The sequence below is a fragment of the Pristiophorus japonicus genome, chromosome 2 (assembly GCF_044704955.1).
Source record: "Pristiophorus japonicus isolate sPriJap1 chromosome 2, sPriJap1.hap1, whole genome shotgun sequence".
In the NCBI taxonomy this organism is placed as follows: domain Eukaryota; kingdom Metazoa; phylum Chordata; class Chondrichthyes; family Pristiophoridae; genus Pristiophorus; species Pristiophorus japonicus.
The window spans coordinates 132,702,439-133,200,265 of record NC_091978.1 but is presented as its reverse complement, the minus strand read 5'-3'; the positions used below and the strand labels follow the sequence as shown (position 1 = coordinate 133,200,265).

The following is a 497,827-nucleotide window of genomic DNA, read 5'->3' as shown; positions in this document are numbered from 1 at the left end:
TTAAAAAATTGAATTCTGATCTCCCTTCTCACCTCAATACAATACCTACTATATTCCTCAGGATTATCTTGTATTGCTTGGCCTAGATTTACCATTGTTCTCGCTTTAAAGCTTCTCTATATAGCATGAGAACTCTACAATGCAGATTTTGATTCCTGTTCGGAAAGCTGGCAGAATGCATGGGCCAAGCGCCCAGAAGGTGCTGTAGGAAACCAGGTACATTTTAATGACCGTGCCTCATTTAAAAGTAGCAGGTGAGCTGCCTGCCTGAGACAGGTGTCCAGTGAACAGCTCACTGACCTTTGGCTGGCAAATATTGGGCAGCCTAGAGGTCACTCGGCAAGCATTCAAATAACACGTCGGGGGACGGGTGGCGGTTGAGACAGTTTCACGGAAGGTGGGAGCCCAGGTAGCAGCAGCCCAAAATGTATCTGTGGAGCCCAGAGGAGCAGTCCTGCCACCCCTGGCACCACAAAATTAAGTTTAGCATTGATGTTCTGGGCCCTACATTTCTGCTCCAACTGCTTCTACTGAGCGGGAGAATCCATGGTGGATTGTCCACTCAGTCGGCCATTAAATTGGCTTCAGGGTCCTATCTAAGTGATTAGACTCCAAGTTCCATACGTTTAAGAGTTTCCTGCCTGAGTCAGGTGGGCACCTTATCTGCCCAGGAAAGCAGTTGCATAAAAAGGCCATGAAGTTGAAACAAGGTGTATTAACTTCACCTCATCTCCCGTACCACCCAGTTTCCACCAGACAGAAGGACTTAAAAAACAATCTTGTATGTTGGTGCACCCATTTTTCACCTTACAGGAGTATATTTATTTTGTACTCTAAACATATTACATTTGAAAAATTCCTGCTGCTGATCCTTTGCTAATTTAAGTGCCCAGTTAATTTGGGCCAGATCTCCTTTTATGTTATTGAATTTTGCCCTCGTCCAGCGCCCTTATGCTTCAGTCTGCATTGTGCATTTCTATTCTTACATGAATCTAACTATGTTGCAGTCATTATTTCCCAATTGTTCTCCTACTCAGTTATTTGTCCCATTTCATTTCCAAGAACTAATTCAAACAGTGCTTCTTTCCTGTTGGACTAGAAACATACTCATACAGGAAGCAGTTCTGGATGTATTCTCAAAAATGTTCCCCACTTTGACCATATGCATTACCTTCATGCCATTCCATGTTAGGATAGTTAAAATTATTCAATATTATTACCCTATTCTTTCTACATCTCTCTCTGAACTGTCTGCAGATTTCCCTATCTCACCTCCACTGTCTGATAGCCTGCAATGCACATCAATAATTGCACCATTTCTCTCCATATTTCTTAACTCTAACCCCTTATATTCTGTCTTACCACAACTCCATGGGACATTCTTATATTCTAAGATTGTGATAAAGTCCCTCGAGCAGCACTACCACCCACCACCCTTTTTTTACATCCCTGTCATTCTGAAAATGTTATAATGAAGAATATTAAGATCTCAGTCCTGTCCAAACTTAAAACCACATCTCTATTATAGCTACTTTATTATATTCCTCCATAGTTATTATTGCTTCCAGCTCACCAATTTTGTTTTGACTGCTCCAAGCTTTCACACACATACCACTCAAACTTGACTCCAATTTTTTGGAACATTAACCCTTACTACTTTTCCAATGTGTTTTTCATTTAATGTTATTCCTCTCAATATCTCATAACCGCCTTTTGCTTCTATTCAAATAGCTTTATTAATCCTGCTCTTTCTGTTTCATTTCAAACCTAGACTTTCCCCACCCCCTACCATATTAGTTCATGTACTCCCCACTGCTCTATATACCCTCTCCACAAGGACGTTGATGTAATTTCGGTTTAGGTGAAGGCCATCCCATCAGTATGGTCTTCCCTAGTTCCAGTATTTGCTCCAATTCCCCAAGTATATGAAGCCATCCCTCCTACACCAGTCATGCACTGACCTTCCTTATCTTCCTTTCCTTGACGTGCTCGATGTATAGCGTTGGACGCATTCTGTAGATTACCACCCTTAAGTTCTTGTTTTTCAATTTAGTCCTAAGTCATTAAATTTCCTATGCAAGTCCCCCAATATATATTTCTATCTATGTCATTGGTTCCAATATGCGTCGTAACGTTTTGCTGCTCTGCATGGCTTTCCAGAAGTTTTCCCATCCATTTTGTGATTCTCTTCTTCCTGGCATATGGGAGGCAACACGCCATGTTGGTCTCCCAGTCACAACTGCAGAATAAATATTTCTGACTGTAGAATACCCTTCTTCTATTTTTGTAGTCTACTTGCATCTCACCCTCTTGGGAAGTCCTTTGCTCCTTGTGTACAATGTTACACAGATCTTGCAAACTGTGCTGCTGGACCAGAACAGTAGATAGTACACTGCTTGGTATATATTACTTTTCAGCATTTCATCAGATGATATTTTCACTGTAACTCACCTGATTCTGTTACGCCCCAACCTGTTGTCGAGCATTGGTTTTCCATAGTGGCATTCTCTTTTGAAGTTGGAAGACATATTGGCATTTGATAATCTGTGTAAATATGATGTAGTTACAAAATCTATTGAATAACATAAACATGATTTTTAAAAAGTATTAGTTATTTAAGCTATAACCTCACAATGTAGTGCCTTAATATGACAATTGATTTTCAAAGCAACTGTGACCACTTATCTATGTGAGCTCTTCGTAGGAAGTGTCACCTCAGTATGTATAGGAAAAAAATCAAGTTCTCAATCCTTTCTCAACCAGGATGGTCAAAAGATGGCTGAGAATTTAATGAGAGTTACTCTAATATAAGAACATAAGAAATAGGAGCAGGAGTAGGCCATTTGGCCCCTCGAACCTGCTCCGCCATTTAATAAGATCATGGCTGATCTGATCTTCGGCTCAGCTCAACTTTCCTACCCGCTCCCCATAATCCTTAACGCCCTTTTCGTTCAATAATCTGTATATCTCCACCTGAAATATGTTCAGTGATCCACCCTCTACAGCTCTCTGTTGCAGAGAATTCCACAAATTTACCATCACCTGAGAGAAGAAATTACTCCTCATCTCAGTTCTAAATGGGCGACCACTTATTGTTAAACTATGCCCCCTAGTTCTAGATTCCCCCTCGAGTGGAAACATCCTCTCTGCACCTCCCCTGTGGAGCCGCCTCAGTATCTTATATGTTTCAATAAGATCACCTCTCATTCTTCTAAACTCCAATGAGTATAGCCCCAACCTGCTCAATCTTTTTTCATAAGTCAACCACTTCATCTCAGGAATCAACCTAGTGAGCCTTCTCTGAACTGCCTCCAATGCCAATCCCTCCTTAAATAAGGAGACCAAAACTGTACGCAGTACTCTAGGTGTGGTCTCACCAATACCCTTTACGGTTGTAGCAGGACTTCCCTGCTTTTATACTTCATGTCTTCGACGTGAGTGTCCTCGACTCCATCCCGCAGCATGCTACTCGCCACCACCTCAGCCCAACTCCAGCCCGGCATGAGGTTGAAAAGGCAATCCAACAACTGAAGAACAACAAGGCCTCAGGAGCAGATGGAATACCTGCCGAATCATGGTGGAGAAGTACTATTGGTGCAAATCCATGAACTAATTTCTCTTATTTGGAAGGAGCAAAGCATGCCAGAGGATCTCAAAGTTGATGTAACCGTGACCATCTTCAAGAAAGGTGACAAGTCCTATTGCGGTAATTACAGATGAGTTTCCCTGCTGTCCGGCACAGGGAAAGTCATCGCAAGAATCCTCCTCAATCGCCTTCTCCCAGTGGCTGAAGAGCTCCTCCCAGAGTCACAATGCAGATTCCACCCACCAAGGGGCACAATGAACATAGGACTAGACTTTTCACTTTTGTGCAGATCGGCCAAAAATGGGCGTTATTTCCAGCGTGGGCGGTTAAAATGGGTTTTGATATCGCCGGATTATTGCCCATTTTCAAAACCCTAACTTTCAATTTTTGAAAATGGCCATCACCACGAGCGATCTGAAATGGGCGTTGGTGTAAAATCTTTTTGACCTTCTGCCGTAAAGTGTCGCCGACCATAGCAACAGCATGGAAACGCTCATTTCCCAAGTTTCAGGTGGTCAGGGGTCATCATTACATGCGCATGAGAGTAGACAGAGAGAGGGAGCAGAGAGGGACTGAAAGTGTGTGTGGGTGTGTTGTGTGCTTGCTTGGCTGTTGTGGGAGGCATGAGGGAGATTCACCAGCAGCAAAAAGCCTACTAAGCACAAAGAAGGTAGTTGGCACCGACTTTTTGTGGAAAAAAATAATATTTAACATAGAAGGAATGGAGGAGGCGACCCAGCATGCTGTGGAGACTGAGGACGCTGGCAAAAGCAGGGAACTGGGAGAGGAACAATTGAGAGAATGAAAAAGTACAAGGAGTTTCTCGGACAAGGCAAATGCCTCCCTCATGCAGGAGGTCGAGTCACGCTGCTCAATTGACCCAGGGAGGGTGTGGATAGACCACCCCAAAGGACTACCAGAAGATATGGGCCGAGATAGCCGAGGTGGTCTCGTCAGCGGCCAACGAGGAGCATGAGGGCAAACAATGCCGCAAGCGATGGAACGACCTTGTCAGATCCGCAAGAGTATGTATTACATTTATTTACATGTACTTATATATTTATATAATTGAAATTGTAAGTGTATTGAGTGATTAAGATCAGATGCTACTGTCTTGCACTTATACCAGGAAGGTTGTACTCAAAGCCTGTGGTCACGGTGTACGTCTTTAGGTAAAGAATGATAATTTCATTATAATCATGATTACATTTGTCGGTTATATGTTGTATCAATCTCTGTGACAGTACTGAGCAATGATATCATGCAACGATCTCATGCCATGTCGTGCTGTTGTTGCCTTTAACAGAAGAAGCTTTCGAGGAATAAAGTCAAGCTGGGGCGAACGGGTGGGAGGCCACCAGTTATCATCGACCTCATCGACATCGAGGAGCGGGTGCTGAAACCCCAGGTCGGCCACGCAAGCAACAGCAGAGCCTGATATGAAGCCACGTGAGTAAAGTATACACCATTGCATGATCTTAAGTCAATAGATGCCACACCAACTCATATCCAACCAATATTTTATGATAGATGAATCATAAAATTCTTCTTTAAATAATGATGTCATTATGAGAATCATTGCAATGCAGAATTTGGTGATGATCATGAAATGTGATGTCTGTGAAGATCTTGATAGCGGTGTTGCTTTTGTCGTGCATATGCTGTGTATTGCGCTGGACTCACCTTGTGACCCTAGCACCCACTTCTCCTCTAATAACCTCATTTATGTTTTGCATCAGCCAGCAGCACGGCTCCATGCAAAAACATCAAGCCCAGAGGGTGGGGGCGTGGGGATGGACTCACCGGATTCGCCTCCATCTGGTGCTGAGGAGCACTGATTCTCACCCATGCATCTGCTGGGTCCCTTCTCAACGGATGACAGTTCCGACTTCGAGGAGCCTGCATCCCTAACCTCCATAATCCATTCAACACCGGTGACATCTAGTGCTCCTGAGGCCATTCCCACATCCACTGTGGGGGTACTGGGCACCCCAAGTGTCTCCAGGATGGCACCGACCAAGCGGAGGTTAGTTCGACATTGCAGTTATCCTCCACGTGTGGCAGATCTGAACGGGGGCATGGTACACTTGTCCAGCAGGACTGTTGACGTAGGTCAGCAGATCCAACAGACAATGGGGGGCATATCCCTCCAACTGGCCAGCATGTCCACCACCATGACAGAATACGTGCCGTGGATGGTGGAGGCCCTGGAGCTGATAGCCAGGAACACTGGTGGCAGAGGCCTCCCAGTGGTCCCGGCGCGCGGAACTGCACCCTATTGTCAATGACACATGAGAGCCAGGAGGAACATCTTGCTTCTGGCTCGGAGGACGTTCCCACCTCGGGACCGTCCTTTCCCGTATCTGTCCAAGCAGCGGTTCTGCCGTCATCTCCCCCAATGAAGCATCGCCTGATGAGCTCCTCGGCCAGATGGCTTGGAGCAAGGAGGGGAAGGGGAAGGGGTAGAGTTGGAGAGGAGAAGCGGTGGTGGGGGGGCAGGTAAGTGAGGAGCATGGCTGCAGGTGTTGTCTTGGGCATATTTTTATGTTGTTGGTGCTATTTTGGTGGGAGGGTCGGGGGAAGGGGCGAGGGGGCTATCTTGTTGGTTTGCATTTGTGTTCTGTGTTGCTGGAAATGGTGATCAATTGAATGATGTAAATGTGATAAATTTGTTGTGGTGTGGGCAGGGTGGGGTGGGGTGATTTTTACAATTATAATTATGATTTCACGCAAATGGTCGGGTTAAATGTTTTTTTATTTAATATAATCTTATTGCGCATTGTCTCAGATAGCTGCACCGTTACACACTGGTGATTCCTTAACATGAAAGGGTATAATTGCACTTCACTTGAATCAACTTAAATTTAACTGTCACCAAGGTGATGCACACCATTGATTTATGACCTACACACCCAGCAGTGTTGCAGCTTTGTAAATAACAACAACTTTCTTTCAAGCAAAGCGCTCATTTATGAGCTGTTGACGTGAGAGTCTTGCAGCTATGTAGCCACCACGGGCCCTTTTCTGCAGTCCAGAGGGGGGCGGGGGCATGTATTCAGCATCAGCCACCCGTCCACCTCCTCACCCTCCTCTTCCTCTCTCTCCTGAGGTGGACCGTCAGTCTCTTCTGACAATTCTTGTCTCCTCCTGATAGCCAAGTTGTGCAGTATTGAGCACACCACCATGAATTGAGCTACCTGCTCAGGGTGGTATTGGAGCTCTCCTCCTGAGTGGTCCAGGCATCTAAAGCGCTGCTTAAGCAATCCAATGGTTTTCTTGACGATATTGAGAGTGACTCTGTGGATCTCGTTGTATCACTTCTCGGCTTCGGTGTGGGTGTCACGCAGGGGGGTCATCAGCCAGGTGGCGAGGCCATATCCTTTGTCACCAAGCATCCAGCATTGAGCCTGTGGCTGACTGGTAAACATGTCAGATACAGTGCTCTCATGCAAGATGTGAGCATCATGAATGCTGCCCGGAAATTTGGCATACACTGCCATAATTATTTGCTGGTGGTCGACAACGTGTTGCACATTCAGGGAGTGGAATCCCTTGCGGTTCCTAAAAACTTCAGCATCCTAAAAAGATGCCCTCATCGCGATGTGCGTACAGTCTATTGCTCCTTGCACCTTGGGGAAGTTAGCAATTCAGTAGAATCCTAAAGCCCTCTCATTCTGAGCCTCCCTGGTCATAGGGAAGTGATAAAGTCCATCCTGCATGTGTACAGTGCTCCAGTGACCTGTCTAATGCAGCAATATTCAGCACGCTGCGATATACCGCAATTGTCACCAGCTGAGGCCTGAAATTAACCCGACGCGTCGAACAAAAATGCCGTGGTGACCTTGATATCGATGGACAGTGCGGTCCTGATTGTGCTGGCAGGCTGCAGATCTCCCCTGATGAGCTGGCATATCTCACTGATAACCTCCTTGTGGCAGCGCAGTCTCCTAAGGCAGGTGTTATCGGACAAGTTGAGGTAAGACCGCATCTTCCTGTAAGTGTGGAGGGTGTAAGGTCTGGTCCTCCTCAGCAGTCTGGCACATCTTAGATTGGGCACATAATGCTGTCGAATATATCTTCTGCCATCTCTAGTCTGCAGCATGTGCCTACTCATCAAGACAGACTGAGAAATGACAGGTCCCATTCCAATAACTATCATTATTACACCAATTATTCACAAACAATAAATATCCCCACTAAGACACCTAAAGTAAATTCAAATCATCCACAGAATGACAAGATGTTTGTTCAGATGTCCACATCACCTTAAAATAACTCCAGAGTACATCCAAACTCCCCCGAAGTTGAAGCAGCCTTTTAAATGATGCGCACTTTGATTTAGAACATGGTGTCCATACCGTTGTGATTACTTCAGGACGAGAGCAACTTTTTCACAGCGGTTTTTTCAGCGAGCGAGATGTGTGCGAGGTGCCGAAAGTAACGCTGGCCGATATTATGAGTGTTAGTTTTGCCCATTCTGATATTTCCGCCCAAAAATGGTGGGCGGGCGGTATTATTTTTTATCGCCGTTAATTTCATGCCGAAAGTAACGGTCAGCGATAAATGACAGAGAAATGGCTGTTAGTTTCCATTTTGTGGCTAAATGGAGACATATGGGCATTATACCTCATTTCAGCATTAAAATGGACGTTAAGCAGGCGGTATGAATGCAAAAATAATGGAAAGTCTAGCCCATGATCTTCACCTTGCGGCAGATGCAAGAGAAATGGAGGGAACAACACCAACCGCTGTACATGGCCTTGTTTGACCTCACAAAGGCTTCGATACTATCAACCGTCAGGGATTATGGAGTATCCTCTTCAAATTCAGCTGCCCTCAAAAGTTTGTCACTATCCTCTGCCTGCTTCATGATAACACACAAGCTGTGATCCTGACCAATGGATTCACCAGAGACCTAATACACTTGTGGACCGGGGTAAAGCAAGGCTGTGTCATCGCACCTGCACGATTCTCGATCTTCCTTGCTGCAATGCTCTACCACACCCGCAATAAGCTCCCCGCTGGAGTGGAAACAATCTTTAGAACAAACGGGAAACTGTTCAACCTCCATCGCCTCCAGTCCAGATCCAAGGTTGTCCCATCCTCTGTCATTTAATTACAGTATGCAGACGACACTTGCTGTCTGCGCACACTCGGAGGTCAAACTTCAAACCATCGTCAACAACTTCAAAGAAGCGTATGAGAGTAATGGCCTTACAGAAAAACATCCCAAAGATAAAGATACTCTACCAACTTGCCCCGGCCACACAGTATTGCCACTCAATTATCAAGATCCATGACGAGGCTGTGAACATGGTGGACCATTTTCCATACATTGTGAGCCTACTGTCAACAAGGGCAGATGTTAATGACGAAGTCCAACACCACCTTCAGTGTGCCAGTGCAGCCTTCGTTCACATGAGGAAGAGAGTGTTTGAGGAGCAGCACTTCAAACCCGGCAGCAAGGTCATGGTCCACAGAGCAGTAGTGATACTATATGCTTCGGAGACATGGACTATGTACAGCATGCATCTCAAAGCACAGGAGAAGTACCACCAACGCTGCCTCTGCAAGATCCTGCAAATTTATTGGCATGATAGGCACACCACTGTCAGTGTCTGCGCTCAGGCCAACATCCCCAACATAAAAGCTTTGAGCACACTCGATCAGCTCCAAAGGATGGGCCACATCGTCCACATGCCCAATACTACATTCCCTAAACAAACGCTCTACTCACAGCTCCGACACGGCAAGCGAATCCCAGGTAGGCAAATGAAACGCTTCAAGGACACCCTCAAAGCCTCCTTGGAAGTGCAACACCCCCACCGACTCCTGTGCAAGTTATCCTCGACTCCAAGGGACTGCCTAAGAAGAACAAGAAGACTCCTCCCACTTGCAATAAAGGCTAACTTTCCATTTGCCTTCCTGATTACTTGTTCTACCTGTATACTAAAGTTTTGTGTTTCATGCACAAGGACCCCCAGGTCACTCTGTACTGCAGCATTTTGTAATTTCTCTCCATTTAAATACGAATTAGCATTTTTATTTTTCTTGCCAAAGTGGATAACCTCACACTTTCCCGCATTATACTCCATCTGCCAAATGTTTGCCCAATCACTTAGTCTGTTTATATCCCTTTGCAGATTCTTTGCGACTTCATCCGAAACTCCTATTACTATGAATGAGAAACGCCCCAAAACACACAAACATTACATAAAACATTTAAAAAATATCTCACATCAATACACCAATGGAAATTAAAGTTGTTATAAATGTTTTTTAAAGAAAAAGATTTGCCAATTTTTTTTTTAAGTTTTAATTTTTGTTAAAAATAAATGTAAAGTATTGGGCAGGGTATTTAAAAATAATATGTGTTTCTTTAATTTTATTTTTTATGTTTTAGGTGTGTTTTAAAACTCTTACGCCTGTAAAAGTATTGTGCTCTGAAAAACGGCTTTTCCGTTGCCTTCCCGGGAATTTCTGGGCCATTACCTGTATATGAAAAGCCAACTCCAACCAAAAATCTGTTTGAAACATCTTCAGACTAAAACATTGGCACACTTTCTGGATTGTTGTTTTAAATTATGAAGAGTATTCGAACACAACTGAAGCAGATTTTGGGGCCTGAAATCCATGGGGGGCAGAGGCGGGGCTCAGCGTCCTAGCGTAAGGATGCATAAGACCAGGAACTTAGTAAGTGATTCTGCCAAGATTGCTGGGGCAGGGGGAACCCTTTACGTGAATGTGAATGTCAGGGCCACTAGAGCTGCAGCTTCGGTGACTGCTTGCTCCAGGAAGCTGGGAATGTTGTCCTAAATCAACCCACTTGGGCAAGTGATGGGGTCCTTCCCTGAAACTAAACAATATGGTTATTAGTTCCCATTGTAAACGGGTTGATAAACATTCCAAAGATTTTGAAAACCTGGGGGGTCCAGGCCACATCTTGGTGGGATCCAAATGCTCCATTGATGTCTCGTTTAATATGAGCGCACCAGTCTGTTCTCGCCACAGATGCTGACTGAATGCTTCCTCCATTTCTGATTTTGTTTGCAATTTCCAGCTTTTTGATTTTTATTATCAAAGTTTAAATTGAATGTCTATCATCTGAAACTTATAGGGAGGTGAAATCAAATAGGAAGGAAATTGAATAACTTACAGACTTTGGAAGAATTTTTAAACATTAAAAAATTCCTCACCATCACAAAGATCACTTACTTCCACCTCTGTAACACTGCCCACCTCTGTTACCTGCATCAGCCCATCAGCCACTGAAACCCTCATCCATGCTTTTGTTACCTCCAGACCCGACAATTCCAATGCTCTCCTAGGCCAGTCTCTAATCCCCACTCGCATAAACTTGAGCTGATCCAAAAGTCTGCTGTCCGTATCCTAACTCATACCAAGTCCCGTTCATCCATCATCTCTGTGGTCATTGACCTACACTGGCCTCCAGTCTACCAACTCCTCAAATTAAAATTCTCATCCTCATGTTTAAATTCTTTCATGGGTTTGCTCCTCCCTTTTCTCTGTAAGTTCCTGCAGCGCTAGAAGGCCCCTCTTATTCTGGCCTCTTGCATATCTCCCATCCATTTACCTTATGAATGGCAGTTGTGTCTTTAGTTGCCTAGGCCCCACACTCAGAAATTATCTCCCTAAAATTCTCCACCTCTCTACCTCCCTCTCCTCCTTTAAGGAGCTACTTAAAATCCACCTCTTTAAGCAAGTTTTTGGTCACCCCTCTTAATTACTCCTTCTTTGTCTTGCCTTCAAGTTTTTGATTACCTCCCTGTGAAGAACGTTCGATCTTTTCCTGTTAACTGCATTATATAATTGTGAGTTGCCGTAAATATCTGCTAAAATTGCAATTTTTGTGTTACTCTACATATTGGCATTCATAATGTTAATAAGGTTATTTTATGATTGTTCAGGATTGTAATTTTTTGATAAAACCAGGTTGCATGCAAATCATTTTGATCTGTTAGAATTAGAATTTGGACTTGTCTCCTTGTATGTAATGTCACAGGGATCAATATCAAATATCAACCTGGTACACTGAATTTGAATACCACACTTACCATTAAAGAGAATAGGTTGTTCGAGCTTGAGGAGAGTAATATCGGAACCTTCAGTCGCATCCTTGTAATCTTCATGGATAATTACCTTTTCAATTTTGTAGAACGAAGTTGTGCTTGTAATATCTGCTAAGTTTGTAATACCAGCATACACCTTCCAGTGATCGAGAGCCTCGCTGCTGCTACAAATTCAAATTATATTTAGTGACAAATTTAGAATACTATATTCAAATGTGTCACACCAACTCTTGTGCACTGCAATATTTCAAAGGACAGATATCAGAAATTCTCTTTTTTTATCTGTCTTACTTCCATGCTAAAGAAACAGCAACAAAAAAAGGATACAAATTGTTTGTGATAATAATAACAGCACTGGATAAAGGTGTTACAAAAATGAATTCCCTATTTTGAAACCTAGCAGATCTCCCTACGGCATTGTTGATGGTGAATCGAGATTTTATAAAAAATAGTGGGGTTGAAATTGGCCCTTTCTATAAGGCCACTGGCTGCCTGATAGCGGTGGCCACAGGTCGATGCAGAATGGGCACCGAGCCGCAGCGGCCTGGCCGACATTCGCGGCATTTCCCTGATGGGTTTTCCCGAGGTGTGGATATCCATCCCGCTCCCTCACTTTCGCCCCACTCCTGCAGATGTGTCGTTAACGACATCATCAAATCATGCAGCGCCTCTGACCCGCCCTGGAATCTAAATTCAGGTCAAATCTTCTTCCAGCTGCCTGTCGGTGCCAACGACAGGTTTTTGGGTCGGTACACAGTGCTTGCTCAAGATCGCCAGCGCCTCTAAAGGCATATTGTGTCTTGCAGCATTCTTGTCGGGGAGATTTATTTGGACTTTTTCAACCATTGTGAGTTGCCTTGTTGACAGCTGGATTGAGTGATAGTGGCCCAGACTCTTCATTCTCTACAACAGAGAGCCGTGATTGAGGAGTCTGGGCTTTCAGAGGAGAACCAAATGGGGTCAGTGCTGGTTTCAGAACGCCTCCTGCACATTGTGTGCAGCAGGGAAGCATGCAGGAGAAGGTGGCGTCGGCACCAACGGCTAGAGAGGCAACGGACAAGGGACGCAGCACACATGGATGAGGAACATGCAGAAGGCCATGGAGATGGTGACAGAGCTGGACCCAAAGAGGTGCCCCAGGAAAGATCTCAGGAAGGGCCTGTTATCAGGAGGTGGGTCAAGTATGCAGAACCCCTGCACAACATAGTGGGGCAGATGCACAGGAAGCAGATGTTAGCCAGCAGCAGGCTGCAGAGGGTGAGGACCAACAAGAGTCAGAGGGAGAAGGAAATGATGCAGCTGTGAGAAGAAGACGCCTACATAGACATGGTGGCAGAAGGCCCCATCATCAAAGGGTCTACACACATCAGTTCTCTTCCATGGACCTGACGGATGACCAGTGTCTCTGGAGACTGCGATTCCGCAAGGATATCGTGACGAAGCTGTGCAATCTCCTGCAGCCAGACCTGCAGCTCCAGACAAGATTGAGGACAGCTCTGACCATCTACTCTCTGACAAGAATGCTGCTAGACGCAACACTCACATCAAACGTGATCATTGCACTCAATTTCTATGCGACTGGATCTTTTCAAGCTGCAACTGCAGACATCACGAACATCTCCCAGTTCGCCACAGATAGCTCCATCCATCAGGTGACGAATGTTCTGTATAAGAGGAGGAGTTAAGGGTGATGGGAAACGGGTGGGAAGTGGAGTTGAGGCCAGGATTAGGTTAGCCATGATCTTATTGAATGGCAGAGCAGGTTTAGGGGGCCAAATGGCCTATTCGTGCTCCTATTTCTTATGTTGTTATGTTCTTATGAGGAGGGAGTATATATCCTTCCCTAAGATCAGGGAGAAGCAGTTGGAGCGGCAGAACAGATTTGTGAGGATTGCAGGTTTCTGCAGGGTTCAGGGTGCCATAGACTGCACCCACGTCGCATTGAGGGTGCCATAGAACAATCCCGAGATCTTCAGAAACTGAAGGGATTCCACTCCCTCACTGTCCAGCAGGTGTGCGACCACAACCACAAAATCCTGGCAGTTGATGCCCGGTATCCTGGCAGCAATCACGATGCTTTCATCCTGTGCCAGACCGGTGTGCCAGGCGTCTCAGCACCTTTAGTCAGAATTGGCATTGAGCAGACCATTGGAATCCTTAAACAGAGGTTCCGTGGCCTGGATCATTTCGGAGGAATGCCGCAGTACTCGCCTGAGCGGGTGTCCCTACTTGTGATCATCTGCTGCATGCTTCATAACCTGGCAATCATGAGACCACAACCATTGGAGGAGGAGGCAGAAGTACCACCTGAGGAGGAGGACCAGGAGGAGGAGGTGCAGGAGCATGACACACAGCAGGAGGAGGAGGAGTCACAGGAGGAGGACCAGGATGAGGTTCGGCGGCCACGCAAGAGGCGGTGTCACCATCCAGACCCTGCAAGGGAAGTCGTAAACCGTCTCAGTGCTGCTCATTGTCGCTGAGTTCACCCCCACTTTAGCCTTCATCTGTGAATCTCCATGGGCAAACCAATGAGCCCTTTCACACATCAGTCCCCGTACTGAAATGCGACACCTGCGCAGATAATCAAACCCAAAATAAAGATTTATTCGGTCAGAAATAATGGATCCAAAACACATACACATAATCAATTCTCACCCTTGTGCAGTTCCTTAGAAACCCTCTTAGGTATACCTATTCTGGAACTACATGCAGTGTCTCCCCTGTGGCTGCATCATGGATCTGGGAAGGCAGCTGTGATTCAGGTGTAGAAGCTACAGATGTCCTTCTGTACTTCCTCAACCAGCTCAGGCCCTGGAATGGCCGGCTGCAGATTGGGCCTCATCCTCCTCAGCACCTTCAGTCAGAATTGGCTGGATCGATTCCATGGTTGGGAGCAATGGTGGAGTGGCAGGTTTTGGCTTAGGACTGCTACAATTCTGAAAGACCACATCAGGATCTTGGTCCGATGAGCCTGTGCCACTCCCCCGGGGCAGCACCTCACCATCACCACCAATCTGCTGGAGCAGAGTTACGTGGGATGGCACGACACCGGAATGCCCCCGGTGGACCGCTGTGGACCCAGCCGCAATGGCAGCAGTCAGATCTCACGTGGTATCCAGCTGAGACTGCATGAGACCAGACACAGTCTCGATGCCACAAGAGACGACAGCAGTAAGACGCTCCATGGCCTGTTGCTCAGAGTGCATGAGAGCATTCTGAGCTTCCAGGGTCGCAGCCATCCTCTCCAAAGCAGCACTCAGACATTCATTCTCTTACGCCTGTGCTGTAATGGCAGCTGACTCATCTTCCACGACACGCGACATGACAGCTGGATCCGCACAGCCACTCTGTGAGTCCTCCATCGTCTGCACACTGGCAATGATGGGCTCCATGGGTTGTGCAGAGCTGTCCACAATGTGGGAGGCAGACTCCGCCACGCTCCTAACCACTTGCGTCAGGCTCTCGGGCACCATTGGCATTGCCCCCAACATCTGTGAACGCATGGCATCGCCCCCAACATCTGTGAATGCATGGCATCCACCCTTCTTTCATAAGCCCCAACATCAAGGGGCTCGTCTGAGTGCTCTACAGCAGAACTCGTGTGCAAACTCACACAACTGTTGCTTTGTCCTTGACCATGCTGCAGTCCTCTAGGCCCTGATGCATCACCCAGTGCAGACCCCTCTACTAAATAAGAACATAAGGACATAAAAAATAGGATCAGGAGTAGGCCATTTGGCCCCTCGAGCCTGCTCCGCCATTCAATAAGATCATGGCTGATCTGATCATGGAATCAGCTCCACTTCCTTGCCCGCTCCCAATCATCCTTTACTCCCTTATCGTTCAAAAATCTGTATTTCCGCCTTAAATATATTCAATGACCCAGCTTCCACAGCTCTCTGGGTCCGAGAACTCCATAGATTTACAACCCTCTGAGAGAAGAAATTTCTCCTCATCTCAGTTTTAAATGGGTGGGCCCTTATTCTAAGACTATGTCCCCTAGTTTTAGTTTCCCCTATGAGTGGAAATATCCTCTCTGCATCCACCTTGTGGAGCCTCCTCATTATCTTATAAGTTTCAATCAGAACACTTCTCTATACTCCAATAAGTATAGGCCCAACCTACTCAACCGATCCTCATAAGTCAACCCCCTCATCTCCGGAATCACCCGAATGAACTTTCTCTGAACAGCCTCCAATGCAAGTATATCATTCCTTTAATACAGATACGAAAACAGTACACTGTACTCCAGATGTGGCCTCACCAATGCCCTGTACAGTTGTAGCAGGAATTCTCTGCTTTTATACTCCATCCCCCTTGCAATAAAGTCCAACATTTCATTTGCCTTCCTGATTACTTGCTGTACCTGCAAACTAACTTTTTGTGTTTCATGCACAAGGACCCCCCAGGTCTCTCTGTACTGCAACACTTTGCAATTTTTCTCCATTTAAATTAAAAATCTAACTGACCCGACTGCGTAGTCCCAGTATCTGAGCTGGCACATGTGAGTGTAGGAAGCAGTGACGCAATGCTGGCAGCAGTATCCCCCTCTTCCTCGCTGTTAAGCTCAGAATAACTCCACAAGACTGTGTTGTAAGCTCAAACCATTGTGATCTTGGTCACTTTAATATGACTCCAAAGTGAGGCAGCAGTGCGTTGGACTGCCTTTTATACCTGCTTGCTCCCAGGGTACGCAGGTGACCCATAGGTCTCCCACAGGTGTGCCCCCTAGTGGCAAGTCTTACATACAGCTGAGGTTCACATACATAACACTCGCCCCCATCAGACATGCCGCCAATGCCTGCACTCGCCTCAAGGGTCTCGGTCTCGCTCTGGCTCACATTCGGGGTTTCATCTGAAATCATAAATGGCACAAGGGGTCCATTCAGGGTGATGTAGGGCATTGCACCATGCAGCAAGCAACTTGCACACAATCATATTCAATTGACTGGTAAGTGCTGCCACTTTCAGAGAGAGACGGCATTAAAGGAAGGCCTTCAATTGCTGATGCTGCCTCAGAAGGATCCACACGACCAGCGGCCACAGGGAAGGCAACATGTGGGCCCACTAGCCGCTGCACCTTCTCTTCTATATCACTCAGCTGCTGGATATCGACCTCGCCCCCACCTGTCCTCTGTTGTTTGTGGGAGACCTTGGCCTGCAAAGCAAAGAAGGGTTGCTGAGTAACATGTCATGAGGCCTTGACAATTAGTGCAAGTGTGGGTCCATTACATGCAGGTGTAACTCTCACATGAAAGGGACCCTCCATTGTGAGTATGCACACATAGAAATACAGGCCTCAGTAGTCAAATGATGTTTCATTGACTATAGAGTGAAGATGGGAAATAAGAGGTGAAGGAGAGGCTCAGAGATGGAAGATGAGGAGTTGGGTGAACATGTACTCACTTTCATCAGTCGAATGATGTCGTTCAGCCTTTTGCGGTATTGAGTGGCGGTGCGGTCATTAATGGAGGTCCCCGACACCTCCATACAATCTCTCTCCAGGCATTGACAAAGACCGTGCGACTGGGTCTGCCTGTGTCCGGATAGAGAATGTGCAGTCCGAGAGGCGGGAGTTCCTGGTGTTGGTGAGGCCAATAAAGGCTCAGCGGCAGCGAGAGGTGGCGGCAGTACGAGAGGCGGAAGTTCCTGGCGTTGGTGAGGCCTATAAAGGCTCAGCGGCAGCGAGAGGCGGCGGCAGTCTGAGAGGCGGGAGTTCCTGCCGTTGGTGAGGCTTATAAAGGCCCAGCAACAGCGAGAGGCGGCGGCAGTCCGAGAGGCGGGAGTTCCTGCCGTTGGTGAGGCTTATAAAGGCTCAGCGGCAGCGAGAGGCGGCGGCAGTCCGAGAGGCGGGAGTTCCTGGTGTTGGTGAGGCTTATAAAGGCCCAGCGGCAGCGAGAGGCGTACCTCTGCAGCTGCAGCGGGGAAAGAAGGCAAAAAGTAGAAAGAAATCAAAAGGTGACGTCACAGCCAAGAGGGTAAGTGATTGGCTGGTGATTGATGAGTAGTTTTTCTTTTTTCTCTTCTATAACAGTGAGTAAACTTTAACATTGTTGTTGCCAATTTAAGTGTATCTAAGGGTTAAATCATGGCAGGAGAGCTCGGTCGGGTGTTATGCTCCTCCTGTACCATGTGGGAACTCAGGGACAACTCCAGTGTCCCTGACGACTATGTGTGCGGGAAGTGTATCCTCCTCCAGCTCCTGACGGACCGCGTTGCGGAGTTGGAGCTGAGGGTGGATTCACTCTGGAGCATCCACGATGCTGAGAATGACGTGAGTAGCACGTGTAGCGAGTTGGTCGTACCGCAGGGAAAGGGTCCACAGCCAGATAGGGAATGGAAGACCAACAGGAAGAGCAGTGCAAGGAAGGTAGTGCAGGGGTCCCCTGCGGTCATCCCCCTGCAAAACAGATACACTGCTTTGAGTACTGTTGAGGGGGATAACTCATCAGGGGAGGGCAGCAGCAGCCAAGTTCATGGCACTGTGGCTGGCTCTGTTGCACAGGAGGGCAGGAAAAAGAGTGGGAGAGCGATAGTGATAGGGGATTCAATTGTAAGGGGAATAGATAGGCGTTTCTGCGGCCGCAACCGAGACTCCAGGATGGTATGTTGCCTCCCTGGTGCAAGGGTCAAGGATGTCTCGGAGCGGGTGCAGGACATTCTAAAAAGGGAGGGAGATCAGCCAGTTGTTGTGGTGCACATTTGTACCAACGACATAGGTAAAAAAAAGGGATGAAGTCCTACGAAACGAATTTAAGGAGCTAGGAGCTAAATTAAAAAGTAGGACCTCAAAAGTACTAATCTCGGGATTGCTACCAGTGCCACGTGCTAGTCAGAGTGGGAATCGCAGGATAGCGCAGATGAATACGTGGCTCGAGCAGTGTTGCAGCAGCGAGGGATTCAAATTCCTGGGGCATTGGAACCGGTTCTGGGGGAGGTGGGACCAGTACAAACCGGACGGTCAGCACCTGGGCAGGACCGGAACCAATGTCCTAGGGGGACTGTTTGCTAGTGTTGTTGGGGAGGATTTAAACTAATATGGCAGGGGGATGGGAACCAATGCAGGCAGACAGAGGGAAACAAAAAGGAGGCAAAAGCAAAAGACAGAAAGGAGATGAGGAAAAGTGGAGGGCAGAGAAACCCAAGGCAAAGAACAAAAAGGGCCACTGTACAGCAAAATTCTAAAAGGACAAAGGGTGTTAAAAAAACAAGCCTGAAGGCTTTGTGTCTTAATGCAAGGAGTATCCGCAATAAGGTGGATGAATTAACTGTGCAAATAGATGTTAACAAATATGATGTGATTGGGATTACTGAGACGCGGCTCCAGGATGATCAGGGCTGGGAACTCAACATCCAGGGGTATTCAACATTCAGGAAAGATAGAATAAAAGGAAAAGGAGGTGGGGTAGCATTGCTGGTTAAGGAGGAGATTAAGGCAATAGTTAGGAAGGACATTAGCTTGGATGATGTGGAATCGATATGGGTAGAGCTACAGAACACCAAAGGGCAAAAAACGTTAGTGGGAGTTGTGTACAGACTTCCAAACAGTAGTAGTGATGTTGGGGAGTGCATCAAACAGGAAATTAGGGGTGCATGCAATAAAGGTGCAGCAGTTATAATGGGTGACTTTAATATGCACATAGATTGGGTTAACCAAACTGGAAGCAATACGGTGGAGGAGGATTTCCTGAAGTGCATAAGGGATGGTTTTTTAGTCCAATATGTCGAGGAACCAACTAGGGGGGAGGCCATCTTAGACTGGGTGTTGTGTAATGAGAGAGGATTAATTAGCAATCTCGTTGTGTGAGGCCCCTTGGGGGAAGAGTGACCATAATATGGTGGAATTCTGCATGAGGATGGAGAATGAAACAGTTAATTCAGAGACCATGGTCCAGAACTTAAAGAAGGGTAACTTTGAAGGTATGAGGCGTGAATTGGCTAGGATAGATTGGCGAATGATACTTAAGGGGTTGACTGTGAATGGGCAATGGCAGACATTTAGAGACCGCATGGATGAACTACAACAATTGTACATCCCTGTCTGGCGTAAAAATAAAAAAGGGAAGGTGGCTCAACCGTGGCTATCAAGGGAAATCAGTGATAGTATTAAAGCCAAGGAAGTGGCATACAAATTGGCCAGAAATAGCAGCGAACCTGGGGACTGGGAGAAATTTAGAACTCAGCAGAGGAGGACAAAGGGTTTGATTAGGGCAGGGAAAATGGAGTACGAGAAGAAGCTTGCAGGGAACATTAAGACGGATTGCAAAAGTTTCTGTAGATATGTAAAGAGAAAAAGGTTAGTAAAGACAAACGTAGGTCCCCTGCAGTCAGAATCAGGGGAAGTCATAACGGGGAACAAAGAAATGGCGGACCAATTGAACAAGTACTTTGGTTCGGTGTTCACTAAGGAGGACACAAACAACCTTCCGGATATAAAACGGGTCGGAGGGTCTAGTAAAGAGAAGGAACTGAGGGAAATCCTTATTAGTCGGGAAATTGTGTTGGGGAAATTGATGGGATTGAAGGCCGATACATCCCCAGGGCCTGATGGACTGCATCCCAGAGTACTTAAGGAGGTGGCCTTGGAAATAGTGGATGCATTGACAGTCATTTTCCTACATTCCATTGACTCAGGATCAGTTCCTATGGAGTGGAGGGTAGCCAATGTAACCCCACTTTTTAAAAAAGGAGGGAGAGAGAAAACAGGGAATTATAGACCGGTCAGCCTGACATCGGTAGTGGGTAAAATGATGGAATCAATTATTAAGGATGTCATAGCAGTGCATTTGGAAAGAGGTGACATGATAGGTCCAAGTCAGCATGGATTTGTGAAAGGGAAATCATGCTTGACAAATCTTCTGGAATTTTTTGAGGATGTTTCCAGTAGAGTGGACAAGGGAGAACCAGTTGATGTGGTATATTTGGACTTTCAGAAGGCGTTCGACAAGGTCCCACACAAGAGATTGATGTGCAAAGTTAGAGCACATGGGATTGGGGGTAGTGTACTGACATGGATTGAGAACTGGTTGTCAGACAGGAAGCAAAGAGTAGGAGTAAATGGGGACTTTTCAGAATGGCAGGCAGTGACTAGTGGGGTACCGCAAGGTTCTGTGCTGGGGCCCCAGCTGTTTACACTGTACATTAATGATTTAGACGAGGGGATTAAATGTAGTATCTCCAAATTTGCGGATGACACTAAGTTGGGTGGCAGTGTGAGCTGCGAGGAGGATGCTATGAGGCTGCAGAGCGACTTGGATAGGTTAGGTGAGTGGGCAAATGCATGGCAGATGAAGTATAATGTGGATAAATGTGAGGTTATCCACTTTGGTGGTAAAAACAGAGAGACAGACTATTATCTGAATGGTGACAGATTAGGAAAAGGGGAGGTGCAACGAGACCTGGGTGTCATGGTACATCAGTCATTGAAGGTTGGCATGCAGGAACAGCAGGCGGTTAAGAAAGCAAATGGCATGTTGGCCTTCATAGCGAGGGGATTTGAGTACAGGGGCAGGGAGGTGTTACTACAGTTGTACAGGGCCTTGGTGAGGCCACACCTGGAGTATTGTGTACAGTTTTGGTCTCCTAGCCTGAGGAAGGACATTCTTGCTATTGAGGGAGTGCAGCGAAGGTTCACCAGACTGATTCCTGGGATGGCGGGACTGACCTATCAAGAAAGACTGGATCAACTGGGCTTGTATTCACTGGAGTTCAGAATAATGAGAGGGGACCTCATAGAAACGTTTAAAATTCTGACGGGGTTAGACAGGTTAGATGCAGGAAGAATGTTCCCAATGTTGGGGAAGTCCAGAACCAGGGGACACAGTCTAAGAATAAGGGGTAAGCCATTTAGGACCGAGATGAGGAGGAACTTCTTCACCCAGAGAGTGGTGAACCTGTGGAATTCTCTACCACAGAAAGTTGAGGCCAATTCACTAAATATATTCAAAAAGGAGTTAGATGAAGTCCTTACTACTAGGGGGATAAAGGGGTGTGGCGAGAAAGCAGGAATGGGGTACTGAAGTGCATGTTCAGCCATGAACTCATTGAATGGCGGTGCAGGCTAGAAGGGCTGAATGGTCTACTCCTGCACCTATTTTCTATGTTTCTATGTGCCACCTTCCCTCCACAGCTTGGACCAGGGTCTCAAGTTCCACATCTGAAAAGCAGCTGGCTCTCCTTAAACCTCTTGCATTAGCCAAGCAACAGAGACAAACTCAATGTTCAGGGCCTAGCTGCAAAACCTGCCCTTTAAGAAGGCCACGGAGCCACTGCCTCGTTATCAGCAGATGTGCATCAGCTAAATTTTGCCGCCCAATTGGCCACTCCACACCCACACCGCTGCAAAGGGCCCATTACCGTCACCAATATCGCACCGCTCCTTTTTGTCTGCAAAATTGCTGAATTTCGCTCGAATGGCCGCCGCATCCATTGCCACGGTAATGAACGACAAAGAGCGGTAGATGCGCCTCGTTTTGGGCAGTGAGCAATTTCGACCCCAGTGTGTTATCCCCAGTGTTATTTCCACAGTCACTAACATCGGGAGCAGTAATGGAATCTTGAATCACTGGGTGTATTTCTCCATAAATAGAAATATATCAAAACAGCAGGAGTTAGGGTGAAATGAATTTGGGTACTTTCAATAAAATGCAATTAAACCTCGAGGGACCAAAATTGCCCCTTTCTATAAGTCCCGTAGCCGCCTGAAAGCAGCAGCCACGTGTCGATGCGGACTGGCCGCCGAGTCTCCGCGGAGTGAGCCGCCATTTTCGATATTGCCCTCCTTCAGTATTGGAGCGGTGTACAGGACCGTTCCACCCGTTTCTCCCGCCGCGTCGTGCATGCACCGACCCCTTACCAACCACTTACTGACCGGCGGCGAACCCTTCCCGAAATTGCCAGCGCGATGACGTCATCAGCGTGGCACTGATGTCTTGGAGCATCAGCCAATCCAACCCGCCCCCACTTCCGCTGCGCTAGTGGTGGCTCCGCCGCCCCAACTGCACTTCCGTCCCGCTCCAAAAAAAGCCACGAAGTTATGAATTTCTTTAGATTGTCCACCCCATGCATTGAGATCGGTAGATGCGTCCCATTTTAGGCAGAGGGCAATTTTGGCCCCCTAGTCTGTAGCCACAAAACTAACACCAAATTAACAGTGTGAGTCAGAGAGATGACTAGTATGTCTGTTGTGCGAAATAGAAGTGTATACTGGTGCAAAGATTTTCATTTCCTGTGATGAAGATCATGAGCTGGATTTTCTGGTCCTTTGCGCTCCGAGTTTCGCCTGGAGCGGCGTGAAAGCCAGCGTTCAGTTCTCCTGCCCCCCTTCGCGATCCTCCGGTCCATTGTTGTGACGGCGCTCAGTAGCACCGCTGGGAAGAGCTGCGCCGGGTGTGTAAAGCCTCGCGTTTGGCCAGTAGTTTGGCCACTTGCCTGATCCATCCGCCCGCAAGTCCGCCCACAATGACCGCCCGGAAAATCAGTGCGGTCCAGCCTGGCCGGCAGCACAGAGGAAGGTAAAGTACTCCGAAGGTAAGGGCGAGTGTTTGTTCTTTAAAACTTTTCAGCGATTTGTGTTGTGGTGGCGTGGGCAATGTTTTGGGAATGTTTTTGTGGGTTTTTTTAAGATTCACCCACCACCCCCCACCACTATCCCGCAGGCCTCTATCGGAGCACATATGGCCCGGCACTTTAGTTCACGAGTTTTGCATTTTTGCACCTCAAAAAGTGTACAACACCTCCCTCCGCACTGCATCCCTGACGCAGGGCCCAAATGGTGAAAATTACTTTCCAAAGCGCAGATTATTCCCGGTAACTTTCCCGCTCCGCCTACGTTTTTGCCCCAAAAGCAAAAAACCTAAAATCCAGCCCCATACCTTTGAAAGCAGTGAGCAGCCGTGATAATCCAACGACTGTCAATAATCGATCCACCACAGACATGGCTGAATCTACCCCATTGTTCAAAATGGAGAGACACTTGCCAAGGCCATTCACCAGGAGCAGAAACATTTCCACCAACAATTTTGGCTTCCGTTTGATTTGGTTTCCCACAACCTGAAAACAATCCATTTACCATATTATTATTATTCTCAAGCTGTGATAATTAATATTATTCATTACTACATTACTACTTTTATATCTACGTGCACATCCTGTCAACCTTTCCCATTATAGATGTCTACGTCCATTGACACTATTTATGTAAACCTATCACGCAACAATTACATGCTCTTGCCAGTGGTGGCATTGTAGCACCTCAATTTTACACCTCCGGATGCACCACGAAGCGCTGATGCACTTCAACACCCCTCCCCTTCGATTAAAGGGGAGGGCTGCTGCGCACACTACATGACCTCTGATGGCCACCCATGGGCCACAAGGGCAGTGTGCGACTGGACCAGCAGCAAGGCACCCAAGGCGGAGTGCCGGACTGCATGATGACAGCTTGGACCACACTAGGGTCGCCATGGTCGAGCCAACTCGAGAGTCGGCTGACAAAAGAGGAAGGCGCCGAACACCTCGAGTCTCTTTGCGGGGAGGATGTGGAGTCCATGCGCAAACAGCGGAAGGAAAGCACGACAACCCAAGCACCCCCCCACCCATCCCTTCAATCACCGTCTGCTCCACCTGTGACAGAGACTGTAGGTCCCACATTGGTCTCTTCAATCACGTGAGAACTGATAGTGTGGAAGCAAATCATCCTCACCCTCGAGTACGAGGGACTGCCTAAGAAAAATAAAGTGCGGAATCTCACTCTGCTACTTACATCTGCTCCAGCCTCTACAGGGTATACAAGTTCAGGCTGGGGTCATTTAATTTAAATATTTTTGTCAGGTGCCTATGCTAGTTTGAGCAGATTTTGAGCACTGCTGAGGGAGGGGAGGGTTGCAGATAAAACAATCTTCATCTGGTGTAATGCCTGTAGCTCCACACTGTAGATGCATGTGTTACTGCAGCTAGTGCTGTTGAATAAAGAGCAGGTCCATAATCCCCTGACAGCAATCCTCCATATACGGGTCCTTTTCAGAATGGCAGGCAGTGACAAATGTGGTACCGCAGGGCTCAGTGCTGGGACTCCAGCTATTTACAATATACATTAATGATTTAGATGAAGGAATTGAGTGTAATATCTCCAAGTTTTCAGATGACACTAAACTGGGTGGTGGTGTGAGCTGCGAGGAGGATGCTAAGAGGCTGCAGGGTGACATGAACAGGTTAGGTGAGTGGGCAAATGCATGGCAGATGCAGTATAATGTGGATAAATCCACTTTGGGGGCAAAAAACACGAAGGCAGAATATTATCTGAATGGCAGCAGATTAGGAAAAGGGGGGGTGCAATGAGACCTGGGTGTCATGGTACATCAGTCATTGAAAGTTGGTATGCAGGTACAGCAGGCGGTGAAGAAGGCAAATGGTATGTTGGCCATCATAGCTAGGGGTTTTGAGTATAGGAGCAAGGAGGTCTTACTGCAGTTGTACAGGGCCTTGGTGAGGCCTCACCTGGAGTTTTGGTCTCCTAATCTGAGGAAGGACATTCTTGCTATTGAGGGAGTGCAGCGAAGGTTCACCAGACTGATTCCCAGGATAGCTGGACTGACATATGAGGAGAGGCTGGATCGACTGGATCGACTGGGCATTTATTCACTGGCGTTTAGAAGGATGAGAGGGGATCTCATAGAAACATATAAAATTCTGACGAGACTGGACAGGTTAGATGCAGGAAGAATGTTCCTGATGTTGGGGAAGTACAGAACCAGGGGTCACAGTCTAAGGATAAGGGATAAGCCATTTAGGACCAAGATGAGGAGAAACTTCTTCACTCAGAGAATTGTGAACCAGTGGAATTCTCTACCACAGAAAGTTGTTGATGCCAGTTCATTGGATATATTCAAGAGGGAGTTAGATATGGCCCTTACGGCTAAAGGGATCAAGGGGTATGGAGAGAAAGCAGGAAAGGGGTACTGAGGTGAATGATCAGCCATGATCTTATTGAATGGTGGTGCAGGCTCAAAGGGCTGAATGGCCTACTCCTGCACCTATTTTCTATGTTTCTATGTTTCCATCCAAAGTCCCCAGTTCCAACATTAGCTGCAGCCCGAATGCAGAGATGGGCTTTGATTTTGTCAGCATATACATATGATATTGAATACAGATGATCAGCTGATCACAGTAATACTGATGCTATGTCTAGATTGCCTTCCCCATCACGAGTTACACCCAATAGGGAAGAGGTGTTCTATTTTTCATACATTGATGAACTGCCAGTCACATCTGAAGAGATTGGTAGAGCAACCAAACGTGACCCAGTTGTGTCAAAGGTGTATGATTATATTGCAAACAGATGGCCAAACCAGGTAACAGACAAAGATATTCATCCATTCTTCATTTGTAGGATTGAATTATCAGTCGATAAAGATTGTATCATATAGGGTGCAAGAGTGGCTATAAATTCAGGTCCAAATTATTAGGAGACCTCCATGACCAGCACCTGGGAATGTGTTTGACCAAGAATTTTGCACGCAGTTACTTATGATGGTCAGGTCTTGATAAAAATATTGAGTACATTGTAAGTCAGTGTACGACATGTCAATCGGTTAGCAAACAACCACAATCAGTACCATTGCAACCATGGAAATGGCCTCCCAGGGTGTGGCAAAGGCTACATATTGATTTTACTGAGCTAGAAGGACAACAATTGTTCATTGTGATTGATAGCCAATCAAAGTGGGTCGAGGTGTTTCCAATGTGGAAAATAATAACAAGTAAAACATTAGACATTCTGCAAAGATTATTTTCTTCATTTGGCCTCCCAAAAGAAATTGTTTCGTATAATGGACGAGAATTTCGTTCAGAAGAATTTGCACGGTTCACGAGCAAAAATGGTGTGAAACATACCAAGGTTCCACTGTACCACCCTGCTTCGAATGGTACAGGTGAGCGCAATGTACAAATTGTAAAATGTGCCCTCATCAAACAAATGTTGGATCCAAATCCAAAGAAACAACAGTTGTCATTGGACCACAAATTGGCTAATTTTCTTTTAACGTAAGGGGATAAATGGTAAGGGGATAACAGGTTATGGGGAGCGGGCGGGGAAGTGGAGCTGAGTCCATGATCAGATCTGCCATGATCTTATTGAATGGTGGAGCAGGCGCGAGGTGCCAAATGGCCTACTCCTGCTCCTATTTCTTATGTTTTTATGTTGTTATCATTTGGCCCCTCGAGCCTGCTCCACCATTCAATAAGATCATGGCTGATCTGATCATGGGCTCAGCTCCCCTTCCCTGCCCACTCCCCATAACCCTTTACTCCCTTATCACTCAAAAATCTATCTCCACTTTAAATGTATTACATGACCCAGCCTCCACAGCTCTTTGTGGCAGAGAATTCCACAGATTTAAAACCCTTTGAGAGAAGAAATTCCTCCTCATCTCCATTTTAAATGTTCTTATGTTCTTATGACCCCACATTCTGGAATAATGACCCTAGTTCTAGATTCCCCCATGAGTGGAAACATCGTCTCTGCATCTACCTTGTTGAGCCCCCTCATTATCTTATATTTTTCAATAACATCACCTCTGATTCTTCTAAACTCCAATGAGCATAGGCCCAACCTACTCAACCTTTCTTCATAAGTCAAAACCTTCCTCTCAGGAATCAACCTCGTGAACCTTTTCTCAACTGCCTCTGAGGCAATTATATCCCTTCTTTAATAGGGTGAACAAAACTCTATGGCTTTACCAATAACCTGTACAGTTGTAGCAGGACTTCTCTGCTTTTATACACCATTCCCCTTTCGATAAAGGCCAACATTCCATTTGCCTTCATCTTTACTTGCTTACCTGCATACTAACTTTTTGTGTTTCATGCACAAGGACCCCTAGGTCCCTCTGTACTGCAGCATTTTGTAAATTTTCCCCATTTAAATAATAATTTACCTTTTTATTATTTTGCCAAAGTGGATAACCTCACATTTTCCCACATATAGGGCCCAACCTTCGGCATCTGGTGAAAACGGCGCACCTCCGAGACTTACGTGACCTGCCTGGGCTCGAAGGTGCGCCGGAATATTCTGCTGCAATTCTCCGGTCCTCCTGGACCATGGCGTGAAGTGGCGTGGCGCAGCGCAGTCTTCCTGGGGAGGAGACTGCCTGCAGGGGAGCGGGGCTAGGGATCATGCCTTCTTCACAGAGCCGGCAGCGTTGCACATGCGCGCTGCAGCATGCGCGCCTGCGCAATGGCTCAGGAGAGCATGGTGTTGTAGGCATTAGGCACCTGCTGAATATATCAAAACACTAGGCATTAGGCACCTGTTGAATATATCAAAACACTAGGCATTAGGCACCTGCTGAATATATCAAAACACTAGGCATTAGGCACCTGCTGAATATATCTAAACTCATATAAGTTTAAAGTGGCCACACATAAAATGGCTGCCCAGGCATGATGGGTACTCAGTTAGTCAAGTAATGAACTGGGGCTGACCGAGCAATGACCGAGCAATGACCTAGTGAGGCCCACTACCAGGAATGCCTTGGATACAAGATAATTATAATGAACCATTATAGTACACTGGTTTAATCAGTGAGGAACAGAGATAAGGGGAGAACCTGCCTCACGTAACAAGGTCATTAATCAGCCCGAGCTGACAAAAACTGAACTTGCAGTCCCTGAGCTATCAGGGGAATTCTATTGGGTTAAAGAAACCTATATGTAATCTATAATCATTATGATTGGATTGTGTCCAGCCGAAGTGGGCTGAGTAACTGTAAAGAACTATTGTAAAACATATAAATATCGATGAGTTTCTTTGTTCGTCGGAGAGAAGTGCCTGGATCCAGTCCTGAGGCTTCCTCCCTGCATGCGAAAATAAAGGCCGCATTGGCATTGGAACCGACTCTGAGTGTTGAGTGATTCTTCTGAGAAAACATTCACGCTAACAGTGGCGTCACGAACAGGATTCCGGGGTCGCTGATGCTCTTGGAGAAACCGGGTGAGTATACCTTAAACAAAATTTTATAACGGGTGCGGAAGGTGGATGCTGGTTGATCGACATGAGGAGATGATCCAATATCTCAAACACCTAGCCTGAGCCTGAATTAAGAGGACTTTAGTCCCACGTGACATCCAGGAACTAAGTAGGTGCCGGGAACACACTTGGACCGTGGGATCGTGATACCGAAAGACATCTTCCGGACCCAGTAGTGTGATTTGAAATATACCCCGCGGTAGAACCAAGTGGTGTACAGTGGCTAACGGAATCCAAATCTGTGAACAGGGTTGGACCAATGGGCAGAGCGGTGGTAGGTAGTCGTTAAGGATACGTAGAGCACTGCGGGAATTGCTTAAATGTGTTTAAGAATTGTATAAGTTTGTGTAACAGCAGAACTTGTGACCTGACAGTAGCCAGGAGATGGTCTACTACAAGTTATGCTAGGTAGAAAGCGGACCTCTGAGAGTAGATTCCTAACGGTTTTAGTCCTACCCAGGAATGGCCACGAAAGCAAGTAACCTCGAGTGGGGACCAGAAGGGTCCCTTACCCGTCATCTGGCGGAAAAACAAAAGAAACTAATCGAGAAAATGATTGGAGCAGGGTGGGATCCTCAGGACCTGCCAGCGAATCAAAGGGAATGATGGGAGAAGGAAAAGAAAGACAAAGAGGAAAAGGCAGTAGTTTTGATACTGCGAGCCCACGTAAAATTAACAGAGGAAGTAAATCAATATGTAAGAAATAAAAAAACCTGATAGTGATTATCTTAAGTGAAGTATGGATCCAAGAATAGAGCCGGCCAAAAAAAAAAAATTAATAAACTTTGTTGAATGAAGAGAGACTTTTGTGAATGTCTGTCGTTGAGAGTCCTTGTGTGATTTTTTGACTGCGGAATGAATTTTTTTATGTTTTCATGTTTCCGAAAGTCTGGTTGGAAGAGGAATGCAACTGTCTGTTTATTTTAGCTCCACCCACTTTTCTAAACAGAGTGAAAGTTTTTTTAACCCTCTGTAATGTTGTCCTATATGTGGGAAGTTTTAAGACATTTTAAGTTAGAAATGCAGGTGTGGATTTATTCGGATGATAAGTTACGGAGCTAGGAAATGTACAAAGGATAGGTTTGTTGAGCAAAAGATAAAAAATACATGGTCCCGGTGGTTAAAAAAAAGAATTTATTTGACACGCTCACTTACTTGTCGAAAGAAAACATGCAATGATTGATTACATTGGGTTGAAAGACATAAATTTAGTCTCGGAATGAGATAAAGAATGCCTTTTAAAAAAAGCTTCTAGCTCAAAAAAAAAAGTTTTAAATAAAGATTGAAATTACAAAGTTTGAATTGGGATTTTGAGATATTCAGAGAAGGCACAGCAAAATACTGAGGTGGATTAAAAAAAAAATTATTAAATTAAACCTGATTTCTTAAAGAAAAAAAGGAGATATAAAACTAAAAGGTTTGGAAGCAATCTAGAAATACCTTCAGGGATCAGGTCAAATTCCTGGGCGAGTGGTGAGCTATCTGCGAAGGTGTAAAAGGGACTTTTGAAAAATGTTAAAAACAGCAAGCTTTAGCAGTTTAGAAGAGACATTTTAACGACTTTGAAACTGGAGCATTTTGAGATAACGAAAAGCAGCCCTCAAAGCCAAATTGCTGGACTCCATTCCAGTTATGGAGAAAAGAAAAAGATAAAGTCGCCACTTTGAAAATAAACAAATGATTTTAAATTAACAAATTTATGGAGTCACGAGCCCTCCGTGTAAAATACAAAACCTAATTTGAAGAAAGGAGATCTGAAAAAAAAAGATGTAACGTACTAAATAAGCGCTGAAAAAAAAAATGTGTTTGTGATGGAAAAAGACATAACTTAATAAATACTAGTTGATGTTTGCTGTGAAAAAGATATTGGTTTAATTAGAAAAAGAAAAAAAATTGGAAGAGGTAAAAGACACTCTACATTAATAATAATTTTAAATTATGAGAAAGTTTCAATGCAGTTTGAAAAGATTTCCAAAATGGACAGTGTTTATCAAGAAAAGTCCAGAACAGTCTAAACAAGCAGGAGAGTTTTGAAAATAACGAGGAGAAAAGATCTAAGCTATGCGAACTCAGCACAGAAAGAAAAAACTGGGAATCTTACTGAATTTTTAAATTCTTATAGAAAATGGAACTGGCACAGATGTTTAGATTTTGTGCCGAGAGAGAAATAAAATACAAGATTTGCCCAGTGAACGGGACCGTAAAAAAACCCGAAATGTTGGAATGTATGAAAATAACGAGAAGAAAAGATCTAAGCTATGCTAACTCAGCACATAAAGAAAAAATGGAACTGGCACAGAAGTTTAGATTTTGTGCTGAGAGAGAAATTTAAAAAAAAATTTGAATTTCAGTAAACAAAATAGCTATTAAAAATGTGAGGTCTCGTTTTAAATCAATTTTTTTTTTTAATTCTTTGGCAAGTATTTGAATTAGAAGTTAAGAAAAAATTGGAGTTTAATCTAAAATGTTGTCTTTCCCGATGAGATGATTTTTATTATGACCACTTTACTAATGATTTATGCTGTTTAACGGATTCCTAATTTCTAAGCAAGTTTTGAAGGCACAAAGACTTGGAAAAAAAAGAATTTTTCGGATGTTTACGTGAAGTCACGTAATGACATCAGGCTTTCTTACAAACCTGTAAAGGAGTTAACCCTTTCCATTGACAGCTGTTTTATACTGGACATTATTAATTTGGATTTCTTAATAAAATAAAGAAGACTCACCTGACAGACAGAGGAAATGGTGGGATATTCAGAATAAAAATAAAACGGAACTAGCTGGTCAAGAGTTAAAAGCTAAGAAAAACAGGCTGGAAGAGATGTTTTAAAAAACGGGACTAGACGGATAGTGCAGTGCGCAGCCATAGCACCATCACCTATGGCAATCGAGCCAATGTACCCCACGGTGGGTAGGTGTAGTCCACAAACCCAACCTAACGGTAAAGCAGACAGCGATGTTTAGAGGAATAATGGTGGCATTGGTGTTGATTGGAGTTTGGATAATATTTAGATGGGTCATCGTGCAGGCTCGAGCACAACAGGCTCAAACGCAAAACCGACGGCAGCCCAGACAGGGACATGAAGTGATAGAGATGGTACGACTATAAAGAATATGGTTAACCTAATCCTTACCTCCGATTCCACAGAGTGACAGCGACACAAGTAGACCAGAACCTAACACCTGGTGACGACCAGGCTATCTGTTTAAAATGTTCAGATAAAACACTCACCAAGATGGGACCGCAGTGGTGACTTCGACTCTGGGGACTCATGATACTGGGAACTTCAAGACCCACGCAAACACTGGATGATACCAACGGATTGCAGCGCACTCAGGAAATAAACAACTACATGAACTATGGAGTCTTGTTTAATTTAACGGATGGAATGTGCATCCCAGCAGCCAAGGACTGGAGCAAGGACAGGACTTATTTTAATGCATGGTTACAAGTGAATCCTAATAAGAACCGGGTATGTGTACAGTGCTCCACGGGTATAAGGAGCAGCTGCATTAAACGGAGGGGTGTCAAAGGCCCCGATGAAAGTACTTTCGGCATAATTTGCGCGCCTCCGGGACAGTCCCAGCAATCAGTCATCCGCAAAAAGGGAGTGGGGCTGTGTGGGTACTACGAGGAGGTGGGGGCAGCTGCAATATCATTGTATGTATGCTTCTCACCCCCTCTGACACCGCGCCCCATAAGAACCACTACATTGCCCGAGGAACTGCCTTGTCCCATAACTACTAAGGGACCAGAAAATGGGATTGTAATGTACAATGAAGGGGAATTATTGTATGATAATGTTAAACATGAAATTGTGCCTGTCCTGATCAATATTTCAGGCATCCAGATGCCAGAATACTGTACAGAACAGTCAAGGAAAATGTACAATGTATTAAGTAAAATTGTAATGCAGCAGGCTGCCAATGCAATGGGTGCCAGTAGATTCCGAGGACAGGGGTCAGCCCCCAGGATAAAGAGGGGAATAGTTAATGATGTTGCTACCGGTTTCAATACAGGGACCTCCGTAGTAAACTCGATAGATATACAAGGGTTAAATGAGAGGGTGGAACAGCTTAGAGGGGTGATGAAGGGGTTATTAGAGAGGGTGGAGCAAAACCAGGAAGACCAAGCCAACCTAGGAAAGGAGGGTGCCGAAATCCAGTTGGATGGCATCTCAGTCCTGGAAGCTCACGCAAAAACCATCAATCACCTCATTGATAGAGAAAAAGAAGATACAGGAAAGCAAAGACAGGGGCAACTCTGTCATGCTTATGGTCTGTGGATGGTGGGACAGATCCGCCACAATCTCGACCAGATCCAACGCGGGGAAGTACCCGATTGGATAGACAGTTCACATTTGGCTCAGTTGGCTAACCAGAGGGGGACACTGGATAATTGTACTCTGAAGGGACTGACCTGAGTATACCCAGCAATTCCAGATTGCCAGATGGGTAGGAATACTGGGATAGGGATAGTCCTGATGATTCCTATAGCCACGCCGGACTCAGGGCCGTTCCCCCTGTACCAACTAGAAAATATCGGAGTAATACGGGAAAATGTCTCCATATGTTACTATCTGACCACCACCTCCGCCGTTCGTCGAAACAACATACTTATCGAAATTTCCCTAACAGAATGCAAGCAAAGGGGGAGATCACAGTATGCCCTCACCCGGTAGGCCGAGGTGAGCTAGACGAGTGCGGATTTAACCGAACCGACGGGTGTGTACTAGAAATAGTGCCCGCACACAGGCACTTCGCGAGGGCAGGCTACGGAGGGAAGGGAAGATACTGCGTCTCTACCATAGAGCTTTCATACCGGTATAATGACCTGCAGTGCCCGATACCACAGCCGAACTTTTGCTTTGCACCGCTACGACCTGTCATGATCGGGCAAGCGCATATCACCCAGGTTAGGCACCGGAAGCCCGAAGTTATTGATGTAACCGATCAGCTCCACGATCATTTGCAGGATTATGACGAGCCAGAGCAGGTCCCTATCCCATATCTAACCGAAGTATTACGAGAATTGAGACTCAGGGTGGGTCAATCCGTAAAGCTCTCCCACCAACTGCAAACTAAAATCAAAGTACTGGAAGAAGATATCGATGTAGACTTACAAAGTCAGAGTTGGTGGAGAAAGGTCTGGGACTGGGGAATAAATGTGAACATCCATCCTTGGATTCGAATAATTTCACACATACTGGTCGGGATACAATTGATCTTAGCAGTAACATGGGGCATAATGGCCTGCCAGGCCTGCAGGCACCAAGCACGACGAAGAGGGACCATGACCGGTCCCCAAATACTAAACAAGCCTGTCTAATAAAGGGGCAGGAGGATTTGGCCTTTGTTAATTTGATTTAAGTAACCGGGACTCCTGAAACCGCGTGACTGGCCAGCATGTTGAGGCAGGGAGTACCGGGCCGTGCACAAAATCTAATAAAAGTAGGGCGGTCGGTTAAAGGGGGGCTAGGACTAGTCCCTTTACCAAAAGGAGGGAATTGTTGTAGGCATTACGCACCTGCTGAATATATCAAAACTCATATAAGTTTAAAGTGGCCACACATAAAATGGCTGCCCAGGCATGATGGGTACTCAGTTAGTCAAGTAATGAACTGGGGCTGACCGAGCAATGACCGAGCAATGACCTAGTGAGGCCCACTACCAGGAATGCCTTGGATACAAGATAATTATAACGAACCATTATAGTACACTGGTATAATCAGTGACTTCACACAGCCGAGCCCCGAGGAACAGAGATAAGGGGAGAACCTGCCTCACATAACAAGGTCATTAATCAGCCCGAGCTGACAAAAACCGAACATACAGCCCCTGAGCTATCAGGGGAATTCTATTGGGTTAAAGAAACCGATATGTAATCTATAATCGTTATGATTGGATTGTGTCCAGCCGAAGTGGGCTGAGTAACTGTAAAGAACTATTGCAAAACATTTAGATATCGATGAGTTTCTTTGTTCGTCGGAGAGAAGTGCCTAGATCCAGCCCTGAGGCTTCCTCCCCGCATGCGAAAATAAAGGCCGCATTGGCGTTGGAACCGACTCTGAGTGTTGAGTGATTCTTCTGAGAAAACATTCACGCTAACAGTGGGTACCGGGGGGGAGCGTGGCAACCGGATGGGGGGAGCGTGGATACCGGGGGAGGGGGAGCGTGGATACCGGGGGGGAGAGGGGGGTTCATGGCAACCGGGGGGAGAGGGGGGGTGCGTAGCAACAGGGATGGAGGCGGTAGCATGGCAAGGGATGGAGTAGCATGGGTTGGGGGGCACTCAATGATCAAAGGGCCGGAGGAGAGAGCAGGGGTGCCTCCTTCCAGCCTCTCCCCCACACCCCCCACACACACCCACCCCCCCATCCCCCCCCCCACACACACACACCCCTCCCATCTCCACCACACACACATACCCTCTCTCACCCCCCTCCCACCCCCTCTACACACACACACCCTCTCACCCCCTCTACACACACACCCCCTCTCACCCCCCCACACACACATAACCCCTCCCACCCCCCCCACACACACACAACCCCTCCCACTCCAACACATCCCCCCCCTTCTCCCACACCCCCCCCCCCACTCCCACACACCACCCCCCCCCACACCCACACACGTGCACACACACACCACACACACACACACACCCACTGCACCCCTTACTGTCAGATACAAAGAGAAAGAGGCACCACAGAGAGAGAGACATTGACAGAGACACCTTCCCTTCACATAAAGGTAGGACTTCTATTTTTTATTGTTTGATTATTTATTACTTTGGTCTTGGTGCTTTAGGTGCAGGGTTCCTTCTATTTTTTATTAATTAATTGCTTATTACTTTTTGTGCTTCGTTTAGTGCTTGGTGCTTTAAATGTACTGCTTTGTTTAGTGCTTAGTGCTTTAAATGTACTTTGCTTCTTTAATGTTGTTGTGAAGGTGTCTATGGAAAATCCTCTAACTTCCCTTACCCCCCGCTGTTGTGATGTTGATGTGTCCTTTGTGTTTAATGCTTCCCACCCCCCGTCTCTGGCTGTGCCTGCACTAAACTTAACTCTAGGTAAGGTTTTTCAGAACTTACAAAAGTGGACACTTACTCCATCCTAAGTTAGTTTGGAGTAAGTTTTCACTGCCGAAACTTGCAAAACAGGCCTGAGTAACACCCCCTTTTGAAAAAAAAGTACCTTACCTGAAGCCAACCTAAACTAACTCACTAGAACTGGAGCAAACTAATATCCGAGAATTGCAATTTCTAACATACTCCAAACTAAACTAGTTGCTCCAAAAAACTAGGAGCAACTCCACCCGAAACTTGGGCCCGATATGCCATCTGCCAATTTTTTCCCCACTCACTTAGCCTGTCTATATCCCCTTGCAGATTTTTTGTGTCTTCCTCACAACTTGCTTTCCCACCCATCTTTGCATCATCAGCAAACTTAGCTACATTACACTTGGTCCCTTCATCCAAATCATTAATGGAAATTGTAAATAGTTGAGGACCCAGCACTGATCCCTGTGGCACCCCATTAGTTACAGTTTGCCAAATGACCCAATTATCCCTACTCTCTGCTCTCTGTTAGTTAGCCAATCCTCTCTCCACGCTAATATATTACCTCCAATCCCGTGAGCTCTTATCTTGTGCAGTAACCTCTTATGTGGCAACTTATCGCATGCGTTCTGGAATTCTAAATACATAACGTCTACTGGTTCCCCTTTATCCACCCTGCTCCTTACATTCTCAAATAACGCGAGCAAATTTGTCAACCATGATTTTCCTTTCATAAAACCATGCTGACTCTGCTTGACTGCATTATGATTTTCTAACTGTTCTCCCACTGCTTCCTTAATGATGGACTCCAGCATTTTCCTAATGATAGATGTTAGGCTAAGTGATCTATAGTTTCTTGCTTCCTGTCTCCCTCCTTTTTTAAATAGGGGCATTACATTTGTGGTTTTCCAGTCCGCTGGGACCTCTCCAGAATCCAGGGCATTTTGATAGATTACAACCAATGCATCCACTATCTCTGCAGCCACCTCTTTTAAGACCCTAGGATGCAGGCCATCAGGTCCAGAGGACTTTTCCAACTTTAGTCCCATTCGTTTGCCTAGTACTTTTTCTCTCTAATAAAGAAGATGGCCATAGATCACTTTAACTGCAAAGAGGCATATCTCTAGTGATTCAGTTTAGGCTCATAATTTAGGTGAGCAGATCCATCTGTGTGTTCCTGTAATATTAGCACATACCTGCATCTCTTTTATTATCTCTGAATAAATGAAATCTCTTTAAATATTATTAAGATACGCCATATCCCAGCCTTGCCCAGGTCTCCTGGTTAGTCTTGAGGAGCGTAGCCTCCACCTATTCCTTTATAAGGCCTTTGCTGTAAGTGATAGTGGGGATTCTGAATGTCAGAGAGGTTACACTTAAAAAGATAGGGTATAAAAATTGTGAAGATTAAACAGGAATCAAACAGACTTTTTTTTAAATATGAAAGACTTTAAGAGGTGTAGGAGAGTGAGGAAAATACCCACAGATTGTATGTAAAACTCATTTATAAATGATAGGAAATTGCCATATAACATAAAATGAAACTTTAGCTATTCAAGATTTTGAAGGAACATAAAGATCTTTTAAAGAATGCAGAACAAGCTGAAAAGGCCAAGGCAAGGTCAAACCTGTAGATACAAACACATTCTAGAGGCTGAGAGTGGTTCCATATGTTATGGAGGGTGAAGAGATCACAGGCCACTTAGCAGGCAATCTGTTAAGGGTTAACCAATGCTTTGACTGAATCCCTTCTTTGTATCAATTCTCCCATTTGTATTATCTGTGGCAGTTAGATACCTTTTCAGCCTCTCACTGCCACTATCATTGTCACTTTAAGTTGTAGGCCAGCCTACTCGAAATCTGTATAATAATGTGTGAACTCTTTGGGTTTTTGAAGATTTTGTCTTATAGAGTCAGATCTATTAAAGAGCAGAAAAGCAAGTCGCGCAAGAACCACCCAAAAACAGTGGTAGAGAGAAATCCGCTAGGCTTACAATTTCAAAGGGGCGACTCAAACAACCATGAATTGGGGACCCAAGGGGTCAATTACTAAGTTCTTAGCTGAGAGAGATAAGAAAAAAAGAGAAAGATATGAAAGTGTGTATATGTGTGGAAGTTTTCCTGACTGTGGAATGTTTGGGGTGGGAGTTAATGAAATTTTCATTTGTCTGAAAGCCTGTCTTCTAAAAAGAAAGAAGAATCCATATGCTTGTTTTAGCCCCCCCCCCCAATTTTAGGATATGGAGCTGAAAGCTTTTTTAACTCTTTGCAATCTTGTACTGGATCTGGAAAAATTGTGTACCTAGAATTGAACGATTTTAAGTTAGAAATGCAGGTGTGGATTTATTTTGATTATGCTTTACGGAGCCATGAAACGCACAAAAGACGGGTTGTTTAACAAAAGATAAAACTTCAACCTTGAAGTCACAGTTGCTAAAAGAAAAACAAATTGAACGTTTTAATTGGATTATCAAAAAAAAAATTATGTCTTCTTGTCTTAAATCAATTTGAATCGTAACAAAACAATGTCTTTTCAATTTGATTATTGCAAGCAAATCAATTTGAACATTTAAAAAGCACCGTCTTCTTAAGTGTCCCCTTTTTTTTAAAAAGCCTGCATAAACTTCTCGGGGCAACAAGCAAAGGGAAGCTCCGCCCTCTTTTCCCTTTTGTGTAATATGAGTGACGTTTGCTAAATACAAAAACTAATTCAGTATTTTTACAATTCATTGGAAAGGCATCCGAAGAAAGAAGAATACGGAAACTTACATCAAATTTTATGTGCTCTGTATTGTGTTTAGTTAATAACATATTGGCTACGGGAGAAAAAAAAACATATTGGTCTGAATTTAATTAAGGTTAATTAACCAATGAAAACCGGACTTTCATTGTGGTCATGGTGAAAGTCTGGTGATTTCAAAGTGTGAATGTCCCTAGTTCCAGATATGAAACTTTCACCACATTGGAAAAAGTGATATAAGACACTCTATGTTGATAAAAGTTGTCTTTTGGTTGTTGGGGAAATGTTATTCTAAATTACGGGAAAGATTCTAGTTCATAAAAGAAATTTAATTTTCAGGTTTGGAAACCTTTTTAAAATGGATGATACTGGACAGTTTGGAAATAATGCTAGAAAGTTTAGAGGCAATTTAAAATGCCGTATTCTCTGATGAGAAACAGTCATGCTCGAGGTACGGAGATCGAGATGAATTGCGAGCACTTGTCTCTCATATCAGGGAAGGTTTTTAAAAAAGAATTACACAAAGTCAAATAATGATGTCATGCCTTCTTACAAACCTGCAAAGGAGTTAACCCTTTCCACTGACAACTGTTTTATTTAGTTCACCAAACAACTTTAGCTTCGCTGCATGAAATTTTAAAAATATAGGATATTATTAATTTAAGTTTCCTAATTGGAAGTGAATATTTTCCCATGTGGACACCCAATCACAGTTAAGTATTTTTTCATTCATAGTAATAGGAGTTTCGTAAGTTACGAATATCCTATTACTATGAATGAGAAAAAGCCCAAAACGCACAATCACTATATAAAACATTTAAAAAACACGTCACACAATAAACTAATAGAAATTAAAAATGTTACACATGTTTTTTAAAGAAAAAAAATTCCTGATTTTTAAAAAAAGTTAGGATTTAAAAGAACATTATCTGAGTGGGCAGGGTTTTAATATAAATGTGTTATTTTTATTTTTATTTTAATCATGTTTTTTCTATGTTTTTAAACTCTTATGCCTGTAAATAGGCCACACGCCTGCTTTTTCAGGTGCAAGAGTTTTGAGGACATTTGCTGGGCAAGATATGGGTAAATATCAGAAATCTTGCCCTGCAAGTGTCCTCGCTCCCGATCTGCAGATCATCTGTCAAGCCAGAAACTTGACAGATCGGAAAAGCTAGTTTTCAGCGCATGCGCATTGCGTACTGAAAACTGTTTTTTCCGATGCCTTCCCGGGTCCATAGAAACTGGGACATTGGAATTTAGAGGCCATTGTCTAGTAATTGGTTAATTTACACGAAGGGTGGAAGCCTTTGCCACAAGGGATTGCACCGCCATATTTGCAAGAATATTTGCAGAAGGAATAATCCCTCGTTGGGGTGTTCCCCTCCAGTTAGACTCAGGTCAGGTGACACACTTCACCGGGAAAGTTATCCAACATACATGCGCCTTGCTAGGGATTAAGCAACAATTCCACATCCCATATCACCTGCAAAGCTCAGGGATGGTGGAAAGAATGAACCAAACTCTTAAAATGTCCTTAGCTAAAGCTATAGAGGGTACCGGGAAGGGATGGGCGGATTTGCTCCCCGGTATTCTAATGATACTTAGGTCCACCCAGAATAGAACGACAGGACTGACTCCCTTCGAATTGATGATGGGTTATCAGAGTTATGAGACGACTGGAGGGAATAATGACAGGAGGGGAGAATGTAGGATCGGCAAGGGATAGAATCAGGAGGTTTATTAAACAATTATGCGAGCAATTGCATACCTTAAAGCAAGAAGCGCGGGATCAACAAATAATTAAGGATATCACACAGGATACAGAAAAGCAACAGGCAAACACCCCTGGGGTGGGTGAGAAGGTGATGGTTAAGATAACCCCTGAAAAATGACGATTTGCACCAAAGTGACAGGGCCCATATGAGTGCTTATGACCAGTGACACCTGTGCATGCGTAGACAAGAGCGGAAAGGGAAGATGGAAGGATCGGACACAGATAAGAATGATGTCTGCAGTACAATTGGGACCTGGGTAGTAGAACAGACAAGGTTAAATTTGGCACAGATCCACAGAGGGGAGGTTCATCTCGTAATAAGGTGGATGAATAAACTTCACAGATAGCTGTTAATGGATATGATGTAATAGGGATTACTGAGACATGGCTCCAGGGTGACCAAGGCTGGGAACTCAACATATAGGGGTATTCAATATTCAGGAAGGATAGACAGAAAGGAAAAGGAGATGGGGTTGTGTTGCAGGTTAAAGAGAAGATTAACACAATAGTAAGGAAGGACATTAGCTTGGATGGTGTGGAATCTGTATGCGTAGAGCTGCGGAACACCAAAGGGCAGAAAACGCAAGTGGGAGTTGTGTGCACACCACTAAACAGTAGTAGTGAGGTTGGGGATGGCATCAAACAGGAAATTAGGGATGCAAGCAATAAAGGTATCATGGTTGTCTTTAATCTACCTATAGATTGGGATAACCAAACTGGTAGCAACACAGTGGAGGAGGATTTTCTGGAGTGTATAAGGGATGGTTTTCTAGACCAATATGTCGAGGAACCAAATAGAGAGTTGGCAATCCTAGACTGGGTACTGTGTAATGAGAGAGGATTCATTAGCAATCTTGCTGTGCGAGGCCCCTTGGGGAAGAGTGACCATAATATGGTAGAATTCTTCATTAAGGTGGAGAGTGACACAGTTAACTCAGCGACTAGGCTCCTGAACTTAAACAAAGGTAGCTTTGATGATATGAGACGTGAATTGGCTAGGATAGACTGGAGAATGATACTTAAAGGGTTGACAGTGGAGAGGCAATGGCAGACATTTAAAGATCACATGGATGAACTTCAACAATTGTACATCCCTGTCTGGCGTAAAAATAAAATGGGGAAGGTGGCTCAACCCTGGCTAACAAGGGAAATTAGGGATAGTGTTAAAACCAAGGAAGAGGAATATAAATTTGGCAGAAAAAGCAGTAAACCTGAGGACTGGGAGAAATTTAGAATTCAGCAGAGGAGGATAAAGGGTTTAGTTAGGAGGGGGAAAATAGAGTATGAGAGTAAGCTTGCAGGGAACATAAAAACTGACTGCAAAAGCTTCTATAGATATGTGAAGAGAAAAAGATTAGTGAAGACAAATGTAGGTCTCTTGCAGTCAGAATCAGGTGAATTTATAATGGGGAACAAAGAAATAGCAGAACAATTGAACAAATACTTTTGTTCTGTCTTCACTAAGGAAGACACAAATAACCTTCCACAAATACTAGGGGACCGAGGGTCTAGCGAGAAGGAGGAACTGAAGGAAATCCTTATTAGTCAGGAAATTGTGTTAGGGAAATTGATGGAATTGAAGGTCGAAAAATCCCCAGGGCTTGATCTCTGCATCCCAGAGTATTTAAGGAAGTGGCCCTAGAAATAGTGGATGCATTGATGATCATTTTCCAACATTCTATAGACTTTGGATCAGTTCCTATGGACTGGAGGGTAGCTAATGTAACCCCACTTTTTAAAAAAGGAGGGAGAGAGAAAACAGGGAATTATAGACCGGTTAGCCTGACATCGGTAGTGGGGAAAATGTTGGAATCAATTACTAAAGATGTAAGAGCAGCACATTTGGAAAGCAGTGACAGGATCGGTCCAAGTCAGCATGGATGTATGAAAGGGAAATCATGCTTGACAAATCTTCTAGAATTTTTTGAGGATGTAACTAGTAGAGTGGACAAGGGAGAACCAGTGGATGTGGTGTATTTGGACTTTTAAAAGGCTTTTGGCAAGGTCCCACACAAGAAATTAGCGTGCAAAATTAAAGCACATGGTATTGCGGGTAATGTATTGACATAGATAGAGAACTGGTTGGCAGACAGGAAGCAAAGAGTAGGAGTAAATGGGTCCTTTTCAGAATTGCAGGCAGTGACTAGTGGGGTACCGCAAGGATCAATGCTGGGACCCCAGCTATTTACAATATACATTAATGATTTAGACGGAGGAATTGAATGTAATATCTCCAAGTTTGCAGATGACACTAAGCTGGTGGTGGTGTGAGCAGTGAGGAGGATGCTAAGAGGCTGCAGGGTGCATTGGACAGGTTAGGTGAGTGGGCAAATGCAAGGCAGATACAGTATAATGTAGATAAATGTGAGGTTACCCACTTTATTTCCAAAACATGAATGCAGAATATTATCTGAATGGTGACAGATTAGGAAAAGGGCGGTGCAACGAGACCTGGGTGTCATGATACATCAGTCATTGAAAGTTGGCATGCAGGTACAGCAGGCGGTGAAGAAGGCAAATGCCATGTTGGCCTTCATAGCTAGGGGATTTGAGTATAGGAGCAGGGAGGTCTTACTGCAGTTATACAGGGTCTTGGTAAGGCCACACCTTGCATATTGTGTACAGTTTTGGTCTCTAATCTAAGGAAGGACATTCTTGCTATTGAGGGAGTACAGTGAAGGTTCACCAGACTGATTCCCGGGATGGCAGGACTGACATATGAAGAAAGACTGGATTGACTAGGCTTATATTCACTGGAATTTAGAAGACTGAAAGGGGATCTCATAGAAACATATAAATTTCTAATGGGATTGGACAGGTTAGATGCAGGAAGAATGTTCCCGATGTTGGGGAAGTCCAGAACCAGGGGACATAGTCTTAGCATAAGGGGTAAGCCATTTAGGACCGAGATGAGGAGAAACTTCTTCACTCAGAGAATTGTGAACCTATGGAATTTTCTTCCATAAAAAGTTGTTGAGACCAGTTCATTAGATATATTCAAAAGAGAGTTAGATGTGGCCCTTATGGCTAAAGGGATCAAAGAGTATGGAGAGAAAGCAGGAATGGGGTACTGTAGTTGCATGATCAGCCAAGATCATATTGAATAGTGGTGCAAGCTCGAAGGGCCAAATGACCTACTCCTGCACCTATTTTCTATGTTTCTATGTTTCCACAATCAACAATGACCAGGTTCACAATTTCACCATGCATTTGAAGGAAATACAAGGATGCCAACTCAGGGGGATGATACGCGTATATCTCATATAAGTGGAATGTAATAATGATAAAGGGGGACTAATAGGATTGGTACCGGCCGTTCCAGTAATTATGGAAGGAGTTAACCCAAAGGAAGTGTATGAAGTAAAAACATAGTCATTATTATAGAAGGTGTGTATATAGCTGATCACGAGATGCTACCATATGATGTAACTAAAGGATACAGTTTGATAGGAACAAAATTGGAAGGATTTGTTACTCATCAGGGCACCACAATATGATCTCATAAAATGAGTTATGATCCTGAGGCGGCTTGCGGATTTAATGTTACTAGTACGCAGGTAAATTGCACCATGGAAACTGTGGGCGCACAATGGGGAAAGACACACGTGGCATATGTAAGCAACGGAGAATACTGTGCAACAACTAATCAGAAATCCTTTCAGTACAATCAGCAGGAACGCCAGATCCCCACTGCGACATTCTGCTTTGTTCCGGAAATACCTGTGAGAATTGGAAAGGAGGAATTGGTAGACATACATCGACGAGAGTCAATATTGATACAGGTGTCAGGAGACATAAAGGAGGAGCTCGTCAAGTACGTGAACATGTTTGGGTATGAGGTGCCCCCATTACCAGAACATCTCGCCAAACTGCGAGCAACAATTGCCAAGATTCAGACAGTCTACTACACTCTCAGGCAGTACAATCAGGACATTCAGAAGGATATCTAGGACATTAGGGCCACCACATGGTGGGAGGACCTATGGAACTGGGTACTGCACATTCAAATTCATCCTTAGATAAGAATAATATCTCATGTACTTATTGTGATTCAATTCCTGATTGTGCTATATTTGCTGTGTTTGCAATGTACTACAGCAAAAAAATGGAAGGCCCGGCTGCTAGTAAGGGCAATTAAGGCTAGTAAGAGCAATAAAGGCTAGGTCAACCTCAGGACAGGAAAATCTTTGAGCAGTGGATGGACAAGAGGCGCACTGTTTGAGGTTTGGAGAGACACGTGATGGTACTCCAGGCTAGATGGCCACTGGTCAAGGAAAACCGGAGGGTGTTCTTTAACAAATCTCAACAGTATGGCCTGCTTGTGTATAACCAAGGGCCATAAGGGGGAACTGTAGGAGAGTGAGGAAAATACCAACAGATTGTATATAAAACTTGCTTATAAATGATAGAAAATGGCCATATAACATAAAATGAAGCTTTAGATATTCAAGATTTATCGTTTCGAACCTATCTCTGGAGTCTGTCATCAATCGGGCGTTGATCCTCTATTTCAGTGGGTCTGTTCGGGAGAAAGGAAGATTTCTCCACAACACAAGGTTAATTCGTGAAAGATTTGGCAGATTTTCTTCTTTAGTGCTAGAACATAAGGAACTGGCAGGGCAGAAGCGCTCATCACAAATTCGGGTACAGGCTGTCCATATGTTCCATCCATTAATGAACAGAAAAATCAAACAGCTCCTGACCAAATTTATAACAAATTCTTCTGCCTTGCAATTCTCTTACGTCCACGGACTGAAGAGGAAAATCTTCCCCTTTGTTTGCACTAGTTGGTGAATATATAAGATTATAATAGTTGGAAGAATTGTTTTTCACACAGAGGGATATTAGTACATGGACAGCAAACTCAAAGAGTTTTTGAGGCAAATACAATGACATCAAAGACAATATAACTTCATTTTAAGAGGGAATTAGATATAAAAGAATGTAAAAAGTTACTGGGAAAGGATGAGCTCTGGTTGAAGAGTTAGTGATTTACCACTTAGTCTCTTTCTCTACTGTAATTTCCAGGATTCTGCTATTATCTTGCCTTCTATCATACAATTGCAGGCTGCTCCCCATGTCAAAAATTAACTTGATTGCATGTGATATGATGAAAAGGATGTGTGAGAAATAATGGTCGCAGGAGGGGTAACTTTACAAGTCCATACCATCACCAGGGAGCCTTGCCTGTCAGCACTGCATTTCAGTTATTGTTCCCTTTTTTGCCCATTAATGGTTAGAAAAGCATGGGCAGTGCACACTCAAAATTCCAATATGTGCGGTTGCTGGTGAGACTCCCGTCAGCAGTATAGATTTCTCAAATTAGCCCCAAACTTTCAAGATAACGAACTAATTCTAGCATTAGCTCTAAACTGCTCAACCTTTATATTATGAACACCTTGATTAGGTTACTGCTTTGTAATCACTCCCAGTTATTCACTATTTTCTAAGTATAATGCATATACAAGACTCTAATAAGTAGTAATTTGAGGATCATCTGTACAACAATAGTCTAGCTAACAATAGTCAGTATGGATACAGAAGAGAAAGATTCTTCTTCCCCAACCTCCTGAACTCCGTTGAAGCTTGAATTAATTATACTCAACATTATGAGGATTCAGAGTAAACTCTGGGAATGGATAAGAATGGATATGAAACAATGAGTACTCACTGGAGGAGTTCTGTCAGAGTGAAGGGAAGAATTGCTGAGTGGGTGCCTCAGGGCTCAATGCTGGGGCCCCTACTGTTCCTAATTTATGTAAATGACTTGGATTCAGAAACTCAAAGCAAAGTAATCAAATCTGCAAATGATACTACACAAGGAGGGGCAGTGAATCAGAGAAAGCAGCTCAGAAACTGCACAAAATATGTAAAAGAGCATAACAAAGGCAGATGAAACAGTGCAGAAAGGTGTAAAGTGCGGCACATAGGAAGGAAAAATAGATGACTTATGAGAGTAAATTTTTGTCTCCCTACCATCCTGCTTTTCTGCAAGAATTGGGGGTGGGAGGAGGGGAGGTGGTAGTAGGACATAAATCCTAAGATAATGGCCGGAATTTTACCGGTGCTCAGCGGACGGGATAGGTGGGTGGTCAGCTGTCAAATTTAAAATGAATGACAGCGGGGCGGGAACCAAGGCCAGGTTTACTTCACTTGACGCTGCACACCCTGGCTGCCACATGTTGTGGCAGGTTGCCACCACCACACACCGACAACATAAAGCATCCCTATAATGCACGGATTTGTTAAAGGAAGGTCGTGTCTGACGAACTTGATTGAATTTTTTGAGGAGGTCACAAGGTGGGTCAATGAGGGTTGTGTGTTTGATGGTGCAGGCGGGAGAGATTTAGATTCCTGAAGCATTGGGACCATTTCCCGGGGAGGTGGGACCTGTACAAGCCAGACGGGTTGCATTGCAATAGAGTCGGGACCAGTATCCTCGTGGGAGGGTTTGATTGTGCTGTTGGGAGGGTTTAAGCTAGCTTGGCAGGGGGATGGGCACTGAAGCGTAGATTCAGTGGGGAGAGAAGCAAAGCTGGAATTGGGCAGCAGAGAAGTAGAAAGTGAATTTGGAAGACAGAGGGAAAAAGGGCTGGTAAATAGACAACAAGGGAGTTTGGCACCAATAAATGGTATGTACTTCAATGGAAATGAATATAGGGATTAAGGCAGATGAGCTGAGAGCACAGATGGACACTTGGCAATACACTATTATAGCTATTACTGAGACATGGCTGAAAGAAGGAGAGGTATGGCAGCTCAACATTCCTAGTTACAGGGTTTTCAGATGGGATAGAGAGGGGGTAAAAAAGGAGGGGGTGTCACAGTATTAATTAAAGAAGCAATTACAGCTATGAGAAGGGATGATATGTTCGAAGGGTCATCAAATGAGACCATATGGGCTGAATTGAAGAAAAAAGGGGTGATCACACTGCTGGGAATGTACTATATACCCCCAAACAGTCAGAGGGAGATAGAAGAACAAATATATGGGCAAATTGCTGTGAAGTGCAAAAACTATAGAACTGTAATAGTGGGGTATTTCAACTGTCCTAATAATAACTGGGAAAAAAGCAGTGTGAATGGTACAAAGGGTGCGGAATTCCTAAAATGCATTCAGGAGAACTTTTTTAGCCAGTATGTAACAAGCACAACAAGGGTGGGGGCGGTTCTGGACTTGGTTTTGGGGAATAAAGAGGGGCTGGTGGAAGAGGTATCAGTGGGAGAGCATTTTGGTGCTCGTGATCCTAATTCAGTAAGATTTAGGATAGTTATAGAAAAAGACAAAGGTGGACAAGGAAAAAAAAAATTCAATTGGAGTAAAGCCAATTTTGCTGAGCTGAGATGGGATTTGGCCAACGTGGACTGGAAATGGCTACTTGATGGTAAATCTGTGTCAAAGCGGTGGGATACATTCAAGGAAGAGATCCTGAGGGTACAGAGCAAGTATGTTCCCTTAAAAAAAAGGATGGGGCTAATAAATCTAGAGCCCCCTGGATGTCAAGGGACATGCAAATAAAGTGCAGGTTCTAGCCCATAGATTTAAATAAATGGAGGGAGGTTTATAGGAGATATGAGGGGAAATTTCTTCACCCAAGATGTAGTGAGGGTCTGGAACTCACTGCCTGAAAGAATGGTAGAGGCAGAAACCCTCACCACATGTAAAAAATAATTGGATGTGCACTTAAAGTGCCGTAACCTACAGGGCTATGAACCAAGAGCTGGAAAGTGGGATTAGGATGGATAGCTCTTTGACAGCCGCGCGGACCCGATGGGCCAAAATGGCCTCCTTCCTTGCTGTAAATTTCTATGATTCTATGATTCACAACTCACGGCATATACATAGTGGCCCAGAATTTGTGGTCGGAGGCTTCCCGTAAGCAGATGCCTCCGACCGCAAGAATTTCTACAAAACTATCTGGTGGTCCCAGAAGTTTGGAGACTTATAAGAACATAAGAACATAAGAATTAGGAACAGGAGTAGGCCATCTAGCCCCTCGAGCCTGCTCCGCCATTCAATAAGATCATGGCTGATCTGGTCGTGGACTCAGCTCCACTTACCCGCCCTCTCCCCGTAACCCTTAATTCCCTTATTGGTTAAAAATCTATCTATCTTTGACTTGAAAACATTCAATGAGCTAGCCTCAACTGCTTCCTTGGGCAGATAATTCCACAGATTCACAACCCTCTGGGAGAAGAAATTCTTTCTCAACTCGGTTTTAAATTGGCTCCTCCGTATTTTGAGGCTGTGCCCCCTAGTTCTAGTCTCCCCCACCAATGGAAACAACCTCTCTGCCTCTATCTTGTCTATCCCTTTCATGATTTAAAATGTTTCTATAAGATCACCCCTCATCCTTCTGAACTCCAACGAGTAAAGACCCAGTCTACTCAATCTATCATCATAAGGTAACCCCCTCATTTCTGGAATCAGCCTAGTGAATCGTCTCTGTACCCCTTCCAAAGCTAGTATATCCTTCTTTAAGTAAGGTGACCAAAACTTCACGCAGTACTCCAGGTGCGGCCTTACCAATACCTTATACAGTTGCAGCAAGACCTCCCTGCTTTTGTACTCCATCCCTCTCACAATGAAGGCCAACATTCCATTCGCCTTCCTGATTACTTGCTGCACCTGCAAACTAACCTTTTGGGATTCATGCACAAGTACCCCCAGGTCCCTCTGCACCACAGCATGTTGTAATTTCTCCCTTGCGGTCTTTTGCTTCTACGCGAAGGCCTTCGTAGAGGCACACATATCCCAGGAGCGTATGGGTTTCGTACGCGTCAATGGGATCACGTAGCCGGCCCAACCTATCAGAGTAGGGGATCCCCATTCATACTTATGTGAGGTCTGTATATACGGAACCACTTATGGTGATTAGTATGAATGGGAATACTCCCGAAAACACAGAAAAACTGAAAATATATATTTTTTAAACATCACATATTTCAAATGAATAAAAATGGAATTTAATTAATTATTTAAAACAAAAAATAATTTTTTAGAAAAGTAAATTTGCATATTTTAAAAAGTCTCAACATAAACTTACCTTGTTTAGCAGGATTTTAATTGTTTCAATTATTTTTTAAAAACTGCTTTTATCAGTCATAAGAATTTGAAGGACATTCACTGGGCAGGAGTTGGGCCCAACTCTCCACCCGTGGACGCCCTTTAGTTTTGGCTGCGGTGTATTCTTGACCGATCGCAAGTTTCGGGTTTAGGTACATGCGCTTCGCATACCTAAACCCGGAACTTGCGGGGACCCCACGGGCGCATGCGCATCTTGTACGCACCTGTTGGGAGCGCAAATTCAGCCCCAATAATAAAAACTCTGTTTATCAGACATATCTTGATAGATATAAAAATATATTTAAATTGTATTGATTGTTGAGTTGAAATCATATTTTTAGCTCACTACAATGTGTAACACACCTTTTTTGCATTGAATTATACTAGTGTTTAATTCTGAATGCATGCATTGGACAAGTGCAACATTGACATGAAAGCAATAATTCATCTTTTACAAAAAAAAATCTAGATATATAGAAGATAATAATAACACCTGGTTTCATAAAGGACCAGCACATGTGACTGAACATTCTAAATTTGTTACAGTTACACCCAGGAAGATGATGATTTAACTTGCAAAAGAGTCCATTCTAGATAGGAAAATGGATAGAAAAACAAGTGGGGGAGGGGGAGAGAGTGAGGGAAATGCCACAGGATACAAAAGCAAGAAAATACATCTTTTATTTCAAGAACTGCAAAAATATTGTAGCTTATCATACTGTAAATCCAGCATCAATATAAGTATCGTTACCTTCAATATAGCCTTAGGTAATAACAATAACAAAATATACATGTCTCTGTGCAATGTCTGAAATGTGACTGAAATTCTGTTCACTACTTGAACAATATGTGCAGTGGTAAAAGAGTGATTAAAAAGACTAGCATACCATCTCATCAGTACAGGATGGCTTAACATAACCTGGGTGCTAAGAACTTGTTCACAGACTGGTAAAGTACTGAATGTTAGTCTCTGGCCAGATTTTGTATTCAAAAGACAGCACTGTGAACTGGAGACCACCTCCACCACAGAAAAACTGAACACTGGCTCCAAGCTCCTGTAAAAAGATTTTCATAGGCTTTGGCAGAGCTCTGGATGGCAACATTTCAGAGGTGTACAAAGGAGTATTCCTGGTTTTATATTAGCATGGTGAGCAGAAAGCCAATGAACTCTGCCAACTGTGTCTAAACCAATTGTATAATGTAGCAAGGTGTCAGTATTACCTGTCCCATAGCTGCCTGTTACCAATCCTCCTGCATGCATGGTATTTCCCAGTGAAGGCCACATGAAGAATGTGGTGACAAGTGAAGAGATTTCTTGCTGTCTGACAGCATAGTGGGGAAAATGTGCCTGGGTGATACGTGTTCAATGTCGACTGTTAGTTCACCTTGCCAGATAAATTATTACCTTCTTGTACCTTGTGCCTGTCTTCTTAATGGTTATAGCGCCAAGGATTAATCAAATGGAGCTCGATGAACACAAAGCCGTCAGCCAAAAATAATGAACGGAACAGGCATTTATTGAAATGAAGGACAGCTGCAGACAGCAGAGCAACACGGAATAATTTCTGCACTTAAATTTCAGCAGAGAAGTATTATTTCAGTGAATATGGCATTGATGTAATGGAGGAGCTTTCCAATATTGCGCTTCTAACAGTGAGACTATATTGAAAAGTCATGCATGTGGCCTTAGTCAGTAAAGTATATGCACCACACTGCTGTTGGAAAATTACCCTTAATAAGTTTTTAAAACACCCCCAGTTTCACACTTTCTGCTGTTCAGACTATGGTGGAGTCCTATTTCCTCCCTTGTGTAGAAAATGGCAATATGTGCAATAGTCCATTCAGTCTAAGTGTTTTGTTAGAACATTCATGGATTCTACATCAGAATTATGGCAAGCTTATTAACCATGTCATCTCACACAACGTGATAAGAGAAAAAAGCAGTGCTGTAACTGTAGAACCAATCACTGCCGTATAACCTCAGAGCTACAAATGTCTTAGAACTGAGGCATTCCAAAATGTCTGTACATAACATACATAAAGCTCAGATGATGAAAACTATCTCATTCTGTAAAACAAATGCACAGCAAATTTCAAAATTTAACGAAGATAAATAACAAAAAGCATAGCCATCAATGATACTTTATTATAGCAGATAACATAAAACTAAAAATCATCATACTCATGACACAAAATAGTGTCCATTATATTAAACTTTCCATAATTCTAGGGTCCTACTGTACTATCAAGATAAATGTCATTTAGTCTCAAGATTCAAGAGCATTAATAAAATATTAGTCTGTATCTTTCTCTTTCTTCTTTTTGAGTTTCTATTTTGCGACTTCCTTATGCTATGTGCCATTTTCCAGCTAAAACTACACCTGCTGACTGCTTATGCAGTGCTTGAGTGAGCTGTTAAAAAGTGAGTGGCATTGTCATAGGATAATGAATAGCAGGACAGGACAGCATAGGTTGAGGGTTGTAAAGAGCAAGTTTAGGAAAGAAGTGCACAAACATTTCTTTACAAAGGCGATGACCAGCTGGAACAGGTTTCCAAGAAAGATGAATGAGGCCAGCATTCTGGGCTCCTTTAAATAACAATTAGATGTGTAATGGGAAATTGTAGAGCTGGTATCCGGAAGGATGGGATCACAAATAAAGGCTTTTTCATCTAAACCTGTCATGTGTCAGACTGCATAATTCTTGCCACTCTCACTTGTGCAATTCTTGGTTCTCTAACTGGAGGAAAGTATTATTCAACACCACCTCTGACTAATTTAATTAAGATCCTGAACTCATGCGAGGGGTAGTTTCTTCTGTGTTACATTTGTGTAATAAACCTTAAAGCTGTTTATAACGAATGGGTTTACACGTTGCGCACAGAGGAAATTTCCTTGTCTTGTTGAGAATTATGGACATGAATCATAATGCATGAAACTTTCAATTAGCTGCATTAGCTTACATAGAAGCATAGAAACATAGAAAATAAGTGCAGGAGCAGGCTATTGGACCCTTCGAGTTTGCACCACTATTCAATATGATCATGGCTGATCATGCAACTTCAGTACCCCACTCCTGCCTTCTCTCCATACCCCCGATCCCTTTAGCCGTAATGGCCACATCTAACTCCCTTTTGAATATATCCAATGAACTGGACTCAACAACTTTCTGTGATAGAGAATTCCATAGGTTCACAATTCTCTGGGTGAAAACGTTTCTCATCATCTCAGTCCTATATGGCTTACCCCTTATCCTTAGACTGTGACCCCTGGTTCTGGACTTCCCCAACATTGGGAACATTCTTCCTGCGTCTAACCTGTCCAATCCCATTAGAATTTTATATGCTTCTATGAGATCCCGTCTCATTCTTCTAAATTCCAGTGAATATAAGCCTAGTCGATCCAGTCTTTCTTCATATGTCAGTCCTGCCATCCCGGGAATCAGTTTGGTGAACCTTCGCTGCACTTCCTCAATAGCAAGAATTTCCTTCCTGAGATTAAGAGACCAAAACTGCACACAATACTCAAGGCATGGTCTCACCAAGGCCCTGTACAATTGCAGCAAGACCTCCCTGCTCCTATACTCAAATCCTCTCGCTATGAAGGCTAACATGCCATTTGCTTTCTTAACTGCCTGATGTACCTGCATGCCTATTTTCAATGACTGATGTACGATGACACCCTGGTCTCATTGCACCTCCCCTTTTAATAATCTGTCACCATTCAGATAATAATCTGCCTTCCTGTTTTTGCCACCAAAGTGGATAACCTCACACTTATCTACATTATACTGCATCTGCCATGCACTTGCTCACTTACCTAACCTGGCCAAGTCACCCTGCAGTCTCTTAGCATCCTCCTCACAGCTCACACTGCCACCCAGCTTAGTGTCATCTGCAAACTTGGAGATATTATACTCAATGCCTTCGTCTAAATCATTAATATATATTGTAAATAGCTGGGGTCCCAGCACTGAACCTTGCGGTACCCCCACTAGTCACTGCCTGCAATTCTGAAAAGGACCCGTTTATTCCTACTCTTTGCTTCCTGTCTGCCAACCAGTTCTCTATCCACGTCAATACATGACCCACAATACCATGTACTTTAATTTTGCACACTAATCTCTTGTGTGGGACCTTGTCAAAAGCCTTTTGAAAGTCCGAATACACCACATCCACTGGTTCTCCCTTATCCATTCTACTAGTTACATCCTCAAAAAATTCTAGAAGATTTGTCAAAAATGATTTCCCTTTCATAAATCCATGCTGACTTGGACCGATCATGTCACTGCTTTCCAAATATGCAGCTATTACATCTTTAATAATTGATTCCAGCATTTTCCCCACTACCGACGTCAGGCTAACCGGTCTATAATTCCGTTTTCTCTCTCCCTCCTTTTTTAAAAAGTGGGGTTACATTAGCTACTCTCCAATCCATAGGAACTGATCCAGTGTCTATAGAATGTTGGAAAATGACCACCAATGCATCTACTATTGCTAGGGCCACTTCCTTAAATACTCTGAGATGCAGACTATCAGGCACTGGAGATTTATCGGCCTTCAATTCCAACAATTTCCCTAACATCACTTCCTGACTAATAAGGATTTCCCTCAATTCTCTCAGTTCTTGCTAGACCCTCGGTCTCCTAGTATTTTCGGGAGGTTAGTTGTGTCTTCCTTAGTGAAGATAGAATCAAAGTATTTGTTCAATTTGGTCTACCATTTCCTTGTTCCCCTTATGAATTCACCTGATTCTGACTGCAAGGGACCTACATTAGTCTTCACTAATCTTTTTCTCTTCATATATCTATAGAAGCTTTTGCAGTCAGTTTTTATGTTCCCTGCAAGCTTCCTCTCATACTCTATTTTCCTCCTTCTAATTAAACCCTTTGTCCTCCTCTGCTGAATTCTAAATTTCTCCCAGTCCTCAGGTTTGCTGCTTTTTCTGGCCAATTTATACGTCTCTTCCTTGGATTTAACACTATCCCTAATTTCTTTGTTAGCCAGGGTTGAGCCACCTTCCCCGTTTTATTTTTATGCCAGACAGGGATGTACAATTGTTGTAGTTCATCCATGTGATCTTTAAATGTCTGCCATTACCTAACCACCCTTTAAGTTTCATTCGCAAGTCTATCCTAGCCAATTCACGTCTCATTCCATTGAAGTTACCTTTCTTTAAGTTCAGGACATTAGCTCACATTCTGACTTAGAAATATATTGCCAGTTCCTTCATTATCGCTGGGTCAAAATCCTGGAACTTTCTACTGAGCAGCACTGTGGGAGTACCTTCACCACACGGACTGCAACGGTTCAAGAAGGCAACTCACCACCCCCTTCTCAAGGGCAATTAGGGATGGAGAATAAATACTGGCCTTGCCAGCAATGCCCACATCCCATGTATGATTTTTTTTAAATCCTGAATGAAAAATTCAAACATTTGATTTGTCTTTAAACACAATCCTAATTTAAAGATTATTATTGCATCTTTTTTAGCTGATTTTCTTTAAATTGGGGTCCTGTGTACGTCATTATTGAGGGACAGACAGCATAGATAGAAATAGACTGTTTCCAGTCATTCAAGAGTCTAGAACCAGGAGACATAGATATAAGACTAAATGTAAGAGATTTAGAGAGGAGGAAAAGCTTTTTTTTTACCGTGATTGAAGCAGAGACAATGTCAACATTTAAGATTAGATTAGATAGGCATTTGAAGGAAAGTGATATCAAGGGATATGGGACAAGGATGGATACTTGGGATTGGGACTGCTGCCTGTGCGGACAATAAACACCAGCATGGTTGGGCAAAATTGTCCGTTTCCATGTTGTAATTCTCGATGTAATTCTATATAATTACGATTTTGCTATACATTATGCGCAGAGAAAATCTTCCCCCAAAGTTTTTGTGGGGTTTACATTTTATGATTAATCTTTCTGTCTTCTGAAATGATCAAAGTTTAATTAATGAAATCTTCTGTAATATATTTTGAATCTTCATGCACAACAAAAACAATGGAAAGAAAAAAGCCTTACCTTCAATATCTAGTGAAAGAAATGCAGGTAAACCCCCCATAAAATAAATAAAATATAGAAGTTTCTTCATCCTTTAGCTGCTCAATGTTGATTAATCCCTTTGTTCAGTTACTATGAAAACAAAGATATGCTTTTGTTAATTGCAGGATTTATAAGCAATAAGAGATCAAGGGCCTGAATTTGGTCAATGCAAGGCCCACTCAAGTGCCGCCCAAAGGACCGCCGAGATACCTGACGGTACTTTAAGTGGGAGTTTCGTAAAAAAGTCCTTGAAAGACTGCCCAGTGACAAAAAAGGGACTGACGCATGAATCTGGTGGCGGCAGGCAGGAGCTCCCAATCTCGGCGGCAAATGCAATCCTCACGAAAGTGCTGCCAAGGATTGAGTCGGGCCCAGGGAGGGGGGAGCACATAAAAATAAAAATTTATGCAAAAAAAAAAACCACTTTCAGGGGACCCCATCCACATAAATTGCTGAAAAAGAAATTTTAAAAGTTCACTAATCTTTTTTTGCAGGTCTTCATATTTACTGATGGGGTTAGACCGACCTCCACGCAGCGGTCCTTCCTCCTGCTACCACCGACTCCCGCCCGAAGGAATCTGACATCTCGGCGGGCAGGAAGTCACTTATGCGCCTTGCACGTTAGCAGACGTCAGCGGGCGGTTCCCAGCGGTCCTTCCCTCCGGCCAGCGGGAGACCTAGTGGAAACTGGCTCCAAGGGCAGACCGCCAAAAAAACTCGCCGGCAGTCAGCGGCAGCAGGCGGTGAGTTCACCAAGTTCGGGGCCTATGTCTTTGAATATATTTATGGTGGAGAAAGACAGATTTTTGAATGTTAAGGGAGCCAAGGATTATAGGGAGTGCACGGGGAAGTGGAGTTGAGGCCAGGATCAGATCAGCCATGATCTTATTAAATGGCGGAGCAGTCTTGAGGAGTCAAATGGTTTACTCCTGCTTCTAATTCTTATGTTCTTATGTTTTTATTTATTATTCATTATCTAAAATTTTCCAAATATATCACAATGTTAATTATCTTTAGATACACATCAAATCCATTTGAACTTGGATATTCATTCTATACTAAGCAGCCTGTGAAAATTAGCCTGAAATAAAACATGCTCCAATTAAATAATTTGTTATCTAGTTTAGTAGAAGGTAATTGAAAGAATATTATAGAACAGATGTACACAGAAGCACAAAGCCTGTATACATTGGCTAGTGCCATTCTTAATGGTGGAATCAACACAAAATATGGGGCCAAAATTCAACTGCCCACTGCCCGCTGCCGCTGACTGCCACCCACTCCCGCCGACATTCCTCCTGAAGATCCGTCCAGTGCCACTTTGGAGCGGGCGGGAGGAGAGAGCAGCCGGGAACCGCCCACTGACATCAGCGGACGGCCGAGTGGCACAACTGACCTCCCGCCTGCCGAGCTCCCAGTTTCCTGTGGGTTGGAGTCAGCGGGACTTGGCAGCAGAATGGGGGTGGACCGCTTTGCTGGAGGCTGGTCTGTCCCCGACGGTAAGTGCGAAAAAAAGTTAAATGAACATTTTTTTTTAATTTTCAACAGTGACTTACCTGCACAGGGTCCCCTGAAAGTCTTTGGATAGGTTTTGTATTTTTCATTGGTGATTTTATTTTTTAGGTCTTCGTCCCTCCGTGGGCCCGACTCCATCCTCAGCAGCACTTGGGTGGCAAGCACCTCTGCCGCCGAGAATGAGATCTCCCGCCTGCTGCCACCCAGATTGGTGGCGTACATCATCTTTTTGCCACCCGCCGACCTTCAAGGGACCTCGGCCATGAATATCCCGCCCAAAGTACCGTCCGGTACCTCTGCGGCCATTGGCGGCACTTTGGGCGGCACTTGGGCGGGCGGAGGCCTTGATGGAAATCGGCCCCTATATTTCTAAAGAAATAGTAGCCGGACAAATTGACTTTGAACCAGCATAAAAGATCGCGGAACTAGAGCATAAGTGGTTATGGGCGTAACTCACTTACATATTAAATTCCGTGATCTTTTGTGCTAATATAGTCGATTACGTCCAGATTGCGCTGATATCTGGCCAGAAAATATACAGGAACTCCAGGCCAAGCTACCTTTGGGGCAGAGCTGTGTTAAAATAGCAACACATTATATTTATGACCAAGTCTTTTATAACCTTTCAAAATAAGATTTTAGAACATTTTTACGAATACTGCATTAAGAAATGTGCACTATACTATTATGCCATTATGAAGAATATAATTACCTGATTTTGTCTCACACCAGATCTATATCAGATTCTAATAGGAGATTTTCTCTGGCAATGTTTCCAGAGTGCATTTACACAGTGATGTCCTTTGCAATCTAGCAAATAGAACCTTAGTGCAAGATATTTATATTTGACCAAAGTAGTGGGTGTATGGAAGAGTGTTAAACTTTAACTAGCGTTTATGATGAAATATTTACAATGACCAAAGCCCTGAATGTTTGGAGCTAATGTCACTTAATAGATACCTGAAAATGTGAAGACTTTAAATACAGATGGATGAAATCCAAGTTACTTCATATCTGTCTGAGTGGTGGTGGAACGTTCAAATTGGCTGCAACATCCAATGATCTTGCTTGAAAATGGATGTTAAGTGAGCACAGGAGCAGATGCTTGCCACTTTAAAAGATTTGTGTATGTGAACCGCCAGGTCTTTCTGTTCCTGCACCCCCTTTAAAATTGCACTATTTTGTTTATATTGCCTCTCCTAATTCTTCTTTGAAGTTTAGTTTTTAATGTGTATCAAGAGGTCCACGTTAGATTTGGAAAGGTTTTCACTTGTAGTCAGAATTTACATACATGCCCAACATCTGCTTTTCGTATGGATATTAGTTTTTTTTCATTCATGGGATATGGACGTCGCTGGCAAGGACAGCATTTATTGCCCAACCCTAATTGCCCTTGAGAAAGTGATGGTGAGCCACCCTCTTGAACCGTCACAGTCCATGAGGTGAATGCACTCCCACAGTGCTGTTAGGGAGGGAGGTCCAGGATTTTGACCCAGCGACGCTGAAGGAACAGGAATATATTTCCAAGTCAGGATGGTGTGTATCCTGGAGGGGAACTTAGAAGTAATGGTGTTCCCATGAGCCTGTGATAAAGGTCGCAGGTTTGGGAGGTGTTGTCGAAGAAACCTTGACGAGTTATTGCAGTGCATCTTGTGGATGGTACACACTACAGCCATGTGGTGGAGGACTAAATGTTTAAGGTGGTGGATGGGGTGCCAATCAAGCGGACTTCTTTGTCCTGGATGGTGTTGAGCTTTGTGAGTGTTGTTGGAGCTGCACTCATCCAGGCAAGTGGTGAGTATTCCATCACACTCGTGAATTGTGCCTTATAGATGCTGCAAAGGCTTTGGCAGTCAGGAGATGAGTCACTCACTGTCGAATACCCAACCTCTGCTCTTGTAGCTAGATGATGGCTAGTCCAGTTAAGTTTCTGACCAATGGTGACCCGCAGGATGTAGATGGTGGGAGATTTGGCGATGGTAATTCCATTGTCAAAAGGAGATGGTTAGACTCTCTCTTAGTGGAGATAGTCATTACCCGGCACTTGTGTGAATGTTACTTGCCATTTATCCAGCCCAAGCCTGAATGTTGTCCAGGCTTGCTACATGCGGGTATGGACTGCTTCGTTATCTGAGGAGTTGTGAATGGAACTGAACACTGTGCAATAATCAGCGAACATCCTCACTTCTGACCTTATGATGGTGGGGAGGTCATTTATGAGCAGGAAAAGATGGTTGGGCCTAGGACACTGCCCTGATGAACTCCTGCAGCAATGATCTGGAGATAATTGGGATAATTGACCTCCAACAACCTTTGTGCTAGGTATGACTCCAGCCAGTGAAGAGTTTTCCCCTGATTCCCATTGACTTCAATTTTACGAGGGCTCCTTGATGCCACACTAAGTCAAGGGCAGTCACTCTCACCTCGCCTCTAGAAGTCAGCTCTTTTGTCCATGTTTGAACTAAGCTGTAATGAGGTCTCAAGCTGACAGGTCCTGACAGAACCCAAACTGAACATCCATAAGCAGGTTATTAATGAGTAAATGCTGCTTGATAGCACTGTTGATGACACATTCCATCACTTGACTAATGATTCTTTTTTTATTCATTCTGGGATGTGGATTAGCATTTATTGCCAATCCCTTATTGCCTTTGATAAGGTTGTGGTGAGTCGTCTTCTTGAATTGCTGCAGTCCTTGTGGTGAAGGAACTCCCACAGTGCTGTTAGGGAGGGAGTTCCAGGATTTTGACCCAGCAACAATGAAGAAACGCGATATATTTCCAAGTCAGGATCGTGTGTAACTTGGAGGAGAACTTGCAGATGATGGTGCTTCTATGTGCCTGCTGCCCTTGTCCTTCTAGATGGTAGAGGTCACGGGTTTGTGAGTTGCTGCCGAAGAAGCCTTGGTGAGTTGCTGTTGTGCATCTTGTAGATCGTACACACTGCAGCCATGGTGCGACGGTGGTGGACGGAGGTGCCATACAAGCGGGTTGCTTTGTCCTGGATCGTGTCGAACTTATTGAGTGTTGTTGGAGCTGCACTGGTCCAGGCAAGAGGAGACTCTTCCATCACACTCCTGACTTGTGCCTTGTAGATGGTGGAAAAGCTTTGGGGTGTCAGGGGGTGAGACACTCACTGCAGGATATCCAGCCTCTGACCTGCTCTTGTTGCCAGCATTTATTGGCAATCCCTTATTGTATTTATGTGGTTGGTCCAGTTAAGTTTCTGGTCAATGGTGACCCCCAGGATGTTGATGGTGAGTGAATTGGCGATGGTAATCCTATTGTCAAGGGGAAGTGGTTAGGTTCTCACTTGTTGGAGATAGTCATTGCCTGGCATTTGTGCAAATGTTACTTGCCACATATCAGCCCTAGCCTAAATGTTGTCCAGGTCTTGCTGCATTCGGGCATAGATATAGAATCATAGAAGAATCATAGACATTTGCAGCACGGAAGGAGGCCATTTCGGCCCATCATGTCCATGTTGGCCAACAAGAGGCTATCCAACCTAATCCCACTTTCCAGTTCTAGGTCCGTAACCCTGCAAGCACTTCAGGTGCACATCCAAGTACTTTTTAAATGTGGTGAGGGTTTCTGCCTCTACTACCCTTTGAGGCAGCGAGCACAACCCTCTGCATGAAGAAATTTCTCCTCACATCCCCTTTAATCCTTTTACTAATTACTTTAAATTTATGCCCCCTGGTTGTTGACTCCTCTGCTAGGGGAAATAGGCCCTTACTAGCCATTATATCTATGCCCCTTGTAATTTTATACACCTCAATGAAGTCTCTCCTCAGCCTCCGCTGTTCCAATGAAAACAAATCCAGTCTATCTAATCTGTCCTCATAGCTTAGATTCTACACTCCCGGCAACATCCTCATAAATCTCCTCTGTACCCTCTCCAGTGTAATCACATCCTTCCTGTAATGTGGTGACGAGAACTGCATGCAGTACTCCAGCTGTGGCCGAACCAGTGTTTTATACAGTTCAAACATAACCCCCCTCTCTTACATTCTATGCCTCAGCTAATAAAGGCAAGCATTCCGTATGCCTTCTTAACCACCTTATCTACCTGGCCTTTTACTTTCAGGGACATGAACTCCAAGTTCCTTTTGTTCCTCTACACTTCTCAGTATCCTACCATTTAATGTGTATTCCCTTTTTTTGTTAGCCCTCCCAAATGCATTACCTCTGCATTAAGACTGCTTCATTTTCTGAGTAGTTGCGAACTTGTTGTGCATAGAAGAACTCCACGAGGCTGAGTACTGTGAGCTAAACTTAGTGTGACCTTAGTCTTCTTTATTACCACTCCAGAGTGCCTAAACAACATGGCAACCAACCTTTTATACTGGCCCTACACGTGTGTGCAGGTGACACTTAGGACTCCAACAGTCGCGCCCTCTGGTTGCAAGTATTACATAGTTGCATACATAACATCACACCCCCCCCAAAGTCTTCAGTACACGTTATTTACAAGTTGAGGTGATCCGGAGCCCTTCGCTCCCTGGTTGATTGTCTAAGTTCAAACCCTGGCGTGTGTGAGGTGGTCGGACCATTGCTGCACTGCACCGCGGCTGGTCTGACCGGACTGTCAGGAACGGTGGGTTCATCCTCGTGATTGACAGTGAGGTCAATTGCTGGTTGGGTGTGGGTTGGTGGATCATCGATGGTGATGTCCTCTTCAAGTCATTCCTGGTTGTCAGTAAATTGCAATTTGGTCTGATCTAAATGCTTTCTGCACATTTGGCCATTTAACAGTTTGATTATAAACACCCTATTCCCTTCCTTGGCCAAAACAGTGGCAGCAACCAACTTGGGACCATGACCGTAATTCAGGACAAACACAGGGTTGTTAACATCAATGTCACGTGAAACATGGTACATGTTCTGCCGGCGTTGTCGGGTTTCCAAATGATCATTAAGACCTGGGTGGACAAGGGAGAGCCTGATTTTGAGGGCTCTCTTCATTAACAATCTACCGGGAGAACCCCGGTGAGCGTGGGGTCACGTCCGGTAACTGAGCAGAATGCGAGACAAGCAGGTCTGCTGGGAACCGTCCGTCACGCATTTCATGCTTTGATTGATTGTTTGGACTGGCCGCTCGGCTTGACCGTTAGACACGGGCTTAAAAGAAGCAGACCTGACATGCTTGAAGCCATTGTGGGTCATAAACTCGTTGAATTACGAGCTGGTGAAACATGGTCCATTGTCGCTGACAAGGATGTTGGGCAAGCCATGAGTGGCAAACATGGCCCAGAGGCTTTCAATGGTGGCTGTGGACATGCTGGATGACATGATTACGCTTTCAATCCATTTGAATAAGCGTCCACAACTACTAAAAACATCTTTCCTAGAAAGGGGCCGGCAAAATCTATGTGGATCCTGGACCATGGTTTGGAGGACCATGACCACAGACACAGTGGAGCTTTCCTTGGTGCATTGCTCAGCGGTGAGCAAGTGTTGCACTGATGCACGCATGACTCCAAGTCTGAGTCAATGCCGGGCCACCAAACATGCGACCTGGCAATTGTCTTCATCATGACAATGCCTGGGTGGGTACTGTGTAGGTCACATATAAATGTTTCCCTGCCTTGTTTTTGGCAAAACCACGCGATTACCCCATAAGAGACAATCTGACTGCATGGACATTTCATCTTTGTGTCGGTGAAATGGCTTAATTTCATTTTGTATTTCTCCAGGAACGGCCGACCAGTTCCCATTTAGGACGCAACTCTTTACTCATGATAGCACAGGATCCTGGCTGGTCCAGGTCCTCTCAAAAGCATCCATGACCAGTAGTAAGTCTGCGGGCTGCGCCATTTCAACCCCAGTGGTGGTTAATGGTAGCCGGCTGAGAGCATCGGCACAGTTTTCAGTGCCTGATCTGTGGCAGATAACATAGTCATAAGCGGACAATGTTAGTGTCCATCTTTGGATGCGGGACGAAGCATTGGTGTTTATACCTTTGCTTTCTGAAAACAGTGAAATGAGCGGCTTGTGGTCAGCTTCAAGCTCAAACCGAAGTCCAAATAGGTATTGGTGCATTTTCTTAACCCCATATACACATGCCAACGCCTCTTTCTCGACCATACTATAGGCTCTCTCAGCCTTAGATGACTTCTAGACACGTATGCAACTGGTTGGAGGTTACCCGTTATATTGGCTTGCTGTAACACACAGCCGACCCCGTACGATGAGGCGACACAAGCTGGCACTAAACGTTTACATGGGTCATAGTGTACAAGTAACTTATTTGAACATAGCAGGTTCCTGGCCTTCTCAAAGGCTGTGAGTTGAGATTTCCCCAAACCCAGTCGTCACCCTTATGTAGCAACATGTGCAAAGGCTCTAATAACATGCTCAACCTGGGTAGAAAATTACCAAAATAGTTGAGGATTCCCAGGAACGAACGCAGCTCCGTCACATTCTGTGGTCTGGGTGCATTCTTGATGGCCTCTGTCTTTCAGTCCGTGGGTCTGATGCCGTCTGCTGCAATCTTTCTCCCCAAAAATTAACTTCTGGCGCCAGGAAAACACACTTGGAGCATTTCAGCCTGAGTCCCATTCTCTCTAAGTGACTTACAACCTCTTCCAGGTTGTGTAGATGTTCGATGGTGTCACGACCTGTGATCAGCATCGTCTTGAAACACAACGGTGCACGGAACAGGTTTCAGCAAACTTTCCATGTTTCTCTGGAAAATGGCTGCAGCTGAGCGAATCCTGAAAGGGCACCTGTGGTATATAAACAACCCTTTATGTGTGTTGATGCATGCCAGTTTTTTCGAAGATTCAGCCAGCTCCTGTGTCATGTAGGCGGAGGTTAGGTCCAACTTGGTGAACGACTTCCCTCCCCCCGCTCACGTTGCGAACAGGTCATCTGCCTTGAGCAGCGGTAATGGTCCTGCAGTGAGACTCAGTTAATCGTTACCTTGTAGTCTCCGCAGATTCTGACCGTGCCATCGCTTTTCAACACCGGAACAATTGGACTGGCCCACGCGTTGACTCGACTGGCGATATGATTCCTTCACGTTGGAGTCTGTCCAGTTCGATCTCGACATTCTCCCTCATCATGTACGGAACCGCCCGAGCCTTGTGATGGACAGGCCGTGCATATGGGCCTAGATGGATCTGTACCTTAGTGCCTGTAAAGTTGCCGATGCCTGGTTCGATTAGCGAGGGAAACTTGCTCAGCATTTGAGCACATGAGGCATCTTCCACTGAAGATAATGCTTTGATGTCATTCCAATTCCATCTAATCTTTTCTATCCAGCTTCTGCCGAACAGCGTTGGGCCATTGCCTGGAACAATCCACAATGATAGGTCATGCACAGCTCCATCATACGAAACCTTTACTGCCGCACTTCCAATGACTGGTATGAGCTCTTTGGTGTAGGTATGCAGCTTTGCATTAATCGGGCTCAGTTTGGGTCTTTGTGTTTTATTGCCTCACAGTTTCTCGAAAGCCTTCTGGCTCATTATTAACTGCCTCGCACCTGTAACCAACTCCATGGATACTGGAACTGCATTTAGTTTGACTTTCAGCATTATAGGAGGGCTCTTGGTGGTGAAGGTATGCACCCCATACTCTTCTTTTATCGGGTTGAGTTGCCTGTGCTGCGTGATCCACGCCGGATCGATCATCCTCTGCCACGTGGTGTGTCACAGCACGTTTACACATTCGCTGGAGGTGCCCCATCGTTGCGCAGCCTTTGCACAGGTAGTGCTTGAATCGACATTGATAGGCCCGATGATTACCCCCGCAGCGCCAATATGGTGCTAATGGATTCACATTCACCCCCTCATAGCGGACTCTGCATCATCATGGGTCTTGCAGCCACAGATGTATAGGCACTGCCATATGCTGTTCGGCCTGCTAGCGACGTCATTTTATGCAAAGTACTTGCCGGTGAGCTTCGATGTTGAGAAGTTTGGTGTTATCGTCCGTGGCCATGTATGCCTGGGCGATCGCGCTAACCCTGCTCAGGTCTAGGATTTCAGCAGCCAGCAGCTTTCGAAGAATGACCCCGCGGCTGATGCCCAGCATGAAAAAGTCCCGCAGCATTTGCCCCAACACAGCTCCAAAATCACAAGGTCCCGTGAGGCGCCTCAGGTCGGCGACATAATCCGCCACGTTCTGGCCCCCAGAGCGATGGTGCGTGTAAAACCGGTATCTGGCCATGAGAATACTCTCCTTCAGCTTGAGGTGGTCCTGAACCAGCGTGCACAACTCTGTATATTCCTTCTCCATTGGTTTTGTCGGTGCGAGCAGATTCTTGATGAGGCCGTGTATTTTAGGCCCACAGACAGTGAGGAGAACCGCCCTGCGTTGGCTGCGTTAGTGTCTCCTTCCAGCTCATTGGCCACAACGTATTGGTCGAGACGCTCGATGAAGACTTCCCAATCATCACCCTCTACGAATCTCTCTAATATTCCAACGGCAGCCATGGTTGCATGAAGGTTCGTATTCTGTTACTTGTCGTCAATTGTTGTGTATAGAAGAACTCCACGAGGCTGAGTACTGTGAGCTAAAAGTGTAACCTTAGTCTTCTTTATTACAACTCCAGAGTGCCTAAACAACATGGCAGCCAACCTTTTATACTGGCCCTGCACGTGTGTGCAGGTGACCATTTGGACTCCCAACAGTCGCGCCCTCTGGTGCCGAGTATTACATAGTTACATAAATAACAGAATTGAACATTGTGCAATCATCAACGAACATCCCCACTTCTGACCTGAGATTAGATTGATGGAGTAGTAATTGGCCGGATTGGATTTGACCTGCTTTTTATGTACAGGACATACCTGAGTAATTTCCACATTTTCGGTTAATGCCAGGGTCCCACAATCTTTGAGTATCCAGTGCACTCAGCCATTTCTTGATGTCACATGGAGTGAATCAAATTGGCTGAAGACTGTCTTCTGTGATGGTGGGGACCTCAGGAGGAGGCTGAGATTGATCATCTACTCGGCGCTTCTGGCTGAAGATGGTTACAAAGGCTTCAGCCTTGTCTTTTGCACTCGCGTGCTGGGATTTGCCATCATTGAGGATGGGGATGTTTATGGAGCAGCCTTCTCCCGTTAGTTGTTTAATTGTCCACCACCATTTAAGAATGGATGTGACAGGACTGCAGAGCTTTGATCTGATCCATTGGTTGTGGGATCGTTTAGCGTGCTGCTTCTGCAGTTTAGCATGCATGTAGTCCTGTGTTGTAGGTTGGCATCTCATTTTTAGGTATGCCTGGTGATGCTCTTGGCATGCTCGTCTACACTCCTCATTGAACCACGGTTGGTCCTCTGGCTTGATGGTAATGGCAGAGTGAAAGAAATGCCAGGCCATGAGGTTACAGATTGTGGTGGAATACAATTCTGCTGATGCAGATGGCCCACAGCACTTCATGGATGCCCAGTTTTGAGCTGCTAGATCTGTTTTGAATTTATCCCATTTAGCACGATGGTAGTACCACACAACACGATGGACAGTGTCCTCAGTGGGAAGATGGGACTTCATCTCCACAAGGATTGTGCGGAGGTGACTGCTTCCGATACTGTCATGGACAGATGCCTCTGTGACAGGTAGATTGGTGAGAACGAGGTCAAGTATGTTTTTCCCTCCTGTTGGTTCTCTCACCACCTGCCACAGGCCCAGTCTGACAGCTATGTCCTTCAGGACTCAGCCAGCTCGGTCAGTAGTGGTACTACCGAGCCACTCTTGGTGATGGACATCGAAGTCCCCCACCCAGAGTACATTCTGTGCCCTTGCTACCCTCAGTGTTTCTTCCAAGTTGTGTTCAACATGGAGGAGTACTGATTCAGCAGCTGAGGGAGGGCAGTAGATGGTAATCAGCAGGAGGTTTCCTCCCTCATGGTTAACCCATGAGACATCATGGGGTCCGGAGTCAGTGTTGAGGACTCCAAGGACCACTCCCTCCCAACTGTATACCACTGTGCCGCCACCTCTGGTGGGTCTGTCCTGCCGTTGGGACAGGACACAACCTGGGATGGGGATGGAGGAGTCTGGGACATTATCTGAAAGGTATGATTATGTCAGGCTGTTGCTTGATAGCAGTCCCAATTTTGGCACAAGTCCCCAGATCTTATAATGAAGATGACATTGCAAGGCCAACTGGGCTGGATTTGTCTTTACCTTGTCCAGTGTCTAGGTCAATGCCGGGTCGTCCGTCTAGTCATATTCTTAGTATACTTCTTTGTAGCGATTTGGTACAACTGAGTGACTTGCTAAGTCATTTTAGAGGGCAATTAAGAGTTAACCACATTGCTGTGGGTCTGGTCACATATAGGCCAGACCAGGTAAGGACGGCAGATTTCCTTCCCTAAACAACATTAGTGAACCAGTTGAGTTTTTATGACAATCCGGTAGTTTCTTGGTCACCATTACTGATGCTAGCTTTTTATTCCAGATTTATTTAATTAACTGAATTTAAATTCCCCAGTCTGCTACTGCCATGTTCAAGGACCATAGCAACAACTCCCCTCAACCCCCTCGGCACCCACAGATCACTACTGCCGGTTGGCTCTGCGGAGAGACGGTTGGTTTCCAGCCTTGCCTGACTAGTCATGTGCCTGTTTGCCGCCGCAGCTCACCGGCAGCATTTAAATGAGGTCTGAATTCAAATTTCACTCGGGCCTCACTGTTGGCTCGCAGATTTATCGCCCCTGCAACTTTGCGTCCATTTTTATGAATTAAATTTAGTGCACAAAGGGTTAATTCCTGGAGCTAGACGCTCTCTCTCTGCGAGTTTGGCTTGGAAAAATTAGTTTGAATACTCAATGAATTTGCAGTCTCAAGAGATTTTACCTGACTTTTCAATTCACATTATTCCATCAACTTGTAGTCCAGTTAGAGCTACTTCCTTTCCACTACAAATAAAATGAAGTGGTGGTAAATGTACCATTAATTGTACTCGTTATACTTATTTTAAATGATGATCCATTTGATTCTTACCAATAGTTTCAATTAATGGCTACCTGATTTGAAAAATCACCAAGTACGGTACGATTCATTGTTTCAAACGAAAACTCGCAAAAGACAGAAGTGGAAAAGCTGATCTTAATAATAAAGCTGATGTTAGATTTAATCTTAATGCAACATAATCACAATATACTGCAGTGTCAATCTGCCATTCAAACAGTAGATGGCTCACTCCCACTTAAATATTTTCAAAAATCCAGGCGAATCTACTTGTTAATGAGTATTAACAGGACCAAGAGAATAATTTGTTGATATTTTTCAGTCAAGCTTAAAAAAGGTTCTTCCCAAAAACCTCTAATTTTAATTAGGAGCGGGTTTCCAGTTGGAAACTGCTCAGATGAGTTAACTTCCGAGTGGCACCAGGAAGTAACAGGGAGGGGTCTTGCAGGAGGGAAAAGGGGTGGCGGGGCCATCCAGGCCCGTGAACCAATGACTTCCATTGTGGGGTCCGGAAGTGTAATGTTGATTTGCCTGGCCACACAAAGGAAAGTTTTCCACTTACCTTTTGGCCTCTCCTTCCTTCCTGGCAGCTTACCAACTGGTTTCACCTGATGGAAAAGGTAATGTAGCTTCCCCACTTAGTCTCAACGTTACAATGCAAATCGGATCCTATTGATGTAATAGAACTCCAATTCAGAGGCCACCCACCTGCTTTAGGCCAATGCATCAGCCTCTGCAGGACCCTTTACATTACGATTGCAGGCTGCGGGAACTGCCTGACTTCTGAGCGGGTAAGTAAACCCCTTGATTTCAACTGCCACCTACCGGCTTTCCACCAGGTGGATAAGGTTAAAATCCATCCCTTGGAAAAAAAAATAATTCTGCATTATCTAAAACTTTTTCTTCAGTAAAATGTTTAGCTCTAGAAAGACAATTAAAAAATGAAAATGTAGGAGCAATTAATATTTTGTTTTTAAAATTTAACAGGCGCGGTCCTGTGGCATTGCTTGTAGACAAAGTAAAAGTTGTGTCTTTCTCTTCCTGTAACTGTGGACTAAACTTTTGTCTTCAACACCTGAGCAGTAATCTGGCAAAGCGGATCGCCCGCCCATTATAGAACCTGTCTGATTTTCATCCCATTGATTTCAACGGCAATCGCTGTGCCACGTTACCACCCATGTGGGGAAGATGAAAATTTATCCTGTGTCCTCAACTCTTTCTATACATTTCTCACACATGTTTCTTTACTGATCGGTCACTTTTTTTCTCCTTTTGGCACATTTAGTGAAATAGGAGAGGAACTGCACCAGTTTGAGGCATTGTTCGGGCCCAGCGGATGAGCAGGAGAGATGGAGAGCTATTGCATGAGTGAGAGAAAGAAAGGGCAGAGAAGGGAGTGAGGGACTGGGAAAGAGCAAAGAGTGCCAGCATCGAGTCGGACACTTGTAACCCAGGCCAGATTCTTGCCACATTCTGAAACATCTATAAACCCTATGTGAGAAAGGAAATGGAGGTATGGTCATAGGTGGCACCAGGAAGCTGAGGGCTGGAGGGCTGGAGCCACAGGGCATTAGTTTCAGAAGGGAAGTAATAGGGACTTAGGAGGAGAAAACAGAACCTAAAGGAATGTCACTGGCAGCCATTCCAAAGCTGAGTGCTTTGTGTTTAAGGGCAAAGGGTTCATTTGGACTCCCTGAGTGGGTGCACAATATGCTGGTGCAGCATAGTGGGAGCGACAGTTTTAATCAGTTGCACAGGCGCACTCAGTATGAGGGCTGGCAGATCAGCTGATTTCCCAATGCTGTTGCTTCGCCGTGTTGTTTTTACATTGAGTCGGGTCAGTGCTGAGGAAATCAGTTGATGTGCCAGTCCTGAAGTTCAGTGAGCCTGCGCCACTGTTTCAAACTTACGCATCTAGTCCCCAGCAGTGCACTACTACATCCCGATTTAGCAACAGGCCTGCTGCCAAGTAGAGAGGGGAAGGGCCACCGGAAGACTGAGCTACTTAACAGAGCGGAGGCATCAGAGCAAAGCTAACACAATGGAAGGTTGCTGTGTGACAGTAAAATGAAGGCAGAGGCTGGGGTGCAGGGTGCTGAATAGTGAATGGTCACGATGAGCGAAGCCATAGATTTGATTGGTCATTATTTTCTGTCCAATGAGGAATTTTACACCACAGATATTTTTTTAACATATATTTAGAAATTTTCGTTTGTGGGATGTGATTAATCTAAGCAAAGCATGATTATCCAAATCATAGAAACATAGAAACATAGAAAATAGGTGCAGGAGTAGGCCATTCAGCCCTTCGAGCCTGCACCGCCATTCAATATGACCATGGCTGATCATGCAACTTCAGTACCCCACTCCCACCGGCTCTCTATACCTCCTGATCCCCTTAGCCATAAGGGCCACATCTAACTCCATTTTGAATATATCCAATGAACTGGACTCCACAATTTTCTGTGATAGAGAATTCCACAGGTTCACCACTCTCTGGGTGAAAACGTTTCTCCTCATCTCAGTCCTATATGGCTTACCACTTATCCTTAGACTGTGACACCTGGTTCTGGACTTCCCCAGCTTCAGGAACATTCTTCCTGCATCTAACCTGTCCAGTCCCATCATAATTGTATATGTTTCTATGAGATCCCCTCTCATTCTTCTAAATTCCAGTGAGTATAAGCCTAGCCGATCCAGTCTTTCCTCATATGTCAGTCCTGCCATCCCGGGAATCAGTCTGGTGAACCTTCGCTGCACTCCCTCAATTGCAAGCACATCCTTCCTCAGATTAGGGGAACAAAACTGCACACAATACACAAGGTGTGGTCTCACCAAGGCCCTGTACATTTGCAGTAAGACCTCCCTGCTCCTACACTCAAATCCTCTCACTATGAAGGCCAGCATGCCATTTGCTTTCTTTACTGCCTGCTGTACCTGCATGCCTACCTTCAGTGACTGATGTATCATGACACCCAGGTCTCATTTCACCTCCCCTTTTAATAATCTGTCACCATTCAGATAATAATCTACCTTCCTGTTTTTGCCACCAAGTGGATAACCTCACATTTATTCACATTATACTGCATCTGCCATGCATTTGCCCACTCACCTAACCTGTCCAAATAACCCTGCAGCCTCTTAGCATCTTCCTCACAGCTCACACTGCCACCCAGATTAGTGTCATCTGCAAACTTGGAGATATTACATTCAATTCCTTCGTCTAAATCATTAATATAGTAAATAGCTGGAGTCCCAGCACTGAACCTCGCAACACCCCACGAGTCACTGCAGCCATTCTGAAAAGGACCCATTTATTCCTACTCTTTTTTTCCTGTCTGTCAACCAGTTCTCTATCCACGTCAATACATTACCCCCAATACCATGTGCCTTAATTTTGTACACTAATCTCTTGTCAAAAGCCTTTTGAAAGTGCAACTACAGCACATCCACTGGTTCTCCCTTATCCACTCTACTAGTTACATCCTCAAGAAACTCGAGAAGATTTATCAGGCATGATTTCCCAATTAGAAATCCATGCTGACTTGGACCGATCCTGTCACTGCTTTCCAAATGCGCTACTATTACATCTTTATTAATTGATTCCAGCATTTTCCCCACCACCGATGTCAGGCTAATCGGTCTATAATTCCCTGTTTTCTCTCTCCCTCCTTTTTTAAAAAGTGGGGTTACATTAGCTACCCTCCAATCCATAGGTACTGATTCAGAGTCCATGGAATTTTGGAAAATGACCACCAATGCATCTACTATTTCTAGGGCCACTTCCTTAAGTACTCTGGGATGCAGACTATCAGGCCCTGGGGATTTATCGGCCTTCAGTCCCATCAGTTTCCCTAACATCATTTCTTGACTAATAAGGATTTCCCTCAGTTCCTCCTTCCCGCTAGACCCTCGGTTTCCTAGTATTTTCGGGAGATTATTCATGTCTTCCTTAGTGAAGACAGAACAAAATATTTGTTCAATTGGTCTGCCATTTCCTTGCTCCCCTTTACGAATTCACCTGATTCTGACTGCAAGGGACCTACCTTAGTCTTCACTAATCTTTTTCTCTTCACATATCTATAGAAGCTTTAACAGTCAGTTTTTATGTTCCCTGCAAGCTTCCTCTCATACTCTATTTTCCCCCTCCTAATTAAACCCTTTTTTCTCCTCTGCTAAATTCTAAATTTCTCCCAGTCCTCAGGTTTGCTGCTTTTTCTGGACAATTTATATGCCTCTGCCTTGGATTTAACACTATCCCTAATTTCCCTTGTTAGCCACGGTTCAGCCACCTTTCTTGTTTTATTTTTACACCAGACAGGAATGTACAATAGTTGTCATTCATCCATGTGATCTTTAAATGTCTGCCCTTGCCTATCCACCGTCAACTCTTTAAGTATCATTCGCCAGTCTATCCTAGCCAAATCACATCTCATACCATCGAAGTTTCCTTTCTTTAAGTTCAGGAGCCTAGTCTCTGAATTAACTGTGTCACTCTCCATCTTAATGAAGAATTCTACCATATTATGATCACTCTTCCCCAAGCGGCCACGCACGAGCAGATTGCTAATTAATCTTATCTCGTTACACAAGACCCAGTCTAGGATGGTCTGCTCTCTATTTGGTTTCTCGACATATTGGTCGAGAAAACCATCCCTTACACAAGGCAGGAAATCCTCCTCCACAGTAATGCTACCTGTTTGGTTCGCCCAATCAATATGTAGATTAAAGTCACCCATGATAACTGCTGTACCTTTATTGCATGCATCCCTCATTTCCTGTTTGATGCCATTCCCAACCTCCCTACTACTATTTGGTGGTCTGTACACAACTCCCACTAGCGTTTTCTGCCCTTTGGTGTTTTGCAGCTCTACCCATATAGATTCCACATCATCCAAGCTAATGTCCTTCCTTACCAGTGCGTTAACCTCCTCTTTAACCATTAATGCTACTCCACCTCCTTTTCTTTCCTGTCTATCCTTCCTGAATATTGAATACTCCTGGATGTTGAGTCCCCAGCCTTGGTTACCCTGGAGCCATTTCTCTGTAATCCCAATTACATCATATCCATTAACAGCTATCTGCGCAGTTAATTCGTCCACTTTATTATGAATGCTCCTCGCATTGAGACTCAGAGCCTTCAGGCTTGTTTTTTTAACACTCTTTGTCCTTTTAGAATTATGTTGTCAAGCACAGATGTCACCCACAGATATTATGATATAATCATGATAAAATTATTACAGGTCGACATATCTTACCACTGAACATTCTGACTTAGAGCTTCCGTAGTTCTTATCAGCGCAACTTGGCTGATAATTAGTAAATCAGCGCAAAAGATCGCAGAATTTGAAATGCAAGTTACATCAAGTGTAAATTAAGTTTCTGCGATCTTTAACGTGGATTTAATAAGCAGTACATTGGAAGCCGCCCCGCCCAGTTTAAAAAATAATCATTTTTGGTGATTTAAAATCAAGTTACGCACAGGTGGGGGGCTAGACACTTTTGTTAAAATGCTTATCTTTTGTGATAAATCCTTTTTCAGCTGAATTAATAAAACCTCACCAGGTTACCAGTCAAATACGATCAATTAATATTTTTTAATGCAAAGAAAAAAACAATTACATTGAATTATGCTGGTCAATGGCACTGAGTTTTGGCAGAAACTTAAACCATAACTTCAGGAAATTAGGGGTGCATGCAATAAAGGTGCAGCAGTTATAATGGGTGACTTTAATATGCACATAGATTGGGCTAGCCAAACTGGAAGCAATACGGTGGAGGAGGATTTCCTGGAGTGCATAAGGGATGGTTTTCTAGACCAATATGTTGAGGAACCAACTAGGGGGGAGGCCATCTTAGACTGGGTGTTGTGTAATGAGAGAGGATTAATTAGCAATCTCATTGTGCGAGGCCCCTTGGGGAAGAGTGACCATAATATGGTGGAATTCTGCATTAGGATGGAGAATGAAACAGTTAATTCAGAGACCATGGTCCAGAACTTATAGAAGGTTAACTTTGAAGGTATGAGGCGTGAATTGGCTAGGATAGATTGGCGAATGATACTTAAGGGGTTGACTGTGGATGGGCAATGGCAGACATTTAGAGACCGCATGGATGAACTACAACAATTGAACATTCCTGTCTGGCGTAAAAATAAAAAAGGGAAGGTGGCTCAACCGTGGCTATCTAGAGAAATCAGGGATAGTATTAAAGCCAAGGAAGTGGCATACAAATTGGCCAGAAATAGCAGTGAACCCGGGAACTGGGAGAAATTTAGAACTCAGCAGAGGAGGACAAAGGGTTTGATTAGGGCAGGGAAAATGGAGTACGAGAAGAAGCTTGCAGGGAACATTAAGGCGGATTGCAAAAGTTTCTATAGGAATGTAAAGAGAAAAAGGTTAGTAAAGACAAACGTAGGTCCCCTGCAGTCAGAATCAGGGGAAGTCATAACGGGGAACAAAGAAATGGCAGACCAATTGAACAAGTACTTTGGTTCGGTATTCACGAAGGAGGACACAAATAACCTTCCAGATATAAAAGGGGTCAGAGGGACTAGTAAGGAGGAGGAACTGAGGGAAATCTTTATTAGTTGGGAAATTGTGTTGGGGAAATTGATGGGATTGAAGGCCGATAAATCCCCAGGGCCTGATGGACTGCATCCCAGAGTACTTAAGGAGGTGGCCTTGGAAATAGCGGATGCATTGACAGTCATTTTCCAACATTCCATTGACTCTGGATCAGTTCCTATCGAGTGGAGGGTAGCCAATGTAACCCCACTTTTTAAAAAAGGAGGGAGAGAGAAAACAGGGAATTATAGACCGGTCAGCCTGACCTCAGTAGTGGGTAAAATGATGGAATCAATTATTAAGGATGGCATAGCAGCGCATTTGGAAAATGGTGACATGATAGGTCCAAGTCAGCATGGATTTGTGAAAGGGAAATCATGCTTGACAAATCTTCTGGAATTTTTTGAGGATGAATCCAGTAAAGTGGACAAGGGAGAACCAGTTGATGTGGTATATTTGGACTTTCAGAAGGCTTTCGACAAGGTTCCACACAAGAGATTAATGTGCAAAGTTAAAACACATGGGATTGGGGGTAGTGTGCTGACGTGGATTGAGAACTGGTTGTCAGACAGGAAGCAAAGAGTAGGAGTAAATGGGGACTTTTCAGAATGGCAGGCAGTGACGAGTGGGGTACCGCAAGGTTCTGTGCTGGGGCCCCAGCTGTTTACACTGTACATTAATGATTTAGACGAGGGGATTAAATGTAGTATCTCCAAATTTGCGGATGACACTAAGTTGGGTGGCAGTGTGAGCTGCGAGGAGGATGCTATGAGGCTGCAGAGTGACTTGGATAGGTTAGGTGAGTGGGCAAATGCATGGCAGATGAAGTATAATGTGGAGAAATGTGAGGTTATCCACTTTGGTGGTAAAAACAGAGAGACAGACTATTATCTGAATGGTGACAGATTAGGAAAAGGGGAGGTGCAACGAGATCTGGGTGTCATGGTACATCAGTCATTGAAGGTTGGCATACAGGTACAGCAGGTGGTTAAGAAAGCAAATGGCATGTTGGCCTTCATAGCGAGGGGATTTGAGTACAGGGACAGGGAGGTGTTGCTACAGTTGTACAGGGCCTTGGTGAGGCCACACCTGGAGTATTGTGTACAGTTTTGGTCTCCTAACTTGAGGAAGGACATTCTTGCTATTCAGGGAGTGCTGCGAAGATTTACCAGACTGATTCCCGGGATGGTGGGACTGACCTATCAAGAAAGACTGGATCAACTGGGCTTGTATTCACTGGAGTTCAGAAGAATGAGAGGGGACCTCATAGAAACGTTTAAAATTCTGACGGGTTTAGACAGGTTAGATGCAGGAAGAATGTTCCCAATGTTGGGGAAGTCCAGAACCAGGGGTCACAGTCTAAGGATAAGGGGTAAGCCATTTAGGACCGAGAGGAGGAGAAACTTCTTCACCCAGAGAGTGGTGAACCTGTGGAATTCTCTACCACAGAAAGTAGTTGAGGCCAATTCACTAAATATATTCAAAAGGGAGTTAGATGAAGTCCTTACTACTCGGGGGATCAAGGGGTATGGCGAGAAAGCAGGAAGTGGGTACTGAAGTTTCATGTTCAGCCATGAACTCATTGAATGGCGGTGCAGGCTAGAAGGGCTGAATGGCCTACTCCTGCACCTATTTTCTATGTTTCTATGTTTCACTTTGGGAAATACCGCAATTTCGAGCGCAATTTGCGCCCAGTTTCCCAAGAACACCCAAAGCGTAAAATCTACCCATTTGGCTTAAAAAGGTTCCGATAAAAGCAATATGACATTTAAAAACTAGGTGAATATTTATTCACATATAGCTGTACTGGGTCTTCAAAGCACCTCACATGCACTGCACACCAGCTGGATGTTTCTTGTACTCGAAGGTTTACATACCTATGCAGTTTCGAAGTCCCGCAGAAAATGGAGTAAATGTATATGGATTCATTGTCCTTGCATTGTCCTTGCAGCGTCCTCGACCAGGCCAACATCCCCAGCATTGAAGCACTGACCACACTTGATCAGCACCACTGGGCAGGCCACATTGTTCGCATGCCAGACACGAGACTTCCAAAGCAAACGCTCTACTTGGAACTCCTTCACGGCAAACGCGCCAAAGATGTGCAACGGAAACGTTACAAGGACACCCACAAAGCCTCTCTGATAAAATGCAACATCCCCACTGACACCTGGGAGTCCCTAGCCAAAGACCGCCTTAAGTGGAGGAAGTGCTCTGGGAGGGCACTGAGCACCTCGAGTCTCGTCGTCGAGAGCATGCAGAAATCAAGCGCAGGCAGCGGAAAGAACGTGCGGCAAACCAGTCCCACCCACCCCTTCTCTCAATGACTATCTGTACCACCTGTGACAAGGACTGTGATTCTCGTATTGGACTGTACAACCACTTAAGAACTTATGTTAAGAATGGAAGCAAGCCTTCCTCAGTTCCGAGGGACTGCCTATGATGATTCTCCTGTAAAAATTGCTCAGTCCTAAATTCCTCAGGGTCTAGGAAATACCGTGGATCTCGGTGTCGGGCATAAGGAATGATCAAAGCGTTGACTCCTTTGGGTATCGTAAATCCTGCTGAAAGACAAAAGTTGAATAATGCAACACTGATTATATTAAAGTATCATTCACCTAATGAGCTGCCCTTAGGAAAATATTATATAGAAACTTAGAGTCATTATGGGATAGCAGTAAATTTATGTTGCTTATAAAAAAAATATACCATTTATATGGCTAGCAAAGGGAGGTCTATTTGAAAGATCACGATTCCGATTCAGATACAATATGATCAGGTATTTGTTTTTCATTTCATTTTCATTCCATCTCATATTAACTGAACCCTCCAATATGTCACGGCTTTGCAAACTATCACCCGGCATTCCTTTTTAGATGGTTATTGACAAACTACGAATCTTCAAATAATTTTTAAATACACATAGACAAGGCGATTTGGCTGCTCTGATTGTTAAATTCACAACTTGTAGCCATAATCATTAGTTCTGCCCCAGTGCTCTCTAATAATTCAGTTGAACTCTCTTCATTGAACAAATGTTACCAACTCTCCTAAATCCTGTCCAGTAGCTCTGTGTATTTACTGGCTAATCAGAGAGGTATTAAAGTTTCGAGGGAGAGGTCAGAACCCCAGGTCATCCTGCTCTTTCAATGGAAAAGAAAAATTGGGCGCAGTGTAACATGGGCTGCTGATTTGCTCTCAGACCGTTCTGGGCTATTGGTGTTGACCAATTTCACTCCTCTTGTGTTTACAGACATTGTTCTTTGCAAGGTTTGGAAGGGCTTTGGCTACATGGCTTGATTGGAGCAGCGTATGTTGTGACATCACCGTGTCATTACTCCCTCATTTAAACACACCTGACCATTTTAGGACAGGTGCTTCTGCCATCCACTGGAAACGACAGTGGGAAATTCGACAGGTGCTGAAGTGAGCGCGATCCAATGCAACAGACACCCACCCACTGCCCATATATGAGCAGCAAGAAGAAAGTCCAGGCTTAGGTAACTCTCACTATGCTCTGCACGGTGCTGGATGATGAAACATTTTGCACTAGAAAGGAAGAAAATCAAAAGTTAAAGTTAAAAGCACTTTTTTTTTAAAATGCTCACGGCCAAGAGTAGCAACGTAGAAGATATTTTATCTGTTCTTCACTTACCAGATGCAGTTTTGCAACTTCAACCAAGCAGTTTATTTGCATTGTTCAATAGAACAAATATTGTCTTTAGGATAACATAATTGTTCTGTTTAACTCTTTACCCCAATGTGAGGTAAGTATTTGTTCCGGATAAATGGAGAGTTTTGAATAAAGGAACACAAGCACAGAAATATATCAAATATGTGCAAGTCCTTTTGTCAGAACAGACAGGATGTCACTTATAATGCAATCTTGATATACAACCATTCTTTTTCATTATTTTATTCATGGGTCAATTGATCCCGCTCTCCCATCATTTCCGTCCTCGTTATGTTTCACTGGCTTCTGTTTATCAATAAAGCAACTTCAAAATTCAGATGTCTTCCTTTTTCCTCAACTGAGGAATCTCTTCCACCGTGGCTGACATGGCCCCTCGACCATTTCCCGCATTTCTGCCCTCACACCTTCCCCTCCCTTCCAAAATAGGGTTCCTCTTTGTATTTTATAGTCTCTTGAACACTCTTAGTTCAAATTAACTCTATTTATTTGGGAGATCTCAGACAGCCATGTGCAGATTAAAATGGAGTTCCACATCAGACAAGCTGGTTTCTTCAAATACAGATCCAGGACTCCTAGCTAGAGAGTGCTATACATTATATCATTACACCTTTCCTTTCAAAAGAAACAAATTGGATTAATGTGAGCTTCAATATAAACTGGTAATTAACTTCTTATGAATATTTGTAGTAAACAACTACAAAACTTTGTTATATTGATTCTTTATCCAAGTGTCCAGTGTCCATGATTATTTATTTCTGTACATAGTGTTCCAGGTATTTTGGGGTTGTGCGGATTCTGTTGCTTTGCCTCAAACTGGTTGTTTTAGTGGTTAAAGGCTTTCGTCCCTTTATCAGAGCTCTGAACAGAAATTATATCATCATCATCATAGGCAATCCCTCGAATCGAGGATGACTTGCTTCCACATCAAAAAGTTCACAGATGTTTCAATGATGGACCTAAAATTCCAGGTCCAAAGTAAATCTTGAAGGGTGGAAGATGCCTGTGCTTGGATTTTTTTTTAACATGTGATGACCATTGCACCCCAGCCATCACACGGGCTTGAGAGAGCTAGGTCTTGGTCCAGTCGCAAGGATTAATCAAGACGACTGGAGACCAGCTCTGCTGCACGGACCTAGTGCGCACACATATCACAGTGTGGGCTGGCCCGTGCTGCCCCTGGGCCCTCGCCTCTTCTGGGTCCCGAACTCACGCCTCGCCTGGGCTCCGATCACAATCACTCGCCGCTCCTTCGCCCCGACCTCGCCGCTCCTGCTGTACCTGCCAACACTCCAATCACCGACCTGGACCATGATGACGTCACTCTTCACTGCCGTTGCTCTCCTGCTCCAGCATGTGCTGCTCCCTGGAGTGGTAGGCCAGCACGCTGTTCCTTCCGCTCCCCGGCCTGCTCCGATGGTACTCGCAGGCTGGGGGCCGCATAGACGGAAGGAGCAGCGTGAATAGAAATATCAGGCAGTATATCCCTGTTTTCATTTGTTATTATTGAAGTGCTGTTGCGTGTGTTAGTTGGTTGTTTTGGCAGCGGATCGTGTGTGGATGTCACTGAGATCTCTGCAATTTCGATGACTGTCTCAGCGCTTTTTCTCAGCGATACTCACGGCCATCTTCTGTAATGACCTGATATAATCGAATGCCGACATCTTTCTGAACCTAAGCTTTTTGCCACACCTTGCGCTCTCTCGTTTGTTTGAGTCTCACTGTTTCTCCTTCCTGCAGTGTAGGAAGTGTTGTAGCACCTCTGTTGTCATCATCATCATAGGCAGTCCCTCAGAATCGATGAAGACTTGCTACCACTCTTAATATGAATCCTTAGGTGGCTGAACAGTCCAATACGAGAACCACACTCCCTGTCACAGGTGGGACAGACAGTCGTTGAGGGTAAGGGAGGTGGGACAGGTTTGCCACATGCTCTTTCCGCTGCCTACGCTTGATTTCGGCATGCTCTCGGCGATGAGACTCAAGGTGCTCAGCGCACTCCCAGATGCACTTCTTCCACTTAGGGCGGTCTTTCGCCAGAGACTCCCAGGTGGCAGTGGGGATGTTGCACTTTATCAGCGAGGCTTTGAGGGTGTCTTTGTCACATTTCCTTTGCCCACCTTTGGCTCGATTGCCATGAAGGAGTTCCGAGTAAAGTGCTTGCTTTGGGAGTCTCGTGTCTGGCAAGCGGACAATGTGGCCTGCCCAGCTGAGCTGATGAAGTGTGGTCACTGTTTCAATGCTGGGGATGTTGGCCTGGTCGAGGACGCTAATGTTGGTGTGTCTGTCCTCCCAGGGGATTTGTAGGATCTTGCGGAGACATCTTTGGTGTTATTTCTCCAGCGACTTGAGGTGTCTACTGTACATGGTCCATGTCTCTGCGCCATAAAGGAGGGCGGGTATTACTACAGCCCTGTTGACCATGAGCTTAGTGGCAGATTTGAGGGCCTGGTTTTCGAACACTCTTTTCCTCAGGCGACCAAAGGCTGCACTGGTGCACTGCAGGCGGTGTTGAATCTCGTCGTCAATGTCTGCTCTTGTTGATAAGAGGCTCCCGAGGTATGGGAAATGGTCCACAGTGTCCAGGGCCATGCCATGGATCTTGATGACTGGGAGGCAGTGCTGTGCGGCGAGGACAGGCTGGTGGAGGACCTTTGTCTTTCGGATGTTTAGCGTAAGGCCCATATTTTCATATGCCTCAGTAAATAATTCGACTATGTTCTGGAGTTCAGCCTCTGTATAAGAACATAAGAACATAATAGGAACAGGAGTAGGCCATTTGGTCCCTCAAGCCTGCTCCGCCGTTCATTAAGATTATGGCTGAACTCAGCTCCACTACCCCACCCGCTCCCGATAGCCCCTTATCCCCTTATCGTTTAAGAAACTGTCTATTTCTGTCCTAAATTTATTCAATATTCCAGCTTCCACAGCCATTTGAGACAACGAATTCCACAGATTTACAACTCTCTGAGAGAAGAAATTTCTCCTCATCTCTGTTTGAAATGGGTGGCCCCTTATTCTAAGATCATGCCCTCTAGTTCTAGTCTCCCCCATCATTGGAAACACCCCCTCTGCATTCACCTTGTCAAGCCCCCTCATAATCTTATATATTTCGATAAGATCACCTCTCATTCTCCTGAATTCCAATGAGTAGAGGCCCAACCTACTCAACCTTTCCTCATAAGTCAATCCCCTCATCTCAGGAATCAACCTAGTGAACCTTCTCTGAATGCCTCCAAAGCAAATATATCCTTTCGTAAATATGGAAACCAAAACTGCGTACAGTATTCCAGGTGTGGCCTCACCAATACCCTATATAGCTGTAGCAATATTTCCCTGCTTTTATACTCCATCCCCTTTGCAATAAAGGCCAAGATTCCATTGGCCTTCCTGATCACTTGCTGTACCTGCATACTAAACTTTTGTGTTTCATGCACAAGTACCTCCAGGTCCCGCTGTACTGTAGCACTTTGAAATCTTTCTCTATTTAAATAATAACTTTCTCTTTGATTTTTTCTGTGTCCTCCTCACACATTGCTTTTCCTCCCATCTTTGTATCATCAACAAACTTGGCTATGTTACACTCAATCCCTTCTTCCAAGTTGTTAATATAGATTGTATATAGTTGTGCTCCCAGCACTGATCCCTGCGGCACCCCAACCAGAGAACTAACCATTTATCCTGACTCTCTGTTTTCTGTTAGTTAGCCAATCCTCTATCCATGCTAATATATTACCCCCAACCCTGTGAACTTTTATGTTGTGCAGTAACCTTTTATGTGGCACCTTGTCAAATGCCTTCTGGAAGTCCAAATACACCACATCCACTGGTTCCCTTTTATCCACCCTGTTCGTTACATCCTCAATGAATTCCAGCAAATTTGTTAAACATGATTTCCTCTTCATAAATCCATGCTGACTCTGCCTGACCAATTTTGCTTTTCCAAATGTCCTGCTACTGCTTCTTTAATAATGGAATCCAACATTTTCCCAACCACAGATGTTAGGCTAACTGGTCTATAGTTTCCTCCTTTTTGTCTGCCTCCTTTTTTAAATAAGGGCGTCACATTTGCATTTTCCAATCTGCTGGGATCTCCCCAGAATCCAGGGAATTTTAGTAAATTACAACCAATGCATCCACAATCCTTTCCGCTACTTCTCTTAAAACCCTAGGATGCAAGCCATCAGGTCCAGGGGATTTATCTGCCTTTAGTCCTATTATCTTACTGAGTACCACCTCCTTAGTGATTCTGATTGTGTTAAATTCCTCCCCCCCTATAGCCCCTTGACTATCCACTGTTGGAATATTGTTAGTGTCCTCTACCGTAAAGACTGATACAAAATATTTGTTCAGAGTTTCTGCCATCTCCATGTTCCCCATTACTAATTCCCCAGTCTCGTCCTCTAAGGGACCAACATTTACTTACTTTAGCCACTCTTTTCCTTTTTATGTACCTATAGAAACTCTTGCTATCTGTTTTTATATTTTGTGCTAGTTTACTTTCATAGTCTATCTTCCCTTTCCTAATCATTTTTTTGGTCATTCTTTGCTGGCTTTTAAAAGCTTCCCAGTCTTCTGTCCTCCCACTAGTTTTGGCCACTTTATATGTGCTTCTTTTTAATTGGATATTGTAGGGGGATAGCGGAAAGGCTTGTCTTTCCACAAGTGGACCCCCTGCTACAAGGGGTCGACACTCGTCCCAATCCATGTCGAAGTTAATAGACGGTAACGGAAGGCACGGTTCAAAGATCTTTAATCACGAACGGTCCGGGAGCAATTTCTCAATACAGCCGCCTATGAGTGGAAACGCTCTGCGAACAGTAAATTCATACATCTTTTATACAATTTCAAAGACCCCTTTACTTCCCCAATACAACCTCCCATGACTCCTGATTGGTTACCTTATCTTGGATTGACAGACCAGTGTCTTAAGGCAGTTTCAGACCTTCTCTAGGGTGATCTCATCTTGTTAGAATGGGCTGACCTGGCGGCCTTCAGCTTGGGTTAGTTATTGAGGCTATCGAGCTCTTTTATAATTACAGGGTTAGGAATGGACCTCGGACATAGGCCTTTGTAATGGTCACTTTTACAAGGGTGTAAAGGAAATAACATATCAGAATGATTAATTACAGGAGGCCCCATCACAGGAAACCGAGAGGGCAGATAAACAGGGCAAAGGGTCTAAAGTGACAATGGAAAAACTCCATCTGGTCAAGGCAAGAAAGATAAGATAACATTCTAATGTGCTGATAAACCGTTGAGACAAAGTGAGGTTTATGGAGTACTGGAGATAGGCGTGTCCAAATTGTACCTTTACTTTGAGTGTCAATGATTTCAGCAATACACCTTTTCTGGCCAACTAACTTAAAACATTTCGTATATACCTCTAATGCCAAATCTATTTTTCCTCTTACAGATACTACCCTTTATTTTTTTATTTAGCCACGGATGGCTATCTTTTCTCTTACTATGCTTAAACAAAGGAGACTACAATCAGATGAGGGCAGAGTTGGCTAAAGTAGACTGGAAACACAGATTAAACAGTAGCACAATTGAGGAACCGTGGAGGACTTTTAAGGAGCTCTTTCATAGTGCTCAACAAAAATATATTCCAATGAAAAAGAAGGGCGGTAAGAGAAGGGATAACCAGCTGTGGATAACCAGGGAAATTAAGGAGAGTATCAAATTAAAAACCAATGCGTATAAGGTGGCCAAGGTTAGTGGGAAACTAGAAGATTGGGAAAATTTTAAACGACAGCAAAGAATGACTAAGAAAGCAATAAAGAAAGGAAAGATAGATTACGAAGGTAAACTTGCGCAAAACATAAAAACGGATAGTAAAAGCTTTTACAGATATATAAAACGGAAAAGAGTGACTAAAGTAAATGTTGGTCCCTTAGAAGATGAGAAGGGGGATTTAATAATGGGAAATGTGGAAATGGCTGAGACCTTAAACAATTATTTTGCTTCGGTCTTCACAGTGGAAGACACAGAAACCATGGCAGAAATTGCTGGTCACAGGAATGTGGGAAGGGAGGACCTGGAGACAATCACAATCACTAGGGGGGTAGTGCTGGACAGGCTAATGGGACTCAAGGTAGACAAGTCCCCTGGTCCTGATGAAATGCAGCCCAGGGTATTAAAAGAGATGGCGGAAGTTATAGCAGATGCATTCGTTATAATCTACCAAAATTATCTGGACTCTGGGGAGGTACCAGCGGATTGGAAAGCAGCTAATGTAATGCCACTGTTTAAAAAAGGGGGCAGACAAAAGGCAGGTAACTATAGGCTGGTTAGTTTAACAGCTGTAGTGGGGAAAATGCTTGAAACTATCATTGAGGAAGAAATAGCGGGACATCTAGATAGGAATAGTGCAATCAAGCAGACGCAGCATGGATTCATGAAGGGGAAATCATGTTTAACTAATTTACTGGAATTCTTTGAGGATATAACGAGCATGGTGGATAGAGGTGTACCGATGGATGTGGTGTATTTACATTTTCAAAAGGCATTCGATAAGGTGCCACACAAAAGGTTACTGCAGAAGATAAAGGTACGCGGGGTCAGTGGAAATGTATTAGCATGGATAGAGAATTGGCTGGCTAACAGAAAGCAGAGAGTCGGGATAAATGGGTCCTTTTCGGGTTGGAAATCGGTGGTTAGTGGTGTGCCACAGGGATCGGTGCTGGGACCACAACTGTTTACAATATACATAGATGACCTGGAAGAGGGTACAGAGTGTAGTGTAACAAAATTTGCAGATGACACAAAGATTAGAGGGAAAGCGGGTTGTGTAGAGGACACAGAGAGGCTGCAAAGAGATTTAGATAGGTTAAGCGAATGGGCTAAGGTTTGGCAGATGGAATACAATGTCGGAAAGTGTGAGGTCATCCACCTTGGGAAAAAAAAAGGGAATACTATTTGAATAGGGAGAAATTACAACATGCTGCGGTGCAGAGGGACCTGGGGGTCCTTGTGCATGAATCCCAAAAAGTTAGTTTGCAGGTGCAGCAGGTAATCAGGAAGGCGAATGGAATGTTGGCCTTCATTGCGAGAGGGATGGAGTACAAAAGCAGGGAGGTCCTTCTGCAACTGTATAGGGTATTGGTGAGGCCGCACCTGGAGTACTGCGTGCTATGTAATGAGAGAGGATTAATTAGCAATCTCGTTGTGCGAGGCCCCTTGGGGAAGAGTGACCATAATATGGTGGAATTCTGCATTGGGATGGAGAATGAAACAGTTAATTCAGAGACCATGGTCCAGAACTTAAAGAAGGCTAACTTTGAAGGTATGAGGCGTGAATTGGCTGGGATGGATTGGCGAATGATACTTAAGGGGTTGACTGTGGATGGGCAATGGCAGACATTTAGAGACTGCATGGATGAACTACAACAATTGTACATTCCTGTCTGGCATAAAAATAAAAAAGGGAAGGTGGCTCAACCGTGGCTATCAAGGGAAATCAGGGATAGTATTAAAGCCAAGGAAGTGGCATACAAATTGGCCAGAAATAGCAGTGAACCTGGGGACTGGGAGAAATTTAGAACTCAGCAGAGGAGGACAAAGGGTTTGATTAGGGCAGGGAAAATGGAGTATGAGAAGAAGCTTGCAGGGAACATTAAGACGGATTGCAAAAGTTTCTATAGATATGTAAAGAGAAAAAGGTTAGTAAAGACAAACGTAGGTCCCCTGCAGTCAGAATCAGGGGAAGTCATAACGGGGAACAAAGAAATGGCAGACCAATTGAACAAGTACTTTGGTTCGGTATTCACGAAGGAGGACACGAACAACCTTTCGGTTATAAAAGGGGTCGGGGGGTCTAGTAAGGAGGAGGAACTGAGGGAAATCCTTATTAGCCGGGAAATTGTGTTGGGGAAATTGATGGGATTGAAGGCCGATAAATCCCCAGGGCCTGATGGACTGCATCCCAGAGTACTTAAGGAGGTGGCCTTGGAAATAGTGGATGCGTTGACAGTCATTTTCCAACATTCCATTGAATGTGGATCAGTTCCTATAGAGTGGAGGGTAGCCAATGTAACCCCACTTTTTAAAAAAGGAGGGCGAGAGAAAACAGGGAATTATAGACCGGTCAGCCTGACATCGGTAGTGGGTAAAATGATGGAATCAATTATTAAGGATGTCATAGCAGTGCATTTGGAAAGAGGTGACATGATAGGTCCAAGTCAGCATGGATTTGTGAAAGGGAAATCATGCTTGACAAATCTTCTGGAATTTTTTGAGGATGTTTCCAGTAGAGTGGACAAGGGAGAACCAGTTGATGTGGTATATTTGGACTTTCAGAAGGCGTTCGACAAGGTCCCACACAAGAGATTGATGTGCAAAGTTAGAGCACATGGGATTGGGGGTAGTGTACTGACATGGATTGAGAACTGGTTGTCAGACAGGAAGCAAAGAGTAGGAGTAAATGGGTACTTTTCAGAATGGCAGGCAGTGACTAGTGGGGTACCGCAAGGTTCTGTGCTGGGGCCCCAGCTGTTTACACTGTACATTAATGATTTAGATGAGGGGATTAAATGTAGTATCTCCAAATTTGCGGATGACACTAAGTTGGGTGGCAGTGTGAGCTGCGAGGAGGATGCTGTGAGGCTGCAGAGCGACTTGGATAGGTTAGGTGAGTGGGCAAATGCATGGCAGATGAAGTATAATGTGGATAAATGTGAGGTTATCCACTTTGGTGGTAAAAACAGAGAGACAGACTATTATCTGAATGGTGACAGATTAGGAAAAGGGGAGGTGCAAAGAGACCTGGGTGTCATGGTACATCAGTCATTGAAGGTTGGCATGCAGGTGCAGCAGGCGGTTAAGAAAGCAAATGGCATGTTGGCCTTCATAGCAAGGGGATTTGAGTACAGGGGCAGGGAGGTGTTGCTGCAGTTGTACAGGGCATTGGTGAGGCTACACCTGGAGTATTGTGTACAGTTTTGGTCTCCTAACCTGAGGAAGGACATTCTTGCTATTGAGGGAGTGCAGCGAAGGTTCACCAGACTGATTCCCGGGATGGCGGGACTGACCTATCAAGAAAGACTGGATCAACTGGGCTTGTATTCACTGGAGTTCAGAAGAATGAGAGGGGACCTCATAGAAACATTTAAAATTTGAACGGGGTTAGACAGGTTAGATGCAGGAAGAATGTTCCCAATGTTGGGGAAGTCCAGAACCAGAGGTCACAGTCTAAGGATAAGGGATAAGCCATTTAGGACTGAGATGCGGAGGAACTTCTTCACCCAGAGAGTGGTGAACCTGTGGAATTCTCTACCACAGAAAGTTGTTGAGGCCAATTCACTAAATATATTCAAAAAGGAGTTAGATGTTGTCCTTACTACTAGGGGGATCAAGGGGTATGGCGAGAAAGCAGGAATGGGGTACTGAAGTTGAATGTTCAGCCATGAACTCATTGAATGGCGGTGCAGGCTAGAAGGGCCGAATGGCCTACTCCTGCACCTATTTTCTATGTTTCTATGTTTCTATGTGCAGTTTTGGTCGCCTTACTTAAGGAAGGATATACTAGCTTTGGAGGGGGTACAGAGACGATTCACTAGGCTGATACCGGAGATGAGAGGGTTACCTTATGATGATAGATTGAGTAGACTGGGTCTTTACTCGTTGGAGTTCAGAAGGATGAGGGATGATCTTTAAAATAATGAAAGGGATAGACAAGATAGAGGCAGAGAGGTTGTTTCCACTGGTTGGGGAGACTAGAACTAGGGGGCACAGCCTCAAAATATGGGGGAGCCAATTTAAAACCGAGTTGAGAAGGAATTTCTTCTCCCAGGTTGTGACTCTGTGGAATTCTCTGCCTAAGGAAGCAGTTGAGGCTAGCTCATTGAATGTATTCAAGTCACAGATAGATAGATTTTTAACCAATAAGGGAATTAACGGTTATGGGGAGCGGGCGGGTAAGTGGAGCTGAGTCCACGACCAGATCAGCCATGATCTTGTTGAATGGCGGAGCAGGCTCGAGGGGCTAGATGGCCCACTCCTGTTCCTAATTCTTATGTTCTTATGTTCTCTTACACCCTTTCCTCCTCACTGGAATATATTTTTCTTCAGAGTTGTGAAATATCTCCTTAAATGTACACCACTGTCAATCAACTGCCCTACACTTTAATCTATTTTCCCAGTTCACTTTAGCCACCTCTGCCTTATACTTTCATAGTCTCCTTCATTTAAGCTTAGTACGCTGGTTAGCGATCCAACTTTCTCACCCTCCGTCTGAATTTGAAATTCACTCATGCTATGATCACTCATTCCAAGGGGATCCTTTACTATGAGATTGTTTATGAATTCTGTCTCATTACACAGGACCAGATCTAAGATAACCTGTCCCCTGGTTGGTTCCATTACATACTGCTCAAGGAACCCGTCTCTTATGCACTCTATGAATTCTTCCTCAAGGCTACCCTGACCAATTGGATTTGTCCAATCAATATGGAGGTTAAAATCACCCATGATTATTGCTGTTCCCTTTTTACATGCCCCCCCCCCCACTATTTCCTGGTTTATGCTCCGACCAACAGAGTTGCTACTGTTAGGTGGCCTATAGACTACACCCACCAGTGACTTTTTCCCCTTATCATAGAAACATAGAAACATAGAAACATAGAAAATAGGTGCAGGAGCAGGCCATTCAGCCCTTCTAGCCTGCACCGCCATTCAATGAGTTCATGGCTGAACATGAAACTTCAGTACCCACTTCCTGCTTTCACGCCATACCCCTTGATCCCCCGAGTAGTAAGGACTTCATCTAACTCCCTTTTGAATATATTTAGTGAATTGGCCTCAACTCCTTCCTGTGGTAGAGAATTCCACAGGTTCACCACTCTCTGGGTGAAGAAGTTTCTCCTTATCTCGGTCCTAAATGGCTTACCCCTTATCCTTAGACTGTGACCCCTGGTTCTGGACTTCCCCAACATTGGGAACATTCTTCCTGCATCCAACCTGTCCAAACCCGTCAGAATTTTAAACGTTTCTATGAGGTCCCCTCTCACTCTTCTGAACTCCAGTGAATACAAGCCCAGTTGATCCAGTCTTTCTTGATAGGTCAGTCGCACCATCCCGGGAATCAGTCTGGTGAATATTCGCTGCACTCCCTCAATAGCAAGTATGTCCTTCCTCAAGTTAGGAGACCAAAACTGTACACAATACTCCAGGTGTGGCCTCACCAAGGCCCTGTACAACTGTAGCAACACCTCCCTGCCCCTGTACTCAAATCCCCTCGCTATGAAGGCCAAACTGCCATTTGCTTTCTTAACCGCCTGCTGTACCTGCATGCCAACCTTCAATGACTGATGTACCATGACACCTAGGTCTCGTTGCACCTTCCCTTTTCCTAATCTGTCACCATTCAGATAATAGTCTGTCTCTCTGTTTTTACCACCAAAATGGATAACCTCACATTTATCCACATTATACTTCATCTGCCACGCATTTGCCCACTCACCTAACCTATCCAAGTCACTCTGTAGCCTTATAGCATCCTCCTTGCAGCTCACACTGCCACCCAACTTAGTGTCATCCGCAAATTTGGAGATACTACATTTAATCCCCTCGTCTAAATCATTAATGTACAATGTAAACAGCTGGGGCCCCAGCACAGAACCCTGCGGTACCCCACTAGTCACTGCCTGCCATTCCGAAAAGTACCCATTTACTCCTACTCTTTGCTTCCTGTCTGACAACCAGTTCTCAATCCACGTCAGCACACTACCCCCAATCCCATGTGCTTTAACTTTGCACATTAATCTCCTGTGTGGGACCTTGTCGAAAGCCTTCTGAAAGTCCAAATATACCACATCAACTGTTACTCCTTTGTCCACTTTATTGGAAACATCCTCAAATAATTCCATAAGTTTTGTCAAGCATGATCTCCCTTTCACAAATCCATGCTGACTTGGACCTATCATGTCACCATTTTCCAAATGCGCTGCTATGACATCCTTAATAATTGATTCCATCATTTTACCCACTACTGAGGTCAGGCTGACCGGTCTATAATTCCCTGCTTTCTCTCTCCCTCCTTTTTTAAAAAGTGGGGTTACATTGGCTACCCTCCACTCGATAGGAACTGATCCAGAGTCAATGGAATGTTGGAAAATGACTGTCAATGCATCCGCTATTTCCAAGGCCACCTCCTTAAGTACTCTGGGATGCAGTCCATCAGGCCCTGGGGATTTATCGGCCTTCAATCCCATCAATTTCCCCAACACAATTTCCCGACTAATAAAGATTTCCCTCAGTTCCTCCTCCTTAATAGACCCTCTGACCAGTTTTATATCCGGAAGGTTGTTTGTGTCCTCCTTAGTGAATACTGAACCAAAGTACTTGTTCAATTGGTCTGCCATTTCTTTGTTCCCCGTTATGACTTATCATTCCTTATCTCCACCCAAACTGTTTCAACATCCTTATCATTTGACTCAATATCGTTTCTCACTATTGCAGTGATTCCATCCTTTATCAATAGAGCTACCCCACCTCCTTTTCCTTTCTATCTGTATGTGCACAGATGCAGGTGTCCTCCACATACTGTAGCTCGATGACAGAGGTTGGGGTGGTCTTGGACCTGGCCTGGAGATGGCGAAGGTTGAACAGGTTCCCACTGGTTCTGTCATTTAGCTCCACTCCAGCAGGGAGCTTGTTGGCTGGAGCATGGCAGCGAGGAAGATTGAGAAGAGGGTAGCACTGAAGATTGCGCAGTAAGAAGTCCTCTCTGATGTTTGGGGTGTGGCAAGCAGAAACTACAGTTTCCAACGAACCCCGAAATCGTGAACTACCGCTAACTGACGAGAAAGGATTGATAAGCATAGTGCCTGTATGCCCTGGAGTCTAACCTAGCCAGTATTAGATAGTTGGGAGGTGGGAGGTGTAACTTTCACTGCAACCCCTTTGAATGTGTGATGTACTGTTCTTTATTAGTGTGACATTGTATTTTCTTATCCTTAATAAAATCAAAGTTCTTTTGCACCAAACCAGTCGTCTTTTGACTTTATCACATCCCCCAAATAAATCCAGAGTCTAGAACCCAAGGGAGTGGGAGCGATTCGCGATTCGAACCGCTCAAGTAGGTCAGAGGTGAACCTGACCCCTGGGACCACCCCTTACAGATGAGAAGGTTCATGTAGAAGTCACCACAGTCTTCTTGATTAAACGCTTTGTGAGCTTAACCACGCTCTCAACCTTTCCGTCGCTTTGTGGATTTTCTGGTGAGCTTTTTGCATAAGCGACTCCATATTTTGTGGCAAAGTTTGTGAACTGTTGTGATTTGAAGGGAGGTCCATTGTCGGATTAAACCTTGTCTGGAATACCATGGTTAGAGAAGTGTTCCTTGAGGTATTTGATAATGACAGACAACCTGCACTGTCTCGAAATAGTCTGAATAATAGTCCAATGTGCATGAGTAGTCTTTGCCATAGAGTGTGAATATGTCACAACCAATCTTTTCCCACGGTCTCTGAGGGAGGTTGTGGCTTATCAATGGCTCTTTTGGTTGGCTCGATTGATAGGTGTTGCATGTTTCACATTTTGAAACATAGTCTTTTATGTCACTGTTCAGTCCTGGCCAGTAAATGGATTCTCTGGCACATCGAAGAGTGCTCTCGACACCAGTGTGAGCAGCATGAAGTTGCTGACAAATGTCGGATTTCAAGGTTTTTTGTATGACACAGAGATAGCCTTTGAAGACTATGCCATCCTGTGTTGTGAGTTTGTCACAGACTTTGAAGTATGCATGTGTTTCAGGTGGGCATTCATGTGTTGTTTCTGGCCATCCCATTGTGATTTGTTGTATGACCAGTTGTGTGGAGTCCCTTGCAGTTGCGCATTGTATGTTAGTCAGTCCTTGTTTGGAGAGTGGGAGAAAGTCCACCATGTGAATGCATTCCATTGCAACTTCAGTTGATGATTTCTCCATGTTTTTGGGGTATGTACGCGAGAGGATGTCTGCTAGGTACATTTCTTTTCCTGGTTGATGCTTTATTTTGACATCATATTGGTTGAGCCGAATGAGCAGCTATTGTAGCCCTTGGGTGCTCCAGATAACGACTCACATCGTATGGTAATCAAAGACTAATGGTCTGTCCATAACGTGATCTTGCGACCGTATACATATTGATGGTTTTGTTCCATTCCGAAGATTTGAGCAAGCAGCTCCTTTTCGATTTGAGAGTATCGCGTTTCTGCTGGAGTGAGCGCTCGGCTCGCATATACGATTGATTGTCCCTGTTGCAGAAGGACGAACCCAAGACCCTTGCTCGAAGCATCTCCTTGACCAGCGGTTGCAAGTTTGTCGTCAAAGTACCTGCGCACTGGAGAATCTGTCACGCGTTGTTTGATAGCTTCAAACGCTTTGTCTTGCTCTTCAGTCCATTTCCAGACTGTGTCTTTATGAGCAAGCTGTCGCGGAGACTCACTAAGTTCTGAAAGATCTGGCAAGAATTTTGCGAAGTACTTAGTCATGCCGACAAATTGTGTACACCTGCGACATCCTGTGGTTTCTGCATTTCGTTGATTGCGATTACTTTGCTTGGGTTGGCTTTGAGTCCATCACTAGACAGTATGTGTCCCATGTATTTCACTTTGGAGCTCTTGAATTCGAACTTATCGAAGTTTAGTTTGATGTTTCGCTCTCTGCATCTCTGCATGAATTTGCGCAAGTTTGCATCATGATTGTGATTGGCCTCTGAGTGTCTCACCGTGTCCCGTGATCAAGATATCATCTGCAATCTTGTAGACTCCATCTAGACCCTCGAGGTTCTGGTCTAGTTTCTGCTGGAAGATTTCCAGGGCAGGGCTGATGCCAAATGGCATTCTATTATATCGATATCGTCCCCAGGGAGTCTAGAAGGTCGTGAGGTAGGAGGACTCTGTGTCTAGTTCACATTGTAAGAAATCCTCCTTGCAGTTTGCTTTAGTGAAGACCTTTACATTTGACATCTGTAGCAAGATGCCATCAATCACAGGAAGTGGATAGTGTCCGCGTTTCAGGACATTGGTCAGATGTTGAGAGTCGATACATACTCATATCTTTCCATTTGGCTTTTATACAGTCACTGGATGGGATATCCAGTCCATTGGTTCAACAACTTTTGTGATGATTTGTCTTTCTTCCAAATGATCAAGTTCCTCTTTCAGGGTTTGATTGATCGCTATTGGCACCCGTTTAGGTGAGGATGACCACTGGTGTTGCTGATTCATTAAGTTCAAGGTGAACGATCCCTGGTATGTGTCCAAGTCCCTTAACCAGATCTGAATACACATTGTTGACATCAGTTTTTGATGCTAGCGAGATGTTTGCTTTGTTCGTAGTTTGCGATTTGCGTGGTTCATTTATCACCACGATATTCTGGTGCTGCATTTTTATCAGTTGTAGCTGTTGAGCAATGTGTGAGCCAATCAGTGGTGCACTTCAGCCCTCAATGATCACAAAGGGCACAATGTACTTTTTCTTGTTCTTTGTATTTTCCAGTGGCACATTATAAGTTCCTACCACTGGAATGGTTGCATGGTTGTCATATAGTGATAGTGTTGTCATAGATTATTTTACCTTTGAGTCCTTTAAGTAAGTATCTAAGAGGTAGCACATTGCATGTGGCCCCACAATCTATTTGCATTTTTACCATTTGACCTTTAATGGAGAAGGCAGCCATAATCTTGTTGGGATACTTTCTGTCAGCTTTATCCTCAGTTGTGCGATCAACTTTACCAAGCATCTTTACCATTATGACTTTAAAATCAGAAGCTTCACTGCCTTCATATAGTGCATGAACTTTTGACTTGCCTTAGGGTTATTTGCCTCGATCCACACTGCCTGCACTTTTGAGAAAAGTGATTTTGTTTGCCGTAACTTGTGTAGATCTTTCCATTTACTGGGCATTTAGTTTTTGACAGCTCATGCCTTATGCCACAGTATCTACAGTTGTCCGTGAACCCTTTGGAATAGACTTTCCACTTTGCTGGCTATCGCCCAAAAAATGGGCAATAGAAACATAGAAACATAGAAACATAGAAACATAGAAAATAGGTGCAGGAGTAGGCCATGCGGCCCTTCGAGCCTGCTCCACCATTTAATATGATCATGGCTGACCATGCAACTTCAGTTTCAGTACCCCATTCCTGCTTTCTCTCCATACCCCTTGATCCCTTTAGCCGTAAGTGCCACATCTAACTCCCTTTTGAATATATCTAACGAACTGGCCTCAACAACTTTCTGTGGTAGAGAATTCCACAGGCTCACAATTCTCTGAGTGAAGAAGTTTCTCCTCATCTCGGTCCTAAATGGCTTACCCCTTATCCTTAGACTGTGACCCTTGGTTCTGGACTTCCCCAACATCGGGAACATTTTTCCTGCATCTAACCTGTTCAATCTCATCAGAATTTTATGTTTCGATGAGATCATCTCTCATTCTTCTAAATTTCAGTGAATATGTTCGATGTTCGATGTCTCAGCCTTACTGATCACTGGAACATCACCCATTTTTTGGATCGCGATTTTCCACTCGGCGATAGGCCAGTGATGTGAAATGGGCCATGCGAAAGGTCGGCAATGTGACATGCGCCCAGCGAATGGCCAGTGATGTGGAAGGCAAAAGCTTCTCTAGCAACGGCCTTCTGCGCAGGCAATTTTTTTTTCTCGGTGACTGGTTTTCCCGCGTATCGGGAGGTCAGAGGTCATCCACACATGCACAGAAGGCACAAGGAGGGGCAGAGAGAGAGAGAGAGAGAGAGAGAGGAGAGATACCGTGAAGGCAGTGAATTGGAGGAGAGAAGAGAAAGAGAGTTTTCCAGAGGTTTAGAGGTTTACAGATAGTTGACAGACTTTACAATATACTTTATACTTTATACGTTATAATATACAGTTAAAAGTTATATTATGCCTGAAATGCATCATGATGCTGAGGGGGAGAGAAAGAGGTCGAAACCTTTCAGTGATGAAGCCAATGAGGCCCTCATCGATGAGGTGCAGTCCTGGTGAGGCCAATTGACTCGGATGCTCATGGGACACCCCCAGCCCGTATGTATCAGAAAAATTGGGGGGAGATCACGGACATGGTGCCCTGGGCTTCCCATGAGGTGAGGGGGTCGGACCAGTGCCGGAAGCGCTGGAACAGCTTGGTAGCTGCAGCAAGAGTAAGTTGCATTTTATATTGTACTGATGCAAATTGTAATTATAATAATGAATCTCCTGGATTGAATTTAAGTTTATTATTTATACATGTATTACATAAACTCCATGTTAAGATCCGGACAGAGCTCTGAACCTGGGACTATGTAGAGGGAGCTTTACTCTAACTAACCCCATGCTGTAGCTGTCCTGGGAGTGTTTGATGGGACAGTGTAGAGGAAGCTTTAATCTGTATCTAACCTGTACTGTAGCTGTCCTGGGACTGTTTTGATGGGACAGTGTAGAGGGGGCTATAATCTGTGGAGTGTTTAATGGGATGGAAGTCTCTCTGGCTGCTGCAGTGTAGAGAGATGTATATGTGTCAAGCTGTAGCTTGTAATGTTTTAAACTCTTGTGTCTGCATGATACTACCTAGTCAATTAACTTATGCTATACTCTTTTCTCATTTGAAGAAGAAGATATCTAACAACCGCGCTGAGCAGAGGCGCACCGGAGGGGCTCTGCTCAGCTCCAACCATTAACCGACCTGGAGGAGCGTGCAGCTACGCTGGTGGGCCATGGAAGCAGTTTGGCCAACACCTGTGGTCTGGCGGAGCCCAGCTATTCGTCTCGTGAGTAGTGTGTCAAACAGTATTAAAAAGTATTAAAAAGTAATGTAACGTCCTGCAATTATAATTATAATTATAATGCAATATGCAATATACGAATGATGTCATGTCATGCATGCATGCAGCCTTTGTGCATAAGAAGCAATAAGTGCAGCCGCTACAGCTTTCTGGGGAAGTGAAATGTATCGATATGTAACGTCTCTTGTTAGTGTGTACCGTTATGTTCTAATAAGCTCTGTAATAAGCTCAAATGTGCTTTTAAGTTCATCCTGAGACGCTGGTCGAGGTACAACCAGCACCTGCACCTGCATCTGGTGAACAGGAGGAGGAGGAGGAGCAGCACGACGACACCACCATCACCACCACTGAGCCCGAGGAGGAAGAGGAGGAGGAGGAGGAACACCAGCATCAGCAGCAGACAATTGTTGGGAGGGATGATCCTGTGGTCATCTCAAGTGAGACAGAAGAGGCATCGGGACCAAGCAGCGTGCAGCCGGCAATGCCAAGGCACATTATATTGCGCACGCTGACCCCACGGAGGCCGGGTCAGCGAGGTCAGCAATCACCTCCCTCGGACGATCAGTTGAAGGGCTTGATCTCCATGTGCTCGGAGATGGCCGCGATATGTCGCGAGTTTCTCCAGGGGTTTTCTCAGTTCGCGCGTGACTTTTCACAGGTGTCTGCTGTGTAAGTCGAGTTACTGGAGGTAGTATGGCAGACCCTGAAGGAGATGCGTGAACAGACTGCCGCAACAAATGCCCTTCGGCATGCGCTGCTGGCTGAACACGACACTGCACCCCAAGGTGTCCTGTTGGGTCAGAGTATCACCCTGAGCACTCAAGCGAGTACGGAGGAACCACTTCCTCCTGACTCGGAAGATGAACTGCCCCTACCACGGCAGGAAGTCTTTCCATTGCGCGCTGCACGCCAGCTTCGCCTCAGTCTCCGGCGACCAAAACAGGCAGAGAAAAGGATCTGGAGGGAAATGTGGCCGCAGGTAGGGAGGAGGGGTGTTTTTGCTATGTTATCTTCTGTTACTGTTACATTTTTTAGTGTTAATGTTAAATTGTTACTGTTAATGTTCATTTATAGTTGTGGGTGGGGGGTGTTGACAAAAAAAAAATTTAAATTTCTTTGTTGCAATAAAAATTTTTATTGAATTTAACAATTGTTGTGCATTGTCTTACAATAACATAAGTTTAGTTCAGTTAAGCATTAATGCAAATGTTGTACAACAATGAATAGGCCAGGCCAGTGCAGGCAAGGCTAAAATGTAACTCAACGCAAATGCAACTTTTGTTTAACCGTAACTGTAACTGTAAATGTGACTGTCCCCAATGTAAGTTCATGCAAAGCGTTCATTTATGAGCTGCTGACACAACAGCTGTGCAGCCGCGTAACTCCCATGGGGTATCTCTGGTCTTCTGGGGTTGGTGGGACCATGGCTTCATCGCCAGGCTGATTGTCCTCCCCGAGGTCCTCACCAGCTTCCTTCTCTTCCTCCTCCTCCTCCTCTTGCTCCTTGCCGTCTCCCCTCCTTCTGGAGGTGGACCTGCAGACCCATCTGGCATTTATTGTCCTCTCCTTATAGCTAGGTTATGCAACATGCAACCAACACACCACAATAAACTCAATTACCTGGTCAGGGTGGTACTGTAGGCTGCCACCAGAGGTCCAGGCATCTGAAGTGCTGCTTTAGGACTCCAATTGTCTTTTCGATGACGTTGCGTGTAGCTATGTGGCTTTCGTTGTAACGTTTCTCAGCTTCAGTAACGAGGTTATGCAGTGGGTCATCAGCCAGCTGGCAAGGCCATATCCTTTATTCCCCAGCATCCAATCATGACCTTCTGGCTGATTGACAAACAGGTCAGGGATAGCACTCTCACACAGAATGTGCACATCATCGATGCTGCCAGGAAATGTAGCATTTACTGTCATAATAATTTGGTTGCAGTCGATAACAAGCTGCACATTCAGGGAGTGGAATCCCTTTCTGTTGCAAAACATCTCCGGATTCTGTAAAGGGTTTTTCAGAGCGATGTGCGTGCCACCTATTGCTCCCTGCACCTTGGGGAAGTTTGCTATTCTCGAGAAACACAAAGCTCTCCCGGTCTGTGCTTCTCTGGTCATAGGGAAGTTTATAAAGTCCATCCTGCGAGCGTAAAAGGGCTTTAGTCACCTGTCGAATGGAGCAGTGTGTGGCGTGCTGAGAGATACCACAGATGTCGCCACTGAAGCCTGAAAGGATCCAGATGCGTAGAAGGATAGTGCCGCAGTAACCATTAGCTCAACGGGCAGTACGGTTCTGATGGTGCTGGAAGGCTGCAGGTCCCCCTTGATGAGTTGGCATATCTGATCAATGACCTCCTTCCGGAAGTGCAGCCTCCTAAGACACGGGTTTTCAGACAAGTTGAGGTAAGATTGCTTTTCCTTGTACCTTCGTTGGCGGTACGCTCGCCCTCTCTGTCTCTGTCTCCGCATTACTCTGCCACCTCTTCGATTGATCCTTTCAGAAACCAGCATGTGAGCCGTTACGAGTAATGGCAGAGAAACCATAGGCCTCATCACTATCAATAATTAATTTCACTTGCTATAAATGCACTTTTTTGTAAAAAAAAAATGCTTAATCTACTAAGCTAATATTAGTATAATTAAATATAAGTAAAAATGTGAGTGGATCTATCTGTAAAAGACCATTAAATAACTCACAATATATAAGCTCAAGTTTTTAGTTGCCTGCTCTCTTCCTCCGAAATTCAAAATGGCACCCGTAGTGCCCAGTTCGGTGAGAAAGGCCCAGGAAAAGCAACTATTATCCAGCGAAGCTCTCGGCAAGCGATCAACCCGGCAATGTGCTGAAAGTTCCACTGGGCGATGTGCAGGCGATCACCTCAGCGGTCAGCTCGGCAATGTGAGCCGAAACTTGGGGGCTTAATTTTCCGGCTATGTTCCAGCCTGAGTTTCCACTTTTTGCTCAAAATGGCCGATAGTCGGCCGTTTTGGGGGATATATAGGCGATATATGGGCGATGTGAAGTGGAAAGTCAGGACTGGGATCTCTCGTGGGCACAGCAGGAAGAGATAAGTACACATCTTTTTTAACTTTTTCAGTCGATCGCCCACGGGAAGCAGCCAACCGAGATTTCTAGGCCTTTTTTTCAGGTAGGCAGGCTGTAACTAGTGGAGTACCACAAGGATCAGTGCATGGGCCTCAGCTATCTACAATCTATATCAATGACTTAGATGAGGGAACCGAGTGTAATATATCCAGGTTTGCTGACAATACTAAGCTAGGTGGGAAAGTAAGTTGTGAAGACGCAAAGAGACTGTAAAAAGAAATAGGGCTTGAACCTCCATTTTTATGGGCGATATTTCCGGCGTGGGCGGTAAAAAAGGGTTTTCAGATCGTCGGCTTCTCGCCCATTTTCAAAGCACCTAGTCTCCATTTTTGAAAATGAACGTTACCCCAAGCGATATGTAATGGGCGGTAGCGTTAAATTTTTTGACTTTCTGCCGTAAAGTGTGGCCGTCCTTAACAATAGCATGGCAACGCTCGATTCCCGCGATTCAGGTGGTCAAGGGTCATCATGACATGCGCAGAAGAGGAGACAGAAAGAGAGGGAGCTCAGAGGCACTGAAAGCACGTGTGGCCGTGGTGTGTGCTTGTCTGGCTGTTGTGGGAGGCACGAGGGAGATTCATCAGTAGCAGAAAAGCCTACTAAGCACCAAGAACATAGTTGGCATCGAGTTTTTGTCCAACAAATAAGGTATAACATGGAAGAGATGGAGGAGGCCCTGGAGCTGGTAGCCAGGAATACAGGTGGCAGAGGGCTCCCAGTGATCCTGGAGCGCAGCACTGCACCTCAAGGTGCCACACCCTCATTGCCAACCATACACGAGAGCCAACAGCAACATCTTGCTTCTGGCTCGGAGCACGTTCCCACCTCAAGACCGTCCTCTCCCGTATCCGTCGAAGCAGCGTTTCGGCCGTCATCCTCCCCCCCCCCAATGAAGCATCGCTTGAGGAGCTCCTCGGCCAGGCGGCTTGGAGTCAGGAGGGGAAGGGGAAGGGGTAGAGGTGGGGAGGAGAAGCGGGGGCGGGGACGATTTGGTTTGTACAGAAATACTGATGATTTCAGACCAATATTCGGTTTAAATGTTTTTTATTTAACAAAACCTTGTAGCACATTGGCTCAGATAGCTGCACCATTACACGCTGGTGATTCCTTATCAAAGGGTATAATTACACTTAACTTCAATCAACTTAAACTATAAGTGTCACCAAAATGATGTCCACCATTAATGTATGACCTGCTCACCCAGCAGTGTGTTAGTCTTGTAAATAACACCAACATTCTTTCAGACAAAGCGATCATTGATGAGCTCCTGACGTAAGGCTCTTGCATCTATCATGCCACCACGGGCCCTTTCATGTTGTCTACAGGGGGGCGGGGGCATGGCTTCAGCATCAGCCTGATTGTCTAGGACAATGTTAGCGTGCGCGTCCTCGTCCTCTCTCTGGTGAGGTGGACTGTCAGACTCATCAGGCAATTCTTGTCCCCTCCTGATAGCCAAGTTATGCAGCATGGGGCACACCCCCCACCACGAATTGAGCTACCTGCTCAGGGTGGTATTGGAGCTCGCCTGCTGAGTGGTCCAGGCATCTAAAGCGCTGCTTCAGCACTCCACGATATTGCGAGTTGCTCTGTGGCTCTCATTGTATCGCCTCTCGGCTTCGGTGTGGGTGTCACGCAGGGGGGTCATCAGCCAGGTGGCGAGGCCATATCCTTTGTCCCCAAGCATCCAGCATTGACCTTGTGGCTGATTGTTAAACAAGTCAGATACAGTGCTCTCATGCAGGATGTGAGATTATGGATGCTGCTCTGAAATTGAGCATTCACTGCCAGTATAATTTGCTGGTGGTCAACAACCAGTTGGACATTCAGGGAATGGAATCCCTTGTGGTTCCTGAAAACCTCCACATCCTGAAAAGGTGCCCACATCGCGGTGTGCGTTCAGTCTATTGCTCCCTGCACCTTGGGGATTTTTGCAATTCTGGAGAATCCTAGAGTCCTCTCACTCTGTGCCTCCCTGGTCATAGGGAAGCTGATCAAGTCCCTCCTGTGTGCGTACAGGGCTTCAGTGACTTGTCTAATGCAGTGATATGTGGCATGCTGAGAAAGTCGCTAAATGTCTCCAGCTGTGGCCTGAAAAGAACCCGAATAGTAGAACGACAGTGACTTTGACCTCGACGGACAGTGCAGTACTGATGGTGCTGGCAGGCTGCAGATCGGCCCTTATCAGCTGGCATACCTCAGTCATAACCTCTTTGTGGAAGCGCAGTCTCCGAAGGCAGGTGGTATTGGGCAAGTCGAGGTAAGACTGCTTCTCCCTGTACTTGCGGGGGGTGTAATGTCTGGTCCTCCTCATCAGTCTGGCACATCTTACATTGGGCACATAATGCAGTGGGGCGTCCCTTCGGCGATGTCGAATCTGCTGCATGTAATTGGTCACCAAGAGAGGGTGAGAAAGGACAGGCCCCATTGCAGTAGCTCTCTGTTTTCCACCAATTGGTCACAAACAAGGAATGTCCCGACGAAGACACCTCTTCAATTCCAATCGGTCACACTGTGGTCAAGATGTTTGTAGAGATGTTCACATCAACTCCAACGACCTGCAGAGTACATCCGAACTCCCCCGAGGTTGAAGCACAGCAGCCTTTTAAAGGACGCGACATGTGATGTAGAACATGGCGTCCATAACACTGTGATTAGTTCCAGTTAGTTCCACTTTTTCTGGGCATTTTTTTGGCCGAGCGATCTTGTGAACGATATGTGTGCGAGGTGGTGAAAGTGATGCTGGGCGATCTCATGGCCGCTAGTTTCGGTAAATACGCTCTTTACGACAAAAAACAGTGGGCGGGCGTTAATATTGAATCTCGGCATTAAATCAGTGTGAAAAGTAATGCTCGGTGATATTATGGACATTGATTTCGCCCATTCTGCTGATTCCGCCCCAAAAGGTGGGCGGGCAGTAATATATTTTCCCTCCGTTATGCACATGGAGAAAGTAATGCTTGGCGATAAGTTTCTGAAAAATGCCCGTCAGTTTTCATTTTGTGCCAAAATGGGTGTTATATGGGCGTTATACGTCATTTCAGTGGTAAAATGGGCATTAAGTGGGCGTTAAGCATGCAAAAAAAGTGGCGGTTCGAGCCCATAGACAGGTTAAGTGAATGGTCAAGAACGTGGCAGATTGAATATAATGTGGAGAAATATGGTTATCGAAAAACAGATTTTTTTTTTTTAAATGTGAGAGATGAAGAGACGTTGTCAAAGGGACCTGATTTCCTTGTACACGAAACACAGAATGTTAATATACAGGTACAGCAAGCAATTATTACAAAGAGATTGGAGTATAAGTGAAGAAGTCTTACTGCAATTATATCAGCATCATAGGCAGTCCCTCGGAATCGAGGAAGACTTGCTTCCACTCCTGAAGTGAGTTCTTTGGTGGCTGAACAGTCCAATACGAGAGCCACAGGTAGGACAGATAGTCGTTGAGGGAAGGGACTGGTTTGCCGCACTTTGGTGAGAGCATACTTGAAGTACCAGAGTTCCCTTACCGAAGGATAGACACACTTGCCTTAGAGGAGCTGGCTGGGAAAGATACGCTGGAACTGGGACGATGTCTGGGCGCTATCGCCCATGATGACACTTCGTGTGCCCAGGTCTTAAACAAATTTCCTTCGCTGTTCGAACCAGGCATCGGGAAATTCCAAGGAGCAAAAGTGCAGATCCACCTAATTCCGGGGGCGCGACCCATCCATCACAAGGTGAGAGCAGTACCGTACATGATGAAAGGGTAGATATCGAGCTAGACCGGCTGCAAAGAGAGGGCATCATTTCACCGATTGAGTTCAACGAGTGGGCCTGTCCTATCATCCCAGTCCTGAAGGGAGACGACACCATCAGAATCTGTGGCGATTACAAAGTAACTATCAATCGTTTCTCCCTGCAGGACCAATACCCACTACCAAAGGCCGACGATCTCTTTGCAACGCTGGCAGGAGGAAAGACGTTCACGAAGCTGGATCTGACTTCAGCCTACATGGTGCAGGAACTGGAGCAATCATCGAAGGCCCTCACCTGCATCAACACGTACAAAGGTCTTTTTGTTTATAACAGATGCCCGTTTGGAATCCAATCAGTAGCGGCGATATTCCAGAGAAACATGGAAAGCTTACTGAAGTCGGTCCCATGGTCTTCAAGGCTGACATCTTGGTCATAGGTCGGAACACAGTCGAGCATCTGCAGAACCTGGAGGAGGTTCTTAGTTGACTCAACCGCGAGGGGTTCAGGTTAAAATGCTCGAAGTGCATTTTCCTGGCGCCTGAAGTAGAGTTCTTGGGAAGGAGGATTGCGACGGACGGCATCAAGCCCACCAATGTGAAGACAGAGGCAATCGAGAGCGCACTGAGGCCACAGAACGTGAAGGAGCTGCGGTCATTTCTGGGACTCCTGAACTACTTTGGTAACTTCTTACTGGGTCTCAGCACGCTGTCAGAACAACTGCATGTCTTACTATGAAAAGGGGACGAATGGTTTTGGGGCAAAAGTCAAGAAAGTGCCTTTGTAAAAGCAAGACATTTCTAATGCTCAAACAAATTGCTTCTGTTGTATGATCCGCATAAGCATTTGGTACTAGCATGTGATGTGTCATCATATGGCGTCGGGTGTGTATTGCAACAAGCTAATGATTTCGGGAAACTGCAACTGGTTGCTTATGCATCCAGGAGTCTGTCTAAGGCTGAGAGAGGCTACAGCATGATTGAGGAAGAAGCATTAGCGTGTGTCTATGGAGTAAAGAAAATGCATCAATATCTCTTTGGGCTAAAATTCGAATTGGAAACTGACCATAAGCCACTTATATCCCTGTTTTCCGAGAGTAAAGGGATAAATACCAATGCATTGGCCCACACCCAGAGATAGGCACTCACATTGTCAGCATATAACCATGCTATCCGCCACAGGCCAGGCACAGAAAACTGCGCTGATGCTCTCAGTAGGCTGCCATTGCCCACCACGGGGGTGGAAATGGCGCAACCCGCAGATCTAGCCATGGTTATGGAAGTATTTGAGAATGAGCAATCACCCGTCACTGCCCGGCAGGTCAAAACCTGGACAAGCCAGGACCTCTTATTATCTCTAGTCAAAAGCTGTGTGCTTCATGGGAGCTGGTCCAGTGTCCCAGTGGAAATGCAGGAAGAGATAAAGCTGTTCCAATGGCGCAAAGATGAAATGTCTATACAGGCAGACTGCCTTCCGTGGGGCAATCGAGTAGTGGTCGCCAAGAAGGGCAGAGACATCTTCATCAATGACCTCCACAGTACCCACGCGGGCATCGTAATGATGAAAGCAATAGCCAGATCCCACGTGTGGTGGCCTGGTATCGATGTGGACTTAGAGTCCTGCATTCACAGATGTAATACATGCTCGCAGTTAAGCAATGTACCCAGGGAGGCGCCGCTAAGTTTATGGTCTTGGCCCTCCAAATGGTGGTCTAGGGTACATGTCGACTATGCAGGCCCGTTCTTGAGTAAAATGTTCCTTATGGTTGACAGCACATATTCCAAATGGATTGAATGTGAGATAATGTCGGCTAGCACAACCGCTGCCACTATTGAAAGCCTGCGGGCCATGTTTGCCACTCATGGCTTACCCGATGCCCTGGTGAGCGACAACGGGTCATGTTTTACCAGTGCTGAGTTCAAAGAATTCATGACCCATAACAGGATCAAACATTCACATCTGCCCCGTCTAAACCAGTGTCCAATGGTCAGGCAGAGAGAGCAGTGCAAACCATCAAGCAAGGCTTGAAGAGAGTAACTGAAGGCTCACTGCAGACTCGCCTCTCCCGAGTCCTGCTTAGCTACCGCATGAGACCCCACTCGCTCACTGGGATCCCACCTGTTGAACTGCTCATGAAAAGAGCACTTAAGACAAGGCTCTCATTTGTTCACCCTGATCTACATGAACAGGTAGAGAGCAGGCGACTTCAACAAAGTGCGTACCATGAAAGCGCAAATGTGTCACGCGAGATTGAAATCAATGATCCTGTATTTGTATTGAATTATGGACAAGGTCCCAAGTGGCTTCCCGGCACTGTCGTGGCCAAAGAGGGGAGCAGGGTGTTTCGGGTCAAACTTTCAAATGGACTCATTCACCGGAAACACTTGGAGCAAATCAGATTCACTGACTATCCTGAGCAACCCACCTTGGACACTACCTTTTTTGATCCTCCAACATACACACCAGTGGCAACCGGCACCACGGCTGACCACAAAGCAGAACCCATCATCCACAGCATCCCAGCAGGTCCCAACACACCAGGCAGCCCAGCAAGGCCAGCTGCACAGCAGCCCAGCGAAGGCCCAACAAATGATTCAACAACACCAGCTTTCACACCGAGACGATCAATCAGGGCAAGAAGGGCCCCAGATCGACTCACATTGTAAATAGTTACACTATTGCCTGTCGGGGTGGGGGGTGAGTTTTGTTATAGATGTAGACTTGCATTTACTCTGTACAGCCACCAGAGAGCTCATCCCCTGGAGTCCCAAGGGATCCTATAATCTCTTGGGAGCACAGGTATTTGAGGAGGCCTCACAATGTTGGAGAGGCACTCTGGAGACCTGCAATAAAAGACTAAGGTCATACTTTACTTTGAGCTCACAGTATTTAGTCTGACTCTTTCTCCATATATAACAGGCAGGGTTTTTAATAAAAATGTGTTTCTTAAATTTTATTTAATTATGTTTTTGTGTGTTTTAAAACTCTTACGCTTTTATCAGGCGCAAGTGTTTTCACGACATTCACTGGGCAAGATATGGGTAAATACCGTAATCTTGCCCATGTGAATGTCATGGCTGCCGAGATGCGGAGGATCAGTCATGCTGCAGCTTGACAGATCGGAAAAGCTGGTTTTCACCATATGCGAATTGTGTGCTGAAAACCGGCTTTTGCGATGCCTTCCCGGCTCCATACACACTCCGTAGGGACCTGGGGAGGTCGCAATTTCTGGGCCATTGAATGGCGGAACTGGCTCAAAAGGCGAATGGCCTACTCCTGTTCCTATTGCTTAAGTTCTTATGTGAATAACTCGTGCTAAATGTTGTAATGTTCATTAGAGCATAACATCTATATTTGAATAAAAATTAAAGTTCAATGCACACAACTTATGTTAGTCATTAACAAGATAGAAATATTTTTGTATTCATAACGTGTTTGTCCTTAGTTAACGGAGGAAAACTACACGACACATTTCACTGCGTCCTTTTAACTGGCACTCTGGTAGTTGGGCGTATCTCTCCTGACAATATTTATTCCGTTCTGTGGTGAAGTTCTATCCAGATGCCATCTTGAGGACGCAGACTCAATTCACCCATAAGGTGGAGCTGTTCACAACCCTGCTTTGCTTCTACGTGGAATCGTCGAAGAATGGAGGACAAAACTACTTTCTCCTCAATTAGTGCAAATCTTTGGCCTAAATTGAGTAAAACCATTAATTAGGTATAACATTTCAAAACATCACTGCCACCTGCACTGTTACACTGTCTTTAATATAAAGCATCACAAAGCACTTCACGGAGGCAAAAACTGGCACTGAGGAATGATGGGAGAAAAGCTAAGGAAGATGGCTGAAGGCAGGGTCAGAGACTTTGAGGAAGGGAAAGGGGTAGTATTCCAGAGTGTGGAAACTAGCTCGGTAAAGGCTTATGGCTGAAGGTGGAGTGGGGGGAAAAGGAAGAATGAAAAAAAGGCCAGAGTAAGGTCAGTTGAGGGCACACACTGGTACATAGTGCTGAAGGAGACTGCAGGGATGGGAAGGGCCATGGAAGGACTTTTTGACGAGGACCAACATTTTGAATGTTAAGTATTGCGGGACAGGTAGCTAATGGGTTGCCAAGGACAGGGGTGACAGAGGACCAGGCTAGGATGTGGGCAATATCATTTTAGATGGGTTGCAGTTAATGGAGGTTGGGGCTTGGGAAGCCAATGAGGAGAGAATTGGAGTGGCCTAGCCAGCAGCTGACGACAAAATGGGTTCAGTGGCAGTGGATTGAGCTGGGGGAAGAAGCAGGTGAAATAGGGAGCCGAGATGGTGGCTGGAATGTGGAGTTTGAAACTCAGCTCAGAATCATCTGTTCAGCCTTATGTTCAACCTGTGCTGGTAATAGGGGGGTTGGAGGGGCAGAAATAGAATCACTAACTAATATGCTGGTGCAGGTTGAAAATGAGATGGTTAAATAAAGCTATAGGTACAATTAGTCTCTGGTCGCTGACTGCACCGGACCTCACATACACAGGAAAACAATCTTTTATGTCAGTCTCAGTTTCAAGTGTGTTAATATGTTGTTGACAAAAAAAATTTTTCAACCGCGTGGGGTGGGAGCAGGGATTTTAACGAGAAGCGGGTTTCCAGTGGGAAACTGCTCAGATGAGTTAACTTCCCTGTAAAACCAGGAAGTAACCAGGAGTGTTTTTTCTCCCCACAGATGCTGCCTGACCCGCTGAGATTTCCAGCGTTCTCCGTTTTTATTTCAGATTCCAGCATCCGCAGTATTTTGTTTTAGCAGTAACAGGGAGGGGTTTTGGGAGATTCCTGCAGGAGGGAAAAGGGGTGGCGGGGGCATCCATTGTGGGGTCCGGAAGTGTAATGTTGATCTGCCTGGCCACACAAAGGAAAGTTTTCCACTTACCTTTTGGCCTCTCCTTCCTTCCCGGCAGCTTACCAACTGGTTTCAGCTGAAGGAAAAGGCAATGTAGCTTCCCCACTTAGTCTCAACGTTACAATGCAAATCGGGTTCTATTGATGTAATAGGACTCCAATTTGCACAGAATTAGAGGCCACCTACCTGCTTTAGGCCAATGCATCAGCCTCTGCAGGACCCTTTACATTACGACTGCAGGCTGTGGGAACTGCCTGACTTCTGAGCGGGTAAGTAAACCCCTTGATTTCAACTGCCCACCTACCGGCTTTCCACCAGGTGGATAAGGTTAAAATCCATCCCTTGGAAAAAAAAATAATTCTGCATTATCTAAAACTTTTTCTTCAGTAAAATGTTTATTTCTAGAAATACAATTAAAAAATGAAAATGTTGGAGCAATTTATATTTCCATTTTAAAATTTAACAGGCGCAGTCCTGTGGCAATGCTTGTAGACAAAGTAAAAGTTGTGTCTTTCTCTTCCTGTAACTGTGGACTAAACTTTTGTCTTCAACACCTGGGCAGTAATCTGGCAAAGCGGATCGCCCGCCCATTATAGAACCTGTCTGATTTTCATCCCATTGATTTCAACGGCAATCGCTGTGCCACGTTACCACCCATGTGGGGAAGATGAAAATTTACCCCGTGTCTCAAGTTCTCTCCCATTGCATAATTCTATCTGTTGTCCTCTTTTTCTGACAGTCGTTCACTCTTTCCCTTTTTGTGCCACTCAAGTTTACTCAGATTGTTTTTCTTTGTACAGCTGTTTGTCTCTTGACTTTGTCTTTGGTACATCTCTCCTTTCCTCTATCTCAAAGTATTTCTCACACATGTTTCTTCATCTTTTTTCCCCTTTTGCTACAATTCGTGAAAGAAGAGGGGAATTGCACCAGTTTGGGCCCAGTGGATGAGCAGGAGAGACAGAGAGCTATTGCATGAGTGAGAGAAAGAAAGGGCAGAGAACGGAGTGAGGGACTGGGAAAGAGCAAAGAGTGCCAGCATCTAGTTGGAACATTGTAACTCAGGCCAGATTCTTACCACATTCAGAAACATCTATAACAGCCCATGTAAGAGAGAAACGGAGGTATGCTCATAGGGAGCACCAAGGGGCTGAGGGCTGGAGGGCTGGTGCTACAGGGCATTAGGTTCAGAAAGGAAGTAACAGGGACTTAGGAGGAGAAAGCAGGTTGCAATTACAGAACCTAAAGGAATGTCACTGGCAGCCATTCCGAAGCTGAGTGCTTTGTGTTTAAGGGCAAAGGGTTCATTTGGACTCCCTGAGTGGATGTACAATATGCTGGTGCAGCATAGTGGGAGCGACAGTTTTAATCAATTGCACAGGCGCACTCAGTATGAGGGCTGGCAGATCAGCTGATTTCCCAATGCTGTTGCTTCGCCGTGTTGTTTTTACATTGAGTCGGGTCAGTGCTGAGGAAATCAGTTGATGTGCCAGTCCTGAAGTTGAGTGAGCCTGCGCCACTGTTTCAAACTTACGCATCTGGTCCCCAGCAGTGCACTACTACATCCCGATTTAGCAACAGGCCTGCTCCCAAGTAGAGAGGGGAAGGGCCACCGGAAGACTGAGCTACTTAACAGAGCGGAGGCATCAGAGCAAGGCTAACACAGTGGAAGGTTGCTGTGAGACAGTAAAATGAAGGCAGAGGCTGGGGTGCAGGGTGTTGAATAGTGAACGGTCACGATGAGCGAAGCCACAGATTTGATTGGTCATTCTTTTCTGTCCAACGAGGAATTTTACAGCACAGATATTTTTTCAACATATGTTTAGAAAGTTTTCTCTTGTGGGATGTGATTACTCTAAGCAAAGCATGATTATCCAAATCATAAAAATCATAAGAAACATAAGAACTAGGAGCAGGAGTAGGCCAATTGGCTCCTCGAGCCTGCTCAGCCATTCAATAAAATCATGGCCGATCTGATCATGGACTCAGCTCCACTGCCCTGCCGGCCCCCCATAACCCTTTACTCCCTTATCACTCAAAAATCTGTCTATCTTTGCGTTAACTATAGTCAATGACCCAGCCTCCACAGCTCTCTGGAAAAGAGAATTCCATAGATTTACAATCCTCAGAGAAGAAATTTCTTCTCGTCTCCATTTTAAATGGGCAGCCCCTTATTCTAAGACTATGTCCCCTAGTTTTAGTTTCCCCTATGAGTGGAAATATCCTCTCTGCATTCACCTTGTCGAGCCCGCCCCCCTCCCCCATTATCTTATAAGTTTCAATAAGATCACCTCTCATTCTTCTGAACTTCATTGAGGATAGGCCCAACCTACTCAATCTATCTTCATAAGTTAATGCCCTCATCTCCGGAATCAACCTAGTGAGCCTTTTCTGAACAGCCTCCAATGCAAGTATATCCTTCCTTAAATGCGGAGACCAAAACTGTACGCAGTACTCTGGTGTGGCCTCACCAATACCCTGTACAGTTGTAGCAGGACTTCTCTGCTTTTATACTGTATCCCCCTTGCAATAAAGAATAACATTCCATTTGCCTTCCTGATTACTTGCTGTACCTGCATGCTAACTTTTTGTGTTTCATGCACAAGGACCCCCCCAGGTCTCTCTGTACTGCAGCACTTTGCAATTGTTCTCCATTTAAATTATAATTTGCTTTTCTATTATTTCTGCTAAAGTGGATAACCTCACATTTTCCCACATTATACTCCATCTGCCAAATTTTTACCCGCTCACTTAGCCTATATCCTTTTGCAGATTTCTTGTGTTCTCTTCACAATTTGCTTTCCCACTTCTTTGTATCATCAGCAAAGTTGGCTACATTACATTCAGTCCCTTCATCCAAGTAATTAATATAGATTGTAAATAGTTGAGGACCCAGCACCAATCCCTGCGGCACCCCACTAGTCACTGTTTGCCAATCGAAAAATGATCCATTTATCCCAACTCTCTGTTTTCTGTTAATTAGCCAATCTTCTATCCATGCTAATATATTACCCCCAACCCCATGAGCTTTGATCTTGTGCAGTAACCTCTTATGTGGCACCTTGTCAAATGCCTTCTGGAAATCCAAAATCACCACATCCGCTGGTTCCCCCTTGTCCACCCAGCTCGTTATCTCTTCAAAGAACTCCAGCAAATTTGTCAAACATGATTTCCCTTTCATAAAATCATGCTGACTCTACTTGATTGAATCATGCTTTTCCAAATGTCCCGCTACTGCTTCTTTAATAATGGACTCCAGCATTTTCCCAACGACAGATGTCAGGCTAACTGGTCTATAGTTTTCTGTTTTTTGTCTGCCTCCTTTTTTAAATAGGGGGTGTTACATTTGCGGTTTTCCAATCTGCTGGGATTGCCCCAGAATCCAGGGAATTTTGGTAGATTACAACCAATGCATCCATTATCTCTGCAGCCACTTCTCTCAAGACCCCAGGATATAAGGTATTTACTTGTCCACCTTTAGTGCCATTATTTTACCAAGTACTACTTACCAAGCATAAAAATCACTCAAAGCCATGATGATATAGTCATGAAAAAACGATTACAGGTCGACCTATCTTACTACTGAACATTCTGGCTTAGAGCTTCCGTTGGTCTTATCAGTGGAACCCAGCTGAAAATCAGTTAAATCAACGCAAAAGATTGCAGAGTTACAACAAGCAGCGGGAGATCGAGGCTCAGATAAAAGGACGCGAAATTGGGAGAGCCGGCACAACAAGCAGCAGGAGATTGGAGCCCAGATGAAAGGGTGCGAAATCGGGAGAGCCGGATACTGCTACAGCATGTGGGAACTGGTTGACCCCATTGAGTTCCACCTTGACCACATCTGCAGTAAGTGTCTGCAGCTCGAGGAACTTCGGCTCCATGATGATGAACTGGAATCCGAGCTGTGGACACTGCAACACAGCAGGGAGGGGGAGAGTTACCTGGAAGCTGTGTTCCAGGAGTCAGTCACACCCCTTAGATTAATTAATTCAAATTTGGTCTGTGGTCAGGGATAGAAGGGTGTGACTAAGAGCGAGGCAGGTATGGGAACCCAGGAGATAGTGATTGAGGAGCCTTGGCCCTTGCTCTTCTCCAACAGGTTCAAGGCTCTTGCTCCCTATGTGGACGAGAACAGGGACTGCAGGTAGAAGAGCAAACTGACCACAGCACCGTGGTACAGGGGGCCATTCAAGTGGGGGGAGTAAAAAGAAATGTTGTAGTGGTAGGCGACAGTGTAGTTAGGGGGACAGATACTGTTCTCTGCAGCCAAGAGCGTGAGTCCCAAAGGCTGTGTTTCCTGCCCGGTGCCAGGGTTAAAGACATTTCCTCTAGGCTGGAGAGGAACTTGGAGTGGGAGGGGGAAGATCCACTTGTCGTGGTCCACATAGGTACCAACTACATAGGTAGGACAAAGAAAGAGGTTCTGCTGAGGGAGTATGCGCAGCAAGGGGCTAAATTACAAAGCACAACCACAAGGGTAATAAACTCTGGATTACTACCTGAGCCATGAGCAAATTTGCATAGGGTAAATAGGATCAGAGAGATGAACACGTGGCTCAAAGATTGGTGTGGGAGGAATGGGTTTGAATTCATGGGACACTGGCACTGGGATAAGAGGGAGCTGTTTCGTCAGGACGGACGTCACTTGAACCAGGCTAGAACCAATGTCCTGGCGAATCGAATAACTAGGGCTATAGATAGGGCTTTAAACTAAATAGTGGGGGGAACGGATCCGGTGAGCGAGAATTTAAAAAGTCAAAGAGAAAGGAGAAGGTAAAAGTGCAGGGTAGCGACAGGGGTAATGATAACTGGAGTGTGACAAGTAGGGACAGCGCGTATACACACAAGACAAAATTAAAAGCTCTATATCTGAACGCACAAAGCATTCATAACAACAACGGTACAAATAGAAATAAATGGATATGATCTGATTGCCATTACAGAGATATGGTTGCAAAGTGACCAAGGCTGAGAACTAAACATTATAGGGTATTTGCCATTTCGTAAGGATAGGCAGAAAGGAAAAGGAGGTAGGGTTGCTCAGTTAAAAAAGGTTGAGTAGTAAGAAATGATATTGGCTCAGAAGATCAAGATGTAGAATCAGTTTGGATGGAGATAAGTAGTAATAAGGGAAAGAAGTCACTGGTGGGAGTGGTCTACAGGCCCCCAAACAGTGGCCACTCCGTGGTATAGAGTATAAATCAAGAAATAATGGAGGCTTCTAAGAAAGGTACAGCAATAATCATAGGCGATTTTAATATTCATATTGATTGGACAAATCAAATTGGCAATGGTAACCTTGATGAAGAGTTCATAGAGTGTATGAGGGATGGTTTCTTGGAACAATACGTTGTGGAACCAACCAGGGAGCAAACTATTTTAGCTTCTGGTAATGTGTATCGAGTCTAGATTAATTAATGATCTTGTAGTGAAGGATCCTCTTGGGATGAGTGATCATAACGTGGTAGAATTCCCAATTCAGTTTGAGGGTGAGAAAGCTAGGTCTCAAACTAGTGTCCTGAACTTAAATAAAGGTAAGTACAAAGGTATGAAGGCAGAGTTGGTTAAAGTGGACTGGGAAAATAGATTAAAGCGTAAGACAGTAGAGACGCAGTGGCAAACATTTAAGGAGATATTTCATAACTCTCAGCAAAGATTTATTCCAGTGAGAAATAAAGATGCTAAGAGAAGAATGAACCATCCCTGGCTAACTAAGGAAGTAAAAGCTGGTATCAAATTGAAAACAAAGGCATACAATGTTGTGAATGACAGAGGAAGGCCAGAGGATTGAGCAACTTTTAGAAACCAGCAAAAGACGAATAAAAAAATAGTAAAGAGGGAGAAGATAGATAATGAGAGTAAACTAGCAAGAAATATAAAAACAGACAGCAAGAGCTTCCACAGGCATATAAAAAGGAAACTAGTAGCTAAAGTAAACATTGGTCTCTTAGAGGATGAGACTGGAGAATTAATAATGGGAAACGGCAGAGACTTTGAACAAATATTTTGTATTGGTCTTGATGGTAAAATATACTAAAAATAATGGATAATCAAGAAGCTGTTATGGAGGTGGGGGGGGGAAGAGGGGGAGCTTAAAACAATCACTATCACTAGTGATAAAGTACCAGGCAAACTAATGGGACTAAAGGAGGACAAGTCCCCTGGATCTGATGGCTTGCATCCTAGGGTCTTAAAAGTGGCTACAGAAATAGTGGATGCATTGGTTGTAATCTACCAAAATTCCTTGAATTCTGGAGAGGTCCCAGTGGACTGGAAAACCATAAATGTAACACCCCTACTGAAGAAAGGAGGAAGGTAGAAAGAAGGAAACTACAGACTGCTGTGTTCCTAACACAGATGAGACTGTACACAGGGAGGTTAAAGTAACAGTGATCTTAGTGTTTATTAAGACACTCCAGAGTGAGTAACAGGCCTTAGGGGCCGGTTTATATACAATGCTCCCAAGGGATGCTGGGATCCCTTGGGACTTCAGGGGATGCGCTCCCTGGTGGCGGAACATGGGAGTGAATGCTTTACAGATACACAACATCACTCCCCCCGCCAAAGTCAAAGTGAAAACTATTTACAAGGTGAGGTGGTCGGGAGCCTTTCTTTCCCTGGTGGATCGCCTCGGTACAAATGTCTGTTCTGGTGTGTTGGCTGTGCCCTCGCTGGGCTGGCGTGTTGTTGGTCCTGCAGGGCTGCTGGGTGAGCCTGGCCTTGCTGGGCATGATGGGTTTGATTTCCTGGCCCGGCGTTGTGTCATTGATCCTTTGGGTGTGTGTTGTGGGCTCGAAAAAGGTGGTGTCTGCTGTGGGTTGTTCAGGGCAGTCTGTGAACCGCAGCCTCGTATGGTCCAGGTGCTTTCTGCAAATTTATCCATTGTCTACTTTGGCCATAAACACCCTACTCCCTTCTTTAGCTATCACCGTGCCCGCGATCCAATTAGGACCATGTCCATAGTTTAGCACATACACAGGGTCATTCAGATCAATTTCCCGTGACACAGTGGCGCGACCATCGTTTACATTTTGTTGCTGCCGCCTGCTCTCTACCTGATCATGCAGGTTGGGGTGAACCAGCGAGAGTCTGGTTTTAAGTGTTCTTTTCATGAAAAGCTCAGCTGGGGTCACCCCTGTGAGCGAGTGGGATCTCGTGCGGTAGCTGAGCAGTACTCGGGACAGGCGGGTTTGGAGTGAGCCTTCTGTGACTCGTTTAAGGCTCTGTTTGATTGTTTGTACTGCCCGCTCTGCCTGCCCATTGGAGGCTGGTTTAAACAGGGCCGAGGTGACATGTTTGATCCCATTGCGGGCCATGAATTCTTTAAATTCGGCACAGGTGAAACATAGCCCGTTGTCACTGACCAGTATGTCAGGCAGGCCGTGGGTGGCAAACATGGCCCTCAGGCTTTCAATGGTCGCGGTGGCGGTGCTTCCCGACATTATTTCACATTCAATCCATTTTGAAAAAGCATCCACCACAACCAGGAACATTTTACCGAGAAACGGGCCCGCATAGTCAACATGGATCCTCAACCATGGTCTCGGGAGCTAGGACCACAAATTTAGTGGTGCCTCTCTGGGCGCGTTGCTTAACTGAGCACACACGCTGCATTGCCGTTCACAGGACAAGTCAGAGTCGATACCAGGCCACCACATGTGGGATCTGGCTATCGCTTTCATCATTACTATACCCGGGTGTGTGCTGTGGAGATCCGAGGTGAACGTCTCCCTGCCCTTTTTGGGTAGCACTACGCGGTTACCCCACAACAGGCAGTCTGCCTGAATGGACAGCTCGTCCTTCGCCATTGGAACGGCTTGGTTAGCTCTTGTATTTCAACGGGGATGCTGGCCCAGCTCCCATGCAGTACACAGTTTTTTACTAGGGACAGCAGAGGATCTTGGCTGGTCCAAGTCCTAATCTGGCGGGCCGTGACAAGTGATTTATCATTTTCAAATGCTTCCATGACCATCAACAAGTCTGCAGGCTGCGCCACCATCAACAAGTTTGCAGGCTGTGCCATTTCCACCCCCGTGGTGGGCAATGGTAGTCGACTGAGAGCATCCGCACAGTTCTCGGTGCCTGGCCTGTGGCGGATGGTATAGTTATACGCCGATAGCGCGAGTGCCCACCTTTGTATGTGGGCTGAGGCATTAGTATTTATCCCCTTGTTTTTAGCGAACAGGGATATGAGGGGCTTGTGATCGATTTCCACCTCAAATTTGAGGCCAAACAGGTACTGGTGCATTATCTTTAGCCCGAACACACACGCTAATGCCTCTTTCTCAATCATGCTGTAGGCCTTCTCAGCCTTAGACAAGCTCCTGGAAGCATAGACGACAGGTTGCAACTTCCCCGCAACGTTAGCTCGTCGTAATACACACGCGACTCCGTACGACGTCGCATCACATACTAGCACGCGTCTTTTACACGGGTTATACAATACAAGCAGCTTGTTGGAGCATAAACTGTTTCTGGCTCTCTCAAAAGCAATTACTTGTTTTTTTTCCCCATACGCAGTTCTCACCTTTACGCAATAACACATGTAGGGGCTCTAAGAGGGTGCTTAACCCCAGTAGGAAGTTACCAAAATAGTTGAGGTGTCGCAGGAACGACCACAGCTCCGTGACAGTCTGTAGCCTGGGCTCGTTCCTGATACCTTCTGCCTTGGTGCCTGTGGGCCGAATGCCATCTGCCGCGATCTTTCTCCCCAAAAACTTCACTTCTGTTGCCATGAAGACGCATTTCGACCTCTTCAGCCGCAGCCTTATACGATCCAGTCGCTGGAGGACCTCCTCCAGGTTTTGTAGGTGCTCGACGGTGTCCCGACCCATGACAAATATGTCGTCCTGAAAAACCACCGTGCGTGGTACCAACTTGAGTATGCTCTCCATCTTTCTCTGGAGGATCGCTGCAGCCAACCGAATTCCAAACGGGCATCTGTTGTAGATGAACAGTCCCTTGTGCGTGTTGATGCAGGTGAGGCCCTTCGAAGACTCCTCCAGCTCCTACGTCATGTAGACCAAAGTCAGGTCGAGCTTGGTCTTGCCTCCTGCCAGTGTCGCAAATAGGTCGTCTGCCTTAGGTAGCAGGTATTGGTCCTGTAGCGAGAAACGATTAATAGTTACATTATAATCGCCGCAAATCGTGACCGTGCCATCACTTTTGAGTACTGGAACAATTGGGCTGGCCCACTCGCTGAATTCCACTGGGGAGATGATGCCCTCACGTTGCAGCTTATCCAGCTTGATTTCCACTCTCTCCCTCATCATATGAGGTACTGCTCACGCCTTGTGGTGAATGGGTCGTGCCTCTTGGACCAAGTGGATCCGCACCTGCACCCCGATGCCTGACTCAAAAAGGGAAGGAAATTTGTGAAGAACCTGGGTACATGAGGCCTCATCGACATGTGATAGCGTTCGAATGTCATCCCAGTTCCAGCGGACTTTGCCCAACCAGTTCCTTCCAAGCAGTGTGGGGCCATCGCCCAGGATAATTCAGAGTGGCAGTTCATGCACCGTGCCCTCATAGGTGACCTTGACCATGGTGCTGCCCAGGACAGTGATAAGCTCTTTGGTGTACATTCTCAGTTTCATGTGGATGGGGCTCAGGGCTGGTCTGAGTGCCTTGTTGCACCACAGTCTCTCAAACATCTTTTTACTCATGATGGATTGGCTAGCGCCAGTGTCCAGTTCCATGGCTACGGGTAAGCCATTCAATTTTACATTTAGCATTATAGGTGGATATTTCGTCGAAAATGTGTGCATCCCGTGTACTTCAGCATCTGCCTCCTCTCTCTCAGGCTTGAAATTGCTTTGATCCACCATGGACCGATCTTCCGCTGCCACGTGGTGGTTAGCAGGTTTTGCAGAGCTTGCAGCTCATCTGCAAGCTCATTGGAGGTGCCCCATTGTTCCACAGCTCTTGCAAACATACCCTTTGAAGCGGAATGAATAGTCTGAATGGAAGCCTCCACAATGCCTACAAGGTGTGAATTGCCTTGCATTCATCCTTCGTTGCGGACTCTGAGTCACCTGGGTCACCTGAGGCCTGCTGGCAGTTGCAGACTCGTGATTTCTGCCCTGTACATTTCTCCTTGCAAAAACAGTTCCAGTTAATTTATGAACATTGCTAGCACTTGTGTGCTGAGAGATTTGTTTGGTGTTATCACTGGTGGACGTAAACGTAAGCAATGGCCTTACTGAGGGTCAGTGTCTCTACAGTCAAAAGTTTTCGTAGGATGCTCTCGTGGCCAATGCCCAGTTTAAAAAAAAGTCTCCGAGCATTTGCTCCAGGTAGCCATCAAACTCACATTGTCCTGCAAGTCGCCTTAGCTCGGCAACGTAGCTCGCCACTTCCTGACCTTCAGATCGCTGGTTCGTATAGAACCGATACCTCGCCATCAGCACGCTCTCCCTCGGGTTAAGATGCTCCCGAACCAGTGTACACAGCTCCTCATATGACTTATCTGTGGGTTTCACCGGTACCAGAAGATTCTTCATGAGGCTGTAGGTCGGTGCCCCGCAGACTGTGAGGAGGACCGCTCTCCTTTTTGCAGCGCTCCCTTCTCCGTCCAGCTCATTGGCTACGAAGTACTGGTCTAACTGTTCAACATAGGCTTCCCAGTCCTCACCCTCCGAGAACTTCTCCAGGATGCCCACAGTTTGCAGCATCTTTGTGTTGGATTCGTGTACTCGTCGCCAGTTGTTGTGTTCCTAACACAGATGAGACTGCACACAGGGAGGTTAAAGTAACAGTGACCTCAGTCTTTATTAAGACACTCCAGAGTGAGTAACAGGCCTTAGGGGCCGGCTTATATACAGTGATCCCAAGGGATGCTGGGATCCCTTGGGACTTCAGGGGATGCACTCTCTGGTGGCAGAACATGGGAGTGCATGCTTTACAGATACACAACATTGACCAGTTAGCCTAACATATGTAATTGGGAAAATGCTGGAGTCCTATTATTAAGGAAGTAGTAGCAGGACATTTAGAAAATCATAATGCAGTCAAGCAGAGTCAGCATGGTTTTATGAAAGGGAAATCATGTTTGACAAATTTGCTGGAGTTCTTTGAGGATCTAACGAGCAGAGTGGATAAATGAGAACTGGTTGATCTTGTATATTTGGATTTACAGAAGGCATTTGATAAGGTGCCACATAAAAGGTTACTGCACAAGATAAGAGCTCACAGGGTTGGGGGGAATATATTAGCGTGGATAGAGGTTTAGCAAACTAACAGAAAGAAGAGAGTTGGGATAAATGGGTCATTTTCAGTTTGTCAAACTGTAACGAGTGGGGTGCCACAGGGATCAGTGCTGCGGCCTCAACTATTTACAATTTATATTAATGACTTGGATGAAGGGACCGAGTGTAACGTTGCCAAATTTGCTGCTGATACAAAGATAGGTGGAAAAGCAAGTTGTGAGGATGATGCAAGGAATCTACAAAGGGATATTGATAGGCTCAGTGAGTTGGCAAAAATTTGGCAGATGGGCTATAATGTGAGAAAATGTGAGGTTATCCACTTTGGTAGGAGAAATAAAAAAGCAAATTATTATTTAAATGGGGAGCGATTACAAAATGCTGTAGTACAGAGGGATCTGGGAGTTCTTGTGCATGAAACTCAAAAAGTTAGCATGCAGGTACAGCAAGTAATCAGGAAGGCAAATGGAATGCTGGCCTTTACTGCAAGGGGGATGGAGTATAAAAGTAAGGAAGTCCTACTTCAACTCAACAGGGCTTTGGCAAGACCACACCTAGAGTAATGCGTACAATTTTGGTTTCATTATTTAAGGAAGGGTGTACTTGTATTGGAGGCTGCTCAGAGAAGGTTCACAAGGTTGTTTCCTGAGATGAAAGGGTTGTCATATGAAGAAAGGTTGAGCAGGTTGGACCTATACTCCTTGGAGTTTAGAAGAATGAGAGATGATCTTATTGAAACATATAAGATTCTGCGGGGACTTGACAGGGTAGATGCAGAGATGTTTCCCCTAATGGGAGAATCTAGAGGCATAGTTTCAGACTAAGGGTTCGTCAATTTAAAACAGAAATATGGAAGAATTTCTTGAATCTTTGGAATTCTCTTCCCCAGAGAGCTGTGGACGGTGGGTCATTGAATATATTTAAGGTGGAGATAGACAGATTTTTGTAGGATAAGTGAGTCAAGGGTTATGGGGAGAGGGTGAGGAAGTGGAGTTGAGGCCAGGATCAGATCAGCCATTATCATTGAATGGCGGAGCACGCTCAAGGGGCCAAATTGCCTACTCCTGCTCCTATTTCTTATGTTCTTACGTAAATTGAGTTTCCGCGATCTTTGGCGCTGGTTTAATAAGCAGTGTGTTGGAAACCGCCCCGCCCAGAAAACTGGTCCTGCTCCTAGATCAAAATAATGAGGATGGCGAGTTTCTGCCAAATGCGTCCATTTGCAGTCCTTCGAGGAGGTTCTTCAAATTGAGGATTTTTTGATGCACAGGCACTAGTGCACATGTTTTTAAGTTTTTACATGTTAAAAATATTTAATTTATTAAGAAACTGACTGGTGTACATCAATGAAAATAGTAAATGGTTCTGTATAGTTAAAAGAAAAAAAATCAGTGATTTAAAATCAGGTTACTCACAGGTGGAGGACTAGACACTTTTGTTAAAAGGCTTATCTTTTGTTGCAGCTGTATTAATAAAACTTCATCAGGTTACCAGTCAAGTACAATCAATTAATATTTTTTAACGCAAAGAAAAAATAGTTATGTTCCACTACGCTGCCCAATGGCACTGATTTGTGAATATGCAAATGAGTTTGGGCAGAAACTTAAACCATCACTTCACTTTGGGAAACAGCGCAATTTCAAGCACAATTTGCGCCCAGTTTCCCGAGCACGCCCAAAGCAGAAAATCTACCCATTTGGCTTTAAAAAGTTCAGATAAAAGCATTATGTTTAAAAACTAGATGAATACTTATTCACATATAGCTGTACTCGGTTTCCAAAGCACCTCACGTGCACTGCACACCAGTTGGATGTTTCTTGTACCCGAAGGTTTACATACCTATGTAGTTTCGAAGTCCTGCAGAAAATGGAATAAATGCATATGGATTCATTGTCCTTGTATTCTGTAAAAATCGCTCAGGCCTAAATTCCTCAGGATCTGGGAAATACTGCGGATCTCGGTGTAGGGCATAAGGAATGATCATAGCATTGACTCCTTTGGGTATCGTAAGCCCTGCTGAAAGACAAAAGTTGAATAATGCAACACTGATTATATTAAAGTATCATTCACCTAATGAGCTGCCCTTAGGAAAATGTTATATAGAAACTTACACATTGTGGGGTGGCAGTAAGTCTTATGTTGCTTTTTTAAAAAGTATACCATTGCGTGATAAAATAACTTGATATGGCTAGCAAAGGGAGACCTATTTGAAAGATTAGAATTCCAATTCATATACAATATGATCCAGTATTTGTTTTTCATATCTTCACACTTTTCCCTTGGAGAACAGTGTGAGGTAGTGGGAGGATTCGCAGGCTGATTAACAGTCTAATAGGTCGCAATGTGAATGCTGCTGCCATAGCCATAACCCATCTTTATACCAGGCAAAAGGGTGGTTAGTCCTCCATGGTGGGAGGGTTTTATGGGCTACTATAAGCCGTGCAATGGGGAAGGATGAATACCCACACCCATCAGTAACAACAATCCTGTAGGACGTCAATCCAAAATTCAGAGCCGAGATTGTCTGCAGAGCGGTGTTAGAAATCAGGGATGCCTACAAATGTATAAAGCTGATATGAATGTATAAAATTGATACAAATACTGAGTTTTAAATTGTTGTTTAGAACTGGAGATAAAATGTCTTCTCGACAGGGTCTTAAGAGAAGTAGCGGCAGGGATTGTGGATGCATTGGTTGTAATTTACCAAAATTCCCTGGATTCTGGGGAGGTCCCAGCAGTTGGAAAACTGCAAATGTAACGTCCCTATTTAAAAAAGGAGCCAGACAAAAAGCAGGAAACTATAGCCCAGTTAGCCTTACATCAGTGGTTGGGAAAATGTTGGAGTCTATTATTAAAGAAGCAGTAGCAGGGCATTTAGAAAAACAAAACTTGGTCAGGCAGAGTCAGCATGGATTTATGAAGAGGAAGTCACATTTGACAAATTGGCTGGAATTCATTCAGGATGTAACGAACAGGTAGATAAAGGAGAACCAGTGGATGAGGTGTATTTGGACATCCAGAAGGCATTTGACAAGGTGCCACATAAAACGTTACTGCACAAAATAAAAGTTCACGGGGTTGGGGTAATATATTAGCATGGATAGAGGATTGACTAACTAACAGAGAAAAGAGAGTCGGGATAAGTGGTTCATTCTCTGGTTGGCAATCAATAACCAGTGGGGTGCCGTAGGGATCAGTGCTGAGACCCCAACTATTTACAATTTATATTAACGACTTGGAAGAAGGGACCGCGTGTAACGCAGCCAAGTTTGCTGACGATACAAAGATGGGAGGAAAAGCAATGTGTGAGGAGGACACAAAAAATCTGCAAAAGGACATAGACATCTAAGTAAGTGGGCAAAAATTTGGCAGATGGAGTATAATGTTGGAAAGTGTGAGGTCATGCACTTCGGCAGAAAAAAAAATCAAAGAGCAAGTTATTATTTAAATGGAGAAAGATTGCAAAGTGCCACAGTACAGCGGGATCTGGGGGTATTTGTGCATGCAACACAAAAGGATAGTATACAGGTACAGCAAGTGATCAGGAAGGTTAATGGTATTTTGGCCTTTATTGCAAAGGGGATGGGGTATAAAAGCAGGGAATTCTTGCTACAGCTATATAAGGTATTGGTGAGGCCACACCTGGAATACTGCGTGCTGTTTTGGTTTCCATATTTACGAAAGGATATACTTGCTTTGGAGGCAGTTCAGTGAAGATTCACGAGGTTGATTCCAGGGATGAGGGGGTTGACATATGAGGAAAGGTTGAGTAGGTTGGGCCTCTATTCATTCGAATTCAGAAGAATGAGAGGTGATCTCATCGAAACATATAAGATTATGAGGGAGCTTGACAAGGTGGATGCAGAGAGGATGTTTCCACTGGTGGGGGAGACTAGAACTAGAGGGCATGATCTTAGAATAAGGGGCCGCCCATTTAAAACAGAGATGAGGAGAAATTTCTTCTCTCAGATGGTTGTAAATCTGTGGAATTCTCTGCCTCAGAGAGCTGTGGAAGCTGTGACATTGAATAAATTTAAGACAGAAATAGACAGTTTCTTAAACGATAAGGGGATAAGGGGTTATGGGGAGCGGGCAGGGAAATGGAGCTGAGTCCATGATCAGATCAGCCATGATCTTATTGAATGGCGGAGCAGGCTCGAGGGGCCGTATGGCCTACTCCTGCTCCTATTTCTTATATTCTTATGTAGACTGGTAGTAGATGCTTAGAAATGCTCATGTTTTGGTACCCTGCTGAGATGTTATAGCATTCTGCACTCTGACAACCATTATCTGTGATTTTAAAGTTAAAGTTTCCGTTTTTTTTAAATACCTTTCAGACAATTTGATACAGAAAGACTTAGAATGGATGGAAGTGTAAGAATTAACGTAAACAAGTTGCTACAGCATAAAGAAGGTAACACTCTGAAGTGAGCAGATTTCTGCTTTGTGCTTCAGGATTGAACCTGAGAGAACAAGGACAAGAAAGATGAAACTATTTCAAAGGAAAGCATCTTCGTGAAAGTCTAAACAAAGACATATGGCCAAGAAAATTGTAAGACATCTTTAGGGCGGGTTTTGTTTCGAGAATCGAGACAAAGAACTAGAAGCATTATTGGATATTAAGGTTTTAGGAACCCTCTATAGGTCAAAAGGTCTTGTCAATATTCCAGGTCAGACCCACCCCTAAAAAGAGAATAACAGAAACAGTTAGAGATCTTGACCATACAGACAGTGTGTGGGGAGAGTGAAACAGAAGTTGAGATGGTCGAACACTCAGTGATCTCATGCTTTACCGAAGGAAGCTCTAGACAGAGAGACTGCATGCGAGAAAACTGCACACGTGCGCCAGTTGTTTGTCCGATCAGATTCGGTATGGTTGTGTATCTGTAAAGCATGCACTCCCATGTTCCGCTACCAGGAAGCTCATCCCCTGAAGTCCCAAAGGATCCCAGCATCCCTTGGGAGCACTGTATATGAGCTGACCCCTAAGGCTTGTTCCTCACTCTGGAGTGTCTTATTAAAGACTGAGGTCACTGTTACTTTAACCTCTCTGTGTGCAGCCTCATCTGTGTTAGGAACACAATAACTGGCAACGAGAATACGAATCCAATGCAAAGATGCAGCAAACTGTGGGCATCCTGGAGAAGTTCTCGGTGGGTGAGGACTGGGAAGCCTATGTCGAACAGCTAGTACAGTACTTTGTAGCCAACGAGCTGGACGGAGAAGGAAGCGCTGCAAAAAGGAGAGCGGTCCACCTCACGGTCTGCGGCGCACCGACCGACAGCCTCATGAAGAATCTTCTGGCTCCGGTGAAACCCACAGATAAGTCGCATGAGGAGCTGTGTACATTGGTTCGGGAGCACCTTAACCCAAGGGAGAGCGTGCCGATGGCGAGGTATCGGTTCTACACGTGCCAGCGATCTGAAGGTCAGGAAGTGGCGAGCTATGTCGCCGAGCTAAGGCGACTTGCAGGACAATGTGAGTTTGATGGCTACCTGGAGCAAATGCTCAGAGACCTTTTTTTACTGGGCATTGGCCACGAGAGCATCCTACGAAAACTTTTGACTGTAGAGACACCGACCCTCATTAAGGCCATTGCGATTGCACAGGCGTTTATATCCACCAGTGATAACACCAAACAAATCTCTCAGCACACAAGTGCTAGCAATGTTCATAAATTAACTGGAACTGTGTTTGCGAGCAGAAATGTCCAGGGCAGAACCCACGAGTCTGCAACTGCCAGCAGGCCTCAGGTGATCCAGATGACTCAGAATCCGCAACAAAGGATGAATGCAAGACAATTCACACCTTGTAGGCATTGTGGAGGCTTCCATTCAGCCTATTCATGCTGCTTCAAAGGGTATGTTTGCAAGAGCTGTGGAGCAATGGGGCACCTCCAAGGAGCTTGCCACAGGGATCAGTGCTGGGACCACAACTGTTTACAATATACATAGATGATCTAGAAGAGGGGACAGAGTGTAGTGCAACAAAATTTGCAGATGACACTAAGATTAGTGGGAAAGCGGTTGTATAGAGGACTCAGAGAGGCTGCAAGGAGATTTGGATAGGTTAAGCGAATGGGCTAAGGTTTGGCAGATGGAATACAATGTCGGAAAGTGTGAGGTCATCCACCTTGGGAAAAAAAACAGTAAAAGGGAATATTATTTGAATGGGGAGAACTTACAACATGCTGTCGTGCAGAGGGACCTAGGGTTCCTTGTGCATGAATCCCAAAAGGTTAGTTTGCAGGTGCAGCAGGTAATCAGGAAGGCGAATGGAATGTTGGCCTTCATTGCAAGAGGGATGGAGTACAAAAGCAGGGAGGTCTTGCTGCAACTGTATAAGGTATTGGTAAGGCCGCACCTGGAGTACTGCATGCAGTTTTGGTCACCTTACTTAAGGAAGGATATACTAGCTTTGGAAGGGGTACAGAGACGATTCACTAGGCTGATTCCAGAAATGAGGGGGTTACCTTATGATGATAGATTGAATAGACTGGGTCTTTACTCCTTGGAGTTCAGAAGGATGAGGGGTGATCTTATAGAAACATTTAAAATCATGAAAGGGATAGACAAGATAGAGGCAGAGAGGTTGTTTCCACTGGTTGGGGAGACTAGAACTAGGGGGCACAGCCTCAAAATATGGGGGAGCCAATTTAAAACCGAGTTGAGAAGGAATTTCTTCTCCCAGGTTGTGAGTCTGTGGAATTCTCTGCCCAAGGAAGCAGTTGAGGCTAGCTCATTGAATGTTTTCAAGTCAAAGATAGATAGATTTTTAACCAATAAGGGAATTAAGGGTTATGGGGAGAGGGCGGGTAAGTGGAGCTGAGTCCACGACCAGATCAGCCATGATCTTATTGAATGGCGGAGCAGGCTCGAGGGGCTAGATGGCCTATTCCTGTTCCTAATTCTTATGTTCTTATGTTCTTAAACGGGCTAACCACCACGTGGCAGAGGAAGATAGGTCCATGGTGGATCAAAGCAATTTCGCGCCTGAGAGAGAGAAGGCAGATGCTGAAGTACACGGGGTGCACACATTTTTGACGAAATGTCCACCTATAATGCTAAACTTAAAATTGAATGGCTTACCCGTAGCCATGGAACTGGACACTGGCGCTAGCCAATCCAGCATGAGTAAAAAGATGTTTGAGAGACTGTGGTGCAACAAGGCATTCAGACCAGGCATTCAGCCCCATCCACACGAAACTGAGAACGTACACCAAAGAGCTCATCACTGTCCTGGGCAGTGCCATGGTCAAGGTCACATACGAGGGCACGCTGCATGAACTGCCACTCTGGATTGTCCCAGGCGATGGCCCCACACTGCTTAGATGGAACTGGCTGGGCAAAATCCGTTGGAACTGGGATGACATCCGAGCGCTATCACATGTCGATGAGGCCTCATGTACCCAGGTTCTTCACAAATTTCCTTTTGAGCCAGGCATTGGAAACTTTTCCGGGACGAAGGTGCAGAACAATTTGGTCCCAGAGGCACGACCCATTCACCACAAGACGTGAGCAGTACCTCACATGATGAGGGAGAGAGTGGAAATCGAGCTGGACAGGCTGTAACGCGAGGGCATCACCTCCCCAGTGGAATTCAGCGAGTGGGTCAGCCCGAGTGTTCCAGTACTCAAAAGTGATGGCACGGTCACGATTTGTGACGATTATAAAGTAACTATTAATCGTTTCTCGCTACAGGACCAATACCGACGATCTATTTGCGACGCTGGCAGAAGGCAAAACGTTCACCAAGCTCGACCTGACTTCGGCCTACATGACGCAGGAGCTGGAGGAGTCTTCGAAGGGCCTCACCTGCATCAACATGCACAAGGGACTGTTCATCTACAACAGATGCCCATTTGGAATTCGGTCGGCTGCAGCGATCTTCCAGAGCAACATGGAGAGCCTACTCAAGTCGGTACCACACATGGTGGTCTTTCAGGATGACATATTTGTCACGGGACGGGACACTGCCGAGCACCTACAAAACCTGGAGGAGGTCCTCCAGCAACTGAATCGTGTAGGGCTGCGGCTGAAGAGGTCGAAAAGCGTCTTCATGGCAACAGAAGTGAAGTTTTTGGGGAGAAAGATCGCGGCGGATGGCATTCGCCCACAGGCACCAAGACAGAAGGTATCAGGAACGAGCCCAGGCTACAGACTGTCACAGAGCTGCGGTCGTTCCTGCAACACCTCAACTATTTTGGTTAAGCACCCTTTTAGAGCCCCTACATGTGTTATTGCGTAAAGGTGAGAACTGCGTATGGGGAAAAAAAACAAGTAATTGCTTTTGCGAAAGCCAGAAACATTTTATGCTCCAACAAGCTGCTTGTATTGTATAACCCATATAAAAGACGTGCTAGCATGTGACGCATTGTCGTACGGATTCGCGTGTGTTTTACAACAAGCTAACGTTGCGGGGAAGTTGCAACCTGTCGCCTCTGCTTCCAGGACGTTGTCTAAGGCCGAGAGGACCTACAGCATGAATGAGAAAGAGGCATTAGCGTGTGTTTTCGGGGTAAAGAAAATGCATCAGTACCAGTTTGGCCTCAAATTTGAGCTGGAAACCGATCACAAGCCCCTCATATCCCTGTTCACTGAAAACAGGGGGATAAATACTAATGCCTCAGCCTGCATACAAAGGTGGGCACATGCGCTATCAGCGTATAACTATACCATCCGCCACAGGCCAGGCACCGAGAACTGTGCGGATGCTCTCAGTCGGCTACCATTGCCCACCACGGGGGTGGAAATGGCGCAGCCTGCAAACTTGTTGATAGTCATGGAAGCGTTTGAAAATGATAACTTACCTGTCACGACCGGCCAGATTAGGACTTGGACCAGCCAAGATCCTCTGTTGTCCCTAGTAAAAAACTGTGTACTGCATGGGAGCTGGGACAGCATCCCCATTGAAATGCAAGAGCCAATCAAGCCGTTGCAGCGGCGAAAGGACGAGCTGTCCATTCAGGCAGACTGCCTGTTGTGGGGTAACCGCGTAGTGCTACCCAAAAAGGGCAGGGAGACGTTCATCTCGGATCTCCACAGCACACACCCGGGTATAGTAATGATGAAAGCGATCGCCAGATCCCACATGTGGTGGCCCGGTATCGACTCTGACTTAGAGTCCTGTGTACGGCAATGCAGCGTATGTGCTCAGTTGAGCAACGCGCCCAGAGATGCACCACTAAGTTTGTGCTCCTGGCCCTCCAGACCATGGTCGAGGATCCATGTCGACTATGTGGGCCCGTTTCTCGGTAAAATGTTCCTGGTGGTGGTGGATGCTTTTTGACAATGGATTGAATGTGAAATAATGTCGGGAAGCACCGCCACCGTCACCATTGAAAGCCTGAGGGCCATGTTTGCCACCCACGGCCTGCCTGACATACTGGTCGGTGACAACGGGCTATGTTTCACCTGTGCTGAATTTCAAGAATTCATGACCTGCAATGGGATCAAACATGTCACCTCGGCCCCGTTTAAACCAGCCTCCAATAGGCAGGCAGAGCAGGCAGTACAAACCATCAAACAGAGCCTTAAACAAGTCACAGAAGGCTCACTCCAAACCCGCCTGTCCCAAGTACTGCTCAGCTACCGCACGAGACCCCACTCGCTCACAGGGGTGCCCCTGGCTGAGCTACTCATGAAAAGGACACTTAAATCCAAACTCTCACTGGTTCACCCCAACCTGCATGATCAGATAGAGAGCAGGCGTCAGCAACAAAATGTAAACGATGGTCGCGCCACTGTGTCACGGGAAATTGATCTGAATGACCCTGTCTATGTGCTAAACCATGGACATGGTCCTAAGCGGATCGCGGGCACGGTGATAGCTAAAGAAGGGAATAGGGTGTTTGTAGTCAAACTAGTCAATGGACAAATTTGCAGAAAGCACCTGGACCAAACGAGGCTGCGGTTCACAGGCTGCCCTGAACAACCCACAGCAGACACCACCTTTTTCGAGCCCACAACACACACCCAAAAGATCAACACCACCACGCCGGACCAGGAAATCGAACCCATCATGCCCAACAGCCCAGCAACGCCAGGCTCACCCAGCAGCCCTGCACGGCCAACAACACGCCAGCCCAGCGAGGGCACAACCAACACGTCAGAACAGACATTTGTACTGAGGCGGTCCACCAGGGAAAGAAAGGCTCCCGACCACCTCACCTTGTAAATAGTTTTCACTTTGATTTTGGCGGGGGGAGTGATGTGGTGTATCTGTAAAGCATGCACTACCATGTTCCGTCACCAGGGAGCTCATCCCTTGAAGTCCCAAGGGATCCCAGCATCCCTTGGGAGCACTGTATATAAGCCGGCCCCTAAGGCCTGTTCCTCACTCTGGAGTGTCTTATTAAAGACTGAGGTCATTGTTACTTTAACCTCCCTGTGTGCAGCCTTATCTGTGTTAGGAACACAATAGGTATCAACTATTGTTATGGTCATATGTTTTTGCTGTATAATTAATGTGTTATATTCCATCTTAACTCTGATCAAACACAATAATTGGGCTTGATATTTGGTTCTCGTCGATAACTATTTTTTCGCCAAAAATATTTATCGCAACACTATTGCTATTTTTCAAGTTTTAATTTGTGCAGCGGTAAAAATCGGCATTGCACGAGGATTCACGGCACGAATCGCAATTCTCTCCAAATTTTGGCCGCAGCAAGTTGGGCCGAAGGAGGGCGGAAAAACACCTAAATATAAATTGAATAAAACAAAAACAAAAAATTAACAAAACATTTACAAGAGACTGACCAAGTAAATCGCTGCAAAAGAATTAAAAAATAAAAACTTTAACTTATCTTTTTTGCAGTTGACCACTGCTCCAAGGGCTGCAACGCAGATTTTTCCCTGGCGATCTTTTTTGCTATAAATATAGGTGTGCTGTGAGCCAAATTTTTGGTGAAAGCAAAATTTCAAGTCTTGCACGGCACTCCTCTCTCCACTGCTGCAAAACGTCTCAGAGTTTTCCACCAACCGGATTTTCGCCAAAAAGGGTGAAATAGCACCAAAAACCCGGTGGCAAAAATTGCCGAATTTCTAGAAACATACCTACCTGATTGGTTTACAGTCGATCCTGATTATTAAAGTGATCTGAGATAGCCTTAAACTTGGCTATTTCCTCTCAATGGGTCAAACCCTGCAACTTCTGACTCGGGGGTGGGATTGCTACCAATAAACTAAAGACTCATTCAACTAGGCAGTTAAGGGCAGTAATATATTTGAGCACCGTATGGTGCCATTTCATATTAACTGAACCTTCAATACATCACAGCTTTGCAACACATAAATCAGGCATTCCTTTTTTGGTGGTTAGTGACAAACTACAAATCTTCAAATATTTTTTAAATACCTATATACAAGGCAATTTGGCAGCTCTGATCATTAAATTCACAATTTCTAGCCATAATCATCAGTTCTGCCCCAGTGCTCTCCAATAATTCAGTTTAACTAACAAATGGACAAATATTACCAAATCTCCTAAATCCTGTCCAGTAGCTCTGTGTATTTACTGGCTAATCAGAGAGGTATTAAAGTTTCCAGGGAGAGGTCAGAACCCCAAAATCATCCTGCTCTTTCAATGGAAAAGAAAAATTGGGCGCAGTGTAACATGGGCTGCTGATTTGCTATCAGCCTGTTCTGGGCTATTGGTGTTGACCAATTTCACTCCTGTTGTGTTTACAGACATTGTTCTTTGCAAGGTTTGGAAGGGCTTTGGCTAAATGGCTTGATTGGAGCAGCGTATGTTGTGACATCACCATGTTATTACTGCCTCATTTAAACACACCTGACCATTTTAGGACAGGTGCTTCTGCCATCCACTGGAAACGACAGTGGGAAATTAGACAGGTGCTGAAGTGAGCGCGATCCAATGCAAGAGACACCCACCCACTGCCCATATATGAGCAGCAAGAAGAAAGTCCAGGCTTAGGTGACTCTCACTATGCTCTGCACGGTGCTGGACAATAAAACTTTTTGCACTAGAAAAGAAGAAAAGCAAAAGTTAAAGTTAAAAACACAATTTAAAAAAAATGCACACAGCTAAGAGTAGCAACGTAGAAGATATTTTATCTGTTCTTCACTTATCAGATGCCATTTTGCAACTTCAACCAAACAGTTTATTTGCATTGCTCAATAGAACAAATATTGTCATTGTGAAAAGATAAAGTTCTGTTTAACTCTTTACCCCAGTGGGAGGTAAGTATTTGTTCAGGATACATGGAGCGTATTGAATAAAGGAGCACCAGCACAGAAATATATCAAATTTGTGCAAGTTATTTTGTCAGAACAGACAGGATGTCACTTATAATGCAATCTTGATATACAACCATTCTTTTTCTCTGTTTTATTCATGGGTCAACTGATCCCACTCACCCATCACTTCTGTCTCGTAATATTTCACTGGCTGCTGTTTACCAACAAATCAACTTCAAAATTCCGATGTCTTCCTTTTTCCTCAACCGAGGATTCTCTTCCATCGTGGCTGACATGGCCCTCGACCATAGCTGTTCCATTTCCCGCAATTCATTTCCAGTCTGCCTGTTAATTTCTCAACTTGTTACTTCTAAAATTAACATTTAGAAACAGAGACAAATGATGCAGAACTTATAAGTGTATAATATTTTGTATTTTTATTAAGAAACACAGCTGGTAAGAAAGCTGGGATTGATCACTACATGTCCACTGATTTGATAAATGTTTAAAACCAACTTTGCAGTTTTACACAAAACAAAAGTTGATATAATTGAAAATATTTGATATTTAAATGGCAAGCAAAATATTTCTGAATATTTGCTTTCACAATCTGTTTGTGTGATTTGTTAGAACAAGTATTAGACATCCTAAGACTACCCAGCAGCACGACAAATTCTTTCAAAATCTAGCTCTAGCTTACCAGCTGTATAGACTGCTAGATTTGTCTGCTCTATTTACTTGCAAATATCCATTTTCCCAACTCACTTCTGCAGCAGATTTAAACAGTCAAGGTAAAGTCAACTAACTTACAGACATTTGGGGGTATAAATTCACCGTCAGAGACAGCACAAAGAGTCGATAGCAAACTGGCAGACCATTTTGCACGCCGAGCGATTTTAATTTCCATTTACTTCAATAGGAAATAAAATCCGGTCGACTGTAAGACAGGCTGCCGATTTGCTATTGCTCGTGTGCACTATTGCCTAAGATGAATTTATACCTTGATTTATTTTTGTTTAAAAGATCTAATCTGTTTCTAATAAATGGCACAATGCGGAGGCTTTCTTCATGTACTTAATTGTCTCTGAATGCACTCAATAATCTCTGAGTAATATAAAGATATTTAGAGGCTGCAATTGATCTTTCATGCTCATGTTTAAACTGCAAATATATTGCATATATTTATAATATAGTATGTAATGAACAGCTTTTTTTTCGAAGTCATTAAATATGTCAGAAAGCTGTGTATGTCACACATATACAGGCTGTTCGAAGGTAGATAAAGGACAGTTATATGATTTTTCACAAAGAGCGTTCATTTAAAGTTAGAAGATACATGTCTATGGGCTAGACTTTCCACTTCACATCGCCCAGCTAAGGCCCATCTATCGCCCAAAACGGACCTCTATCGCCCATTTTGAGCAAAAAGTGGAAACTAGGCCCAAAATATCGCCGGAAAAACAGGCCCCTAAGTTTCCATTTTGATCGCCGAGATGATCGTCCAAATGATCGCCCATGCAAGGCCCATCCCAAGTTTCGGCATCTAGCATGCACTTTGCTAGGCCGATGCAAGGCCCAAATGAGTGCTCAAAAATAGTTGCTTTTTCAGGGCCTTACAGAGGGAAATGGACACTACGGACGCCATTTTTAACTTCGGAGGAAGGGTGGAGAATTAGTTCTGAGTTATTTAGGGAGTAAAATTGAAAACAATTGTACTCAGAAATTTTGGACAGGGAATATAAATAGGTATTATCAACTTATTTATGCTAAATAGATCTCATATATTGGAATTATTTAGTAAATAGCTTTTACATAGTGAAGTTATTTAATGATATTGTTGGGGCCTATCAAACTGACTTGTACAGAGAGGGCAGACTACAGTGATTAAAGAGTATAGAGTAGAGAGATTATTAAAATTAGTGAAAGTAATTAGAGAGTGATATGGGGCCTATGCTTTCCCTGCCTTTAATTGTAACTGCTCACACACTGGTTACTGAAAGGATCAATGGAAGAGGTGGCACAGTAATGCGTAGACGGAGACGCAGACAGAGGAGGAGACCGTATAACCAACGAAGGTACTTGGAGAAGCAATCCTACCTGAACTTGTCTGAAAATTCTTGTCTTAGGAGGTTGCGATTCCGGAAGGAGGTCATCGATGAGATATGTCAACTCGTCAAGGATGATCTGCAGCCTTCCAGCACCATTAGAACCGCACTGTCCGTTGAGGTGAAGGTTACTGCTGCCCTAGCTTTTTACGCATCGGGATCTTTTCAGGCTTCAGCTGGCAACATCTGCCATATCTCTCAGCACGCTACACACTGCTGCATTCGACAGGTGACTGAAGTCCTTTATGCTCGCAGGATGGACTTCATAAGCTTCCCAATGACCAGAGAGGCACAGACCGAGAGGGCATTGGGTTTCTCGAGAATAGCAGACTTCCCCAAGGTGCAGGAAGCAATAGACTGCACGCACATTGCCCTGAAAGCACCCTTAAAGAACGCAGAGGTCGACCACAATCAAACAATTATGGCAGTAAATGCTACATTTCCTGGCAGCATCCATGATGCACACATCCTACGTGAAAGTGCTATCCCTGACCTGTTTGCCAATCAGCCAGAAGGTCACGGTTGGATGCTGGGGAATAACAGATATGGCCTTGCCAGTTGGCTCATGACCCCTCTGCGTAATCCTGTCACTGAAGCACAGAGACGGTATAATGAAAGTCACATAGCGACTCGCAACATCTTTGAAAAGACAATTGGAGTCCTAAAGTAGCGCTTCAGATGCCTGGATCATTCGGGAGGCAGCCTCCAGTACCACCCTGATCAGGTAGCAGAGTTTATTGTGGTGTGTTGCATGCTGCATAACCTAGCTATAAAGAGAGGACAAATAATGCCAGATCATGCTGCAGGTTCACATCCAGAAGGAGATGAGACAGATGAGGCAGCCGGCAAAGATGAAGAGGAGGAACAGGCGGGAGAGGACGGGGGCGAGGACATAGAGGAGCTTAATCAGCCTGGCGATCGAGCACCGGTACCACCACACCTTTCCCGAAGACCAGTAGCCAGTGGCAGTTACACGGCCGCCAAGCTTTTGCGTCAGCAGCTCATTAATGAACGCTTCGCATGAACTATTATTGTTGATATTCAAACGTTCAATTACAGTTACGGTTAATCAAGTTTCATTTGCGTGGTTAAACTGAATAAACAAACAATTAAGCATGAAAAACTGTACATTGTAAAATTTATGTAACTAAGAGAGAAGGTACAAAAGTTTTAGAAAAATAATTTTTTTATTAACAAAAATTTTTTGAAACAACTAATGAACAACACCCTCACTCCAACCCTCCAACCCCCCACCCCCCGCACCAATCCACCCTTCCCTCAAAATCCCCAAAACGTTACAAGAAGAAGAAATTAACATTTTACAGAACAAGTGGCCATTTAAGTAATAAAAAATGAACATTTCAGTCATGCTAACAAGTGACCATTTCAGACATGACAACAAGTGAGCAATTAAGTGATGCTAACAAGTGACCATTTCAGACATGACAACAGGTGAGCAATTAAGTGATGATAACAAGTGACTATTTCAGTCATGTTAATAAGTGGCCATTTCATTCATAGCAACAAGTGAACATTTCAGTCATGCTAACAAGTGACCATTTAAGAAAGAATGGAAAGTAAACAGTTAAGTAATGATAACAAGTGAACAAGTGAACATTTAACTATTGAATAATATTGGCTAATATAGTGGCAATAACAATAACAATAACAAGAGTATAATAAATTTATAACAGCAAGTGAACATTTTAAAACAAGTGAACTACATAAAAAAGAACACCCCTCTTCTTACCTGCGGCCACGTTTCCCTCCCGATCCTGTCCCACCCCGTGTTCGCACCCCACCCGCCCATTTTGGTCTATGCAGACCGACACCAAGACGTTATGCAGAGTGGGATGTCAAGACTTCCTGCCGTGGTGGAGGTGACGGAGAGGAAGCGGAAGCCTGAGGCTCTACTTCCGAGTCCGGAGGAACTGTGCCCTCCGTACTCGCTTGCATGCTAGGGGTCTCGCTGCGAGCAGACACAACACCTTGGGGTGCAGCACCGTGTCCAGCCAGCAACACATGCCGTAGGGCATTGGTTGCGGCTGTCTGCTGCCGAACAGCCTCCAAGGTCTCCCTTGCAATCAGTGACTGCTCAGAAGACCAGTTGGAGAAATTCTGAAAGAACTCGCTCCAGGATGCTGGAAACTGGCTCCAGCTCGCAGAGAACTGGCTCCAGCTCGCAGAGAACTGGCTCCAGCTCGCAGAGAATCCCTCAAACCCCTGGATAAGGTCGCGACCGTCTCCCCGCACAGAGAAATCAAGCTCTCTGTCTGGCTCTCCAAAGCAGGCGATTGCTCGCCACGCTGACCAGTTCTCCGTGGGGTCTGCGTTTGCAATATGACGCGCCTTGGCGTCGCCACCTGCACACCGCTTGGTCCCGGTGCATCTTCCATCTCAACCAAGATGGCCGCAGGTTGTTCCCACCCCCCACAAAAAAACTCCTCTTCTTCCTCCGGTTCCTCTTCCTCCTCCTCCTCCTGGTGAAGCATTATTGCAGGAGTTTGCAGTGGCTCCTCTTCTTCAGCCTCCTACGATGTAGGAAATGGTTCAGTGGCAGTCGACTCCAATGACTCAATGACCACTTGACTTTTAATTTGATAAACAACGATTAACTATTCAATTCATTGTATTACAACTTTTCTCTAAGTCAAAACATTGCAATGCTTTCATTCACCACATATGCACAGGTGATCACAAGCTTTAACATGACCTAACATGACCTCATTCGAACATCTATAGTACATCACCATTATACATCAGATTATATTATATTAGCATAACATTAGATTGTAATTGCATAACATCAAATTACATTTTAATTGCATAACATTACATGCGTAACTACGATATTTTCAGTATCTACTAATTGAACAATGCACATTTCTCATTACTCACATGTCTCAAGGGTGGGTTTGGCCACACCACGGGATGTGACCGATCGGCTTTCTGGGCCCACCAAGGCCACCGCGAGCTCCTCGTAGGCATTCAGAGATTGCAACATGGCAGAGCCCCCGCCCATCCTGCACTGCTCCCGATTATTGATCGAGATCTTCTTCTGTAAATGATACGATAACGTTGCACGGCATAAGCAAATGGAGCAGGCGATTTAAGACATTGAAGACATTTAAGACTGACAGATTAAAATGTTCTATTACAAATTAGCATTACATTGCATATTTCATATTACATCTAACTTTATGCTGGGTTGCATAAATTTATTCATAATTTAGTTATGTTTAAATGTAACAAATAACATTGCAGATTCTTGTTACTATTTAAATCATTATAAATTTCAACTTACTCTGGCAGCTGAAAGTAGGCTGTTCCAACGTTTGCGGCATTGGTCCGGTGTCCAGGCTTCTTTGGATGCCGACGTAACCACGTCGGCAATCTCTGCCCAAATCCTCCGATATGCACGGGGTGGAGGTTTCCCATGCCCACCCAGTGTCAGATCCTCCCACCTCTCGCTTACTATAGAAACATAGAAACATAGAAAATAGGTGCAGGAGCAGGCCATTCAGCCCTTCTAGCCTGCACCGCCATTCAATGAGTTCATGGCTGAACATAAAACTTCAGTACCCCCTTCCTGCTTTCTCGCCATAACCCTTGATCCCCCGAGTAGTAAGGACTTCATCTAACTCCCTTTTGAATATATTTAGTGAATTGGCCTCAACTACTTTCTGTGGTAGAGAATTCCACAGGTTCACCACTCTCTGGGTGAAGAAGTTTCTCCTCATCTCGGTCCTAAATGGCTTACCCCTTATCCTCAGACTGTGACCCCTGGTTCTGGACTTCCCCAACATTGGGAACATTCTTTCTGCATCTAACCTGTCCAAACCCGTCAGAATTTTAAACGTTTCTATGAGGTCCCCTCTCATTCTTCTGAACTCCAGTGAATACAAGCCCAGTTGATCCAATCTTTCTTGATAGGTCAGTCCCGCCATCCCGGGAATCAGTCTGGTGAACCTTCGCTGCACTCCCTCAATAGCAAGAATGTCCTTCCTCAAGTTAGGAGACCAAAACTGTACACAATACTCCAGGTGTGGCCTCACCAAGGCCCTGTACAACTGTAGCAACACCTCCGTGCCCTTGTATTCAAATCCCCTCGCTATGAAGGCCAACATGCCATTTGCTTTCTTAACCGCCTGCTGTACCTGCATGCTAACCTTCAATGACTGATGTACCATGACACCCAGGTCTCGTTGCACCTTCCCTTTTCCTAATCTGTCACCATTTAGATAATAGTCTGTCTCTCTGTTTTTACCACCAAAGTGGATAACCTCACATTTATCCACATTATACTTCATCTGCCATGCATTTGCCCACTCACCTAACCTATCCAAGTCACTCTGCAGCCTAATAGCATCCTCCTCGCAGCTCACACTGCCACCCAACTTAGTATCATCCGCAAATTTGGAGATACTGCATTTAATCCCCTCGTCTAAATCATTAATGTACAATGTAAACAGCTGGGGCCCCAGCACAGAACCTTGCGGCACTCCACTAGTCACTGCCTGCCATTCTGAAAAGTACCCGTTTACTCCTACTCTTTGCTTCCTGTCTGACAACCAGTTCTCAATCCACATCAGCACACTACCCCCAATCCCATGTGCTTTAACTTTGCACATTAATCTCTTGTGTGGGACCTTGTCGAAAGCCTTCTGAAAGTCCAAATATACCACATCAACTGGTTCTCCTTTGTCCACTTTACTGGAAACATCCTCAAAAAATTCCAGAAGATTTGTCAAGCATGATTTCCCTTTCACAAATCCATGCTGACTTGGACCTATCATGTCACCATTTTCCAGATGCACTGCTATGACATCCTTAATAATTGATTCCATCATTTTACCCACTACTGAGGTCAGGCTGACCGGTCTATAATTCCCTGTTTTCTCTCTCCCTCCTTTTTTAAAAAGTGGGGTTACATTGGCTACCCTCCACTCCATAGGAACTGATCCAGAGTCAATGGAATGTTGGAAAATGACTGTCAATGCATCCGCTATTTCCAAGGCCACCTCCTTAAGTACTCTAGGATGCAGTCCATCAGGCCCTGGGGATTTATCGGCCTTCAATCCCATCAATTTCCCCAACACAATTTCCCGACTAATAAAGATTTCCCTCAGTTCCCCCTCCTTACTAGACCCTCTGACCCCTTTTATATCCGGAAGGTTGTTTGTATCCTCCTTAGTGAACACCGAACCAAAGTACTTGTTCAATTGGTCTGCCATTTCTTTGTTCCCCGTTATGACTTCCCCTGATTCTGACTGCAGGGGACCTACGTTTGTCTTCACCAACCTTTTTCTCTTTACATACCTATAGAAACTTTTGCAATCCGCCTTAATGTTCCCTGCAAGCTTCTTCTCGTACTCCATTTTCCCTGTCCTAATCAAACCCTTTGTCCTCCTCTGCTGAGTTCTAAATTTCTCCCAGTCCCCAGGTTCGCTGCTATTTCTGGCCAATTTGTATGCCACTTCCTTGGCTTTAATACTATCCCTGATTTCCCTAGATAGCCACGGTTGAGCCACCTTCCCCTTTTTATTTTTACGCCAGACAGGAATGTACAATTGTTGTAATTCATCCATGCGGTCTCTAAATGTCTGCCATTGCCCATCCACAGTCAACCCCCTAAGTATCATTCGCCAATCTATCCTAGCCAATTCACGCCTCATACCTTCAAAGTTACCCTTCTTTAAGTTCTGGACCATGGTCTCTGAAATTACTGTTTCATTCTCCATCCTAATGCAGAATTCCACCATATTATGGTCACTCTTCCCCAAGGGGCCTCGCACAATGAGATTGCTAATTAATCCTCTCTCATTACACAACACCCAGTCTAAGATGGCCTCCCCCCTAGTTGGTTCCTCAACATATTGGTCTAGAAAACCATCCCTTATGCACTCCAGGAAATCCTCCTCCACCGTATTGCTTCCAGTTTGGCTAGCCCAATCTATGTGCATATTAAAGTCACCCATTATAACTGCTACACCTTTATTGCATGCACCCCTAATTTCCTGTTTGATGCCCTCCCCAACATCCCTATTACTGTTTGGAGGTCTGTACACAACTCCTACTAACGTTTTTTGCCCTTTGGTGTTCTGCAGCTCTACCCATATAGATTCCACATCATCCAAGCTAATGTCTTTCCTAACTATTGCATTAATCTCCTCTTTAACCAGCAATGCTACCCCACCTCCTTTTCCTTTTATTCTATCCTTCCTGAATGTTGAATACCCCTGAATGTTGAGTTCCCAGCCCTGATCATCCTGGAGCCACGTCTCCGTAATCCCAATCACATCATATTTGTTAACATCTATTTGCACAATTAATTCATCCACCTTATTGCGGATACTCCTTGCATTAAGACACAAAGCCTTCAGGCTTGTTTTATTAACACCCTTTGTCCTTTTAGAATTTTGCTGTACAGTGGCCCTTTTTGTTCTTTGCCTTGGGTTTCTCTGTCCTCCACTTTTCCTCATCTCCTTTCTGTCTTTTGCTTTTGTCTCCTTTTTGTTTCCCTCTGTCTCCCTGCATTGGTTCCCATCCCCCTGCCATATTAGTTTAAATCCTCCCCAACAGCACTAGCAAACACTCCCCCTAGGACATTGGTTCCAGTCCTGCCCAGGTGCAGACCGTCCGGTTTGTACTGGTCCCACCTCCCCCAGAACCGGTCCCAATGCCCCAGGAATTTGAATCCCTCCCTGCTGCACCACTGCTCAAGCCACGTATTCATCTGCGCTATCCTGCGATTCCTACTCTGATAACTAGGGCCTCATTGGCCTCCTCGCTAGAGAGCTTGGCCCTTCGCCTTTCCACAGATCCCTCCATTCTTTAAATTGATATCAATTACGCTTTGTCAAAATGCTTCCTTTCTCCTCTCTCTCTCTCTCTCTCGCTCTCTCAGACCCACCCAAAGCTTCTGAGCATGTGTGAAGACCCTTGACCTCCCCAAACGCGGGAAAGAACATCAACCTAAAAAAAAATCAACCTGCACATGCGCAGTAATGCGTTGCTAGGGAAGCTTTTTTTTTCCATTCACTTCTGTTTTCTTTGGGCGATCGTGAGATCGCCAAGAAATGACATCGCCCATTTGACATTGCTGGGGTAAGGCTGAGTGGAAAATCGCAAAAAAAAAGTAGCCCTTGAGCCGGCGATCAGCACGGGCGATAGGTCCCGCATCGCTGGAACAAGGCCCATTTTTTTTCAGCCTTAGCCTGAAAGTGGAAAGTCTAGCCCTATTTTTCTTTGTACAAGGGGTTAATGCAATTTGATAATACCAGAAACTGGATGCCAGCTCATTCAATGCCTATTAAATCATTTCCAGAAACTGAAGACAAGATTAAAAATGTTTTCTGCGATCATTGCAAAAATGTTTTTTGTAATTATTGCGATTAGAAATATTCATGCTGGGGAAGAGAGACCAATTTCCCTCTTAGTATCCAGTTGCAGCACCAGGCTCTTCCAGATGCGTACTGGGCCTCCCTTTGCTGACAACAGGTTTCGTCCAAACATTTAAAAATTATCTCTACTCCATGAGTCTGATTTGTTTTATCTGCAATGGCTATGCTCAGAGATTGGTAATTTAATGCTGACTTGTGTTATATTATCGGCATTATTTGTCCTATGGGCACCTGTCCACCAGAAACTAGGTTGCCACTATTTAAACTCATGTTATTTAGATCCCTTGCAGCGAAAGTAGAAAGCTCTTACATCAACCTGGCAATGCTGCATTTAAATAAGCATCAGTCCTAGTGGGGAAAAACATTCAGTCAATAAATTCATGCTTGTATTCTTAATAGACAAATAAAAAAGATAACTTTGTTAAGTGGCCAATGTCTTTATGATTAAATGTTTGACAGACCAGTTTTTCTTCATAAACAATTGACGCGATGACATAAATCACTCAAATGGTATCACTTTGGTACTTATGCTTGATGTCTGTGGCAAAAATAACAAAAAGCATGCAAAAATAAGTAATTTAGTCACATTACCTTCCCCAATATGAATTTGTCTCATCATTTAAATCTTAGCTGTTCACCGTCTCTTTCCCACTTCCAATTTACAGAAAGTGTCCAATAATGTTTTGCCATTTTGTGTTGTGTTGTACTTTAACATGCTGTTTAACAGCTTTCTTTATGTAATGCAGCAATATAATTCATATTTCTGTGATTGGTGGACAATTATCCCATATGTATCTCATTACATTAAAATCATTAATTGCTGTGTTGAGATGCGTATTTCGCCTTGGTTGAGTCCAGCCTCTACAATGTTAGTACCTGTACAGTATTGTAATTAGTTCAAGGGAAATGTGTCCTAGTTAAATCTGTGAAAATGCACCGCCCATGGCCAGTTTTGCATTATACCAATATATGTAGAACAGTAGATCTCTGTGTCAATCCCCTTGCCATTATTTAAGTAAATATAACTGGCCTTAGTGCCCCTTGAATAAGGTAAAAATTCATAACCCACAGACTCAGGGTATTTGTCTCCCTTGGTGTCGCACCATTAAATCTGGCAATAGGATCTCTATGGTGAATTGATCCCATGTAGTTTACCATGACAGACTGGGGTAGGTTTTTGTCTGTACCACTTGGGTGGTAATCTGGCCCATCCACAATCAATGGGAGGAAAGCAGGGCAGGTTCTAACAGGAGGGTGATTGCCAGATTACCGAAACGGCTCTCATCAAAGTCACAAATGACATCCTTTGTGACTGCAACAAAGGTAAACTATCCCTCCTCGACCTGTCTGCAGCTTTTGACACGGTTAACTACTCCATCCTTTTCCAATGCCTCTCCACTGGCATCCAGCTGGGTGGGACTGCACTCGTCTGGTTCCATTCTTATCTATCGAAGTAGCCAGAGAATCACCTGCAATGACTTCTCTTCCCGCTCTCGCATCGTTATCTCTGACGTCCTCCAAGGGTAGAGGATATTTACAAGGATGTTGCCTGGACTGGAGTATTTTAGATATGAGGAAAGATTGGATAGGCTGGGGTTGTTTTCTTTGGAACAGAGGAGACTGAGGGGAGACCTAATAGAGGTGTATAAAATTATGAGGGACCTAGATAGAGTGGATAGGAAAGTCCTATTTCCCGAAGCACAGAGGGCAATAACCAGGGGACATAGATTTAAACTAAGTGGTAGGAGGTCGAGAGGGGATTTGAGGAGAATGTTACCTCACCACCACTCCTCGCGATCCTTCCACAGTAACTAACCAGATCATTTTTACGTGGGCAGGCTGCAACTAGTGGAGTACCACAAGAATCAATGCTTGGCCTCAGCTATTTACAATCTATATCAATGACTTAGATGAGGGAACTGAGTGTAATATATCCAGGTTTGCTGACAATATAAAGCTAGGTGGGAAAGTAAGTTGTGAGGAGGATGCAAAGAGACTGCAAAGAGATACAGACAGGTTAAGTGAATGGGCAAGAACATGGCAGATTGATTCTAACATGGACAAATGTGGAGTTATCCTCTTTGGGAGGAAAAATAGAAAACGAGATTTTTTTAAAAATGTGAGACACGAAGAAATGTTGTTAAAGGGACCTGATTGTCCTTGTACATGAATCACAGAAAGTTAACATGCAGGTACAGCAAGCAATTATTACAAAGGGATTGGAGTGTAAGAGTAAAGAAGTCTTACTGCAATTATATAGGGCTTTGGTGAGACCACTCCTGGAATACTGGAGTTTCCTTACCCAAGGAAGATAATACTTGCCTTAGAGGGGTTGCAAGGAATGTTCACTACACTTCTTCCTGGGTTGGGGGAATTGTCCCAAGAGAGATTGAGTAAAGTAGGCATATATTCCCTAGAGATTAGAAGAATGAGAGGTGATCTCATTGAAACATAAAATGCTTAAGGAGCTTGACAGGGTAGATGCTGGGAGGATGTTTCCCCTGGCCGGGCAGTCGAGCACTGGGGCTCAATTTCAGAATAAGGGGTCCAATGTTTAGGACTGAGATGAGGAGAAAATTCTTCACTCAAAGGGTTGTGAATCTTTGGAATTCTTTATCCCAGAGTGCTGTGCATGCTGAGCATTTGGCTATATTTAAGACAGCGGTCAATAGATTTTTTGTTTACTAAGAGAATCAAGGAATCTGAGGCAGGAAAGTATAGCCGAGATAGAAGATCATCCATGATCTTATTGAATGGCGGAGCAGGCTCAAAAGGCGAATGGCCTACTCCTGCTCTTAATGCTTAAGTTCTTGTGTAAATAGCTGGTGCTAAATGTTGTAATGTCCTTTAGCATATAACAGCTATATTCCAAAAAAAAATCTAAGATCACGCACACAATTTATGTTAATCATTAATAAGATAGAAATATTTTTGGATTCATAAAATGCTTGTCCCTTAGTTAACGGAGAAAAACTACATAACAAATTTCACTGCATCATTTTAACTGGCACTCTGGTAGTTGGGCGTGTCTCTCCTGACAATATTTATTCCGTTCTGTGGTGAAGTTCTATCCAGATGCCATCTTGTGGACGCAGAATCAATTCGCCCACAAGATGGAGTTCTTCGCGACTCTGCTTTGCTTCTACGTGGAATCGTCGAAGAATGGAGGACAAAACTACCTTCTCCTCAATTAGTGCAAATCTTTGGCCTAAATTGAATAAAAAAATTAATTAGGCATAACATTTTAAAATATCACTGCCACCTGCACTGTTACACTGTCTTTAATATAAAGCATCACAAAGCACTTGACGGAGGCAAAACCGGGCACTGAGGAATGATGGGAGAAGAGCTAAGAAAGATGGCTGAAGGCATGGTCAGAGACTTTGGGGAGGGGAAAGGGGTAGTATTCCAGAGTGTGAAAACTAGCTAGGTAAAAGCTTATAACTGAAGGTGGAGTGGGGGGGAAGGAGGATGCAAAAAAGGCTAGAGTAAGAACAGTTGAGGGCACACACTGGTACATAGGGCTGAAGGAGGTTGCAAGGATGGGAAGGGCCATCGAAGGACTTTTTGACGAGGACCAAAATTTGAATGTTAAGTATTGCGGGACAGGTAGGCAATGGAGGTTGCCAAGGGCAGGGATGACAGAGGACCAGGCTAGGATGTGGGCAATATCATTTTAGATGGGTTGCAATTAATGGAGGTTGGGGCTTGGGAAGCTGATGAGAGAATTGGAGTGGCCTAGCCAGCAGCTGACTACAAAATGGGTTCAGAGGCAGTGGATTGAGCTGTGGGGGAAGATGCAGGTCATGTTGCAGAGGTAGAAATAGGGAACCTAGATGGTGGCTAGAATGTGGAGTTTGAAGCTCAGCTCAGAATCATATGTTCAGCCTTATGTTCAACCTTCGCCAGTAATGGGGGGTTTGGAGGGGCAAAAATAGAATCACTAACTAATACGCTGGTGCAGTTTGAAAATTAGATATTTAATTAAAACTACAGGTACAATTAGTCTCAGGTTGCTGACCTCACATACACAGGAAAACAATTTTTTGTGTCAGTGTCACTTTCAGGTGTGTTAATCTGTTATTGGCAAAAAATGTTTTTCAACTGAGTAGGGTGGGGGCAGGGATTATAACTCGGTGTGGGTTTCCAGTGGGAAACTGCTCAGGTGAGTTAACTTCCCAGTAGTACCAGTAAGTAACAGGGAGGGGTTTTGGGAGGTTCTTGCAGGATCAAAATAACGAGGATGGTGAGTTTCTGCCAATTGCGCCCGTTTGCAGTATTCGAGGAGATTCTTTTTTCTGGTGCACAGGCACTAGTGCACGTTATAAATTTTTATATATTAAAAATATTTAATTTAAGAAACTGACCAGTGTACATCAATGAAAATAGTAAATGGTTCTGTATAATTTAAACAATAATAATCAGTGATTTAAAATTAGGTTATTCACAGGTGGAAGACTGGCCACTTTTGTTAAAAGGCTTATCTTCGGTGATAAACTCTTTTGCAGCTGTTTTAATAAAACTCCCAGGTGACCAGTCAAAAACTATGCATTTTTTAATGCAAAGAAAAAAAACAATTCCTTTCAACTATGCTGCCCAATGGCACTGACTTGTGAATATGCAAATAAGTTTGGGCAAAAACTTAAAACCATAACTTCACTTTGGGAAACAGCGCAATTTCAAGCGCAATTTGCGCCCAGTTTCCTCAAGAATGCCCAAAGCAGAAAATCTACCCATTTGGCTTTAAATGATCAAGATAAAAGCAATATTATGTTTAAAAACTAGGTGAATACTTATTCACATATAGCTGTAGTGGCTTTCCAAAGCACCTCACGTGCACTGCACATCAGCTGGATGTTTCTTGTACTCGAAGGTTTACATACCTATGCAGTTTCGAAGTCCCGCAGAAAATAGAATAAATGCATATAAATTCATGGCTGCTGCCATGGCCGTAATCCATCTTTATACCAGCCAACAGGGTGGTTAGTCCTCCTCGGTGGGAGGGTTTTATGGGCTACTACAACCCGTACAATGGGGAAGGATGGATATCCACACCCATCGGACACAAGTATCCTATTGGATGTCAATCCAAAATTCAGAGCCGAGACGGTCTAGAGAGCCATGTTAGAAATCAGGATGTATAAATATGTATCATCATCATCATCATCGGCAGTCCCTCGGAATCAAGGAAGACTTGCTTCCACTCTTAACATGAGTTCTTAGGTGGCTGTGCAGTCCAATACGAGAACCATAGTCTCGGTTACAGGTGGGGCAGATAGTCGTCGAGGGAAGGGATGGGTGGGACTGGTTTGCCGCACACTTTTTCTGCTGCCTGCGCTTGATTTCTGCACGCTCTCGGCAACGAGACTCGAGGTGCTCAGCGCCCTCCCGGATGCGCTTCCTCCACTTAGGGCGGTCTTTGGCCAGGATCTCCCAGGTGTCAGTGGGGATGTTGCATTTTATCAGGAAGGCTTTGAGGATGTCCTTGTAACATTTCTGCTGCTCACCTTTGGCTCGTTTGCTTTGAAGGAGTTCCGAGTAGAGCGCTTTGCTTTGGGAGTTTCGTGTCTGGCATGCGAACTATGTGGCCTGCCAGAGCTGATCAAGTGTGGTCAGTGCTTTGATGCTGGGGATGTTGGCCTGGTCGCGGACGCTGGTACATCTGTCCTGCCAGGAGATTTGTAGGATCTTGCGGAGACATCTCCAGCGACTTGAGGTGTCTACTGTACATGGTCCATGTTTCTGAGCCATACAGGAGGGCGGGTATTACTACAGCCCTGTAGACCATGAACTTGGTGGCAGTTTTGAGGGCGTGGTCTTCACTCTTTTCCTCAGGCATTATACATTTAAAAATGTATAAAGCTGATACAAATGTATAAAACTTATATGAATGTTGTGTTTTAAATCGCTGTTGAGAACTGGACATGAAATCCTAGATTGGTAGTAGATGCTTAGAATGGCTAATGTTTTTGTACACTGCTGAGATGTTATAGCAGTCTGCACTATGACAACTATTATCTGTGGTTTTTAAGATAAATCTTTAGTTTTGTTTATGTATATTTAAGACAATTTGTTACAGAAAGACTTAGAATGGATGGAAGTTGTGAGAATTAACGTAAACATGTTGCTACGTCGTAAAGGAGGTAACACTCTGAAGCAAGCAGTTTTCTGGTTTGAGCTTCAGGATTATAGACGAGAGAATAAGGATAAGAGAGATGAAACGATTTCAAAGGAAAGCATCTTCGTGAAAATATAAACAAAGACATGTGGCCAAGCAAATCGTAAGACATCTTTAGGGCGGGCATTCTTTTGAGAATCAAGACAAAGAACTAGAAGCCTTATTGGATATTAAGGTTTTAGGGAACCTCTACATGTCAAAATGTCTGTCAATGTCCCAGATCAGACCCACTCCTAAAAAGAGAACAGAAACACTTAGAGACCTTGACAGCACAGATGGTGTGAGGGGAGAGTGAAACAGCAGTTGAGTTGGTTGAAAACTCTTAGAGGGATCCCATGCTTTACCAAAGGAAGCTCTCGACAGAGAAAGAGACTGCACGCCAAAGAATTGCCCTCGTGCGCCAGCCGTTTGTCCGATCGCAATCAATATCAACTATTGTTTCGGTCGTATGCTGTTGCTGTATAACTAATGTGTTATATTCTGTCTTAAACTCTGATTAAACACAATATACCTACCAGATATGTTCACAGACGATCCTTATTATTATAGTGACCAGAGATAAACTTGGCTATTTCCTCCCAATGAGTTAAACCCTGCAACTTCTTACTCAGGGACAGGATTGCTACCAATAAGCTAAAGGCTCACCCAACCAGATAGTTAAGGGCAGTCAAATATTTGTGCACCATATGGTGCCATTTTATATTAACTGAACCCTTCAATATATTCAAGAAGGAGTTATTTATGGCCCTTATGGCTCAGGAGATCAAGGGGTATGGAGAGAAAGCAGAAAAGGGGTACTGAGGGAATGATCAGCCATGATCTTGTTGAATGGTGGTGCAGGCTCAAAGGGCTGAATGGCCTACTCTTACACCTATTTTCTATGTTTCTATGTCACAGCATCGCAACAAATCACTCAGCATTCCTTTTTAGATGGTTAGTGACAAACTACGAATCTTCAAATATTTTTTTTATACCCATAGACAAGGTGATTTTGTAGCTTTGATCGTTAAATTCACAATTTCTAGCCATAATCATCAGTTCAGCCCCAGTGCTCTCCAATAATTCAGTTGAACTCTCTTAATTGGACAAATGTTACCAACTCTTCTAAATCCTGTCCAATAGCTCTAGAAAAGAAGAAAAGCAAAAGTTAAAGTTAAAAACACAATTTTTTAAAAACGCACACAGCCAAGAGTAGCAACGTAGAAGATATTTTATCTGTTCTTCACTTATCAGGTGCTTTTTGCAACTTCAACCAAACAATTTATTTGCATTGCTCAATAGAACAAATATTGTCCTTATGAAAAGATAAAGTTCTGTTTAACTCTTTACCCCAGTGTGATGTAAGTATTTGTTCAGGATAAATCATTGTCATCATAGGCAGTCCCTCGAGGAGCACCAGCACAGAAATATATTAAATATGTACAAGTCCTTTTGTCAGAACAGACAGGATGTCACTTATAATGCAATCTTGATATACAACCAATCTTTTTCTCTATTTTATTCATGGCTCAACTGATCCCACTCACCTATCACTTCTGTCCTCATGTTTCACTGGCTCCTGTTCAACTTCAAAATTCTGATATCTTCCTTTTCCTCAACCAAGGATTCCCTTCCACTGTGGCTGACATGGCCCTCGACCATAGCTGTTCCATTTCCCACACTTCTCCCTCACCCTGTCTCCTCCCTCCCAGAACCACGATAGGATTCCACTTGTCCTGACCTTCCACCCCATCAGCCTCCACAATCAACGGATCATCCTCTGCCATTTCCGACACATGCAGCATGATCCCACCTGTAAGGGGTTTTCACAGGGTTGTTGTGCCTTGGGTGTCTCTCTCTGGGCTTCTGCCCTCACAGCTTATGCCTGGCCTGTGAGGTACCCTGAGTGCTGCAAGAGCACCCCTGGAAAGACTGTGTCCACAGCTTATGAAGGGGGTTTTGAGACTCGTGCCTAGCCTGTGAGGCACCTGTGAGTGTCAAACACTCCTAACCGCTTCTTCCCTAGCCTGTGACACACAGTTGAGCATTTTAGAGGCGCTCCTAGCTTCCCTTACGCGGTTCTGACATAAGACTCATGATCAGGAGATGTAATACAATAGAACTGAGACAAGGTGATTCCAAGAGGAACTTTAGGCTTCCAATTTATTTGACAAGGTGTAACTCAACAAACAGCAATACACTAACAAAACAATCCCCCTAAATCCCACTAAAACGGACCCAACGAAAATCTTTACACCAGTTTAGCAGTACAATGCCCAACCTCCCACCTTTCCTGGCCTAACTGAGTTGGGAGTTCTGGGGACCAGAGATTATACTCACGACTGTGCCTTCCGCAGTCTGGTGGTTTGTTTCTTCTATCTTCGGTGTCTTCGGACACTGGTTTTCCTTCAATGTCGAGAGGCTTGCTGGTTGTGGTTGTTGGATGACGAGGGCAGGGAAAATCATCACTTTCTTTTTCACTACGTCAGAAACCCCTTTTTTATAGCCAGATTATCCAGTCCGCCTCTCCTGCTGAAGTCGATTCTTCTCATTGGTGGACTTTTTGATTTTGAAAAATGCAGCAGTTTTAGATTGGGGTTTTTTTTTCCACTGATCTTAACCTACTCAAGGTTTGAGTGGGTGTTGATTGCATTGGCCTCCTGTAGCCATTGTGCTAGTCTGGCCTGAGCCAGATATTTCTATGCCTGATGAAAAAGGTGTTGGAATATGTATGTGGCATTGTTTAAATGCTAATGTTTTCAAGGGGCAAGTTTCGAGGGTATACAGTTCCCAGACAATTTGATTAGTTCCAATGTCCAAACTGGCCCTTTTGATATTGACCCCACCCCTTTTCTTGCAGACCCAACATACACCTTTAAAAAAATCCCAAATTCGATTAAAGTTCGTAGTTTCTTCCATGTGCACTTTAGGATTTCAAACTTTCTGGTAGATAGTTCCAAATTAAATTCCCTTTCCTATGAGTCCAAACACTGGGGGGGGGGTCTCCATTTGTGTCCCAAAGTTTTCCTTCCATCGGTTTCAATTCACAGCACAGACTGATCCCACAGCCCTTTTCCTTCTGGGTAAAATGAGGGGGTTTTCATCCTCCCCTACATAATCCCCCATCTGACACAGTCAGACACCACTCGAGTGTGTCAAAGTTCGGGGTGGTGAGAAAACCCTAGGTCTCCCAAATTGCCCAACTTTCCCCAGTTTAACTCTAAACTGATCCCGTCGATATATATCGTAATTCCTTTTAACGCGGTACAAAACACAGAAATCCAACAGGTTACAATACATGACAGCAACATACATATATGTACTTAAGGTTACAGCAGTAATTGTACATTGAGTCTCATTTCAGTCTCAAACGTAAAACAAAGAAACCTGCCCTGCAAACTCCCCAGGAGCCATGTATGAAAAACGCAGTCATCCCTGGAAATAACAAAGCCGCCTAAGTGTCGCGGTCAAGCTTTGTTTACACACCTTGAGTGTTTAGCAACGGCTCTCCTGGCTGTGTAGTAGCCTGAGGAACTGCGTTCTTTTTATTTTTCTCCTGAGCTTACAGCTTGTAACTAGCAGATAAGCTACAATCAGGAGTTGGCCGATTACTAACGCATGCGATCCCACCCGGATCCATGCAGGCATGTCTGCCCGTATTCCCAAATCCCACCATGCTGGGGGTTTAATCTGGGCAATCTCCCCTGCTAGGATTTCAGTTTTCTGCTCCATGGTGTAAAAATGTTTTTGAGACAAATCCACTGCCTGGAGGAGGGCTGTAAGTTTCTCAGGTAATGGGGCAATGGGATAGCCAAACTGGGCGACATATTGTTGTAGATGGCTGAGGTTGTTTTGTACTGTGAGGTGAATCGTGGAAGGTTCAGGGATGGGTGTGATTCTGGTGTGTGCCACTTGAACCTCTGCCCTGGGTTTAAAGCAAAAGCTGCCGTATGGTATTGGACACCACCTTCCCGGTCCGTGTTCATACCATTGGGCACTTGTGGTGACACAATATGTCCCACCGCCTACATATGCTACCTGTGGAGGCATGTGGTTAGGGGCCATTACCTCCATTGTGCAATTGATAGGCTCTGCCTCAGCAGTGCTGAACCCGCATTGTGGCCTTGCAAAAGCGTTCAAGTGCTGGGGGCACAGGATTACCTGTGCTCCCCTGCTCCGACAACCCGAGAGATCTGTACCTGTCACAGTGTGCTCCCACATTGTGACATAAGGTGGGACCTCTTGGAATCGAACATGCACCCCTCCACGAATGACTCCCACGTTCTCCACTCGGTACAGGAGTGCTGGTCGTGGGGACGCCCCCATCACGGGCATCCTGACCACCACACCCATGATGGTATGATTTGACTTTCCACAGTCCACCGGTACCGGGTAGGCTTCTGACGCTACACGAAGTTGGCAAGGACTCAAAACATTATCATAAGGGTGCAGTGCTGCTAAGTGCTGGTTGATGATCCAGGAGGGGACCTGTCCCTGTCTCAGATCCTCGAGGTTACTCCGTCCCTCTCCCAGCAACCAGGCCCCATAGAGCACGCACACCTCATTTTGGGCGGCTTGATCGGTATCGTTTCTATCCTCCCGAATCAAGGCGTTTACAGCCCTGGCCTGTGCCTCCAATTGAGAAATAATCTCCTTTAAGTGAACTGTCATTGCCACCTCTTCGTGGAGCGCAGATCCCACTACGGTATTCTCGTCCCCCAGGACTTTGCACAGCTGATTCTTTAACCCATTTATCTGGAGGGCCAGCTGCATGTTATCCAAACTGTTTATGGCGGACGCCCCAGTGTTAAACCCCGTAAGAATGTCATTTAAAGTGCCATGCCTCTGCCTGCCCGGTTCGGCCCTATCCTACTGTTTATACAAGTCTGTCACTTTGACATCCCCGAAGTCCAGTTCATAGACCTTCCGGAACATCTCCCGCAGCAGAGCCTGGTATAACAGCTCGGTTTCCCGGGGACACCATGTAGGTAGGCGGACTTCTGTCAGATTTAGCACCACTGATGCCACTGCGTAGTGTACCCCTTGATAAAATAGTTTCTCGGTAGGGACCAACACTAAACCATTCCCCGGCCCCCTGGTTGTTGTCGGGCACCCGTGTGGGACAGTTGGCTTGGCCGTGGGGTGGGGGTTTTCTTTCCAGAACTACAAGTTCGGTGGCATTTACTGGTACCCGGGGATTGGGGATCACACACGCCTCCCCGTTACGATCCCATACCACCCCATCCCCAACATCCTGCCACCACCTATAGAAAGCAATGGAGACCCCCTCTGAACACACGCGAGTGGATCCCCACATAGACAAATAAATTCCTTGGTCGTACGCCCACCATTTCTCCCAGCACACCGTTACCCTGCCAGATGACCCCATGATGGTTCGGTATGTATCATTATCCAGACGTTCCCAGTCCGAGTGTCAGTCTCCCATGTCCCTGTTGAGCTTTCTGAGCCACCACCACCGTCCCAGAGGTATGTCCCCTTGGCAAGTTAGGCATACCTTCCTGCCTTCTGTCACTCTCACTCTGGAAGTGGCCACAGTGATCTCCGGACAGGGGATGGAGGCCTCTCCGTAGGTAAAGTCCTTATGGTTGGAGTACTTGGTGGAGTTCGATCCCAACCACCCAGGCCATTTCCCCTCATGGGAGTAGGTGACCCGGCCATCCGCCGCCAGAGTCCCTTCTCCTGTGGTCACTGTCGGCGCTCTGCCCCCAGAGCATCCGAAAACTAGGGAGTCCTCGGTGTCCCCTCGGTGCCCGGTGCAGATCCTTAGCGATACCAGCATCACTAACGTACAGTAGGGAGGTGTTGACATCTGAAAGGCAAGAAGAACATGGCCTTGCCTTGAGAGACCTCTCCAGGCTCAGCCCACTTAACATGTTCCAAACACAAAAATGCTGTACCCAACCGTCACTGCCTTACCTAAACACATATATCACAACACAAATTAACAAAACAGGAAGGGAAAATATACACACCACCACCCGTCCCCGGGTGGCCAGGCTATATCCTGTCACTGTACAGGCGTCGCTGAGGGGCTCGTATGGTCCCCCTTAATGAGTCTTGTGCTGCCCTCCAAGGCCCTCCCGAGCCCTGGATAATCGGGGGGAGACCCTTGCTAGCGCAACAGAGCACCCTCCCTGTTGTCTTTCGCCTTATCGGTCTGGGGCGGGAGGCTAAGTAAACAGGGGACCACGGCGCCCAGGGCTGTGGCACTCTGTCACTCCTCCTTACTGTCGGTGCAGAGTCCCACATTATGGACTGCAATGCCATCTCCTCCACCTCTTGGGCTAGCCCCAGCTGATCCACCATGGGAGGTTCAGCTTCCCCTTGAACCTTGCTAATGGTAGAGCCTTTCTCCCTACTTCTGTTAGTGGGCTGGGAACCTTTACCCAGTGGTGGGATAGTCTTACAGGAGCAGTGAACCAGCCCCGGCTGTAGAGCTTCGGGGCCCGCTGCCTCCTCCGGAGCCTCCAAATCCACCGGGGCCTGTTCTTCCCCCAATGCCTGATTCCCTTCCCTTGCTCGTCCCCTCTGTTTTTTACCACTTTTGGGGTCAAACAATTTACACTGATTAATGTGATACCACTTCACCCGGCGAGGCAATTGAACCGCATAGACCATAGGGCTAGCCTTGTCGACGATGCTGTATGGTCCCATATACAGTGGTTCAAATACCCCGACCCAGGCGAAGCTTCTCACCATCACCTGGTCGCCCACCTCCCAATCATGGTGACTGCGGGGTTCCAGCAGCAGCCGATTGGCACGGTGCTGTTTACCCATGTTGTTGGCCGCCTGCCAGTGAATCTATTGAAGCTGTTCAAACAGATTCCTGACGAAGCGATCCCGGTTCACCTCTCAGAGCTGCCCTTCGGTGAGAACCGGCGCCAACACATGCACTGGGGTTCTCATGAGTACCCTGTGCTCTTTGACTGACTGGCCTGGATTCCCATGAGGACCAATGGTAAGACCTCCACCCACTTGCTCGGTGAGTCTCCTGTCTCCTTGTGCAGCCTTTCCTTTAGGGTCCGGTTCAGACGTTCTACGGGGCCTGAGGACTGAGGGTTGTAGGCGACATGCCATTTGGCTCTTATCCCCAGCACCTTTAGGGTGGCATGCATCACCTGGTCGGTGAAGTGGCTTCCCCGGTCGGACTCCACGATTTGAGGTAGACCCCACCGAGAGAACACCTCCCTCACCAGGAATTTTGCAGTCCCCACCGCGGTAGCTGTTCGGCAAGGGAAGGCTTCCACCCACTTGGAAAACACATCCACCAGGACGAGGCAGTATTTATAACCTCCCTGGGCGGCCGGTAGGGGTCCGATGTAGTCAATCTGGATCGACTGCCATGGTCCCTCTACCCGCCTGACGTGTCCCATAGACGCCTTCCTTTTCTGAGGCTCTAGGTTCTTTGCAGCGCAAACCAGACAACCCGCACAGAAGTTGCGGACGTCTTCCCAGAGGTCTGGCCACCACCCTGCCTTTTCTACCCGTTGCCAGGTAGATTCCGGCCCGGGGTGTCCCGCACCTGGACCCTCATGGGCCAGCTGAAGGAATTCCCTCCGGTGTTGTGGCGGCACTACCTATTTGTCCCCTTTAAACAACATGCCTTCCCGCACAGCAATATCTACAGCACTGTATGGGCCCTCCGCCTTTTCCCCCTTTTTTATAGCAGCCAAGGCAGCCTTCAGGATCGGATCCTGCATCTGGACTACTTTAAGGTCCGGGGCCGCAGCCGCCCCTATGTTCCCTTGTGTCCCTGGCTTGCTTCTTGCTGCTGCTATCCTGCCTGCCTTGTATGGGTCCCATGGGCGACCTGTGCGAGCACCTTCCCTTGCCAGCAGGTCTGCCTGCTGGTTACCTTCCCCCCGTGGTTCAGTTTTGGAGTGGGCCTTTACCTTATGGATATATACATCCCCGGTTTCTCCCATTGCAGCCAAGATCTTTTCTAGCAGGGGTTTGGTCACAAGGGGCTTCCCATCCGCAGAGGTGTACCCCCGGCGTGACCAAATCGCCAGATACTCTGAACACAAATTGCAAGTGAACATGCTGTCTGAGCAAATCGTGTATGGGGTAAGGAATTCCTCTGGGTGTGTGACCACATACATCACCGCCGAGAGTTCCGCCTGCTGGCCGCTCAGGGTGCATGGGAGTTTAAGAGCCAAGGCATTTACTGCCTTGGGATCCCAAACTCCGCAGCCCATGAGTCTTGTACCCGCGGACACTGAACTGGAGCCATCAACATAGATCTCGCGGCCAGTGGGGTGTATCCCTGCCCGAAATCCAAAGTTAATGTCCCATACTCCCTCCACAGAGCATCGATGCAGCTGCCCTGGATAGATTAAATTTGCTGCGAGCCTGGGCTCGCAGAGGCCCTTGACCTTTAAAGTCATTTGGGAGAGGAGGAGGGTCCAGCGAGTGATTCTAGCACTGCTCACTGTCCCGTCCTTAATCCTCCCGTCCAACAGCATCTGCGTCGGGGTATGATGGGTGAGGAGTGTAATGGAGGATACTCCGATAAAGATCTGAGCTCTCTTTACTGCCCAGTGGGTGCCCAGCAAGTGCCTCTCACAATTGGAGTATCCCTTTTCTACCTCCGTGAGGACCCTGGGGAAGTACACCAGTGGTCTCAGCTTACCATTTCGCTCCTGGAGCAACACTGCACTTAAGCTGTCGCCACTGGCTGCCACCTCCAGGAAGAATTCCTCCCCCCCATCAATTGCCCCTCGGGCTGGTGCTACCTGCAGGTCTCTCTTAAGACGGACAAATGCTGCCTCACAGCCCTCGCCCCATTCCCACTCGACCCCCTTATGTAGGACTCTGAACAGAGGGGCGGCAGTGGCTGCATAGTCCTCGATGAAGTCCCTACAGTAGCCAGTGATTCCCAGGAAAGACCTTACCCCCGACACATCCCTAGGGACAGGGAGTTCCTGCACTGCCTTTCTTCTAGCCTCATCAATGGCCCTTTCTCCTGCCCTTATCGTCAGGCCCAGGAATTTTACCTCTCCTAGACCTATCTGGGCTTTCTTGGGGTTAACTTTAAAACCCCCTTCCTTCAGTAAGACCAGCAGTTCGGCCAGCAGTGGACCATGTTCCTCACTGCTGTCTGTGAACAACAACAGGTCGTCCACATACTGGACCAGCTGGTGTGGCTGGCTGAAGCCTTTTAAGCAGTTTGCCATGCATTGGTGAAAGATGCTGGGACTATTATGAAAGCCCTGTGGGAGGCAGCTCCATGTATACTGCTGTTCCCGGAAGGTGAAGGCAAACTTGTACTGGTCTTCCCTCCGTACAGGGATAGACCAGAACCCGTTGGATATGTCCAACACTGTGAACGTGGTTGCGGATGCAGGGATTTCTCCTATCAGTTCCGCAACCACCGCTACTGTGGGAGCACAAGCTGGGATGTTTTTATTGAGCACCCTATAATCCACCGTAGCCCTCCAAGAATTATCCGGTTTCCTAACCGGCCAAAGCGGGGAGTTGACATGGGTCTCAAAACACCCTGCTCGACAAGCGAGCTTAAAGCTGTCTCCAAGTCTGCTTCTGCCTCTCGGGGAAAGCCATACTGCTTTTGCGGGCGGGACATGGGATCCCCATCTATTCTAACCTCCACTCCTGTGACTCTCCCACAGTCATGTTTATGGGTGGCAAATGCTGCAAGATTTGCTTGCACATAGGCCCGGTACTCGGCCGGGGTGTTACCGACCAGAACCTCCAGGTCGTAACCCCCTTTTGGCTTCATTGTACACAGAGTCCCTTTTCCCTGTTTCTTATCAATCACCATGACTTCTCCCTCTGCTCCCGTGCCCACTGTGCCCCATAGACAGTGATTCCTCAAGTCTACTAGGATCTGGCGAGCGATGATGAAATCAGCCCCCAAAATGCCTTTTCCCACCTGCTCCCAGTTCATCAGAACGCACTTCCATTGTGTTTGGAGTGCTCCTAAACGAACTGCGAGTGGGACTGAGAAAAACCCAGCCTTCTCATTACCTGTGAACCCAACTAGTTGATACGGCACCCCGTTTGATAGAGGTGAGGTTGCGGGGTCCTCCGAATGGACTATCGTGCTGGAAGCACCAGTGTCCAAAAGGTAAGTACCCAATACACCCTCAACCTCCATCTTGACCCAGGGTCATCCCCAGGGGTAGTATTCTAGTGGGCACAGGTATGCAGGCTGGGTCTGGGCTAGTCACGGCCTCTGTACTGGCAGGGTTGCTGGTGCTTCCCTGCCTGTTGCTGTGGCTACCTTCCCAGTCTCCTCCAGCGCTGTCCTCACTGCAGCTACTATCTCGTCAAGGGATGGTGAGGAGCTCCCTCCACTTCCCCCACTCTGGGCGGCTCCTAAAGGACTTCTCCCCCAATATCTCTTTACTGGGTTCCTGCAATCCCTTTTAAAATGCCCAGTTTTCCTGCACATGTAGCACACTCCCTCCTTATCAGACGAGCGGCCACCCTCCTGGTGCCATTCCCTTTTGGGAATCGGGTTGTGTTTTACTTAATTTACCCGACCTTTGGAGGTTTTCTCCTCCTCCCCTCCTCCATTCCGTTGGACCAGTGCCAGTTGCCTGACCACTGCTTCCTCGGTGAGGTTGGGGTCCCGGAAATCGAACCACAGTTCTGCCCTGGCCTTGAGCCGGGGCAAGCAGTTTGCCACCAGCATCCTCAGCCAGCGGTCAGTCTGTACCGCAGAAAGATTCGCCCAGTCGAGGAGCTCCCCACAGGCTGCGTGGTATACCACCCACAGCCTGTTCGCAAACGCCTGCGGGGTTTCCCCTGCGAGCTGCCTTGTCCTTTCGACCCGTTCGAAAGGACTGCCATCATCGAAGCCCATAGCCTCAAGGACGGCCCTCTGGATCTCAGTAAATGTGCGCTGTCCCCTCTGGCATTCCGCCGGTAGGGCCTGGTACAATTTGCTGTCCAGAGAGAAGAGCAGCAGCTTGGCTGTCTCTTCCTCGTCACACCCATTAATTTCCCCTGCCTGCATCACCTCCATGAAGTGGATAGACGGGTCCCCGCTGCGAGTGAGTTTGGCCAAATGGGCCACCATGGCCCTGAGTGATTGAACTCCATGGGGAATAATAAAGTCGCTCTCCAGCGCTCCCTGACCTTGGCCACTTCCCTGTGGAGGACCGTACTTGCGCTTCCTGACCGGGCACATCCGCCCTGGTTCAGGATCTTTCTGCGCTGGTCCCTCTACCTCCGGCTGTCCCACCATACCTGGTGCAGCAGACAGTGCCTGATCGCCTGATCCAGCCCTTAACTGACCCTTGGCTGGAGCCTCACATCACTGCTGCCAAACGGGACACATTGGTCCTGCCCCCAACCCTGGGTATGCTACTACCTGCGTGCCCCGCTCCTCCTGGTACCCCACCGGACAAACCACCGGTGCCTCAGGAGGTGGTCGGGCGCCTCTTGTCTTTGGATTCTCCTCTACCCCCAAATACTCTCCTTTGTTCCCTGTGGACCCTCCGGGTCCTATTAGGGCGACCATCCCCTTTGCCTGGGATAGAGCGTGGGTGAGAGTTTAATCCTCTCCTGGCAGGGACCGTGATCTGCAAACTCACTGCTGCTAGCCACTTTATCGGCTGCCTGTACGTCTTTTAATTTATTCTCCAGTTCCCAAATTTTCTGGGTGTACCGAGAGTTCTGTTCCCAGAGGGACCCCTCACTACCCTGACACTGAAGATAGTCCCGGCTATTTCTGAAGGTCTCCTCCAACTGCCGGTTCCTTTGCTGCTCCCCAGCTAATTCGGCCAGCAGGTTGTCCCCAACCGCAGCCCGGATAGCAGAGAGCTCCTCTGATTTCTGAAGACTCTGTTCCAAGTCCTTCACCTGCTGATCGAGCTTTCGGACTTGGCGGGTGAAGCAGATAAGCCAGATGGCCTTTTCTACCCTGCGGTTGTGGTCCTTCCCTGCTGTCCACTGGGCAGCAGCATCCCCTGGGTGCTCTGCCCGTGTGAGGGCTTGCACCCAAGATTTGGTGAGGTTCACCTTGCCAAAAATATGAGGAAATTCTCTCCTCCATGTTAGTTTCCTCTCTTATCACCTCATCTGTTATATTAACATCTCCTGTTTGCTTATGTCCCTTCATGGTCGCCATGTTCTGTAAGGGGTTTTCACAGGGTTGTTGTGCCTTGGGTGTCTCTCTCTGGGCTTCTGCCCTCACAGCTTCTGCCTGGCCTGTGAGGTACCCTGAGTGCTGCAAGAGCACCCCTGGAGAGACTATGTCCACAGCTTATGAAGGGGGTTTTGAGACTCGTGCGTCCCCACAGCTTATGCCTAGCCTGTGAGGCACCTGTGAGTGTCAAACACTCCTAACCCCTTCTTCCCTAGCCTGTGACACACAGTTGAGCATTTTAGAGGCACTCCTAGCTTCCCTTACACGGTTCTGACATAAGACTCACAATCAGGAGATGTAATACAATAGAACTGAGACAAGGTGATTCCAAGAGGAACTTTAGGCTTCCAATTTATTTGACAAGGTGTAACTCAACAAACAGCAATACACCAACAAAACAATCCCCCTAAATCCCACTAAAACTGACCCAACGAAAATCTTTACACCAGTTTAGCAGTACAATGCCCAACCTCCCACCTTTCCTGGCCTAACTGAGTTGGGAATTCTGGGGACCAGAGATTATACTCACTACTGTGCCTTCCGCAGTCTGGTGGTTTGTTTCTTCTATCTTCGGACACTGGTTTTCCTTCAATGTCGAGAGGCTTGCTGGTTGTGGTTGTTGGATGACGAGGGCAGGGAAAATCATCACTTCTTTTTCACGACGTCAGAAACCCCTTTTTTATAGCTAGATTATCCAGTCCGCCTCTCCTGCTGAAGTCGATTCTGATCATTGGTGGACTTTTTGATTTTGAAAAATGCAGCAGTTTTAGATTGGGTTTTTTTTTTTCCACTGATCTTAACCTACTCAAGGTTTGAGTGGGTGTTGATTGCATTGGCCTCCTGTAGCCATTGTGCTAGTCTGGTCTGAGCCAGATATTTCTATGCCTGATGAAAAAGGTGTTGGAATATGTATGTGGCATTGTTTAAATGCTAATGTTTTCAAGGGGCAAGTTTCGAGGGTATACAGTTCCCAGACAATTAGATTAGTTCCAATGTCCAAATTGGCCCTTTTGATATTGACTCCACCCCTTTTCTTGCAGACCCAACATACACCTTTTAAAAAATCCCAAATTCGATTAAAGTTCGTAGTTTCTTCCATGTGCACTTTAGGATTTCAAACTTTCTGGTAGATAGTTCCAAATTAAATTCCCTTTCCTATGAGTCCAAACACTGGGGGGGGTCTCCATTCATTTGTGTCCCAAAGTTTTCCTTCCATCGGTTTCAATTCACAGCACAGACTGATCCCACAGCCCTTTTCCTTTTGGGTAAAATGAGGGGGTTTTTGTCCTCCCCTACACACCACCAAACAGATATTCCCATTCTGTCCCCTTTCAGAATTCTGAAGGGATCGCTCCCTCCAGGACACACTGGTTCACTCTTCAATCACTCCCAACACCTTCTCCCCTTCCCACGGCAGCTTCCCATTTTCAGTCAAGCTTAAAAAGGGCTCTTTCCAAAAATCTATGATTCAAATTCAAAATATTTTGAAGAAAAGGGTTTAAAAATTTGAAAAAACATTCTCCAATTGTCCTTTGCACTTTGCTCCTGGAATGTCAAACACAGATGTTTAGTTATGCACCTTAACCGGATGCGGAAAACCGTGCTGGATATTTTCCAATATAATTTAACTGGGGCCTTTTTACTGCAATTCATTACCAGTCTACTTGTTGTTTTCTCAACTTGTTATTTCTAAAATTGATATTCAGAAACAGAGACAAATGATACTGAACTCATAAGTGTATAACATTTTGTACTTTTATTAAGAAACACAGCTAGTAAGAAAGCTGGGTTTGGTCACTACATTCTCCAATGATTTGACAAATTTTTAAAATCAACTTTGCAGTTTTGCATAAAACAAAAGTTGATACAATTGAAAATATTTGATATTTAAATGGCAAATAAAATATTTCTGGATATTTATTTTCACAATCTGTGCTTAATCTTCTGTTTGTGTGATGTGTTAGAACAATTATTAGACATCCTAAGATCACCCAGCAGCAGGACAAATACTTTCTTTCAAAATCCAGCAATGGTTTACCAGCTGTGTGTACTGCTTGATTTGTCTGCTCTATTTACTTGCAATTATCCATTTTCCCAACTCACTTTGCTATCACTCGTTGTACACTAACTATCGCCCAAGATGAATTTATACCCTTGATTTTTTTTTTTAAAGATCTAATCTGTTTCTAATAAAACTGCACAAAGCGGAGGCATTCTTTTCTCTGAATGCACTCAATAATCTGAGTAATGTAAAGATATATAGTTTCATATATGGTCTTCATGCTAATGTTTAAACTAAGCATTTCATAAAATGTCCATCTGAGTTAGAGTGTAGTTCATATATTGCACATATTTATAATATAGTATGTAATGAATACCTTTTTTTCTAAGTCATTAAATACGTCAGAAAGCCATGTATGTCACACATATACAGGCTATTTGAAGGTAGATAAAGGATACTTATATGATTTTTCACAAAGTGCATTCATTTAAAGTTAGAAGATACATATCTATTTTTCTTTGTACAAGAGGTTAATGCAATTTGATAATGCCAGAAGCTGGATGCCAGCTCATTCAATGCCTATTAAATCATTTCCAAAGACTGAAGACAAGATTAAAAATGTTTCAGCGATCATTGCAAAAATGTTTTTTCGTAATTATTGCGATTAGCAATATTCGTGCTGGGGAAGAGACCAATTTCCCTCTTAGCATCCAGTGTCAGCAGCAGGCGCGCCCAGATGCGCACTGGGCCTCCCTTTGCTGACAACAGGCTTCTTCCAAATCTTTAAAAATTGTCCTCTACTCCATGAGTCTGACTTATTTTATCTGCAATGGCTATGCTCAGAGATTGGTAATTTAATGCTGACTTGTGCTATATTATGGGCATTATTTGTCCTATGGGCACCTGTCCACCAGAAACTAGGTTGCCACTATTTAAACTCATGTAATTTAGGTCCCTTGCAGCCAAAGTAGAAAGCTCTTACATCAACCTGGCAATGCTGCATTTAAATAAGCATCAGTCCCAGTGGGGAAAAATATTCAATAAATAAATTCATGCCTGTATTCTTAATGGACAAATAAAAAGGATAACTTTGTTAAGTGGCCAATGTCTTTACGATTAAATGTTTGATAGACCAGATTTTCTTCGTAAACAACTGACATGGTGACATAAATCATTCAAACGGTATCACTTTGGTACTTGTGCTTGATGTCTGTGGCAAAAACAAAAAGCATGCAATAAGAAAAAGTAATTCAGCCCATTGCTGCCACAACTTATTACCTTCCCCAATATGAATTTATCTCATCATTTAAATCTTAGCTGTTCACCGTCTCTTTCCCACTTCCAATTTATATAAAGTGTCCAATAATGTTTTGCCACTTTGTGTTGTGCTGTACTTTACCATGCTGTTTAACAGCTTTCTTTATGAAATGATGCAATATAATTCATATTTCTGTGATGGTGGACAAATATCCCATATGTATCTTACGATGATAAACTCATTAAGAGAGGTGCGATTGCTGTGTTGATATGTGTACATCACCTTGGTTGAGTCCAGATTCTACAATGTTAGTACTGTATTGTAATTAGTTAAAAGGAAGTGTGTCCTGATTAAATCTGAGAAAATGCACCCCCTTCCCCACCCCACCCCCATGGCCAGTTTGGCATTATACCAATATATGTAGAACAGTAGATCTCTGTGACAATCCCTTTCCCATTACTTAAGGAAATAAAACTGGCCTTAGTGCCCCCTTGAATAAGGTAAAAACTCTCAGACTCTCAGGGTTTTTATCTCCCTTGGTGTCACACCACTAAATCTGGCAATAGGATCTCTATGAGGAATTGCTCCCATGTAGTTTACCATGAGAGACTGGGGTAAGTTTTTGTCTGTACCACTTGGGTGGTAATCTGGCCTATCCACAATTCAATGGGAGGAAAGCAGGGCAGGTTCTAACAGGAGGGTGATTGCCAGATGACCAAAACAGCTCTGATCAAAGTCACAAATGACATCCTTTGTGACTGCAGCAACAAAGGTAAACTATCCCTCCTCGACCTGCCCTTGATATGGTTAACCACTCCCATCGTTCTCTAACGTCTCTCCATTGGCATCCAGCTGGGTTGGACTGCACTCGCCTGGTTCCATTCTTATTTATCTAATCGTAGCAAGAGAATCACCTGCAATGGCTTCTCTTCCCACTCCCGCATCGTAACCTCTGACATTCCCCAAGGGTAGAGGAGATTTATGAGGATGTTGCCTGGACTGGAGTATTTTAGGTATGAGGAAAGATTGGATAAGGTGTGGTTGTTTTCTTTGGAACAGAGGAGACTGAGGGGAGATCTAATTGAGGTGTATAAAATTATGAGGGGCTTAGATAGAGTGGATAGGAAGGTCCTATTTCCCTTAGCAGTGTGGGCAACAACCAGGGGCATAGATTTAAAGTAAGTGGTAGGTGGTTTAGAGGAGATTTGAGGAGAAAGTTTTCACCCGGGGAGTAATGGGGGTCTTGAACTCACTGTCTCAAAGGGTGGTGGAGGCGGAACTCCTCATAGCATTTAAAAAGTACTTGGATATGCACTTGAAGTGCCGTCATCTACAAGGCCTCAGACCAAGAGCTGAAAAGTGGGATTAAGCTGGATAGCTCTTTGTCGGCTGGCATGGACACGATGGGCCGAATGGCCTCCTTCTGTGCTGTAAATTTCGATGATTCTATCCTTGGCCCCCATCCTGTTTCTCCACTATATGCTGCCCCTTGGCGACTTTATCCGAAAACACAGCTTCAGTTTTCACATGTTCACTACGACACCCAGCTCTACCTCGCTACCACTTCTCTCGATCCCTCCCCAGTTTCTAAGCAGATCATTTTCAGGTTGGCAGGCTGTAACTAATGAAGTGCCACAAGAATCAGTGCACGGGCTTCAGCTTTTACAACCTATATCAATGACTTCGATGAGGGAACCAAGTGTAATGTATCCAGGTTTGCTGACAATACAAAGCTAGGTGGGAAAGTAAGTTGTGAGCAGGATGCAAAGAGACTGCAAAGAGATACAGACAGGTTAAATGAATGGGCAAGAACGTGGCAGATTTTAATATAATGCGGAGAGATGTGAAGTTATAGAAACCCAGATTTTAAAAAAAAGTGAGAGATGAAGTAATTTTGTCAGAGGGACCCGATTGTCTTTGTACACGAATCACAGAAAATTAACATGCAGGTACCGCAAGCAATTATTACAAAGGGATTGTAGTATGAGTGAAGAAGTCTTACTTCAATTATATAGGGCTTCGGTGAGACCACACCTGGAATACTGGAGTTTCCTTACCCAAGGAAGGTTAGACTTGCCTTAGAGGGGCTGCAAGGAATGTTCACTATACTTCTTCCTGGGATGAGGGAATTGTACCAAGAGGAGAGATTGAGTAAAGTAGGCATATATTCCCTAGAGATTAGAAGAATGAGAGGTGATTTCATTGAAACATAAAATGCTTAAGGGGCTTGACAGGTAGATGCTGGGAGGATGTTTTCCATGGCTAGGAAGTCAATTTCACAACAAGGGATCCACTGTTTAGGACTGAGATGAGGAGAAATTTCTTCACTCAAAGAGTTGTGAATCTCTGGAATTATTTATCAGAGAGTGCTGTGCATGCTCAGCGTTTGACTATATTTAAGACAACGATCGATAGATTTTTGGAAACTAAGGGAATCAAGGGATCTGGGGAAGGAAGGAAAGTAGAGTCAAGATAATAAATCAACCATGATCTTATTGAATGGTGGAGCAGGCTCAAAAGGCTGAATGGCCTACTCCTGTTCCTATTGCTTAAGTTATTGTGTAAATAACTGATGCTAAATGTTGTAATGTTCATTAGCGTATAACAGCTATATTTGTAAAAAAAATCTAAGATCACGCACGCAACTTATGTTAGTTATTAACAAGAAGAAATATTTTTGGATTCATAAATTGATTGCCCTTAGTTAACAGGGGAAAACTACACAACAAATTTCACTGCATCATTTTAACTGGCACTCTGGTAGTTGGGCGTGTCTCTCCTGACAATATTTATTCCGTTCTGTGGTGAAGTTCTATCCAGATGCCATCTTGTGGACGCAGAATTAATTCTCCCACAAGATGGAGTTCTTCACGACTCTGCTTTGCTTCTACGTGGAATCGTCGAAGAATGGAGGACAAAACTACCTTCTCCTCAATTAGTGCAAATCTTTGGCCTAAATTGAATAAAAAAATTAATTATGTATAACATTTCAAAACATCACTGCCACCTGCACTGTTACACTGCCTTTAATATAAAGCATCACAAAGCACTTCACGGAGGCAAAAACGGGTACTGAGGAATGATGGGAGAAAAGCTAAGGAAGATGGCTGAAGGCAGGGTCAGAGACTTTGAGGAGGGGAAAGGAGTAGTATTCCAGAGTGTGAAAACTAGCCAGGTAAAGGCTTATGACTGAAGGTGGAGTGGGGGGGAAGGGAGGATGAAAAAAAAGCCAGAGTAAGATCAGTTGAGGGCACACACTGGTACATAGTGCTGAAGGAGGCTGCAGGGATGGGAAGGGCCATGGAAGGACTTTTTGATGAGGACCAACATTTTGAATGTTAAGTATTGTGGGACAGATAGCCAATGGGTTGCCAAGGGCAGGGGTGACAGAGGACCAGGCTAGGATGTGGGCAATATCATTTCAGACAGGTTGCAGTTAATGGAGGTTGGGGCTTGGGAAGCTAATGAGGAGAGAATTGGAGTGGCCTAGCCAGCAGCTGACTACAAAATGGGTTCAGTGGCAGTGGATTGAGCTGGGGGAAGAAGCAGGTGAAATAGGGAGCTTAGATGGTGGCTGGAATGTGGAGTTTGAAACTCAGCTCAGAATCATCTGTTCAGCCTTATGTTCAACCTGTGCTGGTAATAGGGGGGTTGTAGGGGCAGAAATAGAATCACTAACTAATACGCTGGTGCAGGTTGAAAATGAGATGGTTAAATAAAGCTATAGGTACAATTAGTCTCTGGTCGCTGACTGCACCGGACCTCACATACACAGGAAAACAATCTTTTATGTCAGTCTCAGTTTCAAGTGTGTTAATATGTTGTTGACAAAAAAAAATTTTCAACTGCGTGGGGTGGGAGCAGGGATTTTAACTAGAAGCGGGTTTCCAGTGGGAAACTGCTCAGATGAGTTAACTTCCCTGTGAAACCAGGAAGTAACTGGGAGTGTTTTTTCTCCCCACAGATGCTGCCTGACCCGCTGGGATTTCCAGCATTCTCCGTTTTTATTTCAGATTCCAGCATCCGCAGTATTTTGTTTTAGCAGTAACAGGGAGGGGTTTTGGGAGATTCCTGCAGGAGGGAAAAGGGGTGGCGGGGGCATCCAGGCCCGTGAACCAATGACTTCCATTGTGGGGTCCGGAAGTGTAATGTTGATCTGCCTGGCCACACAAAGGAAAGTTTTCCACTTACCTTTTGGCCTCTCCTTCCTTCCCGGCAGCTTACCAACTGGTTTCACCTGATGGAAAAGGTAATGTAGCTTCCCCACTTAGTCTCAACGTTACAATGCAAATCGGGTTCTATTGATGTAATAGGACTCCAATTTGCACAGAATTAGAGGCCACCCACCTGCTTTAGGCCAATGCATCAGCCTCTGCAGAACCTTTTACATTACGACTGCAGGCTGTGGGAACTGCCTGACTTCTGAGCGGGTAAGTAAACCCCTTGATTTCAACTGCCGGCTTTCCACCAGGTGGATAAGGTTAAAATCCATCCCTTGGAAAAAAAAATAATTCTGCATTATCTAAAACTTTTTCTTCAGTAAAATGTTTATTTCTAGAAATACAATTAAAAAATGAAAATGTTGGAGCAATTTATATTTCCATTTTAAAATTTAACAGGCGCAGTCCTGTGGCATTGCTTGTAGACAAAGTAAAAGTTGTGTCTTTCTCTTCCTGTAACTGTGGACTAAACTTTTGTCTTCAACACCTGGGCAGTAATCTGGCAAAGCGGATCGCCCGCCCATTATAGAACCTGTCTGATTTTCATCCCATTGATTTCAACGGCAATCGCTGTGCCACGTTACCACCCATGTGGGGAAGATGAAAATTTACCCCGTGTCTCAAGTTCTCTCCCATTGCATAATTCTATCTGTTGTCCTCTTTTTCTGACAGTCGTTCACTCTTTCCCTTTTTGTGCCACTCAAGTTTACTCAGATTGTTTTTCTTTGTACAGCTGTTTGTCTCTTGACTTTGTCTTTGGTACATCTCTCCTTTCCTCTATCTCAAAGTATTTCTCACACATGTTTCTTTACTGATCAGTCACCTTTTTTTCCCCTTTTGCTACAATTCGTGAAAGAAGAGGGGAATTGCACCAGTTTGGGCCCAGCGGATGAGCAGGAGAGACAGAGAGCTATTGCATGAGTGAGAGAAAGAAAGGGCAGAGAACGGAGTGAGGGACTGGGAAAGAGCAAAGAGTGCCAGCATCTAGTTGGAACATTGTAACTCAGGCCAGATTCTTACCACATTCAGAAACATCTATAACAGCCCATGTAAGAGAGAAACGGAGGTATGCTCATAGGGAGCACAAAGGGGCTGAGGGCTGGAGGGCTGGGAGGCTGGGACTACAGGGCATTAGGTTCAGAATGGAAGTAACAGGGACTTGAGGAGGAGAAAGCAGGTTACAAGCCCAGAATCTAAAGGAATGATGCTGGCAGCCATTCCAAAGCTGAGTGCATTGTGTTTAAGGGCAAACGGCCCATTTAGGCTCCCTGAGTGGGTGCACAATATGCTGGTGAAGCACAGTTTTAATCAGCTGCACTCGTTATGAGGGCTGGCAGATCAGCTGATTTCCCAAAACGCGGATGCTGTTGCTTCGCCGTGTTGTTTTTACAATGAGTAGGATCAGTGCTGAGGAAATCAGTTGATGTGCCAGTCCTGAAGTTCAGTGAGCCTGCGCCACTGTTTCAAACTTACACATCTGGTCCCCAGCAGTGCACGACTACATCCCTGGTTTAACAACAGGCCTGCTGCCAAGTAGCGAGGGGAAGGGCCACAGGAAGACTGAGCTACTTAACAGAGCGTAGGCATCAGAGCAAGGCGAACACAGTGGAAGGCTGCTGTGCAACAGAAAAATGAAGGCAGAGGCTGGGGTCCAGGGTGCTGAATAGTGAATGGTCATGATGAGCGAAGCCACAGATTTGATGGGTCATTCTTTTCTGTCCAACGAGAAATTTGACGGCACAGATATTTTTCAACGTATATTTAGAAAGTTTTCTCTTGTGGGATGTGATTAATCTAAGCAAAGCATGATTATCCAAATCATCAAGCAATAAAATCACCCACAGCCATTATGATATAATCACGAAAAACCTATTACAGGTCAAAATATCTTACCATTGAACTTTCTGGCTTAGAGCTTCCGTTGGTCTTATCAGCACAACCCAGCTGATAATCAGTCAGATCAGTGTAAAAGATTGCAGAATTTGAAATGCAAGTTACATCAAGTGTATAGTGAGTTTCCGCCATCTCTAAGGCTGGTTTAATAAGCAGTGCATTGGAAGCCGCCACACCCAGAAAGCTGGCCACGCCCCCAGATCAAAATAATGAGGATGACGAGTTTCTGCCAAGTGTGTCCGTTTGTGTTCCTTCAAATTGAGTTTTTTTTTAGGTGCAGAGATGAACAAGATTTTACATATTAAAAATATTTAAATTACTAAAGAAACTGACTGGTGCACACCAATGAAACTAGTAAATGGTTCGGTATGGTTTAAAAAAATTTTTTTTACTGATTTAAAATCAGGTTACTCACAGGTGGAGGACTAGTCACTTTTGTTAAAAGGCTTTTCTTTTGTGATAAACCCTTTTGCAGCTGCATTAATAAAACTTCACCAGGTTACCAGTCAAATACAATCAATTAATATTTTTTAACGCAAAAGAAAAAAAACAATTACGTTCAACTACGCTGCCTAATGGCACTGACTTGTGAATATGCAAATGAGTTTGGGCAGAAACTTAAACCATAACTTCACTTTGGGGAAACAGCGCAATTTCTAGTGCAAGTTTGCCCAAAGTGGAAAATCTACCCATTTGGCTTTAAATGATCAAGATAAAAGCAATATTATGTTTAAAAACTAGGTGAATAATAGCTGTAGTGGCTTTCCAAAGCACCTCACATGCACTGCACACCAGTTGGATGTTTCTTGTACTCGAAGGTTTACATACCTATGCAGTTTCGAAGTCCTGCAGAAAATGGAATAAATGCATAAGGATTCATTGTCTTTGCATTCTCCTGTAAAAATCGCTCAGGCCTAAATTCCTCAGGATCTGGGAAATACCGCGGATCTCGGTGAAGGGCATAAGGAATGATCATAGCGTTGACTCCTTTGGGTATCGTAAATCCTGCTGAAAGACAAAAGTTGAATAATGCAACACTGATTATATTAAAGTATCATTTACCTAATGAGCTGCCCTTAGGAAAATGTTATATAGAAACTTATACATTGTGGGGTGGCAGTAAGTCTTATGTTGCTTTTTCAAAAAAATATACTATTAAGTGGTAAAATACCTTTACATGGCTAGCAAAGGGAGCTCTATTTGAAAGATCACAAGTCCAATTCATATACAATTATGATCAGGTATTTGTTTTTCATATCTTCACACTTTTCCCTTGGAGAACAGTGTGAGGTAGTGGGAGGATTCGCAGGCTGTTTAACAGTCTAACAGGTAACAATGTGAACACTGCTGCCATGGCCGGTATAAACCCATCTTTATACCAGGCAACAGGGTAGTTAGTCCTCCACGGTGGGAGGCTACTACAACCCATACAATGGGGAAGGATGGATACCTACACCCATCGGACACAAGTATCCTGTTGGACGTCAAACCAAAATTTAGAGCCAAGACTGAAGAGCGGGTCCAACCTGCCACTTCTGACTTGGGGCAGATTTGCTACCAATAAGCTAAAGACTCATCCAACCAGGCAGTTAATGGCAGTAATATATATTTGTGTACCGTATGGTGCCACTTCATATTAACTGAACCCTCCAATATGTCACAGCTTCGCAACAAATCACCTGGCATTCCTTTTTAAATGGCTAGTGACAAACTACGAATCTTCAAATAATTTTTAAATATCCATTGTAAGAATTCGGTGAAAACATAAACAGCAAAAGCATATACTTTTGGACTTAAGTTTTGGACATTGCTTGGACACATTTAAGAATATGAGTAGGCCATGCAGCCCCTCGAGCCTGCTCCGCCATTCAAGATCATGGCTGATCTGATCATGGACTCAGCTCCACTTCCCTGCCCGCTCCCCATAACCCCTTATCCCCTTATCACTCAAGAAACTCTCTATTTCTGTCTTAAATTTATTCAATGTCCCAGCTTCCACAGCTCCCTGAGGCAGAGAATTCCACAGATTTACAACCCTCAGAGAAGAAATTCCTCCTCATCTCTGTTTTAAATGGGCAGCCCCTTATTCTAAGATCATGTCCTCTAGTTCTAGACTCCCCCATCAGTGGAAACATCCTCTCTGCATCCACCTTGTCAAGCCCCCTCATAATCTTATACGTTTCGATAAGATCACCTCTCATTCTTCTGAATTCCAATGAGTAGAGGCCCAACCTACTCAACCTTTCCTCATAAGTCAACCCCCTCATTCCCTAATTTATCTTAGTGAACCTTCTCTGAACTGTCTCCAAAACAAGTATATCCTTTTGTAAATATGGAAACCAAAACTGCACGTAATATTCCAGGTGTGGCCTCACCAATACCTTGTATAGCTGTAGCAAGACTTCCCTGCTTTTAAACTCCATTCTCTTTGCAATAAAGGCCAAGATACCATTGGCCTTCCTCATCACTTGCTGTACTTGCATACTATCCTTTTCTGTTTCATGCACAAGTACCCCCAGGTCTTGCTGTACTGCAGCACTTTGCAATCTTTCTCCATTTAAATAATAACTTGCTCTTTGATTTTTTTCTGCCAAAGTGCATGACCTCACACTTTCCAACATTATAATCCATCTGCTAAATTTTTGCCCACTCACTTAGCATGTCTATGTCCTTTTGCAGATTTTTTGTGTCCTCCTCACACATTGCTTTTTCTCCCATCTTTGTATCATCAGCAAACTTGGTTACATTACACTCAGTCCCTTCTTCCAAGTCGTTAATATAGATTGTAAATAGTTGGGGTCCTAGCACTACCCCACTAGTTACTGGTTGCCAACCAGAGAATGAATCATTTATCCTGACTCTCTGTTCTCTGTTAGTTAGCCAATGCTCTATCCATGCTAATATATTACCCCCAACCCCGTGAACTTTTATCTTGTGCAGTAACTTTTTATGTGGCACCTTGTCAAATGCCTTCTGGAAGTCCAACTACACCACATCCACTGGTTCCCCTTTATCCACCCTGTTCGTTACATCCTCAAAGAACTCCAGCAAATTTGTAAAACATGACTTCCCCTTCATAAATCCATGCTGACTTTGTATGATGGACAGACCCTTTGTCGTGTAATCAGTGAAAGGTTGGTCGGTGCTCAAGACACAAAGGAAGCTCTTTGACCACCCAGACTAGTTGGAGCCTTATTGAGGAATGAGCCCAGTAACAAAGAAACAGGCCAAAAACATGATTTTGCTCTTTTAGTTGCACTGCCTCAGGCGAAGGACAGTTGAACTTTTGGCACAAGACAAAGCATTTTTACAGGTATAAGAGTGGCAGGTTTCAACTGCCATCTCTCTCTCTCTCTCTCTCCTCAGTTACGCTTACTCGCTTCATTCAATGCACAAGGACTGAGCACTCCATCTGGGACGGAGAGAAGAAGCAACATCTACGAGCAAAGAGAGCCTCGCTATTTCAACTGCGAAGCTGACCTTGAGACTGGACTTGAATACCACAGACTGGTACAGAATCAGAAGATACGCCTCATCAGCAGAAGCAGCAAGTAAGAAGCTGGATAATTGGTGAGCATTTATCCCAGCCCACGCATCTTTAAGATCACCGCATAGTGTGAAAGGGTGTTGTGTGTCCCAACCAAGCCTTAGGAGCATAGTGGGGAGGTTTTATGCAAGGATCGTAAGCGTACGCACAATTCTGTTGGGACAGATTTGGCGGTGCAACTTTGAATCCGAGCAGGGGTGTTTTAGAAGTGGGTACTTCACATTAGGGGCCAGTTCAGACAGGCCACGGTTGTGTGTTGTACTGTGTTTGTTTGTTTTACACCACGTGGATGTGTTTTGCTGGGTGCAGGTGTGTACTTTAACTTGAATAAAAGCATTGTGACGATCGAGACCGAAAGATCTGGCTATAACTGAGTATTTCTGTTCACCGCTATAATTCCAAAGTCTAGAACTGTTGTAAGGGGGGTGATGCGAAACCACCAGGGGCAAAACCACTTACACCATAGACAAAGCTCTGATCATTAAATTCACAATTTCTAACCATCAGCATCATCATCATCATAGGCAGTCCCTCGGAATCGAGGAAGACTTGCTTCCACTCCTGAAGTGAGTTCTTTGGTGGCTGAACAGTCCAATACGAGAGCCACAGACTCTGTCACAGGTGAGACAGATAGTCGTTGAGGGAAGGGGTGGGTGGGACTGGTTTGCTGCACGCTCTTTCCGCTGCCTGCGCTTGATTTCTGCATGCTGTCGGTGTTGAGACTTGGAAGTGCTTAGCGTTCTCCCGGATGCACTTTCTCCACTTAGGGTGGTCTTTGACCAGGGACTCCCAGGTGTCAGTGGGGATGTTGCACTTTATCAGGGTGGCTTTGAGGGTGTCCTTGTAACGTTTCCGCTGCCCACCTTTGGCTCGTTTGCCGTGAAGGAGCTCCGCATAAAGCACTTGCTTTGGGAGTCTCGTGTCTGACATGCAAACTATGTGGCCTCACCAGTGGAGCTCATAGAGTGTGGTCAGTGCTTCAATGCTGGGGATGTTAGCCTGGACGAGGACGCTGATGTTGATGCGCCTGTCCTCCCAGGGGATTTGTAGGATCTTGCGGAGACATCATTGGTGATGTATCTCCAGCGACTTGGTGTCTACTGTACATCATTTCAGCCCCAGTACTATCCAATAATTCAGTTGAACTCTCTTCATTGGACAAATATTACCAACTCTCCTAAATCCTGTCCAGTAGCTCTGTGTATTTACTGGCTAATCAGAGAGGTATTAAAGTTTCCAGAGAGAGGTCAGAACCCCAGATCATCCTGCTCTTTCAATGGAAAATAAAAATTGGGTGCAGTGTAACATGGGCTGCTGATTTGCCATCAGCCCATTCTGGGCTATTGGTGTTGACCAATTTCACTCCTCTTGTGTTTGCAGGCATTGTTCTTTGCAAGGTTTGGAAGAGCTTTGGCTAAATGGCATGATTGGAGCAGCGTATGTTGTGACATCACCATGTCATTACTGCCTCATTTAAACACACCTGACCATTTTAGGACAGGTGCTTCTGCCATCCACTGGAAACGACAGTGGGAAATTAGACAGGTGCTGAAGTGAGCGCGATCCAATGCAACAGACACCCACCCACTGCCCATATATGAGCAGCAAGAAGACTTAGGTGACTCTCACTATGCTCTGCACGGTGCTGGATGATAAAACTTTTTGCACTAGAAAAGAAGAAAAGCAAAAGTTAAAGTTAAAAACACAATTTAAAAAAAAACACATACATCCAAGAGTAGCAACGTAGAAGATATTTTATCTGTTCTTCACTTATCAGATGCTTTTTTCAACTTCAACCAAACAATTTATTTGCATTGCTCAATAGAACAAATATTGTCCTTATGAAAAGATAAAGTTCTGTTTAACTCTTTACCCCAGTTGGAGGTAAGTATTTGTTCAGGATAAATGGAGAGTTTTGAATAAAGGAGCACAAGCACAGAAATATATTAAATATGTGCAAGTTATTTTGTCACAACAGACAGGATGTCACTTATAATGCAATCTTGATATACAACCATCCTTTTTCTCTATTTTATTCATGGCTCAACTGATCCCACTCACCCATCATTTCTGTCCCGTAATGTTTCACTGGCTCCTGTTTACCAACAAACCAACTTCAAAATTCCGATGTCTTCCTTTTTCCTCAACCGAGGATTCCCTTCCATCGTGGTTGACAGGGCCCTCGAGCATAGCTGTTCCATTTCCCGCACTTCTGCCTTCACCCCCTTCCCCTCCCTCCCATAACCACGGTAGGGTTACCCTCCTCCTCACCTTTCACCCCACCAGCCTCCACATTCAACGGTTCATCCTCTGCCATTTCTGCACCTGATCCCACCACCAAACAGATCTTCCCCATCCCTTCCAACATTCCAAAGGGATCGTTCTCTCCATGACACTCTGGTCCACTCCTCAATCACCCCCAACACCCCCTCCCCTTCCCACCCACCTTCCCGTGCAAGCGCAGGAGATGCAAATCCTGCCCTTCCCACCGTCCAGGGCTCCAAACACTCCTTCCAGGTGAAACAGCGATCTACTTGTATTTCTTTCAATTTAGTATGTTGTCTTTGCTGCTCACACAATGTTGTCTCCTCTACATTGGGTGACCACTTTGCGCAACACCTCCGTTCAGTCCGCAAGCATCACCCCGAGCTTCCGGTCACCTGTCACTTTATTTCTCCATTCCACTCCCACTCTGGCTTCTCTGGAACACTGTAGGAGGCCGAGGACAATGAAGCTTAACCCAAGCTCGAGGAACAGCTTCTCATCTTTGGATTACGCATATTACAGCTTTCTGGACTCAACATTGAGTTCAATAATTTCAGATCATAACCTCTGCCCTCATTTTTTTCGGACGGCAGCTGTTGATGATTCCTCCTCTAGACCCATCTTTTGTTTCTTTACTTGTCCCATAACAACCCCTTTTTTCCTTGCACCATCATCCCTTTTGTCATTTAATCTCTCCTGCTTTCCACCCTATCGCAGACCTTCCCTTTTGTTTTTGGCTCCCCTCCTCCTCTCCCTGCCTTTGAACTTGCTTAAAACCTGTTACATCTGTAACATTTCCCAATTCTCTCTCCAGATTCTGCCCGACCTGCTGGATATGTCCAGCATTTTCGTTTTTGATTTCAAAATCCTTTGGTCTCAGCCTTAGATATCTGCCTGTACCCTCTGCTCCTTGGTCTTCCCCAGCTTGGAGGGATTTGTAGACTTGGACAATGATTTTGAAGTTGTTGCAGTGAGGAATGGAGAACAGATCAAGATCAATGAGGACAGAGTTGCAGTTTAAATAGGGTCGAGGATGGGAGGCTAGCAAGGAAAGGATTGGAAAAGCCGAGACTGGAAAAGGCATGAATCAGAATTTCAGGTGGTGGGGTGAAATCAAATCAGAGAGGGGTGATACTTTGGGGGTTCTGAATTTTCAAAATTTCTAATAATTTTTTCAGACTTTAAAAAAAAAATTCTTCAATAAGAGCCTTGGTAAAGTTCAACCTCAACATCAATAAAATGCTTTCTCCTGCACCAATGTGATAACTCGCATTGGCCATCCTCAGGATCTTTTGGAGCGAGATTGTCAGTTAGTGCTGAATGAAGAGCATTGTTATGATGAGAATTTGTGACCACTGGGAATATTTGAGAGATTCCTCAATGCATTTTAATTAGAATGCTTACAGCCATCAGAATAAGAATTTCATTCCATTAATCCAGGCTAGGTTTCATCTGGAAATGAAAATATACAATTTTCTAACCACAGTGGTGCAAGGGTCAAGGATGTCTCGGAGCGGGTGCAGGTCATTCTAAAAAGGGAGGGTGAACAGCCAGTTGTCGTAGCACATATAGGTATCAACGATATAGGTAAAAAACAGGATGAGGTCCTATGAGACGAATTTAGGGAGCCAGGAGTTAAATTAAAAAGTAGGACCTCAAAAGTAGTAATCTCAGGATTGCTACCAGTGCCACTTGCTAGTCAGAGTAGGAATCGCAGGATAGCTCAGATAAATACGTGGCTTGAGGAGTGGTGCAGAAGGGAGGGATTCAAATTCCTGGGGCATTGCAACTGGTTCTGGGGGAGGTGGGACCAGTACAAACCGGACAGTCTGCACCTGGGCAGGACCGGAACCAATGTCCAAGGGGGAGTGTTTGCTAGTGCTGTTTGGGAGGAGTTAAACTAATATGGCAGGGGGATGGGAATCTGTGCAGGGAGACAGAAGGAAATAAAATGGAGACAGAAGCAAAAGATAGAAAGGAGAATAGTAAAAGTGGAGGGCAGAGAAACCCAAGGCAAAAAACAAAAAGGGCCACTTTAGAGCAAAATTCTAAAGGGTCAAAGTGTGTTAAAAAGACAAGCCTGAAGGCTCTGTGCCTCAATGCGAGGAGTATTCGGAATAAGGTGGACGAATTAACTGCGCAGATAGCAGTTAACGGATACGATGTGATTGGCATCACGGAAACATGGCTCCAGGGTGACCAAGGCTGGGAACTCAACATCCAAGGGTATTCAGCATTTAGGAAGGATAGACAGAAAGGAAAAGGAGGCGGGTTGACGTTGCTGCTTAAAGAGGAAATCAATGCAATTGTAAGGAAGGACATTAGCTTGGATGATATGGAATCGGTATGGGTGGAGCTACGGAATACCAAAGGGAAGAAAACGCTAGTGGGACTTGTGCACAGGCTACCGAAAGTAGTAGTGAGGTTGGAGACAGCATCAAACTAGAAATAAGGGATGTGTGCAATAAAGGTACAGCAGTAATCATGGGCGACTTTAATCTACATATTGATTGGGCTAACCTAACTGGTTGCAATGCGGTGGAGGAGGATTTCCTGGAGTGTATTAGGGATGGTTTTCTAGACCAATATGTCGAGGAACCAACCAGAGAGCTGGCCATCCTAGACTGGGTGATGTGTAATGAGAAGGGACTAATTAGCAATCTTGTTGTGCGAGGCCCCTTGGGGAAGAGTGACCATAATATGGTAGAATTCATCATTAAGATGGAGAGTGACAAAGTTAAATCAGAAACTAGGGTCCTGAACTTAAGGAAAGGTAACTCTGATGGTGTGAGGCGCAAATTGGCTAGAATAGACTGACAAATGATACTTAAAGGGTTGATGGTGGATAGGCAATGGCAAACCTTCAAAGATCATATGGATGAACTTTAATAATTGTACATCCCTGTCTGGAGTAAAAATAAAACGGGGAAGGTGACTCAACCGTGGCCAAGAAGGGAAATTAAGGATAGTGTTAAATCCAAGGAAGAGGCATACAAATTAGCCAGAAAAAGCAGCAAACCGGAGGACTTTGAGAAATTTATAATTCAGCAGAGGAGGACAAAGGGTTTAAGTAAGAAGGGGAAAATAAAGTATGAGAGGAAGCTTGCCGGAAACATAAAAACTGACTGCAAAAGCTTCTATAGATATGTGAAGAGAAAAAGATTAGTGAAGACAAACGTAGGTCCCTTGCAGTCAGATTCGGGTGAATTTATAATGGGGAACAAAGAAATGGCAGACCAATTGAACAAGTACTTCGGAAGACACAATACTAGGGGACCGAGGGTCTAGTGAGAAGGAGGAACTGAAGGATATCCTTATTAGACGGAAAATTGTGTTAGGGAAATTGATGGGATCGAAGGCCGATAAATCCCCAGGGCCTGATAGTCTACATCCCAGAGTACTTAAGGAAGTGGCCCTAGAAAAAGTGGATGCATTGGTGATAATTTTCCAGCAGTCTATCGACTCAAGTCAGTTCCTATGGACCGAAGGGTTGCTAATGGAACACCACTTTTTAAAAAAGGAGGGAGAGAGAAAACGGGTAATTATAGACCGGTTAGCCTGACATCAGTAGTGGGGAAAATGTTGGAATCAATCATTAAGGATGAAATAGCAGCGCATTTGGAAAGCAGTAACAGGATCGTTCCAAGTCAGCATGGATTTATGAAAGGGAAATCATGCTCGACAAATCTTTTTGAATTTTTTGAGGATGTAACTAGTAGAGTGGACAAGGGAGAACCAGTGGATGTGGTGTATTTGGACTTTCAAAAGGCTTTTGACAAGGTCCCACACATTGGTGTGCAAAATTAAAGCACATAGTATTGGGGGTAATGTACTGATGTGGATAGAGAACTGGTTGGCAGATAGGAAGCAGAGAGTCGGGATAAACGGGTCCTTTTCAGAATGGCAGGCAGTGACTAGTGGAGTGCCGCAGGGCTCAGTGCTGGGACCCCAGTTCTTTACAATATATATTAATGATTTAGATGATGGAATTGAGTGTAATATCTCCAAGTTTGCAGATGACACTAAGCTGGGTGGTGGTGTGATCTGTGAGGAGGACGTTCAGAGGCTGCAGGGTGACTTGGACAGGTTAGGTGAGTGGGCAAATACATGGCAGATGCAGTATAATGTGGATAAGTGTGAGATTATCCACTTTTTGAGCAAAAACAAGGCGGCAGAATATTATCTGAATGGCAGCAGATTAGGAAAAGGGGAGGTGCAACGAGACCTGGGTGTCATGGTTAATCAGTCACTGAAAATGGGCATGCAGGTACAGCAGGCGGTGAAGAAGGCAAATGGTATGTTGGCCTTCATAGCTAGGGGATTTGAATACAGGAGCAGGGAGGTCTTACTGCAGTTGTACAGGGCCTTAGTGAGATCTCACCTGGAATATTGTGTTCAGTTTTGGTCTCCTAATCTGAGGAAGGACATTCTTGCTATTGAGGGAGTGCAGTGAAGGTTCATTGGACTGATTCCAGGGATGGCTGGACTGTCATACGAGGAGAGACTGGATCAACTGGGCCTTTATTCACTGGAGTTTAGAAGGATGTGAGGGGATCTCATAGAAATGTATAAGATTCTGACAGGACTGGACAGGTTAGATGCGGGAAGAATGTTCCCGATGTGGGGGAAGTCCAGAACCAGGGGACATAGTCTTAGGATAAGAGGTAGGCCATTTAGGATTGAGATGAGGAGAAACTTCTTCACTCAGAGAGTTGTTAACCTGTGGAATTCCCTGCCGCAGAGAGTTGCTGATGCCAGTTCATTGGGTATATTCAAGAGGGAGTTAGATATGGCTCTTACGGCTAAGGGAATCAAGGGGTAGGGAGAGAAAGCAGGAAAGGGGTACTGAGGGAACGATCAGCCATGATCTTATTGATTGGCAGTGCAGGCTCGAATGGCCTACTCCTGCAGCTATTGTCGATGTTTCTCTGTTTCAGTCTCCCAATTCACATTTATTTATATTTACATGGGAGGGGATGAATTTCTTGGGGCTTCCCCCACTCCACCATTGTAACATTGGCAGAGTGAGTAAGTGGGGTTTCTGCTGAAGTTATGGTGGTGGAATGGGAGATGTTCTGAGGAAATTCACCCCTGCTTTTTCCAAGTTGATTAAATGTCTGCATGTTTTTTTGTACACGTTGAATCACACCAATATATGGATATTGCTATGCTTCTATAACTAGAACACCAGCATTTAAATAAACATTGCTACTTGTTTGGAAATTTGGCACACCTTATTATAATGCAACCATTCTCCATCAAATGTTGTTGTGAAAAATTTACTTTTCAATATCAGCATTCAAGTTATTTTACAAAACATATTATAAAACAGATGATGGATTACACTTACTTTCCAACACTTAAAAAAAGGATAAAAACTGCAGCAACTTACCAATATAGCATTCCTCAAGCAAAGTACGACCAAAAATTGGAACAGAAGGGAACAAACGCAGAGATTCCTTAATTACACACTGAAGAAACTGGAGATTCTTCAGGTCTTCCATCGTAGCAGAACGGTCAGAATTACCTGATGGAAATTGTGATCAAATCCCAAAAGTCAATTTGCAGGCGAAGCACATTTATATAAATATGTGCATAATAATTCAGCTGAGACAGAAGCAGGAGTTATAATGATGTCCTTGGAGGGGGTAGGAAGGGTTACTGGAGGAAAGAGGGACAGGGTCCCCAAAAGTGGGAATAGGAAAGAGAGAGAGAAAGGAAGAGGGATGGCATGTTTTCAAAAGTCAAGCAAATTGATCAGACAAGATCTTCCCTTCCTGAATCCATGTTCATCATTATTTACCAGGTTATTACTATACCTATAATCCTCAAGTTTCTTCTTAATAATGGATCCCATTAAAATTACCTCAAAGAACTTTACAGGATTTGTACAGCAAGATCTATGACCTGTAAAACCATGTTGACTACTTGTCATATATTTTTTCTGATAATTCACTACTCTCTCTTTCAGGATGTTTCCTATCCTACCCATTACTGATGTCACGTGATACGTCGCTCGTTCCCTGGGTTGTCCTTTTGTTCTTTTATAAATCTCGCTCCAGTCTTTATTTGCAACTTTCCTTGAAATGTGTCAGGGTGCAACTGATTTCATTTGCCACCTCTGATATTATGCTACTGTGAAGACTATCAGGACTTTGCTTCTTCTGGTGTCACTAATCTCCCTTTCACCGGTTTGTGGAATGTTTTATATCGATCAGTTTTTATTCTTCATGCCCTTTAAATTCAAGCCCTGTATGAGGAGGACAAGCTTCAAATTCCTCACAAACACAGACACAAATAAATCATTAAAGACATTGTCCATTCTTCTCTTGTTTGATGTCTTCACAGCAATCCTTCAGGTATCACAGTTTCCATTAACACTGGTTTTCCCCAAATATAGGGGGTAGTACTCACTAGCTTGTGCCATCAGCAGTAACCCGGAGATTACTACCTTTGAGGTCCTGATTTTTAATCTCTCTCCTAGCTCCCTAAACTCTGCCTGCAGGACCTCATCCCTCTTTGTACCTATGTCATTGGTCCCGATATGGACCATGACCTCTGGCTGTTTAGCCTCTCGCCCCAGAAAGCCTTGCAGTTGCTCGGTGACATCCTTGACCCTGACATCAGGGAGGCGACATACCATCCTGCAGCTGCAGAAATGCCTGTCTGCTCCCCTGATTATTGAATCCCCTACCACTGCAGCTCTTCCACTCTTCTTCCTCCCCTGTGCAGCTGAGCCACCCATGGTGCCGTGGACTTGGCTCTGGCTGCACTCCCCAGAGGCATCATCGCCCCCCCCACCAGTACTCAGAACAGAATACTGGTTGGAGAGCGAGATGCACTCAGGGGACTCCTGTCCTACCTGCCTAGTCCTCCTCTTCTGTCTGGCTGTCACCCACTTCCTCCCTGCCTGCTGTGGGGTGACCACTTCTAGAAATGTGCTATCCACAGCATTCTCAGTCTCGCGGATGCACTGCAGTGACTCCAGCCTTCTCTCAAGCTCCAAAACGCAGAGCTCGAGTTGCTGCAGCTGGAGATACCTCCTACACACATGGTTGTCCAGGCTGCGTGAAGCGTCCAGAACTTCCCACATGCCACCAGATGTGCACTCCATGGGTCTGAGCTGCCCTGCCATGCCTCTAGTTAATTGACTACAAACTAAACTATGAAATAAACTTAACACGCTATACAAGAACAAACTTGCATTCTATGTAACACATATATAATTGTTTACTTCAGTGCAGTTCCGACAGAGTACTGCACTGCTGGAGGTGGTGTCTTTTGGATGAAACATTAAACAGAGGCTCTGTCTACTGGTTTCTAACTATTGTTTTATTATAAACCACGAGGGGGCGTCCTGAGGAGAAAACTGCAAGTTCTTTCTTACTGTGGCATATTAGCATCTAGGATATGTTTCAGCATATAGTATTTGTCACATTGAAAGTCTCCCTAATATATCAAACATTTGAAATGTCTAAATTACCAAGATGCACAATGAAAATGACAACAATTTAAACACTTTGGTGAAATAAGTGTGAGAACTTAAAAGTCTCTCAAGACCTTACCAAAAACATCATCCAGCTCTTTGTGAACATTCTTCTGCACGTCAGGATGGGACCCCAAGAGGTGAAGGGCCCAGTTTATTGCAGCAGCTGTAGTATCGTGACCCTGATGGAAAAAAATAAAAAGCAATATTTTTGAAGATATACACCTTAACATCTAATCTCATTCATGTTAAAAAAAAACATTTTCCATAGAACAGTTCCATTGCATTTTCACTGTATACAGAATAGATTAGCAAAAAACAGTTGTCCCCGTTGTTGGGATTAAACACTGGAGCTAATTCTTAAAACATTTAATACGAGAGATTATTTTATTTTACAAACATGACAGAAAACAAAGATAATTATTGTAACTAAAGTAGAATAGGTCTGTTCTTTAATCACCGACTTACCCTGGACGATCTCTTTCCTGTAAGTCGCAAACATTGTACTTAAATTAAAATACATGCTAAACCTGTTTTTCCACAGCTAAATGGAAATTATATATTGTGGTAAACATGTTAATATACATAGGATCAATTTGCACTTTAAAAAGACTTTATAAAATATGTAATAACCAGATACGTTATAGCCAATAAAAGACAATGAAAAGACCTTTTTCTAAAAAAACATTGCTTTTACATCCAAAATGGGCAACAGGACTAGGATGACTGGAGAATAACTGGCTTATATACAGTGCTCCCAAGGGATGCTGGGATCCGTTGGGACTTCAGGGGATGCACTCCCTGGTGGCGGAACATGGGAGTGCATGCTTTACAGATACACAACAGTTTGGGCCTTCCGTTAGTATCCCCAGGGCGCAAACGACCCTGAACCCAGGCGCGGTGCTGCTATCGACTCCCACTAAATTCTGTGGGTGTTTAGCAGCAGTGGCAACCGGTAGCACCCCGCTCTTACCAGTAATGCCTCAGGCCGCTGCACCAGCGATACCAACGTCATCACCATGTGCAGCGACCTGTTTTTCGCCCCAGAGAGAAAATTCAGTAGCACCCCGTGGAACTGCGCGGGTGATGACAGCGACACTTCAGGGGCACGTACCAAGCTGTAGGCCGCTTGCGGGGTGAAAATTAAAGGGGAGGTGCGGCAGGCAAAAAAAGAAAATGGCCAACTTACCAGTCGCGGCCTTCTTGTTTGTGGATCACAGGATCCGTGCCGCGATCTTGCAGCCCTCCTCTCTGCTTGTGTGGCAGGCTGTTTCCACAGCACCCCACTCCCTGGTGGTCCAGCGATAGCCCCTTTAACGGAAGGGGTGGGTCATGTATCCCACTGTGTAATGCTGCAAACCTCGCATGGTTTTGTGCCCCGGTCCTGAGAGGAAGTGTAGCACAATATTTTGCACTGCACTTCCTTACGCAGGCAGTAAGCCTAATATAGCTCACGGGGCGGGACTTCCACACCCGGAGCAGGAACTCCCGACTCGCAGCTTTTCAAATTTTGCCCCCAAATCTTATAAAGCAACAAAGATTTAGAAAAGTGTTACGTTAATATGAGAGACAATAAAAGGAATAAAAATAATGGCAAGACAAGCACTTCACCTATGATCTTCTTTATTCCTAGGTTGCCCTCAATCCAAAAAGTGTCAGCCTTTGGGCAGGACCTCCAAAACATGGCCTGGTCACTAAATGGGGCCCCAACAACTTTGCAGCCTAATAAGCGACTTTTCTACGCAGCTAGCAGCTATTTAATTACGTTAATCAATACGTCTCATTATTGAACCACGGCACCTACACTGTATGATCAGGGACCACTATATTGTAGGGAGCAATAGTAAAATAGCATTATTCTTGAAAACAGGAGAGAGCAATTGAAAAATGTGTAATAAAATACTGTAACATTGAATCTACTATGGTCAAATATGGATATAACAAATGTGAAAATCCATTTTAAAAAGCTGTTATAACAAATAAACTGGATTTTTCTAGTAAAATTAGGGGGAAATCAATCACTGATTGAAGTTAGCAAATATGAATAACCACTAGATGGCGCTATACCTTGACCCAACACAGGTTTTTCTGGGGTGAATCAGCATTTTGTACTTTTGTCTTTTCACAAGTTGTTTATAAGCAGGCTTCCATTTTACTCAGATCAGAAACTAACTGGAGCTCACTGGATTACAAATCTGCCTTCATTACAACAATCACATATACTGTACATGCATCTAACCACACCAAGTGATATTTTGTAAAACACCATGGAAATTAAAATTAAAATTAACCACCACAGGTACAATTTTGCCAACAATCCCAACACATCAACATACTCTCCTGTAAGTATGGTGTACAAAACTGTACTGCGGTGTCACAAAATATACCATGTTTTCTTTTGAATTCGAATTTTTGTTTTAAATAAAGGTTTCCTCAATCAGATATTCACATTCTAATCATTGTTACCCGAGGCATGGTTTCCCCTAGACAAATGTGGAGTGTGTGTATAAATAAGCAACTTGAAGACAGTGGCACATGGTCAGTCAATCCTTATACTAAAAGCACTCAAAAGATTAGTGGGGAGGGCAAGATTTTAATTCAGGTTCTTGGCAGTCTTTTATTCTTTATTGCACTTCAGCTTTATACAATAAAGAAATCAGAGAGGCTTTTATCACATTTTGAAAGTACCTGAAGCCAGTCTAGAAAAACAGGTCCTGTGATCGCTTATACACAATGGCATACCTACTTCAAGTCTGACAGCTGGAGAATAATGATGATGCGCAAACTCTCACTTGTTTAGTTGAACAAACAACAAAGAAAATGTGTTTAAGAACATTAAATACATTCCTACATCGATTATTAATGGTCAGGAATTGACTAAAATAAATTAATTTTAAACAATAAATGAATAGTGAAAAGAACTAGCAGCTATAAGTACTCACACTGCTGAAAAACATAGGGTTATTTACGGTACAGTTCCATTTTACACCACAAGGCTAGGGTATTACTATGATTTAATAGTTTGACAGTAGATTGCTCTCATAGTTCTTTTTTTTTTCCAGTCTCCACTCAATAATAGATTTCATTTAGAACATTTTCTAAAATAGTGAGCTGTGCTTAAAAATACTGTAACCAGATTTTCTTTTTGACTGTCATAGAAAATAGTTGCCCGAGTAGGCCATTCGGCCCTTTGAGCCTGCACCACCATTCAATATGATCATGGCTGATCATTCACCTCAGTACCCCTTTGCTGCTTTCTCTCCATACCCCTTGATTCCTTTGGCCGTAGGGGCCATATCTAACTCCCTTTTGACTATATCTAACGAAGTGGCCTCAACAACTTTCTGTGGTAGAGAATTCCAGAGGTTCACAAATCTGAGTGAAGAAGTTTCCCCTCATCTTGGTCCAAAATGGCTTACCCCCTATCCTTAGACCGTGACCCCTGTTTCTGGACTTCCCCAACATCGGGAACATTCTTCCTGCATCTAACCTGTCCCGTCCCCGTCAGAATTTTATATGTTTCTATGAAATCCCCCCTCATTCTTCTAAATTCCAGTGAATATAAGCCTAGTCGATCCAGTCTTTCTTCATATGTCAGTCCTGTCATCCCGGGAATCAGTCTGGTGAACCTTCGCTGCACTCCCTCAATAGCAAGAAAGTCCTTCCTCAGATTAGGAGACCAAAACTGAACACAATATTCAAGGGGTGGCTTCACTAAGGCCCTGTACAACTACAGTAAGAACTCCCTGCTCCTGTACTCAAATCTTCTCTCTATGAAGGCCAACAAGCCATTTGCCTTCTTCACTGCCTGCTGTATCTGCATGCCAACTTTCAATGACTGATGCACCATGACACCCAGGTCTCGTTGCACCTCTCCTTTTCCTAATCTGTCACCATTCAGATAATATTCTGCCTTCCGGTTTTTGCCACCAAAGTGGATAACCTCACATTTATCCACATTAGACTGCATCTGCCATGCATTTGCCCACTCACCTAACCTGTCCAAGTCACCCTGCAGCCTCTTAACATCCTCCTCACAGCTCACACCGCCACCCAGCTTAGTGTCACCTGCAAACTTGGAGATATTACATTCAATTCCTTCGTCTAAATCATTAATGTATATTGTAAATAGCTGGGGTCCCAGCACTGAACCTTGCGGTACCCCACTAGTTACTGTCTGCCATTCTGAAAAGGACCTAATTATTCCTACTCTTTGCTTCCTGTCTGCCAACCAGTTCTCTATCCACATCAATACATTACCCCCAATACCATGTGCTTTAATTTTGCACACTAATCTCTTGTTTGGGACCTTGTCAAAAGCCTTTTGAAAATCCAAATACACCACATCCGCTGGTTCTCCCTTGTCCACTCTACTAGTTACATCCTCAAAAAATTCTAGAAGATTTGTCAAGCATGATTTCCCTTTCATAAATCCATGCTGACTTGGACCGGTCCTGTCACTGCTTTCCAAATACGCTGCTATTACATCTTTAATAATTGATTCCAACATTTTCCCCACTACCGATGTCAGGCTAACCGGTCTATAATTCCCTGTTTTCTCTCTCCCTGCTTTTTTAAAAAACGGGGTTACATTAGCTATCATCCAATCCATAGGAACTGATCCAGTCTATGGAATATTGGAAAATGACCACCAATGCATCCACTATTTCTAGGGCCACTTCCTTAAGTACTCTGGGATGCAGACTATCAGACCCTGGGGATTTATCAGCCTTCAATCCCATCAATTTCCCCAACACCATTTCCTGACTAATAAGGATTTCCTTCAGTTCCTCCTTCTCGCTGGACCATCAGTCCCCTAGCATTTCCAGAAGGTTATTTGTGTCTTCTTTAGTGAAGACAGAACAAAAGTATTTGTTCAATTGGTCTGCCATTTCTTTGTTCCCCATTATAAATTCATCTGATTCTGACTGCAAAGGACCTACGTTTGTCTTCACTAATCTTTTTCTCTTCACATATCTATAAGAAGCATTTGCAGTCAGTTTTTATGTTCCCTGCAAGCTTACTCTCATACTCTATTCCCACCCCCCCGAATTAAACCCTTTGCCCTCCTCTGCTGAATTCAAAATTTCTCCCAGTCCTCAGGTTTGTTGATTTTTCTGGCCAATTTATATGCCTCTTCCTTGGATTTAACACTATCCCTAATTAGCCATGGTTGAGCCACCTTTCTCATTTTATTTTTACGCCAGACAGTGATGTACAATTGTTGAAGTTCATCCGTGTGATCTGTAAATGTCTGCCATTGCCTATCCATCGTCAACCCTTTAAGTACCATTCGCCAGTCTATCCTAGCCAATTCACGCCTCATACCATCGAAGTTACCTTTCTTTAAGTTCAGGACCCTTGTCTCTGAATTAACTGTGTCACTCTCCATCTTAATGAAGAATTCTACCATATTATGGTCACTCTTCCCCAAGGGGCCTCGCACAACAAGATTGCTAATTAGTCCTCTCTCATTACACAACACCCAGTCTAGGATGGCCAGCTCTCGAGTTGGTTCCTTGACATATACACTCCAGGAAATCTTCCTCCACCGTATTGCTACCAGTTTGGTTAGCCCAATCTATATGTAGATTAAAGTCACCCATGATAACTGCTGTACCTTTATTGCACACATCCCTAATTTCCTGTTTGATGTCATCCCCAACCTCACTATTGCTGTTTGGTGGTCTGTACACTGTACACTAGTGTTTTCTGCACTTTGGTGTTCCGCAGCTCTACCCATACAGATTCCACATCATCCAAGCTAATGTCTTTCCTTATTATTGCGTTGATCTCCTCTTTAACCAGTAACGCTACCCCACCTCCTTTTCCTTTCTGTCTATCCTTCCTGAATATTGAATACCCCTGGATGTTGAGTTCCCAGCCTTGGTCACCCTGGAGCCATGTCTCCGTAATCCCAATTACATCATATCCATTAACAGCTATCTGCGCAGTTAATTCATCCACCTTATTACAAATGCTCCTCGCATTGAGACACAGAGCCTTCAGGCAATGTGATGAACTGTGCCATTGCTTTAAAGTGGAACTGAGGTCACATGAGTTGATCAGAATTGAAACTTAACAAAATGGTTATCCATGCTGGCCAGTAAATTAAAAATACTGTAAACGGATTTTCTTTTTGACCATCAATGTGATGAACAATGTCACTGTTGATTCTAAACCAATATTCAAATTTTCTCTACTGCTCATGATGTGACCAATTGATGGTGAAGTACTTTGGAAACAAAAATTGCGCAGAATGTAGAACGGGTGTCTGATGTGCTATTGACTAATCTACATTTGTAGAATAGAATCATAGAAATTTAACTGCACGGAAGGAGGCCATTTCAGCCCATTGTGTCCCTGTCGGCTGACAAAGAGCGATCCAGCCTAATCCCACTTTCCAGCTCTTGGTCCATAGTCCTGTGCACATCCAAGTACTTTTTAAATGTGGTGAGGTTTTCTGCCTCTACCACCCTTTCAGGCAGTGAGTTCCAGACCCCCACCTCCCTCTGGATGAAACATTTCCCCTTGCATCCCCTCTAAACCTCTCCCCAATTACTTTAAATCTGTGCCCCTGGTTGTTGACCCCTCTACTCAGGGAAATAAGTCCTTCCTATCTACTCTATCTAGGCTCCTCAAAATTTTATACACCTCAATAAGATCTCTCCCTCAGCTTCATCTGTTCCAAAGAAAACAACCCCAGCCTTTCCAAACTTTCCTCATAGCGAAAATTCTCCAGTCCAGGTAATAGCCTCGTAAATCTCCTCTGTACCTCCTCTAGTACAATTACATCTTACCTGCAATGTGGTGACCAGAGCTGCACGCAGCACTCTAGCTGTGGCCTAACTAGTGTTTTGTACAGTTCAAGCATAACCTCCCTGCTCTTATATTGTATGCCTCGACAAATAAAGACGAGTATTCCGTATGCCTTCTCAACCACCTAATCTACCTGGCCTGCTACCTTCAGGGATCTGTGGACATGCACTCCAAGGTCCCTTTGTTTCTCTACATTTCATAGTGTCCTACCATTTATTGTGTATTCCCTTGCCTGGTAAGCTCTCCCCAAATGCATTACCTCACACTTCTCTGGATTGAATTCCATTTGCCACTGTATTGTCCACCTGACCAGTTCATTAATATCTTCCTGCAGTCTACAGCTTTCTTTTTCATTATCAACCACAAGGTCAATTTTTGTATCATCTCCAAACTTTTCAATCATAACCCCTACATTCAAGTCCAACTCATTGATATATACCACGGATCCCATGGGCTTTTACTTTCGTGACCAGTCTGCCATGTGGGACCTTATCAAAAGCCTTGCTAAAATCCATATGGACTCTATCAAACATTCCTGCTGAAGTTGAATTTTACTCCAAAAATTTTGTTCTTCATCCTATGTTCTATAAAACTTTGAAAGTTTCTAATTATCAGTTGAGTTTTTTGGTCATTCAAATTGCAAACATTCTCATTATTGCCACCTAGGGGACACTAAGGAAATAAAGAGAGAGAGGCACAAGAGAGATAGAGGCAGAGATAAACAGAGACACAGACAACATGTCGGTTCTCATTCTAACTTGAATTCTTTTGAGAAAATAAATGTGTTGAATTCTGAAAGCAAACAAAAAGCCTCAAATTATCACCTGATTATCATCTGCATTTTATTAATAGAATATAATAGCATTCAAATCATGGCACCCGAGAGGCAGGGAGAGACGCACACAAATAAGAAAGAGGCAGACAAACAAAGAGACATACACAGAAATATACTTCTAAAAACAATCATAAAATACCAAATTTAATGATTTCAGAAACCTCTTAGAAAGTTACAAATCAGTGCTGCCAGACCAGATATGCCCCCCTAACCACCACCCCACCCCGATTTGATTCATGCCAACCACTTCCTCTCAAGAATCAACCAGCAATGTTTAATCGCACTAACACCATTTTCAAAATGAATGCAAAGTTTCAGATAAGGAAGTCTAACAACATCTTTTAAAGAAACAAAATAACAAAAAAACACAGGAGGCCATTTAGCCTTTTTTTAATTCATGTTATGTTCAGAATAACTCCACAAGACTGTATATTGTAAGCGCAAAGTGTTGTGACCGTAGTCTCTTTAATGTAACTCCAGAGTGAGGAAGCAGCATGGTAAACTGCCTTTTATATCTGCTTGCCCAGGGTGTGCAGGTGACCCTTGGTTCTCCCACAGTTGCATCCCTTGTTGGCAAGTCTTACACATTGGTAATTTTACATACATAAAATCACTTCCCCCCCCCCCACCCCACCCCTGCCAAAAGTCTTAGATACAAGTTATTTACAAGTTGAGGCGATCCGGGGCTCTGCGTTCCCAGATTGATCACCTGAGTTGAAGTCCTGGCATGGGTGAGTCGGTCGGATCACTGCCTCACTGTGGTGTGGCTGGTCTGATCGGACTGTTGGGTTCATCCTCGTGGTTGACCATGAGGTCGATTGCTGGTTGGGTGTGTGTGGGTGGATCACTGGTGGTAATGTCCTCTTCAAACTGTTCTTGGTTGTCAGTGAATCACAATTTGGTCTGATCCAAGTGCTTTCTGCACGTTTCTCCATTCAAAAGTTTGACAACAAACACTCTATTCCCCTCCTTGGCTAACACAATGCCAGCAATCCATGTGGGGCCATGACCGTAATTAAAAACAAACACAGGGTCATTAACCTCAATGTCACGCGATACAGCCGTGCAATCGTGGTACACATTATGACGATGACGTTGGATTTCTGCATGATCATTGAGATCCGGGTGGACTAAGGAGAGACTGGTTTTGAGTGCTCTCTTCATTAGCAATTCTGCAGGGGGAACCCTGGTAAGCGAGTGGAGTCGCGTGCAGTGGCTGAGCAGAATCCAAGGTAACCGGGTCTGCAGGGAACTGTCCATCACGCATTTCAAGCTCTGCTTGATGGTTTGGACTGCCCGTTCCACTTGACCATTGGATGCGGGCTTAAACGGCGCAGACCTGACATGCTTGATGCCATTGCGATTCATGAACTCGTTGAATTCCGAGCTGGTGAAACATTAACAAGGATGTCAGGCAAACCATTGGTGGCGAACATGGCCCGGAAGCTTTCAATGGTGGCAGTGGACGTACATTATTATACATTCAATCCATTTAGAGTAAGCGTCCGCTGCTTCTAGAAACATCTTTCCTAGAAAGGGGCCAGCAAAATCTATGTGGACCCTGGACCACGGTTTGGAGGACCATCACACAGACTCAGTGGGGCCTGCCTCCCTTGGTGCATTGCTCAACTGTGAGCAAGTGTTACATTGGTGTATGCATGACTCCAATTCCGAGTCAATGCTGGGTCACCAAACGTGCGACCTGGTGACAGCCTTCATCATGACTATGCCTGGGTGGGTACTGTGAAGGTCGCGTATAAATGTTTCGCTGCCTTTTTTTGGCAAAACTACACGATTCCCCCATAGGAGACAGTCCGAATGGATGGACATTTCATTCTTGCGTCTGTGGAACTGCTTAATTTCGACTTGCATTTCCCCAGGAACCACCGACCAGCTCCCATTGAGGATGCAACTTTTTACTAGTGATAGCACATGGTCCTGTCTAGTCCAGATCCTGATCTGGCGAGCCGTGACGGGTGACCCCTCGCTCTCAAAAACATCCATTACAAGAAGCAAGACTGCGGAATGCACCATTTCTACCCTGGTGGTGGGCAATGATAGCGGACTGAGGGCATCAGCACAGTTCTCAGTGCCTGGTCTGTGGTGGATTACATACACAGTTAACATCTTTGGATGTGGGACGAAGCATTGGTGTGAATACCTTTGCTTTCTGAGAACAGCGAAATCAGCGCTTGTGGTCGGCTTCGAGCTCGAACCGGAGTCCAAATAGGTATTGGTGCATTTTCTTAACCCCGTATACGCATGCTAATGCTTCTTTCTCAACCATACTGTCGGCTCTTTCAGCATTAGATAAGCTTCTGGATGCACATGCAACCGGTTGCAGTTTGCTTGACACATTGGCTTGCTGTAACACACAACCGATCCCGTACGAAGATGCATCACAAGCTAGTACTAAATGTTTACACGGGTCATACAATCATCATCATCAGTCCCTCGGAATCGAGGAAGACTTGCTGCTACTCTTAGCATGAGTTCTTAGGTGGCTATACAGTCCAATACGAGAACCACAGTCTCTCACAGGTGGGAGACAGTAGTTGAGGGGAAGGGTGGGCGGGGAGCCTGGTTTGCCGAACTCTCCTTCCGCTGCCTGCGCTTGATTTTTGCATGCTCTCGGCGACGATACTCGAGGAGCTCATCGCCCTCCCAGATGCACTTTCTCCACTTAGGGCAGTCTTTAGCCAGGGACTCCCAGGTGTCAGTGGGGATGTCGCACTTTATCAGAGAGGCTTTGAGAGTGTCCTTGTAACGTTTCCTCTGCCCACCTTTGGCTCGTATGCCGTGGGCGCGTTCAGAGTAGATCGCTTGCTTTGGGAATCCCGTGTCTGCCATGCGAACTATGTGGCTGCCCAGCGGAGCTGATCAAGTGTGGTCAGTGCTTCAATGCTGGGGATGTTGGCCTGGACGAGGACGTTAATGTTGGTGCATCTGTCCTCCCAGGGGATTTGTAGGATCTTGTGGAGACATCGCTGGTGGTATTTCTCCAGCGACTTGCAGTGTCTACTGTACATGGTCCACGTCTCAGATATACAGGAGAGCGAGTATTACTACGGCCCTGTAGATCATTAGCTTGGTGACAGTTTTGAGGGCCTGGTCTTCAAACACTCTTTTCCTCAGGCGGCCAAAGGCTGCACTGGCACATTGGAGGCGGTGTTGGATCTCGTCGTCAATGCCTGCTCTTGTTGATAGGAGGCGCCTGAGATAAGGGAAGTGGTCCACGTTGTCCAGGGCCATGCCGTGGATCTTGATGTCGGGGGGCGGGGATGCTGTGCGGCGAGGTCAGGCTGGTGGAGGACCTTTGTTTTACTGATGTTTAGTGTAAGGCCCATGCTTTCATACACCTCGGTAAGTACATCGACTATGTCCTGGAGTTCAGAATGTGTGTGTGCACAGACGCAGGCGTCGTCCGCGTACTGTAGCTCGACGACAGAGGTTGGAGTGGTCTTGAACCTGGCCTGGAGACGGCGAACTGGTTCTGTAGTTTAGTTCCACTCCAGCGGGGAGCTTGTCAACTGTGAGGTGGAGCATGTCAGCGAGGAAGATTGTACAAATAACTTATTAGAACATAACAGGTTTCTGGCCTTGTTAAAGGCTGTCTCTTGAGATTTACCCCAAACCTAGTCGTCATCCTTGCGTAGCAATAAATGCAATGGTTCCAGTAAAGTGCTCAATCCCGGTAGAAAGTCACCAAAATAGTTGAGGAGTCCCAGGTACAAACGCAGCTCTGTCACATTCTGTGGTCTGGGTGCATTCTTGATGCCTCCGTCCTTGGAGTTCGTGGGTCTGACGCCGTCCGCCGCAATCTTTCTCCCCAGAAATTCAACCTCTGGCGCCAGGAAAACATACTTGGAGCGTTTCAGCCTGAGTCCCACTCTGTCCAGTTGCTTGGGAACCTCTTCCAGGTTGTGCAAGTGTTCGGTGGTGTTGCGGCCAGTGATCAAAATGTCGTCTTGAAATACCACGGTGCGCGGAACCGATTTCAGCAGAATCTCCATGTTCCTCTGGAAGATGGCCGCAGCCAAGCGAGTCCCAAAAGGGGCATCTGTGGTATATAAACAGTCCTGTGCGTGTTGATGCACATCAATTTTTTCGTAGGTTCAGCCAGCTCCTGTGTCATGTAAGCAGAGATTAGATCCAGCTTGGTGAACGACTTCCCACCTGCTAGCGTTGCGAACAGGTCATCCGCTTTGGGTAGTGGGTACTGGTCCTAGAACGAGACTCAGTTGATTGTTTCCTTGTAGTCCCTGCAGATTCTGATCGTCCCATCGCTTTTCAACACTGGAACAATTGGACTGGCCCACTCGTTGAACTCGACTGGCTATACGATCCCCTCGTTGAAGTCTGTCTAGCTCGATCTCGACTTTCTCTCGCATCATGTATGGAACCGCTCGGGCCTTGTGATGAACGGGTCGAGCATCAGGGACTAGATAGATCTGCACTTTGGCGCATGTGAAGTTGCCAATGCCTGGCTCGAATAATGACGGGAATTTGTTTAGCACTTGGGCGCACGAGGTGTCATCCACCGAAGACAGTGCTTTGATGTCGTCCCAGTTCCATCGGATCTTTCCTAGCCAGCTTCTGCCGAACAGCGTTGGGCCATCACCTGGTACAATCCATAGTGGTAAATCATGCACAGCTCCATCGTACGATATCTTCACTGCCGCACTGCTAATGACTGGTATGAGCTCTTTGGTGTAAGTGCGCAGCTTTGTGTGGATCGGGCTTAGTTTTGGCCTTTGTGCCTTGTTGCCCCAGTTTCTCAAAAGCCTTCTGGCTAATAATTGACTGACTCGCCCCCGCATCCAATTCCATGGAAACTGGAATGCTGTTTAATTTGACTTTCAACATTATCGGAGGGCTTTTGGTGGTGAAGGTTTGTACCCCATACACTTCCTCTTCAGCCTCGGGTTGAGTTACCTCTCTTACTCGTTCAGCGTGATCTGCACCGGATCGGTCATCTTCTGCCGACTCTGCCACGTGGTGAGTTACAGCACGTCTGCACATTCGCTGGAGATGCCCCATTGTTCCACAGCCCTTGCACACATAGTACTTGAATCGACATTGATGGGCCCGACGATTACCCCCGCAGCGCCAAAATGGTGTTAATGGATTCGCATTCACGCCCCACGGCGGACTCTGAGTCATACTAGGTCTGGCCTCTGCAGGTGTGTCGGCCCTGCCATGTACAGTTCTGCCTGCTGAAGGCGTTATTTTATGCACAGTACTTGCCGGTAAGCTTCGATGCTGCAATGATATCTGTTTAGTGTTATCGTTTGTGGACATGAAAACTTGGGCTATCGTGATGGCCTTGCTCAGATCTAAGGATTCGGCAGACAGCAGTTTGCGAAGAATGACCTCGTGGTCGATTCAAAGAACGAAAAAGTCCCATAACACTTCCCCCAAAAATCCAGCAACTACACATGGTCCCGCAAGGCGTCTTAGGTTGGCGACATAACTCGCCATGTCCTGGCCCTCGGAGCAATGGTGCATATAAAAGTGATACCTGGCCATCAAGATGCTCTCCTTCGGCTTGAGGTGTTCCCGAACCAGCGTGCACAACTCTTCATATGTCTGCTCCGTTGGTTTCGTTGGTGCTAGTAGATTTTTGATGAGGCCATATATCGTGGACCCGCAAACGGTGAGGAGAATCGCCCTGTACTTGACCGCGGTTTCTTCCTTTTCCAGCTCGTTGGCCACGAAGTACTGGTCAAGACGCTCAACGAAGGCTTCCCAATCATCACCCTCAACAAATCGCTCAAGAATACCAACGGCAGCCATAACCGCGTGAATGTTCATGATCTGTTACTCGTCGCCAATTGTTATGTTCAGAATAACTCCACAAGACCGTATATTGTAAGCTCAAACTGTTGTGACCTTGGTCTCTTTAATGTAACTCCAGAGTGAGGATGCAGCGTGGTCGACTTCCTTTTCGACCTGCTTGCCCAGGGTGTGCAGGTGACCCTTGGGTCTCCCACAGGTGTGCCCCCTGGTGGCAAGTCTTACACAATGGTAATGTTTACATACATAACAATTCATTCATGGGATGTGGGCATCGTTGCCAAGGACTGCATTTATTGCTCACCCTATTGTGTCTGTGCCTAGCTCCTCCTATGGAGCTATCTATTCGAATTCCTCTTTCTCATACATAAGATTTTGACTGCAGGTATTTATCTAATGCCCTCTTAAATATCTTATTGCCGTTATTCCATAGCAATTTGAGGCAACACATTTCAATAACCCTTTGCTTGAAAATATTATGGGGCCGAAATTGCCCCTTTCTGTGAGGCCCATGGCCGTGCTTTCAGGCTGAAAGCAGCGGCCACGGGTCAGTGCGGATTGGCCACCGAGTCACCATGGAGGAGGCACCATTTTGATTACTGCCCTCCTTCAGTTTTGGAGCAGTTTAGGGGACCGCCCCGCTCAGTTTCCTGCCGCGTCGCGCACTCGCCGATCCCTTACCCATCGACGGCGACCCATTTTCTGAAATTGCCCTGCAGGAGTGGCACCGCTGCCGGTCAGTGCCATTGACAGCTTTTTCGGTTGGTATCCTTTCTGTGGCTGGGCAGCGTAGCCGTCCTTAAAGGGGATGTTGCGCTGCTGGAGACTCCATTTTATTTTTTATTGTCGGCTGGCTGCCAGGTCGGGCCAACAATTATGCCCGTGGGTTCGACCAGGCCGCCAACAGGCAGCCTGGCGCACCCTCTTGGCTGCCAGCCCGCTGGCCTGGCCGAAACCCTCCCTGGTGGCCCAGTGTTCACCACTAAAGTGGCTGCAGAGTTTGCAGTGGTCCTCCTCTTTAACTGAAGGGGCGGGACATTGTGACGCGCCAGCACGATGACATCATCAGCTCGGCACTGATGACTTCGATCGTCGACCACTCCAACCCGCCCCCGCTAGTGGAAGTTACTCCGACCCGACCACACTTCCGCCCCACACCAACACCGCTCCGGCTGGAAACATAAGCCAAAGAGCTGAAAATCGCCGGATTGTCCCCCGTGCTTTGAGGAGGACTTGAAAAGCAGTAGGTGTGACCCGTTTCGAGCAGATGGCAATTTTGCCGCTATAAATTTATGCACACTTGTTACTGATTCACTGAATAATAAGGATCATCTATCACAATTACCCTGTAAAACCATTACAAAACTTCGAACACTTCCCCTTAACATTCTCTGCTCTAGTGAATACAGTCTGATTTTTTTCAGGTCTCTCGGAAGAGAAAATAGTTGTGATGAGATTTGAAAAATTAGAAGTGCATTCACTAGAACAAAGCTTTTCTCGTAAATCTACACAATCTTTTCTGATTCTCCAATATTCTTTTATGACCTGCACACACTACTCTAGCTGTGGCCGAACCAATAACCTGTACAGGTTCATCATCACCTCCTTATGTTGGCACTCAGTGACGTGACCTCCTCCCCCACCCGCCACAGATAACACCCTGAATCAAATTGGCACTTTTTATGGCTTTTTCCACCCGCAATCCTGCTTCTAAAATTCCAAACTCCAGCTATCTGTTTCTCTACCCCATTAAGAATGTTACTGTTTGGATTGCCTTTCCATTCTCGTCACCCACCACCCTCCAAAAAGTTAACATTTATCTGTATTCAACTTCAATTGCCACTTATCTGGCCACTTCCGTAACAAGCATTTATTTTCCTGCAGTCTTGCTCATTCTTCCGCATATTCTTTAAGATATTCTTTTTATTTAAAATTATGTCAGTACAATCAGGCACCGTGGACATCAGTTCCACACCAACAGACTAAATTTGTGTCTAATGACTGAGTTCTGTGATTTAACTTCTCTTTCTGTCTCTCTACAATGAATCCATTTAAGCAGCTTACAAATAAAAACTGATATAATTGGCCTTTCACTGTGTTTTAAAACAAAATTAATGTTATCTTATAGCCTGGAAATGGCAGTGACCAATATTAGCAGATAACGACTCAACGGGTTCATATGACTTTAACGGAGGCATTAACCAACTTATATTAAATGGGTTAACACCTCCATTAAGAATGGACAGAAGATCACCCAAATATGTTAATAGTCCATCCACTAACTGTGATTTCAACCCTTATATTACCATTTGATCCTATACATCAATCGAAGTAGAAAACTGCTTGCCGCTTCTCTGCATTTTACATCTTACCTCAAACATGAATGTGTTCACTTCTTCTCTTATGTCCTGCTGACTCAGCTTCTTTCCATCTTCATCAGTTGCACTGAGAATCAGGTCAAGAAAGGCCTTGCGCTTCATTTTTCTCCGTGAATTAGTGTCTGAATCAGAACCGGAATGGTCAAATTCTTCAGAATTCTCAGTTTTACGAAACCTCTCAGCAACCACCTAATAAGAAGCAACAAGTGAATTCTCTTAGAAGTGGCCTTACCAAGTGATTAGAATGGATTATAACTGCTGCCATTCTCACAAACTCCTAGAATGCCTTTCTATTGCTTCCAGCTATCAGACCACAAGATATCCTTGCCTCAGGTCTCAGGACCTCTCATCCAGCAATCTCAGATTCCACGACCTGCCACAATGCTCCCAGACCTCCTCTCTGGTGTGTTCATGGACCTCAGTATATCTCCCTGTGCTACTAGACCCCATGGTCCGACTTAGAGTAGTGCTAGACTAGACATCCCACACTCAGTACTGCATGACCCTGGGTCCATATGCAGTGCTCTCAGGGCCACCCCCAATGTTGAAAAATCAATGTCCCTGATAATACTTGGCATAACACTCCATTCTTATCAAACCTGAGTTACTGTTAGTAACACCATGGAATCAGTTTGAATAATATAGTAAAGTCTTGTTATATTGTACACTTCTTACACACTAATTTCCTGTGACATCTACCTCAACACACTTCCAACTCACCATAGAATCTTACAGCACAGAGGGGTGCCATTCGATCCATTGTGCCAGTGATCCAATTCGTTCCATACCTCCACTCTTTCCCAATAGACCTGCAGATTTTTCAGCTCAATTCCCTTTTGAGAGTTGCTATTGAATCTGCTTCCACCACCCTTCCACGCAGTACATTCCACATAACAACTAAAGTTGGATCATCATGTACAATGCTCAACTGAATTTCTGATATGCAAGACCAAGGATCCTTGCTGGGAATCAGAGTTCATAGAATCATAGAATGGTTACAGCACAGAAGAGGGCCATTCAGCCCATCGAGCCCATGTTGGCTTCAGCTAGCCCTACTCCCTCACCCTTTCCCCGTAGCCCTGCAAATATTTAGCCTTCAGGTACTTATCCAATTCCCTTTTGAAAGCCATGATTGAATCTGCCTCCACCACCCTTTCAGGCAGTGCATTCCAGATCCTAACCACTTGTAGCGTAAAAAAGGTTTTTCCTCATGTCACCTTTGGTTCTTCTGCCAATTACCAATGTGGATATGTGAACGGGATATATGGAATTAAAGACAGTAAAATGAACTAGATATATGCAAATGTATAAGCCATGGAAAAATAACTAAAAGAATGTCAGATTGCAAATAATACAACATCAGCACAATTAACAGGCTTTCTCAAGGTTTTAAGCTACTAATCCTGCCAATATAAATTGTAACATGAAATGGATATATGGAAATACAACATCAGCACAATTAGCAGAATTGCAAGGTTTCAGTTAGTAAGTCACGCCAGTAAAGTTGTAACATTTAGAGGCAATGCCTGAGCTTTCGTAGAAACAGCCCATATAGATATTGACTAATGAGTGGACAAAGAAAAGGAAGAATCAGAAGGGATAGCTGAATTAGAATGTCAATCTAATTGTATCTCGTTATCTATTTTCAAAAAAGTATAACTGTTGTCGCTTTACGATGTAACTTCGCTTATCCGTTGGAAGTGTGTACGCTCTATCGAGAGAGTATACCTTCTGTCTGATAAGTCTCGCTGGCCGGTGAATAAAGACTGCTTTGTTGAAAGCACAATCGGTATTCGACTCAGTAATTTCACTGAACCAGATTGAGAGAAAAGAATCTACATTTACATTTGGTGTCAGAAGTGGGATCTCAACGGACGACTGCCGAAAACTTGCGAATTAAGAGCCAGACTTGCCTTGGACGAGATGAGGGGAAAGTGGCCACTGGAGTGAGTATGATTTCAATACTGTTCCAGTTTCCCCCGGTTTCAAAAGTCTGAGAAAAGTTTAGCCACTCGCTGGTTCTCGGGTAGTGTCTGAACGAGATCCATAATAATCTGGCGAATACCTTCTAAATTTAGGAAATAAGTGTCCAAGTCAGGTGTGATGTCGACCTTGTATATCACTTGGCCCGTCTAGGCACTGATTGGATTTAAACTTTAGGGGGTAGGTGTCCAAGTCAGGTGTGACGTCGACCTTGTATATCACTTGGCCCATCTAGGCACTGATTGGATTTAAACTGCGCAGTGACACGAAAGGATAGGGAAATCTGGAGACTAAAAAAAAAATTAAATTAGGCTCACAGGGAATTAAGTAAAGTTTATGGGGAATTAAATAGAGGATAGGTGTCCAAATCAGGTGTGACGTCGACCTTGTATATCACTTGGCCCGTTTAGGCACTGATTGGATTTAAATCACGCAGCAACTCGAAAGGTAGGGCTAGATAAACGCGCGGCGGCGCGGACGCGCAGCAGCGTGGGGCGCGCGGCGGTGCAAACGCGCAGCAGCGTGAAACGCGCGGCGGCGTGGGACGTGCGGCGGCGCGAGCGCGCGGCAGAGTAAACGTGGGCCGACGCGAACGCGCAGCAAAGCGAACCGCGGGGCGACGCCGAAGTCAGTGCTGGTTTTAGTAAAGTCTGTGTTTATTTTAAGTGTTTCAAATCGCGCGGCGACGCGAAAGTCAGTGTTAGTTTTAGTAAAGTCTGTGTTTATTTTAAGTTTGTTCAAATCGCGCGGCGACGCGAACCGCGGGGCGACGCGGAAGTCAGTGTTAGTTTCAGTAAAGTCTGTGTTTATTTTAAGTTTGTTCAAATCGCACGACGACGTGAACGCGTAACGACACGGCAATTAGAGTCAGTTTAAACACGAGGGGCAGCGTGAAAATGGGTAATCAATTGGATAAAACAACGAATGTGGATAGTCCGCTACAAAAGTTATGTGAGGAATTCCCTGAAAGAGCTGAAGAATTCAGAAAATTATCAGGAGCCCTGAACAAATTATTAGGAGATGACCAGTGGCCTCTAGGTGGCACTAGAAGCGTAGAGGTAGCAAAAAAAAGCACAGGGATTAATTTGGAGAAGGGGACGAGGAAAAGGGGACAAAAACTTAATTGCAACATGGCGACACTATTGTCAAAAATTAAAAGATGCATCACTTCTGTCAAGTTGGCAAATAAATGCTATTAAATTAGGACTCTCATTGACAGAGGAAACACATGTTAAAACTGTAGACGTCTTAAAAAAAGAATGCGCGCACAAGAAACTTACTAAGAGATCCTCTGGGACCTCTGAGAAAGGTATTGACCGACTACGTAGTCAAATGGCTGGCTTTGTGTTGACAGAGGCTGATGATGAAATTGATGAGTGGTCACTGACTCAGCGCCCAACGGCGCCTCCCGCACCCCCTGGCCCCTTGCTCCAGTCCTCTTCCCATCACCCTCCACCTTACACTCCGGCGAGAGGAGTTAAAAATAACCCCATACCAACAAAGCAACAAACCCAAGCTGACTCCTCATCCTCTGATAGTGATTCGGATCCCCAGTTCACAAGCAATATAGCCGAAAGGACCAGATCTCACACTCGAAAGGGCAGAACTATATCTCGATATCACAGACAGTCCCGTAAATCTTCTAGTCAATCTACCAGTCCAAGTTGTGAAAGACATAGCAAACACCCCCGCCGATCGAGACGCAGAACTGTCAAGCAGTCAGACAGCTCCGAAACATCCTCCGACCTAGAAATGATTTCCAAGATCCCAAAGTCCTGACACCAATTCCCTGTCAGACCAATGCCAAATCCTGATGCACAACAAGCTGCAGACCACCCCATTATAGATGTCTATGTGCCCTGGAAACCGAACAAAATTATGGCCCTTATGGCCAGCATACCAGATCGAAAAAAAGAACCTATCAAATTTATAGATCATCTTCGAACAACTATTTCAGTTTATAATGCAGAATCAAGGGACCTGTGGGCCTTGGTAAAGCAAACCTTGAGCCCAACTGAACACACCCGATTTCTAACTCACCTAGGACGTGCTACTCATGATGCATTGGTGGTTGCTCACCCTAATGATGTCCAGGATCGCCTAAACGCTATTTTCAATGCTCTCACCACGACCCTTCAGAAGCCCATCAGTATGGCCACAGTATTAGAAACTAAACCCAAGCGTGAAGAAACTGCCGATGAATTTATGGAAAGATTTATTGAAGTATACGGGAGTCAATCAGGAGATAATGCCTTCAGGGAGGGAGAGGATTCTCCTCAATTCTGCGCTATTCTACTTCAGTGTCTGCCCTATTCGATTGCTCACGCTATCCGGACAAATAATATGAATTGGGCAGATAACAGTAAAGCCCAGATGGAAAGAGCGGTTAGATATTATTGGCAGGAAAAGAAAGGAGAGGGAGGAGGTGCGCCCCAACTCGGGTCAAGTCTGAATACGTGACTAGAAAGGAAGAGCCATCTTGGGTGGAAGGACCAATGGAACCGCAGTGTTGCATACAGGATTGGATGGATAAGCAAGGATACGGTTATACTAAACACCCAAACAGCCCGAGCCCTGCTAATTACAAACCTCCCTATTGTCCCCGGCATGGTATGGGAAGAGGTCGGGACTGGGTAAGAGGAAAGGACTGCTTTATTTGTGGGCAGGAAGGACATTGGAATAAAAATTGCCCCTACCGTCAGCATGAAAAAGAAAGAGGAAGAGGAGGGGGGCAAGGGGGAAGAGGACAAGGATCTTACACTAACTTCTCCCAGAATAACCCCTTTGGTCAATTGTCCCCCGATTCGTATTGACTACGCAGCTTGATTGTGCAGGGATCCTCCCCGGACGACGAACCAATGATATTGTTAAAAATTCTGAATGAGTGGCGACCCTTTTTGATATATACGGGAGCCTTCATGTCTTCTGTACAATCAAAGCTTAAACTCCCTGCCTCTACTGAAACACAGGAACTTTCAGGATTCCTGGGACAAATCTCGACATCCCCGGTGTCAGAACCGGTTAAAGTGGGTTACCAACATTACCCACTGAAATCACAGGCAATACCGAGTATCCACCGACTGATTAAGGGGCTAATGGAACAGGGGATTTTGGTCCGATGCCAGTCCCCATGTAATACTCCTATACTGGCAGAGCCTAAGCCAGGCAGACCAAACGAATACCGTTTAGTCCATGACCTTCGAGCTATCAATGCTATCGTCCAGCCCCTGCACGCTCTGGTTCCCAACCCAGCACAGATACTGTCTTTAATCCCAGCAGACGCCAAGATCTTCACAATAATAGACCTCCAACACGCCTTCTTCGCTTTACCGCTAGCCCAGGCAAGTCAGTACCTATTTGCCTTCACTTACCAGGGACAGCAATATACCTGGACTAGACTTCCCCAAGGGTTCATCCACTCCCCAACCTTATTCTCAAGGTGCCTGCAGAAACAGTTACAATCCCTCACGCTGACTAAAGGATCTACTTTAATTCAGTATGTGGACGATTTAATGGTATCCAGCACAGATGAACCAAGTAATAGAGAGGATGTTAATCAGTTATTGAATTACTTGTCCTCCCTGGGATACATAGTATCCCCGTCAAAGGTCAAAATTGGCCAGTCTCAAGTCAAATTTCTTGGGATCATTTTATCAGGCACCCACCGAGTCTTGGAGGCATGTCGAATCAAACCCATCTGCCAGTTTTCAGTCCCTAGCACGGCTAGACAAATGCGGCAGTGGTTGGGGATGATAAATTACTGTAGATCCTGGATTCCTAATGCTGCCCTGATGACCAAGCAACTCACACCGTACACTACCAAGGAAGGCAGCTTTAAAATAGAAACCACAGACATCCAAGCCTTTAAGGAACTAAAAACAGCCCTGCTGGAAGCTCCGGCTTTGGGACGGCCCCTCTACGACTGTCCCTTTCAACTGTATTGTACGATCATGAAAGATTGTGCTACCGCTGTCTTAACTCAGAAACACGGAGATAAACATAGGCCTGTTGCTTACTACTCTTCTAAAATAGACCCCGTTGCCTTGGGACACCCCGTATGTACTCAAATATTAACTGCTATCTACAATAGCCTTCAATCTGCCGCCAACCTTACCCTTCAGCAGGATATTGTTGTATATACCTCTCACTCCGTAGCTGCCCTCTTGGGTCAACTGCAGACTCAACATCTTACCATGGCTAGGCAAAGTAGATATGAGATCTACCTACTAAATAATCCAAGGCTGACCTTTCGGCACTGTACTGCCATCAATCTGGCCTGTTTTCTAACCGAGCCACCCCAAGATGAGGAAGAACCCAGTCATGATTGTTTATCTTTAATTCAGGAGGCCACATCAGTCAGGGAGGATTTAGTTGATGTACCAATGGAAGATCCAGACTGTATTATGTATGTAGACGGAAGTTCTTCCATTGACCCAGAAGGCAGACGAAATTCTGGATACGCCATAGTAAACCAGGAGAATCAGATCGTGGAATCTGCCGCCTTTGAGACCACCTATTCCGCCCAACAAGCTGAACTATTTGCCCTTACCCGAGCCTGCATCTTGGCTAAAGACCTCAAGGTTAATATCTATACCGACTCTGGGTATGCCTTTGGAGTAGCCCATGATTTCGGACAATTATGGAAGAATAGGGGATTCCTAACTTCAAATGGGAATGAGATATCTCATAAACAGCTAGTATCTGATTTGTTGCAAGCCCTCATGTTCCCCAAGCGCATTGCCATTGTCAAATGTACCGCCCACACTACCGGAAATTCTCTGGTTGATATAGGGAATCGTTGTGCTGACCGAGAGGCTAAACAGGCCTCTCGTGGACAACGAATGGTAGCGCCTAGAATGATGAGTCAAACTAAAAACCCTATGAAGGATAAGTTAGCCTCGGAAAAACCAATGCCAACCATCCAAGATGTTATTAAAGCACAGGAGGACGCTCCTGAAAAAGATAAACTGTTGTGGAAAGATTATGGATGTACCTATGACAACGTCTCTAAACTCTGGACCACTCCCGCGGAACAGACTTGCATGTCTGACGAGTTGGCCTCGTGGGTTATAGAATGTATGCATTTTGCTACTCATTGTGGAGCAAGGGCGACAAGTGATACGCTTTTGGCTACTTGGTGGCACCCAAGACTTCAGGCGTTGGCCCAGAACACTAGTAGTCGTTGCCTTGTTTGCCAACAGAATAATCCAGGGAAGGGAGTTCCCTGTGATTGGGGTAAGACGCCCCTACCAGAAGGTCCCTTTGAGACCTTGCAGTTGGACTACATTGAGTTGCAAAAGGTTCAGTGTTACAAATATGTGCTAGTAATAGTGGATGTATTCAGCAAATGGATCGAAGCTTATCCTACCCGGGACAATAAAGCTCAAACTGTTGTTAAAGTGTTAATGAGGGAAATTGTTCCTAGATATGGTATGCCTGCTCGACTGAGTTCTGATAATGGCCCTCACTTTATTGGCCAAGTTAACAAAGAATTCTGCTCCCAGATGCACATTAACCAGCAGTTACATTGCGCCTACCGACCCCAAGCTGCGGGATTAGTTGAACGTGCTAATCAAACTCTTAAAACCAAGCTTGCAAAACTGGTAGCATCAACTGGACTCAATTGGCTTAAACTCCTTCCCATAGCCCTATTCCAGATACGCACTACTCCAACTGGTAAGACTAGGCTAACCCCCGCTGAAGTCATTTATGGTAAACCCCTAAGAACCCCCTGGAATCAGAATGTCCCCTCCACTGTCCAGTTCCACCACATGATTGAGGAGATGACCACATGCATTCTTTCCTTAACTCAGGCTCTGCGAGTAGCCCACAACCAGGTTCGAGGGGCTCACCTTGACCTCCCAGTCTTATCCGAATCATCCCTCGTGGTCCCAGGGAAGTATGTCTTGATTAAGAAATGGATTCGAAAGGGATTGGAGCCGCGATGGGAGGGGCCTTTTCAGGTGTTACTCACTACTCCTACTGCAGCTAAGGTTGAGGGGGAAAATGCCTGGGTTCACCTGCACCACTGCAAGCTCACCACCCTTTAACAAACCTATTTTACTGGTTATTCTAATTCCTGTTTCTATTCCAGATTTCCTCTTCTCCATAGTGCGGTGCCCAGAGTCAGACACACCACTCCAGTTGTGGCCGATACAGTGTTTTATAAAGGTTTATCATAAGTTCCTTGCTTTTGTACTCTATGCCTCTATTTGTAAAGCCCAGGATTCAGTTTGGTTTTTTAATCACTTTCTCATCCTACCCTACCATCTTCAACGATTTGTACACATATACCCCCAGATCTCTCTGTTCCTGCACCCCCTTTAGAATTGTATTCTTTAGCTTATATTGCCTTTCCTCGTTCTTTTCATCAAAATGTATCACTTTGCACTTTCCTGCGTTAATTTACATCTGCCATGTGTTTGCCCATTGCACCAGCCTGTCTATATCCTCTTGAAGTCCATCTCTATCCTCCTCACTGTTCACTCTACTTCCAAGTTTTGTGTCATCTGCAAATTTTGAAATAATGGCCTGTACACCCAAGTGCAAGTCATTTATATCAAGAATAGTAATGCCCCAAGTACCAACCCATGGGGAACACCACTGTATACCTTTCCCCAGTCTGAAAAACAATCGTTCACCACTACTCTCTGTTTCCTGTTACTTAGCCAGAGTTTGATAATTACCCCTTTTATCTGCATAACCCAAGCTGCAACTTTCCCTTTTCATATTCTCTGTATTTCTATTTGAACTTTACTTTCTATTTCAATCTTATTTATTTTACGTACAAGATCTTTTATTTATCTTTCATTTTTCCCACCCTGCTCCTACTATTGATTTGGGAGATAAAAACACGTTTTTGTCCCCCTATTGTTGACACAGAGCTTCCAAAGTTAGTTTCTGCCCAATGAAAAGCTTAGTATGCACAGACTGACCTAATATACACATGGAAAGAACTCTGGCTTTAAAATTCCAGCCCCACTGGGACAAAGAACAAGTGGCCGAAATTGCCCCTTTTTTAAGGCGCGTTACCGCCTCTAAGAGATGGTAATGGGGTAGGAAGCCTGTTCAGATCGGGGGCAGGTGGATAGTGTGGCCCATCCGGAATTGCTCCCGGGCCAGGGCTGCGGCCCGCGTTTCCTCCCGGCGGCGACCCTTTTTCCACTCCACAGGTGAAATTGCCCCGTGGGAGCGCAGCCACCACCGGTCGGTGCCCCAAACAGCTTCGCGCGGCGGGAAGCTGCCAGTGGCCGGGCGGTGCTTCCACCCTTAAAGGAGAGGATGCACCACCGTGGCCGCCATTTTGTTTTATCTGACAGCCAACTCTGCAGTCGACAATGGCCTCCACAGCAGGCAGCCCGGCACTCCCACTTGAGTGTTGGGCTGCTGGCCCAGCCGAAGTCCTCCCTGGTGGACTAGTGAGCACCAAGGAGGCCTCGCAGCGTCCCTCCCCTTTAAGTAAAGGTACTCCCCTCTGCCACCCTCAACACCACCCCGTTCATTTTTGCAGTCAAAAGTGCCCAATTTTCCTCTATTCCCCGCCCCATTTGTACTGACAATAATTTACCATTTAACACGAATTATCCGCCCCAAATGGAGGGCAATTTCAGCCCCCAAGTATTTCTTGTTTGGTTGTCCCTACCACTATTCAAAGAAACACAGAAATTAGGTGCAGGAACAGGCCATTCAGCCCTTCGAGCTTGCATTGCCATTTAATAGATTATGGTTGATCATTCAACCTCAGAAAGGAGGATTGACATAGAGCTTTATAAAAGCTTTATAAAACCAAATTACCAATGAGATTAAGTGCAACAACTCAGTCTACATTATCTAGCGTCTAACGATCACCAAATGTTTCCAACAAATCAGTATATACCACCGCCTAGAATTTCCATGGGATTTCCCCGATCTCCCAAGTAATTTTAGCAGAAGATCAGTGGAAACCCTGGAGAAAAGGCAGAAACATCCAGTTACACCGGGTGATTGGAAGAACCACCACGAATATTATATCCCCAAGTATCTGTTTTCCAAGGTCTCCATGGTAAAAGTAGTTCACGAAAATCTACGTGCTCTATAACCAACAGTAAAACTGTGCCACCAGACAAGAAGACAAATCAGTGCAAACCACACCACCATTTTTGGAAGAAGAAACCAATTTTGTACCAATAAAGGAGAACACCACACTGTGTTTTCCATATGGAATCAATGAGCAGTGCTATCAGAGAATTCATTTACTGCAGTGTCCTATTGAGCAAGCAGTTTAAGTGGTCAATACATTATATTTTTGATTTGGATTAGAATCTTCGCTTATGTGACATATCTAGATCTCTTGCATCAATCTTCAAAATAAAACCTCATGAACTGCCATAAACTTCAGTGCCTCATAAGCGGTCAAGGCAGGTACAATCATCTTGCACTGAAAAATAATAGATTTGTTCAAAATTATACTTCTCGGATAGTTCAATTAATAAGAACATAAGAATTAGGAACAGGAGTAGGCCATACGGCCCTTCAAGCCTGCTCTGCCATTCAATAAGATCATGGCTGATCTTCAACCTCAACTCTAGTTTCCTGCCCGATCCCCATCTCCCTTGATTTCCCTCGAGTCCAAAAATCTATCTCAGCCTTGAATACAAGAAGAAAATAATAAAAGATACAACACAGTGTGACATAGACTCCCAGGACCAGTTCCTATTCTGTACTAAATTACCTGGTCTCAGCTGGTGCTACAATCAGATTAAGCACCATGCTAGGGAACAAAGAGAAACAAATCAAATAGTTCCTGGGCCCAATTGCTATCCAAAGAATCCTGCAAAGTGTGGATGTGTGTGTGTGCATGGGCATGATCTCAGGTGAAGACAATATTGGTCTCAGTTGCATATCCTGCTGATTAAGTCCCCATTCCTTATGTTTTGGCTCAAGAACCCGAATACGGCTGGTAGCCTTAGCACCAGCAGTCAGTACCTCCAGAAAAAAGAGAGAAAATGGGGGGAAAATGGGTGTCTTATAAAGAGGCATTTTATGTGGCATCTCAAGAAGGGAAAAATCCAGAAATACACATTAATTAATTGAGAACCTAAAAGCAAAGTATAAAGACTGAGAATTTAAAAATTATATATATCATAAAATGACAAGGCGGCCCACAAGCATCACATTCCCTACTGTTTCAAAAAAATCTTCATTCTTTAAAGATTGGATGTTTAATGCCCAGGTGCCAATAAATGGTTTTCAGCACATCTACAGTCTGCCTCACTCTTTCTACTATTGTGAAATGTTTCATTTAGAGCCTTGTTTTCTTCAATTTGGTCATTTAACAAAAACAAGAAAGCAATAACAAAAAACATAAAACTAAAACTGCAGTTGCTGGAAATGTTGGAAACCCTCAGCAAGGGAGGCAGAATTTGTGGAGGAGGAAGAATTAACATTAAGTTATCAAAACTGGAATATATTACAGATCAACAGTAATTAAATGTTGTTCCTCTGGAATATAATCCAGTCTTGACAATGGGTTTGCACTTGAAACATTGATTCCTCTGTTCTCTTCACAGATGCTGCCTCACCTGCTGAGGCTTCCAATATATTGGCCCGGAATTTGCAACCAGCACTGAAGCCGTTCATTGTTGGCCCCGCAGTACGCTTCGCAGAGAAATCTCGCAAGCGCTGTGTTGAGAACTTAGGATTTTAAGACCTTGAATTCAATTCAACAGAATTTAATGGGGAATGGGGTACTGAAGTTGCATGTTCAGCCATGAACTCATTGAATGGCGGTGGAGGCTAGAAGGGCCGAATGGCCTACTCCTGCACCTATTTTCTATGTTTCTATGTTAATGGGGATTTCCTTGTGCAAATTGCTGTGATGTCAACAGGCTGTCTAAGCAGCCAATCAACTGGCAGAATTCTCACAGACAGCGAACAAGGAAGTGGGTAAGCCCTTAAAATTATAACTTTTTGAAATAGTTAGAGAGCAAAAGAAAGATTGGTGCTCTCACGGGGAAATGGCAAATCTGAAATAAAATAAACAAACTTAAAATAAAAATGTACATTTTTTTTGAAAAGTTTATTAAAAAAATGTATTTTTATTAAAATGGACAAATTTCACACTGCACAAAATTAAAGTTTGTTTCCAGGCCCAAACATTTCTTTAGCAGTCAATGCGCTGTTAAAACCCCAGTTACACCTAATCCCTTTGAGTCTAACTTTTAGTGAGGAACTTAACACCCAAAGTTATCGTCAGTTTCAATAATTTACAATATTTCACTGCTCTGCGGGGGAAGTTAGTCAGTTTCAAAGGCGAAATGATGGCATATTGAGTTCACGCCGTCATACCGACCACAAATGCAGGGCCTTTGTGATTTTGTATAAAATATATAAATAATATAGTTTGACTATAGAATCATAGAAATTTACAACATGGAAGGAGGCCATTTTGGCCCATCATGTCCGTACCGGCCGACCAAGAGCTATCCAGCCTAATCCCACTTTCCAGCTCTTGGTCCGTAACTCTGTAGGTTACGGCACTTCAAGTGCACATCCAAGTACTTTTTAAATATGGTGAGGGTTTCTGCCTCTACCACCCTTTCAGGGAGTGGGTTCCAGGCCCCCACTACTCTTTGGGTGAAGAATTTTCCCCTCATCTCCTCAAAATCCACTCTATCCAGGTCCCTCATAATTTTATACACCTCAATCAGGTCTCCCCTCAGCCTCCTCTATTCCAAAGAAAACAGACCCAGCATCTCAAATCTTTCCTCATAGCCAAAATTCCTCAGTCCAGGCAACATTCTTGTAAATATCCTCTGCACCCTTTCCAGTGTAATGTGGTGACCAGAATTGAACGCAGTACTCAAGCATAACGTCCTTGCTCTTGAATTTCATGCCTCAACTAATAAAGGCAAGATTTGAGGTAATGCTCCCCCCTCCCAGGTGTTAGCTCCTGATTGAGGGCAGGTATTGGGATGGCCAAAGGTCCACTTCGTGGAAGGAGGAGTGGTCAGAGAGATTAGAATGGCCACAGCCATTGTGCACTCCACGTGCTTACCAGGGCCTCCGCAATTGAGTGGGACCAGCAGCCTGGGGGAGGCCTGAACATCGCCGGAGGGATGGAGGCCTGAACATCGCCCTTCTCAATCTTCCTCGCTGCAATGTTCCATCTCACTCTCAACAAGCTCCCCGCTGGAGTGGAACTAAACTATAGAACCAGTGGGAACCTGTTCAACCTTCATCGCCTCCAGGCTAGATCCAAGGTTGTCCCATCCTCTGTCATCGAACTACAGTACACGGACGATGCTTGCGTCTACGCACATTCAGAGGCTGAACTCCAAGCCATTGTCAACATCTTCATCGAGGCTCACGAAAGCATGGGCCTTACACTAAACATCCATAAGACAAAGGTCCTCCACCAACTTGACCCCACCACACAGCACTGCCCCCTAGTCATCAAAATCCGCTGTGTGGCTTTGGACAACGTAGACCATTTTCCATACCTCGGAAGCCAACTATCAGCAAGGGCAGACATTGACGACGAGGCCCAACACCGCCTCCAATGTTCCAGCGCAGCCTTCGGTCGCCTGAGGAAGAGAGTGTTTGAAGACCAGAATCGCAAATCTGGCACCAAGCTTATGGTCTACAGGGCAGTACTGATACCTGCCCTCCTATATGGCTCAGAGACGTGGACCATATACAGTAGACACCTCAAAGCGCTGGAGAAACACCACCAGCGCTGCCTCCACAAGATCCTGCAAATCTACTGGGAGGATAGATGCACCATCATCAGTGTTCTCAATCAAGCCAACTTCCCCAGCATCGAAGTACTGACTACACTCGACCAGCTCCATTGGGCGGGTCACACTGTCCGCATGCCCAACACAAGACTCACAAAGCAAGTGCTCTACTCGGAACTCCTACACGGCAAGCGTGCCCAAGGTGGGCAGAGGAAACGCATCAAGGACACTCTCAAAGCCTCCTTGATAAAATGCAACATCCCCACCAGCATTTGGGAATCCCTGGCCAAAGACCGCCCTAAGTGAAGGAAGAGCATCCAGGAAAGCGCTGAGCATGCAGAAACGAAACGCAGACAGCAGAAGGAGCAAGCGGCAAACCAGACTCCCTACCCACCCTTTCCTTCAACCACTGTCTGTCCCACATGTGACAGAGACTGTAATTCCCATATTGGACTGTATAGTCACCTGAGAACTCACTTTTAGAGCGGAAGCAAGTCTTCCTCGATTGAGGGACTGCCTATGGTGATGAATAAAGGCAAATATTCCATATGCCTTCTTAACCATCTTATCTACCTGTCCTGCTACCTTCAGGGATCTATGGACCTGCATGCCAAGGTCCCTTTATTCCTCTACACTTTTCAATGTTGTACCATTTTATGATGTTCAGAATAACTCCACAAGACTGTATGCTGTAAGCTCAAACTGGTGTGACCTTGGTTTCTTTACTGTAACTCCAGAGTGAGGAAGCAGCATGGTAGACTGCCTTTTATGCCTGCTTGCCCGGGGCGTGCAGGTGACCCTTGGGTCTCCCACAGGTGCGCCTCTGGTGGCAAGTCTTACACACTAGTAAAGTTTACATACATAACACATTTAATGGGCATTCCCTTGCCTTGTTAGACCTCCCCAAATGCATTACCTCACACTTCTCCAGATTGAATTCCATTTGCCACTGTTCTGCCCACCTGACTTGTACATTGATATCTTCCTGCAGTCCGTAGCTTTCCTCTTCATTATCAACCACACGGCCAATTTTAGTGTCATCTGCAAACTTCTTAATCATACCCCCAACATTCAAGTCTACGTCATTGATATATACCATAAAAAGCAAGGAATTATAAGTCTACCTTTTCTGTGAAGGAGTGGAGGATTTTGAGAGCTTCGTCATGTTCCTTTCCTTTTCCAAATGTGTTGTACAAAAATTTAGGCCAAAACCAAGGCATTTTCTGTCTGCGGTGAATCAAATCACTCATCCTAAACAAAGAGAAATCATTATCTTCATTACTTCACATGCAAGCTCCACTCTGTTCAATTATTCACAACTGTGAAATAAGACTTTTTAATATCAGCCTACAGCAGAATTTGAACAACGTTAAGGCTTGGCTGACAAGTGGCAGGTAGCATTTGCACTGGGCAATGTGCATCTTCGACATCACTGCATCGCCCACTATCAACATCACCGGTGACCAAAAGCTTAAAGCAGTCATATTAACACTGTGGCTATAACAGCAGAGTAGGAGCTCATTATTTTGCAATGAGTGGCTCAGCTCCTGTGCTTTCAAGGCCTCTGCACCATCTACAAGACCCAAGTCAGGAGTGTGAGAGAACACTAACCACTCGCCTGGATGGGTGCGGTGATAACACTCAAGATGCCCGACAGAATCCAAGACAGAACAGTGCCCCCTCCACCCCCCCCCTCAAATGACAATAGCCACCCTCTCCATCATCGATGCACTGTGGCTGCCATATGCACTATATACAGGATGCACTGCAGCAACTTACTTAGCTTACTTTAATAGCGCCTCTCAGCCCTACAACCTCTATCACCAAGAGGGACAAGAGGAGCAATGTCATGGGAACACCATCATTTCCCCTTCAAGTCATATACCAACTTGTCTTGGACATATACTGCCAATCCTTCACATTGGGTGGAAATCCTGGAATTCCCTACTTAACACCATTGTGGAAGCACTATCATCACAGAGACAGCGGCAATTCAAGAAGGCTGCTTGCCACCCAGGTGGGAGTAGTTTATAGGCTATACTGTTGGATAGAGTATTAATCAACAAATAATAGGAGCTGGTGAATAGGATAATACAATAATTGTGGGGGACCTTAATCTTCATATAGACTGGGCAAATCAAATTGGCAAAGGTGTCTGGAGGACGAGTTCATGGAATGCATTTGAGATGGTTTTTCAGAACAATGTGTCAGGGAACTGACCAGAGAACAGGGTATTTTAGATCTTGTATTGTGTAATGAGACAGGGTTAATTAGTAATCTCATAGTAAATGATCCTCTGGGGAAGAGTGATCATAACATGATAAAATTCACATCGAGTTTAAGTGTGAAGTACTTCAGTCAGAAATGAGAGTCCTAAACATAAATAAAGCCAATTACATAGCTAACAGAGGTGAATTGATTAAGGTACATTAGGAAATCAGATTAACAGGCATGATGGTAGATAAACAGTGGCAATCATTTAAATAAATATTGCAAAATTCCCAACAAATATGCATTCCATTGAGAAATAAAAACTCCATCGGAAAAGTGATCAACTGTGGCTAACGAAAGTAGTCAAGGATAGTATTCGATTAAATGAGGCTTATAATGTTGCAAAGAATAGTAGTAAGCCTGAAGATTGGGAGAGTTTTAGAAACCAGCAAAGGATGACCAAAAAATAATAAATAGGGAAAAAGAGAGAATAGGAGAGTAAATCGGCAAAAAATATAAAAACAGATTGTAAGAACTTCTACAAGTATGTAAGAAGGAAGATAGTAGCAAAAGTGGAGAATAAGTAAATGGCAGAGCTTTAAACAAATATTTTGTATCTGTCGTCACAGTAGAAGACACAAAAAGCATACCAAAAATAGTGGGGAACCCGGAGACTAATGAGAGTGGGGAATTTAAAGTAATTAAGATAAGTGGAATACAAGTACTTGAGAAACTAATGGGACTAAAGGATGACAAATCCGCTGGACCTGATGGCCGACATCCTAGGGTTCTAAAAGAGGTGGCTTCAGAGATAGTGGCTGCATTGGTTGTGATCTTCCAAAATTCCCTAAATTCTAGAACGGTCCCAGCAGATTGAAAGGTAGCAAATGTAACCCTGCTATTCAAGAAAGGAGGGAGAGAGAAAAGAGCAAACTACAGGCCAGTTAGCCTGACATCAGTTGCAGGGAAAATGCTGGAATTCATTATTAAGGAAGTGGTAACAGAGCACTTAGAAAATATAACATGATTAGGCTGAGTCAACATGGTTTATGAAAGGTAAATCATATTTGGCAAATTTATTAGTGTTTTTTGAGTATGTAACTAGTAGGGTAGATAAAGGGAAACCAGTGGATGTAATATATTTGGATTTCCAAAAGCATTCAATAAGCTGCCACATAAAAGATTGCCACGCAAGATAAGGGCTAATGGGATTAGGAGCAATATTAGCATGGATAGAGGATTCGTTAAATGACAGAAAACAGAGCACGGATAAACTGGTCATTTTCCAGTTGGCAGGCTGTAACTAGTGGGATGCCGCAAGGATCAGTTCTTGCGCCTCAGCTATTTACAATCTATATTAATGTTTTTAAGCTGTCTTATGGCTTTTTCTACCGCATGCAATGTTGGGTGGCGGGTAGCATGCTGCAGGATGGAGTCGACAACACTCGAGTCAAAGGCAGAGTCTCTATTGAGGAAATCTTCGAAGTGCTCCTTCCAGCAGGCCCTGATTGCCCCTTGATGAGTGTTTCCCCGTTCTTGGCCAGCAATAGGGTGGGGCCTTGGGTGTTTGGCCCGTAGGTGGTCTTGACTGCGATGAAAAATCCTCGCACATCATGGTTGTTAGCCAGCTGCTGTATCTCCTGTGCTTTCTCCATCCACCACCTGTTCTTTAGGTCCGGGGTTTTTTGTTGGACCTCAGCCTTGAGCCATCTGTAATGCTGCTTTGCTGCTCCAGTGTTGGGTTGTTGTTTAAGGCTCGTAAATGCCCTGCGCTTGCGATCTATTAACTCTTGGATCTCCTGATCCCTCGCATCAAACCAGTCCTGGTGTTTCCTGATTGAGTGACTGAGCGGCTCTTTGCAGGCACTGGTTATGGAGGCCTGGAGGGCAAATCAAGCACTGTGGGCATTCTGCGTCTCAGGGTCATCAAGGCACGCCAGGTTAGCTGTGAGGCACTGACTGTATGGGGCTCTCTTAGCTGGGTCTTTATGTGCTCTGACAATGACTTTTTTGCGGCACTGCTTCTGCTGCCCCCTCCACTTTGGGGCTATGATGATGTCAATGATGGATCAGATTCGGCGGTGGTCCGTCCAGCAGTCGTCGGCTCCTGTCACGACCCGGGTGATGCACATACCTTGCGATCCCTGGCTCGGACGATGATATAGTCGAGCAGGTGCCAATACTTGGAACGAGGGTGTTGCCACAATGCCTTGTATTTGTCCCTCTGGTGGAACAAGGTGTTGGTGATGACAAGTTCATGCTCTAGACATTGTCAGGAGTAGGGTACTGCTGGAGTTGGCTTTCCCTACTCCCTCTCTGTCTATCACGCCACCCCAGAGATCCTTCACCAGCCTGTCCTCGCCGCACAGCACTTTCCCCCAGTCATCAAGATCCACGGTGTGGCCCTGGACAATGTGGACCACTTCACATATCACAGGGGCCTCCTATCAAGACGAGCAGGCATTGACAACGAGATCCAACGCCGCCTCCAGCGCGCCAGTGCAGCCTTTGGCCGCATGAGGAAAAGAGTGTTTGAAGACCAGGCCCTCAAAACTGCCACCAAGCTCATGGTCTACAGGGCTGTAGTAATACCTGCCCTCCTGTACGGCTCAGAGACATGAACCATGTACAGTAGACACCTCAAGTCACTGGAAAAATACCAAACGATGTCTCTGCAAGATCCTACAAATCCCCTGGGAGGACAGACACACCAACATCAGTGTCCTCGTCCAGGCTAACATCCCCAGCATTGAAGCACTGACCACACTCAATGAGCTCCGCTGGGCAGGCCACATAGTTTTCATGCCAGACACGAGACTCCCAAAGCAAGTGCTCTACTCGGAGCTCCTTCACGGCAAACGAGCCAAAGGTGAGCAGCGGAAACGTTACAAGGACACCCGCAAAGCCTCCCTGATAAAGTGCGACATCCCCACTGACACCTGGGAGTCCCTGGCCAAAGACCGCCCTAAATGGAGGAAGTGCATCCGAGAGGGCACTGAGCACCTCGAGTCTCAACGCCAAGAGCATGCAGAAATCAAGCGCAGACAGCGGAAAGAGCATGCAGCAAACCAGTCCCACCCACCCCTTCCCTCAACGACTATCTGTCTCACCTGTGACAGAGTCTGTGGCTCTCGTATTGGACTGTTCAGCCACCAAAGAATTCACTTCAGGAGTGGAAGCAAGTCTTCCTCGATCTCGAGGGACTGCCTATGATGATGATATTAATGACTTAGATGAAGGGACAGAGTGCAATGTGTCCAAGTTTGCTGACAATACAAAGCTGGTGGGAAGTAAGATGTGAGGAAGACACAAAGAGCCTGCAAAGGATACAGGCAGGTTAAGCGAGTGGGCAATAAGGTGGCAGATGGAGTATAATGTGGGGAAATGTAAGGTTATTTACTTTGGTAGGAAGAATAGAAAAACAGAATATTTTTTAAGTGGCGAGAAACTATTAAATGTTGGTGTTCAGACAGATTTAGGTGTCGTACAAAAAACACAAAGTTAGCAAACAGCTACAGCAGGCAATTGGGAAGGCAAATGGCATGTTGTACTCCAACCCACTTGCAATAAAGGAAAATAATAAGGAAATCTTACTACAATTGTACAAGGCTTTGGTGAGACAACACCTAGAGTATTGTGCACAGTTTTGGTCTCCCTTTCTGTGGAAGGACATACTTGCCTTAGTCAGTGCAACTCGATTGATTCCTGGGATGTGAGGAGAGATTGAGTAGATTGGACCTATACTTTCTGGAGTTTAGAAGAATGAGAGGTGTTCTCGTTGAAACATGCAAGATTCTGAGGGGGACGGACATGGGAGATGCTAAGAGGTTGTTGCCCCTGGCTATAGAGCCAAGAACTAGGGGGCACAGTCTCAGGATAAGGGGTCAGCCATTTAAGACTGAGATGAGGAGAAATTTCTTCACTCAGAGGGTTATGAATCTTTGGAATTCTCCACCGCAAAGGACTGTGGATGCTGAGTCGTTGAGTATACTCAAGGTTGAGATAGATAGATTTTTGAACTCTAGGGGAATCAAGCGATATGGGGATCGGGCAGGAAAGTAGATTTGAGCTTGAAGATCAGCCATGATCTTAATGAATGGCGGAGCAGACTCGAGAGGTTACTCCTGCTCCTAATTCTTATATTCTTATAAGGATGGGCAATAAATGTGGTCTTGCCAGCATCCCCCACATTCTGAGAACATTTATAAATAAAACAGGACCATCACAGCATAAAACAATACCAATTTTCTAATTTTTTATGCAACTCCATGTGTGTTACGTTTGGGTCACAATATCTGAAGCACAATGTGCTGGAAGCATGACTTTCTTCATTAAATGTGTACAGTTGTGGTGACGCTGGAGCAGGGAGTTCAAGAGAGAGAGAGAGAAATATTGATAGAGATGGCGGCGATAACATAGGATAAATTTCAATTTGCGAAGATTCCAGCAGGAAGTCATGCTAGCGAGTTAATTTACTGACTGCCCATTTTTAAACGCTGGGCCTCCTGACCATACTGCTGGCATGCAGGCAGATGTGGGGAAGGGGGTTCCAGCAGGGTCTCACAGAATGGAGGGGGAGGGGGATGGGGAGAATGTCATCTAAACTCTCCTTGTGGGGCTGAGAGAGCATTTCTGCTCTTTTTGAACCCACAAAATAAAAATAAAAACTTCAGAGTCTCTTCACATCCTGATCCTTTCCTCACTGGCTTTCCTACTCTGGCACGAGTTAAAATTGCAGTTGAGGCACGATGACATCTGCATATTTAAAGAGCGAGCACACCGGCTTCAGAGGGGTGCCTTTACCGCCTGCAAACGTTAAAGTCCAGATTGGCACAAAGCAGGCGGAAAATTCGGTGGGGAAGAACCAGAACATTTCAACTGCCCACCTGCCTGGTGAAGGCTGGAGTAGTATTGTTAAAATGCACCCCTATATCTGTTTTTCTTGAAGTTGAGTTTTGACTGTTAACAGCTAATCGCTGAAGAGGATGGGAAGGAAAAGAAACTAACCACGTATCCCTATCTATACTGTTCAAATACAACAACTAATCACCATTGCCCGCAACAGTCCTTTAATCTACTATTCACCAGTATAATAACAATTTATTTCTATAAACTATCAATTAATTTGGAATGAGGTGTTCTCAAAAGATTAAGTTAAATGCAATGAAAAGTTTAATCATTAGCATTAATGAGAGAAATCTATGGATTATCCCGCCACCATTAAATCCTTTGAACGGCTTCTATCACTAAAGGTCATCTCCTACTTCATATCAGGATACCTAGAAAATGTAATCAGGAAAAGCTATTTAGGAATACAAAGGACGGGGACTCACTTGTAAATTGCACGAATATATTCCGAGTCACTGTTACTCTGAGCATAGACCTTCATATTCATGGCAGTTTCTAGAACAATAAAAATTCCTTACTGTAAGTAGCATATTTGTGCTGATCAAATCAATCATGTTAAAACTGTTTAACCTTAATATTAGGAATGCCCAAATAAACTTACATTTATAAACACTGACATTGTAGAACAGCTGAGAACAAATACCATTGAAAATAAAGTGAATAGCCCAGAATTTGCCGTTATAATGATGGCAAAATTGTCAGCACTCGCCGTCATTACTCTGTAAAACTGATAGCAACTTCTGCCATCCGTGCATACACAGTTAAAACGCGAAAATCCGGAAATTGCTGTCAGTGATACCCTGTGCCTGTTGCAGTCTTTGCAGATAGAATCCACACACAATCACTGATAAGACGTGAACTTCAACTGTTCATGCTCTATAACTGAGTAACTGAGTTTTTAAACGGCGTACTAAGTCATTATTTTTTTTAATTCGTTCCTGGGGTGTGGGCATCGCTTGCAGGGCAAGTATTTACTGCCCATCCCTAATTGCCCTTGAAAAGGTGATGGTGAGCCGCCTTCTTGAACCACTGCAGTCCGTATGGTGAAGGTGCTCCCACAGTGCTGTTAGAAAGGGAGTTCCAGGATTTTGACCCAGTGACTATGAAGGAACAGCGATATATTTCCAAGTCAGGATGGTGGTGTAACTTGGAGGGGAACTTGCAGGTGATGGTGCTCCCATGCACCTGCTGCCCTTTTCCTTCCAGCTGGTAAAGGTCACAGGTTTGGGAGGTGCTGTTGAAGAAGCGTTGGCTAGTTGCTGCAGTGCATCTTGTAGATGGTACACACTGCAGCCACGGTGCACCGGTGGTATAGGGAGTGAATGTTTAAGGTGCTGGATGGGGTGCCAATCAACCACCAAAATAATTACTGCTGAACAACCTCTCTGGCCATCAAAAACTAATTTTACAAGTGTGGATACTCATTCCCTCAGACATTTAACAAATGCAGATTAAAAAATATATATATTATTTATTTTAAAGATTATGTTATGATATTTAAGCTTCTCCCTTAATCCCTTGTGTATGTCCCAATCTTTATTTGGCTTTCTGTACAATAATTTAAATGTGAATGATATTCCCTGCTTTTTACTTTGTGCTTTGCTGTGAGTGAATTCTTCACTCTGAATGTCTAATCAGCCTGCCTCCTGCCTGCCCTGTTGCTGGACACCACAGATCCCATATAGAGGGCACCAAATTCAAAGTGATGTCAGAAATGAGAAAATCTATGCTCTAGAGCCCGCTAAATCTTTGCGGATAGTTTTTTTTGAGGGTGAGCGCCATTCCTTTGCTACTGACCACAAAATCTGGGCCAATGTGTCAACGTGGTATCACCAAAACCACTGACTCAGCAATTCACACATAAACATCATTCTCTTCCAGAATACATGAGGAGCAGCTATGAGGTATGGCCTTTATCTCAGACATGATGCTGACTGTAACTACAATTAACAATTGTCCCTCGAGTCCTCATTCTGTACTGCCTGTCATTTATAGTATAGATATAATACATATTTTAACTCCTGGACATTTAAATTTGATGGATGGGCTGCTCTTAGAATTGCGCATTGAATCGAACAACCTGTCTGTGTGATGAGCCCAATTACAGTGCACTCCTGAGGCCAACTGAAAGTGGGGATGTACCACTTAAAGTGAAGTTGCATTCTCGGCCTATATTTTTCATTCAAGACTTCTTGGCAAGATTGATGGGTTGCAGGGCTACCCTCCACTTTCCCCTCACCTTTCTGATACATCCCTGGAGGTCCAAGTCGAGGAAGTGAGGGCCACTAGGGAGTAGCTCTTTTCCAAAACCCACAAGCTATCCCCAAGGCCAGGATGAAGCAGGTCTGAACAAAGGTGATTGACGGGGACAGTGCCACCAGCATCAGCCCCAGAACCTGGGTTCAATACAAGCAGCTATTTAATGACCTCACAAGAGTAGCAAGGGAGTGTACAGCTCTTCACTTCTCCATCTCACTCAACAGCATCTCACAAAACTCCTTTCAACTCCTCCCCACTGCATCCTTCAACATACAATTGCAAGGGTGCACTAAAACACCTTTCTCACCCTAAACACACTCACCACTTCCTTTCTTCACACCATATACTAGCACCATTCTTTTCTGACATACCACCACTTGTACAACCATCAACTACTCGCACCACGCCTTTCTTGGTTCACATTTCAAACAATTACCTTTACATTCATCAACTCCTCATCCCAGGTTCTTCACCACTCAGCGCATGCACTATACGCACAAGCCCTACGCATCTTCACTAAACTTTTCAACAGTCACTCATTACTGCACACCGTCTCTTTCCGCAGGACAAGACCGTGAATAATGCCACGGAGAGGACCAAAACGACTGGAGGAGTCCCCATCCTCGCACAAGCAGATCATAGAGCCCTGGATATCAGGGTCCCAAGCAGGTCCATGAGCATCAAGGAATAAGAAATTGGCAGCTTACCTAAATAAGGTGTCTTCATTTTACTCAGCAGATATGCAACAAACTTAGGCACTTCACTCTGTATTCTCACGACCTTTACCTGCTAATGTCAAGCTTCTATCTCACGCACCAAATCTTTTCCCTTTTTTCTTTCTTCTAGATCGTTTTCAGTAGCAAGAGGATCCAGCAGAAGACGACACCTCAGAGGAGAAAAATCCTCCTGAGGATGCAATGCCAGTGGAAAGTGAGGGAGAACAGCCAAACGTTATGGGCCATGTTGGAACCAATAATATAGATATAGTAGGGGGGAAATTGTCTCCTTCTTTAAAGCCTGTTACTGCCTCTAATGGGACAGTAAGGCCTTTCCGCCCAGGGGCAGACGGCGGGACCGATCCATCTGAAATTGCCCCTGGACCGGGGGCGGCAGAAACTGGTTTCCGTCGCACCCCGTGTTTCCACCCGCCCGGCGCGCCAACCCCTTACTACTCCACGGAGGAAATTGCCCCGTGGGAGCGCGGCCACCGCCAGTCAGTGCCGCTGACAGCTTTGCAAGGCGAGAAGCTGCCAGTGGCTGGGCGGTGCGGCCACCCTTAAAGGGGAGGGCGCACTACAGCGGCCACCATTTTGTTTCAATTGTTGGCCGATTCTTGGATTCTGGCCCGGCCGAAGCCCTCCCTGGTGGCCCAATGGGCTCTATGTCGGCCTGGCAGCGTCCCTCTCCTTTAAGTGAAGAGGAGGGACATTGCGACAAGTCAGCGTGACATGGCACGTCATCACTTGATGGACGCAGCCCCACTCCCTCGCAAACCCGCCTACACCGCCCCAAAGCGTTGGGAAGGGGTCAGAGTTAAAAGAGCCCAATTTTCCAGCTCTTCCTTCAGACTCCCGCCAGATGGTAAATTTGCTGTTAATTCAAAGTGCCCTCCCCAGAGGGCAATTTTGGCCCCAGTACGTTTGATGTCTTGCAGAGGGAGTTTAAGGAGTTCGGCACTAGATTGAAAAATAAGACCTCAAGGTTGGCAATCTCCAGATTGTTTCTTGTGCCATATGTTGACAGGTTAAAGAAAGGAAGATAATGAAAGGAATATTAAGGTTAGTACATGGCTGCAAGGAAGATCTGTGGGGAAGGGATTTAAACTAATATGGTTGAGGGGTTGGGAAAGTGTAGGTATGAGATTAGAAAGGGAGAAAAGGATTAATAAAGCTGTTGGAATCGATGCAAAAAGCTTAGCTGACAAAAATAGTGAGAAAATATTAAAAGAGAGATGGAAACACAGACTGACAGGTAGTGAGAAATAAAAACACTATTTCAGAAATAAAAAACATCTCCATGACAAAACCAGGTATCAAAATAAGGCCCAACAGTCCAAAAAAAAGGAGTCAGAATTGAATGGTATGTATGTGAATGCACAAAGCAGCCAAAATAACATTGAAGAGTTAGAAGCATTAATAACTATAGAGGGATATGATACAGTAGGTATAACAGAAAGGTGGTTTAGGTTAGGACAGGAATGAGAACTTAATGTTCAGGACAAATAGGGAGAGGAAAGTGGGGCTGGCCTTGCTGGTAAAGGATTCTATGATGGTGCTAAAATACAAGGATATCGAAGGGGGTTGTATTGACAGAATCTGCATGGATAAAGTCAAAAAATAGGAGGGGAAATGGTACAATTCTTGGTGTTTATTGCAGACCAACAAACAGTGGAGATGAGATAGAGGTAGGTGGTCTACCAACAGTTCAGAAAGATATTCAAGAATAACAAGGCAATAATATTGAGAAAGAAGATAAAAGTCTTTCAGGATGACAGACGTGTTTGCAGAATTGGCAGACAAGTGGAAGATGCAATTTAATACTGAGAAATGTGAGGTAATACATTTTGGGTGGAGAACAAAAGAAATTGGAGTATCATCTTCTTCTTAGGCAGTTCCCCAGAGCCGAGGATGACTTGCTTCCACACCAAAATGAGTTATATGGTGACTGGTGAGACCAATGAGGGCCTGCTCCCGAACTTCATTTTAAAGGGTGGAAGACGCCTGTGCGTGAATTCTTTTAACGTGAGGTGGCCATTGCACACCAGATACCACACGGACCTGACAGAGCAAGGTCTTGGCCCAATGGCAAGGGGATCGAAGACGACTGCAGACCAGGCTCTGCTGCATGGGCCACACACACACACACACACACACACACCCCCCCCAACTAACCCCCTCCCTCCCTCACGTCATCTCTCCCTGGTTTTCAGAGATTGCGTGTAGGTGAGCGCATTGATCTTGGAGCAGCTTGTATATACTCTCAATCATCATCATCATAGGCAGTCCCTTGGAATCGAGGAAGACTTGCTTCCACCTTTCAGGTGGCTGTACAGTCCAATGAGGGAATTACAGTGTCTGTCACAGGTGGGGCAGACAGTGATTGAAGGAAAGGATGGGTGGGAAGCCTGGTTTGCCGCATGCTCCTTCCGCTGTCTACGTTTGATTTCTACATGCCCAACGCCCTCCCGGATGCTCTTCTTCCATTTTGGGCGGTCTTGGACCAGGGATTCCCAGGTGCCGGTGGGGATGTTGCATTTTATCAAGGAGGCTTTGAGGGTGTCCTTGAAACATTTCCTCTGCCCACCTGGGGCTCGCTTACCATGTAGGAGTTCCGAGATGAGCGCTAGCTTTGGGAGTCTCGTGTCGGGCATGCGAACAATGTGGCCCGCCCAACGGAGCTGGTCGAGTGTGGTCAGTGCTGCGATGCTGGGGATGTTGGCCTGAGCGAGGACACTAACGTTGGTGCGTCTGTCCTCCCAGGGGATTTGCAGGATCTTGTGGAGGCAGCGTTGGTGGTATTTGTCCAGCGCTTTGAGATGTCAATAGAAAGATACTGAAAGCTGTGGATGAACAGCGAGACCTCAGGATTCAAATACGTAATTTCGCATATGTGTTAATGCAGGTGGTTAAGCCATTAAATGGGGCCATAGAGCAAGAGTACAGAAGTAATGACATTAATTAGCCCAGTTAGCAAATGGGGTAAAGATTTCCATAACCCTTTAGAGAATATTAAAGCCATAGATTCACCAGGAAGCTGCCAGGGATGGGAAATTATTGTTATGAGAAGACACTTGAGATACCGGGAATATTTCCACTGGAGCAGAGAATCTAAGAGGAGATTAAATAGAGGTGTTTAAAATTCTGAAGGTTTTTGATAGAGTGAATAGGTAAAGGTAAAACTGTTACTAAAGCAATGACGAAAGAGATTAGGAAAAATTTATTTTGGTGTAGCAAGTTGCTGCTTTGCCAGAGAAAATGTTTGAGGCGGAGACCATTGCATCTTTTAAAGGGAAAATCGGATAGATATTTGCAACAGAAGATGATACGTGGCTATGGAGGAATTGGAGCGCAGTGGGATTAATTTTGAATTGATCTCTTGAATAGTTGGCACAGGCACAATTGGTTGAAAATCCTCCTTCTATGCTGTAAACTCTTAAGTTTCTATGTTAACAGATTGCCCAAACTCACCACAGATAATGTCTAAAGCACAGAGTGTGATGTCACTGAAGCAGTTAAAAGGTCCCTTTCCCACTTTCTTCTCCAATTTTTCCAGTAAAATATTCGTCTGTTCATTCATAACCTCCAGAAATTCCATCAGAATGGTGAAATGAAATGTTGGAGTTATCAATTTTCTCCGAGCACGCCATTTATTTCCTGTACTACAAAGCAAACATTAGGAAGTTATTTCTACATGATAAGTCACTATTTTAATGAAAGTCATTTTAATAAAGTCACTTTAAAAAGAATGCCATACCCAATGCCTTTGATCAAAGCTATCAGATCATAAGCGGTGATAAAATTGCCAACTCCCCCAGTGTCTGCTGCACCACAAACTTGTCCTGTGGCCAGCGTGACAAGTTGAAGCAGACTATTTATGATTGATCGAGAAATTGGACCAAACACCAAAATTCCACAGATAAAATTATGGACATTGTGAGAAGCAAATCAGTTGCATAACATTGAATATAGCTAAAAATGTGGTGTTATTGTACAAAATCTTAAGGCACTTGTATCTAATTCTTCTTCACTATTTTAAAAAACCTGTCGGCAATACTTCCAATAAACTAGCAGAGGAGTTTTATACAAGTGAATTAAGCGTTCGTATAAACTTAAGTAATTTGAACCTTGGAATAAAACTAACAAAATCAACTGTGTGTGTCCTAATTTAAGATTGAGAGTCAAAATGCCATTGTTTAATCAGAAATTAAAATGCTACTATTCTGCAGTAGTATAGAATCATAGAGCACAGAAGGAGGCTATTCAGCCCAATATGGCCTGTGCCAGCTCTTAGAAAGAGCTATCCAATTAGTCCCACTTCTTCACTATTTCCCTAAAGCCCTGCATTGTTTTCCTTTTCAACACTATGGGCCCAAGTTTCAGGCCGTGCCTCGAACGGCGCAGCCCCGACCTGGACGCCCGTTTTTCGCGCCCGAAAGTGCGCCTAAAAAATACCTGCAGATTCTCCGGCTCCCTGCAGGTCGTTTGGAGTTCGGCGCAGCGCAGCACGAGCTGTGGGGGGCGGAGCCAGGTGCCTGCAATGAGTGCCGGGACCTCTGCACAGGCGCTACAGTGGGCGCGCATGTGCAGTAGCTCCAGGTGCCCGAAACTGTGTGGGAGGGGCCCGAAGCACGCAGCCCCTAGCCCTGGCTGAATGGCTTCACTGGGGCTGCGAGGATCAGGTTGCACCTCCCTGGTCCAGCTGGCTCTCTCAACACCACCCCCCCCCCCCCCCCCCCGCTCCCGCTCCGACCGATCCCCCCCACCCCACCCCCCGCTCCCGCTCCGACCGATCCCCCCCACCCCACCCCCAGCTCCCGCTCAGACGTTCCCCCCACCCCCTCCCGCTCCGACGACCCCCCGCCCCAGCTCCCGCTCCCCCCGGCCACCTACCTTTAACTCCTTCGGCGGGGCCCACCCGCCCGGCATCTTGCTGGAGGCGGGCCCCGCCCGAAGTCTTGGGCCCGGCTTCTTCACGTCAGCCGGGCCCTCCTCCCTCTCCTCTCCCTCCCTCTCCCCCTCCCTCTCTTCTCCTCCCTCCCGCTCCCCACCCCCCCCCCGCCCTCTCTCTCTTCCCCCATGCCCCCTGCTCTCTCTCTCTCTTCCCCCACGGCCCACACCCCCCCGCTCTCTCTCTCTCTCTCTCTCTCCCCTCCCTCTCTCTCTCCCCTCCCTCTCTCCCCTCCCCCCCTCTCCTCCCCCCCTCCCCTCCCCTCCTCTCCCTCCCTCTCCTCTCTCTCTCTCCTCTCCCCCCACTCCCCCTCCCCCTCCTTTCTCCTCTCCCCCTCCCTCTCCTCCTCCCCTCCCCTCGCTCTCCTCCCCTCCCAACCCCCTCCCCCTCCTCCCACAATCCCCCTACTCTTCTTCTCCCCACCCCCCTCCCCTCTCCTCTCCTCTCCTCTCCTCTCCTCTCCCCTCTCTGTCCTCCCCTCACGTCCCTTTTGGCCGACAACAAGGTCATAAATGCAAATACATCGGCCCGCATACAGAGGTGAGCACTCACGTTCGCCGCCTATGACTATACAATTCGGCACTGAAAACTGCGCCGATGCACTCAGCAGACTGCCACTAGCCACCACCGAAGGGGCAACCGAGCATGCTGCTGAGATGGTCATTGCTGTTGAAGCTTTCGAAAGTGAAGGCTCACCAGTGACAGCCTGTCAGATTAAAGTCTGGACAAATGGAGACCCGCTATTGTCTTGAGAGAGTCCCTTTTCGGGTTGGAAATCAGTGGTTAATGGTGTGCCACAGGGATCGGTGCTGGGACCATAACTGTTTACAATATACATAGATGACCTGGAAGAGGGGACAGAGTGTAGTGTAACAAAATTTGCAGATGACACTAAGATTAGTGGGAAAGCAGGTTGTGTAGAGGACACAGAGAGGCTGCAAAGAGATTTGGATAGGTTAAGCGAATGGGCGAAGGTTTGGCAGATGGAATACAATGTTGGAAAGTGTGAGGTCATCCACCTTGGGGAAAAAAAACAGTAAAAGGGAATATTATTTGAATGGGGAGAAATTACAACATGCTGTGATGCAGAGGGACCTGGGGGTCCTTGTGCATGAATCCCAAAAAGTTAGTTTGCAGGTGCAGCAGGTAATCAGGAAGGCGAATGGAATGTTGGCCTTTATTGCGAGAGGGATGGAGTACAAAAGCAGGGAGGTCCTGCTGCAACTGTATAGGGTATTGGTGAGGCCGCACCTGGAGTACTGCGTGCAGTTTTGGTCACTTTACTTAAGGAAGGATATACTGGCTTTGGAGGGGGTACAGAGACGATTCACTAGGCTGATTCTGGAGATGAGGGGGTTACCTTATGATAGATTGAGTAGACTGGGTCTTTACTCGTTGGAGTTCAGAAGGATGAGGGGTGATCTTAAAGAAACATTTAAAATCATGAAAGGGACAGACAAGATAGAGGCAGAGAGGTTGTTTCCACTGGTAGGGGAGACTAGAACTAGGGGGCACAGCCTCAAAATACAGGGGAGCCAATTTAAAACCGAGTTGAGAAGGAATTTCTTCTCCCAGAGGGTTGTGAATCTGTGGAATTCTCTGCCCAAGGAAGCAGTTGAGGCTAGCTCATTGAATGTATTCAAGTCACAGATCGATAGATTTTTAACCAATAAGGTAATTAAGGGTTACGGGGAGAGGGCGGGGAAGTGGAGCCAAGTCCACGGCCAGATCAGCCATGATCTTATTGAATGGCGGAGCAGGCTCGAGGGGCTAGATGGCCTACTCCTGTTCCTAATTCTTATGTTCTTATGTTTAGTCAAAAAATGTGTCCTGAATGGGGACTGGGCAGCCACGTACGGGGCATGCCCGGAGGCATTCAAACTATTTCACAGGTGCAAGGATGAACTCTCGATTCAGGCCGATTGCCTACTGTGGGGAAACCGAGTAGTCATGCCCCAGATGGGCAGAGAGATGTTCATCAGAGAACTCCACAATGAGCACCCGAGCGCATTGTCATGATGAAGGCAATTGCCAGGTCACACGTTTGGTGGCCAGGGATAGATGCAGACCTGTAACTTTGTGTTCGCAGGTGCAACACGTGTGCCCAGCTGGACAATGCGCCCAGGGAAGCCCTTAGCCCCTGGTCCTGGCCCGCCAAGCCATGGTCACGCATCCATGTGGACTACGCAGGTCCTTTCACGGGAAAAATGTTTTTGGTTGTAGTAGACGCCTACTCCAAATGGATCGAGTGTGACATTCTCAATTCAAACACATCCTGTCACGGTAGAAAGTCTACGGGCAATGTTCGCCACCCATGGTCTACCGGACGTCTTGGTCAGCGACAATGGCCCGTGCTTTACAAGCATTGAATTCCAGGACTTCATGGCAGGAAATGGCATCAACCATGTCAGAACGGCACCGTTCAAGCCGGCCTCAAACGGCCAGGCGGAACGAGCAGTGCAGATAATCAAACAGGGGATGCTCAGAATCCAAGGGGGTTCCCTACAAACCCGCTTATCACGCCTCCTGTTGGCCAATAGATCACGACCACAATCGCTCACAGGGGTCCCACCCGCAGAGCTGCTAATGAAAAGGACGCTCAAAACCAGGTTATCCCTTATACACCCCACCATGAAAGAAATTGTTGAGAGCAGGCCCCAGTCACAATGTGGCTACCATGATGGGAATGCGAGGGCACGATGTATTGATGTCAATGACCCTGTCTTTGTCCTCAACTACCCTGCAGGGCCTAAATGGCTCGCAGGCACTGTGATTGCCAAAGAGGGGAATAGGATTCTGGTAGTTAAACTTACCAATGGACAAATCTGCCGCAAACACGTGGATCAAACAAAAAGGAGGTTCAGCAACCCCATAGCAGAAGCAGAGGAAGAACACGATGTAGAGTTCACTCCTCCACAGGTGGCCGAACACCGGAACCAAGTGGAGGAGAGCCCAGTCACTGTGGGCAGTCCGGACAGGCCTGAGGCACCGCAAACAGCAGACACTCAGGCCAGCGCCTAACAACCAGAGCCCCAACTCAGGCGGTCTACAAGGGAGCATAAACCACCAAAGAGACTTAACCTGTGATCCCAATAAGACTTTGTGGGGGGGGGGGGGGGGGGGGGAGGTGATGTCATGTATTTAACTGTCATTGTAACCCATGTATAAACTGACCTAAGTTGTACACCGTGAGAACATTGACCACTAGGTAGTGAACTTGTGTGAGACACTCCTAACCTGGACTTTCAGGTATAAAAGGAGAAGCTCCACCCACCTTCATCACTTCAGTGCTGGCTAATAAAGGTTACTGGTCACAGAGTGACCTTCTCTCAAGTATGGGCCTCATGTGCATTTATACTGTATAGTGAGGACATAGTACTGATTAGTTACCGCACAAGACTCCACTCGCTCACCAGGGTCCCTCCCGCTGAACTGCTCATGAAAAGGGCACTGAAGGCCAGTCTCTCGTCAGTCCACCCTGATCTTCACAAACAGGTAGAGAGGAGGCGGCTTCAACAGAATACATATCATGATCGTGCAAGTTGAAGTAAATGATCCTGTATTTGTGTTGAACTATGGACAAGGTCCCAAGTGGATTGCTGGCACTGTTTTGGCCAAAGAGGGGAGTAGGGTGTTTGTGGTCAAACTCGCAAATGGACTCACCTGCAGAAAACACTTGGACCAAACCAAACTCAGATTTACGGACTATCCAGAACAACCCACAATAGACGCTACCTGTTTTCGACCGTCCAACACACACACAAGTGGCAACCAACCCAGCGGTTGACCACGAAGCAGAACCCATCACCTGCAGCAGCCCAGCAAGGCCAGCTGTGCAGCAGCCCAGCAATGGCTCAACAAATGACTCACCAACACCGAGACGGGAAAGGAAGGCCCCAAGTCGACTCACCTTGTAAACAGTTACACTATTGACTTTGGGGGGGGAGGGGGGAGGGGAGTGTTGTTATGTATGTAAACCTGTAATTACCATGTCTAACCACCAGAAGGCTTATCCCCTGGAGTCCCAGGGGATCCCACAATCCCTTGGAAGCACCTGTATACAAAGAGGCTTCACAGGCTGGAGAGGTGCTCTGACATCTGTAATAAAGGACTACGGTCACACTTACTTTGAGCTTGCAGTATCTAGTCTGACTCCTTATCTAAGACATAACAGAAACATCCTCTCTGCATCCACCTTGTCAAGCCCCCTCATAATCTTATACATTTCGATAAGATCACCTCTCATTCTTCTGAATTCCAATGAGTAGAGGCCCAAACTACTCAACCTTTCCTCATAAGACAACCCCCTCATCTCCGGAATCAACCTCGTGAACCTTCTCTGAACTGCCTCCAAAGCAAGTATATCCTTTTGTAAATATGGAAACCAAAACTGCACGCAGTATTCCAGGTGTGGCCTCACCAATACCCTGTACACTGTAGCAAGACTTCCCTGATTTTATACTCCATCCCCTTTGCAATAAAGGCCAAGATTCCATTGGCATTCCTGATCACTTGCTGTACCTGCATACTAACCTTCTGTGTTTCTTACACAAGTACCCCCAAGTCCCACTGTATTGCAGCACTTTGCAATCTTTCTCCATTTAAATAATAATTTGCTCTTTGATTTTTTTCTGCAGGAGCAGACATTGACGACGAGATTCAACACCACCTCCAGTGCGCCAGTGCAGCCTTTGCCGCCTGAGGAAAAGTGTGTTTGAAGGCCAGGCCCTCAAATCTGCCACTGAGCTCATAGTCTACAGGGCTGTAGTAATGCCCGCCCTCTTGTATAGCTCAGAGACATGGACCATGTACAGTAGACACCTCAAGTCGTTGCAGAAATACCACCAACGATGTCTCCGCAAGATCTTACAAATCCCCTGGGAGGACAGACGCACCAACATTAGCGTCCTCGACCAGGCCAACATCCCCAGCATTGAAGCACTGACCACTCTTGATCAGCTCCGCTGGGCAGGCCACGTTGTCCGCATGCCAGACACGAGAATCCCAAAGCAAGCGCTCTACTCGGAAACTCCTTCACGGCAAACAAGCCAAAGGTAGACAGAGGAAACGTTTACAAGGACACCCTCAAAGCCTCCTTGATAAAGTGCAACATCCCCACCGACACCTGGGAGTCCCTGGCCAACGACTGCCCTAAATGGAGGAAGTGCATCCGGGAGGGCGCTGAGCACCTCAAGTCTCATCGCCGAGAGCATGCAGAAATCAAGCGCAGGCAGCAGAAAGAGTGCGCGGCAAACCACTCCCACCCACCCCTTCCCTCAACGACTATCTGTCCCATCTGTGACAGGGACTGTAGCTTTCGTATTGGACTGTTCAGCCACCTAAGGACTTATTTTAAGAGTGGAAGCAAGTATTCCTCGATTGCGAGGGACTGCCTATGATGATGATACAGGCTGAGCGGCCCCTGGCCTGCGAGAACCATCGGAGCAGGCCAGGTAGCGGAAGGAGCGGCGTGGAGGCCTGGCCCAACAAGCTGAACGTCCCCTGGCCTGCGAGCACCATTGGAGCAGGCCGGGGAGCGGAAGGAGCATAGTTGCAGCATACCACTCCAGGGAGCAGCACTTGCTGGAGCAGAAGAGCAACGGCAGTGAAAAGGGATGTCATCAAGGTCCAGGTCGGTGATTGGAGCATGGGCAGGTACAGCCGGAGCGGCAAGGTCGGGATGAAGGAGCGGCGAGAGATTGTAGAGGGACGTGATCGGGGCCCAGGAGAGGCAAGGGCCCAGGGGCAGCACGGGTCAGCCCACACTGCGATATGTGTGCGCACTAGGTCCGTGCAACAGACCTGGTCTCCAGTCGTCTTGGTTAATCCTTGCTACTGGATCAAGACCTAGCTCTGTCAAGCCCGTGTGGTGGCTGGTGTGCAACGGCCACCACATGTTAAAAAAATTCACGCACAGGCATCTTCCACCCTTCAAAGTTTTGTTCGTGACCTGGAATTTTAGGTCCTTCATTGAAACACCTATGAACTTTTTGACGTGGAAGCAAGTCATCCTCGATTCGAGGCACTGCCTATGATGATGATATAGCCAAATTCAGCACAAGGAAATATAACTCCACTGTACTTTGGAAATTTCCCTCAAATTGCTACCTCTTCCCATTTCCCAACGTTTCCATATCCACATGAAGAGGAACATTACGTATTGCTGCATATGGGTATGGTAACAATATTCCAACAGTGGTTGGTCAAGGGGCTATGGGGGGAAGGAACTTAACACAATCACAATCACTAAAGAGGTGGTAATCAGTATGATAATGGGACTAAAGGCAGATAAATCCCCTGGACGATGGCTAGCATCCTAGGGTCTTAAGAGAAGTAGTGGCAGGGATTCTGGATGCATTGGTTATAATTTACCAAAATTCCCTGGAGTCTGGGGAGGTCCCAGCAGATTGGAAAACTGCAAATGTTACGGCCCTATTTAAAAAAGGAGGCAGACAAAAAGCAGGAAACTATAGACCAGTTAGCCTAACATCTGCAGTTGGGAAAATGTTGGAGTCCATTATTAAAGAAGCAGTAGCAGGACACGTGGAAAAGTAAAATTCGGTCAGGCAGAGTCAGCATGGATTTATGAAAGGGAAGTCATGTTTGACAAATTTGCTGGAATTCTTTGAAGATGTAACAAACAGGGTGGATAACGGGGAACCAGTGGATGTGGTGTATTTGGACTTCCAGAAGGCATTTGATAAGGTGCCACATAAAAGGTTACTGCACAAGATAAAAGTTCACGGATTGGGGGTAATATATTAGTATGGATACAGGATTGGCTAACTAACAGAAAACAGAGATTCGGGATAAATGGCTCACTCTGGTTGGTAATCAGTAACTAGTTGGGTGCCAGAGGGATCAGTGCTGGGACCCCAACTATATACAATCTATATTAACGACTTGGAAGAGGGGACTGAGTGTACCATAGCCAAGTTTGCTGAGGATAGAAAGATGGGAGGAAAAGCAATGGGTGAGGTGGACACAAAAAGTCTGCAAAAGATCATAGATAGGCTGTGAGTGGGCAAGAATTTGGCAGATGGAGTATAATGTTGGAAAGTGTGAGGTCATGCATTTTGGCAGAAAAAAATCAAAGAGCAAGTTATTATTTAAATGGAGAAAGATTGCAAAGTGCTGCAGTACAGCGGGACCTGGGGGTCCTTGTGCATGAAACACAAAAGGATAGTATGCAGGTGCAGCAAGTAATCAGGTAGACCAATGGAAGCTTGGTCTTTATTGAAAAGGGGATGGAGTATAAAAGTAGGGAAGTCTTGCTACAGTATACATGGTATTGGTGAGGCCACACCTGGAATACTGCATGCAGTTTTGGTTTTCATATTTACGAAAGGATATACTTGCTTTGGAGGCAGTTCAGAGAAGGTTCATTAGGTTGATTCCGGAGATGAGGGGGTTGACTTATGAGGAAAGGTTGAGGAGGTTGGGCCTCTACTCATTGGAATTCAGAAGAATGAGAGGTGATCTTATCGAAAAGTATAAGATTATGAGGGTGCTTGACAAGGTGGATGCAGAGAGGATGTTTCCACTGATGGGGGAGACTAGAACTAGGGGGCATGATCTTAGAATAAGGGGCCGCCCATTTAAAACTGAAATGAGGAGAAATTTCTTCTCTCAGAGGGTTGTAAATCTGTGGAATTCGCTGCCTCAGAGAGCTGTGGAAGCTGGGACATTGAATAAATTTAAGACAGAAATAGAAAGTTTCTTAAACGATAAGGGGATAAGGGGTTATGGGGAGCGGGCGGGGAAGTGGAGCCGAGTCCATGATCGGATCAGCCATGATCTTATTGAATGGCGGAGCAGGCTCGAGGGGCCGTATGGCCTACTCCTGCTCCTATTTTTTATGTTCTTATGTTCTTATGATTCTTTTACAATTATCTCCTGGCCTCATTGTATGTGCCAGTTAAATAGCTACCATGTGGGTAAAGCCACAAATTCAAAGTTAGATGACTTTAAATAAATGTTTGTTTTAAGTGGTCTAGTTAAAAGGAACTGTCCAATCTTTGGAATAGAAACATAGAAAATAGATGCAGGAGTGGGCCATTCAGCCCTTCGAGCCTGCACCACCATTCAATAAGATCATGGCTGATCATTCACCTCAGTACCCCTTTCCTGCTTTCTCTCCAAACCTCTTGACCCTTATCTAACTCCCTCTTGAATATATCTAACAAACTGGCCTCAACAACTTTCTGCAGTAGAGAATTCCACAGGTTAACAACTCTCTGAGTGAAGAAGTTTCTCCTCATCTCGGTCCTAAATGGCTTACCTCTTATCCTTAGACTGTTATCCCTGGTTCTGGACTTCCCCAGTATCAGGAACATTCTTCCTGCCTCTAACCTGTCCATTCCCGTGAGAATTTTATATGTTTCTATGCGATCCCCTCTCATTCTTCTAAACTCCAATGAATACAGGCCCAGTCGATCCAGTCTCTTCTCATATGTCAGTCCTGCCATCCCGGGAATCAGTCTGGTGAACCTTCGCTGCACTGCCTCAAAAGCAAGAACGTCCTTCCTCAGATTAGGAGACCAAAACTGAACACAATGGGCCCAAGTTTCGAGCCACGCCTAGAATGGTGCAGTCCCGACCTGGACGCCCGTTTTTCGCGCCACAAAGTGCGCCTAAAAAAACCCTCCGTATTCTCCACCTCTCTGCAGGTCCTCTGGCCCTCGGCGCAGCGCAGCAGGAGCTGTAGGGGCGGAGCCAGGTCCCTGCGCCGAAAACAGTGCCGGGACCTCTGCATATGCGCGCTACAGTGGGCACGCATGTGCAGTCGCTCCAGACGGCCAAAACTGTGTGGGAGGGGCCCGAAGCATGCAGCCCCTAGCCCTGGCCGAATGGCCTCACTGGGGCTGCGTGAATAAGGCTCCTCGCACGGCCAGCTCCTGCTTCCTCCCGACCCGACTCGACTCCCGCTTCCCGCCTCCGGACCGGACCCGACACCCGCTCCCCCCCCGCCCCCGACCCCCCAACGCTCCCCCCCCACCGGACCCGACACCCGCTCCCCTCCACCCCCCCCGACCCCCGGACCCGACACCCACTCCCCTCCACCACCCCCCGGACCCGACACCCGTTCCCCTCCCCCACCCCCACCCCCCGGACCCGACACCCGCTCACCCCGCACTGGATTCGACCTGACCTCCCTCCCCCCGATCTGACCTCCCTCTCCCTCCCCCCGACCCAAACTCCCTCCCACCACCCCCCCGACCCGACCCAACACCACCTACCTGTAAATCTGGTGCTGGGGACGGGCCCTGCCCGAAGTCTTGGGCCCGGCCCGTTCAGCCTCCCTCCCCCTTCTCCTTCCCCCCCAATCTCCTTTCCCCCCCCCCCCAATCTCCTTCCCCCCCTCAATCTCCTTCCCCCCCCCCCAATCTCCTTCCCCCCCCCAATCTCCTTCCCCCCCCCAATCTCCTTCCCCCCCCCAATCTCCTTCCCCCCCCCCCCCAATCTCCTCTCCCCCATCCCTCCCCCGTCTCCCCCCTCTCTCCCTCCTCCCCCTCCCCTCGCTGTCAGAAACACAGACATTGACAGACAGAGAATGAGAGACACACAGACAGACAGAGAGATAGAGACACTGACAGAGACACACTGAGGGGGGCATCCCAGCACGCTGTTGGAGGGCTCCCAGTGCTGCAGTCGGTAAGTAGAAAATGTTTTATTTATTGATTTTTTTAAAATTATTTCTTATTAATTTTTTTTGATTGATTTATTGGTTGATTTATTGATGTATTTATCATTTATTATTGATGATGGCTCTTTATTTGTAAAACTGAAGTGTTTAATGTTTGTAAACTTCCCTTTAAACATCCCCCCCACCATTCCCTACGCCTGATTTGTAACCTACGCCTGTTTTTCTAAAGTGTAGACAAGGTTTTTTCGAGCGTACAAAAATCTTCACTTACTCCATTCTAAGTTAGTTTGGAGTAAGTTTTCACTGACGAAACTTTGAAAACAGGCGTAAGTGGCCGGACACGCCCCCTTTTGAAAAAAAAAATTCTGTTCCAAAGTGAAACTGTTCTAACTGACTAGAACTGGAGCAAACTAAATTACGAGAATTCCGATTTCTAAGATACTCCGTTCTACACCAGTTGCTCCTAAAATTCAGGAGCAAATCATGTGGAAACTTGGGGCCAATATTCCAGGTGAGGCCACACCAAGGCCCTGTACAACTGCAGTAAGACCTCCCTGCTCCTATATTCAAATCCCCTCGTTATGAAGGCCAACATGCCATTTGCCTTCTTCACCGCCTGCTGTACCTGCATGCCAACTTTCAATGATTGATATTCCATGACACCCAGGTCTCGTTGCACCTCCCCTTTTCCTAATCTGTCACCATTCAGATAATATTCTGCCTTCCTGTTTTTGCCACCACAGTGGATAACCTCACATTTACCCACATTACACTGCATCTGCCATGCATTTGCCCATTCACCTAACCTGTCCAGCCCACCCTGCAACCTCTTAGCACACTCCTCACAGCTCACACCACCACGCAGCTTAGTGTCATCTGCAAACTTGGAGATATTACACTCAATTCCTTCATCTAAATCATTGATGTATATTGTAAATAGCTGGGGTCCCAGCACTGAGCCCTGCGGCACCCCACTAGTCACTGCCTGCCATTCTGAAAAGGACCCATTTATCCCGACTCTCTGCTTCCTGTCTGCCAACCAGTTCTCTATCCACGTCAATACATTACCCCCAATATCATGTGCTTTAATTTTGCACACTAATCTCGTGTGGGACCTTGTCAAAATTATGTAATATGGAATGCAATAATCTATTGTTTGTTCAGTGTGATGGATACATCTATTTCTCTAATGGTATTAAACTGATGAATTAAAGAAAGTTGGCATGAATGTCTGATTTCTAGAGTTATAATGATGTTTTGACAAATTGAGGGCAGCAATTCCCCACTTCACGAACAACGCCATAGAGAGATGGTGAGCAATGGTCAGGTGATTCCCGACAGAACTGATGCTGGAAAAAAAACTTCAGTTACGCAATGCCTTGCCTGAGCATTTCCTGGTTTAAAGAGAACACCACTAAAATAAAACTTGGCAGCAAGTCTCCTGCTTGTCCACTAGCCTGCAAAAGAGTGAGAGAGAGGAGGGGAGGGAACAAAATGTTTCAAATATACTCAAATATATCAAACTTTAAAAAAAATAATCTAAATGTACTTACAGGTTATCTTGCATGATTACTGCAATCCCACACTTTAATACAGGACACAGACCTACAGAAGATGACAGCTAAGAATTCTAAAGATTGAAGACTACCCCTGTATTACCTATGATAACTCTCCAGAAAATTATTCCTTTATAATCTTAAAACATCGTGCACTGACAGCAGCAAAGACTATTTGAGACACATATATGCAGATGTACTAACATACCTCGTCAGCAGCCCATTACCAAGCCAGGGGTGAAGAAATTTGTATGCGTAGGATTTATCAAGGTGTTTGGAACTGCTCAGTACCATCTATAGGATTACAAAATGATACACTGTTAGATTCTTCACTGCTTGTATTTTTAATACATCCTCAATTAATTGTGTGAGACACCTTGGAAAACAAAATCATAAACTACTAGCACGTTCTATTCTAGTTGTTCAAAAGCAGAGCCACAAATACACCGTGCCAATATTACAGTTTGGGTAACTCAGGTTGAATTATGCAGTCTGCTGACTCCATTGATTAACAGGACTGTGAACATGAACACACATGATCAGATATGCTGCCAGATCCTGAAAGTTTGATTTTAAGTTTAAAAACTTCTAATTTCTACTAAAGCAAAGATCGCACAAAACAAAAGGTTTTGCTAAATCAGGATTCTAGCAGGAGTGATTGCACCACCTACAGTCATCCCATTGCAATGTTGGCCTGGTGAAATACTGAAGCAGTGAGAGTACAGCAGTCACGTATTTCTCTGAAATGTTGCTCTTGGATGGTCCTGTTTCTGATGTTTGCCATAGTCCCACTGCAGCCATAAACACAACAGAGCCTATTACATCGGCAAAATACTGCAGATGCTAGAATCTCAGCTGGTCAAGCAACATCTGTGGAGAGAAAGAGTGTTAACGTTTCAGATCTGTGACCCCTTGTTGAGATTTCCAGCATTTTCTGCTTTTATTATAGCACTTCCCAATCGCTGAAATATAGCAAATTTGCTTAGGTATTAAATCAAATTACCAACAAACTAAAAGATGAAACTGTGGAGTGTGCACGGTGCACACAGTTAGGCCAGAATTAGAATCCTATGCAGTTTTGGACACCCCAATAAAAGAAAGGACATCAAAGCCATTGAAAGCATACAGCATAGATTCACCATGGTCATAATAGGAATAAGAAACTAGTTATGAGGAGAATGAGAGATATTGGGACTACTTCAACTGGAGCAAAGAAGAGAACTAATGAAGAATTTTTAAATTATGAAAAGGTTTTGACTGGCTGAATACAGAAAGATCAGTCCCTCCAGTTGTCAATAAAAAGTGATCATTAAAGTAAAATTATTAATGAGAGTGAGGAGGAAGATGAGAATAAATGTATTTATACTGAGATTTATTTGAATATAAAATGCTTTGCCAAGGGAATAGTTGAGGCAGAGACAATTCTGTCTTTCAAGAGGAAACATTTGTAGTAGAGAAAGATGCAGGGCTATGGGATTAGTTTGCGATTGCTCAAGCAAAGAGCCCTGGTGGCTCGAATGGCATCCTTCTGTGCTGTAAACATCTATGGCAATACAACTTGCACTTCCGTAAATAAGATTTGGCTGCACAATGGTATAGAATCGGAAGATAGTGGCCCCGAGAGATCTCAACATTGACTCTGGCTTCAGGTCAAGGAAGCCTCTTGCTGCTTACCACCTACCATCCTCCCTCCCTCAGCTGATGAATCATTATTCCTCCATATTGAATACAAGAACCACTGGGGTAGCAAGGGCACTAAATGTACTCCAGGTGGAGGACCTCAATGACCATCGCCAAGACTGGCTCAGTAGCACCACTACTGACAGAGCTGGCTGAGTCCTGAAGGATACTGCTGCCAGACTGAGCTTGCGGCAGGTGGCGAGAGAACCAATGAGGGAAAGACCTACTTGATCTGGTCTTCACCAATCTACCTGTCACAGATGCATCTGTTCATGACAGTACTGGCAGGAGTGACCCCCACACAGTCCTTGTGGAAACAAAGTTCCATCTTCACACGGAGGAATCCCTCCATTGTGTTGTGTGGCACTAACAATGTGCTAAATGGGATAGATTCAGAACAGATATGGCAGCTCAAAACTGGGCATCCATGAGGCACTATTGGCCATCAGCAGCAGCAGAGATTCCACCACAATCTGTAATCTCTTGCCCTGGCATATCCCTCACTCTTGCCATCAACACCAGGGGACCAACCCGGTTCAATGAAGAGGGTAGAAGAACATGCCAGGAGCAGCACAGGCTAAACCTGCAAATGAGATGCCTATCTGGCGAAGCTACAACACAGGACTACATGCATGCTGAGCAGCAGAAGCAGCATGCTATAAACAGCTAAGCAATCAACGGATCAGATTAAAGCTCTGCAATCTTGCTAAATCCAGCCATGAATGGTGATGGACAATTAAACAACTAACGGGAGGAAGAGGCTCCATGAACATCTCCATCCTCAATGATGGGGGAGCCCAGCAAGTGAGTGCAAAAGAAAAGGCTGAAGCATTTGCAACCATTTTCAGCTAAAAATGTCGATTGGATAATCCATCATGGCCTCCTCCCGAGGTCCCCAATATCATAGCAGCCAGTCTTCAGCCAAATCGATTCACTCCACAAGATATCAAGAAACAACTAAACATATAAAGGCTACGGGCCCAGACAACATCCCTGCTATAGTGCTGACTGAAGACTTGTGCGCAGGAACTAAACACCTCTATCCAAGCAGTTCCAGTACAGCTACAACACTGGCATCTGCCCAACAAAGTGGAAAACAGCCCAGGTACATCCTGTCCACAAAAAGCAGAACAAATCCAATCCGGTCAATTACAGCCCCATCAGTCTACTCTCAATCATAAGAACATAAGAACATAGAATTAGGAACAGGAGTAGGCCATTTTGCCCCTCGAGTCTGCTCCGCCATTCAACAAGATCATGGTTGATCTGGCCGTAGACTCAGCTCCACTTACCCGCCCACTCCCCATAACCCTTAATTCCCTTATTGGTTAAAAATCTATCTATCTGTGATTTGAATACATTCAATGAGCTAGCCTCAACTGCTTCCCTGGGCAGAGAATTCCACAGATTCACAACCCTCTGGGAGAAGAAATTCCTTCTCAACTCGGTTTTAAATTGGCTCCCCCATATTTTGAGGCTGTGCCCCCTAGTTCTAGTCTCCCCGACCAGTGGAAACAACCTCTCTGCCTCTACCTCTATCTTGTCTATCCCTTTTATTATTTTAAAATGTTTCTATAAGATCACCCGTCATCCTTCTGAACTCCAACGAGTAAAGACCCAGTCTACTCAATCTATCATCATAAGGTAACCCCCTCATCTCCGGAATCAGCCTAGGTGAATCGTCTCTGTACCCCCTCCAAAGCTAGTATATCCTTCCTTAAGTAAGGTGACCAAAATTGCATGCAGTATTCCAGGTGCAGCCTCACCAATACCCTGTACAGTTGCAGCAGGACCTCCCTGCTTTTGAACTCCATCCCTCTTGCAATGAAGGCCAACATTCCATTCGCCTTCCTGATTACCTGCTGCACCTGCAAACTAACCTTTTGGGATTCATGCACAAGGACCCTCAGGTCCCTCTGCACCGCAACATGTTGTAATTTCTCCCCATTCAAATAATATTCCCTTTTACTGTTTTTTTTCCCAAGGTGGATGACCTCACAATTTCCGACATTGTATTCCATCTGCCAAACCTTAGCCCATTCGCTTAACCTATCTAAATCTCTTTTCAGCATCTTTGTGTCCTCTGCACAACCCGTTTTCCCACTAATCTTTGTGTCATCTGCAAATTTTGTTACACTACACTCTGTCCCCTCTTCCAAGTCATCTATGTATATTGTAAACAGTTGTGGTCCCAGCACCGATCCCTGTGGCACACCACTAACCACCGATTTCCAACCCGAAAAGGACCCATTTATCCCGACTCTCTGCTTTCTGTTAGCCAGCCAATTCTCTTTCCATGCTAATACATTTCCTCTGACTCCGCGTACCTTTATCTTCTGCAGTAACCTTTTGTGTGGCACCTTATCGAATGCCTTTTGGCAATCTAAATACACCACATCCATCGGTACACCTCTATCCACCATGCTCGTTATATCCTCAAAGAATTCCAGTAAATTAGTTAAACATGATTTCCCCTTCATGAATCCATGTTGCGTCTGCTTGATTGCACTATTCCTATCTAGATGTCCCGCTATTTCTTCCTTAATGATAGCTTCAAGTATTTTCCCCACGACAGATGTTAAACTAACCGGCCTATAGTTACCTGCCTTTTGTCTGCCTCCTTTTTTTTTTAAACAGAGGCGTTACATTAGCTGCTTTCCAATCTGATGATACCTCCCCAGAGTCCAGAGAATTTTGGTCGATTACAACGAATGCATCTGCTATAACTTCCGCCATCTCTTTTAATACTCTGGGTTACATTTCATCAGGACCAGGGCACTTGTCTACCTTGAGATCCAGTAGCCTGTCCAGTACTACCCCCCTAGTGATAGTGATTGTCTCAAGGTCCTCCCTTCCCACATTCCCGTGACCAGCAATTTTTGGCATGGTTTTTGTGTCTTCCACTGTGAAGACCGAAGCAAAATAATTGTTTCAAGTGTCAGCCATTTCCACATTTCCCATTATTAAATCCCCCTTCTCATCTTCTAAGGGACCAACATTTACTTTAGTCACTCTCTTCCGTGGTAAAAGCTTTTACTATCTGTTTTTATGTTTTGCGCAAGTTTACTTTCGTAATCTATCTTTCCTTTCTTTATTGCTTTCTTAATCATTCTTTGCTGTCGTTTAAAATTTTCCCAATCTTCTAGTTTCCCACTAACCTTGGCCACCTTATACGCATTGGTCTTTGATTTGATACTCTCCTTTATTTCCTTGGTTATCCACGGCTGGTTAGCCCTTCTCTTACCGCCCTTTTTTTTCACTGGAATATATTTTTGTTGAGCACTATGAAAGAGCTCCTTAAAAGTCCTCCACTGTTCCTCAATTGTGCCACCATTTAGTCTGTGTTTCCCAGTCTACTTTAGCCAACTCTGCCCTCATCCCACTGTAGTCCCCTTTGTTTAAGCATAGTACGCTCGTTTGAGACACTACTACCTCACCCTCAATCTGTATTACAAATTCAACCATACTGTGATCACTCATTCCGAGAAGATCTTTTACTAGGAGATCGTTTATTATTCCTGTCTCATTACACAGGACCAGATCTAAGATAGCTTGCTCCCTTGTAGGTTCTGTAACATACTGGTCTAAGAAACAATCCCGTATGCATTCTATGAATTCCTCCTCAAGGCTACCCTGTGCGATTTGATTTGACCAATCAATATGTAGGTTAAAATCCCCCATCATCAGCAGTGATAGAAGGTGTCATCGACAATGCTATCAAGCGGCACTTACTCACCAATAACCTGCTCACCAAAGCTCAGTTTGGGTTCTGCCAGGACCACTTGGCATTACAGCCTTGGTCTAAACATGGAAAAAGAGCTGAATTCCAGAGGTGAGGCAAGAGTGACTGTCCTTGACATCAAGGCAGCATCTGACAGAGTGTGGCATCAAGGAGGCCTCGTAAAATTAAGTCAAGCGAATCAGGGGGAAAACTCTACTCTGGTTTGAGTCTTACCTAGCACAAAGAAAGATGGTTGTGGTGGTTGGAGGCCAATTATCTCAGCCGCAGGACATCGCTACAGGAGTTCCTCAGGGCAGTGTCCCAGGCCCAACCATCTTCAGCTGCTTCATCAATGACATTCCCTCCATCATGAGGTCAAAAGTGGGGATGTTCCCTGATGATTGCACACAGTGTTCAGTGCCATTCGCAACTCCTCAGATAATGAAGCAGTCCCTGCCCGCATGAAGCTAGTCCTGGACGACATTCAGGCTTGGACTGATAAGTGGCAAGTAACATTAGCGCCTCACAAGTGCCAGGCAATCCCCAACAAGTGAGAATCTAACATTGGTAATGCTGTTGAATGTCAATGCCGAATCCCCCACCATCAACATCGTGGGGGTCACCATTGACCAGAAATGTAGATGAACTAACCACAAATACTGTGGCTACAAGAGCAGGTCACAGGCTGGGTATTCTGCGACGAGTGTCTCACCTCCGGACTCCTGAAAGCCTTTCCACCATCTACAAGGCACAAGTCAGGTGTGTGATAGAATACTCATCACTTGTCTGGATGAGTGCAGTTCCAACACTCAAGAAGTTCGACACTATCCAGGATAAAGCAGACTGCTTGATTGGCACCTCATCCAGCACCCTAAACATGTATTCCCTTCACCACCAGTGTACCGTGGCTGCAGTGTGCACCATCTACTCGCCAAGACTTCTTCAGCACCACTTCCAAAACCGGACAAGGGCAGCAGGTGCATGGGAACAGCATCACCTCCAAGTTCCCCTCCAAGTCACACACCATCCTGACTTGAAAGTATATCGCCGTTCTCTCATCATCACTGGGTCAAAATCCTAGAGCTCCCTCCCTAACAGCATTGTGGACGTACCTTCAACACATGGACTGCAGCAGTTCACCATCACCTTCTAAAGGGTAGTTAGGGATGGGCAATAAATGTTCAGCGACACCCACATTCCATAAACCAAGAAAAGAAAAAAAAAAATGACCAGAAATTTAACTGAACCAGCCACATAAATACTGCGGCCGCAAGAGCACTTCAGAGGCTGGATATTCTGCAACGAGTGACTCACCTTCTGACTCCCCAAAGCATTTCCACCATCCTAGAAGGCACAAGTCAGGAGTGTGATGGAATACTCTCAACTTGCCTGGATGGGTGCAGCTCCAATAACATTCAAGAAGCTCAACACAATCCAGGACAAAGCAGCCAGTTGATTGCTATCCGATCCACCACCTTAAACATTCACTCCCTCCACCACCAGCGCACCATGGTGTAGTGTGTACCATTTACAAGATGCACTGCAGCAACTCACCAAGGCTTCTTCGACAGCACTTCCCAAACCTGTGATCTCGCCCACCTAGATGGACAAGGGCAGCAGGCGCATGAGAACACCGCTCTCTCCAAGTCATAACATAAGAAATAGGAGCAGAAGTAGGCCATTTGGCCCGTCGAGCCTGCTCCGCCATTCAAGAAGATCATGGCTGATCTGATCATGGATTCAGCTCCACTTCCCTGCCCACTCACCATAACCCTTTATTCCCTTATCGCTCAAAAATCTGTCTATCTCCGCCTTAAATATATTCAATGACCCAGCCTTCACAGCTCTCTGGGGCAGAGAATTCCATAGATTCACAACCCTCAGAAAAGAAATTTCTCCTCATCTCAGTCTTAAATGGGCGGCCCCTTATTCTAAGACTATGTCCCCTAATTTTAGTTTCTCCTAAGAGTGGAAATATCCTCTCTGGATCCACCTTGTCCAGCCCCCTCATTATCTTATAAGTTTCAATAAGATCACCTCTCATTCGTCTGAACTCCAATGTGCATCTGCCCACCTACTCAAATCTTTCCTCATAAGTCAACTCCCTCATCACCGGAATCAACCTAGTGAACCTTCTCTGAACAGCCGCCAATGCAAGTATATCCTTCCTTAAATATGGAGACCAAAACTGTACACAGTACTCCAGATGTGGCTTCACCAATACCCTGTACAATTGTAGCAAGACTTCTCTTCTTTTATATTCTATGCCCCTTGCAATAAAGGCCAACATTCCATTTGCTTTCCTGATTACTTGCTGGACCTGCATACTAACTTTTTGTGTTTCAAGCACAAAGACCCCCAGGCCTCTCTGTACTGCAGCACTTTGCAATTTTTCTCCATTTAATTTAAAATTTGCCTTTCTATTATTTCTGCCAAAATGGATAACCTCACATTTTCCCACATTATACTCCATCTGCCAAATTTGTTCCCATTCACTTAGCCTGTCTATATCCCTTTGCAGATTTTTTGGGTCCTCCTCACAATTTGCTTTCCCACACATCTTTGTATCATCAGCAAACTTGGCTACATTACACTCGGTCCCTTCATCCAAGTCATTAATATAAATTTTAAACAGTTGAGGACCCAGCACTGATCCCTGTGGCACCCCACCAGTCACTGTTTGCCAACTGGAAAATGACCCATTTATCCCCACTCTCTGTTTTGTGTAAGTTAGCCAATTCTCTATCAATGCTAATATATTACTCCCAACCCCGTGAGCTTTTATCTTGTGCAGTAACCTCTTATGCGGCACCTTATCAAATGCCTTCTGGAAATGCAAATACATGACATCCACTGGTTCCCCCTTATCCACCCTGCTCGTTACATCCTCAAAGAACCCCAGCAAATTTGTCAAACATGATTTCCCTTTCATAAAACCATGCTGACTCTGCTTGATTGAATCATGCTTTTCCAAATGTTCCGCTACTGCTTCCTTAATAATGGACTCCAGCATTTTCCCCAACGACAGATGTTCGGCTAACTGGTCTATAGTTTCTTGCTTTTTGTCTGCCTCCTTTTTTAAATTAGGGGCATTACATTTGCGGTTTTCCAATCTGCTGGGACCTCCCCAGAATCCAGGGAATTTTGGCGGATTGCAACCAATGCATCCACTATCTCTGCAGCCACTTTTAAGACTCTAGGATGTAAGGCATTAAGTCCAGGGGACTTGTCCGCCTTTAGTCCCATTATTTCACCTAGTATTACTTCATTAGTGATAGTGATCGTATTAAGTTCCTCCTTACCTCTCGCCTGTTGATTATCCACTATTGGGATGTTTTTAAGTGTCGTCTACCGTGAAGACCATTGCAAAATATTTGTTCAAAGTCTCTGCCATTCCCCTGTTCTCAATTATTAATTCCCCAGTCTCATCCTCCAGGAGACCAACATTTACTTTAGCTCTTCCTTTTTATGTACCTGTAGAAACTCTTACAATCTGTTTTTATATTTCATGCTAGTTTACTTTCATAAATCGATCTTCCCTCTCAATCATTTTTTTAGTCGTTCTCTGCTGGCTTTTAAAAATGTCCCAATCCTCTGGCCTCCCACTAGTGTTGGCCACTTTGTATGCCTTTGTTTTCAAATTGATGCCCTCCCTTATTTCCTTAGTTAGCCACGGATGGTTATCCCTTCTCTTACAGTCTTTCCTACTCATTGGGATATATTTTTGTTGCAAGTTATGAAATATCTCCTTAAATGTCTGCCACTGCTCATCAACTGTCCCATTCTTTAGTCTATTTTCCCAGTCCACTTTAGCCAACTTTGCCCTCATATCTTTGTAGTCTCCTTTATTTAAGCTTAGGAACCTGGTTTGAGAACCAACTTTCTCACCCTCCAACTGAATTTGAAATTCAACCATATTATGGTCACTCATTCCTAGAGGATCTTTTACTACGGGATCATTTATTAATCCTGCCTCATTACACAGTACTAGATCTAAGACAGTCTGCTCCCTGGTTGGTTCCGCAACATACTCTTCAAGGAAACTATCTCGGATACACTCTATGAACTCCTCCTCAAGGCTACCCTGGCCAATTTGCTTTGTCCAATTAATATGAAGGTTAAAATCACCCATGATTATTGCCGTTCCTTTATTACAAGTTTCCATTATTTCTTGATTTATACTCCGTCCAACAGTGTAGCTACTGTTAGGGGGTCTATAGACTACTCCCACCAATGACTTTTTCGTACATCATTCTGACTTGGAAGTATATCGCCCTTCCTTCATCGTCGCTGGGTCAAAATCCTGGAACTCCCTCCCTAACAGCACTGTGGGAATACCTTCATCACGGACCTCAGCTGTTCAAGAAGGTGACTTACCACCACTTTCTGAAGGGCAATTAGGGATGAACAATAAATGCTGGCCTTCCCAGTGACATCCATATTCTGTGAATGAATAAATTAAAAAATATATATATTTTATCAACCACAGACCCAAAGACCTATGCCTATGTGCCTTACCTCAACAGTCTCTGCATGAAACAACACAATAAAAGGTAGTGGTCCCAACCATAATTTCATTAATGGTTCATCTCTGCATTTGGTGGTAAATTCAATCAGTTGAAGAAAGAAGTCTAAAGAACCCAAAAATAGTTAGTTAAGTATGTGAAAGAAAACACTGATGTATACAATAAGAGCATACATGGGAGTACCTTTAAGCCACTGAATTATAAAGCAGCCAAGCTTCAGCCTCAGTTTTTGATATAATTTACATAATTCAATAAGACTACTGTTTTTATAATCACTCCCAGAATATTATTCTCTTCCACAGTCTGAGAAAATAAGTATCCTAAAATTACAAATTAGATTGTACACTATGCAAGATTAAGTTATAAATTCTATGAACCATGTACAATTATCACGGGCCCCTACAGGGGCATACGAGGTGCTCCGCAAGTTTTGGGTTTTTGCATGCGAAGCAAATGCTTGAAAACCCAGAACTTGCGATCTTCCCAGAATTTTCTTGACAGATCCAATGCATCCCCCGGAAAGGGGCATTCATGGGCGGAGAGTTCTGCCCAGCGAATGCCCGTGAAATCCTTCCACCTGGTAAAACCAGGCATTACGCCTGCTTTTACCAGTGGAAGAGTTTTAAAAAAACATAAAAATAAATGTTATCAATCATTCATACATTTAAAACACTGTGCAATAAGGCAAGTTTATTTTTAGCTCCTTTAAAACGTGAATTTATTTTTTTTAAATCAAATTTTTGTTTTAAATATTTAATTAAATGCCATTTTAATTAATTTAAAATATATAATGCTTTTTAAAATTTATTTGAAGTGTAGATGTATTTTTGGGGGTATTCCCATTCATACTTATGGGGGATTCCGTACAAATGGAAGGGGCGTTTTCGAACCGTGTGCACCCGAGATACGTGGGCCTCTACCCACGCTTACCCGGACATGCCCAGGACCATGAATCTCCATACCTCCTGGACCACCAGGTACGCGGACATTTTACTTGCGGATAGGAAACATTTCCCCATGGCCACAACCACGGATTCTACCCCACCTATTTATACTTCAGGTTCGATCAAATAAGTGCCATTTTAGCGCTGAGCTATTTGTACAAACATACTTAAATATATGCACTGAAATTCACTTATGAGGGACTCAATGATAATTAAATTCTTTGGGCTAGAATTTCTCCAATTAACAATATCATTTTTTGACATTATTCACAATTAACGACTTTGTTTTTCTGCCAAAATAACGCCAAAAAATAACCGCCAAAAATATGGCAAATGTTAGTGTTAATAAAAGCACCCTTTTTAATGGCAAAAATTAATCTTTCTGTGATTAAAAAAAACACCAGTTTTACACATGCATGGGGGGAAAAAAGTTCCGCCCGTTTTTCACGTGATGGGTGTGGCCGCGCATGTGCAGTAAACTTCCAGGTCTGAATCAGCTATTTTTAAAAGGGATTTAAAGTTCCAGGAGAGTGTTCCATACTTCAACACAGATGCTGCAAGAACAACAACGCAGGATGATTTGGGAAAGGGCTAGGAAGTTAATGCAAATGAGGCCCTGGTAGGCACTGTAGAGAGAAGATGGGGCTAGATTGGAAAGAAGGGTAAAGGGAAACTGCACCCATCTGCAATGGGAGAAGCGTGAAAACCTGAGCAGGTTTCCTCTGTGGACTCTGTCAGGAGTACTTATAACCAGTGCAGGAAGAGGTGGCATGATCTTTGTGGGACAGTCAGAGCAAGTAATATTTTTATTTATGCACCCCAATTACTTAAATTGTAAATGTGACACATCTTGGTATCGCTAGGCTTCTGATTGTCACACATTATAAAGATTGCTTTTTTTCTGCACTGCACTTCAATGTTTTCATGATGAACAATGTGCAAGTAAAGGGACATTATACAGATCACTTAATTAATCTGAATGGCAGCAGATTAGAAAAAGGGGAGGTGCAATAAGACCTGGGTGTCATGGTACATCATCATTGAAAGTTGGCATGCAGGTACAGCAGGCGGTGAAGAAGGCAAATGGTATGTTGGCCTTCATAGCTTGGGGATTTGAGTATAGGAGCAGGGAGGTCTTACTGCAGTTGTACAGGGCCCTGGTGAGGCCTCACCTGGAATATTGTGTTCAGTTTTGGTCTCCTAATCTGAGGAAGGACGTTCTTGCTCTTGAGGGAGTGCAGCGAAGGTTCACCAGACTGATTCCCGGGATGGCAGGACTGACATATGAGGAGAGATTGGATCGACTGGGACTGCATTCACTGGAGTTTAGAAGGATGAGAGGGGATAGAAACATAGAAACATAGAAAATAGGTGCAGGAGCAGGCCATTCAGCCCTTCTAGCCTGCACCGCCATTCAATGAGTTCATGGCTGAACATGAAACTTCAGTACCCCCTTCCTGCTTTCTCGCCATAACCCTTGATCCCCCGAGTAGTAAGGACTTCATCTAACTCCCTTTTGAATATATTTAGTGAATTGGCCTCAACTACTTTCTGTGGTAGAGAATTCCACAGGTTCACCACTCTCTGGGTGAAGAAGTTTCTCCTCATCTCGGTCCTAAATGGCTTACCCCTTATCCTCAGACTGTGACCCCTGGTTCTGGACTTCCCCAACATTGGGAACATTCTTTCTGCATCTAACCTGTCTAAACCCGTCAGAATTTTAAACGTTTCTATGAGGTCCCCTCTCATTCTTCTGAACTCCAGTGAATACAAGCCCAGTTGATCCAATCTTTCTTGATAGGTCAGTCCCGCCATCCCGGGAATCAGTCTGGTGAACCTTCGCTGCACTCCCTCAATAGCAAGAATGTCCTTCCTCAAGTTAGGAGACCAAAACTGTACACAATACTCCAGGTGTGGCCTCACCAAGGCCCTGTACAACTGTAGCAACACCTCCCTGCCCCTGTATTCAAATCCCCTCGCTATGAAGGCCAACATGCCATTTGCTTTCTTAACCGCCTGCTGTACCTGCATGCTAACCTTCAATGACTGATGTACCATGACACCCAGGTCTCGTTGCACCTTCCCTTTTCCTAATCTGTCACCATTCAGATAATAGTCTGTCTCTCTGTTTTTACCACCAAAGTGGATAACCTCACATTTATCCACATTATACTTCATCTGCCATGCATTTGCCCACTCACCTAACCTATCCAAGTCACTCTGCAGCCTAATAGCATCCTCCTCGCAGCTCACACTGCCACCCAACTTAGTATCACCCGCAAATTTGGAGATACTGCATTTAATCCCCTCGTCTAAATCATTAATGTACAATGTAAACAGCTGGGGCCCCAGCACAGAACCTTGCGGCACTCCACTAGTCACTGCCTGCCATTCTCATAGAAACATTTAAAATTCTGACGGGACTGGACAGGTTAGATGCAGGAAGAATGTCCCCGATGCTGGGGAAGTCCAGAACCAGGGGACACAGTCTAAGGATAAGGGGTAAGCCATTTAGGACAGAGATGAGGAGAAACTTCAACACTCAGAGTTGTTAACCTGTGGAATTCTCTGCCGCAGAGAGTTGTTGATGCCAGTTCATTGGATATATTCAAGAGGGTGTTAGATATGGCCCTTACGGCTAAGGGGATCAAGGGGTATGGAGAGAAAGCAGAAAAGGGGTACTGAGGGAGTGATCAGCCATGATCTTATTGAATGGTGGTGCAGATTCGAATGGCCGAATGGCCTACTCCTGCACCTATTTTCTATGTTTCGATGTAAATGCATATAGTATGGTACAAGTGCTTTGATGACGCTCTGTGTGCGCCACAACAGCAGAAGGCCCTTCTCTTAAAAGTTTCTATTGCCATCTTTGCAGAAAAAGCTGTTCCATAAGCAGCAAAATCAATGGAAAACTGGTGGCGGTCTGGCAACACTGCTCCCACTCACTCATCTGGAAAGTTGTGTGGCAGGTATGATCGATCTCTGCAATGCACCAACCACCGGTTTGAACACTGAGCCCACGTTCGAGTGTGACAGTAAGACTTGCAAAATCCACAGTCATGGTTGATTCAACGTTAAGTACTGTAGTTGCTCGGCTTCAGATTATACGATGTGCTATCCACCGGCTAGGCTTTGTTTTATGCAATGTATTGTCAGTCGTCGTGGTCCTTCAAATGAGCCTGCGCTATGTGAACCTACTCTTGTCACCGTGCCCCCTCCCCTGCTGCTAACCAGTCATCTGTTCTTTTATATTTTGCAGATGATTCAGAAACATCCAATAATGGAGACCCCGCCAGGAGTAGCACTGGAGGAGACCGACCTCAGCCATCCTGACGAACCTCCACGGAAGGAGGAGAAGGAACAAATGGATATGATTCGGGGGGTGGGTTGTTGTTGCATGTGGAGGAGGGCATGTCGGCACAAAGGCCTTCAGGCCTTCAGCTGCAGCCAGCAGAATGGAGGGGGTGGAGGGGGGAGGAGGAGACCAGGAAATTTCCCAGTTACACAACATCCGAGCTCGCGGGTCCCAGTGGGTTGCAGCAAAGCACACCCAGGGCAGCAGAGGGCTGTCTGTGGGGAGGCTGCGTCGGCAAGACAGCTCTGCCGAAATGCAGGCTGAACAGGAAGTAGTAGATTTGATGGGAATGACTGAGGAGAGCGACAGCTCACCAAATCGCGCCTCGAGGCCATGGGTGGGATCTCGGGAAGCATTACAGCACTATCTGCTGACAATGGGGAGGGCATGTCGCAGATAACAGCATCAACGCGCGACAACACCGAGGCTGTCAATGCCCAGCGGCAATGGACAGTCTCGACTGATGCCACTCCAATCCCCAGACCAACCTTACCAGTGTTCAGTCTGAGCAACAGGATGCACACTCCAAAGCCAGGACTTCCAAAGCCCCAGCGTCGAGGGCTTCCATTGCCGTCTCCTTTGTCCCCCAACAAGCGCAGCGCCCTTCCCGCAATACTAATAAAAAACAGTTGGGGGTCACCATGACTAGGAGTATGCCAGGGGTTATGGGCAAGACTAATGCCAAGGGCAAGAGGGGGCAGAGCGGTTTAAAAAGGCTGGGGGAGGGAGAAGAAGTGGCTGCACTAAAGTTTGTTTACTGCTGTGGTTGTTGTTGTTTTGCTGTTCTTTTGTTTTATTGTTGTGGTTGGTTGTTTGCTTTATTGTTATTTAGGTGATGTTAATTTAAAAGTTTAATATAATACTAAAAATTATTAAAGTTAAGAAAGTTGCTTTTAAGTACAAGTGTACAAATGTTTAATAAATTTTAAATTATTTTTTCAACTAAAGCAAACTTATGCAGTGTCTCATTCGCAGTGTCCTTAAAAACAAAGTAAAAACTCAAAAAGCTCAATCTGTCAAGCTCAGCCTTCCCTCCAAAAGCTTTCATTCCCTGAACTGTAGCTCTGTTTTCCAAGATGGCGCCGTTATCGATCCGACTCGACCGGGTAAGACAAACTTTTTTTGTGCGGTATTTATCACGGTCCTCAAAAATTGTGTTATTGGCCAAATTCACAAAAACGGCGATAGTTATTTTTGACACCGAGTGACATCACAAAAGCAGTTTTGAAAAAAAGACAGTCATTATTTTTTAACGACAGCATTATACCACAGGCCAAATTAGCAAAATAGTGTTACATTTCTTTAATGACAAGAAAACACTTTTTAATGCAAAAAAAAAGGCATTAAAACGTGTTATCCTGGCCAAATTCTGTAACCAAAATGTATTACTGACCCTTTACTAACATTGAAACTTTGAGTCCAAAACACTGACACTTTCAAAGTTAAACATTAACAAGTTAGTTTTACACTGGATTCAGGAAAATGCAGACCCCTTGGCATAAGCTGGAGCTCCAACAACCCTGAGTTAATGGAATAGAAATACCACACTGATTTGGCACAAAATTGTCAATACAACTGGGCTTTAAGAAAATGTCCAGTTTCTCTTTACTCCCCAATCATACAAACATCCAGATTAGCCTTACAACTTGTATTATTCATTCTTGATCTTTGGCATAATATTTCCAGTTTCTCGACAGGCCAAGGACCAGCATTTCCAGCAGCGTTCAGCTACTTCCATTTACATCCTGCAATCTCTTCTCTTAAAAGTTAAACATTGTAAACTTGCTACTTGAACAGCAAACTTCATGTGGTGTGTTTGCACAAACATTCCACACACAGTAACTTGTGATTAATGGAAGTGACACGGATTGTAACCCCTTTTCTATCTGTTGCGGTCTATATTTCTTTGGCATCAAAGTATTTTTTCAATCTAATTGAGCCTCGGTAGTTTTGTAGAGCGCAGCGCCTGACACCCGGAAGAAGTCAGCTCGGTGGCTGTGTGTCTACCTTCTCCGCTGGGTTTGAAAAGCAGTGCGTTGCCCAGTATCGGGTAGGTCGGGCTGAGCCCGGGGATCCGCTTCATCTTATTCCACTTATAAACATAATCACCGAGCAAGTGGAAAACGATCAGAGCCAGGAGAGCCAGCAGCGCGGCGCTCAGCAAAGCGCCGGAGAAAAGCGCCTCCATCCGACCGCTCCAGTCAATCAATGAGTGAGTGGGTGGGGCGAGCGGCTCCAGTCAATCAGTCATTGAGCAAGGGAGTGAGGAAGACGAGAGGCTCCAGTCAGTCAGTCAGTGAGTGAGGGAGGGAGTTGGAGTTGGAGTGAGGGAGGAAGGCAAGCGGCTCCAGTCAGTGAGGGGGGGACGAGCGCTCAAGCTGTTTATTGCTTGCACCGTCCCCTGGGTGGAAACTGCCCAGCTTGGCTTCCTGCTCTCTTATCAAACTTTCGCTAGCATTTTTATTATTTATGATTAGGACATTGTTCCCGTGCAACTTCGACTCCTGCAAGTGTTAGCCAGTTTTCCCTGCTACGGTGTGCTAAATCTGGTTGGAGGCATTCCTGGAGATTTGATCACATGACTGTATGACCACGTGATGTTATTGCAACGTTCTCTGCTGACTCTCATTTGGACTTTAGTTCCATCTCCCTGTTCAGCTGACTGCTCTCAATGGGAGCCTCAGTCACAGCTTATCTGTACTTGGACTTCCTGTAAAATTGGCTAGGGGCAAAAAGCAGGCAGTAGTGATGAATGCTTGTTCATCAGACTGGAGAGAAGTGTGCAGTGATCTCCAGGGGCCGGTGTTGGGACTAGTGCACCTTTTGAGATACATTACTGACCGGGACTTGGGTGTACAGGGCATAATTTCAGACTTTTGCAGATGAGACAAAACTCAGAAATGTAGTAAACAATGAGGAAGGGTAGTAACAGACTTGAGGAGAACATAGACAGACTAGTGAAATGGGCAGACATGTGGCAAATTAAATTTAACGCAAAGTGTAAAGTGCTATATTTTGGTAGGAAGAATGAGGAGAGCTAATGGGGTGCAGGAACAGAGAGACCTGGGGGTGTACTTTGAAGGTGGAAAGGCAAGGCTATTAAAAAGACATATGGGATTCTTGACTTTATAGAGGCATAAAGCACAAAAACAAGGAAATTATGCAAAATCTTTATAAAATGATGGTTAGGCCCCAGTTGGATGGAGTATTGTGACCAAATCTGGGCACCACACTCTAGGAAGGATGACAAGGCCTTAGAGAGGGTGTAGAGGAGATTTACTGCAATGGTACTCAGGGTGAAACATTTAAGTTTCATGGAGAGACTAGAGAAACTAGAGTTGTTCTCCTTAGAGCAGTGAAGATTTAATGTAGTCTACATGGATTTTACCAAGGCTTTTGACAAGATCCCACATGGAAGACTGGTTAGAAAAATAAAGGCCCATGGGATCCAAGGGAAAGTGGCAAGTTAGATGCAAAAGTGGCTCAGTGGCAGGAAGCAAAGTAATGGTCAACAGGTGTTTTTGTGACTGGAAGACTGTTTCCAGTGGGGTTCCTCAGAGCTCAGTACTAGGTCCCTTGCTTTTTGTGGTATACATCAATGATAGGAACATAGGAAATAGGAGCAGGAGTAGGCCATTCGGCCCGTCGAGCCTGCTCTGCCATTCTATAAGATCATGGCTGATCTGATCTTAGGCTCAGCTCTACTTCCCTGCCCACACCCCATAACCCTTCACTCCTTTATCTTTCAAAGATCTGTCTATCTCCACCTTTAAATACATTCAATGACCCAGCCTCCACAACTCTCTGGAGCAGGGAGTTCCCAATTGGCAGAAAATTGGGGCAGACGATTTAGACTTTAATGTAGGGAGCATGATTAAGAAGTTTGCAGATGATACAAAAATTGGCCGTATGGTTGATAGTGAGGAAGAAAGTTGTAGACTACAGGAATATAACAATGGACTTGTTAGGTGGGCAGAAAACTGACAAATGGAATTCAATCCAGAGAAATATGAGGTAATGCATTTGGGGAGGGTGAACAAGGCAAGGGAATACACAATAAATGGTCGGATACTGAGAAGTGTAGAGGAACAGAGGGACCTTGGAGTGCATGTCCACAGATCCCTGAAGATAGCAGGGATAGGTGGTTAAGAAGGCATACGGGATACTTTCCTATTTTAGCCAAGGCATATAATATAAGAGCAGGGAGGTTATGCTTGAATTGTATAAAACACTAGTTAGGCCACAGCTAGAGGATTAGAGGGAGTTGAGGAGAACTTTTTCACCCAGAGGGTGGTGGGGATCTGGAACTCGCTGCCTGAAAGGGTGGTAGAGGCAGAAACCCTTACTGCATTTAAAAAGTACTTGAATGTGCACTTGAAGTGCCTTAACCTACAAGGCTACGGACCAAGAGCTGGAAAGTGGGATTAGGCTGGATAGCACTTTTTTGGCCGGCATGGACACAATGGGCTGAATGGTCTTCTGTGCCGTAAATTTCTATGATTCTAAAGTTAAAGGGAGATTTGATGGAAGTGTTCAAAATCTTGAAATGTTTTGATCGAGTAAATAAGGAGAAACTGTGTCCAGTGTGTCGGTAAATAGAAAACACAGATTTAAGGTAATTAGCAAAAGAACTTAAGGCGATAAGAGGAATTATTTTTTGCACAGCGAGTTGTTGTGATCTGAAATGTGCTGCCTGAAAGGGTGGTGGAAGCAGATTCAATAATAACTTTCAAAAGGGACTTGGTTAAATACACGAAGAGGAAAAGCATGCTAGGCTCTGGGGAAAGAGCAGGGAAGTAGGAATAATTGGATAGCTCTTTCAAAGAGCTAGCACTGGCATGATGGGACAAATGGTCTCCTTCTGTGCTGTATCATTCTATGATTCTAAAACCAGCTGGCACAGACTGACCTGAATCAAAACCAAGAGATCGCACAAAGGGTTAGCCGGCTCGGTGTTTGGAGCACTTCTTGCAGAGCACATCGTCCTAAACTCAGCTCTGCTTCAACATTTCCAAATCACTCTCTGGGCTCGGACTCAATAAAGGAGAGTTTATATATAATGATAGAAAGTACAGCACAGGAATGACCATTCAGCCCCCAGTGCCTGTGCCGGTATTGGCCCATTACCCAATCCTTTTATAATCCTATTTAAATGATGTTTTAGTTGCAACCTCAATATCCACTCATGGTGAATCATCTCAAGATCGAATAGCCCCCCCCATTCAAGAACCATCCTTCTCCCTTCCCCCTTGGATCTTTCAATGAGAATCCTCGGTTTCCGTCCCGTTGTTTCCCATTCAGCCACCAGTGGAAACAGTTTTACTATTTACCCATAGTAAAATCCCCAGGTTTCACTCACCCTTTTAGTGGCTGCTCCACTCATGGCATGTTCCCACTTCCCACACCGTTGCTGCTGCAGGAAGTACTGGTTTTCTCATTCTTCAATTGAATCAATTCACTCTGATCTAATTTCTCCGCCCATGAGCTCACAGCTAGCTCTAGCTCTAATAATTTGTGAATTACTTACATATATAATTCATATATGTCCCACCCAGCAGAAAAACACCCTCTCTAACAAGTTATGTTTTCACCTTTGCAGAAGAAATTGGCCCACAACAAAAGGGAAAGAACTCGAACAGGAGAAGGCCTGCCAAATCTGCACCCACTGACACCCTTGGAACAGAGGGTCGCTGCTTTGATGGGTGCCTGGAAAAAAGCAATCAGTACTGCACAAGCTGGGCTCATACGAGAAGGAAAGGGTAAGTACTGAAAGTTACTCCTGGCCCTTCAAATCAACCTGCTGCCTGACCTGCGCTGTGTGAGTCTACTCATGTCACCCATCCTGCCCCCTCCTCTGCTGCTAACCATTTGACTGTTCTGTTATATTTTGCAGAACCTGATGCTAATCCTGAAGATACAGAAAAAGATTCAGACGCGGGCGAGCCAGACCAACTTTGTAGGGGGGAGGGGGTGGCCATGGAGAGGTATGAAGGGGAGAATCTTGAACTTGCATTGCCAACCAGTTCCATGATTTCTGATTCGTCATTCCGTGGTTTGAGCTCGTCCCAGTCCCTGCATAGTGCTTTAGGGTCTGGTTCGACATTCCACGGTTTTAGCTCATCCCAGTCCCTGCATAGTGGTTTAGGATCTGGTTCAACATTCTGTGGTTTCAGCTCGTCCCAGTCCCTGCATAGTGGTTTAAGGTTTGGTCCGACATTGGATGCTTTCGAAAGTCCAGATGTTGCGGCTTCCAGTGCTGCTGGAATGCAGTATGGATCATTCATTGCCCCAATATCCCAACCTGTGCCTCCCAGTGCTGCTGGAATGCAGTATGGAACACTCAATGCCCCACCATCCGAGGTTCTGGGTCCCACTCCTGCTGAAATGCAGTATGGAACACCCAGGGGCCCACCGTCCCAGCCTGCGACTCCCAGTGCTGGTAGAATGCAGCCTGTAACACCCATGGCCACACCTTCCCAGCCTGCACCTCACACTGGCGGGATTCCGTTAGACAGATCCAGGGCGAGGCCAAGGAGAAATGTACCATGCTGTCCTGAGCTGGAGGGTGCAACAGATGTGGCTCAGGTGATGGCATTGGATATGGAGACCAATGAGCTTACCCAATCACTCGTGAACACCGTGAGTGGGGTGGGTGATGAGGTAACGACACTAACAGTAGAAATAACAATACTGTCACGGGACATGAGGGAGGACATTTCAGAGGCAGCGGGAACGACGGCACAGGCCATCAGGGAGGTAGCTGCTGCAATAAGGGAACACAGCCAGACCAATCCACTGCCACTCCCACAGCAATCTCTGCACTAGTTTCTGTAGAGACCCAAGCCGTAACTGCCCCCCCCCGCCCGCCCCCAACCACCACCCCCACGAAGCAGTGCACATTCACCGAGATGTGGATCTGAGATGGGTGCAGCCTTTCTTTGCTGCTGTTTTTATTGTTGTTTTTATTGTTGTTGTTGATTTTACTCTTGTAACTGTTTTCAAATGTAAATTGTTTTGTAAGTGATGTAACTTTACAAGACTAAAGTGACCTTAAAGTTTTTAAGTGATCTTACAGTGTAACTTTTTTCTAATAGAAATTGTTTTGTAAGTTTTGTAACTTTACAACTTAAGTGATCTTGGGGTTTTTAAGTGATCTTAGAGTGTAGTTGTTCTCACATATTGTAAGTTATTTAATTTCACACCTAAAAAATGATCTTGAAGTTTAAGTAATTTTAGAGTGTAAGATTTTTCACATTGAAATTGTTTTGTAACTTGACAAGTTTATAAGTGATCTTAAAGTTTTTAAGTAATCTTAGAGTCATATTAAAGTACAGTTTGATAAAATTATTTTATTACACTAAAGTGAAGTACATTCTAAAATTTTCAATAAAATATTTTTTACATTGAAACTGAATCATGTTCCATTAACACAACACACAGCCCAGCTCTTCTCACTCCCCAAACACTCCCTTCAGTCATGAGACTTCTCCAACCCTCCTCGTCAGCAACCTCCCCCCCCCACAAAGCCTGCAGAGTTCAGTCTTCTCTCTCCCTCCCTCCCTCCCCGCCCCCCCTCCACCCACAGCCTGCCGCGTTCTTTTTCCGTTTCACTCCCCCCCCGCCCCCCTCCACCCACAGCCTGCTGCGTTTTTTCTCTGTTTCTCTCTTCCCCCCACTCCCCCCTCCCACCCACAGCCTGCTGCGTTCTTTCTCTGTTTCTCTCTCCCCCACCCCCCCCCCCCCCCCTCCCACCCCACAGCCTGCCGCGTTCTTTCTCAGTGAATTCTTATTACTGCTTGTGCTTTGTTTGGTGCTTGGTGGTGCTTGAAATCTTGAAATGTTGTTACTTGCGCCAATTCCTTAACTGTAAGGTCTTTCTGTGCGGACAAAAGTAGACACATAAGCTGCGCTAAGTTAGTTTAGTACAACTTTTTTCTGGTCAAATTGGCATAAGTGGTGTAAGTGGCTGGGAATGCCCCCTTTTGAAAAAAAAACTGACCTAACTAACTCACTTACACTGGCGCAAATTAAGTGGCCATATTTGCAACTAAAAAGATACACCAGAAAAATAAAGTTACACCAAAAAAAAATGCAACTCATGGGGAAATTTGGGCCCAATGATCTTAACCTGGATGCAGCCCTGTACAGTGATTGTCAGGGTTTGTGGTACTTCAATGCTCTAGAACACTGACAGCACAAATGTCAAAAGAAATTTGGCCATGGTCCCTTTAAGGAAACTGGCTAATGACGTGTCATGTCCTGCTTCCTATAATTGGGCCAGGAAATGCGCTGGGTGGGCTTAACAAGTCCTACCAACATAAATTAATTTTCCAGAACGGGATGGAGTCAGCAGCGGGGTCGCAATCCAACACCGACATCGCCTGCACCAGAAACATAGAAACATAGAAAATAGGTGCAGGAGCAGGCCATTCAGCCCTTCCAGCCTGCACCGCCATTCAATGAGTTCATGGCTGAACATGAAACTTCAGTACCCACTTCCTGCTTTCACGCCATACCCCTTGATCCCCCGAGTAGTAAGGACTTCATCTAACTCCCTTTTGAATATATTTAGTGAATTGGCCTCAACTACTTCCTGTGGTAGAGAATTCCACAGGTTCACCACTCTCTGGGTGAAGAAGTTTCTCCTTATCTCGGTCCTAAATGGCTTACCCCTTATCCTTAGACTGTGACCCCTGGTTCTGGACTTCCCCAACATTGGGAACATTCTTCCTGCATCCAACCTGTCCAAACCCGTCAGAATTTTAAACGTTTCTATGAGGTCCCCTCTCACTCTTCTGAACTCCAGTGAATACAAGCCCAGTTGATCCAGTCTTTCTTGATAGGTCAGTCCCACCATCCCGGGAATCAGTTTGGTTAATCTTCGCTGCACTCCCTCAATAGCAAGAATGTCCTTCCTCAAGTTAGGAGACCAAAACTGTACACAATACTCCAGGTGTGGCCTCACCAAGGCCCTGTACAACTGTAGCAACACCTCCCTGCCCCTGTACTCAAATCCCCTCGCTATGAAGGCCAACATGCCATTTGCTTTCTTAACCGCCTGCTGTACCTGCATGCCAACCTTCAATGACTGATGTACCATGACACCCAGGTCTCGTTGCACCTTCCCTTTTCCTAATCTGTCACCATTCAGATAATAGTCTGTCTCTCTGTTTTTACCACCAAATTGGATAACCTCACATTTATCCACATTATACTTCATCTGCCACGCATTTGCCCACTCACCTAACCTATCCAAGTCACTCTGTAGCCTCATAGCATCCTCCTCGCAGCTCACACTGCCACCCAACTTAGTGTCATCCGCAAATTTGGAGATACTACATTTAATCCCCTCGTCTAAATCATTAATGTACAATGTAAACAGCTGGGGCCCCAGCACAGAACCCTGCGGTACCCCACTAGTCACTGCCTGCCATTCCAAAAATAACCCATTTACTCCTACTCTTTGCTTCCTGTCTGACAACCAGTTCTCAATCCATGTCAGCACACTACCCCCAATCCCATGTGCTTTAACTTTGCACATTAATCTCCTGTGTGGGACCTTGTCGAAAGCCTTCTGAAAGTCCAAATATACCACATCAACTGGTACTCCTTTGTCCACTTTATTGGAAACATCCTCAAAAAATTCCAGAAGATTTGTCAAGCATGATCTCCCTTTCACAAATCCATGCTGACTTGGACCTATCATGTCACCATTTTCCAAATGCGCTGCTATGACATCCTTAATAATTGATTCCATCATTTTACCCACTACTGAGGTCAGGCTGACCGGTCTATAATTCCCTGCTTTCTCTCTCCCTCCTTTTTTAAAAAGTGGGGTTACATTGGCTACCCTCCACTCGATAGGAACTGATCCAGAGTCAATGGAATGTTGGAAAATGACTGTCAATGCATCCGCTATTTCCAAGGCCACCTCCCTAAGTCCTCTGGGATGCAGTCCATCAGGCCCTGGGGATTTATCGGCCTTCAATCCCATCAATTTCCCCAACACAATTTCCCGCTGAGGTGAGCAAAATCTCGGCCTTTGTGTCTGGTATGATGCTAAGGCAGAAAGGTTTTGAGAGAGGCCAGGACATTAATAGAAGTCTCTGCTCTTCATTGAATGAATCACTGGAATAGGCAAATGGGGCACCGTTTAATGTGTTGTCTGAAGGACATCTCCAACAATGCAGCATTCGCTCTGCATTGTACTGGAATGCAGCTTGGATTACTTGCTGAACCTTGTAGTGGAAATTGAACTCAAGTGGGCTAAAAATTCGATTGCCTCCGAAAAACTATCAATCCGTGCCCGTTCAAAGTAATGCAGGCAGCATGCAAACTTTGTGCTGCCTGCTAATTATAATGATTGTGGCTGCTTAGCAGGGGATCCAAGTTCGTGCGAGGCTAGTACCAATTAAAGCCAGCCTGCACCTCTTAAAGGAGTGATGCATTTTGGCTGTAGCAGCTACTTGAAGTCCTTGTAGAGAAGTGTCTGACCTTCTGGAAGAGTGAAGATGACGCAACATGGCAGAGAGAGGGCTCCCAAATTTTCTGATGCAGCGCTTGAGGCCCTGCTGCAGGAGGTAGACAGGAGGACAAATGTTCTGATTTCACAGGGGGTCAGGAGGCCCTCCAGACAAACTGAAAAGGCAATGGGAGCAGATAGCCACCTTAGTCAAATCCAGCAGTGCAGCCTTGAGGACCTGGTTGTAGTGCAGGAAGGAGTTTAATAACCTCACACGAGTGGTCATGGTCAGTGAATTCATCTTCAAATGCCATATCCTTACAACTCCACCACTAGCCTCACACACTGCTCAATTCATCACCCCACACTTCACTCACCTACCAACAATCTCTTCAATCAGGACTCATACCTCATATTCATAACTTCACTTCACCCTCACATGTAGCACTACTGCAAGCCTCATACTCACATCTCACAGCTTGCACACAATGTTAGTTATTCAACCATGACAGGCACATCACCAAAACACATTGCATTACACCCACTCACCCACTGACACACTTCCCTCTCTTTGCAAGACAAGGTGGCTCACAACCGGAGGCGGCAGGACCTAACCAGCAGGGGATAGGCGCATGTGCATAACCTGATCCCTGTGGAGGTGACGGTGCTGGCCATTATTGGGAGAGGGGGGGCTCTATCAAGGTGATACAAACTACAGCACCCATGTCTGGGAGCGACTGGTCTGAACAGAAGCTTTGAAGTAACCCGCCACACCACTCCCTGGCCACTTCAGCAACTTCAATTTAGATAACAAACCACCAAACACTTCTACAAACTCCGCAAGAGTCAGTAGAAATGAATCAGCAACTAACCTGGAAGCAGTTGATGATCCCTTTAAATAGTGCTGGTCCTTCCTGCTGCTGAACGCATGTTTAGCTGTGCATGTTTATGAGAGGGCGTCAGCTGGAGGGTTGAGTTTGAAAATGGCAGCCTTGGCGTCAAATCAGCATTGCTCCCAGTGCTCATGCTAACGGCCTACCCAAAATGGCGTCTGGTGCGGCCCGCAACATAAGCATGTGCACGAGCCATGGATGACATTTTGGACCTGAATCGGCACCCATAGCGCCGAAAAAATGGACAATACGGAGCCAAATGTAGTGGCCCTTAAGAACTTCTAACTCGCCAACTGAACCAAGGCGACACCAAGTAATTTTACATTGTTACGTGCACAAACAATATTACTTTGTAAATGTACATACTTCTCATCCAAGAGGAAATCATTGCAAAATCATTGCAAAAGCTAATTCTTGTTGCATCATGATATATTGTTTATTTACACAAAAGCATTAAAGAAAAACAATATCTGAAATGCCAAAAGTACTTTGGATTTATAAATAAAATATGTATTTTATGATAAACCATAAAATCCAAGCAGTATTGTTTTAGAATTTACAGTTGGTGATAGCAGGTGAACACTTAATTCCTGTGTATGATATTCCTCTGTTTTAGCACAGATTTTAACTCATTTACTTAGTGGCAAATGCCTCAGCTAAAATAGCAAACAGAGGAATATCATACAAATAAATAAGTATTCATCTACCTATATCACAAATAGTACATTCTAAACTATTATATCTACACACACACACACACACGTTCTGAGCAACATATAAAAGATTTGGCAAATTCACACATTAAAATAATCAAGAATACCTTACATTAAAAACAGAATCCTCACTTTAACATGTTGTTACTAAATAATGGGCCAAACCTTCCTGGTAAAAGAACTGAGAGTTCATGATGCACTCTGTTATTAATGCGCAAATTGGCCAGAAAATTCAGGGGATGAAGAGATATGCCAGGTGTTGCAAACCTCCAGAACTTGATGGTTGATTTACACTGCTCCGCCATTTGCTTTGCACAAACGGCATCTGGCCCTTAGCTTTTCCGTTATTTTTAAGAACTTGCTGCATTTGCACATTCATTGCCCTTAACTTTATCCCTTGTTTTTCTGTTTCTTTCTCAATCCCTAAATCTCATTGGTTAAGGGATACACTGTGAGTCCCATAATTCACTAAGGTCCCAGATGCCCTGTTGCCCTCGCCACTCCGTTATCAGCTTGCACTTCCAGCACAGTACAAATTATAGTAAGTCTAACTAAGGGGGCACGTCGCAAGATGCCCCGCTCCAGCAAGATTTGGCTCATTGAATTTGGTTTGAGTGATGGATGCAAAATTTAATAACATCTGAACAAATTAGAGAAAATTACTGGCTTAGTGTTTAGAGCTCCATTCTTGTCATTGCATAGATTACTTGAATACAATATACAGTATATGTAACATTACATATATTATGGACTGAAATATGCAGCGACTGCTAAATGCTATTAGAATACCTTAGGAATGTCATTTTTGAATTATAAATAATATAAATAAGAAAATAAAACAAGTATATATTACACCTTAGTGAAATTATTAAGGGATGACAAGCTCATGCCACAGTTTGTCTTCACATAAATACTGACAATCTACAAGAAAGCACATTCATCTACAAAGGAATAAATTGCATTTCTGTGGCATAACTGCAAATTGATCATTTCCTTTTGACTTGTTCATATTAAATTCAACAAGCATAAACTTTCAAGAGTACAGATTCAAGTTGTTAAAGCTGTCTAGTTTCTTAATTAACACAAAATGTCCTTGCAGTAGCTGCCTGTCAGGAGGTTTTTGAGGTATTAACAGCACGTTGGAACTAATGATCAATTTGAGGGTAGCAGAATAAAAGCGTCAGGTCACTAATTATGATACCAGGAAACACTGCTTTCCTAGAATCCACTGACTGCAGTCTTGACAAATAGTCTTGAGTTCCTGTAAAAATGATACTTTTATTGCATAATTTGTTGAATAGATAATTAATAGGAAGACAGCTAACATTGATCGTTGTGTCAGTGTTAAGTGGACCATACTTTGATGCAAGCCTTCTCACCACCTGTATCTTTCACTTCAAAGCTCTCAAAAAGAAAACTTAAAATGAAAATTCAATTAGGCTTTCTCCCAGTGCTGTTTGTGACCTGACACAGCAGACTGTCTTCAGTAATTCTCCAGCTACCCATTCTCCAGTCTCTAGACTTAGGACTCTAGGAAACCACCTGGGATCGCTTTCTGGAATTTGTAGGAAGACGATTGAATGTTTTGGACTGGAAATGGACTTGTGGACCTGTAATGGACATAGACAACAACAACAACAAATTTATATAAAATGAACAATTTATATAAAATTAGACAACCAAATGAGGAGAACCTTTTTTTTATTTTTTGCCAATTCAGTTGTTGGAAAAGTTGCTAAGAGTGGGAAAGAGCAAGAGAATTATGGAACAAGTTTAGTTTTGCAAATCAACTACTTTCAAATGACCCACAGGTTCATTTAACGGTGACTAACCAATTTAAATCCATCCCCGAAAATGTCTGAACATCAGTGAGTGCTGCGATCAGCAACACAAGTATATGCAGCGAAATGATATTTAAAAAACTGGCATTCTTCTGGGAAAGGTGCTCAATTTAAACATTCTAAATAATGAAATATGTATGTTGCACACACAAGTACACTGTCCTCAACAAATCCTATATTATTTACTTACTTGTTAAAGGCACATGAAGGAGCAGTAAATAATGGTCAATTGTACTGACAGGAGAAAAATAGGAAGATCATTGGAAACAGAGAATGTGGCGAAAGATTTACAAAAGGATTACGGTTGGTTATTATGGAAATTTGTCAAAGATAAATGTAAAACATTAAACATGGGTTAAAACTGTGGAACTTAAGTATACAATGAATTGAATCAGCATGGGGGAACTGAAAAAAGATCCTAGGGAGCAAGAACAGACACACAATTTTTAATGCCTAGACAACATGGCTAAGTAATGCTGAAATATATAACTAGAACAGTACATTATAAACCTATAAAAACTTTACTACAACTTTACAAAACACTGATCAGATTATATTTGGACCACTGTGTTCAGTTTTTGGTCACTGTGAGCTAGAGTTTCCTCTCAAATCGCCCATTTACCGCCCAGATAATGCACGACGGTAAATTCCACAGTCATTACCGCCGGGCGGTATTCGATACTGTCCACCCACATATTACCGCCCAAAATGGAAGTTTCATCATTAAGATCCGTTTAGCACCGGACCTTAATACAGTCCTGAAAAAGCAGGTCTTACTGGATCTTAAGTGGGCGATATGGACACAGATCTGACAGGTTTGTTTGATATCACACAGATCTTTATAGCTCTCCACAGGTTGATGCATTTTTAAATGGATTGAAGTATTTTCTAGTGTTAGGCAATAATATAAATGGTCTAATAAAGCCTTATTTACTCCTTTAGTCTCTCCCACTCACTAGTTTCGCTCACCCCACCCCCCCCCAGTCTCTCTCCCCCCCCCCCCAGTCTCTCTCACCCCCACCCCCGTCTCTCTCATTCCCAGCCCTGTCTCTCTCACTCCAACCTCCGTCTCTCCTCGCCCCCAGTCTCTCCTCCCCCACAGCGATCTCATCCCCCACGGTGATCTCACCCATCCCCACAGCGATCTCACACTTCCCCGCCACCCCCCTCAAAACAGCGATCTCACTCTTCCCCCCTGCCCCCCCAACAGCGATCTCACTTTTCACCTCTCCCCCCCCATCAGTGATCTCACTCCCCCCCACCAGTGATCGCAATCCCCCACCCCACAGTGATCTCACTCCCCCCCCCACCAGTGATCGCACTCCCCCACCCCCACCCCACAGTGATCTCACTCCCCCACCCCAGTGATCTCACTCTCCCCCCTCCCCACACAGCAATTTCTCACCCCCCCACCCCACAGTGATCTCACTCCCCCCTCCCCCCAGTGATCTCACTCTCTTTCCCCCCCCCCCACACAGCAATCTCTCACTCCCCACATAGTGATCTCACTCTCCCCCCTCCCCCCACAGCAATCTCTCACCCCCCCCACCCCACAGTGACCTCACTCTCCTCCCACCCCCCCACAGCAATCTCTCACCCCCCCACCCCACAGTGATCTCACACCCCCTCCCTCCACAGTGATCTCACTCTCTTTCCCCCCCCACACAGCAATCTCTCACCCCCCCACACACAGTGATCTCACTCTCCCCCCTCCCCCCACAGCAATCTCTCACCCCCCCACCCCACAGTGATCTCACTCTCCCCCCACCCCCCCACAGCAATCTCTCACCCCTCCCACCCCACAGTGATCTCACACCCCCTCCCCCCACAGTGATCTCACTCTCTTTCCCCCCCCCACACAGCAATCTCTCATCCCCCACACACAGTGATCTCACTCTCTTCCCCCCCCCCACACAGCAATCTCTCACCCCCCACCCCACAGTGATCTCACACCCCCTCCCCCCACACACAGTAATCTCTCACCCCTCCCCCCCCACAACAGTGATCTCACTCCCCCCACCCCCACACAGTGATCTCACTCCCCCCCACCCCCACACAGTGATCTCACTCCCCCCCCCACCCCCACACAGTGATCTCACTCCCCCCCCCACCCCCACACAGTGATCTCACTCTTCCCCTCCCACCACAGTAATCTCTCACCCTCCCCCCCAACACAGTGATCTCACTTCTCCCCACAGTGATCTCACTCCCCCTGCCGCCCACCCCCCCCCCCCGCCAGTGATCTCACTCTCCCCCCCCCCCCCCGGATCTCACTCTCCCCCCCACCTACAGTGATCTCACTTCTCCCCACAGTGATATCACTCTTCCCCCCCCCACCCCCAACAGTGATCTCACTCTCCTCGCCTCCCCCCACAGCAATCTCTCACCCCCCCCTCCCAATACAGTGATCTCACTTCTCCCCACAGTGATCTCACTCTCCCCCCACAGTGATCTCACTGCCCCCGCCCCCCCCACCCCCTGCACCAACAGCGATCACAGGTCAGCAGTCTCTGAACTCTTGGCAGTGCCTCTCTGGAGGCGGAGCTTGACAGCCGCGCGCACGTGTGCACAACTTGGGAGCTGAAGATTCCCATGTCGATCGGCCTCCTCTGCCGCACACCGCCGCTACACTTTGCTCCCGCACCGCTTTGCTGCCGCCGCCGACATGGAGTACCCGAAAACCGCGGGAGCGTGCACCAACGGCATTCCGGCAGTTGAAAAAGATGCAACCGCCGGAATACCGCTAAGGATTGGGCGGGGACGATTTAAAAGGAAAATCCAGCCCTGTGCCACAAAAAGAGGAAGGCAGTAGCTTTGCAATTGGAGTGCGGGGTCTCACCAGCCTGGAATGTGCACCCGAGAGCCAGGAAATGTTTGAGAACTTCATTAAGAGGATGACATTTCTTGAAATGTAGTAAATTCATCAAAAGGCAGGATTTCCCAAATTGCTAGTCGAGAATGTACTTGCACTGAGCTAGCCTGTGGTTGATATTAATGTCCTTTTGAAAGGGCCCAGCAGCCTCTCAGTTGTCAAACAATTGCTACAAAGCAGAAGGCACACAAGCACCTTATTAGTAGGCCCTCTCAGGAAACCTTCCAATGGGCAATAATTGTGGCCTTATGTAGAAACCTAGAAAATAGGTGCAGGAGTAGGCCATTCGGCCCTTTGAGCCTGCACCACCATTCAATAAGATCATGGCTGATCATCACCTCAGTACCCCTTTCCTGCTTTCTCTCCATACCCCTTGATCCCTTTCGCCGTAAGGGCCATATCTAACTCCCTCTTGAATATATCCAATGAACTGGCATCAACAACTCTCTGTGGTAGAGAATGCCACAGGTTAACAACTCTCTGAGTGAAGAAGTTTTTCCTCATCTCGGTCCTAAATGGCTTACCCCATTAATGATTTAGACGAGGGGATTAAATGTAGTATCTCCAAATTTGCGGATGACACTAAGTTGGGTGGCAGTGTGAGCTGTGAGGAGGATGCTATGAGGCTGCAGAGTGACTTCGATAGGTTAGGTGAGTGGGCAAATACATGGCAGATGAAGTATAATGTGGATAAATGTGAGGTTATCCACTTTGGTGGTAAAAACAGAGAGACAGACTATTATCTGAATGGTGACAGGTTAGGAAAAGGGGAGGTGCAACGAGACCTGGGTGTCATGGTACATCAGTCATTCAAGGTTGGCATGCAAGTACAGCAGGCGGTTAAGAAAGCAAATGGCATGTTGGCCTTCATAGCGAGGGGATTTGAGTACAGGGCCAGGGAGGTGTTACTACAGTTGTACAGGGCCTTGGTGAGGCCACAACTGGAGTATTGTGTACAGTTTTGGTCTCCTAACTTGAGGAAGGACATTCTTGCTATTGAGGGAGTGCAGCGAAGGTTCACCAGACTGATTCCTGGGATGGCGGGACTGACATATCAAGAAAGACTGGATCAACTGGGCTTGTATTCACTGGAGTTCAGAAGAATGAGAGGGGATCTCATTGAAACGTTTAAAATTCTGACGGGTTTAGACAGGTTAGATGCAGGAAGAATGTTCCCAATGTTGGGGAAGTCCAGAACCAGGGGTCACAGTCTAAGGATAAGGGGTTAGCCATTTAGGACTGAGATGAGGAGAAACTTCTTCACCCAGAGTGTGGTGAACCTGTGGAATTCTCTACCACAGAAAGTTGTTGAGGCCAATTCACTAAATATATTCAAAAAGGAGTTAGATGTAGTCCTTGCTACTAGGGGGATCAAGGGGTATGGCGAGAAAGCAGGAATGGGGTACTGAAGTTGCATGTTCAGCCATGAACTCATTGAATGGCCGTGCAGGCTCGAAGGGCCGAATGGCCTACTCCTACACCTATTTTCTATGTTTCTATGTTTCTATCCCTTTAGCCGTAAGGGCCATATCTAACTCCCCCTTGAATATATCCAATGAACTGGCATCAACAACTCTCTGCGGTAGGGAATTCCATAGGTTAACAAATCTCTGAGTGAAGAAGTTTCTCCTCATCTCAGTCCTAAATGGCTCACCCTTTATCCTTAGACTATGTCCCCTGGTTCTGGACTTCCCTAACATTGGGAACATTCTTCCTGCATCTAACTTGTCCAGTCCCATCAGAATTTTATATGCTTCTATGAGATCCCCTCTCATCCTTCTAAACTCCAGTGAATACAGACCCAGTCGATCCAGTCTCTCCTCATACGTCAGTCTTGCCATCCCAGGAATCAGTCTAGTGAACCTTCACTGCACTCCCTCAATAGCAAGAACGTCCTTCCTCTGATCAGGAGACCAAAGCTAAACACAATATTCCAGGTGAGGCCTCACTAAGGCCCTGTACAACTGCAGTAAGACCTCCCTGCTCCTATACTCTTTATTACACTCAATTCCTTCATGTAAATCATTGATGTATATTGTAAATAGCTGGGGTTCCAGCAATGAGCCCTGTGGCACCCCACTAGTCACTGCCTGCCATTCTGAGAAGGATCCATTTGTCCCGACTTTCTGCTTCCTGTCTGCCAACCAGTTCTCTATCCATGTCAATACATTTCCTCCAATACCATCTGCTTTAATTTTGCACACCAATCTCTTGTGTGGGACCTTGTCAAAAGCCTTTTGAAAGTCCAAATACACCACATCCACTGGTTCTCCTCTGTCCACTCTACTAGTTACAACCTCAAAAAATTCTAGAAGATTTGTCAAGCATGATTTCCTATTCATTAATCCATGCTGACTTGGACTGATCCTGTCACTGCTTTCCAAATGCGTTGCTATTTCATCTTTAATAATTGATTCCAACATTTTCCCCACCACTGATGTCAGTCAAACGAGTCAATAATTCCCCGTTTTCTCTCTCCCTCCTTTCTTAAAAAGTGGTGTTACATTAGCTACCCTCCAGTCCATAGAAAGTGATCCAGATTTAATAGACTGCTGGAAAATTATCACCAATGCATCCATTATTTCTAGGGCCACTTCCTTAAGTACTCTGGGATGCAGACTATCAGGCCCTCGGGATTTATTGGCCTTCAATCCAATCAATTTCCCTACCACAATTTATTGACTAATAAGGATTTCCTTTAGTTCCTCCTTCTCACTAGACCCTCTGTCCCTAATATTTCCGGGAGGTTATTTGTGTCTTCCTTCGTGAAGACAGAACCGAAGTATTTGTTCAATTGGTCTGCCATTTCTTTGTTCCCCATTATAAATTCACCTGATTCTGACTGCAAGGGACCTACGTTTGTCGTCACTAATTTTTTCTCTTCACATATCTATAGAAGCTTTTGCAGTCAGTTTTTATGTTCCTGGCAAGCTTCCTCTCATACTCCATTTTTCCTCTCTTAATTAAACCCTTTGTCCTCCTCTGCTGAATTCTAAATTTCTCCCAGTCCTCAGGTTTGCTGCTTTTTCTGGTCAATTTATATGCCTCTTCCTTGGATTTAACACTATCCTTAATTTCCCTTGTTCGACACGATTGTTCCACCTTCCCTGTTTTATTTTTTACTGAAGATAGGGATGTACAATTGTTGAAGTTCATCCATGTGATCTTTAAATGTTTGTCATAGCCTATCCACCGTCAACCCTTTAAGTATCATTCGCCAGTGTATTCTAGCCAATTCATAGAAACATAGAAAATAGATGCAGTAGTCGGCCATTCGGCCCTTCGAGCCTGCACCACCATTCAATAAGATCATGGCTGATCATTCACCTCAGTACCCCTTTTCTGCTTTCTCTCCATATTCCTTGATCCCCTTAGCCGTAAGGGCCATATCCAACTCCCACTTTAATATATCCAATGAACTGGCATCAACAACTCTCTGCGACAAGGAATTCCACAGGTTAACAACTCTCTGAGTGAAGAAGTTTTTCCTCATCTCAGTCCTAAATGGCCTACCCCTTATCCTAAGACTGTGTCCCCTGGTTCTGGACTTGCCCAACATCGGGAACATTCAACCTATATCTAACCTGTCCCGTCCCGTCAGAATCTTGTATGTTTCTATGAGATCCCCTCTCATCCTTCTAAACTCCAATGTATAAAGGCTCAGTTGATCCAGTCTCTCCTCATATGTCACGCCAGCCATCCCGGGAATCAGTCTGGTGAACCTTCGCTGCACTCCCTAAATAGCAAGAACGTCCTTCCTCAGATAAGGAGACCAAAACTGAACACAATATTCCAGGTGAGGCCTCACTAAGGCCCTGTACAACTGCAGTAAGACCTCCCTGCTCCTATACTCAAATCCCCTAGCTATGAAGGCAACATACCATTTGCCTTCTTCACCACCTGCTCTACCTGTATGCCAACTTTCAATGACTGATGAACCATGACACCCAGGTCTTGTTGCACCTCCTCTTTTCCTAATCTGTCGCCATTCAGATAATATTCTGTCTTCGCAGTTTTTCCCCCAAAGTTGATAACTTCACATTTATCCACATTATGCTGCATCTGCCATGCATTTGCCCACTCACCGAACCTGTCCAATTCACCATACAGCCTCTTAGTGTCCCCCTCACAGCTCACACCGCCACCCAGTTTAGTGTCATCTGCAAACTTGGAGATATTACACTCAATTCCTTCCTCTAAATCATTGATGTATATTATAAAGAGCTGGGTCCCAGCACTGAGCCCTGCGGCACTCCACTAGTCACTGCCTGCCATTCTGAAAAGGACCGGTTTATCCCGACTCTCTGCTTCCTGTCTGCCAACCAGTTCTCTATCCATGTCAGTATATTACCCCCAATACCATGTGCTTTGATTTTGCATACGAATCTCTTGTGTGGGACTTTGTCATATGCCTTTTGAAAGTCCAAATACACCACACCCACTGGTTCTCCCTTGTCCACTCTACTCGTTTCATCCTCAAAAAATTCAAAAAGATTTGTCAAGCATGATTTCCCCTTCATAAATCCATGCTGACTTGGAACGATCCTGTCACTGCTTTCCAAATGCGCTGCTATTTCATCCTTAATAATTGATTCCAACAATTTCCCCACTACTGATGTCAGGCTAACCGGTCTACAATTACCCGCTTTCTCTCTCCCTCCCTTTTTAAAAAGTGGTGTTACATTAGCTATCCTCCAGTCCATAGGAACTGATTCAGAGTCGACAGACTGTTGGAAAATGATCACCAATGCATCCACTATTTCAAGGGCCACTTCCTTAAGTACTCTGGGATGCAGACTATCAGATCCCGGGGATTTATTGGCCTTCAATCCCATCAATTTCCCTAACACAATTTCCCACCTAATAAGGATAACCTTCAGTTCCTCCTTCTCACTAGACTCTCGGCCCCCCAGTACTTCCGGAAGATTATTTGTGTCTTCCTTCGTGAAGACAGAACCAAAGTATTTGTTCAATTGGTCTGCCATTTCTTTGTTCCCCATTATAAATTCACCTGATTCTGACTGCAAGGGACCTACCTTTGTCTTCACCAATCTTTTTCTTTTCACATATCTATAGAAGCTTTTGTAGTCAGTTTTTATGTTCCCGGCAAGCTTCTTCTCGTACTCTATTTTCCCCCTCTTAATTAAATCCTTTGTCCTCCTCTGCTGAATTCTAAATTTCTCAGTCCTCAGGTTTGCTGCTTTTCTGGCCAATTTATATGCCTCTTCTGTGGATTTAACACTATCCTTAATTTCCCTTGTTAGCCACGGTTGAGCCACCTTCCCAGTTTTATTTTTACTCCAGACAGGGATGTACAATTGCTGAATTTCATCTATGTGATCTTTAAATGTTTGCCATTGCCTATCCACCGTCAACCGTTTAAGTATCATTTGCCAGTCTATCCTAGCCAATTCACGCCTCAAACCATCGAAGTTACCTTTCCTTAAGTCAGGACCCTAGTTTCTGAATTAACTGTGTCACTCTCCATCTTAATAAAGAATTCTGCCATGTTATGTTCACTCTTCCCCAAGGGATCTCGCACAACAAGATTGCTAATTAGTCCTTTCTCATTACACATCACCCAGTCTATGATGGCCAGCTCCCTAGTTGGTTCCTCGACACATTGGTCTACAAAACCATCCCTAATACACTCCAGGAAATCCTCCTCCACCGCATTGCTACCAGTTTGGTTAGTCCAATCAATATGTAGATTAAAATCACCCATAATAACTGCTGTACCTTTATTGCATGCATCCCTAATTTCTTGTTTGATGCTGTCCCCAACCTTACTACTACTGTTTGGTGGTCTGCACACAACTCCCACTAGCGTTTTCCCTTGGTATTCTGTAGCTCCATCCATACAGATTCCACATCATCCAAGCTAATGTCCTTCCTTACTAGTGCAATAATTTTCTCTTTAACCAGCAATGCCACCCTGCCTCCTTTTCCTTCTATCTATCCTTCCTAAATGTTGAATACCCCTGGATGTTGAGTTCCCAGCCTTGGTCACTCTGGAGCCATGTCTCCGTGATGCCAATTACATCATATCCATTAACTGCTATCTGCACAGTTAATTCATCCACCTTATTCCGAATACTCTTCACATTCAGGCACAGAGCCTTCAGGCTTGTCTTTCGAACACACTTCGCTGCTTTAGAATTTTGCTGTAATGTGGCCCTTTTTGCTTTTTGCCTTAGATTTCTCTGCCCTCCACTTTTACTTTTCTTCTTTCTATCTTTTGCTTCTGCCTCCAATTTTACATCCCTCTGTCTCCCTGCATAGGCTCCCATCCCCCTGCCATATTAGTTTAACTCCTCCCCAACAGCACTAGCAAACACTCCCCCTAGGACATTGGTTCCAGTCCTGCCCAGGTGCAGACCGTCCCGTTTGTACTGGTCCCACCTCCCCCAGAACCGGTTCCAATGTCCCAGGAATTTGAATCCCTCCCTTCTGCACCACTCATCAAGCCACGTATTCATCTGAGCTATCCTGCGATTCCGACTCTGACTAGCACATGGCACTGGTAGCAATCCTGAGATTACTACTTTTGAGGTCCTACTTTTTAATTTAGCTCCTAGCTCCCTAAATTCATCTTGTAGGACTTCATCCCTTTTTTTACCTATATCATTGGTACCTATATGCACCATGACAACTGGCTGTTCACCCTCCCTTTTCAGAATGCCTTGCACCCGCTCTGAGACATCCTTGACCCTTGCACCAGGGAGGCAACATACCATCCTGGAGTCTTGGTTGCGGCCGCAGAAACGTCTATCTATTCCCCTTACAATTGAATCCCCTATCACTATAGCTCTCCCACTCTTTTTCCTGCCCTCCTGTGCAACGGAGCCACCCACGGTGCCATGAACTTGACTGCTGCTGCCCTCCGTTGATGAGTCATCCCTCCCAACAGTTCCCAAAGCGGTGTATCTATTTTGCAGGGGATGACCGCAGGGGATCCCTGCACTACCTTCCTACCATTGCTCTTCCTGTTGGTCACCCATCCCCTATCTGGCCGTGTACCCTTTACCTGCGGTAAGACCAACTCACTAAATGTGCTATTCACGTCATTCTCAGCATCATGGATGCTCCAGAGTTTATCCACCCGCAGCTCTAGTGCTGCAATGTGGTCCGTCGGGAGCTGCAGGTGGATGCACTTCCCACACATGTAGTCGCCAGGGACACCGGAAGCGTCCCTGATTTCCCACATAGTACAGGAGGAGCATAATACGTGTCCGAGCTCTCCTGCCATGACTTAACCCTTAGATTAACTTAATTTGGCAACAATGCTACAGGTTACTTACTGATAAAGAAAAGAGAAACTACTTACCAATTACCAGTCAATCATTTACCCCCTTGGCTGTGATGTCACCTTTCAATTTCTTTCTACTTTTTTGCCTCCCTGCTGCAGCTACACCAGCTGGCCTCTTGTAGGCCACTTGCCTCCCGAACTCAACACCTCTCGACGCTCCCCGGACTCTCACTGACGGGCCTCTTGTCGGCCGCTCGCCTCCCGAACTCCCGCCTCTCGACGCTCCCCGGACTGCTCACTGACGGGCCTCTTGTAGGCCTCTCGACGCTCCCCGGACTGCTCACTGATGGGGCTCTTGTAGGCCGCTCGCCTCCTGAACTCCCGCCTCCTCGAACTCCCCGGACTGCTCACTGACGGGACTCTTGTAGGCCGCTTGCCTCCCGAACTCCCGCCTCTCGACACTCCCCGGACTGCTCACTGACAGGCCTCTTGTCGGCCGCTCGCCTCTCGACGCTCATACCATCGAAGTTACCTTTCCCTAAGTTCAGGACCCTAGTCTCTGAATTAACTGTGTCACTCTCCATCTTAATAAAGAATTCTACAATATTATGGTCACTCTTTCCCAAGGGGCCCCGCACAACAAGATTGCTAATTAGTATCTTTCTCATTACAGATCACCCAGTCTAGGATGGCCAGCCCTCTAATTGGTTCCTCGACATATTGATCTAGAAAACCATCCCTAATACACTCCAGGAAATCCTCCTCCACCACATTGCTACCAGTTTGGTTAGCCCAATCTATATGTAAATTAAAGTCACCCATGATAACTGCTGTACCCTTATTGCATGCATCTTGTTTGATGCAGTCCCCAACCTCACTACTACTGTTTGGTGGTCTGTACACAACTCCAACTAGCGTTTTCTACCACATCCTAGGATCAAAAATAAGCCTATGTCATTGGTGAAAGCCATCAATGCTTTCCTTTTTAGTATTATGGTTCTCAAATACAATTTTCAGGGGCAATTTTGAAGGTTAATTGCATTAGAAGAAGCTCTCCCTTCTTTATAGAAACCTGAAAGGATGACATTAGATGTCAGTCGTGGCTCTCGTCCCTGAGTCAGAGATTATGAGTTCAAGTCCCACTCCTGAGACTTGAACACATCATTTCAGCTGATACTTCAGTATAGTACTGAGGGAATGCGGCACTGTTGGAAGTGCAGTCTTTCATTTGTTAAACTAAGTTTGACCTCTCAGATGGTTGTAAAAGCTTACCTGGCATTATTTCAAAGAAGAGTTGGAGAATTCTGTTGCCCTGTCCAATTTGTAACCCTCAACAAACATCACGAAAACAGATTATCTGATCATTAATTATCACATTGCCGTTTGTGGGAACTTGTTTTGTGTGAATTGGCTGGCACATTGCCAATATTACACAGTGACTGCAATTCATTGGCTATAAAGCGCATTGGGATGGCTTGAGCTCATGAAAGGCGTTATATAAATGTAAGTCTTTTTCAGGAAAACTGGAAGAATTCCTTTTTTTCTTTGTATTTAATGATCCTCTAATCAAAACCCAGTAATGCGCAGCTTTGAAATTTGCAATTTTGGAGAGCATAGCCTTGCTGGTGGGTCATTAAAATTCCAAAGCAAGCAAAGGTGGTTCTTCTGTTACGCTCTAAAAGTGAAAATTCACCACGATATGAGGGATTGCACACTGGAGAATGTTTCAGTAAAACGAAGATAAAAAATTTAAAACACGTATAGTGCAGTAAATACAGTTTCAGTTATAGTGTAAACATTTGATCCTACATGGTTCCTTTTCTCAATTTGGTTCCTGAAAAGTTCATTACTCAAGAACATGTGATTTTTGCAGAGGGGATTTGAGATCTTCAACATCACAATTGACCTGCATCTGCTGATTAATCAACTGGATTGTGACTGTTCAAACTAATTTTAGAAAAAGATCCTCATAGCCAATAAATGAGATCATTGTCTCATCAGTCTAGTCTGCATTTGAACCCAGGTCCCAGAGGTAAAAGGACAGCACACTAATTGATAACACCACTCAATTCCTCTCAGATATCGAATAATCCTAATTTCATGTCAGTTGGTACCTAGATATGCACAACACATTCTACCCTATCCTTGGCTTACATTTATATTCTGTCAGAAAACTACATAGATGACATTTTGGTAACAGAATAGTTGTTCATTAATCAAATAATACAACATTTGTCATACAAACGAGCTACCCTGTCCTTTCCAGACATTTGTTCGAATTAAAAATGTCAGTACCCCATGTGGTCTGATACTCTTCCTCGTCTCCTTCAACAGGTGGCTGGTTTAATAGATGATGATGGTGATGTACAAAATCTGTGTGATAATTAGAACTAGAGGCAGAAATTCCTAGGCTGATGCCAGTCACACCAATCCCAGCATGATCTAAAAAGAAAATTCTAAAGTTACGATAACATTAAATGACGATAGCTTCCATTGATAAAAATCAGTTTTCATCCTATCACATTCATAAGAACATAAGAATTGGAGAAGGAATAGGTCATACGGCCCCTCGAGCCTGCTCCGCCATTCAATAAGATTATGGCTGATCTTCAACATCAAGTCCACTTTATGCCCCATCCCCATATCCTTTGAATCTCTTCGTGCCCAAAAATCTATCGATCTCAGTCTTGAATATACTCAACGACTGAGCATCCACAGCCCTCTGGGATAGAGAATTCCAAAGATTCAAAACCTTTTGAGTGAAGAAATGTCTCCTCGTCTCAGTCCTAAATGGCCAATCCCTTATGCTGAGACTGTGACCCCTGGTTCTAGACTCTCCAGCCAGGGGAAACATCCTCTCATCATCTACCCTGTCAAGCCCTCTAAGAATTTTATGTTTCAATGAGATCACCTCTCATTCTTCTAAATTCCAGAGAATATGGGCCCATTCTGCTCAATCTCTCCTCATAGGAAAATCTCCTCATCCCAGAATCAATCTAGTGAACGTTTGTGCACCCCCTCTAAGCAAATATATCCTTCTTTAGATAAGGAGACCAAAACTGTACAAAGTACTCCAGGTGTGGTCTCACCAAAGCCCTTTATAACTGCAGCAAGACCTCCTTACTCTTATACTTCAACCCCCTTTCAATAAAGGTCAACATACCATTTGCCTTCCTAATTATTTGCTGTACCTGCATGTTAACTTTCTGTGATTCATATACATGAACACCCAAATCCCTCTGAATACCAACATTTACTAGTCTCTCACCTTAGAATTACATAAAAATTACAACACAGAAACAAGCCATTTGGTCCAACCAGTCCATGCCGGTGTTTATCCTCCACATGAGCAGCAGTCCTAATCCCAAGTGCCTGCTCTGTTCCCATGTTGCTTTATTCCTCTTTCCTTCAGCCACCGATCTAATCTATTGTTAACTGTTGGCATGGTCTCTGTTTCAATCACTAACTTCAATCACTAGTTCATTCCACATCCCTACTACTAGTGTAAAAATGTTTCTCCTATTCTTTGTCCTATCTCTAATCACATACATTTGATCTTATATCTATGTCCCCCTCATCCTAGATCCCTCAATCATGGGAAGCAGTCTGTTTCTATCTACTGTGACATCATTCATAAATTCAAACACCTCTACAAATCACTCCATAATCGCCGCTGTTCTAATGAAAACAGTCCTAATTTTTCAAATCTTTCTTCATATCTGTATTTTTTCATACTAGGCAGCATCCCAGTGAATTTTCCCTGTAGCCTTTCGATTGCCCTATATCCAAATCATTGATGTACACAGTGAACAGACGGGAGGCCAGAACTAAACGTTTTGGGACACCGCTACCCACTTCCAACCACTCTGAGAAACTGTCCATAACTCCTACCTTCTGCTTCCTCACTTCTAACCAATTATATCTTAGAACTGATACTGTCTTGGATCTTAGATATCTTAGATCTATCACTCTTAATATGCAGATAACGAACTCACATGAGGAATAAATTATATCAGTTTTTTAAAAGAAATTAATTAAATAGAATGACAATAAAGTAAATTAATATACAGCCGACATGTTAGCCATAAGTTAATTCCTTTGAACTTGTAAATACATTATTCATATCTTTAATAAACACATAACTTAATTTCCATATATGTCCATTTTCTCCATATTAACACAGATGGACAGATGAGCTATAATCGTCGGATTAGGACAGTCAGCAGTGGTCTGATAGCAACTGCCAGCTGAACCCACCTAAAACTGTCACCGTTATACATTGTGGGTGTTTGTGGACTAACTCCCTGGCCCAAAATAACCAGACATTTGTAAGCATAATAATAAGATCTCAATAAAACAGGACCAATCTATAAAGCAAATCTTTTTTGGACATTTTGGTTAGCTTTGCACTCTCCACAGCTGGATGAACAAAATATTCACTATTTGTGTTGGTTGTATGCCAGTTTAGGTGCTCGAGAGGTGTGAAAGCAGCATTATTACAGATGGATTCTAATTGCATGATTTCCTTTCATTCACCCTTACATGTTCCGATTATATAGAAACGTCAGATACTAAATGTTGCGCATCTTCTCTTTTAACCTGGATGTGTTATTTTCTATAATAAATGGGCAATTAATCTTGTATTCATCAAATAAGAAAAATATACCTCTTACATTATTTTTATGTTTTTCAACATAGTATAGAAATCTAACTCTAGTCCTCAAAAGCTCAGCCTGTAGATAAACCAATAAAAATATAGCTGGACTATCAGTATTTGTAAACAAAACATTTATCCACATTTCCAGTCTTGGCACATTAGAGATCACTTGTACAAAATCATGCTCCTGGCAATGAGCCTTGCCAACCAGGAGAGCATATTTGAACATCTATTGTCCATGATTTTCTGTCCATTAAAACTAATAATGGAAAATTTTATGGACTCTATGCCTGAATTCTTGATATACACTCCCCCAGGGATGAGACTCCATGCTCTCTAATATGTCCCAGTACCATATGGATCTCTAATATGTCCCAGTACCATAACTGGCCGTTTATTACTTAGGATGCTTGGAAATGTCTTTGTTAAAAATTATAGTCACTCTATTAGCAAACTTTCTTGATGCAATTAAAATGGTTGGATAATTTGCACATTATTATGACAAAAGCATTTTTTCCAAAATTTTCTCCCCTCCTTGCTGAGATGCTGTTCCACAAGTGCCAAAAGACCACAGCTACCTCACCCAAATGGTCACCCTTCATTTCTAAGCCTAGAAACTGAATTTTGGCAGAGTATTAAACTGTGGAGGTCATTATAACTGAGCCCCATTTTGTCTGCACCCAGTGTTCACTTGTGCACTTTCTAATGGGGGTCATTGGATAGCAATCAGAAGATATTATATTCTAAAGGTCTGCAGTGAGACAGCTCTAGAATTCACACAAATACTCCCCTGTTTCTGATTAAATATGCTTAGCAGAGTACTGTTTGTTTACCTGTAAAATAAGCCCGCCCTGTTCGTGTATGGCTGGCATAGTCCATTGGTGTGAAAGATCGTTTGAATGGTGTATCGGACTGAAATATAATACATTTTGCAACAGTTAACAGTCACTGTAATCGAGTTATTTATTGTAGCTCAAGTCAGAAATTCCTGATTTGAAGAAACCACCCACGCCAATATAGTCATGGACTATGAGGCTGTTGCTGTCTTTTCAACAAAGATGTTTCAAAAGAGTTTAAACAGTACAGCAAACTGATTGGAGTCATAAAATGGTGCTATTAACAAATATCAACAGACTATCCTATCAGTGAACAGTATAATTGATAGTTTAGGGTAAGCTGAACTTTTGCATTAATTAGTCATCCCTTTGATAAGACAACAATGCCCTGTTAAAACCAGTGCAAAAATACTTCAGCAATTTAAAGATATTATATATATATATATAATGCCTTTCATAACCTCATGACATCCCAAAGTACCTCACAGGCAATAAAATACATTTGAAGTGCAGTCACCAACTATAATGTAGGGAGGCAGGACAGATAATTTATGCACAGCAAGGCCCAAACTGCAATGAGATAAATGACCAGATCATTCTTTTTGTGTGGTGTCAGTTGAAAGATGAATGTTGGTCAGGAGACCAAGTCAACTCTCCCTGTTCTTTCTCGAATAGTGCCAGGTAATCTTTTATGTCATGCATTAATGTGTCAGCCTAGATGATATGCTTAAAACTCTGGAGTATGGCTCGAATCTACAACCTTCCGACTCAAAGGCAAGAGCGATACTATGGAACCAAAGCTGACTCCAATTTAAACACACATATAATTTCTTAAGCTTTTCCAACATTTTTGAATATAGAATAGTCTGAAATGGATTCTTGAAACTGATGACATTACAAGAATCTTAAAAATACTGGAAGTTCTACAAGCTGATTTTCCTTTATTATTAGTGGACAGAATGGTGCAACTCGTTAGCATACAATCTTTCACTGTGTGCACTGGGTTTGAATGCATCCCAGATTCATAAAGTCTCCACTTTTCTGATTACAAATATCCTATGTGAAATGAAAATTTGGACAGTCTGAACCTCTGGTTTCAGGCACCAAATTAACAATCTTACTCAAGGAGACTAGAATGAGGGTAGTGAGAGAAATTGAACAATCCTCTTGTGCAATAGGAGTGCAGCATCGTGGATTCAAGGCACATTGTTGAGGCAGAGGAAAGTGGGAGCATTGTTCTTCACCTGACTATGCTAGATCTGACCTGATAGTGTACAATATTGACAGTGGGTGCTGAAAACAGAACTATTCTCTTGTCCTGATATTTCACCTTGATGAGCAAAACAATACACAATATGTAAACTTAATGTTATTTAATCCTCTTGTCAAATGACGGTTTAACTCTTATTGATATGCTTCTAAAGAGAGATTGGGTCTTTCAGGTGAGACATTAAATGAGGCCCAATCTGCTCTCTCAGCTGAATGTAAATGATCCCATGGCACTATTTTGAAGAAGAGCAGGGGAATTCTCCCCGGTATCCTGGTCAACATTTATCGCAGTCACTATTTGTACTAAGTCTCCCTTCTGCGCATGCATCTCCCGACGCATGTGCAGAAGCGAGAGTTAGGACAAATATCAACAACTCCCCGTCCCCCAGCCTCCGCACCACCCCCCACCCCCATCCCCACACTCCCCCGCCCTCAGCGTAATTCCTACTAACCATTTTCTGCGCATGCGTCCAACACCACGTTGCCTCCACTGAGCAACCGAATGCATCCGCCGAGCCTCCCCCAGCCCTGAGTGGGCCCCGAGCCTCCCCCAGCCCTGAGTGGGCCCTGAGCCTCCCCCAGCCCTGAGTGGGTCCCGAGCCTCCCCAAGCCCTGAGTGGGCCCCGAGCCTCCCCCAGCCCTGAGTGGGCCCTGAGCCTCCCCCAGCCCTGAGTGGGTCCCGAGCCTCCCCAAGCCCTGAGTGGGCCCCGAGCCTCCCCCAGCCCTGAGTGGGTCCTGAGCCTCCCCCAGCCCTGAGTGGGCCCCGAGCCTCCCCCAGCCCTGAGTGGGTCCCGAGCCTCCCCCAGCCCTGAGTGGGCCCCGAGCCTCCCCCAGCCCTGAGTGGGTCCCGAGCCTCCCCAAGCCCTGAGTGGGCCCCGAGCCTCCCCCAGCCCTGAGTGGGTCCCGAGCCTCCCCCAGCCCTGAGTGGGCCCCGAGTCTCCCCGAGCGGGCACCGAGCCCCCACAGCCCTGAGTGGGCCCCGAGTCTCCCACAGCACCAGGCACCGAACCTCCCACAGCCCAGAGTGGGCCCCAAGCCTGGAAAGCAGTGACAGGATCGGTCCAAGTCAGCATGGATTTATGAAAGGGAAATCATGCTTGACAAATCTTCTAGAATTTTTTGAGGATGTAACTGGTAGAGTAGGCAAGGGAGAGCCAGTGGATGTGGTGTATTTGGACTTTCAAAAGGCTTTTGACAAGGTCCCACACAAGAGATTGGTGTGCAAAATTAAAGTACATGGTATTGGGGGTAATGTACTGACGTGGATAGAGAACTGGTTGGCAGACAGGAAGCAGAGATTCGGGATAAACGGGTCCTTTTCAGAATGGCAGGCAGTGACGAGTGGAATGCCGCAGGGCTCAGTGCTGGGACCCCAGCTATTTACAATATACATTAAAGATTTAGATGAAGGAATTGAGTGTAATTTCTCCAAGTTTGCAGATGATACTAAGCTGGGTGGCGGTGTGAGCTGTGAGGAAGACACTAAGAGGCTGCAGGGTGAACTGGACAGGTTAGGTGAGTGGGCAAATGCATGGCAGATGCAGTATAGTGTGGATAAATGTGAGGTTATCCACTTTGGTGGCAAAAACACGAAGGCAGAATGGTGGCAGATTAGGAAAAGGGGAGGTGCAACGAGACCTGGGTGTCATGGTACATCAGTTATTGAAAGTTGGCATGCAGGTACAGCAGGCGGTGAAGAAGTTAAATGGTATGTTGGCCTTCATAGCTAGGGGTTTTGAATATAGCAGCAGGGAGATCTTACTGCAGTTGTACAGGGCCTTAGTGAGGCCTCACCTGGAATAGTGTGTTCAGTTTTGGTCTCCTAATCTGAGGAAGGATGTTCTTGTATTGAGGGAGTGCAGCGAAGGTTCACCAGACTGATTCCCGGGATGGCAGGACTGACATACGAGGAGAGACTGGATCGACTGGGTCTGTATTCACTGGCGTTTAGAAGGATGAGAGGGGATCTCATAGAAACATATAAAATTCTGACTGGACTGGACAGGTTAGATGCAGGAAGAATGTTCCCGATGCTGGGGAAGTCCAGAATCAGGGGACACAGTCTAAGGATAAGGGGTAAGCCATTTAGGACTGAGATGAGGAGAAACTTCTTCACTCAGAGAGTTGTTAACCTGTGGAATTCTCTACCGCAGAGAGTTGTTGATGCCAGTTCATTGGTTATATTCAAGAGGGAATTAGATACGGCCCTTATGGCTAAAGGGATCGAGGGGTATGGAGAGAAAGCAGGAAAGGGGTACAGTGGTGAATGATCAGCCATGATCTTATTGAATGGTGGTGCAGGCTCGAAGGGCCGAATGGCCTACTCCTGCACCTATTTTCTTTGTTTCTATGTTTCTATGAGTGGGACTCAGGCCCCGAGCAGGCCCCGAGCCTCCCATAGCCCCGAGCGGGCCCCGAGCCTCCCACAGCCCTGAGTGGGCCCCGAGCCTCCCACAGCCCCGAGCGGGCCCCGAGCCTCCCACAGCCCTGAGTGGGCCCCGAGTCTCCCACAGCCCCAAGCGGGTCCCGAGCCTCCCACAGCCCTGAGTGGGCCCCAAGCAGGCCCCGAGCCTCCCACAGTCCTGAGTGGGTCCCGAGTCTCCCACAGCCCCGAGCGGGTCCCGAGCCTCCCACAGCCCCGAGCGGGCTCCTAATCTCCCACAGTCCTGAGTGGGCACCGAGTTTCCCACAGCTCCGAGTGGGCCCCGAGACTCCCACAGCCCTGAGTGGGTCCCGAGTTTCCCCTAGCGGGACACAGACTCCGAGCGGGCACCAAGCCTCCCACAGCGCCGGGGAGAGCAGGCGGTGGAGAGAGGGAGAGAGATAGAGAGGCAGGTGGGGAGAGAGAGTTTGGGGGAGGGAGGGCAGAGAGAGAGAGAGAGAGAGCAAACCTGAGGAGGGGGGATGAATGGGATTGGAGGGAAGAGAGGGAACTCAGAGAAGATGGATCACATTCTTCCCAGCCCCTGGTGCGTGCAAGCTCTGAGTGTGTTACAAGGGACATCGTTGAGGTGGATGAAATCCAGAAGTCACAACACTGTCACTATTCACTTCATACCCAATAAACCTGTAATAATCCGCACACAATGCCACATCAATAGGGGGGGGGGGCGGAGGGTGGAGGGGAGGGGGCAAGATCTTGTGCTTGGATAAGGGTCTTCAGCTGGTGGAGGGATTGCTGGCGTAAGGGTCTTCAGCTGGTGGAGGGATGCACTTACGCTGGGATAATGGACTTCAGCTGGGGGAGGGAAGCACTTATGCTGGGGTAAGGGACTTTGGCTGTGGGAGGCAGCACACGTGCTGGGGTAAGGGTCTTCAGCTGGAACTTGGTGGCTTTTGGGGAGAGCTACCCTCTGTGGCTTCCGGTCAAAATGGATCAAATTACAAATTAGAAATTTACTCAGAACTTAGGCTGGGCGATTCCAGTTTCACATTCCAGAGGAACCTCAGGGTGTGGTTTATCCTCCAAGGGGACCAGTCAGCAATAGGTCTGGAGAGCCAATCAGAGAAACGGCTGCATTTCAGTTAGTATAAATAGACGCATCCAATATTTGTCCCTCTACTAACATAACAAAAAACAGATTATCTGGTCATTATCACATTGTTGTTTGTGGAACCTTGCCGGGTGCAAATTGACTGCCACATTTCCTACTTTACAACAGCGGCTTTATTTCAAAGAGTACTTCATTAGCTGTAAAACCCTTTGGGATGTTCTGTGGTCATGAAAGGTGCTATATAAATGCAAGTCTTTCTTTCTTTACTGTATGAATATGTGGTCCTTGCAAAGAGCTTTGCCCACTGGGAGTACATATTTGAAAGTTGGGTGTTGAGGTTAGGGGCCTTGCAAGTTTTCTATCCATTAAAATTGGTGAGGAGGAATTCCTCATCTGTCCTTATCTTCGTTATTTTTCCCCACTTGAAAATCCCCGAGATCATGTAGCATCCTGAAGATATTTGATTTTTATTCCACATAGAGATTGTTATAAATATCCAGATTGAGTTTTGGAGAAGGATTTCCTATACGATATTATATTTAACGTGTGATGAGGAGTTAGCCTTTTTCTTTAATCAGAAATCTAAGACAGTTAATAACACACAATGTATTGCTGTAATGAAAACTATTTAAGCTGTCTTCAGATCACACAAACAAAATATGCAAGAAAGTCATACAAACATAGTGGAGCCAAAATTCAGCCCCAATAAGGTCTGCTATCGCTGGAATGCGGCAGCCAAGCGGCGGAATGGAATGGCTGCCGATTTGTGGTCAAATGGCCGCCGTCAGAAAATTTCAGCACGGGGGGTTTTCCGGTGGTTCCCACTTCTACCCCGCCGCAGCTGAGCGGCTTTATGTGTACTGCCGGGACCTCCCCACCGCCAGCAAAATTCAGACCCAAAAATCTAATGCCCGCTGAGTGGTGCCCCCAACAGCTTTTTCTGTCAGTACAACTTGCATTCTGTCTGTGAGCCATGGCTGCACGGCGGCCATTAAAGACAAGGCCCACTTCCGCGGTCGCCATTTTATTTTTTTGGCCGGCCGACAGGACCCGCTGGCCTGGCCGAAACATTCCCTGGTGACCCAGTGGCCGATCCTAAATAATCGCTGCTTCTCTCCCCTTTAAGTTAAGTGGAGAGCGTAGTGACGTAGATGTACAATTACATCATCACCGCTCAGCTGCTGACTGACAGTGGTGGAGAAGCCGTCCCGCCTCCACTTCCACCCCTCAACAGCAATTACCGCCGCACTTCCTCCCCCGTTGTGACCAACTTCCTGGCCACTTCAAAAAAAGGACAAAGAGTTGAATATCGATCAAGAGTCGACCTCATCCTACCCAGCGGTGAAAACACTTAAAAGATGGTAAGTGCGCCAGGTTTCTGAATTTCGGCCCCAGTAAGTGTTCATCTGCCAATTTCTAGGCTATGGTGGCTTTATGTTAAGTAATTTATTTCAATATATTGAAATCAAAGTCCTTACCCTAAATGTATGAGTTGTGTTTGGCCGTGAAGATGTATCCATAGTGATAGGTCGTTCCCTGAGAGGTCGTCGACCTGTTCCTTCCCCAATGGCACTGGATACTCGGCTGTGTGGGAATCTTCCTCTCTGTGGCGGAATACAATTTTTGTGTATTTTTTTTAAACTGAAGGATAATTCATTATTAATAATCTAATGTTTGTGTAAGTACAAGATCCAACCTTTGGAAAGTTTGGGAAAGTTATATTGGAAATGTGTGGCATCAGTCAATTTGCCCAGATACAGTTATACTTTAATTGCCTATATATTCTGCCAGAAATTTCTCCACTTTTCTCTGTTTTCTCACAAATATGGTGACATGCTGGCAAGCCGTTCTCTGGTATCTCACCAAGTGGTCATTTTGCATGTGTACGCCTAGACAAAGTGATTATTATCCATGGGGAGCAGCGCAGCAAAGCCCAAATTGATCCTCACCAAATGTCCAGGGATGCAAATTTTACAGTAAGGGGTTATTGATGGTTATGATCAGTAGTGGGAATTCAGTCTAATTTCAGCCCACCCAAGCCCAGGGCCACTGAAGTTAGTTATGAGCTCCCAGCAACACCTTGGTCGAGATATCCTAAAACAGCACTGACATAATTATGTCATTTGGTGATAATGACACAGATTTAACTGACAAAACATGAAGCTATCAAAGCCTTCCATCTTACCAGCTGGTGTCTTGACCCAGGCATGGAAAGGTGCGTTTCTGCTGACTCTGAATTAATGGGTGGCAATTGGTTATTACGAGTAGTCTGGACTGGAGGAGAGGATAACCAATCAGTGCCAGTGTGTCTGAACAGATGAGAATTAGAAACCTCATTAGCATAGTAGCAATATTGCATGCAGTTAAAATCAGGTGTCCTTATGATACTGTTTAACACTTCCATTGCTGAATGATCAGCTGCACAGTACAAAAATTGTCAATAAAAGAAAAAAACAGTTCAAATGATCTATTAATGATATATTGCTGGGATAGTAATGTCCAATTTTATACTACTTATTGAAATTTCATTTATTGACTAAATGTAAAATAATAGCTACTTATATTGAAATTAAAAGGTTGTAATCTGACAGAGGTTTCAATTAATATTCAAAATAATGACAGTAAGCTTGAACAGATTATAACTATCATCTAAATGTCAAGATTCATTTAAAGCCTTGAAAGTAACTTTCTGGGAATGATTATTTAAATATATTATTAATTGCTTAAGATTATATGGAGGAGTTTTATATTGTACTAATTTGTTCCCCTGCCAGGTGTAGTTGCCAGTACAGTATTGGCTGACTGTCAGTAATATACAATAATATTCATACCAATAAAAGGGGTGAAGAGAACACTAGAAATAAGCATAACTGTCGGAGTCAAATTTAACAATTAATAATTTCTTTCTGTATTAATAGGGTTATGACAAAAAATTAAAATTTCTTAAAGATGCAAATATAGTTGAAACTAAAAATGAATGAAAACTGGTCAATATGTTGAATGATTACTCAGTAGAAGTACTCACTAGTACTATGCCACCCATTATAGCAGAAACAACAACAAAACAAAAGAGAACTGCAGAGATCTCCCAGTCTACTGGCCTATATTTATCCTTTAACCAACATTTCGAAAACCATGGGACCATGCAGTCTGCAATTTGTCTGCTACATTACAACAATGGCTATATTTCGACAAATGCAACTGCAAGTTCATTCTTTCTTAATGTAGTAAGTGGTAGCAGGAGCAGATGCTGCCTCACCAACCTCTGACTTATTTGAGGAAATTACATGGCAACTGCATGTTGGAAAGTCCGATTATTTAGTGTAGTAGACTTCCATAAAATGTTGGATAAAATTTCAGAGGAAAGGCTGCTACACAACCTTAAAGCAGCAGATATTTAGGTAAAACTTGGGATCTGGAAAACGAAGCTGCGGAAATAAAGAAAGTAGTAGGTACTACCGAGGCTGGGCACATTTACTTTTACATAAAATTACATAAAATTTACAGCACAGAAACAGACCATTCAGCCTAACTGATCAATGCCAATGTTTATACTCCCCATGAACCTCTACATAGAGGACCTGGATTTAGGAACACAATGTAAATTTGTCAAATTCACAGATGATATCAAACTGGAGGGGAGGGACGGGGTGGGGGGGGGGGAGGAGGTGGTGGTGGCATGGGTTCCTCGCCAGCCTCCTCGTCCTCATCCTTGTCGTGCTCCGCCTCCTCCTCCCCTCTCTCCTGAGGTGGTCCTGCAGTCCTCAGTGGCAAATCCTGTTCCCTCATGTTGACTAAGTTGTGTAGCATGTAGCACACCACATTGAACTCAAAGACCTGCTGAGGGGAGTATTGCAGGCAGCGTCCAGGCATCGGAATTGTCTGTTCAATGATTTTGCATGTGGCTATATGGCTCGCATTATAGCAATGCTCGGCTTCTGTCTGAGGATTCCCGAGGGGGGTCATGAGCCAGGTGGCGAGGCCGTAACCTTTGTCCCCCAGCATCCAGCTCTGGCCTTGTGGTTGACCCTCGAACAAGCAAGAGACACTGCTCTCACACAAGATGAAAGCATCATGAATGTCCCTGGATATTGGGCATTTATTGCCATGATGCGCTGAGTATGGTCGCTGATGATCTGTACATTCATGGAGTGAAACCTTTCGGTTTCAGTAAACCTCTGGATTGAGTAAAAGTGCTCGCAGGGTGATGTGCGTACAGTCAATGGCACCCTGAACCTTGGGGAAGCCAGCAATTCATCCAAAACCCACAGTCCTCTCATTCTGTGCCTCCTTGGTCATTGGGAAGTTTATGAAGTCCATCCTGCATGTGTACAGTGCAGTAATCACCTGGCGAATGCAGCAATGTGTAGCGTACTGCGAGATGGAGCACATGTCCCCTGCTGATGCCTGAAAGGAGCCGGAGGCATAGAAGGCAAGTGCCACAGTCACCTTCACCTTGACGGGCAGTGCAGTCCTGTTGGTGCTGGTAGGCTGTAGGTCTGTCTTTATGAGCTGTGACCACCTCTTTTCAGAAGCACAGCCTTCTAATGAATTGTGCCTCAGAGAGCTGCTGGTATGAGTGCTGTTGCCTGTAAATTCGTGGGACCTCTTCGATTACGCTCAATAGGCTCAGCAATAAGCCTTCTTCCAGCTCGACGCTGCATAGAACAAGCAGCCAGGAATAGTGGCTGACATAGTACAGACCCCATTTTTTTTTTTTAAATGTCCTTAAAATATCCTTTAAAACTATAAACTCACATAAAACTTCACTGTGTAAAACGCAACCTTCCCTCTCCCAATCTTTTGATGCACTGAACTTCTGCTCCGTTTTCAAGATAGTGCTGTTAGCACCGGGTGCGCCCTGGGTTGGACTGATTTTCTCGGCCGGGTTTCTGGGCGGACAGTAAAAAGGGTGAAATCGCCGAATTTTCCGCCTGGGGCGATAGCGCAGCGACGCACGCCAATTGACATCATCCAAACGGTGAAAACATCAGATGGGTGCTATATTTTAGCACGGTCGCAAAACCACTGCCAGAATTTCCACCCAGGCGCAAAATGTTGTGCCAACATTTAGCATCAAAAAATTAGTTTTTGCGCTTCGCCCAGGCGGAAAACCAGTCGCAAATCTGTCGAAAATGTAGCCCTTTAAGTAATGTATTATACCAGTTAATTGATGATGGATTGGACAGCCTGCTATTCTCAATTCAGGACTAGTGCAGAAAAAGTCTGATTATTATTTAATCTTACCTCTTTAGTGTGAAGTGTTGATATAATTGGTGCCTTGCTCCATTGTGGACTTTTGCAGTGATTTCAACATATTGACTGCTCTTGTAAGTTATCGAAGTGTTTGCACTATGAGATAAGCGGAAATATCACTTTGGTATATCCAGTGGATATTTGCACAATAATGTGCATTTATTAGGAACAGTGAATGTTGTGGATTGCTTGACAAATTGAGGGCTTTTCCTTCAACAAAGTGAAAGTTGTTGGAAGGATTTCTAATCTCAGTGCCTGAGATTTTGGGTGGGAAAATGAAAGTGTGTTTAATGAGACTGTACACTTGAATGTTTCAATCTGTCTGGTAGTACTTTGTCGTTTCTGTAATCTTCAGGTCAATAGTTTACCATCATTAGCCTCAATATTTGTGTAATACTTTGGATTAATATAAATGTGAAAATATTCAACCTGCTTCATTAACAAAAGGCCAGCTATTATTATATTGTACCAGTTCTATTTTATTTTGCGCAATACAACTCATTAAATAATTGACATATAAATAAAGTATGGAATGTGAAATATTTGCCATTTTCTGGTGCACGGTTACAAGAATCAGTTCCATTATATCATATTTGTAAGCCTTCCCTCATCTTTCGCCTGCCGCTATTTCAGCAGTGTGCTGTCCCTCATTTACAGTAAACTGATGGATTAAATATTCCTGACTGTGCTGAAGCTAGGGATGAGACTAAAAATCTCACATCACTGTACATCTTTTCAGAGCACAGGGGCCACGTAATGGCTGGAAGGCAATCTCTGGAATATTTAAAAGCAAAAATCTTTAGAAAGGTGAATTTAACATTTATGTATCATTAGCTGACAGTACTCGAAGGGCGACTTACAAATATGACGAAGGAGCCTTCCTTGAAGTACTCCTTTGAACTTCTTTTTGTGATTTGTAAAACGCAAAACAAATAGAATTCTTCTCACTGTGGTGCAACATAATCATCTGGACTGACCTGTAGCACACTCAGAGCTTCTTTTTGTTGCTTTCTTTTCCAATTTTCTTCCCTTTTCTGAAACTTGACTCAGTTGGTAGGATTCTTGTCTCCCCACTCCAGAACTTGGCCAAATGACCTCAGCTGACACTCCAGGGTAGTATTGAGGGAGTGTTATATAGTTAGAGGTGCCATTTTTCACATAAGATGTTAAGCCAAGGCCCAGTCTGCCTGCCCAAGTGGACATAAAAGCTCCCACTATTCAAGGAGTCTCCTGATGTTCTGGCTAACATTTCCCTCTCCACTAACACCACCAACAGATTTACCTGATCATTCATTCACTTGTTGTGTGAGAGATTTATGGTGTGCAAATTGGATTGCTACAAAGTAACAGTACTGCAAATGTAACATTTTGGATGTGATGAGGTGCTCTATAAATCCACCTTCTTTCTTCACACATAAAACTTCAGTAATCAATCATAGGTTGTCCCTTTATAAACTTATCCACCAGGAATTTCCTCAGGTGTTCTCCTGGTTCGCTACCGTAACTTTCATCATCATAGGCATTCCCTCGGGATCGAGGAAGACTTGCTTCCACTCTTAACATGAGTTCTTAGGTGGCTGTATAGTCCAATACGAGAACCACAGTTTCTGTCACAGGTGGGACAGATAATCGTTGAGGGAAAGGGTAGGCGGGGAGCCTGGTTTGCCGCACGCTCCTTCCACTGCCTGCACTTGATTTCTGCATGCTCTCGGCGACGATACTCAAGGAGCTCAGCGCCCTCCCAAATGCACTTCCTCCACTTAGGGCGGTCTATGGCCAAGGACTCCCAGGTGTCAGTGGGGATGTCGCACTTTATCAGGGAGGCTTTGAGGGTGTCCTTGTAACGTTTCCTCAGCCCACCTTTGGCTCGTTTGACGTGGACGAGTTCCGATAGAGCGCTTGCTTTGGGAGTCTCATATCTGGCATGTGAACTATGTGGCCTGCCCAGCAGGGCTGATCAAGTGTGGTCAGTGCTTCAAAGCTGTGGATGTTGGCCTGGACGAGGACGCTAATGTTTGTGCGTCTGTCCTCCCAGGGGATTTGCAGGCTCTTGCAGAGACATCGCTGGTGGTATTTCTCCAGCGACTTGAGGTGTCTACTGTACATGGTCCACGTCTCTGAGCCATACAGGAGGGCGGGTATTACTACGATCTTGTAGACCATGAGCTTGGTGACAGTTTTGAGGGACTGATCTTCAAACACTCTTTTCCTCAGGCGGCTGAAGGCTGCACTGGCGCGGTGGAGGCGGTGTTGGATCTCATCATCGATTCCTGCTCTTGTTGATATGAGGCTCCTGAGATAGGGGAAGTGGTCCACGTTGTCCAGGGCCACGCCGTGGATCTTGATGTTTGGGGGCAGTGCTGTGCGGCGAGGACAGGCTGGTGTAGGACCTTTGTCTTACTAATGTTTAGCGTAAGGCCCATGCTTTCATATGCCTCAGTAAATACGTCGACTATGTCCTGGAGTTCAGCCTCTGTGAGTGCACAGATGCAGGCGTCGTCCGCGTACTGTAGTTCGACGACAGAGGTTGGAGTGGTCTTGGACCGGGTCTGAGACGGCGAAGGTTGAACAACTTCACATGAAGATCAACAGAAATCCCAGATAATCCACATAAATGAGGTTATGCCACGCAATCAGGAGAACCACTAATGGAAGTTCCTGATGAAATTTCATAAAAATGTGTGAACATCAGTGCGTGACTAATAGGGGGCACGCTGGCATTCATTGTCCACACAGATAGCCACTGGTGATACAAAACAGAAAAGAATTCCAACACAGGTCTGAAACAATGATATTGCCCCTGATTTTGCAATCAGTGGCGAAGGAACGGTGCTCAATGTTGACCTCGAAAAAAGCTTCCCACAAAGGTTAGAAGGCTCTAGAATGTAGATTTCCTCTATTCTGATGTCACTTTGAATTTGGCACCATCTATAGGGGATCTGTGGTGTCCAGCAATAGGGCAGGCAATAGGCAGGCTGATCAGCCAATCAGAGTGAAGAATTCTCACAGACAGCAAAGCACGAAGTAAAAAGCAGGGAATATCATTCACATTTAAATCATTGTACAGAAAGTAAAATAAAGATTGGGACATACATATGGGATTACGGGTGAAGCTTAAATATCATAAAACAATCTTTAAATTGTTTTAAATTATTTAAAAATCTGAAATTTTTAAATGTCCTGCTGAGGGAATGGAATTCCACATTTGTAAAATTAGTGTTCGAGGGCCAGAGAGATTGTTCAGCAGTAATTATGACTTGGTGTGTCATTAAAAACTCAGTTACTCCTGATTTAACAAGACTTAACATTTTCATTGGTTTTTACAGTGAGGATAATGCGTAAATAGTTGAAGTTTATGTCAAATCAGTGATTGTGTGCCGATTCTATTGGCGAGGACTGCAATGGCACACCCTTTGGAGGAGCGGGTAATCACTGACAACAATTTTCAGATTTCAGTGTTTAACCGCGCAAGTGCAGATGCCAAAGGTAGCTGTCAGTTTTTCAGTGTGATGTCGGTAAGCACTGACAGTTGTGCCGTCATTATAACCACAAATTCTGGGCCATTATAATTATAAGTCTTAAGTCTAAGGCCAAGTGACTCCTAATTTAGCATTTTGGTTCATCTTGTTCAGATCACGACCTTCAAATCACTCCTATTCTCTCTCCACTTACACTGTTACTTATGAAACCTGAATTAAAGCATTACTGAAAAACAGAAATGCCACTTACAGTTTAGTTCCCCTAAGAATCTCATCGCTGTAGGCATTGGCTGCCTTCGACTTTAACAGCTCTGAACCAAGTGATGGCAGCTTACGCTGTGTAGCTGTCTTTCTTGAAGATGCCTGCATGATGCGGGATGCTGAGAGAACACCGTGATCTGTAGTCCGTCCCAGGCGATTTCTGATTGTGGACAAAATACTGGAACCTGTACTTAGCTGTTTTTCATCCTGGTCACACCTTTAAGAGGGAAAATAAAAATATTTAAAGATTATATCTGATAGATGACCATTGACAGCTCCCACAGGCCTATAAACGAAGATCTTACGAAAATACAGAGTGAGAACATACCATTGAGCCCCACTCCAACCAAAATACAATTGATTTTTCTATCATGAATTTTCCTCCCATACCACCTTTTGATTCCCTATTTTAGGGAACAATAATTTGCTTCCCTTAGCCATGCAGCGATTTAGGAAGGACAGTAGGGAGTGAAGGTTAGATCTGGATTTTGCAAAGGGACATAGATTAATATGTCCTTACTATACAGTACAAATGCACACGAGGCCCATACTAGACAGAATAGTCAGGATGGCCGAGCGGTCTAAGGTGCTGTGTGCAGGTCGCAATCGTCTCTGGAGGTGTGGGTTTGAATCTGACATTTCTTATTGTTTCTATATTCAAAAAGGAGTTAGATGTAGTCCTTACTACTAGGGGGATCAAGAGGTATGCGAGAAAGCAGGAATGGGGTACTGAAGTTGCATGTTCAGCCATGAACTCATTGAATGGCGGTGCAGGCTCGAAGGGCCGAATGGCTACTCCTTCACCTATTTTCTATGTATGTTTCTAAGGTCACTCTGTGACCATTAACCTTTATTCGCCAGCACTGAAGTGGGGAAGTTGGGTGGAGCTTCCCCTTTTATACCTGAAAGTCCAGGTTAGGAGTGTCTCCCACGAGTTCACCACCTAGTGATCAGTGTTATCACGGTGTACAACTTAGGTCAGTTTATACATGGATTACAATGACAGTAGAATACATGACATCACCTCCCCCCCAAAGTCTTATTGGGATCACAGGTTGAGTCTCTCTGGTGGTTTACGCTCCCTTGTAGAGCGCCTGAGTTGGGGCTCCAGTTGTTGGGCGCTGGCCTGAGTGTCTGCTGTTTGCAGTGCCTCAGGCCTGTCCGGACTGCCCACAGTGACTGGGCTCTCCTCCACTTGGTTCCGGTGTTCGGCCACCTGTGGAGGAGTGAACTCTACATCGTGTTCTTCCTCTGCTTCTACTATGGGGTTGCTGAACCTCCTTTTTGTTTGATCCACGTGTTTGCGGCAGATTTGTCCATTGGTAAGTTTAACTACCAGAATCCTATTCCCCTCTTTGGCAATCACATTGCCTGCAACCCATTTGGGCCCTGCAGCGTAGTTGAGGACAAAGACAGGGTCATTGACATCAATACATCGCGCCCTTGCATTCCCATCATGGTTGTCACATTGTGACCGGCGCCTGCTCTCAGCAATTTCTTTCATGGCGGGGTGTATAAGGGATAACCTGGTTTTGAGCGTCCTTTCAATTAGCAGCTCTGCGGATGGGACCCCTGTGAGGGAGTGTGGTCAGGATCTATTGGCCAACAGGAGGTGTGATAAGCGGCTTTGTAGGGAACCCACTTGGATTCTGAGCATCCCCTGTTTGATTATCTGCACTGCTTGTTCCGTCTGGCCGTTTGAGGCCGGCTTGAACGGTGCCGTTCTGACATGGTTGATACCATTTCCTGCCATGAAGACCTGGAATTCAATGCTTGTAAAGCACAGGCCATTGTCGCTGACCAAGACGTCCGGTAGACCATGGGCGGCGAACATTGCCTGTAGACTTTCTACTGTGGCCGAGGATGTGCTTGAATTGAGAATGTCACACTCGATCCATTTGGAGTAGGCGTCTACTACAACCAAAAACATTTTTCCCATGAAAGGACCTGCGTAGTCCACATGGATGCGTGACCATGGCTTGGCGGGCCAGGACCAGGGGCTAAGGGTGGGTTTCCCTGGGTGCATTGCCCAGCTGGGCACACGTGTTGCACCTGCGAACACAAAGTTCCAGGTCTGCATCTATCCCTGGCCACCAAATGTGTGACCTGGCAATTGCCTTCATCATGACAATGCCCGGGTGCTCATTGTGGAGTTCTCGGATGAGCGCCTCCCGGCCCATCTGGGGCATGACTACTCGGTTTCCCCACAGTAGGCAATCGGCCTGAATCGAGAGTTCATCCTTGCGCCTGTGAAATGGTTTAAATTCCTCAGGGCATGCCCCGTATGTGGCTGCCCAGTCTCCATTCAGGACACATTTCTTGACTAAAGACAGTAGCGGGTCTCTATTTGTCCAGACTTTGTTCTGACGGGCTGTCACGGGTGAGCCTTCACTTTCGAAAACTTCAACAGTCATGACCATCTCAGCAGCATGCTCGGTTGCCCCTCGGTGGTGGCTAGTGGGAGCCTGCTGAGTGCATCGGCGCAGTTTTCAGTGCCCGGTCTGTGCCGAATTGTGTAGTCATAGGCGGCTAACATGAGTGCCCACCTCTGTATGCGGGCTCACGCATTTGCATTTATGACCTTGTTGTCGGCCAAAAGGGACATTAGGGGTTTGTGATCTGTCTCCAGCTCAAATTTCCTGCCAAACAGGTACTGGTGCATTTTTTTTATTGCATGTACACATGCAAGCGCTTCCCTTTCTACCATCCCGTAGCCCATTTCTGCCTAGGACAGACTTCTGGAGGCATAAGCTACCTTGCTGCAACACACACCCGATCACATAGGACGACGCATCGCACGTTAAAACAAGTTTCTTACATGGGTCATATAGCATTAACAGATTGTTGGAGCATAACAAATTGCGTGCTCTGTGAAAAGCCCTTTCCTGGCTGTCCCCCCAGACCCATTCGTGACCTTTGCGTAGGAGCACGTGTAGCGGCTCTAACAGCGTGCTCAATTTGGGAAGAAAGTTACCAAAATAGTTCAGGAGCCCCAGGAACGAACGCAGCTCCGTCGTGTTACGGGGTCTGGGTGCTCTCTGGATCGCTTCCGTTTTGGACGCAGTAGGTCTGATCCCATCTGCTGCTAACCTCATCCCCAGGAATTCTACCTCTGGAGCTAGGAAGACGCACTTCGCCTTTTTCAGTCGCAGACCTACCCAGTCCAGTCTGCGTAGCACCTCCTCCAGGTTGTGTTCTTGAAAAACCACAGTTCTTGGAATCGACTTGAGGAGACTTTCCATGTTTCGTTGAAAGATCGCGGCGGCCGAGCGAATCCCGAACGGACATCTGTTGTACTCAAACAACCCCTTGTGTGTCGTGATGGTGGTCAGCTTCTTTGACTCACTCACCAGCTCCTGGGTCATGTAAGCTGAGGTCAGGTCCAATTTTGAAAAAAGTTTGCCACCGGATAGCGTCGCAAAGAGGTCCTCCGCTCTCGGCAGTGGGTACTGGTCTTGGAGTGACACCCGATTGATGGTGGCCTTGTAATCACCACATAGCCTGACCGACCCATCCGCCTTGAGCACCGGCACAATTGGGCTCGCCCATTCACTGAATTCGACTGGGGAGATGATGCCTTCCCTCAGCAGGCAGTCCAATTCGCCTTCTATCTTTTCCCGCATCACCTGGCCTTGTGGTATACTGGCCTGGCATCCGGGTTTATGTGAATCACTACCTTGGTCCCCATGAGAGTGCCAATGCAGGGTTGAAATAGTGAGTCAAATTTGTCCAGGACCTATGAGCATGATATTCGCTCCACAGAAGAAATTGCATTGACATCGCCCCATTTCCAGTTCATGACAGCAAGCCAACTCCTCCCCAGCAGTGCGGGATCATCACCCGGGACAATCCAGAGTGGTAACCTGTTCTCCGAATCTTTGTGGGTCACGACTACCGTGGCGCTGCCTCGCACCGGAATGATCTCCTTTGTATATGTCCGTAGCTGTGCGTCAATCGGCAATAATTTTGGCCTCCTGGCCTTGGCCGCCCACAACTTATCGAACTGTTTGATACTCATCAGAGACTGGCTGGCCCCCATGTCTAGCTCCATTGATACTGGGATGCCATTGAGAAGCACTTTCATCATTATCGGTGGCGTCCTGGTGTATGAACTGTATATGTGCTCCACATGAACTCGCTGAACTTCAGCTTCCAGCAATTTCCCCCTGTGTCCATTTGGCCTCGTAGGGCTTACATCGGGCCCGTCCTCCTCGTACATCAACCTGGCTGCAGGCTTCCTGCACATACGCGCCAAGTGACTGCTGACGTAGCAATTTCTGCAGGTATTGCTGATACCTGCAAGCTTTGGCTGTGTGTTTGCCTCCACACCTCCAACATGAGCCGTTGTTGGAAACAAAAGGTCCATTGCCAGTCAATCGTCTCTGACTGTCTCTGTAACTGTCCTTAAACGCACCATTGACAGGTGTTGATGGCCCCATTACTGGCCACATTGTCCCTTGCGATGGCATGAATCGCTGTTCATCTAGCCATTGTCTCTGTTGAATTCCCCCTTTGGGTTCAACTACATGCTCGGGCATGTCCGATTGCCCCTGTCTGCCTGGAGAACTGTGTGCCACGTTAACAATGTTGACTCCCTGTCCATTTGCTGCATTTAAACCAAGATTTTTGTCAAACATCATTCTGGTCTCTTCCTCCCCTGAGATAAATGTCTGGGCCATCAAAGCCGCCGTTTCCAGGGTTAAGTCTTTGGTCTCAATCAGTTTCCTGAAAACCCCAGCGTGCCTGATGCCCTCAATAAAAAAAGTCTCACAGCAACTCTGCTCTGCATGCATCTGGGAACTTACATAGACTCGCCAGTTGCCGGAGGTCTGCGACGAAGTCTGGAACGCTTTGCCCTTCTCGCTGCCGGTGTGTGTAAAACCGGTGTCTCGCCATGTGCATGCTGCTTGCCGGTTTAAAGTGTTCCCCGATCAACTTACTGAGCTCTTCAAAAGTCTTGTCCGCCGGCTTCTCTGGCGCTAGAAGGTCCTTCATCAGGGAGCACGTTCTGGATCCACAAACCGGCGGGAGATGAGCCCTGCGTTTGTCGGCCGAATCCTGTCCCAACCATTCCTTAGTGACGAAACTTTGCTGTAGTCTCTCAATAAAATCGTCCCAATCATCACCAACACAGTACCTCTCGTCTGTGCTGCTAGTGGCCATACTCGCGTGGTTTAAATCCCAGTTTCTCGTCGCCAATAATATGTCCTTCCTATACAGTATAAATGCACACGAGGCCCATAATAGAAAGAAGGTCACTCTGTGACTAGTAACCTTTATTAGCCAGCACTGAATTGATGAAGATGGGTGGAACTTCCCCTTTTATACCTGGAAGTCCAGGTTAGGTGTGTCTCCCACAAGTTCACCACCTAGTGGTCAGTGTTCTCACGGTATACAACTTAGGTCAGTTTAATTGATTACAATGACAGTAGAATATATGACATAGATAAAGTGGGTAAAACTATGGCAGATGGAGCGTGATGTGGACAAGTGTGACGCCATTCACTTTGACGATAAATCAGAGTATTTGTTTAATGGTTATTGGGGCTAGATATTTGGTAGCGCCCCAGTTGGAGCATTGAGTTTTGAAAAGTTGAAAAAGTAGCGCCAAGCGCTAATCATTCTTTCCTCCAGCGATATTCAGTTTTAGCGCTCCAAGAGGGAAATGGAGTGCTAAATCAAGTGCTAACTATTTCTCTTAGCGTGCTAAAGTCCGAGAGCAGGGCGGTAGCGGCAGAGCGCTAAACAATTTCGAATGCATTGGTAACGACATGAGAGGCTGCTTCCCTCGCTTAAAGGGAAGGGCTAATGATGCTGCATAAGCTAGTTGTCGGCAGCTCTGTTTTGCAAAGTGACCTGCGCAACTGCCATTACAGTCCCAATCACTCTCACAAAGTGGAGGGCTTGGCCATCTTGCACTAGTGGAATATGAAAATCTTTGTGCAGGCACCAGACTGGTGCAAATAATAAAGGTTGCACTAGCTGAAAACCATTTCCTTTAGTACCACTCCCCAAGCGGCCAGCCGAGTTCACAATGCCTCTTCTTGCTGGCGTTATTGACGCACGGCGATATAGCAGTGGGCGAGAGTCAATTTTACATCTGGAGTGAAAACGGGGCGCTGCGCACTTTATAACCTCATGATTTACGAGGCGTTAAAGGCCCAGGCACGACGAGTTAGAGCTAGCACTAAACCGGCACTGAAGTTTGCGGGTGTCGCTGCATTCGCCATGCTCAGTCGCTACCCCCTTAGCGTCACCCCCCTGCCCGACGTTAATGGGAGGCGCTAACATACTGAATTTCTAGACCTAGGAATTGTAGGGGAGCAATAAGATTTGGGAGTCCAAATACACAAATCATTTAAAGTTTGTAGATAGGTACAAAAAACTATTTTTAATAAAGGCTAATGGAATGTTGGTCTTTGTCTCAAGGGGGCTGGAATACAAAAGGGAGGAAGTTATGCTTCAAGCCCCATCTGGAGTACTGTGTTCAGTTTGGGCACCACACGTGAGGAGGCATATATTGGCCTCATAGAGGGTGCAGCACAGATACACCTGAATCATACAGAGGCTTAAACAATTAAGTTATGAGGAAAGATTGCATAAACTTGGCTTGTATTCCCTTGAGTCTAAAATCATTAGCGGTGATCTGATCAAGATGTTTAAAATGTTAAAAGAATTCGACAGGCTAGATACAGAGAAACTATTTCCTCTGATGGGGAAATCAAGAACTCCTACTCCTGTTCCTATGTTATTACATATCTCTATACCTCAATCTCACTTCTCAACCATAGCTTTTTTATTCATTCTTGGAATGTGGGCATCGCTGGCAAGTCCTATTTCATCTATGAAGGTGATGATAGGCCTTCTTCTTGAACCGCTACATGTAGCAGTTTGACTCAACCGAGTGGCTTGCTAGGCCACTTCAGAGGGCAGTTATGTTTCAACCACATTTTTGTGGGACTGGAGTTACATATTTATTCGTTCATGGGATGTCGGTATCGCTGGCAAGGTTCGCATTTATTGGCCATCTCTAATTGCCCTTGAGAAGGTAGTGGTGAGCTGCCTTTTTCAACCACTGCAGTCCATGTGGGACATATAGGCCAAACCACAAAAAGACAACAAGTTTCCTTCACTAAAGGACATTAGTGAACCAATGGATTTTTACAACAATCTGACAGCTTCATAGTCATCTATTTATTCAGAACATCTTTTTATTTCCAGAATTCAAATTCTCACATGGCCATGATGGGATTTGAACTAACATTGGGCCCAAGTTTCGGGCCGCGCCGTTCCCTGGACGCCCGTTTTTCGCGCCACCAAGTGCGCCTAAAAAAAACTCACCTATTCTCCGGCTCCCTGCTGGTCCTCTGGAGCTGGGCGCAGCGCAGCATGAGCTGTGGGGGGCGGAGCCAGGTCCCTGTGCTGAAAACAGTGCCGGGACCTCTGCACAGGCGCGCTACAGTGGGCGCACATGTGCAGTAGCTCCAGATGCCCAAAACTGTGTGGGAGGGGCCCGAAGCACGCAGCCCCTAGCCCTGGCCGAATAGCCTCACTGGGGCTACGTGGATAAGGCTCACCTCCCACGCCCAGCTCCTGCTTCCTCCCGACCCAACTCGACTCCTGCTCCCCCCCCACCCCACCGGACTGGACCCGACCTCCGCGACCCCCCCCCCCCCCCCGGCGACCCGACCTCCGCTCCTCCCCCCCAGCGACCCGACCTCCACGACTCCCGCCCCCCGACCTCCGCGACTCTCCCACCCGCCCCCCCGCCCCCCCGGACCCGGGACCCGACGCCACCTATCTGTAAAGCCTGAAGTCTTGGGCCCAGCCCGTTCAGCCTCCTTTTCCCTTCCTGACTCCTCCCTTCTCCTTCCCTCCCTCCCCCCTTCTCCTTCCCTCCCTCCCCCCCTTCTCCTTCCCTCCCTCCCCCCCCACTTCTCCTCCCCTCCCTCCCCCTTCTCCTCCCCTCCCTTCCCTCCCTCCCCTCTCCTTTTACCGTCTCCCTCCCTCCCTTCTTCTTTCCCCCCTCCCCCCCTCTCCTCCCCTCTCCCCCCCTCTCCTCCTTCTTCTCCCCCACCCCTCCTCCTTCTTCTCCCCCCCCACCTCCCTCCCTCCATCCTTCTCCCCCCCCCCTCGCTGTCAGAAACACAGACACTGACAGACAGAGAATGAGAGACACACACACACATAGACAGAGAGATAGAGACACTGACAGAGGCACACTGGGGGGGCCGTCCCAGCACGCTGTTGGAGGGCTCCCGGTGCTGCAGTCGGTAAGTAGAAAATGTTTTATTTATTGATTTTTTAATTTTTTAAAAATGTTTATTAATTTTTTTTGATTGATTTATTGTTTGATTTATTGATGTATTTATCATTTATTATTGATGATGGCTCTTTATTTGTAAAACTGAAGTGTTTAATGTTTGTAAACTTCCCTTTAAACCGCCCCCCCCCTCATTCCCTACGCCTGATTTGTAACCTACGCCTGATTTTCTAAGTGTAGACAAGGTTTTTCTGAGCGTACAAAAATCTACACTTACTCTATTCTAAGTTAGTTTGGAGTATGTTTTCACTGCCTAAACTTTCAAAACAGGTGTAAGTGGCCAGACACACCCACTTTTGAAAAAAAAATCTGTTCCAAACTGAAACTGTTCTAGCTGACTAGAACTGGAGCAAACTAAATGCCAAGAATTGCAATTTCTAAGATACTCCATTCTAAACCAGTTGCTCCAAAAAAACAGGAGCAACTCAGGCCGAAACTTGGCCCCTATGTCTGGATTATGCGTCCAGGCCTCTGGATTACTAGTCTAGAATAGACTCATAGAATGATTGCAGCACAGTAGGAGGCCATTCGGCCTGTCGAGTCTGTGCCAGCTTTCTGCAAGAGCACTTCAGCTAATCCCACTCCTCCGCCCTTTCCCCGTTACCCTGCAATTTTTTTTCCTTCAGGTACTTATCCAACTCCCTTTTGAAAGGCCCTATTGAATCTGCCTCCACTACCACTTTTGGGCAGTGCATTCCAGATCCTAACCACTCACTGTGTAAAGACGTTTTTCCTCATGTCATCTTTGGATCTTCTGCTAATCACCGTAACTCTGTGAACTCTAGTTCTCGACCCTTCCACCAATGGGAACAGTTTCTCTCCATCTACTCTGTCTAGACCCCTCATGATTATGAAGTCTAGTAGAGTCAATACGTTACGTACTCAATATCGGGTAAAGGTATCAATTGACCTCTAATCCGCTACCTTCTCAGCGTATGTCCACTATTCTATGGGGATTTTTTTTTTTTATAATCTCTAACCTGGCTTGAGGCTTGTGAATTTGTACTTGTGTTTGTACTGTGCCAAAATAATGCATTGTTTGTCAAGAGCTTTTCATGGAGTTTCTGGTTCATGAGATTTTCTCATTATAATCCACCACTGAAGTGTGTCACAGTCACTCAGAACATTTCCATCATCATCACTGACATTAGTTGATTGTTTAACTATACTTTCCTCCTACTAAAACTATAACCCTTGTAACCTACATTCCCATAGTTCTTGGAGGAACACATCAACATATTGCATACACAGAGCGGGAAGAGTGACTTCATCTTTAAAAATAGTGAAATTTAAAGTGACAGAGTTACATTGTCAGTCAGAATTACAAAGCACAAATTCATTTAAGACTGAATCCACATGATTTATTTGTCATATTTATGGCCCTCAACGAAACAAGCATTTAGTTGTAGTCACAACAAAATGTGCATACTGCCATTTTGTTTGGGGTTGGTAAAATATGTGTGGAAAAAGGGCACTGAACCCTTTCTTTGGGCAAAAAGAGAAATACGGTCCACAGTTTAACAGGTGCTAAATATGGCTTTCAGTGAAACAATATTTTCAACAAAAGTGTTCAACGTCCTTTTATCATGGATTTTAACAACCCTGAAATAAAATGATTTGATCTGCTGGCTGGGCCTTTGAGATACGGCTACGTGGCATTTATTAAAAACACATTGATCTTATTGGGCCAGCTGTATAAGAAGGGGGATGGCATTCAAACTTACAGAAGGGGCAGGTGGCAATCCATCACAGGCCAGATCAGTTAAGGGTCTACGATAGTAAATACCTGGGAGGAGTTTGAGAAAAATCATTACGGCTTGAAAAAGAAAGCTAAAATAAGGTAGGAATATCACTCTACCTTAATTTATCGATAAAACACATGAATGGGAAATTAAATGATGTTAAATAAATAAAACAATACTCACTGTTGCAGAAAAGCATACTACTACACTGTTACATTGTTGTTTTTTTCTAACCTTACTCCAGATTACTTCAGCTCTCATATCTTAAAACACTCTCTCATGGATGTATCCTGTTTCGCGATACCTTCAACAATGTGTGTAATTTCTTTGAAATCCACATATCCTTTGGTAACGTGCCAGTAAAATGAAGAATAAACCCTGTCTGGTGATTGCTTTTGGCTACTGATTTAACCTCTGCAATAAAATCTAACTCAAGTCTTAGAAAGTGGTAAAGCATCACATCCCACTAAGTAATAAAGCAATCACAATGCAAGAACTAAGCTAATCCTTTGTAAATAGTTTTAAATTAATAGACAATATTATTCCTAGAAATTTTGGTCACTCTGGCAGCCTACTTAAGATCCTTAAAAATTCAAACTAATTTTTCTCTGTTCACAATTTTCAAACCGATTGGTTCCTTTTCAGAGATTTTCAAGCAAACTATTTTGTTTTGAAAAGATCAACTCATTTTATATCCTAGAATAGAGTTACTGGGATTGACTACATTTTAAATATCTCACTGAAATTTAGAAAGGAACCATCAGTCTTTCAATGATTTATCAACGTGCAGTGCAGTGCTATGGAGTGTAGGGACTCAGATTTTTCTTTTGATTCTTTTGATGAATCCTTTATGTCAGCGGAATCCTCCAGAAGTTACACCAAGAATAAGAATAACATTTATATTGCGCTTTTAATGTAAAAGAAACCCCACGGCACTTCACAAGGAGACTTATGGAAAACAGACATCGAGCTAAGAAAGGAGGGATTAGATGGGGTGGCTGAAAGCTTGGTGGATGAGTAGGGTTTTGTGGAGATTTGTGCAGGAGAGTGATGTTGAGAGGTGGAGTGGTTTAGGGAGGGAAGAGAAATGAAGGAAATATCCAATGAAAAATTGCTACTTAATTGCCACTCACACACCTCCTGGTGTCATACTAAGGAACAATATTTTCAGAGGCCTGGAAACAGGTTATTCACCCAATCCAGCTTCTTGTCCATGGAATGGCACATATATAGAAAGAATTGGACCAATATTACGTACCACCCCATTTGGCATGACAGGACTTTCAGCACCCAGCGCAGAAATCCCACCCCAGCAGCAAAATTAGGTTTACCGCAATGTCGGGCACTCCACTTCTTCTTGGAGGCAGTACTGGAGCAGTAAGCACGCGAATGTTGCAGCACTACGTGGCCTCTCTACGTAGCACTGATGTGAGCACAGGGCCATCCCCTTCCGTTAAAGGGGAGTACATGCCGCGAGCTCTGGACTGGGGCGAGGGGCCTCCATTAGGCCACCGGGGCTGTGGGGTGCCGTGGCCGCAGCCTGGCACAGAACCGGAGTGCCGGACGGCACCATCACGGCACAGACCCCGCGAAGTCAGCCCTTTAAATTTCACCCCGCAAGCGGAGTGCAGCCCGGTTTACAACCCACGAGGTTGGCGCCGACATCACACACGGGTGCCTCACAGGGCGCTGTCCAATTTCTGTCATCATGAGGCAAAATTGGAAAACGGGGCGCGAAAATGGGGCACTGTGAACGGCGAAGGCATCATTGCAGGAGGCGCGGTGGCCCAGTGCGCTACCGACGGGAGCGGGCGCTACCAGTTTTGCGCCTCCGCTAACTCCCGAGCAATTTCGCGTGAGCCGGTAGAACCCCCCGCCAGCGAGAAATTGTTTGCACTCCGTTAGCATGAGTCACAAACCATGAGAATTTCTCCCTCAATATTTATTAATGTTTACTTACAATAGTTTTCACACCACAAGCTACAAATTTCTGTCTGTAATACTCACTGTGCTCGTTCAGGTAATCCTGTATGTCTCTGCTGAAGTGGTTTGGCTTGAATTGTCATAACACCATTTAAATCATTACGATAAGTGCTTGTCATGCGATGAGCCTACAAGGTATGGCAGAAGAGTGCACATAATGTAACTATGTGACTGGCACTGATTTACTCAGTTTATTGATAGCCAAGTTTTTACAAGAGAACTATGTCACATGACAACATGGATGGCAGTTGTCAGAAATGGACATCTCAATTAAAAATGACAATAAAACATGTTTAGCTATTACAGGGTTTACTTTTTGTCGTATAATCTCTCCTGCCTCCCATCCTATCACAGACCTTCCCTTTTGTTCTTTCTTCCCCTCTCACTACACTTGCTTAAAATCTGTTACATCTCTAAATTTTTCCAGTTCTGACGAAAGGTCATCGGCCTGAAACATTAACTCTGTTTCTCTCTCCACAGATGCTGCCTAACCTGCTGAGTATTTCCAGCATTTCTTGTTGTTATTTTCGGTTTAAATATTAATCTACTTTAAAGTAACACATGCTTTCTCCTGAGGTTTTGAACTGACTGTCAATCATCTGTTCCTTCTTTAGTAATCCAGTTTTACTGTTATACTTGGTCTTTCTGCTCCTGTTTGTCTAAAGCTCAAAAAAATATTAGGATCTATCGACTGGATTTAGAAGAAAATTGTTTGTCTTCCTTCAGCTTTTGCACTTTTTTTTCTTATTGAAAATGTACAATTAACAGGAACGTTAAATTAGAACCAAGGTTTGAAATGCTGGGATTCATAGCATTAGATAAAAGTGCATAGGTAGAAACAGAAAAGAGATGATTCAAGACTTCTCTGTAAAAAAGAGACCATGTGCTCAAGCTCCGATGAGAAAAAGTGAACAAAGATTTAGATTTAACTATTTTACACAGAGGTTGCATGATGTAGATGGGGGTGTTTGTTATTAAGTTTAGTCAGTAACAAACTAGGAAACACTTCGCACCCTGTTTCCTGTAAGGACTCCATTCCTTTCTCTCAGCTTCTCCTACGTAGCATCTGACGATGCCACCTTTCACACCAGAGCTACCAAAATGTTCGCCTTTTTCCTCAGCCGATGATTCCCCTCCACGATGGTAAACGAGGTCCTCGACCGTGTCCATCTGATTTCCTACATTTGCACCCTCGCCCCTTCTCATCCCTCTCAGAACCATGATAGGGTTCCCCGTAGTCCTTCTCTTCCACCCCAAAAAAATGAGAGTTCTGAGGCCAAGTCATTGACCTGAAACATTAACTCTACATTATTCTCTGCATAGATGCTGTCTGCTCTGCTGAGTGTTTCCAGTAGTTTCTGCTTTTATTTTAGATTTCCAGCTTCTGAAGTATTTTGCTTTTTGATTTAGAGAAACATTTCTAGTTGGTCAACAGTAGAAAAGTCACAACAGCAATTGTGTTGCACAAAAGGAGCATAACTTCACAAAGCAGGTTCTGACCACCCATCAAGGAAGGACATAAAAGAAATTCACTGCATGTTATTTCCTTGTTAACCAGAGCACTGGTCACCAGCCACTGGACACAAAGCACTTGGAGAAAAATTTATCTTTTAGGCTATCTGTAGCTTCTCTTTGTTTCTTGTTACGTATCTAGTTTATTATCTGATTCTCATCTTCCTTCTCTATCTCAGAAGCTTTCTCGTCATACACAATATTTTTAAGACATTTTATAAAATGTAAGGTTTAGAAAATCCATTTATAGAATCATAGAATGGTTACAGCACAGTAGGAGGCCATTCGGCCTGTTGAGCCTGTGCCAGCTCTCTGCAAGAACACTTCAGCTAGTCCCACTCCTCCGCCCTTTCCCCGTTGCCCAGCAATTTTTTTTCTTTCAGGTACTTATCCAACTCCCTTTTGAAAGCCGTGATTGAGTGTGCCTCCACCACCATTTCAGACAGTTCATTCCAGATGGGTAAAAAAGTTTTTCCTTGTGTCGCCTTTGGTTCTTTTGCCAATCACTTTAAATCTGTGTCTTCTGGTTCTCGACCCTGCTGCCAATTGGGAATTTAGTCTAGTGTTTCCTCAAAGAACTGCAATAATTTTGAGATACAGCCTTTCTCTCATAAACCTTGATTGGCATGGAATTATGGAGGCAATTTTAAACTGCCAGTCATCGATCTTTCACCTAAAAACGGACGCCCAACAATTTAAAATGAGGCGATCCCTACGAAGTGTGTCCCCTTGGACACTAGCGTATTTGTCAGATGGTCCTGTAGATAGGCGAGCAGGACACCCTCTGAAACAGGCGGGAGAATGCTTAAATATGTAAATCAGAGTCCTACTCTGGTTGCAAAGGGAACACTGGAGGCCACTCAACAAAAACAACCTGGGCAATGTTATTGAGAGGTCCCCCCAAACAGAAAATCCACCCACTGTAGGCCCATTTTAGCCTCCCCGCTCTCCCCCACCCACCCACCTTCCCGGATTGCCTCACTCCCTTGCCACAACTTGCCGATGGCTGATTTCCTCCCTTCCCAAAACCAGTGACCAGCACACAGCTCATGAGCCTCAAAGTTACTCGGTTCTGACACTGGCATGAATGGGCGGATTGAGTGGCTGCTCCACTTATTTTGCACCTGTTTTGGGCACTTCCTTGAAATTGCTTGAACTACTTCCTTTACGATAGAGATCAATGTTTTCTTACTATATCTTACACTGTAAGCTTATCTTACAGGTCTATAATTCCCAGGATAATGGGCCCAAGTTTCCACAGGATAAAAAGCGGGCGCCCCTCCGAGCTGGGCGCCCGTTTTTCGCGCCTAAAACGGCGCCAGAAAAAAAACGCGCTATTCTCGAGCGCTTTGCAGCTCCTTGTCTGTTTGGTGCGGCGCCCAGGGGGGCGGAGCCTACACTCGCGCCAATTTTGTAAGTGGGAGGAGGCGGGTACTATTTAAATTAGTTTTTTTCCTGCCGGCAACGCTGCGCGTGCGCGTTGGAGCGTTGGCGCATGCTCAGTGTGAAAAAAACATTGGCACTCGGCCATTTTTGTAGTTCTTTGTAGCTGTTTAATTTTTGAACATTTTTTAATAAAATCACATTGCCATCAGCACATCAGCACTGAGGCTACCCTTCTCACTGTCCCCTTCCCTCCCCTCCCCTGCGCGGCAACAAGCCGCTGTCTCCTTCCCTTCCCTCCCCTCTCTCCACGGCAACAAGCCGCTGTTTCCTTCCCCTCCCTCCCCTCTCTCCACGGCAACAAGCCGCTGTCTCCTTCCCCCCCCTCCCCTCCCCTGCGTGGCAACAAGCCGCTGTCTCCTTCCCCTCCCTCCCCTCTCTCCACGGCAACAAGCCGCTGTTTCCTTCCCCTCCCTCCCCTCTCTCCACGGCAACAAGCCGCTGTCTCCTTCCCCTCCCTCCCCTCCCCTCCACGGCAACAAGCCGCTGTCTCCTTCCCCTCTCTCCCCTCCGCGGCAACAAACGGCTTTCTCCTCCCCCCCACCCCCTCCCGCTCAGCGGCACGAACGGCTGCAGAATTCTCCCTGGCTGAAGCACTTTCACGCAGGTAGGAAGATGGTTTATTTAATCTTTTCTTTGCTTATAAATGTTTATTCAGGTTGGATTTATTTATATAATATTTGTATAAGTATAAATAAGGATTTATTATAGAATTTAATGACTTCCCTTCCCCCCCCCACCTCGTTCTGGACGCCTAATTTGTAACCTGCGCCTGATTTTTTAATGTGTAGAACAGGTTTTTTCAGTTCTACAAAAATCTTCACTTGCTCCATTCTACTTTAGTTTGGAGTACATTTTCACTGTGGAAACTTTCAAATCAGGCGTCAATGGCCGGTCACGCCCCCTTTTGAAGAAAAAATTCTGTTCCAAAGTAGAACTGTTCTACCTGACTGGAACTGCAGAAAAGAAAATGTGGAGAATTGCGATTTCTAAGATAGTCCGTTCTCCACCAGTTGCTCCTAAAAATCAGGCGCAAATCATGTGGAAACTTGGGCCCATAGCTTCTAACCTGCATGCTTTTTAAAATTGGAATGCGAGCATCTTTCCAGCCATTGGATGCTTCCCCTTTTTTAATGAGCTGATAAATATTTTAGTTTCTATTTCTACTATTTCTCTCTTTCCTCAAGTACTTGCAGCCGCTGCCTATTTGCTCTTGTTTACTTCTGAATATTCAAACACTCCAGTAATTTTGTTCCTAATCCCCGTTTGCTCTTACACTTGGGATACATCTCATACCTCTCCGATTACAGGAAAGGACATCTACTGACAACTGCTTAAAAATGCTAATTTCTACTTTGTTGTTTTCTTCACCCACTTCTCTTATTTCAAGGGGCCCACTTGTTCTTAAGTACTTTGGTAGCTAAAGATACTCAATATCTCCACCTAATACCCTGCCGATTCCTTTTGTTCAACTTCTCTTTTACATCCTTAGTTATCGATTTGTTAGCTTTTAATTACAGCTTAGAATTATTGTTGGTGAAATCATCGGGCAAGAGTATAATGGGTTCATAGGCCATCCCCACGTCCATTCAGGTGTTAATCTGTTTATTTTAAATGGGTGAAGCCTGCCACTAAAATGCAGATACCTGTCATATAAACCAGTTTATCTGAGAATATCTCCCACTGCAAGTTCTAGGCCATGTTTTCTAATTCTTTGCAGGAATAAATAAGGGCATGTGCAGCGAGTCAGATGTTCAGAGTATCACATTTCACTTTGAAATCTCCTGTTTAACATCGAAGCATGGCCCTTCCTTTATATAATTTTTTATTCATTCATGGGATGTGGGCGTCGCTGATAAGGCCAGCATTTATTGCCCATCCCTAATTTCCCTTGAGAAGGTGGTGGTGACAACTGAGTGGCTTGGTAGGCCATTTCAGAGAGCAGTTAAGAGTCAACCACGGTATTGTGGGTCTGGAGTCACATATATGCCAGACTGGGTAAGGATGGCAGATTTCCTGCCTTAAAAATTCCTCAGCTGCCGTGGTGGGATTTGAACACATTAGTCCAGGCCTCTTGATTGCTAGTCCAAAAACATAACCACAAAGCGACCATACCCAATATGATAACAAGTTCTCACATTGGGAAATATGGTGTAAGGCTGGTGTTAAATCTCTATCCAGATCTGATGCCAATCATATTTAAATATGTAAAGAATAAAATGAAAGTGTCTCTGAGGGGAGGGAGTGCACTTCAAATCAGACAAATGGAAACTTCTGCAGATTTTGACATTGTTTGGTTTAGAGATTTTTAAACATGGAATATGCTTCGAATTGTGTCACACAGCAAGCTGACCGGAGAAAAAAAACACATCCAAGGACTGGTATAATTTGCTGGGGCTTCTGACAAGGCTGGGGAACTGAACTTAGCTTGGATGTTTCTCCGTCAAAATGGAAACATTTTTGTAAATTCTCACAAGAAGTTGGTCAAGGTTTCCTCTAGCAAACACAAACTTTCATCATAGTCACCAGATTCTTTTGTTTCATACTGAAAGGGCAGAACCACGGCAGAAACTTATGTCAATGAGGAATATAACATTAATTCATTTTCACTCTCGACAGCCATTGTTCCATTTGCATTACTTGGCCTGGTGCAGCCTATGTCAATAATGTCAATGTGGGACCTTGCTGTGGGGAATTTTATGAGCAATAATAGAAAGGAAGATCACAAATCTATTCAAACACATAACAAAGTATTTTGGTTTTTTTTGATACCATTTCGTGAAAAACTACATGAATATAAAACTGTGCTAATTTTAGGCTTAAGCTCTCTCTGCAAGATTAATTTTCATAATGCAGTCAATGTTGGCTTTTCGTTAAACTAGCAATATGAATCACTTGAATCCAGATCAAATCCTAACAAGGCAAATTTAGATATTCTGGATTCTAGTTTTCTGAAGTCGTTGATTTATATGGATTCCATAGATGTCAGTACCTTGCCCAAGTGCTATTTTCACATATGAGCCTAGCCAGCGAATGTCAGCAAACTATTTTAAGAACATAAGAAGTAGGAGCAGGAGTAGGCCATCTGGCCCCTCGAGCCTGCTCCGCCATTTAATAAGATCATGGCTGATCTGATCATGGACCCAGCGCCACTTCCCTGCCCGCTCCCCATAACCCTTTACTCCCTTATCGCTCAAAAATCTGTTTATCTCCACCTTAAACATATTCAATGACCCACCCAGCCACCACAGCTCTCTGGGCAGAGAATTCCACAGAATTACAACCGTCTGAGAGAAGAAATTCCTCCTCATCTCAGTTTTAAATGGGCGGCCCCTTATTCTGAGGCTATGTCCCCTAGTTTTAGTTTCCACTACGAGTGGAAATATCTTCTCTGCATCCACCTTGTCGAGTCCCCTCATTATCTTTATGGGCCCAAGTTTCCACATGAGTTGCGCCTGATTTTTAGGAGCAACTGGTGGAGAACGGACTATCTTAGAAATCGCAATTCTCCACATTTTTTTTTCTGCAGTTCTAGTCAGGTAGAACAGTTCTACTTTAGAACAGAATTTTTTCTTCAAAAGGGGGCGTGTCCGGCCACTGACGCCTGATTTGAAAGTTTCCACAGTGAAAACGTACTCCAAACTAAAGTAGAATGGAGCAAGTGAAGATTTTTGTAGAACTGAAAAAACCTGTTCTACACATTAAAAAATCAGGCGCAGGTTACAAATTAGGCGTCCAGAACGAGGTGGGGGGGAGTGGGGGGGGAAGGGAACTCATTAAATTCGACAATAAATCCTTATTTATACTTCTACAAATATTATACAAATAAATCAAACCTGAATAAACATTTATAAGCAAAGAAAAGATTAAATAAACCATCTTCCTACCTGTGTGAAAGTGCTTCAGCCATCGTTCGAAGGAAACCGCCATTTGTTGCCGCGCAGGGGAGGGAGGGGAAGGAGACAGCGGCTTGTTGCCGTGGAGGGGAGGGAGGGGAAGGAGACAGCGGCTTGTTGCCGCGCAGAGGAGGGGAGGGAGGGGAAGGAGACAGCGGCTTGTTGCCGTGGAGAGAGGGGAGGGAGGGGAAGGAGACAGCGGCTTGTTGCCGTGGAGAGAGGGGAGGGAGGGGAAGGAGACAGCGGCTTGTTGCCGTGGAGAGAGGGGAGGGAGGGGAAGGAGACAGCGGCTTGTTGCCGTGGAGAGAGGGGAGGGAGGGGAAGGAGACAGCGGCTTGTTGCCGTGGAGAGAGGGGAGGGAGGGGAAGGAGACAGCGGCTTGTTGCCGTGGAGAGAGGGGAGGGAGGGGAAGGAGACAGCGGCTTGTTGCCGCGCAGAGGAGGGGAGGGAGGGGAAGCAGACAGTGGCTTGTTGCCGTGGAGAGAGGGGAGGGAGGGGAAGGAGACAGCGGCTTGTTGCCGTGGAGAGAGGGGAGGGAGGGGAAGGAGACAGCGGCTTGTTGCCGTGGAGAGAGGGGAGGGAGGGGAAGGAGACAGCGGCTTGTTGCCGTGGAGAGAGGGGAGGGAGGGGAAGGAGACAGCGGCTTGTTGCCGCGCAGAGGAGGGGAGGGAGAGGAAGGAGACAGCCGTTTGTTGCCACGGAGGGGAGGGAGGGGAAGGGGACAGTGAGAAGGGAAGCCTCAGTGCTGATGTGCTGATGGCAATGTGATTTTATTAAAAAATGTTCAAAAATTAAACAGCTACAAAGAACTACAAAATTGGCCGAGTGCCAATGTTTTTTTCACACTGAGCATGCGCGAACACTCAAACGCACACGCGCAGCGTTGCCGGCAGGAAAAAAACTAATTTAAATAGTACCCGCCCCCTCCCACTTACAAAATCGGCGCGAGTGTAGGCTCCGCCCCCCTGGGCGCCGCGCCAAACAGACAAGGAGCTGCAAAGCGCTCGAGAATAGCGCGTTTTTTTTCTGGCGCCGTTTTAGGCGTGAAAAACGGGCGCCCAGCTCAGAGGGGCGCCCGTTTTTTATCCTGTGGAAACTTGGGCCCCATATGTTGTGATAAGATCTCCTCTCATTCTTCTGAACTCCAATGTGTGTAGGCCCAACCTACTCAACCTATCTTCATAAGTCAACCCCCTCATCTCCGGAATCAACCTAGTGAACCTTCTCTGAACTGCCTCCAATGCATGTATATCCTTCCTTAAATACGGAGACCAAAACTGTACGCAATATGCAGTACTCTAGGTGAGGCCTCACCAATACCCTGTACAGTTGTAGCAGGACTGCTCTGCTTTTATACTCCATCCCCCTTGCAATAAAGGCTAACATTCCATTTGCCTTCCTGATTACTTGCTGCACCTGCATACTAACTCATGTGTTTTATGCCAGAGCATCATCACAACCGAGCTTAATCCTGTGTTTGCATGACAGTCACACAGACCCACTTTCCAGCAGGAGTCTCCTGGTCATGATCAGGAATGAGAACCCTGGATAACTTCTCCCTTTCCTAGCTGAGGGGTGCTGAAGCCAATCATAACATCCCATCTGCCACCAGAGACCAGATCATCCGGCAAAGACTGGGATTGAATTTGGGACTTTCCTGGTCTTATAATCAATCATTTTCATTTCGAATAAACAAAATTACCAACTAAATCATCAAGGGGAGCCTGAGGTCTTATGACGGTTTTATATAAACTCATAATTACCTCTTGGCTCTGATATTCCATACCTCTTAAGTCCTGCAACTCTCTTAAGGCAACTCTGATAGCCAAATAGAAATATGCATAAAATGAGATTCACATTGCAATTAAAATCCGTCATTCATTTACCATGCAATTTAAAAGAGAGTTTTGCAATTGTTTAAGGATCAGAATTACAAATATAAGCACATTACAGACTGGCATTGTACCTACCTGAGAGTGGATGAAGGATGTACCTAACGTCAAGATCCGTGTCTCAGAGCCTCTTGATGGTGGAACGCTATAGTTTGTTACGATGATTCGAGAGTCACCGATGTGAGGGAGTTTGCTGATTATTGCACTCTGCATGTTCACCGTCTGTTTATCCTTATCTGGAGCCAGTGTAGGAGATAAAAAGAAATGCAACAGTTACCAGTGCACTGTGTGTGAGTGGAGGAAGCCGTGCCCATCTTCACAAAGTTTGAATTTGTCAGACAGTGCAAAGATCGTAACAGCTTCGACAATAGTAAGAGCTTCTACAGGTATATAAAAAGGAAGAGGGTAGCTAAAGTAAACGTTGGTTCTGTAGAGGATGAGACTGGGGAATTAATAATGGGGAACAGGGAAATGGCAGAGACTTTGAACAAATATTTTGTATCAGTCTTCACGGTAGAAGACATTAAAAATATCCCAATAATGGATAATCAAGGGGCTATAGGGAAGGAGGAACTTAAAACAATCACTATCACTAAAGAAAAAGTACTCGGTAAAATAATGGGACTAAAAGTGGACAAGTCCCCTGGACCTGATGGCTTACATCGCAGAGTCTTAAAAGAAGTGTCTGCAGAGATATTGGATGCATTGGTTGTAATCTACCAAAGTTCCCTGGATTCTGGAGAGGTCAGCGAATTGGAAAACCGCAAATGTAATGTAATGTAAAAAAGGAGGCAGACAAAAAGCAGGAAACTATAGACCAGTTAGCCTAACCTCGGTCATTGGGAAAATGCTGGAGTCCATTATTAAGGAAGCAGTAGCAACACATTTGGAAAACGCCTAATTCAATCAAGCAGAGTCAGCATGGTTTTATGAAAGGGAAATCATGTTTGACAAATTTGCTGGAATTCTTTGAGGATGTAACGAGTAAGGAGGATAAAGGGGATCTAGCAGATGTGGTGTATTTTGATTTCCAGAAGGCATTCGATAAGGTACCACATAAAAGGTTACTGCACAAGATAAAACCTCATGGGGTTAGGGGTAATATATCAGTATGGATAGAGGATTGGCTAAATAACAGATAACAGAGAGTCAGGATAAATGGGTAATTTTCCGGTTGGCAAACGGTAACTAGTGGGGTGTCACAGGGATCGGTGCTGGGGCCTCAACTATTTACAATCTATATTAATGACTTGGATGAAGGGACCGAGTGCAATGTAGCCAAGTTTGCTGATGATACAAAGATGCGAGGAAGACACAAAGAATCTGCAAAAGGATATAGACAAGCTAAGTGAGTGGGCAAATATTTGGCAGATGGAGTATAATGTGGGAAAGTGTGAGGTTATCCACTTTGGCAGGAAAAATAAAGAACCAAATTTTTATTTAAATGGAGAGATTACAACATGCTGCAGTACAGAGGAACCTGGGGGTCCTTGTGCAGGAAACACAAAAAGTTAGTATGCTGGTACAGCAAGTAATCAGGAAGGTAAATTGAATGTTGGCCTTTATTGCAAGGGGGATGGAGTATAAAAGCAGAGACATACTGCCGCAACTATACAGGGTATTGGTGAGGCCATATCTAGAGTACTGCGTACAGTTTTGGTCTCCTTATTTAAGGAGGAATATACTTGCATTGGAGGCATAAGGACATAAGAAATAGGAGCAGGAGTAGGCTATTTGGGCCCTCGAGCATGCTCCGCCATTCAATAAGATCATGGCTGATCTGATCATGGACCCAGCGCCACTTCCCTGCCCGCTCCCCATAACCCTTTACTCCCTTATCGCTCAGAAATCTGTCTATCTCCATCATAAATATATTCAATGACCCACCCAGCCACCACAGCTCTCTGGGGCAGAGAATTCCACAGAATTACAACCGTCTGAGAGAAGAAATTCCTCCTCATCTCAGTTTAATTGGGCGGCCCCTTATTCTGAGACTATGTCCCCTAGTTTTAGTTTGCCCTATGAGTGGAAATATCCTCTCTGCAACCACCTTGTCGTGCCCCTTCATTATCTTATATGTTTCGATAAGATCACCTCTCATTCTTCTAAACTCCAATGTGTATAGGCCCAACCTATCCCCATAAGTCAACCCCCTCATCTCCAGAATCAACCTAGTGAACCTTCTCTGAACAGCCTCCAATGCAAGTATATCCTTCCTTAAATACGGAGACCAAAACTGTACACGGTACTCTAGGTGTATAATACTCTATACAGTTGTAGCAGGACTTCTCTGCTTTTATACTCTATCCCCCTTGCAATAAAGGCCATCATTCCATTTGCCTTTCTGATTACTTGCTGTACCTGCATAGTAACTTTTTTGGTTTCATGCACAAGGACCCCCCAGGTCCCTTTGTACTGCAGCACTTTGCAATTTTTCTCCATTTAAATTATAATTTGCTTTTCTATTATTTCTGCTAAAGTGGATAACCGTACATTTCTCCACATTGTACTCCATCTGCCAAATTTTTGCCCACTCACTTAGCCTGTTTATACACCTTTGCAGATTTTTTGTGTCCTCCTCACAATTTGCTTTTCCATCATACACTTGGCTACATTACACTCGGTCCCTTCATCCAAGTCATTAATATAGATTGTAAATAGTTGAGGGCCCAGCACCAAGCTCTAATCCCTGTGGCACCCCACTAGTCAATGTTTGCCAACCGGAAAATGACCCATTTATCCCGACTCTCTATTTTCTGTTAGTTAGCCAATCCTCTGTCGATGCTAATATATTACCCCCAACCCTATAAACTTTTATATTGTGCAGTAACCTTTTATGTGGCACCTTATCGAAAGCCTTCTGGAAATCCAAATACACCACATCCACTGATTCCCCCTTATCCACCCTGCAATTTAGAGAAGGTTCACTAAGTTGATTCCTGAGATGAGGGGGTTATTAAGAAAGGTTGAGTAGGTTGGGCCTATACCCATTGGAGTTTAGAAGAATGAGAGGGGATCATTTTGAAATATATAAAATATTGAGGGGGCTCGACAAGGTAGATGCTGAGAGGCTCTTTTCACTCATGGGGGAATCTAGAACTGGGGGCATTGTTTAAGAATAAGGGGTTGCCCATTTAGAACTGAGATGAGAAGGAATTTCTTCCCTCAGAGGGCTGTAAATCTGTGGAATACTCTGCCCCAGAGAGCTGTGGAGGCTGGGTCATTGAATATATTTAAGGTGGAGATTGAGAGATTTTTGAAAGATACGGGAATGAAGGGTTATGGGGAGGAGGCAGGGAAGTGGAGCTGAGCCCATGATCGGATCAGCCATGATCTTTTAGAATGGCGGAGCAGGCCCGAGGGGCCTTATGCCCTACTCTTGCTCCTATTTCCTATGTTCCTATGATTTCATTTTCAATGGTAGCTTCAATGTAATTGTAAAAAAGACATTTCTAAAACAGGTGCTTATTATTAATTAGTTAAAGCAACAAAAAGGTACAACACACCGTACATATTTTGCAGTTGGAGATATTTTGACAGCTTATAACAGGAACTGAAAATAAAAACGTCACCTTCGGCATCAATTTTAAAACTGTTGATAGGATATTGACCAGTATACTGAGTTGAAATTAAGGAGTTCCTAAACTTCATACATATTCCAGAGATACTTGTAGGCTCAAAACATAATGTGGCATTGTAATTCTGCCAGTGGGACATTAATCTGTATAAACCCTCTCCTTTTTATTTGATTATTTTCACTCTGATAACCTGTGAGTTTTGATCTCAGCATAAATACCAGAATCCCTTAAAAAGGAAAAATTTGCAGGGCTATGGGGAAAGAGCAAGGGTGTGTGTGGGACTAATTGGACAGCTCTTTCAAGGAACTGGCACAGGCACGATGACCCAAATGACCTCTTTCTGTGCTGTATGGTTCCACGATTCTATGAATCCACCTGCCAACAACCTACATCACTGGGGAGGTCATCTATTTTACATAAACTGACCAGCGCCTGCATCATCACTAGAGGTACATCCCAGGCACCCGTCTACCCCAGGAGATTCCAAAAATGCAACGGAGTGCGCCAATTCTGGAGGGGAGGAGTGCCATGACTCACCCCAAAGGATTACCTACTTGTGCCCCTTAAAAGGGCGTCATTAGAATTTGGACAGGCTCTCGTGTTCTTCAAGCTTCCAGGCCATAATGCAGGCCTGGACCCACTGGTGGGCTCTACTTGCATTGTTGGGCAGGCCGGTATGCTTGCTCCCACCTGGCATACAGGCCTACTGAAGGTCTGCCAGGCTGGAGATGTGTAGCGTCCACCTCTTTTGATGGTAACTTTGTTTACAGCAGGCAGGGGCTCCACCCCAGCTAGGCCCCATGGAAACTGTCAGTGTATTCATGTCGCAGTCTCATTTGCGGCCTGCCAGAGTTACACTGAGAGTGCACCGGGAGGGCCTTGGGTATCTGTCCCCTTTCCCTATTGTTTAGGCCCTCACATACCCTCCCCTGCTCCCTTCTGCTCAGCAGGTTGCACTCTCCAAATCATCTGCTAATGAGACACGAGAAACAAGTTAACATGCTTTTCAATTTTCTATATGCCCTTGAAATTATATTGTGGGATAAAAATGTCTGAAAGCTTAACATGTTCACCTTTCATATTTTAGTGGTGGCATTTACCAGTTTATACTAAATGAGTTAATACTTCAACAAAAATTTGGCAGATGGAGGAGTATAATGTGAAGAAATATGAGATGATTCCAGGTGTGGCCTCACCAATACCCTGTATAACTGGAGCAAGACCTCCCTGCTTTTATACTCTATCCCCCTTACAATAAAGGCCAACATTCCATTTGCCTTCCTGATTACTTGCTGTACCTGCATACTAACTTTTTGTGTTTCATGCTCCAGGACCCCCAGGTCCCGCTGTACTGCAGCACTTTGCAATTTTTATCCATTTAAATAATAACTTGCTCTTCGATTTTTTTCTACCAAAGTGCATAACCTCACACTTTCCAGCATTATACTCCATCTGCCAAATATTTGCCCATTCATTTAGCCTGTCTATGGCCTTTTGCAGGTTTTTTGTGTCCTCCTCACACATTGCTTTTCCTCCCATCTTTGTATCGTTAGCAAACTTGGCTACGTTACACTCGGTTCCTTCATCCAAGTAGTTAATATAGATTGTAAATAGTTGGGGTCCCAGCACTGATCCCTGCGGCACCCCACTAGTTACTGATTGCCAACCCGAGAATGAACCATTTATCCTGAGTTTCTGTTTTCTGTTAGTTAGCCAGTCCTCTATCCGTGCTGAGATATTACCTCCAACCCCGTGAACTTTTATCGTGTGCAGTAACCTTTTATGTGGCACCTTGTCAAATGCCTTCTGGAAGTCCAAATACACCAAATCCACTGGTTTCCCTTTATATACCCTCTTTATTAAATCCTCAAAGAATTACAGCAAATTTGTCAAACATGACTTCGCTTTCATAAATCCATGCTGACTCTGCCTGAGTGAATTATGCTTTTCCAAATGTCCTGCTACTGCTTTTTTAATAATGGACTCCAACATTTTCTCAATCACAGATGTTAGGCTAACTGGTCTATAGTTTCCTGCATTTTGTCTGCCTCCTTTTTAAAATAGGAGCGTTACATTTGCAGTTTTCCAATCTGCTGCATTGGAGGCAGTTCAGAGAAGGTTCACTAGGTTGATTCCTGAGATGAAGGGGTTGACTTATGAAGATAGATTGAGTAGGTTGGGCCTATACTCATTGGAGTTCAGAAGAATGAGAGGTGATCTTATTGAAACATATAAGATACTGAGGGGGCTCAACAAAGTAGATGCAGAGAGGATGTTCCCCCTTGTGGGGGAATCTAGAACTAGAGGGCATAGTTTCAGAATAAGGGATCGCCCAGTTAAAATTGAGATGAGGAGGAATTTCTTCTCTCAGGAGGGCTGTAAATCTGTGGAATTCTCTGTCCCAGAGAGCTTTGGAGGCTGGGTCATTGAATATATTTAAGGCGTTAAGGGGAGCAGACAGGGAAGTGGAGCTGAGCCCATGATCAGATCAGCCATGATCTTATTAAATGGCGGAACAGGTTCGAGGGGCCAAATGGCCTACTGCTCCCATTTCTTATGTTCATATTAAAATGGCAAAAAAGGAATTTCAGATGAATGAGTTGAATGTTTTTATGCAATTATCCCACAGCGTAAGTAACTTTAAGGCTTATATTGCTCTATCTTTCCTCTCTTTTTCACTGTAAGCACCTCGGCTGCATCCAATCAGAAAGTCCCTGGCTGAGGTTAGAAAGTTGCTGTATGTATATGTGCGGGACCAAGTCCCATCTTATAAACTTACAATACACCATCAAAGCACTGTGGCAGCAGACTGCCTGCCTATCAGTATGTTACTCTGGTATCATTGGGCTCAATTTTGGCCCACCCCTTTTTTCGGCGCACTTACCGGAGATGCGCCGCTTTTCTCCGTTCATATGTGCAGCGAGAAAAAATTGCTCCCCACTTTGGCCGCTGTCCGGCTCTCCTCGGTCATCGCACAGCATGGCCAGTCGAGTCAGGGGGGTGGAGCCAGCGTCCTGCGCTGAAAACAGTGCCGGGACATTTGAACATGTGCATTGGAGTCGGGTCGCGATGTCCACGCATGCGCAGTAGCGCCGAAATTTGGCAATCGGCCATTTTTTAAAGGAATCGTAGCTGCTTGTGTTTTGCTGTCTGGTGAGTTTGCTTCCTGCAGCCTGTGTGTGCTCTGATGTCAGCAGTTCCTGCCCCTATCCCTGGCCGAGTGGTCTCACGGTCATCCCACCCCTATCCCTGGCTGAGTGGTCTTCCGATCGTCCCGCCCCTATCCCAGGCCGAGTGGCCTCCCGTACCAGCCTGCCCGCTGTTGAAGTAGTTGCTTGTGTTTTGCCCTTGTTGCAGCCTGTCCAGTGAGTTTGCTTCCTGCAGCCGCTGTGTGTGCTCCGATGTCGGCAGTTCAATCGCTCCCGCCCCTATCCCTGGCCAAGTGGCCTCCCGGTGCATTGTCGTCCCGCACCTATCCCTGGCCAAGTGGCTTCCCGCACCAGCCGGCCCACTGCCTTCCCGGGCTGAGTTTTCAGATGAAGGTAGGACTTAGTTCTATTTTTTATTTGTTCTTGAATGCTTGTTACTTTTTGTGCTTTGTTTAGTGCTTTGTAAGTCTTGATGCTTTAGGTGCAGGACTTCTCCGCTTCCCTTCCCGCCTCTATCCCAGGCTGAATGGCCTCCGATGTACCTACCTGTGATGGTTTCTTAACTCTCCACAAGGGTTTTCTGAAGTGGCCACAAACACTGGCCGAAGTAGGTTTGGAGTAAATATTAGCTGGCGAAAGTGGCCTAACTTGCCAAAACTGGCATAGGTGGCTGTTAACGGCTCCTTTTGAGAAAAACTAAACTAAACTAAAAAAAATCGTAACTAACTTACTTACACTGGCGCAAATTGAATGTGCAAAATGGGGATTTTTAAGATATGCCAGAAAAATCAAGTTACTCCAAAAAAAACGGAGCATCTCCTGGCCAAAATTGAGCCCATTGAAGCCATCACTGGAAGAAAAGATCCAAGCAGTCATGATCGAACTTGTGCATGTATCTCTGATCCACACAGGTCCTTTGATAAGTTAAAACATCCCTTTTCAGGTTATATCTATTAACCTGATAGAAGACCATGGGCCGGAATTTACTGTAAACATTGCATGAACGCCACCCGCCGTTCGTTAGACTTGTCATTGCCCGTTAAATTTCAATGAGCTTTTGCTGCAAGTGAGAGATTGAAATAACGCTGCGCCCTCTACAGAGCATCTGGGACCTGTGTGAACAAGGAAAGCAACTGTGTGTCTCCTTAAGCAATTAGATTGAAAAATGGTTAATGAACAGCACAAGGTCTGAACCAGGGGCCAGAATATTACCGGTGCTGCGAGTGTGAGTTTGAAGGTGGACCCATGTGAAAATGGCTGTGATTGACAGCGGGGCAGAAGTCCGCTCTGAACCCGCCTCCTTGTGAATTTCCAAAGTGACGGCTCTGCTTGCGGATTGCAGACCCTGCACTAAGCGGCATTTTACCAGATCCGAAGGATTCTTCCAAGTTTTTTTACAAGGTTCACGTCCCTTGGGTATCACATCAGGTAAGTGTGTCGGGTTCGCAACAACTCTGGAATGGTTTGACTTGGTCACAGCTGCAGAAGTGGTACAAAAGCTGTTTCGAATCAAAGAAGCTGGTTGTCTTCAGGATTTGGAATACACGTTTCAGCTTTATGGAGGTTTGAAGTGTTTACAGTGAACTCTATCCAGTGTCACCTCCTTGGAGCAACCGATCTCACCACTGACAGATCGCTTCTATCAATTCAACTTCAGCTGCCATCTATTCCATCAGCATCGGTGCCCTTGAAACTATCTCACATTGGTCCTCAGAATCCACCATGATCAGCCCCAACACCAACATCACTAGGCACACCAGCAGCACCAACAACACCATCAACATTCTCCGCAATCACCTGATGCTGCACAAAACACGGGGCATCAGCACCCGATCACATTGCTGCCCGGGTTGTCAGGGATAGCTTCAACATGGCCAGATTTACTTCACTTGAAGCTGTACACCCTGGTTGCCACTTGATACGCCAGGTTAGCATCACCGCACACCAAGACCATAAAGCATCCCTACAATGCCCAAGCCATTCCATTCACACTCATCACCATTGGGGTGTACCATTCTGTCTCATCATTCACTGAAACTCACTGCCACTTCCAAAGGTGCACACAGATCTGTCCAAGAAGGCAAAGTGTTGAAAATATAGATTTCAATGTTTGCCACCACATTCGCAGAAACTTTACATCAGCATTGGCGATAACACCCAAGTGCCTACCCTTGTGTATTGTTCGTTGGTATGATTGGACAAGGATGAGGGTGAGTTGAGGGGTGGCTAGTGAGATGGGGATGTGATAATGTAGATAGAGAGAGAGAGGGATGGGTGGAGGTGCAAGATAAGTTGCTGTGAGTAAGGATGTGCAGCAGTAGGGGAGGGAAGGCAGAGTGATAGGGATGTGATGAGTGGCATCGCAGGATGAAGTTGAGCGTGGCTTTGCAGCAATGTTTTGTGATCCACTGAGATCAATGAAAGGTTTGCACTACTGCAACCTGGTCTTCCTCACCACATTCCTGCTTGTCCAATGTGCAACCAGGCTGTGTTGGTCTCCTAAGGAGGTCACCTCTGCCCTTTGGAAGGGAAGAGAATCCCTTGTGTGGTGTGACTCACTCCATAAGCATCTGGAGGGAGTCATGGGAGAGCCTGGGTGCAGCCCAGTGTTCTGAACCTCAATGCTGCAGGACACTGACAGCACAACTGTCAAAATGAATGTGGGCATGGTCCCTTTAAGGAAACCGGCTGATGACGTGTCATCATACCCACTTCCTTTTAATTGGCCGGGAACCTCACAGGGCGGCCTTAACAAGCCCCATCCATGTAGAATCATGTCGGAGGCCAGGATCAACACAGCCACAGTGTTGGGACCCGCCACAGCAGTTACCCGCCCTGGACCTGCTGAGGTTGGTAAAAATCCAGCCCAGGATATGTCAGTTAGAATAGTGAATTCAATGTCAAATCAGGTACAGAAAGCGAAGTAACGAGAGCAAAAGAGAGATGAGGTTAAAAGAGAGAGAGAAAAGCAACAGAAAAAAGTTTTTTTTAAAACTAGGACTAGAAATTCGGTGCATTTGCGCCTCCCGTTAGCGCCCCCAGGGATGATAATGGTACGCTAACAGGAGGCCGGGTGCGGTGCAGGCAACGACTCCCGCCATATTGAGTGGGCGTTTAGCGATGGCGGCGCTGCAATGCTACGCCCCAATCTCCTGCGCCTGGAGATTGCGACGTCATTGCCGTGTGCATCACCCCTTTAGCGCCCCGGCCCCGAAATTCACTCTGCTCCACCCCCCCCCCCCCCCCCCCGCCTGCCGCAGCAACGCCGAGTGAAAGCACCGACAGCTGCACGAGGCACGGATCGAGTGGCTGGATGCTACCGGGGCGAAAATTAAAGGTGAGGTGGCCGAGTACAACATTTTTACAAACTTACCTGTGTTGTACCGCTGCTGATTCGGTTTCTTCGTGGGGTCCTGGCCGTGATCGCTCAGCGCGGCACCCCTGCGGCCTGGTGGTCCAGGTAGGTCCATTTTTCTTCTGCAGAGTCGGCAGCATGGGCCCTTCCCATTAATAGAGGAAATAGCCCCTCGGACACCGCAGCGCTGTGCGGCCCAGTGTGCAGCAGTCTGCCCTGTTAACGCCCCTGGAAGGAAGTGGAGCGCTTGATTTAGTGCTCGACTTCCTTCCGGGGACGTAACCCAAATTTCTCGAGAGGAACGGGACATCCGCTAAGACTCGCGTCTCCTGATTGTTACTGCCCCTAAACGGGGCGATACTAAATTTCTCCCTATTAATCTTTTTCTAAATCTCCAACAATTGAACTCTGAAGGAATGAGATTCCACATTTGTAAAAGTTAACTTTCAGTGCCAGAGAGGTTGTTTGGCAGTAATTACGACTTATCATGCCATAAAAACGGTACCAAGACTGAAATGGACAAGCCTTAACTTTCTGTGGAGAGGTTAGTCTGTATCTACGATGGAAGTGCAGGAACTTAACGTCGTTCAATACATTTGAATGGGGAGCAAGACAGCGAGATGCCACTTTTGTGCAGCTTATGGCAAAGCAGAGCATCTAGGACAGCAACTTCTGAATTTTTACATTTAACTGCACATCTGCACCCGCCTGAAGCTGCTGACTGATTTGTGCAGAAATATCGGTGCATGCTGTTAGCCTCACCACTATTTTCACAGAAAATTCTGGCCCAACAACTTCAGTTTATGAATTTTGAGTCTCTGATGTGGCTAAATCCGATATATTTATAATTACAGTGGAACCTCTCCATAACTGCTTTTTATAGTGGTTGAAATATTGAATCAAAAGGTGAATGCTGTAGTGAAAAATTCCCATTGAGTTATATTACCATTGGCCAGGACTACAAGGTATGGCCACTATAGAACACAGGTAGCTGCAAGTACAGGTTCAACTGAATTCCTGATAGCATTTAGGTTGTAAATAAATTACAGGTAATTTGTGCTGTAAACGTGCGAAAATTAATAGTTTGAACTACCTTAATATCACACCAACGGCTTTTGAGTCTTTGATCTCCAGTACCTGAAAGGGTGTTTTCCCAGTGTTTCCTGATCAGCTCTTCCAACATTTCAATCACATACCGCCAGATGTCATCGAATATCTCCGCTGATACAGCATCTTTAATGCAGGCATTGGGAGAAATGGGAGGGATGCCCCGTTTATTTCTCCTTCCAGCAAGTTGAGCTTTCTTTTGTTCTGAACTCTCATCATCACTAATACTGTAATTGAAGCACAGTAGCATTAATATGAACTTAGGGGTGCCTCCCTTCATACACAGACATTTAGTACCTACAATATCACTGAGCTCATTGCACAATTTAGGTGGTAAATGATCCTTCTTTGTCTTTACTATTAATATAATTTTATTTAAAGCGGTAAAGCTTTTGCCTTAGGATTTGAAGAATTGGGGCAGAAAGGGGGAGGAATTATGCTTTGAGTTCTGTGCAGTCGATAAAAATTAATTTGACTTTAATAACAATTGCCTCTGCACTATAAGTAACTGTGAATAATTGACTTTTGTTTTGAGAAACATTCTGCTAGTTCCACCTGGCCTACTCAAAAACTAGACTGTCAGTCCAAAACCACCTCTATGTTCCCCTCTCAAATTCCAGTGCTGTCTGTGATTTAAATCTGCCTGCTTTAGTCCTATAGTTTGAGTCAGTTCTCACTCAGGCCACTAGAGGGAGGCAGAATGTTCCATATCAGGAAAAATGGGGAAGGAGCACAGAATATCCATTTTATCCAGTTGGTGAAGCAGCAATAAAAATGGAGTATTTCAAAATTCCACAAGCTACAGAGCTACAACACCAAATTGGAGTTACAAGTGACACGTGATGCATACTGTACTTGTTAAATGGGTACATTTTGTTCTTTGTACCATTTTTATAATAAAAACTAATTTTTAAATAAATATCATAAAGTGGCCAGGGACTGTTTACTTCAAGGAATAAAAATGTAGAAAGAAGAACTTAACCAATTTAATTTCAAGTATTTTATTGTGCAGGTTAATAAAAAGAAAGATTAATGATGCAGTCTTGAACTAATGAAAACTAAACAATGTGAATTTGAATAGTGAGTCTTTGCACACTTCACATATCTTCAATTTCAAGCCACTAAAGTCAGACTGTCTGCAATCACTTAATGTGGAACCCGGAATAGACATGAAGGAAAAGTTACCTTATGAGCCATGTGCCATCTGAAATTTTTAACTTCTAAATTTACCAATATGATAATGTTTTTTTTCATTTTAACCTGCTTTTCTAAGCAGGGGAGAAAGATACCCACCAGAAACCAGTGAGGTCTTTAAATACGCAGATTGGTTTCCAATGACATCAGTGGGGCCCATCTGCTATTTTAACCGGTGGCCTGAACAGCGTTGAAGTCATTGTGGCTTTCCCACCAGGTGAAGCTAGTGGGAAGGAGAGTCAGGGCTAAAAGAGACCCAAAGAAATATGTTAATTAACTTTTTTTTTACTTTTGTTGAATGGCAAGGAGGACCAGGGGTTCTCCTCCAGACCCCGCAAGGAAAGTTCAGGCCTCCTTGCCTGGGCTCACCTACCTCCCGATCATGAGATGCTCCTGAAAGCACTGACCCACGACTTACCCGCGTGCTGGGGACTGTTCATGGGGACTTCCAATGGTCTCATGCCGGTTGATATTCCACTCCCATCCGCCAGCCAGATGCCATTTCCTGCTCATTTTGGGTAGGTAACTGACTAGAGGATGGTAGATGAGGCCCGGTTGTTAAAATAGCCTGGACCTCATACTGCCGAGGTTAGGGTGGGGGGAGCGGGGGTTCGGGGGGGGGTGGTACCGTTCACTTTGGCTCCCACAAGCTTGATTCCCGGACTGTTAAAATTGGGGCTTTTGTCTTTTGTCTCCATGTTTAACCAATCCACCTTCACCCTTCCATCCCCAAAATCTACAAAGGTTCTTGATTTCTCGGTAATTAGGAGGTCTGAAAGAATGATTTGCTGATTTGATCTCCCTCCATACAGCTCCATAAGACTCGCATTCCTCCATACAGCCTAGATGACAATGGCAACTTAACAAGCAGGAAATCAAAATTCCAGGTTGCTGCACGTTAATGCATGAGCCCAATCTATCACCAGGCTCCCATTGGTGAACCTTTGGTCGAGTCCCCTGCTCCATCATTTCTACACTCAAAGGAATGATAACAGTAACACAGTTTACATTACCCTGAAGCCATTCCTGAAAGCAGTTAACACTATATTTAGATAAAGAGATAGATAAAGAGATAGATATCCTCCACTTACCATTCTTTACTGTCATATGCAAAATACTCCTCAATGTTTCCATCCACATCATAGATCTCCTCTTCTAGGAATGAGAAAATGGAGGAGTCTGAGTCGAGGGAACTCAGAGTGGAGTTTGATTCTAACGCATTGTGGAAGGGAGATTGGGTGGGAAGCAGACGTATGCCTGAGAGGCTCAGCCTGAGAGAAGAGGGGAAATGTTTTTAGAGCTTTGCATTCTACAAGATGAATTTATTCAATCCTATATTGTTAGAGTTCTAAGCATTGCAATTAACAGAGCAATTTTATGGTGCTGATACATTTATTTCTGACATGTAAATGAAGACAATCATAACATAAGGAATGAACTAAAAATAGGCTGGAAATCATGTTAGTGATTCAGTATCAGTGAACAAACACTGCTCCGTCTCAAAAACAGAAAATGCTGGAAACCTTCAGCAGGTCAGTCAGTATGTGGGGAGGGAACAGACAAGTTAACCTTTCAGATGTAGACCCTTTATCAGAACTGGAAAAAATCACAGATGAAAAGCATTTAAAGGAACAGAACAAAGGGAAAGGGCTCGCCTGCACACACAACATGGACACACACGCATATATCTTTCTGATTAAATACTGTTCAGCTACAATATCCTCCAGTTCTGGCAAAAGGTCCATACCTGAAACTTTCACTCACCTGTTCTCTCCAGAGGTGCTGACTAACCTGCTGAGTGCTTCCAGCATGATCTGTTTTTGTTTCAGATTACCAGCATCTGCAGTATTTGTTTTGCTTTTTGTTTATGATTGCTGTGTTTGCCATGTATCAGGAGCATTAACCTATTTAAAATAAACAGCTTAATGCCTGCACAAAAATAATGGATAGAGGAATGTCATAAAAATACATTAATCATCCTTCTACGTATTACCCACAGTAATTTCTATATTACTTATTCTATTTTCTGAAATCATTAAGAATTGCAGAACAAAACCCAAAATAGTACAATTTGATCACAGCAATTAATTTAATAAGTAAAACTGACCCGAACCTTCATGATACAAAAATTATACAAAAGATCAGCTGACACTGGAAAATTCTTTCATAATGTTCACTGAAGGTCTGTTTAATCAATGATATAAAGCTTACTCTTTCATATCGCTGGTGCTATCATAGAAACTAGGTAATGTCCTAGTTACCATGGAGCTGTTTCCTCTGCTCTGGAAATGTTGAAAACCTTCATCTTTTGGCAGCAAGAGCTGGGTTCCCAAAATCCTGCAGCGTGTACAAAAAGGGTGCAGAAGTCAAACCATCCAGTTAGTTACATTACTTTTCACCAAACAGCATTTCTACACCAATCAAGATTAGACTGTTTTCCTTCTATTATAATATCTTCTTGCATGTGAAAGTGCACAAAGCAAAATACCTAAACAAACAACAAGATGTATTTATATAGCGCCTTTAACCTCACACAACCTGCCAAGGTGCTTCACAGGAGCATTATCAAACACAATTTGACATCGAGCCACTTCAGGACCTATTAGGACAGGTGGGCAAAAGCTTGGTCAAAGAGGTTGATTTTAAGAAGGATCTTAAAGAGAGGTAGAGAGGCGAGTGGTTTCGGGAGGGAATTCCAAAGCTTCGGCACTGCCGCCAATGGTGGAGCGATTAAAATCAGGGATGTACACGAGGCCAGAACTGGAGGAGTGCAGAAATCTTGGAGGGTGTAGGACTTGAGGACGTTACAGAGATAGGGAGGGGAAAGGCCGTGGAGAGATTTGAAAACAAGAATGGGAATCATAAAATCAAGGCTTTGCCGGACCGAGAACCAATGTAGATCAGAGCGCACGGGGGTGATGGGTGAACAGAACTTGGTGCGAGTTAGGATACAGGCAGCAGAGTTTTGGACAAAATCAAGTTTACAGAGGGTGTAAGGTGGGAGGCCAGCCAAGAGAGCATTGGGATAGTCAAGTCTTGAGGTAAAAAAGGCAAGGATGAGGGTTCCTGAGCTGAGACAGGGACAAAGATGGGCGATGTTGGGGAGGTGGAAGTAGCCAGACTTGGTGATGGGGAGGATATGTGGTCAGAGCTCAGCTCAGGGTCAAATAGGACAGCAAGGTTGCAAACAGTCTGGTTCAGCCTCAGGCAGTGGCCAGGGAGAGGGATGGAGTCAATGGCTAGGGAATGCAGTATGTGGTGGGGATCAAAGACAATGGCTTCGGTCTTTCCAATATTTATTACAAACAAATAAAACAAATAACTACTGTTGCCCAAACACCTTGCATTCCTATGTAATTTTTGTCAGCTCAATTTCCAGTTCAATATCCCATTTACTGATCAAAATCCAGGCCCATGGGCGCCTTACTGGTCACCGTCCAATACTTGTGAACTTTGTCCAGGTTTTGACTTGTCCATTCCTGACCTCCGAGCCTCTGATCATACTTACTACTCATATTACATGCCTCTATCCCATTGACTGTTCCTTCAGACCTCTGCTCTGCTCATTGCTCTTTGTTCAGGTATCTAGCCTTCTTATAGTCACCTCTCAGGTCTCTGTCTTGCTTACCACTTACTCTCTAGGCTTATGCCTTACTTATTGCTCACTGTTCAGGTCTCTGCCCAGTTCTTATTTTAGGTTATTTCTAAATAAATTTCTAGCTGAGTATCTCAATACAAAAACAAAAGAGAGACCCAAAGAAGCAACAATTGGCCTAGGGAGAGCAATCATTACACGAAAAACTGCCAACACAGGGAGGGATCCTAGGGAGCCTTTGTCAGAACACAATGCTGGGGGATGAGTCTGCGACCTTGGTGTCAGCATGGTTTTTTGTCTTGAGTAAAAAGCAAAACACTTTGGAGCTGACATTCAGCCCCGCCCGAAACGGGTCGCACCTGCCATTTTTTAAATGTTTTACCGCAGCTTCCGAATAGATGGCCTCTTTCGAGAAATTCAGCTGTTTGTCATTTTTTTTAAGGCAGACCGGAAGTCGGTCATAATGGGGGCGGAAGTGCGGCAGTAAGAACTGGTGAGGGGGCGGAGGTGGAGGCGGGATTGAGTCACCACTGCTGTCAATCAGCAGCAGAGCAATGATGATGTCAGTGTGCATGTGTGTCACCACGTCTCTCCCCTCATTTAAAAGGGAGAGAAGCAGCAATTGTTTAGCACTGGGCCACCGGGGAGGGTTTTGGCCGGGCCAGTGGCCTGGCACTTAAGAGGGGGTGCCAGGCTGCCTGTTGGCGGCCCGGCCAAACCCGGGGCCATAATTGTCCGGCCGATCGGGAAGTCAGCCGGGAAAAAAAACATGGCGGCCACGGCAGTGTGCCTACCCTTGAAGGGCCGCTGCGCTGCCATGGTTCACACACAGAGTACAAGGTGCACCGACAGAAAAAGCTGTCGGGGGCACCGCACGGTGCATTTATGATTTTTGCAGCTAAATTTCACCGGGAGGTGCGGGAGATCGGCGGTGTGCCCTTTGATTACGCACTTAGGACGGTCAGCAGCAGCGGGTCAGAAGCAGATACCGCCCAGCTGAATTTCGCTGGTGGTGGCCATTGGACCGGAAGTCGGCGGCCGCTCGACTCTATCACTTGGCCGCCGCTTTCTGGCGGTAAACGGCCTTTTTGGGAAGCTGAATTTCAGCCCCTGTAGGTGCTGGAAAAACAGAAAATGCTGTACTCATCAGGTCAGGCAGCATCCGTCGATAAAACATGAATCCGGTGATGTATCAGGGATAAAACCTTCCCTCGGCACTTGGTAGCTGCATGACCTGCTGAGGTCCTCCAGCGTTTTCTGCTTTTGTTTTGTTTTCCTTCCTTTACCCTGTTTCATCGGCTTCTCCTGTTTCAGCGTTATTGTGTCTGTAAGTACTCTAGTAATGACTCCATGAGGTAAGGTATTGCACGTGAACTGTTGTGACCTTAGTCCATTTATTGCAGCTCCTGAATGAAGGTACAGTATGGTGAACTCCCTTTTATATCTGGTTACCTGCAGTGTACAGGTGACCCCTAGGTCTCCACCAGTTGCACCCTCTGGTGGTACAGGCATAGTGTATACAGTGTGAAGATACATTCAGTGGTCTTATGTAACTGTACATTGAGTGTACAGGGTATATACTTATATTATACATACACAAGCGTCAGACCTGATTTACCTCTCACTGCCTCAGCCTCTTGATTCCCTTACTTCATTTATGACTATTTTAATTCTTTGATGCAAACATCTTCTTGGTCAAAGAATCATAGAATGATGCACCACAGATGGAGGATGTTCAGCCCATTGTGTCGGTGCCAGTGTTGGCTCTTTGAAAGGGCTATCCAATTAGTCCCATTGCCCTGCCCCTTCAGCAATTTTTACCTCTTCAATTATTCCTTTTAAAAGTTATTATTGATTTTCTTTTCACCAACCTTTCAGGTGGTGCATTCCAGATCAGAACAACATCCTCTAACCACCGCTTGATTTAAAAAAAAAAATAGGTTACAAATCATTCAGCAATACTCTCTTGTATTTTCCCATTTTTCCTCCCCTTTGTTCTGATTCAATTTAAATGAATGTTTAATTTTCATTGTTTTGTTCTGATAAAGGGTTATTCCTTAAACGTGAACTCATCTGTTCTCTTCATAGATACTGACGGCCTGCTTGGTGTTTCCAGCACTTTCTGTTTTTGTGTCAGATTTCCATTGTTTTCTCCTCCTATTTTAGCTCCCAGCGGGTCTCCAGCAGTAGTTAAAACCCACCTCACGTGAGTTCCCGCCCGCCCGCCCGTCAGCAACATGAGACCACAGTGATATTACGTGTCGGGCCTCATTACCATGCTACAGGTCCACTTCCTGCCCGGAATGGGTGGGAATCAACAGCTGGGCTGCAGAAAATTGGGCATCATGAGCTTGTAGGTAGGTGTGGGGAAGGGGATTCTGGGAGGGTCTCGCGGGAGGGGTAAGTCTAGGGTAAGGGAGGCCTAAACTGTTTTTGTGGCACCCAGATGAGCACTCCTGGCCCTCCTGGCCCGACAAAGAACAGTAAAAAAACTTACTTTCAGAGCTTCCTCACATCTCGATCCTCTTCTGAGCAGCTCCAAAATGGCAGGAAAGCCACAGTGGGTTAAAATTTCAGTCAGGGCCCGATCAGGTCATCAGTCCCAGACCTACTCATTTAAAGGACCCCAGCAGGTGGATATCTTTGTCGCCTGTTCAGAAGAGCAGCTTAAAGTTAGGATCAGCATGTAGCAGGCAGGAAATTGGCAGGTAAGTCACCCGGCATGTTAACTGCTCACCTGCCTGGTTTTCGCTGGACAGCTAGGTTTAAAATCCCCTCTGCATATTTCTTTTTCTAATCCTCACTACATAAATGGCTATTTCCGTCTTATTGTTTCAGTTAATAATGCTGTTAGGTGTTATCTGGAGATAGGTGACTTGTTCTATTTGGTGAAGTACTCGCCTGAGTTGGGGTGAACGTTCCGTCCATTCTCGACACTCAGTTTGAATGCTTTCAGTACGACAGCTCACCTTTCCCTCAAACAGCATCTCATCGATTTCCCAGAACAGCTGATGTACTGTCCGTGTGTTTGCTTTGTCAAATTCCTAAAACCCAAGCACAAAGAATTCTTATTTGCCAGCGATGTCTCTTATGAAAGTAACTTGTATTGTTTCTGGCTGAATCAGGTGTGAGTAAGAGAGCAGTTGTGGATCGATGCAAATTAAATTTCTTTGGACTGTTATGAGAATCCAACATCAGAGGTGAAACACAAAAATCTACACCTGAACTTACACGACAAAAACGGACTGCAAATGAAGAAATCCAAATTTGAGTGTAAGCTTCTAAATAATTTTATGGATTCAGATCGATTTGGTCAGTGCTGAGGCTGTGGAGTAGGCCTTAGTGTCCCCAGGATAATAAGGGGATTAAAAAAAACAGGGTTCCCAGGAAAATTAGATAGATTGCTTCCAGAAAATAACATTTTGGGATGCAGTATATGAGTAATTTGAGACATGACATATGGTAAGTGTAACATGCTCAGGAGGAGCAGGTGACTTTGGACCTTTGGTTCTCAAAGCTTTCCACCACTAGGGTTTAACTCACATTATAGTTGGGTCTATTGTAAACAATGAGATTGATTGTTATGCTTAGTCAACAACTACATGATCATTGAATTGTACACTACCAGGATGGCAGTCTAGCAATTTAAAAAAATTAATTCCTGAGATGTTGGTGTCGCTGGCAAGGCCAGCATTTATTGCCCATTCCTAATTGCCCTTGAGAAGGTATGGTAAGCCACCTTCTTAAATCACTGATGTAACGGTTTGGTACAACTGGCTTGCTTGGCAGTTAATAGTTAACCACATAATATCTGCAAAATGACATAGACAGGCTAAGTGAGTGGGCAAAAATTTGGCAGATGGAGTATAATGTTGGAAAGTGTGAGGTCATGCACTTTGGCAGAAAAAATCAAAGAGCAAGTTATTATTTAAATGAAGAAAGATTGCAAAGTGCCGCAGTACAGTGGGACCTAGGGGTACTTGTGCATGAAACACAAAAGGATAGTATGCAGGTACAGCAAGTGATCAGGAAGACCGATGGTATCTTGGCCTTTATTGCAAAGGGGATGGAGTATAAAAGCAGGAAAGTCTTGCTGCAGCTCTATAAGGTATTGGTGAGGCCACACCTGGAATACTGTGTGCAGTTTTGGTTTACATATTTACAAAAGGATATACTTGCTTTGGAGGCAGTTCAGAGAAGGTTCACTAGGTTGATTCTGGGGATGAGGAAAGGTTGAGTAGGTTGGGCCTCTACTCAGTGGAATTCAGAAGAATGAGAGGTGTATAAGATTTTGAGGGAGCTTGACAAGGTGAATGCAGAGAGGATGGTTCCACTGATGGGGGAGACTAGAACTAGAGGGCATAATCTTAGAATAAGGGGCTGCCCATTTAAATCTGAGATGCCGAGAAATTTCTGTGGAATTTGCTGCCTCAGAGAGCTGTGGAAGCTGGGACATTGAATAAATTTAAGACAGAAATAGACAGTTTCTTAAACGATAAGGGGATAAGGGGTTATGGGGAGCGGGCAGGGAAGTGGAGCTGAGTCCATGATCAGATCAGCCATGATCTTATTGAATAGCGGAGCAGGCTCGAGGGGCTGTATGGCCTACTCCTGCTCCTATTTCTTATGTTCTTATGTTCTTATATGTTTCTATTCCTGAGCTACCTGGTGACCCTGCTGGAAAGCGCAGTGTGTAGACTGCAGGTGAGAATAGCAGCAGGTCTTTTTGTGATGCTCCCCGCTGTGGACTAGTTTCTTAACATTCACAGGAAGAATGGGCACTTGTGCAAGGTGACAGAGGGTGCCTGGTATTTGTGGAACCATACCCCAATAAGAGTTCTAACTTTCAGGAGAGGATGGGGAGAAAAGGGGTGAAAAGCAAATACAGGTGCAACATCCCAAATCCGGAACTCCAAAAACCGGAATTGTCTAAAAACTGAACATTTTGCACATAGCTGATGGAGTCGTCCGGAATCCTGAATTATTGTCCGAAAATGGGACATTTTTCAGGCAAAACCCAAAATACGGAATGGATTTAGTCAAGGATTCCAAATTTCAGACAAGAAAATCAAGTCTGAGACCCGGAATCCTCGACCGAATCTGTGCGGAAGGTCGGGTTTTGCTGGATTTCGGACCTCGCCGCTCAAAACCCAGCATGGATTCGGTTGAAGATTCCGGATTTCAAACTATTGATTTTCTTGTCTGAGATCCGGAAAAGCCCAAAAAACGGAACGGACTCAGTCCAGATGATTCCGGATTTCGGACGTTGTACCTGTAATCAGTTATTGACCAGACAACAGACCGATTCAGAATTCAGGTGGTGGCTGGATTTTAAAACAAATTTGGCCAATCTTGAACCACATGGTTATGAGTCCACAATACAAAATTGCACCTCCAAGTCAGAACTCACAACTGGTATAAAATGTTGGGTTACATTTATATCTACTTGAAACAAATTTCATTTTTTTCTCTCCCACCTCTTTATCTGTGAGTTGCAGACCAGCAGTGGTAAAATTATTCTGCTTCAGCAGGCGACCATTCTTTATGTCACCAGTTTCTACTCCCAGGTACTGTCCACAGCACCAACCATCCTCGTCACCCTATCTCTAACACGAGGTATCCTTGTCACCCCATCTATAACTCCCAGCATCCTCGTCACCCTATCTCTAACACTAGGTATCCTTGTCACCCCATCTATAACTCCCAGCATCCTTGTCACCCTGTCTATAACTCCCAACATCCTTTTCACTCTGCAATACTCACATCATCTCTCCAGGAGTAGACTGAACTGCGTTCAGTGGAAAGGCCTGTTGTATAGCTCTGGATTGCAGACCAAGAATTATTAAGGTCTGTTGGCGTGGTCTGCCCACTAGATGATTCAGATACAATGGATTCACTACTAAAGGGAAAAGGAAAGTTACTTTCCATCACATGGTATGTCATGCAGCCAGCTATTGTAATATTAAAATAAAAATAGAACCTCTACATTCCGTTTGTGTTTTTTCCAGCATAGTATTGAAATATAGAAAGAACTTGCATTTATATAGTGCCTTTCACAACTTCAGAACATCCCAAAGTGCTTCACAACAAATGAAGTACTTTTGAAGTGTAGTCACTGTTATAATGTTGGAAGCATAGCAACCAATTTTGCGCACAGCAAGATCCCACAAACAGCAATTAAGGGAGTGCAGCGAAGGTTCACCAGACTAATTCCCGGGATGGCAGGACTGACATATCAAGAAAGACTGGATCAACTGGGCTTGTTTAAACATTTAAAATTCTGATGGGTTTAGACAGGTTAGATGCAGGAAGAATGTTCCCAATGTTGGGGAAGTCCAGAACCAGGGGTCACAGTCTAAGGATAATGGGTAAACCATTTAGGACCGAGATGAGGAGAAACTTCTTCACCCAGAGAGTGGTGAACCTGTGGAATTCTCTACCACAGAAAGTTGTTGAGGCCAATTCACTAAATATATTCAAAAAGGAGCTAGATGTAGTCCTTACTACTAGGGGGATCAAGGAGTATGGCGAGAAAGCAGGAATGGGGTACTGAAGTTGCATGTTCAGCCAATAACTTATTGAATGGCGATGCAGGCTCGAAGGGCCGAATGGCCTACTCCTGCATCTATTTTCTATGTTTCTATGTTTCTATGAAATAAATTGCTGCTGAGGAGTCTGACAGCGCCAACAACCAAAAATATTGTTTTCCTTACCCACTGGATATTTATCAAAGGGTTAGCAATATGTTTCACTAATAAATATCTTAACAATGGTGCTAATGCAGCCAGATGGAATCTGTCAGAGATTTACAGCATCACTCGAATTAATGTATAAGAGCATCATTGCCTTTGGGGCATAGCAGCAGACAGTGACATCACATGAATAAGTTGCATTTTATCAAAATTCTCTGAGTGAAAGTATTATGCTGAAAAATTTATGATATCAAAGATTTACCCACAATTTGTTTTTAATCATGTACCCCCACCCAAACTTTCTTGCTGACGGCGTTGACTTATTTGCTTCCACTATGGCATCAGTCCTCCAATACCAGCCCAAGTATCAGTCTGTGAGCCTAGATTGTTTTCAGGCTATCCTACCACAGGAAGATCACAGTGAGTTCTCATCCCATCTTCATTTGTTGTCCACGTATGTACACTGGACAGGAGCTTAAGTCATGGCTGATTTTCTACTCACTAGCCCAGGGTATTGGAGCCAATTATCAGGTTCCCACTTCCTGCAAATTAAATCAACTAATTTAGCATGGAGTAGGATTGATCCAGGGACGTTACTGGTTTATATCGCTCAGGAACCACACAGCATTTAACCAGTGATACATTAATAAATGTCTTTTGATACATTGCATATTTGTTGACTCAAGAACACAGCAACATTTAAAAATAATAATACAAAAGCAAAATACTGCAGATGCTGGAAACCTAAAATAAAAACAGAAAATGCTGTAAGTACTCAGCAGGTCAGGCAGCATCTATGGAGCGAGAAACAGAGTAAATGTTTCAGGTCGATAACCTATCGTCAGAAGTGGAAAAAGTTAGAGATGTAACAGATTTTAACAACAATGCCATTCCTAATCTGAATGAGCATAACAAGCATGGAAATATATCATTAACATGCACTATTGTATTTACTGTTGCCAAAATTCACACTAAACTTCCCAGCAAGCCAAATCATTTCACTAGCAATCAATGGAAAATTCAATGATAATTTAATAAATTGTAAGTGTAACTTTCCCGTGTGTGAGAAATGGAGAATGGTGTACTTCAAATAATTGAACTTGTAGCCTTTTTATTCACATCTTTATAACAAACACAATAATATCTACCAGGAGCCTGGTCAGTGCAAATGCACCAATATTCAACAATTACACCTGGCTTCACCTCATGACTAAACTAATTCCCGTGTACATTAATCATTCATAACTGTACCATTTCTCCCTAATTATCACTTAAATAATGCATGAAAACATTTTACCTGTTGTAACTTTGAATTGCTCCTTGAACATGTTTTGTAAAGTTGGCTGGAAGAGAATCACTTGTTTTTTCAGGAAAATGGTTATAGTCAGCTGTTCCTTTTGATAATCCCGTTCTGTTGGAAATTAGAAGACAAATAAGTAACATAGCATTGTCTACTTCTTGATCTGATCGTTGTAAAAATGATTAGTCCTGAAATTGTGTGGCTGTTTCAGCGAATTCCAGCTGGAAGTCCATTGGCAGACCACTGGAACAGCTTCAAACTCAGCCTGGACCCAGATACACCAGGACCTGACCTTAAGTGTATGGCTTTGTTGGTGAGGGGAAGGGGGGGATGAAACTTATGTGCACCCCTACAAGGCCATCAGCACAAGACTTCCTAAATTGGGAGTTCCCACTTCTAGGCCCTCAGTTGAGATTTGGCGTAACATTGCTACAAGTATCTCTGGGAGTACCTAGCCGATAGCAGCAGTTGGGATCTGGATTCCCGAAGATTGAGGGGATTTTTTGTGTTACATTTTAAAGTAGCCCCCTGAAAAAATGGACCGCTAGGAACAGCCAGACCTGGCACCTCCCCACCCGTTGGCCAGCCAGCCTACAGCAATGCTTCTGCAGCCCTTGGCAGGAGAAGGCCGATTGGTGAAGGCCCCTCCCTTAACCCTACAAACTTTGGTGGGGTCAGCAATCGGTACCACTGGAGGGAGAATAGGAGCATTGAAGTTTCTCCAGTCTTTCCTCATAATTCAGTCCTCTAACACTCGCAATCATCCTGTGACTCTTTACTGCTCTAACTCCAACGATTGAAAGTCTCCCTTCTAACTTGGTGATCAGAATTGGACACGGCAATCTAGTGCAGTCTGACCAATTTAATCACAACTCCCTTTGACTTGTATTCTACAGTATTGGCTTTATAATTCAATATTTTATTGGACTAACGAGAGTGGGCTAAAATCCAGGCCTTTAAGTTGGAAGCACAGTGTTGTCATCAACTCTATTTCCTAGCCTTAGAAGTGAAAGCTCCAGTGAGTTACTGGTTCCTACCAATGCTCTCTAAAACCATTTGCATTTTCCCCACCCTCTTACCTCCAACTGCAGTGAGACATCGATGGTTGACATATATATATATATATATATCACCTCTCTGTCCTCCCCCAATGATTTTACATTTCACATCATTCATTCCAGTTTTTTTTAACCATTCTCTTTATAATATTTTACATAAATTGTTGCTGCATATCTCCTCCTAATACATTTTATATCACTTAATGTATCCAATACAGTTTAGATTCTTTGCCGAATATCTCCCTTGATGTAGCAGAGGAAATTTAAATCACACAACACTAGCAGGGACCCGATCTTGGTTTCCTCTTCACTAGCTGGTTGTTTGCGCCACGGTGGCTCCACCAAAATGAGGCCCAAGGCCCAGTATCAGAGGCACCTCGGGCTTCACTATTCAGGCACAGGGAATGTACCCTCACCCCCACGTGCCCCAAAAATGGTTGCTCCCAAATTTCTACCCCTAAATTTTCAAAGCTATCAACCAAGCCAGCTTTAAGCTATGAAAAATAAAAGCACATTTTGAAACATAAAGAAATAAATGATCACAGCTAGTTCATTTTTGTTGGATAACAACATGAGTTGATCTTTCAGGTGGATTGATTCTAATTACAGACTTTGACTGATGATTAGCCAGCTGCTGAGAGACTGTGCTAAGAATATATCTGACACAAGCTCAGAGTTCATCTATCAACAATGCACTAAGTTTGAAGAATCATAGAAAGAGTGGATCTGTAGTTAAACAATTCGGTGTCTTTACCTCCTACAATGTCAGAAGTACGTAATACATGCCCATTTCTGAAGACCTTTACTGTGTTTACAGTGAGTTGGAAGGAGTGCACAGTCTATGGCTTTATAAGGCTCATCAGCAAAAGCTTGGTGGAGACTGAAAAAATAATAAACGGGTTAACTTGTAATCTGCCTCAAGACAAACAGGTAACAATGAAAGGAAACGGGCACGCTCCCGATGTATCCCTTTGGCTGATGTCATCAGAGAACTCCACCAAGGGAGTGGAGGAAATATAAGGCTCCGCAGAAGATGAGCCCTGAAAATGGGAATTGATATATAAAATACTCCTGGCTGAGGCACAACTAGGAACAGTAATCAGAGGACTTACCCCCAGGGTTTCCTTCTCCAATGCAGCATATTTTTAATTCATTCCTCTGATCTCTGTCTATTTTAGAGTGCAAAGGTCATGCATGCGGGTGTTCCTCAGAAAAGCTGAGTAGTGGCTGGTGGCTGTTTTGGACCTAGTCACACATTAACTGAGGTTAAGGGAGAGCAAGAAACAAATTTGAATTATGTATATAGAGGTGAAAAACCGAAAGTCTGAACTCAATGCTGAGCAACTTTGGCTTCCTGTTTGATCCTGAGCTGAGTTTCAAGTTTCAGATCTGGCCTATCATCAAGATCACCATACTTCCACCTCAGGAACATTTTACCTGCCTCAGACCCTACCCCGTCTCACTAAGAGGTGCATGAGAGTAGCCTCTGTTCAGCACCTCTGTGAGGTGATACAGAGAAGTGGAAAACTCAGTGGAAAATCACTGGAACAAAATCACATCCTGTCACTCCATGGCACAACAGATGAATAATTCAAGGAATGATTTAAAAATAACTGTTTCCAGGGTTTATATGAGCCTTATAGTGTATGTGTAGATTGCTTATTAAAATTGGTGTGAGACCATATTTTTTAGAAGCAGGGGGTAATTTTCACCTTCACCACCCAGACGGAAAACTGACGTGATTGACCGTGATTATAGAAACTGCCCGGTTTTCATTTCCATTGAAATCAGCATAATCCAATCCACAATGCCAGTTCTGCACCTAGCTGGCAAGTTAAAATCTACCCGTAATCTTACATCACTTCAGTTTTACTGCAACCAGGTCAGGGTGGGGAGACAGCAAAAATTCCTCATTGCCCAATTTTCCTGATGTTTCTGTTGCTATCCCACCTGATTTGGTATGGGATAGCAGAGGAAAATCCAGCCCTATATTTTCTATGCTGATGTGTAGCAAAAAGTAATTATATTTATAACTATATTCTCTCATTCATAGAAACATGGTAACATAGAAATCTACAGCGCAGAAGTAGATCATTTCGTCCCATCGTGTCCACGCCAGCCAACAAAGAGCCGCACGGCCCTCAGTCAGCAGCCCTGAAGGTTACATATAAACCTATGAACAATGTACAATGGCGGAAAGGTAAAGAGCATCCGGCCCAACCAGTCTGCCCCACACAACTGCGATACCCCATGTATCGCAACATTTTACACTCCACCACAAACGGAGCCATCCCTGGGAGAGGCAAAAAAAGATTAAAAACTCAGGCCAATTGGGGAACAACATCTGGGAAAATTCCTCTCCGACCCATCCAGGCGATTGAAACTACAGGAGATCACCCTGGCCGTATTCGATTCCCTGAAGTACTTACCATCATATCTATGCCAGCCAACAAGAGGTTAGCAAGTCTAATCCCACTTACCAGCTCTAGGTCCATAGCCCTGCAGGTTATGGTACTTCAAATGCCCATCCAAGCACCTTTTAAATGTGGTGAGGGTTTCTGCCTCCACCACCCTTCCAGGCAGTGAGTTCCAGACCCCCACAACCCTCTGCGTGAACAAATTTCCCCTCAAATCACCTTTAAACCTTCCACCAACCACTTTAAAATTAAGCCCCCTCATAATTGACCACTCCACCAAGAGAAATAGACCCTTGCTATCCACTATATCCAGGCCCCTCAAAAATGTTATACATCTCAATGAGATCTCCACTGAGCCTCCTCTGTTCCAAGGAGAACAAACCCAACCTATTCAATCTGTCCTCATAGCTAAGATTCTTGATTCCAGGCAGCATCCTTGTAAATCTCCTTTGCACCCTCTCCAGTGCAATCAAGTCCTTCCTATAATACGGCGACCAGAACTGCACACAATATTCCAGCTGTGGACTAACCAGAGTATTATACAATTTAAGCATAACCTCCCTGCTCTTCTTTCTATGCCTCGGCCAATAAAGGCAAGCATTCCGAAAGCCTTTTTAATCACCTTATCCATCTGGCCTGCTTTCAGGGATCTGAGACAAGCACTCCAAGGTCCCTTTGTTCATCTACACTTCTAAGTGGCCTACTGTTTAATGTGTATACCTTTTCCTTATTAACCCTCCCAAAGTGCATCACCTCACACTTCTCTGAATTAAATTCCATTTGCCACTGCTCTGCCCACCTGACCAGTAGATTGATATCCTCCTGCAGCCCATGACTTTCCTCTTCATTATCAAGCACACAGCCAATTTTAGTGTCGTCTGCAAACTTCTTAATCATACCCCCTATATTCAAATCTAGATCATTTATGTATACCACAAAAAGCAAGGGACCCAGTACTGAGCCCCGCGGAACCCTGGAAACATCCTTCCAGTCACAAAAGCATCCATCAACCATTACCCTTTGCTTCTTACCTCTAAGCTAATTTTGTATCCAACTTGCCACTTTGCCCTAGATCCAATGGGCTTTTACCTTCGTGACCAGTCTGCTATATGTGACTTTATCAAAAGCTTTGTTAAAGTCCATATACACTAAATCGTAAGCACGACCCTCATTGAATTTTTCGAGGAGGTAACCAGGAGGGACAATCAGGTTAGTAAAACACGATCTTCCCTTAACAAATCCATGCTGACTGTCCCTGATTAATCCATGCCTTTCTAAATGTAGATTTATCCTGTCCTTCAGGACTTTTTCCAATAATTTTCCCACCACTGAGATTAGGTTGACAGGCCTGCAATTACTCGGCCTCGCTGTTTCTCCCCTCTTAAACAAGGGTACCATATTAGCAGTCCTCCAGTCCTCCGACACCATGCCTAAATCCAAAGAGAACTGGAAAATGATGGTCAAGGCCTCTGCTATTTCCTCTTTTGCTTCGCTCAACAGCCTGGGATGCATTTCATCTGGGCCTGGGGACTTATCCACTTTCAAAGCTGCTAAGCCTGTTAATACCTTCTCTCTCACTATGTTTATTTCATCCAGAATTTCACACTCTTCCTTGATAGCAGTAACTGCATTGCCCCTTTCCTTTGTGAAAACAGACGCAAAGTATTCATTAAGAACCATACCCGCATCTTCCGCCTCCACACAGAGATTACCCTCATGGTCTCTAATAGGCCCTACCCTTTCTTTAGTTATCCTCTTACTCTTAATATATTTATAGAACATATTTGGGTTTTCCTTAATTTTACTTGCCGAGAATTTTTCATGCTCTCTCTTAGCATTCCTAATATCCTTTTTAATTTTACCTCTGAACTTTTTATATTCCTCCAGAGATTCTACAGTATTTAGCCGTCGATATATGACATACGCTGCCCTTTTTTTTTTATCCTCCCCTGTAAGTCCCTAGAAATCCAGGGGGCTCTAGAATTGTTACTTCCACCCCTTTTCTTTAAGGGCACATGTTTGGCTTGAGCCCTCCACTCTCCTCCTTGAATGCCTCTCACTGTTGTGACATTGATTTATCTACAAGTAGCTGTTTCCAGTCCACTATGGCTAAATCACTCCTCAACTTAGCAAAGTTAGCTTTTCCCCAATTTGGGACATTTATTCCTGGTCTATTCTTGTCCTTATCCATAACTAATTTGAATCTGACTGAATTATGGTCACTGGCACTCAAGTGCTCTCCCACTGATGCCCTTCCATATGCCCAGCCTCATTCCCCAAAACTAAATTCAGAACTGCCCCCTCCCGTGTTGGGCTTGTTACATACTGACTAAAAAAGTTATCTTGAATGCATTTTAAGAATTCTGCATCATCTATACCCTTCACACTATATTTGTCCCAATCAATATTAGAATAGTTGAAATCCCCTACTATTACTGCCATATGGTTTTTGGACTTCAAAGAAATTTGCCTACATATTTGCTCTTCTATCTCCCTCCTGCTGATTGGGGGTCTATAATACATGCCCAGCAGTGTGATCACCCCTTTTTAATTTTTCAGTTCGACCGATATGACCTCATTTGATGATCCCTCTAACATAGTGGCTAAAGTATATGTTGGTCCCTTAGAGGACGAGACCAGGGGATTAGTAATGGGGAACATGGAGATGGCAGAAACTCTGAACAAATATTTTGTATCAGTCTTTACAGTAGAGGACACTAACAATATTCCAACAGTGGATAGTCAAGGGGCTATGGGGGGGGGGGGAGGAACTTAACACAATCACAATCACTAAGGAGGTGGTACTTAGTAAGATAATGGGACTAAAGGTAGATAAATCCCCTGGACCTGATGGCTTGCATCCTAGGGTCTTAAGAGAAGTAGCGACAGGGATTGTGAATGCATTTGTTGTAATTTATTAAAATTTCCTGGATTCTGGGGAGGTCCCAGCAGATTGGAAAACTGCAAATGTGACGCCCCTATTTAAAAAAGGAGGCAGACAAAAAGCAGGAAACTATAGACCAGTTAGCCTAACATTTGTGGTTGGGAAAATGTTGGAGTCCATTGTTAAAGAAGCAGTAGCAGGACATTTGGAAAAGCAAAATTCAGACAAGCAGAGACAGTATAGATTTATGAAGGAGAAATCATAGAAACATAGAAACATAGAAAATAGGTGCAGGAGTAGGCCATTCAGCCCTTCTAGCCTGCACTGCCATTCAATGAGTTCATGGCTGAACATGCAACTTCAGTACCCCATTCCTGCTTTCTCGCCATACCCCTTGATCCCCCTTGATCATGTTTGACAAATTTGCTGGAATTCTTTGAGGATGTAACAAACAGGATGGATAAAGGGGAGCCAGTGGATGTGGTGTATTTGGACTACCAGAAGGCATTTGACAAGGTGCCACATAAAAGGTTACTGCACAAGATAAAATTTCACGGGGTTGGGGGTAATATATTAGCATGGATACAGGATTGGCTAACTGACAGAAAACAGAGAGTCGGGATAAATAGTTCATTCTCGGGTTGGCAATCAGTAACTAGTGGGGTGCCACAGGGATCAGTGCTGGGATCCTAACTATATACAATCTATATTAACTACTTGGAAGAAGGGACCGAGTATAATGTAGCCAATTTTGCTGACAATACAAAGATAGGAGGAAAAGCAATGTGTGAGGAGGACACACAAAATCTGCTAAAGGACATAGACAGGCTAAGTGAGTGGGCAAAAATTTGGCAGATGGGGTATAATGTTGTCAAGTGTGAGGTCATGCACTTTGGCAGGAAAAAATCAAAGAGCAAGTTATTATTTAAATGGGGAAAGATAGCAAAGTGCTGCAGTACAGCAGGACCTGGGGGTACTTGTGCATGAAACACAAGAGGATAGTATGCAGGTACAGCAAGTGATCAGGAAGGCCAGTGGAATCTTGGCCTTTATTGCAAAGGGGTTGGAAGTCAAAAGCAGGGAAGTCTTGCTGCTGTTATACAGGGTATTGGTGAGGCCACACCTTGAATACCTGCTTTGGAGGCAATTCAGAGAAGGTTCACTAGGTTGATTCTGAAGATGAGGAGGTTGACTTATGTGGAAAGGATGAGTAGGTTGTGTAGTGTTTCTGCACCTTGTTACAAACTCACACGAGGTATGGATATATCAGACACGGTCACTCTGTGACCTTCACTTTATTTCCAGGACTGAAGAGTGCTGATCCTGGGTGGGACCTCCCCTTTTATACCTGGAAGCCCAGGTGAGGAGCTCACTCAATGTGGTCAGAGTGTGCATTACAAGGGTACAGGTACAGTATGCATGCGTTACAGTTAGATACTTATAGTCATTGCAAGATGGTGAAATACATGACAGGTTGGGCCTCTACTCATTGGAATTCATAAGAATGAGAGGTGATCTTATCGAAATGTATAAGATTATGAGGGGGCTTGACAAGGTGGATGCAGAGAGGATGTTTCCACTGATAGGGGAGACTAGAACTAGAGGGCATAATCTTAGAATAAGGGGCCGCCCTTTAAAACTGAGATGAGGAGAAATTTCTTCTCTGAGGGTTGTAAATCTGTGGAATTCACTGCCTCAGAGAGCTGTGGAAGCTGGGACATTGAATAAATGTAAGACAGAAATAGACAGTCTCTTAAACAATGTGAATAAGGGATTATGGGGAGTGGGCAGAGAAGTAGACCTGAGTCCATGATCGGATCAGCCATGATCGTATTAAATGGCGGAGCAGCCGCAAGGGGCCATATGGCCTACTCCTGTTCCTATTTCTTATGTTGTTATGTTCTTATATCATCCCTTCTCACCCCTGTAATAGTTTCTTTAATCAATACCGCGACCCCCCCATCGCCTTTCTACCCCGCTCTCTCTCTTGTCTAAAAATCCTGTAACCTGTTAGCTGCCAAACCTGCCCCTCTTTCAGCCATGTCTCTGTAATGACTATAATGTCATACTCCCAAATGTCTACCTGTGCTCTCAGCTCATCTGCCTTATTCGCTATACACCTTGCATTGAAATATATACCATTAGCAAGGGAAGACCTCCTTGATTACAACTTAATAACACTTGTTTCCTCTGTCTTACTGATTCACTTTCCAAATTCTTGCTTTCCAATTTCAGCTTTACTTCCTTCCATATTGAATTTGTTCTCAGGTTCCCATCCCCCTGTCAAGCTAGTTTAAACTCTCCCCAACAGCACTAGTAAATCTCCCCGCGAGGATATTCGTCCTGGTGCTGTTGAGGTGCAACCCATTCAGTTTGCACAGGTCCCATCTCCCTCAGAAGTGGTCCCAATGCGTCAGGAATTTAAAGCCCTCACTCCTACGCCAACTCTCCAGTCACGCGTTCATCCTCTCTATCCTTCTATTCTTGTACTCATTAGCACGTGGCACCGGTAGTAACCCAGAGATTACTACCTTTGAGGTTCTATCCTTTAATTTTTCTCCTAACTCCCTAAATTCTGCCTGCAGGACCTCATCCCTCTTTCTACCTATGTCATTGGTCCCGATATGGACCACGACCTCTAGCTCTTTACCCTCTCCCCCCAGAAGGGTCTGTGACATCCTTGACCCTGGCATCAGGGAGGCACCATACCATCCTGGAGTCACATCTACGGCTGCAGAAACGCCTCTCTATTCCCCTAACTATTTGAAGCCCCTACCACTACAGCTCTTTTATTCTTCGTCCCTCCCCCCTGTGCAGCTGAACCATCCGTGATGCCTTGGACTTGGCTATGGCTGCACTCCCCAGAGGCACTATCGCCTTCACTGGTGCTCAGAAAAGACTATCAGTTGGAAAGTGAGATGGACTCACAGAGAGACTCCTGCACTACCTGCCTAGCATTCTTACTCTGTCTGGTGGTCACCCACTTCCCCTCGACCTGCATGCCTTTAAGCTGATGGGTGACCACCTCCTGAAACATGCTATCCACGTAGCTCTCAGCCTCGCGGATACACAGTATTGACTCGAGCTGTAGCTCAAGCTCTGAAACGCAGAGCTCGATTAGTTGAAGTTGGAGACATGATTGTCTCCAGCTTCAACACACATGATTGTCTAGACCGCATGGAGTGGTCAGGAATTCCTGGTATCATCCTTGTGAATCTTTGCTGTGTGAAGTAAGTAAATGAAAAGTAATTGGGGGCAAAATTGGCCTCCTTTGCGCCTCCTGTTAGCGCCTCTGGTGGGCGATAACGGGACGTTACTGCCTTTCTGACCCGGTGCAGTGAGAGTACTAATGCTCGTGAACTTCCCTTTCAGGTTAGTGGTGGTGATAAATCTTAACGCCACGAACTCCTGCACCCAGAGATCGTGTCGTCATCCGGTGCGCAGTGCCCCAGTATCGCCCTGGGTGCTAACCTAGTTTACGTCCCCTGCAGCATCGCCGGGAATCAACACCAGCAGCTGCAGGAGGCGTTCGACCACTTGGGGAGCGGTATTTAAAGGGATTGTCGGTGAGGTAGGCAAAAAGAATTTTAGCCACTCTCCGTGCATTTTTCTCCATTTTTCTACTGCCGCGATTGATCTGCCCTGCCCTCTGTTAGAGAGCTTGGGGCCGATGGTCGCGGATCGCAGGGGCCATCACAGAGCAGGGGATTTGTTTCCTTGCAGAGCCCTCAGTAATGGCTCTTCCCTTTAAAGGAGGGAAGTGTTACATATGTAAACTTGTATATACTCTGTACAGCCACCAGAGGACTCATCCACTGGAGTCCCAAGGAATCTCATAATCCCTTGGGAGTACAGGTATTTAAGGAGGCCTCACAGGTTGGAGAGGCACTCTGGAGACCTGCAATAAAAGACTACGGTCACACTATAGTTTGAGCTCACAATATTCAGTCTGACTCTTTCTCCATACAAAACAACTGGCGACGAGACACAGATAGCGAGATAAAGATGCAGTGAACAGTGGGCATCCTGGAGAAATTCTCGGAGGGAGATGATTGGGAAACATTTGTGGAGCGACTCGACCAATACTTCGTAGCCAAGAAGTTGGATGGAGAAGAGAGCGCTGCCAAACGAAGGACAATTCTCCTCACCTTCTGTGGGGCACCAATGTATGGCCTCATGAAAAATCTGCTTACTCCAGCGAAACCCACGGAGAAATCGTATGATTATTTGTGCACACAGGTCCGGGAGCATTTGAACCTGAAGGAAAGCGTTCTGATGGTGAGGTACCGGTTCTAAACCTACAAAAGGTCTGAAGGCCAGGAAGTGGTGAGCTATGTTGCCGAGCTAAGACGCCTTGCAGGACATTGCGAATTTGAAGGACATTTTCAGCATATGCTCAGAGACTTTTTCATACTTGGCATTGGCCAAGAAACCATACTTCGCAAACTTTTGACTGTAGAGACCCCAACCTTGAGTAAGGCCATAGCGATAGCCCAGGCGTTCATTGCCACCAGTGACATTACTAAGCAAATGTCTTAGAACACAATTGCTGCTACAAGGACTGTGAACAAAGTGATGTTTTCAAATCGCAATGTGCAGGGCAGGTCACACATGCCTGCAGCTGCACATCCGCAGATGTCTCAGAGTCCACCGTCAAGGGTGATGAATATAAGGCCATTAACACCTTGTTGGCGCTGCGGGGGTGATCATCATTTCCATTCATACTGCTTCAAAGGGTACGTTTGCAAGGGCTGTGGAACAATGGGACACCTCCGATATATGTGCAGGCGAGCTGCAAATCCTGTTAATCCCGCAAACCACCATGTTGCAGAGGAGGACAGATCCACGGCGGATCTGACCGAGGAGGCAGAGGTACATGGGGTGCACACATTTAACACCAAGTGTCCCCCGATAATGCTGAATGTGGAACTAACTAGACTCCCAGTGTCAATGGAGCTGGACACGGGCACGAGCCAGTCCATCATGAGCAAAAAGACTTTTGAAAAATTGTGGTGCAGCAAGGCCTCAAGACCAGTCTTAACTCCAATTCGCACGAAACTAAGAACTTACACAAAGGAACTGATTCCTGTAATCGGCAGTGCTACCATAAAGGTCTCCTACGATGGAGCGGTGCACATGCTACCACTCTGGATGGTACTGGGCAATGGTCCCACGCTGCTCGGCAGGAGCTGGCTGAGAAAGATACGCTGGAACTGGGATGACGTCCGAGCGCTATCGCCCACTGACGAAACTTCATGTGCCCAGGTCTTAAACAAGTTTCCTTCGCTCTTCGAACCAGGCATCGGGAAATTCCAAGGAGCATAAGTGCAGATCCACCTAATTCCGGGGGCGCGACCCATCCATCACAAGGTGAGAGCAGTACCGTACATGATGAGAGAAATGGTAGAAAGCGAGCTAGACCGGCTGCAAAGAGAGGGCACCATTTCACCGATCTAATTCAACGAGTGGGCCAGTCCGATTCTCCCAGTCCTCAAGGGAGATGGCATCAACAGAATCTGAAGCGATTACAAAGTAACTATCAATCATTTCTCCCTGCAAGACCAATACCCACTACCAAAAGCCGACGATCTCTTTGCAATGCTGGCGGGAGGATAGATGTTCACGAAGCTGGATTTGACTTCAGCCTACATGACGCAGGAGCTGGAGGAATCATCGAAGGGCCTCACCTGCATCAACACGCACAAAGGTCTCTTCATTTATAACAGATGCCCGTTTGGAATTCGATCAGCGGCGGCGATATTCCAGAAAGACATGGAAAGCTTATTGAAGTCGGTCCTGCGCACCGTGGTCTTCATGGACGATATCTTGGTCACAGGTCGGAACACAGTCGAGCATCTGCAAAACCTGGAGGAGGTTCTTAGTCGACTCAACCACGTGGGACTCAGATTAAAATGTTCGAAGTGCGTTTTCCTGGCGCCTGAAGTGGAGTTCCTGGGGAGGAGGATCGCGGTGGATGGCATCAGGCCCACCGATTCAAAGACTGAGGCAAACAAGAACGCACCAAGGCCACAGAACGTGACGGAGCAGCGGTCGTTTCTAGGACTCCTGAACCACTTTGGTAACTTCTTACCGGGTCTCAGCACACTGTTAAAACCACTGCATGTCTTACTACGTAAAGGGGATGAATGGGTTTGGGGCAAAAGTCAAGAAAATGCCTTTGTAAAAGCTAGAAAATTGTTATGCTCAAACAAACTGCTTTTGTTGTATGATCCATGTAAGCATTTGGTACTAGTATGTGATGCATCGTCATATGGCGTCAGGTGTGTATTGCAACAAGCTAATGAATTTTGGAAATTGAAACCGGTTGCTTATGCAGTAAGGAATCTGTCTATGGCCGAGAGAGCCTACAGCATGATTGAAAAAGAAGCGTTAGCGTGAGTTTATGGGGTAAAGAAAATGCATCAATACCTATTGGGGCTAAAATTTGAATTGGAAACTGACCATAAGCCACTGATATCCCTGTTTTCTGAGAGTAAGGGATAAATACTAATGCATCAGCCCGCAACCAGAGATAGGCGCTCATGCTGTTAAACTATGCCATCTGCCACAGGCCAGGCACAGAAAACTGTGCCAATGCTCTCAGCAGGCTGCCATTGCTCACCATGGGGGTGGAAATGGCGCAGCCCGTAGATTCAGTCATGGTTATGGAAGCATTTGAGAGTGAGCAATCACCCATCACAGCTCGACAGATTAGAACCTGGACGAGCCAGGACCCCTTACTGTCCCTAGTCAAAAACTGTGTGCTTCATGGGAGTTGGTCCAGTATCCCAGTGGAAATGCAGGAAGAGTTAAAGCCGTTCCAGTGGTGCAAAGATGAAATACCTATAGAGGCAGACTGCCTTCTTTGGGGAAATCGGGTAGTGGTTTCCAAGAAGGGCAGAGACACCTTCGTCAGTGACCTCCACAGTACCCACCCAGGCATCGTAATGATGAAAGCGATAGCCAGATCCCACGTGTTGTAGCCCGGTATCGATGCGGACTTAGAGTCCTGCGTGCACAGATGTAATACATGCTCGCAGTTAAGTAATGCACCCAGGGAGGCGCCACTAAGTTTATGGTGTTGGCCCTCCAACCCATGTTCTAGGGTCCATGTCGACTATGCAGGCCCGTTCTTGGGTAAGATGTTCCTTGTGGTTGTAGATGCGTACTCCAAATGGATTGAATGTGCGATAATGTCGGCAAGCACGTCTGCTGCCACCACTGAAAGCCTGCGGGCCATGTTTGCCACGCACGGGCTACCCATTGTCCTGGTGAGCGACAACGGGCCATGTTTTACCAGTGCCGAGTTGAAAGAATTCATGACCCGCAACGGGATCAAACATGTCACATCCGCCCCATTTAAACCAGCGTCCAATGGTCAGGCAGAGAGAGCAGTGCAAACCATCAAGCAGGGCTTGAAGAGGGTAACTGAAGGCTCACTGCATACTCGCCTATCCCGAGTCCTGCTTAGCTACCGCACGAGACCCCACTTGCTCACTGGGATCCCATCTGCTAAACTGCTCATGAAAAGGGCACTTAAGACAAGGCTCTCGGTAGTTTACCCTGATCTACATGAACAGGTAGAGAGCAGGCGGCTTCAACAAAGTACATAGCATGATAGCACAAATGTGTCACGTGAGGTTGAAATCAATGATCCTGTATTAGTATTGAATTATGGACAAGGTCCCAAGTGGCTTCCTGGCACTGTTGTGGCCAAAGAGGGGAGCAGGGTTTTTCGGGTCAAACTTTCAAATGGACTCATTCACCGGCAACACTCGGACCAAATCAAACTCAGATTCACGGACTACCTTGAGCAACCCACTTTGGACCCTGCCTTCTTTGACCCCCCCAACATACACACCAGTGGCAACCGACACAGTGGTTGACCACGAAGCAGAACCCATCATCCACAGCAGCCCAGCAGGACTCACCACACCAGGCAGCCAAGCAAGGCCAGCTGCACAGCAGCCCAACGAGGGCCCAACAGACGATTCACCAATACCAGCATTTGCCCCGAGACGATCAATCAGGGCAAGAAGGGCCCCAGATCAACTCATCTTGTAAATAGTTACACTTTGGCGAGAGTGTTGTTATATATGTAAACTTGTATATATTCTGTACAGCCACCAGAGGGCCCATCCACTGGAGTCCCAAGAGATCCCATAATTTCTTGGGAGCACAGGTATTTAAGGAGGCCTCACAGGTTGGAGAGGCACTCTGGAGACCTGCAATAAAAGACTAAGGTCACACTTTACTTTGAGCTCACAGTGTTCATTCAGTCTGACTCTTTCTTCATACATAACAGGAAGGAGGTTGTGATCCCGGCAGAGCTGTATTGGACATTGTGCAGCGCTCTGCCACTCTTGCCCGGTTTAGTGTTCCAAGCGAAGTGGTAGCGCTTGATTTAGCTCTCCACTTCTATCCTGGAGCTTTGAACCAGAAGTTCACGTCCTCTGAAATTGGGTAGCGCCGCCAATACTTTTGTGCTCCCGCAAAAGTTAGCGCCCCATTTTTTCTAGCCCATTGACTCAAATATCGTTCCTATAATGGAGTCACAGGACTGCATGCAACACTTCTGATATTGTTTAAATAATGTCTTGTGCAAATTCAAATTCAATTTTCTGCCCCACTTTATAGCCGGGATTATGCCGGCACTCAGAGGATGGGTTCAGAAGCAGGTCCACTATCAAAATATAAAAGATTGACAATCGGTCGGGATCCCGCTGTCAACCCGCCGACATATCAGTTTCCCCAGTGCCGGGTCTGTCTGTGTTTTACAGAGCCTGCACTAAGCAGCGGGGGAGCCAATTTAGATAGTTAAAAGCTTGTTAAAAGATACTTAAATAGCATTTTACCATGTACTTACCATTTTTACAGCTTTTTCATGAGGTTCCCGGCATTTGGAGATCACGCCAGGTAAGGAGGTCGGGTTTTCAATGACACTCTGTTCCTCTGAATAGCTGACAGCTGCAAAAGCGATATAAAAGCGACCATTTCACAGCTGTTCACTTTGCAATCTTAGAAGCTGGAGCCTTCAGGATTTGGAAGACATTTTTGAGTTTTATGCAGTTTAGAAGTATTTGGACTAAACTCTCTATCCACTGTCACCTCCTTGGAGCAACCTTTCTCACCAGTGTCAGATTGCTTCTGTCATCTCACCTTCAGCTGCCATCTATTCCATCAGCATCGGTGACCTGATGCTGCACAGGACATCAGCACCTGACCACATTGCTGCCCGGGAGGCCACGGTTGGCCTCACCATGGCTGGATTTACTTCACTTGATGCTGTACACCCTGGCTGCCACATGGTACGTCAGGTTGGCACCACCTCAGCCCAGCACCATAAAGTATTCCTGCAATGCTCAAGCTATTCCTTTCACACCCATCACCATTGCAAGGACGGTGGGGGCAGTTATGTCTCACCATTCATTGCAGCTCACTAAGCCACTTCCAAAGGAGCATACAAATCTGCCCAAAAAGACAAATTGTTGAAAATAAAGATTTCAATGTCTGACAACACATTAGCAGAAACTTTACATGAACATTGGCTAAAAGACCCAACAAGTGTGTTGTAGGTTGGTATGATTGGACAAGGATGAGGGTGAGTGTCAGGGGTAGCTTTTGAAATGTGGAACTGATAATGTAGATAGAGAGGGATGGGTGGAGGTGCAAGGAAAGTTGGTGTAAGCAAGGATGTGCAGGATTAGGATAGGGAAGGCAGAGTGATGGGGATGTGATGAGTGGCATATTAGGATGAGCTTGAATATTGCGCTGCAGTAACATTTCATGATCCACTGAGATCATTGAAAGGTTTGCGCCACTGCACCCTGGTCTCCTGACGACACCCCTGCTTGTGCCCTGCTGAACAATGTGCAACCAGGCTGCATTGGTGTCCTGGGGAGATCTCTTCCGCCCATTGGAAGGGAAGAGAATCTCCATGCATGCTGTGACTCCCTCCAAAAGCATATGGAGGGAGTCATGGGAGAGCCTGGGTGCAGCTGTGCACCTTTGTGCCGTGCTTGTCAAGTTTGCAGCACCTCAATGGTGCAGAACATTGACAGCACAACTGTCAAAATGAATGTGGACATGATCCCTTTAAGGAAAGTGGCTGACGACGCATCATCAAATGACGTCACCAGACCAGCTTCCTTTTAATTGTCTGGGAACCTCGTAGAGCGAGCTTAATAAGCCCCATCAGGGGAAAGTGGGGGAAGCTGGCATGAAGCCAGGTGGGGGGTCGCAACCCACCACCTACCTCGGCCGCACTGAGCCCATCTCGGTAGGCGGAATTGTGACCTATCCCTCTGCATAGTACCATCAGATGCCACAGTAGGTTAGATTTGATTAATACCATTATAAAAAGAACCAGGTTTATTGTAAAATCAAAGAATCTTTAGCAGAGGAGGCCAATCCTCCCTGTATCAGTGCTGGCTCCACATCTAATTCCATTTCCCTTCACTTTTACCATGCTTTTTTAAATGTTGTTGTTCAAGTGTTTATCTCATTCACTCTTAAATTTGCTGATTGACTTGCCATCCACTTGTGGTAAAGCGTTTCATATTCTAATTCCCTTTGCTTGAAAGGAAACTTTCTTTGGGAAAGTGATATGTTATATCATGGACCTCTGCTTGACATGTTTTTGAGAGACAAGAGTGAATGGCCATTCAATAGAACTACCAAATTTGATGCACATATATTTAGAAATTATTTTTTCCTTCCTGCATTCCCGATCTCCCCCTGAAACAAAAGGGGGTAGAGTTTCCGCTAGTTTGCTCTAGTGTTAATAGCACAAAATAGGTGAAATCGGCTGAAACAATGCAAAGGATCAGGTAATTTTTAAACCTAAGTTACATCAAGCGTAACTCGAGTTTCTGTGATCTGTAACATTGGTTTAAAAATCATTTCATCCAAAGCCGGCCCCGCCCAGATTGAAATAGGGAGAATGTCTAGTTTCTGCCGATTGCGCCTGTTTGCATTTGTTCAACGAGACTCTTCAAATTGAGCTTATTTTTTGGCGCACAGGCACTAGTCAGTGTGTTTTAAAAGTTTTTACATGTTAAAAAATATTTCATTTACTAAGAAACTGACTAGTGTACACCAACGGAAATGATTAAATGGTTCAGTACAGTTTTGTCAGTCATTTTCAGTCATTTAAAATCAGATTACACACAGGTGGAGGACTAAACACTCTTATTAAAAAAAGCTCATTTTTTGTGATAAACCTATTTTCAGCTGTATTAATAAAACTTCACCAGGTTACCACTCTTATAAACATCAAGGAATATTTTTTAAGACAAAGAAAAATAATAAACAATGTTGTTCTATTACGCTGCTCAATTGCGTTGATTCATGGCAGATTTTGGCTGGAATTTTCCCACATAAAAAACGGGTGGGTTTCGAACATGGGGGCTGTTAAATTGTTAAAAATGGGATTCCCGACCTGATCTAGCCTCCAACCCACTCACTTCTGGTTTTGCCGGAGGCGGAACGGGGGGCGGGCAACCAACCCGCTTCTTGGGGGGGCGGGGGGGGAGGTGGGGGGTGGTTACCATAATTTAAATTTTGCAATGAGGCTGGAAGCCTCTTTTTCCCTATCCAATTTGAATGTAACCGCCTGTGGAAGGGTTTCACGCAATTCGTGAAACCCGGCAATTAAACAGAGGCGGGGACTGCTCCATCCAGGAGGTAAGTGGATTTAAATCCAACTCCTAGATCCAGGGTCCCTGCCTAGACCACCCCCCCCCCCCCACCCCCCACCCAACCCCACTCCCTGTGATCAGAGACCCCCTCTCCCAAGAGGCCTCTGATCACCCCCAAGCCATCCACCCCCCCAACGGTGATGATGTAGCCAGCCACGATCCCACCACCCCCACTGCTGACCCCCCCCCCCATCGATTGTCGACTCCTCTCCTGTAATGCATTTGCTTCATGGGTTGTTTGCTTAAGAATTCATAGCAACACATTGCTATTAAGAACTAATTGGTTTATTGGCAAAGGTTTAACAATCACACTGCACATTACCAGTTCATCCACCAGGCTCACAACCACCTGCCTCATCGTGGATCCCCTGAACCCAACTGGCTGGGGTTTTATTGACTCTTGTGAACATCACGGGACTGGCTAAGCCACTCCCAACTCAACAGCTCAACAAACCTGTGAGCATACTCACAGGTGCATACATTACACCTCCCAATTTCTGACCCCCCCCCCCCCCCCCGCCACCCAAACCCACCTTCCTGAAGAAAATTTCAGCCTTTATGTTTGTGATTATGTAAATGAGTTTGACCAGAAACTTAAACCATAATGTCACTTTGGAGAAACAGCGCAATTTCAAGCGCAATTTACAACCAGTTTCCCGGTTGCACTCAAAGCATAAACTCTTCCCTAAGAAGTCGAGACCTGCTCCCAGGCACGCTCCCTCTCCCTATGAGGAAATATTTGCCAAATTCCTGCGATGACATAACTGAGATCAGTCACTCACCATGGAGGGAGTTGTAGGTGTGAACCAACGAGCTAACACTCTAGGGTGAAGCACGTTGCTACTCTAACATGCTGGTTCACATTGGTGCCCAGAACAATTGCCTTTCAAAATAATACAGGAATACCAAGAAGAATAGTTCACATCATATACATTTTCAAAAATGCGATATCTTCTGCTTTGCAAAACATACAAGTATCCTCGAATAATCTCTGACTACAGCAAAGTTATAGGAGGGTTGCTTTAGTATGTTTCTGAGATGTCATAAGGCGCTATATAAATGCAGGTCTGACTTTCTTTCTTTTAAAGAACAACTACACAATAACCATTTGCATTTATATAGCACCTTTAATATAGTAAAACATTTCATGGCGCACACATGTTTTTGATTAAATTACTTTATTAATCAATTTTATTTCACGCGCGGATATAGGGTTGGGAGAGATTGCAGAGCTTGGGTAGGGGACGGCCATGGAGAGATTTAAAGACAAGGACGAGGATTTTAAATTTAATGTTGGCTTTTGTGTACCTGACCTGTTGCCTCTGTTCAGAAGATCGACAAAAAACCTGCTCTCTAACTGCCAAATACACCCCGTATACCAGTCACCAACATAGACCAGGAAAGTCCAAGGTATAGTTCATCCCTCTGATTTTCCTTGCCCTGCTGGGAGATGCCACAGCCTCCACTTGGCATCTCCCTGAATTATCAGTGTAGGTTATGTATCCATGCCATGAATTAGTACGCATCAATGGAATGGTAAGGTCATGTAAACACCCTTAGTTAATGATTGATATTAACAGGTCAAAGTCAGTAAGTACCAATTAATATCATCAAGACTCACTGGCCCGGAATTTGTGGCAGTAATAACGGCAAGGCTGTCAGCGCTCGCTGTTATCACTCTATAAAACTGACATCTGAACACACAGAGTTAAATGCAGAAATCCAGAAGTTGCTGTCAGAGATACCCTGTTTCTCCACAGGGTGCACTGTTGCAGTCTTTGCCAATGGAATCAACACAGAAATCACTGATTTGGCATGAACCTAAACTAATTACCCACTATACTCACTATAAAGTCTGATGAAAAACTTATGCTTTGTTGAATGAGGTATAACTGAGTTTTTAACAGCGTATTAAGTCATAGTTGCTGCTGAACAATCTCTATGGCCCTGAAAATTAATTTTACAAGTGTGGAGTCTCATGTGATTGGGATTACGGAGACGTGGCTCCAGGATGAGCAGGGCTGGGAACTCAACATCCAGGGGTATTCAACATTCAGGAAGGATAGAATAAAAGGAAAAGGAGGTGGGGTAGCATTGCTGGTTAAGGAGGAGATTAAGGCAATAGTTAGGAAGGACATTAGCTTGGATGATGTGGAATCTATATGGGTAGAGCTGCAGAACACCAAAGGGCAAAAAACGTTAGTGGGAGTTGTGTACAGACCTCCAAACAGTAGTAGTGATGTTGGGGAGGGCATCAAACAGGAAATTAGGGGTGCGTGCAATAAAGGTGCAGCAGTTATAATGGGTGACTTTAATATGCACATAGATTGGGCTAACCAAACTGGAAGCAATACGGTGGAGGAGGATTTTCTGGTGTGCATAAGGGATGGTTTTTTAGACCAATATGTCGAGGAACCAACTAGGGGGGAGGCCATCTTAGACTGGGTGTTATGTAATGAGAGAGGATTAATTAGCAATCTCGTTGTGCGAGGCCCCTTGGGGAAGAGTGACCATAATATGGTGGAATTCTGCATTGGGATGGAGAATGAAACAGTTAATTCAGAGACCATGGTCCAGAACTTAAAGAAGGCTAACTTTGAAGGTATGAGGCGTGAATTGGCTGGGATGGATTGGCGAATGATACTTAAGGAGTTGACTGTGGATGGGCAATGGCAGACATTTAGAGACCGCATGGATGAACTACAACAATTGTACATTCCTGTCTGGCATAGAAATAAAAAAGGGAAGGTGGCTCAACCGTGGCTATCAAGGGAAATCAGGAATAGTATTAAAGCCAAGGAAGTGGCATACAAATTGGCCAGAAATAGCAGCGAACCTGGGGACTGGGAGAAATTTAGAACTCAGCAGAGGAGGACAAAGGGTTTGATTAGGGCAGGGAAAATGGAGTATGAGAAGAAGCTTGCAGGGAACATTAAGACGGATTGCAAAAGTTTCTATAGATATGTAAAGAGAAAAAGGTTAGTAAAGACAAACGTAGGTCCCCTGCAGTCAGAATCAGGGGAAGTCATAACGGGGAACAAAGAAATGGCGGACCAATTGAACAAGTACTTTGGTTCGGTATTCACGAAGGAGGACACGAACAACCTTCCGGTTATAAAAGGGGTCGGGGGGTCTAGTAAGGAGGAGGAACTGAGGGAAATCCTTATTAGCCGGGAAATTGTGTTGGGGAAATTGATGGGATTGAAGGCCGATAAATCCCCAGGGCCTGATGGACTGCATCCCAGAGTACTTAAGGAGGTGGCCTTGGAAATAGTGGATGCGTTGACAGTCATTTTCCAACATTCCATTGACTCTGGATCAGTTCCTATGGAGTGGAGGGTAGCCAATGTAACCCCACTTTTTAAAAAAGGAGGGAGAGAGAAAACAGGGAATTATAGACCGGTCAGCCTGACATCGGTAGTGGGTAAAATGATGGAATCAATTATTAAGGATGTCATAGCAGTGCATTTGGAAAGAGGTGACATGATAGGTCCAAGTCAGCATGGATTTGTGAAAGGGAAATCATGCTTGACAAATCTTCTGGAATTTTTTGAGGATGTTTCCAGTAGAGTGGATAAGGGAGAACCAGTTGATGTGGTATATTTGGACTTTCAGAAGGCGTTCGACAAGGTCCCACACAAGAGATTGATGTGCAAAGTTAGAGCACATGGGATTGGGGGTAGTGTACTGACATGGATTGAGAACTGGTTGGCAGACAGGAAGCAAAGAGTAGGAGTAAATGGGTACTTTTCAGAATGGCAGGCAGTGACTAGTGGGGTACCGCAAGGTTCTGTGCTGGGGCCCCAGCTGTTTACACTGTACATTAATGATTTAGATGAGGGGATTAAATGTAGTATCTCCAAATTTGCGGATGACACTAAGTTGGGTGGCAGTGTGAGCTGCGAGGAGGATGCTGTGAGGCTGCAGAGCGACTTGGATAGGTTAGGTGAGTGGGCAAATGCATGGCAGATGAAGTATAATGTGGATAAATGTGAGGTTATCCACTTTGGTGGTAAAAACAGAGAGACAGACTATTATCTGAATGGTGACAGATTAGGAAAAGGGGAGGTGCAAAGAGACCTGGGTGTCATGGTACATCAGTCATTGAAGGTTGGCATGCAGGTGCAGCAGGCGGTTAAGAAAGCAAATGGCATGTTGGCCTTCATAGCAAGGGGATTTGAGTACAGGGGCAGGGAGGTGTTGCTACAGTTGTACAGGGCATTGGTGAGGCCACACCTGGAGTATTGTGTACAGTTTTGGTCTCCTAACCTGAGGAAGGACATTCTTGCTATTGAGGGAGTGCAGCGAAGGTTCAGCAGACTGATTCCCGGGATGGCGGGACTGACCTATCAAGAAAGACTGGATCAACTGGGCTTGTATTCACTGGAGTTCAGAAGAATGAGAGGGGACCTCATAGAAACATTTAAAATTCTGACGGGATTAGACAGGTTAGATGCAGGAAGAATGTTCCCAATGTTGGGGAAGTCCAGAACCAGAGGTCACAGTCTAAGGATAAGGGGTAAGCCATTTAGGACCGAGATGCGGAGGAACTTCTTCACCCAGAGAGTGGTGAACCTGTGGAATTCTCTACCACAGAAAGTTGTTGAGGCCAATTCACTAAATATATTCAAAAAGGAGTTAGATGAGGTCCTTACTACTAGGGGGATCAAGGGGTATGGCGAGAAAGCAGGAATGGGGTACTGAAGTTGAATGTTCAGCCATGAACTCATTGAATGGCGGTGCAGGCTAGAAGGGCCGAATGGCCTACTCCTGCACCTATTTTCTATGTTTCTATGTTTCTATGTTTCCCTCAAAAGAAAATTAAAATGTTGTGGATATTTTTTTTTATATTTTTTTTTAAGTTTGTGTTTTTCTTAAGTTTCTCCCTTAATTCCATGTGTATGTCCAATCTTTATTTTACTTTCTATACAATGATTTAAATGTAATTTATATTTCTGGCTTTTTACTTCCTGCTTTGCCATCTGTGAGAATTCTTTAATCTGATGGGTTGATCAGCCTGTCTGCTCCCTGCCCTGTTCCTTGATGCCACAGATCCCCTGTAGAAAGTGGCAAATTCAAACTGATGTCGGAAAAGAGGAAGTCTGTGCTCCGGAGCCCGCTAAAACCTTTTTCGAGGTGAATGGTGAGTGCCGTTCCTTCATCCCTGACCGCAAATTCCGGGCCACTTTTTAAAAATATTGTGAAATAGATTTACCACTTGCTGCCTCGATGTGAAACAGGTGATGCAGGTCAGCCACCACCCTAGAAGCTGGCCAATTTTAATTTCAGTTGAACTCAATGGAAATGACAATCAGCCGTTTCTATAAGGATCAACTGATCCTAACGTGGAACAGTGAAATATGTCCGGGCGGCAAGCTACCTACCCCTATATTTTAAAATAAACATCCACAGACAGAAGAAACACATATAAAGTTAATGATAATTCTTAGTAACAGCTTGATATTTAAGAGAGGGACTAATAGAACAAATCCTACAGAACAAATTTTGAATTCAATATAAATTTTGCAGTTTCATAAGTTTGGCACCTCATTTTCAGATATGGCTGATGCTGCTCCCTGCATGTTCTTCTACAATCCCCATTGAACCAATAAATGGCTGCTATTTCTTGCTCTTAGAAGCACACCAGCTGTATTTTGACCTTATTCAGTGCTGACTTCCACTATTTTGTATCTGTCTTCTGTTCTTCCACATTTAATATCAGAACAATTCCCAGCCACCTTACTTGCAAATCAATTCTTATCTTTAATCTTAATGCCCACCCATAGCTCTGCACTCCTGCTCCTTCTGGCATCACAAAGATAATTTTAAACTTACCCTTTTTGGGGGGCTTTTCAGCTGGACAACCCATAAAACACAGATAAAATCATAAATATCTTCAATGTTAAAATTTAAACCAAGGATAAGTAGAACATAATTGTTTATTGAGGTAGATTATATATTTTGACCTACACGACAGCATCTAAATTATGGGAATGGGAATGATAAAGATTATTTCAATATAAAAATAAATTATTCCCATACAATTTCCAATTATTATCTTTAAATAAAAATAGTTTGTTTCAAAATAAAGATAATGGTCCAGTGTAATGAATATATATGTATCAACACACACATCTAAAACAGGAGGTTTCTATTTGAAGATAGCATGCTGTTAAATGAATTAATAAAGCATTTTTATTTTCTTAATTGTTCTTTTTAACTGTTGAATATGCTGAAAGGCATAAAAATCAATAATTGCTAAGTGCATTTTTTTTTTCTACCTGATCTGGAAGACAGACCAGGATTAGTGATGAACTAATGAGTGCACAGTACCAGAAGCAGCAAAAAAAAAAGAAACATGCAGATCTTTTAGTGTCTCGGAGCATAGCCATGTGAATCTTAATAATTCATACTTTAGGGACTTGCAAATAATTCTCATTGTCTATAAGAAATATCAGAGACAAATAATCTAACAAACAAGCTTCCCCAATTGTATAACTAGATCAGCAAGTATGACACTATTAAAAAAGGCACATATACATTCTGTGAATGTTTAGATAGTGATACTGTATGCAGACCTATTTTGTGAGATGCATAATGCTCCTGCAGGCCTAACAAAGGATCACTAAATTTATTGCTCAGTGGATATATCCTGTACTCACCCTGTTACAATAAGACCCAAGTTTCGGTTCAGCTGACCTTCCTTATTGCTGCCCTTATACAGTTTCCGGAGGTTACTGGAAAGGCAGGAAAAACTGGGAGGGAACACAGTGCTGGCACCATGCATCAGTCAAGCATTAAATCACAAATCCTTCAGATCAAAGAAGTCATACATTAGTATTTCTCAATTCAGATCACACAGCACAAAAAGCAAGTGAGGAGGCAAATATTAGCAGCAGTGTCCGATCCAAGGCAGCACTTCTTCGCCTAGCAGTCTTCAGGTTTGCAGAAAATATGCTAAGTGTAGATGAAGCTTTCCAAAGGATTCACTTAATTTGTAAACGTCAAAAATCCACGATACTAACATCAGTTCTTCAGAATCAACAAAGCATTGCATTTCCTCATCCGCTGTCCATACCATGCTACAGCTGAATTCCTGAGCACATGGGCACTGTTGCCAGAGATGAAACCGTGCTTTACATGTGTCATTAAAAGAGTTGTGTGTGTGTGTTGACTGGTATTTGTTCTATTGGTGCTGTGTGGAGCAGAATGCTCTGCAGTAAGTGACAGCCGCACTATGACTCACAGCTACATCAATATAGGATGGAGTTATTTATTTTCACCAAGAGACTTTCTCCTCCCACCAGCCTCAGGCAAGCAGCAAAGCACAATAACAGCTGCTGAGAACTGCGTGGAATTGTTCATCCATAAAACTGTTAACACAGAGTCACAAAGCACCATCAGTATTGCAGCAAGCTGCTGGCAATTTATATTAGAAAAATAAGCATCAGCCCTTAAAAGCAACCATATACTTTAAATCATTTTTGGACTGTGTAATTCAACCTGTAACTTTTTTCACCTGTTCTTCTCATGACTTTTGTTTTGGTTACTAAAATAGCCATTCATAAATCCTACACATGAATCCTCTAAATTATCCAGTAATCAAGGGTACATACATCAACAAATTCCCCAACCTCTGAAAGTCAGTATGAAACTCCTCTATTCATTTCTGTTCAATGTATCACTGATTGAAAGGGTTGTAAACTGTATTGCACACAGTGGTGGATAGTACAGTAAGGAGCTAAGTACTAAGTAAGGCAATGTCCTTCTGCAACACACTGAAGGTCAAAATATATAATCTACCTCAATAAACAATTATGTTCTACTTATCCTTGGTTTAAATTTTAACATTGAAGATATTTATGATTTTATCTGTGTTTTATGGGTTGTCCAGCTGAAAAGCCCCCCAAAAAGGGTAAGTTTAAAATTATCTTTGTGATGCCAGAAGGAGCAGGAGTGCAGAGCTGTGGGTGGGCATTAAGATTAAAGACAAGAATTGATTTGCAAGTAAGATGGCTGGGAATTGTTCTGATATTAAATGTGGAAGAACAGAAGACAGATACAAAATAGTGGAAGTCAGCACTGAATAAGGTCAAAATACAGCTGGTGTGCTTCTAAGAGCAAGAAATAGCAGCCATTTATTGGTTCAATAGGGATTGTAGAAGAACATGCAGGGAGCAGCATCAGCCATATCTGAAAATGAGGTGCCAAACTTATGAAACTGCAACACGGGGCTATATGCATGCTAAAGAGCAAATGTAGCATGCTACAGAGAGCGCTGCCAGAAACTCAGCTGTACCAGCCACATAAATGCCGTGGCTAGTCGAGTAGGTCAGAGGCTGGGTATTTTGTGATGAGTGACTGAGCTCTTGACTAATGTTCCCCCTAAGGTGCGCTGCTGTAATAGAGCTTTCTAGTGGACTACTCCACCTAGTCGACTACTGATGTAATAACAATAAAAACCATGTGCTATGCACAGTTATCATTCAGCAGCCATGTTAGTACAAGTGTGTGTATTAGCTGTGACTCATGATACCACAGATTGATGATGAGGATGTGATTTTTGGATTCGCTAGCTGAAATTTTTGGTGGTGGATAATCTTGCCAACCGATGGAGAGACTGTTGGAGGTTCATCATCTTGCAGACAAGCTTAAAAATCCAAGGTAAATTTCAAGCACCCGTGGCTGAACTATCGACGTTGCCAGAGTCCAGATGGCCGTGCCTATGGGAATAATAGGGCGCATGGGTGAGTTCCATCACAACCGGAGCATATGTAGAGTGGCTAGAAATGTTTTTCACCATGAATAGTATTGTCCCTGATAATGTAAACCATAATCGGGTGGTTTTAGAAAGAAAACGGGCTATTTTCTTGACTGAAGCAGGCCCTGAAGTGTATGAAACCCTGAAAAATGTGCTTACTCCCATCAAGCCAAAGGACACGCCACTGAAGGAAACAGCACTACAGTCCTGAGCCCCAGGAAATTGCTGAAAGTTATCATTTTGGAACTCGAGATCAATTACATGACGAAAGTATCAGTGAGTACATTGTAGCTTTAAAAAAGCTATCCATTCACTGTAATTTTTCAAACTTTCAGGCCAGAGCTTTGCATGACCACTTTGTTCAGAAGTAAATTGTTTACAACCCCTAACTTGACTTTTGATTTAGCTTGTCAGACAGCTATGACAATGGATATGGCCAACCAATACTCCCGAGAATTTCACGCCATTTCTAGTTGTCAGACAACTGAGGTGAATTGGCTGCACGCTAAAAGTAAAAGGCAGTTCGGCCCGAAGGCCTCAGCAACTGGCCAAGGTAACAGCACATTGAAGTCGTGCGATCGGTGCCTGGAACAACACCTCGCTCAAAGCTGTCCATATGTGAAGGCAGAGTGTTTCTACTGCAAGAAAACTGGGCATCTTGCAAAGGCGGCCAACAGAAGAGCAAACCGACTGACAATGCTGTAAGTCGAAATCAACAGACACTACAATACATTGAAGAGAAGCAGTAGGATGAGGAGGTTCTGAAGATCTCTCTTAGGCAGTCCCTTGAATCAAGGATGAATTGCTTCCACACCAAAAAGGGATGAGTTCACAGGTGTTTCAATGAAGGACCTAGTATTCCAGGTCCCGAACTGTATATTGAAGGGTGGAAGATGCCTGTGCATGGATTTTTTTAACGTGTGGTGGCCATTGCACACCAGCCACCACATGGGCTTGACAGAGCTTGGTCTTGGTCCAGTGGCAAGGATTAATCAAGACGACTGGAGTCCAGCTCTGCTGCACGGACCTAGTACACACACATATCGCAGTGTGGGCTGGCCCGTGCTGCCCCTGGACCCACGCTTCTTCTGGGTCCCGAACTCTCGCCTCTCCTGGGCCCCAATCACATCCCTCTGCAATCTCTCGCCGCTCCTTCGCCCCGACCTCGCTGCTCCTGCTGTACCTGCCTACGCTCCAATCACCGACCTGGGTTATGGTGACGTCCAATCCATGACAGGCTCGCAATGTACCTTATGGCAGGTCGGGGCCATATAAGGAGCGGAGGCCCAACCCACAGCGAGGCCCTGAACTGTGAGGAACCATCTGGAGATACATGTCATCAGGAGTAGAAGGGTATCATAACAATGATTCGTGATGTATCATCATCCAAGTAGACGTCACAGGAACCAGGATACCCATGGAAATCGATACTGATGCATCCATGAGCACAAGACCGGAATCGTTATATCTCAACAAGTTGCGTGATTTTCAACTAGAGAAATCGAAGATAGAGCTGCGAGGCTACTCAGGAGAGAAAATCCCTGTAGTAGGAAGTGTCACCATGCCAGCGAAATACAAGGAGCAGTATCAGAGCTTGCCTCTCATAGTAAGGCAGGGGTCAAGCCTGCTTTGATAGGTAGAAATTGGTTGGGATCACTGAAGCTGGATTGGAATGAGATTTTCTATGTGGAAGCAAATTTGCATCGAAAGATGAAATCATCAAGCAGTATTTGAAGATGTTCCGTGAAACAGGCAGTCCGATTCAAGGCGAGTGTCAGAGTGCAGAAGGACGCAAAACCAGTTTACTGCACACCACACCCCGTACCATACGGACTCAAAGAGGAAGTTGAGCAAGAACTCAAAAGATTAGAGATTGAGAACATTATCTCTAAGGTAGAACTGAATAATTAGGCTACACCCGTTGTTGTTGTACCTAAGTCAGATGGTAAGGTAAGGTCATATGGTAATTATAAGGTAACCGTAAAACAGGTTCTAGAGTGTAATCTACCCAATATGTTGCCAAATGTGGAAGGTTTGTTCACATGGCTGACAGGTGGCCAGATCTATTCAAAGTTAGATCAACAAACATCGACCTACAACTCGCGTTAGATGAAGAGTCCGAGTCATGCTTGACTATAAATACTCATCTAGGCCTACATCAGTTCATTTGGAGTGTCTTCCGTCCCCACCACATTCCATGGGGGGGATGTCCAAATTTTGCAAGAGATTGAAGGGGTAGTGTGTTATTTCAGCACCAAATAGGTTTTGAATGAAGTGCTCAAATGGCTAGAGAAGCACAGAGTACGAGTGACTGCTCACAAGTGTGAGATGTTTCAAAACTCAGTGGAGTACTGAGAGCACATAGTAGATAAAGATGGTTTACATCCAACCAAGGGAAAGCTGGATGCAATCAGAAATACACCCACTCACAAGAATGTCTCTGAACTTCGATCATTTTTGAGTTCCTCCCAAATTTGGCTACAGTGTTACATCCACTGAATGAACTGTTGAATAACAGGCCTTTTTGAAGTGGTCAAAAGAATGCGATGCAGCATTCAAAAAGTGTAAAAGCCAGTTAGTGGAGATTACCATGTTAGTTCACTATGACGTATTGAAGGAGATCAAGCTAGCATGTGGCGCCTCTCTGTATGGAGTTCGGGCAGTGATCACTCAGGTAGAAACTTAGAAACATAGAAAATAGATGCAGGAGTAGGCCATTCGGTCCTTCGAGCCTGCACTGCCATTCAATAAGATCATGGCTGATCATTCCCTCAGGACCCCTTTCCTGCTTTCTTTCCATATCCCTTGATCCTTTTAGCCGTAAGGGCCATATCTAACTCCCTCTTGAATATATCCAATGAACTGGCATCAACAACTCTCTGCGGCAGGAAATTCCACAGGTTAACAACTCTCTGAATGAAGAAGTTTCTCCTCATCTCAGTCCTAAATGGCCTACCCCGTATCCTAAGACTGTGCCCCCTGGTTCTGGACTTCCCCAACATCGGGAACATTCTACCTGCATCTAACCTGTCCCGTCCCGTCAGAATCTTGTATGTTTCTATGAGATCCCCTCTCATCCTTCTAAACTCCAATGTATAAAGGCCCAGTTGATCCAGTCTCTTCTCATATGTCAGTCCTGCCATCCCGAGAAACAGTCTGGTGAACCTTCGCTGCACTCCCTCAATAGCAAGAACATCCTTCCTCAGGTTAGGAGACCAAAACTGAACACAATATTCTAGGTGAGGCTTCACCTAGGCCATGTACAACTGCAGTAAGACCTCCCTGCTCCTATATTCAAATCCCCTAGCTATGAAGGCCAACATACCATTTGCTGCCTTCACCTCCTGCTGTACCTATATGCCAACTTTCAATGATTGATGAACCATGGCACCCAGGTCTCGTTGCACCTCCCTTTCAGATAATATTCTGTCTTCATGTTTTTTGGCCCCAAAGTGGATAACCTCACATTTACTGCATCTGCCATGCATTTGCCCACTCACCTAACCTGTCACAGTCATCCTGCAGCATCTTAGCGTCCCCCTCACAGCTCACACCACCACCCAGTTTAGTGTCCTCTACAAACTTGGAAATGTTACACTCAATTCCTTCATCCAAATCATTGATATATATTGTAAAGAGCTGGGGTCCAAGCACTGAGCCCTGTGGCACTCCACTAGTCGCTGCCTGCCATTCTGAAAAGGACCCGTTTATCCTGACTCTCTGCTTCCTGTCTGCCAACCAGTTCTCTATCCACGTCAGTATATTACCCCCAATATCATGTGCTTTGATTTTGCACAACAATCTCTTGTGTGGGACCTTGTCAAAAGCCTTTTGAAAGTCCAAATACACCACATCCACTGGTTCTCCCTTTTCCACTCTACTAGTAACATCCTCAAAATATTCTAGAAGATTTGTCAAGCATGATTTCCTCTTCATAAATCCATACTGACTTGGACCAATCCTGTCACTGCTTTCCAAGTGCGCTGCTATTTCATCCTTCATAATTGATTCCAACATTTTCCCCACTACTGATGTCAGGCTAACCAGTCTATAATTACCCGCTTTCTCTCTCCCTCCCTTTTTAAAAAGTGGTGTTACATTAGCTACCCTCCAGTCCATAGGAACTGATCCAGAGTTGATAGACTGTTGGAAAATGATCACCAATGCATCCACTATTTCTAGGGCCACTTCCTTAAGTAATCTGGGATGCAGACTATCAGGCCCCGGGGATTTATCGGCCTTCAATCCCATCAATTTCCCTAATGCAATTTCCCTCCTAATAAGGATATCCTTCAGCTCCTCCTTCTCAATAGACCCTCTGTCCCCTAGTACTTCCGGAAGGTTATCTGTGTCTTTCTTCTTGAAGACAGAACCAAAGTATTTGTTCAATTGGTCGACATTTCTTTGTTCCCCATTATAAATTCACCCGAATCCGACTGCAAGGGACCTACGTTTGTCTTCCTAATCTTTTTCTCTTCACATATCTATAGAAGCTTTTGCAGTCAGTTTTTATGTTCCCGGCAAGCTTCTTCTCATACTCTATTTTCCCCCTCTTAATTAAACCCTTTGTCCTCCTCTGCAGAATTCTAAATTTCTCCCAGTCCTCAGGTTTGCTGCTTTTTCTGGATAATTTATATGCCTCTCCCTTGGATTTAACACTATCCTTAATTTCCCTCGTTAGCCACAGTTGAGCCACGTTCCCTGTTTTATTTTTACTCCAGACGGGTATGTACAACTGCTGAAGTTCATCCATGTGATCTTTAAATGTTTGCCATTGCCTATCCACTATCAACCCTTTAAGTATCATTTGTCAGTCTATTCTAGCTAATTCACGCTTCAAACCATCAAAGTTATCTTTCCTTAAGTTCAAGACCCTAGTTTCTGAATTAACTGTGTCACTCTCCATCCTAATAAAATATTCTACCATGTTATGGTCACTCTTCCCTAAGGGGTCTCACACAACAAGATTGCTAATTAGTCCTTTCTCATTACACATCAACCAGTCTAGGATGGCCAGCTCCCTGGTTGGTTCCTCGACATATTGGTCGACAAAACCATCCCTAATACACTCCAGGAAATCCTCCTCCACCGCATTGCTACCAGTTTGGTTAGCCCAATCAATATGTAGATTAAAGTTACCCATGATAACTGCTGTACCTTTATTGCATGCATTCCTAATTTCTTGTTTGATGCTGTCCCCAACCTTACTACTACTGTTTGGTGGTCTGTACACAACTCCCACTAGCGTTTTCTGCCCCGTGGTATTCCACAGCTCTACCCATACCGATTCCACATCATCCAAGCTAATGTCCTTTCTTACTATTGCATTAATTTTCTCTTTAACCAGCAATGCCACCCTGCCTCCTTTTCCTTTCTGTCGATCCTTCCTAAATGTTGAATACCCCTGGATGTTGAGTTCCCAGCCTTGGTCACCCTGGAGACATATCTCCGTGATGCCAATTACATCATACCCGTTAACTGCTATCTGTGCAGTTAATTCGTCCACCTTATTCCAAATAGTCCTCACATTGAGGCACAGAGCTTTCAGGCTTGTCTTTCTAACACACTTTGCCCCTTTAGAATTTTGCTGTAATGTGGCCCTTTTTGCTTTTTGCCTTAGGTTTCTCTGCTCTCCACTTTTACTTTTCTTCTTTCTATCTTTTGCTTCTGCCCCATTCTACTTCCCTCTGTCTCCCTGCATAGGTTCCCATCCCCCTGCCATATTAGTTTAACTCCTCCCCAACAGCACTAGCAAACACTCCCCCTGGGACACTGGTTCCGGTCCTGCCCAGGTGCAGACCATATTACAGCGCGGGGAGGAGAGACCAATTGCTTTTGCTTCACGCACTCTCAGTGTCAGTGAGTGGAATTATGCGCAGATCCAAAGGGAAGCTTTGGCATTGATTTTGGGATCAAGAAGTTTCACAAGTACTTGTTTTGTCATAAGTTTAACATAGTTACTGACCATAAGCCCCTGACAGCAATCTTCCATCCAAAGTCCCCATTTCCAACCTTAGCTGATGCCCAAATGCAGAGATGGGCTTTGATTTTGTCAGCATATAAGGATGAAATAGCAGCGCATTTGGAAAGCAGTGACAGGATCGGTCCAAGTCAGCATGGATTTATGAAGGCGAAATCATGCTTGACAAATCTCCTGGAATTTTTTGAGGATGTAATGAGTAGAGTGGACAAGGGAAAACCTGTGGATGTGGTGTATTTGGACTTTCAAAAGGCTTTTGACAAGGTCCCACACAAGAGATTGGTGTGCAAAATCAAAGCTCATGGTATTGGGGGTAATATACTGACGAGGACTGGTTGGCTGACAGGAAGCAGAGAGTCGGGATAAACGGGTCCTTTTCAGAATGGCAGGCAGCGACTAGTGCAGTGCCACAGGGCTCAGTGCTGGGACCCCAGCTCTTTACAATATATATCAATGATTTGGATGAAGGAATTGAGTGTAATATCTCTAAGTTTGTAGATGACACTAAACTGGGTGGTGGTGTGAGCTGTGAGGGGGATGCTAAGATGCTGCAGGGTGACTGTGACAGCTTAGGTGAGTGGGCAAATGCATGGCAGATGCAGTAAATGTGAGGTTATCCACTTTGGGGGCAAAAACGGGAAGACAGAATATTATCTGAATGGCGGCAGATTAGGAAAAGGGGAGGTGCAACGAGACCTGGATGTCATGGTTCATCAGTCATTGAAAGTTGGCATATAGGTACAGCAAATGGTGAAGGCGGCAAATGGTATGTTGGCCTTCACAGCTAGGGGATTTGAGTATAGGAGCAGGGAGGTCTTACTGCAGTTGTACAGGGCCTTGGTGAAGCCTCACCTGGAATATTGTGTTCAGTTTTGATCTCCTAATCTGAGGAAGGACATTCTTGCTATTGAGGGAGTGCAGCGAAGGTTCACCAGACTGTTTCCTGGGATGGCTGGACTGACATATGAGAAGAGACTGGATCAACTGGGCCTTTATACATTGGAGTTTAGAAGGATGAGAGGGGATCTCATAGAAACATATAAGATTCTGACGGGACGGGACAGGTTAGATCCGGGTAGATTGTTCCCGATGTTGGGGAAGTCCAGAATCAGAGGACACAGTATTAGGATAAGGGGTAGGATCATTTAGGACTGAGATGAGGAGAAACTTCTTCACTCAGAGAGTTGTTAACCTGTGGAATTCCCTGCCGCAGAGAGTTGTTGATGCCAGTTCATTGGATATATTCAAGAGGGAGTTAGATATGGCCCTTACGGCTAAAGGGATCAAGGGGTATGGAGAGAAAGCAGGAAAGGGGTATGGAGGTGAATGATCAGCCATGATCTTATTGAATGGTGGTGCAGGCCTGAAGGGCCAAATGGCCTACTCCTGCACCTATTTCCTATGTTTCTATGTTTCTATGACATTGAGTACAGACGATCAGCTGATCACAGTCATGCTGATGCTATGTCCAGGTTGTCTTCCGCAACACAAGTTACACCCGATAGGGAAGAAGTGTTCCATTGTTCATACATTGATGAGCTGCCAGTCACAGCTGAAGAAATTGTTTGGGCAACCAAACGTGACCCAGTTATGTCAAAGATTTTGATCAAGGAAAGTTTAGATTTGTTCACTCAGCTGTACCAGCCACATAAATGCCGTGGCTAGTAGAGTAGGTCAGAGGCTGGGTATTCTCTGATGAGTGACTGAGCTCTTGACTAATGTTCCCCCTAAGATGCGCTGCTGTAATAGAGCTCTCTAGTGGACTATTCCACCTAGTGGACTACTGATGTAATAACAATAAAAACCATGTGCTATTCACAGTTGTCATTCAGCAGCCATGTTCGTGCAGGTGTGTGTATTAGCTGCGTCTCAAGATACCACAGCGGTCACAATCGCAAGGACCCGCACAGGCCACTCACCACGCTGCCGCTGGAAGAGATACGGCACTGAAAATTTAAAGGGCTCGCACTAGGAAAAAAGATTAGAGGGAACATTGCTATGCACTCCCAAAGCATTTCCACCACCTACAAGGCACAAGTCAGGAGTGTGCTGGAGTGTGCTTTCCATTTCCCTGGAATGGGTACAGCCGCAACAACACTCAAGAAGCTCAACGCCATCCAGGACAAAGCAGTTTACTTGATTGGCACTTCACCCACTACCCAAAACATATGCCCCTTCCACCACTGGCACACCATAGCTGCGATGTGTACTATCTATGGGATGCACTGCAGCATCTCATTTTAGTTTCTTCAGCAGCAACTCTCGAACCTCCAATCTCCACCACCTAGAAGGACAAAGGATGCAGGTGCATGGAAGAACATCACCACTTCCAAGTTTCCCTCCAAGTAACACACTTTTCCGACTTGGATATATTTCACCGTTCCTTCAGCGTAACTGGGTCAACATCCTGAAACTCCCTACCCAACAGTATTGTGGTGTTACCTTCACCACATGGATTGCAGCGGTTCAAAGCCCACTGCTACCTTCTTAAAGATAACTAGGAATGGGCAATAAATGCAACGTCCATATCCCAAGAATTATTTATTTTAACTTATGCCCTCCTTCAGATTTTTAGCCTGTAGCATATATACATGATGGAGAATTTTAGAACTTGCAGCCTGTAAATGTGCAATATTATTTTGTTTATAATGCTGAAAGTTTACAATTAGCTGGGTTTTATGAGACCGATGATGGTATTTGGATATAGTGTCCATCAATATTGTGTCTGTAATATTAAGTGAACCGTAGTTTTAACCCTGTGTTTACTGACATCTGTAAAAAGGAATAAAATAATACATTATAGATAAAAATACTTCATGAGGGAAGGAGAGTTTGGTTTGTCCTCTTCACACATCCTCTGTATCTCTTAAATGTCTTTGAGTTATTTTATTCGAATTCTTCCTATTGTCTCATGTTAATATCCCTTCAACAATTTAACTATCTTGGGGCTGATTTTGGTTTGCTGCAGTAAGTGGGTGGGCGGTCAGCATAGCGATCATGCCACCCACTAATCGTAGCAGTGAGAATCCCAGACCATTCCGGTAGTCAGGCCTCATCAGTATGTGAATGGCCACTCCAAAGGGAGCTCGCCAGTCAGAGAGAGTGGACCATCGGCAGTTCCTTCGCCAAGCCGGCTGACAAAATGGAATGGGGGTGTGTGGAGGGGCACACAGAGACCGGCAGCAGGCTGAAGTATTTTTGTCAGGCCAGGATGAGCAAGAGTTCTCTTACTGGCCCCACAAAAACATCCAGCTGTTTTTGGAGCAGCCTGCTTAGGCTGTTCCAAGCCAGGAACCAATGGATAGGGGATGCATGGCACAAAACGTCCATGAAAATCACATCAGATTTCTACAATAGACATAGGACTCCTCTTTAAATATTTACATTACGCTCCATCTTGTGTTAGACAGGAGTGCTGGTTGCACATTTTGAGAATTCGAGTTGAGCAAGGTTCAGGTGGTTAATGGACACGACTCTTCTAAAAGAACATTTGTTAGCCCACCGCCCGTTTTCTAACCCCTCCTCTTTTCTTTTACAGCACCTTACTTCCGCTGTGATGTATGTGTGTGCGTGTTGTGTCTGTGTTTTTCTCCCCTTTCTCTTTGTTCTGTTCCTTTTTAAATGTTGTACATCTGTCATTTTAACCAGTTCTGATGAAGAATGAATACACCTGAAACTTTAGAAGATCAGTTTCTCCACAGATGCTGACTGACATGCTGAATGTTTGCAGCCTTTTCTCTTTTGTCTAAGCTTAAGTTTGTAGTTCTCAACAAATTTAAGACAACTGTAATTTAATTTCAGATTCAGTTGATCAGCATAAACTACTTCAGTTAATCTCTAAACATTTTATCTTCTATGTATTGCATTACCACTGACCATACATAACAAATAGAAAATTTAACAGTCGCTCTGCTTAATGTATCAGTGGCAATGTTGCTATTTCATTCGCACATATTTAAAACATTCACATATCCAAAAACAAATGCAGAATTATGTAAGAATCATTATCCACCCTGTATTTTTCAGCATCTTGCAGAGTACAAATTATTTATCGTTGGTTCTGAAAATAAACAAAGAAAAAATTTATATCTTGACTCTCTCTGTTGTTTACATCTGCATTGCATAATGGGGGAAAAGATTTCCTCTGTACATTATTTGTTCTGTACTAGCTTAGGATTTTGTTACACATGCCACACAGAGGAAATCTTACCCAGTGTTGTTAGTTACACCGTCCTGATATATTATGTATTCAATAGATGTACAATACGAATATTTTTTGTTAGCTGTGAATGAACAAATTAATTAGTAAACTCAACAACTAAATGCTTGATTACAATACACTCCATTTCATTTTTTAATTATTGTGATGGCACATAACCAATTTAGACTGGCCTGTGCATAGGTCTGAAGCTCAAACATCACGCTCCAACTCAGGGGTTGATGAAATATTAGAATTATGAAATTCTACCACTCGAACACCTCCCCCACAGTGCTTCCACACTCAATGTTAATGAACTGCAAAAAAGCATGTATACATAATCCAGTTTTTCATGTAGAGTGTGCATCTTCAATGTATTCTTTTATTTTGTGTCAATAGTGTGGGACAACGTCACCTTTTACTAATCATTTTTTTAAATTTGCCATATTAAAACTCCACCTGAAAACTGAGCGGTTCAAAGCAATTTTAAAAGCTGATAGTTAAATTAATCCAGTTTCTAATTATTGTATCATATTCCAAATATTGTAGCGCATGTTTATTATTAAACCCTTACAAAATATTCATTCTATTATCCCTATAGTTTCACTATTGACTCTTAAAGTAACAAAATTTATAGGAACCTTTTCTCCTCTTCTGACAAAACCTGTTCACAAAAGCGCCCATCAGACAATCATAGTCATTTGATGGGTCATGTTTTTTACTGTCAGTCCTATTAACTGTTATTATGCTTTGTTGATTCTTCATTTTTTTTTGGAAACTAGAATCTTACCCATAATGATATTAAATCATTGGTCCAAAAGTCCAAACCCAGTGCTGCAGGTGAGTTCCTCACACTCAGGTTTATTTAGGATAAGCACCATCATCGTGATCCAAATGATAGAAAATCCCATTTCCAAATTGAATGACGTGATATAGGACAGTACCTCCCCTTTTGATATGTCAGCATAAAGTGACTTCACAATTTGTGAGTTTTCATTGCTTTTTCTGAAGGGTTCACAAGATCCAGCAAAAGCAAACAATTTAAAATCTGAATTGAACAAATCAGTTCCTGTAAAGTTCAGATTTATTTCTCTTTATGTGAACCAATCAGATTTGGATTTGAAGTCAAGTTCAATGTTTATTCTAATTCACCACCTTCACGCACAGTAATACAAGTAAAACTACCATCACTTTATCATTTAAGACTGAAAGAGATGGAAAATTTACAATTTTCGTTTAAACAAAATACCCAGTCCAGTCTGACATACAGTTTGACTCAGACAAATTTGTCCTATAGAATTGCAAAAAGGATATTTGCTAAAGTATAGCAAGCAGCATGTGATGAACCAGCATATTGATCCAAAAGGAGTGACAAGAAAATGATGGCAAATTAAGCACTTTTTGGCACTTTACTGCTATAACATAGTTACATGTGCAGATAAATGCCTATGATCTTGTGTTACTTTGCGGAACTCAATGAGCGGTTAGTAACTATTTAAAGCACTACCACTCCCCACAGTGTATCTCACCCATTTGCTGAATAGACATGGTAGTTGTTTTACATTTTTTCTGATTGAAGTCTAATCTGCATGGATCCTAACAGTAATCTTTTTACAGCATCTGGCAAGTTTCATACCTGTAAAGTTTGTTCATAGATAACTTCATGTCATACTTCGAGATTTGTGAGCATTTTTTGATCTTCGCAGAGAGGATTTTGGGATTAAATTGAATTTAAGTGTATTGTTCAAACAAAAAGCAAATTTGCACAGGTTTACAAAGAAAAGCCACAGACTGCAGGCATTGAATATTTATATTGAAGCCAGACAGGCCAGTTTGCAGAACTTACAATTGAATAGATTCATACAACCATAGAATGGCTATTGCACAAGAAGCCATTTGGCCCGTCGAGCCCATGCCAGCTCTCTGCAAGAGCACTTCAGTTAGTCCTGTTTCACCGCCCTTTCCCAGTAGCCCTGAAAAAAAAAATGTCTTCAGGTACTTATCCAATTCCCTTTTGAAAGCCATGATTGAATCTGCCTCCACCACCCTTTCAGGCAGTGCATTCCAGATCCTAACCATTCGATGCGTAAAAAGGTTTTTCCTCACATTGCCTTTGGTTCTTCTGCCAATCAACTTAAATCTGTGTCCTCTGGTTCTTGACCCTTCCGCCAATGGGAACAGTTTTCTCTATCTAAGGAGAACAACCCCAGCTTCTCCAATCTAACCACGTAATTGAAGTGCCTCAGCCCTAGAACCATTCTTGTAAATCTTTTCTGCACCCTCCCTAAGGCCTTCACATCCGTCCTAAAGTGCAGTGCTCAGTATTGGACACAATACTCCAGTTGAGGCCAAGTGTTTTATAAAGGTTCATCATAACTTCCTTGCTTTTGTGCTCTATGCCTCTATTTATGAAACCCAAGATCCCGTAAGCCTTTTGAACCGCTTTCTCAACCTATCCTGCTACTTTCAACAATTGTGCACATATACCCCCAGGTCTTTCTGTTCATGCACCCCCTTTAAAATTGTACCCTTTTGTTTATATTGCCTCTCCTCGTCCTTCCTACAAAAATGTATCACTTCGCACTTTTCTGCGTTAAATTTCATCTGTCACGTATCCACCCTTTTCATCAGCCTGTCTATATCCTCTTGAAGATAATATATCCTCCTCATAGTTCACTATGAGGTAATTTTTGTGTCATCTGCAAATTTTGAAATTGTGCCCTGTTCACCCAAATCCAAGTCATTAATATATATCAACAAAAGCAGTGGTCCTAGTACCGGCCCCTGGGGAACACCTTCCTCCAGTTTGATAAACATCCGTTCACTGCTAGAACGTGCATTGGCCGGGAATTGATATAATGAGAGTTAATTATTTCATCCATGGCCCATTAGCCAGGATGGGCTATTCATTAAGAGCAGGGGTCCGCAAGAAGATTTCAAGGGCTCCACGCTACAGAAGATCGACAAGTTTTAGCGGGTGGCTTTGGACGGACCCGCCTTACTGATGCCACCTGCAGGTCGTGCCCTGCGGGAAAGTCAGCAGCCAGGCCTGGGCTCCCCAAGCATTCGGTGGCAGTAGAGGGCCTGTGGGCACTCTGCGAACCTATCGAGAACGGTAGGTGGAGGAGGAGAATGGGCCGGAACTTCTGTGTAAAAGCAAAGACTTGGGGCCCGTCACACTCTGCCAAGCCAGCCCGGGGCATCAGTTTCTGTTTTAAATTGGCACGGATTGGCCTAAGGGAAAAAAAAGACAAAATTACCCCATAGGAGCTGTGGCGAAGGTACAGGTGAACAATGTGGTGGTGCTGAACAACCAGTCACCCTTTTTCAACCCTTTTCACTTTGAGATCACCTTCGAGTGCATCAAAGATTTATTGGAGGGCGAATAAGGCCTGGGGTCTGGACGCGAGGGCCTCCAGGTACAGTAAAGTGGGTGGAAGATTATCCTTGTTTGTGTTGAAGGGTTGAGGCCTTGTGAACTTTGATGGTTGCTAATAGCAACCACATGAGATGAACCCCCATCCCCGCCCCTCACACACATCCTTCTATTACCCCACCCCCTACTCTCAACCCCCCTCACCCATCCCACCCACCTTTCTCCCCCCAATCCACTCCATCCCCTTCTCTCCTCCTCCTTCTCTCTTCCCCACCCCATAGCTCCTCCCGAGCCTCTTCTCTTCTCCCCAACCCCTTCTCTCACCAAACCTCCTTCTCTCACCACACCCCTTTTCTCTCCCCCCACCCACCCCACTCCCTGCTCTCCCTCCCAATCCCTTATCTCTCCCTCAATCCCTGATCTCCCCCAGCCCCCTTCTCTCCCCACCTTGCCACCTTCTCTCCCCACGGCCCTTTTTCCCCCCAATCACACCCCATTCTCTCACCCCACCCTTTCTCTTCCCCTGACCGCCTCCTTCTCTCACCTCACTGCCTTCTCTCCCCCTTGCCCCCTTCTCTCTCCCCTGCCCCATCTCCCCCGCCCCTTCTCTCTCCCCCCCTGCCCCCTTCTCTCTCCCCCCTTTCTCCCTTCACCCTTTTCTGCCCCCCACCCCACTCTGTTCTCTCACCCCCACCCCACCATCACAGGGGTTCTGTGGAATTTTTATAACACAGGAGGGTGGTCTCAGAAGCAAAAGGTTTGAGAACTCCTGGTTTAGAGAACAGCAGGACACGTCCTCTTTAAACATGAAGGGGTGTAGCTAGTTTTATTGATAGGCCTACTAGCAAATCACTAATGGGAGAAATGCAGCATCTCAATCCTCACACTGGCTGGGAACTCACAAAAGGTCCACAGGGCCAGGCAAGTTTTGAAAAGAGATGTTTAAGACACAGTCGTTGGCCTAGAACTGGAAGCTAGAAAATGCAGGTCAGTTTTTAAAAGTTAGAAGTTGTCTGAAAGAAAGGTAATGCCAGAGATAAGTAAGTCAGACCATGAAAGAGACAGGATACATAGTTTGTCATTTTTTCCCATGTTTACGAGGAGAGAAGTGTGATTGAATTAAGTAGAATTTGTTTTGACTGTTACTCTGTATATTCACTTGCTGCGTGTGATATGAAGCAGTTTAACAATTCCGATCTGACCTCATCTTAACAAATGTTTCTCAGTTAGCCTTTAAAAAGATTGGAGCAGCACACGTGAAAAACACAATATATAGTTCAGAGCACAAGTGGGTTCCATTGTTACTCTCTGGAGTTACACTATTGTACAGTTACACATGAGCACTATAGGCACACTCCTAAATGTAAGATGCACAGACTACTTACAGGTGTGATCAGTACCACTCTATCCAAGAAAATATCTGAGACAGAATTATAACTGTACTTCAGTTATCTAAATATTAGTGTTTTGTAAAGCTCCAAAAATATAATTTCTATCTTGTATTGCACATAGTATAGTGCACACGTGATTTATGACCAGTCACCTCTGCACTGTTTCATTGAGAAGTGATTTGATGTAACAGACTATAGGGCAAACACGGTGTGTAAACTCTTCCCTTCCATCATTTACAACAGTAATACACTTTTATCTTTTATTTTGTTGGGCACGAAAACAAAGATTAATTATTTAATTTGTAACAATTTAATGGTCTTTAGGTAGCAAATTATCTACTGCTTATAGGTAAATCACCAGGTACAAATGATGTATATAACAGAAGGAAATTATTGAGTCAACATATAAAATTAAATGAGTGCAAAAAGTATACATTATAAAGATGGCCAAGATTTGCGAGGGGTCAGCCGGCACGATCACCGACGGGTCAGGTGGGAAAGTGTTTTTTTTCCCTAGCAGGTCAGGGCCCCGCTGTGAACCCGCCTCTCCCAATGTTGGGTCTGTCAGTACTGAGCAGACACAACACGCAGTGGTGGGGGACCCAATTCATATCATTATGACCTTGTTTAGAGATCATTAAGAATACATTGAGCTCACCATTTGATTTTAGGTACTCGCACACAGGGTCCCCACTGCTCATGGATGTTGAGGATGCCGTGAATAGCACGTTTAGTGAGTTGGTCATACCGCAGGTAAAGGTTACACAGACAGATAGGGGATGGGTGACCAACAGGAAGAGCAGTGGAAGGAAGGTAGAGCAGGGGTCCCCTGCGGTCAACCCCTCCAAAACAGATACACCGTTTTGGGTACTGTTGGGGGGGATGACTCATCAGGGGAGGGCAGCAGCAGCCAAGTCCATGGCACCGTGGGTGGCTCTGTTGCACAGGAGGGCAGGAAAAAAAGTGGGAGAGATATAGTGGTAGGGGATTCTACTGTAAGAGCAATAGATAGGCATTTCTGTGGCCGCAATCGAGACTCCAGGATGGTATGTTGCCTCCCTGGTGCAAGGGTCAAGGATGTCTCAGAGTGGCTGCAGGGCATTTTGGAGGGGGAGGGTGAACAGCCAGTTGTCATGGTGCATATAGGTACCAACGATATAGGTAAAAAATGGGATGAGGTCCTACAAGCAGAATTTAGGGAGCTAGGAGTTAAATTAAAAAGTAGGACCTCAAAGGTAGTAATCTCAGGATTGCTACCAGTGCCACGTGCTAGTCAGAGTAGCAATTGCAGGATAGCTAAGAAGAATATGTGGCTTGAGGAGTGGTGCAGAAGGGAGGGATTCAAATTCCTGGGACATTGGAACTGGTTCTGGGGGAGCTGGGACCAGTACAAACCAGACGATCTGCACCTGGGCAGGATCGGAACCAATGTCCTATCGGGAGTGTTTGCTAATGCTGTTGGGGAGGGGTTAAACTAATATGGCAGGGGGATGGGAACCTATGCAGGGAGACAGAGGGAAGTAGAATGGGGGCAGAAGCAAAACATAGAATGAAGAAAAGTAAAAGTGGAGGGCAGAGAAACCCAATGCAAAAATCAAAAAGGGTCACATTACAGCAAAATTCTAAAGAGGAAAAACGTGTTAAAAAGACAAGCCTGAAGGCTCTGTGCCTCAATGCGAGGAGTATTTGTAATAAGGTGGATGAATTAACTGCGCAGCAAGCAATTAACGAATATGATATAACTGGCATCACGGAGACATGGCTCCAGGGTGACCAAGGCTGGGAACTCAACAACCGGGATATTCAACATTCAGGAAGGATAGACAGAAAGGAAAAGGAGGTGGGGTAGCGTTGCTGGTTAAAGAGGAAATTAATGCAATAGTAGGGAAGGATATTAGCTTGGATGAAGTGGAATCTGTATGGGTGGAGCTGCGGAATACCAAGGGGCAGAAAACGTTAGTGGGAGTTGTGTACAGACCACCAAGCAGTAGTAGTGAGGTTGGGGACAGCATCAAACAAGAAATTAGGGATGCGTGCAATAAAGGTACAGCAGTTATCATGGGCGACATTAATCTACATATAGATTGGGCTAACCAAACTGGTAGCAATAGGGCAGAGGAGGATTTCCTGGAGTGTATTAGGGATGGTTTTCTAGATCAATATGTCGAGGAACCAACGAGAGGGCTGGCCATCCTAGACTGGGTGATGCGTAATGAGAAAGGACTAATTAGCAATCTTGTTGTGCGAGGCCCCTTGGGGAAGAGTGACCATAATATGGTAGAACTTTTTATTAAGATGGAGAGTGACACAGTTAATTCAGATACTAGGGTCCTGAACTTAAAGAAAGGTAACTTCGATGATATGAGAGGTGAACTGGCTAGAATAGACTGGCGAATGACACTTAAAGGATTGACGGTGGCTAGGCAATGGCAAACATTTAAAGATCACATGGATGAACTTCAGCAATTGTACATACCCTTCTGGAGTAAAAATAAAACAGGGAATGTGGCTCAACCATGGCTAACAAGAGAAATTAAGGATAGTGTTAAATCCAGAAATTGGCCAGAAAAAGCAGCAAATCTGAGGACTGGGAGAAATTTAGAATTCAACAGAGGAGAACAAAGGGTTTAATTAGGAGGGGGAAAATAGAGTATGAGAGGAAATTTGCAGGGAACATAAAAAACTGACTGCAAAAGCTTCTATAGATATGGGAAGAGAAAAAGATTAGGAAGACAAACGTAGGTCCTTTGCAGTCAGATTCAGGTGAATTTATAATGGGGAACAAAGAAATGGCAGACCAGTTGAACAAATACTTGAGTTCTGTCTTCACGAAGGAAGACACAAATAAGCTTCTGGAAATACTATGGAACCAAGGATCTAGTAAGAAGGAAGAACTGAAGGAAATCCTTATTAGGCGCAAAATTGTGTTAGGGAAATTGATGGGATTGAAGGCCGATAAAACCCCGGGGCCTGATAGTTTGCATCCCAGAGTACTTAAGGAAGTGGCCCAAGAAATAGTGGATGCATTGGTGATCACTTTCTAACGGTCTATCGACTCTGGATCAGATCCTATGGACTGGAGGGTAGCTAATGTAACACCACTTTTTAAGAAAGGAGGGAGAGGGAAAACGGGTAATTATAGATCAGTTAGCCTGACATCAGAAGTGTGGAAAATGTTGGAATCAATTATTAAAGTTGAAATAACAGCGCATTTGGAAAGCTGTGACAGGATCGGTCCAAGTCAGCATGGCTTTATGAAGGGAAATCATGCAAACAAATCTTCTGGAATTTTTTGAGGATGTAACTAGTAGAGTGGACAAGGGAGAACCAGTGGATGTGGTGTATTTGGACTTTCAAAAGGCTTTTGACAAAGTCCCATACAAGAGATTGGTGTGCAAAATTAAAGCACACAGTATTGGGGGTAATGTACTGACCTGGATAGAGAACTGGTTGGCAGACAGGAAGCAGAGAGTCGGGATTAACGGTCCTTTTCAGAATGGCAGGCAGTGACTAGTGGGGTGTCGCAGGGCTCAGTGCTGGGACCCCAGCTCTTTACAATATACATCAATGATTTAGATGAAGGAATTTAGTGTAATATCTCCAAGTTTGCAGATGACACTAAGCTGGGTGGTGGTGTGAACGGTGAGGAGGATGCTAAGAGGCTGCAGGGTGACTTGGGCAGGTTAGGTGAGTGGGCAAACGCATGGCAGATGAAGTATAATGTGGATAAATATGAGGTTATTCACTTTGGGGGCAAAAACACGAAGGCAGAATATTATCTGAATGGCGGCAGATTAGGAAAAGGGGAGTTTCAACAAGACCTGGGTGTCATGGTACATCAGTCATTGAAAGTTGGCATGCAGGTACAGCAGGTGGGGAAGAAGGCAAATGGTATGTTGGCCTTCATAGCTAGGGGATTTGAGTATAGGAGCAGGGAGGTCTTACTGCAGTTGTACAGGGCCTTGGTGAGGCCTCACCTGCAATATTGTGTTCAGTTTTGGTATCCTCCAGGATGGTATGTTGCCTCCCTGGTGCAAGGGTCAAGGATGTCTCGGAGCGGGTGCAGGACATTCTGAAATGGGAGGGAGAACAGCCAGTTGTCGTGGTGCACATTGGTACCAACGACATAGGTAAAAAAAGGGATGAGGTCCTACGAAACGAATTTAAGGAGCTAGGAGCTAAATTAAAAAGTAGGACCTCAAAAGTAGTAATCTCGGGATTGCTACCAGTGCCACGTGATAGTCAGAGTAGGAATCGCAGGATAGCGCAGATGAATACGTGGCTTGAGCAGTGGTGCAGCAGGGAGGGATTCAAATTCCTGGGGCATTGGGACCGGTTCTGGGGGAGGTGGGACCAGTACAAACCGGACGGTCTGCACCTGGGCAGGACCGGAACCAATGTCCTAGGGGGAGTGTTTGCTAGTGCTGTTGGGGAGGATTTAAACTAATATGGCAGGGGGATGGGAACCAATGCAGGGAGACAGAGGGAAACAAAAAGGAGACAAAAGCAAAAGACAGAAAGGAGATGAGGAAAAGTGGAAGGCAGAGAAACCCAAGGCAAAGAACAAAAAGGGCCACTGTACAGCAAAATTCTAAAAGGACAAAGGGTGTTAATAAAACAAGCCTGAAGGCTTTGTGTCTTAATGCAAGGAGTATCCGCAATAAGGTGGATGAATTAATTGTGCAAATAGATGTTAACAAATATGATGTGATTGGGATTACGGAGACGTGGCTCCAGGATGATCAGGGCTGGGAACTCAACATTCAGGGGTATTCAACATTCAGGAAGGATAGAATAAAAGGAAAAGGAGGTGGGGTAGCATTGCTGGTTAAAGAGGAGATTAATGCAATAGTTAGGAAAGACATTAGCTTGGATGATGTGGAATCTATATGGGTAGAGCTGCAGAACACCAAAGGGCAAAAAACGTTAGTAGGAGTTGTGTACAGACCTCCAAACAGTAATAGGGATGTTGGGGAGGGCATCAAACAGGAAATTAGGGGTGCATGCAATAAAGGTGTAGCAGTTATAATGGGTGACTTTAATATGCACATAGATTGGGCTAGCCAAACTGGAAGCAATACGGTGGAGGAGGATTTCCTGGAGTGCATAAGGGATGGTTTTCTAGACCAATATGTTGAGGAACCAACTAGGGGGGAGGCCATCTTAGACTGGGTGTTGTGTAATGAGAGAGGATTAATTAGCAATCTCATTGTGCGAGGCCCCTTGGGGAAGAGTGACCATAATATGGTGGAATTCTGCATTAGGATGGAGAATGAAACAGTAATTTCAGAGACCATGGTCCAGAACTTAAAGAAGGGTAACTTTGAAGGTATGAGGCGTGAATTGGCTAGGATAGATTGGCGAATGATACTTAGGGGGTTGACTGTGGATGGGCAATGGCAGACATTTAGAGACCGCATGGATGAATTACAACAATTGTACATTCCTGTCTGGCGTAAAAATAAAAAGGGGAAGGTGGCTCAACCGTGGCTATCTAGGGAAATCAGGGATAGTATTAAAGCCAAGGAAATGGCATACAAATTGGCCAGAAATAGCAGCAAACCTGGGGACTGGGAGAAATTTAGAACTCAGCAGAGGAGGACAAAGGGTTTGATTAGGGCAGGGAAAATGGAGTACGAGAAGAAGCTTGCAGGGAACATGAAGGCGGATTGCAAAAGTTTCTATCGGTATGTAAAGAGAAAAAGGTTGGTGAAGACAAACGTAGGTCCCCTGCAGTCAGAATCAGGGGAAGTCATAACGGGGAACAAAGAAATGGCAGACCAATTGAACAAGTACTTTGGTTCGGTATTCACTAAGGAGGATACAAACAACCTTCCGGATATAAAAGGGGTCAGAGGGTCTAGTAAGGAGGGGGAACTGAGGGAAATCTTTATTAGTCGGGAAATTGTGTTGGGGAAATTGATGGGATTGAAGGCCGATAAATCCCCAGGGCCTGATGGGCTGCATCCTAGAGTACTTAAGGAGGTGGCCTTGGAAATAGCGGATGCATTGACAGTCATTTTCCAACATTCCATTGACTCTGGATCAGTTCCTATGGAGTGGAGGGTAGCCAATGTAACCCCACTTTTTAAAAAAGGAGGGAGAGAGAAAGCAGGGAATTATAGACCGGTCAGCCTGACCTCAGTAGTGGGTAAAATGATGGAATCAATTATTAAGGATGTCATAGCAGCGCATTTGGAAAATGGTGACATGATAGGTCCAAGTCAGCATGGATTTGTGAAAGGGAGATCATGCTTGACAAATCTTCTGGAATTTTTTGAGGATGTTTCCAGTAAAGTGGACAAAGGAGAACCAGTTGATGTGGTATATTTGGACTTTCAGAAGGCTTTCGACAAGGTCCCACACAAGAGATTAATGTGCAAAGTTAAAGCACATGGGATTGGGGGTAGTGTGCTGACGTGGATTGAGAACTGGTTGTCAGACAGGAAGCAAAGAGTAGGAGTAAACGGGTACTTTTCAGAATGGCAGGCAGTGACTAGTGGAGTGCCGCAAGGTTCTGTGCTGGGGCCCCAGCTGTTTACATTGTACATTAATGATTTAGACGAGGGGATTAAATGCAGTATCTCCAAATTTGCGGATGATACTAAGTTGGGTGGCAGTGTGAGCTGCGAGGAGGATGCTATTAGGCTGCAGAGTGACTTGGATAGGTTAGGTGAGTGGGCAAATGCATGGCAGATGAAGTATAATGTGGATAAATGTGAGGTTATCCACTTTGGTGGTAAAAACAGAGAGACAGACTATTATCTGAATGGTGACAGATTAGGAAAAGGGAAGGTGCAACGAGACCTGGGTGTCATGGTACATCAGTCATTGAAGGTTAGCATGCAGGTACAGCAGGTGGTTAAGAAAGCAAATGGCATGTTGGCCTTCATAGCGAGGGGATTTGAATACAGGGGCAGGGAGGTGTTGCTACAGTTGTACAGGGCCTTGGTGAGGCCACACCTGGAGTATTGTGTACAGTTTTGGTCTCCTAACTTGAGGAAGGACATTCTTGCTATTGAGGGAGTGCAGCGAAGGTTCACCAGACTGATTCCCGGGATGGCGGGACTGACCTATCAAGAAAGATTGGATCAACTGGGCTTGTATTCACTGGAGTTCAGAAGAATGAGAGGGGACCTCATAGAAACGTTTAAAATTCTGACGGGTTTCGACAGGTTAGATGCAGAAAGAATGTTCCCAATGTTGGGGAAGTCCAGAACCAGGGGTCACAGTCTGAGGATAAGGGGTAAGCCATTTAGGACCGAGATGAGGAGAAACTTCTTCACCCAGAGAGTGGTGAACCTGTGGAATTCTCTACCACAGAAAGTAGTTGAGGCCAATTCACTAAATATATTCAAAAGGGAGTTAGATGAAGTCCTTACTACTCGGGGGATCAAGGGTTATGGCGAGAAAGCAGGAAGGGGGTACTGAAGTTTCATGTTCAGCCATGAACTCATTGAATGGCGGTGCAGGCTAGAAGGGCTGAATGGCCTGCTCCTGCACCTATTTTCTATGTTTCTATGTTTCTAATCTGAGGAAGGATGTTCTTGCTATTGAGGGAGTGCAGCGAAGGTTCACCAGACTGATTCCTGGGATGGCAGGACTGACATATGAGGAGAGACTGGATCAACTGGGCCTGTATTCACTGGAGTTTAGAAGGATGAGAAGGATCTCATAGAAACGTATAACATTCTGACGGGACTGGACAGGTTAGATGCAGGAAGAATGTTCCCGATGTTGTGGAGGTCCAGAACCAGGGGACACAGTCTAAGGATAAGGGGTAAGCCATTTAGGTCTGAGATGAGGAGAAAATTCTTCACTCAGAGTTGTTAACCTGTGGAATTCCCTACAGCAGAGAGTTGTTGATGCCAGTTTATTGGATATATTCAAGAGGGAGTTACATATGGCCCTTACGGCTAAAGGGATCAAGGAGTATGGAGAGAAAGCAGGAAAGGGGTACTGACATGACTGATCAGCCATGATCTTATTGAATGGCAGTGCAGACTCAAAGGGCCGAATGACCTGCTCCTGCACCTATTTTCTGTTTCTATGTTTCTATGTTTTACTCCTGTACATCCTTACTCATACCAATTTACCTTGCACCTCCACCCATCCCTTCCTTAAGTACTCTGGCATGCAAACTATCAGGCCCCGGGGATTTATCGGCCTTCAATCCCATCAATTTCCCAAACACAATTTCCCGCCTAATAAGGATATCCTTCAGTTCCTCCCTCTCACTGGACTCTCGGTCCCTTAGTACTACCGGAAGGTTATTTGTGTCTTCCTTCGTGAAGACAGAACCGAAGTATTTGTTCAACTGGTCTGCCATTTCTTTGTTCCCCATTATAAATTCACCTGAAACCAACTGCAAGGGACCTACGTTTGTCTTCACATATCCTTTTTTCTTCACATATTTATAGAAGCTTTTGCAGTCAGTTTTTATGTTCCCTGCAAACTTCCTCTTGTACTCTATTTTCTCCCTCTTAATTAAACCCTTAATACTCCTCTGTTGAATTCTAAATTTCTCCCAGTCCTCAGGTTTGTTGCTTTTTCTAGCCAATTTATTTGCCTCTTCCTTGGTTTTAACACTATCCTTAATTTCCCTTGTTAGCCATGGTTGAGCCACCTTCCCTATTTTATTTTTACTCCAGACAGGAATGTACAATTGTTGAAGTTCATCCATGTGATCTTTAAATGTTTGCCATTGTTTATCCACCGCCAACCCTTTAAGTATCATTTGCCAGTCTATTCTAGCCAATTCACCTCTCATACCATCGAAGTTACCTTTCCTTAAGTTCAGGACCCTAGTTTCCGAATTAACTGTGTCACTCTCCATCTTAATAAGAAGTTCTACCATATTATGGTCACTCTTCCCCAAGGGGCCTCGCACAACAAGATTGCTAATTAGTCCTTTCTCATTACGCATCACCCAGTCTAGGATGGCCAGCCCTCTCGTTGGTTCCTCGACATATTGATCGAGAAAACCATCCCTAATACACTCCAGGAAATCCTCCTCCACTGCATTGCTACCAGTTTGGTTATCCCAATCAATATGTAGATTAAAGTCGCCCATGATAACTGCTGTACCTTTATTGCACACATCCCTTATTTCTTGTTTGATGCTGTCCCCAACCTCACTACTACTATTTGGTGGTCTGTACACAACTCCCACTAGTGTTTTCTGCAGTTTGGTATTCCGCAGCTCCACCCATACTAATTCCATATCATCCAGGCTAATGTCTCTCCTTGCTATTGCATTAATTTTCTCTTTAACCAGCAACGCCACCCGCCTCCTTTTCCTCTCTGCCTATCCTTCCTAAATGTTGAATACCCCTGGATGTTGAGTTCCCAGCCTTGGCATCATGTCTCCGTGATGCCAATTACATCATATCAGTTAACTGCTGTCTGCGCAGTTAATTCGTCCACCTTATTCCGAATACTCCTCGCATTGAGGCACAGAGCCTTCAGGCTTGTCTTTTTAACACACTTTGCCCCTTTAGAATTTTGCTGTAATGTGGCCCTTTTTGTTTTAGGGTAGGGATGGCAGTGTAATGGGAATGTGATGGGAGACACAGCAGGATGAGGTTGAGTGTGGCTGTCTACTAACTTTCATGATCTACTGAGATCATTGAAACATTTGCGGCACTGCACCCAGCTCCTCCTAATCACATCCGTGCTTGTGATCTCCTCTGTAATGGGCAACCAGGCTGTATAGATCTTCTGGGGATGTCTCTTCCGCCCATGAAAAGGAAAGAGGACCTCCCTGCATGCTGTGACTTACTCCATAAGCATATGGAAGGAGTCCTGGGAGGGCCTGGGTGCAGCCCTGTGCCTTGTGCAGTGTTTGTAAGTGTCTGCAGCACCTCAATGCTGTAGAACATTGACAGCTGTCAAATGTCAAATTAAAGTTGATCATGCTCCCTTTAAGGAAACTGGCTGATGACACGTCATTAAATGGTGTCACCAGACCCGCTTCCCCTAATTGGCCAGGAAACGCGCTGGGCGGACATAACAAGCCCAATGAAGGTAAATTCATTTCTGAGGTCAGGATGGAGCCAACATCGGAGTCACGAACCACCACCAACGTCACCTACCATGGAGTCGCCGAGGTCAACAAAATCGCAGCCATAGAGATTTGCTCGTAATCTGTCTTAATTTATTAATTTATTAATGAGGTCAGTCAATTTGTAAATGATTTAGTAGCTTCAGAGCCTACAGGTTAAGTCCACTGTTACACAATATATTATGTGCAAATAATATCCATTTACTCCCTCTGGAGTATTAGTGGGACATTCCTTGCTCAATGAAGTCTGGAGAAAATAACATGTTAAACTATTACAGGTTAAGCGTTGAAAATCCAGAAACCTCGAGACCGAGGTCGTTCCAGATTCCGGGTATTTCCGAACATCGGAACGTCTGTCTGACGTCCCGAATCCGGAAACGCCCGTCCCAGGTTTGGGTATTTTCGGACTTCGGAACGTCTTTCTGACATCCCGAATCTGGAAGTGCCTAGGCCAAGGTAGGAGGGGTCTGGGTCGGGTGGCCGAAGTAAGGGGCCGGAGGTTGAGTCAGGTCGGTTCGGGGCAGGGCTGGGGGAGGTTGGGTCGGAGCGGGCCGGGGGAAGGTTGGGTCAGGGCTGGGGGAGGTCAGGTCAGGGCGGGCCAGGGGGAGGTCGGGTCAGGTCGGGGCGGGGGGAGGTCAGGTCGGGGTGGGGGGAGGTCGGGTCGGGGCGGGGTGAGGTCGGGTCAGGTCGGGGTGGGGGGAGGTCAGGTCAGGCCGGGGGGAGGTCGGGTCGGGGCGGGGTGAGGTCGGGTCGGGTCGGGGGGAGGTCGGGTCGGGGCAGGGGGTGGTCGGGGCGGGCCGGGGTCAGGTTGGGGAGGGGGGAGGTCGGGTGGGGGCGGGGGGGCGGTCGGGTCGGGGCGGGGGGAGGTCGGGTCAGGTCGGGGGGAGGTCGGGTCGGGGCGGGGGGAGGTCGGGTTGGGGGGAGGTCGGGATCGGGGGGAGGTCGGGTTGTAGGGAGGTCGGGTTGGGGCGGGGGGAGGTCAGGTCGGGTCGGGGGGAGGTCAGGTCGGGTCGGGGGGAGGTCGGGTCGGGGCGGGTCGAGGGGAGGTCGGGTCGGGGGGAGGTCGGGTCGGGGCAGGTCGGGGGGAGGTCGGGTCGGGTCGGGGGGAGATCGGGTCAGAGCGGGTTGGGGGGAGGTTGGGTCGGGGCGGGTTGGGGGGAGGTCGGGTCGGGTCGGGGGGAGGTCGGGTTGGGGCGGGTCGGGGGGAGATCGGGTCGGGGGGAGGTCGGGTCGGGTCGGGGGGAGGTCGAGTCGGGGCGGGGGGAGGTCGGGTCGGGTCGGGGGTAGGTCGGGTCGGGGGGAAGTCGGGGGGAGGTCGGGTCGGGTCAGAGGAAGGTCGGGGCAGGGGGAGGTCGGGTCGAGTCGGGTCGGGGAGGTCGGGTCGGGTCGGGGGGAGGTCGGGTCGGGGTGGGGTGGGGCGGGGGGAGGTCGGGTCGGGGGGAGATCGGGTCGGGTCGGGGGTAGGTCGGGTCGGGGCGGGTTGGGGGGAGGTTGGGTCGGGTCGGAGCAGGGGGAGGTCGGGTCGGGTCGGGGGGAGGTCGGGTCGGGGCGGGGGGAGGTCGGGTCGGGTCGGGGGGAGGTCGGGTCGGGGCGGGTTGGGGGGAGGTTGGGTCGGGTCGGAGCAGGGGGAGGTCGGGTCGGGGCGGGGGGAGGTCGGGTCGGGGGGAGGTCGGCTCGGGTCGGGTCGGGTCGGGGGGAAGTCGGGTCGGGACGGGGGGAGGTCGGGTCGAGGTCAGGGCAAGGGGAGGTCGGGTCGGGTCGGGGCGGGGCGGGGGGAGGTCGGGTCGGGTCGGGGGGAGGTCGGGTCGGGGCGGGGGGAGGTCGGGTCGGGGGGAGGTCGGGTCGGGTCGGGGGAGATCGGGTCGGGTCGGGTCGGGTCGGGTCGGGGGGAGGTCGGGTCGGGGGGAGGTCGGGTCGGGTCGGGGGGAGGTCGGGTCGGGGCGGGGGGAGGTCGGGTCGGGGGGAGGTCGGGGCGGGGGGAGGTCGGGTCGGGTCGGGGGGAGGTCGGGTCGGGGCGGGGGGAGGTCGGGTCGGGGGGAGGTCGGGTCGGGTCGGGGGAGATCGGGTCGGGTCGGGTCGGGTCGGGTCGGGGGGAGGTCGGGTCAGGGCGGGTTGGGGGGAGGTTGGGTCGGGTCGGGGCGGGGGGAGGTCGGGTCGGGTCGGGGGGAGGTCGGGTTGGGGGGAGGTCGGCTCGGGTCGGGTCGTGTCGGGGGGAAGTCGGGTCGGGGCGGGGGGGAGGTCGGGTCGGGGCGAGGGGAGGTCGGGTCGGGTCGGGGGGAGGTCGGGTCGGGTCGGGTCGGGGGGAGGTCGGGTCGAGGTCGGGGCAGGGGGAGGTCGGGTCGGGTCGGGTCGGGGCGGGGGGAGGTCGGGTCGGGGGGAGGTCAGGTCGGGGCGGGGCGGGGCGGGGGGAGGTCGGGTCGGGGGGAGGTCAGGTCGGGGGGAGGTCGGGGCGGGGGAAGGTCGGGTCGGGTCGGGTCGGGTCGGGGGGAGGTCGGGTCGAGGTCGGGGCAGGGGGAGGTCGGGTCGGGTCGGGTCAGGTCGGGGGGGGTCGGGTTGGGGGGAGGTCGGGTCGGGGCGGGGGGAGGTCGGGTCGGGGGGAAGTCGGGGGGAGGTCGGGTCGGGTCAGGGGAAGGTCGGGGCAGGGGGAGGTCGGGTCGAGTCGGGTCGGGGAGGTCGGGTCGGGTCGGGGGGAGGTCGGGTCGGGGTGGGGTGGGGCGGGGGGAGGTCGGGTCGGGGGGAGATCGGGTCGGGGGGAGGTCGGGTCGGGTCGGGGGGAGGTCGGGTCGGGTCGGGGGGAGGTCGGGTCGGGGCGGGGGGAGGTCGGGTCACGGCGGGTCGGGGGGAGGTCGGGTTGGGGCGGGGGGAGGGCGGGCCGGGGCGGAGGGAGGTCGGGCCGGGGCAGGGGGAGGTCGGGTCACGGCGGGTCGGGGGGAGGTCGGGTCGGGGCAGGGGGAGGTCGGGTTCGGGCGGGGGGAGGGTGGGCCGGGGCGGAGGGAGGTCGGGCCGGGACAGGGGGAGGTCGGGCCGGGCCGGGGGTTAGTTGGGTCGGGGCGGGGGTTGTTCGGGTCAGGCCAAGGTGGCCAGAGGTTGGGTCAGGCCGACGCGGAGGGAGGTCATGTAGCGGAGGTCCAGCGGTGGCAGGTCCGGATTTCGGAACATTTTCCGGATTCCAGACGACGTCGCCACAGATCGGCCCATTGTCCAGATTCCGGAACATTCCGAATTCCAAAACTCGGATTTCGGACACTCACCCTGTATTGCATAAGTAATATTATTTGATGCTACAAATCAAATTTTAAAAATTGTTTGAGTAATACATTTTTTTTAAATGTGGCATATGTAACATTGGATATAGGCACTACACTTTCAAATATTTTGGTGGTTGAAAGGCTGAGTATACATTTTTTGTTAAATATTTAAAGCAGGTTGCATTATCATCTGGTGAAAATTTACAGTTTACAGAACTGTCCAGGTGACGTCAGTTAGATTGTGGATGTGAGCGAGTACAGAATGAAACAAGAGAGCAGTGGTTAAATAGAGTCAGACTGGAGTCTGTTCCAAACTGCAAAACTGGTTCGGTTGGGAGATTTGAAAAACTATCAGTAATTTCAAAAGATTTCCTAATAATTTTCAGGAATGACCACAGTTTGCAGCCAGTTCAAAGTATGATGATTATTCATCTAACTGTCCATCTGTACCTCCAGAGGTCTCATGAACAAAGATTTTGTCTCTGGGGTAAACATTAACTTTACACACTGGTACACATCCACCTGGTGTCATGTGTCAGCAGAATTTACTGTTCATTGGGACTTTACAACATTGTTTAAGATTGCATCTTATACAGGACTACTAAAATAAAAGAACACATTTTGAATTTCTGTTAATGTTTAATTTTGATAGTTTGCCATAAAAAAAAACTTAAATAAAAAGTTATCTCTAGTAATAACACAAAGAAGGCACATGTATTGAAGTCAGGAACAAAAAGAGAAAATGTTGGCATCTGGAGTTAACTTTTTCAAGGGAAACAATGATCTGACCAAGAGTCCCACCCAGAATGTTAACTCTCAAATGCTGACTGAACTGCTTTGCATTTCCACATTTTTTGTTTTTGTTCATACATGTGTTCAGGTATTTACTTTGTCACGTTCATTTACAGAAGAGGTTCCAAAACTGAAGGGCACATGAGGTTATCATGGGGTCACCAGGTGTATGCCAGCTGTAATCACCATTAGATGATGAGAAGACCCGAAGAATTCCACAACCAGTGAGTTCTAATGACATAATTGGACTTCATATTAAAATCTAAAAGTGTAAGGTGGAAGAATTAAAACTGCTGAAGCAACAAAAATGCTGAAATATTCTGGGTTACCAGCTATACCTACATTATCATTTATTATGCAAAACTACTGTTTCTTAGAAAGAGGGGGGAGATGGGGATGAGGGGTGGACAGGGGATGGGTGAGAGAGGGAGATAGGTGAATGGGGGTTGGGAAAGATTCTGGTCATGTAATGGGACTGTATTCACAACAATTGCACCTATTTGTTTGCCTCAAAAAATAAAAGATGACTTGTGATCTAGGAACATGGAAATAGGGGTAGGTCAAATTGATCCTCGAGCCTGCTCCGCCATTCAATTAAATTGCGGCTGATCTGCACCTCAACTCCATTGGCTTACCTTTATTTCCCATCGAACCAAACCACAATATGATTCTGTGACCATAGTAAGGGATGGAAGAAACTTGGAGATATAGAAAAAGGTATAGTAAGGAAAAAGTCATTGCTTATTGGATAGCAATAACTATGCATATATTTTCTTCTCTAAACTGTATTGGATGTGCTCTGTTCAATGGCAGCATCAATAATACATCTGGGGAGTAAATAAAAATCACTGACTGGTTCATTTTGAATTGATGACATTGGCAAATTAACAATTGGAAAGGAATTCTGGCTGCAGCTTTAAAGCAGGACTTTCCAAGCAATTAACTACTCCACACTGTTTAGTTGTTTTATTGAACATAAATTAATAGAAATCATGGTTCAAGGTGTTCAAACCTCCCCAAAATTTCTATTATTTTTTTATTGGATCACCCCCTCTTTCGAAAGAACATGCCTTCGATCACTTGATAGAACACAGAAGCAACGGATAGTCTTCCAGAACCAGTCAGTTCTGCAATTTAACCATTAGCTGGGCCCGTGCTTCTAAATGTACACCAGGATATATCCGTGAATAGTAGTGAAGTTATTGATAGACTCGTGACACATAACTGGTGCTTGGACTTTGTGCATTTGTCCAACAAGACTGTATTTCTTAGCATTTAATCTCCTACAAGCAAATGATCTCCGAGTAAAGGATCCTCTAGGAATGAGTGACCATATAACATGGTTGAATTTCAAATTCAGTTGGAGGGTGAGAAAGTTGGATCTCAAACCAGTATCCTAAGTTTAAATAAAGGAGATTACAAAAGTATGAGGGCAGAGTTGGCTAAAGGGGATTGGGAAAATAGATTAAAGTATGGGACGGTTGATGAGCAGTGGCATACATTTAAGGAGATATTTCGTAACTCGCAACAAAAATATATCCCAATGAGAAGGAAAGACTGTAAGAGAAGGGATAACCATCCATGGCTAACTAAGGAAATAAGGGATGGGATCAAATTGAAACCAAGGGCATACAATGTGGCCAAGACTAGTGGGAGGCCAGAGGATTGGGAAATGTTTAAAAGTCAGCAAAGAATGACTAAAACAAATGATAAAGAAAGGGAAGATAGATTATGAAAGTAAACTAGCACAAAATATAAAAACAGATAGTAAGAGTTTCTACAGGTACATCAAAAGGAAAAGAGTGGCTAAAGTAAATGTTGGTCTCCTGGAGGAATTAATAACGGAGAACAGGGAAATGGCAGAGACATTGAACAAATATTTTGTATCGGTCTTCACGGTAAAAGACATTAAAAACATCCCATTAGTGGATAATCAAGGGGCTATAGGGAGGGAGAAACTTAATACAATCACTATCACTAATGAAGTAGTACTTGGTAAAATAATGGGACTAAAGGTGAACAAGTCCCCTGGACCTGATGGCTTACATCATAGGGTCTTAAAAGAAGTGGCTGCAGAGATAGTAGATGCATTGGATGTAATCTACCAAAATTCCCTGGATTTTGGGGCTGTCCCAGCGGATTGGAAAACCGCAAATGTAAAGCCCCTATTTAAAAAATGAGACAGACAAAAATCAGCAAACTTTAGGCCAGTTAGCCTACCATCTGTTGTTGGGAAAATGCTGGTGTCCATTATTAAGGAAACAGTAACGGGACATTTGGAAAAGTGTAATCCAATCAAGCAGTATCAGCATGGTTTTATGAAAAGGATATCATGTTTGACAAATTTGCTGGAGTTCTTTGAGAATGTAACGAGTAGGTGAGATAAGAGGCGGGGAACCAGTAGATGTGGTGTATTTGGATTTCCAGAAGGCATTCGATAATGTGCCACATAAAAGGTTACTGCACAAGATAAAAGTTCAAGGGGTTGGGATAATATATTAGCATGGATAGAGGATTGGCTAACTAACAGAAAACAGAGAGTCGGGATAAATGGGCCATTTTCCAGTTGGCAAACAGTAACTAGTGGGGTGCCACAGTGATCAGTGCTGGGTCCTCAAATATTTAGAATCTATATTAATGACTTGGATGAAGAGACTGAATGTAATGTAGCCAAGTTTGCTGATGATACAAAGATGGGTGGGAAAGTAAAATGTGAGAAGGACTCAAAAAATCTGCAAAGGGATATAGACAGGCTAAGTGAGTGGGCAAAAATTTGGCAGATGGAGTATAATGTGAGAAAATGTGAGTTTATCTACTTGGCAGAATAAATAGAAATGCAAATTATAATTTAAATGGAGAAAAATTGCAAAGTGCTGCAGTACAGAGGGACCTGGGGGTCCTTGTGCAAGAAAAACAAAAAGATAGTATGCAGGTACAGCAAGTAATCAGGAAGCCAAATGGAATGTTGGCCTTTATTGCAAAGGGGATGGAGTATAAAAGCAGAGAGGTCCTGCTACAACTGTACAGGGTATTGGTGAGGCCACTGCGTACAGTTTTGGTCTCCGTTTTTAAGGAAGGATATATTTGCATTGGAGGATGTTCAGAGAAGGTTCACTAGGTTGATTCTGGAGATGAGAGGGTTGACTTATGAAGATAGGTTGAGTTGTTTGGGCCGATACTCATTGGAGTTCAGAAGAATGAGAGGTGATCTTATCGAAACATATAAGATAATGAGGGGGCTTGACAAGGTGGATGCAGAGAGCATATTTCCACTCATAGGGGAAACTAAAACTAAGGGACATAGTCTCAGAATAAGACTAAAACTGAGATGAGGAGGAATTTCTTACCTCAGAGGATTGTAAATCTGTGGAATTTTCTGTCCATGAGAGCTGTGGAGGCTGGGTCATTGAATATATTTAAGGTGGAGATGGACAGATTTTTGAGCGATAAGGGAATAAAGGGTTATGGGGAGCGGGCAGGGAAGTGGAGATGAGTCCATGATCTTATTAAATGGCAGAGCAGGCTCGAGGGGTCGGAGGGTCTAGTAAGGAGGAGGAACTGAGGGAAATCCTTATTAGTCGGGAAATTGTGTTGGGGAAATTGATGGGATTGAAGGCCGATAAATTCCCAGGGCCTGATGGACTGCATCCCAGAGTACTTAAGGAGGTGGCCTTGGAAATAGTGGATGCATTGACAGTCATTTTCCAATATTCCATTGACTCTGGATCAGTTCCTATGGAGTGGAGGGTAGCCAATGTAACCCCACTTTTTAAAAAAGGAGGGAGAGAGAAAACAGGGAATTATAGACCGGTCAGCCTGACATCGGTAGTGGGTAAAATAATGGAATCAACTATTAAGGATGTCATAGCAGTGCATTTGGAAAGAGGTAATATGATAGGTCCAAGTCAGCATGGATTTGTGAAAGGGAAATCATGCTTGATAAATCTTCTGGAATTTTTTGAGGATGTTTCCAGTAGAGTGGACAAGGGAGAACCAGTTGATGTGGTATATTTGGACTTTCAGAAGGCTTTCGACAAGGTCCCACACAAGAGATTAATGTGCAAAGTTAAAGCACATGGGATTGGGGGTAGTGTGCTGACATGGATTGAGAACTGGTTGTCAGACAGGAAGCAAAGAGTAGGAGTAAATGGGTACTTTTCAGAATGGCAGACAGTGACTAGTGGGGTACCGCAAGGTTCTGTGCTGGGGCCCCAGCTGTTTACACTGTATATTAATGATTTAGACGAGGGGATTAAATGTAGTATCTCCAAATTTGCGGATGACACTAAGTTGGGTGGCAGTGTGAGCTGCGAGGAGGATGCTATGAGGCTGCAGAGTGACTTGGATAGGTTAGGTGAGTGGGCAAATGCATGGCAGATGAAGTATAATGTGGATAAATGTGAGGTTATCCACTTTGGTGGTAAAAACAGAGAGACAGACTATTATCTGAATGGTGACAGATTAGGAAAAGGGGAGGTGCAAAGAGACCTGGGTGTCATGGTACATTAGTCATTGAAGGTTGGCATGCAGGTACAGCAGGCGGTTAAGAAAGCAAATGGCATGTTGGCCTTCATAGCGAGGAGATTTGAGTACAGGGGCAGGGAGGTGTTGCTACAATTGTACAGAGCCTTGGTGAGGCCACACCTGGAGTATTGTGCACAGTTTTTGTCTCCTAACCTGAGGAAGGACATTCTTGCTATTGAGGGAGTGCAGCGAAGGTTCACCAGACTGATTCCCGGGATGGCGGGACTGACCTATCAAGAAAGACTGGATCAACTGGGCTTGTATTCACTGGAGTTCAGAAGAATGAGAGGGGACCTCATAGAAACGTTTAAAATTCTGACGGGGTTAGACAGGTTAGATGCAGGAAGAATGTTCCCAATGTTGGGGAAGTCCAGAACCAGGGGACACAGTCTAAAAGGATAAGGGGGAAGCCATTTAGGACCGAGATGAGGAGGAATTTCTTCACCCAGAGAGTGGTGAACCTGTGGAATTCTCTACCACAGAAAGTTGTTGAGGCCAATTCACTAAATATATTCAAAAAGGAGTTGGATGAAGTCCTTACTACTAGGGGAATCAAGGGGTATGGTGAGAAAGCAGGAATGGGGTACTGAAGTTGCATGTTCAGCCATGAACTCATTGAATGGCGGTGCAGGCTAGAAGGGCTGAATGGCCTACTCCTGCACCTATTTTCTATGTTTCTATGTTTCTATGCTCCTATTTCTTATGTTCTTATTTGCTTTATTTGAAGTGTTAGCTTAATGGAAATAATAATGTTTCTATTTGAACCTTGTTGTAAAGTTCCTATTTGAAAAATGTATCTTTTGAAGTAGTTTTCTTTGATCTGGCAACATAGAAACATAGAAATATAGAAAATAGGTGCATGAGTAGGCCATTCGGCCCTTCTAGCCTGCACCGCCATTCAATGAGTTCATGGCTGAACATGCAACTTCAGTACCCCATTCCTGCTTTCTCGCCATACCCCTTGATCCCCCTAGTAGTAAGGACTTCATCTAACTCCCTTTTGAATATATTTAGTGAATTGGCCTCAACTACTTTCTGTGGTAGAGAATTCCACAAGTTCACCACTCTCTGGGTGAAGAAGTTTCTCCTCATCTCGGCAACCTTAGATCCAAACACCCCGGGAAAAAGTCCTGCATACTCCACTGATATCGATCAGTCACAGTCCTTTAAATCTAGAATTTACATCTTTAAAATTATACAGCTTGTATAATAATTACCTAGGTTGGCCTATCATGGATGGAATTTAACTCATTACCTATGATGCCTGGGGCACAGATCAACTGGAATGTATTCTTAATAGCACTCCTTAATGATGGCATTCTACATAGCAGGAGCTTTGCTGTAGCTTTCCCCAGTGCCCCAGTGAGTAAGAGTGTGGTACTGAACCAGACTTGGAAGGTTCCAAAGTCGATCTCCCATCTATGGTGAATCAGATGATTTTAGACAGGACATTAGTTGGAGTGCTACAATTAGCCTCCGTAACCTTGGGAAAAGCCAGCATGAATTTCAGCTCCTGATTGCTATCCAGGAAAGTGTGCATAAGAAATAGGACCAGGAGTAGGCCATTTGGCCCCTCGAGCCTGCTCCGCCATTCAAGAAGATCATGGCTGATCATCGAACTCAAATCCATTTCCCCACCCGTTTCCCATAACCCTTGACTCCCTTATCGCTCAAAAATCTGTCTATCTCCGCCTTAAATATATTCAATGACCCAGCCTCCAAAGCTGTCTGGGGCAGAGAATTCCACCCTCAGAGAAGAAATTCCTCCTCATCTCATTTAAATGGGAGGCACCTTATTCTGAATCTATGCCCCTAGTTCTAGATTCCCCCATGAGTGGAAACATCACCTCTACGTCTACTTGTCAAGTCCCCTCGTTATCTTATATGTTTAAATAAGATCGCCTCTCATTTTTCTGAACTCCATTGAGTTCAGGCCCAACTTGCTCAACCTTTCTTCATAAGTCAACCCCTTCTTCTCAGGAATCAACCTAGTGAACCTTCTCTAAACTGCCTCCAATGCAAGTATATCCTTCCTTAAATAAAGAGACCAAAACTGTATGCAGTACTCTAGGTATGGCCTCACCAATACCATATACAGTTGTAGCAGGACTTCTCTGTTTTTATATTCCATTCCCCTTGCAATAAAGGTCAATATTACATTTGCCTTCCTGATGATTTGCTGCACCTGCATACTAACTTTTTGTGTTTCATGTACAAGGACCCCAGGTCCTCTGTACTACAGCATTTTGTAATTTTTCTCCATTTAAATAATACTTTGCTTTTATATTTTTTCTGCCAAAGTGGACAACCTTACACTTTCCCACATTATACTCCAACTGCCATATTTTTGCTCACTCACTTAGCCTTTCTATATCCCTTTGCATATTTTTTGTGTCTGCCTCACAACTTGCTTTCCCACCCATCTTTGTATCATCAGCAAACTTGGCTCCATTACACTCGGTCCTTTCATCCAAGTCATTAATATAAATTGTAAATAGTTGAGGCTCCAGCACTGATCCCTGTGGAACCCCAGTAGTCACCGTTTGCCAACCGGAAAATGACCCATTTATGCCGACTCTCTGCTTTCTGGTAGTTAGCCAATCCTCTATCCATGCTAATGTATTGCCCCCAACTTTTATCTTGTGCAGTAACCTTTTATGTGGCACCTTATCTAATGCCTTCTGGAAATCCAAATACACCACATCCACTGATTCTCCCTTATCCACCCTGATCGTTGCATCCTCAAAGAACTCCAGCAAATTTGTCAAACATGATTTCCCTTTCAAAAAACCATGCTGACTCTGCTTGACTGAAGTGTGCTTTTCCAAATGTCCTGCTACTGCTTCCTTAATAATGGACTCCAGCATTTTCCCAACAACAGATGTTAGGCTAATTGGTCTATAGTTTCCCGATTTCTGTCTGCTTCCTTTATTTAATTGGGGCGTTACATTTGCGGTTTTCCAATCCACTGGGACCGCCCCAGAATCCAGGGAATTTGGTAGATTACAACCAATGCATCCACTATCTCTGCAGCCACTTCTTTTAAGACCCTAGGATGCAAGCCATTAATTCCAGGAGACTTGCCCATCTTTAGTCCCATTATTTTACCGAGTACTTCTTCATTAGTGACAGTGATTGTTTTAAGTTCTTCCCTCCCTATAGCCCCTTGATTATCCATTATTAAATATGTTTTTAATGTCTTCTACCGTGAAGACTGACACAAAATATTTGTTCAAAGTCTCTGCCATTTCCCTGTTCCTTATTATTAATTCTCCAGTCTCATCCTCTAAGGGACCAACATTTACTTTAGCCACTTTCTTCCTTTTTATGGACCTGTAGAAATTCTGACTGTCTGTTTTTATATTTCTTGCTACTTTACTTTCATAATCTATCTTCCCTCTCTTTTTTATTTTTTTAGTCATTCTTTGCTGGTTTTTAAAAGTTTCCCAATCCTCTGGCCTCCCACTAATCTCGGCCACTTTGTATGCCATTGTTTTCAATTTGATACCATCCTTTATTTCCTTAGTTAGCCACAGATGGTTATCTCTTCTCTTGAAGTCTTTCCTTCTTTTTAGAATATATTTTTATTGAGAGTTATGAAATATCTTCTTAAATGTCTGCCACTGCTCATCAACCGTTCCACACTTTAATCTATTTTCCCAATCCATTTTAGCCAACTCTGCCTTCATACCTTTGTAGTCTCCTTTATTTAAGCTTAGGACACTGGTTTGAGATCCAACTTTCTCACCCTCCAACTGAATTTGAAATTCAACCATGCTATGATCACTGTTTCCTAGAGGATCCTTTACTAAGAAATCCTTTATTAATCCTGTCTCATTACACAGTACCAGACCTAAGATAGCCTACTCCCTGGTTGGTTCTGCAAAGTACTGTTCAAGTAAACTATCCAGGATACACTCTATGAACTCTTCCTGAAGGCTACCTTGGCCAATTTGATTTGTCCAATCAATATGAAGCTTAAAATCGCCCATGATGATTGCCATTTTTTTACAAGCCTCCATTATTTCTTGATTTATACTACGTCCAACCAGTGTAGCTACTGTTAGCCTGACAACATTATATCTAGGGTCACATGTGAAAAATGGCAACCTCAGCAAAGCATTAGGGGCTGATGGTACCTATTAAACGTGAGTCACTAACTTCAGAATGGTGGGCGGGGCGGGGGGGTGGGGGGGGTAAAATGAGGAAAAAAAGCACAACTTTGTTTTTCTTATTTGGTAGTGCACATGTCAAATACACAAATTATTCATTATAGCTGAACAGATACACACAACACAGTCAAACAATTTGGAGATAAACTAATCTGGTTTACATGTTGCCAAGCCTTGTGTAGAAAACAAAGCCTAGGATACATGTAAAACTGTATTTCATAAACGGAAAGCACAGTAAAGTAAAATATGGGATATAGCCAACATGTTCATGAAAATAAATGGATAGTAGCGAAAGGCACCTGCATTCACCAGAAATGGAAAAGCTCCTTTTGCTGGAGGTTAATTATTCACTAACAATATTACTGTGAATTTAAATTATGGTGTTAAAAATATATGGCATCAGTGTGATCTCTAATATAGTTCAATATTGAACATCCTACAATCCTTCAGCTATTAAAAATACTCTCAGATACATTCTTAACGCTTTGAGGGCTACAAAATAATTTATTTTTTGCATCTAAAGACACCATTTAAAATGGCTAGAAAACATTTTTCCTCTTAGTTTATATAGAAATGTAAGACAACATCTATGGTTGGGCAGCTTGACCAATAAAATGTTGAATTGTTGACAAGGAGTTCATTATCTTTGTTGACATTTACACTCATTCCCTTTGTGCCTGACAGCTGGGTATTCTCTAAGAGGGAAGGAAGCTGGCTGAAATGAATCATTCTGCATTGATCAAATGTGCTCCATCTACCCGATTGTATTAATGGATTGAGATTAAGATCCACAGCAAATTCAAAGCCTTGAGAGAATTAAATATGGCAAATTCAAGTTATTTTGTGCATACCCAAATTTTAGTTAATTCTAATCACATTGAGACTGCTTAATTTCATTTCAAAGCAGTCAGATTTTTATATGATGGGGTCTTAAGGGTCAAACGTGCAGCGCAACGCCCTGATTGCATACTTGCATGACGGGCAACAGGATGGGTAGGAGTGAGTGGAAGATGCCAGGAGTAGGCTTGCACCTATTCAGTGCTGAGGATGCACAGGCTCTTGATGCCACAGCACCAGCTCATTAAAGGCTCCAAAATTTGCTAATGAATGTGGGGCTCCCTTATCCTTTATTTTGTGTGGTTTGCCACAGATAAACAAGGATATCATTCTAGGCAAGTATAAACCTTTAATGGACAGGGAGGGCCCTGTGCACCCACCAGCACTACGCACCTCTCCGTGCAACGCTGGAAAGTTCTCACGGTTAGTGTTCCAGTCCCGCCCCGAGAGAAAGTGGAGCGCGCGACATTGCACTCCACTTCCTCTCAGAGACAGTAACCACAATTTCGCTGCCGGGATGGGATTTTTGCACCTGTCATAGGAAGTCCCGCCTCGCCAAGGTTAACGCCCCCAATCAGGACGGTACCCAATTTCACCCACAACGCTTCAGGTCTGTGACCTTTTATTGGAACTGGAAATGTTACACATTGTTATAGTTTTTAAGCAACTACAAAGGTAGGGACGGCGAGGGAAACAACAAAAGGGAAGGTCTGTGATAGGAAGGAGAGATTATTTGACAAAAGAGATGTTAGTGCAAGGCAAAAATGGATGGTAATAGGATAAGTAAAGAAACAAAAGATGGACAAAAGAGGAGCTTTAAATGGCAACAGCAGGATCATGACCAACACCTGCTGTCCAAAAAAATGGGAGCACTGGTTATGATCTGAAATCATTAAACTCAATGTTGGGTCCAGAAGGCTGTAAAATGCCGAATCGAAAGATGAGGTCTCGGAGGCTGAGGAAAGAGAGGTCTGTTATGTATTTAACCCTTTGTAACCTGCATGACACCTGACCACCAGAGGGCCCTATCTGTTAGAATCCCAAGGGATCCCAGCATCCCTTGGGAGCAGGGAATATAAACAGGCCACCCACGAGATACTTGCACTCTGGAATCTTATTAAAGAAGCTAAGGTCACACTTGCTCATTACACAGTACTCAGTTTCACTCTTTATTATGGATGTATCAATTGGCGATGAGGTAACGACAACCGCACAAAAATGCAAAGAACAGTCGGCATCCTGGAGAAGTTCTCAGAAGGGGACAATTGGGAGGCTTCGTTGCCAACGAGCTGGAAAGGGACGAGAACGCTACCAAACGAAGGATGATCCTCCTAACTGTCTGTGGGGCAACAACCTATGGCCTCATGAAGAATCTCCTGGCCCCGGCAAAACCAACAGAGAAATCCTATGAAGAACTGTGTATGCTGGTCCAGGAGCACCTAAACCCTAAGGAAAGCGTTTTGATGGCGAGATATCGGTTCTACACGTGTCAACGATCGGAGGGCCAAGAAGTGGCGAGCTACGCCGCCGAACTAAGGCGCCTCGCAGGACATTGTGAGTTTGAGGGATTCCTAGAACAAATGCTTAGAGACTTTTTTATACTGGGCATTGGACATGAGACAATCCTTCACAAACTGCTGATTGTAGAAACTCCGAATCTAAGTAAAGCCATAACGATAGCCCAGGCATTTATGTCCACCAGCGACAACACCAAGCAGATTTGGCAGAATAAAGAAGTTTCGGCCAGTACTGTGCATAAAGTAACGTCGGCCTCAAGCAGAAATGTACATGGCAGAACGTACACACCAGCTGTTGCGGCCCGACCTCAGATAACCCAGAGTCTGCCATCAATCGTTGATGTGAGGCAGTTAACACCCTGTTGGCGCTGATCATCGGAGGTGATCATCGGCCCCATCGATGCCGCTTTAAAACTATGCGTGCAATGGTTGCAGAACAATGGGACACCGCCAACGAATGTGCAGGCGAGCTGCAAACCCTGCAAACCACCACGTTGCAGAGGAAGATCGATCTACAGTGGATCAGGCTGAATTGGAAACTCGTACTGAGGAGGCACGTTCACTACGAAATGTCCACCAATAATGTTGAAAGTTGAACTGAACGGCATTCCAGTATCTATGGAGCGGGACACGGGAGCAAGTCAGTCCATAATGAGTAAAAAGGCTTTCGCCAGGCTGTGGGGCAAAAAGGCACACAGGCCCAAGCTCAGCCCCATTCACATCAAACTAAGGACTTACACCAAGGAACCTAATCCCTGTAATTAGCAGTGCAGAAATCAAAGTCTCCGATAATGGAGCAGTACACGAACTCCCACTGTGCATTGTACCAGGGAATGGCCCCGCGTTGTTTGGCAGAAACTGGCTGGGAAAAATCCGCTGGAACTGGGACGACATCTGAGCGCTCTCGTCCATCGACAACGCCTCATGTACCCAGCTTCTGAGCAAGTTCCCATCGTTGTTCGAGCCAGGCATCGAAAGTTTCTTGGGGGCGAAAGTGCAGATCCATTTGGTTCCCGGTATGCGACCCATCCACCACAAGGCTCAGGCAGTACCGTACATGATGTGTGAAAAAGTGGAAATTGAGTTGGACAGGCTGCAACGTGAAGGCATCATCACGCTGGTGGAATTCAATGACTGGGCCAGTCTGATTGCCCTGGTACTTAAGGAGGACAGCACGATTAGAATTTGTGGGGACTATAAAGTAACGATTAACCGTTTTTCGCTGCAGGACCAGTACCCGCTACCCAAGGCAGACGACCTATTTGCGAACCTGGCTGGAGGGAAGACGTTCACTAAGCTGGACCTGACCTCGGCCTACATGACGCAGGAGCTGGAGGAGTCTTTTAAAGGCCTCACCTGCATCAACATGCACAAAGGTCTGTTTATCTACTAGCGGTGCCCGTTTGGGATTCGGTCAGCCGCAGCGATCTTCCAGCGGAACATGGAGAGCCTGCTAAAGCCGGTTCCTTGCACAGTGGTCTTCCAGGACGACAATATGGTTACAGATCTTGATACTATGGAGCATTTGAAGAATCTGGAGGAGGTTCTTAGTTGGTTGGATTGCATGGGGCTCAGGTTGAAACGCTTGAAGTGTGTTTTCCTGGCACAGGACATCGAATTCTTGGGAAGGAGAATCGCAGCAGATGGTATCAGACCCACCAACGCCAAGACGGAGGCCATCAAGAACGCGCCGCGACCACAGAATGTGATGGAGCTGCGGTCGTTCCTAGGATTCCTTAACTATTTCAGTAATTTCCTACGTGGGTTAAGCACCCTGCTAGAACTCCTACATGCACGACTGCGCAAGGGAGACGACTAGGTATGGGGGAATTCACAAGAGGCTGCCTTTGAGAAAGCCAGAAATCTGTTGTGTTCTAACAAACTGCTTGTCCTGTATAACCCTTTTAAACGATTAGTGCTAGCTTGCGATGCATCGTCATACAGGGCCCTGTGTGTGCTACAACAGGCTAACGAATCAGGGATTTTGCAACTGGCCATTTATGCGTCCAGGAGTTTGTCCAAAGCCAATAGGGCCTTCAGGTTGAAAAAGCTCTGGCATGCGTTTACGGGGTTTAAAAAAAATGCACCAGTACTTATTTGGCCTCAAGTTTGAGCTTGAAACTCACCACAAGCCGCTCATATCGCTGTTCTCTGAAAGCAAAGGGATTAATACAAATGCCTCTGCCCGCATCCAAAGATGGGTGCTCACGCTGTCGGCATACAATTATGTAATCCGCAACAGACCGGGCACAGAGAACTGCGCAGAAGCTCTCAGTCAGCTGCCAATGCCCACCACTGGGGTAGAAATGGCATAGCCAGCGGACTTGCTCATGGTCATGGAGGCATTCGAGAACAAGAAGTCCCCCGTTACGGCCCGCCAGATCAGGACCTGGACCAGCCAAGATCCTTTACTGTCCTTGGTAAAAAAACTGTGTCCTCCATGGGAGCTGGTCCAGTGTCCCAGTGGAGATGCAGGAGGCGATTAAGCCGTTCCACAGACACAAAAACGAGTTGTCCCTGCAGGGGACTGTCTATTGTGGGGCAATCACGTGGTCTTGCCCAAGAAAGGCAGAGACACATTCATATGTGAACTACACAGCACCCACCCAGGCATCATAATGATGAAAGCCATAGCCAGATCCCACGTGTGGTGGCCCGGCATCGACTCAGATTTAGAGTCATGCATGTGCCAGTGCAACACTTGCTCTCAACTGAGCAATGCACCCAGAGAGGCACCACTAAGTTTGTGATTGTAGCACTCAGCCGTGGATTGTAGCTGATACGTCCTTACTACACAGTCTAAATGCACACGAGGCCCATGCTTGAGAGAAGGTCAGTCTGTGACCTGTCCTTTATTCCTTAGCACTCAAGTGATGAAGGTGGGTGGAGCTTCCCCTTTTATACCTGAAGGTCCAGGTTAGGAGTGTCTCCCACCTAGTGGTCAGTGTTCTCACGGTGTACAACTTAGGTCAGTTTATACATGGGTTACAATGCTGGTTGAATACATGACATCACCTCCCCCACCAAAGTCTTATTGGGATCACAGGTTGAGTCTCTTTGGTGGTTTACGCTCCCTTGTAGAGCGCCTGAGTTGGGGCTCCGGTTGTTGGGCGCTGGCCTGAGTGTCTGCTGTTTGCAGTGCCTCAGGCCTGTTCGGACTGCCCACAGTGACTGAGCTCTCCTCCCTTTGGTTCCGGTGTTCGGTCACCTGTGGTGGAGTGAACTCTATATCATGTTCTTCCTCTGCTTCTTCTATGGGGTTGCTGAACCTCCTTTTTGTTTGATCCACATGTTTGCGGCAGATTTGTCCATTGGTAAGTTTAACTACCAGAAGCCTATTTCCGTCTTTGGCAACCACTGTGTCTGTGAGCCATTTGGGCCGTGCAGCGTAGTTGAGGACAAAAACAGGATCATTTACATCAATACATCGCGCCCTCGCATTCCTGTCATGGTAGTGATATTGTGACTGGCGCCTGCTCTCGACAATTTCTTTCATGGTGGGGTGTATAAGGGATAATCAGGTTTTGAGCGTCGTTTTTATTAGTAGCTCTGCGGGTGGAACCCCTGTGAGCGAGTGTGGTCGGGATCTATAGGCCAACAGGAGGCGTGATAAGCGGGTTTGTAGGGAACCCCCTTGGAATCTGAGCATCCCCTGTTTGATTATCTGCACTGCTCGTTCTGCCTGGCCGTTTGAGGCCAGCTTGAACGGTGCCGTTCTAACATGGTTAATTCCATTGCCTACCATGAAGTCCTGGAATTCAGTGCTTGTGAAGCACGGGCCATTGTCGCTGACCAAGATGTCCGGTAGACCGTGGGCGGCGAACATTGCCAGTAGACTTTCTACCGTGGCAGAGGATGTGCTTGAATTTAAAATGTCACACTCGATCCATTTGGAGTAGGCGTCTACTACAACCAAAAACATTTTCCCCATGAAAGGACCTGCGTAGTCCACATGGATGCGTGACCAAGGCTTGGCGGGCCATGGCCAGGGGCTAAGGGGGGCTTCCCTGGGCGCATGGCCCAGCTGGGCACACGTGTTGCACCTGCGAACACAAAGTTCCAGATCTGCGTCTATCCCTGGCCACCAAACGTGTGACCTGGCAATTGCCTTCATCGTGACAATGCCCGGGTGCCCATTGTGGAGTTCTCTGATGAACACCTCTCTGCCCATCTGGGGCATGACTACGCGGTTTCCCCACAGTAGGCAATCGGCCTGAATCGAGAGTTCATCCTTGCGCCTGTGAAATGGTTTAAATTTCTCAGGGCATGCCCTGTACGTGGCTGCCCAGTCCCCATTCAAGACACATTTCTTGACTAGAGACAATAGCGGGTCTCTATTTGTCCAGACTTTAATCTGACGGGCTGTCACGGGTGAGCCTTCGCTTCCGAAAGCTTCAACAGCCATGACCATCTCAGCACCATGCTCGGTAGCCCCCTCAGTGATGGCTAGTGGGAGCCTGCTGAGTGCATCGGCGCAGTTTTCGGTGCCCGGTCTGTGCCGAATTGTGTAGTCATAGGCAGCTAACGTGAGTGCCCACCTCTGTATGTGGGCCGATGCGTTTGCATTTATGGCCTTGTTGTCGGCCAAAAGGGACGTTAGGGGTTTGTGATCTGTCTCCAGCTCAAATTTCCTGCCAAACAGGTACTGGTGCATTTTCTTTACCGCATATACACATGCGAGCGCCTCCTTTTCTACCATCCCGTAGCCCCTTTCTGCCTGGGACAGACTCCTGGAGGCATAAGCTACCGGCTGTAACTGACCCTTGGCATTGACATGCTGCAACACACACCCGACACCATAGGATGACGCATCGCACGTTAACACAAGTTTCTTACATGGGTCATATAGCGTTAACAGATTGTTGGAACATAACAAATTGCGTGCTCTATTAAAAGCCCTTTCCTGGCTGTCCCCCCAGACCCATTCGTGACCTTTGCGTAGGAGCACGTGTAGCGGCTCTAGCAGCGTGCTCAATTTGGGAAGAAAGTTACCAAAATAGTTCAGGAGCCCCAGGAACGAACGCAGCTCCGTCGTGTTACGGGGTCTAGGTGCTCTCTGGATCGCTTCCGTCTTGGATGCAGTAGGGCTGATCTCGTCTGCTGCTACCCTCCTCCCCAGGAATTCTACCTCTGGAGCTAGGAAGATGCACTTCGCCTTTTTCAGTCGCAGACCTACCCGGTCCAGTCTGCGTAGTACCTCCTCCAGGTTGTGGAGGTGTTCTTCAGTATCGTAACCCGTAATGAGGATGTCGTCCTGAAAAACCACCGTCCCTGGAATCGACTTGAGGAGGCTTTCCATATTTCGTTGGAAGATCGCGGCGGCCGAGCGAATCTCGAACGGACATCTTTTGTACTCAAACAACCCCTTGTGTGTCGTGATGGTGGTCAGCTTCTTCGACTCACTCGCCAGCTCCTGGGTCATGTAAGCTGAGGTCAGGTCCAATTTTGAAAAAAGTTTGCCACCGGATAGCATCGCAAAGAGGTCCTCCACTCTCGGTAGCGGGTACTGGTCTTGGAGTGACACCCGATTGATGGTGGCCTTGTAATCGCCACATATCCTGACCGACCCATCAGCCTTGAGCACCGGCACAATCGGGCTCGCCCAGTCACTGAATTCGACTGGCGAGATGATGCCTTCCCTCAACAGGCGGTCCAATTCGCCTTCTATCTTTTCCCGCATCACGTACGGCACCGCTCTGGCCTTGTGGTGTACTGGTCTGGCGTCCGCGTTTATGTGAATCACTACCTTGGCCCCCATGAAAGTGCCAATGCCGGGTTGAAATAATGAGTCAAATTTGTTCAGGACCTGTGAGCATGATACTCGCTCCACAGAGGAAATTGCATTGACATCGCCCCATTTCCAGTTCATGACAGCAAGCCAACTCCTCCCCAGTAGTGCGGGACCGTCCCCTGGGACAATCCAGAGTGGCAACCTGTTCTCCGAATCTTTGTGGGTCACGACTACCGTGGCGCTGCCTAGCACCGGAATGATCTGCTTTGTGTAAGTCCGTAGCTGTGCGTCAATCGGCGATAATTTTGGCCTCCTGGCCTTGGATGCCCACAACTTTTCGAACTGTTTGATACCCATCAGGGACTGGCTGGCACCCATGTCTAACTCCATTGATACTGGGATGCTATTGAGGAGCACTTTCATCATTATCGGTGGCGTCCTGGTGTGTGAACTGTATACGTGCTCCACATGAACTCGCTGAACTTCAGCTTCCAGCGATTTCCCCCAGTGTCCATTTCTGCAATTGCAGCAGGTATTTTGCTCATCTCTGCAAACTCCGGCTGAATGTATGCCTCCACGCCTCCAGCATGAGTTGCGGTTTGAAACAAAAGGTCCCTTGCCAGTCGATCGTCCCTGACTGCCCCTGTTATTGTCCTTGAGTGCACCATTAACAGGTGTTGATGGCCCCATTACTGGCCGCATTGTCCCTTGCAATGGCGTGAATCGCTGTTCAGCTTGCCATTGTCTCTGTCGAACTCCCCCTCTGGGTTCGACTACATGTTGGGGCATGCCTGACTGCTCTTGTCTGCCTGGAGAACTGTGTGCTGCTTTAACAATGTTGAATCTCTGTCCCAACCATTCCTTAACACAGTACCTCTCGTCTGTTCTGCTAGTGGCCATGCTCGCATGGTTTAAATCCCAGTTTCTTGTCGCCATTGATACGTCCTTACTACACAGTACAAATGCACACGAGGCCCATGCTTGAGAGAAGGTCAGTCTGGGACCTGTCCTTTATTCCTTAGCACTCATGTGATGAAGGTGGGTGGAGCTTCCCCTTTTATACCTGAAGGTCCAGGTTAGGAGTGTCTCCCACCTAGTGGTCAGTGTTCTCACGGTGTACAACTTAGGTCAGTTTATACATGGGTTACAATGCTGGTTGAATACATGACAGTAGCCGTGGTCGAGGATTCATGTAGATTATGCGGGCCCATTCCTAAACAAAATGTTTTTGGTTGTCGTGGATGCTTACTCAAAATGGATTGAATGTGCAATAATGTCTGTAAGCACATCCACAGCCACCATTGAAAGCCTACGAGCCATGTTTGCCACGCACGGCTTGCCTGATGTCCTAGTCAGCGACAATGGGCCGTGCTTCAACAGTGCTAAATTCAAGGAATTCATGACCCGCAACGGGATCAAACATGTCACATCCACCCCATTCAAGCCCGCATCCAATGGCCAGACAGAACGTGCAGTTCAGACCATCAAGCAAAGCTTGAAGCGTGTGTCGGAAGGCTCCCTGCAGACCCGGTTGTCCCGAGTGCTCCTCAGCTACCGCACCAGACCCCACTCACTCACCGGGGTTCCCCCAGCTGAGCTGCTCATGAAAAAGGCGCTTAAAACAAGGCTCTCTCTTGTCCACCCTGATCTCTATGATCACGTGGAGGGCAAGCATCATCAACAAAGTGTGTACCATGACCGTGCAAATTTGTCATGCGATATTGAGATCAATGATCCTGTGTTTGTGCTCAATTATGGACATGGTCCCAAATGGCTCGCTGGCACGGTCACAGCCAAAGAGGGGTGTCGGGTGTTTCAGGTCAAATTGGCCAATGGACAAATGCACAGAAAACATTTGGATCAAATCAAATTGAGGTTCACCAACAGCTACGAACAACCCGAAGAGGACACCACCAACTTTGACCCTCCAACACACACACACACACAAGTGGCAAATGACACCATGGTCGATCATGAAACCGAACTCATCATCCCCAGCAGCCCGGCAAGGCCGGCTGCCCATCGGCCCAGTGAAGAACTGACCAACCCACCCACACCAGCATTTGTACCGAGACATTCGACAAGGGAGCGTAAAGCCCCAGATCGTCTCGCCTTGTAAATAAGTGTACTGTTGACTTCACGGGGGAGTGATGTTATGTATTTAACCCTTTGTAACTTGCATCACACCTGACCACCAGAGGGCCTACCTGTTGGAGTCCCAAGGGATCCCAGCATCCCTTGGGAGCAGGATATATAAACAGACCACCCACGAGGTACCTGCACTCTGGAATCTTATTAAAGGAGCTAAGGTCACACTTGCTCATTACACACAGTACTCAGTTTCACCCTTTATTATGAGTGTATCAAAGGCAGCGTAGGAGAGGGGCAGAGAATTAAAATGGCAAGTAACCAGAAGCTCAGGGTCATGTTTGCTTAAAGCAGTTGAACTTAAATCAGTTAGCAGGTACCTGTCAGTATTATTAATTCTCTTGTTCTAGTGGATGTCTGCTGTGCAGTTGTCCTTGGCAGTATTTTATCAGAGCTCCAGAAAATATATGATTAATAATGCTCAAGTTAACCCCTCAATAACGACAAGTCATTTTTAGGTTATAGTTACTATGGATTTGAGAATTTAAATCAATACGAGTCTCTACTTTAGATCATGAAAATCAACATATTTCATTTCATGTTTCCAATCCAAAACTACAGAAAAATTAGTAAAACAAAAAAAAATAACAGGTTCTGTATCCTGCTGGGTCAATGATTAGCTAAACTAGTGAATGCAAGCTGTACAAACAATTCAGCCGTTGGTCTAAAATTTGCCTTCATATGCATAACACTGCTAATTATGTCCCATTTCAGCAAGGTCAAAAAAGTGACTTAATAGTCAGTAAACCCAGGGAAAATGTCCTCACTCTGCTATTGTGAGAGGGGAGAAGCAACGGCCATTTCCAGAAATATCGAAGAATTTTTGTTGTCCTCCTCCCTTCACCAATCCCCTACCCATCCCCCGCAACCACCCCAACCAAATCAATGTGCTGCAAAGGTTGGACCTCAGAAGTAATCATGCACTTAATTTTTCTCATGCAGAGCATATGCCAATGGGAGCTCCCCCTCGGCCTTTTGGCTAAGATCATGCGTAACTGACCTGACAGGGGAGTAACCATGACCCCAACGTGGTTCTCCCTGGATCAGGAAGGTGATTCTCCTATGCTTTTTGGAAATAAGAGGTGGGTGGGGTGGTTTGACCCATCCACCTCCACGGAGATGTGTGGGGGGCCTGACCCATCCACCTCCATGGCACGAACCTGGTATTGCAGTACTTCCAGGAACGGTGCAGTGGCTCTAGGCCTTTTGGCTAAGAGCATTGGCGCAGAGTGATCCTTGATGTGTGCAAGGTGACCTCTGGCGTTTGTAATCTGACAAGATGATCTGACAAAGAATTGGAAAGATTGGCAACGAAAAAAAAAAATCAGCTAATGTGTTTAAAATTCTGACTGACCTCTAGCATGGTTGATTAACATACACTTTGTGAAAATATGTTGTTTCCATATAACTGTGATACTCACCAGAGACATCTATATAACAATGAATATTAAGAAAGGCACCAAACGCAATCATCATATCATCATCATCATCATCATAGGCAGTCGCTCAAGGTCGAGGATGACTTGCTTCCACACTAAAAATGAGTACTCAGGTGACTGATTAACTCAATTTAAAAGGTGGAAGATGCCTGTGTGTGAATTATTTTAATGTGGGGTGGCCGTTGCACACCAGCCACACAGGCTTGACGGAGCAAGGTCTTGGTCCAGTGGTAAGAGGATTCAAGATGACTGGAGACCAGGCTCCGCCACATGTGCCAATACATACATATAAACTCAAACATACTCCAACTGTTCTCCTTCTTTCCTCTTTCCCGCAGTAACTCTCTCTACGTGGAATTCATAGTGCGCAATGTGAGCCTCATGACCTCACAGCCTCGCTATTGGCCAATGCTGTGCCTTCCCTTGATCTTGTCCATGATGCTCCACCTCTCGGCTCTGACCTCTCCACTCCTCCGTGCCTCCTCGCCGGTCCCGAGCTCCGGATCTCGCCCGTCCTGACCTCCGGACTTCACCCATCCCGACCACATTGCTGCTCGGGACGTCAGAGATGGCCTCACCAAGGCCAGATTTACTTCACTTGATGCTTGTACACCCTGGCTGCCACATGATGTGCCAGGTTGGCACCACCCCACACCAACACAATAAAGCATCCCTACAATCCCCAAACCATTCCTTTCACACTCATCACCATTGCGGGGGGTACTGTTATTTCTCACCATTCACTACAACTCACTAAGCCACTTCCAAAGGTGCACACACATCTGTCCAAGAATGCAAAGTGTTGAAAATAAAGGTTTCAATGATTGACAGCACCTTAACAGAAACTTTACATGAACATTGGCCAAAATACACAAGTGCCTACTCTTGTGTGCTGTTAGCTGGTGAGATTAGGCAAGGATGAGGGTGAGTGTAAGGGGTTGCTAGTGAGATAGGGAAGTGATAATGTGAATAGAGAGGGATGGGTGGAGGTGCAAGGTATGTTGGTGTGAGTAAGGATGTGCAGGAGTACGGTAAGGAAGGCAGAGTGATGGGGATGTGATGAGTGGCACATTAGGATGAGCTGGAATATTGCGCCGCATTAACATTTCATGATCCACTGAGATTATTGAAAGGTTTGCGCCACTGCACCCTGGTCCTCCTGACCACATCCCTGCTTGTGTCCTCCTGTGCAATGTGCAACCAGGCTGTGTTGATCTCCTGGAGAGGTCTCTTCCGCCATTGGAAGGGAATAGAACCTCGCTGCGTGTTGTGAGTCCCTCCATAATGGAGGGAGTCATGGGAGAGCCTGGGTGCAGCACCTCAATGCTGCAGAACACTTACCGAACAACTGTCAAATTAAAGTTGGCCATGGTCCCTTTAAGGAAACCGGCTGATGACGCATCATCAAATGACATCATCAGACCCACTTCCTTCAACAGGCCAGCAAAGTGTGCTGGATGGTTTTAACAAGCCCAATCAATGGAAAATAATTTCTACAGAGTGGGCTGGAGCCAGCAGCGAGGTCAGGACTTGCCACCGACACAGGCCACACTGGACCCGCCGAGGTCGGGGAAATCGCGGCTCATGACTTCAGTCAAATTAAGGGCCCCAATTTCAGCTTCTGGAGTTCTCGTTGCCAAATTCTTTTACAACAGTGTCCTGGCCAATGTTTATCCCTGAAACAACACCACAAAAAAAAGATTATCTGATCATTTATCTCATTGCAGGATTTTGCTGTGTGCAAACTGACCGGCACATTTGCTTACATTACAATAGGAACTACGCTACAAAAGTATTTCATTGGCTGTGAACTACTTTGGGACGTCCAGAGGATGTAAAAGGTACTATGTCAATGCAAATTCTTTCTTTCTTCTCCTCATTTTTTTTTAATCAGATCATCATTGTACAAATATCTAATAAAACTTAAATTCATTAACAGTCATTTTTCGTTCCTGAAACCAAGTGATTGGCTGACTGAGTGGCTTTTTCTCACTTCTGCATTCTTATGTTCACAAGTTTATAGCTATTTCACTGCTAAATTTATAATAAAAATGAGTCTATCTCCTGTGGCATTGTACATGGTTGTGTATGCAATAACTCAATAGACTTAATACTGTAAACGCCGAACAGGTACAAACATGGCTCTACTATATTAGGGCCCAAAGTGATTACATTACAAGATGGCTGGTATTTTTTTACCTGGGCCGCACGCATGTGCATACAGCCCAACGACCTCCGACAGTGGTGCCACCTGGTGGCTAGTAAACCCAAGCATACATACATGACAATATTCCCCCTTTAAAATATTAAGTAACGGTCTTTTTACAAATTAAGACGGTCCAGGGCTTTCCGCTCCCGAGTTGAATGTCTCAGTTCAACTCCAGCATTGGGCAAGCGTTCTGAGTCTGTTATGACTGGGGGCTGGGTAGCCGATCTGATGGAAGTGACAATGACCACGTCAGGGATTGAAAGTCCAGATTCATTGATGACAGCAGAGTCCTCTGTTGACTGAGGATAAGTTGGTTGGTCACTGACTGTGTCTTCCTCAGACTGTTCCGGTTCATCCGTGTGCTACAGCTTTATCTGATCGACATGTTTCCTGCATGTCTTCCCATTCTTGAGCTTAACGATAAACATTCTGTTACCCTCCTTGGCTATAACAGTACCGGTGATCCATTTAGGACCTTGACCATAATTCAGTACATACATAGGATCACTGATAGAAATGTTGCATGACACAGTCATAATACCCTTGATGACTTTGACGTCTGTATTCAACATGATTATTCAGGTCAAGGTGGACAAGAGAGAGCCTAGTTTTGAAACATAGAAACATAGAAAATAGGTGCAGGAGCAGGCCATTCAGCCATTCAGCACCGCCATTCAATATGATCATGGCTGATCATGCAACCTCAGTACCGCAGCCCTGCATTCTCTCCATAACCCCCTCATCCCTTTAGGCATAAGGACCACATCTAACTCCCTTTTGAATATGTCCAACGAACTGGACTCAACAACCTTCTGTGGCAGAGAATTCCACAGATTCACAACTCTCTGGGTGAAAATGTTTCTCCTCATCTCGGACCTATATGGCTTACCCCTTATCTTTAGATTGTGACCCCTGGTTCTGGACTTCCCCAACATCGGGAACATTCTACCTGCATCTAACCTGTCCAGTCCCGTCAGAATTTTATAAGTTTCTATGAGATCCCATCTCACTCTTCTAAGTTCCAGTGAGTATAAGCCTAGCCGATCCAGTCTTTCCTCATATGTCAGTCCTGCCATCCCTGGAATCAGACTGGTGAACCTTCGCTGCACTCCCTTAATGGCAAACACATCCTTCCTCAGATTAGGAGACCAAAACTGCACACAATACTCAAGGTGTGGTCTCACCAAGGCCCTGTACAACTGCAGTAAGACCTCCCTGCTCCTATACTCAAATCCCCTTGTTATGAAGGCCAGCATGCCATTTGCTTTCTTTACTGCCTGCTGTACCTGCATGCCTACCTTCAATGACTGATGTACAATGACACCCAGGTCTTTTTGCACCTCCCCTTTTACTAATCTGTCACCATTTAGATAATAATCTGCCTTTGTGTTTTTGCCATCAAAGTGGATAACCTCACATTTATCCACATTATACTGCATCTGCCATGCATTTGCCCACTCACCTAACCTGTCCAAGTCCCCCTGCAGCCTCTTAGCATTCTCCTCGCAGCTTGCACTGCCACCCAGCTTAGTGTCATCTGCAAACTTGGAGATATTACATTCAATTCCTTCATCTAAATCATTAATGTATATTGTAAATAGCTGGGGTCCCAGCACTGAACCCTGTGGCACCCCACTAGTCACTGCCTGCCATTCTGAAAAGTTTATTCCCACTCTTTGCTTCCTGTCTGCCAACCAGTTCTCTATCCATATCAATACATTTCCCCCAATACCATGTGCTTTGATTTTGCACACTAATCTCTTGTGTGAGACCTTGTCAAAAGCCTTTTGAAAGTCCAAATACACCACATCCACTGCTTCTCCCTTATCCACTCTACTAGTTACATCTGCAAAAAACTCTAGAAGATTTGTCAAGTATGATTTCCCTTTCATAAATCCATGCTGACTTGGACCAATCCTGTCACTGCTTTCCAGATGCGCTGCTATTACATCTTTAATAATTGATTCCAACATTTTCCCCACCACCGATGTCAGGCTAACCGGTCTATAATTCCCTGCTTTCTCTCTCCCTCCTTTTTTAAAAAGTGGGGTTACATTAGCTACCCTCCAGTCCATAGGAACTGATCCAGAGTCTATAGAATGTTGGAAAGTGACCACCAATGCATCCACTATTTCTAGGACCACTTCCTTAACTCTGGGATGCAGACTATCAGGCCCTGGCGATTTATCGGCCTTCAGTCCCTTCAATTTCACTAACACCATTTCCTGACTGATAATGATTTCTCTCAGTTCCCCCTTCTCGCTAGACCCTCGGTCCCCTAGTATTTTCGGGAGGTTATTCGTGTCTTCCTTAGTGAAGACATAACCAAAGTATTTGTTCAATTTGTCTGCCATTTCCTTGTTCCCCATTATGAATTCACCAGATTCTGACTGCAAGGGACCTACATTAGTCTTCACTAATCTTTTTCTCTTCATATATCTATAGAAGCTTTTGCAGTCAGTTTTTATGAGACATCTCTTCATCAATAGTTCAGCAGGGGAGACCCCAGTTAACATATGGGTTCTTGTCCTGTAACTAAGCAATATGTGTGACAAGCGTGTTTGCAGTGAACCTTGAGTTACATGTTTCATACTCTGCTTGAAGGTTTGGACTGCATGCTCTGCTTGTCCATTGGATGCAGGTTTGAATGGTGCTGACCTCATGTTTGATACCACTGAGTTTCATGAACTCTTGAAACTCCATACTGGTGAAGCAAGATCCGTTGTCGCTTACAACGATGTCAGGCAGACCATGCGTAGCAAACATGACACGAAGTCCCTCAATGGTAGCTGTGGGTGTGCTGGATGACATGATGTACACTCTATCCACTTGGAATAAGCATCCACCACAACTAAGAACATCTTTCCCAGGAAGGGACCTGCAAAGTTGATGTGGATCCTAGACCATGGTTTAGATGGCCACGACCACAGACTCAGCAGCGATTCCACTGGTGCTTTACTTAGCTGCATGCAAGTGTTGCACTGATGCACACATGATTCCAGATCAGAGTCAATTCCAGGCCAACATACATGAGACCTGGCAATGGCTTTCATCATGACAATACCGGGATGCGTGCTATGTAGATCATGCACAAATTTCTCTCAGGCTTTCTTGGGCATAACAAAACCATTACCCCACAGTATACAATCTGATTGAATGGATAGTTTGTCTTTGCAACGGATGTAAGATTTGGTCTCCTCACACATTTGCTTGGGTATGGCAGACCAATCACCACTAAGGATACAACGTTTCACAACCGATAATATCAGGTCCTGGCTGATCCAGGTCTTAACTTGTTGGGCCGTGACAGGGGTTCCTTCACTTTCAAAAGCATCCATTACTAACAGTAGGTCTGCCGGTTGTGGTGTTTCCACCTCTGGTGTGGGCAATGGCAGACGGCTCAATGCATCGGCACAATTCTCAGTGCTAGGTCTATGGCAAATGACATAATCACAGGCAGATAATGTCAGTGCCCACCTCTGGATGCGGGACAATGCATTGGTATTGATACCTTTGTTTTCCGAAAACAATGAAATGAATGGTTTGTGATCTGTTTCCAGTTCAAACCGAAGACAAAACAGGTACTGATGCATCTTTTTAACTCCATACACACAGGCTAGTGCTTCTTTCTCTACCATGCTGTAAGCTTTTTCTGCCTTTGACAAACTTTTAGAAGCTTATGCAACAGGTTGTAGTTTACTTGACTCATTAGCTTGTTGGAGCACGCAACCAACTCCATATGACGAAGCATCACAGGCTAATACTAGACCCTTGCACGGATCATAATGTACCAGCAGCTTGTTAGAGCAAAGCAGATTAGTAGCTATCTTGAGACGCACCCGAAACCCAGTTGTCGCCTTTTCTTAGCAGCATGTGCAGTGGCTCTAATGAGGTGTTCAATCTAGGTAAGAAATTACCGAAGTAGTTGAGTAGACCAAGGAACGAACGCAGCTCCGTCACATTCTGAGGCTTGGGTGCATCTTTGATGGCCTTGGTTTTCGAGTCCGTAGGCCTGATACTGTCAGCAGCAATTTTCCTCCCCAGGAATTCGACTTCCAGTGCCATGAAGGCACACTTTGTCCGGATGATGTAGAACCTCTGCCAGGTTGTTCAGATGTTCGGCAGAGTCATGACCTGTGACCAGTATGTCATCTTGGAACACGACAGTTCTGGGGACAGACTTCAGTAGACTTTCCATGTTTCTCTGAAATATGGCTGCAGCCGAGCAAATTCCAAAAAGGCACCCGCTGCAGATAAACAGTCCTTTATGAATGTTGATCGACGTAAGTTTCTTCGACGTGTCGACCAGCTCCTGAGTCATGTAGGCCAACGTCAGATCCAGTTTTGTGAACGACTTCCCCCCGGCTTGCGTTGCAAACAGGTCATCGGCTTTCGGTAACGGGTATTGATTCTGTTTGGAAACTCGGTTGATCGTAACCTTGTAGTCTCCATAAATCCTGACAGTGCCATCACTTTTCAAAACGGGAACAATGGGGTTGGCCCATTCGTTAAATTCAACCGGTGATATAATCCCTTCACGCTGGAGTCTGTCCAGTTCGATTTTGACCTTCTCCCTCATCATGTACGGAACTGCCCGAGCTTTATGATGGACGGGTCTTGCATCTGAGTCCATGTGGATCTAGACCTTGGCTCCCGTGAAATTGCCGATGTCTGGTTCAAACAGCAAGAGGAACTTGCTCAGCACTTGAGCACATGAACGACGGCAATGCTTTGATCTCGTTTCAGTTCCATTTGATTTTTTCTAACCAGTTCCTGCCGAACAGCATTGGACCATTGCCTGGAACAATCCATAACGGTAAATCGTGAACCACACCATCATACGACACCTTGATTACTGCACTGCCAATCACCGTTATGAGCTCGTTAGTGTACAGACGCAACTTGGCATTGAATGGACTCAGCTTAGGCCTCACAGCTTTAGTATCCCACAGCCTGTCAAATGTCCTCTGGCTCATTATTGATAGACTTGGGTGCGAGTTAAATTCCATTGATACCGGCACACCATTAAGTTTTACATTAATCATTATCGGTTGGCTCTTTGTTAGGAATGAATACAGTCCATACACTTCCTCCTCTAGTATCTCGGATTGTATATCCGGATCCGCGCGGTCATCATCCTCCACATGGTGTGTCACAGCACGTTTGCTCAGTGGTGGACACATGTGCTGGAGATGTCCCATTCTCGAACAGCCTTTACAAATATACTGTTTAAACCAATACTGATGATACCGATGATTTTCCCTACAATGCCAACACGGCGATATCGGATTCATTTCCGTTGGCGGACTTTGAGCAGCCACAGGTTTTGTGTACACAGTCGGTTAAGCCCTGCCATATGTAGCTCTGCCAAACGATGATACTATCTTGTTTACAGTACTTGCCAAGTTCCGATTTTTCAATGATATCTGCTTTAAGCTTTTGTCTGTCGTCATGCATGATTGAGCAATCGTGATGGCCTTGCTCAAATCCAGCGTCTCCGCCAGTAGCTTACGCAGGATCACCCCTTGGTTGATGCCAATTACAAAGAAGTCCCACAGCATGTCTGCCAATGCAGCTTCCAACTTACGCAGTCCAGCTAGACGTCTTAGGTCAGCAACGAATTCCGATACATCCTGGCCCTCAGAACGAATGTGCGTATAGAATCGATATCTTGAGATGATGATGCCTTCATCTGGTTTGAGATGGTCACGTATTGGAGCACACAATGTTTCATAGTCCTTGTCCGTTGGACTTCAGGGCGAGAGGTGATTCTTTATGAGTCCATAGATTTTCGGACCGCAAACTGTGAGGAGGACCGCCCGCGCCGAACTGCGTCTGCCTCTTTCTCCATTTTGTTGGCCACGAAGTACTGGCTCAAGTGGGCTACAATGTCTGCCCAATTTTCTCCCTCCACGAAGCACTCCAGAATTCCAATTGTGCTCATTTTTGCATGCGAAGGTTCTTGTTACCTCATCGCCAAATGCTGTGTATGCAATAACTCAATAGACTGAATACTGTAAACTCTGAACAGGTACAAACCTGGATCTACTTTGTTAGGGCCCAAAATGATTACATTACAAGATGACTAGCCTTTTATACCTGGGCCGCACACACGTGCGCACAGCCCAATGACCTCCAACAGTGGCTAGTAAACCCAAGCATACATACATGCCAATTATGACCCAAGTGTGGTCTTCAGATGAAGTGGAGTTTGTGTGGGGGCTAATTGGACCAGGTGTTCAGACATAATTCAGTCCCTATTTTGAAGTCAAAATTCTGTCCTTAATTTTCTATTCCCATTATAAATTTCTATGATCACGTTTATAATGGAAGCTGCCCATGTAAACTTCTCACCTGTAATTACACCCTCTCACTAGACGTAGCAGGAGACTAGAATAACAGTGTGGCAAGTTTGCATAGACAGTTTCCATTATAAATGTGGACATACGACTTTATAATGGGCAAAGTTGACAGAAAGTGTTAAAATAGTTTAAACAGGCAAAACCCAATATAAATGAAGTAATTTAGAATGGGAAAAAGCTGACTCAACAATTGTGACAAAATAGGACAACAGGAAGTCAAGTGGTGTTGACAGGAAGTGCATGCAGACATTAGATTTTTAATAAGATATATATTGTAGTAATACAATTAGTGAAGTTACATTTATGCATTTGGCTGAATATGGCCAAAAGATTATTTAACTGATTTTGAATTCATGCACTTCACCTTCAATGGAAGAAATGCAATTTTTTTTTGCTACGCTTGTACTGACATCTACTGGAGCTTCACAGAACCACCAGAACCATTTTGATGGCCGGGCCTCCCTCAAATGTAGTCAGCAAGCTACTTGAGTGATTCCAGTGCTGACAGACAATTTGGCACTTTGGGAGGGCAGGTAAACTGTCCGGACAGCCACCATCTGAAAGAGGAGGGCTGAACAGATCGGTGGTGTAATGTCTGTAAGCTTGTAATGTTTGTAGCTACACTATCGATGTGGACTTATTGTGTACTGCAAGTGCAGGGTTAATAATAAACAGAACCAGGCAGATTTCTGGAGACTTCCGAGAGAGCTGCCTTCCAATGTTAGGAAGCTGTGTGTGCTGTGCTCTGTGAATATATCACATTTGGTGACAGAAGATGGGATTTTTCGGATGATTTAAAGCTAAAATTTTGTTGGTGAAGGATTCAGCCAGCCGACAGAGAGACTTTGGAAGTTTCAGTCTTTGGAAAAAAGCGACAAAAATCTGAGGTAAAATACAGCACACGGTGTGAACACAGCTAGAGATTAAAATGGCAGGTGTATTGGGATATTTGGGTGAATACAGACACGACCGGGAATGTTTTAAAGCATATGTGGAACGGCTAGAAATGTATTTCACTGCAAATAACATAATCGAAGTTCCAGACAATGCAGTCCAGAACCGGGCTGTGTTAGAAGTTAAGAAAGTGATCTTCTTATCGATGGCAGGTCCGACATTGTACGAAACCCTTGTAAATCTGCTTGTGCCTGACGAGCCAAAGGACACAACGCTTAAAGAGATTTTAACAAAGCTGGAGCAGCACGATAACCCCAAACCATTAGAAATTGCTGAAAGCTATCGTTTCGGGATTCGGAATCAAAAGGCTGATGAAGGTATCAGTGATTACATCGTAGCATTAAAAAAGCTATCGATGCACTGTAATTTTGGAAATTTTCAAAACCAAGCTTACGGGATCATTTTGTTTGTGGGGTGAAAAATGATGCGATCAGAAGGAAGTTATTGATGACGGATGAATTGACTTTTGAGATTGTTTGTCAGACAGCGAGGTCAATGAGCATGGCCGAACAATATTCCCAAGAATTCAATAATGATTACAATCGTCAGTCAACCGAGGTAAATCACCTGCAGGTTCAAAGTAAAAGACGGGCATGGCCGAAAGTCTCAGAAACTGGAAATTCTAACAGAGCGTCGAAGTCGTGCGATAGGTGCCTGGGACAACACATTGCTCAAGGTTGTCCATATGTGAAGGCAGAGTGTTTCTTCTGCAGAAAGACTGGGCATCTTGCGAAGGCATGCCAACTGAAGGGTAAACCAGCTTTTAAAGCTATGAGTCCAGCGTTCAAAGCAATGAGTAGAAATCCCAAGAGACTACATAGCATGGAAGAACAACAACAGTACGAGGAGATGTTACAGTTACACGTCATCAGGAGCACGAGGTTAACGGACAGCGATTCGGAAAGCATTAAAATCCACATAGATGTTCCGGAATTCAAGATACCAATAGAAATTGACACGGGTGCATCCATGAGTGTAGTACCGGAGTCGCTATACCTCGACAAATTGCGTGATTTTCAACTGGAGAAATCCAAGATAGAGCTGCGAGGCTACTCGGGAGAGAAAATTCCTGTAGTAGGCCGTATCACCGTACCGGTGAAATATAAAGATCAATTTCAGAACTTGCTTCTAATAGTAGTGAAAGGAGACAAATCTGCCTTACTAGGAAGAAATTGGTTGAGCTCACTGAAGCTGGATTGGAGTTAGATTTTCCATGTGGAAACGAGATTTACATCAACGGATGATGTTATTAAGAAGTATCGAAGGTGTTCTGCGAAACGGGCAGTCCGATCCAAGGCTTCAAGATGAGTGTCAAGGTACAGAAGGACACTAGATCGGTTTACCACAAGCCACGTTCCGTACCATATGCACTCAAGGAGAAAGTTGAGCAAGAACTCAAAAGACTAGAGACTGAGAACATTATTTGTAAGATAGATCGATGTAATTGAGTTACACCCATTGATGTTGTACCCAAGTCCGATGGTAAGGTAAGATTGTGTGGTGATTATAAAGTAACCGTAAACCAGGTTCTAGAGGGTAATGTCCCCAATACATTGCCAAATATAGAAGATTTGTTCACAACACTGACAGGTGGTCAGATCTTCTTAAAACTAGATCTTACGAATGCCTACTTACAGCTTGAATTAGATGAGGAGTCCAAGTTATATTTGACTATAAATACTCATCTAGGCCTATATCAATTTAATAGGCTACCATTTGGAGTGTCTTCTGCCCCTGCCATATTCCAAGGGGTGATGAACCAGATTTTGCAAGGTAGTGAAGGGATAGTATGTTATTTGGATGATATACTAATTTCAGCACCAAATAGGCAAATTCATAATAACATATTGAATGAAGTCCTCAAATGGCTAGAGAAGCACAGAGTGCGAGCGTCTGCTTGTAAGTGTGAGTTATTTAAAAACTCAATGGAGTACTTAGGGTACAGAGTAGATAAAGATGGTTTACATCCAACCATGGAAAAATTGGATGCAATTAGAAATGCACCCACTCCCAGGAATGTCACTGAACTTCGTTCAGTCTTGGGTCTTTAGAACCACTATGGGAAGCTCCGATCAAATTTGGCTACAGTATTACATCCACTGAATGAACTCTTGAAAAAACAGGTCCATTGGAAGTGGTCAAAAAAATGTGATACAGCATTCAAGGAGTGTAAAAGCAAATTGGTAAAGAGCACCCATGTTAGTTCACTATGACATATCTAAGGAGATTAAGCTAACATGTTATGCCTCTCCGTATGGAGTTGGGGCAGTGATCTCTCATGTATTAAGTAGTGGGGAGGAGTGACCAATTGCTTTTGCTTCACGCACTCTCAGTGCCAGTGAGAGTAATTATGCGCAAATTGAAAGGGAAGCTTTGGCATTAATTTTTGGGGTCAAGAAGTTTCACAAATACTTGTATGGTCATAAGTTTACCATCGTTACGGACCATAAGCCCCTAACAGCAATCCTGCATCCAAAGTCCCCAGTTCCAACATTAGCTGCAGCCCGAATGCAGAGATGGGCTTTGATTTTGTCAGCATATATATATGATATTGAATACAGATCAGCTGATCACAGTAATGCTGATGCAATGTCTAGATTGCCTTCCCCGTCACAAGTTACACCCGATAGGGAAGAAGTGTTCTATTTTTCATACATTGATGTACTGCCAGTCACAGCTGAAGAGATTGGTAGAGCAACCAAACGTGACCCAGTGATGTCAAAGGTGTATGATTATATTGCAAATGGATGGCCAAACCAAGTAAGAGACAAAGATACACATCCATTCTTCATTCGAAGGAATGAATTATCAGTCGATAATGATTGTATCATGTGGGGTGCAAGAGTGGTTATACCAAATAAATTCAGGTCCAAATTATTAGGAGACCTCCATGACCAGCACCTGGGAATGTGCTTGACCTAGAGTTTTACACGCAGTTATTTATGGTGGCCAGGTCTTGATAAAGATATAGAGTACATTGTGTGTCAGTGTACGACATGTCAAACGGTAAGCAAGCAACCACCACCAGTACCATTACAGCCATGGAAATGGCCTCCCAGAGTGTGGCAAAGGCTACATATTGATTTTGCTGAGTTAGAAGGACAACAATTGTTCATTGTGATTGATAGCCATTCGAAGTGGGTTGAGGTGTTTCCAGTGTGGAAAATAACAACAAGTAAAACATTGGACATTTTCTTCATTTGGCCTCCCTGAAGAAATTGTTTCGGATAATGGACCATAATTTCGTTCAGAAGAATTTGCACAATTCACGTGCAAAAATGGTGTGAAACATACCAAGGTTCCACCATACCATCCTGCTTCGAATGGTGCAGCAGAGCGCACTGTACAAATTGTAAAATGTGCCCTCATAAAACAAATGTTAGATCCAAATCCAAGGAAATGACAGTTGTCTTTGGATCACAAATTAGCTAATTTTTTGATACTCCTCATACAACTACTGGTAGAACACCAGCAGAGTTGTTTCTCAAACAACAGCCACAAACCAGATTCTCGTTGTTATAACCAAATTTGGCACAGTCCGTAGAAGTGACACAATTAAGACAGAAAGAGATTCAGGATAGAGGTAGAGTAAAAGAGAGAAGTGTGAAATTAAACCAGAAGGTGAGAGTGAAGAACCATCACCATAAATGATTAAAGTGGTTGCCAGGAAGAGTGGTGAAGATATGTGGTCCTCGCACATATTGGTAAAGATGTTTGATAATGGACAGGTTAGGTTTGTTCATATTGATCATATTTTACCTACAGGCATGGAAGGAGCTGAAGGTGGAAATGATTCAATTATTTCTGACTCATCAGATAATTTTGATACACCAGGAGCAAATTCTAAATCCAATGTACTGGAAACAAATCCAGGAGAGAATCAGAATGAAAGTCTGAATCCGAGTCAGGAAAACAAAGAGCCTGAAGTTAGAGTGAGTTCAAATGAAAATCAAGGAAATTCCATGGAGGAAAATGTTCCTCAGGATGAGCTTCGAATGAGTTTAGATTCGACACCATGTTTGGAAGGTTCTGTTCGAGAGCGAAGGTATCCTCTTCAAAACAGAAAACAAGTGGTAAAGTTAAATTTGTAAATATGGGGGAAAAAGTTTATATCCTGTGTTATGTATAAACATGAAGGTTATGTATGATATTGTTATGATGGCTTATTCATTAAGAAGGGAGAAGTGTAATGTCTGTAAGCTTGTAATGTTTGTAGCTCCACACTATGGATGTGGATGTATTGTGTACTGCAAGTGCAAGGTTAATAATAAATAGAACCAGGCAGATTTCCGTAGACTTCCGAAGAGCTGCCTGCCATGTTAGGAAGCTGTGTGTGCTGTGCTCTGTGAATATATCACAGGTGGGGGGAGGTGACAGGTGTAATAATTTAAAGAATTGAGTACTTTGCAGAAGAAGCATGCAGGTTAAATAAGGCAATCCTGAAGACTAATTTGACTGAATAATTAAACACAAGGGGGTTATTTTGGGGAAAGGGTGAAAACAGGCTCTAAGTGCATGCTGTGCTAAAAACAACAACTTGTATTTATATAGCGTTTTTAACATAGTAAAACATCCCAAGGCACTTTACAGGAGTATTATAAGACAACAATTTGACACCGAGCCACATAAGGAGAGATTAGAGCAGATGAATAAAAGCTTGGTCAAAGAGGTAGGTTTTACGGAGCATCTTAAAGGAAGAAAGAGTGGTAGAGAAGCGGAGAGGTTTAGGGAGGGAATGCCAGAGCTTAGGTCCTTGGCAGCTGAAGGCAATGCCACCAATGGTTGAGCGATTATAATCAGGGATGCTCAAGAGGGCAGAATTAGAGGAACACAGATATCTCGGAGGGTTGTGGGGCTGGAGGCAATTACAGAGATAAGGAGGGGCATGGAGGGATTTGAAAATCAAGGTGTTGCTTAAGCAGGAGCTAATGTAGGTCAGCGAGCACAGGAGTGATGGGTGAATGGGACTTGGTGTGAGTTCGGACACGGGCAGCAGAGTTTTGGATAAATTCAAGTTTATGTAGGGTAGAATGTGGGAGATCAGCCAGGAGTGCATTGGAATAGTCAAGTCAAGAGGCATGGATGAGGATTTCAGCAGCAGATGAGCTGAGGCAGGGGCAGAGACTGGCGCTGTTACGGGGGTAGAAATAAGCGGTTTTAGTTATGGCATGGATATGTGGTCGGAAGCTCATTTCAAGATTAAATATGACATTAAAGTTGCAAACAGTCTGGTTCTGCCTCAGACAGATGCTAGGGAGAGGGATGGAGTTGGTGGCGAGGGAACAGAGTTTGTGGCAGGGACCGAAGATAATGGCTTCGGTCTTCCCAATATTTAATTGGTCCCTCTACATATTGGTCGAAAAAACCATCCCTAATACACTCCAGGAAATCCTCCTCCACTGTGTTGCTACCAGTTTGGTTAGCCCAATCTATAAGTAGATTAAAGTCGCCCATGATAACTGCTGTACCTTTATTTCTTGTTTGATGCTGTCCCCAACCTCACTACTACTGTTTGGTGGTCTATACACAACTCACACTAGCGTTTTCTGCCCCTTGATATTCCGCAGCTCTACCCATACAGATTCCACATCATCCAAGCTAATATCCTTCCTTACTATTGCGTTAATTTCCTCTTTAACCAGCAATGCTACCCCACCTCCTTTTCCTTTCTGATCTATCTTTCCTGAATGTTGAATACCCCTGGATGTTGAGTTCCCAGCCTTGGTCACCCTGGAGCCATCTCTCCATAATCCCAATTATATCATATTTGTTAATTGCTGCCTGCGCAGGCAATTCGTCCATCTTATTAGGAATACTCCTCGCATTGAGGCACAGAGCCTTCAGGCTTGTCTTTTTAAGACACTTTGCCCCTTTAGAATTTTGCTGTAATGTGGCCCTTTCTGATTTTTGCCTTGGGTTTCTCTGCCCTCCAATTTTACTTTTCTTCTTTCTATCTTTTGCTTCTGTCCCCATTTTACTTCCCTGTCTCCCTGCATAGGTTCCCATCCCCCTGCCATATTAGTTTAACCTTTCACCAACAGCACTAGCAAACACTCCCCATTGGACATTGGTTCGCAATGCATCGGTCAGAAATCCTGCAAAATCACACGGTCCCGTGAGCAGTCTTAAGTCGGAGACATACTTAGCCATGTCCTGGCCCTCCGGGCGGCGCTGTGTGTGGAAGCGATACCTGGCCGTTAAGATGCTCTCCGTTGGTTTGAGGTGTTCCCGAATCAGCGTGTGCAGCTCTGCGTATGGTTTCACTGGTGCAAGCAGATCCCTGATGAGGCCGTAGTCCGTGCACCCGCAGCTGGTCAAAAGAATCGCCCTACGTTTTCCTTCCAGTGCCTCGCCATCCAGCTCATTGACCACGAAGTGCTGGTCAAGCCACTCGATAAAGTCTTCCCAATCTTCATCATCTGCATACTTTTCTAAAACACCAACGGCAGCCACGTGAAGGTTCGTGATCTGTAACTCGTCGCCAGTTGTTATTTCTGCAATTACCATTGAATAACTCCACGAGGCCTTGTACTGTGAGTAAGAGCTGTGTGACTTCAGTTCATTTAATACGACTGTAAATTGAGGGGCAGCATGGCTGACTGCCTTTTATATGCCCCTGCACACCTGGGCATGTAACCCCTGGGGCCTCCAACAGCAGCACCCTCAGGTGGTACATCGTACATAGTTACATAATGAATACAAAGAGTTTGCATACATGATACATTCCTTACAAGGCCACTGTCATGGAGGGACTGAGGGAAGGGTCTCATTATTCTGGAACTTCCTGCTTTCCCAACCTACTTGGCACCCAAAATTTACCTGGAGGCTTGTACGTTCAGTGAAATGAGCTGTATCAGACTTCATAAGAGGCTTAAATGATCTGCACTGTGAGAGTCCAAGCCAGAGTAGCAATCTGGACCCCCAAAGAGGAAGGGATTTTTTTTTTGAAATGTCAGTATCAACCCCCTTTGATTCCCCCAAAAAAGGTTTCTCTGGTGGAAGGCCCAGGCGCCCCCCTTATCCCCACATATCAGGCCGGCACTGGAGTTTCTGCAGCATAGGGCAGGTGCAAATTTCAGGCCTTCCTGTATCATCGCATGGTCCTCTTTGGTATAGTCAAGAAATTGTTATGTTATTCCTTCTTTGCTAGCTTCCAAATCATTTATGGTGTAAGAATCTGGTCCACAGTTACCCAGCTTATCCGATTTCCCTTCGTGCACAAGGTGTAATATTCATCACCATCCTCCAATCCCTGTGTCGAGAACTTAGTGTTTTCCGACCTTCAATTCAAATCAACGGACTGTAGTGGGGATCCCCTTGCTCGAACTGCTGTGATGTCAACAGACTGTCTAAGCAGCCAATCAAAAGGCAGAACTCTCACAGAAAGTGAGCAAGGAAGTGAGTCAGCTCTTAAAATTCTAACTTTTTAAAATAGTTAGGGAGAGCAAAAGAAAGATTCGGGCTCTCACATGGGGAAAAGGCAAATCTGAAATAGAGATGGACAAACTATTAAAAAAGTTTTTAAACATTTTGAAAAGTTTCTTTAATATTACATTTTTTATTAAAATGGACAAATCTGACACTGCACAAAATTAAAATTAGTTTTCCAGGTCTTTAACATTTTTTTAAGCAGTAATAACACAGTCAAAGCCCCAGTTACACCTAATCCCTACCTTATAGTGGGGAATTTGACAGCTTACTTACTGTGGAAGAACCGATGTTTTTGGCTGTTTCAATGATTTAGCTGATTACACAGATTGTCGGCTCTGTGTGGGTGGGACGGGCACAGCATACCCAGAGCTGTCAATGATTGACCGCAACTCCGGAATTTCCGCCGGTTGCATGCACCTAATCTCAAAGTTGTGGTCAGTTTCAAGGGAAGAAAGGCGAACGCTGCCAGTTTGCCATCATCCTGATCACAAATTCCGGACCAATGTATTCACCTGGGAGCATTTTCCTTAACTCAGTGATTGCCTCCACACTTCAAGAAAATACATTTTCAATTTAGAAAACAGCTGAATATTTCTGAGGAATTTCCTACGATTAAAAAAAAATAAAAGGTTTTAAAAGCTGCATTTTGGAGCTTATTCACTATATATAACTCTGGAGACAGATACTAAAGACACAACCGTACAACTTTACTCTGATAAACCATCCCTCTTAAAATGTACTGCCTTGAATGATATGCAGCTAACAGTAGGAGCAAGTGACATCTGATTGATTGTCAACCAATCTGATTGGCTTTATTAGCTTCCAGTGCCACCCTCAACAAGATACACTCCCAATCAGCCAAAAACATTATTGAGTTTTCTTGTGAAACATTCACAAACTGACAACATGAAACACTGAGGGGATTATTTTGACCAAAGGGTGAAAACAGGCACTAAATGGATGCAGTGCTAATAAGATTAGCCTGTTTGAAAGTCTGGAATTAGAACACAATTTTGGTCCTAATTGCTGATTAGCATAACTTGAACTTACCTGGTACTGTTAAAGCATAAACCTGCAGCTTTAGCACTCAAGTGCTGATTAGACGCAATTTTCATGGAGCAGTCTATGTGGGCCCCTTGCACCCACTTCCACTGAAGGTGTGGAGTGCGCTGGCTGGCACGTTGCAGGATGGCTCAGGGACTGAGCAAGAGGGTGTACAGGTTCTCAGACATAGCACTGGAGACTTTTGGTGGAGGAGGAGAGATGTCCTGTACCCACATGGGAGTAGGATGCCACCTCTCTCCCCCGCAGCAGCTGATGCTGCTCAGCCTGGCCTCATGTCCACCACCCATTCCTACTGCAGACCATGGGGAGCCCTAACAAGATGCCCATTACCAAGTATTCCCTTTCTCCGAGTAACTCCTATAAGGTGTCCAATAAGGTAGAGTAGCACAATGTTTACTCTTTTTAGATGACGTTCTCAAAGAATTTTCAGAATAAATGTTGCTAGAGCGTTGATGAAGTCTTGACAAAGTGTCCCAGAAAATCTCCCGATGTGTTTCAGAGGTCCTCTTCACAGCTCCAGGAGCAAGCCAACAAGCCAAGCTCGCCACCAAAATGCTGTGCAGCCTATTTAATGAGCGCTAGCAGACAGTTTAAGTGGCAATTAGCCCCTTAACAAGCATCTGTTCCCAGCACATGCTTCAACGCCTTTACCAAGATGGCGTCTCATGCTAAACGCGGGCTAAACTGACGTTTCATCTCAAGACCCCATCTTGGCCACCTTGGAAGCTTTTTAGCACCTGAATGCACTGCCAAAAATCAAGCCCTGACTATCAGCTTAAAAAGCTGATGGTTGACACAAATGTATTGAATCGCTTCATATTAAACCTTATACTGGTGTCAGTCGAGTATTTGCATTGTTTTTAGAAGCATGTACCTATTGCACCAACACCAATGTAAACCTGCTGGATTTGTTACAGCAAGGATAAGAAATGACAGGAAAAATGAAGTAAAAGGTGGAAGCACGAAACAGAAGTAGATTTTCAACTTGCGGCCCAGGCGTAAATCTCGCGTTGCAGATCGATCGCCCATTATAGAAACTGTCCGATTTACATTCAATTCAATGGAAATAAAAATAGGTCTGTTTCTATAAACGGGAAGCTAATCAACAACACCTGTTTGATGCCTGAGCAACAAGTTGAAAGTCGACCCCAGTGTCTATAGGTAAGTGAAAGAACTGCCCAGCACCACATCTCTTGTTTGATGGCTGCTGAAGTGGAGATGATGCTGAATGAGGCAGTTGTGAGAGGCATGGCCTTGTTTGCCATTACTGTGCACCATCCTTATTGTAGTTTGCCTGGAAGGATGTGGAGGCAGATTTGAGGCCACAGCTGACCATTACCAATACTAGCAGTGCCAAGCCTATGGTGCGTATCAACTGCAGATGTTCTTAAAGCACATTGGCACAGCTCTAACTTTGGCTCTCTGCAAACACATTGCCTTTTGACACAGTTCCCCATGGCTGTTGCTAAGTCGGTGTTGTTATGTATGAATAAAGAGTCTGACTGGTACTGTGAGCACAAAGTAAAGTGTGACCTTAGTCTTTTATTGCAGGGCTCCAGAGTGTCTCTCCAGCCTGTGAGGCTTCCTTAAGTACCAGTGCTCCCAAGGGATTGTGGGATCCCTTGAGACTCCAGGGGATGAGCCCTCTGGTGGCTACACAAGGTATATACAGGTTTACATAGATAACAACACTCCACCCACCCAAAGTCAATAGTGTAAAGGTGAGTCGATCTGGGGCCTTTCTTTCCCTGGTTGATCGTCTCGTTGCAAATGCTGGTTTTGGTGAATCGTTTGTTGGGCCCTCGCTGGGCTGCTGTGCAGCTGGTCTTGCTGGGCTGCCTGGTGTGGTGAGTCCTGCTGGGCAGCTGCGGGTGATGGGTTCTGCTTCGTGGCCAACTGCGGTGTCGGTTGCCACTGGTATGTATGTTGCAGGGGTCAAAGAAGGTAGGGTCCAAAGTGGGTTGCTCAGGATAGTCCGTGAATTTGAGTTTGATTTGGTCCAAGTGTTTCCGGTGAAAGGGTCCATTTGAAAGTTTGACCCGACACACCCTGCTCCCCTCTTTGGCCACGACAGTGCCGGGAAGCCACTTGGGACCTTGTCCATAGTTCAACAGAAATACAGGAACATTGATTTCAATTTCGCGTGACACATTTGCACTATCATGATATGTACTTTGTTGAAGCCGCCTGTTCTCTACCTGTTCATGTAGATCAGGGTGAACTAATGAGAGCCTGATCTTAAGTGCCCTTTTCATGAGCAGTTCAGCAGGTGGAATCCCAGTGAGCGAGTTGGGTCTCGTGCAGTAACTAAGCAGGAGTCAGGACAGGCGAGTCTGCAGTGAGCCTTCAGTTACCCTCTTCAAGCCCTGCTTGATAGTTTGCACTGCTCTCTCTGCCTGACCATTGGATGCTGGTTTGAACAGGGCAGATGTAACATGTTTGATCCCATTACAGGTCATGAACTCCTTGAACTCGACACTGGTGAAACATGGCCCGTTGTCGCTCACAAGGACATCAGGTAGTCTGTGCATGGCAAACATGGCCCGCAGGCTTTCAGTGGTGACAGCAGACGTGCTTGCCGACATTACCTCACATTCAATCCATTTGGAGTACGCATCTACAACCACAAGGAACATTTTAAGCAAAAACGGGCCTGCATAGTTGACATGGACCCTGAACCACGGTTTGGAGGGCCAAGACCATAAACTTAGTGGTGCCTCCTGGGTGCATTGCTTAACTGTGAGCATGTGTTACATTTGTGCAAGTAGGACTCTAAGTCCGCATCGATACCAGGCCACCACATGTGGGATCTGGCTATCGTTTTCATCATTACAATGCCTGGGTGAGTACTGTGGAGATCACTGATGAAAGTGTCCCTGCCCTTCTTGGGGACCACTACCCGATTACCCCACAGAAGGCAGTCTGCCTGTATAGACATTTCATCTTTGCGCTGCTGGTACGGCTTTATCTCTTCCTGCATTTCCACTGGGACACTGGACCAACTCCCGTGAAGCACACAATTTTTTACTAGGGACAGTAAGGGGTCCTGGCTCGTCCAGGTTCTAATCTGTCGGGCTGTAACAAGTGATTGCTCACTCTCAAATGCTTCCATTACCATGACTAAATCTGCGGGCTATGCCATTTCCACCCCCGTGGTGGGCAATGGCAGCCTACTGAGAGCATCGGCACAGTTTTCTGTACCTGGCCTGTGGCGGATGGCGCAGTTGTGTGCGGACAACGTGAGCACCCATCTCTGGATGTGGGCCGATGCATTCGTATTTACCTCCTTACTTTCGGAAAAAAGGGGTTATCAGTGGCTTATGGTCAGTTTCCAATTACAATTTGAGCCCAAAAAGATATTGATGCATTTTCTTTACCCCATAAACACATGCTAACGCTTCTTTTTCAATCATGCTGTAGGCTCTCTCAGCCTTAGACGGACTTCTGGATGCATAAGCAACCGATTGCAATTTCCCAGATTCATTAGCTTGTTGCAATACACACCCGACGCCGTACGACGACACATCACATGCTAGTACCAAACGCTGACAGGGATCATACAACACAAGCAATTTGTTTGAGCATAACAATTTTCTAGCTTTTACAAAGACATTTTCTTGGCTTTTGCCCCATACCCATTCATCTCCTTTATGCAGAAAGGCATGCAGTGGTTCTAACAGTGTGCTGAGACCCGGTAAGAAGTTACCAAAGTAGTTCGGGAGTCCTCGAAACGACCGTAGCTCCGTCACGTTCTGTGGCCTCAGTGCGTTCTTGATTGCCTCCGTCTTTGAATCGGTGGGCCTGATGCCGTCTGCCGAAATTCGTCTCCCCAGGAACTCCACTTCAGGTGCCAGGAAAATGCACTGCCAGCGTTTTAACCTGAGCCCCACACGATTGAGTCGACTAAGAACCTCCTCCAGGTTCTGCAGATGCTCGACTGTGTCCTGACCTGTAACCAAGATGTCGGCCTGGAAGACTACAGTAAGCTTTCCATGTCTCTCTGGAATATCGCCGCGGCTGATCGAATCCTAAATGGGCATCTGTTGTAAATGAAGAGACATTTGTGTGTGTTGATGCAGGTGAGGCCCTTCGATGATTCCGCCAGCTCCTGCATCAAGTAGGCCAAGATCAAGTCCAGCTTCATGAACATCTTTCCTCCCGCCAGCATCGCAAATAGGTCGTCAGCCTTTGGTAGTGGGCATTGATCCTGCAGGGAGAAATGATTGATAGTTACTTTGTAATCACCACAGATTCTGACGGTGCCATCTCCCTTGAAGACTGGAACAATCGGACTGGCCCACTCGTTGAATTCGATCGCCGAAATGATGCCCTCTCGTTGCATCCAGTCCAGCCCGATCTCTACCCTTTCTCTCATCATGTACGGTACTGCTCTCGCCTGTGATGAATGGGTCGCGCCCCTGGAATTAGGTGGATCTGCACTTTTGCACCTTGGAACTTCCCGATGCCTGGTTCGAACAGCGAAGGGAACTTGTTTAAGACCTGGGCACATGAAGTGTCGTCAGCGGATGAGCGTGCTCGGACGTCATCCCAGTTCCAGCGTATCTTTCCCAGCCAGCTCCTGCCGAGCAGCGTGGGACCATCACCCGGTACCACCCAGAGTTGTAGCTTGTGCGCCGCTCCATCGTAGGAGACCTTTACAGAAGCACTGCCAATTATGGGAATCAGTTCCTTGTGTAAGTTCTCAGTTTTGTGCGAATGGGAGTCAATACTGGCTTTGAGGCCTTGCTGCACTACAATGTATCGTAAGTCCTTTTGCTCATAATGGACTGGCTCGCACCTGGGTCCAGCTCCATTGACACCGGGAGTCCATTTAATTCAACCTTCAGCATTATTGGGGGACACTTTATCGTAAATGTGTGCACCCCAATTCCCTCTGCCTCCTCGGTCTGAGGCTCTGGTTCGTCGTGATCCGCCGTGGATCTGTCCTCCTCTGCAACATGGTGGTTTGCAGGATTAACAGGGTTTGCAGCTCACCTGCACATACGTTGGAGGTGTCCCATTGTTCCACAGCCCTTGCAATTGTACCCTTTGAAGCAGCATGAATGGAAACGATGATCACCCCCGCAGCGCCAACAAGGTGTTAATGGCCTTGCATTCATCACCCTTGATGGTCGACTCTGAGACATCTGCGGACGTGCAGCTGCAGGCATGTGGGGCCTGCCCTGTACTTTGCGATTTGAAAACAACATCACTTTGTTTACAGTACTTGTAGCAGCATTTGTGTGCTGAGAGATTTGCTTAGTATTGTCATTGGTGGCAATGAATGCCTGGGCTATCGCTATGGCTTTACTCAAGGTTGGGGTCGTTACAGTCAAAAGTTTGCGAAGTATCACTTCATGGCTAATGCCAAGTACAAAGAAGTCTCTGAGCATGTGTTCCAAATGTCCTTCAAATTCGCAATGTCCTGCAAGGCGTCTTAGCTCGGCGACATAACTCGCCACTTCCTGGCCTTCAGACCTTTTGTCGGTGTAGAATCAGTATCTCGCCATAAGAACGCTTTACTTCGGGTTCAGATACTCCCGGACCAGTGTGCACAAATCATCGTACGATTTCTCTGTGGGTTTCGCTGGAGCAAGCAGATTTTTCATGAGGCCATACTTTGGTGAGGAGAATCGCTCTCTGTTTGACCGTAGTCTTTTATTGCAGGTCTCCAGAGTGCCTCTCCAGCCTGTGAGGCCTCCTTAAATACCTGTGCTCCCAAGGGATTGTGGGATCCCTTGGGACTCCAGGGGATGAGCCTTCTGGTGTCTACACAAGGTATATACAGGTTTACATATATAACAGGTGTGTCAGTGCCTGCAGATACAATCATAAAAGTTGCATTTTTATAACAACTTCCAGTACCAAATATCCCGTCTATCGGCTCTCCTTTAAGTAAATAATCCAAGCGATGGTCTGACTATGGTTTTATCCATAGCAGATAACGTGGACACTTCACTTTCTTAGTACATGGTGGCTCTTTAGGGAGCTAACACTGGTGGGGGGAGGCGTGGAGTTGTAGACACAATAGCCTGTGGTAGGATTGCAGAGATGTGGGATTGATAAATATTCTGGAGTTTTACTTCACTACTTTTGGGATCAGGGAATATTTATGCAGAACTTTCCTCAGGAGATTAAATGGGCAGAACAGGGTCCATGAAAGGTAACATAGAAACATAGAAAATAGGTGCAGGAGTAGGCCATTCGACCCTTCGAGCCTGCACCGCCATTCAATGAGTTCATGGCTGAACATGCAACTTCAGTACCCCATTCCTGCTTTCTCATCATACCCCTTGATCCCCCGAGTAGTAAGTCTAACTCCTTTTTGAATATATTTAGTGAATTGGCCTCAACAACTTTCTGTGGTAGAGAATTCCACAGGTTCACCACTCTCTGGGTGAAGAAGTTTCTCCTCATCTCGGTCCGAAATGGCTTACCCCTTATCCTTAGACTGTGACCCCTGGTTCTGGACTTCCCCAACATTGGGAACATTCTTCCTGCATAGTTTGTGCATAGTCATTCTACCTTTTATAATGTCTAAAAACATACTTTGCAGTTTGGGTCAGTCAGTTATAAAGATGGATATTAAAGAATGAATGCAACATTTGTTTAAATTTAGTTCCAATTAGTAATGATTTCTATTAGATGTTGAGGTATATTGCACATGGTGAGATCTGCTGCCTGCAATTTTCTGATGTAGCTCACAGCATTATGCAATCACTCTAAGGGGCCGAAATTGCCCCCCTGGCTAAAAAGTGCTGCCCCTACCATTTTGAGGGGTTTTCTCCACCCCAATCCATGGGGCAGAGAGTCGACCAATATTCAGCACTTTGATTTTTTTTTCCGGCCGGGGCAGTGTTTGGGGCTGCTGCAGGGTGAAAGTGCCCTTGGAGCAGAGCGGAGCCGACATTGCTCAGAGTCATCAGCGTCGCGCTGACGTGTCACAACGTCCCTCCCCTTCAGTTAAAGGGGAGGGCTGCTGTGAAATTTGCAGTTAGTTTAGTTTGGCCCACTGGGCCACCAGTGACGGTTTCGGCCGGGCCAGTACCCAAGAGGGGTGCCTGGCTACCTGTTGGAGGCCCGGCTGAACTGGTGGGTGCCATTGACGAGCCAACCTCCCCTTTAAGGACAGACACACCGCCCAGCCATGCACAGTTTCCCGCTGGGGAAAGCTATCAGGGGCACCAAGCGGCGGCGCTCCACTCCTGTGGGGCACTTTCCCATGGGGTCAGAAAAAGGGTTGCGCCGGTCGGTGGGGGGGGGGGAGGGGTCGGTGGGGGGTCGCCGCATACCCGACGGGGCAGCAACACGAGTAGCGCGGTTGCGTGGAAAACAAATGGAGGGCAATTTCAGAAATGTCAGTGACTCAACGCCAACTAGGCGGTGAGTCCTTACCAACCTGTGGCCGTCTCTTTGAGGCGGTCACAGCTCTTAAACAAAGGGGCAATTTCGGCCCCTAAATTTATTTTTTTACTTGTGATTTTAGAAATCATCAGATGAAGATAATCCCAGCAAAATGCACAAATAGCTTTCTGTTTAACAATCAGAGTCAGCGCAAAACATCGCTACTTACACTAAAAATAACACTAAATTACCAGAACAGTGCTACAGCAGAGGCAAATATCTGATTGGTAGGGTTCAAACATGCAGCTGTAGGAAAGATGGGTACAGACTTTGGAGAGGAAAGTTAGGTTAGTGATTGGGAGGTCGCTTGCAAGAACAGATGAGTCAAGGATGTTTCTTGAGAAAGGGGTCAAGATGGTGGTTTTAAAAGTGAGGGGACAGTACCTGAGGAGAGGGAATCATTTACAATATCAGCTGGATGGGGGTCAGAAAGAGAAGCTGGTCAGCACATTATTGGGAATGGGGTCAAGGCAGCAGGAGGAGGATCTCATGGACAAGATGAGCTCGGATTAAGCATGGGAAAAATGGGATAGGAGAAAAACAAGAGAAAAATGCCTCAGTTTAACACCTTGTCAAAGGACAGCACCTCCAACAATGTAGCACTAGAGTGTGACTTAGAATCCATAACCTTCTGACTCGCACACGAGTGTGCTACCAACTAAACTAAACTGACCATGATGGGAAAGTGCCAGCACTCAGGACTTTCGCACATTGACCCATTATGCCCCATCTATATCATAGAATTACTGTAAACTAATTGGTCTGTGACTAATGCAGAAGAAATCTGTAGACTGCAGGAAGATGTCAATGGACTCGTCAGGTGGGCATTTCAAATGGAATTCAATCTGGAGAAATGTGAGGTAATGCATTTGGGGAGGGCTAACAAGGCAAGGGAATACACATTAAATGGTACGACACTGAAAAGTGTAGAGGAACAAAGGGATCTTGGAGTGCATGTCCACAGATCCCTGAAGGTAGCTGGTCAGGTAGATAAGATGATTAAGAAGGCATTGTCTAGGACACTGGAAAACTCCCTGCTCTTCTGAAAATAGTGCTATGGGATTTTTAATGTCCACCTGAACCACCAGTCAGGGCCTCAGTTTAACACCTTGTCAAAGGACAGCACCTCCAACAATGTATACATGCCTTTATTAGCCAACGCATAGAATACAAGAGCAGGGAGGTTATGCTTGAACTGTATAAAATACTAGTTAGGCCACAGCTAGAGTACTGTGTGCAGTTCTGGTCACCACATTACAGGAAAGATGTGATTGCACTAGAGAGTGTACAGAGGAGATTTACGATGATGTTGGCTGGACTGGTGAATTTTAGCTATGAGAAAAGATTGGATAGGCTGGGGTTGTTTTATTTGGAACAGAAGAGGCTGAGGGGAGACCAAATTGAGGTATATAAAATTAGATAGAGTTGATAGGAAGGACCTGTTTCCCTTAGCAGAGGGGTCAATAACCAGAGGGCATAGATGTAAAGTAATTGGTTGGAGGTTTAGAGGGGGTTTGAGGGGATTTTTTTTCACCCAGAGGATGGTGGGGGTCTGGAACTCACTGCCTGAAAGGGTGATAGAGGCAGAAACCCTCACCACATTTAAAAAGTACTTGGATATGCACGTGAAGTGCCGTAACCTGCAGGGCTACGGACCAAGAGCTGGAAAGTGGGATTAGGCTGGATAGCTCTTTGTCGGCCAACGCGGACACAATGGGCTGAAATGGCTTCCTTCCGTGCTGTAAATTTCTATGATTCTATAAAGAATTCTTGAAATACTACCAAATGTCTAGCAAGGATGAGTTCTGCTCCCTCCACTAGCTGTAAATAAGTCTGGGAAGTGTCAATCCAGTTCTTAGTGTTCATGGTCCTATTCACAAAAGTATCTTAGTTGGGCATTGATGGTGCAATTGCCCATTTATTGCCATTCAGTAGCCAAGGAGGCAGATGGTATGATAAAGAGATGGTATGAGAAATAGAAAATGTCACACTGGTGCCTCAATGAGGTTTGAGCTGAGGGATGTTATGGGGCAAAGTGGCGTCAACTTTACTCTGCACATTTCTGTGCTTGATGCTAACCGTAGATGCCAACACTAGAAAGTGTTCCATTCCCCAGCACTATCATTCTTCATCTTGATGAAACATTTCTTTGTATTTGTTCTTGACATGTAGGTGACATTGGCAAGCCAAAATTTATTGTCCATCCCTAGTTGCCTTGAGGCATTAGAAAATTAACCACACAGTGTGGAACTGGAATCATATGGAGGCCAGACCAGGTAGAAGTGGCAGGCTCCCTTCCCTGAAGGATATTAGTGAACCAGTTTTTTTTTAAAACTACAATCTGGCAACATTCAGGGTCATTTATCTAATGTTTTGACAACTTGCCAAGAGAGGATTTGAACTCATGACTTATGAGCTTGTCCAGTACCATAACCAATAGTATCTATTGTGCAGTCCAAAATATGGACACTTTGGGATAAATTTGTACCTTTAACACCTGGGATAAATCATCATTTGGGGACAGCACAGAGGGGAAAATCAAGTGAAGAGGACCGCATGCCCATATTGGAGACCGTCCATCCATCCATTAATTTAAATGGAGGGAAATGTAGGCAGGCTCTATAGTATGAGTGGGTACCATCCCCTGGGAATGGCATCTTTAAAATTTTGGGGCCTGCTGAGCATGATTTTCCACCTATTTAATGGTTGGAAAATCGTGTGCGGCAAGAAAAAGACTTGCATTTATATAGCGCCTTTCATGATCACCGGATGCCCCAAAGCACTTTACAGCTAATGAAATATTTTTTGAAGTGTTGTCATTGTTGTAATGTAGGAAACGCGGCAGCCAATTTGCGCACAGCAAGCTCCCACAAACAGTAATGTGATAATGACCAGATAATCTGTTTTAATGATGTGATTGAGGGATAAATATTGGCCAGGACACTGGGGATAACCACCCTGCTCTTCTTCAAAATAGTGCCATGGGATCTTTTATGTCCACCTGAGATCGAAGACAGGGCCTTGATTTAACATCTCGTATGATATACAACAATGCAGCACTCCCTCAGTACTGTACTCGAGCATCAATCTAGATTTTTGTGCTCAAAGTCTCTGGAGTGGGACTTGAACCCAGAACCTTCTGACTCAGGATTGTGGGTGCTACCAACTGAGCCACAGCTGCCCAAATTTCTTACATGTGCTCCCGGTGGGTGAGACTCCTCAAAGGTAGTGTGAAGCCAGGCAATGATCTCTTTAATACTGCAATGTAAAACTTAGATATCGTAAACAGCAGCGATGACCTCAATGGCTGAGACTCATGGGATAAAATTCATGCTCCAGTTACGCATGGAGTATCTTCTATTTCAACTACCTGATGAATATTCACAAAATAAGCCAAGGCATCCTTTCCCCTTTCAATCGCTAAGAGAAATTAGTCATCTTCTCAAAGTGTCATATTTAATTTTACAACTTGAAGCACATCAGTCATTCTAATTACAAAAGCACTAAAGATATTATCAGTGCTCTATAAGAGACAATAGAATGCAGACGATGAATAGAATAAAAGTCAACAAATATTAAAGCCAAAAAGAAGGAATTAGATCTTCCAGATTCAGAATGAAAACCTACACCCAGCTGTTCTTGCATTAACATTTTTTTAATTAGTTACTTGCACTGTGAGCTTAACTTGGACTGAGACAATTAAATATTGAAAACTTCAGTCTTAACCCTGAGCTCAAGTTTTCGGGTCCTTGAATGGCAGGGTATTATATATTTCATTTCAGAGAAGAAATGTTATACTATGTGAAGATTGGCTTGGTTTGCTGTTTTAATTAATTTCTTTCTAATTGTCGGTGTCTGAACGGTCTGAGGTTTCCAACACTTTGGGAGCATTTCTCAACTTGTGGGCCATTTTCCTATTGTGATATGTTATCTAAATTATACATTATATAAGCGTTGTGTTTAAAACATCAATGAATTGTACAGCATAAACCAGCATTGTTTATTTCAATCAATTTTGTTGTCTTAGTAGGAACTCAAAGTGTAGAGTTTTTTTTGCAAAATAAGCTGCTGAGCTCTATACAGTCACTGAATGGGGAAGGCATTCAAGAGATGATTTTACTGCCGAACTCCTGGCTGACAAATTTTTCAACGGATTGTGGCAGTCTGTCTTGTTTGTTGAATATTTGTTCCGTTCTACTGTCGTCCACTGTGTATTTCATTTATAACATATTCAAGAAGGTGAAAGGCCTGGCAATAATGTGCAAGCCTCTGCTCCTTGAGGTCCTCTATCAAAAAGCTAATATTCTTTGTGGTCCTACATCACACAATGCTACTTTTCATTAACGAGAATTGAAAACTGGCTTATTAAATAATATTATGAGCCGTAAAAAAACAGTATTATGGCCGTCACAAAAAAGCCCTCAGTAAAGTACAGGGCAGTAATCTAATAATGAGGTTTTGATGCACTAAACAAAATACACTACTCAAGCTTTGCCATTGTGATGTATAATGTGATCACAGCCCTTCATTTGGATGACTGGTTGTAATTTACTGAGAGATACCCACAATCCTCCTTTGATTTTAACAAGCTAAGTGCACATTGGCATGCGGCAGATTTAAAAAATATTTTTATATTGGTACTCACTCCCACAATGGTTGAGCAGCACCAGCCAATGATAGATGTCATGGTCAAGCCCAAACTGCTGCTATGGCATGCTGTCAGTCTTCAGGTAGGGATGAATCAAGTTATACTCACTGAGTGTCAATCGATACGTCCCAAGGGACTATGTTTTCTTAGCTTATGAACAGGATATCAAAATGTGTAATATTCCTACTTTGTTCATTAAACAAATATTCTGAATGTAGTTTCAAATGGATAGCTGCCAATCTGTTTGGTCTATAGACACGATTTGAAAACTTAGAACAAATAAAACAACCCGAAGCCTGACAACAATTATTGTGGGAGTGATCCATTTGGAAGGAAATATGAGGAGAGGCAATAGAAAGTAAATGGTACAATTTTAAAGGAGGTACAGGAACAGAGAGACCTGGGGGTTCACATACACAAATCTTTTCAGATGGCAGGACAAATTGATTAAGCTGTTAAAACACATAGGATCCTTTGCTTTATAAGTAGAGGCATAGAGTACACAAAAAAGGAAGTAATTGTAATTCTTTTAAAATTACTGGTTAGACCTCAGCTAAAGTATTGTGTCCAATTCTGGACACTACAATTTAGGAAGGATGTAAAGGTCTTGGCATGAGTATGGAGGAGATTCACCAGAATGGTGGATGAAGCTATCTAACCAGCTTCCAGGATAGCAGGCATTAATGTGCCAGAGAAGGTGAGTGGCGCTGCACATTAATTGAATGAAATCATTTTCTCTTCACAAAATTAAGGGGGTGATCATATGGGGTTTCAGTGCCACATGAGTTCCATCAGTTGCTCATTGCACCTGTGGGAACCCTGCCAGTCCGTAGAATTGTACTGTTTTTTCTCATTGTTTTCCAAGTTCCATTCACAAGGTAATAAATTGCAAGACCCACCTAAATAGAGCATCAGTGATCGTCTGCATACAGTGAGTAGCTAGCTGTTGCCTGATTAATGTGTAAAAAATGTCGGAAACTGCCTGGAAAAAACAGTGGCAAAAACAAATTCAAGGACACTTTAACTGGTACAGACAGTGACCTTCTCCTCATTGAAGTGGGCTTTACGTCTTCAGCCAGCAGCTTGCATAACTCTCCAATGGCCTTGGGGGGTGGGGCGGGGGGGATGGGGGGGTAGTGGGGTTAGGGAAGTGAAGTCTTCTGAAACACTGATGGGCCGAGAAATCTACGGTCTGTGAATGCTATGAAGTGGGAATCTGTGTGTTAGAAATAAACATATTCCGTGATGCCTCACTCTACATTCCCACAATTATCCTCTATCATATCCCCCTCTTGAAAACAGAAGAAAAGAGGGATTTTTAATTGGGAATTTATTTCTCCAGTCTAAACAACAACTTTCTCCTATTCTCACTATAAATGACAGGCGAAGTCTTCAGAAAAGATCCAGAGCACCAAACAACAAAAATTGATGCCCAGACAATATTTCAAATATCTTAATCAAGATGGCCTTCTCGATGCAGTATTCACCTCAGGGTTACCATTGTGCTGCATATACTACCACTTATATAGTGATGGTGTTCTCCGGTTGGGCTTGGGGCAGTAATAAGGTGAAATAGTGCAGAGATGTTTCAGGTCAGGCTCTGCACGGGTGATACTTTAGACTGCTGGGTTTTACTGAGGATACTTTGGGTGCAACGGTTTTTTGTGACTGTTTTGCAGCAGTCAGTCATACTGCCCCATTTTATTTATTTTAGAGTCCCAAAACGCCATGAAAATGGGCAGTAATAAGAAATAAACTCCAGCCCAAAGAGTCTTAGAGCAGCTTTAGTTACTCCATGTAACAACACCATTTTGATTTCTTCCTTAGAACATTTTTCTTTAGGTTTATTGTGCTCGCCAAAGTGAAATTTATTAGTATCAGAGAATTGAACACTTTCCATTTCTGGTATAAGTTATCAAAATTGAGGTTTGCTCAAGTTAGCAGAGAATGCAAGCAAAATAACAGACAGCTGACATAATGAACGCAGTCTCTCCTACCCAAATCACTTGGCATGCAGTACAAAAGATCTCTGACCTGAACACATGTGGCATTAAGTGGCCTTAGTAGGAGTCTGTATTGCACTTACCATGGGCACAATGAGTAATTGGAAGAGGCATAAAGGTAGGCATAATATCTTAATTAGCAAGAAGAATTAGCAAGGAGGTCATGCCACTAATTCCTCAAGGTTAAAAATGATAGCTTATTCAAATATTACAGCAACAGCAGGTGGTACCAACCATACATGTTGGTTACTGAACAGTCATCTCACACAGATGTAGCACCTTCCTTTCAGGATTTATATAGAAATAGAGCATGAGGTAGAGAATATCACTTGATCATTTTCTCTTTCTTCTTGGGAAATAGGCGAGCTGGGAAGACCGCATTTATTGACACACAAGGGGACAGAACTGTGGCACATCACTGCACATTGTGACGTAAATATTTGGCTGCAGTACTTTTTGCCAGTCATTTTTATTATTAATAAAAGTACATGTGGGAATGACATGCAACAACAAAAGCAATGGCAGAACTGGGCAGCATGATTATAAAATACATATGCAAAGAATTAGTGTAGATGTTGGGAAATATTTATCACCCTCTGCAACAGATTATCGAAGCATGTGGTGATATGGATTCCCTACAGACCTTCATAAGGGAGATGGACAGATGAGAGCCTATTACAAAATATTTCAGAGTATTTACAGAGCAGAAAAGACCATTCGACTCAACAGGTCCATACCGTGTTCAGGCTCCACACGAACCTCCTCCCACCTTTCTTCATCTAACGCCATCAATATATCCTTCTGTTCTTTTCTCCTTCATGCGATTATCTAGCATCCCCTTAAATGTATCTAAGCTATTCGCCTCAACTACTCCTTGCGATAGCGAGTTCCACATTCTAACCACTCTCTGGGTAAAGAAGTTTCTCGTGAATTCCCCCATTGAATTTATAAGGGACCATCTTACATTTATGGCTCCTAATTCTGGTCTTGCCCACAAGTGGAAACATCTTCTCTACATCTACCCTATCAAACCCTTTCATAATCTTAAAGATCAGGTCACCCTTCAGTATTCTCTTTTCTAGAGAAAAGAGCCCCAGCATGTTCAATTTTTCCTGATAGTTGTAACTTCTCAGTTCTGGTATCATTCTAATAAATCTTTTTTGCAACTTCTCCAGTGCCTCTACATCCTTTTTAGAGTATAGATACCCAAGTATTCGCAGTACTCCAAATGTCATCTAACCAAGGTTCTATACAGCTTTAACATAACTTTTCTGCTTTACAATTCTATCCCTCTAAAAATGAACCGCAGTGCTTTGCTTTTTTATGATCTTATTAACCTATGTCGTTACTTTTAGTGAATTGTGTATCTGTATCCCCAGATTCCACTGATCCTCCACCCCATTTAGACACTTAGAGGACAGAAATGCCACAGGCACCATTTGGGGCACACAATTTGAATCAAATTATTATTTAATGCCCGGTGAGATGAGCAGCTAAATGTCGTTGAATTTGGGGTCCTTCAAAAATATTTGTGGGGCGGTATCAGGGCGGTAGCGCGGCATTAGTGGAGCGGAAGCGGCCGCGAGGCTCAGAGCGATGCAGACGTGCTGGGTTGCGCTGACGCGTAACAACATCCGATCGTTCTTTTAAATGGGAGGGCTGCTGTGAACTCTGCAGCCATTTTCCTGGTGCTCACTGGGCCACCAGGGAGGGTTTCGCTGGGCCAGTGGCCCAACACCCAAGAGAGGGTGCCAGGCTGCATGTTGGTGGCCCAGCTGAACCAGGGGCTGCCACTGTAAATTGTTGATGATCTCAGACTTTTGCATCTTCCTTATAATGTACAGATGGTCCTTGTGTAGCGGCATCAAATGTGAACCTTACACCAGGAGGGAAAACAGCAATTGTGCTGGTGCATCAGGGGACATTTTGACTGTGCAATAGTATGTGCAGGCTGTGATCCTTACTAACGGATCCATTACAGACCCAATCCATGTCCGGACCGGGGTCAAACAGTGCTGTGTCATCGCCCCAACCCTCTTCTCAATCTTCCTCACTGCCATGCTCCACCTCACAGGCGACAAGCTCCCCGCTGAAGCGGAGCTAAACTACAGAACCAGTGGGAAGCTGTTCAATCTACGCCATCTCCAGGCCAGGTCCAAGACCACCCCAACCACTGTTGTCGAGCTACAGTATGCGGACGACGCCTGCGCACATACAGAGGCTGAACTCCAGGACATAGTCAACGTATTTACTGAGGCGTATGAAAGCATAGGCCTTACGCGAAACATCCGTAAGACAAAGGTCCTCCACCAGCCTGTCCTTACCGCACAGCACTGTCCCCCAGTCATCAAGATCCACGGCGCAGCCCTGGACAACGTGGACCACTTCCCATATCTCGGACGCCTCCTATTAACAACAGCAGACATTGACGACGAGATCCAACACCGCCTCCAGTGCGCCAATGCAGCTGTCAGCCGCCTGAGGAAGAGAGTGTTTGAAGACCAGGCCCTCAAAACTGCCACCAAACTCATGGTCTACATGGCTCAGAAACATGGACCATGTACAGTAGACACCTCAAGTCGCTGGAGAAATACCACCAACGATGTCTCTGCAAGAACCTACAAATCCCCTGGGAGGACAGATGCACCAACATTAGCATCTTCGACCAGGCCAACATCCCCAGCATTGAAGCACTGACCACACTTGAACAGCTCCACTGGGCAGGCCACATAGTTCACATGCCAGACATAAGACTCCCAAAGTAAGCGCTCTACTCGGAACTCCTTCACGGCAAACGAGCCAAAGGTGGGAAGCAGAAACGTTACAAGGACACCCTCAAACCCTCCCTGATAAAATGCAACAACCCCACTGACACCTGGCAGTCCCTGGCTAAAGACCGCCCTAAGTGGAGGAAGTGCATCCGAGAGGGCGCTGAGCACCTCGAGTATCGTCGCCGAGTGCGTGCAGAAAACAAGTGCAGGCAGCGGAAAGAGCGTGCGGCAAACCAGTCCCACCCACCCCTTCCCTCAGCGACTATCTGCTCCACCTGTGACAGAGACTGTGGTTCTCGTATTGGACTGTACAGCCACCTAAGAACTCATGTTAAGAACGGAAGCATGTCTTCCTTGAGACTGCCTATGATGATGATGAGTATAAAATGGGTGATAGTCAATCGGCAGCCTGTTTTACAGCTCTCCTATGTTGTATTTCCATTGCTGTCAAAGTATCGATTCACTGTCACCTATTTTGCCTATCGCAAAAAGTGAAATTCTACCCCTAGTGTGCAGCTCTAAAAATACTTCCACACAGCTGTGACTTATGCACTATATTGTCACGAGGGGGCTGGAAATATCACACTTGTTATTTCTTTAGTCGTTTTACACAGGCAAGTCAATCTTGTAACCATAATAGTTTGGGACACTTTATGAAAATCAGGGCCAGAGCAACCAATATTCTAACGCTTCACAAATTGGGTTTATTTTTGTTTCCCATATCCTCTGGTTTGCTCTTATTCTCCGCTGATTTTTTGCTGGACAAGGTTCTGATGTCTTCACTGAAATGAGTGCAGTGACTGTGGAAGGTATCCCGTCCTCACCTCATGTCCCATCACTCCATGCTCGTTGACCTACATTGGCTTCGGTCTGGCAACACCTCGATTTTAAAATTCTCTCCTTGCTTTCAAATCCGTGCATGGCCTCGTCCCTCACTACCTATGTAACTGCTCCAGCCCTACAACCCTGTTCGTTGCTGCTCTATTGCCTCGGCCCCAAGCGCTGGAATTCCCTCTCTATTCCTCTCTTTTCTAATTTAAGACGCTCCTTAAAACCTACCTCTTTCACTCGGCGTTTGGTCATCTGTTCTAATATTTCCTTCTGTGGCTTGGTGCCGAATTTTTTTATAGCGCTCCTGTTAAGCACCTTGGGATGTTTCACTGCATTAAAGGCAGTATGTAAATGGTAGTTGTTGTTCATGTGCAAAAATGCACACTTCCCAGCAGGGATCTTTGGATAGAAATCACCCAACTCAGCACAGACCAAGAATCAAAGCCAACAAATCATGATTAGTTTTAAGGAGGGGCCTCTGCTAAGCAACTTTCCAGACTTTCTGAAAACAAACCTACATTTAAACATCAAATCTGCAACAAGTCTCTCCCTCCCCGCCTTCCCTATCCCCTCCCCAATAGAATTGAAACTCCTTACTTTCCGTTGTTACTTTCTGGTGAATCGGTATCTGTAAGCCACTCCTCACCGATGTCGGGCAAAGTGAATGGATGTTGCTTGTTAGGTAGGTTCCATGTAACGCCATCTGCGACGTATACCGAGGACCTTCCCGAACTGGACACGAGACTGTTGATGGATCCACTGTGAGCCTGCATGCTTTTCACAGCATTTAAACTAACCAGACTGGAGCTTGGAGCTGGTCGGACGAATATTTGATTTGTAGCACCAATGCTCAGCCCGGCTGATTTAGTCACACCAGCCGAGGCTAGAGGAGAGGCACTGCTGTTTTTGACAGTGGCAGGGCTGCCTGGAGCAGAGGCAGTTCCAGACAGTACAGAGGCTTTTCCTGAGACATTGAACAAGGAAGAAGTGAGAGGCGTTGTTTTGGATGAAGGTATTGAAATCAGTGATGGTCCATAAGGAGATGATGATGATCCACTCTGTGAGGAACTAGCTGGAGGGACCACAGGAGAGCCGGAAGTCTTGAAAATCTTTGCAAATATGGTTCCCAAGTCCAGCACTGCGAGCTTCATTTTTTTAAGAAGATTCAAACAAGTCAGCTTCGGATGCAGGGCTCCAAGCCACAGGAACAGCAATTTCTAATTGAAGAAATCTGGTGTAATCTGACTTTCCCATTAGTTCCAAGAGAAAAAATATAAAAGAACAGCTTATTTAGCAATCAGTCTTGCAGATTTTTACTGAGGCTGCAAGAGACCATGAAGAGTAGCATTAATTTTCTCGAACAGAAACTGCAGTGCTTGCCAATAGGCCGCACTGTACCTAAGGTATGATTTAAGACAACAAACACAGTCTTGCTGGTTGATCTGCTGTTATAGGTATATCACAGATGAGGAAATAACTGCAGTTTTCTTGCTTGCTTGGCTGGTTGTAAAGTAATAACTCTCTTCAGCGGACAAGAACAAAAGATCTCTATCAAAAACAGAGTTGGCTGGCTAACATGCCTGTCAGGTGACAGCAGCAGCACAGGTTGCTATGCAAAACAAAACCCTTACTCCTGGTTGGTCCATGACCAATGACTGAAGGCGGTTCTTACTCACCATGTAAGGAAACAGATTTCTTAATCCTGAAGCTAGAAAGGATTGGTGTAGCACTTATATAACACTTAGAAGGCACTGTATACACGTTCTCACGTTATAAAGCTCTGGCTGTTACTGACTCTCATTCGAGTGAATTTGCACTCACTCTTTAGTTCCTGTGCCAGAATTTACATTCAGAAAGTCGATCGTGACCTTTGGGTAACTGGCCGATTCCACCCGTATCCTCGGGGAAGAGGCGGCCGTAATTTTGAGGCAGCGGCCACATTAACAGCGGGCAGCAAGGTAATTGAGGGGGGCAGGGTGGGGGCACGATCGGGCTGGGTGGGGCATGATCGGGCAGAATGGGGGCACGATGGGGCAGGGTGGGGGCACGATCAGGCAAGGTGGGACACGATGGGGCTGGGTGGGAGCACGGTGGGGCTGGGTGGGGCAGGGTGGGACACGATCGGGCTGGGTGGGGCACGATGGGGCAGGGTGGGGGCACGATCAGGCAAGGTGGGGCACGATCGGGCTGGGTGGGGCACGGTGGGGCTGGGTGGGGGCACGGTGCAGCAGAGGCACTGATTGTTTTTGACGGGTCGCTTGGAGGACTTGATAAAAGGCTGTGAGACAGAAATCAGCCAGCAAAGTTCAGAGCTCTCCGACTTCTCACTTGCGTCAGAATTAGGTGACTGTGGGACCTGGTTTACAATGATCTGAAGTGTAGGAGTGGCGTTTAGTGCCCTCAAAAAAAAACAAGGGGGCACTTGTCTGAAAATATTTGTTGTGTCCCCCCCCCTTTAATCAGGGGGCACCTGATTTATTGTTTTACAACAAAAATAGTTGTAGGAGTGTCGTGAAAACAGGAAATTCCCGCTGACAATTGCACCAGGCTAGAGGCCCTCCGATGCAAATGAATGAACGGGTCGGCAAAGCTGCCAAAAAGATTAAGGAAACTTGAGCCTACTGTATTAATGGACATACGCGGCATAATGCACTAAATGCAAGCACCTTAAATTGCTTTAGCACAAGAACAATGTAATAATTGTGCAACTACTAAAGATAGTGAGGAAATTCAGGCCCATTTATGTCATGTTCAGAATAACTCCACAAGACTGTATACTGTAAGCTCAAACTGTTGTGACCTTAGTCTCTTTAATGTAACTCCAGAGTGAGGAAGCAGCATGGTGGACTGCCTTTTATACCTGCTTGTCCAGGGTGTGCAGGTGACCCTTGGGTCTCCCACAGGTGCTCCCCCTGGTGCCAAATCTTACACACTAGTAACGTTTATATACAGAACATCACTCCCCACCCCCCACCCCAAAGTCTTAGATACAAGTTGTTTACAAGTTGAGGCGATCCGGGGCTCTACGTTCCCAGGTCGATCGCCTGAGTTGAAGTCCTGACATGGGTGAGTTGGTCGGATCATTGCTGCACTGCAGCGCGGCTGGTCTGATCGGACTGTCGGGCATGGTGGGCTTATCCTCGTGGTTGACCGCGAGGTCGATTGCTGGTTGGGTGTGTGTTGGTGGATCAATGATGGTAATGTCCTCTTCAAACTGGTCTTGGTTGTCATTAAATTGCAGTTTGGTCTGATCCAAATGTTTTCTGCACATTTGTCCATTCAAAAGTTTGACAACAAACACTCTATTCCGCTCCTTGGCTAAAACAGTGCTGGCAACCCATTTGGGACCATGGCCGTAATTAAGAACAAACACAGGGTCATCAACCTCAATGTCATGCGATACAGCTGCGCGATCGTGGTACACGTTACGCCGGTGACACCGAATTTCTACATGATCATTGAGATCCGGGTGGACTAAGGAGAGCCTGGTTTTGAGTGCTCTCTTCATTAACAATTCTGCAGCGAGAACACCAGTAAGCAAGTGGGGTCGTGTCCGGTAGCTGAGCAGAATCTGAGATAACCGGGTCTGCAGGAAACCGTCCATCACGCATTTCAAGCTCTGCATGATAGTTTGGACTGCCCGTTCCGCTTGACCATTGGATGCGGGCTTAAACGGGGCAGACCTTGCAGGTCATGAACTCGTTGAATTCCGACCTGGTGGAACATGGTCCATTGTCACTAACAAGGACATTGGGCAAATCATGGGTGGTGAACATGGCCCAGAGGCTTTCAATGGTGGCAGTGGACGTACATGATGACATTATTATACATTCAATCCATTTAGAATAAGCATCCACTGCTACAAGGAGCATCTTTCCTAGAAAGGGGCCAGCGAAATCTACGTGGACCCTGGATCACGGTTTGGAAGGCCATGACCACAGACTCGGTGGGGCCTCCCTTGGTGCATTGTTCAACTGTGAGAAAGTGTTACATTGGTGTATGCATGACTCCAATTCCGAGTCAATGCCGAGCCACCAAACATGCGACCTGGCGATAGCCTTCATCATGACTATGCCTGGGTGGGTACTGTGTAGGTCATGGATAAACATTTCCTTGCCTTTTTTTGGCAAAACTACGCAATTCCCCTATAGGAGACAATCCGAATGGATGGACATTTCATCCTTGCATCGGTAAAACGGCTTAATTTCGTCTTGCATTTCCCCGGGAACTGCTGACCAGCTCCCATTAAGAACGCAGCTTTTTACTAGTGATAGCACAGGGTCGTGGCTAGTCCAGGTCCTTATCTGACGAGCCGTGACAGGTGACCCCTCGCTCTCAAAAGCACCCATTACAAGAAGCAAGACTGCGGGTTGCGCCATTTCCACCCCAGTGGTGGACAATGGTAGCTGACTGAGGGCATCAGCACAGTTTTCAGTGCCTGGTCTGTGGCGGATTACATAGTCATACGCAGATAATGTTAATACCCATCTTTGGATGCGGGTCGAAGCATTGATGTTAATAACTTTGCTTTCTGAGAACAGCGAAATGACCGCTTGTGGTCGGTTTCGAGCTCGAACTGGAGTCCAAATAGGTATTGGTGCATTTTCTTAACCCCGTATACACATGCTAATGCTTCTTTCTCAACCATACTGTAGGCTCTTTCAGCCTTAGATAAACTTCTGGACACATATGCAACCGGTTGCAGTTTGCCTGACACATTGGCTTGCTGCAACACACAACCGACCCCGTACGAAGATGCATCACAAGCTAGTACTAAACTTTTACACGGGTCATACAATACAAGTAACTTGTTAGAACATAGCAGGTTTCTGGCCTTATTAAAGGCTGTCTCTTGAGATTTACCCCAAACCCAGTCGTCACCCTTGCATAGCAATAAATGCAATGGTTCCAGCAAAGTGCAGAACCCCGGTAGAAACTTATCAAAATAGTTGAGGAGTCCCAGGAACGAACACAGCTCTCACATTCTGTGGTCTGGATGCATTCTTGATGGCCTCCGCCTTGGAGTCCGTGGGTCTGGTACCGTCCGCCGCAATCTTTCTCCCTGAAATTCAACCTCTGGTGCTAGGAAAACACACTTGGAGCATTTCAGCCTGAGTCCCACTCTGTCCAGTCGCTTTCGAACCTCTTTCAGGTTGTGCAAGTGTTCGGTGGTGTTGCGACCCGTGATCAGGATGTCGTCTTGAAACACCACAGTGCGCGGAACCGATTTCAGCAGACTCTCCATGTTCCTCTGGAAGATGGCCGCAGCCGAGCGAGTCTCAAAAGGGCATCTGTGGTATATGAACAGTCCTTTGTGCGTGTTGATGCACATTAGTTTTTTCGGAAGTTTCAGCCAGCTCCTGTGTCATGTAAGCAGAGGTTAGATCCAGCTTGGTGAACGACTTCCTCCCTGCTAATGTTGCAAACAGGTCATCCACTTTGGGTAGTGGTACTGGTCCTGTAACAAGACACGGTTGATCATTACCTTGTAGTCCCCGCAGATTCTGATCGTCCCATCGTTTTTCAAAACCGGAACAATTGGACTGGCCCACTCGTTGAACTCAACTTGCAATACGATCCCCTCTCGTTGAAGTCGGTCCAGCTCGATCTCGACTTTCTCTCGCATCATATATGGAACCGCTCGGGCCTTATGATGAACGAGTCATGCATCAGGGACTAGATGGATCTGCATTTTGGCGCCTGAGAAGTTGCCGATGCCTGGCTCAAATAATGACAGGAATTTGTTTAGCACTTGGGCGCACGAGGCGTCATCCACCGAAGACAGTGCTTTGATATCGTCCCAGTTCCATCGGATCTTTCCTAGCCATCTTCTGCCAAACAGCATTGGGCTATCATCTGGTACAATCCATAGTGATAAATCATGCATGGCTCCATCGTACAATACCTTCACTGCCGCACTGCCAATGACTGGTATGAGCTCTTTGATGTAAGTGTGCAGCTTGGTGTGAACCGGGCTTAGTTTTGGCCTTTGTGCCTTGTTGCCCCACAGTTTCAAATAAGTCTTCTGGCTCATAATTGACTGACTCCATGGAAACTCGAATGCCGTTTAATTTGACTTTCAACATTATCGGAGGCTCTTTTGGTGGTGAACGTGTGTACCGCATACACTTCCTCTTCAGCCTCGGGTTGAGTTGCCTCTCTTACTCGTTCAGCGTGATCCGCACTGGATTGGTTATCTTCTGCCGACTCTGCCACGTGGTAAGTCGCAATACGTTTGCACATTCCCTGGATGTGCCCCATTGTTCCGCAGTCTTTGCACACTTAGTGCTTGAATGACATTGATGGGCCCGATGATTACCCCCGCAGCGCCAAAATGGTGTTAATAGATTCACATTCACGCCCTGAGTCATACTAGGTCTGGCCTCTGCAGGCAAGTAGGCCCTGCCATGTACAGTTCTGCCTGCTGAAGGCGTTATTTTATGCACAGTACTTGCCGGTGAGCTTCGATGCTGCAAAGATATCTGTTTAGTGTTATCGTTTGTGGACTTGAAAGCCTGGGCTATCGTGATGGCCTTGCTCAGATATAGGGATTCGGCAGAGAGCAGTTTGCGAAGAATGACCTCGTGGCCGATTCCAAGCACGAAAAAGTCCCGCAACATTTCCCCCAAAAATCCAGCAAATACACATGGTCCCGCAAGGCATCTAAGGTCGGTGACATAGCTCGCCACGTTCTGGCCCTCAGAGCGATGGTGTGTGTAAAAGCGATACTTGGCCATTAAGATGCTCTCCTTCAGCTTGAGGTGTTCCCGAACCAGTGTGCACAACTCTGCATATGTCTTCTCCGTTGGTTTTGTTGGTGCTAGCAGATTTTTGATGAGGCCATATATAATGGATCCACAAACGGTGAGGAGAATCACCCTGCGCTTGACCGCAGTCTCTTCCGTATCCAGCTCGTTGGCCACAAAGTACTGGTCAAGACACTCACCGAAGGCTTCCCAATCATCACCCTCAACAAATCTCTGAAGAATACCAATGGCAACCATAACCACGTGAAAGTTCATGATCTGTTACTCGCCGCCAATTGTTATGTTTAGAATAACTCCACAAGACTGCATACTGTAAATTGTTGTGACTTTGGTCTCTTTAATGTAACTCCAGAGTGAGGAAGCAGCATGGTGGACTGCCTTTTATACCTGCTTGCCTGGGGTGTGCAGGTGACCCTTGGGTCTCCCACAGATGCACCCCCTAGTGGCAAGTCTTACACACTAGTAAAGTTTACATACATAACAATTTATTTATTTGTTTGTTTGTCACCCCTCCCGCTCCTAAATGTATTCTATTTAAAGGCCAGTTATTTCTGTGAAGCTCGCAATGGATATTAGGCTTTTGGGGAAATATAAAATAGTTCAATACTCGGACAATCATCCTTAACCAGGAGGACATGATGATCTGTGGTGCCATGCTGGATTTGACCGTTGGGAGCTGCAAATAGTAGAACAGGTAGATTATCTCGCCATCATTTCTAAAGTGATCGACTATGACAAGCATTGCTAATTTTAGAAAATAAATTCACTGTGTTGTAATTAACTATTTTATACTTCCCCAAAAGCCTAATATCCATTGCCAGCTTCACAGAAATAACTGGCCTTTAAATAGAATACAATGTAGGTTTACTATGTGACATTTAGCTGAGGGAGCTGCTCTAAAGAACCTCTCATCTTTCAGTGTATTTCATTTCAGACAGGAATACTATCACCTGCAAAGAAAAGACACAATGGAAGATGAGATGGATGAATAGCAGCTGGAATAATTTGCTTCCTTTAATTATGGAGTCTTCATTTAGCAGCTTGATTGTAAATGTATCAAGCTCCTTTTAGCTCCATACTCTGGAGTCAAGCTTTATCGTAAAATAGTATTTAAAAAGTTTAACCCATTTTGACGAAAAGCTGAATTACTCGTATTTTCTTTCTGCCTAGAGCCTAGAAATTGATTGATAAAATTGCAGTATACTCTTCAGAATCAGTGGAACAAAAGGTGCTGGCAGAGATAAAAGCAGGAGCCCAATTAATATATGTAAATTGGGGTGTTATGATGTATATAGGATCCCAACAACATTTTACTGGATGAAACATGAGCTGTGGATACTCCACTTAGTACAATCTGATGGACAGCAGAAGAGGCCAGAAAAGGTAAGTGTTAAAATTATTTTCATGGCATCAGGAGGAACATGAGTGGCAAGCTGCAGTAAGGCATCCATTTGGCACCCACAGCTTGCCAACAGCATAGCAATGTGACTCCATCCTCAAATGGACCAGGCCTCGTGCTGGCAGGATCAGGCAGCAGGCTGCCGCTCTCCACCTGATGGGGGCCCGATAGTTGAAATCTATCCCATTAACATCCTGATCCAGAACATGGAACATTTTGGCTTCAATTTTTTCTATTCGTGGGGGCAATTTTGGTCTTTCTACTGCCCAGATTTTGGCAGGAATGGGTTGTTCGAAAGACCAAAATTGCTAAAAATGACTTATCGTCTCTTCCTGCCCGAGGCTGCCAACTTCCATTTTCGAGCAGGCCTCAAAATGGGCACCAACCCTCCCACCAGAAAAAGGCAGAAGCCTCATTGCTAATTGGGGTCCGATGATGTAAATAGTACCCTAATGGCATTTTCTAATTAAACTACCAGACTGATTCCCGGGATGGCGGGACTGACCTATCAAGAAAGACTGGATCAACTGGGCTTGTATTCACTGGAGTTCAGAAGAATGAGAGGGGACCTCATAGAAACATTTAAAATTCTGACGGGGTTAGACAGGTTAGATGCAGGAAGAATGTTCCCAATGTTGGGGAAGTCCAGAACCAGAGGTCACAGTCTAAGGATAAGGGGTAAGCCATTTAGGACCGAGATGCGGAGGAACTTCTTCACCCAGAGAGTGGTGAACCTGTGGAATTCTCTATCACAGAAAGTTGTTGAGGCCAATTCACTAAATATATTCAAAAAGGAGTTAGATGAGGTCCTTACTACTAGGGGGATCAAGGGGTATGGCGAGAAAGCAGGAATGGGGTACTGAAGTTGAATGTTCAGCCATGAACTCATTGAATGGCGGTGCAGGCTAGAAGGGCCGAATGGCCTACTCATGCACCTATTTTCTATGTTTCTATGTTTCTACACAGTACCCATATTGTGCAAACCCTGCCCAATGACCCTGTGAGGAGTATAATTGCTCTTCCTATGCCTCCACAAAAGTCCTCCCAATTGACCTTCCACTAATCCCCCAAATGAATTGGCCCTCTCTTTTAATAGTCTTCTGCTGGCCTGGCCCTGTGGAGAGGCCACCAGATTTCTCATTTCCCCTCACTCGGTGAGCTGCCTATCAGCATTCAATAATGCTACTTTGGTTTAACTGAGGCCTGACATTGGGATTGCTCAGCCCACTGACCGCCCGATGTACACTTCACCTCAAAATCACCCCTCCATGTCCTTCTTACCTTGGTATGGTTGCTATTTTATTATAAGGTAATGTTTTTGCTCAACTAATCACTAAATATTTTTGGTAGTCCTCAACAATGCATATCGCTTTTGAACCTATGGGCTGGATTGTCCTCGATGAAGCTGCACAGAATCAGTTGTGATAGCAGTGAAAAGTGCAGCAAAGTCAGACCAGAAGGCCAACCACATGTCCCCCCGCCCTGACCTTCATTTTCCTAAGCCTTGCACCTGCCAGGACCACCACTGGGCATGCAAATGCAGGTGGGAAGGTGTGGCTCAGGTTCCCGGTGGATTTTTCAGCCATCCACTCCATTCCTGGCACTCGCCGGGACAGTAGCAGTCCCTGGGATATTGACAGAAAGGTCAAGTGTCAAGATGGCAGAAGGCCCAGTAGGCACCCAATAGTCTCCAATTTAGCCCAAATATCTACCTTTATAGGCCTTAGTCTCAGCAAAGACCTAAAAAAACTTAATCTGAGATTCTTCTTCAGGGATGTTCTGCCCTTTAAATGCTCTCTGCACCTTCTTGGGTACCTGATTTTCCTCTGTTGCTGTAGTGGCTCCCTCTTGGAGGTGGGAATTCTGGTGGCAGCCCATCCAGCATTAAAAGTTACCCTTAACCCAGAAAAATGGTCGAAGTCCCACCCTTCCTCTACCCTGCCATAAAGGGCAAGATCCAGCCCTGTGTTCACTCTTTCCACCTATCAGTCCCTAACCAAGTTAATGGGTAGAGACAGTACAGGCTGGATTACCTTCCTTGCAATGGGGTAGCAGTCTTCCCCATTAAGTGCCCCATCTAGTTGGCCAAAGAGACAGAGACTGCTTAATGTAAAAGAATTATGGATTAGGTTTTTGAAGGCTTAAGTTGAGGTCAAGGCCGAAAATTGTTTTTTATTCCCTTTGAAAGTATACATTATACCTCTTCGTCCACCATTTGAATGATAAAGTTGCCTTGTCTGTGTAAACTACAGCGTTTTAAGTGTCCATTTAAAACAACAGATGAGTTAGGCCATTCACTACATGTAGACAGTTTGGGCCCACATTTCTGCATCTATTTCAGCATTATCCTACCATATTTGGGGCTAATGAGGGTTGAAATGGGGGCGGGATCCAGATCCACCAGGTCACTACCCTGTCCTATATCAGGGGCTTCTGCCAAAGGTGGGGGCGGGTGTTTCTTGTGCCCATCTCCTTCCACGCAAACAGCAATAAAAGAAGTGAGATAGACAGGATGGCGTTTTGGCCTAAACTGCTGCCAGTCCTGTCAGCCTCAGTTTTCCTCATGCCACTTTGGTTTATGTTTCAAGCAGTCTTCAGACTACACAGCTGGTTCATCAATGCTGACTCTCCCTCCCCTGCCTCACCAGACAGGTGCTGCAGCTGAGCTACAAATGGCTCCGTCACCTATCTGATTTATGCAACTGCGCCTGGGGTAATCAGAGGCCTAATGGGAGGGGGCTCTGATCGCGGGGGCGGGTTAGATAGGGACGCTCAATCCAGGAGCTAAGTGTAAAGGCACTTGCCTCCTTAATCCAGCAATCCATGCATTGCTTTAGCTGCAGATTTCACGAGGCCTGGAAAACCCAACCAGCTAAAGGTAAAATCAAAATGGAGCCTCATTATAATGTTTAAATACACAAACCACCTCCTAGCAGAGGATTGGCTCCCCGCTCTGCCTCCATTAAAATTGGAAGTGGGCAGGTTGGAAGCGGGTTCAGGTCTGGATTCAGATTTTTAACACTTTAACTTCCCACATGCCCCCAACTTTTAGGTTAAAATTCCCCCAAAGTTTCAGTGGCTAGAAATCCCATTCCACCATTGTTACAGTGCCGGATCAGACTGTATGGATTTTCAGGGTCCTTATATCTAGCATTGACTTCAATGGAGGTTAAAAATCAGGCAAGAAGTAAAACCAGCATTGTATCTGATCTCAACACAAAAGCAAAATACTGTGGATGCTGGAATCTGAAATAAAAACAGAAAATGCTGGAAATCTCAGCGGGTCAGGCAGCATCTGTGGAGAGAAACAGAGTTAACATTTCAGGTCGATGTCCCTTCGTCAGAACTGGCGAAAGTTCAAAATTAACAGAATCTGAATGCAAAACAGAATGCAGCAGTCCAGATATTGCATTCGCTACAGTATGAATGTTCCCTGGTAACTGACTTGATGGTGTTATGTTGAAGATTACAGGACTGGGTGTTTCCAGTTTTGCCAGACACTTTCCAATGGGAGGGCATGTCATAAATAAATGTTCTTGGGAAGTTGATGGTACCACAGATGATTCAGAATCTTTTTTCCAGGAAGAAAAAAACATTGTTGCTGTCAGCTTGTATATAGTAAGATTGCTGTGGTGTGGACTGCTCTCCAAGCCAGCTGAAGGAGAGGATTATGAGGACAGCAGAGAAGAGGACATTTAAAACAAGTTACAATTAAACCTCTCCAAGCCATCAAACAAATGTGTTTAAGTAGCTGCCCAGTTTCACGGACAAGCCATCTGAAATAGAAAGATTTATACTGTGTACATTTGGATTGCTATAGCATCTGAGCGAAGGAATTGTACCTAAGGCTATCACTATATAAACAAAAAGAAAAGCGACATCACAGCAGCAGACACATCGTTACAACCCTAAATAAATGAACATTTAAACAGTATTGATTTTATGTTTTAGATATGATCCGATAGCAACAAAATGTCACTCGGTCACAAAGCTTTTGTTTTTATGCATGTAGGGGCTTGTTACACCAAGTATTGCCTTCCAGATCTATCATTAGGCTTGACATTTAAAGGAGGTTTTGCTTGTAAGTTCTAACATCATGCTGCAAATATGCCCATTGTTTGTTTCACACAATGGCAACATTCCAATTAAGTGCTATTTGTTCCTTGTGATTACTTGATTGTAAAGGGTTGTAAGATTCCACTGATGCTGTTAAATTTTAGGACAGGTTTTGTCATTTTTGTGAAAGTCAGGAATTCTTGATCTTGTAGGGCTATGGGGAAAGAGCAAGGGAGTGGGACTAATTAGACAGCCGGAACAGGGCCGATTGGCATCATTCTGAGCTATAAGATTCTATTATTGTACATTACACATTTAGTCAGTGTACAAATCATTTATCCATCAGTTATTTTTTCAAAAATCTGTTATAAAATTATACATTTACTGTAATAAAATAATCACATTTTTTTTAGGGATTTGCACTCAAAGATGAAGAACTTGAGTCGACTCAGGTTCAGGAGACCGCCAATTAAGGGTCCCTTTGTATTTACTCCTTAGTCTTCAGCCATTCATCTCATCTCATTCCTGCCCACCTCAATTTTCCCCTTATTCCCCTAAAGTCAGTGCTACTCTCTGCACCGAAAGTGCATGCACAGAACATTTCTATGGATAAAATTATCCAAGGGATTATTTTTCCAACTTCTGCTCCCAGTGGTCAAGATTTCCCACCAGAACCACAGCGGGGGGAATTTTAAACCCCTCACCTCCCCTCCCCACTTCATCTTCCTCCCCACCCCGGGAGATGAGGGGGTTACATTTTCAAATTTGCAAAACCCACCGTGAAAACTCCTGTTTCAATTTTAACTGCGGCAGGTTTCGGGGTGTTTAAGTAACCTGCTCTAGAGAGGCGGGTCTGTCATTATAATACTTAAATGAAGTTCATTTCCTGGGATTTTGGCAGTGATTTGAAATTAACACCTTCTGCACGGGTTTCCCAGGGTTCAGGAAACTCATCAGTGAAACAGAGGCGAGATTGAGCATCATTTCATGGGGACGGCTAAAGGTTAGGGAGTCCAGAGATTAATAAAAGCTCAGTGCTCAGAGCTGCTTTCTCCGTTTCCTCTGGGAAATAATTGAGTGAGATTACTTGTTCTGAGAGACTTATTTCTGCAGTTTGAAGGGGTTCACACTGAGAACATCAGGATGGGTGCAGCCATGGCTGCTTTGATTGGACTTCAGCTGAGCATCCACAAAAGCAAAGGCGTGTTGTGGAGGGAGCTGCAGGTGACAGAGGGGTCTCAGGGGGTACTATGCACATAACATCGTGTGCACACAGAGGTTCAGCATCCTTGACCTCTCAGAAGAGACAGTGGCTGAGATGGTCACATCAGGTGGTCACAGACATCTGCAGCCTCCTAGAAGAAGACCTGGTGGCCATGTATTACAAAAGGCTGTGAAAGTCACCATGGCCCTCAATATTTTTCCCCTGGTTCCTTCCAGCACATTACCAGAGATATATCGAGGGTCTCGCAGTTGGCTGCACATAAATGTATAAATCAGGTGATGGATAGATTGTTTTCCAGGGATGGGAGATATGTAAACTTCCCCTGTGTTGACAATAATCAGAATGAGCAGGCACTCAGATTCGCATCTCTGACTGGCCTCCCATAGGTACAAGATGCCACCAATTGCACACATGTGGCATTCCGAGCACCTCCAGATCAGCCTGATGCATTCGTCAACTGCATGGGACTTCATTCCATTAATGTTCAGCTGGTGTGCACTCGCAAGGAAAGTTTATGCAGGTGTGCGCCAGATTCCCTGCGGTAGTCCAACACCCCCGACCTGTTCTTACCTAGAACCAGCTTTAAGGAGTGGCTGCTAGGTGACAAAGGATACCCTCTTTAAATCTGGCTCATACATCTCTGAGGAACCCCACCAATGAACACTTGGGAGAAATTTGGGTGCGGCCCATTTGGGGCGATAACTTAAAAGTTGGAAAAATTAGTGCCAGGCGCTAATTTTTCCAACTTTTAAAAAATTCAGCATTTGCACTGCAAGAATGAAGTGGAGCGCCAAATCAAGCACTCCACTTCCTTCCTGGAGCGCAACACGCAGCAGGTAGGGCAGTAAGTGTGCAACACTGCACAATGGGCCATGCTGCGCTGCCGCGTTGGAAGGCTCCTTCCCTTCCTTAAAGGGAAGGGCCATCGCTGCAGGTTCTGCAAAATAAAAATGTACCTGCTCCCTGATGGCAGCCGCGATCTGGCCTGATCAGCCTGATGCACTATAGCAGAGTGCCGGGCTGATCAATCATGAGCAAAGAAGATCTGTCAAAAAATCAAAGAGAGATACGAACATTTTTTCTTACTTAACTCTGCCACCTCACCTTTAACCTTCGCGCCCGAAGCGCCCAGCCTCTCGATGAACGCCCCCTGCAGGGGGCAGAACCAAAGTTCGGGTCCGAGGCACTACCGGGGCGATGTGCACAGCGATGACATCACGATCTTCGGGCAAAGGAGATCGAAGCACAATGTCATACCACAAACCTCCCTCCTAATATGGCAGGAGTCGATCTTCTCGCCGCACCCGGTCGCTAAGTGCTTGACATCCCATTATCACTCCCACGGATGCGATAATGGGAAGTGCTAAGGAGGCCAATTTCTAGGCCGAAGAATGTTACAATGTGAGTCATATGACAACCAGATGCATCATCGTAACCACCCATGTGCTACAATGCTTTTCTTTTCTTTTCCCTACCACTCCTATATGGCTTCAGCAGAAGTGGAGGCAGGATGCTTTGAGATCTGCTCCGACTTTTGAGCGACTCGCAGCCAATGACCTCTGGGTGTTGGGGCAGGCCCGGCCATTGGGAGATGAGGCAGCATGTCAGGTAGTGGTTGAAGGGGTCAATGAGAGAGACATGGAAGCACTTTGAGTGGAGGTCCCACTTACATGTCACCTTTCGCCATCCTGGGCCAATGGCATATCATTCTTACCATTCTGTGGGAGAGCAGCTTGGAGCAGATCAGTGATGCCTTGTAATGCCACGACCAATGTAACCGTCATCCTAACAGAAATATTCGCATCCATAGTTTGCAAAGCCGTGGTCAGGACCTGTAAGGACTGATTAGTTGCCAAAAATTCAAGTTCCACAGAGGAGGCCACTCTATCCATGGAAAACATCCTCGCAACAACATTACCAACAAAATGCATTTATATGACGCCTTTAACATAGTAAAACAGTACTAAGGCGCTTTATAAAACAAAATTTGACACCAAGCCACATATGTAAATATTAAGGCAGATGACTAAAGGTTTTAAGGACCATAGAGTGGAGAAGAGGTTTAGGCAGGGAATTCCAGAGCTTATGGTCTTGGCAGTTGAAGGTACGGCCATCAATGGTTGAGCAATTAAAATCAGGAATGCTCATGAGGCCAGAATTAGTGGAGCACAGATATTCCGGAGGGTTGTAGGATTGCAGGGGATTACAGAGATAGGGAGGGGAGAGGCCATGGAGGGATTTGAAAACAAGGATGAGAATTTAAAATTGAGGCGTTGCTTAACCGGGAGCCAATGTAGGTCAGCGAGCACAGGGGTGATGAGTGAATGGGGCTTGGTGCAAGTTAGGATGTGGGCAGTAGAGTTTTGGATGACGTCAAGTTTGCATAGGTTAGAACATGGGAGGCCAGCCAGGAGTGCGTTGGGAAAGTCAAGTTTAGAGGTAACAAAGGCATGGATAAGGCGGTCTTAGTTATGGCATGGTTATGTGATCAGAGGCTAATTTCAGGGTCAAATATGACACCAAGCTTGCAAACAGCCTGGTTCAGCCTCAGACAGATGCCAGGAGAGGGATGAAGTCGGTGGCTAGGGAATGGAGTTTCTGGCAGGGAGCAAAAACAATGGCTTCGGTCTTCCCAATATTTCGTTGGAGGAAATTTCTGCTCATCGGACAAGCAGTCTGACAATTTAGAGACAATGGAGGGGTTGAGAGAAGTGGTGGTGAGGTCGAGCTGGGTGTCATCGGCGTACATGTGTAAATTGATGCTGTATTTTCGGATGATATCGCTGAGGGGCAGCATGTAGATGAGAAGTAGGAGGGGGCCAAGGATAGATCCATGGGGGACATCAGAGGTAACGATGCTGGAGTGGGAACAGAAGTCATTGCCGGTCATTCTCTGGCAACGATTAGATGGATAAGAATGGAACCAGGCGAGTGCAGTCCCACTCAGCTTGATGACGGTGGAGTGGTGTTGGAGGACGATGGAGTGGTCAACTGTGTCAAAGACTGCAGACAGATCGAGAAGGATGAGGAGGGACATTGATATCAATCCACAAATGCTTAAGCTGGACTCCTTCAGCTTCTGTGCTGTTGTGGAAAGTGTGCCTGGCACGACTATCAGTACCTCACACATTTGCTGCTGACTCTATTATTTTCCTTTTCATTGATGGTTCACCATCTCTGTCCAGCTGAGCAGAGTTTGGAGTGGATGGTGTTCTCCGATATAGACTCTCCTTAGCTGTCCCTGCCACCACTCTCTGCTTGTACTCATTTGTGAACTATGATTCACCAGGTGAGATCCTGTCTAATTCTCTAATAGATCCCACCGAAGCGCTCGTATCTATGCTGATGCCCAATAAGCATATGTCCCATGACGGTGCACCCTAGGAAGGAATCAGCTCCTCTGATGAAACATAATCCGGAAGGGACATGGTGATGGCCCTGCAGTAGAGAAGAGATAGATATGATCTAGGCATGGGAATGTAAAGATGTTGAAATTCAACATGATTAAGGTGATTATATTTAATTTGGTGCTGAAATCAAGTCAACATGACTTAGTCTTGTATGAGATATGGGTCGCAGATGTTTAAAGCTGTCACCAGGCAGCAGTGAAGTCCGAATCTCACCATCGCCACTGATTTTCCCCTTATCTCCATGGCCACATACTCTGTCAACTGGACAATCTGTGGTGGACCACCTCTGGTTCTCTCCTTCTACCTTTGAGGACATGTGCTGAGAATTAGGTGAGCTGACTGAGGTTGGGATCACATTGCATAAGGATTGAGGTGAGTGGAGAACGAGAGAGGTGAGGAAGTGCATAGAAAGAGAATGTTGGGTGCTGCTGAAATATAAGTGGTGATAAGGAGTGATATGATGAAGTATGCTTGACAAGACAGAGTGAAACATAGAAACATAGAAATTTACAGCGCAGAAGGAGGCCATTTCGACCCATCGTGTCCATGCCAGCCGACAAAGAGCCGCACGGCCCTCGGTCAGCAGCCCTGAAGGTTACATATAAGCCTATGAACAGTAAATGGGGTGCACTACAGGAAGTAGGTGAATCTGCAACTGTGCTCACCTTTCCCGACCAGGTTAAGTCATTATACCACTTCCTGCACTGGATCCAGGTATGAGGCACTACACTCCTGCTGCTGATCTCCTCAGCCCACCTCTAGCCATGCCTTTTTGATCACAGTAGTAGGTTTTTTTTTGCCATTGCTGAGGAACAGTACCTCATACCTCGCCATTACTGCACCCAGCAGTACATCAAGTGATGCTTCATTGAAGCGGGGCGCAGCCTTTGACATTCCTGACTCCCATCTATTAATTTTTCCCTCTCTCCTAAAATGCTCCCAACTCTTCCAAATTCCATCTTTGCATTGGCTCTTTAAATAGTCGAATTGAAATCGTGTCATGTGGATGCGCATCACGATTGCTTGCGTGCATGGGAGACGTGAAATCTGGAAGTAAAATGACAATGAGGCATCCCATGACCTTCCACGTTTTGCATCTGTTATTGTCCCTCCCCCCACTTCCTGCTCAGATCATAGAATAATAGAAATTTATAGCATGGAAGGAGGCCATTTCAGCCCATCGTGCCACGCCGGCCGACCGAGAGCTATCCAGCCAATCCCACTTTCCAGCTCTTGGTCCGTAGCCCTGCAGGTTATGGCACTTTAAATGCACATCCAAGTATCTTTTAAATATGGTGAGGCTTTCTGCCTCTACCACCCTTTCAGGGAATGAGTTCCAGACCTCCACCACGCTCTGGGTGAAGAAATTTCCCCTCAAATCTCCTCTATACCTCCCCCCCATTACTTTAAATCTATGCCCCTTGGTTGTTGACCCCTCTGCCAAAGAAAACAGGTCCTTCCTATCCACACTATCCAGGCCCCTCATAATGTTATACACCTTAATCAAGTCTCCCCTCAGCCTCCTCTGTTCCAAAGAAAACAGACACAGCATCTCCAATCTTTCCTCATAGCCAAAATTCTCCAGTCCAGGCAACATTATTGCAAATTTCCTCTGCACCCTTTCCAGTGCAATCACATCTTTCCTGTAATGTGGTGACTAGAACTGCACACAGTACTCCAGCTGCGGCCTAATCTGTGTTTTAAACAGTTCAAGCATAACGTCCTTGCTCTTGTATTCCATGCCTCGACTAATAAAAGTAAGTATTCCAAATGCCTTCTTAACCACCTTATCTACCTGGCCTGCTACCTTCAGCGTTTCCAGTTCACTTTGGCCAAATCCCATCTCAGCTCAGCAAAATTGGCTTTACCCCAATTGAGAACATTTTTTCCTGGTCCACTTTTGTCCTTTTCCATAACTACCCTAAATCTTACTGAATTATGATCCCACTCTCTGCGTTATTATCAAGCCTACAATGTTCAAAGTACCCTTGAACAGCTTTGAAAGGTATTTTAAGGAAACTTTTTTAAAATGAACAACACGCCAAAGAGTCATCCTGCAATATTTTGCCACTGTTCTCTCTTTCACTTGCAACACCATTGACATCATGGAACAATTGTCACTTTTAAATCCCTTAATCAACAATTTGAGCAATCATTCATCAATTAATTGGCTTTTCAGGGATGTTTTTCAAGATAGACAAGCGAAAGATTCATCATGTGTTCTTTAAAGAGATTAAAAAATCAATACAGTTTGAATTTGTTTTAATCATTTTAAAAGCATATTGAGCCAAAGGGTGGATTGAATTATCATTGTCATTAGAGAGCCAGGATCAGTGAAACTCTTTCCAGATATCAGTTGATCAACCAGATTAAACAGGTCATATTATTTTGTTAAAATGCCATTTAATTTGCAGAGTTAACACTGACAGTATATGATTGTTTGTATATTATTTGCAGAAGTTAGATTTTGTTACACTAATGTTGACTACTGACAACAAATGAAAGTTAGAAAGGTCTTACTTTTGTTGGGCCAAAAATTGTGGCTGGAGGCTTCTCGTGGGCAGATGCCTCCGAACACAAAAATATTTCTGAATGTACCTGGTGGTCCTGGAGGAGCGAACACTTGCGCTATGAGGCCTCCACTGACAGCCCAGCGCAGAGGCCCACGTATTCCAACAGCGTATGTGCAGCCTGGGATCACGTGGGCCGGACCAACCAATGAAAATGGCATATCCCCATTCACAGTAATGATTGAGTTCCGTTTATACGGAGATCATCATTTCTATGAATGGGGATACCCCCAAAAACACATAAACATTTAAAATAAATAAGAAAAACACTTCACATATTAAAGTTAATTAAAATTGAATTTAATTAAATATTTTAGACAAAATTTTAGTTTTTTTGATTTAAAAAAAAATATGTTTTAATAGGGGTAAAAATCAATGCACCCTAATGGACAGGGTTTTTAATATAAAAATTATTGATAAAATTTTATTTTTTTAGCTTTTAAAACTCTTACGCTGGTAAAAGCAGGCCTTACACGTGCTTTTACCAGGCGTAAGAGTTTTAAGGACATTCGCTGGGCATGAGTTGGGCAAATAGCCCAAATCTCTGCCTGCAAAGGACCTTCTCCAGGGGATGTGTTGGAACTGTCAAAAGAAATTTTGACAATTCGCAAGTGCCGGATTTTGGCGCATGTGCTTTGCGCACCTATACCCGGAACTTCTGGGGCCTCTTCACGAGGTTGATGCCTGAGATGAAGCTGTTGTCTTATGAAGATTGAGCAGGTTGGGCCTATATTCATTGGAGTTTAGAAGAATGAGAGGTGATCTTAATGAAACATAGAAGATTCTGAGGGGGCTTGACAGGGTAGATGCAGAGAGGATGTTTTCCCTCATGGAGGAATCTAGAATTAGGGAGCATGGTTTCAGAATAAGGGGTTGCCCATTTAAAACAGAAATAAGGAGGAAGTTCTTCTCCCAGAGGGTTGTGAATCTGTGGAATTCTCTACCCCAGAGAGCTGTGGAGGCAGGGTCTTTGAATATATTTAAGGTGGAGATAGACAGATTTTTAAACAATAAGGGAATCAAGGGTTATGGGGAGCGGGCAGGGAAATGAAATTGAGGCCAAGATCAGATCGGTCATGAACTTATTGAATGGCGGAGCAGACTTGAGGGGCCAAATGGCCTCATACTGCTCCTATTTCTTATGTTCTAATGTTCTCCTCAGGCATGTGCGCACATCGTATGCACCCGGAGAGGCCGAAATGTCCGGGGGCTAGACTTTCCACTTCACATCGCCCATCTATGGCCCATCTATTGCCAAAAACGGACCTCTATCGCCCATTTTGAGCAAAAAGTGGAAACTAGGCCCAAAACATCGCCGGAAAAACTGGTGCCTAAGTTTCCACTTTGATTGCTGAGATGATCGCCCAAATGATCGCCCACACAAGGCCCATCCCAAGTTTCAACGCCTAGAATGCACTTCGCTGGGCTGATGCAAGGCTCAAAAGAGTGCTGAGAAATAATTGCTTTTACTGGGCTTAAGAGAAGGAAGTGGGCATTAGGATGCCATTTTGAAGTTCGGAGGAAGGGTGGAAGATTAATTGTGCGTTACTTAGAGAGTTAATTTAAAGATAGTTGTACTCAGAATATTGGAACAGGGAATATAAAGAGGTATTATCAAGTTATTTTTGGTAAATAGGTTTTATATATTGAAATGATTTTGTAAATAGCTTTTACATAGTGAATTATTTACTGATATTGTTGGGGGCCTATCAAACTAACTGGTATACAGTGTAGAGAGTACAGAGAGTGCAGAGTACAGTGATTAGAGAGTATAGAGTAGAGAGATTATTAAAATTAGTGAAAGTAATTATTGATAGTGATTATGGGGCCTATGCTTTCCCTGCCTTTAATTGCAACTGCTCACACACTGGTTACTGAAAGGATCAATGGAAGAGGTGGCACAGTAATGCGTAGATGTAGACGAAGACAGGAGGAGACCGTATAGCCAACGAAGGTACTTTGAAAAGCAATCTTACCTGAACTTGTCTGAAAATGCTTGTCTTAGGAGGCTGCGATTCCGGAAGGAGGTCATCGATGAGATTTGCCAGCTCGTCAAGGGTGATCTGCAGCCTTCCAGCACCATCAGAACCACACTGTCCATTGAGATGAAGGTTACTGCTGCCCTAGCCTACGCATCGGGATCTTTTCAGGCTTCAGCTGGTGACATCTGCCATATCTCTCAGCATGCTACACACTGCTGCACTCGACAGTTGACTGAAGCCCTTTACGCTCGCAGGATGGACTTCATAAGCTTCCCAATGACCAGGGAGGCAGAGACCGAAAGGGCTTTGGGTTTCTCAAGAACAGCAGACTTCCCCAAGGTGAAGGGAGCAATAGACTGCACACACATTGCCCTGAAAGCACTCTTAAAGAACGCAGAGGTGTTTTGTAACAGATAGGGGTTCCACTCCCTAAATGTGCAGCTTGTGGTCGACCACAATCAAACAATTATGACAGTAAATGCTACATTTCCTGGCAGCATCTATGAATCACTCATCCTACATGAAAGTGCTATCCCTGACCTGTTTGCCAATCAGCCAGAAGGTCATGGTTGGATGCTGGGGGATAAAGGATATGGCCTTGCCAGTTGGCTCATGACTCCTCTGCGGAATCCTGTCACTGAAGCACAGAAACAGTATAATGAAAGTCACATAGCGACTCGCAATATCGTTGGAAAGACAATTGGAGTCCTAAAGCAGCGCTTCAGATGCCTGGATCACTCTGGAGGCAGCCTACAGTACCACCCTGAAAAGGTCGCAGAATTTATTGTGGTGTGTTGCATGCTGCATAACCTAGCTATAAGAAGAAGTCAATTAATGCCAGACCGGGCTGCAGGACCACCTCCAGAAGGAGGGGAGACAGAAGAGCCAGCCGGCGAGGATGAAGAGGAGGAAGAGGCGGAAGAGGACGTAGGCGAGGACATAGGGGAGCGCAATCAGCCTGGCGATCTAGCACCGGGACCACCATACCTCTCCCGAAGACCAGTAGCCAGGGGCAGTTACACGGCTGCTAAGCTTTTGCGTCAGCAGTTAATTAATGAACACTTTGCATGAACTATCATTGTGGATTTTCAAATGTTCAATTACAGTTATGGTTAATCAAAAGTTTCATTTGCGTGGGGTTCTCATTGTTGTCTTGCCTGTACTGGCCTATCATCAGCATTAATGGTTACTTTAAGTAAAGTTTAAGGAAAGCACTGCTACAGTAAGAGACTAAACAAATAAGGATGAACAACTGTAAATTTGTTAACTAATGTAACTAAGATAGAAGTCACCAAAAAATTTGTTGAATTCAAAAAGGTTTTTATTAACAAAATATGAAACTAATTTTAATAAACTAACACCCTCCCTCCACCCACCACCACCTCCCCAAAACCCACCCTTCCCTTCAAATCCCAACTAATTAAACACAACGATAATGATAACAATAACAATTACCATCAAGACAACCATAACGATAACAATTTACAATAACTATTAAAAAATTAAACAAGTAAACATTGGTAAACAAATCCCCCCCACCCTACCTGCGGCCACGTTTCCCTCCGGGTCGTTTCCCGCCCCGTGTTCTTACCCCACCCGCCCATTTTGCTCTACGCAGACCGACACCAAGATGTTGTGCAGTGTGGTACGGCAAGACTTCCTGTCGTGGTGGAGGTGAAGGAGAGGAAGTTGAAGCCTGAGACTCGACTTCCGAGTCCAGAGGAACGGTGTCCTCCGTACTCGCTTGTGTGCTCGGGGTCTCGCTGCGAGCTGACATGACACCTTGGGGTACAGCGCCGTGTGCAGCCAACAACATATGCTGAAGGGCATTGGTTGCGGCGGGCTGCTCACAAACTGCCTCCAACATCTCCTGTGCTGTCTGTGACTGCGCGGAAGACCAGTTGGAGAAGTTCGTGCTGAACTCGCTCCAGGTTGCGGAGAACTGGTTCCAGTTTGCGGAGAAACCCGCGAAACCCTGGATAAGGTCACGACCGATTGCGACCATCTCTCTGCACAGGGTTAGCAAGCTCTCCGTCTGGCCCTCCATGGTAGGCAATTGCCCACCCCGCTGACCCGAACTCCGTGGGGTCGGCGTAGGCAAAATTTGATGCCATGGCATCACCACCTGTACACCACTTGGTCCCGGTGCCTCTTCTAACTCAATTGAGATGGCCGCAAGTTGTTCCCCCCCCCCCCACACCCACAAAAACAAGGTCATCTTCCTCCACCTCCTCCTCCTCCTCCAACGCCTCCTCCTCCAAAGCCTCCTCCACCTCCTGCTCTTCCTCCACAGTTCGCGTGTTTTCCTCCTCTTCCTCCTGCACGCTCATCGATGTCCCTTGTTCACATTCCACCACTTGCCCTTAAAGATACAAATGACATTTCTAAACATTTATAAAACATTTAATACAACTAATAGGAAATTAACGGTGCTCATTATTATTAAACATACATATCAATACATAACACTTTTTCAATAACCCAATACATATGACTAATTTTCAATACCCCATATGCACAATGGTTCAACAGGGCTGACATGATCTCATTCGTGAATCATGAATACCACAAAAGTCATAAAGCATTATTGTAGTGTATGTAGGCACCTTTAGTAATGACTCCACGAGGCAGGGTATGGTGCTTTAACTGTGCAGACCTGCAGTCCTTTATTAGCAGCTCCTGAATGTTGACAACAAGCTGTGTGTTCATTTTTATACTGGGTTACCTGCCGTGTGCAGGCAATCCCTGGGTCTCCAGCAACTGCACCCTCTAGTGTACCGGTAAGGTGGGTACAGTACAAGGATACATTCAATGTTGCATGACAGTGTTACAGACATCACACAGTGAACAGACATGCCTACACAACAATACTCCCCCCTGAGCATTTTTCATATCCCAGTTGTCATGCCCAGGGGAGGTTATCAGTGGTGGGCTATGGGAGGTTGTGGTGAGGATTGTGTGGTTGCCAGGTGTGACCCCTGTGCTTGAGGCTGGCCTCGTACGTTTCCCGTCCCTCACACACAAACCAAGTGAGTGTCACTGTTGTGGGATCCCTCGGGGAGGTAGCCACGACAGCAGTGGGTGGTGTGTATACACTGTGATGTGGCTAGTTGTGGGGTGGTGGGCAGGGCCACAAGACTGGGTGGGCTCCTTGTCCACCAATGGGGATGAGGGTCAGGTCATCTCAGGGTTTGCCAGGGAAGCTGGAGGGTATTGGCCTCATGCTTCTGGTGTTGGCCCTGGTGGCCAGGGGCCGTAGGGCTGGTCTGGTGCCGGTTGCCATTGGTGGTGACTGGGCTGCCCATTGACCACTGTCCCTGTAGTGGGTCTGCTCCCATTGCATGTGTGTGTGTCCTGCAAGGGGCATCATATTCGTTCAAAACGGCCAGGCTACATGGTCAGGTAGCCTGCTGGACCTGGGGGTCTTCTACAGGGGGATTCCATTGGCATTAGCATGGTCCCTGTAGGACCCAATGTCCTTTGGCAGTGTCCTACCGGTATACATGACACCTTGGCTCTGATCACACATAGTCGAGCCTGCATTATACATTCTAGCACTTGCATCACTTTTGGGTGTCCTGGTTTCAACAGACATGGTTACATTAGGCATTTCACAATCTCTATCATTACTGTTAAGCATAATAAACTTGTTCTTAACCTTACTGACACCTGCATTCATCTCATTAGTCACATTAGTTAAACCAGCATCACAATCCATGGTTACATTGCATACATTTTCATACTTGCACCCTTTAATTGCATTTTTAGCTTTAAAGTCCATGTACTCAAATAGTTGGAACTTCCCCTTTAAATTTTTTTAGTTACCGATCTCCTTTAAGAGAGCTTTCAAATCCGATTGGCCGCTCGATGTCACATGATGCTCCTCCATGTTGACTCATGTTTTGAATGCAGGTCTGCTGCTTGGTGTGCTGCAGCCATTTTGTGGTGCTCTTTTCTTCCACGTTCTTGTGGTGCTGCAGCCATTTTGTGGTCTTGTTGCAGGCAGGCAGGCTGTGGTGTTCTTTTCTTCCACATGCTTGTGATGCTGCAGGTCAATCTGTGGTCTTGCTGTAGGCAGGCTGTGGTGCTCTTTTCTTCCACAGCACCACTTCACCTGATGTGGACCCAGTTCATCCAATTCCTGCCCAGCAGCGTGGGACCGTTGCCGGCTACAATCCACAGGGGGAGTTTGTGCAACGCCGCCCTGGGAGACCTGGATGTCTACACTGCCAACGATTTGGATTTTACCTTTGGTATAGGTGAGCAGCTTTGCCTGGACAGGAAACAGTTTTGGTTGAGTGGCAGGATTCCTCCAAATTTTTTCAAAGGTCTTTTGGCTCATCACAGACTGGCTCGCCCCTTTGTCGATCTCCATGGAGACTGGGACCGCGTCGATGTCCACTTCCATCATCCACAGAGAACTTCCAGTGGAGTAGGTAAAGATTCCATACTCCTCTTCCAGGGTTAGAGCAGCTTCATCTTCATCTATGTCGGAGCCCCGGTGATTAGCCAACTCATCAGAGACACAGTGAGTACAGCCTTTTCTGCACATTCTCTGAAGGTGCCCTTTTTTTTTGCAGCCTTTTCATGCATAGTCTTTGTAGTGGCACTGGTGGGCCCTGTGTTCCTCCACAGCGCCAGCACGGGGCCATCCAGTTTGCCTCATGTGGCGGACTCAAGGTTGCGGGACTCAGGGCAGCATTTCTGCCTTTAGAAGTGTCCATGCGGTGCACTGCACTTGCTAGTTTAGAGTCCTGGGTCAGTATTCGCCTGGAGTCGCTGGCCGAAACCATGTAGGCCTGGCTCACTTGAATTGCTTTCTGCAGGGTGACCGTGATGTCAGCCAAGAGCAATTTGTGTAGGAGGTCTTCGTGGCCGATTCCGATGACAAATATGTCCCTTAGTGCTTCATTAAGGCGGTCGCCAAACTCACACGGCGCAGCTAGTCTTCTTAAGTGTGCAGCATACTTGGCAATTTCTTGGCCCTCAGGTCGCCGGTATGTGTACAACCGGTGCCTGGCTGTGAGGATGCTTTCTTTCGGTTTTAGTTGTTCCTGTATGATTGTTACAAGTTCCTCATAGCTCTTGGTGGTTGTCTTCTCCGGGGCTAGTAAGTCCCTGACGAGACCGTAGATGGTGGGCCCACAACTGCTAAGCAGGATGACCCTGCTTTTGTTCAGTAGTGTGGCCGGTGTGTCCTCGTCCAGGTCATTGGCTATAAAGAAGTGTTCCAATCTTTCCACAAAGGCATCCCAATCTTCCCCCTCTGTAAAATGCTGAAAGTTGCTGAGGTTAGACATGTTGAGCGTGTAGTTCGTGATCCCGTATTCCCGTCGCCAGTTGTCGTGTATGTAGGCACCTTTAGTAATGACTCCACGAGGCAGAGTATGGTGCTTTAACTGTGCAGACCTGCAGTCCTTTATTAGCAGCTCCTGAGTGTTGACAACAAGCTGTGTGTTCATTTTTATACTGGGTTACCTGCCGTGTGCAGGCAACCCCTGGGTCTCCAGCAACAGCACCCTCTAGTGTACCGGTAAGGTGTGTACAGTACAAGGGTACATTCAATGTTGCATGACAGTGTTACAGACATCACACAGTGAACAGGCATGCCTACACAACAATTATCATAAAGCATTATCATTGAAGGACATTACAAGATATGTAAGATATTTTAAATATTGTTTAGATAATGTTTGATACATTGCACAGTTCCCATTACTCACGAGACTCGAGGGTGGGTTCGGCCACACCACGGGTTGTGACCGAACGGCTGTCAGGCCCCACTAGGACCACCGCAAGCTCCTCATATTCACTCAGAGTTTGAAGCTGAGCCGAGCCACCGCCTGTCCTCCTTTGCTCGGCCCTATTTAGTGAAATCTTCTTCTGCAAATGATAAGAGAACGTTGCATGGCATAAGCTAATTGACTTGGTAATAAACATTTCAGATTGACATAATTCAAAGTTCGATTAGAACCTTGCATTGATAATGAACAATATGAACAATATTGCACATATAAAATTCAACTTAGTCTTATGATGCATAAATTAATTCATAATTTAATTAATGCTATAACAAAATGACATTGAATATTGCAATTTAAATTTCCAAACATCAATTAAATATAAAATATGTATAATTTTAAATATAAAATGCAACTTACTCTGGCTACGGTTCCATCTTTTGCGGCACTGGTCCAGAGTCTGCACTTCATTGGACGTTGACATCACCATGTCGGCAATCTCTGCCCATATGCAACGGTATGCATGGGGTGGAAGTTTCCCTTGCCCACCCCGTGTTAAGCCTGCCCACCTGCCGCTCACGATGCTCACCAGAGCCTCGTTCGCCTCCTCACTGAAGGGCTTAGACCTTTTACAGTCCAATTCGGCCTCCATAATGTTACTTAGTAAAATTATTATTTTACGCAGTATTTATATTTTTATAATAAAGGGTAACGGTACTTTGATGTAAGTAATAATTTGAAAAGGGATAGTATTTCAAAAATTAAATCAAATAGGATAATCTACACAGACAGAAGTTTAACAGATAATCGTAGGACTTTTCCTCTCTCTCTCTCTCTCTTTCTCTGAGCCTCTCTCTGCTTCTGAGCATGTGTGATGACCCCTGAGCTCACAAAACGCAGCAAAAAAAAACCACAAAAAAAATCCATACATGCGCACACTACCGTTGCTGGGCAAGCTTTTTTTTTCCACTTCCATTTTAGATGGGCGATCATGAGATCGCCCAAAAATCTCATCGCCCATTTGACATCCCTGGGGTAAGGCCGAATGGAAAATCGCAACAAAAAAAAATGGCCGATGTACCGGTGATCAGCAAGGCCGAGACGTCCCACAACGCTGGAACATCACCCATTTTTTGGGGCGATGGCCCCCTAGTGGAAAGTCTAGCCCTTTGTATCTATAAGTATTTGTATTTGGCCCTTCAATTAGCTTTGACCTATTTATTTAGGCAGTGTGGTCTACATCTTGCTATGTTTCTCTTTTCTTCCCGCAGCGATATTGTTACAGATTTTCCTGTCCTGCACCACAGTGCATTGAATCACTTGGAAACAGCAAATACAGGAAAATGGACATAAGTAGCGGCACAATAGGAGCGCCATCCAACTGTGCAAATGAAACCCTCCCGCAGGGGAAGCAGCAGACAGGTCAGGCCAAAGACTGGAGTCACCTTGGAAGGTATCTTTTGCTGCTGTCATGCTAACAGGCCCTGAATCAAATGACACCCTGATTCTTTCCTGGTGGGGCCCACTTCCAACTCAGGATGGCAACATATCTGTCAGGATTCCTGGCGGCATGCTCCCAAACCAAGGTTGGGACATAACGGGGTGTGAACAGAAGAAGTGCCTACCTTCTTCCCATCCCCTCAGTTAGGATTTACTTTTACTGCCTGCATGGGGAGGAAAATCAACAGTCAATTTCTGCCCAAAATTCCAGTCTCTCAATTTTTCCTCTGCATGAATTCTGCCCCAAGACAGAATAAAGTTTCTGGGTTCTTGACTTTATATATTCATTCACAGAATAAATCTTTCAGAAATCACATTAAAATATGTATGTGTTTTACGGCCAGATTACACACAATGATATCATAATTCATGAGAGTATAACTTGAGTGTTTTATAAATTAACCTGGGCCCTCTAGATCAGTGTTCCTATAACAATCTTGAACTCCATCATTTCTGTTTATTTGATTTTATTACACATTTGATTGAAATATTAAATATGCTTTGCAGAACAGCCATCAAATTTACTGATTCCACCACTACATTGTAATGATGCTGAGTATGACATGGATTAGAATAATAATGATGAAATGATGGAGTATTGGTTGTCAAGCTGGTGCCTATCAGTCCAGAATGCTAATTCTGTAGCAGGGGAGCTCACAACAGGAAGATTCCTTGTTGTCTCTTGCCATGAGATTTCACTGTGCTTTTTGGTCCTCTAGAAAGTGAATTCTGATGAAGACCAACACATGAATATTTTCCTTCTGACACTCTCTGGAGTCCAATACATAGTATCATGTTTCAATATAATCCATGCGTGGACTTGGGAATGAGACTGTTTTCTTCAACACTTCGGGCTGGATTTTCTGGTCCTTTGCGCTCGGGTTTCACCCCGGAGCAGCCTGAAAGGCAGCGTTCAGGTCCCCTGCACCCCATCGCGATCCTCCGGTCCTGTTTTGTAGCGGCACTGAGCAGCACCCCCGGGAAGAGCTGTGGCGGGTGTGCAACACCTCCCGTTGCAACACCGGCAGTACTTTGGACTTTTGCCCGATCCGTCCACCCGGAAGTGCATCCACAATGACTGTCTGCGAAATCAGTGCGGTCCAGCATAGCCAGCAGTGCAGAGAAAGGTAAAGTACTCCAAAGGTAAATGAGTGATTGTTCTTTTAATTGTTTTAGCGATTTGTGTTGTGGTGGCGTGGGCTATGTTTTTGTGGGGTTTTTTAAGGTTCCTCCCCTGCAGGCCTCTCTTGGAGCGCTCCCTGGCTGGCTGTTTAGCTCGGGAGTTTCTCTTCCTTGCGCCAAGCGAGGTGTCCAATGCCTCCCTTCACGCTGCGCCCCCTGACGCAGGGCCCAGATGCCAAAACTTCCTGACCAAAGCGCAAACTATTCCTGGCCGGTAACTTTCCCCTTCCGGCCTCCGTTTTCACCCGAAAACTGAACAGCCTAAAATCCAGCCCTTCGTCTTAATCGCAATTTCATAAGTTGAGAACTGCTTATTTTGACAGGACACCAGATAAGTGTAAGTATTCTTTGTTTCCTCGATGTTTTAAAAGTAATTGTCTAAGACGATTGCTCGAGTTTGTGGGGCAAATGACTGTAATCAGATGGGCAGTCTGAAATTGTGGGTAATCATTAGTACCCTAGCAGGGGCCATGCTATTTTCACACCTCATATGTGAAAGGTCCCGACAGAGCAGAATGCTTTGAAGAAGTATTGGATTGATTGTTAGTTATCCTGTTGTTAACAAAAGTGCAATCTAATCATGGCTATTACTATATATAACTATATACTAACCTATAGGGATTGATTGATATAATTTAAAACTCAGATTTCGTATTCATAGTAAATGTCACTTTTTATTGATAAAGGGCAGGTTAAAAATTCACTATATTTATCAATGACTTAAATGAAGAAATAGAGAGCCGTATATCCAAGTTTCCTGATGATACTAAATTAGGTGACATTGTTGTAGATGGGAGCAGAAAGCCGTACAGGGATATTGATAGATTAAGTGAGTGGACAAACTGGCAGATAATTTTCAATGGGGATGTGGGGAAGTGTGAGGTCATTCTATTTTAGACTGAAAAAAGAAAGATCAGAGTATTTCCTAAATGGTAAAAAACTAGGAACTGTGGATAAGCAGAGCAATTTAGCAGTCCATATACAGAAATCACTAAAAATTAGTGAACAAGAAAAAAAGTTAATTAAAAAGGCTAATGGAATGTTGCCCTTTATCTCAAGGGGGCTGGAATACAAAGAATGGAAATTATGCTACAGTTATATAAAGCTCTGGTTAAACCACAACTAGAGTATTGTGTTCAGTTCTGAGCATCGCACTTCAAGAAGGATATATTGGCCTTGAAGTGCGTAAAGCGCAGATTCACCAGAAGGTTAGCGGAGCTAAATTATGAGGACAGGTTGGATAGACTAGGCTTGTATTCCCTTGAATATAGAAGATTAAAGGATGATCTAAGTGAGGTATTTAAAATGATTAAAGGATTTGATAGTAAAGATAGCGAGAAACTATTTCCTCTCGTGGGGAGTCCAGAACATTAAAATTAGAGCTGGGATATTCAGGGGTGAAGTCAGGAAGCACTTCTTCACACAAAGGGTAGTGTGAATCTGGAACATTTCCCCCCAAAAAGCTGTTGAGGCTAGGGGGTCAATTGAAAATTTCAAAACTGAAATTGATAGATTTTTGCTAGGCAAAGGTATTTAGGGATACAGAACCAAGACAGGCAGATGAAGTTAACATACATATCAGCCATGATCTAATTTATTGGCAAACAGGTTTGAGGGGATGAATGACCTACTCATGTTCCTTTGATATCGCAGTAATGGGAGCTGTGGCAATCATTTCATTTCATTAGCATGAATATCCGTATTTTCTTACAGTGATCAACTCAATAATAACATTAAGTTACACAAAAATGTGGTACAATATACACACAACTTTGCAAGAAGATCAAGCTTTTCTACGAATAATATGTTTTAAAAATTTGTTCTTGGAATGTGGGTGTCGCTGGCAAGGCCAGCATTTATTGCCCATCCCTAAATGCCCTTGAAAAGGTGGTAGTGAGCTGCCTTCTTGAACCGCTGCAGTCCGTGCAGTGAAGGTACTCCCACAGTGCTGTTCAGGAGGGAGTTCCAGGATTTTGACCCAGCAGCGATGAAGGAATGACGATATATTTCCAAGTCAGATGGTGTGTAACTTGGAGGTGAACTTGCAGGTGATGGTGTCCTTGTCCTTCTAGGTGGTAGAGATCACAGGTTTGGGAGGTGCTGCCAAAGAAGCCTTGGTGAGTTTCTGTGGTGCATCCTGGAAATGGTACACACTGCAGCCCTGGTGCACCAGTGGTGGAGGGAGTGAATGTTTAAGGTGGTGGATGGGGTGACAATCAAGTATGCTGCTTTGTCCCAGATGGTGTTGAGCATCTTGAGTGTTGTTGGAGCTGCACTCATCCAGGCAAGTGGCAAGTATTCCATCACACTCCTGACTTGTGCCTTGTACATGGTGGAAAGGCTTTGGGATTCAAGAGGTGAGACACTCGCCACAGAATACCTAGCCGCTGACCTGCTCTTGTAGCCACAGTATATATGTGGCTGGTCAAGTTAAGTTTCTGGTCAATGATGACGCCCAGGTTGTTGATGGTGGGGGATTTGGCGATGGTAATGCTCTTGAATGTCATGGGGAGGTGGTTAGACTCTCACATGTTGGAGAGAGTCATTGCCTGACATTTGTGTGGCGGAAATGTTACTTGCCACTTATCAGCCCAAGCCTCAATAACGTCCATGTCTTGCTGCATGCAGGAATTGACTGCTCCATTTTCTAAGGAATAAAACGGGGAAGATGGCTCAACTGTGGCTTACAACGGAAATTAGGGATAGTGTTAAATCCAAGGAAGAGGCATATAAATTGGCCATAAAAAGCAGCAAACCTGAGGACTGGGAGAAATTTAGAATTCAGCAGAGGAGGACAAAGGATTTAATTAGGAGGGGGAAAATATAGTATGAGAGTAATCTTGCAGAAAACATAAAAACTGACTGCAAAAGCTTCTATAGATATGTGAAGAGAAAAAGATTAGGGAAGACAAATGTAGGTCCCTTGCAGTCAGAATCAAGTGAATTTATAATGGGGAACAAAGAAATGGCAGACCATTGAACAAATACTTTGGTTCTGACTTTACTAAGGAAGACACAAATAACCTTCTGCAAATACTAGGGGACCGAGGTTCTAGCGAGAAGGAGGAACTGAAGGAAATCCTTATAAGTCAGGAAATTGTGTTAGAGAAATTGATAGGATTGAAGGCTGATAAATCCCCAGGACCGGATAGGCTGCATTTCAGAATACTTAAGGAAGTGGTCCTAGAAATAGTGGATGCATTGGTGGTCATTTCCCAACATTCTATAGACTCTGGATCAGTTCCTATGGACTGGAGGGTAACTAATGTAAACCCACTTTTTAAAAAAGGAGGGAGAGAGAAAACAGGGAATTATAGACCGGTTAGCCTGACATCGGTAGTGGGGAAAATGTTGGAATCAATTATTAAAGATGTAATAGCAGCGCATTTGGAAAGCAGTGACAGGATCATAGAAACATAGAAACATAGAAAATAGGTGCAGGAGTAGGCCATTTGGCCCTTCGAGCCTGTACCGCCATTCAATGAGTTCATAGCTGAACATGCAACTTCAGTACCCCATTCCTGCTTTCTCGCCATACCCCTTGATCCCCCTAGTAATAAGGACTACATCTAACTCCTTTTTGAACATATTTAGTGAATTGGCCTCAACAACTTTCTGTGGTAGAGAATTCCACAGATTCAGTACTCTCTGGGTGAAGAAGTTTCAGTCCAAGTCAGCATGGATTTATGAAAGGGAAATCATGCTTGACAAATCTTCTAGAATTTTTTGAGGATGTAACTAATACAGTGGACAAGGGAGAACCAGTGGGGGTAGTGTATTTGGACTTTCAAAAGTCTTTTGACAAGGCCCCACACAAGAGATTAGTGTGCAAAATTAAAGCACATGGTATTGGGGGTAATGTAGTGACGTGGATAGAGAACTGGTTGGCAGACAGGAAGCAAAGAGTAGGAATAAACGGGTCCTTTTCAGAATGGCAGGCAGTGACTAGTGGGGTACCGCAAGGTTCAGTGCTGGGACCCCAGCTATGTACAATATACATTAATGATTAAGGCAAAGGAATTGAATGTAATATCTCCAAGTTTGCAGATGACACTAAGCTGGGTGGCAGTGTGAGCTGTCAGGAGGATGCTAAGAGGCTGCAGGGTGACTTGGACAGGTTAGGTGAGTGGGCAAATGCATGGCTAATGCAGTATAATGTCGATAAATGTGAAGTTATCCACTTTGGTGGCAAAAACAGGAAGCAGAATATTATCTGAATGGTGACAGATTACAAAAAGGGGAGGTGCAACGAGACTTGGCTGTCATGGTACATCAGTCATTGAAAGTTGGCATGCAGGTACAGCAGACGCTGAAGAAGGCAATGGCATGTTGGCCTTCACAGCGATAGGATTTGAGTATAGGGGCAGGGAGGTCTTACTGCAGTTGTACAGGGCCTTGGTGAGGCCACACCTTGAATATTGTGTACAGTTTTGGTCTCCTAATCTGAGGAAGGACATTCTTGCTATTGAGGGATTGCAGCGAAGGTTCACCAGACTGATTCCTGGGATGGCAGGTCTGACATATGAAGAAAGACTGGATCGTCTAGGCTTATATTCACTGGAATTTAGAAGAAAGAGAGGGGATCTCATAGAAACATATAAAATTCTGACAGGATTCGACAGGTTAGATGCAGGAAAAATGTTCCCGATGTTGGGGAAGTCCAGAACCGGGGGTCACAGTCTAAGGATAAGGGGTAAGCCATTTAGGACCGAGATGAGGAGAAACTTCTTCAATCAGAGAATTGTGAACCTGTGGAATTTTCTACCACAGAAAGTTGTTGAGGCCAGTTCATTAGATATATTCAAAAGGGAGTTAGATGTGGCCCTTACGGCTAAAGGGATCAAGGGGTATGGAGAGAAAGCAGAAATGGGGTACTGAAGTTGCATGATCAGCCATGATCATATTGAATGGTGGTGCAGGCTCGAATGGCCAAATGGCCAACTCCTGCACCTATTTTCTCTATTTCTATGTTTCTATGTTGTCGGGGCCCATAGCCTTTGCTTTATCCAGTGTGCTTAGCTGTTTCTTGATTTCACGTGGAGTGAATTGGATTGGCTGAAGACTGGCCTCAGTAATAGTGGGGACCTCAGGAGGAGGCCGATTATGGATCATCCACACGGCACTTCCAGCTGAAGGTGGTTGCAAAAGCTTCAGCTTTGTTTTAGACAATTGGAAATTTATTGCTAATAATATCACCATTATTCACACAAATCTGTCATTCTGAAAGGCACAAAAGGCACAAACTGTTTCAAAAAAAACACAAAGGCCTGGAATTTAGGCTTTTCTGTTTTCAGTGCGATAATGGCGGTGGGACAGGAAAGTTAGCGGCCGGGAATAGTTTGCGCTTTAATATTTAAGTTTGGGCATCTGGGGCCTGCGTCAGGGGGCACAGTGCTAGGGAGGCGTTGTACATCTCTCTCTTGGCACAAGGAAGGGAAACTCCCGAGCTAAACAGCCAGCAAGGGAGCACTCCAAGAGAGGTCTGGGGGGGAGGGGATGGCGGGAACCTAAAATAAACCCCCACAAAATCATTGCCCGCACCACCGCAACTCAAATCACACAAAAAATTAAATCAAAAACTATAAGATTCGGCGAAAACATCGGCACAGACTTTTTGGACCTTTTGGACTTTGCTTGGACATATTTTCTGTTACTGCAGAAGAGCAGACAGCTGAAGTGGGGCAGGTCCAAACATGTTTAACTTGAATATACATCAGCTGGGCGGGAATGAGAATGGCTGAAAGCAGGAATATCATGGTTGATAGGCACCTTTTGTCATGGAATGGGAAAGCATCAGTGAGACATTAAGTAAAGAGCCCAGGGTTTCAGGCCCTTGAAAGACAAAGGAAAGTTATTCAACGCAGACTCATCTGAGCCACACATCGAGGTACAGCCCAGTTGACAAAGGAACAAGCCAGAGACTTAATTTTTCTTTTCAGTTGCACAGCCTCAGGCAAAGTGACATTTGGATTTTTGGCGCGAAAGACACATTTTTGCAAGTATAAGAGAGGCAATATTGGCTGCCATCTCTCTCTCTCTCCCCTCTTCTACACCTGCTTGCAATGCACAAGGACTAAGCACTACATCTGGGACAGAGAGAAGAAACATCAGAGAGCCTTGTTACTTCGACTGGGAAGCTGATCTTGAGACTGGACTTGAAGACCTAGAAGATACGCCTGATCAGGAGAAGCAGCGAGTAAGCCAGAGGGGCAATTGGTGAGCATTTATCCCAGCCCACGCATCTTTAAGACCACTGCATAGTGTGAAAGGGTGTCATGTGTCCCAATCAAGCTTTAGAGATTTTAGTGTGGAGGTTTTTACAAGGATCATAAGAGTATGCACATTCTGTTGGACAGATTTCAGTGGTGCAATTTTCAATCCGAGCAGGAGTGTTTTAGACATGGGTGCTTCATGTTAGGAGCCTGTTTAGACAGGCCAGCCTGTGTTGTATTGTCTTTGTTTATATCACACTACCAGGGTGTGTTTTTAATTGGGTGCAGGTGTGTTTTAACTTGAATAAAAGTATTATGACGGTGGAGACTGAAAAGATCTGGCTATGACTGTATATTACGACTATAATTCCAGTGTCTAGAAGTATTGTAAGAGGGGTGATTCGGAACCACCAGGGGCAAAACCACTTATAGAATCTGGTGACTGCGGCAGTATTCTGGTATGAGTAAACAGACAGTTATGGAAGATCTCAAGGTTAAGAGATTGGCAATGGGGGATAAGATTTCCTCGTACGTATTCGGAAAAGTTAATGGACTAGAACCTGCACTTTTGTGGATATTCCCCATGGGCGATATATCCGATGTGGGCGTTAAAAAAGGGTTTTCAGATTGCTGGCTTCTCGCCCATTCTCAAACCACCTAGTTTCCACTTTTGAAAATGGGCGTTACCGCGATTGATATGAAATGGGCGGTAGCGTTAAATTTTTTTGACCTTCTACCGTAAAGTGTGGCCGTCCTTAGCAACGGCATGGCAACGCTCGATTCCCGCAATTCTGGAGGTCAAGGGTCATCATGACATGCACAGAAGAGGAGACAGAGAGGGAGCTCAGAGGGACTGAAGGTGTGGCTGGGTGTGGTGTGGCTGCTTTGGGTGGAAGGAGCAAGACTTTAGAGCTTTACAGAAAGTACGCAAACAAAAAGTAGCTGTTACCAGCCACATATTTGACCGAATTTGGCCTATAATGGAGAGAGAGGAGGAGGCATCACAGCACGCTGTGGAGACTGATGTTGGAGAGAGCAGTGAGCTGGGAGAGGAGCACATTGGAGGGCGCAAAAGAGCCAGGAGGTTCTCAGGCAAGGAAAATGCCTCCCTCCTGCAGGAGGCCAAGTTACGCTGGGGTGATTTGACACAGGGAGGGCGTGGGAAGCCCACCCCAAAGGCATACCAGAAAATATGGACTGAGATACGTGAGGGCAATCATTGCCGCAAACATTATCACCTTGTGGGATCTGCAAGAGTAAGTATTACATTTATTTACATGTACTTATGTATTTATATCATTTGATTTGTAACAGTCATGAGTGACTATCAGCAGATGTGAGGTCTTTCACTTTTACCGGCAATGTTTTACTTAAAGCCTGCAGTCACGGTGTAGGTCTTTAGGTAAAGAATGATAATTATCATGATAATCATGATTACATCTGTCGGTTATGTGTTGTATCAGTCTCTGTGACAATACCTGGCAATGATCTCACGCAATGATCTCATACCATGTCGTCCTGTCACCTTTTACAGAAGAAGCTATCAACAATGAGGTCCATGCAGAGGCGAACGGGTGGGGGGGGCCACCAGGCCCCACCGACATCACTGACACGGAGGAGCGAGTGCTCGCACTCGTGGGGAAGCACATCTGGACAGCCATGGACGCATCTGCAGACCCAGAAGTGATGCCATGGTGAGTAAACCTTACATCATGTAAAGTCAATAGATGCCACACCCACTCATATCCGAACAATCATATGTGATAGATGATTTCCAAAATTGTCATAGAAATAATGATGGCCTAATGAAAATCATTGGAATGCAAATGTATTGATGGTCATGAAATGTGATGTCTGTGATGATTTTGAAAGTGGTGGTGCTTTTGTCGTGCATATGCTGTCTGTAGCGCTGGACTCACCTTGTCACCCTAGCACCCCCTTCTCCTCATTTGTGTTTTTCAACTCAGCCAGCAGCGCGTCCCAAGGCAAGACCACAGAGGCCAGAAGGTGGGGGCGCGGGGCAGGAGTCGGCGGACGATCCTACATCTGGTGCTGAGGAGCTCTGATTCTCGTCCATCAATCCACTGGGTCTGTTCTTCACGGATGAGACCGTGGGCTTCGAGGAACCTGCATCACCACGCTCCAGAAGCCATTCCAACCCAAAGCCATCTAGTGGTCCTCCGGTCATTCCCACCTTCATTCTCGAGGTACCGGGCCCAAGAGGGAACCCCATTTGTCCCCAGGATGGTGCCGATCCCGCGGAGGCCTCGTGGATGCGGCAGGTCTATTCCACGAGTGCCACATGACAGCGGAGAGATGGTACAGTTGTCCAGGAGGACTGTAGACATTGGTGACCAGCTCATCGAAGCATTGGGGGCATATCCCGACAGCTGGCTACCATCTCTTGCACCATGACCGAGTACATTCTGCGGATGGTGGTGTCCCTGGATGCGATAGCCAGGAACACTGCTGCCACAGGCCTCCCAGTGGTCCCCGAGCGTGGCACTCCACCCCTAGGTTCCGCACCACCACTGCAAACGACAGATAAGAGCAAGGACCAAGATCCTGCTTCTGCATCAGAGAATATTGCCCCCTCGGCACCCCACTCCCTTACCCATGCAATGATCACATCTGCCTTCAGCCCCCCCCAATGAGGCACCGCCTGAGGAGCTCCTCGGCCAGGTGCCGTGGAGCGAGGAGGTGAAGGGGTAGAGGTGGGGAGAAGAAGGGGAGGGGGGGAGGAAAGTGAGGTGCATGTCTGCAGGCGATGGCTGTGTTATATCTCCATCTGGGTGTATGCAATTTGTTGCAATGTATGGGGGCTGGGGACCACGCTCCTGCTTTGCCTTTGTATTCTTTGTTGCTGGACATGTTGAACATGTGATTTATGTCAACATTGGAAAAAGTGGGGTGTAGGTGGGGGTTGGGTGTTATTGGCTGTCATACTTATGATTTCAGACCAATGTTGGTATAAAATTTTTGTTATTGAACATAACCTTGTTGCGTATTGTTTCAGATAGCTGCACTGTTACACACTGGTGATTCCTTAACATGAAAGGGTAAATACAATTTAACATCAATCAACGTAAACTTTAACTGGCACCAAGTTGATGGGCACCATTGATGTCTGAGCTGCACATACACAGTAGTGTGTCAGCGTTATCACTCATATCAATGCTCTTTCAGGCAAATCATTCAGAAATCAGCTCCTCACGTAAGAGTGGGATTTTACTCTTGTGGGGCCAGCCACTGTTGCCGTTCATTCAAAACAGTTCCACTTTTTGTGGGCGGTTTTTTGGGCGAGCAATATTGTGGGCGATATGTGTGCGAGGTGGTGAAATTGACGCTGGGCGATCTCATGGCTGCTAGTTTCGGCAAATATGCTCTTTATGACAAATAAAAGTTAATATTGAAGCTCGGCATTAAATCAGTGCGGAGAGTAACGCTGAGCGATATTATGGCCATTTATTTTGCCCATTCTGATGATTCCGCCCCAAAAAAGTGGGCAGGCGGTAATATTTTTTCCCGGTGTTAAGCACATGGGGAAAGTAACGCTCGGCAATAAATCTCCTAAAAATGGGCATCGGTTTCCATTTTGTGCCAAAATGAGCGATATATGGGCGTTATACGTCATTTCAGCAGTAAAATGGGCGTTAAGCAGGCAAACAAAGTGGAGGTTCTAGCCCCACATAACACAGCAGTGGGTGTTAGACCTATGTCGGGCCGAGAATCCTGAGGACAGAGCTGCAGAGTGGACAGGGGGTAAGGAGCACAAAAAGGCAAAAGAGAAGGCCATTTGGTTCCTGTGCCTGCAGAAGCAAGTCCAGCTGCTCAGGGAGTAGGTTGGTAAGCTGAAGGCCGAGCTCCAAGAGTCAGAGCAGCAATCAGCCGCAAGGGCCACAGTGGGGAACAGATTATTGGATGAGTTACGCGAGGAGAGGCAGGAAAGGTGCACTCAGGAGGAAACCTCCCGTAACACAGGAGAGTACCTGCAATGCCAGGTCACTGAGGCCAAACTCAACGAGCAGACCGTACGGGAGGAAAACGCCTGCTTAATGGATAAAGTTGATGTGCTGGAGGGGCAACTGAAAGATATTAAGACAGCTTACACGGTAGCTAGCAGTAGGTGGTTTGCGAGTAGGAATCACGGGCCCTGCCAAGAAAAAATCCAAAACTTGACTCAAGATCTTGCCAAAGCCAAAGGCATGGTTTGCTTGATGGCCCCGTGGGAAGCTCGGGTGCACTGGGAAGAGGAAGGAGAAGATAGCGAGGATTGGGGGCAGGGTAGGGACGTCCAACTACCGCTTGAAGCGCCAAAGGAACCGATGTGGCCCATACGGCAGCAGAAGTTCAGCCCACCCGTAGATGGCGCGGGTCAGAGCACGCTGCAAAGTGATTTTGTGGTTCCGTTCACCACCCTGCAACTGCAGAATATGACCTCGGGGGTGCCCAAGTTAAAGAAAGAAGGGGTCCCCTCAGTTCACTTCACCGAGGTGGACCAGGTTGGGGGGATTAACAGGTGTAGTGAGACCAAGGCTCACAAACTGTTGCAGTTTTCCCTGGAGGGGAAACTGTATCAGGCCCTGTCCGCCGAGACCAAACGGGGACAGGGCACCACAGCCGGCTTAAAGGAGGAAATCCTGAGAGCCATGGGTCACACCCAGGTAGTCCGTTCTCTAGGGTAGAGAGGACACTGCAACTGGCAGGGGAAGCACCTCAGGCATTCACAAACAGTTTGCCACGAATAAGGGTAAAAGCAGGGCCTGGTTTGACTCCGAGGACCTCGCGAATACCTCACCTTTGCGCTGTTGGAACGGCTTTATCTCTTCCTGCATTTCCACTGGGACACTGGACCAGCTCCCGTGAAACACACAGCTTTTGACTAGAGAAAATAAGGGGTCCTGGCTTGTCCAGGTTTTCATCTGCCGGGCAGTGACGGGTGATTGCTCACTCTCAAATGCTTCCATAACCATGGCTAGATCTGCGGGCTGCACCATTTCCACCCCCGTGGTGGGCAATGGCAACCTACTGAGAGCATTGGTGCCATTTTCTGTGCCTGGCCTGTGGTAGATGGCGTAGTTGTATACGGACAACGTGAACGACCATCTCTGGATGTGGGCCGATGCGTTGGTATTTATCCCTTTACTCTCGGAAAACAGGGATATAAGTGGCTTATGGTTAGTTTCGAATTCAAATTTTAGCCCAAACAGGTATTGATGCATTTTCTTTACCCCATAGACACATGCTAATGCTTCTTTTTCAATCATGCTGTAGGCTCTCTTGGCCTTAAACAGACTCCTGGATGCATAAGCAACCGGTTGCAATTTCCCGAAATCATTGGCTTGTTGCTATACACACCCGACGCCATATGATGACGCATCACATGCTTGTACTAAACGCTTACGTGGATCATACAACACAAGCAGTTTGTTTCAGCATAACAATTTTCTCGCTTTTACAAAGGCATTTTCTTGGCTTTTGCCCCAAATCCATTCGTCCCCTTTTCGTAGTAAGGCATGAAGTGGTTCTAGCAGGGTGCTAAGACCCAGTAAGAAGTTACCAAAGTAGTTCAAGAGTCCCAGGAACGACCACAGCTCCGTCACGTTCTGTGGCCTCAGTGCGGTCTCGATTGCCTCCGTCTTCGCGTTGGTGGGCCTGATGCCATCCGCCGCAATCCTCCTTCCCAAGAACTCCACTTCAAGCACCAGGAAAATGCACTTCGAGCGTTTTAACCTGAGCCCCACGTGGTTGAGCCAACTAAGAACCTCCTCCAGGTTCTGCAGATGCTCGACTGTGTTCCGACCTGTGACCAAGATGTCGTCCTGGAAGACTACAGTGTGCGGGACCGACTTCAGTAAACTTTCCATGTTTCTCTGGAATATCTTTGTTTAAGACCTGTGCACACGAAGTGTCGTCAGCGGACGATAGTGCTTGGATGTCGTCCCAGTTCCAGCGTATCTTTCCCAGCCAGCTCCTGCCAAGCAGTGTGGGTCCATCACCCGGTACCACCCGGAGTGATAGCTTGTGCACCGCTCCATCATAGGAGACCTTTATGGTAGCACTGCTGATTACTGGAATCAGTTCTTTCGTGTAAGTTCTTAGTTTTGTGCGAACTGGGGTTAAGATTGGCCTTGAGGCCTTGTTGCACCACAACCTTTCGAAAGTCTTTTTGCCCATGATGGATTGGCTCGCACCTGTGTCCAGCTCCATTGACACCGGGAGTCCATTTAGTTCAACGTTCAGCATTATCGGGGGACAATTCGTGGTGAATGTGTGCACCCCATGTACCTCTGCCTCCTCTATCAGAGGTTCTGTTTTGTCGTGATCCTCCGTGGATCTATCCTCCTCTGCAATGTGGTGGTTTGCAGGTTTAGCAGGCGTCGCAGCTCGCCTGCACACTCATTGGAGGTGTCCCATTGCTTCACAGTCCTTTCAAACGTATCCTTTGAATTGGCATGAATGGAAACGATGATCACCCCCGCAGCGCCAACAAGGTGTTAATGGCCTTGCATTCATCACCCTTGATGGTGGACTCTGAGACATCTGCGGACGTGTAGCTGCATGTATGTGTGACCTGCCCTGTCCGTTACAATTCGAAAACAACATCACTTTGTTCACAGTACTTGTAGCAGCACTTGTGGGCTGAGAGATTTGCTTAGTATTGTCACTGGTGGCAATGAATGTCTGGGCTATCGCGATGGCCTTACTCAAGGTTGGGTTCTCTACAGTCAAAAATTTGCGAAGTATGGTTTCGTGGCCAATGCCAAGTATGAAAAAGTCTCTTGAGCATCAGCTCCAAATGTCCTTCAAATTCGCAATGTCCTGCAAGGCGTCTTAGCTCGGTGACATAACTCGCCATATAAGAACATAAGAATTAGGAACAGGAATAGGACATCCAGCCCCTCGAGTCTGCTCCGCCATTCAACAAGATCATGGCTGATCTGGCCGTGGACTTAGCTCCACACCGCCCGCTCCCCATAACCCTTAATTCCCTTATTGGTTAAAAATCTATCTATCTGTGATTTGAATACATTCAATGAGCTAGCCTCAACTGCTTCCTTGGGCAGAGAATTCCACAGATTCACAACCCTCTGGGAGAAGAAATTCCTTCTCAACTCGGTTTTAAATTGGCTCCCCCGTATTTTGAGGCTATGCCCCCTAGTTCTAGTCTCCCCGACCAGTGGAAACAAACTCTCTGTCTCTATCTTGTCTATCCCTTTCATTATTTTAAATGTTTCTATACGATCACGCCTCATCCTTCTGAACTCCAACGAGTAAAGACCCAGTCTACTCAATCTATCATCATAAGGTAACCCCCTCATCTCCGGAATTAGCCTAGTGAATCGTCTCTGTACCCCCTCCAAAGCTAGTATATCCTTCCTTAAGTAAGGTGACCAAAACTGCACGCAGTACTCCAGGTGCAGCCTCACCAATACCCTATACAGTTGCAGCAGGACTTTTGTACAGGACAGTTGCTTTTGTACTCCATCCCTCTCGCAATGAAGGCCAACATTCCATTCGTTCCTGATTACCTGCTGCACCTGCAAACTAACTTTTTGAGATTCATGCACAAGGATTCCAAAAAGAGTTTCATGCACAAGGACCCCCAGATCCCTCTGCACAGCAGCATGTTGTAATTTCTCCCCATTCAAATAATATTCCCTTTTACTGTTTTTTTTCCCAAGGTGGATGACCTCACACTTTCCGACATTGTATTCCATCTGCCAAACCTTAGCCCATTCGCTTAACCTATCTAAATCTCTTTGCAGCCTCTCTGTGTCCTCTACACAATCTGTCTTCAGATCTTTTGTAGGTGTAGAACCATTACCTCGCCATCAGAACGCTTTTCTTCGGGTTCAAATGCTCTCGGACCAGTGTGCCCAAATCGTCGTACGATTTCTCCGTGGGTTTCACTGCAGTGAGCAGATTCTTCATGAGGCTATACGTTGGTGCCCCACAGATGGTGAGGAGGATCACTCTACATTTGGCAGCGCTCTCTTCCCCATCTAGCTCGTTGGCCACGAAGTATTGGTCGAGTCGCTCCACAAGTTTCCCAATCATCTCCTTCCGAGAATTTCTCCAGGATGCCCACTGTTCTCTGCATCTTTGGGTTCACTATCTGTGTCTCGTCACCAGTTGTAGTGTATGGAGAAAGAGTCAGCATGAACTGTGAGCTCAAAGTAATGTGTGAGCTTAGTCTTTTATTGCAGGTCTCCAGATTGCCTCTCCAACCTGTGAAACACTCTTAAATACCTGTGCTCCCAAGGGGTTATGAGATCCCTTGGAACTCCGGGGAATGTGTTCTCTGGTGGATGTACAGAGTATATACAAGTCCAGATACATAACAGTAGTGATCCCAAGGAAAGGGGAAGAAGAAAGCAACATGTGTACCATGAAGCCGAAGGGGAGTTATGACCTAGAGCAATTGGACAACACTACCCCGGCCGAGTACCAGACGTATGTGCGGGACAGCACGGCTGTGGTAGGATGACGGGGGTGGAAGTCCGAGTACAGGGGGACCCCACGTTACAGCCGCAGAAGCAGTACAGTTTCCCCAAAGAGGCAGAGGCTGACTTGGAGACAGCACTGGGATCCCTGGTAGCACAGGAAATGTTGAGGCCTATAGCCACACACGTGAACTCTCCACTTTGGCCGGTTCGGAAACCGGACCAGTCGTGGAGAGCCACCGTGGACAATTGGGTGCTCAAGAAAAAAATCCCAACCTGCATGCCCACAGTCGTGGCCGTAGCTAATCTGATAGGGAGTATTCCAGCAACCGCAACCACATTTACGGTGCTGGACATTTCAAATGGGTTTTGGTCGATTCCCCGGAAACGGGAAGACCAGTATAAGTTTGCATTCACTTTTAAAGGACAGCAGTACACATGGACATGCCTTCCCCAGGAATTTCATAACAACCCCTACATATTCCATCAATGTATGGCAGATGCCTTAAAGGGTTTCAGCAGACCCCAGCAGTTGGTGCAGTATGTGAATGATTTGCTTTTGTTCTCCGATGAGGCGGGGGGGGGGAAACATGGTCTGCTGCTGGCTGAACTGCTGGAGCTGTTGAGGGAGATAGGGTTCAAGGTCAATTCTAAGAAAACTCAGATCAGTCAGAGGGAAGTAAAATTCCTTGGGCTGACCATGAGGGCTGGGGAAGGTGCTATAGACGAGGCCAAATGGAAGGCAGTACAGGACTTACCAGCCTCCATGACCGTGACTGGGGTGAGATCTATCCTGGTGCTCACGGGGTACTGTAGGGATTTTATTGAGGATTATGCCACCACGGCAGCCCCTCTGCTTCAGCTCCTCCGCAAGGGGGATGGATGGGAGAGGGATGAGGATTGCATGGCAGCATTTAATCGCCTGAAGGGAAACCTGCAGATGGCACCCGCATTAGGGGCGATTAATGGTGGGGAGGACTTCTTTTTGGAAGTAGTAGCCAGCGGGGACAGTTTGAGCGTGGTGCTGCTCCAGGAGCGGCACGGCAAACTGAGGCGCATGGTGTACTCGTATAGTCCTCACGGTTATAGAACAGGGATATTCCAATTGCAAAAGGCAATCTCCTAACCACGTATTGGGCCGTAAAGTGCTCACAGCTCTTTACAGGATCGGCCCTGATCTACTAGCCCACCATACCCCGACTCAGATGCTATTAGATGGGACGATAAAGGACGGCACGGTGAGCAGTGCCCGCATTGCTCGCTGGACTTTATTGCTCTCACAAAAAAAAGAGTGCAAGGCCTGAGTGAACCCAAGTTGGCCGGCAACATGATCTACCCAGGGATGGCCCACAAGTGTACAGTGGAAGGGGTATGGGACATGGACATAGGATTCCGGGCCGGGTTACACCCAATGGGCCGCGAGATCTACATCGACGGGTCTAGTTCGGTAATGAGGTTGAAGCAGATTTATTGGCAGGCAGCCAATAACATGGGGAAGCAGCACCGGAGTAATCGAGCCCCAGAGAACGCACAAGTGGAAGGTAGGGGACCAGGTGATGGTCCGAAACTACGCTCGTGTAGGGACATTTGAGCCACTGTATATGGGACCTTACAGTATAGTGGATAAGGCAAGCCCCATGGTTTATGCGGTTAAACTTCCAAGGCTCACAAAGTGGTTCCACATGAGCCAGTGTAAGTTGTTTAACCCAGGGAAAGGATAAGGAAAGGAAAGAAACTCCAAGGCACTGTTAACAGCATGGTGGACGCGGGTCTTCCTCCCATAGTTTGGGACAGCGAGGATCCCGTGGTGGGGGCTGTAAGAAGAAGCAGCAGGATCCCATGGCCAAGGGCGCCGTGGACGCCTCCTTACATGCTGACCATGAGCCATAAAAGGCCCAGGCAAGAGCTGCCCTAGCGGGGCCACCCGGCAGCACAG

At 45.2% G+C, this 497,827-nt stretch overlaps 3 protein-coding genes across 5 annotated transcripts; 1 reads left to right on the top strand and 2 right to left on the bottom strand.

Moving 5' to 3' along the window:
• Positions 1 to 163,073: 163,073 nt before the first annotated feature.
• On the bottom strand, positions 163,074 to 253,642 carry LOC139240938 (cytochrome P450 4V2-like). 3 transcript variants are annotated; one of them, XM_070869494.1, is made up of 11 exons: positions 253,452 to 253,642; positions 247,138 to 247,250; positions 237,427 to 237,512; positions 224,537 to 224,727; positions 218,516 to 218,585; positions 212,096 to 212,222; positions 197,266 to 197,460; positions 181,523 to 181,625; positions 179,350 to 179,484; positions 168,974 to 169,153; positions 163,074 to 164,985 (listed from the first exon to the last, which is right to left on the bottom strand). In XM_070869494.1, the coding sequence occupies exons 1-11, from the start codon at positions 253,630 to 253,632 to the stop codon at positions 164,822 to 164,824; spliced, it is 1,545 nt and encodes a 514-aa protein (XP_070725595.1). In that variant the 5' UTR covers positions 253,633 to 253,642; the 3' UTR covers positions 163,074 to 164,821. The 3 variants fall into 3 exon arrangements, with proteins under 3 accessions (XP_070725595.1, XP_070725604.1, XP_070725612.1); XM_070869503.1 differs by having other exon boundaries at positions 168,974 to 169,150; XM_070869511.1 differs by lacking the exon at positions 247,138 to 247,250 and having other exon boundaries at positions 253,452 to 253,537.
• Positions 252,521 to 258,487, top strand: LOC139228939 (uncharacterized). The gene is made up of 3 exons (XM_070860481.1): positions 252,521 to 252,550; positions 257,044 to 257,203; positions 257,338 to 258,487. The coding sequence occupies exons 1-3, from the start codon at positions 252,521 to 252,523 to the stop codon at positions 258,267 to 258,269; spliced, it is 1,122 nt and encodes a 373-aa protein (XP_070716582.1). The 3' UTR covers positions 258,270 to 258,487.
• Positions 258,488 to 264,632: 6,145 nt separating this feature from the next.
• LOC139232368 (protein FAM149A-like) lies at positions 264,633 to 452,551 on the bottom strand. Its single transcript, XM_070862570.1, has 16 exons — positions 451,998 to 452,551; positions 339,485 to 339,598; positions 337,259 to 337,394; positions 334,397 to 334,539; positions 330,112 to 330,237; positions 328,992 to 329,171; positions 326,737 to 326,933; positions 315,596 to 315,753; positions 306,799 to 306,902; positions 294,716 to 294,943; positions 290,978 to 291,082; positions 287,916 to 288,039; positions 287,209 to 287,334; positions 280,965 to 281,043; positions 277,770 to 277,916; positions 264,633 to 265,122 (listed from the first exon to the last, which is right to left on the bottom strand). The coding sequence occupies exons 1-16, from the start codon at positions 452,549 to 452,551 to the stop codon at positions 265,043 to 265,045; spliced, it is 2,601 nt and encodes an 866-aa protein (XP_070718671.1). The 3' UTR covers positions 264,633 to 265,042.
• Positions 452,552 to 497,827: the final 45,276 nt, after the last annotated feature.

What these genes read in the sequence shown, in the direction of transcription:
- LOC139228939 (XM_070860481.1), top strand. Translation starts at nt 252,521, where the DNA reads ATGGCGCCGTTATCGATCCGACTCGACCGG. An exon ending in TATCGATCCGACTCGACCGG is followed by an intron (nt 252,551 to 257,043) that starts GTAAGACAAACT and finishes TCACCTTTGCAG; the next exon opens with AAGAAATTGGCCCACAACAA. An exon ending in GCTCATACGAGAAGGAAAGG is followed by an intron (nt 257,204 to 257,337) that starts GTAAGTACTGAA and finishes TATATTTTGCAG; the next exon opens with AACCTGATGCTAATCCTGAA.
- LOC139240938 (XM_070869494.1), bottom strand. Translation starts at nt 253,632, where the DNA reads ATGGAGGCGCTTTTCTCCGGCGCTTTGCTGAGCGCCGCGCTGCTGGCT. An exon ending in TTTCAAACCCAGCGGAGAAG is followed by an intron (nt 247,251 to 253,451) that starts GTAGACACACAG and finishes TGGGTTCTTTAG; the next exon opens with ACTTCTTTCTTCAACTGATT. An exon ending in AGGACTTCGAAACTGCATAG is followed by an intron (nt 164,986 to 168,973) that starts GTATGTAAACCT and finishes TATTCAATTTAG; the next exon opens with GCCAAAGATTTGCACTAATT.
- LOC139232368 (XM_070862570.1), bottom strand. Translation starts at nt 452,551, where the DNA reads ATGAAGCTCGCAGTGCTGGACTTGGGAACCATATTTGCAAAGATTTTC. An exon ending in GCAATTCAAAGTTACAACAG is followed by an intron (nt 337,395 to 339,484) that starts GTAAAATGTTTT and finishes TTTTCCCTTTAG; the next exon opens with TAGTGAATCCATTGTATCTG. An exon ending in AGGGCGGGCTTATTTTACAG is followed by an intron (nt 277,917 to 280,964) that starts GTAAACAAACAG and finishes TTTTCTTTTTAG; the next exon opens with ATCATGCTGGGATTGGTGTG.